The 419,004-nt window shown below is 41.1% G+C and overlaps 3 protein-coding genes, 1 long non-coding RNA gene and 3 pseudogenes across 27 annotated transcripts; 4 read left to right on the forward strand and 3 right to left on the reverse strand.

Annotated features, from left to right (window-relative positions):
* Positions 1-974: 974 nt before the first annotated feature.
* BEND3 (BEN domain containing 3) lies at positions 975-50,281 on the reverse strand. The gene is made up of 4 exons (XM_017971293.4): positions 49,897-50,281; positions 27,281-27,325; positions 26,598-26,800; positions 975-6,697 (listed from the first exon to the last, which is right to left on the reverse strand). Exons 2-4 carry the CDS (start codon positions 27,312-27,314, stop codon positions 4,451-4,453), a joined length of 2,484 nt encoding a protein of 827 aa, XP_017826782.1. The 5' UTR covers positions 27,315-27,325; positions 49,897-50,281; the 3' UTR covers positions 975-4,450.
* LOC100391677 (10 kDa heat shock protein, mitochondrial pseudogene) lies at positions 38,210-38,704 on the reverse strand (annotated as a pseudogene). Its single transcript, XR_013534458.1, has one exon. The product of XR_013534458.1 is annotated as a 10 kDa heat shock protein, mitochondrial pseudogene (transcript).
* Positions 50,282-69,305: 19,024 nt separating the features above from the next.
* On the forward strand, positions 69,306-69,405 carry LOC118153279 (U6 spliceosomal RNA; annotated as a pseudogene).
* An 11,115-nt stretch (positions 69,406-80,520) lies between these two features.
* Positions 80,521-81,377, forward strand: LOC100390238 (large ribosomal subunit protein uL30). The gene has a single exon (XM_003732717.6). The coding sequence runs from the start codon at positions 80,539-80,541 to the stop codon at positions 81,283-81,285; it is 747 nt and encodes a 248-aa protein (XP_003732765.1). The 5' UTR covers positions 80,521-80,538; the 3' UTR covers positions 81,286-81,377.
* A 7,631-nt stretch (positions 81,378-89,008) lies between these two features.
* PDSS2 (decaprenyl diphosphate synthase subunit 2) lies at positions 89,009-383,712 on the reverse strand. Of its 23 annotated transcripts, XR_013534460.1 has the most exons (12): positions 383,132-383,712; positions 266,716-266,850; positions 219,477-219,675; positions 183,644-183,718; positions 148,179-148,352; positions 146,202-146,333; positions 137,056-137,157; positions 133,278-133,395; positions 130,885-131,015; positions 129,037-129,158; positions 128,026-128,058; positions 91,129-91,209 (listed from the first exon to the last, which is right to left on the reverse strand). XR_013534460.1 is itself a non-coding variant. In XM_054254314.2 (9 exons), exons 1-8 carry the CDS (start codon positions 383,425-383,427, stop codon positions 104,854-104,856), a joined length of 1,104 nt encoding a protein of 367 aa, XP_054110289.1. In that variant the 5' UTR covers positions 383,428-383,712; the 3' UTR covers positions 89,009-91,209; positions 104,816-104,853. The 23 variants fall into 23 exon arrangements, 13 of the variants coding, with proteins under 13 accessions (XP_054110289.1, XP_008993101.1, XP_008993099.1 ...); XR_008480780.2 differs by lacking the exon at positions 129,037-129,158 and having other exon boundaries at positions 91,107-91,209; XR_013534462.1 differs by lacking the exon at positions 133,278-133,395 and having other exon boundaries at positions 91,136-91,209.
* On the forward strand, positions 192,922-193,572 carry LOC108591265 (small ribosomal subunit protein eS7 pseudogene; annotated as a pseudogene).
* On the forward strand, positions 383,037-394,284 carry LOC118152936 (uncharacterized). Its single transcript, XR_004741985.3, has 3 exons — positions 383,037-384,437; positions 386,559-386,732; positions 391,220-394,284. It is a non-coding gene; the product is annotated as an uncharacterized LOC118152936 (long non-coding RNA).
* Positions 394,285-419,004: the final 24,720 nt, after the last annotated feature.

Genomic DNA, 419,004 nt, shown 5'->3' on the forward strand with positions numbered 1-419,004 from the left:
GCTCACTGCAACCTCCACCTCCTGGGTGCAAGCAATTCTCCTGCCTCAGCCTCTCAACTAGGTGGGACCACTGGCACACACCACCACACCTGGCCAATTTTTGTATTTTTAGTAGAGATGGGGTTTCACCATGTTGGGCAGGATAGTCTTGAACTCCTGACCTCTGGTGATCTACCCACCTCAGCCTCCCAAAGTGTTATGATTACAGGCGTGAGCCACCATGCCAGGCCTAATTTTTACTATAAAATATTAAGTTTAATGATTTATAATTAGCCAAAGAGAAGAAACATCCTTTTATACAAATAACACATGAGGCCTGGCACAGTGGCTCACACCTGTAATCCCAATACTCTGGGGGCCTAAGTTGGAAGAATTGCCTGAGGCCAGTGGTTTGAAATCAGCCTGGGTAACATAGTGAGGTCACATCTCTACAATAATAAGAAGAAGAATAAAATTAGCCAGGCATGGTAGTGTGGGCCTGTAGTCCCAGGTACTTAGGAGCTAGGGCAGGAAGATCACTTGAGCCCAGGGAGTTGAGGCTACCGTGAGCCAATGATGACACCACTGCACTCTAGCCAGGGCTGGGGTGTGGCGGAGGAGAACTAAAACCCATTTGATTCAAAATGAAAAAAAGGAGGGGTTAAATGAAAATGAAAACTCTGCTGGCTTTGCAGGATTGGCCTGGCACCTGATCAGGAAAGGTTAACAAAGGTCAAACGAGCCTCCCACTGCGTGGCCAGGAAGTGGTTTGTGGAGAAATGGTTTGGAGGATTTATCTGGCAACTTCTCATTCATTCAGCTATGGCCAGACTGAAATCCTGTGAGCTGTACCCCTGACACCCAGAGCCTGAAATCCCCCGGAACATTCATGTTCCCCCCTGGGAGGTGGGTGAGGAGGTCACGCGGAAAGACAAACAGACCAAGACATGTTCTGAGACCAGCGCTCTAAGAAAATAACATGTTACGAGACCATGTTTTCTATTTTTATAACATTTTATATAACTCATAAAACAGTGTTTGTATAAAAATTCACACAAAGTTGCTAGACAGCATACAATTTCCAAAAATGTCCTGGGTTTTGTTACATTCAGTTTTCTAAGGATGCACTCCAATCAATGGTAAAATGCAGACATGATGCAAGATTTCATCTTTGGTAAAACTATTCTCATTATTTTGTATCCTCACAGTATTAACTCTGATATCCACTTTGTGCAGGGTCTGCTATTACTAGGATGTCAGAAAAACATTAAGGCTGGATCTACGGGAGGCAAGTGTTTCCAAACAGCAGTTATAGCCCCTTGGCCCCCACCCCCACTTCATATATCTATACAGTCTATCTACAGCCAGGCAGGGTGCAAGCTCACGACCTCCACTTGGGAGTCTCGAGATCCCCTCTTGACTGGGCAAAAAGCAAACATTTGGGGGGAACATTGGAAACAGAGGCCGTCTCTAAAGGAACCCAGTGGCCACGCTGTGGTGTGGTCGAGCCAGCACCTGTTACCAATTAAATAGCCAATCCATTCACCACTAAGTAGATCCCATTGGTTGGTTGGTTGATGATTGCTGCTAGGTGGGCCCCTCCCCACAAACATAAAAGGGAAGGAAAGTTTGGCGCCAACACTGAAAGGGGAGGGGTGCACCAGCGCAAATGACCTGTCAAACATTTGTTGTCGTGTAGACACAGCCAAGGTGAACTGAAGCAGGATGCGAACACTCAGTACATTCATGACTATCTTCATACATTCTTTAAAAACTTACACAGAGAAACCGATGAAGACTACCATCTACTGTGACTTACTAGTTCATTCAACATCAAATGTGTCTGTGCTAATTTTTTAGTCCCTGGGATACAAGGCCAAAAAAAAAAAAAAAAAAAATCCAAAAAACAAGTAAAAACCAAAGATTTAGATGGGTGGGGTGGTGGGGAAGGAAAGGGCTTGCCAACAGGTTTCATGGAGCATATTAAATTTTGAAAAAATAAGTATTTTGTACTTCTATTGCTTCATGTAAAAAATTTTAAATAAAAAAAATGCCCACTGGAGCCACCTGTATGGTTGAAGTGAGGACACCATACAGATGCGCCAGGCCCTGCAGGCATTTCCTGACGACAGTCCGGGGGAGGGAATAGTTCCCAGGTGTGTTCACTTCTCTCACAGAAAGGGACTGTAAGATTCTGGGGGAAGAAGCCCTACACGTGAAAGGCATTCAGAAAATCACTGAAATATTGTTTCCAAAAACTGAATATGCTCTAGGTTACAAAGAGACATACTGAATTCCTAGAACCTGTTGATTTCTCTAACATGGGTAGATGGGAGTTTCAAAAAAATTATTAATAAATGATTGTGCTTCTAAAGTTGCAGGATCAACATTCCACCCTCTAGAAAGCAGGGCAATTCATGGCTTGGAGTCCTCTTGTTTACATCCTAGAAACCAGAACAAATTCCAAGGGACTTCCCCGCTCCAGCCCCCAACAACCAGCGGGACAGAGTGGGGAGGGTGTAGGAGGGGGCCACAGCTGTCTTTGGGCAGGGTACGTGTGTGTGCATGTGCTGGAGAGACTAAGGCATAGAGAAGGGCCCAAGTGAGGGGGGAAAGTGAGTCTCCTGGCTGCTCCAGTCCCTTCTTTCCAGGCACAAAGAAGGTGAACTTGTTATTCCTGTAGGCCCCCTTCATCTCACTTCAGCTTTTAGTAAGCAGTGCGTGTGTGCGTGAGTAGCTGTGTGTGACAGTCATTCAGTCCCTGTGCCTTTCTCAATCTGTTTGCAGTTCCAACAGAAATAATCTATAAATGATACTTGAGAGCAAATTTACTAGTTAGATCAGCAACTTAACATTGCTTAAAATCCTATATTTAAAAAATGCTCCTGGGTACAGGCAAACTTTTGTCATACAGCCACTGGCACTGAAGTCCTTATCAGCTGAATGAAGAAAATTCAGATTGTTTCTGTTATCTCTGCATTTTAAAGTAGCAAAGTATGAAGCCATCGCACAGGGGTTCTAGGACCACCCTGTGTGATTCGATTCATTTTCCAGGACTCTAGGATAACATCTTGTTTGCATTTGACTGTTTCCTTTCCCTCTCAGGCATTTGGCCCACAAAGTTAGGTAGGTAAAAGTATCATTTTAAAGGATTTTACCTGTTGGGGAATTTCCCAGTTGGTCCTCCTGGAGAGCATGCAGCTGGCCTGTAGGAGCCTGACATTCCCAGTCAGTGGGGAACGAAGACATGTGCCCCCCCAAGGCAGGGGGTGGCCAGGTGCAGGACAGCAGGACCTTCTGGAGGGTCCCAGGGGAAAGTTCAGAGTGGACCCTGGGAAGGGACATGGGTGCCCCATCTGAGATGGCCTGTGTCCTTCCAATGCCTGGTATCCCCAAAAACCACCCAGACCTGGGCCTGCCCTGGGGAACAAGGCTGTGGTGCTGCCTGGAGGAGCTAACGCTGAGGTCTGAGGAAGTCACCACACAGCTCCCAGAACCTGGATCCCGTACAAACTCATACATGGAAAGTAAACAGTTCATGGTGAGCCCAAAGAGGGCCACTCTTAAATCTAACAAGAAGCCAAAAGCCCTCGGACTGTTTTCCAAGGAAACATATCTGCTCCCTCCAACAAGCAACCATGTATGGAAAGGGAATGGGGGCAGTGGAAGGACATGGCTCAGATGGAGACACTGCGAATGTGTTTCCACACTGTCTACATTCATATCATCATCATCCAGTGTTCTCATCTACAGAGTGAGCGCAACATTTTACCAGCGCACCTGAAGGACAGGCCAAGCTGAACGGAAGCCTTCCCAGGCACCAGAGCAGAAGGGAAACTTGCACATGGTCATAAAGGACTTCATGCTATTCCATCCCCTCTACTGCCATCCAAGGGGCATCTCGACTCTTCCAAAATCAGATGTCAAAGACAAGGTCAGTAAAATCAGTATCCATGCCACCTGAAGCTATGATTAGCCACTGTGCATGAACATGGCACTTTTAAAAAGATTTTTTTTCTAAGTAAAATGGCCCCCAAAGAGCCCAGTGAAATTTTTTAAGGGTTTCTTTTTAATTAAAAAAAAAAAAAAAAAATGGATAAAAATGGAAGATGTAAAATATGGGAAGAGGAGCAAGAGAGTAGCTGAGTTTGCATGTTAAGCTGTGAGGGGCTGGGGAGGGCACAGCCAGGGAAAGGAACCCTGTCCTCTGGGCCCTGCCCTCACAGCTTGCTCTCCTCACACTCGGGCTGCCCCTTCAGGGCATAGCCCAAGTAAGTATGAAAGACCAAACTCAAGGCTTCTTTCTTGTAGTTGGGTAGGTGTTTACGTGTGCAAATGTAGTAAGCCACTCTCCAGGGACATAAGGTGCCTGTCTGTGGATGACATAGGCGTGCTCCCAAGGATTGCTGTCCCAAGGGTGCTCATCGCTCAGCCTCTGGTGACCCTGAGTCTCTGGGCAGGCCACAGGCCTTCACTTCTCCACCTTCTTGGCTTTCTTGAGGATGTCGCATTTTTTCCTGTTGGGGCGGCGGCACCTCTCGTCGATGCTAGGGATACATTCGTAGTGCCACACCTCCTCCATCTTCTCCACGGGGTAGACGGCTTCCACGTAGTGGCGGATGAGCCGCAGCCGCGTGGGGTCTAGCTGCTTCTTGTTGCAAGCCCCGGAATGGTTGTACTGTAGTCGGAGGTTCTCGGCAGTGAAGAGTTCGGGAAACAGGCGGACGAGGAGCCGGGCGGCAAAGTTGCCCACGGAGAGGCTCTGCTGCACGATCTCACGCACCTCCTTGTCGGATAGCAGGTAGGGAGAAGGCACCGGGAAATCGGGCGAGGGGACCACCAACTCATCCAGGGGGATCTTGCAAAAGTCCTTGCTGCTCCTCTCGGGGGGCAGCGGGGGCCCCTCAAACTCCTCCCGGAACCTCTCGGGGTTGATTGCATAGCTGGTCAGGTCTCTGCACTCAGGGCCTGGCACGTGGACCTTGCGCTGCTGCTGGTAGGAGCGCCTCTGCTCTGTGTCCCGGCGCCGACAGCGTTCGTCCAGTTTGCCCACGAATTCCAGGGTCCAGACGCGGTCGTTTTTGGCGCGCGGGTAGAGCAGCTGCACGTAGTGGCGGATGAGCTTGATGCGGGACGGGTCTAGCTGCTTCTTGCCCAGGGAGCCGCTGCAGTTATACTGCTTGCGCAGGTTCTCGTGTGTGAAGAGCTCGGGGAACAGGTGCACCAGCAGGCGTGAGGCGAAGTTGCCGATGGACAGGCTGCTCTCGTAGATGCTGCGCAGCTGCTCCTTACTGAGCAGGCAGTCAGCGCCGGGCACCTCGAAGTCGGGCTGGGGGATCTCCAACTTGTCAAAGTCAATGGGCACCAGCCAGATCTTCTTGGAGCGGCGGCCTGGACGCTCGCCCTCGAAGCTGTCCTCCACCTTGACCACTGAGATGTCGTCAGGCAGGCTGGAGGAGTCATAGCAGTCATCGCGCGGGGGCTCGCCTTCGCTGCCCGCGTCCAGCCCCAAGCCTTCGAGCTCGTCATTGATGCGCTGGGCGCACTGCTGCAGCCAGGCCTCCTCCTCCTGCATGTCGGGGAAGTAGATCTCCGTGTAGTTGCGGATGATTTGCAGCCGCTGCGGGTCCAGCTCCTGCTTGCCACCATCCCCGTAGCAGCTGTACTGCTCGCCCAGCTTGCGGTGGTCGAAGAGCTCGGGGAAGAGCCGGTGGAGGAGGAAGACGGCAAACTCGCCTGGCGAGGAGGCTTCATCCAGGAACTCGGTGAGGTCCTGCGTGTCCACCACGTGGTCTGAGGCGATGGTGCTGCTCCGGTCCAGAGACAGGGCCTCCTCCTGGTCTTTATTGTCCAGGAAGTGGCTGGGGTCCACCTGCTCTGCCTCAAAGAAGCTGGCGACCTGGCCACTGGGCTGGCTGTCCTCCATTTCCCGCTGGGCCCAGAAGCGGCTGAAGAAGTCGTTCAGCTGGGGCAAGCACTCAGCCTGCCATACCGCCGTGTCCTTCACGGAGGGGTAGTAGACCTCCACATAGTTGCGGATGAGCTGCAGGTGCAGTGACTCCAGCTTGCGCTTGGCGGCAAAGCCACAGGCACTGCAGCCTCGGGAGAAGTCCACATCACTGAAGAGTTCGGGGAACAGCTGCACCAGCAGGCGGCAGGCCAGGTCCCCGCCTGACAGGCTCTGGTCCACGATCTGCTTGAGCTCCGTGGCCGTGAGCTGGTACTCGGGGGGCGGCTGGAATTTGGCCACCATCTCAGTGGGGCTCACCTGCTTCTTGATGCGGCTCACCTCCAGGGAGAGCAGGTCCACCTTGCTGTGCAGCTGGGACATGTTGGACGTGAGGGTGTTGAGCATGTAGAACATCTTCTGGATCAGGAAGTAGATGTTGGGGTCACTGTCGGTGGCTGCCCCGGTGCTGCCACAGTCCCGCTTCTGTGGCTCATTCAGGAGCCGCAGTGGTGAGGGGCTGTTGCTGGCATTTGCCTTCTCGAAAATCTCGTACGTGTTTAGCAGGTCCCCCGAGGGAGGGTTCTTCTTCTCCATGATCTTGTGTGAGATGCCATACAGAGGTTTCTTGTAGGAAGGTGTGGTGGCATCATTGCAGGGCTCCTCCTCGCCCGGCCATACAGAGCCCAAGCTCCTGCCCCTGCCGGCCGGCTCTCCGTTGCCTTGGCAGGGCGAGCTGTTCTCACGGTTCCGCATGCCTGCTAAGAGTGCCTGCAAAACAAAAATAATTTCCTTGACTGTTAGGTGGGTGCTGTGGGTTATGACACTAAACAAGGGTCTGCGTAGCACACAGAGAGACCCACGGTCAACTTTGGGAGCAGGTGAGAAACTGTTTCCTCGCCCTGAATCACTCTGCCATCCAAGAACACACCACTGATACAAACCTGCATCCCCACCACCCTAAACCTGCTGCTCTCCCCACTCCCTGAGAAAAGACTCAGGGTGGGCCAGGGAGGCTTTTTGCTCCTGTGGGACACCAGCATTAGACTTCCTGCCCATCAGGAGGCTGACACTGATGCTGGCAATACTAGGCAAGAACTCTGCAAGAAACAGGAGGGAGAGCATAGAAAGGCGAGGGGCTCATCCAGCTGCTGGCCATGGGTAGGTCATCTCACGGACCCATGTCTTGGTCTGCTCGCAGGAAGGGACGGAGATTCCCTATGGCAGCTCCTGAAGGCCACAGTGTGCCCTTTTAGCCTGCAGACTCAGGTGTCCCTTCCTGGGAAGGCTCCTCTGAGATGCATGGGAGGGGCACATGAGAACTGGGCTGTGGAGAGCGGCTGTCTGATGCCAACTCCACCACTGCCTGAAATCACATCTTAGACCAGAAAGGGCTGGCCCAGAGCTTTCTGGCCTATGCAACTATGAGAGTAGAAACAACCCCTCATTTCTGAAAAATCAACAAGTATATAAACTGTATGGTATTCAAATAGAATATTATTCCACAATAAGAAATGATTGATACAGTACAGAAAGTACTCCTGATAAATCTCAATCACAAAAAAAGAGGACACAGTGTATGATTCCATTTGTGTATATACAATTCTAGGAAATGCAAACTTGCCTAGAGTGACAGAATGCAGACAGTCACTGCCTAGGGATGGCAGGGAGAAGATGACAGGACACGGAGAATGTCAGTGGGTGATGGGTGTTTAATATCATGACCGTGGCTATGGATTCACTGGTAGATACAGATGTCAAAACGTATCAAATTGTATGCTTTAAATATGTATCATTCATTATATTTCAGCCATAACCTAATAAGCCTGCTTTTGACAAATGTTGAATTTGACCCAGACACTTATTTTCCATAAGTGTATACTTGAGTTTTAGGAAAGTGGATGAGCTAGTCAGTGAGCACTGGTGGGTGTCGGGAGCAAGGAGCTTTCACTCTCACTGACAGGCACGTGCCTTGGGCAACTGGGAATGGACAAGAACAAAGGGTACCCTGGGGTGCGTCTCTCCACACTTGGGAAAAGTACAGGTGGCTGGGACTGGTCTAGCCCAGTGCTTCTTAAGCTCTCGTGTACACACTGAATCACCTGGGGTCTTGCTGGAATGCAGAGTGTGAACCCTGGGCCTGCGTCTCTAATAAGCTCCCAGGTGTTGTGGCTGCTGTCCATCCTCTCTTGAGTTGCCAGGGTCTGGCAGTCAGTGTTTGCTCTCAGTTTATCTCATCCGGGCAGATCAGGGTTATTTGAGAGTTTTCAGATTACTAATGCCAGCACAAAACAGTACATGAAGTATTTTTCTCTGTAGCCTAAACCAATGTCAGGAAAAGAGACAACCTCTAGATGTGAGGTTTAATACAGCAAGTGAGCAATACAAGGCTGAGAACAGTTAGGTCCAGAGGAAGCAGAAACCGAGAGCCCAAATAAACAGAAAACTTTCATCTTTCTGAACCTTCCATGTGTTCTTTTTCACTTAAATTAATGAACGGCTGGGCATGGTGGCTCACGTCTGTAATCCCAGCATCCCAGGCTGGTCTCAAACTCTTAGGCTCAAGAGATGATCCATCCGTCTTGGTCTCCTGAACTCAGAAGTTCCACCAGCCTGGGAAACATGGCTAAACACTATCTCTACTAAAAAAAAAATACAAAAAAATTAGCCGGGCATGGTGGTGCACATCTGTAGTTCCAGCTACTTGGGAGGCTGAAGTAGGAGGATGACTTGAGCCTGGGAGACAGTGGTTGAGGTGAACTAAGATCTTGCCACTGCACTCCAGCTTGGGTGAGAGTGAGATCCCGTTATTATAAATAATAATAATTAATGAATCAACTTCCTAGACTCTCTCTTTTGGATAACAGAATAATCTGACTCATATTAGAGAAAGGTTAATTCTTCTCTTGTGCCCCCACTGAGGAAAACCATGCAAAAGAAATACTAACTACTTTAGTCCCTTAGTGACCTTCTAAAGGGACGCATAAGTGCAAGAGTTATCATAGAGCTGGCCAATACTTTCTCCAGGGTTTGTTTATATGTAAGTGAGCAAACGGTCAGTGGCAACTGGACTTTGTGGCCCCCACTTCCCTCTACACCACTATACCACTCTCCAGGAGCAGGGGACCAAGGACACACTGGAGTGGAGGAGCCTGCCAGGGGTGGCCTGCCACCTGCCCCACTCCCTCCAGGGTCTCCTTGCCGAGCTGTCCCCACCCCCATCAAACTGTGTGATGGTTGTGGGATGAGACCATGTTATCCCTGAGTGTAGCCCTAGTGCCTAGCAAAGTGCCCAGGGTACAGAAGAGGTCAATGAATTTCTGTCAATTACACATGTGGATAGTTAAAGCCTGGCAAGGTGTTCCACCATTCTCAAATATATGCTTAAGAAAAGTGGGGCCAGGCACCTCAGCTCAAACCTGTAATCCCAGTACTTTGGGAGGCTGGAGGTGTGGGGTGCAGAATCTCTTGAGCTTAAGAGTTCAAGACCAGCCTGGGGAACATGGTGAAACCCCATCTCTATAAAAATAAGCTGGGAATGGTGGCATGTGCTCACCTGAGGAGTCTCAGCTCCTCAGGAGGCTGAGGTAGGAGGATTGCTTCAGCCTGTGAGGTTGAGGCTTTGTAAGCCAAGATCATGTCACTTACTCCAGAGTGAGAATAACTCAAAAATAAATAAATAAAAATTCATAATTACAATATGATTTATTATTATATAATGCTATTCTCAAGGCATGGCAGAGGTAATACTGTAAAGGACTTTTATTAAGGGAGTTGTATTGACACTCCCCACCAGTACACCGAGAAGGACTTTCCTACAGTGCCTCAGGGTGATTCGCTCATAGAGGGCACTTCTTCTTTTTTTTTTTTTTTTTGAGACAGAGTTTCGCTCTTGTTACCCAGACTGGAGTGCAATGGCGTGATCTCGGCTCACCGCAACCTCTGCCTCCTGGGTTCAGGCAATTCTCCTGCCTCAGCCTCCTAAATAGCTGGGATTACAGGCATGCACCACCATGCCCAGCTAATTTTTTTTGTATTTTTAGTAGAGACGGGGTCTCACCATGTTGACCAGGATGGTCTCGATCTCTTGACCTCATGATCCACCCGCCTCGGGCTCCCAAAGTGCTGGGATTACAGGCATGAGCCACCGTGCCCGGCCTGGAGGGCACTTCTTAGAGGTCTGTTTGTCCTGTGCTATCTGGCATTATTTGTTTAAAAAAGAAAGAAAAGGGGCCGGGGCTCAGTGGCTTATGCCTATAATCTCAGCACTTTGGGAGGGATCATTAGAAATGGGGGGATCACCTGAGGTTGAAAGTTTAAAACCAGACTGACTAACATGGAGAAACCCCATCTCTACTAAAAATACAAAATTAGCCAGGCGTGGTGGCACATGCCTGTAATCCCAGCTACTCTAGAGGCTGAAGCAGGAGAATCACTTAAAGCCGGGAGGCAGAGGTTGCAGTGAGCCCAGATTGTGCCATTGCACTCCAGCCTGGGCAACGAGAGTGAAACTCCGTTTAAAAAAAAAAAAAAAGACACACACCCCAACACACACACCAGAAAGGAAGGGGTGGAGATAGTTGAAACCCTTCACTCCTAATGCAGTGTTTTAAATTGTGGGTTAGTAGATGATGACTGACGTTGGTGGATCATGAACAATGTAAGAAGAGGGAGGGATTAGCCGGGCGTGTTGCATGTGCCTGCAGTCTCAGCTTTAGGGAGGCTGAGGTGGGAGGATCACTTGAGTCTTGGAGGTATGGTTGCACCACAGCTTGGGCAACGGAGTGAAACCCTGTCTCAAAAAAAAAAAAAAGGGAGGGAAGGAGGAAGAAATCAAAAAGAATAGAAAATATCAAAGTGTACCGCACAAAGTAAATCAATTTAGGAGTTTTGTTTCCTTACTATGGGTATGTCTATATATTTATGTACAAATACATACACGGAAGCTGTATTGCTCTATAAGGTGATTTATAACTGTGGGTCACTGTGGAAAAGCACTGCCCTAAGAAATACAAACTCAAAGTGCCTTACTTGCTAATTCCTGTAGAAAGTAAAGTAAAATTTTTAGCAATTTATTCACCATTAGTTCTATTACACTACAATAATTTTAGAGGTTCCATGGACTATGAGATTACTATAAGTTTTACCAACAGAAAAATTGCGGTTTGGAGTACTAACAATTGCAAATCATAATGATGTTAGGAGTGATTTTAGAAAAGGAGACTTCACTTTAAAATAAGGTTCCATTAGCACATTTAAAATAGAATTTCCTACGGAAAGAGATCATCAGAAACTTACATATGGTGCAACAAGAGTGCATGTTCTAGAGGGAGACTTGCCCTAACTAATACCCAGGGGAGAAATGAATACAGGGAAAAGTTTCTGGCAAATTATTTGAATACCAGCAACACACACAAGATTAGACTCCCCCACATTCCTCCAGCAGGTAGGAAGCAAGATTGTGCTGAAACTGGAAAACCCCATAACTCTCAATATTCAGTCTCATTAATACAAATATTTCCGTTTCCACCAAGCATGTTAGAAACATGCCATCAACAGAAACATTTTTGGCTACACTGCTTGAATAAAAAATATTAGTGTCCCAGTAGAGGGCAATATTCACTCCCAGAAACCTTGGTACACAATTCAACACAGAACACAACACAAGCACCGAAGAGGAGGTTCTTAGATATCCCCACACTGGTGTCCTGTCAGCTCAGCGCTCCAATTAATTCCACAAATGCTGCCAAGGCAGCAATGGGCTGGCTACGTTTGCGGCTGATGATAAAATCTCAGCTCAGCTGTCTAGGAGCATCAAGAAATCTTTAAATCTGCTACTTGGCACTGGGTAGGGCTGGCTGACACGTTCCCAATTCTCTGAGGCTCGTCTTCCAACCATATGGGAACTGTGCTGTAACGCTCAGACTCTGCAATGCCAGCATCTAGCCCGGATCTTCATCAGAACATTGCATTCGACCACCAGCACCCGTAGACCCCAGAGAGAATGCCCAAATCTTTCAGCAGGAGAATCTGACTGAACAAAAAGAGGCTGATGTTGGGTTACAAGTGAGGGGTAAATAATAGACTCTTTAGGGAGATTCCAGGTGTCCATGCCCAGTGACATCTCAGGGAGTGGATCACCCTGGAGATGTTCCAAGTACCAGACATCTTCATCAGGGCCCCAAATCTAAGAGCAGTCACTGAATTTAGTTCAGTGAATGATGAGTGGCTCAAAAGTGCCGAGAGAGTCAGCATACTGGAACAGCCAGAAAGTATGCGTGGCTTGGGGAAGCAGGGAGGCCACGTGAAACGGCAGACGGAGGGTTGGTATCTCCCTCCTGGAATTCACAGTGGCAAGAAGGATGCGTACAACTTTCATTTTCAACAGAATTATTTTCATCATCATCATCAATTTTTTTCTTCAGCCAGGATCTGACTCTGTCACCTGGAGTGAGTGGCATGATCTCGGCTCACTGCAACCTCCACCCCCACCCCGGGCTCAAGTGATCCTCCCAACACAGCCTCCAGAGTAGCTGAGACCATAGGCACACACTACCATCCTTGGCTAATTTTAAAAATATTTTTAGTGGAGACCCTGTACTTATTTTCTATCCTGGGTATTAATTAGGGAAGGTCTCCCTCTAGAACATGTACTCTTGTTGCACAGTATATGAGTTTCTAATGATCTCTTTCTGCAAGAAATCCTATTTTAAATGTGCTCGCCATGTTGTCCAAGCTGGTCTCAAACTGCTGAGCTCAAGTGATCTGCCCACCCTGGCTTCCCAAAGTGTTGGAATTACAGGTGTGATATACCACACCTGGCCAAAAAAAATTTTTTTTATTAAGTAAGAGACAGGGTTGCACTAAGTTACCTACGTTGGAGAACAGTGCTGTTGACAGGCGTCATCCTGCCACTGATCAGCAGGGGAGTTCTGGCCTGCTCTGTTTCTGACCTGCGCCGGTTCACCCTGCCTTAGGCAATACGGTGGTTCCATGCTTCTGGGAGGTCACCATATAGATGCCTCACTAAGTTCAGCATCAATACATAGGATCAAGCCAGACACAGTCTCTGCTGTCATGTTTCTTACTCTGGGTCACCCTTCTGCTGCCAACACTATATGGTAAGTAAGTGAAGAATGTGCTATGATGGCTGAAGAAACAAGATTCTGGGGAGATAAAGCAACTATAATGAAGGGAAAAGAGAAAGACTAGAGATGTAGCAAAATGTGAGTGCATCTAAGGCTTCTCAGGCATCTTACAAATATCCCAGTACCCCACCAGCACAGTAAGAGCCCAGTTCAGAATCAAGCAGGCTTGGTAGTGCTAACTTCTCTGAGCCTCATTAAAATGAGAATGTACTTCGATGGTTGTTGAAAGACTTCTTAAGAATACTCATTGGCCAGGTATGGTGGCTCACATGGGTAATCCCAGCACTTTAGGAGGCCGAGGCGGGCGGATCACGAGGTCAAAAGATAGAGACTATCCTGGCCAACATGGTGAAACCCCATCTCTACTAAAAAATACAAAAATTAGCTGAGCGTGGTGACGTGTGCCTGTAGTCCCAGCTACTCGGGAGGTTGAGGCAGGAGAATTGCTTGAACCCAGGAGGCAGAGGCTGAAGTGAGCCAAGATTGCGCCACTGCATTCCAGCCTGGCACCTGGTGACAGAGCAAGACTCAATTAAAAAAAAAAAAATCCTCATCGTATCCAAGTCACAGCACCAAAAAAAAAAAAGGAAAAAATAAATAAATAATAATAATAAAGAAAAATAATCTTTAGCTTGCCGGTCGTGGTGGTTCACGCCTATAACCCCAGCACTTTGGGAGGCGGGCAGATCACAAGGACAAGAGTTCGAGATGAGCCTGGCCAATATAGTGAAAGCTTAACCTACTAAAAATACAAAAATTGCTGGGCACGGTGGCTCACGCCTATAATCCCAGCACTTTGGGAGGCCGAGGCGGTGGATCACAAGGTCAAGAGATCGAGACCATCCTGGTCAACAAGGTGAAACCCCATCCCTACTAAAAATACAAAAATTAGCTGGGCATGGTGGCGCATGCCTGTAGTCCCAGCTACTTGGGAGGCTGAGGTAGGAGAATTGCTTGAACTCAGGAGGCGGAGGTTGCGGTGAGCCGAGATTGTGCCATTGCACTCCAGCCTGGGTAACAAGAGCAAAACTCCATCTCAAAAACAAAAAATACAAAAACTAGCTGGCGTAGTAATACACGCCTGTAGTGTCAGCTACTCGGGAGGCTGAGGCAGGAGAATCACCTGAACCTGGGAGGCAGAGGTTGCAGTGAGCCGAGATCACACCACTGCACTCCAGCCTGGGCAACAGAGCGAGATTCCATCTCAAAAAACAAAAAAAGGCGCAGTGGCTCACACTTGTAAGTAATCCCAACACTTTGGGATGCCAAGGTGGGCGGATCACAAGGTCAGGAGTTCAAGACCAGCCTGGCCAACATAGTGAAACCCCATCTCTACTAAAAATACAAAAATTAGCTGGGCATGGTGGTGGGCACCTGTAATCTCAGCTACTCAGGAGGCTCAGGAAGGAAAATCCCTTGAACCCAGGAGGCAGAAGTTACGGTGAGCCAAGATTGCGCCACTTGGGCGCAGCCTGGGTGACAGAGCTACACTCCATCTCAAAAAAAAAAAAAAAGAAGAATCCTCAGCTCACACCATAATAACTGACACGTATGAGGTGTTCTGTGCATTTGCACTGCATGAGATGGCATTTCCATTCCCCAAATGAAAACAAACCACAATGTTATTTTAGGATTAAAAAAAAATAAAAAACCTCAGGAGAACAAAGCTAACCTCTGCCTGGCATATGGCTCTTGAACACTGCCCCACTTCAGTGAACAAAAAGATTATTACCAATAAAATCTTTGGCTATGCACCTCCCACATCTGCTGCATTTGGCTATGAAGCCCTCTCCAGCACAGGTGCCAAATAAGTCTCTATACAGCCCTTTGTTAGACTTTTTGAGGAAGGTTTTTTCTTCTCAGCATTGTACTAAATGTCACTCATAAAACAAGGTGTCAACACTGATAGAAATCTGCCTGTGACATGCTGTAAGCATCAGGGCTCCCCCGCTTTGTCCTCCTGCCCTTTCCTTGGGGCAGGGGAGAGAAGATAGGAGATGGTCTATATCCTGACTGAGTGGTGCCCAGGCCTGGGTGTCCTCAAGGGGGTCAGGCAGCCTCCTTGATAATCCCATGCTGATTTCATTCTGATAAACGTGGAGGGAGGCAGCTGAATACTGGTCATGGAGTGGAGGGCTGGTGATGGGGGCTCACAGGCAGTCAGTAAACATTTCTGAAGGCTGATGTGGAGCGTGCCCCATGCCATGTCCTCACGTGGGCTATCACAGTGATCCACAACAGCCCAGCCAGGTGGGCAGTGTCAGCCCTCACCATGGTGGAGGAACCTGAGTCCCAGCAATCTGCCCCTCATCTGTCCCCAGACTCTATGCTTGTTCTGGTATTTTAGCAGGCTGGTAGTGAGGGAATGTTTTCTCTTACTGGGTCCATGAGGGGCGTAATTTTAAGGGCAAGAACTTCCTAGCGCCATGCCCCCTGCCCTGCCCACATCTCTTTCCATCTGGGAGATTTAATGGTTTATGTTTAAATTTCCCGGGAGCCGGAAGAAACTAAGAGTCAGTCACCCCAGTGGAAGTTTAAAAGAACTCCTTTCATTGGCCAGAGGAACTTGGGGAGGTGGAAATTTCTCCCAGGATAAATTCCCCTGCTCCTTCACCCACGTGGGATTTCGAGCTCTCTGGAATCCCCTCCCACGTAGTGGGAGCTCTCTTTCCCCTCCTGGATTTTCCCCTTCCGGTGTCCCCTTCCACCCAGTGTGGAAGCTGCTTTTCCTCTCCTAAACTCCATCTCCCTCTCTATCTATTCCCTTCCATTCAGTGTGGAAGCTGCTTTCCTCTCCTGGGTTCCATCTTTCTGGATTCTCTCACACATTGTGAGAGGAGCTTTCCTTCTCTGGTTTCCCCCTCTGGGAACCCTTCTCACTCAGTGTGACAGCGGCTTTTCTTTATCTCACTCAGTGTGAGAGCTTGCTGCTGCTTCTTCTCTCCTTCTCCTTTTTCTCTTTCTCTATCTAAATAAATCACTTTCTGCAACCACTTTTTGAGTCCAGTATTTTACTTTACAAGCACACTGCGCCATGGTCTCCTCTCTCATTCTTGAGAGAGTGAGAGATGAAGAACTTGGAGAAACATCCTCTCAGGGAAGCTGAGGGCTCCCCTGAACCCCAACAGTAGTGATACAGGACGGGGGCAGGGAAGTGCTGGGTAGAGAAGGGCAAGTCCCTGGCTAGGGGTCCACCCTCGGGCCTGTGCCCATGAATCTAGGTGAGAACAGGCACTCCTGCCTTTGTGCCCAAATGTTGCATTTTCCAAGACCACCCTGGCCTGCCACGCCCCCATCCTATGCCTATAGAAACCCCCAGACCCTAGCAGGCAGGCACACAGCAGCTGGATGGCAAGAGAAGCGGATCAGTGGAAGAAGATACAAGCCCCCGCATGTCTAGAGAAACACATGGGCGGGTGGAGAAACACGAAAGTGGCTGGACATCGAGAGGTCATCAGGAGCACACCGCCAGACACCCGCACCCCGGCAGACCATCAACCAGCAGAACGACATGGCATTTAGCCAGGGCAGGAGGAGGAGAGGCCAGGCTGCCATGAGTGGCCCAACTCCAGAGGAAAATCATCTCCCTGTTTCCCCATCTGCTGTAAGCTACTTCCACTCAATAAAACTTTGCACTCATTCTCCAAGCCCAGGTGTAATCCAAATTTTCTGGTACACCAAAGCAAGAACCCAGGATACAGAAAGCCCTCTGTCTATGCGACAAGGTAGAGGGTCTAATTGAGCTGGTTAATGTGAGCTGCCTACAGACAAAAGCAAATCTAAAAGGGCGCCCTGTAACATACGCCCACTGGGGCTTCAGGAGCTGTGCATATCCACCCCTAGACACTGCCAAGGGGTTGGAGCCCCACAGCCTGCTGTTGAGCTTCAGGGCACTGAAGGAGTGAGCCACACCCCATCTCACACCCTGTGAGGGGGACAAGGAAACGTTTCCTGCTTCAGTAGGACAACTCAGAGAAGGTAACTTGTCTTCCCAATCACTCCTGATAATCTCACCCCAGGAACAAGGCTGCCCCACAGGCACCCTGGCACCTTTTTTTTAAACTTATTTTTTGTTTTTTTATTTGTAGAAAGTAATTTATTTAAAGAGAGAGAGAAAAACAGGAGAAGGAGAGAGAAAGAAACAGCTAACTCTCACACTCAGTGAGAGAATCCAGGAAGACGGAATCCAGGAGAAGAAGCAGCTTCCACACTGAGTGGAAGGGAATAGAGAGAGAGATGGAGTTTAGGAGGGGAAGACAGGCTTCCACGAGAGAGTGTGGAAAGGGTCTCCAGAGGGAAAATCCAGGATAGAGAAAAACAGCTTCCATGAAGGAAGTGTTTGTGGAAAGGGACCCAAACATGGAGTCCCCACCCTGGCACCTTTTTACTTACATTCCTGAGTTTGCTCAGCTGCCTGGTGGAGGTATTAACTAGTTTGTTTTATGGATTAGATGGAATATGGTATGCAAGGCACTATTTGTTGAGTAGCTACTGGTAACCGTTTGGGTGCTTCCTTTCTACTTTGCATAAAAATAGAGACAGGGTCTCACTATGCTGCCCAGGCCGGTCTTGAACTCCTAAGCTCAAGTGATCCTCCCCCTCAGCCTCCCAAAACACTAGGATTACAGGCATGAGCCACCTCACCTCGCCCTTTCTATTTTTTTTATTATCACTGGATGCAGTCTCTAGGTCCCTCCTGTCTTTGATGAAGGTGCTTCAGAAAACAGTATGTATGGCTGGGTGTGGTGGCTCATGCCTGTAATTCCAGCAATTTTGGAGGCCAAGGCAAGCAGATTGCTCAAGCCCAATAGTTCAAGACCAGCCTGGGTTAACATGGTAAAACCCTGTCCTTACAAAAATAAGCCACTGGGAGGCTGAGGTGGGAGGACTGCTTAAGCCCAGGAGGTCAAGGTTACAATGAGCCAGGACTGTGCTATTGCACTCCAGCCTGAGCCACAGAATGAGATCCCATCTCAAAAAGAAAAGAAAAGAAAAAGGCGGGTGGATCATAAGATGAAGAGACGGAGACCATCCTGGCCAACACGGTGAAACCCTGTCTCTACTGAAAAATGCAAAAATTACCTGGGCATAGTGGCATGCACCTGTAGTCCCAGCTACTCAGGAGGCTGAGGCAGGAGAATTGCTTGAACCCACGAGGCGGAGATTGCAGTGAGTAGAGATTACGCCAATGCACTCCAGCCTGGCGCCTGGCGACAGAGCAAGACTCTGTCGCAAAAAAGGAAAAGAAAAGAAGAAAACAGTACATATGCCCTGACCTACTCCAGCCACCATATATGTATCTTAGAAGAAATAAAAGATTTACCAGGGGAGGATAAGAGGCTATTTGCCATGAGTTAACACTAGTACTATTTTGAAAAATCGACATACACTATAATTTCATAAAACAGAAGGATTGTTCTAAAGTCTCTAGGGTTAGCCAAGCATGGTGGCTCAAACTTGTAATCCCAGCACTTTGGGACGCCAAGGCAGGTGGATCACCTGAGATCAGGAGTTCGAGATCAGTCTGGCCAACATGGTGAAACCCCATCTCCACTAAAATTACAAAAAAAGGTAGCTGGGAGTGGTGGTACACACTTGTAACCCCAGCTACTCAGAAGACAAAGGCAGGAGAATCACTTGTACCTGGGAGGCAGGGGAGGCAGAGGAGGCAGAGGTTGTAGTGAGCCTAGATCATGCCACTGTACTCTAGCCTGGTGACAGAGTGAGACTCCATCTCAATCAATCAATCAATCAAGTCCCCAGGGTTCTAAGACTATTGATTTACTGACACATCCATCAATTTATACAAACTTATTTATTTTTTGACATGGGATCTCAGTCTGTTGCCCAAGCTAGAGTGCAGTGGAAGGATCATTGCAGCCTCAACCTCTCCAGGATCAGGTGATCCTCCCACCTCAGTTTTTGTGTTTTATGTAGACATGGGGTTTTGCCATTTTGGCCAGGCTGGTTTCAAACTCTTGGGCTCAAGTGATTTGCCCAACTTTTTTTTTTTTTGAGATGGAGTTTCACTGTTGTTACCCAGACTAGAGTGCAATGGCACGATCTCAGCTCACTGCAACCTCCGCCTCCTGGGTTTAAGCAATTCTCCTGCCTCAGCCTCCTGAGTAGCTGGAACTACAGGTGTGCACCACCATGCCCAGCTAATTTTTGTATTTTTAGTAGAGACAGGGTTTCACCTTGTTGACCAGGATGGTCTTGATCTCTTGACCTCGTATCTACCCGCCTCAGCCTCCCAAAGTGCTGGGATTATAGGCGTGAACCACCGCGCCCGGCCGATTCGCCCAACTTTTAGCCTCCCAAAGTGCTGGGATTGTAGGCATGAACCATGGCACCTGGCCTCAATTCACACAAACTTTTTTTCTTTCCAAGACAGTCTTGCTTTGTCACCCAGACTGGAATGTAGTGGCACGATCTTGGCTCACTGAAACCTCCACCTTCCAGGTTCAAGTAATTCTCCTGCCTCAGTCTCCCAAGAAGCTAAGATTTTAGGCACCTGCCACCATGCCCAGCTAATTTTTATATTTTTAGTAGAGACAGGGTTTCACCATGTTGGCCAGACTGGTCTTGAACTCCTGACCTTGTGATCTGCCTGCCTTGGCCTCCCAAAGTGCTAGGAATGCAGGCATGAGCCACCACGCCTGGCCAAACTTTTTAAAAAGGAAATACTTCATCTGTAAAATGGAAACAAAAATAAATAAATAAATAAGAAGTAAAAAAAACATAGACAAGAAGATTTTAAAAAAGGAAATGCTGCCTTAAATTCACATGGTATCTTTCTATACAAGGAATTTCAGGGTTTTGAAAGGTTTATACTTACTTACATTCTTTTTATGAAACAGGAGGGAAGGCAGGTATTTTCTTTCTTTTTTTTTTTTAACCCCGCTGCCTGATATAAAGAGGGCAGGTTATTTTCAACCTCACTTTGTAAACACTAAAGAAAATTAACAAGCAAAGAAAACACCCAAATAAAATCCAGGACTTTAAACATGACTTTTCTACCTCCAAAGCTAGTGGGTAAGAACTGCCTTCTGTATTCTATCTACTAAAAAGTACAGTAAATACAAGGGACCATTTGTGTATATGTAGATTGGGCAAGTCATATTAGAAATATTCAATTTTTGGTTTTGGTCCCTTTTCCCTAACCATGTCAGAATCCCTGGGTAAAAACTGAAGCTCCAGACAAAGCTTACCCCTGGGTGACAGAATGAGACCCTGTCTTAAAACAAAAACAAAAAACAAAAAAAAGGGCCGGGCATGGTGGATCATGCCTGTAATCCCAGCACTTTGGGAGGCTGAGCCAGAAAGATTACAAGGTTAAGACTTCAAGACCAGCCTGGCCAACATGGTGAAATCCCATCTCTACTAAGAATATAGAAATTAGCTGGGTGTGGTGGTGCATGCCTATAATCCCAACTACTCAGGAGGCTGAGGCAGGGAAATTGCTTGAACCGGAAGGCAGAGGTTGCAGAGTTCATGTCACTGCACTCTGGCCTGGATGACAGAGCGAGACTCTGTCTAAAGAAAAAAAAAGAGGAAGAAAAAAATACTTAAGAAAATTAGTATCATAAACATGCTACAAAAAGAGAACATGAGGCCAGGCGCAGTGGCATGCCTGCAATCCCAGCACTTTGAAAGGCAGAGGCAGTGGATCACCTAAGGTCAGGAGTTCAAGATCAGCCTGGCCAAAATGGCAAAACCCTGTCTCTACTAAAAATGCAAAAATTAGCTGAGCATGGTGGTGGGCACCTGTAATCCCAGCTACTCAGTAGGCTGAGGCAGGAGAATCACTTGAACCTGGAAGGCAGAGGTTGCAGTGAGACAAGATCATACCACTGCACTCCAGCCTGGGCAACACAGTGAGACTCTGCCTCACCAAAAGAAAAAAAAAAAAAAAAAGAAACTCAATTTACCAAAATTTGTGGAATGCAGCAAAAAGAGTGGTTAGAGGAAAATGTATAATACTGAAGGCATATAGTAGAAAAGATCTAAAAATCATCTAAGCTTCTACCTGAGGAAACTAGAAAAACAAATTAAATCCAAAGTAGAAGAAACAATAAAAATTACAGTAGATTGATTTGTGGTAGCTTTGAAAGTCTCTGGAAAGAAAAAAAAATTACAGTAGAAATCAGTGAAATTGCAAACAATAAATCCATAAAAATCAGTGAAATCAAAATTTGTTTCTCTGAAAAGATCAGTAAAATCCATAAGCCTCTAGCAGGCTAACTTAGAAAGAGGACACAATATCAGAAATGAGAGATCCCACTGCAGACCCCACAGACATTGAAAGGATAATAAAGGAACACTATGACCAACGCTATGTCCACTAATTTGATAACCTGGAGGAAACAGACCAATTCCTTAAAAGGCACAATCTTCTAGAACTCATGGAAGAAAAAACATTCTCAATAGGGCTGTATCTATTAAAGAAATTGAATCAATAACTAATAGCCTTCCAAAATACAAAGTAACAGGCCCAAATGGGTTCAAAGGTGAATTTTACCAAACATTTAAGTGAAAAATGATATAATTTCTCTACAGTCTCAGAAAACAGAAACAGAGAAACTACTTCCTAATTCTATGAGGCCAGCATTACCTTAATACCAAAACCAAAGACATTACAAGAAAAAAAGCTACAGATCAGTATTTATCATGAACACAGATACAAAACCCCCAATCCAACATTAGCAGGACACTGATTTCAGTCATAATTCTGTCTCCCATGTGGCCAGCCTCAAGTTAAAAAAAAAAAAAATTGGCAGCCAGGCGCAGTGGCTCAAGCCTGTAATCCCAGCACTTTGGGAGGCCGAGGCGGGTGGATCACAAGGTCAAGAAACCAAGACCATCCTGGTCAACATGGTGAAACCCCGTCTCTACTAAAAATACAAAAAAATAGCTGGGAATGGTGGCGCGTGCCTATAATCCCAGCTACTCAGGAGGCTGAGGCAGGAGAATTGCCTGAACCCAGGAGGCGGAGGTTGCGGTGAGCCGAGATCGCGCCATTGCACTCCAGCCTGGGTAACAAGAGCGAAACTCCGTCTCAAAAAACAAAACAAAACAAAACAAAAAACTGGCTGGGCGCAGTGGCTGACACCTGTAATCCCAGCACTTGGGAAGCCAAGGCAGGTGGATCACCTGACGTCGAGAGTTCAAGACCAGCCTGACCAACATGGAGAAACTCAGTTTCTACTAGAAATACAAAATTAGCTGGGCATGGTGGCACATGCCTGTAAGTCCAGCTACTTGGGAGGCTAAGGCAGGAGAATTGCTTAAATCTGGGAGGCAGAGGTTACAGTGAGCTGAGGTCGCACCATTGCACTCCAGCCTAGGCAGCAAGAGTGAAACTCTGTCTCAAAAAAAAAAAAAAAAAAGGCTGGAAGGCTGGGCTTAGTAGCTCACGCCTGTAATCCTAGCACTTTGGGAGGCCGAGATGGGCGGATCACCCGAGGTCAGGAGTTCAAGACCAGCTTGAGCAGCACAGTGAAACCCCATCTCTACTAAAATACAAAAAATTAGCCAGGCATGGCAGCATGAGTCTGTAGTCCCAGCTACACAGGAAGCTGAGACAGGAGAACTGCTTGAACCTGGGAGGCGGAGGTTGCAATGAGCGGAGATCATGCCACTGCACTCCAGCCTGGGAGACAGAGCAAGACTCTGTCTCCAAAAAAAACAAATAAATAAATAAAAATCGAATCTAATAATGTATAAAAAGAATTATACACCATGACCAACTTAGATTTCTCCTCAATATGAAAAGGCTGGATCATCATTTAAAAATCGGTTAATAAAATCCACCACAGCAACAGGGTAAATAAGAAAAATTACATGATCATGTCAATTAATGCAGAAAAGCACTTCACAAAATCCAACGCCATTCATAACAAAAATTCTCAGTAAATCAGGACTAGAGGGAAACTTCCTGAATTGGAAAAAGAACATCTACAAAAACCCCACAGCTAACACCATACTTAATGGTGAGAAACCAGAAGGGTTCCCATTAAGATCAGGTACAAAGCAAGGATGTCTCCCTCTCCTCATTCTTTTCAATATTGTACAGAAGGTCCTAGCTAATGCAATAAGCAAAGAAATAAAAGGTATAGTGATTGGGAAGGAAGAAATAAAACTGTCTTTGTTTGCACATGATGTGACTGTCTATGTAGAACATCCAATAGAATCAACCAAAAATGAACTGGAACTAATAAGCAATTACGGCACGGTTGTAGTTACAAGGTTACTATACAAAAGTCCATTTTCTTTCCTATACACCAGCAATAAACAAGTAGAATTTAAAATTAGAAACACAATACCATTTATATCAGGCCTCCAAAAAAAGTAAATACTTAGTTATAAACCTAACAAAATACGTATATACAAGATGTATATGAGGAAAAGTACAAAACTGATTAAAGTAATTACAGAACCAAATAAATGGAGAAACATTCCATGCTCATAGATAGGCAGACTAAGTATTTTCAGGATACCAGTTCTTTCCACTTTGACCTATAGATTCAACATGATCCCAATCAAAATCCCAGCAAGCTGTTTTATTGGTATCAATAAACTAATCCTAAAATTTATATAGACAGACAAAAGCCCAGAATAGCTAACAAAATATTGAAAAAAAAGAAAGAACACAGTTAAAGGACTGATACTACCTAACTTCAGCATTTACCATAAGGCTACAGTAATTGAGATAGAGTGGTATTGGGCAAGAATAAACAAATAGATCAATGGAACAGAATAGGGAGCTCAGAATTAGAACAGCATAAAGACAGTCAACAGAAGCAATACGATGAAGGACAGAGTCTTTTCAACATATGTTACTGGACCAAACTGGACATCCACATGCAAATATGTCCATCTAGACATAGTCCTTACACTCTTTACAAAAATCAACTCAAAATCAATCACAAACCTAAATGTAAAATGAAAAACTATACAACACTTAGAAGATAACATAAGAGAAAATCTAGATGACCTTGGGTTTGCCAGTAACTTTTTTTTTTTTTTTGAGACCGATTTTGCTCTTGTTGCCCAGGCTGGTGTGCAATGGCCTGATCTCAGCTCACCACAACCTCTGCCTCCCAGGCTCAAGCGATTCTCCCACCTCAGCCTCCTGAGTAGCTGGGGCTACAGGTGTACACCACCACGCCTGGTTAACTTTTTTGTAGAGACAAGGTTTTGCCACATTGCCCAGGCTGATCTGGAACTCCTGCACTCAAGCAATCCACCTGCCTCAGCCTCTCAAAGTGTAGGAATTACAGGTGTGAACCACCACACCTGATGTGCCACTGCTTTTGCACTCCACCCTGGGCCACAGAGAGACCCTGTCTCAAAACAACAGCAACATAAACAAAAATGAGCACAGCAGCTCATGCCTGTAATCCCAACACTCTTGAGGCAGGAAGATCACTTAAGGTCAGGAGGTCAAGAACAGCCTGGGCAACATAGCGAGACTCCCTATCTCTACAAAAAAAAATTTTTTTTTAACTAAACGAACAAACAAACAAAAAAAAACGAAAACACTACCACATATCTATTAGAATGGTCAAAATCACTTTTGAGGATGTGGAGCAAGAGGAACTTGTTAGTGGAACTGTAAAATGGTCCCACCACTTTGGAAGGCAGTTAGTAGTTTTTTACACAACTAAACCTAATCACACTCCTGGGTGCTTATCCAAAGGAGCTGAAAACTTACGTCTACATGAAAACCTATACATGGACGTTTAGAGCAGCATTATTCATAACTGCCAAAACTGGGAAGCATCCAAGATGCCCTTTAGTAGGTAAACAAATAAACTCTCCTACATCCAGGCAGTGGAATATAATTCATTGTTAAAAGAAAATGAGCTATGGCTGGGCGTGGTGGCTCATGCCTGTAATCCTAGCACTTTGGGAGGCTAAGGTGGGCAGATCACTTGAGGTCATGAGTTTGAAACCAGCCTGGCCAACATGCTGAAAACCTTGTCTCTACTACAAATACAAAAAAAATTAACCAGGCATGGTGGTGGATGCCTGTAATCCCAGCTACTTGGGAGGCTGAGAAAAGAGAATCTCTTTGAACCCGTGAGGCAGAGGTTACAGTGAGCCAAGATCATGCCATTGCATTCCAGTCTGGGTGACAGAATGAGACTCTGTGGCTCATTACAGGCATGAGTGGTGGCTCATGCCTGTAATCTAAGCACTTTGGAGGCCAAGGCGGGTGGATCACCTGAGGTCGGGAGTTCAAGACTAGCCTGACCAACATGGTGAAACCCATCTTTAAAAACAAAAACAAAACAAAACACATTAAATTATATAATTTAAATTAGTGAACTGTACAGTATGTGAACCATATCTTAATAAAGTTGTTTTAAGAAAAGCCAAATAAACTAGAGAGACAAAGTCATTTAAAAAAGAAAAGCCATTCAGACCAAAAGAAAGAGTTAGCAAAAAAAAGCAAAAAACAACAAAAACTGAATAAATAAATAAATAAAATTATTACTCATGTCCAGGCACAGTGGCTCACACCTGTAATCCCAGCACTTTGGGAGGCTGAGGCAGGTGAATCACCTGAGGTCGGGAGTTCGAGACTAGCCTGACCAACACAGAGAAACCCTGTCTCTACTAAAAATGCAAAATTAGCCAGGTATGGTGGTGCATGCCTGTAATCACAGCTACTCAGGAGGCTGAGGCGGAACTGGTTGAATCCAGGAGGTAGAGGTTGTGGTGAACTGAGATCGTGCCATTGTACTCCAGCCTTGGGCAACAAGAAGGAAACTCCATTTCAAAAAAAAAAAAAATGTATCACTCAATGTTCCATGATGTAGAATGCAGGTCCTCACTATAATATAAACATGTATATTTAAATCCTAGTTAAAATCTTAGTTTTACCGTTATGCAAATTAAAACCTAACCAAATTCCTAAAATGTATAACTTCCCAATTTGTTTGGATCTCGCCTAACATTCACCATAGGAGAATTAAAACAAACCAATTAAACAAAGAGTTGGCCCTGCACTATGGCTCACACCTATAACCCCAGCACTTTGGGAGGCCAAGTCAGGAGGATCACTTGAGGCCAGGAGTTCAAGCCTGGGCAACATAGTGAGATCCAGTTTCTATTTAAATAAATGATGGATAAATTTAATTTAGGTAAAGACCTGACCTCCAGCTAATGCCCAATGTTTGCGGGAATCGGCTTCAATGTCACGTGTGGTAGGCTTACGTTAACCGTCCTCACTATCAGAAAGCTCCTGCCTTTCCCTACAAAGCACAGCAAAATAATGCAAAAGCCGTTGCAATGTGAAGGCTCCCTTTACTCATCAGGAATCCAGACACAGACAAGAATTCCAGTTAAAGACATCTGCGAGAAACTGAAGCCAGAGATGGGATAGCTTAAATGAAAACTTTCCTGTGCCTAACGTTTCAGCAGTTGCCAGGATGCCCAAAACGAGGGAGATTCAGCATGGAATCAGAGAGGGTTAAAGTCCAAGCAAAGAGTAACAACAGGGGCCGGGCCCTCACCTCAGGGATCAGCCGCCGCCTCTTCACGCTGGGGACAGAGTCTGGCAGGCCATCGCTGACCAGCTGCTTTCGTTTGCTGGAGTCCTGGAGGGCAGTGAGGATGCTGTCCACAGAGTGCTTCTCAGAAGTCCTGGAATTCACAGAGCAGTCCAGAGCAGCATCTTCGGCCTCTGTCTCCACTTTCACAGTGTTACTTTTTAGAACTGTGTCAGAGCAGAAACAGGGCTCAGTGGGAAAGACCAGGGCAGCTCAGAGATTAGCAGGTTCTCCCAGCTGCAGGGTGACTGTCGGCCGCCCTTTGACACCAGCGCTCAGATGATGTCTAGTCATAGCAAACCTGTGCTTCCCAACAATGCAATCTTTATCTCACTGCACTAGTGCCATACAATAAAGCCATGAGCCAGGAGCGTTTAGTTCAAAATTGGTTTAAAAATCTTTTTTGGGGGAGGGAAGGCAGCAGAGAAAGAGAAATAAAGTATTATCTTTTTATGCTTCAAAAAAGTAACTTTTTAAAAGAGATACAAGGTAACAAGCGTGTGAGTGGAGGCAGATGGGAACCCAGGGCCGGAGGGGACCTTTTAGGATATATAACGTTGTATATTTTTGGACCATGTGAATGTATGACCTAATCAAAAGTATTCAGTTAAAAACATTTTTTTAAAAGGGCATTTTTTTTTTTTTACCTTCTACATCTTCACTGAATTCAGTTGAGTTCATCTTCTATTTCACTATATGAAAAAACAAAGACAAAGTCTTGATTTATTGCTTGATTTCTTTTTAAATTTTCTTTACCCACAGAAAATCCTCTTGCCCCCCCAACCGCGGCTCTAGGTACTGGGAGGTTAAAGGCTACACAGCACTATGGAAGCATGTGTCTTCTTAACCTTGTCTGCAGACATTCAGGAGCAGCCAGGCCTTGTGCATCCCTGCTAGGAGCTCTTCTCCAAGACTTTATGTGAGGAAACCATAAAGCATACACTTAGAGCATCCACTGAGAGCCACTTACTGAGCCAGGGAAACATGACATGAACAAATCAAGTCTTAAAAAAGACCCCAATTTTAATTATCTCTTTTTAGTCCATGCTTATACATTCTAGCCATGAAACAAATAGGCTGAAGAAGGATGCGGGCTGCAGATCCTGATGTCTTAAGACTTCAGGTATTCAAGAGAGCTGTGCTGCCCATGACATGAAGGTGGCCACTGCCCACACCTGGATCCTGAGGACTCAAAATGTGGCTGGTCCAATGGAGATGTGCTGTAGGTGTAAAATACACACCACATTTCAGACTTAGCTTAGTAAAAGAAATGCAAAATATATCACTAATAATTCTTTTTGTTTTTTTGTTTGTTTGTTTCTTAGAGGAAAGGTCTTACTCTGTCACCCTGGCTGGAGTACAGTGGCATAATCGTGGTTTATTGCAGCCTCTGATTCCTGGGCTCAAGCAATCCTCCTGCCTCAGCCTCTGGAATGTCTAGGACTACAGGTACCACATGCCACCACACACAGCTAATTTAAAAAAACTTTTTGTAAAGAGGGGGTTTCACTATGTTGCCCAGGCTGATATTGAACTATTGCCCTCAAGCGATCCTTCCACCTTGGTATCCCAAAGTGCTGGGATTACAGATGTGAGCCACCGTGCCCAGCCCTAATAATTGTTTTATATTGATTACATGTTGAAATCATTTTAGACTTACTGGGCTAAACAAAATATCTACTTAATTTGAGATGGAGTCTCGCTCTGTCACCAGGCTGGAGTGCAATGGCATGATTTCAGCTCACTGTAACCTCCGCCTCCCAGGTTCAAGCGATTCTCCTGCCTCAGCCTCCCGAGTAGCTGGGACTACAGGTGCATGCCACCATGCCCAGCTAATTTTTGTATTTTTAGCAGAGTCGAGGTTTCACTGTATTAGCCAGGATGGTCTCAATCTCCTGACCTCGTGATCCACCCGCCTCAGCCTCTCCGAAAGTGCTGGAATTCCAGGGCTTTGGAGCTCTTCACAATCTGGTCCAAACACACCAGGTGTGGGAACAAGGCAAGAAAGTGGAGGCAGTGCTCTGTTCCAGGCTGCAGGGTCTGAAGCAGAACCTGCCCCGACTCCCCCACCCCAGCTGGAATGGAACTGGCACCATGATGCAAAGTACCACTAAAACAAAACAAACAAAAGTACCACTAAGTCTTTAAGATCCCCCAGCTACCATGACAGCATGGACATAAATAGTATAAGATACAAAGGAAGTAACATTTGGAGAAGAATATACATTGTAACCTTAAATGTTTACACTGTGGACTTGTGATCCCCATAACTGATTAAGCTGACTACAAACAGAGTTCTCATTTTGGTTGAGGATGAGTGGAGAGCAGGACCAAAAAGAATCTCTTAAGAAATTTCTGGGCCAGGCTCGGTGGCTCATGCCTGTAATCCCAGCACTTAAGGAGGCCAAGGCGGGTGGATCATGAGATCAGGCAATCAAGACCATCCTGGCAAAGGTGGTGAAACCCCCTCTACTAAAAATACAAAAAAAAAAATTAGCCAGGTGTGGTGGCATGCACCTGTAGTCCCAGCTACTCAGGAGGCTGAGTCAGGAGAATTTCTTGAACTTGACAGGTGGAGGTTACAGTGAGCTGAGGTTGCAGTGAGCTGAGATCGCACCACTGCACTCCAGCCTGGGTGACAGAGCAAGACTCCATCTCAAAAAAGAAAAGAAAAGAAAGAAATTTCTGGCTGGGAATGGTAGTTCATGCCTGTAATCCCAGCACTCTAGGAGGCCAAGGCAGGCCTGGGGTCAGGAGTTCAAGACTAGCCTTGCCAACATGGTGAAACCCTGTCTCTACTGAAAATATAAAAATTAGCTCAGCATGGTGGTGCACCCTTATAATCCCAGCTACTTGGGAGGCTGAGACAGGAGAATTGTTTGAACTCAGGTGGTGAAGGTTGCAGTGAGCTGAGATCGTGCCACTGTACCCCAGCCTGGGTGACAGAGTAAGACTCTGTCTCAAAAAAAAAAAAAAGAGGTCAGGCATGGTGGCTCACACCTGTAATCCCAGCACTTTAGCACTTTGGAAGGCCAAAGTGGGTAGATCACAAGGTCAGTTCAAGACCAGTCTGGTCAACATAGTGAAATCCCATCTCAACAAAAAAAAAAAAGCAAAGAAGGAAAGAAAGAAAGAAACTCTGTAAGAGAAAAGCCATCTAAAATGTCCAGTGAACCATTCAAGGAGTAGCCACAGAGTGGTGTGTGTGTGACATACAGTACCTGTCTTAGGCAGGTGAATGGAGCAGGGACGGCAGCAAGAGGGAGAGTGTGTCCATGTGATCTATGAGCACAGTCATCACTGCAAAGATCACTAATAATGGCAACACATACAGTGTTTATGATGTAAAGCACTATTCTCAGTGCAAGAACAGTGCACAGTAGTGTAAGACAGGCACAGTTCTTCATACCTGTATTGTTAATTTTCTTTTTTATTTTTGAGACGGAGTTTCGCTCTTGTTACCCAGGCTGGAGCGCAATGGCGCGATCTCGGCTCACCGCAACCTCCGTCTCCTAGGTTCAGGCAATTCTCCTGCCTCAGCCTCCTGAGTAGCTGGGATTATAGGCACACGCCACCATGCCCAGCTAATTTTTTGTATCTTTGTTAGTAGAGACGGGGTTTCACCATGTTGACCAGGATGGTCTCGATTTCTTGACCTCATGATCCACCCGCCTCAGCCTTCCAAAGTGCTGGGATTACAGGCTTGAGCCACCGCACCCGGCTGTTAATTTTCAGAGGAATGAAAACCAAAATAAGATTTAATTGAAACTGCGGGGGGGAGGGGGGAAGAAACTGCAAATAATTCCTACTCACCAATCCATCTCCTACCTGAAAAGCATTATGTACAGGGTGATATTGATGTAAAATAAATAATATGCTAACTTCAAGGGTCCAAGAACTATTTTACCAGAGGTAAATTTTAGCAACTCCTTCCATTGTATTTCAAAGAACTACACCTCGCTTTGGATCACCAGCATCTGAGCTGGGTGGGTATCTCTGAGGCCAGGAAGGCTGGACAATGCCAGGTAGAAATTAAAGACCTGATTCCCAGCCTAGTAGGAGGCCTCTCAAGGAAACACACTACAGATCACCTGAATGGCCCTGCCTTGGAAACTGCCCTGGTCACATAACCCATTCCTGCCAATCAAGGGCAGCGCTGAGAGGCAGAACAGATGGGGAGAAATGATGGCTGTCAGAGGCAGGCACGCTGTACAAAACAAATTACATTTGGCAGAGAAAAGGCAGAAAGGGAGGGGGCGGTAGTTGGTTTATTTTGGGAGGAAAGGGTCATGGTGAAAGAAAAATTGCAAAGACTCAAAGATTCTGGTAAGGTGAAAGCATTAAAAGGATGGACAAATACTAGAAGAAAACAAAACAGGTGTCAATGAGAGAACGCAGCAGCCAGGGCCACGGGTGGTGAGAAGGGTAGTATATTTCTCTACCATTACACTGGCCCAACCATGTGTCTCTGGCAGGCCCATCACATAGGGAGCAGTGCGAGGCTGGAGTCCAGACTGCCGCATGGAGCCTGTCGGCAATGTGGCTTGGTGAGCAGAAAGCCTATTTTCTATTTTTTTTCTTTGTTTCCAGTGGGGTTGGAAGGAAGCTATTTTCCGAACCACCACCATGTGACCCTACAGCAGGCAATTTGGCCTCTGACTTCTGAGCCCCTAGAAAGTGATGAAGGAAGAGCACACATCTCAGCCACCTGCAGTGGGCAGAGACCCAGGACAGCTCATGCAGCTGAGGTAGGAGGAAAGGGTGCTGATGCGACTGCCTGGGCATTCAAGCCACCCAGAGTGCCTGTGCTTTGGAAAACACTTCCATGTCCATTTATAGACTAGTAACAGATGCTAGGTTAGCCCAGAAGTAGCCCAGAACACAGCATGGGGGGGTCCCTTCCCTCCAAGCCAGCAAATCAGCCTCACTCATTAGGAAGCTGGGGAATTTCCCACTTGCAAGGCCTGGAAACCTTGCACCTGCCCCTCGCTCCCATAGTGGGGAGTGAAGTGAACATTTGGGATTATCCTCTTTTTTGTGCCATAATATCTGCAGCCCACCAACTTCATGCCAGGCACTGGGCTGGCCACTGCCAATGTGCCTGTGCCTCACCCTGAGCTATTTTAGTCCCAATTTCAACAAACAGAGAAACCCAGGACAGGTAACTCCTCCAGTGTCACATCACCAAGTGGCAGAACCTGGATTCAAATTGAGCCTTTCTGTGCCTTCCCTCGGCCAGCCAGGAAAAAGAGTCGAGTCTTCATTCTTTTGTAAACCATGGGCCGGTTTCCAGACTCGAGTCTCTCTGTCCAACAGCACCAGGGAACCAAGTCTCCTTCTGCCTCCATCAGCACCCTGGAAAGCCAGTCTGCTCCGTGCTTAGAAACAGACCCCAGCCGGGCGCGGTGGTGCGTGCCTGTTGTCCCAGCTACTTGGGAGGCTGAGGTGGGAGAATCGTTTGAGCCCAGGAGTTCTGGGCTGTGCCGATCAGGTGTCCACACTAAGTTCAGCATCAATGTGGTGAACCCCCGGGAGCAGGGACCACCAGGTTGCCTAAGGAGGACTGAACCGGCCCAGGTCGGAAATGGAGCAGGTCAAAACTCCCATGCTGATCAGTAAGTATTGGGATCGCGCCTGTGAATAGCCACTGCACTACAGCCTGGGCAACATAGCGAGACCCTGTCTCTTTAAAAAAAAAAAGAAAGAAACCCTCTACCCCACTATACAGAAAAGCTGCTACAAGAGGGATGTGGAGGCTACTCCCTGTATCTCCAAGCAGGGAGAGCACATCAGCATCACAGCTGGGCAGAAAGGGGATGGGTAGCACATTGCTACCTCTATTTCCTGGTAACCTGCCCAGATGAAGGCCACAAGCCCTGCTCCTCCTGGGTGAACACTGAGTACCCAGATACCCAGGATGCCACAGACACTCCTCTCGCCTGCCTGACTATAGCCTATGTAGGCACTGCCACAACTACCCAACGACCACAGCTCCGCCTGCTAAAGGCTGCCGTGAGCATTCATTCCCCTTTGCCTCGTGGACTCTGGAGAACTCTTCATTCTGACATTCTCTCCCTTCCAAAATGTTTTGTGCCTCCCACCACAAACCTCAAATTATAGGACAGTCGACACATCCGCACATTCCCCAAAATCAACTTTCCCTCCAAGGGGTGTCTATTCTATGTCCCTCAGAAAACTGAGCTAAGCCTAGGAAAAAAGAAAAAGAAAAAAGAGAGAAAGGCTTGACTAAGCCCAGGTAAAGTTTTAACAAAAGGAGACGTGTGTCCATGAGATACATGCAGCTTGCAGCTGCATGGAGTTAAAATGCCACAGGTATCAAGACATGAGAGATCAACTCTCAAACAAGACCAATCCCCAGTGGGTAATTTAAAAAGGGAAAATGCTTCTGTGTTTTTCTTTTCTTTTCTTTTCTTTTAAGACGGGGTTTCACCATGTTGGTCAGGCTGGTCTTGAACTCCCGACCTCAGGTGATCTGCCCGCCTTGGCCTCCAAAGTGCTTGGATTACAAGCGTGAGCCACTACGCCACGGCCACTTCTGTGTTTTTCTTAAACAAATAGCCTAGGAAGCCCCAGGCAAAATGACTGTCATTGGTAAAAAAAAGTTTTAAAATGTTGCAGAGCTTGCAGGAATATATATAATTTTATGTAAATGCCTACTAGTCTCTATCCTTCTGCACAGAGAGAGATAGGCACTGTTCAATGTTCCATTCAGGGCATGTGGGTGAGGAAAGATGAGAAGGTCATTAGAAAAGCCTTCAGTTTACAAAAAGCACAAAAAGGAGGATGATCCCAAATGTTCAGAAATAACAAGATGCTTTAGCCACTCAAATATCAAATTACAATGGAGAAGTTGTTTAAATTGGCTACATAAATCCAGTAACTTTCAGGGCTTAGGGCTACCTCTGTGCTTCATGCTGGAATCTGGATGAATCCAAATCCTGACTAGCAGCATGTACCTGGCTTGGGACTGGAAGGGACACTGAGGAGAGACGGCTGTGAAGAAAGGCAAGGAAAAGGCAGAGAAGTGAGAACCATCCACAGCTGCTTAGGAAGAACCACAAAGAAATGGAAATGCTGGAAAGAGTTACACATAACAGGACACCTCATATTTTTAGAGTTCATTTTAAGAGAAAAGATGCATAATGGGGCTTTTCTCCAATTTTTATCAGGTAATACAGTCCTTCCTTTGTGTCCTCAGGGGATTGGTTCCAGGACTTCCGGGGACACCCAAATCCACAGATGTTCAAGTCCCTAATACAAAATGGCATAATATTTGCATGTAACCTAAGCACATCCTCCTGTATACTTTAAATCATCTCCAGATTACTTATAATAATACAACATAAGTGGTATGTAAATAGTGGTTATAATATATAGTTTTTCTTGGTGTTATTCTTTTTTTTTTTTTAATAAAAACGGGGTTTTTGCAAGTTGGTCAGGCTGGTCTCGAACTCCTGACCTCAGGTCATCTGCCCATCTCGCCCTCCCAAAGTGCTGGGATTACAGACGTGAGCCACCGCGCCTGGCCTATTTATTTATTTTTTTTAAGAGGAGTTCCTGCTCCGTTACCCAGGCTAGAGTGCAGTGATATAATCGCAACTTACAGCAGCCTTAACCTCCTGGGCTCGGGCTCAAGCCATCTTCCTGTCTTAGCCTTCCCAAGTAGCTGGGACCACAGGCATGTGCCACCACACACAGCTAATTTTTTTTATTTTGTAGAGATGTTGCCCAAGCTGGTCTCAAACTCTGGGGCTAAAACAATCCACCCAACTTGACCTCCAAAACTGCCGTGATTAGAGGCATAAACCACTGCGTCCAGCTCCAGCTTTTGTAATATTTTCTACTTGCAGTTGGGTGAACCTGCAAATGTGGCGGAGCCAACTATAAATGCACACACAAGGCCAGGCGCGGTGGCTCACGCCTGTAATCCCAGCACTTTGGGAGGCCGAGGCAGGTGGATCATGAGGTCAAGAGATCGAGACCATCCTGGTCAACATGGTGAAACCCCATCTCTACTAAAAATACAAAAAATTGGCTGGGCATGGTGGCGCGTGCCTGTAATCCCAGCTACTCGGGAGGCTGAGGCAGGAGAATTGCCTGAACCCAGGAGGCGGAGGTTGCAGTGAGCCAAGACCATGCCATTGCACTCCAGCCTGGGTAACAAGGGCGAAACTCTGTCTCAAAAAATAAATAATAAATGCACACAGAACAAAAATCAGCAAACATGAAAGCATATTTGGCTAAAAAGTCCATAGTCTGGGCCAGGCGTGGTGGCTCGCACCTGTAATCTCAGCACTTGGAGAGGCCAAGCTGGGCAGATCACAAGATCAGGAGTCCAAGACCAGCCAGCCAACATGGTGAAACCCCATGTCTAGGCCAGGCACAGTGGCTCATGCCTGTAATCGCAGCACTTTGGGAGGCTGAGGCGGGTGGATCACCTGAGGTCGGAAGTTTGAGACCAGCTTGACCAACATGCAGAAACCCTGACTCCACTTAAAATACAAAATTAGCTGGGTGTGGTGGCACATGCCTGTAATCCCAGCTACTTGGAAGACTGAGGCAGGAGAATCACTTGAACCCAAGAAGCAGAGTGCGGTGAGCTGAGATTACACCATTGAACTCCAGCCTGGGCAATAAGAGCAAAACTCAAAAAACAAAAATAAAAAAAGAAACCCCATGTCTTCTAAAAATACAAAAAATTAGCTGGGCATGGTGGCACACACCTGTAATCCCAGCTACTTGGGAGGCTGTAGCAGCAGAATCGCTTGAACCCGGGAGACAAAGGTTGCAGTGAGCTGAGATTGCACCACTGCACTCCAGTGTAGGTGACACAGCAAGACTTCATCTAAAAAGTAGTCCTGAGCGTAAAGGTATGAGAACCTTGTTTTGTGCTGTTTTCACTTAATGTGTCATGGCGACTTCTCTATCACTCCTTTCACTCCTTGCTTTAGTTTGGGTTCCCCCAACAGCTGATTTTGAGACAAGGATTTGGAGATGAGTAGTTTCTTTTTGAGGAGACAGAGGAGAGCTGAGAACCAATGGGCTTCCAGCTGAGGCAAACAGGACCCACACGACAAGAAGTGCTGAGGTGTCCACAGGGCAGCGGGAACCAGGAGAAGACTCAACCTACCTACAAGCTCCTAGAAAGCAGAAGCCTGCTGTGCCATCCCTTTCTCCCCGTCCCAATACACACTCAGGGAAACTCCATAAAAATGCCAGCCTGCACGGCATGGAAGATGCTATGCTGAGAGCTTTACTGTTAACGCATCCTGATCATGCTATGAAGTAGGACATCTTGGTATACCCATTTCACAAGTGAAAACTGGGGTAGTTTTGAAGCAGAGAAGGACCTGAGAGGTCATCTCATGCAGTTTCCTCATCTTAAAGGTGTAGGAGCTGAGACCAGCATGGATACGAACATGTTCAAGCTCATCCTGTGGCCTCAAGTCTGATCTGCCCCACGCCCTGCTGTGTAATGGGGAGCTGTTGGTGCCAGTGGGGGACGGGATCTGTCCTCTGTGCAGGGAATCCACCAACAGTAGAGCCTATCTGTGGGGATCCCAACCAACTCAGGGGTAGAGATAGCAGCACCTGGCTGAAGATACTCTGGGAGCTTGTCACAGGAAGATGGGTAAAACACAGAAGATAAAAGTGACAGGAAGGAAAGAGCAGGTTACTAGATGTTTCATTAGGGTTTCCATGACAAACATAACTCACATCTAGGAAACACAGGCTATAGATCATAACTATGTAGAAGCTACCAATTTCTGAAATTTTGTGATCTAGATACAAGTATTTTAAAACATTTGGAATGTTTTGTTTTTCTTTTTTTGTGATGGAGTCTCGCTCAGTCACCCAGGCTGGTGCGCAGTGGCGCGATCTCAGCTCACTGAAACCTCTGCTCCTCAGGTGCATCCAATTTTCCTGCCTCAGCCTCCCAAGTAGCTGGAAGGTGCGTGCCACTACATCTGGCTAATTTTTGTATTTTTAGCAGAGACGGAGTTTCGTCATGTTGGCCAGACTAGTCTTAAACTACTGACCTCAAGCGATCCACATGACTCAGCTTCCCAAGTGCTAGGATTACCGGCATGAGCCACTGTGCCTAGCCTGAAATATGTTCTGTCTGACATTGGGTGAACCTGCAGATGTGGTAGGGCCAACTGTACATGCACACAGACCAAAAATCAGCAAGCATGAAAGGACATTTGGTTAGAAAGTCCACTGTTGGCCGGGCGCAGTGGCTCACACCTATAATCCCAGCACTCTGGGAGGCTGAGGCAGGCGGATCATGAGGTCAAGAGATTGAGACCATACTGGCCAACATGGTGAAACCCCATCTCTACTAAAAATATAAAAATTAGCTGGGTGTGCTGGCACACGCCTGTACTCAGGAAGCTGGCACAGGAGAACCACTGGAACCTGGAAGACGAAGGTTTCAGTGAGCCGAGATTGCGCCAACACACTCCAGCCTGTGGACACAGCAAGACTCCATCTCAAAAAACAAAAAAATCCACTGTCCTCCAGTCACTGGGTTACTGTCTTGGTGGCAACTATGTTTGCCTTCTTGTGTGTACTTCCACAGATATTCCTTAGTAGTTCTCAAAGTGTAGTCCTCAAAAGTGATGTGCTGGGCTGGGCACAGTGGCTCACACCTATAATCCCAGCACTCTTGGAGGCCAAGGCAGACAGATCACCTGAGGTCGGGAGTTTGAGACCAGTCTGAGCAATATGTCTAAACACCATCGCTACCAAAAACATATGAAAAATCAGCTGGGCATGGTAGCAGGCACCTATAGTGCATGTAGGGGGCTAAGGCCAGAGGATTGCTTGATCCCAGGAGGTGGAGGCTGCAGTGAGCTGAGACTGTGCCACTACACTCCAGCCTGGGCAACAAAGTGAGACCCTGTTTCAAAAAAAATTAAAAAGGAACTTCTAATAAGGAGCCATGGCAATTAGCAAAGGCCAGAGGGCAAAGAGCCTGGGTTAGGCGTTCTTCTCCTGCTCTTGCTCGCTCATTCTGTCTCTCTCTCTTAGCAGGCAGTGATCACATAAGCACAAGCAGGAACACAAGGGCTAGACTGTAAGGTTGGAAATCCTAGTGCAGGAAAACCTAATTAACTATTAACCATTATTAATTACCGATGAATTCCACAAAGAGCTGCAGAGAAAAGAGAACAAACTAAACGTGACCTACACTGAAATCATCTTTGATTATTATTGTTTTCTTTCTTCATACAAAGTTAGGAAGTCAGCTTCTACACATTTTCTCAACATGATTTCAAAACCTCTATTGACAGAAAAAGCTGAGCATTAAATTATGTGTAAAGATTTAGAATCAATTGTTCATGACAAGGTTACCCAGTCAATAACATACTTCAAAGTTCACTGGGGATATCTCAATTATGTAATTAAAAAATGCCATAAAGTAGCTAAAAGGAAATATGCCAAAATGTTAATTATCTCCAATTAGGAGGATTATGAATGATTCTTCCTTTATGTTGTCCTCTACTTTCCAAAGAATTCTACCGTGAATGTGCAATTCTTTGACACTGATATTTTTTTTTCATCAGTTATCATTAGTTTATTATAAAAGAGATATGGAAATTATTTACATGATGAAAGATTTCAGAACTTCAGTGGAATGGGCAGCTTCTCATTGATGCCATTTCAATAGTGACTTATTTCAGTCTACGTACTTTCCAAGAATGTCACCATCTTTAAATAGGAAATAATCCTTGTCATCTAGAACTACTCTGGTGCCTCCATATTCTGGGAGAAGAACTTTATCTCCAACCTTCACGCTAACTGGTTGAATCTCTCCACCCTTTCCTTTAGAACCCGATCCAACAGCGACTACTGTTGCTTGCAATACCTTTCCTTGAGATTTTTCTGGAAGCATAATGCCTCCTTTGGTTACAGTTTCAGCAGCACTCCTTTCAACCAATACTCGGTCAAAGAGTGGGAGAAACTTTCTAAACGCCTGTCCTGCCATGATTCCCTCAGTCTCAGACTCGTACTCTGCTCTGGCGCACCGCGGCAAGGAGAGACCCACGATATGCGACACTGATATTTTTAATGACAAATAAAAAGCACAGTGATATTTACTACACAGCCAAGTCATATTCTGTTATGTCCACAAACAGCAAGAATGTTTGTAAAATCAGGCCATGGGTGGTGGCTCATGCCTGTAATCCCAGCACTTTAGGAGGCTGAGGTGAACAGATCACCTAAGGTCAGGAGTTCAAGACCAGCCTGGCCAACATGGCGAAACCCCATCTCTACTAAAACTACAAAAAAATTAGCCAGGCATGGTGGCATGAATCTGTAATCCTAGCTACTGGGGAGGTGGAGGCAGGAGAATAGCTTGAACCCAGGAGGCAGAGGTTGCAGTGAGCTGAGATCATGCCACTGCACTCCAGCCTGGAAAACAGGGCAAGACTCTGTCTCAAAAATAGATACATAAATAAATAAAAATACAAATAACTGGGATGGGGCTGGGCGCACAGGCTCACACCTGTAATCCCAATAACACTTTGGGAGGCCAAGAAGAAGGGGGGAATTACCTAAGGTCAGGTGTTCTAGACCAGCCTGGCCGACAAAGTGAAATCCTGTCTCTACTAAAAATACAAAAATTATGCTGATTAGTCATGTAAAAAAAAAACAAAAAAGTACAAAAATTAGCTGGGCATGGTGGCACGAGCCTCTAATCCCAGTCACTCAGGAGGCTAAGGCAGGAGAATCACTTGAACCCAGCAGGCAGAGGTTGCAGTGAGCTGAGATCTCACCACTGCACTCCAGCCTGAGCAACAGAGCGAGGCTCTGTCTCTAAAAAAAAGAACTGGGATGGCAGATGACACAGTGATCGAAGGAGAGGCAGCTGCTGATGTGGCACTCCTCGGCAAGGCCCTCGGCAGGGTCACTGGCCTCTTCCCTGCCCAGCCCACAGATCTCCAAAGGGACACGTTCTCCAGTGTACCCACGGGCAGCTGGAAATAGTCCAGGGTACCTTTCTATCAAGTTCTTCCGATAGTCACCGCAGCATGAGCCTAACTGGAGCTGCCAAAGGCCTGGGGGCCGGGGAATCACACAGGACAAGCAGCAGGCCCACAAATGGGAAGTACTTAGGCTTCCTGCAGCCTCGAGGTTCAAATTCCAGCCAGCTGACTCCAGATTTTACCCTGCTAGATCAGAGATGTCCTTGCCACTGAGCTGAGGTGCCTGGGAAGGCCTGGCCCCAGCAGCCCTGACTTCAGGCGGCTCAGGGCAAATCCCCCACCCACCCCCCCGCCCCTAAGAGCTGTTTCCACATGTAAACTGAAGCAAACGCTCACTACCAGAAGATTCCCTAGAGAATGTGAGTCCAGAACAGGAATGTAATTGGGACCTGAGGCAATGGGCACGGTGGCTGTGTGGCCCCTGCCACACACAAAAGGTAAAGTGGAGAGACTATGCTCAGACCACTTTAAAGATTTCATTAACAAAATAAACTCAAGGATTTTAAAAGTTTAACCAAGACCTAAACCTTGTTGCAATCTTTTCCCAATTGCCACAGGTCTGCTTTGATTTCAAGGAACTTCTCTGCTACAGGTAATACTGATTTCTAGAAATTAAACCCAGAAGGGGACAGCAGCTAGTATTTGTGTGGCACAGGCTCCACATTCTAAGTGTTTTACCTGTCAACCCCCACAGTCCCCACAAGGGCTGCTGCTTATGCAGACAGGGAACCAGCGGTGGGGCGGGGGGAGGGGGGCATCCATGCCGCATGAGGGAGGCTGCCGAGACCAAGGAGCAAGAAAGGACGTCAGGAGACTCCTGGCGTGAGCACTTCATTCCGGCCTTCCAAGGAAGCTGGCACTCAGGAATGGGCCATGACCTCCTGGCTTTCTTTCTCTCTTCCCACTGAGCTGTGACCTGGGCACAGGTGCATGAGCAAGTCAACTAGCCAGATAGGCCAACCCGCGACCAAGGCAGGAACCAGTGCAAGTGACCCCAAAGAAAACGGAATTCTCTACTAAACTTTGGAGTCAGATGGAACTGGATTAAACCCTGGCTTTTAATCCAGTTTTTCATTTTTTTGTTTTTGTTTTCCTCCAGAGATGGGGGTCTCGCTGTTACCCAGGCTGAGTGCAGCAGTATGATCAGCGCTCACTGCAGCCTTGAACTCCTGAGCTCAGGTGATTCTCCCATCTCAGCCTGTCAGTAGCTAGACTGGGTGCATGCCACCACACCCAGCTAATTTTTTTATTTTTTGTAGAGACAAGGTCTCCATGTGTTGCCCAAGCTGGTCTCAAACTCTAGGCTTCCAGCAACCCTCCTGCCTCAGCCTCCCAAAGTGCTTGGATTTCATGTGCAAGCCACCACACCTGCCCTCAACCCAGCCCAGTTTTCAAAAAGGGCTTTTTTTGTTTTTTGAGACAAAGTCTCATTCAGTTGCCCAAGCTGGAGGGCAGTGATGTGATTTAGGCTCACTGCAACCTCAGTCTCTCGGGTTCAAGTGATTCTCCTGCCTCAGTCTCCCAAGTAGCTGGGATTACAGGCATGCACCACCATGCTTGGTTAATTTTTGTATTTTTATTAGACACGGGGTGTTTCACCATATTGACCAGGCTGGTCCCGAACTCCTGACCTCAGGTGATCCACCCACGTCTGCCTCTAAAGTGTTGTTGGGATTATAGGCATGAGCCACTGCACCTGGCTCAAAAAGGGTTTTTAACCCAGTTAACATATTTAGCATCTAACACCAGACCAGCTGTTTACCTACCCATACAAGCCATATTCCGTAATGGAAGCTGGACACATCAAACGTGCCTCATAAAGTTTTTGTGAAAATTACAAATGAGAGGCTGGGTGTGGTGGCTCAAGCCTGTAATCCCAGCATTTTGGGAGGCCGAGGCAGGCAGATCACGAGGTCAAGAGATCGAGACCATCCCGGCCAACATGGTGAAACCCCATCTCTACTAAAAACACAAAAAAAATTAGCTGGGCATGGCGGTGTGCACCTGTAGTCCCAGCTACCCGGGAGGCTGAGGCAGGAGAATTGCTTGAACCCGGGAGGCAGAGGTTGCAGTGAGCCGAGATCGTGCCACTGCACTACAGCCTGGTGCCTGGCAACAGAGTGAGACTCTGTCTCCAAAAAAAAAAAAAAAGGCCAGGCACAGTGGCTCATGCCTATAATCCCAGCACTTTGGGAGGCCGAGGAGGGTGGATCACGAGGTCAAGAGATCAAGACCATCCTGGTCAACAAGGTGAAACCCCGTCCCTGCTAAAAATACAAAAATTAACTGGGCATGGTGGTGCATGCCTGTAGTCCCAGCTACTCGGGAGGCTGAAGCAGGAGAATTGCTTGAACCCAGAAGGCGGAGGTTGCAGTGAGCCGAAATCGTGCCATTGCACTCCAGTCTGGGTAACAACAGTGAAACTCCGTCTCAAAAAAAAAAAAAAAAATTACAAATGAGAAAGTGCCTGACACACAGCACTCAAGGTTACTTATTATAAAGCTTTTCTTTTTAAAAGAAGATCTTCAAAGTGCATTTCTTATTTATTTATTTTTTGAGACAAGGTCTCATTCTGTCTCCCAGGCTAGAGTGCAGTGGTGAGATCTCGGCTCGCTGTAATCTTTGTCTCCTGGGTTCAAGCGATTCTCCTGCCTCAGCCTCCCAAGTAGCTGCGATTATAGGTGTGCACCACCATGCCCAGCTGATTTTTGTATTTTCAGTAGAGACAGGGGTTTTGCCATGTTGGCCAGGCTGGTCTTGAATTCCTGGCCTTAAGTGATCTGCCTGCCCTGGCCTCCCAAACTGCTGGGATTATAAGCATGAGCCACCCTGACCAGCCTAAAATACATTTATATAGTGAATGTTTAAGAACTGTAAATTAAGGCCAGGTGCAGTGGCTCATGCCTGTAATCCCAGCACTCTGGGAGGCCAAGGCAGGTGGATGACCTGAGGTCAGGAGTTCGAGAGCAGCCTGACCAACATGGAGAAACCTTGTCTCTACTAAAAGTGCAAAATTACCCCGGCATGGTGGCACATGCCTGTAATCCCAGCTACTTTGGAGGGAGGAGACTCACTTGAACTTGGTAGGCAGAGGTTGTGGTGAGCTGACATCACACCATTACACTCCCACCTAGGCAACAAGAGTGATTCTTGTCCTAAAAAAAAGAACTGCAAATTAAATAAAATGGCTTAATGGATTAAAAAGGTTTCATAACTTTTCTTTCCAATGAAACATAGAAACTGGAGGGAGGGGGATGAAACCAAATAAAGTGTTCTCCCTGAGGACAGGAAGAATGTTCCCATGCCATCCGCTCTGGCGCAGCTGGTCTCTGGGTTCACAGGACCGGCTGGGAGCCTCGAGGCTCTCGGGACCCAGCCCCCTTGGCAGTGGCATCCTGCCCAAGGGACTTGCAGGACATGTTCACAATTTGTTTTTATTTTTAGACACATCTGCGAACGCAGTTTGAAAAATACCAGTCCTCACAAAACCAGGGCAATCTTCCCCCGAGTTTTTCTAAAGCTGTAATTGTAGCTGCCTTCCTTATTCATTCAGAGCACAACCTCATCTTCCAGCATGCAGCCCAGCACACAACGCTGCCTGCGGGCCTGTGATTTGGCATCTTAATCTTTGGTCACTCGCGTCTGAGTCTGAGTAAATGTGCCATGTTCCTCAGCTAAGAAGTTCCACTTACGTTCTCCTGGCCTTGAGGAGGGCTAACTCCTCACATCGCCCACAGGAGACTCTGCTTATCAACCTTGGCATGCAGAAGCTGAGGCTCCAGGTGAAAGGAGAGACCTCAAATTCCGGCATCAAGCCACATGACCGACTGCATAACGGTGACTAATTTTCCTAGGAGGTATAAGCTGAGTTTCCTCTGCACTTCCCATTTTTTCAAGTGTTTTGTCTTGTGACCACACAAGCTAATTAGGGTTTGGGGCAGCCTGGAGTACCCTGCACCCCCAATCCTAAGCAAGCCTCGGTCCTTCACTTTGCTAGCTCCATGCTCAAACCAACAGTCCTGGCATACAAGAAAAGGCCAGTAAGCGACTTAATCAATTGAGCAATCAATGTCCTTACTGATACTGATACGACTGCATTTCACTAGTCAGAAATAACTGAAAACGCCGGGCACGGTGGCTCAAGCCTGTAATCCCAGCACTTTGGGAGGCCAAGGCAGATGGATCACGAGGTCAAGAGATCGAGACCATCCTGGTCAACATGGTGAAACCCCATCTCTACTAAAAATACAAAAAATTAGCTGGGCATGGTGGCACGTGGCTGTAATCCCAGCTACTTAGGAGGCTGAGGCAGGAGAATTGCCTGAACCCAGGAGGCGGAGGTTGCGGTGAGCCAAGATCGCGCCATTGCACTCCAGCCTGGGTAACAAGAGCGAAACTCTGTCTCAAAAAAAAAAAAAAAAAAGGAATAACTGAAAACTAGACAAGAGGAGGGATGGCTGTGGGTAGAAAAAAAATTAAGAGGGCTTATTTATTTATTTCTTTGAGACGGAGTCTCGTTCTGCTGCCCAGGCTAGAGTACAGTGGTGCGACCTCAGCCCTCTGCAACTCTGCATCCCAGGGTCCACGCACTTCTGTCTCAGCCTCCCAAGTAGCTAGGACTATAGGCGTGCACCACCATGCCTGGCTAATTTTTGTATTTTTTACAAAATCTGTCAAGACCAGCCTGGTCAACATGGCAAAATCTCATCTCTACTAAAAATACAAAAATCAGCCGGGCATGGTGGTGCAGGCCTGTAATCCCAGCTATTCAGGAGGCTGAGGCAGGAGAATCCTTGAACCTGGGAGGTGGTGGCTACAATGAGCTGAGATCCTGCCATTGCACTCCAGCCTGGGCAACAGAGCAAGGCTGTCAGAAAAAAAAAAAAAAAGAAAGAAAAAGAAGAAGCTGGGTACAGTGGTATGTACCTATAGTCCCAGCTACTCAGTGGAATGAGGTGGAAGCATTGCTTGAGCCTAGGAGTTCAAGATCAGCCTGGTCAAAGTAGCCAGATCCTGTCTTACAAAAAATGGAGGGAGAACATGGTATCAGGTAATCTGCTAAGAAAAATTCAGCTCTAAACCAATAGTTTGTAAAAGTGGTTTTCATACAAAATTCAGACTAGCATGCAAAGCATTCACTGCCACTCTACAACAGCCCCTCTCACGTTTAACACTCTGAAGGCCGGATACTGGCATGGAGAGCTCTTAGTTTGGCACATGTGGGGAACTTGTGGTAGCTAATCCCAGAAACCACAAGAGCTCTGGGTTAAAACTGATGTTGTAAGAAACCCTGGTGTACCAGAAGTGGAAGAAGAGCATTATCAAATTTGGAGGGAGAAAGAGACTGTCAGAGCAAGGTGGTACAAAGCACACACAGCAAATCTGTTTTGGGCACATTTTTTTGTGTGACTTTGTTTCTTTTTTTTTTTCTGAGACAGTCTTGCTCTGTCGCCCAGGCTGGAGTGAAGTGTGGCGCAATTTCGGCTCACTGCAGCCTCCTCCTCCTGGGTTCAAGCAATTCTCCCGCTTCAGCCTCCCCAATAGCTGGGATACCCATCACCACACCTAGCTAAATTTTGTATTGTTAGTTGAGACAGGGTTTCGCCATGTTGGTCAGGCTGGTCTTGAACTCCTGACCTCAGGTGATCTACCCACCTCAGCCTCCCAAAGTGCTGGGATTACAGGCGTGAGCCACTGCACCTGGTGATTTAAGTCTAATTTTAAAAATTTATCCTGGTCAGGCATGATGGCTCACACCTGTAATCCCAGCACTTTGGGAGGCTGAGGTGAGCAGATGACTTGCGCTCCAGAGTTCGAGACCAGCCTGGCCAACATGGTGAAACCCCATCTTTATTAAAAACTAAAAAATGGGCCAGGCACGGTGGCTCACGCCTGTAATCCCAGCACTTTGGGAGGCCGAGGCTGGTGGATCACAAGGTCAAGAGATCAAGACCATCCTGGTCAACATGGTGTAACCCTGTCTCTACTAAAAATACAAAAAATTGGCTGGGCACGGTGGCGCATGCCTGTAATCCCAGCTACTCAGGAGGCTGAGGCAGGAGAATTGCCTGAACCCAGGAGGTGGAGGTTGCGGTGAGCCGATATCGCGCCATTGCACTCCAGACTGGGTAACAAGATCGAAACTCCGTCTCGAGAAAAAAAAAAAAAAAAAAAAAACCTAAAAAATTAGCCAAGTGTGATGGCACATACTACTTAGGAGGCTAAGGTGGGAGGATCACTTGAGCCTGGGAGTCAGAGGTTGCAATGAGCTGAGACTGTGCCAGTGCACTCCAGCTTGAGTGAAAGAGAGAGACCCTGCCTCAGAAATTCCCACAGTAAAATAGACTCTCTAGGGGTGTGTAGTTCTTTGAAAGATAACACGTTAGCTAGGTGGTGGCTCATGACTGTGACCTCGGCACTTTTTGAGGCCGAGGCAGCCAGATCACCTAAGGTCAGGAGTTTGAGACCAGTCTGGCCAACATGGTGAAACCCCGTCTCTACTAAAAATACAAAAATTAGCTGTGCATGGTAGTACATGCCTATAATCCCAGTTACTAGGGAGGGTGACACAAGAGAATCACTTGAACCCTCTTAGAAGCCAAAAAGGATCCAAAGGGAGGGGGAGGCGGAAGTTGCAGTGAGCTGAGATTGTGGCACTGCACCTAGCCTAGGTGACAGGGTTAGACTCCATCTCTGAAAAAAAAAAGTTAACATATGTACACATCCCTATAAACACCACTAAAAGAATACAGAATAGATTCCCCATTCCAAAGATTAATTCTACAATTAATTCCCTAAGCTTACTTTAGCCAGTGATGGATATGATGCAATTAGGTTAGCAACCAAAATCTATCACTTAACACAAAAATTAAGCACCAGGCCAGGCGCCATTGCTTATGCCTATACTCCTAGCACTTTGGGAGGCTGAGGCCAGTGGATCACTTGAGGTTAGGAGTTCAAGACCAGCCTAGCCTGGCCAATATGGTGAAACCCCATCTCTATTAAAAATACAAAAATCAGCCAGGCGTGGTACAATGCACCTGTAATCCCAGCTGCTTGGGAGGCTGAGGCAGGAGAATCCCTTGAACCTGGAAGGCAGTGATTGCAGTGGGCCAAGAGCGCACCACTGCACTCCAGCCCAGGCAACAGAATGAGACTGTCTCAAAAAAAAAAAAAAAAAAAAAAAAAAAATTAAGCACCGGGAAAAAATACTACATCCCAGCCTCCCATATACAAACACCAAATCATTTTTGCTGGCTGGCTAGAGACTTTCACACTTAATGTTTCTACATTATACAATTTGAGGTATTTCAACTTTTCATCACGGTGTCAATACAATTCATATAAATATGCTATTTTCCTTTTCATTGCTTCCAGAGGCTTTCTAGGCAGCTATAAAAAGCAGCAGCTGAGACATTAATATAGGATATTACATTTTTACCTAATCAAACCTGTGTCAGGCCTCACTCTAGTTTTTCTCTTTGTAATTACTGGACATTCTGCTAAGCTTTTGCTCACACACGGGTGCTCAGAAGCTAAGAAAGGACCCAAAGGGAGAGGATGTAAAGAAAATGTGTCAAGGCCGGGCACGGTGGCTCACGCCTGTAATCCCAGCACCTTGGGAGGCCGAGGTGGGTGGGTCACGAGGTCAAGAGATCAAGACCATCCTGGTCAACATGGTGAAACCCCGTCTCTACTAAAAATATAAAAATTAGCTGGGCATGGTGGTGCACGCCTGTAATCCCAGCTACTCAGGAGGCTGAGGCAGGAGAATTGCCTGAACCCAGGAGGCAGAGGTTATGGTGAGCCAAGATTATGCCATTGCAATCCAGCCTGGGTAACAAGAGTATAACTCCGTCTCAAAAAAAAAAGAAAGAAAATGTGTCAATACAGCACCTTTTAATAGACTACTGGGATGCTGACTGTCTTGTCCTAACTGGCCTGTCTTCTTGCTGGGCATGGGGAAGGTGGGTGGAACCACATAAAACTTTCCTGTTAAGGCTGGGCATGGTGGCTCACGCCTGTAATCCCGGCACTTTGGGAGGCCAAGGTGGGCGGATCATGAGGCCAGGAGATCAAGACCATTCTGGCTAACAGTGAAACCCCATCTCTACTAAAAATACAAAAAATTAGCTGGGTGTGGTGGCACTTGCCTGTAGTCTCAGCTACTCCGGAGGCTGAGGCAGGAGAATCACTTGAACCCAGGAGGTGGAGGTTGCAGGGAGCCGAGATTGCACCACTGCACCCCAGCCTGGGTGACAGAGCAAGACTCTGTCTCAAAAACAAAACAAAACAAAAAAACCTTTCCTGTTAAATTAGTTCAGCAAGAAGATGGCATCTCTGGTTAAAAAAAAAAAAAAAACACCATGTTCCCGCTGGGTGCCGTGGCTCATGCCTATAACCCAACATTTTGGGAGGCCGAGGCAGGCAGATCACCTTAGGTTGGGAGACCAGCCTGGGCAACATGGTGAAACTCCATCTCTACTACAAATACAAAAATTGGCTGGGTGTGGTGGCACATGCCTGTAATCCCAGCTACTCGGGAGGCTGAGGCAAGAAAATCGCTTGGATCTGGGAGGTGGAGGTTGCAGTGAGCAATACTCTGTCTCAAAAAAAAAAAAAAAAAAAAGAATAAGAAAGAAACTCGTGTTCCATGACAGGGTGCTTACGTGACAGATTTTAAGGGTCACATAGACACCAGCTAACTCCCCAGCAGCAACTGGCCGCTCTGGCTCCATCTTTCCTCTGCAATCCAAGAGGCATTTTCCATTCATTTAGAAAACATAAACTGAGCGCCTACTAGTTATGAGGCACTGGGTGGGAGGCTGGGGATGTGAAACTGTGAGGGAGATAGAAAATCTTGCCCAAGTCCCAGTACTGAGAGAAGCTTGACAGGGTGTTGTATGGTGATATAAAGCCAAAATCTAGGGATGAATGCTTTAAAAACAGCAAAAGGGACTGCAATGGTGGAAGTGGGGAGCGGGTAACAAGACTGTCCTCTATCCTGGCCGTTTGTATACCTGGCTAGCCTGAGGGACTCACTTCCTTGCCTCAGTTTCCTGCAACGGTAGCTTTCTGGCACTCTATGCCGTGCTGCCTTGTGGCATGTTTAACATCTGTATTTGACAATTCAAAAGTTACTTTAAGGAGATGAAGCTGCACATTTCCACCTCCAGTGAATAACCGTGTTCCTCCCAGCACTCTTATCGGGTTAGCCTTTATGCGCAGAAGTCTCCCAGAAAGACCACCTGAGCAATCAAAACTCTTACCTCTGTAAAAACACCTTGTTTAAAATATCTACATAGGGAGACGAAGGTAAACAAGCACACGAGGACCTCCAAATCGGTGCTACACAGCTCACGGATGAGGCGAGGGCAAAGCATGCGTGGGAAATCACGTTTATAATACAGAGGAAAAGGGGCAGTCACGAGGAGCGGCGAGCGCCCCGGGTTTTAGCTTTGCGGCCGGCTGGCCAGGCCTCGCGCCAGCCCGGGTGCACACCCAAGGCGCCGGGCCCGCCTCCAGCTCCCGGGCAGCGGGAACCGCGAACCGCCGTGGAACGGCCGGGAAGGGAGCGCCGCGCCCCCTGGCGGCGGGGCCCGTCCTTCTCCGCTCCCGGCCGCCGCGGCCCGCCGGCCTCGTTACATTTGCAGCCGCCGCAGGCTTCGTTCCTCGGAGCGGCGGCTCCCCCGGCCTCCCGCTCGCCGCCCGGCATCTCTCTTCAGTCTCCGCCCCCTGCTCCGGCTCCGACACCCCCTTCCACAAGCCGAGCCGTGCCCCACCACAGCCCGGCCGAGCCGCCGCGGGCACCGCAGAGCCTTCCGGCCGCCCCGGCTGCTCCATCGCGGCGCCCAGCGGGGGTGCGGGGCCGGCGCGCGGCGCGAGTGGGGCGGGCGGCGGCGGTGGCGCGGACGATTCCACCGCGCGAACCCCCCGCCCCCGCGCGGCGCGCGTGCTCCCCGGAACGCCATGGAGCCGCCGCGTTCCAAGCGGGCACAAAGGGGCGCGCAGCACAATGGGCGCGGTGAGCCCGTGGGCGCCCGGCGCCCGCTCCCGTGGCTCGACCCCCGCGCGGGGGTGGGCGCTGTTCCTGGCGGGCGCGCTCCGGGCAGCCCCCCTCCGCCTCCCCTCCCCTGCTCCCGCCCCCACCCGGCATGGATGTTGCAGCCACTCTCCCGGCCGCCCGCCCCGGAGCCGCCAACGCCGCCGCCGCCGCCGCGCGGCCGGCTCGATCCGCCCGCGCTTACCTGGGACGCGAGTTCTGTACTTTGCCGGGCGGGCCCGCGCCGAGTTTGGGCGCCACGTGGGGGGGAAGGCGCGGGGCCGGAGAGTGGGGGCCGCGCGCGGAGGGCCTGGCCAGGGCGGCCCGGGGAGGCGCTGGGGGCGGCGGGCGGGCGGGCACCGTGTATTTTCCCCTCTCTTTGTGTGTGTCCGTGCGCTGCGCTCTCGCGTGACGTGACGGGACTCCGTGTGTCATTTCCGCACAAGGACACAGGAGCCCCCGCTGCAGTGGAACCACAACCCCTCCGCCCCCACCCCCGGCCCGCCCCTCCCCCTCAGCGGGGCACACGCGGGACCGGCGGCGGCGCTCGGGCGTGAACGGCCGCGGCGGGGAGATCGGGCGCGCACTCCGGGGACCCAGGCGGCCCGGCGCGCTCGGCTGGCGCCGTCGCTCCACGTGGGCCCGCGCTGGCCACCCGGGGCGGGGGCGGGGGCGGCGGCCGTGCACCCACGGCCCGCTGGCGGGCGCCGTGAACAATGTCCCCTGCATCCCGTCTGTCCTCCCCCCCCGCGAGTCCGTCCTCGGAAACGTGGTTTCTCAGACCCGAGAGTTTGGCCCCAAAAGCCTGTTTTTCTACTTTTTTTGCCCCTTGCGGGACGGCGACTGTGCGGAGCGTCTCCCGCCTCGCGCCCACGCCTCTCGCGCATTTTTGGCCTTTGGACCGCGGCCCAGGCCCCCGAGCCCGGTCTTCCCGCGCCGCGACCGGCACAAAGACCTCGGGGCGCCAGGGCCCGGGTGGCTCCTGCGGCCCCGCGGGGCGGCATGGAGTCCGGCGGGACGCGGGAGAACGACCCTGGCGCTGGGAAAAGCTGGCTCTGGCCACTCCCCCTGCACGGTGGCCGCCCTCGGTTGTGAGCCTGGGAGCTAAAATCTGCCTGCTACTTGCAACTCGAAGTTTTGGGGTTTGAGGCTGCGGAACGAGAGCTTCGGAAGCGCGCGCGCTCTCTCACACACACCCCACAAACACAAACCCACGGGCTGTCTGCGCCGAGCGTCTAAAATAGAAAAACACGAGTCACCAACTCAAAGGCTGATTCTGTCTACTCCTAAACTCGCGGACTGTAGATTCCCAGTTGATAAATATGAAATCTACCCCTCGGGTATTTTCTCAAGTCTCAGTGCCTGGCGGGGGAGGGGGAGGTGCTTGGGGAGAGTCAGGAAAGCCCAATTCAACAGTTTAGCCACGTTTGTATTTTAGGCAAACAATGAGAATGTAAATTTAAGAAAAATCCTTTAATTTGCCGATCAAAGAAAGTATAAAAAGAAAAATGCAAATGACCCCATCTGCTGCTCACAGCTGACTGGCTGAAAGGGAGGACCATGTGGCCCGGCCCTGCGCGGTCAGTGAATAGGTAGAATAGATTTTTAAAAGAAGGCATATGCTGGCTCCTTGCTGCCCAGGCGCGGCGATGGTTTGAATTAACGTATAGTTTGGCATTACCGTATCCTTCTCAGACTACTTCAATTGAGAATTTAGTAATTATGCAAGTTCCTCCCCTTCGGGCTTGAAATCAAAAGGCACAGGGTTAAGTTATCTAAGACCTTTGAGGAACTACGTGGAACATTCTCGAGCTCTGTTTCGATCACTGGTTTAGAGAAGTCAGTACTAATCATTCTCGAGCTGTATTTGGATTGCTGGTTTAGAGAAGTCAGTACTAATTGCTGTGCAAAATTAGCAAGCAGCCTGAAGAACGGAGCCCTGCTCCAGGGGGTGCTTTTATAAGAAGAATCTATACGTGCTCAGTGTCATTCAAAACAGGATGACGAGAAGAATGGGGCTGAGATAGCAGCCCTTCAAATTCAAAAGACTTGGGTCGCCCTATCTACATTTAAAATAGGGCGGAGGGAGGAAGGGAGGAGGACGGCTTGGGGGAGAATGGGTAATTTATACATTGTCAGATGACTGAGTGGAGGCACTTGGATTTCTGCGGGGAACTTGACTTTTACACTTGTACGTTAAATAACACGTAAGACACAGTACATCGCCTTAGTTAACAGATACACCAGTCTTATTCTCACCTTCAACTTCATATGACAGTTAGAATTAGAATTTTTAAAGTAGAAGTTGCATTTCATTAATTCAGTTTTCTAGGATTTCCCAGTAGAAGAGTTAGGAATAGTTAAGTAGCATTTAAGCACATTTTGCATTTAAACCACTTTGCTGTGGTGCTTTAAGAATGTAAATCGACCTTGTTAAATTTCTGGAAAGAGGACTAGATGAAGTGTGTGTAGTGAGGGGACATATGTATAACCAGTCTTTCACAAGGACAACTCAGGTTTTAAAGGAGAAATTAAATAATAAAACATTAGAAACAGAAATTAACATTTCTGTGTTCATATTGTTTGAAACAAAAGATTTCTGTCAAATACAGTAATTGAACTGATAATAGCTGACTTTTGTTCAAAACAACTTTCAGGAAACACAAACTGACCTTGAGTGTTATTGTAAAAGTATGTATCATATTTGCATAAATGGATCTATCTATTTAACAAAGTGACTTGTTTCAAAGAAGTTATTAATAGAAATAAAATTCATTGCTATCCAAGAGAGGAAATCACCTACCTTCAGATGGTTTTCTGTGTTTCTACGTGGTTTTCTTTTTTATATGCAGGAGGAAAATAGTGCATAAAGGTGCAAATAAATGTACTGGGTGAAAATAAGTGTTCTGAGAGCACCATAACAGTTCATGGTTCAAATGGATGTGTGTATAAAGAACCGGGAAATTAACAACCTGGTTTTTAGAGGTCTGCTCAATTTGAAATTGCTTAATTAAAAATGCATTTTTCAATATTTCAAATTAGAGCTGTTGCCATTGATGCAGTCAATTCATTTTCAATTTTACCTGAGTAAAATGTAGCAGCAGGGAAATTGGCTACTTGACCCATATAAAACACTGAAACACTAAATGTAAAACTCAAATGGAAAATTGCATGGCATTTAATGAATAGTGCGATATAAAATGTAAATATATATAATTAAGAGTGGCAGACAGACATTAGGTTTTAGATAGCTTAACTGTTACTCTAAAGGCTTTTATCATTGCTAAAATATATTTATAGTTGCCAAGACAATATTTAGTAGGACTTTTTTTTTTTTCAGTAAAGACTTAAAACAACGCAACAGATTTCACTGTTACTTGTGAGACATCTCCACTTTATTTCTTGCCTGCTGGATGTATAATTTTGCCAAGTCTTCAACTTCAAACAGAAGTAGCTGGCAGATCCAGATTCTGTGAATACTCACAACACAAAAGTAAGAGGGTGAAAAAAAAGGGGCTTGAGAGGTTGTACTAACTTTATTAAATACGACCTACAGGAAGATATGCCTCAAGGGTTAACCCCTGTGTCCTGAAAAAAAACAAACAAACAACTATCTTTATTAGAATCTGGGCAGGTAAATGAGACACCATGACCCAACATGAAAAAAATGAGGTTTCGAATGAAAAGTTACAGATAATTTGTGCTAGACACCTTCCTTATGTGTAGAACTATTTAATAATTTAGAGTAGTTTGAGATTTTAAGCACCCAATACAGCTATCAGGATCTGATTTTTGTTGAATATCTGGTTTGCACAATGGGATTCTGCAAAAAGAAACATGAGGGAGAGTGAAAACTGCTGCAATCCCACTTCAATTTCAAGCCCTTGAGAAAACAAATGCCAATCTGAAATAGCTCATTCTGAGCCCACGCTGCTGGCTGAAGGCACTGTAGACACTAGGGCCCCCGTGCCCAGAGGGGTGCCCAAGGCCCTGTACTTCGGCCTTCCGCAACTGATCACACAGCTGCAGGGACAGGCAGGAAGCAGGGAGCCAGTGTTGGCTGGCTTCCCAGCCAATCAGAGCTCATTAAAGAAGAAGAAAAAGGAGACACATACTGCTCTAGCAATTGACCAATTTTTTAAAAATTGCTGTATGCTATGGAGTATGGCGGTTTAAGCCTATAATCTCAACACTTTGGGAGTCCCAGGCAGCTTTAGCACAAAAGTTTGAGACCAGTCTGGTCAACATAATGAGACCCTGTCTCTACAAAAAAATTTAAAAATGGCCAGGCACGGTGCGTGCCTGTAATTCCAGCACTTTGGGAGGCCAAAGTGGGCATATCACCTGAGGTCAGGAGTTTAAGACTTGCCTGATGGGCTGGGTGCAGTGGCTCACGCCTGTAATCCTAGCACTTTGGGAGGCCAAGGTGGGTGGATCACCTAAGGCCAGGAGTTCAAGACTAGCCTGGCCATCATGGTGAAACCCCATCTTTACTAAAAAAAAAAAAAAAAAAAATAAGACTAGCCTGATCAACATGGTAAAACCCCGGCTCTACTAAAAATACAAAAATTAGCCAGGCATGGGGGTGTGCGCCTGTAATCCCAGCTACTCAGGAGGCTGAGGCAGGAAAATCACTTGAACCAGGGAGATGGAGGTTGCAGTGAGCCGATATTGTGCCACTGCACTCCAGCTTGGGCAAGAGAGTAAGACTCTGTCTCATGAAAATAAAAAAACTAAATAATAAGTCAGGTGTGGTGGCACACACCTATAGTCCTAGCTACTCAGGAGGCTGAGAAGGGAGGATTGCTTGAGCCCAGGAGTTTGAGACTGCAATGAGCCATGATTGAACCACTGCACTCCAGCCTGGATGATAGAGACAGACCCTATCACCAGACATGGTGGCTCACGCCTGTAATCCAAGAACTTTGGAGGCCAAGGAGGCCAGATCACCTGAGGTCGGGAGTTCAAGACCAGCCTGACCAACATGGTGAAACCCCGTCTTTAAAAAAAAAAAAAAAAAAGAGCTGGGCGTGGTGGCTCACGCCTGTAATCCCAGCTCTTTGGGAGGCCAAGGCGGGTGGATCACGAGGTCAAGAGATCGAGACCATCCTGGCCAACATGATGAAACCCCATCTCTACTACAAATGCAAAAAATTAGCTGGGTATGGCAGCATGTGCCTGTAATCCCAGCAACTCAGGAGGCAGGAGAATTGCCTGAACTCAGGAGGCGGAGGTTGCGGTGAGCCGAGATCGCACCATTGCACTCCAGCCTGGGTAACAAGAGTGAAGCTCTGTCTCAAAAAAAAAGAGAGAGAGAGACGCTATCTCCCAGAAAAACAAAACAGAACAAAGACTCTCTAAATGATAGGATATATATTAAAATTAGTCTTATTTGGGCTGGGCTCAGTGGCTCATGCTTGTAATGGCAGCACTTTGGGAGGCTGAGGTGAACAGATCACCTGAGGTCAGGAGTTCAAGACCAGTCTGGCCAACATGGTGAAACCCCGTCTCTACTAAAAGTACAAAAAAAATTTGCTGGGTGTGGTGGCTTGCGCCTGTATTCACAGCTACTTGGGAGGTTGAGGCACAAGAATCGCTTGAAGCCAGGAGGCGGGGATTGCAGTGAGCCGAGACCATGCCATTGCACTCCAGCCTGGGTGACAGAGCAAGGCTCTGTCTAAAAAAAAAATTAGCCTTATTTAACTTGCCTAAAATCTTTGTAAAATAAAACATCTCATAGAAATGAACTCAAGATCCTGTAATTCACCCCCACTTCTAGGAATTCATCCTGGAGAAATATTCAATCCCAGCACACATGTTGGCTAGGCATGGTGCCTCATGCCTGTAATCCTAGCACTCTGGCAGGCCAAGGTGGGCAGATCACCTGAGGTCAGGAATTCAAGACCAGCCTGACCAACATGGAGAAACGCTTTCTCTACTAAAAATACAAAATTAGCCAGCATGGTGGTGCACGCCTGTAATCCCAGCTGCTCAGGAGGGTGAGGCAGGAGAATCACTTGAACCCGGGAGGCAAAGGTTGCGGTGAGCTGAGAGCCTGCCATTACACTCCAGACTGCACAAGAGCAAAACTCCAATTGAAAAAAAAAAATACAACAAATTAGCCGGGCATGGTGGCAGGTGCCTGTATCCCAGCTACTCTGGAGGCTGCAGCAGGAGAATCACTTGAACTTGGGAAGCAGAGGTTGTGGTGAGCCGAGATCACACCATTGCACTCCAGCCTGGGAAACAAGAGCAAAACTCTGTTTCACAAAAAAGAAAAGGAAAGGAAGAAATCTTGGTAAAAATGACCCAAAGGTAAATATGGTATTTGATTACAGAATCCAAAGCCTCCTTTCTTCAAGCTGCTGAAGTGTCAACACGGTGTTTTAAGAGGTCACTGTGAATATATGCAGGAATTTCCCTCTAATCATTACATACTAGGGCCTGAGAAATAGTAAGTGTCAACCGCCTGGTTCTACCACTAAGGACTGGAACAAAAAGAAAGCGTGCCTTGCTCAAGGCTAATGGACTTTAGAATTATGTTCTTGGGTTCCTCTTTCTGAATTATTACTACCAAAGGTCAAACAAGCAAAACAAAAACAAACAAACAAACAAAAAACCAAAAAACAAATGGAAACTGTCAAGGAGTGAAATCTACAAGTTTTGTGCTTCACAGAATAGTAGTCATTTAAATTATCAGACCCTGCCCCCAGCCTCACCCTTTAGTCCTTGCAGTTTAAGTCCCTTCCTCAAGAGGCCACATCTGTCCCAAGCCTGGGATAGAGGCCCTGTGCTGCACTCCCACAGCGTTTGTTCTGTTCGTGGAGACAGTGAGTTGGTTCCCCTCCAAATCAGTACATCGAAGAATGAGAATATTTGAAGATAAGGCCTTTAGCAGATAACTGAGGTAAACTGAAGTCACAAGGGTGGGGCCTTAATCTGATAGTGCTGGCATCTTTATAAGAAGAGGATGAGGCCGGGAGCCATGGCTCCCACCTGTAATCCTAACACCTTGGGACACCAAGGTGGGTGGATCACTTGAGGTCAGGAGTTTAAGACCAGCCTGGACAACATGGCAAAAACCCGTCTCTACTAAAAATACAAAAATTAGCTGGGCATGGTGTAATCCCAGGTAACTTGGAAGGCTGAGGCAGGAGAATTGCTTGAACCCGGGAGGTGGAGGTTGCAGTGAGCCAAGATCGAGCTACTGCAACAAAGTGAGACTTTGTCTCAAAAAAAAAAAGAAAAAAGGGCTGGGTGCGGTGTGGCTCAAGCCTGTAATCCCAGCACTTTGGGAGGCTGAGGTGGGTGGATCACGAGGTCAAGAGATCCAGACCATCCTGGTCAACATGGTGAAACTCCGTCTCTACTAAAAATACAAAAAATTAGCTGGGCCTGGTGGCTCATGCCTGTAATCCCAGCTACTCAGGAGGCTGAGGCAGGAGAATTGCCTGAAACCAGGAGGCGGAGGTTGCAGTGAGCTGAGAATCGCGCCATTGCACTCCAGCCTGGGTAACAAGAGTGAAACTCCATCTCAAAAAAAGAAGAAAAAAGGCCAGGCACAGTGGCTCATACCTGTAATCCCAGCACTTTGGGAGGCCAATGCAGATGGATCACATGTGGTAAGGAGTTAAAGACCAGCCCAACCAACATGGCAAAACCCTGTCTCTACTAAAAATACAAAAAATTAAGACTGTACTTTCAGGGATCATTTATATAGTGTTACTAAAAATATAAAAAATTAGCCGGGCTTGGTGGCCTGTAGTCCCCACTACTCAATAGGCTGAGACACAAGAATCCATTGAACCTGGGAGGTGCAGTTTGCAGTGAGCTGAGATGGCATCACTGCACTCCACCCTGGGTGACAGACTGAGACTCTATCTCAAAAAAAAAAAAGGGAATGACACTAGCAGTGCATGTGCACAGAGGAAAGACCTCGTGAGGACACAGGGAGAAGGCAGCCATCTTCAAGTCAAGGAGAGAGGCCTCAGGAGAGACCAAATCTGTCAGCACCTTGGACTTCCAGCCTCCAGAAAACTGTGAGAAGAATTTCTATTCCCTAGGAAGCATACTGAGAAAGAAAAAATTTTATTGTCTAAGCCATCCAGTTATATTTTAAAACAGCCCAAACTGACTACTAGAGACACTGCTCACAAGCAGCTGTAATTGCCTTTTTCTTTGTCTATTTCCCCAGCTAGAATGTAAACTACTGGAGGGCAGGAACCTGTCCAATCACTGGATCTCCAGATGTTTAGCACTGTGCCTGGGACACAGTCAACTCCACAAATATTTGCTGAAAGAATACCTGAGTTGTAAGACACCAGTGTTCCATTTCCTTTCCTTTTTGTATAGATAAATAACAGAAGAGTCAAAGATTAAGAGCAGAACCATCCCTAGTCTATAATGAATGGTGCCTTCTGGAATTGTCCCTGCATCATACATACCGTTATAAGGGAATGGTCCAAAAGCAGGCAGCTAATTCATGGCAGGCCCATACTATACCAACTCTGCAGTAATAATATCACACAGCCATAAAGTTCTTTTCAGCCTTCCTCTTTCCATAGTTGCCTTGGTCTGCTTGGGCTACCATAACAAAATACCATAGGCTGGTTGGATTGAGCAATAGCATTTATTTTCTCACAGTTTTAGAGTCTAAAGTCCAAGATCAGGGTGCCAGCATGGTCCCTTTCTAGTAAGGGCTGTTCTCCTGGTTTGCAAATGGCGGCCTTCTTGCTCTGATCTCCCCCACTCCTGCATCCCTGAGGGCAGGGGAGGCTACTCTGTTGTCCCTTCTTTTGAAGAGCCTTAATCCCATCATGAGATCCTCATCCTTATAATCTCATGGAATCCTAATTACTGCCCAAAGCTGTAACCACAAATACCATCACACTGGAGAACAGTGGGAACATATGAATTGTGGGTGGGGAGGGAAGGACACAATCATTTAGTCCATAAAAATAGTACTTTCAACAGGCCGGGCTCGGTGGCTCAAGCCTGTAATCCCAGCTCTTTGGGAGGCCAAAGCGGGTGGATCACGAGGTTAAGAGATCGAGACCATCCTGGTTAAAACGGTGAAACCCCGTCTCTACCAAAAATACAAAAAATTAGCTGGGCATGGTGGTGCGTTCCTGTACTCCCAGCTACTCAGGAGGCTGAAGCAGGAGAATTGCCTGAACCCAGGAGGCGGAGGTTGCGGTGAGCCAAGATCGCGCCATTGCACTCCAGCCTGGGTAACAAGAGCGAAACACTGTCTCAAAAAAAAAAAAAATAGTACTTTCAGATGGGTGCGGTGGCTCACGCCTGTAATCCCAACACTTTGGGAGGCCGAGGTAGATAGATCACAAGGTCAGGAGTTCAAGACCAGTCTGACCAACATGGTGAAACCCCATCTCTACTAAAAATACAAATTAGGCCAGGCGTGGTGGCTCACACCTGTAATCCCAGCACTTTGGGAGGCCAAGATGGGTGTATCACCTTAGCTCATGAGTCCAGCCTGACCAACATGGAGAAATCCCAGCTCTACTTAAAATAAAATACAAAATTAGCCAGGTGTGGTGGCGCATACCTGTAATCCCGCTACTTGGGAGGCTGAGGCAGGAGAATTGCTTGAACCTGGGAAGTGGAGGTTGCAGTGAGCAGAGATCACGCCATTTTACACTCTAGCCTGGGCAAATGAGAGCAAAATTCCGTCTCAGTTCTTTCAAATTTTGGTTTCCTGTTTGCCCTTGATCACAGGCCTGAGAGAAGTGGAACATTCCACCCCATTTTTATACAGATGACAATACATGTCCAGAGAGTACATGGTTTGTAATTCATTCCTTCATTTAACGCATAATTATTGCAATATTAATATATGCCAGGCATGGCAGGAATCTGCCTTCCCTTTTTCCCCTAAGGAATGTGACTATGGGCTGGGCACAGTGGCTCACCTCTGTAATCCCAGCACTTTGGGAAGCCGAGGTGGGCAGATCATCTGAGGTGAGGAGTTTGAGGCCAGCCTGGCCAACATGGTGAAACCCCATCTCTACTAAAAATACTAAAATTAGCCTGGCATGGTGACCGGCAGCTATAATCCCAGCTACTTAGGAGGCTGAGGCAGAAGAATCACTTGAACCCAGGAGGCAGAGGTTGCAGTGAGCAGAGATTGCGCCACTGCACTCCAGCCTGGGCAGCAGGGAGGGACTCCATCTCGAAAAAAAAAACTACAACCTGGGCAACATGGGGACAAGACCCCGTCTCTACAAAAAATACAGAAATTAGCTGGGCGTGGTGGCCTGAGCAGTCTCAGCTTCTCAGGAGGCTGAGGTGGAAGAATCAACTGAGCCTGGGAGATTGATGCTGCAGTGAGCTGTGATTGTGCCACTGTACTCCAGCCTGGGCAACAGAGCGAGACCCTGTCTCAAAAGAAAACAAGAATGTGATAATTTAACTTTGCTGCTTCTTGTGGACTTGGCCATTTGTGTTCATTTTTCCCTCCCTCCAGCTGTGTTGTCCTGCAGATAGCAGGTGGTAGCAAATGCTGTTGGCTTGTGAGCCGTACAGTGCAGGAGTTACAAAGTCACACAGATATGGATTTGAATCCAGGCTTCAGCATGTACTAAGTGACCTCAGGAAACTACTTAAGTGTTTAGTTTCTATTTCCTTATTCACACCATGGGGCAACCCATCCTACAGGGTAGTTATACACGAGGCACTTCTGGGTAGTACCAGTACAGCGGCTGACATAAGGTTAGTTTTATAAAGGGTATCTATTATTTATTTATTTATTTAGAGCCAGAGTCTCGCTCTGTCGCCAGGTGCCAGGCTGGAATGCAGTGGCGAGATCTTGGCTGACTGCAACCTCCGCCTCCGGGTTCAAGCAATTATCCTGCCTCAGCCTCCCAAGTAGCTGGGACTACAGGCACACGCCACCGTGCCCAGCTCATTTTTTTTTGTATTTCACCATGTTGGCCAGGATGGTCTCGATCTCTTGACCTCATAATCCGCATGCCTCGGCCTCCCAAAGTGCTGGGATTACAGGCTTGAGCCACTGCGCCCGGCCTGTTTTTTAATTCTTTTTGAGACAGAATCTCACTGTCACCCAGGCTGGAGTGCAGTGGCATAATCTCGGCTCACTGCAACATCCACTTCCTGGGTTCAAGCCATTCTGTGCCTCAGCCTCCTGAGTAGCTGGGTTTACAGGTGCCCGCCACCATGCCTAGCTAATTTTTGTATTTTTAGTAGATACAGGATTTCACCATCTTGGCCAGGCTGGTCTTGAACTCCTGGCCTCATGGTCCACTCGCCTTAGCCTCTCAAAGTGCTGGGATTACAGGCGTGAGCCACCACGCCCAGCCTTGGTTATTTTTTTCTATTTATACAAAACAAAACAAACGAGAAACCAACCCAGCACAATGCTTTGAGTTTAGCAGCCAAAGCACAAAGCAGCCTCAATGCTTTCTGGAAGACACCCATAGATCACCACTTTACATTCACACCCCATCCAAAAAGTTACACAAATACCACTATATAATTCTGAAACACATCTAAAATGTGATGGTCCTCAAGCCACATTCTCCAAGCTCCCCACCTCGCCCCTTAAGCAAAGGCACGATGAGTCCCGTCCTGCTCTAGGACAGGGTCTAGTAGCTTCCAACACATGTGCACTTTGGTGGCCTTAGATCCCTGGGCTAAACAACCAAGTCAGTGGAAAGCAGAGGCAGTGTTCGTAAGTCTCGGTTCATAGATCTGTGTGTATGAAATAGCTATTTTTATAATTTACTTGCTATTTTGAGTCCTATCCTTTTGGAGTCCTCCCCAACCCCAGGGACTTCCAGGGGCCTCTGCCCTCCGGGCATGTGTCCACTGAGGTTCTTGCAGAGCCATCCATCACTGGCTCTCCATGCCCTGCAGGCAGCAGCTCTGCCATGCCCAACCGGGGACAAGGTCATCTCTTTGCAAGGCTGCCTAGAACAGGGATATGTGATGCAAATGCCTGCAGGGAGCAGGCGAGGAGAGTTATAAGTGAACCAGGCAGTTTGCCTACTAAATACGTAAGAACATTCTTCACTTTGACAAAGAAATACGCTAGCTCCGAGTTTCTTTCAACATGAGCCATCTTTAATCTGTCTTTTGTTTCCCTGCTTATGGGAAAAATCTTGGGTTAAGAGTGACATTCCTCTATTGCCTAGAAAGCAGCAGTGCGAGTGTCATGAATGGCAACTAACCTCTGGCCTCAGCGTAGAGACACAGCAGGGACTGGTGGACATGATGACAAGCTAAAGCACTCATTCCTTCTCCAACACAGGCAGCCAACTGATGTTGGGACAGATTGAACCCAGTATCACCAAATTTGCCAATTCTTCAAGAGAAGACAAAATCTGAATTTTTATGTAAAATTGCCTAGTTTTTAAATACTGAATGACTGAAATTCACATGGCCAAAGAAAGCCCATCTGCGGGTCAGATCCAGCCCAAAGTACCTCCTATTTGTGACTTGGGACCTGGCTGTGGCCCTCAGTCACATCTCCAGGAACAGTCCTGCCTGCCAGCCAGGTTGCTGGAAAGCCCACCATCTGCTTGGCCCACCACCCTACCCAGGGGCCTTCAGCTTTTGCCTGTGGCTCAAATCCTTTCCCTGATGGGGCTTAAGCTTTTAGAAACAAAAGCTTGGGGGAGAAAAATAAACTTGAGCTTATTTCTGCTTTCTGCCCCATCTCATCCCTTCATTAAAAAATCAAACATAGGCCAGGCGTGGTGGCTCGTGCCTGTAATCCCAGCACTTTGGGAGGCCAAGGCGGGTAGATCACTTGAGGTCAGGAGTTCAAGACTAGCCTGACCAATATGGTGAAACCCCGTCTCTACTGAAAATACAAAAATTAGCCAGGCATGGTGGAACACGCCTTTCCCAGCTACTCAGGAGGCTGAGGCAGGAAAATCACTTGAACCTGGGAGGCAGAGGTTGCAGTAAGCCAAGGTTGCACCACTGTACTCCAGCCTGGGGGACAGAGTGAGACTCCACCTCAAAAAAAAAAAAAAAAAAAGGAAAATAAACACAGATTGGAAGTATCTGCCAGGAGGCAACAAAGGGAAAGGGGAAAATACCAGAACAGAATTATAGACAAATACTTCAGGCCAGGCGTGGTGACTCATGACTGTAATCCCGGCACTTTGGGAGGCCAAGGCAGGTAGATCACTAGAGGTCAGGAGTTCAAGACCAGCTTAACCAACATGGTGAAACCCTGTCTCCAGTAAAAAAAATACAAAATTAGCCAGGCGTGGGGGCACAAACCTCTAATCCCTGCAACTTGGGAGGGTGAAGCAGAAGAATTGCTTGAACCTGGGAGGCAGAGGTTGCAGTGAGCCGAGATCACGCCATTGCACTCTAGCCTGGGCAACAAGAGCAAAATTCAATCTCAAAAAAGAAAAAAATTATCCTGCCCCACATATTTACTGAACATATTTGATCTGAGATTATTTATGCAAATATTGTAGGGAGAAATCCCAATTCAGTCAAATAATCAAATATTCAATTTTTACAGTAAAATATATGTATCTATTGAGACCAGCCTGACCAACATGGTGAAACCCCATCTCTAAAATATATATATATATATATATATATATATGTATCTATCTATCTATCACAGCATTTTCCCTTTAATTTTTTTTAATTTTAAATTTAAAAAACTTATCTGGGCCGAGTGCAGTGGCTCAAGCCTGTAATCCCAGCACTTTGGGAGGCCCAGGCGGACAGATCATGAGGTCAAGAGATCGAGACCATCCTGGCAAATATGGTGAAACCCATCTGTACTAAAAATACAAAAATTAGCTGGGCGTGGTGGTGTACACCTGTAGTCCCAGCTACCCGGGAGACTGAGGCAGGAGAATTGCTTGAACCCGGGAGGCCGAGGTTGCAGTGAGCTGAGATCGTGCCACTGCACTCCAGCTTGGTGCCTGGTGAGAGAGTGAGACTCTGTCTCAAAAAAAAAAAAAAAAAAAAGGAAGGAAAAAAACTTATCTGTCTTGATCGAATTATACCCCCTTTATTTTGTATATTTCTTTTTTATTTTTATTTATTTATTTTCTTTAGTAGAGACAGGGTTTCACCATGTTGGCCAGGCTGGTCTTGAACTCCTAACCTCAGGTGATCAACCCACCTCGACCTCCCAAAGTGCTGGGATGACAGACGTGAGCCACCACGCCTGGTCTATTTCGTTTATTTCTTTCTTTCTTTTTTTTTTTGAGACGAAGTTTTGTTCTTGTTACCCAGGCTGGAGTGCAATGGGACGATCTCGGCTCACCACAACCTCTGCCTCCTGGGTTCAGGCAATTCTCCTGCCTCAGGCTCCTGAGTAGCTGGGATTACAGGCACGCACCAACATGCCCAGCTAATTTTTTGTATTTTTAGTAGAGACGGGGTTTCAGCATGTTGACCAGGATGGTCTCGATCTCTTGACCTTGTGATCCATCTGCCTCGGCCTCCCAAAGTGCTGGGATTATAGGCGTGAGCCACCGCGCCCGGCCCTATTTTGTATATTTCTTAAGGGTCAGGGTCTCTGTCACCCATACTGGAGTAATTATAGCTCACTGTAGCCTCAAACTCCTGGGCTCAAGCAATCCTTCTGCCTGTCTCCTCAGGTGCTGGCATTTATAGGCATGAGCCACCATGCCAGGTCGACATTGTCTCAATAATATTCTAGAATGTTCACTTTTACTGGCATAGTACCTTGTTTATTGATTCTGCCAGGGGCAATTTCTGAATTGAATAATAAGGTTTTTGAAAAAATATGTTATAAATTTAATACAGCAAAAGGAGTTTAGCATCTTGAAGGTTTATCCGCTGAGTGAATAATAATAATATGCTACTAGTTAATATTGGGCCATCACTGTTGTAAAGAACTAACATTATTACTGGGTCATTACTGATTTAAAGGACTAAAACATCACAGCCTCTGTGCTCTGGGAAGATGATACATTTGGGAGCAGAAAGTTCAGGCTCAAATTACCTTTGTTTCATCATTTTCTTTGGTGGAGGGAGAGAGATGCTGGTCTCAGTGTCATACTGATTTGGGTGGTCAGGAATGGGGCAAAAATAATAGAAACCCACCAGATGAAAATCCTTCAAATAAGCGAGCTTATTAGTCTCCTGACCTATATAATCAGCATGGAGCAAACAGGAATAATTGCCCTGTGCAACCCGGGTGCGTGAGTTTGAGGGAGGGCCAGAGGAATTCAATAAACAATAACCCACATTTACCTCTTTCTTCCCTCTGAATATTTTACAGTAGAAATTACATAAGATTTGGGTTCCTTTCCCCCAATAAAATGAAAATCATTTTTTAGAGGAAAGTAATAGAATCAGCAGAAATCAGTGGCACATGTGTGGCGAAACTCACAGCAAGTACTGGACAGACATGGCACGTATGTTCTGACCCTCTGAGACTCAGACAGTTGGTATTTCCTCAATTCACTTTGTGGAGATAACAAAGTTTTCAAATAGCATATATAACAAAATATATTACATCCAAGTTGACAGCCAATGATTTGATAACATTTCATATTAAGACCATTAAGACACTTAAAAGTACAGCATCTATAGTCTGCAGCTTCTTCCTGCATATTATGATCCTCACTTTCAGTAAATAAATGTTGTACTTAGGGAAGCTGCATTTATTAGGCCTTGACATTAGGTAAGTAATTAAAGGACTCCAGGTATCAAAGCGTTCTCTACTCTAGGCTGGAATAAGTGAACATGCTCTCCCAATGCCTATGTTCTCAGATAATTTTTGCAATGATGAAATTCGGCTCATATCAGCTGTAAAGAGAGATAAGCAAGACCACTTCGTACCTAAATATGGGGCGGAGAATTCATGTAGCTGGCAGGAGATGAGACCTCTTTGGAAGAAGGCTCGGGTAGCTTTAATGTGACGAAAGCTTTCAAAATTAAAAATGTCTAGCCATTGTAGCTACAAAATCATAACAAATAAAGAAACATGTATTGAGCACCTCTGATTGAAAGCTTTGAGTCCTTTGGGGACTAAGAAATGAATAAACAAGGTCCCTGTCCTCACAGAGCTTTCATCTAACTGGGGAATCAATCATGAACCCCAGAAACTGTGATATAAAGCAGAAAGGAGAGCCATAGACCAAGAAGACCCTGATCCAAGAACTGTGGCTGCTGCTCTCCGCAAGTGCTAGTCTCAGACTGCTGACCTCAGATTCAGTTTTAGTGACACCGTGGTAACTCGGAATTGGGAGGATGCCAGGAAGAGGGATAGGGACAGAAACATAGAAACAGAACCAGTAACTGACCACTGCCCTCTCTACAGTCTTGTACCCCAACATGGCTTCCAGGAATCCCAGATTTTATCTGTTCAAGGGGAATGCCTAATGATACTAGATATAGAATGTAGGGGAGTGAGGAGCTGGAAGAGATCAAAGATTCCATGGAGGAGGGGCTGAGCAGGATTCTGACCCATGAAGGCGAAGGGCACTCTGGGCGGGGAAAATTGCAGGCAGCAGCTGAGGCAGGAAACTGCAGGCCATATTTGGAAACCTATAAATAGCTTTTGTGAGTGAAAACCAGACAGCCCTGAATTTAGAGAGAGGGTAGAAGTAACAGGTAAGGCCAGAGAGACAGGTGGTGAACAGATTGAGACCTTCCTTCAGTCTGAGCCACACATCTTCTAAAACCTGGCAGTCTAAAGTTCTAAAGCCTGGTGCTTGACTATTTCATCGAGGATAAATGTGACCGCTGGCAGCCACAAACCAAGAAGACCCTGATCCAAGAACTGTGGCTGCTGCTCTCCGAAAGTGCTGGTCTCAGACTGCTGACCTCGGACTCAGTTTTAGTGACACAGTGGTAACTCGAAATTGGGAGGATGCCAGGAAGAGGGATAGGGCTGGAAACACAGAAATGTAATCAGTAACTGACCACTGCCCTCTCTACATTCTTGTACCCCCACATGGCTTCCAAGAATCCCAGTTTTTATCTGTTCAGGAGGAATGCCTAATGATACTAGAGCAGGGCCTCATGTTTGTTTATGCAAGGAAGGAGAAACTGCCTTAACACAGCAAGGAATTTAACAAGGAATAAAACAAACTGAGAATTCTGATCCTGCCAGTAATAAGAAATCATCCACAAGAGGCAACTGTTAATTTAAAATATCATGGCATTGATGCAGTAGGGTCAATAGCCTCTGAATGGGTTTCTCACCTTTGCATGTTTCCCTTTATTTACTTATTTTTCTGTTTGAATTCTAATTAGTCTTAGCCTAACAATGGCTTTTTTTTTTTTTTTTTTTGAGGGAGAGTCTTGCTTTGTCACCCAGGCTGGAGTGCAGTGGCACAATCTTGGCTTACTGCAATCTCTGTCTCCTGGGTTTAAGTGATTCTCCTGCCTCAGCCTCCTGAGTAGCTGGGACTACAAAAGCGTGTCACCATGCCCAGCTAATTTATACATATCTATATATTTTTTCTTTTTTCTTTTTTTTTTAAGATGGGGTTTCACCGTGTTGGCCAGGCTGGTCTCAAACTCCTGACCTCAGGTGATCCGCCCACCTTGGTCTCCCAAAGTGCTGGGATTACAGGCTTGAGCCGCCACCACGCCCAGCCAATTTTTATATTTTTAGTAGAGATGGGGTTTCACCAGGTTGGCCAGGATGGTCTCGAAGCCCTGGCCTCAAGTAATCCACCTGCCTCAGCCTCCCAAAGTGTTGGGATTAGAGGTGTGAGCCACTGCACTTGGCCTGATAATGGCTTTTTATAGCCAACCAAAACAGCTGGAATACATAAAAGCTCTAAAATAAAAAATACAGTGCTACTATATTGTAAGCATTCAAGAGTTTTTTTTTTTTTTTTTAATTGAGACGGAGTTTCGCTCTTGTTACCCAGGCTGGAGTGCAATGGTGCGATCTCGGCTCACCGCAACCTCAGCCTCCAGGGTTTAGGCAATTCTCCTGCCTCAGCCTCCTGAGTAGCTGGGATTACAGGCACGGGCCGCCATGCCCAGCTAATTTTTTTTGTTGTTGTATTTTTAGTAGAGACGGGGTTTCATCAAGTTGACCAGGATGGTCTCGATCTCTTGACCTCATGATCCACCCGCCTCAGCCTCCCAAAGTGCTGGGATTACAGGTGTTATCCACTGCACCCAGCCCGCCTGGCTAACTTTTTAAAAATTGTTTTGTAGAGACGCAGTCTCACTGTGTTGCCTGGGTTGGTCTTGAACTCCTGGGTTAAAGTTATCCCCCTGCTTTGGCCTTTCAAACTGCGGGGTTACAGGCATGAGCTACTGTACCTGGCAAAAATATGATTTGTTTTTTTTTTCTTTTGAGATGGAGTCGTGCTCTGTCACACAAGGCTGGAGTGCAGTGGTGCAATCTCAGCTCCCTGCAACCTCCCGTCTCCTGGGTTCAAGTGATTCTCCTGTCTCAGCCTCCTGAGTAGCTGGGACTACAGGAATTTGCCACCATGCCCAGCTAATTTTTGTATTTTCAGTAGAGTCATGGTTTCACCACATCGGCCAGGCCAGTCTCGAACTCCTGACCTCAGGTAATCTGCCCCCCTTTGGCCTCCCAAAGTGCTGGGATTATAGGCATGAGCCACTGTGCCCAGCCAAAAATATAATTTTAGATATGATGCAGAATTGATAACTGGCTCTCATTCCCTGCCTAGCCCCTAAACCGGCCAGGTAGAGGGAGGTCTTACAGCAGAGGTTAAAGCCATAAAGGTGGGGAAAAGGCATGGGAACTTGTTTCAGAAAGAGAAGGCGTGAAGGGTAAATCTCGTCCTAATTATTCTCCCAGCTGAATTTCTGAATCTGGCCAACTAACTGGGACATTTCCCGAATCACTAATGTTATCCTGCAGCTTCTGGACTCAGAACTGTCCCGGTAATATTTAACTTGGGGCTGACCACCACCACCAGGTGGCATCAAATCACAGCTGAGTCTGGCATGAATTTATTTTTTATTTATTTAAAAATTATGCCAGTGAAGTAAATTTCTCTTGCGTGACATAAAAAAAATTAAAAAATAAAATATGCCAGGCGCGGTGGCTCACGCCTGTAATACCAGCACTTTGGGAGGCCGAGATGGGTAGATCATGAGGTCAGGAGTTTAAGACCAGCCCAGCCAACATGGTGAAACCCCCACCTCTAAAAAAAAAAAAAGAAAAAGAAAAAAAAAATTTTTTTGGTAGAGACAGGGTATTGCTATGCTGCCCAGGCTGGTCTCAGACCCCAGGGCTCAAGCGATCCACCTGCTTCAGCCTCCCAAAGTGCTGAGATTCCAAGCCTGAGCTGCTGTGCCTGGCCTGGCATGAATTTAGATAGGGCACTGAACTCCCAAATTCCTTACAACTAGCTAGACTGGCCCACACTGGTCATTTTGTTGTTAACCCTGCAAGAAATTGTAACCTTCCATTGCATACGACTGATTTCTTTGGATCTCAGTTATAATTATAATAGGATTAACTGTATTAATTTACAACCAATAATTGATGAAAGTACTTTCTTAGTAAACTAAAGGCCAAAGAACATTAAATTAGATATTGTGCTAATTACTTTGTGCTAATTATACACATATAGACACACACACACACACACACACACACACACACACACACACACACAGTGGTTGCTTTGGCAGCACATATTCTAAAACTGGAAGGATACAGAGAAGATTAGCATGGCCCCTGCACAAGGATAACACTTTTATTTAACTTAAAAAAATATAAGAAAACCAGGCACCTTCTGGAGACCCCGGGGACGTCCCCGGGATCCCCCGGGAATTTTGTTTTTTATAATAAAAAAAAAATAGGCTGGGAGTGGTGGCTTACGCCTGTAATCCAAGCACTTTGGAGGCCAAGGTGGGCGGATCACCTGAGGTTGGGAGTTCAAGACCAGCCTGACCAACATGGTGAAACCCCATCTTAAAAATAAGAAAACCAATAAATACACACACACCCCTCACAGCTTAATTTATTTATTTATTGAGACAAGGTCTTCTTACTCTGTCGCCCAGACTGCAGTGCAATGGCACAATCTTGGTTCATTGCAACCTCTGCCTCCCAGGCTCAAGTGATTCTCCTGCCTCAGCCACCCAAGTAGCTGGGATTACAGGCATGCACCACTACCGCCTGGCTAATTTTTTTTGGTATTTTTAGTAGAGGTGGGGTTTCACTGTGTTTGTCAGGCTAGTCTCAAACTCCTGACCCCAAATCATCCACCCTGCTCAGCCTCCCAATGTGCTGGTATTACAGGTGTGAGCCACCGTGCCTGGCTGAGTTTATTTATTACTGAAATTTTCAGGCTGGGAATGGTGGCTCACACCTGTAATACCAGCACGTTGGGAGGCTGAGGCTAAAGGACCACCCAAGGCCACAAGTTCAAGACCTGCCTGGGAAATAAAGTGAGACCCCATCTTTACAAAAATTACACAAGTTAGCTGGGCATGGGAATGTGTGCCTGTAGTCCCAGCTACTCAGGAGGCTGAGGTGGGAGGGTTGCTTGAGCCCAGCAGGTCAAGGCTGTAGTGAGCTATGATCATGCCACTGCACTTTAGCCTGAGACACAGTGATACTGTGTCTCAAAAAACCCAAGAGAGACAAAGAGACAAAGAAAAAATGAAGGCCAGGCATGGTGGCTCACACGTGTAATCCTAGCACTTTGGGAGGCTGAGGTGAGAAGATTACTTTAGCCCAGGAATTTGAGACCAGCCTGGCTAACATGGCAAAACCCTGTCTCTACATAAACTTACAAAAATTAGCCAGTGTAGTGGTGTGTGCTTGTAGTTCCAGCTATCAGGAGGCTGAGGTGGGAGGATTGCTTGAGCCTCAAAGGCTGAGGCTGCAGTGAGCCTTGATCACACCACTGCCTGGACAAAACAGAAAACAAAAAAAAAAGGAAAAGAAAAAAGTGGAAAAATGTACTATAAGAAAGTGAACCGGGCTGGGCATGGTGGCTCAAACCTGCAACCCGAGCACTTTGGGAGGCCAAGGTGGGTGGATCACTTGAGGTCAGGAGTTCAAGACCAGCCTGGCCAACATGGTGAAACTCTGTCTCTACAAAAAAAAAAAAAAAAAATTAGCCAGCACACTGTGGTATGTGCGTGTATATACCACATGGTGGTATGTACAGGTACATGCTGGTGGCGTGCACCTGTAGTTGCAGCTACTCAGGAGGCTGAGGCAGGAGAATTGCTGGAATCAGGGAGACGGAGGTTGTAGTTAGCCAAGATTGCATCATTGCACTCTAGCCTGGTGACAGAGTGAGACTCCATCCCAAGAAACACAGTGGAAGGAGTTGCTGAAATTTTCCTTTGGTAAAATAGTTTTTGGACCCTTGAAAGTGATTTATTATTTGCTTTCTGTCAATATCACCCTGTGTATGTTTTTCGGGTAGGAGATGGCTTGGTGAGTAGGAATTATCTTCAGTTTCAAATAAATCTTATTTTGATTTTCATTCCTCTGAAAATTAACAATACAGGATGAAGAACTGTGCCTGTCTTGCACTACTGTGCACTGTTCTTGCACTGAGAATAGTGCTTTACATCATAAACACTGTATGTGTTGCCATTATTAGTGATCTTTGCAGTGATGACTGTGCTCATAGATCACATGGACACACTCTCCCTCTTGCTGTCATCCCTGCTCCATTCACCTGCCTAAGACAGGTACTGTATGTCACACACACACCACTCTCTGGCTACTCCTTGAATGGTTCACTGAACATTTTAGATGGCTTCCCTCTCACAAAGTTTCTTTCTTTTTTTTTTTGAGACAGAGTCTCACTCTGTCACCCAGGCTGTAATGCAGTGGCATGATCTTGGCTCACTGCAACCTCCACCTCCTGGGTTCAAGCAATTCTCCTGCCTCAGCCTCCTAAGTAGCTGGAACTGCAGGTGCACGCCACCAGAGCAAGACTTCATTGCAAAAAAAGTGACCCAAAAGCAAGGAGGAAGATGCCAGGTGCAGTGGTGCACACCTGTAATCCCAGTACATTGGGAGGCTGACAGATGGATCACATGAGGCCAGGAGTTTGAGACCAGACTGACCAATATGGCAAAATCCTCTTTCTACTAAAAATACAAAAATTAGCCATGAGTGGTGCCACATGCCTGTAATCCTGGCTATTCAGGTTACTGAGGCAGGAGAATCTCTTGAACCTGGAGGTGGAGGTTGTGGTGAGCTGAGATTGTGCCACTGCACCCCAGCCTGGGCAACAGAGCTAGACCCTGTCTCAAAAAAAAAAAAAAAAAAAACAAAAAAGAATCGAGAAAGAATCTTCATATTTGACAATATTGAATATAAGGCTAAAAACATATAAGAGGAAAAGAAGGGTGTTACATGCTGCTGAATGATAGAGCAAATGATAGAGCAAGAAGTAACTGAAAAAACTACAGGAAGAAATAGATAAATCAGGTTAAAAGATTTTAACAAATACCTTTCAGAAATCGATAAATTTGGCCAGGCATGGTGGCTCACGCCTGTAATCCCAGCACTTTGGGAGGCCAAGGTGGGTGGCTCATGAGGTCAAGAGATCGAAACCATCCTGGCCAACACAGTGAAACCCCGTCTTTACTAAAAATACAAAAATTAGCTGGGTGTGGTGGCCTGCGCTTGACCTCTCGAGAGTCCCAGCTACTCGGCAGGCTGAGGCAGGAGAATTGCTTGAACCCGGGAGGTGGAGACTGCAGTGAGCTGAGATTGCACCACTACACTGCAACCTGGTGACAGAGCAAGACTCTGTCTCAAAAAAAAAAAAGAAAGAAAGAAATTGATAAATTGGAATTACGGTTGTAATCGACCAGGCCAGATCAGTTTTTCTTTGTATTGACTGATTGACTGAGACAGGGTCTCACTCTGTTGCCCAGGCTGGAGTGCAGTGGTGCAATCTCAGCTCACTGCAAACTCAGCCTCCCAGGCTCAAGCAATCCTTCCACCCCAGCCTCCCAAGTAGCTGGAACTACAGGCAGGCACCACCACACCCGGCTAATTTTTGCATTCTTTTGTAGAGACGAAGTTTTGCATGTTGCCCAGGCTAGTCTTGAATTCCTGGGCTCAAGTGTTCTACCTGCTTTGGCCTCCCAAAGTGCTGGGATTACAGGCATGAGCCACAGGACCTGGCCTTTTTGATTTAAATTTCTCTTTGAGATAATATTATTAGATCTGCTCAATACAATTTAAGAGTCTGTTTTTTAATTAATTTTTATTTATTACAATTCATTATAAATACATATTTCTGCCTTTTTATTCTATATTTTTCATTTACTACAGGTCTTGGACTGTTTTGTGTTGCTGTAACAGAATAAGGCAGGGTAATTTATCAAGAGGTTTATTTGGCTCAGGATTCTGGTAGCTGGAAGGTTCAAGATTGGGTAGCTGCATCTGGTAAAGGCCTCAGGCTGCTTCCACTCACGGTGGAAAGAGGAAGGGGAATGGGAGTGTGCATAGAGATCACCAGTCAAGAGAGAAAGCAACGGAGAGAAACCAAGGAATTTGGACTCTTTAACAACCCACTCTCTGGAAAACTAATTCATTCCTGCAATGTGATTCCCTGCAATAGATTAATGCTCCAGGAGTGAGAACGCGCTCCTGGAACATTAATCTATTCATGAGAGATCCACCCCCATGACCCAAACACCTCCCACTAAGCCCCACCTCCCAACACTGCCATATTGGGAATCACATTTCTCTCTTTTTTTTTTTTTTTTGAGAAGCAATTTCACTCTTGTTGCCCAGGCTGGAGCCCAATGGCACGATCTCGGCTCACTGCAATCTCCGCCTCCTGGGATCAAGCAATTCTCCTGCCTCAGCCTTCTAAGTAGCTGAGATTACAGGCACCTGCCTGCCACCATGCCCGGCTATTTTTTTTTTATTTTTAGTAGACAGGGTTTCACTATGTTGGCCAGGCTGGTCTTAAACTCAATCCACCCGCCTCGACCTCCTAAAGTGCCGGGATTACAGGTGTGAGCCACTGCGCCCAGCTGGGAATCAAATTTTAACATGAGTTTTGGTAGGGACACACCACGTCCAATCTATAACACTACAGGTTTTTCTTTTCCCCTTTCTCCTTTTCATTGGATTGTTGTTTTTTATTGTTGTTGGCTGCTTAAATGTTAACCATTCCAGTATGCCTGGAACCTCTTAACTTCAAAGTTCGTATGTGTCTGCTGCATCACACCAGGAATTACTCTTTTTTTATTTTTTGAGATGGAGTCTTGAGCTGTCATCCAAGTTGTAGTGCAGTGGCATGATCTCAGCTCACTGTAAACTTTGCCTTCCAGGTTCAAGTGATTCATGAGGCTGAAGCAGGAGAATCACTTGAACCCAGAACTACAGACATGCGCCACCACTCCCGGCTAGTTTTTTGTATTTTTGGTAGGGCTGGGGTTTTACCATGTTGGCCAGGCTGGTCTCGAATTCCTGACCTCAAGTGATCCGGCTGCCTCAGCCTCCCAAAGTGTTGGGACTACATGCATGAGCCACCATGTCCATCCCACACTAGGAATTAGATGTCAATGGAACCTCAGAAATCTATCATTTACCCCAGTGGATCTAAAACAGGGTGTGTGTGTGAGAATTACCTGAAAGCTTCTGAAAAACATAGATTCCTGGACCTCACCTTCAGAGATGCTGGTTCAGTAGGTCTGGCTACAGCTCTTATTCTAATACAAGTGGTTCATAGATTACATTATGCAGATACTATTCTAATCTAACCTCTTTTTTTTTTTTTTTTTTGGTCTTAAAACAGAGGTGGGGTCTCGCTTTGGCTTAAAGGCTGGTCTCAAACTCCTGGGCTCAAGCAATCCTCCTGCCTTGGCCTCCCAAAGTGCTGGGATTCCAGGTGTGAGACGCTGCATCTGGCCCAACCTCGAAATTTTCCAGATGGTAAGCTTTACACTTACTAGTTGCCCTTCAAATCTTGCTCTTTTTTTTTTTTTTTTCTTTAAGGCCAGGCATTAGAGACCTGCCTGGCCAACATGGTGAAACCCATCTTTTTTTTTTGAGACGGAGTTTCGCTCTTGTTACCCAGGCTGGAGTGCAATGGCGCGATCTCGGCTCACCGCAACCTCCGCCTCCTGGGTTCAGGCAATTCTCCTGCCTCAGCCTCCTGAGCAGCTGGGATTACAGGCACGCGCCACCATGCCCAGCTAATTTTTTGTATTTTTAGTAGAGGCAGGGTTTCACCATGTTGACCAGGATGGTCTCGATCTCTTGACCTCGTGATCCACCCGCCTCGGCCTCCCAAAGTGCTGGGAGTACAGGCTTGAGCCACCGTGCCCGGCCTTGGTGAAACCCATCTTTACTAAAAATACACACACACAATTAGCCAGGTGTGGTGGAGACGCCTGTAATCCCAGCTACTTGGTAGGTTGAGGAAGGAGAATTGTTTGAACCTGGGAGGCAGAGGTTGCAGTGAGGTGAGATTGCACCACTGCAGTCCAGCCTGGGCAACTAGAGTGAAACTCGATCTCAAAAACAAAATAAATACTACTTTTTTTTAACTAAAAAAAAAATTTTTTTTTGAGACGGAGTTTCTGTCACTCAGGCTGGAGGTGCAGTGGCACGATGTTGGCTCACTGCAACCTCTGGCTCCCCGATTCAAGCGATTCTCCTGCCTCAACCTCTCAAGTAGCTGGGATTACAGGTGCCTGCTACCGAACCCAGCTAATTTTTGTATTTTTTGTAGAGATGGGGTTTCATCAAGTTGGCCAGCCTGGTCTCCAACTCTTGGCCTCAAGCAATTGACCTGTCTTGACCGCCCAAAGTGCTGGGATTACAGGTGTGAGCCACCATGTCCAGCCAAGAAGCTAGGATTTGAACCCAAATCTGTTTATTCCATTATCTTCCACTGTTTTCAAAGAGAATCCGATCCCAAGAAGCCCACAGTATAGTGGGAAAGACTCAAATAATCTCGTTCTATGGTTCATGTTGGCATCCAAGGCAGTGCTATGCGGATAGTAACACTTAATAAACGTCAATGAAAAGAAGGTGTGAACTTATCCTGGTTTCTTACTTATTTTTCTATTAATGGTTTCTAAGTCAGTGGAATCACAATCTGGTAAGAAGAAGCAAAGAGGACTGTTAAGGAAACATAAATTTGGAGACAAAATAAAGCCTCTGTCACACAGTGATTTTTTTTCCTCTCAAAGCTACTGTAACAGGTCATCAGTCATTTTGTGAACACGTCCATTATAAACCAGGGGTACTTTCATATTGTACTCTTTATCTTTCTAACATATTCCATAAAAGCCACTAAAGAATACAAAAATATAATTTTAGTATTATTTTCTCCTTCCCATCCTCAGTTTTATAACGCTGATGTTGATCACAATAGAGCAAGCAACTATATGTAAGTAGAAATTACTGAGAGGAATTTGCATATGAAATACACACCTTTTACTGCCTTAGTTGGCTTTGTTAACTAGGTTATATATAGTACAGCTGACATACCAGAAGCGGAAAGCACTTTTTGATGAGCACATGCTATGAATGGAAGAAGTGTTCAAACACAGTTTTTAATTTGGAAAGCTTTCATTAGAACTAGCTAAAAGGGAAAGTGGTTTATTTCCTAATCACAGCCTGCTTAAGAATCCAATCATATAGAAAGATTTATGAAAAAGCTTTCTAAAAACAGATATTTCTGCTTCGATTTGGGTAAACAAGTGATACATTTAATCTATAAACATATGTTGATGGTGTTGGTGATCACTTTTAAAAAAAATTAAACTTTGGGAGGCTGAGGTGGGCAGATCACAAGGTCAGTAGTGTAAGGCCGGTTGCCTCGCTGGGAGTCTGGACACACCCACCTCTGCATTCAGCACATGACTGCACCCGGCACCAGGCCAGGCTCTGCACTTGGCACCTAGCTCTGCCTCATGGCTCCCCTGGAAGGCTCCGCTGATGCAACCCTGGCCGCCTCTGCGCTGGAAAACCCGCCCAACAATCCGCCAACCAATAGCAGCCCACCCTGTTCCAATCCCGCTCCCCTGGAGCCAATCAAAGCACCCAGCTGTTGCTTGTTCCTCATAGCCATAAAAACCCCATGCCCCAGGAAGTCAGCGCGACTTCTCTGGCCCCTTTTCCCCCCGGACCATAGAACCTCGCCCAGGAGCCGATTAAATTTCTTTATTTCAATAACTGGCCTCAGTTGCCTCATTCGAACCTCAGTTGCCTCATTCGAACCTCAGTTGCCTCATTCAAACCTTACATTTGGTGCTGAAACCTGGGAGGAGCCTAGCCCTCTTTCTTTCCCTTTTTGGGAAGGGCTGGCTCCTCACCCAGAAGCCGAACCAGGAACCCGTCAACCTCCGTGGCGTCACTGGCCGCCACACAGTAAGACATCGGGTAAAATATCTGATGCTGCCTAAATCTGCTGCTCAGAACCTCACCCCCGCCTACTCCCAGGAGCACTCCTGTTCATAGTCACGCTGTGCCAGGAGGGCCCCTCCTCACTCCGGGTTGGAAGTTCCACGGAGATGTCCAGGAGCTTCCCCTGTCCGTTCTGAAAGCCAAAGTGCCAAGGAGATGTCCTTCCACTCTGGTCTTTCTCTGTTACCCTCGTACTCAGAAGGAGAACCAGAACACCAGTTTCCGTTCCTGAATACTCCGTAGTGGTGAGTGAATTCTGAGCAGCAAATCCAGATTCGGCTGTATTCTCGGCTCCTGTTTCTGCTCCTATCTTCTCTCTCTATTAAGATGATGGCCATTACCTGTTTCTGCTCCTATCTTCTCACTCTCTCTTTTTTTTTTTTGAGACGGAGTTTCGCTCTTGTTACCCAGGCTGGAGTGCAATGGCGCAATCTCGGCTCACCGCTACCTCCGCCTCCTGGGTTCAGGCAATTCTCCTGCCTCAGCCTCCTAAGTAGCTGGGGTTACAGGAACGCACCACCATGCCCAGCTAATTTTTTTTTTTTTTTTTTTTTTTTTGTATTTTTAGTAGAGATGGGGTTTCACCATGTTGACCAGATGGTCTTGATCTCTTGACCTCGTGATCCACCCGCCTCAGACTCCCAAAGTGCTGGGATTACAGGCTTGAGCCACTGCCCAGGGCTCTCTCTCTCTCTCTTTTAAGATGGCGGCCATTTCCTGTTTCTGCTCCTATCTTCTCACTCTCAAGATGGCGGCTGTTTCCTGTTTCCCTTCCCATTTCTGTTTCTGTCTTCTCATGTCTTTCTCGTAAAATGGTCATCCTCTGTCTTCTTCTATACCGCCCCTCAACAGTACGCCAATTAAGTCCTACCCACAAATCCTCCGCGGTATGTGGAACCTCAGCTTCCCCTCCCCCCTCCAGCTCCTCCTGGTTCCAACCTAGCCTTTCCTGTCCGTGCTCACACTCACGCCATGCTCCTCACGATGAAACCTCCCTCCTTTGCCCCCTTCGCGAGGTTGCTGGAGCGGAAGACATTGTCCGAGCACATGTTCCCTTCTCCCTCTCTGATCTATCAACCATTGAGAAATGCCTAGGGTCATTTTCCACCAATCCTACTGCTTACACCAAAAATTCCACTACCTCACCCAGGCTTACGACCTCACCTGGCATGATACCTATGTAATTCTGTCCTCCACCCTCACTCCAGATGAGCATGATCACATCCTTATGGCGACCCGGGTGCACACTGATAATCAAATGCCAGTAGGTGAGGCAGCAGTCCCCAAGACCGACCCTAATTGAAATTATCAAACTGGTCAAGATGGCCGCCACTGCCGAGACCAAATGCTACAGTGCCTCCTAGCGGGCACGCAAAGCGCAGCCCAAAAGGTAGTTAATTATGATAAGGGAAATAACTCATGGTCCTACTGAAAACACTGCCACCTTCCTCCACTGATTATCTAATGCTATGATCCTTCAAACTCGGCCTCTTTACCGGGGGCTATAGTCCTAGCTACCTATTTAATCTCAGTCAGAGGCTGACATTAGAAAGAAACTTAGGGCCGGGCGCAGTGGCTCATACCTGTAATCCCAGCACTTTGGGAGGCCGAGGTGGGTGGATCACGAGGTCAAGAGATTGAGACCATCCTGGTCAACATGGTGAAACCCTGTCTTTACTAAAAATACAAAAAAAATTAGCTGGGCATGGTGGCGCGTGCCTGTAATCCCAGCTACTCAGGAGGCTGAGGCAGAAGAATTACCTGAACCCAGGAAGCGGAGGTTGCGGTGAGCCGAGATCGCGCCATTGCACTCCAGCCTGGGTAACAAGAGCGAAACTCCGTCTCAAAAAAAAAAAAAAAAAAAAAGAGAAACTTAAAAAGGCTGAGGAGGGCCCCGAAACTCCCATATGAGACCTGGTAAACATGGCATTTAAAGTTTTTAATGGCCGAGAGGAAAAGGCTGAGGCCACCCACCAGGCCCATCTACAGCAAAAGGTAAGCCTCCAAACCCAAGCTCTTGTGGCAGCCCTAAGGCCGGCAGCCCACCAGGCGCCTGGTGGAGGGGGTCCATCAAAACCTGCCAAGAACTCTGGAGGCGTTCTGCCTGGCCCTGTTTCAAGTGCAGTCAGGAGGGACACTGGACATGTCAGTGCCCATGCCCCCGACCACCTACCAAGCCCTGCCTGGACTGCAACCAGCTTGGACATTGGCATAGTAATTGCCCGTCCCAGACTACAGGCCCACCCCCTGCACTCTGTGTGGAGGGCAGGCCGGTCTGCAGGAAGCAATCCCATCGCTTGAAATTCTCGGCCTTCTGGATGACTGACACAGCCCGGATTCGAAGACTCCCATCACCCTTGCCGAGCCCAGGGTAATGCTGCAGGTAGCGGGTAAGTCCGTTTCCTTCTTAGTGGACATGGGGCTACCTATTCTGTATTGCCTTCCTACTCAGGACCTAGCATGCCTTCCCAGGTTTCAGTCATGGGAATTGACGGAAAGCCTTACTCTCCTAATCAAACCCATCCTTTAGCCTGTGTCCTCGAGGGATGCCCCTTTTCCCACTCTTTTTTATTTATACCCTCATGCCCAGTCCCCCTTTTAGGATGAGACATTCTCCAGACTATGGGGGCCACTCTCCAACTCACTGGACCCCCACACTCAAGCCCATCATCTGCCCACCTCCTACTGCCACTCCTAACCGATGCCACGCCCTGTCTTAACTCCTTGCCCCAACCCCCTATCCCTCCTGAAGTTGTTAATCCCCTGGTATGGGATACCTCCAAGCCTGTAGTGGCCAAACATCACCCCCCAGTTAAGATACTTCTCAAAAATCCTACCCACTTTCCTTCATGTCCTCAGTTCCCCATCTTGAAGGCCCACCATCAAGTCCTGAAGCCTATCATCAGCCGCCTGCTAGCCCAGGAACTACTTATTCCCACCAGTTCCCCTTGTAACACTCCTATCTTGCTGGTCCGAAAGCTGTCTGGCGGCTACCGCAGGACCTGCGCCTTATTAATGAGGCAGTGGTACCCCTCCACCCTGTAGTCCCCAACCCATATATCCTATTATCAAACATTCTGCCATTACCTCTCATTTTACAGTTCTTGACCTCAAGGACGCCTTCTTTACCATTCCCCTTCACCCTGAGTCCTACTTTCTCTTTGCCTTCACCTGGACTGATCCTGACACCAATCTGTCACAAGAGCTTACCTGGATGATCCTGCCTCAGGGGTTCCGAGACAGCCCTCACATTTTTAGACAAGCCTTGGCAGCCAACCTTGGCTCCTGCCCCCTTCAACCCAGTCTCCTTCTCCAGTACTTAGCCAAGTACACCCTCGAGATTTCTTTCTCTGCTATGAGACAGCCAGCAGCTCCAGTCCCAGCTGTAACACCATAGTAAAGGTAAAATCCTCCCTCTACGCGCCACCAGGATATTTCTGGTGTAATGGAACCTTAACTAAAGTTATTAATGCGCTCTTTTTTCCGGCTGGAACCATGGAGGGTGTAGAAGAGAAGAAGAAGAAGGTTCCTGCTGTGCCGGAAACCCTTAAGAAAAAGCGAAGGAATTTCGCAGAGCTGAAGATCAAGCGCTTGAGAAAGAAGTTTGCCCAAAAGATGCTTCGAAAGGCAAGGCGGAAGCTTATCTATGAAAAAGCGAAGCATTATCACAAGGAATATAGGCAGATGTACAGAACTGAAATTCGAATGGCGAGGATGGCAAGGAAAGCTGGCAACTTCTATGTACCTGCAGAACCCAAACTGGCATTTGTCATCAGGATCAGAGGTATCAATGGTGTGAGCCCAAAGGTCCGAAAGGTGTTGCAGCTTCTTCGCCTTCGTCAAATCTTCAATGGAACCTTTGTGAAGCTCAACAAGGCTTCAATTAACATGCTGAGGATTGTAGAGCCATATATTGCATGGGGGTACCCAAATCTGAAGTCAGTAAATGAACTAATCTACAAACGTGGTTATGGCAAGATCAAAAAGAAGCGAATTGCTTTGACAGATAACGCTCTGATTGCTCGATCTCTTGGAAAATATGGCATCATCTGCATGGAGGATCTGATTCATGAGATCTATACTGTTGGAAAACGCTTCAAAGAAGCAAATAACTTCCTGTGGCCCTTTAAATTATCTTCCCCACGGGGCGGAATGAAGAAAAAGACCACCCATTTTGTAGAAGGTGGAGATGCAGGCAACAGGGAGGATCAGATCAACAGGCTTATTAGAAGAATGAACTAAGGTGTCTTCCATGATTATTTTTCTAAGCTGGTCAGTTAATAAACAGTATCTGCTCTCAATTGAAATGTAAAAAAAAAAAAAAAAAAGTTATTAATGCCTCCTTCCCCTTCCCTTGTGTGCCTGCCACCTTGGTCCCGCAGTTAGAGGTATACAGACAGGCCGAACTTCTATCCCTCCTTCCACCCTCCCCAATCACCAAGACAGACGAGCAGTCTTCCTCCCAATGGTCGTTGGTCTCTCTCTAGCATCCTCTCTGGTGGCAGCCGGGCTGGGTAGCGGCGCCCTAGGCTACAGCGTCACCTCAGCCACTCAACTAAAGGACAAGCTTCGCGTGGCTATCAAAGCGTTGGCCACCACCCTGGCCTCCCTCTTGCGACAAATCATGTCACTGGCACAGGTTAACGCTCTAGAACTGACAGGCCCTTGACCCGCTGACAGCAGAAAAGGGAGGTACCTGTCTGTTTGTTCAGGAGCAGTGATGCTATTACAATGAAACAGGTCTTGTAGAAGAAAATGTCAACACTCTCTATCGCCTCCAAGAGGACCTCCGCAAGAAGCAGAATGCATCAGTCTCGCCTCTTAACTGGTGGCAATCCCCCATGCTAACCTGGCTAACCCCTGTTACCACTCCCATCATCATAGTTTGTCTTGTTAATGCTAGCCCCTTTTTCCCCAGGTTTTTACAGGCCCGCATGAGAGAAATTTCCAGGGTGGTCATAAACCAGATACTACTTCACCCCTATGTCCACTCCCAACCGAGGCACCAGCCAACTGACCCTTCTCCCTCACTCTGCCCCTATTCAGCAGGAAGCAACCAGAAAGAAGCGGCGTCCTATATCATCAAAACGGTCGGAATGTAAGGCTGGTTGCCTCACCGGGAGACTGGACACACCCCCCTCTGCATTCAGCACCTGACTCTGCACCCGGTACCAGGCTCTGCACTTGGCACCTAGCTCTGCTGCATGGCTCCCCTGGAAGGCTCCGGCTGATGCAACCCTGGCCAGCTCTCGCACCGGAAAACCCGCCCAATAACCCGCCAACCAATAGTGGCCCGCCCCATCCCAATCCCGCTCTCCTGGAGCCAATCAGAGCATGCAGCTGTTGCTCCTTCCTCATAGCCATAAAAACCCCACGCCCCAGGAAGTCAGCGCAACTTCTCTGGCCCCCTTTCCCCGGAGCATAGAACCTCGCCCAGGAGCCATTAAATTTCTTTATTTCAATAACTGGCCTCAGTTGCCTCATTCAAATCTTACAAGTAGATCAAGACCATTCTGGCCAACATGGTGAAACTCCATCTCTAGTAAAAATACAAAAATTAGCTGGGTGTGCTAGCATGCGCCTATAGTCCCAGCTACTTGGGAGGCAGAGGCAGGAGAACTGCTTGAACCTGGGAGGCAGAGGTTGCAGTGAGCTGAGATCACACCACTACATGCCAGCCTGGTCAACAGAGTGAGACTCCATCTGAAAAAAACAAAATAAAAAGAAATTGAGCAGTTCCCTGGATTAAATAATTTCTCGCTGGGTATGTGTGGAGAGGCAAAGGAAGTCACAGGACTAAGATATAAAACTGGGGGATTTCCCCCTCTGGGATCCTCTTCCACTCAGTGTGGAAGCTGCTTTCCTCTCCGGGATTTCCATCTTTGGGTTCCCTTCCACAGTCTTCGTGGAAGTGTTCTCTCTCATATTTTTCTTTCTCTGCCCAAATAAATCACTTTTCTGCAATTAAAAAAAAAAAAAGATATAAAATTGGAAAGTGCGGTTTATATTTATACCACTTTCAAAAGAGAAAGCTCATACTATGTCATTTTGCTGAAATCACATACTGGAATTTGAAATGTTGAAAACTATTTGAAGAACTTTATTGAGTTAGGACAAAAAGATGGCATTCATTTTGACCGCATGAACATAAAAATTATCATTAATAGAACAGTATTTTTGCCGGTGTTTATATTGCTAGAGGGCAGAAATTCAGTAAATGTTGCTATGCAGGCTGTTTAATCATTACAAGGTATAGGCACAAAGGCTGGTGATGACTTTTGTAAATGACAAATATAAAATCGGCAGACATCATTATATTTTTATAGGATGCAATAATTGGGTTTTCAAGCCTTTGTTTAGTTTTGCTATAGCTGTGAAGCAACTATGACACAGATTTAATGCTGCTACTCATCCCGATGACAGTAGAGGTGAGAGGACTAGGGACAATTTTTTTCTTCCCACACATTTGTTTTTAGCCATCTATATTTGCCTGAGTGTCTTGATACCATGGTGATCACTTAGCAACAGCTAGATACAAATTAAGGTAATCTGTCATACCAGCCTCTGATCATCACAAGTTGGGAGGTAGGACACTAGGAAGAAAAAATATAGATGTTTAATGGCTTACAAAAAAAAACAAAACAAAAAACTTGATCTCGCTATGACCTGCTCTTGTCCATTTCTTCATCTCACTTTCATATATATCTGAAAAAAGAGACGAGAATCTGAAAAAAATTCCCAACCAACCCCAGTGTTAAAATTGATTAGATAAAAAAAAATTTAAAGCTTTCTTAAATAGGGAAAAACAATACATCTTAACCTTTCTTGAATAGGAACTAATGATCACAAAGGTACATAAAAAGTACAGTGCCATGGTCTTGGCTCACTGCAACTTCTGCCTCCCGGGTTCAAGCAATTCTCCTGTGTCAGCCTCCTGAGTAGCTGGGATGGGACTATGGGTGTGTGCCACCAGGCTGGCTAATTTTTTTTAGTAGAGATGGGGTTTCACCATGTTGGCCAAGGTGGTCTTGATCTCCTGACCTCGTGATCTGCTGGCCTTGGCCTCCCAAAGTGCTAGGACTATACAGGCATGAGCCAACGCGCTGGCCCATACAAAGTATTTTGCAAAGACATTTCAAAGGGATTTTTCCATGCTAATGGACATTCAATTTTTGTTGATGGCTGTTAGGACAAACTTACATAAAATATAAATACCTTTGGACTAGCAGGCTTGTATGACATAAGGGATTCTGCCATTTAACTTATTTATTTATTTTTGAGACAGAGTCTCGCTCTGTCACCCAGGCTGGAGTGCAATGGCATGATCTTGGCTCACTGCAACTTCTGCCTCCCAGGTTTCAAGTGATTCTCCTGCCTAAGCCTCCCAAGTAGCTGAGATTGGCACACGCCACCACGCCTGGCTAATTTTTGTATTTTTAGTAGAGACAGGGTTTCACCATGTTGGTCAGGCTGGTTTTGAACTCCTGACCTCAGGTAATCCACCCACCTAGGCCTCCCAAAGTACTGAGATTACAGGCGTGAGCCACTGCGCCTGGCAGATTCTGCCATTTTAAAAGTCAACATACCATATAGTGCCTTTCACTATCTTTATCATAATTTATATGCAAATCATATAAATCAGAGAAAGTAATCTAAAAGGAAGAATATAATATTTGGAAAGTAAATAAAAACATCTTGATTTTCAGGGCTATTGATTTTATTTGAAATACTTACCCAGAAAATGGTAAAATACAGGGTAAAGCAAACAGCTGTCCGTTGAACTGAGATGGCTGTCCGACTTGTGTGCTGGCTCAGATATGTAAATAGCGGCTTCCTGGAGGGCTGTGTTGAGGATTCTGAGGCTGAGTGCAGTGCGCCACGCCAGTAAACCTAGCACTTTCTGAGGTCAAGGGGGTACGCTTGAGCCCAGGAGTTTGAGACCAGCCTGGATGCCATAGTGAGACCACCCCCATCTCAAATAAAAATAAAAATAAAAAGAGGATTCTTGAGGGTTGGTGGGAAAAGGGCTGTGAATGATGAGTAAGTGTCTGCTAGGACTGGGAGGGAGACTAGAGGGTAAAAGACTTTTTTTTTTCCCCATGAGGTGCTGAAGGAAAGGACTTGTTAAGTGAAATGGGAGTGGATGAATAGGAAGGAGGGTGAGCCCAAAGTACCCGAATATACTTCAAATTTATTGTGTCTTACATTTGATATTAAAATGAATGTGAATCTTAGTTCAACTCCACAATATATGTTTGGAATGCCATAAAAGTTTTGAAAAATCATTTGTAGTTAAAGTACCTACTTTTTTTTCTTTTTTATAAAGATGGGGTTTCACCATGATGGCCAGGCTTAACTCCTGACCTCAGGTGATCCACCCACCTCAGCCTCCCAAAGTGCTAGAATTATAGGCGTGAGCTACCACGCCTGGCTAAAGTACCTACTTTTAACTTTGTGGAAGAAAAATGTCACTAGACAATGTGCATGGTCCTTTTGTGGCTTCCACAGCACCTAGCAGGCTGCTGCATATCCTTAGGGTCTCTAGACCCCATTTAGTGAAACCCACACCTAGGAAATCATAGAAACAAAAATGTTTAAATATGTATATGATAATGTAAGTTTCATGGAAGTAACTTTGTTGTTGTTGTTGTCGAGACAGAGTCTTGCTATCACCCAGGCTGGAGTGCAGTGGTGCGATCCTGGCTCACTGCAGCCTCTGCCTCACGGGTTCAAGGAATTCTGCCTCAGCCTCCTGAGTAGTTGGGACTACAGGCGTGTGCCACAACACGCGGCTAATTTTTGTATTTTTAGTAGATATGGGTTTTCATTATGTTGGCTAGGCTGGTCTCAAACTCCTGACCTTAGGTGATCCGCCTGCCTCAGCCTCCCAAAGTGCTGAGATTTCAGGTGTGAGCCACTGTTCTTGGCTCAGAGAAGTAACCTGATCGACAATGGCAGAGCTGGGATTTGAAGACTGCAACTCTCACCCTTTTGGTTTTGGTTTTAGAAACGGGTCTCATCATGTTGCCCAGGCAGATCTCAAACTGCCTCAAGTGATCCTCCCACCTTGGCCCCACAAAGTGTTGGGATCACAGGCATGAGTCACCATACCTGGCCAGAGCCTAATTTCTTAACAAAGACTATATTCCTCCAAAGTCCAGTACCAGGGTTCCTTGAGATTCAGGGTTTGGTATTAATGATCTGAAAAAGGACTTTGTGGCCACCGAGGACCAACACAGTTTCTGTTTGGGGTGATGAAAACATTTTACAAATAGATAGTGATGGTTGCACAACAGTGTGAATGTAGCTAATGCCACTGAACTGTATACTTAAAATAACAAAAATGGCATAATTTATGCTATCTGTATGTTATCACAATACAAAAAAGTAAAAAAGAGAAAGAAAGTAATGATGCGTTGAGAGTCCCTGAGCCTACTCTGGCTTGAGAGGCTGCCTGGACCAAAAAAAAAAAAAGATGGATCATGGAAGATTAGATTAATTGTTAAGGTAACAATTATCCAAACTCCTGACCTCAAGCTAACCTCCCACCTCAGCCTCGCAAAGTGCTGGGATTACAGGCGTGAGCCACCATGCCCAGCCTCCGAAATATTGTCTTTTTTTTTTTTAATGATAAAGGTTTGAAATTGAGGGCACATTTTGTTAATAGTTTCCATTATTAATTATGCTTTATTAATAATAAAGCACTCTAACAAGGTAATCATTTACCTTTCTTTTTCCCATCTTCAATCCTGATTCCTTCTCATATTAACCGTTTTATTCTTTCAGAATGGGTCCTGGCTTTCCATTAGGGAGATGACAGACTTGCTACAGCAAGTGCAGGGTGGAGTGCAGGGCTGCCGCTAGGCACACAAATTCCAGTGAGGACATCAGCTGCGAACTTTTAAGAAGCCATTTCAGTAAAGCAGCATAGCAACAGGCTTGATGCATTTGTTCAGCAAGTATTCTTTGAGTACTTAAAGTGTGGTGCTGATCCAGATAATGGGGACCTGCCAGTGAATGACCAATTGTAAGAGGTAAGGAGTTAGCAGACTGTAAGAAGGTTTGCTGGTAAAGCTGGAGGAAAATTTGGAGGTGGAAGGATAAACAGGGTGAAGTAAGAAGTTTTATTTTAGGTACAAGGAGAACTGAACACATTCACAGCCAGCAGAGGAGACACTGAAGATTCAAGAATAGAGACATGGAGACATGAAGCAACAGGCTTGAAATCTTTGAAAAAAAAAAAGAAAGTCATTTTTTTTTCTTAAGGAAAAGCCAAGGGCTGAGTGCAGTGGTTCATGTCTGTAATCCCAGCACTTTCCGAGGCTGAGGCAGGCGGATTGTGAGGTCAGGAGTTCAAGACCAGCCTCACCAACACGGTGAAACCCCGTTTCTACTGAAATACAAAAATTACTGGGTGTGGTGGTGTGCACCTAAGATCCCAGCTACTCAGGAGGCTAAGGCAGGAGAATCACTTGAACCCGGGAGGCAGAGGTTGCAGTGAGCTGAGATCGCGCCACCCTGGATGACACGATGAGACTCTGTCTCAAAAGAGAGAGAGAGTGAAAGAGAGAAAGAGGAACTACTTGGAAACCTCCACATGGGAGGTGGGGTGGGAGGACAAGCCAGTCAGTCAGAGGTGGTTTTCTCTGCCAGCATCTGCATCTGTAAATGGGGGAATAATACCCATCCCCAAGAGTGTCATGGGGGTTAAAATAAGTGAGTGTAGTTAGGGCCCCTAGCAGAGTGCCTGGGGCAAGGAAGTCTGCACTAATGCAGCCTTTAATATATATATTATTTTGAGACAGTTTCGCTTGTTGCCCAGGCTGGAGTGCAATGGCGCAATCTTGGCTCATTGCAACCTCCGCCTACTGGGTTCAAGCGATTCTCCTGCCTCAGCCCTGTAAGTAGCTGGGACTACAGGCACCTGCCACCATGCCTGGCTAATTTTGTATTTTTAGTAGAGACAGGGTTTCTCCATGTTGTTCCAGGTGGTCTCGAACTCCTGACCTCAGGTGATCCACCTGTCTTGGCCTCACAAAGTGCTAGGATTCCAGGCGTGAGCCACTGCGCCTGGCCAAGTATACTTAACCAAGAAGAAATGGAAGGGAGGAGAGTGCAAGTGAGTTCATGGATCTGGAGTGAGTAGTGAGTGAGGTTTGCAGGAGCCAACTGGAATTTGGGGGTACTAGACAGAGGAAAGCAGGACAACAGCTAATGAATGAATTCTTCCCTCTAGCAGGAAACTGGGGATGGGGAGAGCTAGAGAGGGGGCCGAGGAGATATTCTAGAGCCATCAACTATACTTACTACCTCAATTTGCCACACCCAGGCATCAGCAGGCTGAGAGGAATGTCTCAGTGTCCCAAAATTCTCCTTAGAGATTGTCTGAAACTATAAGAACTTCATAGGTGCTAATACATAAATATCCCTGAAGAAGGGGCAGGGAGAAAGGCTATCAGTCTTTCATTTTGGAGTGAACTAGCCAACTTGTTAGGTTCTGTAAAAGCTGGCCAGGATGCTGAGGAAGTGAGAATTCTAAGTGGGGCCTGAGGAAGGAGGCCAGGCATCCCTGTGGGCAAGGCAGAGCTCTGTCACTCAACAGGGAGGGTGGGGCTACTGGTCAGAGGGATCTCAGGTAGTCAGGATGGCAAGGTATGGGAGATGGGATAAAGGACACGAGAGCAGCTGGAAAGATGACAGGGAGGTAGGAAAGGTCCCAAAGAAAGCAGCAAGGCAGGTGTTGAGACAGAAAAGTCTCAGGGTTACATGTCGCATAAAAGAGAGGTAGAGTCCTTTAGGTCATACAGAGGCAGCTTGGCAGGAAGCTTGCGTTAAGCTTTCTGGATTCCTTCAGGGCCTCTCTTTGGGCTTCACATTCCCTCCTTCCTGAACCTCAAGTAGCATCTTTGCTATTTAGATAGGCAGGAATAGCAAACTTCCAGAAAATAAAACAAACCGGAAAGGATTTCATGATTATCTTATTTAATCTCTTTTTTTTCCACACTTGACTTTTGGGTCAACTTTTGAATCTCATTTTACAGATGAGAAATTGAGGCTCAGAGGGAAGTGACTTGCGCAAGGTCATACAGCAAACCAGATGCTAACACAGAATTAGAGGCGCCCTAGGATCCTGCCTGGTGCCCTGCAGTGCCCGACCATCTGCTTAGTAAAACCCACAGTTTGCTGGAGTTCCTGCACATCCAACCAGCACATGGGAAGGCAAAGCATGACGCTTCTTTGTGGAAGTTAATGATTAAAACTTAGTCTGATCTAAAGCATCTTACCCATGGTTACTAATTAAGCCAATTTCAGTGAGAAAAGGCATTTCAAACAGAAGTGTTCTCTTAAGCTAAGTCTATAGGCCTTAAATTGTAATGGCATAAACTGTACAATTACAGTATTTTGAGTACACTTAAAATATTTTATAATACAATACCTTAACCTCTGTAGCTTTACATTTTCTCTTCATTGCATGCCACATGTTGGGCCCTGATAAAATGGTTTTGTAACTTTTAGGGTAGGAATTTTACTAAAATAACTTCATTTAGTGTTTGAGTGAACTAGGTAATAAAATCTGTTTGCTGTGTCCGCTGTCTCCAGATAGGGCTGTAATTACACCACATGAGGAAGAAAGGTAGCTGAGTTTCAATCTAGATCATTTATGTAAACTCAGCCTTCTTGTCAACGGTGTTCTCATATTGCATGAGTGCAAACCTCAAAAATCATCTCCTAGGAACCACACAGAGACAGTGTCCAATTGCAGGCCTGTCAGATTGCTTATATTCTTTCTGTAATTGTATGTCTGTGGTTCAAGACCAAAATCTGACATTCTGAGGTTAAAAGAACACTCTCACCAATGAATTTTCTAGTACAAAAATTCTATTTCTGAAACTCGTAAAAATTAAAGTATTCCTTAAATTGAGGTATTATACAAATGAATACATTTCACTTGAAAAAAAGCTCCTTTTTCCTTAAAAAATTTTTTTTGGTTCTTGAAATATGTTAAAAAAAACCGGATCTTCAAGAAAGAAAAACAGACAATTCCTAATATAAGCAATTTAACATTTGATAACATTTTAATCTCCTACTTCAAGTATTTGGCAACTTTTCAGCAATTTCTCCAAAATGATACTATAAAAACCATAAAGCACAACATATATTCATATTGCATTATAAATCCAGAAACATGGGCTGGGCGAAGTGGCTCAAGCCTGTAATCCCAGCACTTTGGGAGGCCGAGGTGGGTAGATCACCTGAGGTCAAGAGTTCGAGACCAGCCTGGCCAACATGGTGAAAACCCATCGCTACTAAAAATACAAAAATTAGCCCGGCGTGGTGGCAGGTGCCTGTAATTCCAGCTAATCGGGAGGCTGAGGCAGGAGAATTGCTTGAACCCAGGAGGCGGACGTTGCAGTGAGCCAAGACTGCAACCAGCCTGGGCAATAAGAGTGAAACTCCGTCTCAAAAAAAAGAAAAAAAAATCCGGAGACATAATTTCGAGGCAACAAATAAAACGTATTTTTCTTAATCCATTCAACTACTCTCCATTATGGGAAATTGGTCACTAGTTTTTGATTTGACAGTCCTTCCTGGATGGTATTGAGAGCGTTTCTCTTGACACCTGCAGCTTCCAGCTTGCTTTGTCCTCTCTAGAAGGAAAACCGCAGGCCACCGCCCTGGCGCCATCCCTGGCTCGGTCCAATCAATAAGGACTTATTTCCTGTCCATTTGCTGAGGTCACAGGAGCGAATCTCATTAATTATTTCTGCGACTGCAGCCTCAAGTGTGCTTCTGGCGTGACAAGCGAAAACTGCTTGACCTTTTTTTCTTCTAATTTTGTTTGTAGCAGTTCCAAAAAAAAAAAAAAAAGCAGTACTCATTTAGCAATGTGATAAAAGGAAGGAAAAATGCATATGTTTTAAAAGTCATTAACGCATCATGAAAGCCTTCCCAATCACCTCATTCCCTAGGATTTTTAGCTAACAATAGCGTCTTTTTAATTTGATGTCATGAAAACCTGGTCACAGCAAACACAATGTTTTCTAAAGCAGATCTGGCCTCCGAGGGAGGAAAGCTCTCCAGGGCCTCCAGTGCCTTGTTTCCATGGTAACGACACAGGTCAATAGCTGAAGTCACACCTTTGCCAGCTTTGATTCTTTCTCGCAACTGTTAAGAAACAAATCACGATAAAGTCAGTTTTTAAGGTACACAGTAAGCACCACAATTAAACTGGGGAGGGGAGATGGAAAACAAAGAGAGGGAGAAACAGAATGAGTATTTCTGCTACATGATTTTCTGGAAAAGAGGACATCATTTCCCAGTGATCTTGAGGCACTCATTCCCTAAGGCTGTTTGGTGTCTGTGCTCCAGAGAAGCACAATAGGCTCCAATCAGCCTAATTACACCTCTTCCTGACTCCTACCCCTCAATATCTTGAAATGTGCCATGCTGGGGGATGGCAGTAATGAAGGCGGAGGACATTTACATCTCTGGCATTTTGAATTCAGCGGCCTGATTTCCTTCTTCTTCTTTTTTTTGAGACAGAGTTTCGCTCTTGTTACCCAGGCTGGAGTGCAATGGTGCGATCTTGGCTCACTGCAACCTCTGCCTCCTGGGTTCAAGCAATTCTCCTGCCTCAGGCTCCTAAGTATCTGGGACCACAGGCACCTGTCACCACACCCACCTAATTTTTATAGTTTTAGTAGAGACAGGGTTTTGCCATGTTGGCCAGGCTGCTCTCGAACTCCTGACCTCAAGTGATCCGCCTGCCGTGGCCTCCCCAAATGCTGGGATTACAGACATGAGCCACCGCGCCTGGCCAGCAGCCTGATATTCTGATGTGAGAAAGGCTTCACTAACATCTTAGTTAATAACCTTTTTTTAAAACACCACATGTTGCCACAATAGTCCATATGAAAATTCAAGAAAGACACATAGTATTAGATTTGAATGCTACTTTTTTTTTTTTGAGACAAAGTCTCACTCTGTCACCTAGGCTGGAGTGCAGTGGTATGATCTTGTCTCACTGCAACCTAAGCCACCCGGATTCAAGCGATTCTCCTTCCTCAGCCTCCTGAGTAGCTGGGATTACAGGCACCCACCACCACACCTGGCCAATTTTTGTATTTTTGGTAGAGAAGGGGTTTTGCCATGTTGGCCAGGCTAGCCTTGAACTCATGACCTCAGGCAATTCCCCTGCCTCAGCCTCCCAAAGTGCTAGGATTACAGGCAAGAGCCACTGTGCTCAGCCTGCATGCTACATTTTTGTTTTTGAGACGGAGTCTTGCACTGTTACCCAGGCCGTAGTGCAATGGTGCAATCTTGACTCGCTGCAACCTCCACCTCCTGGGTTCAAGCAATTCTCCTGCCTCAGCCTCCCGAGTAGCTGCAACTACAGGCATGTGCCACCACGCCCAGCTAATTTTTTTGTATTTTTAGTAGAGATGGGGTTTCAGCATGTTGGCCAGGATGGTCTTGATCTTCTGACCTCGTGATCTGCCCACCTGAGCCTCCCAAAGTGCTGGGATTACAGGCATGAGCCACCACATCTGACTCTGAATGCTACATTTTTAAAACTCAAAAGACTTTGTTGAGCTGGATAGAATGAACTAAAACTCTTTGCAAAGAATGTCAGCTGGGCACAGTGGCTCTTGCCTATAATTACAGCACTTGGGAGGCTAAGACAGGAGGACTGCTTTAGCCTAGGAGGTCTAGACCAGATGGAGTGAGACCCCATCTCTACAACAAATAAAAAAAATTAGCCAAGTATGGTAGTGTACCACTACAGCCTAAGCAATGGTGTAAAGACCTTGCCTCAAAAAAAAAAAAAAAAAAAGGTAGATGTGGTGGTTCATGCCTATAACTGCAGCACTTTGGGAGGCCGAAGTGGGTGGATCACCTGAGGTTTGGGAGTCTGAGACCAGCCTGGCCAACACAGTGAAACCCCGTCTCCACAAAAAATACAAAATTAGCCAGGTATGGTGGCGCATGCCTGTAATCCCAGCTACTTGGGAGGCTCAGGTGGGAGAACTGCTTGAACCTGGGAGGCAGAGGTTGTGGTGAGCCAAGATTGCGCCATTGCACTCTGTACAACACTGCATTGTCTGGACAACAAGAGTGAAACTCCATCTCAAAAAAAAAAAGAATAAACAGGCTGGGCGTGGTGGCTCACGCCTGTAATCCCAGCACTTTGGGAGGCCTAGGCGGGTGGATCATGAGGTCAAGAGATAGAGACCATCCTGGTCAACATGGTGAAACCCCGTCTCTACCAAAAATACAAAAAATTAGCTGGGCATGGTGGCTCACGCCTGTAATCCCAACTACTCGGGAGGCTGAGGCAGGAGAATTGCCTGAACCAAGGAGGTGGAGGTTGCGGTGAGCCGAGATTGGGCCATTGCACTCCAGCCTGGGTAACAAGAGCGAAACTCCGTTTAAAAAATAAATTAAAAAAAAAAAATTGCTGACAAATGAAAATGACTTTCAATCCTCTTTGATGATGAGAAAGGACCAATATAATGGTTACACACTTTAGAGCTGAAAAAGACACATATAATTTTTTGATCTGCTCCCTTTCTGTTGCTCGATTGCCATCTTCTCTTTCTTAGTGAATGCCTCAAACGTCCTTCTAATTCTCTAAGTCAGAAACTTGGAGGTCTTCATTCCCCACATCTGGTCAGACACTGGGGCAGTCCCAGTGTTGCTCATTCACCGCCAGAGACTGGGTGCAGCCAGGTGACAAGTTCTGGTCTATAAGTTGTGAATGAGGCATGACACTTGGGGCTGCAGCATTAAACTGTCCTGTGAGTCCCTCTTGCACAGCTACCAGCCCACCCTGGAGATGTTCCTTGGCCTGGATCTCTGAGTGACTGTAATGAGCATCACAGTGCCTCGCCCACCTGAGGCAGACATGTAGAGTAGGAAAGAAACCCAACTTTGTTGTTTTAAACCACTGAGGTTGTGAGACTATCTGTGGCCATTTTGACATACAGTCAATGAATCCTAGTCATTCTCTCTCTTCAGAGCTCTCAATTTTATCCTCTACTCTTCATTCCCATTGCTACTACATTAGTTCCGGCCATCATCATCCCTCGCCTCAGTTACTTTTTGCAGTCACTACCTAAAGAACCTTCCCACCACCAGTTCTGCATCCCTGGACTCCAGCTACTATGCTGCTGAGGAGATCTTAATAAAACACAAAGACAATCTTGCTTAAAACCCTTCTAATAGCCTTAAAAGAAAAGTCCAAGCTCTTTCATGAGGCATTTAAGTCCCTTCACAAGCTAGCTCTTGCTTGGCTTCACTTTTCCCACCTTTTCCTCCTTTATTTATTTATGTTTGTTTTGAGACAGGCTGGAGTGAAGCGGGGTGATTTCAGCTCACTGCAACTTCAAGTTCCCCAGCTCAAGTTACCGTTCCACTTCAGCCTCCTGGGTAGCTGGGATGACAGGCAACCTGCTTCATGCTTGTTTTTTTTTTTTTTGAGATGGAGTGTTGCTCTGTCACCCAGGCTGGAGTGCAATGGTGTGATCTCGGCTCACTGCAACCTCCACCTCCCAGGTTCAAACAATTCTCCTGCCTCATCCTCCCAAGTAGCTGCGATTATAGGTGTGTGCTACCATGCCACCTGGTTAATTTTTTGCATTTTTAATAGAGACTGGGTTTCACCATGTTGACCAGGTTGGTCTCAAACTCCTGACTTCAGGTGATCCATCTTCCTTGGCCTCCCAAAGTGCAGGGGTTACAGAAATGAGCCACCATACTGGTGCCATACTTGGTTAACTTCTTTCTTATTATTTATTTTTATTATTTTTATTTTTTCTGCTTGGTTAACTTTTAAAATTTTTTGGGCCAGGCATGGTGGCTCACGCCTGCAATCCCAGCACATTGGGAGGCTGAGGCAGGCAGATCATGAGGTCAAGAGATTAAGACCATCCTGGCCAACATGGTGAAACCCCATCTCTACTAAAAAGTACAAAAATTAGCTGGGCGTGGTGGTGTGCACCTGTAGTCCCAGCTACTCGGGAGGCAGAGGAAGGAGAATTGCTTGAACCTGGGAGGCAGAGGTTGTAGTGAGCCGAGATCCCACCACTGTACTCCAGCCTTGTGCCTGGTGACAGAGCGAGACTCTGTCTCAAAAATTTTTTTTTTTTTTTGTAGAGACGACCTTTCGCTATATTGCCCAAGCTAATCTCAAACTCCTGAGCTCAAGAGATCCTCCTGCCTCAGCCTCCCAAACTTTCTCTCCTTTAATCATAGGGGAACCAACTGTAGTTCTCAGAGGTAACCTGACCTACCATCTCCCCCTGGGGCTGTCCTCCCCCAACAAGCTCCCCAAATTTCACCTGGGTAGAATGCACTCAGTTAGGATGATGGCCCTAAGGAGCTAGGTGCCCCTCTTCCTCTGGGCACCTGGAGTATCCTGTGCACATCTGGAGTAGTGTATTGTGTTTTAGTATGTGTGTGTATTTTTTTTTTTTTTTAACAGAATCTCGCTCTGACACCTAGGCAGGAGTGCAGTGGTGCAATCTCAGCTCACTGCAAACTCTGCCTCCTGGGTTCAAGCGATTCTCCTGCCTCAGCCTCCTGAGGAGCTGGGACTACAGATAGGCACCACCATGCCCGGCTAATTTGTTTGTATTTTTAGAAGAGATGGTATTTCACCATCTTGGTCAGGCTGGTCTTGAACTCCTGACTTCGTGATCCGCCTGCCTCGGCCTCCCAAAGTGCTGGGATTATAGGCGTGAGTCAACGCACCTGGCTTGGTGTTGTATTTGAATTCTCTATTCACTTATCTATGGCTTTATGAGACTTCAAACTCCTTACTGCATAACACATGAAACATGAATAAATAAGCTGATTTATTCCTCTAATTATATAGTTAAGAGAACAGAGGTCCAGAGAAACTCAGTAACTCAAGATCATAGATGGAGGCAGGCAGAGTAGAGATCAGAGGCCATGTTTTCTAATGCCTTGTCCAGTGGCACTTAATACTAAACTCCATCAGATTCCCAGTACTCCACAGGTACTTCCGCACTGCATGTAACCTTTGGGAACCGTTCTAGCCTAGGTTTCCTTGGTCTCTTGCCAATCATTGAATGCACAAAGGCACTAAAATGGTGCTAGGTATCAGAGGCAGCCAGATTCAAACTCCCATTTTAGCTTTATAATCTTATGGAAACCATTTAACTGTTTTCTTTTTTTTTTCCTTTCTTTTTTTTCTTGAGATAACGATTCACTTTTGCAGCCAGGCTGCAGAGCAATGCTTCGATCTCAACTCACTGCAAGTTCCACCTCCCAGGTTCAAGCAATTCTCCTGTCAGCCTCCCCAGTAGCTGGGATTACAGGAGCCCGCTGCCACACCCAGCTAATTTTTATATTTTTAGTAAAGCCGGAGTTTCACCACATTGGCCAGGCTGGTCTCGAACTCCTGACCTCAGGTGATCCATCCCCTTGGCCTCCCAAAGTGCTGGGATCACAGGCGTGAGCCACTGCGCCCGGCCTTAACTGTTTTCAGTTCTAAATGGGGATGATAGGCCTGTAATCCCAGCACCTTGGGAGGCCAAGGTAGACAGATCAACGAGGTCAGGAGACCAAGACCATCCTAGTTAACATGGTAAAACCCTGTTTCTACTAAAAATACAAAAAATTAGCTGGGCGTGGTAGCATGTGCCTGTAATCCCAGCTACTTGGCTGAGGTAGGAGAATCACTTGAACCTTGGAGGTGGAAGTTGCAGCGAGCCAAGATCATGCCACTGCACTCCAGCCTGGGCAACAGAAACGAGATTTCATCTCAAAGGAAAAAAAAGGAAAAAAAATGGGGATAATATAAGTCCCTTGTAGGACTTTTGGGGGAGACTACATAAGACAGCACAGAGTGCTTGATAGTGCCTAAATCACAATAGATGCTCAGATGACTTAATTTCCCCATACTAAGCCCTTAGCCATTACCAAGAAAGCCATCCTACCCACCACAATCAAGTCTATTTTGGCTTGATATACAATAACCTCAAAGCTAGTTGGACTTGGATAGAGCAGTCTTAAGAGAAAAAAGGAAGAAAGAAAAGAAATGAAAAGAAAGAGAGAGAGAAAGGAAGAAAGAAAACAATTTTTTCATTTTCTTCTCCAAATCTAAATTAGGGAGGTCAACATTCTTCTCCTATTCTAGACTTCTAGGTTGGTACCTGTAGGCATATTAATGTCTGCATGACTAGATTAGATGTTTAATTTATGAGTATTAATTGAGTGTTTACTATATGTAAAGAGTAGAATAAGCCTTCTTTGCTTTGTGGATCAAGAGTTAATTAAGGGATGGCCAGGTGTGAGGGCTAACTCCTGTAATCCCAGCACTTTGGGATGCCTAGGAGGGTCGATCACTTGACGTCAAGAGCTTGAGACCAGCCTGGCCAATTTGGTAAAACCCCATCTCTACTAAAAATACAAAAATTAGCCAGGCGTGGTGGCGCGCACCTGTAGTCCCAGCTATTTGGGAGGCTGAAGCAGAAGAATCACTTGAACCCAGGAAGTAGAAGTTGCAGTGAGCCGAGATTGCGCCATCGCACTTTAGCCTGGGTGTCACAGTGAGACTCTGTCTCAAAAAAAAAAAAAAAAAAAAACAAAACCAAAGAAGAGTTAGTTAAGGGTAAACTGTGAAAAGCAGCAAAACCAGGGCACAAATATAGGGCTATAGCTATTGAAAGAAATGAGAGATCAACTTTAACTGAAAGAGATTCTAGAAGGCCTTGCTCTGTCATCCAGACCCGAGTGCAGGGGTGTGATCATGGCTCACTGCAGCTTCTACCTCCTATGTAAAACCAATCCTCCCTTCTCAGCCCCCAAGGTCCCCGGACTCCAGGGACCTGCCACCACACCCAGCTAATTAAAATTTTTTTTTTGTAGAGACAGGGTCTCAATACATTGCCCAGGCTGGTTTTAAACTCCTAGTCTCAAGTGATCCTCCTGCCTCTCGTCTCCCCAAGTGGGATTATAGGCTTGTGACACCTTGGCCAGTCGATGTCTTGTAAATGCTGATAAATAGATATGGGCTTGGGAGTAGCAAGGAAATTGTGGGCAAAGAAAACTACTTGAGTAAAGGCACAAAGGGGGCCAAAGTGTGCAGAGTGCCCAGTGAATGAAAACAGATCAGTATGAAACAATACAGTTCTGTTGGGGCATAACCACGTCCATTCATATGCGCATTGTCCTTGGCTGCTTGCTATAAAGGCAAAGCTGCAGAGTTGCCAGAGAGGCTGTATGGCCCGCAAAGCATAAAATATTTAGTTTGGCCTTTACAGAAAGTCTGTTGACTCCAGGACTAGTGCTATGAATGACCATAGATTGTCGACCTAGATGCAACAATTGTTAATATTTTGTCATTTTTCTTCTATCTATATGTGTGTCTGTGTGTGTTTTCTGATCCATTTAAAAGTAAACCACAGGTAGTGGTATGCTAGTAAATTAGCTCTCTTGGGGGTCTGGGGGGCAGGCAAAGTCTGCATTTGCAGATTTTTGTGTTATAAATACTTCCATTATGGCTGATTTCAAGCTGCCAAGCATGGTGGGATCACACAATTCTTGAAGATTTAATAACAGGCTGTGAGTTGTTAAGATGTGGTTTCAGCACATCACTGGCTGCAGAATGCCTCACCCTTGTTTTGACATGCATCTCTTAAGAACATTCTCCTAGGCCAGGCGCAGTGGCTCATGCCTGTAATCCTAGCACTTTGGGAGGCCAAGGTGGGTGGATCACCTGAGGTCAGGAGTTCAAGACCAGTCTGGCCATCATGGTGAAACCCTACCTTAAAAAAAAAAAAAAAAAAAAAAAAGAAAGAACATTCTCCTGCATAATCACAATACCATTATCACAGCTAGGAAAGCTAACAAGAAAAACTAATTAGAGAACTCCAGGCTGGGTACAGTGGCTCACGCCTGTAGAGTGGATCACTTGAGGCCAGGAGTTCGAGGCCAGCCTGGCCAAGATGGTGAAACCCCATCTCTACTAAAATCACAAAAATTAGTCAGGTGTGATGGTGTGTACCTGCAATCCTAGCTGCTACTCAGGTGGCTGAGGCAGGAGAATAGCTTAAACGCAAGACGTGGAAGTTGCAGGAAGCCAAGATCGTACCACTGTACTCCAGCCTGGGTGTCAGAGTGAGTGAGACTGTCTCAAAAAAAAAAAAAAAAGAGAGATAATTCTCTTTTTGTTTATTCCTCAAGTTACCAATTTTTTAAAAATTACAGTTTTTCTTTTGTTGAGAATTCCCTATTTTTTTTTTTTTGAGACAGAGTCTCACTCTGCTGCCCAGACTGGAGTGCGTGGTGAATCTCAGCTCACTGCACCTCTGCCTCCTGGGTTCAAGCAATTCTCCTGCCTCAGCCTCCCAAGTAGCTGGGATTATAGGTGTGTGCCACAAAACTAGGCTAATTTTTATATTTTTAGTAGAGTTGGGTTTCACCATGTTGGCCAGGCTGGTCTCAAACTCCTGACCTCAACAGATCTGTCTACCTCGGCCTCCCAAGTGCTGGGATTACAGGGATGACTCACTGTGCTGCCTCTAATAATTCATTAATATTATCTAATATTTAGTCCAGGTGTAAATTTCTCCAACTGGTTCCAAAATGACTTTTTTCACCATGTTTTTAAACTATGATAAATCCCCGCTCATAAGTCCCATTTGTTTGCTGACTTTAATCTTTTTTCCGCTATGACAGTGTCCTTTTGAAAGACCAGCCTGCACTGCAGAATGCTTCACATTCTACATTCCCCTGACTGTTTCATTTAGTTTGTTCCTCTATGAACTTTATTCAGCCAGGCTCAACTGAGTATCTGATGGCAGCTAATAGGGTATTTAATGCTATGATGAAGGGGTAATTCAGATTAGGGCAAAAGAGCAACCAGGAGGACATCACTGAAAGTTACATAGTCCTAGAAGATTTAATTTCTCCTACCAAATAACTGTTTTATTCTAGTCAATACTCATCTCCAGAGTTGGGCTCACAGAGCTTTGCATACAAAGGAACCTGATAGCTTCCATGTGTAAAATGTCCACCAGTAATGATTTACCAGTAATCTAATCCTTCATGAAAGGTATTATTCCTCACTGACATCCGTAAATATTCCTGCTAGCTAAACATAAACTATTGACTCAAAGGAAATCCTTTAGTTATAACTAATAATAAACCATAAATAAAACTCATTTTTACTGTAAACTAGAATAGGCAATAGGTCTATCTTGATAAGAAAGATCTTATTCTTTTTTTTTTTTTTGAGACAAAATCTTGCTCTGTCACCCAGGCTGAAGCACAGTGGCTCTATCTTGGCTCATTGCAACCTCCGCCTCCCAGGTTCCAACAATTCTCCTGCCTCAGCCTCCTGGGTAGCTGTGATTACAGGTGCATGCCACCATGTCCGGCTAATTTTGTATTTTTAGTAGAGATGAGGTTTTGCCACGTTGGCCAGGCTTGTCTTTAATTCTTAACCTCAGGTGATCCACCCGCCTTGGCCTCCCAAAGTGCTGGGATTACAGGTGTGAGCCACTGCGCCTAGCTGATCTTATTCTTTTTAAATAAATGTGACAAAAGATACAGTAAGCTGGGGTTCCTAAACTTGCCTGGCTGTAAGACTCGTGTGGGGAACCTTAAAAAGCAGATGCCTGAGCCCCTAGCTCTGGAGATAGATTCTATGAGGACTGAAAAAATGCTTCTTAGGTCATTCCAGTGATTACAGATTTGGGAGGACTTTGTCACAGGGGCATGCATTTTGAGTCACTGTATTTTAAGGCAGTTGTGCTGGGTTGATACTTTTTTTTCCCCCTTAGACAGCCTCACTCTGACACCCATGCTGAAGTGTAGTGGCACAATCTCAGCTCACTGCAACCTCTGGCTTCTGGGTTCAAGCGATTCTCTTGCCTCAGTCTCCCATGTAGCTGGGATTACAGGCATGTACCAGTATGCCTGGCTAATTTTTAGTAGAGACGGGCTTTCACCATGTTGGCCAGGCTGGTCTCGAACTCCTGACCTCAAGCAATCCTTCCACCTCGGCCTCCCAAAGTGCTAGGATTATAGGGGTGAGCCACCTTCCCGGCCAGGTTTATATTATTCTAACCATACTTTCAATTGGTTGTCTTTGCAACAATCAAATTGAAATCAATAAGCATTTATTGGACACCTATATAACCTAGGCATTTGGTATATGCTGGAAATAAAGAGAGGAACACAGTTGCTGCCTCCCAGGACCACTTGTCAGAGAGGTAGTCATAGGCCTGTAGTACAGAGAGGGTTAAGTAGAACAGTGAGGGAATGGACCCATGACCTTGGTTCTTTTTTGTTCTTTTTAAAAAATAAGTCTTTTTTATTGGAGACAGGGTCTCACTCTGTCACTGCAGCTGAAGTGCAGTGGCAAGATCATGGTTCACTGTAGCCTCAACCTCCTGGCCTCAAGCCATCCTCCCACCTCAGCCTCCTGAGTAGTTGGGACTACAGACATGTGCCACCATGCCTGGCGAATTTTTGTGTTTTTTGTAGATATGGGGTTTTGCCATGTTGCCCAGAGTCTGATCTTAAACTCCTGGGCTCAAATGATTCTCCTGCCTCAGCCTCCTAAAGCGCTGGGATAACCAGTGTGAACTACCATGCCTGGCCATGACTTTGGTTCTAATAGCCATAGAGAAAGGAGTATTTTTTTGGTTTGTTTGTTTGTTTTTGAGACGGAGTTTTGCTCTTGTTACCGAGGCTGGAGTGCAATGGCGCGATCTCGGCTCACCGCAACCTCTGCCTCCTGGGTTCAGGCAATTCTCCTGCCTCAGCCTCCTGAGTAGCTGGGATTGCAGGCACGCGCCACCATGCCCAGCTAATTTTTTGTATTTTTAGTAGAGACGTGGTTTCATAATGTTGACCGGGATGGTCTTGATCTCTTGACCTCGTGATCCACCCGCCTCGGTCTCCCAAAGTGCTGGGATTACAGGCTTGAGCCACCATGCTCGGCCTGAAAGGAGCACTTTTTTTTGAGATGGAGTCTTGCTCTTCTGTTGCCCAGGCTGGAATGTAGTGGTGCCCTCTTGGCTCACTGCAACCTCCGCCACCTGGGTTCAAGCAATTCTGCCTCAGCCTCCCGAGTGGCTGGGATTACAGGTGCTCGCCACCATGCCTGGCTAATTTTTGTATTTTTTTTTAGTAGAGACAGGGTTTCACCACGTTTGTCAGGCTGATCTTGAACTCCTGACCTTGTGATCCACCCACCTCAGCCTCCCAAAGTGCTGGGATTACAGGCATGAGCCACCGCGCCTGGCCAGACCACAATTTTTTTTAAGTTCTTTCTTTTTTTTGAGACAGGGTCTCACTCCATCACCGAGGCTGGAGGGCACTGGTGTGATCAAAGTTCACTAGTCTCAAATTCCAGCCTCAAGCAATCTTCCCACCTCAGCCTTCTGAGTAGCGAGGGCTACAGGCATGAACCCCCACGCCTGGCTTGCTTATTTATTTATTTAGAGACAGAGTTTCCCTCTTGTTGCCCAGGCTGGAGTGCAATGGCATGATCTCAATTCACTGCAACCTCCATCTCCTGGGTTCAAGCGATTCTCTACCTCAGCCTCCCGAGTGGCTGGGATTACAGGCATGCACCACCACACCCAGCTAATTTTGTATTTTTAATAGAGATGGGGTTTCTCCACATTGGTCAGGCTGGTCTCAAACTCCCAACCTCAGGTGCCTCCACCCGCATCTGCCTCCCAAAGTGATGGGATTACAGGCCTATTTATTTTTATTTTGTGGACAGGAGGATGGGGGGTGGTCTCACCATGTTGCCCAGGCTGGTCTTAAATTCCTGGCCTCAAGGGATCTTCCCACCTTGGCCTCCCAAAGAGCTGGGATTATGAGTGAGGCACTGCACTCAGCCTAAAAAAGGCATTTCCACTCTTGTCTTCATCTACATTTTGACTGGGCAAAGTCCAAGCTGGTGCATAGAACTTTCCAAAGCTTCAATCCCTATGGCTTGAAGAGCACTGTAGTCATATACAGCACAATAAATATGAAAAGTGAATTAACAGTCAGTGTTTAATTTCTCTGATATAGCACTTTAGGGCACTAATATAATTAAATCTCTAATTAAGTCAACTAAATAATTGTATAAGTGCAGTATCACCTGAAATAAATTAAGTCCAAATCCCCTGCTAGAGGATCCAATTAAAGATATTAACAAAGAGAGAAGAGGATACAAAGTACGTAAAATTAAATGCTTTATTAACATTTATTAAACACCTTTTGAATGATACATGTTGCTCTTATATATAAAACACTCTTGAGAGAAAAACTGTATGTCTCTGAAAACTATTTAGTTCAAAAGTGCTAAAAGTTCTTTTAAAATATTAAAGAGAAGGCCCTGGCATGGGGTCTGAGTAGTTTTAGGAGAAGTAGAGGCAGCAGCCACTTCTGCTCAAGGAAACTAGAGAAAGACTTTAAGACTTAGGAGAGGCCAGGAATGGTGGCTCACACCTGTAGTCCCAGCACTTTGGGAGGCTGAAGCAGGAGGATTGCTTAAGGCCAGGATTTTGAGACCAGCCTGGGCAACATAGCAAGACAACATTTCTTTCTTTCTTTTTTTTTTTAAAAAGGCTAAGAGAAACCCCAAACATAATCTTATCTTCTCACCTCATTTAGCAGGAGAGGATACTGGGATGAGAGACGCTAAGTGATACAGACAAGAGTCCAAAGTGGAGGCTGGGTGTGGTGGCTCACGCCTGTAATCCCAGCACTTTGGGGGGCTTAGGCAGGTGGATCACAAGGTCAGGCGTTCAAGACCAGCCTGGCCAACATGGTAAAACCTCATCTCTACTAAAAATACACAAACCAGGCGTGGTGGTGCACGCCTGTAACCCCAGCTATTCGGGAGGCTGAGGCAGGGGAATCGCATGAACCTGGGAGGTAGAGGTTGCAGTGAGCTGAGATCGTGCCACTGCACTCCACCCTGGGCAACAGAGCGAGACTCCATCTCAAAAAAAAAAAAAAGAGTTCAAAGTGAATTTGTGAACAGCCTGTGTTACACTGCTGCACATCCAGAGCTCTCTTACTCTACAGCACTGAAAAAGATTTGGAGATAACCTCAAGTTTTATTTCACCCAGCTAGGCAAAGTGCTCAGAAAGAACAGAGATGCTAGTCTATGGCCATACCACCCAGATCTCATCTGATCTTGGAAGAACAAAGATACCAAAACTCACCTGGAACATGGAGTAGACGTTCTGAAGAAACAGTATAATAGAGAGTAAGGGAATACAAGCAATATCCTTGTTTTCTCATGGTTGAAAGCACATGGACAAGGGTAAAAGGAAACAAATGGCAGCCATGCTGTCATGGGAAGAGACCACAGATCTCCTAACAGGTGGGAGAAGTAGCCCAGGCTTCCCTAATGGAGAAATCGAAGCTGGCATTAAGGCAAGATGTAGTAGGGATAAGGGACTTCAACTTTTGAACATCTGCTGAAGCTCACATTCTACAGCTGACAAATTCTAGCTGTGCTTAACTGATAATTTTATATATCAGAAGATAGAAGCAGCACTTTTTGGTTAGTTATGACAACATAATTGGATGTAAAGGTGATAGAAATCTTGTAAAAAAAAAAAAAAACAGTAGCCAGGCGTGGTGGCTCATGCCTGTAATCCCAGCACTTTGGGAGGTCGAGGCGGGTAGATCACTTGAGGTCAGAAGTTCAAGACCAGCCTGGCTGACATAGTAAAACAAACCCTTCCCAACTAAAAGTTCAAAAATTAGCGTTGTGGTACACACCTATAGTCCCAGATACTCGGGAGGCTGAGGCAGGAGAATCACCTGAACCTGGGAGGCTGAGTTTGCAGTAAGCTGAGATCACGCCACTGCACTCCAACCTGGGTGACAGAGAGAGAAAAAAAAAGGAATGCCATCTTGGTATTAGAATTAGGGAAAGATGTAGGGTGTGGCAGCGTGCGCCCATAGTTCCAGCTACTCAGGAGGCCAAGGTGGGAGGACTGCTTGAGCCCAGGAGTTGGAATCCAGCCTGAGCAACATAACAAGACCCATAGTGAGATCTTTCTTTTTATGGGGGGTGGGGAGGGAGTACGGAGTCTTGCTCTGCCACCCAGGCTGGAGTGCAGTGACACGATCTGGACTCACTGCAACCTCCGCCTCCCAGGTTCAAGTGATTCTCCTGCCTTAGCCTCCCAAGTAGCTGGGAACAGGCATGTGCCACTATGTGGCTAATTTTTGTATTTTTTTGTGGAGATGGGGTTTCACCTTATTACCCGGGCTGTTCTCAAACTCCTGGGCTCAAGTGATCTGCTTGCCTCAGTCTCCCAAAGTCTTGGGGTTACAGGTGTGAGCTACTGTGACCAGCCAAGACCCTGTCTCTTAAAAAAAAAAAATTTTAAGACTGAAATAAATTCCATGAAGAGGGCCTGTAAGGACAAATGTGCATTCAGGTTATCAGGGAGCCCTTGGACGCCGCTACCACTCTGGGATTCGGCTTTTGTTTAGCTTCTGATTGTCCTTGCTTTTCTAAGACTACTCATGCTCCCATTTCAAACATAATATAGTACTCTAAGACAAGTAACTGTGTAGCACCCCAGTGAGCCCTTTCTCGCTCACTGTGCCTGACACTATTATCAGGCATTCCTCTTCTGCCTTGGCCTCTCGGTCTTCCTCCTCACTCTGGATACCCAGCCCCCAGCCTAGAGCACCTTTACACCTTTACAAAGGCATCCCCCACTTCTGTCTTGCTCTGGCATGGAATGTACATAACGCCCTTCCCCACTACTGAATACTGTGAAGAATCTCAGATGGGAGATTCAACTGACTCCTGTCTTCAAACATAAGACAAAATGAAAAATGAAAAAAAAAAAAAAAAAAAAAAAAAAAAAGACTGGCTGGGAATGGTGGCCCACACCTGTAATCCTGGCATTTTGGTAGGCCAAGGCAGGTGGGTCACTTGAGGTCAGGAGTTTGAGATCAGCCTGACCAACATGGTGAAACCTCGTCTCTACTAAAAAAAAAAATACAAAATTAGCTACACATGGTGGTGCATGCCTGTCATCCCAGCTACTTGGGAAGCTGAGACAGGAGAATTGCTTGAACCCAGGAGGAGGAGGTTGCAGTGAGTCGAGATTGCACCACTGCATTTCAGCCAGGGCAACAAGAGTGAAACTCTGTCTGAAAATACATAAACAATAATAATAATAAAAAATGACAAAGGAGTATTCTGAAACACAGACCAGTGAATTTATGGAGAATTTATGGCAAAACTTCAAAAAGCATTATCAAACAGATGGTTTGTGGGCTCTAGAAAAAAAGGCAATGGTGGTGGTGGTCCCAGGTGAAACCCTGTCTAACCTGTCTAGCATGGTGAAAAACCCTGTCTCTACTAAAAATACAAAAAATTAGCTGGGTGTGGTGGCACGCCCCTGTAGTCCCAGCTACTCGGGAGTCTGAGACAGGAGAACTGCTTGAACCCAGGAGGTGGAGGTTGCAGTGAGCCGAGATTGCGCCACTGCACTCCAGCCTGGGTAAGAGGGCGAGACTCTTTTTCAATAAAGAGTCTATAGGAAAAAAAATTCACTGATCTTAAACATTTTAATCTGACAAAACTAGAAAAAAAATTCACTGATCTTAAACATTTTAATCTGACAAAACTAGAGAGAATTTTAAATGAATTTCTCAATCATATGGAATTCATATGCAAACATACAGTACAAATGGTGTTTCCCAATATTAGAAAAGCAGTAATAATAACAGCAATGACAACAATCTCCTATATAGTACTTACTGTGAGACTAGCACTGTTTTAAGATCTCTCTTGCTCTATCTGTATCTACACCCATACCTATCTTCTGCTCTCACAACAGCCCTACGAGGTAGGTACTGCTATTATTTTCATTTTACAAAGGAACAAACTTAGGTAAGAGCGAGTTGTCCAAAGTAACACAGAAAGTAAGTGCTGGAGTCAAGATTCAAAGAGTTCTTGTTCTTAACCAATATGCTACAGTCCCTTTCTTTCACTCCTAAAAACTAGAAAGCATTACAATTTCATTTGAGAACAACACATATCTATATCGCTAATGTCCTTTGCATGCCTATGTACAAGGACAGATTTTTAAAAGATACACATCACAGATTAGAAAAAAAATACAAGTCAAATAGGTTATGATAAAGCCACATTTACAGAGATTGTAGAAAATGGAAGCCATCATTTAATTATGTACCTCTTCTGCAACACATATATCTATTTTCCACCAACCTAAAAATGCCCTATGGTTGTAGAACAAATGTCAGTAGAAATTGGAGGTAGAAAATTTCCACACTTTTTGCTAAGAAAAAGGTCACGCATATCTCAATTGATTAAGTATATTCTTCTGGTCATACTATTTTTTTTCAAACCTAAAGGCACTGAGCAAGACAGTTATTATCACATCCACCACTGAGTCACAAAACAAAACTTAAACTTATAAACTTAGTATATTTTTACTTAAATCCTTAACTAACAAAAACTTATTTTTATTAAAATTATCAACCAAAGGCACTGACTGCAGCAGTGGTATTTGTGGTTTCATGCAGTGAGAGTACCAAATATTGCCCCAGGTTGTTTCCACTGTATGTATGTATGTATGTATGTATGCATGCATGCATGTATTGACTGATTGATTGATTGATTGAGATGGAGTCTCACTCTGTCACCCAGGCCGGAGTGCAGTGGCATGATCTTAGCTCACTGCAACCTCCGCCTCTCAGGTTCAAGTGATTCTCCTGCCTCAGCCTCCTGAGTAGCTGATGTTACAGGCAAGTGGCACCACACCCAGCTAATTTTTGTATTTTCAGTAGAGATGGGTTTCACCACATTGGCAAGGCTGGTCTCGAACTCCTGACTTCAGGCGGTCTGTCTGCCTCATCCTCCCAAAGTACTGGGATTACAGGTGTAGGCTACCACGCCTGGCTGAAACATGTCTGTTTTTGAAAAATGAATTCCCAAATCATATTGACAATTTAAAATATAATCTATTCCCCCCCACACACTCTATAAAAGCATGGTTGATATGGTTTTTCTTGCCCTTTCCTCCACATTTAACAATTTTACTGTTTTCTAATTTAAAACTATATGGCTATTACACTTAGGCTGGATGATGTGCAGCCTCCTGTTGGGAGTGAGACTTCAGGACTTATTTCAAGGCTCAACTTCTCTGCTAAGTACATTTGTGAGTTCATGCTGTGGCCTGCCATCCACAAACAGCTGAATACAACCCAACAGCTCATTTCATACAAATTATCATAACTGAACAGACATAACCCTACTACTGTATATGTATAAATATCCCTAAACCATATGGTAGGGATAAATCTACATGATATAAAATATATCTACATCATATAAACATGTTTGTATGGCTTAGGGGTATTTATAGTTTAAATAATTTTACTGATACACTTAAAATTGACCTAATTGTTGACACTATGGCAGAGAAGAACTGAGGCAAAGTACTGCTTGCTACTTCAAGGAGTGAAGTTCAATTTGAAAGACAGAGTGAGACCCTGTCTCAAAAAAAAAAAAAAAATTGCAGTTCAGGGTATGAGCAGACATGTCTGATCTCAAAATGTAATTAAATGAGACAAAATGTACAATATAATTTTTTTCTGTTTTCTTTACATGTATCTGCTGAGACATGCCATGTAATTCTTTTTTTGTTTTTGGAGACAAAAAAGTCTGGCTTTGTCACCCAGGCTGCAGTGCAGTGTCACGATACCTGCTCATTGCACTCTGCCTCTTGGGTTCAAGTGATTCTTGTGCCTCAGCCTCCGGAGTAGCTGGGATTATAGGTACATGCCACTGTGCCTGGCTAATTTTTGTATTTTTAGTAGAGACAGCATTTTGCCGTGTTGGCCAGGCTGGTCTTGAACCCCTGACCTTAGGTGATCCTCCCACCTTGGCTTCCCAAAGTGCTGGGATTACAGGCATGAGCCACCAAGCCCAACCTATAATTCTTAATTTATAAACATTCATCAACATTTGATAGGTTTAGCATTTTAGGTTAGTAAGATGGAATTATATTACATTTAGGATTAATTCCACAGGAAAAGCAATCACTGCTTCTTGGTTATCATGTCTTCCAAAGGAATATTTGGTGATTTATAAATAATCATGGATTTATCCATATTCTGATTCAAAGTTAACTTTTAATTTTAGTATCATATTCCAAAGAGGAACTTAATTCTATACATTGAAATTCAAAAAGCAAAACTGGGACTGTAAAGCTTTTTAGCAAACTCTGTAATAGAAATTCAACAAGCAAAACATGTCATAGGCTGTAGACTGTAGCAGTGAGCCACTCTTGCCTGTAGCTTTTTTAGGAGTGAATCAATAAATAGTAAGCTCTGTAATCTCATGACAAATACTATGCTGGTTATTTAATTAAAAAGAATACTGTGGGATGAGAGCATTCACATCATGTAGGAATCAAGCAGTCCTGGGGATATTTGAGGAATATATAAACTATGTAAGAATGAGTTTAGGTTTCTGTGATTTTACTTGATTCCCTATCTTAGTTATAAATTTCTTATATCCGTCTCATGTTCCAGTTGTCATCTGCTTTAGTATTTGGATGCAGATACCTAGGGACCATTTGCCCCAAACTATCACCATCATCATCCATGTGATCCTAGATTCCTAGTATCCTAAAATACATCGTGAAGCAAGATGAGTTTAAAACACATTTATAATTTCACCAGAAAGCATCTCAAACGACAGAGAAATTCTATCTACATTTATTAATGAAATAAATTTTCATTATTTAATTTAATAAAATTAATTTCATAAAATATTTCATATTTCATAATTCATAAGTATTTCATAATTTCGTAAAATATTTCATTACTTATTTAATGAAATAAATATAGGCCTCAGCCACATCTTCTAGGTAGGTTGCGTCAGTCTGGGGGCAAATGTATGAGGTGAAGAATGTATACTTATTCTGTGCCATGTAAGTACAATCATATCTGGAAGATTAATAGCTCTTCCAAAGGTAGGAGGTCTCTATGTTATGGTGTTATGGAAGGTGTATTTGTTAACTTAGATCGTGCCTGTCTCAAGAGAATGATGATCAGAATTTGTTTTAAATGGTTATTATCTATAAAACTTTTTTTTTTGAAAAGTAAAGCATAGTTATTAGCTTAAAGTCACAATAATTATTACACTGGCTCTGCAAATATAAATCCTAGCACGGTCATTTATTAGACAATCATATTTCTGAGACCAGAACTATGTTAGATTACAGACTAATATACATTGTTTTCCGGCTGCTGCAAGACCAGAGCCTGAATACAATAACTTTTTGTAGTATGTCTAAAGCACGTTGAGAAGCAGTATCGTGGTAAAATATACACATTGTGTGCTGGGCAAAGTGGCTCACATCTGCAGTCTTAGCACTTTGGGAGACAGAGGTGGGCGGATCAGTTAAGGCCAGGAGTTCGAGGCCAGCCTGGCCAACACAGCAAAACCCTGTCTCTTAAAAAAAAAAAACACAGAATTATCCAAGATGGCCGATCGCTAACATCCCAGGATTGCAGCTCTCAGGGAAGGCGCGGAGAACTAGAGGACGCCACACTTTCAGACAAATTCTGGTCGCTCACGGAGCCGAAGATCCCCCAGTGGAGGAAACACACGGGTGGCCAGCGTGACTCTCTTGGCCTGCACAGCGGTTCCTCCGCACCTCGGCGCGGCAGCTCTCGGAGCAGAGTAAACAGGTTTGGAGGACCCGCACAGGTCCCCAGCAGGACACCAGAGCCCGGCGCAGCGGCTGTGATGGCACCTTGGCGCTGCAGCGCTCAGCGCAGAGTAAACGGGACCGGTTCCCCTTCTGACCGAGGTTTGGAGCCCCGGGAAGGCAGAGCCGCCTACTACGGACACAAGAAGGAAGCCAGACAGGAGAATCCTGGGCAGAAAAGCACCATCAGTTTTAACGCCGCTGCTCTGGCCCTGGGAACTAACAACCTGGATGTCCACTCAAGAGAACTAATCTGAAAGTTGGTAATTTCAAAGACGACAGGAGGATAAATTTACAATGATGGGAAGAAACCAGCGTAAAAAAGCTGAGAATACTCAAAGTCAGAACGCCTCTCCCTCTAAAGATGATCACAGTTCCACAACAACAATGGAACAAGGCTTGATGGAGAATGAGCGCATCCTGATGACAGAATCACTCTTCAAGGAATGGTTAATAACAAACTTCAGTGAGTTAAAAGAACATGTTGTAGCCCAACGTAAAGAAACTAGGAACTTTGAAAAAAGGTTTGATGAAATCCTATTGAGAATAGACAACTTAGAGAGGAGTATGAGTGAATTAATGGAACTGAAGAATACAATACAGGAACTCCGAGAAGTATGCACAGGTTTAAACACTCGAATTGTTCAAGCAGAAGAAGGGATATCAGAGGTCAAAGTCCAACTTAATGAAATAAAACGTGAAGAAAAGATTAGAGAAAAAAGGATAAAAAGGAATGAGCAAAGTCTCCAAGAAATGTGGGACTATGTGAAAAGACCAAATTTACGTTTGATAGGTGTACCTGAATGCGACGGAGAGAATGAATCCAAGCTGGAAAATACCCTTCAGGATATTATTCAGGAAAATTTTCCTAAACTAGCAAAGCAGGTCAACATTCAACCCCAGGTAATACAGAGAACACCACAAAGATATTCCTCAAGAAGAGCAACCCCAAGGCACATAATCGTTAGATTCACCAGGGTTGAAACGAAGGAGAAAATACTAAGGGCAGCCAGAGAGAAAGGTCAGGTTACCCACAAAGGCAAGCCTATCAGACTTACGGCAGATCTCTCAGCAGAAACTCTACAAGCCAGAAGAGAGTGGGGGCCAATATTCAACATCCTCAAAGAACAGAACCTTCAGCCCAGAATTTCATATCCAGTCAAACTAAGCTTTACAACTGAAGGAAAAATAAAATCTTTTATGAACAAGCAAGAACTCAGAGATTTTATTACCACCAGGCCTGCTTTACAAGAGCTTCTGAAAGAAGCATTACACACAGAAAGAAACAACCAGTATTAGCCTTTCTAAAAATACACCAAAAAGTAAAGAGCACCAACATAAAGAAGAATTTACACCAACGAATGGATAAAAGAGCCGGTCAACATCAAATGGCAGTAACCCTAAATATTCATTGACTAAATCCCCCAATCAAAAGACACAGCCAAAACCCAATGGCATGTTACATCCAGACCTGTTTCACATGCAGGGATACACAAAGACTCAAAACAAAGGGATGGAGAAAGATTTACCAACCAAATGGAGAGCAAAAATAAATAATAAATAAATAAAAAGCAGGAGTTGCAATTCTTGTATCGGATAAAATAGATTTTAAAGCAACAAAGATATAGTGGTAAAAGGATCAATGCAATAACAAGAGCTAACGATCCTAACACCCAGATAGGAGACTTAGATTCAATGAGACAGAAAATTAATAAGGATATCAAGGACTCGAACTCAGATCCGGAACAAGTAAACTTAATAAATATTTATAGAGCTCTCCACTTCAAATACACAAAATATACATTCTTGTCAATACCACATCACACCTACCCATAAGTTTAAATGAAACATTGATTGGCTATTATTAATACCAAGTTTTTTCAAAATAAAGCAATATTTCCATTTACTCTCCCTCTTTCTCTTCCTCTTTCTTCCTCTCCTTTACTTATTTTTTTTTGCTTTCCTTCTCTCAAAAAAAATCAACTTGTAAACCTCTAGATCCAGGTCGGCAATGTCTCTCTCATTGCTTGATTTCCTTCCTTCCCTTCCCTCCCTCCCTCCCTCCCCGCTTTCTCCCTTCCTTCCTTCCTTCATCCCTTCCTTCCTCCCTACCGTCCTTCTTCCCTCCCTTCCTGCCTTCCTCCCCCCCCACAAAAAAAAAAACACAACAAAAAAACCCAAAAAAGAATACACATTGTGAAGTCAGCAGATCTGAGTAGAATCTTGACTCTGAGACAATTACTGTGTTACCACTGTTTGGTTATCTGAGCTCTTCTCTGTAAAATGAGGGGATTCAGAGAGAGAATTTGATAGAACCATTTGATTAAGGTGCTTAGTATGTGTCCTAAGCAGTGTATGCTGCAAAGCATGCATACATTGGCATGCATCTTAAAGGAAGTGCAGCACATAGAAGAGCCTACACATTTTTCTGATAGCTGCATACAAATCTTAGGAATCAAAGGTACAGGTTAGCATAATCTTCTTAGATCTAGGATAGGGAGATTTTCCACAGGGGGCACCATTGCCCTACATACTAATCAATCTTCAGAGGTATAGCTTTGGCTTTATGATGATCTAGTTAAGATCTTTCTTTCTTTCTTTCTTTGTTTGGTGGGAGCGGGGATGGAGTCTCGCACTGTTGCCTGGGTTGGAGTGCAGTTGCTCAAGCAATTTTCCTGCTTCAGCCTCCTGAATAGCTGGGATTACAGGTGCCCACCATCACACCCAGCTAATTTTTGTATTTTTAGTAGAGATGGGGTTTCACCATTTTAGCCAGGCTGGTCTCAAATTCCTGACGTCGTGATTTGCCCATGTAGGCCTCCCAAAGTTCTGGGATTACAGGTGTTGAGCCACCATGCCGGGCCTTAGTTAAGATCTTTCATTAAGACAGAATGTCAAGGACTGGGGGCAGGACAGGATCTACTCAGCTACAATCCTTAGTAACATTTCACACTTCACTGAGCTATGCTGTAGGTCCCATGATCTCTACTGTTACTTAAGTAATTTTGTTCGAAAACTGAGGGGACATAGCCACGTTGTTATTTCAGGAAAGATGGTTAAGTACATTACCAGGGATCAATACTCTGTCTGATGTGGTAAGTGGGGAGGCTGAGTAGTGCTCTGAGACACTGCACAGAATATGGAGAAGTAGCTTCAGATGTAGCAACTGAATAAACTACAGCTTTGTGATGGCTCAAACAGCTTCGAATTACAAAAATCCTTAATTCAACACAAAATACAACAGCAGGATTAGTGCATGACTTGGAAATATGAATCTAGGTAACGATGTCTTCTTACTAAAACCATGTTCAGTATCTATACAGAGGTGCCTCTCCTTTCTTCTTGCTCAAAAACCGTAATTTTGGGAAACCCATGCCTCACCACTGTATTTTATGACAAAGAAAGAGATAGTATTAACTTCAAATCCACTTTAAAACAGTTTTAATGGACTAAACAGACTTTTCTATAGGGACAGAGGGTTCTATCTTCGACATAAAGACATACAGGCTCTCCCTGTGCACAGGTGGCTCCTGACACCACAAACTGGGAGCAATAATTGAATTCAGCTATCCCACAGTGCAGAGCATTCACCCGCAGAGCCAGCCTGAAGGGCATTTCTAGTTAGCTTTCCAGACTAAGACTCAAAAGATTACCCCAATTGAATCTTTGCCTCAACCCAGGGGGTATGAGGCACTGAGGATGTAACCATTTGATTAAAAATATAGTTAGGGTGAATTAAGAGGAACAAAGGTGGAATTAAATATGCCTTATGAATTAGAAGAACAGAGGTTAGGCACAAACATGTGCAGTATCTTGGGTCATCATGCATTAATTCAGCAGTCAACAAATATTTATTGGGTACCCATCCTGCACCAGGTTCTGTAGTAGGCCTTCATGGTGCAATGGTGAGCAAACTCAGACACCATTCCAGGCATACCATCAAGAACTGGTCTTCATCAACAATCTCAGCCTGATTTAGCTTCCTGATAAATATTAGATATTACGTAGACATGTAATTTGTAGGGGTCAGTAGTACAAAATGGTAAATATAAGAGTGGAGAGACTGCCCCACTAAATGTTATTGTTATAACCTAAATAATTAAAAATTTCATGTATAACATTTAAAACCAAACATCAATAAAATAGGAATACAGAATCTGAAGAAAAATAAAAGAGATTTATAATTGCCTATACTAAATTAGTATCAATAGTATTTGGAGCAAGGTGCAGTGGCTCACACCTATAATGCCAGAACTTTGGGAGGCTGAGGCGAGTGGATCACCTGAGGTCTGGAGTTTGAGATCAGCCTGGCCAACATGGTGAAACCCCATCTCTACTAAAATACAAAAATTAGCCTGGTGTGGAGTGGATGCCTCTATTCCAGCTACTTGGGAGGCTGAGGTAGGAGAATTGCTTGAACCCAGGTGGCAGAGGTTTCAGTGAGTTGAGATCACACCATTGCATTCCAGCCTTGGAACCAAGAGTGAAACTCCATCTCAAAAACAAAAAAAGAAAATAACGATCGGGCACAGTGGCTCACAACTGTAATCCCAGAACTTTGTGAGGCTGAGGTGGGTGGATCACCTGAGGTCAGGAGTTCAAGACTGACCAGCCTGACCAATGTGGTGAAACCCCATCTCTACTAAAAATACAAAAATTAGCTAGGCATGGTGGTGAATGCCTGTAATCCAAGCTACTCAGGCTGAGGCAGGAGAATCGCTTGAACCCGGGAGGTAGAGGTTACAGTGAGCCAAGACTATACCACTGCACTCTAGTCAAGGTGACAGAGCGAGACTCCGCCTCAAAAAAAAAAAAAGTATTAAAGTATTTGGGCTAACAACTGAGAGGGTGGCATACTATATGATATCATAAAGATGCTTATTATTAGCTGGGAGCGGTGGCTCATATCTGTAATCCCAGCACTTTGGGAGGCTAAGGCAGGCGGATCACAAGGTCAGGAGACTGAGACCATCCTGGTTATCATGGTGAAACCCCATCTCTACTAACATTACAAAAACTTAGCGGGGCATGGTGGCACGCTTCTGTGGCCCTAGCTACTTGGGAGGCTAAGGCAGAAAAATTGCTTAAACTCAGAAGGCGGAGTTTGCAGTGAGCCAAGATTGCACCACTGCACTCCAGCCTGGGTGACAGAGTGAGACTCTATCTCAAAAAAAAAAAAAAAAAAAAAAAAAAAAAAGCTCATCATTAAAATAATTTAATAATTTAATTCATGATCCACAAGGGAATAGAGATTATGATCATTAAATATGCTGATGCCACTGAGCAGGTGCCACTGAGGTGTGTGGGATTGCTAACGCCTCAGAGGACAATAATCTAATTTAAAAATAACATTAAGAGGCCGGGCGCGGTGGCTCAAGCCTGTAATCCCAGCACTTTGGGAGGCTGAGACAGGTGGATCGCGAGGTCGAGAGATCGAGACCATCCTGGTCAACATGGTGAAACCCCGTCTCTACTAAAAATACAAAAAATTAGCTGGGCATGGTGGCACGTGCCTGTAATCCCAGATACTTTCGGGAGGCTGAGGCAGGAGAATTGCCTGAACCCAGGAGGCGGAGGTTGCGGTGAGCTGAGATCGCGCCATTGCACTCCAGCCTGGGTAACAAGAGCGAAACTCCGTCTCAAAAAAAAAAAAATTAAGAAATTAGAGGAACAGATAATCAAAGCAAGATGATAGTCACTGGGGCCAAATGCACAATAATATGCTGAAAGAGTTAAGGAGGAAAAAGACTAGCTTGATGATGGGAATTAATAATGTCCAGAGGGCAAATGTTTTGCAAAAAGACCTAGGCCAATAATAAGGCACAACTCTGGTTTAAGATACTAACAGTTGCATGTGTGATTATAAATTATTTATTTCTTTGAGATGGAGTCTCGCTCTATTTCCCAGGCTGGACTGCAGTGCTCACTGCAACCTCTGCCTCCTGGGTTCAGGCAATTCTCTTGCCTCAGCCTCCTGAGTAGCTGGGACTATAGGCGTGTGCCACCATACCTGACTAATTTTTTGTATTTGTAGTAGAGATGGGGGTTTTAGCATCTTGGCCAGGCTGGTTTCGAACTCCTGACCTCAAGTGATCTACCTACCTAGGTCTTCCAAAGTGCTGGGATTACAGGCATAAGCTACCACACCTGGCCTATAATTTATTTTTGATGTAATGTTCCACATGGTACAAAAGCTTCTATGCTTTACTATGGACAGAAACTGATCAATGATTATTTTTCCATCATTAATAATTGCAATTTGAAGGAGATGAGATCAAGGCAGTAGCTGCAAAAACTGACAAACTAATTGTTTTGAAAACAGATTAAGGGCTGGGCGCAGTGGCTCACGCCTGTAATCCCAGCACTTTGGGAGGCTGAGGCGGGTAGATCACGAGGTCAAGAGATCGAGACCATCCTGGTCAACATGGTGAAACCCCGTCTCTACTAAAAAATACAAAAAATTAGCTGGTCACGGTGGCGCGTGCCTGTAATCTCAGCTACTCAGGAGGCTGAGGCAGGAGAATTGCCTGAACCCAGAAGGCGGAGGTTGCGGTGAGCCGAGATCGCGCCATTGCACTCCAGCCTGGGTAACAAGCGCAAAACTCCGTCTCAAAAAAAAAAAGAAAGAAAACAGATTAAAGAGTATCTACTCACTATTGCTGTAAAGAAAAACAGTTGTCTGAAATATAATTGCCAAGAGAAAGATAACTGGTTTAATCTGGTTTTAAGAAAATGAGGAGTGGGTATTTAAAATTTTTGGATTGGGGCTGGTCAGGGTGGCTCATGCCTGTAATCCCAGCACTTTGGGAGGCCAAGGTGGGAAGATCACTTAAGCCCAGGAGTTTGAGACCAACCCAGGTTAAATAGTGAGACCTCGTCTCTACAAAAGAATTAGCCGGGAGTGGTGGCATGAGCCTGTAGTCTCTGCTAAGTGCGAAGCTAAGGTGGGAGGATCACTTGAACCCAGGAGGTCAACACTGCAGTGAGCCATAATCATGCCACTGCACTCCAGCCTGGGTGACAGAACAAGACTGTCTCAAAAAAAGTTACATAGTTGCCCCCATATCGTTATGGTATTTTGATTTGGACTTTTTTTCTTTAAATTCTACTATAAATATCTTGTCTAATTATATCACAAGTCCTTTACGAAACAAGATAGGAGAGGACAATCCAATGGCTCCACAGTCTTCATAGTTATCACTAAAACAGAAATCCTAACTGTTAAAACATCTTTGGCCGGGCACTGTGGTTCACACCTGTAATCCCAGTACTTTGGGAGGCCGAGGTGGGTGGATCACCTAAGGTCAGGAGTTCGAGACCAGCCTAGCCAACATGGTAAAACTCCATCTCTACAAAAAATATAAAAAATAGCCAGGCGTGGTGGTGGGCGCCTGTAATCCCAGCTACTCTGGAGGCTGTGGTACGAGAATCACTTGAATCTGGAAGGCGGATGTTGCAGTGAGCCAAGATTGCACCATTTAACTCCAGCCTGGGCGACAAGAGCTAAAGAATGTCTCAAAAAACAAACAAACAAAAAAACAAAACAAAACAAAAAACCACATCTTTGTGGGGCTAGAGAAAATGAGAGATTTAGTGCATTCAGTGACGCTGTATGAAGTATTTCACCAAAAAAGAGCTAACATAAAGTCCTAGGGTAGGAGATACAGCATCTGTCCAAGAAAGGGGTACAGGGAAGAGAAAATACAGCAACATCTGTTTTCTAAATGTGCCAATGTGAAAAATTCTCAGAGCCAGCTTGCTAGGGTCATGGGAAGGAATTAGCAGCAAAAATTGACAGCCAAAAATAAATAAATAAATAAATAAATAAATGAATAAAGGAGTCTGGTTTTGTCAGTAAAGACAGAATAATAATATTTACAAAAAATTTCTATATTCAAGGTTCAAAAAAGAAAATTCTGGACTCAATATGCAGAAAAAAGACTGAAGCATCTATGTGTAAGAAGAAGAAATAACTATAAGGGCAAACCTTGGAAAGGAGAATCATGACATGAGAAGAAAGACTTTTTTCTTTTTAAAGGGAAGTAACGATATGTGATCATGCAAATGCAAATGTCTGTGGACATTACTGTTTGCTGGTGGGAAGAGAATTTTAATGTGTGCCCTATGCAAATGCATTTTATAATAAAACAAATGTGCAAGGACTTCTGGGGGTGAGGAGGACAGAGGAGAGCAGCAGCTGCTAAACGCTGATGCCTGAGAGGCATGGGAGGATAGAAAGTGCCATTCTGGAAACCTGAGCAAATTCTACTAGAGAGGATGAAGTCAAAACCCCATCCTTACAAAAATTCTCTTACAGTTGACTGAGAACTGGATGCCTAAAGAATTAATATCTGGAAGATCTTCTCATACCCAGTGCTTAACCATAAGCAATTATTTCTCTGTGCTTAGAATGATCCTCGTAAGAGGACATTAAAAAAACAATTAACAGCAAAAAACCTCACTTTTCTGTGCCGAGTCATGGGACAAGTGATATGAAATGCACAATAAAACTTAGAGAAAGACCAGTGTAGAGACAGTGCACCTGTAGTCACAGTTACTTGGGAGGTGGAGATGGGAGGATCTCTTGAGCCCAGGAATTGGAGAAGGTAGAGTACCGTAATGGGCTTTGAATAGCCACTGCACTCTAGCCTGGGGAACATAGTGAGACCTCATCTCTAAACAAAGAACAACAAAAAGAGAAAAGGCTAGAGATAAATATAATGCAAGCTATTATAAACCATTTAGTGTCTGTATGTCAAAATTAGCATGAATGTCAACGCTCATTTACCACACAGTCCTAGGCACTTGTGAAAGAATAGAAGGCAGACTCTACAATGCTGCACAGTCTGGTTTTGACCAAGTGATGGTTATTCATAACTGTATATCTGAAGCAATTATTAAAAAGAAACTGGGAAAAAATCTGTCTCTGTGATAGAGATATTTAAAACAAGCCATTTTGAAAATGTTAAAAAATTAAAATTGTAGAAAGTCGAACCATAGGTGCCATGTTTTGCCTGAAGTGGTAAAAATACCATCTGCCTCAGTCTTTTAGCAGCATGCTTATTTCAAGTAGCAGTAGGCTAAACTACAGGCATACGCTCAGCTCCAGCTGGGGAAAATACACAGACGTTTGTCGATGTTTTTCTAAGCAAGAGTAGTCAACATACTCGTTTTCCTTTAGACATATATATTAGTTACCATAGCAAACCAAACGTGAATGTGGTCCGAGAGGCTTCTCCACCAGTCCCAACACATCTCCAAGAATTCCTGCAATTCAATAGGTGGCACTCTTCCCTCTAGCACTGAGCCAAAGCGGCTCTGCCGAACCTTGAGGCCAGAAGCCTAAGGAGCTGGAGCAGTCCGAGAGATGCCTACCCAGGGCTGCAGGACAGTCACTGTAATTAAGATCTCCACCGCACTATGCACTGGAGCAAAAGTGTTAGCTTCCTGGTCACACTTCACTTCTGGTAATTACATTCCATCTAACACAACTTCTGCAATTTTAACTAGGTAAGATATTCCTTGTTTTTCCATCTTAAAAGGTACTAAGGTAGGACTGTCTTACACAGTTAAATAGCTTCTATCTTTGCCCACTACCAAGGTGGGTGACTTTCAGCAATGAGTATAGTGACTTCCAGTCTGTGTTAACTACTTTAAGAGACAGGGAGAGATTTAATGAATTAAGAGTTGTCAAGTGCTTTGATATCTTAGGACGAAAGGTACTACGGCAGTGTAAAGCATTCATATCCAGGCTCTATCACAACAGGAACTCAATTAAAAAGGAGTTCAATTTCTATCTGAGTATCTGTGTACAGACCACTATTTTGCTGAATGTGACAGACATTTTGAAGGTCCAGCTGAGAATGATTTTGAAATGATCACCTCTTCCACACTCTCCCCTACTTCCTCATCATCTGAAACTGACAAAATTGAGTGATGGGATATAAAGCCACAGAGTGCATGACCAAAATAATTATATACAGTTTTTTTGGACGCTTTCTCTTTTTTATTATTTTATTTTACTTTTTCTGGGATACATGTGCAGGATGTGCAGGTTTGTTACATAGGTATACCTGTGCCATGGTGGTTTGCTGCACCTACTGACCGGTCCTCTAGGTTCCCTCCTTCGCCCCCCCACCCCGCAACAGGCCCTGGTGTGTGATGTTCCCCTCCCTGTGTCCTTGTGTTCTCACTGTTCAACTCTCATTCTTATGAGTGAGAACACGTGGTGCTTGGTTTTCTGTTCCTGTGTTAGTTTGCTGAGGATGATGGCTTCCAGCTCCATCTATATCTCTGCAAAGAACATGATCTCATTCCTTTTTATGGCTGCACACTTTCTTGATATCTGACTTTTCAGATAAAATTTGGCTTTTGAGTTTACAAATACTTATCACTTGGAAATAAAGAAATTATCAGCAGGAGGTGAATTTCACAATAATCTCCTGAAATGGCTGCTGAGTTTTTCAGATACTATTTTACAGATAACCCCTACCAGGGGAACCCTAAGGCACCAAGCATGATGCCAATGTTAGCCTGAACATCATGACCACAAAAAGTAGACCACACAAAGCAGAGAGGAATAGACCTGAGGTCGTAAGATGCATTACCAAGAGTCCATAACACACTGCATAAGGGATAATACTGCAGACTTCTCCCCGAGACTTGGTAAAGATACAATCTTCTCTATGCTGCTTTGGTTTAAGTCTGAGTTAAGGATGACAGGTCTGGATTAATTACCTCAATCAAGTTATGCCTTTAAGTATCAGAATAGCACTACATATTCAAGGAGGGGTGGTTTCTATTTACTGGCATGAGAAATATTATCACTGGGCACCTAAGAAGGCAACCTTAGGCAACTTTGGGATAGAATGTATATTACACAGTATATTACACAGTCAATATACTCTTAAAATGGCTAATTTGAGTCTATGGTCCTCAATTCCAGACCTCTCCTAACCTCCTTGTATGTCTCCTAACATAACAGGAATGTCACATTCATGCACACATATTTGTCAAGCACTCCTGTGGAAGCCTATGCTAGGGAGGGTGATGCAACCATGAACAAGGCCACCAAAGTCCCTGTCTTTAGATCTTTTACATGCTAGTGGAAGAAATAAATACACATTTAAATAAAAAATGAAGATAATTTTATGTTATGATCAATGTTAAGGAGAAAAAACAGCAAAGGTGGAGTGGCTACTTTAGATAGGGAAGCTGGAGTCAAGGGAGCTTGTGATGGCAAACTCTGGCAGTCATGTTCATGGTAGTTGTCTGGGCACTAGCATTGTGCTTCAAATATACTAAACATCAGATAAAGGCTGGGTGTGGTGGCTCATGCCTGTAATCCCAGCACTTTGGAAGGCTGAGGCAGGCAGGTTGCTTTGAGCTTAGGAGTTCGAGATCAGCCTGGGCAATGTGGTGAAATCCTGTCTGTACAAAAAATACAAAAATGTATAAAAAAAGGCCGGGCTCGGTGGCTCACGCCTGTAATCCCAGCACTTTGAGAGGCCGAGGCGGGTGGATCATGAGGTCAAGAGATCGAGACCATCCTGGTCAACATGGTGAAACCTCATCTCTAATAAAAATACAAAAAATTAGCTGGGCATGGTGGCGTGTGCCTGTAATCCCAGCTACTCAGGAGGCTGAGGCAGGAGAATTGCCTGAACCCAGGAGGCGGAGGATGCGGTGAGCCGAGATCGCGCCATTGCACTCCAGCCTGGGTAACAAGAGTGAAACTCCATCTCAAAAACAAAAAAAAAGTACAAAAAATACAAAAATTAGCCAGGCATTGGTGGCTCGCATCTGTAGTTCCAGCTACTCAGGAGGCTGAGGCTGGAGAATTACTTGACCCTGGGAAGCGGAAGTTGCAGTGAGTGGAGATCGCGCCACTGCACTACAACCTGGGTGACAGAGTGAGATCCTGTCTAAAAAAAAAAACACAAAATAATTTAAAAAATATATTAAATAAATGTTGGTTGGGTGAAGGAGTATAAACCTCAGGATAAGAATGTCTCCTCCCAAATTTAGAATGAGCCTAAGGGAATAGAAGAGCACTACTCTAAATTGCTCATTTTGTACTGAGGAAACTAAGGAAAGACCAAAGAGATTAAGTGAATAATTTGGTTTGGATGTTTTGTCCGCTTCAAATCTCATGTTGAAATGTGACCTCCATTGTTGGAGATGGGTCTGGTGGCAGGTGTTTGGGTCATGGGGTTTGATCCCTCATGAATGGCTTAGTGCCATGCCCTTGGTGATGAGTGAGTTCTCACTCAGTTGAGTTCATGCGAGACCTGGTTGTTTAAAAGTGTGTGGCACTTTTAATACCTTTGCCATGCACCGCGATTCTAAGCTCCTTGAGGCCTCACCAGAAGCAGATGTCAGCACTATGCTTCTCATATGCCTGCAGAACCATAAGCCAATTAAACCTCTTTTCTATTTTTTTTTTTTTTTTTTGGAGACAGGGTCTCACTCCCATTGCCCAGGCTGGAGTACAGTGGTGTGATCACAGCTAACTGCAGCCTCAACTTCTTGGGGTCAGGTGATCCCCCACCTCAGCCTCCTGAGTAGCTAGGACTACAGGTGTGCACCACCATGCCTAGCTAATTTTTTTATATTTTTAGTAGGGAGTGCAGTGACACAATTTCAGCTGACTGCAACCTCTGCCTTTCAGGCTCAAGTAATCCTCCCACTTCAGCTTCCTGAGTAGTGCACCACCATATCTAGCTAATTTTTGTATTTTTTTGTAGAGACAGGATATTGTCATATTGCCCAGGCTGGTCTTGAACTCCTGAACTCAAGTGCTCCTGCTTCAGCTTCCCAAAGTGTTGGGATTACAGGTGTGAGCCCCTATACCCAGCCAGGTATTTCTTTTTTATTTTTTTAAGATGGAGTCTTGCTCTGTTGCAATGGCATCATCTTGGCTCACTGCAACCTATGTCTCTGGGGTTCAAGCAATTCTCCTGTCTCTGCCTTCCGAGTAGCTGGAATTACAGGCATGTAACATCATGTCTGGCTAATTTTTTTGTATTTTTAGTAGAGACAGGGTTTCACCATGTTGACTGGGCTAGTCTCGAACTCCTGACCTCAGGTAATCTGCCCACCTTGGCCTCCCAGTGCTGAGATTACAGGCGTGAGCCACTGTGCCTGGTCCCAGTCAGGTGTTTCTTTATTGTACTGCAGGAACAGACTAACACAGTGACTGTTACCAGAGTTTGCAGTGAGATGGTGGCAGAGCCATTGCTTGGTCCAGGGGTGCTCTTATCTGTGCATCATATTTTTTTCTTTTCCATTTTTCAGCGGAAATCTCTTCCATTGTCAACTGCTTCTGTGATAAGAAACCCTAGAGGCATTCTCTGAGTCATAAAAAAAGCATCACCAGTCTGGGTAAAGAAAAGAAAGAAAGAAAAAAATAGCTGGGTGTGGTGACACATGTCTGTAGTCCCAGTTACTCAGGAGTCTGAGGCGGGAGGATCATTTGAGCCCATGAGTGGGAGACTACAGTAAGCTATGATTGTGCCACTATACTCCAGCCTGGGTGACAGAGTGAGACCCCATCTCTAAAAAGAAATTATAAAACAAAATAAGCATCAACCAATGTTCAATTGTCACTCTTTTCCCTTACTGTTTTTATTCATATGTCAGCTTTCTGTCACTACCATAGTAAAAATCCCATTCTTTATCTTCAAACTAGTTTACTACAACCATCCTAAGCAATCTTCTTAACTCCACTGATATCTGCAAACTGTGTTAAATGCTTTCCTTTCCTCTCTGCCATGAGACCCAATGCCCTATGCCTCATTTTTTCCTGTAGCAGCAGCTTGCTTCTCCCCCACTTACTGCACATGTTTTCTGTTTTCTTACTCATGGCCTCTGTTCACTCACTTACTTGCTCATTCACTCAACACATACTAAGTGTCAAGTCCTGTATTGGGTACCAGATATACAAAGAGAATAAGGATACTGTCTCTGCCCTCTAAGAGCTCACAGTCTAGGACCTGTCTCATAAATGGATCATTACAATATAACACAGTAAGAGCAGTGACTGAGAAATGCATCGTGTATTGAGGAACTGAGGAAAGCACCTAATCCAGCTCAGGGAACGACAGAGGACTTCCTTTAGGAGATAATCCTAAATTAAGGTTCATATAAGCAAAGGGAGACAGATAAAGAGGGCAGGGCATTCAAAGCAGAGGGGACTACATGAGTGAAGGTGCAGACAACAGAAGCAGTATGCTTTATGAAACTTGGTGCTGCTGCAGGACTGTGGGAGATGAAGCTGGAGGGTCTCTTTAGGGGAGAGATCACAGAACCCTATATATGCCAACCCAGCAAGCTCTGAATGTGCCAGTTAGACAACATGGAGCAATGAAGGGGTTTAAGCTGGAGAGGGAAACTGTCAGATTGGTGGTTTAGACAGTCACTCTGGCTGGTCACAGATCTGTGGGGACAAAAGAGAGGGAGGGGAGACTCAGCAGTGGGTTTTTCAGTGGTTCGGATGAAGAGACTATGAGCATGAGCAATGGAAAAGAGACCAATAGGAGGAGTTGGAGTCAAGACAATGTAGGCTATAAAACTGGTATGACTTGGTCATGGAACACAGGGTGGGGAGTAGAAGCAGCTTCTCACGTGGTAAGTTTCTCACATGGTTGACTGGTGGGATGACAGTGCTAACCTCTGAGCTAAAAAAAAGGCTCAGAGGTCCAGCACCAAGGACTGTAACTTTCCTAATGCAATGTACAGACTCTGGGTGATAATGATGCATCAATGTAGACTCATCATTTTTTTTTTCCTGGTGACAGGGTCTCACTCTGTCGCCCAGGCTGGAGTGCAGTGGCACGATCTTGACTCACTGAAACCTCTGCTTCCAGGCTCAAGCAATCCTCCCACCTCAGCCTCCCAGGTAGCTGCAACTACAGGAGTGCAACACCACACCCAGTTAATGTTTACATTGTTTTGTACAGACAGGGTTTTGTTGTCTTATCCAGGTTGTTCTTGAACTCCTGGCTCAAGTGATCCTCCCACCTAAGCCTCCAAAAAGTGCTGGGATTAGAGGAATGAGCCACAGCACCTGGCCTCAGACTCATTAATTGTAACAATGTGCTGCTCTGGTGTGGGATGCTGATAGTGAGAGAGGCTGCATGTGTGTGGGGTCAGGGGCTATAGGAACTCCATCCACACTTTTCACTCACTTCTGCTGTCAATCTAAAACTGCTGTAAAAAACAAAGCAAACAGCAGCAACAGAAAGGTCAGAGGTGTCAGAAAAGAAGTTTAGTTTAGTTTAAGATGCATTGGGTTCTTATGCCTGGGGGAGACCCAACAGGGTAAGTCCACAGCCGGCGTTTGGGTGTATGATGAGGCTCAAGTACACATCTAAGACAGAGTGACAGACACAAAAGCCCTCGGTTTAGAGGTGCTCCTATTATCTAGTTTTTCTTGAAGGAGGCAAAAGTATGTGAGGCAGATAAAAGGAGAGACTGTCTCAACATTCCTTGTGGGAGGAAGAGAAAAGATTTGATAGCCTCTGAGACCCCAAAATCGGCAGCGTCTGAGACCCTAGGGAAAGGCTCAGGGAAAAAGCCAAAAATCAAAAAAGAGGCAGTGAAGGAAAAACATCCTTCACTGGGGACAAAAGACCTGAGACAGACTCCAAAAACACCAGGACCAAGTTCTTTCCTGCTCCTAGTAAATCTATGAGAAAAGCTTCCCACTCTCCCCAAAAATGGCCCCCAAAACCCAAAAACCAAAGTACCCCAGTCAAACTAGAGTCAGTGATTCAACTGGAAGGAACCACCAGAGCTACCTGAAAAGCTTCTTAGAAATACTCGGGTCCTGATCTGCTTTGCAACCTTCTCCAAGAGGGAGACCTGAACTTAGAGAATTTTTAAAACCTCCTCAGGTAATTCTGACTTATGTTCCTGGGTAGAAGAACCAGTGCTTTACGCTGGGCGTGGTGACTGACACCTGTACGCCCAGCACTTTGGGAGGCCGAGGCGGGTAGATCACCTGAGGTCATGAGTTTGAGACTGACACAGCCAACATACTGAAACTCCATCTCTACTAAAAACACAAAAAATTAGCTGGACATGGTGGCAGGCACCTGTAATCACAGCTACTGGGAGGCTGAGGCAGGAGAATTGCTTGAATCCGGGAGGTGGAGGTTGCAGTGAGCCAAGATCACGCCATTGCACTCCAGCCTGGGCAACAAGAGTGACACTCTGTCTCAGAAAAAACAAAAACCGAAAAAAATCAGTGCTTCAAAGTAAATCTATTTTTTAATTGTTAAAAAAAAAAAAGAGAGAGAGACTTTATTTTTGGCAAGGAAAAGGGAATAAAGGCAGGGTGTCATGGGTGTGCCTCACCAGGCTGCCAGGAGAGCGCGAGGTTCCAGGTCAGCTCTGGAGAGGCCCTTGAGGATTTTGGTTGTCCCACGGCAAGCAGAGCCCTTCTGGGTCGTATTTCTTCCTCCCTGTCTTTAGAGTACAGGTGTGCTCACATCCTGGATATTCCTGATTGTTGCATAAATGAGATGGTTGACATGTTCTTTTAGCCAAGCAGCTGTAGACATGCCATACACCTGTTAAATGTTCCACTTGTTCCTGAGGTGAAAGCAGAACGTGACCCAAGTGTGTTCCTAGGCCTGTACTAATGCACTGAAATCTGACCTTCCACAACAGTTTTTAACCAGGGCTGTGTGTCAGAATTATCTGTGGAAATGACAAACCTGATGCAGTGCTATCTAGGCACAAGTGTTCTCAAAAGTTCCACAGGTGCTGTGAGAACTCCTACCTTTGGGAGTCAAGTCTGCCCTGTAAGGTGCTTTCTAGGTATTATCTGATGGTCCTAAAGGTTGTCTTCCATCTGCAGGCCATAGGCATCTTTCCAACAATGGCTAGTGATTTTACTGTTTATTTTTCCTCATCACACTTACTGACACTTGACATTGTGTTATTTATTTAGTTATCAATTTCCCGCACTAGAATTGCAAATATTCTGAAAGATTTCATCTAGTTCACCACTGTATTCTCAATACCTAATATAATGTCTGGGATGAAACAGATACTCAATAATAATTGAACCTTATTACACCTGCTATTGCCTATACTTAACAGAAAATGTCCCTCAGCTCTCAATTCTCTTTTGACCTTTAAAATATAAACAAAAGCCAAACACCAAGTTGAAATGTGTAAAAAAGTACAGTATGTATAAAGTCTGCCTACCTTCCCATAGTCCAGTCTTCCTTTTTCTTGAGCCTACAGAATAAGAGGGGGAAATTAATTTGTTACTTCTCTAAAAGTTTAGTGCTTCTATAATTTTTGCTTTCCAAAAAATAGAAAGAACTCAGCTTCTCTGTCCCTCTTTCCCTTTCTCTATTTAATATACTTATTGAACTATATATTATAACACATGTAAATTTCAAGCATATAGAAAAGTTGAACAGTTCAATGAGCACACATATACACTCTAGCTATATCTGGCAGGAGTGGGCATCACGACTCTTCACGTCACATGTTTCAGCAAGTATCTTATACACACAGGGCATCTCACATATCACCCCAGGGTCACAATCAAAATTAATGAACTCACAATAATGCCATGTCATCGAACACAAATCTATATTCAAATTTCTCCAACTGTTCCAGTAATATCTTTAATAGCTTTTCCCCCCAAACCAGAATTAATCAAGATTCACACACTGCATTCTGGTTTTTATGTCTCTTTTGTTACCTTATATTTATTATTATCATTTCTTCTTTTTTTGCCGTTTAAACTGAGACTAGTCTCTCCCCACTTTTCATGGAATGAAAATAAAAGCCATTAACTTCTTTTCATAAAAACCATTAACTTTTTGCAAAGACAAGGATAGCTATTTTATAAAATCCCTTTTCCTTCTTTCCTTATTGCATCATGTAACTTGTTTCTGTTTTGCTTATAAACCGGAAGTTGGGTCTGGAAAAGCTTGCTAAGATTTAGGTCAAACATTTTTGGCAAAATACTTGATATGAAAATATTACTCCATCAATTCAGGAGGTACAAAATGTCAGGTTGTTCCACTCTTAGTAATGGTATAAATTTGGCCGGGTACAGTGGTTCATGCCTGTACTCCAGCACTTTGGGAGGCCAAGACCGACAGATTACCTGAGGTCAGGAGTTTGAGACAGCCTGGCCAACATGGCGAAACCCTGTTTCTACTAAAAGATATAAAAATTAGCCAGTGTGGTGGTATGTACCTGTAATCCCAGCTACTCGGGAGGCTGAGGCAGGAAAATCGCTTGAACACAGGAGTTGGAGACTGCAGTGGGCCCAGATGGTGCCACTATACTCCAGCATGAGCGAAAGATCAAGCCTCCATCTCAAAAAAAAAAAAAAAAAAATAACATAACAACAAGAGTTACTTTTCGCTGGCAAGTGAGTTTGTGTTTTGCAGACTTCAGAATAAAATTTCTCTTGCCACTTCTACATAGAACAAGAGCCCTCCAACTTACAAACAGTTTAGGTCTCTGGGACCATTTTGTTCCTGAGTCCAAATTTACATGATACAGGTAATTAACATAGGCAGATTACTTCCATAAAAGAAAAGGAAATGTTTAAAATACTGGTCCTGGAGCTGGGCACAGTGGCTCAGCTGGGCACAGTGGCTCACCTATAATCCCAGCACTTTGGCAGGCTGAGGCAAGAGGATCGCTTCAGCTTAGGAGTTCAAGACCAGTCTTGGCAACATAGAGAGACTCCCTCTCTACAAAAAATAAAAAATTAGCTGGGTGTAGTGGTGTGTCCCTATAGTCCTAGCTACTTGGCAGGTTGAGGTGGGAGGATTGCGTGAGCCTGGGAGGTTGAGGCTGTAGTGAGGCATAGTTGCACCACTGCACTCCAACCTGGGTGACAGAACAAGACCCTGTCTCAAAAAAAAAAAAAATTGGTTCTGACCCTTCTTGCTTCTTTAGAATCCTTTATAAGTATATCTAAAGACAACTGCATTTTTTTTTTTTTTTGAGACAGAGTCTCACTCCGTCGACCAGGCTGGAGTGCAGTGGTACGATCTCGGCCCACTGCAGCCTCTGCCTTCCGGATTCAAGTGATTCTCCTGTCTCAGCCTCCTGAATAACAGAACTACAGGCGCCCACCTCCACACCCGGCTACTTTTTGTATTTTTAGTAGAGACAAGGTTTTGCCATGTTGGCAATGCTGGTCTGAAACTCCTGGCCTCATGTGATCCACCTATCTTAGCCTCCCAAAGTGCTGGGATTGCAGGCATAAGCCACTGCATCTGGCCCTTGTTTTTCTTATTTTCATAGTAAGAAACTTTTAAGACACTGTTCACACATAGCTATTGGCACCATCACAACCCACTCTAAAATTGTGATTAAACATTTTCAGTGAAACAAAAGACCTCTGCAACCAATATACTATGAAAAGAAATAACGTCTTCAGCCTGCTCTTGAATGTTTTTAGTGTTCTAGGATTTTCAGTGAGCTAAGAAGAGCCTGAACTTAGGACTGAGATGCATTATACCAAAAGGAATATGAGTGAGTTCTTAAAGAAATTTTTAAACTAAGCTATTAGTCTCTCTGCTTAGATATTTTATATTTATTTGTCTGTTTCTGGGCATCTTTTCCTCAAATAAAGTAGTTTTGTTTATACTGAAAATCCCTCTCCCACCATAGTAACTTCTGCGGAAGTAGGAGGGAAGCCCTGAACACATCTGTACAGCTCATTTACGACTTAGCTGCTCACTTTGATATTGTCCAAATATGGACTGGCCTTGATCTTATGAAAAATCCACAGATGGCCTGTGATCAAAATTTCAGCACTTTCACAACATGCTTAGTCTTTCAGTTCTCAAACTCGCAGCTGACTCTTGAGTTCATTTAGGTTAACAGACCTCTGACATTGAGGCTGATCCTGTGGTCACAAGTTTTCCACTTTTTCCATTGTCCATCCTTTTCCTTGTCTCTTGCTGACTACTATGGATTGCTGAGGTGCAGCACTTTTCAAATGATACTACAATGTTCTGAAATATGTATTTGGTCAGAGTCCAGTTTTCTGACATACAAGTCCTAAAATCTTCAGAAACTCACCAAGTGATGCCTTTTTGTATGTTAACAAGCTGACTGATGGCTGGCAGCTCCTCACTTCAGGATGGGGACTGGTCATGGCAAAGATCAAGGCAGAATTAGAAGGCTAGGGCTTTCAGCCCACCCCCAAATTTCTGGGGAGGGGAGAGAGGTTGAAGGTTAAGTTGATCACCAGTGACCAATGGCTTAATCAATCCTACCTATGTAATGAAGCTTCCATAAAAAAACAAAAAGATAGAATTTGGAGACCTTCTGGGGAGCTGAACACACAGAGGTTTCTATATGGTGATGTACTGGAGAGGGAATGGAAACTCCACGTCTTGATTTATGTATCTTCTCATCTGTATCCTTTGTAATATTCTTTAAATAAACTGCTAAGTATAAGTGTTTCTATTCCAAAATTCACATAGCTAGGAAAAATAAAGTAAGTGCTTCTCTGAGTTCTGGTTCAAATCAGTTGAACCAAAGGAAGTGGTTGAGGGATCCCCAATTTATAGCCAGTCAATCAGAAGCACAGGTAAAACAACCTGGAGCTTGTGACTGGCAACTGAAGTGGCGGTGGGGCAAGGGGGTTGCAGTCTTGAGCCTCAACCTGTGGGATTTGACGCTATCTCCAGGTAGATAATGTCAAAATATGGGGCATGCCTGTTGTCCCAGCTATTGAGGTGGGAAGATTGCTTAAGGTCAGGAGTTACAGGCTGCAGTGAGCTATGATTGTGCCTGTGAATATCACTCCACTCCAGCCTAGGCAACAAAATGAGATCCTCGTCTCAAAAAAAAAAAAAAAAAAAAAAAAATCTAACTGGTGTGAGATCAAAAGAAAAAGCATCAGAATAGAAGTTAGAGACATTCAGCTGGAGTCAGGTTGCTGAACTGATTGCTTGCTTGTTGATCGGGAGAAATTTTCGCATCTTGGGTCACAGAAGTCTCCTGTGTTGACTGTTACTGAGAGACTGTACAAAACACTTTTGAGTGTGTTTTCTTCCCAGATGCACAAACTGGGAGTCCTAGAGAATTGTTCCTATGGTCAAAACAACTCAACCCTGAGCACATGTGTCATTTCCTTACTGTCAATGTTGCCTCTCTTCTAACCATCTCCTCTTCATGCTCTCTCAATATTCTCACTGTTTAGTGCTTAACATGCAGTGCTTAAGAGTGTTGAAAGTTAGAAAGCTGAACTTTTGTGCTTGAAGACTGAAAGGCAAACTATGGAGAAACTATGACTGACAATGACTTAGGGGTGGAATTTTCTTTTTGGATGCATTGAGCCACTTCCCAGTTTGCTTCAAAAAGATTCAATAGCAGCTTCTTCACATAAGAAGAGCAAATATGCCAGCACTTTGGGAGGCCGAGGCACGCGGATCATGAGGTCAGGAGCTCAAGACCATCCTGGCCAACGTGATGAAACCCCGTCTCTACTAAAAATACAAAAATTAGCCAGGAGTGGTGGTGTGTGCCTACAGTCCCAGCTACTTGGGAGGCTGAGGCAGAAGAATCACTTGAACCCCGGAGGCGGAGGATGCAGTAAGCTGAGATTGCGCCACTGCACTCCAGCCTGGTGACAGAGTAAGACTCCATCTAAAAAAACAAACAAACAAAAAAAAACAGGCGAGTGAATATAATGTTCTTTACTGATAAGGAAATCTAGAATAGCCCTATCACAAATTCCTGTAAAACCATTTTTACCATCCCATATTTTGTTTATAGAATAATCATCTTAGAAAATTCTAGTATTTTGAAGTACCTGTGCTTAACCACAACTTATTTTCAAACCTCAAACTCTCTCATTTTACTTTGTTCTCCTAGCTTGGCCACTACCCTTTCACCCAATAGGAATACATTATTGGGAATGATGGCAGAGAAACTCTGTGGATATAATCCAGATCTGCTCAAATAGAAGCCTACATAAAATGACAACACCATTACCACAGCCATTATAATCTGAACATGCAACTACTGATATGCAGCTCACCCGAATATCCTTTTCATTTTGTCACAACACACTTTCTAGCTCTGTGAAATCATTTTACCCTTGATCACTTTAGCTTGTACATAAAAGTATCATTTATTTTAGGTAAATATTTAAACTTTTATAGATATATAATACATGTATGCATGTATACACATTTCCAGCTGTTATATGGGTACAATATCTACATATGCCAAATCCACACCTGACAATAGACATTCTGATATGCTGTTTTAACACAAAAAGCTTTAGAGCTTATAAAAACATGGTGGCCAGGCACGGTGGCTCATGCCTGTAATCTCAGCACTTGGGGCAGATCACTTGAGCACAAGAGTTCGAGATCAGCTTGGGCACCATGGCGAGAAACCTGTCTCTACAAATAACAACAACAACACAGCAAAAACCAGCCAGGCATGGTGGTGCACACCTGTAGTCCCAGCTACTCAGGAGGCTGAGGCGGGTGAACTGATGGAGTCCAGGAGGTCAAGGCTGCAGTGAGTTGTGATTGCGCCACTGCATTCCAGCCTGGGTGACAGAATGAGATCCTGTCTCAATAAATAAATAAAAATACCTAGTTAGATACAAATAAATGGTGATTTAGATTACTACACAAATAATATTTCTCATTAAACACTATTCTTACTCTTTTTGTAAAGTAGTTAATTTGGGAGGGGCTATAGTTTCTATTACACCTCTTGGTTGCTCATTCAACAAATACTCATATGAGTCAGGTACTGCTTAGGCACTACAGACACAGGCATGAACAAAACAGATCAAAATATCTGCCCTCTTGGAATTTATATTCTAGAGGGTTACAAAGTGTTGTGTGATTGATTGATTGACTATTTGATTGGTTGATGAAACAGGATCTTACTCTGTCACCCAGGCTGAGTGCAGTGCTGTAATCACAGTTCATGGCAGCCTCAACCTCTCAGGTTCAAGCAGTCCTCCTACCTCAGCTTCCTGAGTAGCTGGGGCTACAGGCATGTAACACCACACCTGGTTAATTTTCAATAGAGATGGGGCCTCACTATGTTGCTCAGACTGGTCTCAAAACTCATGGATGCAAGTGATCCTCCTGCCTTGACTTCCCAAAGTGCTGAGATCACAGGCGTGAGTCACTGTACGTGACTACACAATACTGTTTTAGCTATGGTTTGCCTACAATCTCCCAAGCACCGCAAGAGCAGGGAAATTTTCTCTTGCTCACCACTGTATCCCAAGTCGAGATCAGTGTCTGAGTGAATGAATAAATGGGTGAAGCTTTTTCTTTATATGTGTCGGTTATGTACTATTTATTCAGGAAACGCACAGGAAAAATGCATTTTACTCACTCCTAGTTCTAGGAAAGCTGGATGTTTTGGTTGTGAGCTAGTATGTAGGTATTGTGGGGCCCTTAGCTGACACTTTACACATAACTTTTAACCATATTGAACAATGGCATATTTTCATTTTCTCACCCACCTTCTATTTATAAATACACTAAAGAAGGGAATCTAAGCTTCCATCTGTAGAAAACAAATTCAATGATTTCATGAAAATTAAACAACAAAAGGCTAAGATAGAAAAGAATTAGTGTAATTAAGTGCTTCAAACTTAAAAGCAGTGTGTGTAAGGGAAAATACCTTAAAATGGAAGTTAACAGATATCCAGAGAGATTTTCAAGACATATACCTCAAAATTTAAAGGCCTTGTCTACTGATTACAGCAACAGGTCTAAGATTGTAATTGTGAATACTCCAAGAGACATTGTGACCTGGGAAGATGGATATGTTGGGAGCCAGAAAATATGGTTTCTAGTCCTTGGCTGGTTAATAACTTGAATAACTTTTATATTTTCATATAGGCCTTTATTTCTTGATCTGTAGAGCACCAGACCAAACCAGAAGTTCCCAAATGCTGGGCTCTCACAAATGCTGGGCTGGCTGTATTGGAATCACCTGAGTAGCTTGTGAAAAATGCAGATTTCCATAGCTTACCCCTGAGATTCTGATTTGTTTGTGGATCACTGGTCTGGCCTATGTCTAAAGTCTTTTTCAATTTGTGCTTCTATGTGCATCAGGGTTTCAAAGGCTAAAAGAGAACAACTATGTAAACTCCCTAAGTCTCAAGGAGAATGGAGAACTGTAACTTTTCCCTTTTTGTTCTAACATCTGCCACTTATCATATGTATTTCTAGCAGAGCAAGATGTAATAATAATAATAATAATTATTATTTTTGATATGGAGTCTCACTCTGTTGTCCAGACTGGAGTGTAATGGCGTGATTTTTGCTAACTGCAACCTCTGTCTCCTGGGTTCAAGCGATTCTCCTGCCTCAGCCTCCCCAGTAACTGGGATTACAGGCCCCCACAACCACGGCTGGCTAAATTTTGTATTTTTAGTAGTAATGGAGTTTTGCCATGTTAGCTAGGCTGGTCTCGAACTCTTGACCTCAAGTGATCCGCCCACCTCGGCCTCCCAAAGTGCTGGGATTATAGGCATGAGCTATCGCAGCCAGCCAGAGGAAGATACTATTAAAATAACTTTCTCACAGCGGCCCAAAATAGGCTGATATAAAATAAATGCAGTCTCTATTTCAACAGCCAGCAGTCCTGAACCTCTTCCTGCCACACTGTTCCTCCCCAGAAGCCACTGTAAATTCTACCATACACAGCAATTCCCTGAGGGCTTCATTACTGGGGTCTTTAAAAGGGATTCACTCATCTTTTTGCCTCCTGTAGGTGTGCTTCTTGTCAATCCAGGTCAAGAGAAAAGAATGTAATTTTTCCCAATCTTTAGCAGTTCACAGGGAATGTGTGGTTTGAACCTTGTTTTATCTTTTAAAAATGTGAAAACAGACAAGATAGTGTGCCTGTGCTCATGGCACTGGAGGCCTCCTCAGACAGCTATAGTGAGCACTGTAAAACAATATTTCATACAAAAGCAAAAAAAAAAAAAAAAAAAAAAGCCAGCACTCTGATTGAGAGGATGCACAAAGGAATTAATTCCAAAGGTTTATATACCAGTCTCTGCAGACTAAAGGCAGACAGATTCCCTGTTGGTAAGTAGTGGATGTACAATGTGGTCTTTTACTTTAAGAAACAGACTTTTTTCTTATAAGTCAGGTAACAAAGAAGGATTGGATGACATAAATGAACTGTTTCCAATTTCCAACTACTGTTACCTGGACTTGAAAGCTGGATATGGGGACACCTTTTTCTAAAAGCAGAAAACTAATATTTCACAGTAGGGAGTCCAGAAATTGTGAGAGACTAATCATCTCTACTTATCAGGTTATTCTTCCCAAATGTTACAGGCTATATTTTAGAATAACTGTCATTTTAAAAGATTTTCTTTTTTAAACTTTCAAGGAAAACTACCTTCCTCACAAACTTTTTAGTTGAAAGAATACAACGAACACTCATTTGCCCTCCACTTCACTTAGATTCACCAATTGCTAACACCTTACCACTTCTGTTTTCCCTTTCTCTCCATACCATTTATTATTTTGAGAGTAAGTTGTAGATATCACGATGCTCACCCCTAAATACTTCAGCATTTGTTCCTAAGAAGACTGACATTTATTATAATGGCGAATTATTCATTTGACAGGGTCTCCCTCTGTTGCCCAGGCTAGAGTGCGGTGACACAATCATGATTCACTGTAGCCTTGGCTTCCTGGGCTCAAGAGATTCTCTAGCCTCAGCCTCCTGAATAGCTGAGAATATAGGTACATGCCATTATACCTAGCTACTTTTAAAAGTCTTTAGTAGTGATGAGATCTTGCTATGTTTCCTAGGCTGGTCTTGAACTCCTGGCCTCAAGCAATCCTCCTGCCTTGGCCTCCCAAAATGCTGGGATTACAGGCATAAGCCTCCGCACCCAGCCCTATAATGTTATTTAAAATACAGTTCAGGCTGGCCGTCTCTACAAAAAAATACAGTGTACAGTGTATGGAAATAACAGAAAGAAAGGCGACAAGTCAGAATTCTACTTCATCTGCTAGCCCTAAAGTTTGAGCAGCCCACTGAGATTGGTTTGGTAGAAGGAGGGCTTGTGTTGCTGGGCTTTCCAGTCACACAAGCTGGAAAGATACTAGAATATAAAGGAGCAGAGCAGGCCTTTTCTCTGCTATCTTGGTCATTCTCTATGAATAAGAGAGCACAGAAGGCATGTGAAAGGAAGTTAACACCATTCAGAACCGGACTGCTTCGTTTGGGTACCTGATTTTACCATCTCTTTCAACTGGGAAAACAAATGGACTTTTAGAGGCAGGTGCAGATGTCCAAGGAGTTAATTTTCTCATATTCTCTTCCTTCGGTTCACTGGGAAAAAAGAAGCAACAGCAGATGTAGAAGGCTATGGCGTCCAGTTTTAAAAAGGAGAGAGGCAAGGAGATACCAGGTATACTAGAGACAGGTGAGGAGCTACTACTTGTATTATCTATATAACAAATCTCTCTCTGCTCAGAGGTCTTGTTATTTCTTTGCAACCTGTTTTTCTTGCTATGCTACTCTCTTGGAATTTGGAAGAAACATGACATTTTAAATCACACAGTTTGACCAGGAAAAGAAATCTACTCGGATCTCAGAAAGGCCATGAGTAAGGAAATCAGGCTAGTAGTAGAAATTAGTTGCTTCCTCCAGCAGCAAGTTCCCAAGGCAACGGCCACCAACCTTGATGGTGTACTTCAAATTCACCATGTCAAGAACCAGTCTTTCCACTTAACTTTCCTATTTCTGTTAATGGTTTAATTTTTTTGTTATCCTAGTCCAAAATCCTTGTTTTACCTTCTGACTGCCCCTCCTGAGTCCATACCTGCCAGCCTCTCCCTATCAGATCAGTTTTCCAGTCCTACACATTTTCTCCGAAATGAGTTTTACGCTAAACCTCCTTATCTTCCCATTCTCATTGCCAACACTCTGATTGGGCTTTCCTCTTGTGCTTATCAATGGGCTTCCAAAAACTTCTTAACTGATCTCCTTGCCTTTAGTATCTCCTTGTTCCTTTCATCCTATATACTAGAGCCAGATTTACCTCTCTCACAGTTCAGACCTTGACAATTTCTGGCTCAAAAGCTTTCAATGCCTGCTTGTGACTTCTTCATCAAGTTGATTTTCCATAGGCAAACACCCCAAAGTCTTTAAAAAAATTTAGGCAAATTTTACATAACATAAAATTAACCATTTTAACCACCTAAAAAAGTATAGTTCAGTAGCATTTGGTACATTCACAATGCTATGCAATCATCACCACTAACAAGTTCTGAATTTTTATTACCCCAGAAGGAAACCTGTATCCATTAGCCTCTCCCCCCTTCCCCTTTTCCTAATCCCGGGCAACCACTGTTTTTTTTTCTGTCTCTATGACTTGCCTACCCTGGATGTTTCACATAAATGGAATCATATGATATGTGGCCTTTTACATCTGGCTTCTTTCACTTTTTATAATGTTTTAAAGGCCCAGGCATGTCGCAGCATGTATCAATACCTCATTCCTTTTTATGGTTGAGTAATATTCCATTGTATGGATATACCACATTTTGTTTATCCATTCATCAGTTGATGGACATTAGATTATTTCTACCTTTTGGATATTGTGAATATTGCTGATCTGAACATTGATGTACTTATTTTTATATAAACCAGTCTTTTAAATATAGTTTTTACTATTTCAGAGCAATTCTTCATCTATCCCTGATGCTGCCCTATGTTTTTCACATTCCATCCAAATTAAAACACTTTTTTTCCTTAAATACACTGCATGACTGCACCTGTATCACTTTTTCATGGTTTCCTTTGCCTAGCAAGCCCCGACTTCTCGTCTTTGCTATCAAATCTTCTTTAAGGTCTATCTCACATATTATTATACTGACTTCATAAGCCCCTTTCTTGACTTTTCCAACTGAACATCAATTCTCTTTCCTCTGTGCTCCCCAAGTGGCATGAATTACAGTATTCCTTATGTTTATTTTATTATATAAGAAATAAACATATATTTATATACATAAGTATTCCTTATGTTTATTACATAAGGAATTAGTATTTATCTTATTCCCTCTCTACTAGGCCATAGACAACCTTTAGGCAGCTTATTATTGTATCTCCTGTAGTCAAGCACTTTGTTTCCTTAAGTGCTACAGAAAGCCTTAAGAGATATTTTCATTTAGGAGTTATCTAGAGTCATTTCATAGTCTTTGTGGTCAAACATATAAGTCCCTTCAAATGCCTATATTGTATACCTTCTATGATGGAGAATGATGTTAATATTATTCCTTTCGAAACCACTAAAAATGTCTTAAAGAACTAGAAGAGTTTCACATGTGGTATTAATGAGGAATCTGAATGTGCATTTTCTCTTTTAAGAAGATGCATGTGTTACTTTCACGCACACCAGTCTTGCCTAGAAGTCTTTGTTTTACTTTCTGAATAAGGAGTAATAGTAGGCTATCTAGAGACAAGTGAGTTACAGCTTAGCAATGGTAATTTGTAGTACACTTAAGATATTTTATGGCTGGTTATGACAGTGTCAGAATGTCACAAACCCAAGTGACATTTCAGTACTATTAGGAATAGCCAAGAAAATATAACCATAATTCTTATTTCTTCAGGTGACTTATAATGGCAGCAGAAAACTAGAAGGATCATTAAAAATAAAGCTTGCTGACCTGCAATAGCCCCTGGACTCCTGAAGAGAGTCAGAGCTCTGTGGTGCTCTGAGGGATTCTACCTTCTTTTATTAGGAATCAAAATGATAACTGAGTAATGACTTCACCTCCCCAGGGTGAATAACCCATTCACTAACAGTATTTTTTCCTGATCATTATTTTTCACCAGCTACAAATTTAAATTTAAAATTAAGGCAGGGAGAGATCTGTAGAATTTAGTATGGAGAAAATGCTCAGCAAATGTTTTTCAGCTGTTTCCGGTCTTAACTGCCTTTTGTGAAAGAATGTGGTCGTGTGTGTGTGTGCGTGCACACATGCGTGCACATGTGCACGTGCATCCATAGGCCTGTAGTTGTGATGGAAGAGGGCCAGCTAATCCTAAGATTTTTCAGGAGAAAGGAGAAGCCGCAGAAGAGATGGCAGAGCCTGATAAGGAAAATCCCAGAGGTGCTCTTCCTCCTAGCTTTCACAATGGTGCTGAATGGGCACCGAGACTGTGTCACCTCCCAGCTTCCTTGTCTAATCAATAATTCTTACTCTTTCCAAGGGTAGATGAGACACAAACCTGCCTGGGAGAGTAAAGAAGTAATTTAAAATGTGGTAATAAAAAAATTGCAGGTGACTTCCATCATTGAGAGCAAGATTTTTCTATTTCTCAGTGTTAAAAACTTGCATGTTTCTTTCTTTTTTTTTTTTTGCGACAGAGTCTTGCTCTGTCGCCCAGGCTGGAGTGCAGTGGTGCGATCTTGGCTCACTGCAACCTCTGCCTCCTGGGCTCAAGTGATTCTCCTGTCTCAGTCTCCAGAGTAGCGGGGATTACAGACATGAGCCACCACACCCTGTCTGTTTCCAATGGAGATAAATATTTTTCTTGTAATGTGTCTCTTGTCTAAGAGACCTATTTCTTAGATTTATTTGAGAGCTGAAAATGACTTTGCAAAAGATCCAGTTTAATGCTATAATTTTATAGAAAAGAATAATGAGGATATGAGAGAATGTGATTAAGTTTACATAGATGCTAGCAGAGTCCAAATTACAATCTAGACCAGGAGTGTCCAATCTTCTGGCTTCCCTGGGCCAAACTGGAAGAAGAATTGTCTCAGGCCACACATAAAATACACGAACACTAATGGTAGTTAGTTGATGACCTAAAAAAAAAAATGGCAGAAAAGCCCTCATAATGTTTTAAGAAAGTTTATAAATTTGTGTTGGGCTACTTTCAAAGCTGTTTTGGGCTGCATGCGGCCCACAAGGGCTGGACAATCTTGATCTAGACCTTCCAAATCCTGGTCCTCTGTGAGCTATTTCTGTTCTACAAACTCAACTCTATTTAACAAAACAGGGCTGCCACCAAACAGTCTCACCCTGTAAGACCACACCACACTCACTTTTTGACAAATATTAATTGGGTAATTACTCCAAGTAAGCCACTGTGCCAGGTACTATGGGTAATTCAAAGATGAATTTGTTATTATCCTTAAGGACCTTGCAATAAAATTCAAAACTGAAGGAGGGTGCCATGGGGGAGGCAAGGAAAGGATCACAAAGACATCTAGGAGGGCGAATAACATGAAAAATTTGGAAACAGAACTAATTTCAGGATTAATAAGCAACTTACTTGAGATTTAGGCTGGAATGTCCCTCCTAGGTGTTATGCGAATTGTGTTCCCTATCTCTGACTAGAAGGCATTCACAGAACAAGACCATTATCTTATATATATATTATATGTATAATATAGATTATATATATTCTATATAATATAAATTATATATTACATAAATTATATATATAATTTAGATTATTATATATATAATTTATCATTATATATATAGATTATTTTAGAAGATTCAAATAAACTCAGTAAAGTTGCTTTTTTTTTTTTTTGGTGAGATGGAGTCTCGCTCTGCTGTCCAGGCTGCAGTGCAGTGGTGCGATCAGCTCACTGTAACCTCCGATTCCAGGGTTCAAGTGATTCTCCTGCCTCAGCCTCCTGAGTAGCTGGGATTACAGGCCCAGGCCACCTCACTGGCTAATTTTTGTTTGTTTGTTTGTTTGTTTGTTTTAGAGACAGAGTCTCACTCTATTGCCTAGGCTGGAGTGTAGTGGTGAGATCTGACACCTATAATCCCAGCACTTTGGGAGGCTGAGGCGGGCAAATCAGGAGGTCAGGGGTTTGAGATCTCTGCCTCCAGGTTCAAGTGATTCTCCTACCTCAGCCTCCTGAGGAGCTGGGATTACAGGTGCATACTATCACACCTGGCTAATTTTTGTATTTTTTTTTTTCCCCAGGAGCTCTGTCTCCAATGAACCCTAGAATATTTGAGTCCATGGATAAGAGCATGTATAATATGTGCTAATATTTTGTATGCATTGTCTCATTTAATCTTCACAAGATGCATGAGAGGAATTAGCCACACCTTCCTGTGGAAGCACTCTGTTTCCTTAGCTTTGAAACATTAAGCTTTCCTGCCTTTCTTTTTCCTCCCTCTCCCCTCCCTTAAATGTTAGTGCTACAAGAGGGTCCGGGAGTGTTGGAGCTGTGGGTGATTTTATGTTGATCCTGATGTCCAGAGCATCAACTGACCCCTGAAAGCTGTTGACTCAGAAATCTGTATTACCTAGAGTAGATATTTCTTTTTTCTTTTTTTTAAATTGCATTTTAGGTTTTAGGGTACATGTAAAGAACATGCAAGATTGTTGCATAGGTACACACATGGCAGCGTGATTTGCTGCCTTCCTCCCCTTCACCTATATCTGGCATTTCCCCCCATGCTATCTCTCCCCAACTCCCCACCCCCCGCTGTCCCTCCCCTATTTCCCCCCAACAGACCCCAGTGATGCTCCCCTCCCTGTGTCCATGTGTTCTCATTGTTCAACACCCGCCTATGAGTGAGAACATGCAGTGTTTGATTTTCTGTTCTTGTGTTCGTTTGCTGAGAATGATGGTTTCCAGGTTTATCCATGGAAATTTTTGTATTTTTTAGTAGAGATGGGGTTTCGCCACATTGGCCAGGCTGGTCTTGAACTCCTGACCCTGTGATCCACCCACCTTGGCCTCCTAAAGTGCTGGGATTATAGGTATGAGCCACCACGCCTGGCAAATTTTTGTATTTTTTTTTTTTTTTTGAGATGGAGTCTCGCTCTGTTGCTGAGGCTGGAGTGCAATGGCACACTCTCGGCTCACAGCAACCTCCACCTCCCAGGTTCAAGTGATTCTCCTGCCTCAGCCTCCTGAGCAGCTGGGATTACAGGTGTGCACCATGCTCGGATAATTTTTCTATTTTTAAGTAGAGATGGAGTTTCATCATGTTGGTCAGACTGGTCTCAAACCCCTGACCTCCTGATTTGCCCGCCTCAGCCTCCCAAAGTGCTGGGATTACAGGTGTCAGCCACCGCATCCGGCTCAATTTTTATATATATATATATTTTTTGAGATGGAGTTTCACTCTTGTTACCCAGTCTGGAGTGCAATGATGCGATCTTGGCTCACCGCAACCTCTGCCTCCTGGGTTCAGGCAATTCTCCTGCCTCAGCCTCCTGAGTAGCTGGGATTACAGCCATGCGCCACCATGCCCAGCTAATTTGTTGTATTTATAGTAGAGACGGGGTTTCACCATGTTGACCAGGATGGTCTTGATCTCTTGACCTCGTGATCCACCCGCCTCGGCCTCCCAAAGTGCTGAGATTACAGGCTTGAGCCACTGTGCCCGGCCCAATTTTTGTATTTTTAATAGAGATGGGGTTTCACCATGTTGGCCAGACTGGACTGGAACTCCTGACCTCAAGTGATCTGCCCGCCTTAGCCTCCCAAAGTGCTTTGCTGGGATTAGAGGCGAGAGCCACCGAGCCCAGCCATAATTTTTCTTTTTAAAAATTTGTTAATTTTCTTACTTCTGTTTTCAGTTTTCTCTATGACTTTTTTTTTTCTTTGAGATGGGGTCTTACTCTGTCACCCAGGGTGGAGTGCAGTGATGTAATCTCAGCTCACTGCAACCTCCGCCTCCCAGGTTCAAATGAATCTCCTGCCTCAGCCTCTTGAGAAGCTGGGAAAACAGGTGCCTGCCACCACACCTGACTAATTTTTCTAATTTGAGTAGAGTGGCCACACTTGTCTTGAACTCTGGGCCTCAAGTGATCTGCCCACCTCGGCCTCCCAAAGTGCTGGGATCACAGGCATGAGCCACCTTGCCCAGCACCTTTTTTTTTGTTTTTAAAAGACAGAGTTTTGCTCTTGTTGCCCAGGCTGGAGTGCAGTAGTGCAATCTTGGCTCAATGCAACCTGTCTTCCAGGTTCAAGTGACTCTCCTGCCTCAGCCTCTGAACTAGCTGGGATTACAGGCATGCATCACCATGCTTTGCTAATTTTTTGTATTTAATATAGATGGGGTTTCACCATGTTGGTCAGGCTGGTCTTGAATTCTTGACCTCAGGTGATCCACCCACCTCGGCTTCTCAAAGTGCTGGGATTACAGGTGTAAGCCACCATGCTTGGCCTTTCTTTCCTTCCTTCTTTCCTCCCTCCCTCCCTCCCTCCTTTCTTTTTTTTAGACATTCTTGCTGTGTTGCTCAGGCTGGAGTGCAGTGACTCTATCATGGCTCACTGCAACCTCCACATTCTGGGTTCAAGTGATTCTTGTGCTGCAGCCACCTGAGAAGCTGGGATTACAGGCACGCACCACCACACCCAGCTACTTTTTGTACTTTCAGTAGAGACAGGGTTTTACCATGTTGGCCAGGCTGGTCTTGAGTTCCTAACCTCAAGTGATCTACCTGCCTTGGCCTCCCAGAGTGCTGGGATTACTGGGATTACAGGGTGAGCCATCGTACCTGGTCTGTGACTCTTTTTTTTTTTTTTTTGAAACAGAGTTTTGCTCTTGTCACCCAGGCTGGAGTGTAATGGTGTGACCATGGCTCACTGCAACCTCTGCCTCCTGGGTTCAAGCGATTCTCCTGCCTCAGCCTCCCAAGTAGCTAGGATTACAGGTGTGCACCACCACACCCAGCTAATTTTTGTATTTTTGGTAGAGACTGATTTCATGTTAGCCAGGCTAGTCTCAAACTCCTGACCTCAGGTGATCCGTCTGCCTTGGCCTTCCAAAGTGTTGGGATTACAGGTGTAAGCCACTGCACCTGGCCTGGTCTGTGACTCTTAATAGATATAAGATATCCTGAAAGAGTCCTTAGTTTATTTTTTTTCTCTTTTTAAAAAATCATTTTTGTCCAATTTTCCGAGAGATTTTTTTCATGTGTATCTTCCATTCTGCTTCTGATGAAAAAATTCTGCAATCATATTTTTATATTTTATAATTCTAATTATTAATTCTTGAATTCTCCTTTTCAATGTATCATCTTTTATTATACCATGGATTTAATATCCTTCCTTGTCAAGTATATTGATTATAGTCTCAAATCAAGTCTTTGAAAAACGTCTGCCTTTGCTTGCATTGTCTCTATTTCCTCTAAGTTCCCTTTTTATCAGTTTGTTTTTGATTTGCTGTTTTGTAGAAGCAGCTTTTTTCTAATACCCAGTGGTCCACTTTTCCTATTCTGCTTCAGAGTAAGGCAGCAGATATTCTAGGCACTTGGATCCTCTGAGGCTTGTCAAGTGGTGGGTCTCACTGTAGGACGACTGCTCAGGGATATGGCATGTTTACTGAGGACACCCCAAATATCCACGTCTGCAGGACTTTTCTCCTGAGTTTGAAAGTTTCTTCAGAAAGAAATCCTCCAGTTTTCCACTTGGTGAATATGAGGAATTTTAAGTTGGCTGCCAGCATTTTGAGAATCAATCAGGATTGTGAGAGGAGAAATCTTTTAGAATGCAGATACTCACTTAGGCTCTCTGCTTTAAAACAATTTTTTTTTAAAAACTTTAATTTTGTAAAGATGAAGTCTAACTATGTTGCTGGTCTTGAACTCAAGAGCTCAAGCGATCCTCTCGCCTTCGCCTCTCAAAGTGCTGGGATTACAGGCATGAGCCACTGTGCCCACCCATCCTCTCCTTTAAGTATGGTGGCTACCCCACCCTCAGCTGTGCTTGGTTTCTCTGTCCAGAGCCTCAGATTAATCCAACCAATTACAGTCACAAAGTTAAATAAGTTCCATGAGGTTTTGTATAAAAGGGCAAGAACTTTTTGCACTAGAGTTTCTGAATTAAAAGAAAACCAAAAAAGTTCCCTCTCATCTGCCAAAATGAGAAATTTACCCAATTCAAGCCCCTTTACCCCTCCCACTTCGCCATGCTTTTATTTTTTTTCTTTGATAATGCCTCAGAACAAGTATTCAGGGTCCAAGTTTGTTTTAAAATAACCCAATGAGCTGACAGACGGAGCTCCTGGAATTCTGCAGCTTGTGCGAGAGTCCACAGATGGGAAACTGCAGTCAGTTATAGGGTGGTGCTATTACCGTAGCCCAATTTTTAAAAGCCTTTAGAAAAAAAGAGTCATCTGAGTTAATTAGCATTCACCACAGGCACTAGTTTTGTGTTGCAGTATTCTAAGAACTCAGATAATAGAAAAATTCAGTACTGCAATCTCTAATATTTTACCTCTTAAAAATGAAGATTACAAAGAAAGAATTTTACTTGTTACATGAATATGCCTAAGGCTTATGTACAGCCTTATATCACCAAGAAATAGCAATTATGTTCTAAAATCCGCTAATTACTAATGGTACCTAAAAGAGGAGTAATTTCGTTTTACCTCTCTGATCTGTTTAATCCACAAATCTCTTCCAAGAAATTCCTGATGTAAGACTACAGGAGCTGAGTTTAGATTAAAAGTCATGGAGTCATTGGTCTTTTCTTTAGTAAATGGCTGGAGATCAGAATTTATCTATAAGAAGCAGTTAAAAGAGTAAATTAATGACATATATACACATTAATATGTTTTATACTCAGAAAGTACCAGTTAATGCAGTGAAATACGAAGCTTAAGGAATGCAGTTTTTTAGATATACTTAAATAAACAAAAGAATATTTCAGACTGGGTACAGTGGGTCATGCCTGTAATCCCAATACTTTGGGAGGCTAAGGTGGGCAGATCACCTGAGGTCAGGAGTTTGAGACCGGCCTGGTCCAAATGGCAAAACCCCACCTCTACTAAAAGTACAAAAATTAGCTGGGTGTGGTGGCATAGACGTGGAATCTCAGCTACTGGCAGGCTGAGGCAGGAGAATGCCCTGAACCCAGGAGACAGAGGTTGCAGTAAGCTGAGATTATGCCACTGCACACCAGCCTGGGCAACAGAGTGAAACATCATCTCAAAACAAAAGAAAAAGGATATTTCAGATGATTAACAACAACCTATAAAATTTTCCAGAATTATTCCCTAACACATTCCTTGTTTAGTGGATGGCAGTCTTTATTTTACTTTTTATTTTTTATTATTATTTCTTTTTGGAGATAGATTTTCGCTGTTGTTGCCCAGGATGGTGTGGCACAATCTCAGCTCACTGCAACCTCTGCTTCCTGGGTTCAAGCGATTCACCTGCCACAGCCCCCTGAGTAGCTGGGATTACAGGTGGCTGCCAGCACACCTGGCTAATTTTTTGTATTTTTAGTAGAGACAGGGTTTCACCATGTTGGCCAGGCTGGTCATGAACTCCTGACCTCAGTTGATGCACCTGCCTCAGCCTCCCAAGGTGCTGAGATTACAGGCGTGGGCCACCGTACCTGGCTGTGTTTTACTTTTTAAGTTAAAGATTTAAATAAATATTTAATAAATAGACTTGCTGAATAAACTAATCTAAGATTATATAAAATATGCAAAAAGCTCACCTGGAGATATTATATATGTATACATCCCCCCCTGCCATGAACTATTTAAGTAACATCTGAAAAATATTATTAAATGAAATTTTAAAATTATATATAGACAGAGGCAACAATACAGCAGCTCCTCTTGGGACATTTTAGATTTCATATGCCCATTCAAAGAATTAGTCCCTAGAATTAAAGCTTTCAATTTTATTCAGTACATTTCTGAACTGTATTAATTTTTCATAGTATCTTTATATAAAAGCTATAAGGGGGCCGGATGCGGTGGCTCACGCCTGTAATCCCAGCACTTTGGGAGGCTAAGGCAGGCAGATCGCGAGGTCAGGAGTTTGAGACCAGCCTGACCAACAAGGTAAAATCTCCCTCTCTACTAAAATACAAAAATAAGCCAGGCATGGTGGCATGCACCTATAATCTCAGCTACTCAGGAGGATGAGGCAGGAGAATCACTTGAACCTGGGAGGCAGAGGTTGCAGTGAGCCGAGATTGAGCCACTGTACTCCAGCCTGGGCAACAGAGTAAGACTCTGTCTCAAAAAATATATATAAAATAAAAAGAGCTATAAGGGAACTATAACAAAAATGACAAATATTCTTCCATTCTGTGAATATATTCCAGTCTGTAAATATGTTATTTAATAATATGTAAGAGTTCTCTCAAGAACCATTTCAGGTGGTAAGAAAAGACAAACATCACATAAAAGAGTACTGTGTAAGAATTATACAATCCTTACCAATTATACTGTTTACATTACATAACAATCATCATCCAGGACTGACAGATTTAACCACACAATAAGCATTTTTTGAAATATGAAAGCTACTTATTAAATGGCAAAAGGTTTCTTGTGTATCGTTTTAGCTATTTAAGTACTGAAAAAAGATAAAGGGTGTGCAAATACCTTATGACTCATGGCCATGTGCTTCCCATACTGAAATGCCATATTCTGAACCTCAGCATCATGCTTTGCTAATTCCATTGCAGCTTGGCAGCTCTTTGCTAGTAAGGCACCATGGGAGAGAAAAGTCTGCTCCTTCCAAGTCGATATTCCAATATCATCTGTGATATAATCTTCCTAAAAATGTAACAAAAGGCAAGATAAAAAATACTTCAGGAGTAATTGTTTCTGTTTTTGAAGAACAGAAAAGTTAACAAATGAACTATTCAAAAAACACTCAGGCTACTGGAACAAGATAGACCTAAAAGATGCCTAACTTCAGCTCTCCCTAAAAAGAATGTGGTGGGGAAACTGCTTTTTTAGGGTAATAGGGGGCAAGTTAAAGAAATGTCAAAGCAAATTTTATTCTGAGGTAGGAAGCTTCTATTAAAATATATCCTACAGGGTAAGGGGAAAAGTAGAAAGACCTTCAAACTAACTCCCTTCTATAGTCATATCAGTTATTAAGTGCTAGTATTAAGCACGAGAAGCCTACTGCATTTAACTTGTGTGAAAATGTCAAGGGCATATGGAAGGAACTATACTTTCCTATAAATAATTAAATAGAAAAATCAGACCGGGCATGGTGGCTCATGTCTGCAATCTAAGCACTTTGAGAGGCCGAGGCAGGAGGATTGCTTGAGGCCAGGAGTTCAAGATCAGCCTGGGAAACACAGCAAGGCTCCAAAAAAAAAAATTAGCCAGGCAAGGTGGTGTGCCCCTGTAGTCCTGACTACTCAGGAGGCTGAAGCAGGAAGATCACTTGAGCCCAGGAGGAGTTCAAGGTAATAAGTAAGCTATGATTGCACCACTGTACTATAGCCAGGGTGACAGAGCAAGACCCTGTCTGTCTGTCTCTCTTTCTTCCTCTCTCTCTTTTTTATTTTTATTTTTTTGAGATAGGGTCTTGTTCTGTCACTCATGCTGAAGCGTGGTGGTGTGATCATGGCTTACTAGAGCCTTGACCTCCTGGGCTCAAGCAGTCCTTCCATCTCAGCCTCCCAAGTAGCTGGGACCACAGGCGTGCACCACCATACCCAGCTAGCTTTTTGTATTTTTTGTAGAGACAGAGTTTCTCCATGTTGACCAAGCTGGTTTGAACTCCTGAGTTCAAGTGATCTGCCTGAAGTCTTAGGATTACAGGCATGAGCCACAACACCCAGCTAATTTTTGTACTTTTATTTTTTAAGTAGAGACAGACTTTCACCATGTTGGCTGGGCTGGTCTTGAACTTCTAGACTCAGGTAATCTGCCTGCCTCAGCCTCACAAAGTGCTGGAAATACTGAGCCACTGAGGCGTTAGCCACTGAGTCCAGCCTATATTGCCTCTTAAAAAAAGAAAAAGCCCGGGCATGGTGGCTCATGCATATGTAATCCCAGCACTTTGGGAGACCAAGGTGGGTGGATCACGAGGTCAGAATTTCAAAACCAGCCTGGCCAACATGGTGAAACCCCATCTCTACTAAAAATACAAAAATCAGCCAGGTGTGGTGGTGGGTGCCTGTAATCCCAGCTACTTGGGAGGCTGAGGCTTGATAATCATTTGAACTGGGGTGGGAAAGGTTGCAGTGAGCTGAGATTGCACCACTGCACTCCAGCCTGGGTGAAAGAGCAAGACTCTATGTCAAAAAAAACCCCCCAAAAAACCAAAAAAAGCAAAAGAAAGAAAAATCAGAGAAGAAGTAATCTATTATAATGGAGAATGATTATTATAGTCTTCATTAAAGTTTATTCTCATAAGAAACAAGGTGTAAAAGAGGATATAATTTTTTTTTTTTTTTTTGAGACTGAGTTTCGCTCTTGTTACCCAGGCTGGAGTGCAATGGCGCGATCTCGGCTCACTGTAACCTTCGCCTCCTGGGTTCAGGCAATTCTCCTGCCTCAGCCTCCTGAGTAGCTGGGATTACAGGCACGCGCCAACACGCCCAGCTCATTTTTTGTATTTTTAGTAGAGACGGGGTTTCACCATGTTGACCAGGATGGTCTTGATCTCTTGACCTCATGATCCACCTGCCTTGGCCTCCCAAAGGAGGATATAATTTATAAATAAATATATACACATCTACTACCTGTAGACCAATGCTGTCCAACAGAAATATAATGTGAACCACATATGCAATGTAAAATTTTCTAGTGGCTACATCAAAAAAGTGGAAAGAAACAGGTGAAATTAACCTTAATGACATATTTTATCTATCCCAATATATCCAAGTATTATCATTTTAAACATACAATCAATTAAAAATTATTTTATTTTATTATTATTTTTTTGAGACGGAGTTTCGCTCTTGTTACCCAGGCTGGAGTGCAATGGCGTGGTCTCGGCTCACCGCAACCTCTGCCTCCTGGGTTCAGGCAATTCTCCTGCCTCAGCCTCCCGAGTATCTGGGACTACAGGCACGGACCACCATGCCCAGCTAATTTTTGTATTTTTAGTAGAGGTGGGGTTTCACCTTGTTGACCAGGATGGTCTCGATCTCTTGACCTCGTGATCCACCCGCCTCGGCCTCCCAAAGTGCTGGGATTATAGGCGTAAGCCACTGCGCCCAGCCAATTAAAAATAAGTTTTCAAAATCAGTGTGCATTCACTTACAACACCTCACTAGCCACAGTTTAAGCGCTTAGCACTGGATAGCAGGGCTCTGAGGACAGGAATGAGAAGTAAACATACAAAACAATGTCCATTTTATGGCATTTTTCTGAAACGTCAAACTAACTGGAACCCATCCAGACGGATTAATTAACTCAAACACTTTTCGTCCTGCTCCCGATCCCATAATCCTTTCTCTTTTCACCACTGCTTGGAGACAAAATAAAAAATATTAAGGAAAAAACAGTGGCCACTAAAAGGTCAGTTGAAATAGAGCCCCACCCTCTTTTGCCATGTTGAGGGGAATCTTCAGTCCACTGGTCAAATCAAATCAAATTATCAGCTTAATTTAATGCAATGTTTTTGAGATGGGGTCTTGCTATATTGCCCAAGCTGGTCTCAAACTACTGAGCTCAAGCGATCATCCCACCTCAGCCTTCCAAGTAGCTGGGATCAGAGGCATGTGCCACCGTGCCCAACATCACCTTAATTATATATAGTCTTTGAACAACAACAAAAAAACTGCACTTATGGCAATGATTGCAAATATGAAACACAGCATTGGGTAATGACAAAAAAGCCACACAGGAGACAAACAGTGCATAATATAAGACCTACTTTATAAAATATTAGGTATAAATTATAACATATTTAATTTTAGAAATTGGAGAATATATATTAATAAACCTAAGAAAAACCATATTATCTCTCCATATATACTACAGAGGTATTTGACAAAATTCAATTCCTATTCTTGATAAGAAGAAAAGTCACAAATAAAATAGGAACAGCTGGGTGCAGTGGTTCACACCTGTAATCCTAGCAACTCAGGAGGCTGAGGTGGGAGGATCACTTGAACCCAGAAGTTCAAGGCTGCAGTAGGCCATAATCATGCCACTGCTCTCCAGCCTGGATGACACATTGAGAACCCTGACTCTAAGAAATAAAGAAATAACAACTGATGCGTATTTCTTTAATGTGATGTGTGTGTGTGTGTGTGTGTGTGTGTGAGCCCAAAAGTCAGCAAATATTTTATGGGGAAACATGAGCCTTTGTTACTAATGTCAGGAGTAAGACAGAGATGTGCACACCACCATTGCTATTTATAATGTAACAGAAGAGACAAGAGAAAGTTAGATGTATACAAATTAGAAAAGATGAGTTTAACTCTTACTATGTGAAGACACTATAACTGCATATTGGCAAAACCAAGAGACTCAACTAAAAAACTACTAGAAACAAGAATATTATTCATTAAGGTAGCAGCATCTAAAATTAGTAATTCAAAATTAACATAATAAATGTATTAACAATAGCTTTCATATAAAAAACTAGTCAGAAAGTGTTTTCAATAGGGTCTTTCTTCCATTATGTATACAAAAATAAAGATTAAGAACTGTGAATAAGGCCGGGAACGGTGGCTCATGCCTGTAATCCCAGCACTTGGGGAGGCAGAGGCAGGCAGATTACTTGAGTTTAGGAGTTAGAGACCAGCCTGAGAAATATGATGAAACCCTATCTCTACCAAAAATAAAAAAATCAGTCAAGCTTGGTGTCTTGCACCTGTAGTGCCAGTTACTTGGGAGGCTAAGGCGGGAGAATTACGTGAGCCTGGGAAGCAGAGACTGTATTGAGCTGAGATCGTGCCACTGCACTCCAGCCTGGGCAACAGAGGGAGATCCTGTAAAAAAAAAAAAAAAAAAAAAACACCCAAAAAACAAACAAAAAAGCCCAGGGATAAGGAAGGCCAGGTGAGGTGGCTCATGCCTGTAATCCCAGCACTTTGGGAGGCTGAGTTGGGTGGATCACCTGAGGTCAAGAGTTTGAGACAAGCCTGACCAACATGGTGAAATCTGCCTGTCTCTACTAAAAATACAAAAACTAGCTGGGCATAGTGAAGTAAGCCTGTAGTACCAGCTACTTGAGAGGCTGAGGTGGGAGGATCACTTGAACCAGGGAAGCAGAGGTTGCAGTCAGCTAAGATCATGTCACTGCACTCTAGCCTGGATAAAAGAGCCAGACTCCATCTCAAAAAAACCAACCAAACAAACAAAAACAAAATCTGTGAATAAATTTAGAAATGTGCCAAACTGAATAAAGAAAATGTTAAAATACTACTGCAGGAACAACAGTAACTTGAATGAATATAAAGACATAACATGTTCAAAGATAGTAAGAATCCAACCTCGTAAGTTACTCCAATAAAACTAACAATACCTTTTCCCTGTGACACCAGGCAAACTGAAGTTCATATGGGAAAAATAAACAGAGCAGGAAAATCTCGAAAAAGAAGAGGAATGTGTGTTGGGGCGGGGGGAGAGGGAAAGCAAATTTTGTCTAAGCTTTACCAGATACTATAATATACTGTAAAATCTCAGAAATTAAAAAAAAAATGTACTTTTTAGATAGAAAGACTAGGGAACAAAATAGAAAGTTCAGAAAGCAACCAAACTATATATAGGAATTTGCTATATTTTAGTAAGAAGTTGAACTTTTCAGTAAATGGTGCTGGTACAATTAAATAGCTATCTGGACAGCAAGATCCAGCTGCCAGAGGATAACTAACCAGTTGCTAGTTGGGCTCAAGAGGCACCATCTTCCCCACCCCCTGCCTGCCATTCTGACCTCTTCTTAGAGTACCTAAAGGGGCTGATTCAAAAGCCTTGAAGCTGAAATTAAAAAAAAAAAAAAAAAAAAAAAAAAAGGAAAAATAAATAAATAAATAAAGTGGCTGAAAGTCTGAGCTACATTTCATACCATTTGCCAGGATAAATTCCAAATGGCAAAAACAGCAACAAAACAACCACAAAACCACAGGCAATGTTAATAGACAAAGAACAATGAGGAAAACAATTCACATTTCCTGTCACAGACAAATGGCAAATTGTGGTAGGCTACCAAAGCTCACCATTTCTACAAAGATGTCTATATCCTAATCCCTCCCTGGAAGCTGTGAATGTTACCTTACATGGCAAAAGAGACTCTGCAGATGTAATTAAATACAGGATTTTGAAATGAGGGGATTATCTGGTTTAATTGGATGGGCCTAATGTAATCTTAAGAGGGAGGCAAAGTCAGAGTCATAAAAGGTAATTTAATGACAGGAGACAGAAATTTGAAGATGAGAGATGGGGCCATGAGCCAAGGAATGAACATGGAAATTAGAGAAGGCAAAGAAATGGATTTTCCCCCAGAACTCCAGGAAGAATGCAAGTCTGTCAACAGCTTGATTTAGTGACTTCTGACCAATAAAAAACATTCCCAGCTTCCCTCTTAGTGATGGTAAGGCTGTGACCAAATAGGCCTCTCAAATATGGCTGGTGGAAGTGGAAACTAGCTGGAAATTCCACGATCTCTATCAAAATTATAAGTGAAATTGCCCTGTGACCCACCAATCCCATGCCCAGGAATTAATCCTACAGATGAACCTACATACTTGTGAAATGAAATATGTACAAAGTGTGAAAGTTGATCACAGAAACTGGGTCCATCTTGTCACACCTGACCAAGACAGAGTTGAGAAGGCCCAGGAGGAAAAAGGACTTAGAACACGAAACATTGTTCCCAAACTGTAAGTCTCTGCAAGCCTGGCTGCTCAAGCCGCCTTCTATAATCGAAACCAGTTTTATCTAATAGTTGCCGAAATGACTTGCAGCAACTGTAAGACTAATTTTACTCACCACTATCATTCACTCATCAAAATCTGCCAGCCCCCTAGAACCTTATTAGTGCCAATGAACTTTCTCAAAGATGTAACATTTCTCCTTTTTACAAAACCTCCAACATTCTTTGTTCTTCAGACATACTAAAGAGCACTTGGTCTGTGTGTACACCCTGAATTGCAATTCTTTCCTCTCAAGCAAAATGTTAAATTTAGAGATGTGGCTCTCTATATTTTTTATTTGACTTTGATAAAGGTTACAGTCTATTGTTAACCCAGCTGCCAGAGTGACCCTTTAAAAACATAAACCAGAACTACAATGGCCTCCAGCTGTTTCAAACACTCTAGGCATCTCCTCCTTGAGGCCTCTGCACTTGCTGTTCCGCAGATACTCTCTAGATGTTTGCATGGCTACATTTCTCATTGCTTTTGAGTCTCTGCTCAAACTTCAACTCATCTTTAATAGTCTACCTCCCTTCTCCATCATTTCCTATCTCCTTAGCTTGCTTTAAACCTCTCTTCCTTGATATTACTGGACCACTGACATACTTATTTGTTAAATGATTTATTGTCTGTCTCTTTTACTAAACTGTAAGTTCCAAGAAAGCAAGGACTTGGTTTGGCCTCTGCTGCTGAATCAGCAACTAATATAGTACCTTAGGTGGGCAATAAATATTTGTTTAATTTTTTTATCTTTCTTTTGGTATCTCTCTCCTTCTTTTGTACCTTCCTCTATCCTTCCTAACTTGGTCAGAATAAAGAATTGAAATAATTCTCCTTTAGGTTGGGCGCAAGGTGGGGGGATCACCTGAGGTCAGGAGTTTGAGATGAGCCTGGCCAACATGGTGAAACCCTGTCTCTACTAAAAATGCAAAAATTAGCCAGGCGTGGTGGCTGGTGCCTGTAATCCCAGCTACTCAGGAGGCTGAGACAGGAGAATCACTTGAACCCGGGACGTGGAGGTTGCAGTGAGCTGACATTGCACCACTGCAGTCCAGCCTGGGTGACGAGAACAAAACTCTGTCTCAAAAAAAAAAAAAAAAACAACTCCTTTAATGCCTCTCTACTGCACATAAAATCGAGATAAATTCTATAACATAGCGTTCAAGGCATTCCCTTTTATAGTACTAAGCAATACTTCTAGTCCCATCTCCTACACAAAATATCCCCTTTGAGGCCTGCATTTAACACACTGGAGAATTTGCTGTTTCTTGAATAAAATACATATTTTCACACTTGTGTGAATTTTATTGATGGATTGATTGAGATGGAGTCTCGCTCTGTTACCCAGGCTGGAATGCAGTGGCACAATCTCGGCTCACTGTAACTGCCGCCTCCCAGGTTCAAGCAATTTTCCTCTCTCAACCTCCCGAGTAGCTGGGACTACAGGGGTGCATCACTACGCCCGACTAATTTTTGTATTTTTAGTAGAGATGAGTTTTGCTATTTTGGTCAGGGAGGTCTCAAATCCCTGATCTCAGGTGATCCACCTGCCTTGGCCTCCCAAAGTGCTGGGATTACAGGCATGAGCCACTGTGCCCAGCCTACTTGTATGAATTTTAAATGTAATCCAAATATCACTTCTTTGAGGAGCACTCTTAACTGCTACCACAAATGTTTTCCTCTTTAGACTAACATTATCTTATTTATATTACGACACAGCAGTTAATTCTCTCTGAACTGTATGATTTCTTACATATTTGTTTCCTTCAAGGTTAGACCTGGTTCTCTTCACTTTTATATTTTTTAATCACTTAGGCCATATTCAAGTTTCAACAAATGTTTGCTAAATGAATAGCACCTGTTTATCTGTTGCATTATTAAGTAGTTGTGTGTGTTTTAAATTTTAAAAGCTAATGGGTAGATATAGCCGTACGGTGACATGCTATTCAGCAATACAAAGAAAGGAACTACTTACTGACACATGCTATGCCACGGATGAACTTCAAAAACATTATGCTAAGTGCAAGAAGCCAGACACAAGAGACCACACATTTTATATAATTCCATTGATGTGAAATGTAGATTAGTGATTGCCTGGGGCTGGGGGTGGGAACTGTAAATGGGCATCAGGGACCTCATAGGGGTATGTGTGAAAATGTTCTAAAAATGATTTATGGTGATGACTGTATCACTTGATAAAGTTACTAAAAATCATTGAATTGTAGGCTTGAAATGGGTGAATTTTATGACATAAAATATACCTCAATACAGCTCTTAAGAAAGAAAAAACTAATGAACATAATATTTTACATTTCTTGGTCTAACATTTTAAAAAATTTATATGACTCTCCATTAACTGTGGTTTGCATGTCGTCCTCATTTATTCATGCAAAAAAACCCACTTCTTAAGGTTTTATTATGGTTCAGGCTTTCTGCAAAGCAATACAGATATGAAGATTAATAAATAGCCTGTCCTCAAGAAGCTCACAGTCCAGGAATAGAATGTAAATATATAAATATAACTATATAGTTACAAGTGTCTATATGTAGAATGTATAGATAATTCTATTTCAGAATAATTATAAGATCTCTAAAATAAAAAATTCAGTTTTGTTCATAACATCTTACTGTGATTAAGACCTTTTATTATTCATCATTTCTACATTTTAAATAATTCAAGTAATACATGATCACTGAAAAAAAAAATTAGAAAATCCAGATAACCAAGAAACAATTACTTTATAGTCTCCTGAAATCTACTACCATAAGTCAATTGAACCACAAATTAACTGTTCCTAAGTTAATCAGAAATTTTATTCCCTAAACATTATTACCTTTTATGAATTTGGTTACTAATGAAAAAAAATCTCTCCATTCATTTCCATCAGCTTGCATGTATATACTAACAGCGCATACTCTATTATAAAGGAAAAGTTAATATAAATTGTAAAATACCAAGAAACTTTATGATAATCACATCCAAACCAGTACCTTCAGATACCAGATATACAAAATTGTGAAATGAATGCAGGTAGTCAGAGTAAATGAGATTTAGATATACTTATAGCATCAACTTACATATGTGCAGCTTTTACTAGTTTATTATACAGAAAAGGAGAATACATTCAGTGAATATTTACTTTTGATGGGATTTCCTTTTTTTTTTTTCCAGAAAGGTGATAGATGTTAAGATACTTATCAAATGACTATCAGAAGTATGTTAAATTTTTTTTTATAATGTAGGTCTGTCTCACTGTCACATGACCTTCTTGCTGAAGTAAGGCTGGATCAAATAACATGGGAAAAAACTTGAAACTTGCAAGATGCTTGCTTGAGATAGTGGTACTGGTGGTTTTGCTCAGACATATGCTGTTCTGCTACTTTATGGTCCATGAGAGATGCTTTGAGTTGCTTTTCTAATGGTGGTGATTTATTTGTACATATCTACTTACATGAGATCAAACTGCACTTGTAACAATGGCTGCTCAGGGTTAAAGATCTGGTCCGTGGTCACAGAACAAAGGCAAACTAATTGGCCCAGGAAGGTGTCGAAGCCCCAGTTAGATCCTGCCAAGCCAAACTGCTACCTTTCACATCATCAGAAAAGAAGAGTTACCTAAACAAAGAAGCTAGCTACCTGTGAAGCTAAAAGTACTTCTTAAAAAAGTATGCAAATGTTGCCTGTTTTTATGCTTACTACTTCAGATTCATATTCTAGGCCACTATCTTTATAAATACAACCTAAATTTGGGTTGGATGAGACACCAGATCTCTCTTGTGCCCCATTTCACCATGTTAAACGTTTGCTTTGAGTTAGCCTTTCAATTATATTGAGAAACTAGACAACCAAAAGTTTACAAACCTTATTTTTTTTTTAAAGTCAAGTACAGAAAATTTTCAATAAATCTCCACATTTGGGTATCAGAAAAAAGCAAGGAGAAGAATGGAATCTAATATCTCCTGGAGCTAACTATGTGATGATACTTTTACATTCTTTATTATAACAGTCCTCAGAAATATTAATTGTAATTATTCCCATTTAACAGGTAAGGAGGGCTGGGTGTAGTGGCTCATGCCTGTAATCCCAGCATTTTGGGAGGCCGAGGTGGGTGGATCACATGAGGTGAGGAGCTTAAGACCAGCCTGGCCAAAATGGTGAAACCCCATCTCTACCAAAAATACAAAAAATTAGCCAGCTACTCGATTAGTAATTGAGTAGTAGCTGTAATCCCAGCTACTAAAGAGGCTGAGGCAGGAGAATCACTTGAACTTGGGAGACAGAGGTTGCAGTGAGCCAAGGTTGTGGCAGAGCACTCCAACCTGGGCAACAGAGCAAGACTCTGTCTCAAAAAAAAAAAGCGAGGGTGGGGGGAAGGTAAGATTTCAAGAATGTATTTTGACCAAGATTAGAAAGAAAAGGATGTATCATCTAATTCTAGCCTAAGAGATATGAGGGAAATCCACTACTGAGCTCCTAGGAAAGAACCATGTAGAAGTGAGAATTGTTTCCTCTAGCTGTTGCCCTGTCTTGATAGGACATACTGAGGGCTACTGTAGCCAAACTGTCACCAGGCTGATGATAAAGACAACAGTAAGGAAGGCAGAGCACAGGGAGGGCTTTGACAGCATTGAGTTCTCATGTTAAACCATCCCTGATGCCTGACTACCTTTGCATGTTCAGTCAGTAAAATATGTATCTTCACTTTTACATCTATTTAATTGGGTTTTCCATTTTTTGCTGCTGAAAGCATTCCAATGAATTTACTTCCTAAGATGAAACATGGTTATACTATATGAAGTCTAGATATGCCAACATTAACAACTACTAGAACATGTAAGTAAGTATTTCCTTAAGATGGTATATTAGTTATATATTGCTGCAAAACAAACTAGCATCTTAACAACTGACGTTTATTATTTCACAGTTTCTAAGGGTCAGGAATCAAGGAATGGCTCGGCTGGCTGGTTCTGGCTCATGGTTTCTCAGGAGGTTGCAGTCATGCTGTTGTCCTATGAAGGGGCTGGAGAATCTGCTCCAACCTCAGTTAAATGGTTGTCGGCAGTAGGCTTTAGTTCTTGCCACAAAGGCCACTCATGTGACATGGCAGCTGGGTTCCCTAGAGCCAGTAATCCAAGAGAGTAAGAACACACCCAAGAAGGAAGGAGGAAGCTTCACTATCTTTTTTTTTTTGAGACAGAGTCTTACTCTGTTGCCCAGGCTGGAGTGCAGTGACGTGATCTTGGTTCACTGCAAGCTCAGCCTCCCAGTTTCAAGTGATTCTCCTGCCTCAGCCTCCTGAGTAGCTGGGATTATAGGCACGTGCTACCACCTGGCTAATTTTTGTATTTTTTAGTAGAGATGGGGTTTCATCATGTTGGTCAGGCTGGTCTTGAACTTCCACCTGCCTTGGCCTCCCAAAGTGCTGGGATTATGGGCATGAGCCACCGCACCCGGCCTTCTTCACTATTTTTTACAAGCTAATCTTGGAAGTAACATATCATTGCTTCTACTCCATATGACTGGCCACACAGATCAACTCTAGTATAATGCAGGAAGTGTTGGCACAAGGTGTACAAGGAGGTGTGACTAAATGGCAGTGATCTTGGTGGCTGGCTACCAAAGATGAAGTCTGTAATTAGAATTATTGGGTAAACATATCTGAATATATAAAAAGCTTTTAAAATATTCTTTCAAATTGTTTTCTAGAAAAATTCTTTTGATCTGCATACTAACCAGCCAAGCTTAAGACTATCCTGCCATTATGTAGAATCACTGTTTTACTTTTCAGATAAAAAGTGACACTTCATTTAAACTTGGGAAGACATTTCATTGATTAGCCATTTGTTCTTCCTTAATTTATTCATTTATTAAAGATTCACTGAGTATAAAAAAAAGATTCTCTGAGTAGCTTCTATGTACAAAGCAAATACTCATGCCAACAAGCAAAACCAGAGAGTTCTTGCTCTCCTAGTTATTACAGTGTAAAGGGGAAGCCAAACAATTGGATAACCACACAAAGAAAGATATAATTACAAACTGAGATACTTCTGATGGGAAAAATGAACATACCTCTATGACCACATGGATAAAATAACTTAGCTGAGACTGGGGTTTCTGGAGATGGCTTCCCCGAGGACACGACACTTGAGCTGACATAGGAAAGATAAATAACGGGTAAGTAGTGAAGGAGGTGGAAAAGTGTATTCCAGGCAGCAAGGAATGCCCATACAGAGGAGGATATCTGTGATCAGCTATTTGAGGCTGATATGCAGACAGTAAGGGTGAGAAAGGTACAAGGTACCAACTAAGTCAGACTATGTAGGTAAGTGCCTTCTGGATTACTTTCAGGATTTTGGACTTTTTTTTTTTTTTTTTTGAGATGGAGTCTCATTGTTGTCCAGGCTGTAGTGCAGTGGTGCAATCTCAGTTCACTGCAAACTTCATTTCCTGGGTTCAAGCGATTCTTCTGCCTCAGCCTCCTAGGTAGCTGGAATTACAGGCATGCATCCCCACACCCAGATAATATTTATATTTTTAGTAGAGACAGGGTTTCACCATGTTGGCCAGACTGATCTCAAACGCATGACCTCAAGTGATTCACCTGTGTGGGCCAAAGTGCTGGGGTTACAGGCATGAGCCACTGCACCCAGCCAATTTTGGACTTTTTTCTAAGAGTAACGGGATGTCACTGGGGGTAGAAATGGAAACAAAGCATCAACAGATTAGCATTTTGAGATTCCTCATAGTGGGGAGAACAGACTAAGGAATGGGAGGAGTAAAAACAGGGAGATGAAGGAGTAGGTTACTTGGAGTAGCTCAGGCAAGGGATGATGGTATCTTGGATAATGTAAAAGGGGCAGGTAGGTTCTAATACCAGAGTGAGCAGGATGCGGTAAAGCCAGGCTATAGCCTGGGTCACGATGATGGGGGAGTGAGGGCATAAACAAGTTACTGCTCCTGCCTAATTAACTGGTGAATGTATGTGTCCCGGTAAGATTCATATGTTGAAGCCCTAATCCCCAGTGTGGCTGTGTTTGGAGCACAGAAGTAATTAAGTTTAGATAAAGTCATAACTATTGGTCCCTGATCCAATAGGATTACTGTACTTATCTAGCACCCTTAATTATTTTTAGACACCAAAGAGCTTGCTCACAGTCTCTCTCCCATGTGAGGACACAGCAAGAAGGCTATTTGCAAGCCAGGAAGAGGGCTCTCACTAGAAACTGAATTGGCTGGAACCTTCATCTTGGACCCACTTCTAGCCCCCAGAACTGTGAGAAAATAAATTTCTGTTGTTTGTGGCAGTTGAAGTTGACCTAATACTACCTTCTCTATAGAGTTTAGGATTCAATCAGTGATGTTTTGAAAGCATATTTATACTGTTTGGAGGAATAGTATAGCCCGGTCTTTACAACCATCATGTTACATATTGCCTTACATTTTATTGAAAAGATCTATATTCTGGTCACCTATTTCTGCATAACAAACTACCCCAAAACATAGTGTCATAATACAACACCATTTATTATGCCCACAGATTCTGTGGGTCAGGAACTTCAAAGGGGCACATTGAAGACAGCTTCTCTCTGCTCTGTGATGTCTGGGGGCTTCAGTTGGGAAGACCAGAAAAGCTGGGAATGATTCAAAGGGCAGGGGATGATTCCACTGCCTGAAGGATCAACAGCTGAGTTCTAGGGAACCCACTTCCAAAAAGATGGCTTATTTACTCACATGTCAAGTAGGCCACTGGGAGTGATAACTAGAGCACCTACTCATGGTGTCTCTGTGTGGCTTTTCAGAGCATGGTGGCTGGGTTCTAGGAAGGAGCATATAGAAGGACTGTTCCAAGACAGCAAACATTCAGAGACCCCTTTATGACCTAGCCTAAGAAGCCACACAATGTCGCTTCTATTGACTCTATTGGTTGAGGGGTTCACAAGCCCACTAAGGTTTGAGTATAAGGAGTATGAGGAATGGGAGGTAACAGGAGGAAAGTAAAAGAATTTCTGGCCTTTAAAAAAATTATTATGATTACATTTTAGAGTCTCACTCTGTCACCCAGGCTGGAGTGCAGTGGTGTGATCTTGGCTCACTGCAGCCTTGATCTCCCAGGCTCAAGCAATCCTCCCACCTCAGCTTCCCCAGATAGGTGAGACCACAGATGTGTGCCATCATGCCCTGCTAACTGTTTTGTAGAGATGGGGTTTTGCTATGTTGCCCAGGCTGGTCTCCTGAGCTCAAGTGATCCACCCACCTTGGCTTCCCAAAGTGCTCACCAAAGTGAGTCACCACACCTTTTTTTTTTTAAAGCCATCAGTCTCTCTCTCTCTCTCTCTCTCTTTCTCTCTTTTGGGGGTATGGAACAGAGTCTCACTCTGTTGTCCAGGCTGGAGTACAGTGGCACGATCTCAGCTCACTGCAACCTCTGCCTTCCAGATTCCAGCGATTCTTGTGCCTCAGCCTCCTGAGTACCTGGGATTACAGGTGTGTGCCACCACACTTGGCTAATTTTTGTATTTTTAGTAGAGGCAGGGTTTTACCATGTTGGCCAGGCTGGACTTGAACTCCTCACCTCAAGTGATCTGCCTACCTCGGCCTCCCAAAGTGCTGGGATTACAGGTGTGAGCCACCATGCCTGGCCCACAGCCTACTTTTAAAGAGAGTGCTCCAAAGAGAAATTCCTCCTTTGCTCCCTTCCAGTTATGCTTCTGGTGGATGGTGAGACTGGAGCATAAGGCAGGCACCAGGTTGAACCTGGTGAGGAGCAGACGTATTAAGGATGAATGGTGATTTTTATGAAGACAGAGAACAATGTGATGGCTTTGAAGGGAAATATCATATATATGGTCTCAGATGTCCTGAGTCTGAGATGCCTGTGAGAACTCCAAGTGGAGGTGTGGAGAGAACAGTTAAATATTTAGCTCCAGAGCCCAGGAGTGACCCAGGACGGAGATAAAAATTGGGACTCGCCAGCCTATAGACAGATAGCAACTGAAGGCTTGGGTTTCATTTTGTGAATGGCTTACTCTTGTCCTTTGATCAGAACAGTATTCTATTAAACACTTAATATGCCTAATAGTGATGTTTCATCTCTCAGGCAAATAAACTGCCTTTTAAGATATTTTGCTGTGATAGTTATTATAAGTAACCTAGAGTGCCTCCAAATGGTGTACAAATTCAATTAGGACATTTCACAAATAAAAACATTCACCACCCAGACCCACTCTAAATTTAAGGGTTTACTTAATGAAAAGGGCCATTATACATACTAAGCTTTCTTAGTCACCAACAGTTTATCTGCCTTCTCAATATCTATATCAACCTTCACTTTACCACCTTCGCATATTTAATCTAATACTCCTGTATTTGATTTCTAATATGTATACTTCACAATACATTTGCTTTTATTTATTTTTATTTTATTGAGACGGATTCTTGCTCTGTTGTCCAGGCTGGAGTGTAGTGGCACGATCTCAGCTCACTGCAACTTCCACCTCCCAGGTTCAAGCCATTCTCCTGCCTCAGCCTCCCAAGTAGCTGAGACTACAAGTGCCTGTCATCACCATGACGGGCTAATTTTTGTATTTTTAGTAGAGGGGGTTTCACCATATTGGCCAGGCTGGTCTTGAATTCCTGATCTTGTCATCTGCCTGCCTCAGCCTCCCAAAGTGCTGGGATTACAGGCATGAGTCGCCCGGTCTATTTACTAAAAATACAAAATATTAGATGGGCATGGTGGTGGGCGTGTATAATCTCAGGTACTCGGGAGGCTGAGGCAGGAAAATCTCTTGAACCGGGGAAGCAGAGGTTGCAGTAACGGGAGATCGCACCACAGCACTCCAGCCTGGGCAACAGAAGCAAAACTCTGTCTCAAAAAAAAAAATTTTTTTTTGCTTTCCGTCAGGGAATCAAACCCTGGTCTCCCACGAGACAGGCAGGGATACTCACCACTATACAGACGAGGATATTGGCTATTTTTAAACCTCCTTTAAATAAAAACATTTTGTGGATTAAAAAAATATGTAGTATGATTTTTGTTTTTTTGAGACAGACACTCTGTTGCCCAGGCTGGAGTGCAATGGCACAATCTTGGTTCACTGCAACCTCTACCTCCTGGGCTCAAGTGATCCTCCTGCCTCAGCCTCCAAAGTAGCTGGGACTACACGTGTGCGGCCACCATACCTAGCCAATTTCTTTATTTTTAGTAGAGATGGGGTTTTACCATGCTGCCCAGCCTGGTCTTGAACTCCTAGGCTAAAGTGATCTTCTTGCCTCAGCCTCCTAAAATGCTGGGATTACAGGCATGAGTCACTGCACCCAGCCTATAGTAGTATCTCTTTTCTTTTTCTTTTTTTTTTTTTGAGATGGGAGTCTTGCTCTGTTGCCCAGGCTGGAGTACAATGGCACGATCTCGGCTTACTGCAACCTCTGCCTCCCAGGTTCAAGTGATTCTCCTGCCTTAGCCTCCTGACTAGCTGGGATTACAGGCACCCACCACCATACCTGGCTAATTTTTGCAATTTTAATACAGATGGGGTTTTGTCATGTTGGCCAGCCTGATCTCGAACTCCTGATTTCAGGTGATCTTCCTGCCTTGGCCTCCCAAAGCCCTGGGATTATAGGCATGAGCTGTCATGCCCAAACAGTACTATTTCTTAAGCATGGTTGTGGGTGCCTTGTTTTATTTTTATCATTTACACTGTAGATATCTACCACATACATTTTTATATGTTTGATACATTTCGTAACTAAAACAACCATTTTAAACCACTCTTAAGGATGGGCATGGTTGCTTATGCCTGTAATCCCAGCACTATGGTAGGCCAAGGTGGGTGGATCACTTGAGGTCAGGAGTTCAAGACCAACTGGCCAACGTGGTGAAACCTCATCTCTACTGAAAATAGAAAAATTACACAGGCATGGTAGTGCACGCCTATAATCCCAGGTACTCGGGAGGCTGAGGCACGAGAATTGCTAGAGTCTAGGAGGAGACTGCAGTAAGTGGAGATCGTACTGCTATAGTCCAGCCTGGGTAACAGATGGAGACGCCATCTCAAAATAAACTACTCTCAATAGTCTTTAAATCTGAATAAACTCAATATTTTTATTTGCAACAAATGATTTATGACTGTGCTTACTTTATAAAAAAGGATGCTAGTAAAATTAAAGGTATTTATTATCGTCACCACCAATATTTTCAAAGTCTTATTTGTGAGTGAAAGAAGCTTGAACAGACACCCAACAAACAATAAACAGGACATGACATGTTTTATTAGCTCGCTAATACATACCTTGGGTACTATGTGAGGGAAAGGCTGTGAGAAAATTGACCAGTGAAATACACCTCAGAGTATTTTAATACTTTTATACACCATTCATTGTTTTACTTTTAAACTTCTTAGGATATACACGTCTTTTTAAAAACAGCTTTTACATGTATATATACTTGGGATATTTTTAACTCCAACAAAAAAATATACTTTTCCTATTTCTGATCTACATAATAAAACTTTCAATATAAGCCCCTTTCTACTTTGGTAGGGTCTATTAGCTTCTTTGAACTCAAACTCACTGATTCCCTCTTTCTAGTCAATCTCCCCTGCCCACCTTCATCCATTTTTATGGGAACAGTCTGAAAGCCCCTGATCTTCCATCACTGTTATTCTGTGCTTCTGTGTGCAGACATGTTCGATAATGTCTAAATATAAACACTGTAGTCCTATCTGGCTACTGGAAGATCGACTACCATCAGAAACTATATGGTAACTACCTAGACCAGGAAGTTAATGAACAGCTGACTGCCTACTTTAGTGGAAATACAACAAATGGTCATTGATGTCCTTTATTCTCAGAGGGCGACAGTACCTAAGGCCGAAATTCGGGGAAAATTCACCAAAATGTACGAAATCTCACTGGATATTATATTTGTATTTGTATTCAGAACCCACACTGGTGGTGGCAAGAAAACTGGCTTTGGCATGATTTAAGACTCGCTGGATTATGCAAAGAAATGTGAGGCCAGATATGGACTTGAAAGATACGGCCTGAGAAGAAAAATACCTCAAGAAAAAACAGCTGAGCAAGAATAGAATGCAGTCAGTCAGGGAGACTGCAAAGGTTGAGGTTGGCGCTGGCAAAAAAGAGTAAAGATTGTGCAGTGACTTTGTGGTGATCCTGCAAATTCAATCAGCACGAATTACAAAACTGAAAACAACAACAACAAAAACACTGTAGGTGCTTCAAGAACAGCCCTGACATGGCTTTCCTGAAACCTCAAGTACCAAACCTTTGCCTCTCCAGCCTGGGGAGGATTGACATTCCAGTTACTAAATGGTTCCTAGCCCTGGAGAGTAGGGTTAGGTCCTCAGGCTAGAAGCTTCCTTCAGTTAAACTCTTCAAACCAGCTCCCTAATCTCAGGCTTTTCCTAGACCACCAGTTCCCCACAAATCTCTTAATCCATCCGACTCCAGTTTACTATTGATAAAGGTACCCTCAAACTCAGTGGCTTCAAACAACAATCATTTATTATTGCTCATGTGTCTTTGGATCAGCTGGGATTCAGCTAATCTAGACTGGTAGCTCTGCCTCTCACTGCACATCTCTAGGTTGGCTGAAGAGGCTCTGCTCCAAGTGTCTCTCATTCTTCCTGGACCAGTAGACTAGCCAGGGCATGTTTTTCTCATGGTGATGACACAGGTGGCAAGAGGGCCTCTTACTGGTCAAAGCAAGTGAGCCCAGAGTTAAAGGACAGGTAAATACCCCTTGCCCACAGTGAGAGGACATTACAGTGACATGGCAAAGGGCATGAATGTGTACATGTAAGTTATCTACTGATGCGAAACAAATTACCCCCAAACTCAGTGGTTTACAGCAACAATAAATATTTATTTTCTCACAGTTTATGTAGGATAAGAATTCAGGAGGCAGGGCAGGGTGGCTCATACCTGTAATCCAAGCACTCTGGGAGGCCAAGGCATGAGGATCCCTTGAACCCAGGAGTTTGAGACCAGCCTGGGCAAGATGGTAAGAGCCCATCTCTATTTAAAGTAAAAAAAAAAAAATTTTTTTTTAAAGAATTCAGGAATGGCTATACTGGGCTATTTTAGCTTGGGGTCTCTCATGACAGACTAGAAAAGCTATATTCTGCAGAGAGACTGAAATGAACCTGTACAAATACCCTATGCTCCTAATTGTTGTCAACTACTTTTAAAAACCATATTTTTGTGCAATGCAGTGAGTTTTATGGGTAATTTAGAGGGGCTTAGCATCAAAATATAAAAGACTGTGATATACAAAAAACAAAGTTAAAAGATGATGGATGTTGACTCAGTTCCACAAAATACACAGTAAGAGAGTAATAAAACAGGAGACATAAATTGTAAGTCACTTCATAAACGGAAAGACAGAACACCTGCTGAACTCCTGGGCCTTTGCCCTACACTCATTTCCACTGCCAACAATCTTGTCTGTTGCCTCACACCTGTTTTTATTTGAACAGTCTTCCAGCTGGTCTCTCTGCTTCTAATTTCTTTGGCTTACAATTTATCCTACTCACAGCTCTACAACAATCTTTATCAAAGATCTTATTGTATAAGACCTTATGGTTATTTGCTATTGCATACTATTTTAAATCGAATGAGTAATCCTAGAGTAATAACTAGATAATAACAAAAACAGAATAATAACTAAAACAGTATGATAGGTTTCTTGCCTTGGTCAGGTTTAGCTGAACCTGTGTCCAAAGCACTTTCAGGTTTATATTACATATATTTTCATAACACCTGTCTGCCCCTCTGAAATTGAACTACTGCAGCCTGGAACTCCTGGCTCAAGTGATTCTCCCACTTCAGCCTCTCCAGAAGCTGTTCTATTCATCCACCATGCTCCACCTTCTTTCTATTCCTTGGACAGATAAAGGCAATTCCTCCCTCAGGCCTTTGCTGGAGTTTCTCCTTCTTCCTGGAATGTTTTTTTCCTCCAACATAGTTGGCTGCTTTTTGCCATTCAGGTCTCAACTTAAATGTTATTTCCTAAGACAGGCCTTCCATGAACATCCAATCTAAAGTAACTCCTTCAACCCTTCACTATCATTTCTTCCTATTTGGTTCTTTCCTATACAGTTATTGCTTCCAGTTATTTCTCTTGTTCATTTATTCATGTGAGTTCTTATTTATAGTTGGTCTCTTCACTGAGATGTGAGCCCTTGGGGGGCAAAGATGTCTTATTCACTAAGCACTTGTATCTCCAGTGCCTGCTGCACACCAGAAGCTCATTAAATGAATAATTTAATGAGACACATTAAATGAATAAATAAACAAATCTGACTTCCCAGCTCATGCTGGATGACAATTTCCCGATCCCAACAACCTTCAATAGTTTCTTTCTTTCTTCTTTTTTTTTTTAAACAAGGGATAGAAGGCTTAATTAATTATTTTTTTTCCGTGTCTTTTTTTAAAATTGCATTTTAGGTTTTGGGGTACATGTGCAGAACATGCAAGATAGTTGCAGAGGTACACATGTGGCAGTGTGTTTTGCTGCCTTCCTCCCCTTCACCCACATTTGGCATTTCTCCCCACGCTATCCCTCCCCAGCTCCACCTCCCCGCTGTCCCTCCCTTATTCCCCCCAAGAAATCTGTAACTGGTTGTGATCAATTAGTTGTAAACACCACTGCACTCGGACCAGCCTCTTTCTTTCTGAGACAGGGTCTTGCTCTGTTGCCCAGGCTGAAGTGCAGTGGTGTGATCTCTACTCATTGCAGTGTCAACTCCCTGGGTTCAAGTGATCCTCCTTGCCTCAGCCTCCCAAGGAGCCACAGGCATGCACCACCATATGTGGCTAATTTTTATTTTTATTTGTACAGACAGAATCTTAACATGTTGCCCAGACTGGTCTCAAACTCCTGGGCTCAAGCAGTCTTCCTGCCTTGGCCTCCCGAAGTGCTGGGATTATAGGAACGAGCCACTGTGCTTGGTCCAATAGTTTCTATTGATTCATTTCTACTCTATCTTCCAGGACTCAGCTTTAAAATTACATCTTCCAAGAAGCTCCCTCTGAAACACTGTCAATTCCCTTTTTTTTTTGAAACGGAGTTTCACTCTTGTTGCCCAGGCTGGAGTGCAATGGTACAATCTTGGCTCACCACAACCTTCGCTTCCTGGGGTCAAGCAATTCTCCTGCCTCAGCCTTACAAGTAGCTAGGATTACAGGCATGTGCCACTAATTTTGTATTTTTAGTAGAGATGGGGTTACTCCATGTTGGTCAGCCTGATCTCAATCTCCTGACCTAAAGTGATCCACCTGCCTTGGACTCCCAAAGTTCTGGGTTTACAGGCATGAGCCACTGCACCCGGCCACATTGTGAATGCAGCACTTTCTCCTACATATATCATCTGTTTCATACATTTTTACATGTGGGCTTATGGGAAATTGCTCTCCTGCAGCTTCATATGCATGTACTTCCTCTGACCTGTAAGCATCATCAGATCCTTGAGGGCAGGTCTGTGTTCTTTATTGCTTTGTTTTGAATGTTCCAGGAATACTCAATATGCTCTTCACACAGCAGAAATTCAATACAAGATTACTAATATACACTTCACAAAAACTGCCTAATATAGCTCTATGGGTACTACAGGATTCATGATAACAAACAATGTAACTAGATTCCAGTGAGAGGCCAGGAGTGGTGGCTCACACCTGTAATCTCAATGCTTTGGGAGGCTGAGGCAGGAGGATTGCTTGAGGCCAGGAGTTCCAGACAAGCCTAGGTAACAAAGGGAGACACTGCCTCTACAAAAAATTTTAAAAATTAGTCAGGCATGGTGGTACACAACTGTAGTCCTAGCTTTTTGGGAGACTGAGATGGGAGGATTGCTTAAGCCCAGGAGTTTGAGGCTACAGTGAGCTATGATTACATTACTGCACTCTAGCCTAGGTGACAGAGTGAGACCCTGTCTCTAAATTAATAAATATAAATGTAAAAAAAAAAAAAAGTCTCCAATGAGAAACAATTAATCTAGAATTTCCAGAGCCTAGTGTAGTGGCACGTAAGACGATTGCTTGAGGCTGAGTTCAAGACCAGCCTGGGCAATATAGGGAGCCCCTGTCTCTAAAAAACATAAAAATAAAATTATCTGTAGTATTAGTAATTAAATAATGAAAAACTCAGAACATAATATATTTTTTCTTTTGGTGTTAGCTGGGAAGAAACACTGTCAAAGTGCAATTACAGCAAAGCTTGACAGATAATCACTCCAACTTCCTTTCCATATTCTCCATTCTCCATTTTTATCTTACTAAACAGTTTTTGTTTTTTTTTTTTTGGTCTACCTAAACACTTTTGCCTATCAGTCTACAAAGATGAATTCCCAAATCACCTTTCTGGAGCTCTTTACTCTTTCATCTGGAGAGTTTGCCAGCACCTCAACATTAATTTGACCTCAACTAAACTTACCTGCTTTTCTCTAAAACCAATCCTCTTTGGCTGGCAACTATATCATCATATTTTCTGGTCAACTGGATGCAAAACATTGGTGTCATTTTTGATTTCTTATTACCACAGTCAATGTACCCAACAGACACACTAAACAAGCACTTACGGTACCAGCAACGCAAAAGCACCATAAAATTCATAGGAGGGAAATCATACTATTTCCTCTGCCTGGAATGCCATACATCTCCTTCTATAGACATCTTCTCAATCTTTCATGTCTATCTCAAATATAACATTCTTTTTGATGCCGTTTCTGATTTTCCCAACTAGATGTGACTTCTTGTTCACATTACCCGCCTGTTATTTTTCTTAATGAGTGAAACTCATTTGGCTCATCTTTTTATTATATTTTAGATGGCAGCACAGGGCTTTATAGGTAGAAGACAATCCTTAACTTCCTAGTGGACTAAATTTTTTTTTTTTTTGGGGATAGGGTCTCATTCTGTTACCCAGGCTGGAGTGTAGTGGCACATACATGGCTCACTGCAGCCTCAAGCAATCTTTCTGCCTCAGCCTTCCCAGTAGTTGGGACTACTGGCATAGCACTATGTCTGGCTAATGTTTTAATTTTTGTAAAGATGGGTTCTTGCCATGTTGCTCAAGCTGGTCTCAAACTCCTTGGCTCAAGTGATTGCCCAACCTTGGACTCCCAAATTGCTAGGATTACAGACATCAGCCACCACTCCTGGCCTCTTATTTTTTTTTATTATTTATTTATTTTTGAGACAGAGTTCCACTTTTGTTGCCCAGGCTGTAGTGCAATGGCATGATCTTGGGTCACTGTAACCTCTGTCTCCCAGGTACAAGTGATTCTCCTGCCTCAGTCTCCCAAGTAGCTGGGATTATAGGCACCTGCCACCATACCCAGATACTTTGGTATTTTTAGTGGAGATGGAGTTTTACCATGTTTGTCGGCCAGGCTGGTTTCAAACTCCAGACCTCAGGTGGGATCCTCTTGCCTCAGCCTCCCAAAGTGGGGATTACAGGCATAAGCCACTGTGCCTGGCCCTGGCCTCTTATTTTTATACTTTACTTGAAAGCTGCCTGAGAGCAAAAGAAATATAAGCATAAAGAAAAATAAATAGGCCAAGCGTGGTGGCTTACACCTGTAATCCCAGCACTTTGGGAGGGCGAGGTGGGCAGATCACCTGAGGTCAGGAGTTTGAGACTAGCCTGACCAACATACACTGAAACCTTATCTCTAAAAAAAATACGAAAATTAGCCAGGCATGGTGGCACATGCCTGTAGTCCCAGCTACTCAGGAAACTGAGGCAGGTGAATCGCCTGAAGCTAGGAGGCGGAGGTTGCAGTGAGCTGAGATGGTGCCACTGCACTCCAGCCTGGGCTACAGAGCAAGACTCCAGCTCTCAAAAAAAAAAAGAAAAGAAATGGACAGAAGTTATCTTGCCCTACAAAAACATAATGATATTCAACATCATAATCCACTGACTGATACTGAAAGTATTAATATGATCTGTGCTTGAAAAAAATAGTCTGGATCTTTGCAACGTAAGTGACTTGTTAAAATCTGTTATTTCCCAAGAGAACTGGATTCTCTTTTAAAACCTTCTCACTTTCTTGAGACTGAGGCCAAGCCAATAAGAATTGAACCTCTTAAGATTCAAAAACAGAAAGAAGTGTCCTGTTCCCCATCTCAACATCAACATGAGTCAGAGACACTGCCTTTGTAGAGGACTTTGATTAAATTCCTTAGGAAGGATCAGGAGTGTGTGGAAAATAAACAATAAACAATCAGAAAAATGAGTGTGTTCGGGGTCCCCAAGACCACCCCCAGGTTTGATGGTTTGTTAGGATGACGCATGTTACTCAGCATATAGTCAAATTCACAGTAACAACCCTTTTACAGTGAAAGGATACAAAGCAAAACCACTAAAAAGAAAAAGCCCCGGCTAGGAGAGGTGGCTCACACCTGTAATCTCAGCACTTTGGGAGGCCAAGGCAGGTGAATCACAAGGCTTAAGAGTTCAAGACCAGCCTGGCCAAAATGGTGAAACCCAATCTACTAAAATACAAAAATTAGCTGGGTGTGGTGGCAGATGCCTGTAATCCCAGCTACTTGGGAGGCTGAGGCAGAGAACTGCTTGAACCCGGGAGGCAGAGGTTGCAGTGAGCCGAGATCATGCCACTGCACTATAGCCTGAGTGACAGAGTGAGACTCCATCTCAAAATAAAAAAAAAAACAAAACAAAAAAGAAAGAAAAAGAAAAAGCCCATAGGATGATGAAGTCTGGAAGAAACCAGGTATAAACATCCAAGAATCCCCTCTCAGTGGAGTCACGCAACGTGTGCTTAATTCCTCCAAGAATGAGTTGTGATAACATATACGAAATATTGTCTACCATGGAGATTTATTGGAGACTGACTTAGTGGTCGGGGTTTTTATTGGGGCTGGTCATGTAGGCATTTTCTGCCTAGCATGTAACAAAATTCCAGACTCCTAGAAGGAAAGCAGGTATTCAGTATAAACCATATTGTTTGTAGAAACAGTTTACGCACTGTGAGCCATTCTTATCATTCGGAGAATGGTAGGAACACTCCTAAAATCCAGTGTCTTCAATGTGAGCCAATGATCAACCTTATAAGCAGGTTTTTCAGTAATCCTTTTCTGCACAGAGATATACCGAAAATATTCTTACTTCTTGATTCAAGGATTTTTCTGAGATGGAGTCTCACCCTGTCACCCAGGCTGGAGTGCAATGGTACAATCTCAGCTCACTGTAACCTCTGCCTCCCGGGTTTAAACAATTCTTTTGCCTCAGCCTCTCGAGTAGCTGAGATTACAGGTGCCTGCCACCATGCCCAGCTAATTTTTGTATTTTTAGTAAAGATGGGGTTTGACCATGTTGGCCAGGCTGGTCTTGAACTCCTGACCTTGTGATCTGCCTGCTTCAGCCTCCCAAAGTGCTGGGATTACAGAGGTCAGCCACTGCAGCTGGCCTGTGGTTTTTTTTTTGTTTGTTTGTTTTGTTTTTAGCAAATAGTATGAAGTTGAGCAAAGTTATATACACTAAGATGTTATCACAATATTGTTTAATTTAGTAAAGAAAATTGGAACCAGACTGGGCATGGTGGCTCGTACCTGTAATCCCAGCACTTAGGAGGCTGAGGTGGGAGGCTCACTTGAGGTTAGGAGTTAAGAGTTCGAGACCAGCCTGGCCAACATGGTAAAACCCCATCTCTACTAAAAATAAAAATATAGCTGGGCATGGTGGTGCACACCTGTAATCCCAGCTACTCACAAGGCTGTGGCAGGAGAATATCTTGAACCCAGGAGACAGAGGTTGCAGTGAGCCAAGATTGTGCCTCTGCACTCTAGTCTAGATGACAGACTCGTCTCAAAAAAACAAAAAACAAAAAAATTGGAAACAAAGTAAATGCCCCAAACTGTGAAATGGTTCAGTAAATTACAGTGTAACAATGTGAAGAAATATTAAACAATCAATAAAATTATATATATTATATTTGAGATGGAGTCTTGCTTTGCACTCCCAGGTTGGAGTGCAGTGGTAGTGGTATGATCTGGGCTCACTGCAACCTCTGCCTCCCAGGTTCAAATGATTCTCCTGCCTCAGCCTCCTGAGTAGCTGGGACTACAGGTACGTGCCACCATACCCGGGGAATTTTTTGTATTTTTAGTAGAGACAGGCTTTAACCATGTTACCCAGAATGGGTCTCGATCTCCTGACCTCATGATCTGTCTGCCTTGGCCTCCCAAAGTGCTGGGATTACAGGCGTGAGCCACTGCGCCCGGCCTGCTAAAATTATATTTTTAAAAACTTTTAATGACAAAAATGAATTTTCTTTTTGAGATGTAGTCTCACTGTGTTGCCAGGCTGGAGTGCAGTGATGCAATCTCAGCTCACTGCAGCCTCCAACTCCCTGGTTCAAGCGATTCTCCTGCCTTAGCCTCCTGAGTAGCTGGGCTTACAGGCATCCACCACCATGCCCAGCTAATTTCTTTTAGTATTTTTAGTAGAGACAGGGTTTCACCATGTTAGCCAGGATGGTCTTGATCTCCTAACCTTGTGATTTGCCTGCCTCAGCCTCTCAAAGTGCTGGGATTACAGGCGTGAGCCACTGCGCTTGGCCAACAAAAATGATTATACTGGGAAGTAAATCAATATGCAAAGTGTTATATACAGTAATAACTCAAAATTGGAAGAAATACATAATAAAATCTAGAAAGAAATGTATGAAAATACAATCTGATTCATTTCTGCAGGATGGTTTTAAAAAATAAGTTTTATTTTCCTCTTGACTTCTTTTTGTTTTCAATTTTTATTTAAGAAACATGTACTTTACCTTTTTTTTTTTTTTTTTTTTGAGACAGGAGTCTTGCTCTGTTGTCCAGGATGGAGTGCAGTGGTGCGACATGGCTCATTGCAATCTCTGCCTCCCAGGTTCAAGTGATTCTCCTGCCTTAGCCTCCCCAGTAGCTAGGATTACAGGTGTGCGCCACCACACCAAGCTAATTTTTCTATTTTTAGTAGAGATGGGGTTTCACCATGTTGGCCAGGCTAGTCTTCAACTCCTGACCTCAAGTGATCTGCCTGCCTTGGCCTCCTAAAATGCTGAGATTATAGGTGTGAGCCACCATGCCCAGCCTACTTTTCTAATCTGAAAATAAGTTAAAATGATAAGACAATTAGATTTTAGATCTATAGGTCTATGGATCCAAAGTCAGTTTTGTAAAAATGTAAAATATTTAGTGAGTAGAGTAAGTTACATGAGTATTTATATATATAAAACAGCTTAACTGGGGAACTCTTGACCATTTAAAATGCTGTTTTCCAGCTGAGTGTGATGGCTCACATCTGTAATCTCAGTACTCTGGGAGGCTAAGGAGGGAGGGTAGCTTGAGGCCAAGAGTTTAAGGCGAGCTTGGGCAGTATGGTGAGAACATGTCTCTACAAAAGTTTTTAAAAATTAGCCAGGTGTTGTGGTAGGTTCCTATAGTCCCAGCAACTCGGAAGGCAAGAATTGCTTGAGCCCAGGAGTTCAAGGTTTCAGTGAGCTAGGATCACACCACTGCCCTCCAGTCTGGGTGACAGAGTAAGACTCTCTCTTAAAAAAAAAGAAAAAGAAAAAAGGAATTTTTCTATTTCAAATGCTTCTTTAAATATCTAACATTTAAAAGGCAGAGAGGGGAGATATTTTCTTATTAACACTAAAGAAAGCAGAATGGCTAATTTTTATAATAATGAAGAAATCGTTCACAAACTAACCAATACAAAAATGAAAATATATTTCAATGGATAGAACAAAAAATGAATTTCCTAACCTATTTTGTGGTTTATATAACTGTAATTCAACTTACATGGTACATTAAGTATTAGTAAGTAATAGCACTTTGGAAGGCTGAGGAAGATGGATCGCTTGAGGTCAGGAGTTCAAGACCAGCCTGGCCAACATGGCAAAACCTCATCTATACTGAAAATATAGACATTAGTGAGGTGTGGTGGTGTGTGCCAGTAGTCCCAACTACTTGGAAGGCTAAGGCAATGGAATCATTTGAACTAGGAGGCAGAGGTTACAGTAAGCTGAGATCGCACCACTGCACTCTAGCCTGGGCAACAAAGCGAGACTCTGTCAAAAAACAAACAAAAGTAATAGTAATATAAATCATGTAAGTTTCCACAGCTGTAAGGAGAATTAGGTAACTGCTCTACAAACTTCTTTTGGAGAAGGTGACTTCTAATGTATCCAGTCCCAATTTCCCTCCATTTGTTGTTACGCATCTATCTTAGTCACATATATGCTACTTAACAAAAAGCTATTTTCCTGCTATCCAGGATCTCCACCACTGCATTAAGCTGCCATATAGAAAACAGACTGCTATTGTATCCTCTTATCCCTAGAGAGATGAAATAGTTTGCAGCTTCTTTGAAATCACAAAGCAATTCTTTTGTGTACTAAATTGGCCCAAGGCTACGGAGGTTGTGCAACAGAGATCCGCAGAGGTAGCCTCTCTTCCCCCATGACCCCCACTCATGGCTGCTTCCCAGCCCTGCCAGAACATGAAAACCTTGAAAGCACTCCATGTGGGGGCAGTGCTCTCTCTTGTATCTGAGGTACTTCTTGGGCTGCTGTGGTTAACTTAAATCGGACCTGAGGGACAAATGGAGGCGTCAAGAAGCACTCCTACTACTGCAGTTCAACTATGCATTTTTGTTTCCATTCTTTTTTTTAAAAAAAAATTATTATTTTTTAAGAGACAGAGTCTTGCTCTGTCACCCAGGCTGGAGAATAATGGTGCCACCACAGCTTACAGTAATCTCAAACTCCTGGGTTCCAGTGATCCTCCTGCCTCACCTCAGTATCCTGAGCAAGCAGGGATCACCATACCCAGCTAATTGTTTTATTTTTTGTAAAGATGGGGTCTTCCTATGTTGCCCAGGCTGGTCTTGAACTCCTGGTCCCAAGGGATCCTCCTACCTCAGACTCCCAAAGTGCTGGGATTATAGGCTTGAGCCACCATGCCATCCTGTTTCCATTATTTAAAAAGAATGGCTCTTTAAATGGTTTGACTATTTTCAAAAATTTTGAGATGGAGTCTCGCTCTGTTGCCCAGGCTGGAGTGCAGTGGCACAATCTCTGCTCACTGCAACCTCTGCCTCCCGGGTTCAAATGATTCTCCTGCCTCAGCCTCCTGAGTAACTGGGATTACAGGTGTGCACCACCACACCCAGCTAATTTTTGTACTTTAGTAGAGACGGAGTTTCACCATTTTGGTCAGGCTGGTCTCAACTCCTGACCTCATGATCCTCCTGCCTTGGCCTCCCAAAGTGCTGAGATAACAGGTGTGAGCCACGGCGCTGGCCTTAACTGCTTAAAAAAGGGCTATGAGGAAGTGGAAGGGAAACAGGACAGATGAATGAAGCATTGCTATCGAGTGTCTTTAGTAAAATATAGCTAAGGAAGGCTAGCATTCCTCTGAATCACTGTATTTAAATAAATAAAGTCAGCAATTGGTGATTGCTAAGTGGCGGTTCAAGTACAATCAACAGCCCTTCAAAGGCTTCGTTGCTTCTTCTTTTCTCTACTTCAGGAAGAAACACATTGAAAATATCAGAAAAAGGAAGAGACTTAGAATCAAGAGAAACCTGGGTTCATGGCTGGGCATGGTGGCTCATACCTGTAATCCCAGCTCTTTGGGAGGCCAAGGCGAGTGGATCACTTGAGGTCAGGAGTTCGAGACCAGCCTGGCCAACGTGGAGAAACACCGTCTCAAAAAAAAAGACAAACAAACAAACAAAAAAACCCTGGGTTCATTATGAACTGTGAAACATATTAACAAACAATTTTCAGACACTATGCTTTCCTGCCATTTGTTACATTTGAATTTCAAGCTTTTCCTCTATAAATGGGAATACCAACAAATGCCACTCTTTTCATAGGTGACTGTGTACAAAGAAAGTATAAGCAAACTGTAAAGGGCTATCTAATCATTAATTGTTGTTGCTGTTAGGTCTGCCTGACATAAAATTACTTAATACATGGTCACAAAATTATTAATGAACTGAGCTAATTATAGTGGACAAATGGTAAGAGTAGATCAATTGAGAACCTTAAAACCAACAATAACACTTTCATGTAAAAATTAACATATTTAATTGTAAAATATAAATATCTTATATGGAACTAAGTTGAACACCTGGGAAATATCCCAAGGGAAAACAATGTCTCAACAGCCAGAACTAGTCACTGTAATTATCACACAGTGAGATCTCAGGTATGGCAGCCAGATGCTATCAAATCAGGTTTCACTAAAGTACAGATGATATGGGAGGGGGGATGGGGAAGTGCTGGGTAGAGAAAGGCGGGTCCCTGGCTAGGGCTCCACTCCCACACACCTAGGGGAGGACAGGTGCTTCTGCTTTTTTTTTTTGGGGGGGGCAGGGGAGGAAGGCAGGAAGGGAGGTTAGAAGGACGGTAGGGAGGAAGGAAGGGATGAAGGAAGGAAGGAAGGGAGGAAGCGGGGAGGGAGGGAGGGAGGGAGGGAAGGGAAGGAAGGAAATCAAGCAATGAGAGAGGCATTGCTGACCTGGATCTAGAGGTTTACAAGTTGATTTCTTTTTTTTTGAGAGAAGGAAAGAAAAAAAAAAAAGTAAAGGAGAGGAAGAAAGAGAAAGAGAAAGAGGGAGAGTAAATGGAAATATTGCTTTATTTTGAAAAAAATTGGGTATTAATGATGGCCAATCAATGTTTCATTTAAGCTTATGGGTAGGTGTGATGTGGTATTGACAAGAATGTATATTTTGTGTATTTGAAGTGGAGAGCTCTATAAATATTTATTAAGTTTACTTGTTCCGGATCTGAGTTTGAGTCCTTGATATCCTTATTAATTTTCTGTCTCACTGAATCTAAATCTCGTATCTGAGTGTTAGGATCGTTAGCTCTTGTTGTTGCATTGATCCTTTTACCACTATATCTTTGTTGCTTTAAAATCTATTTTATCCGATACAAGAATTGCAACTCCTGCTTTTTATTTATTTATTATTTATTTTTGCTCTCCATTTGGTTGGTAAATCTTTCTCCATCCCTTTGTTTTGAGTCTTTGTGTATCCTTGCATGTGAAACAGGTCTGGATGTAACATGTCATTGGGTTTTGGCTGTGTCTTTTGATTGGGGGATTTAGTCAATTTAAATTTAGGGTTACTGTCATTTGATGTTGACTGGCTGTTTTATCCATTCGTTGGTGTAAATTCTTCTTTATGATGGTGCTCTTTACTTTTTGGTGTATTTTTAGAAAGGCTAATACTGGTTGTTTCTTTCTGTGTGTAATGCTTCTTTCAGAAGCTCTTGTAAAGCAGGCCTGGTGGTAATAAAATCTCTGAGTTCTTGCTTGTTCATAAAAGATTTTATTTTTCCTTCAGTTGTGAAGCTTAGTTTGGCTGGATATGAAACTCTGGGCTGAAGGTTCTGTTCTTTGAGGATGTTGAATATTGGCCCCCACTCTCTTCTGGCTTGTAGGGTTTCTGCTGAGAGATCTGCTGTACGTCTGATAGTCTTGCCTTTGTGGGTAACCTGATCTTTCTCTCTGGCTGCCCTTAGTATTTTCTCCTTCGTTTCAACCCTGGTGAATCTAACGATTATGTGCCTTGGGGTTGCTCTTCTTGAGGAATATCTTTGTGGTATTCTCTGTATTACCTGGGGTTGAATGTTGACCTGCTTTGCTAGTTTAGGAAAATTTTCCTGAATAATATCCTGAAGGGTATTTTCCAGCTTGGATTCATTCTCTCCGTCGCATTCAGGTACACCTATCAAACGTAAATTTGGTCTTTTCACATAGTCCCACATTTCTTGGAGACTTTGCTCATTCCTTTTTATCCTTTTTTCTCTAATCTTTTCTTCACGTTTTATTTCATTAAGTTGGACTTTGACCTCTGATATCCCTTCTTCTGCTTGAACAATTCGAGTGTTTAAACCTGTGCATACTTCTCGGAGTTCCTGTATCGTATTCTTCAGTTCCATTAATTCACTCATACTCCTCTCTAAGTTGTCTATTCTCAATAGAATTTCATCAAACCTTTTTTCACAGTTCCTAGTTTCTTTACGTTGGGCTACAACATGGTCTTTTAACTCACCGAAGTTTGTTATTATCCATTCCTTGAAGAGTGATTCTGTCATCAGGATGCGCTCGTTCTCCATCGAGCCTTGTTCCATTGTTGACGTGGAATTGTGATCATCTTTAAGAGGGAGAGGTGTTCTGACTTTGAGTATTCTCAGCTTTTTTACGCTGGTTTCTTCCCGTTATTGTAAATTTATCCTCCTGTCATCTTTGAAATTACCAACTTTCAGATTAGGTCTCTTGAGTGGATGTCCAGGTTGTTAGATCCCGGGCCAGAGCAGCGGCGTTAAAACTGATGGTGCTTTTCTGCCCAGGATTCTCCTGTCTGGCTTCCTTCTTGTGTCCGTAGTAGGCGACTCTGCCTTCCCAGGGCTCCAAACCTCGGTCAGACGGGGAACCGGTCCCGTTTACTCTGCGCCGAGCGCTGCCGCACTGAGGTGCCGTCACAGCCACTGCACCGGGCTCTGGTGTCCTGCTGGGGACCCGTGCGGGTCCTCCGAACCTGTTTACTCTGCTCCGAGAGCTGCCGCGCCCAGGTGCCGGCGGAACCATTGTGCCGGCCACAAGAGTCGTGCTGGCCACCCATGTGTTTCCTCTACTGGGGGATCTTCTGCTCCGTGAGCGACCAGAATTTGTCTGAAAGTGTGGCGTCCTCTAGTTCTCCGCGCCTTCCCTGAGAGCTGCAATCCCGGGATGTTAGCGATCGGCCATCTTGGATCGTTCTCAGGTGCTTCTGCTTTTATGCTCGAATGTTACATTTTCCAAGACCACTCTGGCCTGCCATGCCCCCATCCTGGGCTTATAAAAACCCTGGACTCTAGTGGACAGACACACAAGCGGCTGAACGTGGAGAGGAGAGGATTTGTGAAAGAAGATAGAAGCTGCTGGATGGCGAGAGGAACACATTGGCGGAAGAAGACAAGTGGCTGGACGTGAGAGGACATGGAGTGGAGCATGCTGGTCCAAAAGCATACCCAGAGACTTCGGCAGGACGGCAGGCCATCCACCGGCAGAACTACGCGGAGTTTGGCTGGGACAGTAGGAGAGTCCAGGCTGCTGAGGGGCCCCACTCCAGGGGAAAACCATCTCCCTTCTGGCTCCCCCATCTGCTGAAAGCTACTTCTACTCAATAAAACCTTGCACTCATTCTCCAAGCCCACGTGTGATCCAATTTTTTTTTTTTTTGGAGACAGGGAGTTTCACTCTTGTTGCCCAGGCGGCAGTGCGGTGGCTCTATCCCAGCTCACTGCAACCTCCACATCTTGGGTTCAAGCGATTCTCCTGCCTCAGCCTCCCGAGTAGCTGGGAGTACAGGCACATGCAACCACAACTGGCTAATTTTTTTATTTTTAGTAGAGACTGGGTTTTACCAAGTTGGTCAGGGTGGTATCAAACTCCTGACCATGTGATCCGTCACCTTGGCCTCCCAAAGTGCTGGGATTACAGGTGTGAGCTACAGCGCCTAGCCGTGTGATCCAATTCTTCTGGTCCACCAAGGGAACCCCCAGGATACAGCAATCTCTGTCCTTGTGATAAGGAAGTGGGTTATGGACTAACAAGCCGCCCACATGGCTAAATTAAAAGGGCACCCTGTAACATATACCCACTGGGGTTTCAGGAGCTGAAAACATTCACCCCTAGACACTGCCATGGAGTCAGAGCCCCACAACCTGCCTATCTGTATGTTCCTCTAGAGGTTTGAGCAGTGGGGCACTGAAGAAGTGAGCTGCATGCCCTGCAACAGGGACAGAGGAACTTTTCCAGTTTCAAAGAGACAGTAGAGTAAGAGTTTCAGAGTCTGGGCTCTTGAGTTGAAATCTAACAAGTTGTATGACACTGGGAAAATTATTTAACCTTTTCTCAACCTCAGTGTTCATATCTGTAAAACAGGGTTAGCAGTACTACGTATCTCTCAGGATTTCTGTGAAGATTAAATGAAGAAACACAGGCAAATCACTACAGGGTTATTTGCTCAGCCCTTGTCATCTTCATCATACTATCTATACAAGGTGACTTTCTACAAGTATAACTAGACCAGTAGTCACCCATTTTACAATCAGATATTAACCTTCATTCACAGTAGTGAACTTGCATGTCTTGGAAACGTCCACTGTGGTTATCCATCCTGTGAGAGATCTGCATACCAATATGCTGATTACGTGAGGTGAGATGTGCCTACTAGGAACTGTGGTTACTTGAACCAAATGTTAGCAGATGTCCAAAGTATAGTTCTTCATATACTATAACCAGTCTCTGAACCGCCCAGAGTCCCTGGGTTATACTTTTCAATTTCAAATTTCTTATCCAAGTTGCTCATGCCCTATGTTTCACTTCTAGTAAAATTTATCTTTCTTTTTTCAAATGCAAATGTCAGAAAGCTTAAGAAGTGCATACGTGCATACCTTTTCTAATTTTCAGTGAGTGAAATCTTGCTAATACAGAAGCTAAAGAAGTTAGAATAATGAAACGCTAAGATAGGAGTTTATAATAGTATCTACCATGTTAAATGATGGTAGTGGTCAATGAAGCAATTACTTCACATCTAATATCCTACCGAAATGAAATAACTGCATTTTAAGGAAATAAAACCTAATCTTTCTTAAGATGTCCTGCTAAATGAGTCAAAAAATCTTAATTCTAGACCTATAAAATTAATCAAAATAATCCAACTGTGCAATCATCCCACTTCTTATCATAAAGAATCTAATAATGCAGTAAATTCTGGATCTTATATATAAAAGATACCCCCCCCCCCAACAGACATCTTCTTAGGATCAAGGTCCACTCCTCTGTGACATGGAAGGACCCTTCCTCTGGGGAAAGACTGGGCCCAGCTGCTTCAGCACGAGCTGCTCCTCCAGCCTGCCTGCCTGTGACACTGCTACCTGCCAGCCAGAAGCATCCCAGTGTCTACTGGGCTGCTGCAGATTGAACAGACTGTAAATCCAGCCAGAGGATAAGAGGTTGTTTTAATTGGCAAAATCTGCTATGTACTAAGCGTATGGCCATGAATTTGTAGCCAAAACACTAATCTAAAAAGAAAAAAAAAAAAGCCACATACAATTTAAACACAAAACAAAAATGACATTTTTGTTATTCTAGTTTTACCACGAGGGTTTATAACATTTCATGACTCTGAAATCCGTTACCTTTGCTGAAGTAGAATTTTCATGATATACTCCTTGTACCAAGTCCATAAGAGCACTTGCTAAAAGTTCCACAACCTAAAAAGCAAGAAGAAAAAAAAAATTTTTTTTAATATATCTCCACTGTTACCTCAGAATGCTTCAGAAGGTTCAGTGGCAAGGCAGAATCTGTGCTTGACAGAGAAAAATGAGGCTATGCGCAAAGATCTCAGCAAATGGCATTGCCCACCTGGATATTAAAGCTGTGATCCACATTTTTTCAGTCATAATTCAAGCTAAAAAAAACTTATAAGCATAGCATTAGTTAAATGCTATATACATGAAAATCAAGTAATAGCCATTTTGAACATAAGCTTACATTTCAGATAACTAATGAAATCTTAACTCAATTTATTTTCTGCATGTTTATTTGTGTCAGGTGGATACTTTTTCAGTACTCCCATTCTGGGAGTAATTTCAATGCTAATTTTCATACTTACTACAGAAAAAAAAAGCAAAAGCAAAAGCAAAAGAATGGCTAACCTTTTAAATATGTTCATTCTGTTGCACTTAAATTGCACCGTGAATATATTTACTGTGGGGCCCCTGGGTCAAATGTACCATAAACACTGAACATTTTTACACAACTGCAATACTGATATCATATTCATCAAACCTGTATTATTTTTCAAGGCTCAGGCTTTTTTTTTTTTTTAAATCAAGTGAAATCAAAAGCTTTGAACTTGTTCCAGGATGTAAAACAAGCAGAAAACAGTAAATGATCTCTTTGGAACTACTGTACAATTTAGAGTAGTTTGCATAAAGCATCTTAATTTGAGAGGATAAAATAGTGGTATTTATGAAAATGTTCAATGCAATCATTTCAAGTAAGAATTCCTCAAGGCAACCACATCCACTTCTTACAAGTCTTAATATCTTGTATATTTAACTTCCTATGTTATGCAGTCCTGTATCAGATTTCCACTCTTTGCTTCCGAAAATTCAGCTCCGTTCTGATTGAATTAAAGGATTTTGTTTCAGCTTTTATCATTCTTGTAATTGAAGACATTATTAAGCCAAAGAATACAGACCCAAACAACAAGATACTTCAATCTCAGGTATCCTGGGCTTAATAAACATTTTCTTACAGGCAAATTATATTAATTTGTAGAAAGACTTGCTTTAACATTTTAACACATGAGCATTTATCTCCAAATTTATATTTACACTTATACTACACAACATACACAGAACTGCTGATATGAAATTTTTGTGGATTAAAGGCATATTTTTTTCCTAGCTCTTTGCAGATGGGTTAATTTGTAAGACCTATACATAGTCTGTTTTTTTTTTTTTTTAAATCATTGTCCTTTAGGTAACCAAATACTTAAGAAATATTGTAGCAATATGAGCTACAGAGGAACTGGAAGGACAATGATCCTACAGTGTTACCACATAAGTTGAGTTATTTAAGTGGAGAAGAGAGAAAAATGAATGGATTTTTTTTTTCCTCTGAAGGTATCAGATAAGCCCTATTCCCAAATCCAGGAGGACTGACTATCGCCAATAGGTCTATGAAAGACTGTAACTAAACGCGCAGCATCAGATTGGATTACAGTTTACACAAGCGACATCCCAAGATCCCCCGATGGCTGGACACATAATACAGATCAGTCACTCACTAAGAAATGTTATGGTTTTGAAACAGTTTGAGCTCTGAGACCAGCGCTGGTAATGTGAAGAGGGATTTACAAAGAGAAAGTCCAACACTAAATGTCAAAATGATGGCACGAACTTTTAACAGTGGATCTGGCTCTGGATAACCAGAGTGTTCCTTTACTTCCCTGAAATTCCAGAACAGGCAGAGTAACAAGAATATTTTGTTCTCTCTTTTTCTCATTGAGCAAACCTGTGCTTTTAAGTTTATAATTCATAAATGACCTGTACTTACAAATGGTTACACTTACTTGAACTGAACACATCTTCACAGCCAATGACAACCATTAAGGAAAAAGCTTTAGACTTCTTTGAGTTAAAAAGTCGAGGAAGGGAAGAGACTATAAAAAGCAAGAAAAGCCTAAGGAAGTTGAAAGTGTTCCAGATAAGGGTGACTTACCCAGTGAACGTATCAATCTCTTTTCGTGGCCTGAAATGTTTATTTTTAAAATTATACCAAAGAAAGATGTGTTTAAGTGTCATCCTTCTTTAAAACTGCAGATATTTCTAGAAAGAACACAAGGCTACCAGCCACTCACAATTTAGTAAGCTCATTTAATAATCTGACCTTTTTTTTGCTGACTACCCCCAGATATTCACCTGTTCAGATACTGCTATACTTACATTTAAGAAAACACTTGGTTAGGCCGGGCACAGTGGCTCATGCCTGTAATCCCAGCACTTTGGGAGGCCAAGGCAGGCGGATCACCTGAGGTTGGGAGTTCAAGACCAGCCTGACCAACATGGAGAAATCCCATCTCTACTAAAAATACAAAATTAGCCAGGTGTGGTGGTACATGCCTGTAATCCCAGCGACTTGGGAGGTTGAGGCAGGAGAATCGCTTGAGCCCAGGAGGCGGAGGTTGCAGTGAGCCGAGATTGTGCCATTGCACTCCAGCCTGGGCAACAAGAGTAAAACTGCACCTAAAATAAAAAAAAAAAAAAAGAAAGAAAAAGAAAAAAGAAACGAAAAGAAAACACCTGGTTAATAACATTTTCCCACCTCAGATTCTTGAGGAATGCATGTTCAGGCAACTCAAAGTGCTGGCAGAGCCAAAGGAGAATCCAGAGGCTGGATTCTCTGGATAAGTGCTCTAGATAAGTGCATTCTTGATAAAGATTCCAGGACTTTTGTTCCTCAGGCCCATGGGGCAAGCAAATACTTTCTATTGGGGGGTGGAGAGTTAAAAGAGCCTCCATGTGAGCTACCCTTGGAAGCTCAACAGATTAGAGAACTATAAAAAACAAAACAGCAGAATACTAGCAGCCAGAGAATCTAGATTCTATTCCAAGGTCTACTAATAATTTGATTGTGAGATTTGGGCAAATCAATTTTTCTGAGCTTTGATTTTCTTCAACTCAATGCAATGAATTGCAATAAAGGGAGTTGGAAAAGATGATTCCTTAAGGTCTCCTCCAGCCCCACAATTCTAAACTTTTAGAAATGCAAGTCTTAGTATTTATAATTAGGCATGTAAACTTGAAAAGTGCTTTCTGTAAATTTTGATGGAACATCTTTGCTCATCTATTCATTTTTGTCTGTTGTCTTCACATGAACTTTCCCTCTAACTGAATTTTACTGGCTAATTTCTCTGTGAAACTTTTTGTACCAAATTCCCCTTGGTTTCAATACCTAGAATTATAGTACAATTTCCATTTTTGAAAACCACTATGACTGGCAGACCACCCTATCAGCTGACAAAGTCCTACTTGAGTCAATTAAGGCAACACTGCTGAGCTCTGATTCTTGAAGGGCTCTAAGGCTTGGAAAAGATTTATATATACTGGATACTGAATGATATCAGGCTTAACTGCCAAGTTGCATCAAACAAATAATGGTACTAAGTTGGCCATATCGTGAGTATCTCTAGTAAATATAGAGCATTTAGAAGAGAATCTGGAACATAAGTTTCAGTAATTCTTAACTTATTCTTTTATACTGCTGTATTATGCTATATTTCAGTACAAGTCTTGGGTAGGTGAAAGGCAGAGTATGGACATCAAGATTACAGTGTTTTTAAAACTGTAGGCCTAAATATTTTGGAAGAAAGTGGGTTTTAGTTCAACAACAAAACCCAACCCAGAGCACATGCAAAGATCTTTTTATTTATTTATTTTTATTTTATTGCAAAGACCTTTTTAACCAAAATCAGAGACCTCTGAAACACTGACTTGCTGCATCCTGAAATATTGTTTTAGATTATACAACAGTCAGCATCAATGTTAAATAATTTACTTTAGCCATCTGGAGAGCAATTAAACAGGAGGTAACTTTCTGCATTTCTGGGGACTGCAAGAATAGCAGCATTGCTTACCTATACATGCAAATTTAAAAAAATGCTCTTCTCTTCAGTTTGGGTCATCTGTTGAAATGTGACTTTACAGTAATGCCATACAGTGTCCTTCAGTCTTCTGAGTAATGCCTTATATTCTGGTGAACCCAAGGTGACAACCATTCCCAATTTCAGTGTTATGAACCGGCTTCTCCTGCCACCTCCCTTGTTTTGGCTTCTGGGGAGAGTGCTGCAGCATAGGTCAGTAAATGGACTAGTGCATGTCTAGTTGCTATTCTCAAGCAAACTGCTGATCACTCCCATTTCAATAACCACCACCTCACTAATGTTAAGGAATAGATAGTATCCAGGTGTATCTGAACCTTAACAAAATTACAGATCTGACATAATTGACCTTTGTGATGAATTTCTTAAAGGGTTAATTTACAGGACAAATTTCAGCAATCTTGGAGGAATATGTAATTGCTTCATTTTTTATCTTTTGGCAAGGGTAACTACAATTCAATGATTTTTTACACTGAAAAACCAAAATGATGAATACCGTCACAAAGGATGTTGTGATGACTATGCCCTGAGCTATAATAAATTCCCATTGTAAAAAACAGAATTTGAGAGGAGTATGGGATGGTAAGAGAGAAATACTGACCAAAAAAGAAAATCCTCGCATTGCTATCCAAAGATGTCTAACGTATTCTTAAGGAAAAAAGGCTGTTTACAAAACAGAAGTAGTATAATAGGTATTTTAAAAACAAAAAAATGAGGTCAACCTACGCATTTAGATACACAGGAGAAAAAGTCTCAAAGGAGAGACAACAAAATAATAATGATGATGTATAAGTGATAGATTCTGGATGATTTTTAATTAAAAATTGTTTTATTCAACCTTTCTGCTTAAATTTATAATTGCTAAGTTTGTAATGGCTTACGTATACAATGTATTACAGGATCTCCCTCTTCTTATTGTATTGCTTTTATAATTAAATAAAACAATAAACCTATTTCCTTGTGGAGAATGTTGTTGGGGTGAGACTTCAAGCTAAGCTATGTACACAAATTGATTAGTGGAATATATCATTCAACTGTTTTTTGACTAGCAAAAATAGGATCAGTAAGTGATGGTAAGCATTCTGTGTAGACAAGCTGTGCCTTTCTCAATGGGATTCAGGAGTACTGTCAGTTAGCATTTTAATGACAGGTGGAATAGACTCAACAGCGTTGTATATGTTTGACTAGTACACCAGACCATGATAATTTGAGCAAAGGAGTGTCTATCCTAAATTAAAATACAAGTAAATCTTTAGAAGAAAATGTAAACTATAAACTAACATGGCTCACTTAAAGCTAAAGTCAGCATAATATGAGTTGATGTGATAAAGTAGTATAGTTGCATTTTAATTCACTTGAAAAAGGTTGCTTTATAACGTAATTTGCTTGGTATATTAAAAACTGAGAAGGCCATTACAGATTTGTAATCTTTCAAAAATTTGTCCTCAGAAGGTGATTTTAATGATGAAATTTTTTACTACAGTGTGGAATGACAAAACCATGTGTCATCCATCACTCTATTTGAAGGTGAATAACATGGCACCCTTCAGCCTTTACTACTCTTAGCTGCTAGCAAAGAAAACAGTTGTGTGTGTTCATGTGTGTGTGCACATGCATTTGCTGTGCTGATGGCATTAACTATGCACAAGTTTACTGCGCTCTTTCCTCCACTCCCAGGAACAAACAGCAACGCATGAAGTAGAAGCAGAGGTAAAACACTCTTGGGGAGGAATGAATTTTCATATACATCTTGGGAGGAACCAAAGATGGATTTAGCCTCCTTTGAAAGAGCCTTGGCATTTGAAGGGATATTGTCAAAATTTCTTATTAAGCCACAGAAACTTGTATCAGTGAAAATATCTTACACAAAAATAATTTTATAAAGAGAGGGTGCTAAATGGGCTGATAAAGGTAACGAGAGCAGGTGGTGTCACTCTTCATAAAAATGAAGCACAAAGTATTTGAGAGATGCATATAAAGATCTACATTACCAAGGTAAGGTATAGAGGTACTAGTTAAAGAGTGGCACCCTCCCATAGAGACCAATAATAATGTCTAACATTTGTAAAGCACTTTATAATTTACAAATGGATTTAAGCAAACCATCTCATTCCAGGTGGATTCAGTCCCCAGTGCTCAGCCAGAGCTTCCACGCTGGCAGCCTCAGTGGAGAAACGACTTCTGAAGAACACAGGGCACAGCAGCAGTAGCCAAATGAGGGGTAAATCTACTCACCCACCACCTGGGCACAGACTACCCAGATGAGCCCTACTCTGCATGCTGATTAAAACAAATGAGTGCTCTGATAAAGCCATCACTAAAGTCTCTGAAAGGATGGCTCTCTCCATTTCTTCCTATCAAACTAGGACTGGGTTTAATGAAGACAATGATGAAGGGGCTGTTGCAATAAGCACACCAACTCATAGGAGTTCTGGAGGAAGCTTCTAACTCAGTTTTTTGAAGGGAGCCTTTTCAGTACTGCCAAATGTGTAAGGCTTTGCCTATTTGTGGGAGGGATGGCAATCTGTTCTAGTGAGCTGGAAGTACTTTCTGGCTACGGGGGTAGTGAAGAGAGAGAAATGGCACTACCCATAGGACAGGTGCAGCAAAAACTAAGCAAATTGATAATCTTAATTTTTAATTTAGAACAGCTGATACACTGGTTTATAAACTAACTACTGGAAACATTTGTCAAAAAGGTTTCAGGAAAATTCAGTGAACTAAACAAAAGTACAAAATCGCAACTGAGGCTGGGTGCAGTGGCTCATGCCTAAAATCTCAGCACTTTGAGAGGCCAAGGTGCGAGGACTGCTTGAACCCAGAAGTTCGAGACCAGCTTGGGCAATATAGTGAGATACCCATCTTGACAAACAATGAATGACAGTCATATTTTAAAAATAACAACTGATACAACTTGAAAGAAATAGGCCACAAATTCAGGAAAATGGCTTAAATATGAAGTCTGAGATTTAACTTTATATTTTCTGATGGATTCATTCCATGAACAGTTTGATAGCCTACTATGTGCCTGGTACCGTACTAATGAAACTAGTCCCATTAGGCCACAGTTATACATGAGGCACTACCAAAAAGATGTAAGTCATAATTCCTTTATTCAATTAATACACATAAAAATGTCTGTGGTTCAAATACCATTAAGGGACCATAACTAAACAAGTGTAATAAGTAACTTTTACATTTACTTTTTTTTTTGCAGTGATTTTATAGTTGTTCTTTTTAAAGAATACGTTGCCTAGATAAATAACTGCATAAAGATAAAGGCTAATTATTTGTCTTTGATCACTCAGAAGGTTAATATGTAAGTTGCAAGACCTTGGACCAACAATGTAACTTCTTGTCCCTCAGTTTGCTTATCTAGATAAGAGGTTTCCGTGTTTTATCAACAATAAGCCCCATGATTAGAAATACCTAAATGTGCAGCTATATACATTTTTAATTCACAATTGTGAGATACAGTGAAAAAAATATGGATTTCTTTTAGCTACAATAAAACAGTAATAAACTGAATTCACTTTTAGAAAAAAGGTGCATGGTTTGGACTACTGTTTCTCATTGAGCAATCTCAAATAGTCATTTATTGATCACTGACTCATGTATTTGTTTAAACAATAATTAGGTTCCTGAAAAAGTAGCAGGCAATTTAAAATGCTTAAGATGAAAATTTCAGCCAGGTGTGGTAGCTCATGCCTGTAATCCTAACACTTTGTGAGGCCAAGGTGGGAAGATCACTTGAGACCAAGAGTTTGAGACTAGCATAGGCAACACAATGAGACCCAATCTATATAATAATTTTTTTTTTTGAGATGGAGTCTCACTCTGTCACCCAGACTGGAGTGCAGTGGTGCTATCTTAGCCCACTGCAACCTCTGCCTCTTGAGTTCAAGCGATTCTCCTGCCTCAGCCTCCTGAGTAGCTGAGATTACAAGCACATGCCACCACACCCAGCTAATTTTTGTTTTTTTAAACAGAGATGGGGTTTCACCATGTTGGTCAGGCTGGTCTTGAATGCCTGACCTCATGATCCGCCTGCCTTAGACTCCCAAAGTGCTGGGATTATAGGCGTGAGCCACCACACCTGGCAGGAAAAAAAATTTTTCATAAGAAATAAAGGGGCCGGTAGTGGTGGCTCACGCTTGTAATCTCAGCACTCTGGGAGGCCGAGGCAGTTGGATCACCTGAGGTCAGGAGTTCAAGACCAGCCTGGCCAACATGGTGAAACCCCGTCTCTACTAAAACTACAAAAGAAATTAGCCAGGCATGGTGTGGCACGCCTGTAATCCCAGCTACTTGGGAAGCTGGGGCAGGAGAATCACTTGAACCTGGGAGGTGGAGGTTGCAGTGACCCGAGATTGTGCCACTGCACTCCAGCCTGGGAGACAGAGTAAGACTCTGTCTCAAAAAAACGAAAAGAAAGGAAAAGGAGATGTTTTCCAGTAAGTTTTTAAAAAAAGTTTGTTGTCTCAAGTATTTTGCATTACTATAAAAACTATAAATAGTTGCTGAGAACTGAATACTTGGTCATGAAACAAGCAACATAATTCTCATTATCATCTAGCAGTTAGTTGCTTTATTTTCCACCTTTTCCAATGTGGGATTGCCGAATGTGAAGTCTGCTCTACTCAGGATATACCGTTCTCCGTATGTTCTTTACCTACCGGCACTGCCACATGTTGTTCTGACCGAATTCTGAGAGAATTCTTCTTGGAATTTTAGAGATGGAATCATTTGATTTCATTCAATGTGGCTGGTGAGCTCCATTTTGCTTTTACTGCTTCATCATCTGGAGACCCTCTCAGTGATATCAACTAAAAGGCTGTTGCTGGCTAGCACACTGTCTTATATTAGTGGCTTTGAATACACATTGTGACACAGTACAAATACATGTGCATATATAAAACTAAAAAAAATTTTTTTTGAAACAGAGTCTCGCTCTGTCACCCAAGCTGGAGCACAGTGGCGTGATTTTACAACCTTCACCTTTCAGGTTCAAGTGATTCTCCTGCCTCAGTCTCCTGAGTAACTGGGATTACAGGTGCCCACTACCACACCTGGCTAATTTTTAATTTTTGTATTTTTAGTAGAGACAGGGTTTCACCATGTTGGCCAACCTGGTCTTGAACTCCTGACCTCAGGTAATCCGCCTGCCTTAGCCTCTCAGAATGCCCAGGAATACACACATAAGCCACTGTGCCCAGCCAAAACTAAATTAAAAGTTTAATTATGGGTCTTTTCCTAAGTCAGCACTCGCCAAGGAGAAAGCTATGTTCAGTTCGAGCGCCAAGATCGTGAAGCCCAATGGCGAGAAGCCAGACGAGTTCGAGTCCGGCATCTCCCAGGCTCTTCTGGAGCTGGAGATGAACTCGGACCTCAAGGCTCAGCTCAGGGAGCTGAATATTACGGCAGCCAAGGAAACTGAAGTTGGTGGTGGCCGGAAAGCTATCATAATCTTTGTTCCTGTTCTCAACTAAAATCTTTCCAGAAAATCTAAGTCCGGCTAGTACACGAATTGGAGAAAAAGTTCAGTGGGAAGCATGTTGTCTTTAACGCCCAGAGGAGAATTCTGCCTAAACCAACTCGAAAAAGCCGTACAAAAAATAAACAAAAGCGTCCCAGGAGCTGTACACTGACAGCTGTGCATGATGCAATCCTCGAGGACCTGGTCTTCCCAAGTGAAATTGTGGGCAAGAGAATCCGCGTGAAACTGAATGGCAGCCGGCTCATAAAGGTTCATTTGGACAAAGCACAGCAGAACAATGTGGAACACAAGGTTGAAACTTTTTCTGGTGTCTATAAGAAGCTCACGGGCAAGGACGTTAATTTTGAATTCCCAGAGTTTCAATTGTAAACAGAATGACTAAATAAAAAATATATTCGCAGTAAAAAAAAAAAAAAAGTTTAATTATGTAATTTTCTATTGCATTGTTTTTTGTTTTTTTGAGATGGAGTCTGCTCTTTCACTCAGGCTGGAGTGCAGTTGCACATTCTCAGTTCACTGCAACACCTGCCTCCTGGGTTCAAGTGATTCTCCTGCCTCAGTCTCCTGAGTAGCTGGGATTACAGGCGTGCGCCACCATACCTGGTTAATTTTTATGTTTTTAGTAGAGACAGGGTTTTTCCATGTTGGTCAGGTTGGTCTCGAACTCTTGACCTCGTGATCTGCCTGCCTTGGCCTCCCAAAGTGCTGGGATTAGAGGTGTGAGCCACTGAGACTGGCCTTTTATTTTTATTTTTTTCTTTTCTTTTTAAGATGGAGTCTTACTCTGTTTCCTAGGCTGGAGCACAGCAATCTCAGCTCACTGCAAACTTGGCCTCCCAGGTTCAAATGATTTTCCTGCCTCAGCCTCCCAAGTACCTGGGATTACAGGCGTGTACCACTATACCTGGGTAATTTTTTTTTTAAATTTTTATATACAAAGATGGGGTTTCACCATGATGGCCAGGCTGGTCTTGAACTCCTGACCTCAGATGATCCATCCACCTCGGCCTCCCAAAATGCCAGGATTACAGGCGTGAACCACTGCGCCCGGCAATTTTTTTTCTATTTTTAGTAGAGCTAGGGTTTCACCATGTTGGCCAGACTGGTCTCGAACTCCTGACCTCAGGTGATCCGCCCACCTTGGCCTCCCAGAGTGCTGGGATTATAGGTGTGAGCCACCACACCAGGCCTTATTTTTAAAAAGTATTGATAGTGATTCACTAAATTGATTTCATCACTCCCCAGTGAAAAAGATGTGGTCTGTGCTCTAAAATATTATTCAACACCATGCTGATGTATGTCATGTATAGCTCATACCTTGGTTAGACTTTGTAATTACACACAAGGTCTCCCAAATTTTTGATGCAGTTTAAACATTGTTATTCTAAAGTATATATTTAGAGGTATTTATTTCTTTATCACTTTTTACCAAAAACATGTAAATGAACTGAAGGTAAGCAGAGAGGCAGGATAAAACAGAATCATTCTTGGGTACTATGGAGTATATTCTATTAGGGTGCATTTCAATCTTGTAGGTTTATACCAATGATACTGATGCTTAGCTTCGTTTTTAAGTTATTTCTTTTTGAGACAGAGTCATATTCTGTCACCTAGGCTGGAGTGCAGTAGTGCCATCTCAGCTCACTGTAACCTCCCCCTCCTAGGTTCAAGCAATTATCCTGTTTCAGTCTCCCGAGTAGCTGGGAGTACAGATACACACCACCACACCCAGCTAATGTGTGTATTTTTATTAGAGACTTGTTTTAACCAGGTTGGCCAGGCTGGTCTTGAACTCTTACCTCAGGTGATCCACCCACCTCAGCCTCCCAAAGTGCTAGGATTATAGGTGTGAGCCACAGTGCCCGGCCTGATGCATAGCTTAGATCCTGGTAGAGTCCTGAAAACAAATGGTCTTAGATCATATTTGGCCAACAGAGCTAAAAATTTCAGTAGTTTCCTAGGAGTCACAAATACATCTTGCAAATTCCAGGGCTGCCATGTCTTTTGGGTAACACAGTTCACTTTCCAGCTCAATCAGTTCCTCTTCAAATTTGGCCACACTAAAAGGCAGGTGTTTATAATTCAGAGACATCCCAAGGTTTGTGCTCTAAAGACAGGCACAGAAATAAAATCATGATTCATGTGTATTAAAATCCATGCATTTTGACTAAAGCTGTAATTATATTTCTTCCAAATAACTCTGAAGCTCTTCAAAATCCACAAATCAATGGAATTCTAAAAATAACTAATGCTACTAGTAGTGTTTTCTAAAAAAAATTAGGTAATCCCTTTTTTCCTTCCTTCAAATAATCAGGTAGAAATCTGAGGGCCAAGTGCAGTGACTCATGCCTATAATCCCAGCACTTTGGGAGGCTAAAACAGGAGAAGCCCCTGAGCCTAAGAGTCAAGACCAGCCTGGGCAACACAGGGAGTTCCTGTCCCAAAAATTAATTAATTAACAATAATAAAAGAGGCTGGGGCGGGCAGATCACTTGAGAACAGGAGTTGGAGACCAGCCTGGCCAACATGGCAAAACCCTGTCTCTGTTAAAAATACAAAAATTAGCCGGTGTGGTGGTGAGCATATGTAGTCCTAGCCTCTTGCGAGGCTGAAGCTGGAGAATTTCTAGAACTTAGGAAGTGGAGGTTGCAGTGAGCCAAGATTGCGCCACTGCACTCCAGTGTGGGTGACAGAGCGAGACTCCATCTCAAAAATGGAATGGAAATCTGGGATTGGCCGCATTGTACCCTTGGATCAAATAATAGATATCCCTGGGCCGGGCACAGTGGCTCATGCCTGTAATCCCAACACTTTGTGGGCTAAGGTGGGAGGATAGCTTGAGGTCAGGAGTTTGAGACCAGCCTGGGCACTATAGTGAGACTCTATCTCTACAAAAAATTAAAATTAAAAAATTATCCAGGCATGGTGTCCTGCATCATAGTCTCAGCTACTCAGGAGGCTGAGGTGGAGGGTTACCTCAGGAGATCACCCACCTCAGCCTCCCAAAGTGCTGGGATTACAGGTGTAAGCAACCATGCCTGGGAGTTCGAGGTTACAGTAAGTGACAACAGCCCTACTGCACTCCAGCCTGAGGTACAGAGTGAGACCCTGTCTCTTTAAAATAATAAAAATAAATAAATAATAATGGATATGCCTAGTTAGAAATACTCCAGTCTATAAAGATATACATACAATTGTCTTTTTTTTTTTTTTTTAACCATTGAGACAGAGTCTCGCTCTATCACCCAGGCTGGAGTGCCGTGGTACAATCTTGGCTTACTGCAGCTTCCATCTGCCAGATTCAAGCATTGTTGTGTCTTGGCTTCCCAAGTATCTGGGATTACAGGTATGCATCACCACATCCAGCTGATTTTTGTATTTTTAGTAGATACGGAGTTTCACCATGTTGGCCAGGCTGGTCTTAAATTCCTGGCCTTAAGTGATCTGCCCACCTTGGCCTCCCAAAGTGCTGGGATTAGGGGTGTGAGCTACTGCACCCATCCCAGATGGGTTTTAAATTGGTATCTCTTGTGCTTCATGCAACACACACACAAAATTTTTGTTGAATTAACAATACTGTTTTAACATGTGAATTACTTGTGTAAAGCACAAGTGTTTCAAAATCAATGTGAACAATTATCACTTTGCTCAATCGGTATTATCAGAAATTTACATTTGCATATTACCTTATAGCTTTTAAACTCCTTGAACAAATTAAGTCATATAAAATTTTCAATTTTCAATACCAATCTGCTATAAAGATGAGTTCACTAATTTGGATATTGCTTTAGATAGCTGAAATATGCACATAAATCTTTAGCTCTCTGATACTTATATAAGATATTGAATTCTCTGTTACTCTCCTGGCTTTATTAACAATTTTCCTTGATTATAATCATTTTGTTTTTCTTCATATGTCATGACATTTTCAGGATCTGGTTATATGATGCAAGTTTAGACTCTTTCCTACAACATCTACAACATTCAGCATGGTAGAATATTGGAACCAGCAACAATCTAAGAGATGGACATGATGCTGCCTTTATATATATTAGAAAACTAAAAAAAAAAAAAAGGTTGCTTTTGCTTATAAGTTGCTAATTTTAAATGTTTCATGAAATACGTATTCCAATATTTAGCAACTAATAACTGCTTAAGATACAACTAACAACTGCAAAATTGTTGGCAAAAATATATCATGGTTCTTTGTTGGTCAGTTAGTTTTCTACTTTAGTAAAACATGAGGATTTTGCAGTCAGATTGCCTGGATTTAGACGGCAGCTCTACCTACCACTTATTAGCAGTGTTACCTTGAGGGAAATTACTTATCCTTTCCCTGTACCTCAGGAGACATTAAATGGGTTAATACAGATAAAGCACTTAAAACAGTATCTACCGTATAGTAAGCCCCCAAAAATATAAACTGTTATTTCTAAATTATTTGATGGCAATTTTAATGATTAAATTTCTACACTATAAAGTTTCTAATTTCAGTGATAAAAATGAGGTATTAAGATATCAGATAGTCTGAAAAAATGGATGAATGAATGATCTGAATTTGGAATTCTGAGAGGTCAAATGAGGAGTTCAATGTTAAATGGCTTATTGGGGGATAAAAAGAAAAAAAGAAAGAAAAAACCAAGGCTAGAAACTCAATCCTGACTTCTACTTTATGGTTCTTTCCACTTCTCTTTGTAACTTTACATGTCATCTCTAGGAGTATAGATAAGTGCTATATAGCTCAACACATTATGAAAATGTAAGTGATCCACGAGAGTGTAGGTAAAACTGTAATTAGTAATGAAACAGTTACTCTGATATTCTAAACAGGGAAAATATCCTTTAAGAACCAAAGACTTGACGTGCAATGTAGTTTTGGTGTTTTCTGATTTCTGCCTGACTGACTTTGCACCATGAAAATGGCCTCAGAACAATGACAATTAAGCCGTAGGAATGACAGCAATTTAATGAATGTTCCAAAATGCTTAAAAAGAAACTTGCTTGGCACAGCCATACTTTCCAAGAAACCCACTTTAATGTTTTCACAGTTTACAATATCAGAAATGACCTCAGGATCAGGCATTTGTCAGTTAATGACCTGTTGGGCTAACGGCCTTCAGCTTTGCCTTGGGCACATAAGTCCTCCAGTAGGTCATTAGCTGCCAGAAAAGGGTTCTTCCCAATCACTATTGCTAAATAAATAAAATTTGCTTCTGGGCTAAGACCTTATAAGCCAACTTTGGCTTAAACTAACTAAAATTTTTGTTGTGTATTTACAACTTTAAGAATTTGAGAAAATGATGGAAATGCTAAAACCAAAATTACATTAACATGACTGAACTATATGTGGCTATCAATGAGAAAAGTTGTCACATAGACTGTTTTGGATAACCTTAAATTTTCTTTTGCTTATGGTATTCAAATTCAGTTGAACCCCACACCATGGTTGGCCATGAAAGATAGAAATATATCGACTATGGCAATCTTATTTAGCAATCTTGATTTTCGTTGCCTACCTTCCAGAAGTAAATTTAATTAAATCATTCTTGGCCTCTCCATTTTCAGGGACATAAATTGCTATTTCTTCAAAGCCAGGACGAGGAAAAAAAAAATCTATTTTCAAGGTTAAATTACTCAGTTATCTCTTTTTTTTTGCCCTTCTAATGATCTGATCTGTGGAACTTTCTGAATTAAGAGTTTGCTAAGTACTGAGTGGATGGACAGCTGATTCCTGACTTTGCATCTGCAGCTGCCCAATCTATCTTTCTTCATCTATTCTTCCTCCACTCCAGCAGGCTTGCTTGCACACTGTGTCTCTTTCTGTCCCTACCCAAATCTCATGTTGAATTGTAACCCCCAGTGCAGGAGGTGGGGCCTGGAGGGAGGTGTTTGGATCATGGGGGCAGATTCCTTATGGCTTGGTGCTGTCTTCACAACAGTGAGTAAGATCTCAGGAGATCTGGTTCTTTAAAAGCCTGTGGCACCTCCACTTCGTTGCTCCTGCTTTTACCATGTGAAGTCCTTGCTCCCCCTTTTGTCTTCTGCCATGACTGAAAGTTTCCTAAGGCCTTCCTAGAAACTGAGCAGATGCCAGCATCACGCTTCCTGTAAAAACCTATGCCAATTAAACATCTTTTCTTTACAAAATTACCCAGTTTCAGGTATTTCTCTCTCTTTTTTTTTTTTCTGAGATGGAGTTTTACTCTTTGGCCCAGGCTGGAGTGCAGTGGTGCATCTCAGTTCACTGCAACCTTTGCTTTCTGGGTTCAAGCAGAAGCTTGAACTTAGCCTATATAGCACTTAGCCTATATAGCACTGCCTCAGCCTCCCAAGTAGCTGGGATTATAGGCGTCCGCCACCAAACTCAGCTAATTTTTTGTATTTTCAGTAGAGATGGGGTTTCACCATGTTGGGCAGGCTGGTCTTGAACTTTTGACCTCAGGTGTTTCAACTTCCTCAGCCTCCCAAAGTGCTATGATTACAGGTGTGAGCAACCACACCCGGCCAGTCTCAGGTATTTCTTTATCATAATGCAAGAACAGCTTAACACACTGTTCACAACTCAGTTAATTTCACCTCAGGTAATCTCCAAAGTGTATATACCTCTTTAACCTTCATCCTCCAGTTTTCTATTCTTTCTCCTTTTACTTATTATTTCAGAGAAATTGCCACTCACTTTCTTGACTTCTACTTTCTCCTTTCAGGAAGACATAAACCAAGGATCTTCGAATTGAGAAACATCAGAGGAAAGCATGGTGTGCTCTTGTGCTAAGAAAAAGGAAACTTGGCTGGGCACCATGGTGGCTCACACCTGTAATCCCAGCACTTTGAGAAGCCAAAGTGGGAGGATCATTTGAGCCCAGGAGTTCAACACTGGCCTGGGCAAGACAGTCGGGCCTGGGCAAGCTAGCGAGAACTTGTCTCTATTAAAAAATAAATATTTAATAGCACCTTGAAAAACAAACAAACAAACAAACAAATAAATAAATAAACAAGGCCAGCTGTGGTGGCTCATGCCTGTAATCCCAGCACTTTGGGAGGCTGAAGCAGGCAAATCACCAGGTCAGTAGTTCAAGACCAGCCTGACCAACATGATGAAACTCCGTCTCCACTAAAAATACAAAAATCATCCAGGCGTGGTGGCACTTGCCTGTAATCCCAGCTACTCAGGAGGCTGAGGTAGGATAATTGCTTGAACCCAGGAGGTGGAGGCTGCAGTGAGCTGAGATCATGCCATTGCACTCCTGCCTGGGTGACACAGCGAGACTCCATCTCAAAAAACAAACAAACGAAAACATAAGTAAATAAAAATAATTTTTTAAAATAAAGGAAAATCATGTAATTAGAAATGAAGTACACATAAGAAAGAACCAGTGTCTACCCTCATCCTCTTATTAAACCACATTTCCCTTTATATGTCAACATATTTAATAAATATTTCTTGTTCAGTTTGTTTTCCTATTTTGTTCTTTTTAAAAAGAGTGCCAGGGCTGGGTGCGGTGGCTCACGCCTGTAATCCCAGCACTTTGGGAGGCCGAGGCGGGTGGATCACGTGGTCAAGAGATTGAGACCATGCTGGTCAACATGGTGAAACCCCATCTCTACTAAAAATACAGAAAATTAGCTGGGCATGGTGGTGCGTGCCTGTAATCCCAGCTACTCAGGAGGCTGAGGCAGGAGAATTGCCTGAACCCAGGAGGCTGAGGTTGCAGTGAGCCGAGATCACGCCATTGCACTCCAGCCTGGGTAACAAGAGCGAAACTCCGTCTCAAAAAAATAAAAATTAAAAAAAAAAAAAGTGTCTTAGCCAGGCACAGTGGTGCATGCCTCTAATCCCAACACTTTGGGGGGCCAAGGAGGGAGGATAATGAGGTCAGGAATTCAAGACCAGCCTGACCAAAATGGTGAAACCCTGTCTCTACTAAAAATACAAAAAGTAGCCAGACATAGTGGCATGTGCCTGTAATCCCAAATACTCAGAAGGCTGAGAGGCAGGAGAATTGATTGAACTCGGGAGACAGAAGTTGCAGTGAGCTGAGATAGCACCACTGCACTCCAGCCTGGGAGAAAGAGCAAGATTATATCTAAAAAAATAATGATAATAAATAAAAGAGTGCCTTTGGCCTAGTGCTGTGGCTCACACCTATAATCCCAGCACTTTGGGAGGCCGAGGGGGGTGGATCACCTGAGGTTAGGAGTTAGAGATCAGCCTGGCCAACATGGTGAAACCCCATCTCTATTAAAAATACAAAAATTATCTGGGCATGGGGGTGGGTGCCCATAATCCCAGCTACTCAGTGGGGCTGAGGGGTTAGAGGGGGCGGCACAGAGGTTGCAGTGAGCCGAGACTGAGCCACTGCACTCCAGCCTGGGGGACAGAGCAAGACTCTGCCTTAAAAAAAAGGGGGTGTCTTTGAATGCCAGGCATATGGAAGAAACATGTAAGCTGCCTCACTCTTTCCTTGTTGTCATGTTTCTGGTTTGACAGATACTCAGAGAAATGTCGATTTCACCTGATGGCATTTAACTTTCCTATGCCAAAAAGCTACTAAATTCCATTGTCCTGTGGCTTCAAAATGGGCAAAGTTTCAGGTTTTAATTATATTATTTAAAATTTGTCTTATTTCTAGTATAATTTGCACACACTAATCATTTATTACTTTCACTTTAAAGATCAAGGAAATATAATCAGAAAATGGATATAGTCTCTTTAATATGTGATGACTATATTAGCAAATAAGAAAAAAAACTGGAGAAGCTAATTTTGGGATTCTAAAATAATTTTATGATGGCATTTTGACTTCTCTAATTAATTGATATGGAGATAGTCTCTTTTACTGTTATGCTGGACTACACCCCACTCACCACCTTCTACATCCCTTTTACTCTGGTCATGCAAATCTATACTTGAGTGGCTTATATGTATAAAAAATATTAATTTTGGGTGTCAAACTAAAGAGCTTAAAAGATATTAAATAATTTCCACAAGTAAAACAGTGCAAGCAAAACTATAAACATTATCATAATGATGCCTATTTTAAATGCATAAGACGGAAAAACTTATAAGTTTACATAATACATATTTTTAGGTTTCACTTTAACATGAATTTGGAAGTTAAATTAATATAACAGGTAAGACAAACAAATAGACAATAGCTTCTTTATTAAACTAGATAGACAGTGTAAGGGAGGAGATTTATATGTGTAAATTGAGCATATTTGTACAAACAAAATACTTCCTTGTAAACAACATATTTATGCCTTTAGGAAAACAGAGTTAACATAAGGAAATACATCAGCTATGTAAAGAGTACATCTGTGCCACTGGTTATCCAGAAATATAAATCACTAATGCTTAATAGAACAACCTCCAGGAGTGACATCATGACAATGCTCTTGGGCGTTTAGACAAGACCCAGGCTGACTCACAGTCTCCCAACAGATAGATAGTAATAGGTCCATTAAATGAAAATGACTACAAAGAAAAAAAAAATAACATGATAAATTCCAATACTTATTATATATGTAAAGTAAAAGACTGTTTTCAAAAACAAAATGACAGGTAGTAATCCACACAGTCTATTTGCACTGTGGCTTAATCGTAAATACAAACCCAGTCTAAATAAACACAAAGACCAGAGGAAGCCTGTTAATGGCCAGCTAGATTTCGAAATTACAGTACTTCTCCATTTCATGATTTCCCCTCTGATTAGTTAGCATGTCTCACTGAGAGCTTGCTGCTCAAACACTAAAATTTGAGATTCTGGTATGACTACATCACTACAGCATTCAGTGATGTTCTACACGGACACAATATAGAGCAACTCATCCCAACGGAATCAGGAAATTTATGATTTAAAAAGAGGCATTCTGAGGTCTTTTAGTCCAGGTCTTTATACAGTGAAGTATTAAAATAAAAAGTTGCCCTTATGTTCCATAATTGAAAATGAATGAAAACCCAAGCATTAATTTTTAAATTCACTCTTGAGTTCAAAATCTTGTTAATTTGCATTTATGTGACTATAGCTGTAATGGTAAGGAGACAATTACCAGAGGATTAATATATCAATTTCTATACTTGGAGATATTTAAAAATCTAAGTGTTACCTAAGGCAATTGCCTTGAAGACCCCTAATATCTTCAGGGAAAAGCCAAAGGGAAAATAATTGACTGCTAATTTTACCCTTGGCAGTTCTAAAACATCTCTGAATTTCATTTGACTGCAGAACCCTTCATCTAATGCCCTGCCCCAGGAGAAGTACAGAGATAAACACATCATATAGAAATTCAGACAAGAATTCAGTAGCACAAGAAAATGAGAAATTGGTAGAATGAATAAGTCATAAAAAATTAAAGTTGCTACAAATATGCCAACTTTAATTACCAAGTTAAATATACATCCTCAAAGAAAAAGCAGGCTGTCACTGTGAAAAAAACAGTGACATATTATAAACAGAAATTCTGTATTAAATTTTGCCTGTTTCCTCTTGCTGTGGTATCTATTTATGTTGCTATTGTTGACAAATTTTCTTTCTTATAAAAGAAAACTAAAACATCACTAAAAAGAATCTAACTTTACCAAGACATTAACCATATGTAGAGATAAGAAAACTTGGCCGGCACAGTGGCTCATGCCTGTAATCCCAGCACTTTGGGAGGCCGAGGCAGGCGGATCACCTGAGGGTCAGGAGTTCGAGACCAGCCTGGCCAATATAGCAAAACCCTGTCTCTATGTCTCTACTAAAAAAAAAAAAAAAAAAAAAAAAAAGCTGGGTGTGGTGGTGGGCACCTGTAATCCCAGCTACTCAGAAGGCTGAGGCAGGAGAATCACGAACCCAGGAGGCAAAGGTTGCAGTGAGCCAAGATCGTGCCACTGCACTTCAGCCTGGGCAACAAGAGCAAAACTCTGTCTCAAAAAAAAAGAAAGAAACTTAATATAGTAATACCCCAAAGAAATATTTATCACCATTTCATCCTTCCAAAAAAAAACCCATGGTTACTATTACACTTAATCAACTTAAGCTTCTGGAAGCTCGTTTGATAAAATAAGTCCTCTTCTGAGATCTAACTTCACTTTCCTTAAACTATTCTAATGAAAATATTGCCAAGCATTTAAATGAAAGAAACTGGCTCTGAATATGGGAGCTTTACTTTATCAAAGGGAATTCCTGTCTTTCAAGCACTTTAGTAATTCACAATCTCCTCAGTTTAAAATATTGTCCAGCTGATTTGGAAATCATCTATCATGATTAAAAGAGAGCTACTAAAAGCCTTGATTCGGAGATCAATTACAGATGCTGGGCATGGCACTCAAGGTCTTTCACAGAAAGTGAACCCCTGAGGCATCTTTTGAAATTGACCTAATAGGGCCTTCAATGACCCTTTGAAGAACAAGGTGCAAAAGATTCACGTTTGAGATGGAACAGGAGGGCTGCACAGAATAGAGCCTTTAATTCAACATACAACTATCAAATTCAGAAAAAAAATATAGCCTAAAAAGGAAAAAATTCCTTACCAGAGAAAGGTTGATAAAATGCATATTTAAAGGTGTAAACCTGTGCAGAGACCATGAAGGTATGGGGCTCAATGAAGGGGAAGGAAATGCCAGATCATTCTTATTTCAAGAAGCTTCAGGCTGAATTGTTGCTTGGATATGCTAAGTTTTTCTTTTTCTTGTTGTAAATCAAGTAGTGCTACTGAAATCCAGTGCCTAATGGAGCAGATGGTGGAGGTCTTAGACTCTGGAACATTTATAGTGATGCCTCTGAATGCAAAACACCAAGAGTGGATTTCACAGGCTGTGAATCTGATTTGATTTTGATGGGAGTAAAGTTTCCATTTTCACTGTACTTGAACCACACTGAAAAAAGCATTTGTGACTGACACAAGCTAGCTAAGAAAAAGGAACATATTAAATATTAGTCCCATAAAAGGAGGCACTTTAAACAAGTGATTGTTTGTATTGTTTAGCATTATTATGTTTGTATATAAAACCACCATTTTAACCTTATGTAAGATTTCATCAGAATAGTTCAAAGTTAAAATGAAAGATTACAGAAAACAAATAGAAATTTGTCTAAAGGCAATGACGCTTGGTTTTCTAAGGTGGGGACTATACTGAGGCAAATTACCAAAATGTGAACCTAGGTACTATCAAGCAATAGGTCCAGAATATCTCCTCCCCTCAGCTTTGTGGGCCTAATCCATAAATGGCCAGCATGTGCAGCTAGAGGTGGTCATGTGCAGTTCAAGGTATCCAGACACTATGTCAGACCTGCACTTTCTGAGGCTCTTCCTTCTCCAAACAAGGGCTAAATTTTATCACAGACCACTGTAGATATGGTGAAGAGGAAAGATGGATGATACAGTCAGTGAGTCCCATGGGCAAAGAACCACTCACCTTCTGTTAACATGTGAATTCCAGTGAAGGAGAGAATTTAGTGGGACCCATCAAAGTACACTATACACATAAAGGAGAGAGAAACTTGAGATGAATTAAAATTGCAGAGACTTCAGATTCTCTCTTACCTTTTTTTTTTTTTTTTTTTTTTTTTTGAGACAGGGTCATGCTCTGTTGCCCAGACTAGAGAAACTGGTACATTCATAGCTCAATGCAGCCTCCAACTCCTAGGTTCAAGCAATCCTCCTACCTCAGCCTACTGAGTAGCTAGGACTAAAGGCATGCACCAGCATGCATGGCTGTTTTTCTTTTTCTGTAGAGACAGGGTCTTGCAACACATGTTGCCCAGGCTGGTCTCCAACTCCTAGGCTCAAGCTATTCTCCTACCAACACCTCTCAAAGTGCTAGGTTGATAGGCATGAGCCACCATGCCTGACCAAGATTCTCTAATAGTCTGTTTCATAGGATCAATTCATTTTTTATTTTAGCTTTTTAAAAAATATGAATATGAATTAATATTAAAGGTAACCTCAAGCCTGTAATCCCAGCACTTTGGGAGGCTGAGGCGGGTGGATCACGAGGTCAAGAGATTGAGACCATCCTGGTCAACATGGTGAAACTCCGTCTTTACTAAAAATACAAAAAATTAGCTGGGCATGGTGGTGCGTGCCTGTAATCCCAGCTACTCAGGAGGCTGAGGTAGGAGAATTGCTTGAACCCAGGAGGCGGAGGTTGCAGTGAGCCGACATTGTGCCATTGCACTCCAGCCTGGGTAACAAGAGCGAAACTCCGTCTCAAAAAAAAAAGGTAACATACCACTTTCTCCCTTAAAATCAGCAGGTCTATCTCATAAGTATATGTGCTAGCCAAAAATGCAAACGTGATGAGAAGGTAGGGAAGAATGTTACTTGTCTCCTAGTATCTGTTCTCTGTATCTTCCAGATTTTTGGCTGGATCCATGATGAGCTGCAATAAAGATTGCATTTCCTACTTTCCTTACAGCTAGGTGTGTCTATATAATTAAATTCTGGTCAACAGGATATAAGGAGAAAAATCTTATATAACTTATGAGAAATGTCTTTAAAATGTGAATACTATATAATTTATCATGCAAACTGGGACACAAGCATAAAAAGGAATGCTAAAGCTAAAATTTTATACTTTTTGAAGTATTTATTAATTTTTGAGACAGAGTCTCACTCTGTCACCCAGGCTGGAGTGCAGTAGTGCAATTTTGGCTCACTGCAACCTCCGCCTCCCGGGTTCAAGCGATTTTCCTTGCCTCAACCTCCTGAGTAGTTGGGACTAGAGGCATGTGTCCCCATGCCCCACTAATTTTTGTATTTTTGGTAGAAATGGGGTTTCACCATGTTGGCCAGTATCATCTTGAACTCCTGACCTTGTGATCCGCCCGCCTTGGACTCCCAAATTGCTGGGATTACAGGTGTGAGCCACTGCACCCAGCGAAATATGTATTTATTAACAAACAACTGATTTTATTATAATGCTGAACTCAACTGGGTGTATTAAAAAACTATTTTCAAAAATAAAATTTCAAAAGAAATAAAAACATACATTCACAAAGATTAAAACAAAACAATAACTTCTTTATACTGATTACCTGAATATTTAAAAATAACAAGTAGAAGAATTATTATTGATGCATATTCACATGGTTTAATCAATTTCTTAGCTATATCTGTCTCTAATATTTTGTCATTGGCATTTTTCTGAAGAATGTGTTCATTAAAATATGGTATTTAAAAATAAAACTGCCCATAATATTCTTCACAGTTGCTGTTTATGGTTAATTAGTTTGGAATTATTGATACTTTCAGTTACTGAGAAAATTCTCTTTCTACATGTTCTAAGTTACCTGATAAGCTCAGAGTAAATTTGCTAAATGGAGGACATAATTCTAATTTTAAAAGTATTGATTAACTGGTGGCAGTTTAGATTAAAAAAAAAACTGAACAGTATAAGTATTCTAGCCCAATTATTTTTAGAGGCACATTCTTTTGGCTTTCATCAGAGTATCTTACTTTGACTATTTTTTTTTTTTTAAAAAATATGTATATCATTTTATTTTATTTAGAGATGGAGTTTCTCTCTTGTTGCCCAGGCTGGAATACAATGACATGATCTTGCCTCACCACAACTTCCACTTCCCAGGTTCAAGCTATTCTCCTGCCTCAGCCTCCCAAGTAGCTGGGATTACAGGCATGCACCATGACACCTGGCTAATTTTTGTATTTTTAGTAGAGACAGGGTTTCTCCATGTTGGTCAGGCTGGTCTTGAACTCCTGACCTCAGGTGATCCGCCTGCCTTGGCCTCCCAAAATGTTGGGATTACAGGTGTGAGCCACCGCACCCGGCCTAACAAATATTTTTATAACACAAAACTTGTCAAATAAGTTGTCTCTATGATTCTTTTCAATGCTTTGGCAAAATCAGATGCTGCAAAATCTAGCCCTTCTCAATCTTATTTTGTGTGCCCGTGTGTGTGTGCATACAATTTATACAAAGTAGGAGTACCACCAAGATTCTTCCTGCAAGGTTAGACACTTCAAATCACAACTACAGAACTGAAAATTTTAATCTTGTATATCGTTTGAGTTGTCACTGTTTATATCATTCCTTCTTTCCTTTTGTAGGGAAAATTTCAATGGAAGCTTTGTGTTCATTAATTGTAATTCCCTAAGAGTTTCACGCAGTGTTCTGTGTTTTGAATACTTGATTTAAGATTTTCAATTGATGTCGAACAAAATGCTGCCAATTATTATTATTATTATTATTATTTTTGAGACAGTTTTACTCTGTCACCCAGGCTGGAGTACAGTGGCATGATCTCGGTTCACTGAAACCTCCACCTCCTGGGTTCAAGTGATTCTCATGCCTCAGCCTCCTGAGTAGCTGGAATTACAGGCTTGCGCCACCACATCTTGCTAATTTTTTTATTTTCAGCAGTGATGGGGTTTTGCTATGTTAGCCAGGCTGGTCTCAAACTCCTGACCTCAAGTGATCCACCTGCCTTGGACTCCCAAAGTGCTGGAATTACAGGCATGAGCCACCGTGCCCAAATGCCACCAAACTTTTGATGACCTATTTAGAATAAAGTTCAATACCAATGTTGGGCACAGATTGATTTAAAAGATTTCTAAAATCTGTTCAGTGTCAGGCAACAAAGAGAAAAGGCACATACTCCTCTGCTAAAGTGTATTTTATATCTGACATCAGCTACAACTCCCAAATCTTATAGTTCAGTGACTGTGACTATTCAGATGTTTGTAAATTTTGATCTAACAATAGCTTCCAATAAAATAGAATTCTGGTGCTTGTTTGAATATAACAATCGTGTGTGCACCACAATCAATGCCAATGCCTCTACAGGTTGGTTAATGTAGTAAAAACATTGTTTTTATCACAACACTGTGCCTCACCAAAATGTGTACTTTTGTTGTTACTATAAACTAATACTTTTATTTTCAATATGGAACTTTTTTGGGTGGGGGATAGAGTCTCACTCTGTCACCCAGGCTGGAGTGCAGTGGTGCGATCACAATCGCCTCACGGGTTCAAGCAATTCTCCCGCCTCAGCCTTCTGAGCAGCTGAGATTATAGGCACCTAGTACCACACTCGGCTAACTTTTGTAGTTTTAGTAGAGACAGGGGTTTCTTTTCTTTTCTTCTTTTCTTTTCTTTTTCTTTTCTTTTCTCTTCTCTTCTCTCCTTCCTTCCTTCCTTCTTTCTTTCTTTTTCTTTCTCTTTCTCTCTCTCTCCCTCCCTCCCTCCTTTCTCTCTTTCTCTCTTTCTCTCTTTCTCTCTTTCTTTCTTTCTTTCTTTCTTATCTTTCTTTCTTTCTTTTTTTGATATGGAGCTCTGCTCTTGTTGCCCATGCTGGAGTGAAATGGCACGATCTTGGCTCACTGCAACCTCTGCCTCCTGAGTTCAAGAGATTCTCCTGTCTCAGCCTCCTGAGTAGCTGGGATTACAGGTGTGAGCCACCACGCCCAGCAAATTTTGTATTTTTAGTAGAAACAGAGTTTCACCATGCTGGCCAGGCTGGTCTCAAGCTCCTAACTTCAGGTGATCCGCCCACCTCGGCCTCTCAAAGTTTTGGGATTACAGGCATGAGCCACCACACCTTGCTGAGATGGGGTTTCACTGTGTTGGCCAGGCTGGTCTTGAACTCCTGACCTCATGATCCACCCACTTCAGCCTCCCAAAGTGCTGGGATTACAAGCATTAGCCACCATGCCCAGCCTCAATATGAAACATTTAAACTGAATTTCCAATCTCACTCACAAAGGCTTTATGTTTAATAGAATATACTTCCAAAGGCTTTACCTTAATCTCATGAATGAATGGAAAGAAAAAAACCAAACCAATTTTAGAACTGACTTAAATGATTTACTTATTTAAAATACCTGATGACACTGAACTAAAACTGGAATTATTTAACTGCTTTCAAAGTTGTTCTATTGACAATGGAGCAAAAGAACTATTGCTTCCCTTTTCCTATGTGGACATGAACACTTGTAGTTGATAATTAGTGAAATCACTTAGAATAGCCATTTCTCTACATGTTAGTTATGATGCACAGTGTAGTGTTCACGTATACCTTCTGCAGCTGTATAAAGTAGATCCTGACACCTTTTCACCAGATTTTACTCTTCGTTTTCATGTGGTCGGTGATACCAGTATGGCCTCCATAGTGGTTAGCAAATGTCAACATTCTGTTCAAGTTATTAATATACATTCCTTATTAACTTTCTTAAGAAAAAAAATCAATACTTAAAAAAAAACACATACTTTTAGTTTTTTCAGTTTACTGCTGCCAAAAGGATTTACTGCAAAAACAAAGTGTTGCCAAGCACTAAAACAGTTATAGATTTATACTATACAAGCAAGTGTGCTCAGTCTACTCTCTACTTGCTCCCTAGCACAGCTGATCAGCCTTGATTTCCCATATATATTTTACAGACACCAAACCAATAACATACTGTTTCCCACTGAACTTATCAACTGGTATCTGACGGCTTTGTGATTCCAGCAGGCCATGCATGGGCCATGGTACAATTGGTTGATATACTACCTGGCCAGCTGGGGCAGCAGCATTAAATACTTCTCTCACTACATGATAAAGGAAGGAGTTAGCTGTCCCTAGACATTTCTGTCTGATAGCAATTGCCCTGCATTCTGTCCCTGATTGGGAAGTATTCATTAGTTGTGTTTGAAAGGGTTGGGAAAAGAAATAAGTTATTGCTGGTATCTTTCAGACTTCATAACAACTTAAAATGAAGCTGGGCATACTGACTCATGCCTGTAATCCCAGCACTTTGGGAGGCCAACGTGGCTGGATTTCTTGAGCCCAGAGGTTCAAGACCAGCCTGGGCAACATGGCGAAAGCCCATCTCTTAAAAAACAAAAAAACAAAAAAAAACAGAACAAATGGCTGGGTGCAGTGGCTCACATCTGTAATCCCAGCACTTTGGGAGGTCAAGGCGAGTGGATTGCTTGAGGTCAGGAGTTCGAGACCAGGCTGGACAACATAGCAAAACTCTGTCTCTACTAAAAATACAAAAAATTAGCCAGATGTAGTGGCAAACGCGTGTAATCCCAGCTCCTTGGGAGGCTTAGGCAGGAGAATTGCTTGAACCCGGGAGGCGGAGGTTGCAGTGAGTTATCATGCCATTGTACTCCAGCCTGGGCAACAAGAGTGAGACTCCATCTCAAAAAAAAAAAAAAATGAGCCAGGAGTGGTTATGTGCATCTGTGGTCCCAGCTACTTGGGACACTGATGTGGGAGGATCACTTCAGCCTGGGAGGTTGAGGCTGCAGTGATCACACCACTGCACTCCAGCCTGGGTGACAGAGTAAGACCTTATCTCAAAAAAAGAAACAAAAGGCCGGGCGTGGTGGCTTACTTCCTGTAACCCAGCACTTTGGGAGGCTGAGGCTGACAGATGGTGAGGTCAGGAGATTCAGATCATCCTGGCTAACACGGTGAAATCCCATCTCTACTAAAAATACAAAAAATTAGCCGGGCATGGTGACACTACATTTCCAACTACTCAGGAGGCTGAGGCAGAAGAACTGCTTGAACCCGGGAGGTGGAGGTTGCAGTGAGACGAGATCGTGCCATTACATTCCAGCTTGGGCGACAGAGTAAGACTCTGTCTCAAAAAAAAAAAAAAAAAAAAAAAGGGACAACTGATAATGAGAACTCTCTCTATTGTGTAAGGGTCTCACAATACTATTATATTACATTACACAAAAATAAAAACAGAGGCTAGAAGTACAAAGTGGAGATCTACCAAACTCATCCCAGCTTATTCTAAAATAATTATTGGTAATAATTCTCTGTTAAAAAATGAAAAATCCGGGGGACTCAAGATGGCGCTGTGAGAACAACCCAGGATCGGAGCCCGCATTGAATTCGCAAACGGTGAGTCAGTGCTGCATTTCCAGACTGATCTTTGTTGCCCACAGAACGGGGAAACTCCCAAGTATAAAAAGACACGGGACGCCAGGCAGTAGGTCTGCCTGGCGAAGCCGGCAGCCGGGGCAGCGGCGGCCGGCCCTACCCAGCAATCCCCACAGGGCGCGCTTGTCCGGGTGCCTTGTTGAACCGGCAACCTGAGACTTGAGAGGGCTGGACTTGAGACTGAATGAGACTTGCACAGTAGCCCAGCCCAGGGGATTGCAGGGACAGATCGCTTGGGATACCCAGTGGGACGAACAAAACCACGATTTCAAACTATCCTGGGCAGACGGTCCGAGACGCTCTGTGGGGGAGGGGCGTCCACCACTACGGAGGCAACCTGCCCCAACTGATATACACGCCCACTGCTGAGGCAGCCAGCCGTTGCCGAGGCAACCCGTCCCTACTTAGATACACGCCCACTGCTGACGCAGCCTGCCGTTGCTGAGGCAACACGCTACAACGAAGAGACTCTGCCGCAGGGCGTGGCGGAGACCACAGCAGAGCCGGCAGGAACAGCGCGAATCACACAACAGCAGGGCGGAGCCTCGGCAGCCAAACAGTGGCTAGTCTGCCTTTGAGCTGGGCAGGACACCTGATCGGACATCCAAAAATAAAGCCCAAACCCCTCAACACAGAGCATTTGAGGAAAAAAAAAAAGGGTTGTTTAATGAGCTGTGTTGCAGCAGAATCAAACATAGCAGCCTAACAGCCCTGAATGAACAAGAGTGCACAGCTCAGCAATTAAACCCCTATAAAGTACAAACTGTCTCCTCAAGCAGCTCCCTGACCCCTCTATATCCAAAAGACTGTCATTAGGCAGGCATCATCCTGGGACAAAGAGAGCAGAAAAAGAAACTGGTAGCATCCCTCGCTGTGCCACGGCTACTAGAGGTGCACCCCAGACAAGCAGGGTCTGGAGCGGACCTCAACAGTCGTACAGCGAAGGGGCTAGACTGGTAGAAGGAAAACCAAGCAACAGAAATACTTCATCATCAACATTCTGGGTGTCCACTCAGAGACCCAAACGAAAAGTCAGCAACTACGCAGACGACCAGCGGACAAATCCACAAAGATGGGAAGAAACCAGCGCAAAAAGGAGGAAAACACCCGAAACCAGAACACATCGCCTCCTAGAAAGGACCAAGACTCCTCACCAGCAAGGGAACAAAGCTGGACGGAGAATGACTGTGACGAAATGACGGAATTAGACTTCAGAAGATGGATAATGAGAAACTTTTGTGAGCTAAAAGATCATGTATTAAATCAATGCAAAGAAACTAAGAACCTTGAAAAAAGATTTGAAAAAAGATTCGAGGAAATGATAACAAGAATGGATACCTTAGAGAGGAATATGAATGAATTAAAGGAGCTGAAAAACACAATACGAGAACTTTGCGAAGCAAACGCAAGTTTCAATAGCCGAATTGACCAAGCAGAAGAAAGAATATCTGAAGTTGAAGACCAACTCAATGAAATAAAACGAGAAACCAAGATCAGAGAAAAAAGCGCAAAAAGGAATGAACAAAGTCTCCAAGAAATGTGGGACTATGTGAAAAGACCTAACCTACGTTTGATAGGTGTACCAGAAGGGGACGAAGAGAATGAATCCCAGCTGGAAAATACTCTTCAGGACATCATCCAGGAAAATTTCCCCCACCTAGCAAGACAAGCCAACACTCAATTGCAGGAAATACAGAGAACACCACAAAGATATTCCGCAAGAAGAGCAACCCCAAGGCACATAATCGTCAGATTCAACAGGGTTGAAATAAAGGAGAGAATACTAAGGGCAGCCAGAGAGAAAGGTCGGGTCACCCACAAAGGGAAGCCCATCAGACTCACAGCAGATCTCTCGGCAGAAACACTACAAGCCAGAAGAGAGTGGGGGCCAATATTCAACATTCTTAAAGAAAAGAACTTTCAACCCAGAATTTCATATCCAGCCAAACTGAGCTTCAGAAGTGAAGGAAGATTAAAATCCTTTGCGAACAAGCAAGTACTCAGAGATTTTGTCACCACCAGGCCTGCTTTACAAGAGCTCCTAAAAGAGGCACTACACATAGAAAGGATCAATCAGTACCAGCCATTCCAAAATCACACTGAATGCTAAAGAGCTTCAACATAATGAAGAATCTACAACAACTAACAGGCAAAACAGCCACTTAGAATCAAAATGGCAGTATCAAATTCACACATAACAATATTAACCCTAAATGTAAATGGACTAAATGCACCAATCAAAAGACACAGACTGGCAAATTGGATAAAAATCCAAAACCCATCAGTGTGCTGTATCCAGGAAACCCATCTCACATGCAAGGATACACAAAGGCTCAAAATAAAGGGATGGAGGAAGATTTACCAAGCTAATGGAAAGCAAAAAAAAGCAGGAGTTGCAATTCTCATCTCTGATAAAATAGACTTTAAAGCAACAAAGATCAAAAGAGACAAAGAAGGCCATTACATAATGGTAAAAGGATCGATACAACAAGAAGAGCTAACGATCCTAAACATATATGGACCCAACACAGGAGCACCCAGATACATAAGGCAAGTTCTTAATGATTTACAGAAGGACTTAGACTCCCACACAATAATAGTGGGAGACTTTAACACTCCACTGTCAATACTAGACAGATCTACCAGACAGAAAATCAACAAGGATACCCAGGGCTTGAACTCAGACCTGGAGCAAGCAAACCTGGTGGACATTTACAGAACTCTCCACCCCAAATCCACAGAATACACATTCTTCTCAGCACCACATCACACCTACTCTAAAATTGACCACATAATTGGAAGTAAAGCACTGCTCAACAAATGCAAAACAACTGAAATCATAACAAACAGCCTCTCAGACCATAGTGCAATCAAGTTAGAACTCAGAATTCAGAAACCGACCCAGAACCGCAAAGCTTCATGGAAACTGAACAACTGGCTCTTGAATGTTGACTGGGTAAACAACGAAATGAAGGCAGAAATAAAGAAGTTCTTCGAAACCAATGAGAATGAAGACACAACGTGCCAGAACCTCTGGGACACATTTAAAGCAGTCTCTAGAGGAAAGTATATAGCAATAAGTGCCCATATGAGGAGAATGGAGAGATCCAAAATTGACACCCTATCGTCAAAATTGAAAGAGCTAGAGGAGCAAGATCAAAAAAACTCAAAACCCAGCAGAAGACAAGAAATTACTAAGATCAGAGCTGAGCTGAAGGAGATTGAGACACGAAAAACCCTTCAAAAAATCAATAAATCCAAGAGCTGGTTTTTTGAAAAGATCAACAAAATAGACAGACCACTAGCCAGATTGATTAAAAAGAAAAGAGAGAACAACCAAATAGATGCAATAAAAAATGATAAAGGGGAAATCACCACAGATTCCACAGAAAGTCAAACCATCATCAGAGAATATTACAAACAACTATATGCGCATAAACTAGTAAACCTGGAAGAAATGGATAAATTCCTGGACTCCTGTGTCCTCCCAAGCCTAAACCAGGAGGAAGCTGAAACTATGAATAGACCAATAACAAGGTCTGAAGTTGAGGCAGCAATTAAGAGCCTACCTCACAAAGAAAGCCCAGGTCCAGATGGGTTCACAGCCGAATTCTACCAGACACACATGGAGGAGCTGGTACCATTCCTTCTAAAACTATTTCAAACAATCCAAAAAGAGGGAATCCTTCCCAAATCATTCTATGAGACCAACATCATCCTGATACCAAAACCCGGCAGAGACCCAACGAGAAAAGAAAACTTCAGGCCAATATCCATGATGAACATAGATGCAAAAATCTTCAATAAAATATTGGCAAGCCGATTGCAACAGCAAATCAAAAAACTTATTCATCATGATCAAGTAGGATTCATCCCAGGGATGCAAGGCTGGTTCAACATACGCAAGTCTATCAACGTAATTCACCACATAAACAGAACCAAAAACAAAAACCACATGATTATCTCAATTGACGCAGAGAAGGCATTTGACAAAATTCAACAGCCCTTTATGCTAAAAACCCTCAATAAACTCGGTATCGATGGAACGTATCTCAAAGTAATAAAAGCTATTTATGACAAACCAACAGCCAATATCATACTGAATGGGCAAAAACTGGAAGCATTCCCTTTGAAATCTGGTACTAGACAAGGATGCCCTCTCTCACCACTCCTATTCAATATAGTACTGGAAGTTCTAGCCAGAGCAATCAGGCAAGAAAAAGCAATAAAGGGTATTCAAATAGGAAAGGTGGAAGCCAAATTGTCTCTATTTGCAGACGACATGATAGTATACCTAGAAGACCCCATCGCCTCAGCCCAAAAACTCCTGAAACTGATAAACAACTTCAGCAAAGTCTCAGGATATAAAATTAATGTGCAAAAATCACAAGCATTCGTCTACACCAATAACAGACTTAAAGAAAGCCAAATCAAGAGCGAACTGCCATTCGCAATTGCTACAAAAAGAATAAAATACCTTGGAATACAACTCACAAGGAACGTAAGGGACCTCTTCAAGGAGAACTACAAACCACTGCTCAACGAAATCAGAGAGGACACAAACAGATGGAGAAACATTCCATGTTCATGGTTAGGAAGAATTAATATCGTGAAAATGGCTATACTGCCCAAAGTAATTTACAGAATCAACGCTATCCCCATCAAGCTACCATTGACTTTCTTCACAGAACTGGAAAAAACCACCATGAACTTCATATGGAACCAAAAGAGAGCCCGCATAGCCAAGTCAATTCTAAGCAAAAAGAACACAGCAGGGGGCATCACACTACCGGATTTCAAACTATACTACAAGGCTACAGTAATCAAAACAGCATGGTACTGGTACCAAAACAGAGATATAGACCAATGGAACAAAACAGAGGCACCGGAGGCAACACAACATACATACAACTATACAATCTTTGATAAACCTGACAAAAACAAGCAATGGGGCAAGGATTCCATGTTTAACAAATGGTGTTGGGAAAACTGGCTAGCCATGTGCAGAAAGCAGAACCTGGACCCCTTCCTGACACCTTACACTAAAATTAACTCCAGATGGATTAAAGACTTAAACATAAGACCTGGCACCATAAAAACCCTAGAAGGAAATCTAGGCAAAACTATCCAGGACATAGGAGTAGGCAAGGACTTCATGAACAAAACACCAAGAGCATTGGCAACAAAAGCCAAAATAGACAAATGGGACCTAATGAAACTCCACAGCTTCTGCACGGCAAAAGAAACAGTCACTAGAGTGGATCGGCAACCAACAGAATGGGAAAAAATTTTCGCAGTCTACCCATCTGACAAAGGGCTGATATCCAGAATTTACAAACAACTCAAGCAGATTTACAGGAAAAAAACAAACAAGCCCATTCAAAAGTGGGCAAAGGATATGAACAGATACTTTACGAAAGAAGACATATATGAGGCCAACAATCATATGAAAAAATGCTCATCATCACTGGTCATCAGAGAGATGCAAATCAAAACCACATTGAGATACCATCTCACGCCAGTTAGAATGGCGATCATTAAAAAATCTGGAGACAACAGATGCTGGAGAGGATGTGGAGAAAAAGGAACACTTTTACACTGTTGGTGGGAGTGTAAATTAGTTCAACCATTGTGGAAGACAGTGTGGCGATTCCTCAAGGCCTTAGAAATAGAAATTCCATTTGACCCAGCAATCCCATTACTGGGTATATATCCAAAAGACTATAAATCGTTCTACTATAAGGACACATGTACACGAATGTTCATTGCAGCACTGTTTACAATAGCAAAGACCTGGAATCAACCCAAATGCCCATTGATAATAGACTGGATTGGAAAAATGTGGCACATATACACCATGGAATATTATGCAGCAATCAGAAATGATGAGTTCGTGTCATTTGTAGGGACATGGATGAATCTGGAAAACATCATCCTCAGCAAACTGACACAAGAACAGAAAATGAAACACCGCATATTCTCACTCATAGGTGGGTGATGAAAAATGAGAACACATGGACACAGAAAGGGGAGTACTAAACACTGGGGTCTATTGGGGGGAAAAGGGGAGGGCCAGTGGGAGGGGGAGGTGGGGAGGGATAGCCTGGGGAGAAATGCCAAAAGTGGGTGAAGGGGAGAAGAAAAGCAAAGCACACTGCCATGTGTGTACCTACGCAACTGTCTTGCATGCTCTGCTCATGTACCCCAAAACCTATAATCCAATAAAAAATTAAAAAAAAAAAAAAAAAAATGAAAAATCCAGGATAAATGCTAAATCAGATGGGATCCCAGTATAGCTGGCTTACACTGAGACTCCTTAGCAAACTAAGACGTACATTGATCCAACCTTCAAGGGAAGGACACCTGCCCTTTTTTGTCCTTCCTCTATTCCGTTGACTGAAGGGAGGCCACAATGGCAACTGCTTTGGGCCATGATGTGGTAAGGATGGCAGAACCTTAGGAGAGAAGGAGCCTGGGGCCCTGACTTTGCAGAATCACTATACCAACTCTTGACTGCCTACTCCTAGATGATTTTACATGACAGAAAAAAATAAATTCCTATCTTATAGGGAACTATTATATTATAATCAAGCCTAATCCTAACTGATATACATGAAATACCTCTATAATCTTTCCAGAAAGCAAGTTGGCAATATGTGTCAAGAATACTAAAAATGTGGCCAAGCATAGTGGCTCATGCCTGTAATCCCAGCACTTTGGGAGGTTGAGGTGGGAGGATCATTTGAGGCTTGGAGTACAAGACTAGCCTGAGCAACATAGTGAGACTCTGTCTCTACAAAAAAATTTAAAAATTAGCCAGGCATGGTGCTGCCTATAACTACTCAGGAGGCTGAGGTGGGAGGATCGCTTAAGCCTAGGAGTTTGAGGCTGTAATAAGCTATGATTTTGCTACTGTGCTTCAGAGAGTGAGCTAGTGTCACTATGACAAAAGGAAAAAAAATACTAAAAATGTTAAACCCTTTGAACCACTTCTAGGTCTTTATCTTAAAGAAATAATCTGGAATAGGGAAAATTGACATGCATTTTTTTTTTTTTTTCTTTTTTGAGACAGAGTCTTGCTCTGTTGCCCAGGCTGGAGTGCAGTGGCGCGGTCTCAGCGCACCGCAACTTCTGCCTCCCAGCTTCAAGAGATTCTCCTGCCTCAGCCTCCCAAATAGCTGGGCTTACAGATGACCACCACCACACCAGGCTAATTTTTTATATTTTTAGTAGAGATGGGGTTTCACCATGTTGTCCAGGATGGTCTCGAACTCCTGACCTTGTGATCCACCCACCCTGGTCTCCCAAAGTGCTGTGATTACCGGTGTGAGTCACTGTGCCTGGCTGATGCACAAAGATCTTTACTGAAGATCTACTTATGATAGTAAAAATAATAAGCAAACCCTGCCCATTGTTACCTTGGTGTTCTGTAGCAGAGCTAGTCCATTGCAGGCATTTGCTAGAAGAAAGTCTCCACTTAGGATAGCAATTTTATTTCCAAACTGCATGTCTTTCAGTGGACCATCAGATGACTGCAATTCATTTATATTTACTATTCCACGATGTACAAGGAGAGCAGTATGAATAAGCTCCGTGATCTCTGCCAAACTTCTTTGACTAAAACATAAAGGTGAGATTTGTCAGAGTATGAAGAATGCCATTTTATCACTCATGTCTGATTTCAGTTTTCAACAATAAAATATTCCATAGATTGCCCTTTTGTTTTTTGGATTATGCCTTTTTAATGAAGCTTTAAATAGAGGTCTCTCTACCGAGCAGTCTGGGATCTGTAGGAAGATCGTGACACTTTCCTTCTCTGTAACACTGCTCACTCTTCCCCACAAGTCATTAGGATATCCTAGACAGAAACTGGCCAGTGGAGAGTCACACTCCACAGCTCCATTTAGATACTGTGCTCTCAGTATACTTTCCTCACTCTCATAACTTCAAGATTTCTGACACTCCTTAGTAGTATCTAATGGAATTCCAATTTAAGTGAGAATACAGTCTGTGCTAGATACTAGTCTAAGCGCATTATTTACATTACCCCTCTCTCTTTTTTTTTTGAGTTGGGGTCTCGCTCTGTCACCCAGGTTTCAGTGCAGGGGTGCAGTATCAGCTCACTGTAACCTCCACCTCCCAGGCTCTAATAATCCTCCCACTTCGGCTTCCTGGGTAGCTGGGACTACAGGTGTGCCTGTACAAGCCTGGCTAACTTTTATATTTTTGGCAGAGATGAACTTTTGCCATGTTTCCCAGCCTGATATTGAACTCCTGAGCTCAGGTGATCTACCCACCTCGGACTCCCAAAGTGCTGGGATAACAAGTGTGAGTCACAGCGTCTAGCCACATCTCTTTTAATTGTAAATGTAAAGCTATGGGATTTACAGAGATGGATAAAATATGGGTTCTTCATATGGGTTATTCTGAAAGTTAAAAAGTCCTTCAATGACTTTAACTTTATTCTGAAAAAAATTCAGGATTTTTTTTTTTTTTGGAGACAGAGTTTAACTCTTGTGGCCCATGCTGGAGTTCAATGTCGTGATCTCAGCTCACTGGAACCTCTGCCTCCCAGTTTCAAGTGATTCTCCTGCCTCAGCCTCCCTAGGATCTAGGATTAAAGGCATAAGCCACCACACCCTGCTAATTCTTGTATTTTTAGTGGAGATGGGGTTTCACCATGTTGGCCAGGCTGGTCTTGAACTCCTGACCTCAGGTGATCTGCCTACCTCAGCCTCCCAAAGTGCTGGGATTACAGGCATGAGCCCCCATGCCCAGCCACTATTAATTTATAAAGGTTATAGGGCATCGCTCTCATTCTTAGTTTCAAAAGGGAAGGAACCATATAAACTAAAAAGTGGGTTTATAAAATCAGAGTTGGAAGTGACCCCAGAGGACAGTTAGTCTCTATGTAGCCCCCTACAGGGATTAGTGATAGCTATCTCACAGGAGCCACACCAGCTGATGAACAGTTTTTATTTTCAGAAACAGGGTCTCACTCTGTAGTCCAGGCTGGAGTACAATGGTGTGACCACGGCTCACTATAACCTCAAACTCCTGGGCTCAAATGATACTCTTGCCTCAGTCTCCTGCATAGCTAGGACTACAGGCACATACCACCATACCCGGCTACTTTTTAAAAAATTTATTTTTTTGTAGAGACAGAGGTCTCCCCATGTTGCCCAGGCTTGTCTGGAACTCCTCCTAGGCTGAAGTAATCCTTCCACCTCAGTCTTCCAAAGTGCTAGGATAACAGCTGTGAGCCACCGCACCCAGCCTGATAAGCCTGGGTCTGGGTGGCTCACACCTGTAATCCCAACACTTTAGGAGGCCAAGGTGGGGGGATCACTTTAGCCCAGGAGCTCGAGATCAGCCTGGGCAACATAGGGAGACCTCATCTCTATGAAAAATTAAAAGAAAAAAATTAGCCAGGTGTGGTGGTGTGTGCCTGTGATTCTAAGCTACTCAGGAGGCTGAAGCAGGAGGATTGCTTGAGCCCAGTAAGCTGAAGCTGCAGTAGGCTGTGTTTGCAACACTGAGTGACAGAGTGAGACCACCACTGTCTCAAAAAAAAAAAAAAGAAAAACAACCAAAACCCGTTCCTTATAATAACCTGAAATCTCTTCAAATGTTCTGCATTTAAGCTCATGTTAAAAATAGGAGAAGAATTAATTGTGTTTCACCACACAGACAAAGGTGATTAAAAAGACGATGGAGCCTTCTTTCTCTCACTAGCTTCCTTATCGCTTTTTTTTTTTTGAGAGGTTTAAAAAATACAGAAAAGTACAGAGAATAATATTTACATAATCTTCCACTTAGAAATAATAAATATTTACACTTTGTCGTTTTTAACAGCTTTTAAAGGATGTTAAGGCAGGAGGATTGCTTTTTTAAAATTTTGGGAATTTTCAAACACACAAAAGCAGAAAATATTGCATCAAAACCTCTGGGGATCCATCACTCAGCTTTAAAAGTTGTTAACCATGGCTAACCTTGCTTTAGCTATGCCCTTCATTCCTCTTTCAGACTTTGAAATAAATGCCAGATATGTCACTTCATCTGAAAATCCTTCAAAAATACTCTTTTAAAAAGTGCTTAATAGTGATTATGACTACTACTTACTAAATTACTTTAAGACAATTAGTTACTGTATGCTGAACACTATATAAAATATTTTGTAAGAATAACTCAATTAACGGATTAATAAATAAAATAATATAAAACCCACAACAGCTCTCTGAGGTAAGCTTTATTATCTCTTCTGTACAGAAGGCAGCTAGGCTGACAGGCTAAGTAACTTGCTCAAGTTCACACAACTAGTTAACTGCAAAGCTGGATTCAAGCCCAGGACTCTGGTTCTAAAGCCTGGGCTCTTTGCATATCAATAGAAAACTAATAAATATCCCAAACACAACATGTGCAAATTCAGGGTCTTTCTAAAAATATTAAAATGATAGGCAGGAGTCATCCATTTAAAGTCATTTCATTTGAATTATAAAATTTGTTTTTAAAATTGTAAAACTGATTTTTATGTTGATATGGGAAGAGTAAATTTGAAAATTACAAGAGAAAAACTTTGGGGAAAAAAAAAAGAGGACTGCCATTCTAAATTTTAAAACTTACTAGGCATTCTAGATTTTAAAAGTTACTATAAAGCTATGCTATTGCAGTTTTAAAAAATATAGTATGGTTGGGTGTGGAGGCTCATGTCTGTAATCCCAGAACATTGGGAGGCTGAGGCGGGTGGATCACAAGGTCAAGAGATCGAGACCATCCTGGTCAACATGGTAAAACCCCGTCTCTCCTAAGAATACAAAAATTAGCTGGGTGTGGTGGTGCTCGCCTGTAGTCCCAGCTACTCGGGAGGCTGAGGGAGGAGAATTGATTGAACCCAGAAGGCGGAGGCTGCAGTGAGCCGAGATCGTGCCATTGCACTCCAGTCTGGGTAACAACAGCGAAATTCCGTCTCAAAAAAAAAAAAGTATGATAATATCACAAGTACAGACTAATAGATTAGTGAAATGGAACCCAGAGAGAAATTCAAATGCAACGGAATAATTATTTATGATAAAGATAATAATTCAAATCATTAGGGAAAAGATGGATTATTCTTACAAATGATATTGGGGCAACTGGCTATCAATTATGAGAAAAAAATGTTAGATCCTTATACCATGACCTTACACCTCAAGACCTTACACCATGGATAAGAATATATTTAAATGGATAAACCATTTAACTGTGAAAAGCAATACTACAGGAAAACATTCCTACGGCCTTGGGGTGAGAAAGTTTTGCAAAATAAAATAGGAACTCAGGAAGCTACAAAGAAAACAAAGGATAAATCTGAGTAGTTAAAATAAACCAAAAAGTTTAATACTAAATTATACCATAGGCTGACAGCAGTGGCTCACGCTTGTAATACCAGCACTTTGGGAGACTGAGGTAGGGGGATCACTTGAGGTCAGGAGTTCAAGACCAGCCTAGCCAACATGGTGAAATCCTGCCTCTACCAAAAAAATACAAAAATTAGCCAGGTGTCGTGGTGCGTGCCTGTAATCCCAGCTACTTGGGAGGCTGAGGCTGGAGAATCACTTGAACCTGAGAGGCAGAGGTTGCAGTGAGCCAAGATCAAGCCACTGCACTCCAGCCTGGTCAAGAGAGTAAGACTCCATCTCAAAAAAATAAAAAATAAAATAAAATATACCATAAAAAATAATGAGGCAAATATAGACTTGAAGTACTTGCAAAATAAACAAAAGGTTTATATTCAAAATATACATGAAGTTTATCCAAATTAGTAAGATAAAGAAACAGTAGCAAAATGGTAAAGGACATAAAGAGGTAATTCCAGAAGAAATATAGATGGTCAAAAACTACATAAAATGATGTTCAACCTCACTAATAATTTAGAAAGGAGTATTATAACAACAGTGAAATAACATTTTTAGTTCATTAACTTGGCAGAAATGAAAAAATCAAGAAGATACAGTTTTGGTGAAGGTAGAAATAGGGGTCTCACATTGATGCCCCAAGAGCCAAATAAAGCCCACAGATATACTCTTTGGCAAACAGCATTTCTAAAACTAAATTGAATTGGCAAGTTTTTGGAGCCATGCTCCTCAGCTTGCCACAGTTTCCACCACTTTCTTTTCCGTCCACTTTCACTTGAACAGCCTGACCCTTGAAGGTAGCCACTCACAGGGAAATTTTCCCTGAATATAATACTGTATCAGACCTTAAATTGGTAGAATCACTTAGAAAAGTATGGTATCTAAAAAAATTATGGGGTTTTCCTATGTCAGCAGGCTAGTTTCCAACTCCTGGCTTCAAGCAATCCTACAGCCTCTGCTTCCCAAAGTGCTGGGATTATAGGCATGAGCCACGACACATCTGTCCAACGTGTTTGTTTTAAATAGCATACATTATATGCTTTGGTAACATCAAATAATTAGAAACAACCTAAATGTCCGTTAATGTAGTACAATACTATGTAGAAATTGAAAAGAATGTGGTAGAGCACATTTATTCCTTCAAAAGTTGTTAAGTGCAAAAAAACATGAGGGCTGGAATTTTTGTCTGTTTTTTTCATTATTCTGTCTCTATTGCGTAGATCAGTGCCTGGCAGGCTCTCCAGTCTTTGCTGTATGAATGAATGAATGAGGAGCCCGAGTTGATTTTTGGAGAAACAGGAAAAACAATGAGAAGGAAGAAAAGAGGACAGGCAGGGAGGAGGAAATGCAGATGTTGAGATTATGAACTTTTTAACAGCCTTTTTCATTTTTGAACATTTAAATAGATTAAGAATTGGAGGTAAGTAGGGGATATTCACTGGACAGCAGCAGGCAAGCCCATCTAATACAGAGAGCAGCAGAGATGAGGTTGGACTCATGGACTGGAGAGGGCCTTAAATAGACCAAGCAAGGAGCTTAGGTTTTTCTAAATCAGTATGGCATTATTAAGGAGGGCTGGACAATATGAAGATGCCAGGATGAAATTGGTATTTTAAGAAATGGAGGCCAGGCGTGATGGCTCATGCCTATAATCCCAGCACTTTGGGAGGCTGAGGTGGGTGCATCACCTGAGGTCAGGAGTTTGAGACTTGCCTGGCCAACATAGTGAAATCCTGTCTCTACTAAAAACACAAAAATTAGCCGGGCGTGGTGGCGGGTGCCTGTAATCCCAGCTACTCGGGAGGCTGAGGCAGGAGAATCCCTTCAACCCGAGAGGCAGAGGTTGTAGTGAGCTGAGATTGTACCACTGCACTTCAACCTGGGTGATAGAGTGAGACTCCACCTCAAAAAACAAAACAAAACAAAACAAAAAAAACCCTTATAAAAACACACCCAAAAAAACAAAGAAATGGAGGCCAGGGGCAGTGGCTTGTGCCTATAATCCAAACACTTTGGGAGGACAAGGTGGGTAGATTGCTTGAGTCCAGGAGTTTGAGACCAGCCTGGGCAACATGATGAAACCGTATCTCTAGAAAAAAAAATAGAAAAATTAGCTGAACGTGGTGGTGCGCCGTTGTGGTCCCAGCTACTCAGGAGGCTTGAGATGGATGATCACTTGAGCCTAGGATGTTGAGGCTGCAGTCAGCGAAGATCATGCCACTGCACCCCAGCCTGGGAGACAGAATGAGACTCTGTCACAAAAATAAAACAAAAAGAAATGGAATATGCCAGTATAATCCAGGATACACAGCATGGGGAGAGATGACTATGACTGTCAAGAAGATCAAGATACTGCAGCATGATTTCAGAGAACTCTAGTTGTAAAGAGCCTGAGGCCAAGTAGTGCAAGCTCACTAGAAAAAGCCATTCAACTTCTCCTGGGCTCAAGCAATCCTCCCGCCTCAGCCTCCCAAGTAGCTAGGACTAAAGGTGCACACCACTAAGCCTGGCTAATTTTTTAATTTCTTATATAATATTTTTTGCAGAGACAGGTTTTCACGTTGTTGCCTAGGCCGGGCTCAAACTCCTGGCCCTTGAGTACAGGTGTGACCCACCATACCTAGTCCTATTTTAGTATGTCTAGTGACAAGGAACTGATGGCTTCATGAGGAAACCTATTCTGTTAAAACAGTTTTTTAAGAAGTTTATTTCTTTACACCACGATTTGCCAAACTATAACTATCACAAAGTTGTTTCTACGTTTCTAATAATTTAGGAGTGACCTGATTAGAATGTGAACTCTAAGGTGACAACGGAGATACACGGGGAGTGATATAAAATAATCTAACGGGAAGAATTACAGTATTGCTGTGTGACTAAGTATGGAGGACAAATGAAAGATACTTTGTAGATGTGAGGCTGGAGTGGTAAAATGGTAGCAGAAAGGAGGCAAGCAGGAAAATGAAACCACCAGGCCGCCCATGGCTCTTCTGCTCAGAACCCTCCAGTGGTCCCCATCTCACTCACTTTGGTAAAAGCCAGTCCCTATAATGGATTCCAAGTCTAATACAATCTGCCACAACTTCTCCACCCCGGCCTCTCTGACTTCATTCCCTATGCTTTTCCCAACACTCACTCTCTTCTGCTACACTAGCTTCTTTGTTATTCCTTAAACATGCCAAGCCTATTCTTGCCTCAGGGCCTTTGCTCTTTCCTCTGTCTGGACTGCACTTGCCTTATGTTTCTACAGGGCTTAGTCATTCATCCGCTTCAGGTCTCTGCAAAAGTGCACCTCTCCGTATGTAAGGCCTTCCTGGCCACTCCATTTACAATAGCAACCCTCTCATCCTCTTCAGCAAACTCAATCCCGACTTCCTGCTTTTTCTCCCCTCCATAACTCTTACTGCCATGTGACATACTAGCTTCCCCCACCCCGCCCACTCCACCCACCCCTGCTTTTTGTGTTTTATTTCTCTCCCCACAGTCCCAAAGAACAGGGCAAATAATCAGGGTGGGAGCAAACGGAGAAACAGATAAAAGCAAAAAAATTCCTAAACATGCTTCAGTAATATCCAGCTCAAACAGTTAAAAAAAAAAAAAGGGCACATGAACTCTAAGGAAAAGGAAAAGCATACACATTTTTGTAAACTCATGCCAGGTAAAAGAATCTTTCATGGTGATAACCTTTAACTAATTATAAGTGTCAAATATTAATTTTTTACAAGTAGACTTAGAGTCCTAAGAGTCATTCAATTTAAGTTGTGATAAACAGAAACATAAGGATTTTCTTATTTTGTCATTTATTCATATTGATAACTTAAATTAAAATAGAACTTTGCATTCAGGTTTGGCCATGAGTGCATCATTCGAAATTCATCTTATTTCATTCTTAAATTCTGAAATGGGAATTCTGATTTTATAATAATTTTTCTTTTGAGACAGGGTCTCACTCTATCACCCAGGCTGGAGAGCAGTGGTGTTATTATAGTTCATTGTGACCTCAAACTCCTAGGCTCAAGGAAGCCTCCCACTTCAACCTCCTCAGTAGCTGGGATTGTAGGTGCACACCACCATACCCAGCTAATTTTTAATTTTCTTTTTGTAGTAGAGATGGGGGTCTTACTATGTTGCCTAGGCTGGTTTTAGACTCCAAGCCCCAAGTGATCCTCTTACCTTGGCCTCCCAGAGTATTGGAATTACAGATATGAGTCACCATGCCCAGCCTAGAATTCTATTTTTTAAAATAGGGTAGGAAAATGAAAATTCTCAACCATGAGAGGCAAAGTGCCAGCTGGGCATGGTGGGTCATGCCTGTAATCCCAACACTTTGGGAGGCCAAGGTGAGAGGACTGCTTGAGCCCAGGAGTTTGAGACCAGCCTGGGCAACATAGGGAGACCCTATTTCTATTTTAAAAAAAAGAAAAGAAAAATGCCAAGGCTGTAGGCTGTAATAAGGATGACCTCCAAGTAGTGATCAAGTTACAGGTTCAAGGATTGGAAAAAACTCCCAGGACTTGCTTCCAGCTCTGAGCAAACATACTAAGCAATTGCTGAGGGTGCTGTGTCTCTTTTAGAAAAGCTCATCCACCATTCGAAGTTAAGAGTATACAGAAAAGAAGCAGAAGATAAAAAGTCATTGCAGCTGGTCTCATTTCAAAGAGATTAGATACTTCAGTCTATGTTAGAATCTTGCCATGCCATGAAAACACAAGGTCCAAAAGTGAGGAAAAACAAATATAAAGACAAAATATTTTAAGTAGTACTTCAGTTAAAAAAAAAAAAAACTTTAAAACAAAATTCTCCCATATTCAGTGCTGTAATTTAGAACTACTGGTAGTTTTGCAAAAATATAATTTTAAAATAATCACAGCTTAACACAAAGACTTGCATTCATTTCCTCCCTTCTTGATTTATTTCCAAAACAAAAAACAAAACAAAAAAACCCCTCAGTATTGATGTGTTCTGTAATTAACTCCCTCCATACCTGCCAGCCAATCTACAAAGAAGTCAGCTGCCTTTGGTGGTGGTGGTCATACTTGAAAGAGCAGAGGGATGTTGGGGCTCAGCAAAGAGTTACCATATTTATCACCAGAAATCAGCCAACTGAAAAGAAATTTGTATTGCATGTCTCTTTACACAGGGACATAATAAAGCTCTGCTTAGTGATCAATAAACACACCTCTGAGAGTACCTTAATAAAGCATATTCAAGCCAGGTGACTTACTATATTTAAGAACATTTTAAAAAATGTTATTTTGAATAACTCAGACATACACTTGACACCATCAACACATAATCATCCTGCAGGTCAACTGGATGCTTACAAGGAGGAGAAGGAGGAGGACGATGACGACGAGGAGGGACAGCTCGCTAATAATCTCTGGTTTCTGGAAACTGTTATGTGGGGCTCTTATCTGCCAGAAAGCCTAGCTAGCCATCCTCATCTAAGGTTTCTAAAAGTACTTTGGGGTTTGCATGTCACAAAAGGGGTTAAAAATACTTGAGGCTACCAAAAAAGCTTAACAAGACATCTGGGTGCGGCGGCTGTCACTGTCAGGGCAGCCCTTGGAGGGAATACTGGTATCAATTCGGTTTATCAGATGGACAGCTGATCAACATTAAACAGACTTGCTCTGGGCAGACTGAGCTGAGCTTCCTGACATGAATTCCAATGAGAGCCCTCTGTACTCTACCACTGAGCTCTGCCATTTTTTACTGTTGCAGCTCCCTGGACATATGGGAATCCCTAGTGATGAGCACATAAAGCTGCCTCTAACTCAAGTGACGGCTCATTTCCCCCGGCTGAAGGCAGACATTAATATCCTGAGGAGATCAGACCTGCCTCTCTGACCCCCATCTACCGAAGCAAAACGACTGTCCTATTTCTTCATTTTAATAAGCTTTTAATGAAGAAGACCCAAACCCCCTCTCTGACTGCAGCACAGTTCTACATGAAAAGGTTATATAAATACATCACATTTTGTGTCAAAGTTTTCCAAAATAACTATCCCCCTCCCCACTGAAGAGCAGATTCTGTCACTCGCCCTCCTATAGTGCTCATGCTTTCTGCCTCGGTACAGGGGTTCTGTTCTCTGCTCTGATAATTACGAATTGTATCCATGGTCTGGCAGGTGGAAGATTAAAGAACTGATTACAAAGAGCACATTGGAGTTTCCATTTTCATTACAAACCCCTTTCTTCAAGGGTTCATCATGTAGCTATGAAAACTGCTTCAGGCACAACTAGACTGGGAGAAATGACAGTCCAGTGACAACCCAGATAGTAAACCAGAAAATGCTGCTGAGCAAAATCAGAATATGAGAAAGCTAAAAATATTTGGTGAACTGGAGTGGGCATACATACTCTGGTCTTAGAAGGGGCGGAAGAAAAGATGTTTGACAGCAGATGAAGTAGACAAGCAGACATTTACCTGTGAATGCTGGAGACTGGATCAAAATAAGGGGCATCTCATTTCTTTAAGATTAGTGCCAGGCCCAATGCCAGCTACCAGGGCTCTGAGTTCTGAATTGCTTCACTAGAGGATGAGGTTTGGGTTTTCTCTTCTTTAGAGAGCAAGAAGGGGTTAGGAAAAATGTAAAGGCTGCATGCTAAATGGCGCACAGTAAGCACTGTAGGAGGGAAATGTCATTCTGCAAAGACCTCTCCAGCTAAATAACAAGAGGCAGTGATGAACCCAAGAAGGAATCTTGGCAGGCTTTATTTAGGCCATGAAATGTGTCTGAGTCTGGGAAATGTGAAGGTAAGGTGGGAATAAAGGGGCAAAGATCTGTTTCAAATGAAAAAGGGTGTCAGGGCATAGTCTATACAGTGAGAAGCTTAAAATTAGATTGCTTACTTTGCTACCTAATCAACCTAGGTAACCAGAGACACAAAAACAGATCTTAAATGTACCACAAAATACTTCGCCAAGTATTTTCATGTATAAAAGTTGAGAAATGCCCCAGTATGTTTTTTTTTTTTTTTTGAGACAGAGTTTCACTCGTCTTGTTGCCCAGGCTGGAGTATAATGGCACGATCTTGGCTCACTGCAACCTCTGCTTCCCGGGTTCAAGCCATTCTCCTGCCTCAGCCTCCCAAGTAGCTGGGAATTACAGGCGTGCCCCATCACGCCTGGCTAATTTTGTATTTTTAGTAGAGCCAGGGTTTCTCCATGTTGGTCAGGCTGGTCTTGAACTCCCAACCTTAGGTGATCCTGCCCACCTCAGCCTCCCAAAGTGCTGGGATTACAAACATGAGCCACCATGCCTGGCCCAGCATGTTTTTTTTTTTAATTAAAAAAATTTATTTTAGAGACAGGGTCTTGCTACATTGTGCAGGCTTGTCTTAAACTGCTGGCCTCAAGTGACCTTCCTGCCTCAGCCTCCTGATAGCTAGGACTGCAGGCTCACGGCACTGCAGCAGGCTTCCCCTGCATGTTTAAGCCATAGACAATAGGTGCCATCGGCAGGTACTAAGCGTACAGCTTAATGCATAATTCATAACATACTATGTCTCAGATATTCTGATTTTTAAATTATAGCATCTCATTTAATCGTCACCAAGTATAGTTATTAGTCCTATTTTACAGATGAGAAAATGGAAATTAATATGTATTAACTGTTTTGTCCATAGCCTTACGACTGATAAGCAATGGGGCTACATTTGGATTAAAATACTTTTGCGGAGGTAAAATACAATTCATCTGCTATCAAACCTCATTGACTCCCTAAAGAAACAATTTTCTTTGCTTAACAGAATAACTGTGGTAGCAACTACAGTCTGTCACTAGACACAGGAGTTCTGTTCTTGACAACTGTTAAACTGTAGACTCCTTTGGCAATCTGGTGAAACCTAAGGATTCTACTAAGAAAAATGATTTTAAACACATAACATAAATAAGATTATGAAGGATGCCAATTCTGTTGAAAATAAAAATGTAATTATTATTTCACCCAAGTTCATTGATCCCTGAATTCAACCCATACATTCCCTTGTGTGTGTCCGTGAACTCTGGCTAAGTACTCTTGAGAGGAAATAGGAGGGGATGTGGGGATGAAGGGTTCCTGGAGTCGGCTAAGTGCTTTATATAGACTGTTTTATTTAATACCTCCAACAACCTGATAAGAGGGAATCATGAAAATTTTATATGGAGATAACTTAGGTTTAGAGAGGTCAAGTTATTTGCCTAATGTCACTCTGAGAGTGACCAGCATAGTCAATGTGACCTGTAAATCCATGCTCCTTCCATTTCACCAAATTGCCAGGTAAAAATGTTGAGATGAGAAGAACATGGGGGTGGGGAGGAGGAAAAAGTTTGATTGGCATCACTCTCTAGCCATAAATGGTCTTTTATTCCTTGATCTTATGAAAAGCCAGAAGGGAGTGACACTGGAATAATTTTTTTTTAGAGAAAAAAAAGGCAATAGGTACATAACAGATCATATATCTTTTTGGTAACTACTCTGATGTTCACCACCACCACCACCATCCCATGGGAAGATTATGTATCTCCATGCTCTTAAACTCAAGTAAGGGCATGTGAACTGCTTCTGCCAATGAGAAGTGATTTAAAATGTTGTTTCTAATCAGAAGCTTTAAGAGCTGGGTTGTGGGCCAGGACTCACACCTATAATCCCAGCACTTTGGGAGAGGCTGAGGTGGGTGGATCATCTGAGATCGGGAGTTCGAGACCAGCCTGACCAGCAGGATAAAACCTCATTTCTGCCAAAAGTACATAATTAGCCGGACGTGATGGCGCATGCCTGTAATCACAGCTACTTGGGAGGCTGAGACAGGAGAATCGCTTGAACCTGGGAAGCAGAGGTTGCAGTGAGCTGAGATTGCACTATTGTACTCCAGCCTGGGCAACAAGAATGAAACTCTGACTCAAACAAAACAAACAAACAACAACAACAAAAAAAGCTGGGTCATGGTTCACCTGGTCTCTTTTCTGACATGAGACCAGCAATGTTCTAAATGGAGGGGTGCTCTATCAGCCTTGGTCTAGGACATGACAACTGAATAACAAGTGGACCTTTATTATGTGAGTCATTGAGACTTCAGGGCCATTTCCACTGCAGCATAACCTAGTCTACCCTAACACATGGTGAGAATAGTCCCAAGACTTTCCTTTGTCTAGAATAAATAATTGTGTGTACTATGTGTATGACAGAGCTGACATTGGGTACTAAGAGAGTAAAGCATTTATATGAGGCCTATCAAGCATGAGTATTAAAGAAGTCAAAATTGAAATATTTATTTTTCTCAAAACAGCCTTCTATCTCTTTATTTTTGTATATGTTGATTTAAAACACTGGACTCAATTTATCCTTTACCAAAGCAGAGTACGGCATACTGAGTAAACTCATACTTTCTTTTTTTGCATTGTTATTGATGAACTCCTGGTTTAAAAAAAAATGTTATTCAGCACTATGTTTATACGTTATCACATATTTGAAACTTGAGAAAAATACAAAAATGAAACATTTAGTGGTATTGTAAGAGAAGTGGAAACTCCAAGAAAAATTTTTTTCCCCTCAGTGCTTGACTGCCACCATTCACAAAGCATTGCATAGAGAGTAAACAATTACAATGATTTAGATCTGGGCAGGAAAGTAACAGAACATCAGATGGGCACTGCAGCAGGGGCCTCTTACAGGGGTACAGGGAATATGCCCTATCCTAACCAGCAGATGACATGGGGGTAGTGACGTTTAAAACACCATTGTTTCCCAGGAAGTTTCCCAAATCTCTGTCAGTTTCAGATTTAATGTTTATGCTTCAGTAAATATTAATTGCTTTTTTCATAATCCTCTACTAAAAGTGCTCTTAGGGTACATATACAATAGCCCTCCTTTCCTAGAAAAAACACTCCCAGAAGAATCTGGAAAACATGTAAACAGTATTTTTGGAGGTGGGAGTGAATTTAAGGCTCATGAAAGGATGAAGTTGAGAGGAGGATTACATCGAAAACAAAATCTTATTTATTTATTTATTTGTCAGAGTCTCGCTCTGTCACCCAGGCTGGAGCGTAATGACAAAAATCTCTGCTCACTGCAACCTCTGCCTCCCAGGATCTACTGACTCTCATATCTGGGACATCTGAATAGCTGGGATTATAGCCACAGGCCATTACTCTCAGCTAATTTTTGTATTTTTAGTAGTCAGGGTTTCGTCATGTTAGCCAGGCTGGTCTCGAACTCCTGGCCTCAAGTGATACTCCCACCTTGGCCTCCCAAAGTCCTGAGATTACAGGCATGAGCCACTGCCACAGCTGGAAACAAAATTTTAAAAAACAAACCATAAATACATCAGTATGATGTGAAAAAGATACAAGAAAGAAAACTGGGACAGTATATTCAGTTATTATTCCAAAGCAGACCACAAATTATATGAAGCCTCTATTGAGAAGAAATAGCAGAAAGTGAGGGAAAGGTAAGGAATGAAAAGAAACACACACACACATATAGTTGGCCATTGGTATTGGTGGATTCCACATTCCTGAATTCAATCAACCACCGATTGAAAATATTTGTACTGAACATGAGCAGACATTTTTCCTGGTCATGATTCCCTAAATAATATAGTATAACAACTATTTACATAGCATCTACATTGTACTAGGTATTATAAGTAATCTGAAGATGATATGAAGTATACAAGAGGATACACAGTGGTTATATGCAAATATAACCATTTTAAATCAGAGACTATAACATTTTATATCAGGGACTTGAGCATCCAAGGATTTTGATATCCAAGGAAGATCCTGGGACCAAGATCCACGAATATTGAGGACAACTGTATATATACCTATATACATGTATATAAGTGTGTGTGTATATATATATATAGGCATGTGTTTGTACAGATACATACATAGTTGGCAAGATTTTAGTAAAGAGCTTGAAATCCCTAAGACCTAAATCTTCTCATCCTAAGAGATGACTTGTTCTCCCATGGGATCTGAATTCCAGTAAAAAGAAGTGAGCACTCTTTTGTGGCAAATGACGTTAACAAGAAACATACACCGAATAGAACCAGGCGTGGTACCACATGTCTGTAATGTTAGCACTTTGGGATGCTGAGGCAGGTGAATTGCTTGAGCCCAAGAGTTTGAGACCAGCCTGGGCAACATGGCAAAACCCCATCTCTACTAAAAATACAAAAATTAGCCGGGCATGATGGCACAGGCTGGTAGTATCAGCTATTAATACTTAGGGGGCCAAGGTGGGAGGATTGTTTGAGCCCGGGAGGTTGAAGCTGCAGTGAGCTGAGACTGTACCGCTACACTCCAGCCTGGTTGACAAAGTGAGACTTTGTTTCAAAAAAATAAAAAAGAAACATATACCAAATAAAGAATTAAAAGAAAAAAACCCCTGTCAGAACATTTTTTGAGATCCCAAATTCGAATTCCAGTTATATCTTTTTTTTAATACATTCACAAATGAGCATTATCACAAAGCAGAGAACCACAGTGGTCTTTGTATCAAACCCAGGCATCTCACTATCCTTATTTTGCTAAGTCAGCAGGATACTAAAAGTTAAAAAATGTTTAAAAAAATACAGTGGTATACAGTGTATGTATACACACACACACACATGTGCATAAACATCTATTTCCACATTTGTACACATATATACATGTATGTGTTTTGCAGCAATATGAGGTGGACATGGGCATAAAATTTATTCATTAACCCCCCAGCAAACTACTGACAATTACAATCCACAGTGGGGAGTCCTATGAAGACTCCCTGAGTCTTTTAATCATCTTTTACTCTTCCTGTACCACTTTCCTATGAAAAAGAAATTTGGAAATGGCACACTTGTTTCATTTGAAATAGGCACTCACGGATTTTCATCCCAGTGAACACACATTAAGTCCATATTACAATTAAGTTAAGCAATAAAATTTGAAAGAATGTATGAAGATAGTTTTTTACAGTATATAAAGTGTAAATCACAGACGTTTTCATTACTTTATATGTATATATTACTCCTTTCTTTGCAAGGCAGTGGCAGTCTTTTGAACATTTCTATAGTTTCTGTGGATCTAAACAAAAACACACACTAAAGAACAATAACTTCAATAGAAAGTATCTACTAAATGTTAACTATTACTGATTTTAAATCAACTCATCTTTCTATTTAAATAAATTTTTAGAGAAAACTTGACATACCAACTATCTGCTAAGTATAGCTCAAGAGTGAGCCACCCATAGAGCAGAAATACCTGAACCTGTGGTGACAGAAGGCCATCCATCCATTATACTACCACACGCATTCCTGTGGGGAAATCTTGGGCTTGGCACAGACCACCGAGTCCTCTGGACTTCTGGATGCCTCTCTTGGTGGTGGGCAATCCTTTCCTGCCCCTCCAGTCCCCTCTTCATCCCCCAGCCCTGCTCTTTGAAATTCCTTTTATAAACCTGTGAAAAATCACTGATTTAGACTTTCAGCAGAGCAGAAAGGTCTACTGAGTAACTTAAAAGTCTCTTAGGTTTTAGATATGAGAACTCTTATCCAGGTGCCCTAACTCCCAGACAATGCTTCTACAATCAATACATTTGTTTCATCCGCAGGTACCTTTTAAAATATTGCACCTTCTTGAAAAGAAAATTGCTAAATATTTCAAGTAATGTCAATGATTGAATCAAGTACAACTCTAGAGGGGTGGCAAGCATGGCTTCTAAGTCTCAGTCCCCCTCCAGCATGTGGTCATCTTTCACTTCAGGTATCTATGGCCCTCTTGCTCTTACCATGCCTCCCCACATCAGAACCTTTCTCTGGGAAGAACTGTAAGTCATTTACGCTTTAGGGTGAGTTTAAGTTCATCTAAATGAAAAATTTTGTTGTCAGAAAGCTCTGATTTTGAATCCTGGCTTCATTTTCTATCACCTGTAGAACCTTACAAGTTATTTCATCCTCCAAAGCTTTGGTTGCCTCATTTCGATATGGGGTTAACAACAGTTATTTCACAGGACTGTTGTAAGGAGGAAATTCCATCCATTATGCAAGCAACGGGGATTCATGTAATGTCAAGTATTTATTGGGCAGCAGTCATGGTCTATTCTTAATTACACCAATTGTTTGGAGGTGTGGACAGATAATAAGTTTCTTCTTTCTCTCCTTTTCTGGACAAATGGGCCGCTTTATTTATTTATTCAAGAAACAGGTAAGTATCTCCTACATGGAAGGTACCCCAGAGCACTGGGAATATAGAGTAGATTAAAACTCGGTTCCAGAAACTTATGGCCTAGTGCAGAGGGGTCTTACCATTATATTTAGACCTTGCTAAGCTAGATCCAAATTTAAGATTCTTTTCAGAATAAAAGAATACTGAGAATACCCGTCATCTAACCTGGTACCTCATTTTACAGGTGTAGAAATAAATGCCTGGAAATTCTAAGTACTTTGTTCAATGTCATACAGATAGTTACCCAAAGAGGCCAAGTACCCAAGGCCATATGGGTAGACAGAAGTACAGTCCTTATCTTTGAATCTTTTTCTAACTCATGCTGCCCACCCCTAGAAGCTGACAAAACAATTTAAGCATAAGTTTTCTGTTTGTAAGTGATATGGTTTGGCTGTGTCCCCATCCAAATCTCATCTCGAATTCCCATGTGTTGTGGGAGGGACCTGGTGGGAGGTAATTGAATCATGGGGCCAGGTCTTTTCCATGCTGTTCTCATGATAGTGAATAAGTCTCATGAGATCTGATAGTTTTGAAAAACGGGAGTCTCCCTGCACATGCTCTCTCTTTGCCTGCTGCCATCCATGTAAGACATGACTTGCTCCTCCATGCTTTCTGCCATGATTGTCAGTCTTCCCCGGCTACGTGGAAGTGTAAATCCAATTAAATTTCTTTCCTTTGTAAATTGCCCAGGCTTGGGTATGTCTTTATCAGCAGCATGAAAATGGACTAATACAGTAAGTTTCTCAAAAAAATGTTTTAATGACAAAATAAAACAAGGTAGCACTGAATAATTAGATCCCTTTACTATGCTGGAATGCATATGTTCCAGAAATTATAATTTACTGGTGGTCCTTCAGATATAGTATGCAGATATATCATTATGCAAGGTTTTTACAAAATTGAACTAATATTTGACAAGCAATTTTAAAAGTGAATTGACACTGACTATAAGGTACTGAAACAAAGATGATCAGAGAAGAATTTTATAATCAAATTAGTGAAGTCTGCTTTTTCTGCATAATAAACAGAAACAGTGACATCTGAAAATGCTCAGAAAATTTGTTGTTTGCAAAATATGTTAAGTTTGCAAAGTTTTGTTTCAGGCCCCAAATAGTTGTAAGCACAAAGATCTGATTTTCACATAGACCTCTAAGACCACATTACTTTTGGTTGTACCTTCTTCGCTCCCACACTTCTATTTTCCTGTGTCTGCCCATAACTTATTATGGCATTCTGGACACAGTGCTCATCTCCACGTTTGGAAAAGGCAGGTAATATTGCTTATTGATGTATGCACACATTTTGCAAACATGCGTTTTTAACAAATAACTAATAAAATGTACTTTGGAAGGATGTCCAAATGTGCACATGGTTCTGCCAATCTCGTATTTTCTTTTATTACTATTATTATTTTTTGAGACAGAGTCTTGCTATGTCACCCAGGCTAGAGTGCAGTGGTACAATCTTGGCTCACTGCAATCTCTGCCTTTTGGGTTCAAATGATTCTCCTGCCTTAGCCTCCTGAGTATCTGAGACTACAGGTGTGTGCCAACCACACCTGGCTGATTTTTTGTATTTTTAGTAGAGATGGGGCTTCACCATGTCAGCCAGGATGGTCTTGATCTCCTAATCTCGTGATCCACCCACCTTGGCCTCCCAAAGTGGTGGGATTACAGGTGTGAGCCACCACGCCTGGCCCTCATCTTGTATTTCCTGAGTACCTGTAATGTGCTTGGTGATGCCTATACACCATAAACACAATCAGAATCCTGTTCTCAAGGACCTTAAAGCCTGGCATGAACGAAAATAATAATAATCAGAAACAGAGATATCTGAAAATGTCCCCTGTTCATCTCAGAGAATACATGAACTTTTTTACAAAGAGATAAAACTACGCATTCAAATCAGCAAACATTTTACTCATGTTTTCAATGGAAATACCAGGTAACAGCCCTACTTTTCTTTTCTCTCTCTTTTTTTATATTTTTCTGGTCTCTGAGTACCAAACAGCTCTAAAAGTTCAGATTAAAATAACTAAACAGGGTACTTGAAGCCCATCTGATATACCTCCAACTTATAGATGGGGCACTTCTACTTTTTAAGACTTTTTTTGTAAATGGGCAGTTGAGAGGGTGGTTGTCTACATTACTGTGCTTATTCTGACCAAAGTGTATAATGTCTTTATATTTTCCAAGTAACCTGATCTTTTCCCACTTCTTGTGGGTATTCTGTTATCTTTCATGCCTTTATGTATTTCCACATTTAATCATCTTGGAATGTTGCTACATTACTGCCTCCTCTATTCACTGGTCTAGTTAATTCTTGTGTCCACAGTAGGGTTCTTTTTTAAAAAGGAAATCAACCTTCTCTTACCACTTTGCATTCTTAGATTTTCTTCCAATCAAGTTCATCACTTAAAGAGTAATCTAAGCCAACACTAATTATTTTAAAAATAGTGACAACTCCTCTCTCTTTTTTTAAGCTTTAAAAATAGTAAGGCTATAAGGAATAAGACAAGTGTGAAATATCTGAGTAGAAGCCACCAGTCTCCCTCTCTAGAGGTCTTCCTGATGGTTGATGGTACCAAATAGTTCACAAAGCAATTTAGAATTCAAAGACGAGCAGAACTAGTAAGAAAGGAGAGGCCGGCGCATTGGCTCAGGCCTGTAATTCCAGCTCTCTGGGAAAGCGAGGCGGGCAGATCATGAGGTCAAGAGTTCAGACCATCTTGGCCATCATGGTGAAACCCTGTCTCTACTAAAGATACAAAAAATTAGCTGGGCATGGTGACACACACCTGTAATCCCAGCTACTCAGAAGGCTGAGGCAGGAGAATCGCTTGAACATGGGAGGCGAGGCGGAAGTTGCAGTGAGCTGACATCGCACCATTGCACTCCAGCCTGGGTGATAGAGCAAGACGCCCTCTCAAAAAAAAAAAAAAAAAAAAAAAGAAAAGAAAAGAAAGGAGAGGCTGGGTGCGGTGGCTTATACCTATAATCCCAGCTCTTTGGGAGGCCAAGGTGGGTGGGTCATGAGGTCAGGAGTACCATGTTGGTCAGGAGCCTGGCCAACATGGTGGAATCCCCCACCCCCCCACAAAAAATTAGTCGGACATGGTGGTATGCGCCTGTAATCCCAGCTACCCAGGAGGCTGAGGCAGGAGAATCTCTTGAACCCAGGAGATGGAGGTAACAGTGAGCTGAGATTGTGCCACTGCCCTCCAGCCTGAGTGACAGAGTGAGACTCTGTCTCAAAGAAAAAGAATAAAAAAAAAAAAAGGAGAAAGTCATTTAACAACTCACAATTCAGATTACATATTACAACAAGCTAAAACATGTTCACCTTAATCTATTTCATGACTACATGAAATAGCCTATTCCTGAGTTAATTAATGAAAAAACAAACTTTAAAAAACTATTTTAATTATTTGTAACTTAAAAGAGTCAGAACAGGTAAAAATTGAAAGAATTGTTAACCTAGATTATCTGATTATCATTATTACCAACAAAATTATTTATGGATATCTATCTAGTGTTAGACCCTAGAAATAAAAGGTATAAAAAGCATTTTTCTTTTATCAGTAATTATGTATCATGGTGTGAGTATGTATTCTTTCTCTTAAGGTACTTTAAGACATGGCCCATGCCCTGAGTGCTCATAATTGAGTTGGAGATACAATACAATGACATGAAAAGACTTAACAAGAAAACTGTACAGAACACAAGTGTAAACTGAATGCTACAATCTATAACTGCTGTAGGGGTTCACAATTATGATCCCTGAGGATTTGGGGAGAGGAATGGGAAGACTCCAAAGAAGAGGTGACAGCAAAATTGTACTTCTCTTAGATGAGGAGCACTTAGATTACTGAGTGCAAGGACGTTGCTGCTACCCACCCCTCCCACTCTCCATGCCACGCATGGCTGCCACCACAGTGTGCTGGGGGGCGCCAGTCAGCTTGCTGCCGCTGCTGGTCCCAACAGGGCTCACAATGAACAGAGTCCACAGCTGCCATGAAGTGGTATAACAATGGCTGCAGCCAGCCAGCTGAAACTGGAATATAGAGGGGCACAGATTTAGGACAAAGGCTTGGGTGTCTCCTCCAGACAGGGCTTGAGGGAGAAAGCAATGAGAACAATACAAAAAAGGAGAAAAGTCCAGGAACATCCTTCATCTTTTAGCCACAGCCCCAAATGATTTGGATAAATTAAGGAGAACAAAATAAATGAATTGCAAAAAAGTAATTTTCACACAGAGACAAAAAAAAAGTTTTACTTAAATAAGGTTGCCAAAGAAATATGAGTTAACAGTTGGTCTTAGATATCACTGAAGAATATTCACTGCCAGTTAATTATCAGAACGTCAAGCCATCGTAATTCCTAATTTCACCTGCACACTTTCATCTAAACAGAAGGCCCTGCTGTGGCCTAAAACAGAGGCCTATATATTAATCAGCATAGCCTTAGAGTTAACTCAGTGTAAAGAGAGCAGGGAAGCTAACTTAGTTCAATTTGTCTTCATTCTCATTCTGAAGAACAGAATGCACCCAAGATTTCTAACAAGAGGTGATAGAGACAACACTCTAGCAAGCCCTCTCAAAAGATACAAATGTACCCATTTGGCTTCCCTTGGCCTTAAATAATAATTTAGATGGCTCATAATTGAACCATCCTTCCATTGTACAGGTCTTGGTCTACCTTAAGCCTTCCATTCCTCTATAGAAAAGGACTGAGCCAGAAGTCCTGAGAGCAAGGAGCTCTGGTGACGCCCTGGTGCCTACAACGCAGGAAGAGAAAGATACTGGGGCGTGCCACAGGTGCCTTATGGTAGGTGGCTGTCATTGTGAATCCTTGATAACACATGCAATTTCATTTCTCTGTATTTCTACAAAGTCCATAATTATTCTAATCATATTATTAATGGCATATACTAAGCTGTTATGTGGCACTACCCATAGTTAAATATTTATCACATTAAATTATGAATTACAAACATTTCTTCATATAATATTTTACTTAAGTCCTAAAGCAAGAATATCTAGAATAACATACTGTATTTATCTGCTTGGACTGCCATAACAAAATATCACAGGTTGGGTGGCTTAACAGACATTTATTTTCTCATAGATCTGGAGGCTGAAAGTCCAAGATAAAGTGTCAGCAAATTCAGTTTCTGGTGAGGGCTCTCTTCTTGTCTTGCAGACAGCTGCCTTCTCACTGTGTCCTAAGATGACCTTTCCTGTGTGTGTGCATGGTGAGAAAGACCTTTCTGCTATCTCCTCCTCTTCTTGTAAGGACAATGATCCTACCAGATGAGGGCCCACCCTTGTGACCTCATTTAACCTTAATCACCTCCCTAAATGCTCTATCCCCAAATTCAGTCACACTGGGGGTTAAGGACTCCCACATACAAATTTTGGGGGACATGATTCAGTTTGTAACACCTACCTGCAATATCTATAGATGGTTTTTACAGTTTGAGAACATATCAAGTCAAAAGAAATTGCAATTATTGGGGCTTAGAGAATGATATCCCAAAGTATGATGTGTTGGCATGCTGAACATCTCAGATTTAAAGGAAATTGGAAGGCCTCAAAAACCTCAAAACCAAGGACTTTCTAACCTTCTGTTGTTTCTCCTCTCCCAAGCACAGGTAGAGGCTCTCTCTGGAAGTTCCCTTATCTGAATGAAGAAAACTTCTAAAACAAATGCAGTTGTTTTAAGACCACCTTCCCTGAGAATCTCAAAACACAACCAGGAAAGATTCACTGCCAAAAAGGAGAATAGACTAAAAGTAATCACCCTGCCCAGAGAGACTTTCCACCTATTCTTCTGACAGCAGCTCTGGCAGATTATATTGGACGCTTTATCTGCATATTAAGACAACCTTAGTTCACAGTGAATTTCTGCCCCTCACATTCTCATAACTGGTTTGTCCTTCTGTCCCGTTCAGTGTCCAAAGAGAATCGTTTACAAACCACTGTCTTGTCTTTGAGCCCATTCATTCCCCTAAAAATCATTTACTATTACTCTAAAATTGCCTACAGCCCCTGCATTACCTTCCCTTCTATGAAGAGGGTATTTAAGTCTCAACCATCTGGCCCCTTTCTGAGTTTTATATTTGCAGGACTGTCAGGCCCATGTGCACATTAATACATTTATGGTTTTTTCCCCTGTTAATCTGTCTACTGTCAGTTTATCTATGCAGGCTTGCACCTTCACAGGGGAAGGAGAAATTCCCTTAGCCCCTAAACATTAAACTCAGTCCATTACAAAATACATTTAAAATTCAAGTATATTTAGGAAAAATAAGTTGTTTTTTTTTTTTTTTTTTTTTTTTGAGACAGGGTCTTGCTCTGTCAGGCTGGAGTACAGTGGCTCAATCATGGCTCACTGCAGCCTTGATCTCCCAGGCTTAAGTGATCCCCCCACTTGGCCTCCTGAGTAGCTGGGACTACAAGCATGCACTATCACACCCGGTTGTTTGTTTATTTATTTTTTGGTACAGATAGGGTTTCATCATGTTGCCCAGGCTAGTGTCGAACCCCCGCACTCAAGTGATCCTCCTGATTCAGCCTCCTAAAATACTACAATTATAGGTGTGAGTCACAACACCCAGCCTTCAATAAGCACATTTTAATGTTTTGGTTTTTTCCTCCTCTAAAGGACAATTTTGATAGGATCTGGGTTAGAAGATGAAGATATAGTGTAATCCTTGAAGAGTCTATAACCTGATCATGAGAAAAATAAAAGCAGGTAATACCAATAAAGTATGGCAAATGTATTATAGTTATTTTTTTAAATTGTACTTTAGGTTCTGGGGTACATTTGCAGATCATGCAGGATTGTTGCATAGCTACATACATGGTAAGGTGGTTTGCTGCCTCCATTTGGCATTTCTCCCCATGTTATCCTTCCCCAACCTCCCCACCCCCCACTGTTCCCTCTCCTAGTTCCCCCCCACACACACCCCAGTGTTTGGTGCTCCCCTCCCTGAGTCCATTTGTTCGCATTGTTCAACACCCACCTATGAGTGAGAACATGTGGTGTTTGATTTTCTGCTCTTGTGTCAGTTTGCTGGGAATGATGTTTTCTAGTTTCATCCATGTCCCTACAAAGAACATGAACTCATCCTTTTTTATGGCTGCGTAGTATTCCATGGTATATATGTGCCACATTTTCTTTGTCCAGTTTATCATGGGCATTTGGGTTGGCTCCAGGTCTTTGCTATTGTAAACAGTGCCGCAGTGAACATACGTGTGCATGTGTCTTTATAACAGAACGATTTATAATCCTTTGGGTATATACCCAGTAATGGAATTGCTGGGTCAAATGGAATTTCTATTTCTAGATCCTTGAGGAACTGCCACACTGCCTTCTGCAATGGTTGAGCTAATTTACACTCCCACCAGCAGTGTAAAAGTGTTCCTATTTCTCGACATCCTCTCCAGCATCTGTTATTTCCTGATTTTTTTAATGATTGCCATTCTAACTGGTGTAAGATGGTATCTCAATGTGGTTTTGATTTGCATTTCTCTAATGACCAGTGATGATGAGCATTTTTTCATATTTGTTCCTCATAAATGTCTTCTTTTGAAAAGCATCTGTTTGTATCTTTTGCCCACTTTTGAATGGGTTTGTTTTTTTCTTATAAATCTGCTTTAGTTCTTTGTAGATTCTGGATATTAGCCCTTTGTCAGATGGGTAGATTGCAAAATTTTTTCCCATTCTGCTGGTTGCCGGTTCACTCTAATGATTGTTTCTTTTGCTGTGCAGAAACTCTTAAGTTTAATTAGATCCCATTTATCTATTTTGGCTTTTGTTGCCATTGCTTTAATGTACTGTAGTTATTGAGAATATGAATTTGGAGTAAGGAAGACCTGGTCGAAATCTTAGATGTGCTACTTTATGGCTCTGTAGATCTTTGCTAAATGATTTAACATTTCTAAGTTTGACTGTCCTTACCAATATAAAGGGGCTGTCACTAGTGACCTTTTAAGATTATTTTGAGACATAAATAAGATAACATGTGTAAGTGTTTTCAGCACAATGCCCTAACACATAGTCTGTGCTCAGTACACAGTAGTTATTATTACTATCACCACTAATGTTTGCGCACACTTATCCACAGTGTGCTAAGGGAGCCCAGAAAAGAGTACTTAGGTTGGCCTGGGGATCAGGGAAGGTTTCCTGGAGAAGAGGAGGGCAGAACTGTATCTTAAGTGAGGTAGAGTCAGATGAAGAAAGGGAGGAATGATATCCCATGAGGAGGAAATAGCACAGTGCATGTAGGATACTGCCAGTATTTAGCATTTGCTGTCAGGTCTAGTGCAAGAGTAGTTATTCCTCACTTTCTCCCTTCCTTGGTATCCTTCAGCACTACTGCTTCTCCCTTTACAAGGTTTGCCATCCATCCTCCCCAGAAATATCCTTGCTACCTACCCCTGATAGCTATGTTGGATTTGTCTTTTAAGAACTATTCAATCCTCTGTAGGTGGACCAGGCCTCTCTGGAATCCTACCAGAACCTATTTTTTCCCTCTGTCTTATAAACGTGAGGAGAAATGATCTGCAGAGGTAGTATAGCTAAGCTAAGAGTATGGGCTCTGGGGTTAAACTGCCTGAGTTCAAACCTGGCCCCACTACTTTGTCACTTTGGGCAAATTACTTCACCTCTATGTGCTTCAGTTTTCCCCATCTGTTAAATGGAGACGATAACAGCAGTTATCTCTTATTATGAGGTTGTTGCGAACATTCAGTGAGTTGGTGCATGTAAGAAAACTGAAACAGGGCCTGGCTGTTACTAACCATTAGTTAGCATTACCTAACATTATGTTTCATGGACAGGACATACTTGAGAAAATAAAGAATGCCCTCAGGTTAGAAATGTGCTCACCTGTGGAGGGTAGAAGGAAGAAGGGAGAATAAAAAAGGAAAAAGAGAAAAACTAGTATTTACTGATTACATACAAGGGGCCAAAAGTATTGCATTAAGTGCTTCACATATGTTTCTCTTCTGATCCTTACAACAGCTGTGGAAGGTAGACGGTATTGTCTCCATTTTTATACATGAGTACCCTGGCCCTCACAGAGTTTACAAAATTTTCCTGGACAAATAGGACCAGAATTGAAAACTATGAGTAGACGAGTAGTAGAGTCATGCTCTTTCAACAGCTACTTCTCTTCACCTCCCAGGGCTCCATTTTCGTAACTTGAAAACTGTATCAGACTTCACATTGCTAAGAAGAAATTTGAGAGCTGCCTAATTTTTTACATAATTTTCCAGGTCTACTCCAGGAAATATAAACATGTGCTTACATTCTAATTTTATATCCTATGCTGAGAATTTCATAAAAATCATGGATTGCAGCATATAAATTAAGAGTATACTTCCTTGTTCAGAAGTTCAGAATATATTACAATTACACATTGTCAACAAAAATATTTTTTATAACTCCAATTCTATGTTTTCAGAAATTATAAATTGACTAGGCTTACATTTGTTTTATTTTATTTATTTACTTTTTTTTTTGAGACAGAGTCTTGCTGGAGATCAGTAGCATGATCTCGGCTCACTGTAACCTCTGCCTCCTGGGTCCAAGCACTTCTCCTGCCTCAGCCTCCCAAGTAGCTGGGACTACAGGCATAAGCTACCACATCCAGCTAATTTTTGTATTTTTAGTAGAGATGGGGTTTTACTGTGTTGGCTAAGCTAGTTTCGAACTCCCGACCTCAAGTGATTCACCAACCTCAGCCTCCCAAAGTGTTGGGATTACAGGTGTGAGCCACTGCACCCGGCCCTACATTTGTTTTCTAATATGAAGTAGGGCTCAAGTCTAGTCTTTAATTTACATTTCTTCCAGCCTAAATATTATGTAAGGTATTTTGTGAGCTTTTAATTTTCTTAAAATAGTTCATATTTCCTAGTAATTTGGCTAGGGTATGTTCTTTTATTTCCTATCAAATAATATAATATTATTATAACAAAATGAAAATAAAGTTGGGAAAAAATTAAGTTAAAGAAAACCATGGGGTCAAGTGTGGTGGCTCGTGCTTGTAATTCTAGCACTGTGGGAGGCTGAGGCTGAAGGATTGCTGGAGGCCAGGCGTTCAAGACCAGCCTGGGCAACATAGCAAGATCCTGTTCTGGGTGTGGAAGTAGCACCTGTAGTCCTAGCTACTAGGGAGGCTGAAGTGGGAGGATGACTGGAATTCAACAGTTCAAGGTTGCAGTGAACTACGATTGCTCCACTGTACTCTAGCTTGCGTGACAGTGAGAGACAGTGTCTCTAAAAACAGAAGAAAGTAAAATAATACTATGGATGTTTTATATATATATATATGTATATATATGTAGAAGGAGCTTTTTCGTATTGTCAATTCTTTGACAATAGAGATGCTTCACACACAGACACACACGTCTTGTCACATGTTGACCCCTATACTGATAAAAGAGCACCAATCCTTCAGGGAAGCTTCAAATACTCTATGACAAGAAGCTGGGGGTGGTGGTGGTGAGGAAGCAGATAATCTTCTATACAGACATTTTATATATACTTTTTTAACCTAAAAATGTAATTTTTTTCTTTAATTACAGTTTCCCATATGACCATTAGTGGGCTCCAGTGATGCAAGCCATATTTATTAGAGGCAGCATGTCAAAGAGGAGTTGACAATTACGGTCTCTATCAATACATATTATGCCAGACGGTAATGAGCCATCCACAAAGGGCTAGCTATCCAAAATAATCATGCTGCTTTCCAGAGAAATGTCGAAGAGGTTATGGTTTATTACACAGTGTTCATTAGATATACAGTGGCAGCATTAGCAATTTTTCCTTCCTTTGCGTCTCATTTAAGGATCTGCCCCCACAAGCACAGTCAAATTAGTACACAAGGTTAAAACCATTATGCCCAGAAAAAATTAAGTTGCATTTTATTTTACAGTAACGGTGGATCAAAGGTCCTTGGAATCTATTATTTGCAGAACCATTATCTAACACAGAATATTAACAGAAGAGAAAAAAAAAGCAATGACCTGCCAGCATGGCTTGAACAGGAACAAAGGCAGACTGCTTGAAATAAGCAAATACCATGTTACTCAATTAAGTATCCCTATAAAAACTACTTTTAAAGTAACACTAAGGTTGTGACATCAACTGACAAAAGTCACAAAATTAAAGTTAATGAAGTACCAACTTATATTTTAAAATGTTGTTTACATCAACTTCTTTTTAAACATTTTAATACTGTCATTGTATAAAATTTGTTTGTAAATTTACCAATTGCTATACTTATTTTCTTAAGAAGATAAACTATTTTCTTATTTTTATAGCAAACCCACATTTATTCAATATTTAATAAAATACAATTTGCAGACATATAACTATTATAACTAAAAGATGTGATCAAGGAGGCAGATCTTGGAATAAGTTACAAAAATTTCAATAAATATTGCAAAATAATAGATACTTAATGAATTTTGCCAAATCAGCAGATAACTGGTTAACAGCATCTGAATTACTGGCAGGATAAACATTTGTAGCAAAGAGATGTTTTAAAGAGATTTCTAAAGTCCTGACTGGACTATTAATAAAATATTAAAATTCATTACAGTTAGAATAACATTCCAAATGTACTTTTCCACATTTTATTATTAACAGACCTCAGTTGTAGTGATCATTCATGGATCCCTTCCTTTCATTTAATGAACATTTATTGAGTGCTGTCATGTAAGACCCTGTGATAGATTCTGAGAATTCATTTAAAAAGAAAAAAAAAAAAGAACGAAAAGTCTATCTCTGTGCTTGAGAAGCTCATAGCCAGTAAGTGAAGGATTTGGACAGGAAACCAAATGATTTCAATCTTGGGCAATAACTGCTGTCTCAGAAGTAAATACAGGTTGCAAGGGAGCCCAGATGAAGAGGACCTAATTCAAATCTTGATGAAGTAAGGTAAGGATTACCCAGGGAAGTAACAACTAAAGTGAGACCTGAAGGAGAATTCTACCCAGTGAGAACTGTAAGGGAGAAATACACTGGGAAGGTAGGCAAGCAAGAGAGAGGAGGCTGGGGTGGGATTATTTACCTTAGATTATCACAATATACTGTTTCACGACTCTTTTAAAAATGTTCTTCCTAATTAGAAGAAAACATCTTGAAGTTGGATTAATGGACTTTATGAAATAAAGTCAGTAAGACAGTTCTAGAACAGTTTGGATCATGTTTTCTTTTTTAAAGTATGTTATAGAAAAAAATCCCTTTCAGGGCCACGTATGGTCAAATTTCAGAATGGATGAATGTATTATCCATTTAATGTTAACTGTAAGTCTGACTGAATAACTTGTCATCATCAAATTTTGAATTTCCATTAGTTATTCTTCTTAATCTTTACCCCCACAAATGAGGTAAGCATCGTTGTCTCTTTCCCCTTAAACTTTCAAAAGGATGAGCTATATATAACAGCATCACTTTAATTTTTCTAATATCTTATATGTCTAATATGTGTGTATACTATTGAAACAGCTGTAAAATATAATAAACTTTTAGAGAGCAGAGGACAGATTTATTTAATTCTTTTGTTATGGTATCCAGTATAGTTCAGGTGTAATCAGATACTTACAAAAGCTTTTTTTTTTTTAAAATGGAAATGCCATTATGTTCTAGTACAGCTACTCTACATGGCTATGGTCTACAATACAGCGGATTCCTGAATGGATTACTGGGTGGTTTTGAGGCATTTAGAGTAGTATCATGGTAGCACAATAGTAATACTCACGTTCTTCTTCCTTTTTTTTTTAATAACAGATTTCCTTTTTTTGTGAATATTGGGCCTTTCCAAAGTAGGCCCTATATATCTACTCTGATTTAGCTTTTTAAATGACTGCCGTTCTCCCTTCCTCAACAGTGTTTTAATTCAGCAGTATTTAACTTACAATACTTTTCACTTAATGAACAAAAACGTACAGACTCCAAAGATTTTTTAAAAAACTGAACATAAACTACATCTATAGCTTTGCAGATATTGTATGCATACAACTCTGCATAAATGATTGCAGCATTATTTCTGTCTTTCAATTTTGCTTGAGTTTTCTTGTACCAGAAAAAGCTTCTGGTAACCAGAAGTCACAAAAGGCACAGATAATCATGAATGTCAATCATAATTAAAAAAACAAGTGATATTGTTGAACTACAGAAAAAGAAAAAGCAACTAAGCCCCATGCTGGTCACTACTGCTCTAAGTTCCTTTCAATGCTACATATAATTAGGAATCCAAGGAATAAACCAAGACCAAGCCTGCTGAGGGTAGAGACAGGAGTGTGGCCAGCCTCTCCTCCAGGGAGGGCATCCAGCAACTCTGTCAGAGCAGCCATTTTGTCAGTGTGTCTCTTTCTTTCCACTGCTCTAGGATCTTCAATTTATTCATTTGCTGTGACCTCTGCCTTATTCCAGAGGGTTTAAATGGTTTAAGTATTATTAGATGATGTTCAATAACAGAGAAAAAGCACAACCAGATGTGGAGAAAACATGAGACAAGGGTGTGACAAGAGACAAAACATGATAAACTGAGAGGGCAGAAAATGGGAAGAGGGCAGGGAGAGACCCAGAGTGATGAGGGAATAGTATGAATCACAGACTTCAATGTAGTCCCCAAAAACAAAGGCTTCTTCTGTGTGTGACGAGCCTATTTTATCGCAAAATATAAAGCTGTGTGAATTTTAGGTTTGATGACCACGCATTCTGCAAAGACAGCACATAGATTACAAAGTTGTCTGACCTCCCAGTTTTAGGAAAAAAGTGGAATTCTGTCCCTGGACACCATCAGGGCTTTGGATTACATCTCTGACTCCTTATTCTATGGATAAAAATAAAAGCTCTCAATATAATATTCATCATTTTTAACAATAACATGCAGGTCACCTTTTACCATTTGAAAAATGGCACCAAATTAGTAATGGTCACCATTTCTACAGCAAAAAATAATGTGAGTAGTTTACTGTTTGATGGCACTGTCTAGATTAGTGGTCCCCAGTTTGGGGTACCCAGATCGTTAAGGGTTCTTTACAGTAAATGATGAGTTCTTCACAGAGGTGAGTAATTTTCCCCTTTCCAAAATGTCTAAGGAAAGCAATGTATTCTCCCTCCCCCCAGAAAAAGTAACATCTGTTAACAAAAGTTTTAATTTTCTTTAATTCTGTACTCATTAATAAGATGTGACAGGGGTTATCTTGTGGTCATCAGCTCAGATTGGCAGTTACAAGTGTATCTAATAAAATGGAAAATCGTCATTTATATTCAAGTAATCATCATTTTATATTCAAAGTGTCTGGTAAAGACCCTTTTGTAAACAGGGTGGGAGAATAACAAAAGGAATCCTGAGTGGTAAAGAGGTTGGGAGGTTATCATAACAAAGTCTATACTGGCTAATTTCCCTCCATTTTTCCTTGACCACCCAGCTTTTTTCACCAAGGCAGCAGTTTAAGAGGAGGTAGCTATCTACTCCAACAACAGCTTTAACAGGAGACCAGAAGAGGTCAGTGGAGAGCAGCACTAGGCACCCAACCTCCCACCCAGGGGGCTGAGCTCCAGAAGATCCCAGGTCTCTATTTTCCCAAAAAGCAACAGCTATGAAAACAGAACAAATTGTTATATTCACGTTTTTACTTTGACACAATCAGAGATGACTATAAGTCTGCTGTAATGGTTAGCTTAAAAAAAAAGATCTGAAGTAGGCAATGAAAAAGTTTTCCCATGTGGTTGTAAAAGGTAAGTTTATATACCAGAGTTCCTTTAAGAGGACAATGACAATTAAAATGATAATGCCTTGATACTGACATAATCTTATTTCCTCTGAGATAGCAATCCATTATTTTTTAAAAACATGAGTTCTAGGTGCACAAAAATTCCCATTAAAATATACTCAGTGGCTGGGTGTGTGGCTCATCCCTGTAATCCCAGAACTTTGGGAGGCCGAGGTGGGTGGATTGCCTGAGCTCAGGAGTTTGAAATCAGCCTGGGCAACATGGTGAAACCCCATCTCTACTAAAAATACAAAATTAGCCAGACATGTCGGCGCATGTCTGTAATACCAGCTACTTGGGAGGCTGAGATAGGAGAATCGCTTGAACTGGGAGGCAGAGGTTGCAGTAAGACAAGATCATGCCATTACAGTTCAGCCTGAGTGACAGAGCGAGACTATGTCTCACACACACACACACTCAGTATCTGATTATCTGTGGTAGGAAAAAGAGAATGTGCAATTAGTAAGAACAGGTCAAGTACTACAGAGTAGTACCTTAAATTAATTAAAAAATTAATTTTTCCACTTTCTGATTTTAGAATTTATTATTTAGAAACTGGGAACTCTGTAGTGGAAAAAATGTTTTTTGAATGTTCTAAATATTTAAACATAAATGTTTCTTCTCTTATACCTTCAGGGAGTGTAAACTAAATAGAAAGTTCTCCACTACTCCCCACATTTAAAGCTGAAGAATTAGAAGGAAAAAACACTATATAAACATTTAAACACCAGTTGCAGTGTTTTTACTTGCCTTCCTCAGAACTTCCTTCATTGAAGGTACAGTACCTAAAAGTCAGCTTTAGCTTCTTTCCCATGCCAATAGAGATCATGATCTGGGGCATATTGACTGAGTATAAACTTGTAGTAGTGTACCAGGCACAGAAAGAATGCCAACCTCAAAAGACAATGTGGCACCTAATGTTAGGGGCCTTATGAATTTAGTAAGGGAATCAATAAAATTAGAAAATGCTAAGGAGAGACCTAAAATGGGTGAATATATTCAACAGATAATAGAGAGGTCCAAGTTACCCTGCCTACCCCTCTAATTGTTTTTGAGGAAGATCAACTTTCAGCCAAATGCTACAGACAATATAAAAAAAGTTTGCATAAAGTACCTTTGGAAATAACAAGTTGCCTATAAACCACTGCAGATGTGTCAGAAACAAATACAGGTTTTGCAAAGTTAAAGCCCTAAACTGAATTAAGCCCTAATAATTTTTATTATTGTACTTTAATTCCCTGACGATTCTGATTTTTCAGCTTATTGTTTTTGTTAAATTAAAATTGCTCTGGCTTATCTATAGAGAGAGATAAAAAGCAAATCCTATTTTTTTAAGCTCTGAGTTGAATGGTAAAAAACTAAATACAAAAAAATGCGTTTTAAGTGCAAAGTATCCTTCCACTGTTGCCAGAAAACAAGTAACAAAGGGGAGTCAAGTAATTTAACAGCCATATTTTCTCACTCGCCTTCATTGGGAACACAGTCATTTGCATGGCATAATAAGCTGTAAATTATAAACATTTTTACATAGCCTGCTGCAAGGAAAAGTCTGCCAGCTTTCTACTATACTGGATAGTGTTCAAGTGATTAACCACAGCTTTGGAAAAAAGGGGTGGAAGCTTGTTTTGTGTTGCAGTTTGTTGGTTCTCTTATGTACAGCCTCAAAAAATCCATTACATCATTATTTGCAATAAATATGTAAGTAATTGTCATGGAATAATAGAAGCTCCACATTACTACAGGATACAGATTACCCATGGACAAGAGAAAATCTTGTAGGTGCATAATCATTCAAGTATTTCCTTGAAATGCTGTCTCTAATGAGTAGGAATGTAATGGTTTTCAAAAATAACAAAATTTGCAGCACTGAGCATTTTAGGACTAATGAGAAATGAAATATGCTTTATTCTTTGTCTACGGGGAAAGCCCATTAGACAGAATATCTGCTTTGGGCACAAGTCTATTTTTAAAAAAGGTTCCTGTGTCAAAGAAAATATATAAATACCTTTATTTCACAACATATAAAGAAAAAAATCTGTGAAAGGAAACATGCAGTAAAAGAGAGATGGCCTGCAAACATAAACATTTTTATTTTAAAATTGTATAGAGCCCCACCAAATCCACATTCAATCCCCTAAGGAAACTTTGTTTCAATAAATCAACAATAATACATGGAGCATTTGAGTGTCCACCATAGTGTTGGGGCTATGGAGGTCACAGAAAAAGTCTATAACATGCTTTCTGTCCACTATACAATTCCACACCACAAAACTTAGAACAAATCTTTATGATTTGTGTTCTGTGCTGACGATGTCAAGATGACTAAAAGTATATGTAAGATATCCTGATCCACAGGTTTTCCACAGTAATGGAAAGAGCATGAATTCTATGGTCAAATGGGATTTGAAACTCAACTCTGTGATTTTCTTACACTACAAACTTGAGCATGTTATTAAATTTCTCTAAGCCTGTTTCCCAAGAAAAGCAATCTCTTAACCAATGTTAAGTATTACATAAATGCGCTAATAAACACAAAGAATACGGAACAGTAGCAGACTTACAGAAAACTCTCTATGTGTTAGCTATAGTAATAATTATATTTTTGTATTTATTATAGTCAGCTTTGCACACAGCAGGTGTTCAATAAATGTTGGTTGAATGAATGAATGAATCAATGAGCAAAGTAACAAATCTAGCAGAGGAACAAGGTAAGTATACAGATTACTATAAGATAGACAAGAAGTGCCTCAAAGGTACAAAATGTAATAGAGGCCTTAGTGGTGGGAGAGGTGATAGGTTGGAAGATGATTAAGACACAGGCCCTGACTTCTAGAAGGTACTGTTTAGTAAGAAAACATATACCATGAATCAGTCATTACAAAACAATGTGTTAAGTATTCTAAGATTTCACAGAAATCTTAAAATATGTTTTAGCTCTAATTGCACCATGGCTTTTCCTGGAGTGTCCCAATCCTATATGTTCATGAGTATATATGCTTCATTTTCTACAAGCCACAAACTGAGGAGCTGAGGGGGGGACCAGTGCTCAGTGCTCTCCTTATTTCCTCCTCATATTGGTGAAAACCACTGTTCCTTTGAAACCAGCTTGACTTCCACCATCACGCCTCTTTTCTGTCCCTCTACAGTTATTGAAGTCTTTAGCATCTTGCTAAACTGCCTACCCTATAGTTTTTCAATCTACTCAATTTAACCACCTTCACTGTATTCTGTAAAAACCCACTTTCAGGCACAACTGGAACACAGCCATTCAGAACTGTTCCACTACTGAAATCTCCATATGGATATCCAACTTTCCATCTACAACATACCGTCTTTTCAGCTCTCTCATTGCATTGTCACCTACACCCCTGCAATCTGATTTATCATGACCTCCAGCCCCTTGATCACTACTTTCTCATTAGTTTTGGGCTCTCTCAACCTTACTTCCTACCTGATGGGGCCTAAATAATCATATTAGATCAACTATACTCTGGCACATACCCTTTTTTTGGTGAAAAAGAAAAACACTGATCATGCTTTTATCTGCTTCACATCCACTCTAGGGCTGCTAGGAATTGCTCATGGTATGTGCACCTGCAGTCTCAGCTACTCATTTGAGTCCAGGATGTTGAGGCTGTAGTGAGCCATGATCGTTCTACTGCACTTCAGCCTGGGCAACAGAGGGAGACCTTGTCTCAAAAAACAACAAAGAAAAACCTTGAGAAGAGGAGGGAACGAGGGAAATCTTAACAGAAAAGGGAGACTCAAGATTCCAGTAACTACAGAGAGGGAGAATGCCAGGATTAGAGATAACCAAGCAGAGAATCTGCCCTCTTTGCCTCTATTACCAACACCACCCACCTTCAGGAGTGAGAAGGAAAGTCCAAGAGCACAGTGAGGAAGGCATTCCTCATGCAGTAAGCCACTGACAGATGTCAGCTCTCACCTATCATCTTATGGGGTGTTAAAGACTACCTACCTTTAGTTAAACAAAGGGGTTATCACTGGACATGGGTGGATTGTGAAGCCAATGGTGAATAGGAAATAGCTCTAATAGTTAAGTACTAGCAAAAGAGTTTTAGAAAGAAAATTACATCAATACCAAGTGTCAGGAAGACTCTAGATGCATACATTGTTTCCTTACCTTCTCATTTGAGGTCAAAGACTATTTCTTACTCATATTTGCATTTCTTTCAGTGACTAGTGTTGTGCCTTGCAGAGACAGGAGGTAGTCAGAATGACTTATACTGGACCACAGGGTAGTTGAACCTAGCTAATGTGTACCCTATTCGTTAAGCTCCTGGTTTGAAGCCTATTATTGCCCCTGCTTTACAGATGAGTAATTTTAAAGAGTTATTAAGTGACTTACTTAAGGTCAAATAACTAATTAATTGCAGAATTGAGACAAGAACCCAGATCCCTGGCCCTTCATCTATGCCTTTATTATGACACACTGTTTACCACTAAGATGCCTTCCATTTGAGTTCGAAGGATCACCATTAAGTCATGAAGCCACTAAGCTGACTCCGCCAATAAAACTAACATTTTAAGTGATTTGCAGGATTTCTATCACATGAGGAATGCCCCAAATTAAGCACTGTTTAAAATGTAGAATTAAGACACTGGATAGTGCCTTTAACTTTGGCTACTTACTAGTCAACCTCGCTTCTTTAAGAAAAAGATTTTAAAATAGTTTATCATTAACAAAAACAATTTATGCAGCTTGTTTTTTGCTGTGACAGATTAGGCAGGCTAATCTATATCATGTTATTTACATACAATAAACTAACTCAGCTGAGTAGATTAGTAGGTGAGCCGACCAACTTTTTGTGGTTAATTACACTGTTTTGTAAGAGGCTGATCTTAATTTTGTGTTTTTCCAAAAGCTCTGGTGAAGTAATGACTCCTGACTTACAGTATGTTAAACATAAAGAGCTTTCCCTTTTCTTGCTCAACATATAATTGCTGCATTTGCGCATGCTGTGTAAGTTGAACATAACAATAAAAACTTAATGAAGAAAATAAGTACTAGTTGTAATGAATTAGTAATATTACTAGATTTGTATCTGGAGTTTTACTGTTTTAAGTAGAATACAATCAATAGGAATATGTAATCAAATTGCACATGCTTTCATCTCTTGAGATCTCTCTGAAAAGGAGCTGAGATATCTTTAGAAAATTATTTTCAAAAGCCTACACTCTAAATTCAATTATTCTGTATAATCATTTAAAATCACTGTTAATGAGAGCTCCTCATGTTTAAGGTTCTTGTAGTACAAAAAGATATGTTTCTTAAATAGGCTTTTATTGCTTTACAAGTATGAAATATAACTTTTTCATTTTTAAATTTAGTTATACAAAATAACATGAATAGGTTGTTAAAAAACTGAAATACTACAAATAAAGTCTCCTTGAGACGATTCCCTTATATTTGTTTCCAAACCTCTCCAACCCTCTTTCTTCAACCGCTGTTGCTAGCAGGTGAATGAGATTCCTTCCACACTCTTTGTTTGCATTCACATGTTATCTTAAAAATAAAACCATAACTGATTTTTAAAATGCTACATATTTCAATATTACTTATTTCATGTTTATATAATTGACCTTACATAAATAATATGATCAACATGTTCTGCCTTAAGCCTCATTTCTTAAGATTTTTTTTATTCGATCAGTCCCCAAGGGAAATATAGTTTGTTAATTTTGTTTGGCATTTTTAAGTGCTAGACAAATTCTAATGTGTGGAAAGAAGGTGAGGATTGATAGATAATCACAGCCTATTGTTACTATAATTAGAAGTCATCAGATGCTAATTAGTACCACATTAAAATGATAAATTATGAATTACAATATTTGCAGCTGAGACCAAATCCAATTCCCTGAATTTAAAGGTTTATAGGAAAAAAAAAAAACTGGCCTCTTTCACAGCTTTTCATATTCCCCACTTCTCTCCTTAAGATAATTCACACAGGCCTCCAAATACTCTATCACTTCCTCTAACACCACACTAAGCGTAACCAATTTTCACTTAGAGGAGAAAGTAATGTTAAGATCTGTAATCTAATTTTAAGATGTTTTCTAGCTTTAACTTATAGTTATGTTTATGATGCTTTTTGTGATAAGTTCTTGAAGCCTAACAATTACCTTAGTATGTACAGGTGCTTCGTGATCTACAATGTCGTTATGTCCTGAAAAACCTATTAAAAAGTTGGAAAATTTTAAGTTGAACCATGGTAAGCCAGGGACTACCTGCATAACATTATTTTAACCTTAATTAGAGTAGAGTGAAGAATTAGCACAAATGCCAAGAAATTGATAGTGTCCATTTAAACAGACGGCAAATTTTAAAAAGCTAATCTAAAGATAGTATTTTACTTCATTCTTGCTTTTTTTATTTAAAACATTTCTAGTCTATGCATTTTCACAGGATATTTGATCTGGTCAAAGAGGCCAAAAGATAAAAGTTCAGGTCAGCCCAGGGACTCCAAAGCCCTCATTCTAATTACAGGATAGGGTTTCTAAGCTAACTACCTGTTCATGTCTTTTGTCCATGTTTGTGTTGTAATTTTCTTCTTCTTCCTGATTTATAAGATTTTCAACTGATTTGTAGGTTACAACTTGGCTTTTGGTCCTTGTAGTAAAGATTTTGTAATTTGGGCTTTGTCTTTTGACTTCATAGGAATTAGAGTTATTTTTTAATGCAGTCAAATGTGTTAATCTTTTATAGTGTCTGAGTTTTGGAACTTTTTCATAGCCCTCCCTGCTCTGAGATTAAATATTACTACTACTAGTAACAATAATTTAGCCATGATCAAATACTCATTGCTATCTGAAACATGCTGAATGCTGGGGTAATGTGAATAAAATATAATTATCTAAACTATGTTGTTGTTTTTTTTGGAGATGGAGTCTCACTCTGTCACCCAGGCCGGAGTGCAGTGGCACAATCTTGGCTCACTGCAACCTCCACCTCCTGGGTTCAAACGATTCTCCTGCCTCAGCCTCCTGAGTAGCTGGGATTACAGTTATGTGCCACTACGCCCGGCTAATTTCTTTCTTTTCTTTTCTTTTCTTTTTTTTTTTTTTGAGACAGAGTCTCACTCTGTCACCCAGGCTGGAGTGCAGTGGCACGATCTTGACTCACTGCAACCTCTGCCTCCCAGGTTCAGGTGAGTCTCCTGCCTCAGCCTCCTAAGTAGCTGGGATTATAGGCACGAGCCACCATGCTCGGTTAATTTTTGTGTTTTTAGTAGATATGGGGTTTCACTATGTTGCTCAGGCTAGGCTTGAACTCCTGACCTCATGATCTGGCTGCCTCAGCCTCCCAAAGTGCTGGAATTACAGGCATGAGCCACTGTGCCTAGCTTTTTTTTTTTTTTAATTTTTAGTAGAGATGGGATTTCGCCATGTGGGCCAGGCGGGTCTCAAACTCCTGACCTCAAGGCATCTGCACCTCTTGGCCTCCCAAAGTATTGGGATTACAGGTGTAAGCCACTGCACCCAGCCCAATCATCTGAACTATGTTTAAAAGCACTTAGAGCTCATAGTCTTCTCTTATCAGTATTAAAAATATATACAGAAAATGGTTGGACATGATTTTCTTCTTATTCACCAGCTCACCTGCCACCCAGAAGTAACATAGGTAATAAGATAAAGTGGTTGTTTTGACTGGGTGCAGTGACTCACACCTATAATCCCAGCACTTTGGGAGGCCAAGGAGGGCGAATTGCTTGAGGCCAGGAGATCAAGACCAGCTTGGCCAACATGGTGAAACTCTGTCTCTACTAAAAACACAAAATTAGCCAGGTGTGGTAGTGCACACCTATAATCCCAGCTACTTGGGAGGCTGAGACAGGAGAATTGTTTGAACCTGGGGAGCAGAGGTTGCAGTGAGCCGAGATCATGCCACTGCACTGCACTTTGAGTGACAGAGCGAGATTCTGTCCGAAAAAAAAGTAGTTGTTTTACAAACAGAATTGGTATACTTTAAAATTTGTCAGTATCCATTATGTATCCTGGCAAATAGACCATCTATCTAAAAGGAGGAAATGCCAACGATCACTTTACTTCTCATTCAATTACTCATTTAATGTTTTTTCCATTCTTGCATATTCTACTTATACCAGAATTGATCTCTATAGCAAACAGATTAGAGAGAGAGCAAGGTGGGCAAGAAGAAGGTGGCAACACTTTTATAAATGAGTATGTGTGTCCCTGGACACTGCTAATTTTTAATTCAATTTAGTGTTTTTTTCCCCTCAGATTGGCAGGTGTGTTTTGCAGCTGGAGGTGGTCCAGTGGGTCCCTGCACTGCACTTCTGATACAGTGGGAACACCATCACTGCACTGGTCCCCCAGCAGCAGCATATTCTCTGCCCTCTGCTGCTTAGAGGAAATGGAGTTAAGGGTAACACAAACCCAGGAGAGTCTAAAACCTATCAGTAAAAATTCAAGCCTCATAGATACCAGAATGGAAGCTGCAGATAACAGAGGTGGGTAAAGAAAGTGTAACAATAAAAGGAATAGGTTGAAATATGAAAGAAAAATAAAATAAATAAACTTTTTATGAGACTTTAAAAATTTCCCTGGACATTGTACACCACCTTTTAAAAGTTGTGTTATATTTTGGTATTTGTGTGTGTGTGTGCTATTCCACGAACACTTTTCTTTTCCTTCTTTAAATATCCTATTATATTGCTTCATGTAATAACTAGGTTAAAAACTAAGATTGTTTCATGAAGAGTGAGTTAGAGTCTGATTATAGCTCACATCCTGAACTACAGGTTGCAAAGAACATAATAAACTGCCAACCCTTTAAGTCACAGTCCATGTTAAACTACTCTGTAAGATTTATACTAGGCTGGGTGCGGTGGCTCATGCCTGTAATCGTAGCACTTTGGGAGGCAGAGGCGGGTGGGTCACTTGAGGTCAGGAGTTAGAGACCAGCCTGACCAACATGGTGAAACCCTGTCTCTACTAAAATTACAAAAATTAGCCAGGCATGGTGGCATGCGCCCTTAATCCCAGCTACTCAGGAGGCTGAGACAGAAGAATCTCTTGAATCCCAGAGGCAGAGGTTGCAGTGAGCTGAGATCCTGCTATTGCATTCCAGTCTGGGTGACAAGAGTGAAACTCTGTCTCAAAAAAAAAAAAGACTTGTACTGTTAAACATGTGTTTCAAATGTTTGTTTCAGTCTAGAACACTTATGTTATACAGAAGATCCAGTCATCCAGATAGAGATTTAAATGAATACTATGAGCAAGGCACTGGTGAGCTATAAAGGTATACAAAGCTAAGTGCCTACTCAGAAGGAGTGGGAAATCTAAGGCCATGAAGCAGTATGACAGGGATCTGGAATGCAATAAGAAACCACATTTGTGAAGCATATTCCAATGTATGAGGCACTGTTCCAAGAGTTCTAGATGTATTAACTTTTGTGTGTGTTTGGGACAGAATCTTACTCTTGCTAGGCTGGAGGGCAGTGGTGCAATCTCAGCTCACTGCAACCTCTGACTCCCCAGTTCAAACAATTCTACTGCCTCAGCCTTCTGAGTAGCCTGAGTAGCTGGGGTTCTAGGCACGCACCATCACACCCAGCTAATTTTTGTATTTTTAGTAGAGATGGGGTTTCACCTTGTTGGCCAGGATGGTGTCGATTTCCTGACATCGTGATCCGTCTGCATCGGCCTCCCAAAGTGCTGGGATTACAGGCATGAGCCACTGCTCCCAGACCATATTAACTTCTTTAATCCACCTAATAGATATATGAGGCACAGAGAGGTTACCTAACTTGTCTGGGGTCACATAGCTAGTAAGTGATGAAAACAAGGAGTTAAACCCAGACAATTTATAACCAATATGACATATTTCTTCCTCTACTTGGCTACTTAATGTGCGACCTCAGAAAGTTACTTCACCTTTCTGAGTTTCAGTTTTTTCATTGGTGAAACAGTCATTTCTTTTTAATTTTTAAATTTTAGTACAGCTGGTGTGTTACCACGTTGGCCAGACTGGTCTCGAACTCCTGACCTCAAATGATCCGCCAACCTCGGCCTCCCAAAGTGCTGGGTTTACAGGTGTGAGCCTCCATGCCCAGCCTGAAACTGTTATTTCTGCCTCACAGAGTTCTCATTAGGATTCAAAGATAGGTATGCTGATATAGAGAAACATTTACCAAACTTTTGCAGTTTTCCACAAGATGTGCTACTACTGACAGGGACCAATAAGTGCTGTAGTCAAATGACAGTATCTCAGAGTCATGATACATACCATCCATACTAACTCCTGAGAATTCTCTAATAAAGGAATCTTTTTAACTCTGTTTAACCTAGCATGTCCACACTTATTTGATCACAGAAACTTTTATCCCACTGAACACCTTGTTATAACTTTAGCCCTGGAAGAGAAATTGGTAAATGCTGACAGGAAAAAAGCATGATATCAGAGGACCCGATGGGTGCAAGTCTGGTTCAGCCAATTTTTAAATGCTTGCTATGGACAACAACTCCAAGTTGTTTGTTAAGCCACTTAAATTTTAGGGTTTATCGCCTCTCCAAGTCTCTGCTTTCCCTCTCAGCTCTTGCCTTGACCATTTCAATAATTCCCTGGCTGACTCTCTATCTCGGACCTCACCTCTCAGGGTCACCTTCTAAGCATCAGCTAATTATGTTCTCTGGCATAGATACATCAATGTGACCCCTTTTGCTTAAACACCTTTGTGATAATGGCTAAAAATAAGAGCAAACACTTACAGAATGCTTACAATGCCATGCATTATTCTACTTAATTCTGAAAACCATTCTGTGAAGTACACATTGAGGCGCGGCTAGTAGGTGGTGCAGTGAGCTTCCAGATTTCAAGTCCACTCCGCTGCCTCTTGAATGCCCCAAGATTTCTCCAGGATATCACCCTAATTCCTCAGGCCATTCACAATCTGACTTCAACCTTTCCTTTCCACCTCATCTTCATTCCCTACTTCTCATATATGAGTCTCTAGGGCTGTAAGGCCTCTCTCCTTGGCTTGTAGATGGCTGTCTTCAGTTCACAGGGCATTCTCCCTGTATGTGCATATCTGTATCCAAATTTCCCCATTTTATAAGGATGCCAGTTATATTGAATTAGGGCTCATTCTAATGACTTCATTTTGGCTTGATTAGCTCTATAAAAATCCTCTCTACCAATAAGGTCACATGGTGAGATATCAGGGGTTAGGACTTCAACACATGAATTTTGGGAGGATAAAATTCAATCCATAGCACCTACATACATAATGAAGCTAGTCTCTTTTCCATAAATTCATACAATCATGTAACAGTTATGTAATGAATGCCTATTAATTACAATGTTGGTACTGTTCCAGGCCCTGCTAGGTACTTCTACACTCCAAGTCTTTGTGGGGTATAGAAGCGGGGCATAGTGGCACCTGCCACCCATAATCCTGGCTACTCGTGAGGCTGAGGTAGGAGAATTTCTTGAACCTGGAAGGCGGTGGCTGCAGTGAGCCGAGATTGCGCCACTTCACTCCAGCCTGGGTGACAGGGCGAGATTCTGTCTCAAAAAAAAAAAAAAAGAAAAGAAAAAAGGAAACATTCGCTGCTGTCAACAGATTAACCCTAAAATTTAAGTGGCTTAATACATGATTTTTCTTCTCTTCTCATACATCAAGTCTGTATGGATATTCCTGATGGGCAGGTGGCTCTCCTTCAAGAGTAATTCAGGGACACAGGCAACTTTCATCTTGAATGGGTCACTTCCCAGATCATCTGCTTAAGGAATATTACAAATGCAAGATTTTTATGGCCAGGAAATAGTAAATATCACTTCTGCTCATACTCTATTGGCTAGATCTCAGTCACATGGCTAGCCAACTGTGCAGGAAGCTGAGAAATGTAGTCTAGTTGGGTACTCAAGAAGAAAATGCGTTTGGCATACTTGCTTCAGTCTCTTCTACTGGTTAAGGTGCTGGGAAACTTCATAAAATGAAAGTAGAGTGTAAATATGTTCAGTCTGTGGTCTGTTTTTTAACTTCTAGTTAGAAAAGATTGGGCTGGGTGCGGTGGCTCACGCCCGTAATCCTAACACTTTGGGAGGCCAAGGGGGATGGATCATGAGGTCAGGAGATAGAGACCATCCTGGCCAACATGGTGAAACGCTGTCTCTACTAAAAATACAAAAAAATGAGCTGGATGTGGTGGTGCATGCCCGTAGTCCCAGCTACTTGGGAGGCTGAGGCAGGAGAATTGCTTGAACCCTGAAGGCAGAGATTGCAGTGAGCCGAGATTGTGCCACTGCATCTCAAAAAAAAAAAAAAAAAAGAAAAGATTGAGGCAGTTTTGTTGATAAAACAACCGAGAAAGCGGAAACATCAGCCAAAATATTCATGTGAATTTCTGTAAACTTAATAATCATATCACAAGAAAAATCTATACTTTTTAAGATTATGCATTATATCTTATAATAAACTATCTTTTGTATACAAAATAAAAATACGCTACCACTAACAGAATGGGAAAATGTAAACATTTTCTTGATTGTGGGTAGGGATACTTGTAAATTTGGTAATATTTTTTTGGCTGGCTTTGCAACTAATTTTTTTAAAAAGCCAAGGTTAGTGGTACAAACCTAACACCCATAGGCTTGTTGGCAAAAGGCTATGGTGAATGTTTATGGTACATTTTTATAAATGTGGCTTTTTTGCCTGTTTTTCAAAATGTAGTTATTACATTTTAGCTTAAATTCTGCCTCTCCTGGCTGTTAAATGATTAGTTCCCTAGACATATCCAGAAGCACCAACTACATCGTTAGGCCAAACAAACAAAAGAGATCACCTCACTCCCATTTGGTCATTCAGGTAATTTACTCAGGTCCCATTATCTGATATCAAAGTCAAGTTTATGAGAGAAAAAATACCACAATGTAAATCCCAGCAGTCTGAAGGTGAATTAAAAAGCTCCCAAATCAGTATTTCTCTCAAATGTTAAATAATTCACTGTGGCATTATAGATACAAGCCTCTAGCAAAAGTTACACTTGAAAAATTAAGGAAGCAAGAGCTAAACAAATGACTTCAGGGGTACAGAAACAAATTAATGGTTTCTCATAGTACTATACCAAATTACTTTTTCACATTTACAAGTGTGTAAAATACCCACATACCCCAATGACTTACTAGATGAAGTTTGATTATAAAAAATAGCCTGGATTTACATGCCAGGATTATTTCCTAAATGTAACTGTGGATTCTATACACTTGAGTATAAAGCCCATTTATGTTATTTAGAAAGGTTTCATGTTCATAGTGCACCCCTACTCTTTTCCAAAGTTCTTTTAGTCAAATTGCTTGGATTACAATGATCATCTACCAACATGTTATATGAAGGACCAAAAGCAATGCAATTGTTTCCCAGAGGCTAGATAAGAACTTAGAAATACAGATTACATCACAGTGCACCATGTGCATACAGATTAATTGCCCCTGCTGAGTAGAAAGAGTATACACTTTGAGATAAAAATGGGATTTCAATCCCAATTCTATCACTTTCTAGCTGAAAGATTTCAGATTGTTCTTAACCTGATTATTAACAATCTCTTCTGTAAAATGGGAATAATTTACTGACGTAACAAATATTTATTGAACATTTACTATGTATCTATGTATCAAGTAATATCTGCAAGGTTTATTTTAGGATTACATAGTAGGGCTCATTATCTGTACATGTGGTTATCCAAATTACAAGCAGATGACTAATAAGAAAGGGTCAAAGTCAGCAGACTAAACATCAGTGGAATTCCTAGCAGAAAACAGAGGTACATGAGATACAAGGCAATGTGAGGTCCATTTGCTTTCCAGGGACTAACAGGTAATTAGTACTCATCTAAATTTTTATATATTTTCTCTAGTTATCTCAACTAAATGTAGCCAAGAGTTTTCTACAAAATTTATAAGGTAAACTTGTTTTGTTTTGTTTTCTTGAGACAGGGTCTCGCTCTATCACCCAGGCTGGAATGCAATAGCACAATCTCAACTCACTGCAACCTCTGCCTCCAAGGTTCAAGCGATCCTCCCACCTCAGCCTCCTGAATAGCGGAGACTACAAGCATATGCTACCATGTCTGGCTAATTTCTTATATTTTTTGTAGAGACAGGGTTGCTCCATGTTGCCCAGGCTGGTCTCAAACTCCTGGACTCACACTATCCATCTGCCTCAGCCTCCCAAAGTGCTGGGATTATAGGCATGAGCCACCACATCCAGTCTCTAAGGTAAACTTTTGAGCTCTAATTCAAGTTGATTTTGGGGACGAATGTAGATATACTAAAGATGTGCCAAAGAGTTTTCCATTTAAAAGTTTTTAAAGATACACTTACAAGAAGATGACTTCTTTTGACAGACTAATTCAATGGCTAGTCTGATCTATAGACTAAAAAGATAGAATGGAATCAAGAATAAAAAAACAACCATGAGGTTTGGAGGGAAGATGAGAACTACAATTGGAGCTTCAACTCTCCCCATTACCAGCTGTGTCACCAGAAAAAGCCTCAAAATTTTTGAATCTGTTTTTTTGAGTAAAATAAGCATAACAACTCTTACTTTGGCATTATTATAAGAACCAAACGGAATAGCTGTCATAAAAATGCTTAGTAACCTAAAAGAGCTAAACAAATTAAACTTACTAGCCATGATTGTGCCACTGAACCTCCTGGGCTCAAGAAATCCTCCTGCTTTAGCCTCCTGAGTAACAGGGACTACAGCACACACAACAATCAGCTAATTTTTAAATTTTTTGTAGAGATGGGGGGGGTCTCATCATGTTGTCTAGGCTGGTCTCAAACTCCTGGCCTCAAGTGATCCACCAGTCTTGGCCCCACAAAGTGCTAAAATTACAGGTGAGAGCCACTGTGCCCAGCCAAGAAGGTATCATTTTGAATAGATTGAAAAATCACAAATCCTGAACTAAGTGACACAGAGGTCTCTACAGAGACACAATGATACATAATAAGGGGAGGGAAAACTGATGATTAGAAAATTTTAAATGCACAAGGTAGAAATGAAAGTATTTCACAGAAATGTCTGAAGAAATTTACCAGAGTTATGTGTAGAGTTGGTCAAGACTATCACTTATTATGAACAAAAATCCATTTTTAACCTTATATTTCAATCTTTGAATCAGAGAATGACAAAGAATTAAATAGTGATTTCCACTGACCTTTGTCCAGTAACAGAAAACACAACGTAGAGAGCAATATCAAAAGACTAATAAATTCTTCTTACCATGAATAGATCCCACTGACCATGTCATAGTTCTGACATGAAGCGTTGCCGCTGCTGGGCCCAGCTGCTTTAGAGATAAGGAGCACCACCAAGCCCCTCAGCTGCAGGCTATTCTGGCTGTCATGTACAAGCCCCCTGCCAACACATAAAGAAGAGGATTAATATACCCTCACAGGATCATCATAACTTAGAAAACTGCTACAAAGATGCCCACACTTCTAAAACTGGACAATGAGACTTACTGAAAAGAAATAGGGCCAGGGGTAAAATTAATATGAGGATGCCATGAGTTCAGGAAACAATTAGAGAAATCTATGGCTGGGTTGTTGTTTTTGAGACAGGGTTTTGCTCTGTCACCCAGGCTGAGTATAGTGGCACAATCTCATCTCATTGCAGCCTTGACCTCCTGGGCCTAAGCGTTCCTCTCACCTCAGTCTCCCTGGCAACTGGAACTATAGGCATGCACCACCATGCTCAGCTAATTAAAATAAAAAACTGTAGAGACAGAATCTTGCTATGTTGCCCAGGCTGGTCTTGAACTCCTAGACACAAGCAATCTTTCTGCCCTAGCCTCCCAAAGTGCTGGGATTATAGGCATGAGCCACCATGCCCAGCCATGGCTAGTTTTAAAAGTAACAATTTCGCTGGATGCAGTGGCTCACACCTGTAATTCCAGCGCTTTGGGAGGCCAAGGTGGTCAGATGAGCCAAGGAGCTCGAGACCAGCCTGGACAAGATGGTGAAACCCCATTTATACAAAAAAGTAGAAAAATAAGCCAGGCATGGTGGCATGTGCCTGTAGTCTTGGCTACTCAGGAAGCTGATGTGGGAGAATCGTTTGAGCCCAGAGTTGAAGGGGATGCCAAGGCTGCTTTGTCCCTAAAGCCTCCAAACAAATTTTTAAAAGGGCCCCTTTTTACCCTGCATTAGTTTCAAAATAAGACAAATCATTAGGTTTTCTGCAAAGTAACATCTATAGCTTTCTCTGCTTATATTTTATCCTTAACCAAGTAGGCAATCTTCAGCAAGTTAGAATGGTTTTAACTGATTTTAAAAAAGAAATTCTAATTTCCTAGGAAAAGGAAGTTACAGTAATACAGTTACATCACAACAGAAACAAATAATCATTAGAAATGTCCCAAACTCTTAACTATCATATAACAATCTGTTGAAATCCCATAAACCTGAATTTCAAGGAGGATGGGAGGCATCCTATTAGGGAACACGAAAATGTAAAATAAGAGCTTTTTAAAATTTTTTTGGCTTTGAATTACAACTAGATTCTTATTTATGCATTATCTATATTGAATCTTTATTATTCCTTTCTTTTATAATAATATTAAAAAGAAGGTCTGAATTGGCTTTCAATTCTGGAAAAAAAAAGAGGAAGAGGTGTTGGTCAGAGGGGTGGGGTGGGGGGGCAGACTGGGACTGGTCAGGAATGAAGGATATGATATACCAAGAACTCTAAGAGGTGTGTGTGTGTGTGTGTGTGTGTGTGTGTGTGTGTGGCGGGGGCCTGGTCAGGATGAATATACGATATACCAAGAACTCTAAGAGGCAAACTTTGAGACAAGACTGACCAAATCACGCTGATATAACAGCTCTGACAACAGTTTTAACAGTATCTTCAAACTTCTCAGAGACAGGACTTTGCACATACTACACACCCCCCCATAATAATAATAGCAGTAGCAAACACGTACACTGCTTTCTATATATCAGAAACTGTTCTACACATTTTACTATATATTAACTAAATTAATTCACAACTCTAAGAGGAAGGGACTACAGTTATCCTGATTTTACAGATGGGGAATGCGGCACACAGAGAGATCAAATAACTTGTGTAAGGTACCATACCTGGTAGGTGGCAGAACCATCACAGAGCCAGGATTTGATCCCAGGCCAATAGGCTCTAGAGTCTACATATACTTTCGAATATTATGCTATGTAGTGATGCTCCATCTGCTTCCTTTGTACAAGACCATTTGTTACATCAAATTAGAACAGTTGGCTTTAGACCCAGACAAGCCTAGGTCTAAAAAAGTCTTCTGTTATACACTAGCTATGTGTGTGACTCTAAGGCTAGGACCTCTTCTATAATATGAGGGTAACAGTGTCTACTTTTCATAGTCATTGTATAGAAGAGAAAACATGGGTGAAGTACATAACACTGTGGAAGCACATGGTCAGTGATCAAGTAATCAGCAAATTACATTTTCTTTCCTTGTTACTTTTTTGTGATCTCTATTTTTTTCTCAACTCCTACATTTTCTTTCTTCTACTCTGTTTCTCCTTGTAACTCTGAAAAAGTCTTCCCAACTCTACTGGCATATACAATCTCCTATGTTATTTACTTTTCTACCACCCCAAATAACAAAAGTTAAAGAATTCTTACCCCTCCCCGATCATTATTATCATTATCTCAGTGATAATATTGAAACACCCCTTTCAGAATGCATTACTAAAAAGGTCAGGAAAAGAAGCTGTAATGAACCAGGTGACAAAAATTAAGAGAGCATTCAGAAAAACACATCTTCTGGCCATTAATTTTCACATAAGTCAGTGGTTAACAATCTGGAGGATAGACTAACAGCTTGAGTAAATTAAATAACTGTTTCCAAAACACCATTTCTTTAAATTCACTTCATTAACACTCTTAAAAAAACAGTACTGATATAAGCGGATAATGCCTACAGCTCAAAAATTAGCTCACTACCAAAAGAATATGAAATTTTGCTCCTGTGGGGAAAAACACCCATAAGATTTTAAACTTACAGAAATAATATGTTTCATGTAGCCCAGGTCATATTTCATCTGAAACACTCTAATTTTTTCTCAGTGCTTCTCTTAAGGGACCCTGACAAGCTGTAGCATAAACCAGAAAATGGTGAAATCACATACTGGCACATCTATGAATGCTAGCTTATAAAACGGTAAAGCTGGTGTTCTCAAACTTATTCAGTCAAAAGTGTAGTGAATGCTCACTACACGCCAGGCTTGGTGCTAAGCAGACAGTGGAGAATATGATGAGGAGTACTGGTAAAATGTGGTCTCCCTTCTTGTAGATAGTAGTCTGGATTTAAAAGTCATAATAAAGGCCAGGCTCAGTGGCTCACACCTGTAATCCCAGCACTTTGGGAGACTGAGGTGGGCAGATCACAATGTCAGGAGTTCAAGACCAGCCTGGCCACGTGGCAAAACTCCATTTCTACTAAAAATACAAAAATTAGCCGGGTGTGGTGGAGGGTTCCTGTAATCCCAGTTTCTTTGGAGGCTGAGGCAGGAGAATCACTTGAACCAGGGGGGCAGAGGTTGCAGTGAGCCAAGATTGTGCCATTGTAACTCCAGCCTAGGTGACAGAGCAACACTCTGTCTCAAAAAAAAAAAAAAAAAAAAAATCACAATAAAATGAGGCATGAACTGTTTTAGGGGATGAATAAGGGCTGTGGGAGAACATAGAAGAAGCAACTAACACAATTTAGGGATGTCAAAGAGACTTCCATGAGATCTAAAGGATAAGGAGGAAGTAGCCTAAGAAACTGGGGCAGGGGCGAAAAAGTGTTCTGAAGAGAGAAACAATACGTGTGGAAGTTGGAAGGAAAGAGAGCAGGACACAGTTTCTAGAACCAATATGGCAGGAACACAGTACGTAAAGGAAGGAAATAAAGCTGGAGGGGCACAGGAGAGTTGTCTGTTCCTTTAAAAGGGTTCCCTATGGAGAGGAGCTAGATCTAGTAAGTATTAATTTTTTTTTTCTTTTAGAGACAGGGTCTTGCTATGTTGACCCTGTCTCTTTTGAACTTTTGGCCTCAAGTGATCTTCTGGCCTGGCCTCCCAAAGTGCTGGGATTACAGGGTACTGAGTCGGGCCGTAAGTATTAAGAGACTGATGCTAATGGACAGAAACTACAGCAGACCAATTTTGGCTCACCATAAAGAAATAAAAAACAGAGCAACCTCTGATAATGCTGAGCTGCTTGCTACTATAGATGTTTAAGAAACTGCATGGACTCCAGTGTAACACATTAGAGAGAAGCCTGGAATATGTGACATCTGAAGTTGTTTTCTTACTCTGTGATTCTATATGGTCTCACTTTACTACATTTAATTATCTAATACTCCACAATATGTGCAAAAATTGACACAGCTTTGTCTTGTCATTAAAGTGTCATAAATGAAAGCAATATTTAGTATTTTATAATCTTTATCATTAGAGTTTTACAAAATTGGGTTTTTTAAGCTAGTGAACAAAAACTTCATTCATTCATTCAATTAATAAGACTGGATACCTTCTATACATCAAGTATTGTGCTAGGCATAAATGCAATGGTGAGCAGAACCAGACATGGAGCTTGAAGAGCTTACGATCTAATGGAAGTGACTGGTAATAACAAAAGTATCATGAGGAACCGTAAATCTACACTGGTAATAGATGCTACAAGGGAAAAAGAGCAAGCGTGCCAGGAGAGCTTATAATAGGGGAAGTAACTTTGTCAGGAAAGTCAGTCTTTCTTGAGGAAGTGATGATTGAGTTGATATCCAAAGGAAGAAAACAGGGGTGTGGGAAGAAAACAGGTAAGGTGAGTATATTCGCAGTACAAGGAGGGGCGTATGCAAGGCTGGGAGCATTGTATGAAATGAAACTGGTAGAAGACAGGAACTACACCACCCAGGATGAACAGGTCATAAGAGGTTTGCTCTTTATCCAAAGAGCAATGCAAAGACACTGCAGTGTTTTATTAAGTAGCCAGTGACATAATCAGATATTTTAGAAAACAAAACCAAATCCTTTTTCATCAGTGTAGAAAATGACTTGGGTAGACAAAAGAGGAGGAAGCCAAGGGAGTCTGAAGAATCCAATTAGGAGGCTTTCATAACAGTCAATTTAAAAAAAGAGGGTAACTTATTGGACAAACCTGAGTTTGAAAAAAATTCAACTCAAGTTTGAATAAAATAATATTTCAATTCAACTCAAATAGATATCGAATACTACACAGTCCTGGAAAATTAGCTAATATAGGCATATCACTAATTTTAAATATTATTCTAAAAATGTAAGTTGAATTTTAGGCGGGGGAGATGTTGGCCTCCTTTAAAATTCTTCTCTAGACCTATGATGGATGAAGAGTAAACACTAATATTCTAAAAGCTAAGCAATTTCATGGAAATAAGGATTGAGTAGGTAAAACTTCGGGTAAGTCAGCTGTCTTATATTGTACTTGAGATGGCTGACTCAGTTCTCATTACATCATATCCTTCCACAGCTACTTACAAATTTATCTTCCTTCACCCAATCCTGTAAGTATCTCAGATCTTCAAACCATCACTAGGGTACTTTTCTATTTATCCTCTTAAATTCCATTTCAACACATATGAAGGGTATACAAAGGAATAAGAGCTGTAAGAAAAGAATATACTAGTAGATTCAAAATATGGTCAAATTGAATAATACAAGGAACAGATAACAAAGACGGAAAAGTTACAAGCAGCAATCAATACACAGCTACTTGCTAGGGGTGTCCCTCACAGTACAGGCAGAATTCAGATTGAGCCTGAAAGATGGTCAAATTTCCCTGAGTCGGGAACAGAAGCAGGAGAGGGGATGGGAATAGAATTGTGGGACTAGAAAGAAGGGAATTAGGAGAAAGAAACAGATAAGCAGTGACAAGAAGGTGGAAGAACACAGAACCGGTTCAGGAGCTATGGGCTATCCATTTGAGCCATGTGTGAAGGTAAAACAAGTCCAGGAAAACAGACAACCTAAAGAGTGAAGGGCCTTGAAAGTCAGGTCTAGAGTCTGGACTTAGTCCTGCGGGAAATCTGGAGGCATGAGTGGCTTGTCTGCAAGGGAGAAATATAATTAGAGCTAAAGACTAAAACTGTTACTCTGGGCAGTCCTGTTATTCTGGTAGGCATTGTGTTGCATACAGTGGAAAGGAGAAGGAAGATTAGTTAGGAGGAGCCTCTTCCAGTAGTCCAGGTGGGAGATAATGAGGGTCTAAATTAGGGTAGGGGTAATAGGAATGGGGAAGAAAAGCTGAATGATAGCAGTAGCATGGAGGTGGAAAAGGCTAGTGTGGGCAACTGATGGGATGCAAGAGACATCGGGGAGAGATTAGAAAGCAAAGGAGAGGTAAGGGATGAATGTAAGATTCCAACCTGTTTGCTGGAGGTGATAATGATACCGTTAGTAGGGATTGGAAAGAGGGAGGAGAACTAATGAGGAATTAATGAGTTTAGTTTTGGACATGTTAACTTTGAATGCAAGAAGGACTTCCAGATGGAGATGCCCAGCAGGCATCTGGAAATGCTGTGCCTATAGAGTTAGGAAGCATCTTCATATGCTTCCTAAGTGATGGCTGAAGCAGTAGGAACTGACAGATGAGCTTTTAGGAGAAACAGAAAAGAAGGGAAGAGAAGTGAATCTTGGAGAATTCCTACACTTAAAGGAAAGAGATAACCAACATGAAGAAATACATTCTATCTACAAACAAATAAAAGGCCTCCACAGACGTGAGTAACGAAGTATGCGTACAGATGCACAATGGAGGCAGAGAACTACAACAGCACAATGTACAGAAACCAGGGCTAGAAGTTGTAAGCTTCTTCCATGGGCTTTTACGAACTGACTATAAACCTCTAGTTCGGCACTTAACACACTGAGTAATAAAAATGGCAACAATATAGACAAGAACTATACCATACTATAATGCCAGGCATCTGCTGTTTTACATGCATATGCTCTAATTCTCACAGAAACCATGAAAGGTAACCAGCAATATCCCTTTACAAATGAGGAAAATTAGCATGGAGGCTCAAAAAAGTTCAATAATTACTACTCACTATAGTCAATTAGTAACGGAGGTGCCAAGATTTAAACATAATTTGGCTCACTTATACTTTGAGGCCTTAATTATTTGTTCACAGGACTCCTGGGTAAGGTTGTGAGACCCCTGAAGGCATGCAGGCCTCTTCGGATGCCCTGCGCCCAGCAGAGCAAGCGACACAGAATAGTCATAAAATAAAATAAAATAGATAAGAGAATGAACAGCTTCAAGGAGTAGGGCAGCCAACTCTCCGTCTTACATCTCTCCCCAAAACAGACCTACTTTTATTCTCAACTTTCCTCATTTCTCCTTCTGTTATCCATTGTCACATCCAACCATTCAGCTCTGACTGGTTCCTCTTCCTCTTAAGTTCCTTTACCTAAATTATAGTAAGTTCCTTAAAAGTGACAGGCGCACACAAGAAAAGCCCCAACACATCCTAAAAAATATGCTGAGATTTGTTAAAGCTGTATTTAAAAATTACTATATATAAAAAGTATGCCTTATCAAAGGGGTCTATTTAAGTTTTAGAGAAAACTCAACATATTAAATATATATTTAATATAAATATTTATGTATTTTGTTTATTCATTTAGGAGAACTGACTAATTTGACTGCTGCATCAGTGCTTGTGAAAGAAAACTGCCCTCACTCTGAATGGAAGATAAGGGCACTTCCAGACAGAGTTGAGGTGGAAAGACAGAATTGGGGCATAAAAGAAAAGTTTTGATATTTATGAGTAAGAGTTCAAATTCTAATCTCTATCAGCAATCCAAATTATAATATTTTGATAAATGTATAATTAAATATTAAGGAAACAACTTCACCACCACCCAGGGACCATCATCCTTGAGTAAGCTCAAAAAACCCCAAAGTAAAACTGAGTGGGAAAAAATCACCTTGAGGGCATGGAATTCCTTTCAATGTTAAAATCTAGAGATAGAGAGTGTGCTGTACAATTTTATTATTTTTTAAAATTTCTTTTCTTTTTTTTTTTCTGAGATGGAGTCTCTGTCACCCAGGCTGGAGTATAGTGGTGTGATCTCTGCTCACTGCAACCTCCACCTCCTAGGTTCAAGCAATTCTCCTGCCTCAGCCTCCCAAGGAGCTGGGGTTACAGGTGTGCGCCACCATGCCCAGCTAATTTTTTTGTATTTTTAGTAGAGACGGGGTTTCATCATGTTGGCCAGCCTGGTCTTAAACTCCTGACTTCAGGCGATCCACCCGCCTTAGACCCCCAAAGTGCTGGGATTACAGGCGTGAGCCACCGCACCCACCTAATTTATTTTTTTAATGGAAATAAGAATGTCGCCCAGCCTGGTCTCAAACGCCTTGGCTCAAGTGATCCTCCTGCTTTGGCCTTCCAAAGTGTTGGGGTTACAGGTGTGAGCCACTGTACCCGGCCTTACTATTTTATTACCCCACTTTCCATAAATCCAGCTCCAATAAGTCTAACCAGAAAATGTAAGCACAAAACATGGATGTCAAATTCTAACATACATGAAATGGGTTGATTGATAATATTCCTATTAATGCTATTGACTGTAACTTCTAAAATTTTTAAATTTAGATAAAGAAAACTGAAACAAAAGAATTGACTCTGACGTGCACAGTTTCTGCCAAAGAACTACAGGAATACGCTAATCTTTTCTATTCCTTTTTAAAATGATGACCGCAACCTGCCAAATTGAGTTGTGACCCTCTAATAAGGTGTAACTGTAGTTTTGTTTTAAATAGTGTTTTGTGTTTTAACAATAATAGTGTTTTACCAGTGTTTTTTAAAACTGAATAGTGTTCAGTTTTAAAAGAGCCGAAAATGTAATGTAAAATTAAACAGAAACAAAATCATTACTTTTTAAAAGCAGAAAATCTCTCCATAAAGTAGCACAAATTTAGTGTTGCAACAAAACATTAACATTTATTAAATGACATGGGAAAATATTTAAAATGTTAAATAAAAGAATACAAATATGTATACATCAGATGATCTCAATTATGTTTCTCTCTCTCTCTCTCTCAACAGGGCCAAAAACAAAACTAGAAATAAGTACGGCAAAAGGTTAACATTTTAAAGCTGGTGTCATTATATAGGTGTTCAATACATAAAATATTCTTGTATTTTTCTGTGTGCTTGAATAGTGTTTAAAAATGGAAAGAAAAAAAACAGAATAAGAAGAAAATACTACCAGGGAGGCCGAGGCGGGTGGATCACAAGGTCAAGAGATCGAGACCATCCTGGTCAACATGGTGAAACCCTGTCTCTACAAAAATACAAAACATTAACTGGGCATGGTGGTGCGTGCCTGTAATCCCAGCTACTTGGGAGGCTGAGGCAGGAGAATTGCCTGAACGCAGGAGGTGGAGGTTGCAGTCAGCCGAGATCACACCATTGCACCCAGCCTGGGTAACAAGAGCAAAACTCCTTCTCAAAAAAAAAAAAAAAAGAAAGAAAATACTACCAAATAGTAACAAGTGTTAACTAATGAATTTCTTGATTCAGGGTGATCTGTTTCTTAAGTTGCCCACAAGAGCACAGATCTCTTTTTAAGTCTGGAGAAAAAAACTCTGTATTTTAAAAACAACAGAATTCTAAGAAGACAAATGACTTACTATATTGCAGTTGTGTTTCTAATTTGAAGAAAAAACATTAAGTGACATTTAATGAACCCCAGAGCCCTATATTATAGGGACCCTTTTGGGTCCTAATACTTCACTTTTACTTTCTCTAAGATTTAGACACAGGGCCAAAGTTTTAATGGTATCAATGAAATGATGTTAAAAACATAAATATAATTAGCAATTCAATGACAGCAATATTACTCAGTTATAAAATAAAAAAATTAACATTCATGAAAATTGTTTTTTTAAAGCACTGTAATTTTAGAGACTAAATATAGTCTGCATGTCAAAGATTTTTAGATAAAATTAGCAAAAGAACTGGAGGTTAATTTTCATTGACAAAATGACCCAAAATGTATTATTACTGCCATTTCTATTCTAAGACTAAACTGTCCTAGACTTGAAACAACTTTAGGGCCTGAGGTGACCAGCCTTTAGAATCCAGGGGCTGTGGCAGCCATTGACATGGCTCAAGGGCCACACATGCATCCCACCTGCATTAAATCCTCGAGGGACAGCAGGGCGAAGGAACTGTCTCACCAAAGCCCTCCCGAAGCTGCAATTAGGTTTGATGGGCATGTGGCAGAAGACAGGTGCCTGGAAGAAAAGGAAGAAAGAGAGAAGAGAAAGCAGAATGGGGGTAGAGTTACAGGGACTGTTGAGCAGGGAGGAAATCAAGCCAGCTTTCCACCACCAGTTATATACTGAAATATAACTGAAATTAAAAAGATGCATAAAATGTCATGATCAATCATGTTTGCAGCAAGATGTGGCTAGTCACCCTGGAATTAAATATACCAATGAAAAAAACAACAAAGATTTCCTCGCTGAAATGATAATTAAAGATTTAAAAATACTAATGGAATAAAATAGGCCCATTTAAAAAGTAGTATCTGGTCACACTGAAAACTCTCAAAATGATCTCATAAAATAATTTTTACATCGAGGCCCCTTTGGTTCACATTCAAAAAATCAATTTAGTGTTGAAGCAAGGGGGTAGAAAAATTGAGTGTAGCAATACAGGCATCATTACACTACACAGCACACAAAATTCACACCACCACTCAAGCAGTGATGCTGGCTAAGAGCTAATGTGCTGTGAATTACACCTCCCACTACCACAGTCCATCTACGCAGAGAATAAATCAACAGAAAGTGAATGAGTATTCCCTTAGTACTCAGTCCTTTCCTCAACTTGTTCCAATTTCAATAGAATCTGCCATTCAAATACAAGAGAACTGCTCACCTTAATAGTCTATAATTTTTTATGATTTTACTTATCTATAGTATGCAGGCATGTTTTTACCAAAAAGAATGTTTCAATGTAAGTAGTGATTATTTAGTTAGTGCATGGAGTATCAGTCCTATTGGCTAATAATGGAGTCAAATCAATTGTGCGAAAGTTAGAATATTTGTACTTGAACAAGTTGAAAGAGATAAAAAGGTAGATGATCATTCAACTTACAATTATTTAACACATTATGAAGAGGCTAAAAAGCCAAATGTGGAAAAATACACAACAGCATATGGACGAAACCAGTAAAAATTAGGAAGTTGGGGGAAAATGATGAAATACTTTATAGAGTAACAGATAATACCTCCAGAGCAAATTAGGGGTGAGGAGGAGAGTAAAGTGAAATACATCGTTGATTTTTAGCAGGAAAAATATGTTTAAAAGTGAATGGAAAAACATTCCAAATGTAAAACCGTATTAATGCAACATGATGGTTCAGAAGTTCAAAATTTTTAGGAAAATCTTGTTTATTTTCCCAGAATCAACACTGAATTCAAGGTAGAGGAGACCAAGACATGAGGAAATCAGAAGTGACAGGGATGGTGTAACACACATTTCATATGTTCATCTTCCACAGAAAATTTTCCACCAGAGAAAAGATTCCATACTGGCTGGCTAAGTTCAAACCTATAAGCTCTCATAATCACAAATATGCCACCCAATTAACATTAAGACCTTACAGATATTTACAATGGCCACCAACAGAGGTAATAAAGAGGATTACTATAAAAGTCGAAGTTCTCAAATTATGTATGTCCATAGAGAAATATAATTTGATTTTTAAAAGTTACATTTACATGGCACTTAATGAATAGAATGGCACCTAGTGAATGAAGAGATATGTACTTGGAATAAATTACATACAGGTTATTCTAGCTGATTAAGCTTCAGAGAACAATAACATTTGCTCTATCCTAGCAGGAAGAAATCTCTCGTTTACCAAATTGCCAGGAAGCTGCAGGGGCAAACTGTCTCATTTACCATGGTATCCTCAAGCTTTCTCATGTGCCATCTCATCTAACCTGACAACCATCCTGTGAGGTGGGGCTTGGCCCCATTTTGTTGATTAGGATACTGAGGCTTATAAGAATAATTTCTGTCTTTCCATATCTATTATCATTTGACATACTATATATTTAGAGTATATCATTTATTTTGGTTATTCCTCCTTGACTAGAATATAATACTCATGTTATAGCATATTTACTTGTCTACAGTTGTATCTCTGGTGCTTGGAATAGTGGCTGGCACACAGGACATTTAATAAATACTTATTTAATAATTAATGACACAACCTGCCTAAAATTATTTAACGTATATCCATTAAGTGAGAGATCTGGGGTCCAATTCAGGTGTCTAATCTTTAAAGCCCATGTTTCCCCAAATTGGAAAGATAATGATCACAGCAGCATTAAAATATGAAAAGCAAAAAAGAACAATAAATTAGAATTAGAGTTTTAAAAATGCCTTATAGGTAAAAAGTTTGAAACATTTAAAAAAATATTTTTCTCCTGAACATTTCCTTGAATTTTCTCTTGCTTATAGGTCTGGTGTACTGATAGAGCTGGACTAGCAGAGGGGTGCAGGCTCCTCCTTACAGGCATGTTGAACAAGGCTCCCAGGCAGCACAGAACAGAGGGTTGGCAGCTCATGAACACAGGACCATGGGAAGCCCTGAACAGCTCCCATTCCCACAGAGGCTGGGAAAAGTCTGGGGCACAGTGAAAATGCTGTCCAGGGTAAAACAAAAACAAAACTTCACAGACTGCAGGCATAGCCAGGGTCTACCCTAAAGCCAAGGAGTCTTACATGGAAATAAGGACCTGCATAGGCCCAGCTTGTGGCATATGGCCCTGTGCCGTTCTGGTGGTCTATGACAGCTGATCCTCTAAAATAGTCAACTTTCCTACAATTCCCTAAAACTATATCTTTTTTTCTTTTTTGGTTTGAGACAGAGTCTCGCTCTGTTGCCCAGGCTGGAGTACAGTGGTGTAGTCTCGGCTCACTGCAACCTCTGCCTCCTGGGTTCAAGTGATTCTCCAACCTCAGCCTCCCAACTAGCTGGGATTACAGGCGCCTGCCACCATGCCTGGCTAATTTTTTGTATTTTTAGTAAAGACAGGGTTTTACCATGTTGGCCAGGCTGGTCTCAAACTCTTGACCTTGTGATCTACCCACCTTGTCCTCCCAAAGTGCTGGGATATAGGTGTGAACCACTGAGACCGGCTTCCTAAAATTGTATCTTTTAGGGAAGGAGGAGCTTACATTTTTCTTCATTCTTTTCTGAATACCATGGGTCCTCTTCTTGATGCTGGGCAGAATGTGAATTTCTCCTGAGAAATAGGTGACTTAAGGGCTAATCAAAAGAAATAATTTATATACATTATATGTTTGTATTTCCAGAAACATATTAAAATAAGACAAGAAATCTGTATTTGAAACCTAATAACTTACTATCGTGATAGCTATATGTTGTCCTAATTAATATTAAAACAATTTTTAAAAGGTAAAAAATAGTAAAGGACAACACTATAGCTATAATGTACTAGAAAATGTTAAAATGCTGTGGTCATCACTGGACTTCATCTCATTAGGATCCTACCCTCCCCCACCCCACCCCACACTTTTCCTTCCTGAAAAGTTTCAGTGCATGAGCTGAAAATGATAGCCTTTATTTCACTAAAAAAGTAATAAGAGATAAGTGATCGATTCCCTCCCAGCCCCCAAATAAGACAATGGAATTTCTCAACATATATCTGCCTATTCTTTCAACTGACTTTTTTCAAAGGTAAGGTGATGCGCAACAGGGGTGGCAAAGTAAAGTTAATATTTTTATAGCATACACTACAGGCAATGCACTTTCACATGCACACATCAACTCTGAAGTAGGTACTGTGGTCATCTCTGTCCCGCAGGTAAGGCATAGTGACAGGTTAGCATCTTGGCCAACGTCAAAAGCAAGTGAGAGAATCAGAATTCAAAATCAGCAAAATTTGACTTCCAAGCTGCTACCTTAGTTACTAAGTTATTTATTGAAGTTCTTTGGTTCCCAGGGACCAATAATGTTGAGTCATGGCTATTACTCCAATGTGAAAGGGCAGATGGAACTTAGGAGTGAAATAAACAGGCTAGGTTTTGTTTATTATTGGTACAGGCTAAAAAGCCTTTGAATAATCACTGGAATATCAGGCTAAACAGCTATGGTTAATAGTTTTAAAATTCTTAATAGTTTTAAACCCCAATAAAAAATTTAATATCTACATTTATTTCAATGTGTTGATCTGTAGCACAATGTTCACTGCATATTTCTAAACTGAAATATTTCTATCAGTACAAAGGCCATTTTATAACAGCAGACAAATAATAAATAGTCCAAGCTTCTAAATACTGCTAATGGATACACTAGGGATCCAATGTTGGCCACTTTATTCTAGAAAGGTAAAAGTATCAAACCCAAATGACATAATAGTGAATATCTATTGCAGGTAGTGCTCTTAACACTTCTTTTTTTTTTTTTAACTTATTTGCTTAAACTTCACAAAACCTTATAAGGTACTACTATTATTCTAATTTTACAGATGGGGAAACTGAGACACAAGTAATAAGTAAGTAGTAGAGCCATGATTTTAACCCAGGGATTAGGATTCTAGAACCTTCAGCTTTTCCCATCCTTCCTTTTTGTAAACAATCTCAAACTTACAGAAAGGTTACAAGTATAAAGAATTCTTCTTTTCCTGAAGCACTTAAGAGTCAGTTGCTATCTTGGCACTTTGCAACCATGAAATACTTTAGGGTATATAAAGTACCAATAAGAACATTCCCCTAGGTTGGGTATGGTGGCTCATGCCTGTAAATCCCAGCACTCTGGCAGGCCTAGGTGGGTGGATCACCTGAGGTCACGAGATCAGCCTGGCCAACATGGTGAAACCCTGTCTCTATTAAAAACACAAAAATTAGCTTGGTGTGGTGGCAGACACCTGTAATTCCAGCTACTCAGGAGGCTGAGGCAGGAGAATCACTTGAACCTGGGAGGTTGCAGTGAGCCGAGATGGCGCCATCACACTCCAGCCTGGGTAATAGCAGTGAAACTTCATCTCAAATAAATAAAACCACACACACACAAAACCGAAACATACAAACAAAAGAACATTCCCCTAATAACCACAATACAACCATCAAAATCACTAACGGGAATACATTACTACCATCTAATTCTCGGATCTCATTCAAGTTTCACCAATTATTCCAATAATGTCCTTTATAACAAAAGGATCCAGTTCAGAATTCTACATTGCATTAATTGCCATGTCTCTTCAGCTTCCTTAATTCTGGAACAGCTTCTTAGTTAGTCCCTGACTTTCATGGCCTTGACAATTTCAAAACTTACAGGCCAGGCCAGTTATTTTGTAGAAGTTCTCTCGGTGTTGATTTGTTTGATGTCTCTGTGATTAGCTTTAGGTTATACATCTCAGGCAGGAAGATCATAGATAGAAATGATGTTGTATTCCTCCCACCTCAATTTCAGTTTGTTCCATCACAGCAGATTTCCACTTTGGCCATTTGACTAAGGTGATGTCTACCAGGCTTCTCCACAGCAAAGTTACATTTTTCCCCTTTATAATTAGTAATGTTTTGTGAAGAGGTACTTTGAAAGTGTATAAATATCCCATTCATCACATACCACACCAGGCTAAACATTGGTGGGTACTTATAATGAGTTGCCTCTCTTGATCCCAAATGGCATCATTAGCTCAATAAAAACAAAATAAATCAAAAAACTTCTTAAATGAATAAATATAAAGAGAGCTTATGAAGTTTCGCTGATAAGCAAATGATTCAACAGTGAAAGTTTCAGGCCAGGTGCAGTGGCTCATTTCCATAATCCCATCACTTGAGGAGGCTGAGGGAGAATGTCAGTATTTGGAGATAAGCCTGGGCAAAATAGTGAGATCCTATTTCTACAAAAATAAAAATAAATGTAAAAATTAGCTGGACATGGTGGCATAGGCCTGTCATCCCAGCTACTAGGGAGGCTGAGGTGTGAGGACTGCCTGGCCCAGGAGTTCCTGGATGCAGTGAGCTATGATCACACCATTGTGCTGCAGCCTGGATGACAGAGTAGGACCTTGTCTCACAAAAATAAACAAACAGTAAAAGTTTCAGTATTTCAGTCATTATCTTTTCCCTAAAAAAAAAAAGTTCCACATTTAATGAGATAATAAAGGCCCACAAATACAGATTTAGATTTTGCTTTAAATGGTGGCTTTTAAAAAGATGCTGCAAAATAAATAAGGTCTTAGATTAAGCAAAGGGGGAGAAACTAGGAATTATACACAAATTAAATAAAGTCAAAAATTATTTCTACCACATTAAGAGTAAAAAAAAACAAAACTGATAAAAGTAATGGGACAAGAGTAATTACTCTCTTTACACTGCCAATATAGTTCTAAACGTTATGAAGTTGAGGACAATGCTGAAAGGATGAAACCTTTGTCTCTGAGCACATCTGTTAAAAATGTAGTGAATTTCAGATAAGAATAACAGACATTTTGTACTCAAAGGTAGACAATGACTTCTCTTGGTATAAAGTTCTACGATGGTTATGTTAATAAGAATTGTATTGTCTATATCATGTTGATATCAAAAGTTCTGCTCTTCCCCAAGTGTAGCCAGACCAATACTAAATTTAAGGATCAGGTGAATATTTAATACTTCAGGATTATTTTGGTTTTGTTATTTGTGTATGGGTAGAAACTAGCAAATAATCAACAGATTAGTTAGGTCTATCAAGATGCTTGACTGTTTAGAATATGGTCCTCATCTTCAAATACTCTACTTAAATCAATGCCTTGTGAATGGTTTTCACTTGTGTATTATTCAAGAGATAAAAAGTTCTCTATAATATGTAATATAAGCACAATCACCACTCTATACATTGGTTCCCACTCAATCTGGTTTCAAATACAGTGACACAAATACTGTGCAAGCTACTGCCTACATAAAAAATAGTTAAAATTTCAGTGTAATTATTTTGCACAATTATTTAAGCATATCTGAAAAGTCTAATATTCTCATACTTCCAAAAAAGCTATTATTCTCTAGGTCTGCATTCTTCCAAAATGTTCTTTTAATTAATCATAGTGAGATCCAGTAATTTCCTACCAAATAGCATTAACACAGCTGCATATTAATATACATTTCTGAAACAATCTACCAGATGATAGAAAAATATCCTCATATTTTTGTGAAATTTTAGGAATATGAGTTAATAAGACTTTATAAAGAAAGTTCATGAATCACAGAAACTTAATCAACTTTATCAATTCAGAGACCTGAATTTTACAATATCACAATTTAAAATGTTGCTAAGAAATTTATTTAGTACTGAAGTAAACCATCATAAGAAAATGTAGCAAAAATATCCCACGTTTTTCAAAAAGAACAGAGGATTAACCATAACTCTTAAGTTGGTATTGCTATTATGAATTTACCTTTAAAATATTATTTAATATTGTAAGGAGGGACCATGACTGACCATTTTCTAACGTTTCAGTATCACAGAAAAAGATTCACACAAACTTAATCATGCTAAATATTCCTACTCAAGTCAGCAATAGGAAAAACAAACAGAGTAACCTGAGTTTGGCATTTATGGATGAATACATACAAAGCATATGGACTTCCTCCCATTTTTTATATACTAAACTCAGTAGAAGATTCTAAAATTCTATTATTAAAAATTCTTTTATGAATATGTAATTTTAGTACAACTTACATTAATGACCCCATTTGTTTCATTATGCTGCAAAACAGTTTTCAAAATCCTGGATCTAAGATGACTTTCATAATACATGGGTTCAGCTTTTGATATACCAATAACTGAACAAAGCTGGAGAGGGTAGTTGGTATTAGAAAACATGGTGGTAGGGAGACAGCATGTGAACAGCAAGAGGTGATGTACCAAACCATTTCAACCAGAAAAAAAAACTAAACTGGCTGGTTCATATAGAGAAGTGGTTCTTGGGTGATTTTACCTTTCCCCTTTCCCACAAGGGGACTTTGGCAATGTCTAGAGATACTTTTGGTTATCACGGACTCCAGAGGGGTACTAGTACCATCTAGAAGGTAGGGGCCAGGGTTGCTTTTGAACATCTTATAACATACCTGATAGGCCTCCCCCTCCCGGACAAAGTGCCAAGGTTAAGAAACTCTGATTTAGAGAATCTATGTGTACCTGTAAGACTTACCCCACAGGATTATAATAAAGCCTAAATGTAAACATTTAGCATATAAAATGCAAGTATACTCCCTGTTGCATTCTATGTGCTCAATATGCACTAGTTATTACTATTATCAGAATTATTATTATCTATATATTCAATGCTTTTTGGCTTTAGTGAAAGCTAGAACAGATGCAATCCTATGTCATCTGCCTCAGTGTAAATACATCATAACTTTTAAGACATTGAAAAAAAATAATTTTTTAAAGACTATGGCAAAAAGCTTTTTGAATGTCTATACAGACACCAGGTTTATATAAACACATATGGATGTACACAATCATTTTAGATTAGGAAAAATGTATTCTAGCTTAGTAAGAATAACAATAAAGCATATATTTCACTTCTTTCTTCCCTAGGCAAGATTCCCAGGAACAACAACTGATTTCATTTAGTTATTACAACAAAGTATTTTTTAATAGCCACACTTTAAAAAGTCATAACCATTCTAATTAAAGCTTAAAGCCAAATACTCCCCTGCTGTAACTTTTCTCATATTAGCTAATACCACAGCAATAACTAACCATGGTAAGCCACTGGAACTACATTACAGCTGCCTTTCCTCCCCAGATACCATGTTATTATATGTTACCTCTTCAGCCTTCTTTTGCTTGTTACATCAATAAAAAGTTTTTCCTGAAGAAGCAAAGTCTTTACTTATAAAAAGATAGGTGGTACCCCTTAATAGGATAGCATTAACATTTTCTTCCCAGTTCTTTAAAGTGTCAAAGAGTCTCAAATTAAGAACTTCTCAATTAAATTCATGAAATCCTGAGGCAAAATATCAGCCTAGGTATAAATGAATTTTAGCGGAGAAATGAGTTTTAGAAAAATCACTGGCAAATTTAAAATGTATTTTTCTATTCTTTTTTTCACGGAAAAGCTTATGACTTTAAAAGGTTGGAGAATTTAAGCAAACACTCGGTGGTTTTGGAAATGTAGTTTCCATGGCAACCAACATGGTCTTCTTTATATAGCATTATAAACAGATGGTAAAGAGTGGTCATGTTTGTTTCTCTGCCAATATATCAATAAAACTACTATCAAACTGTATTGAATACAATTGAACTATTTAATGAATTTAATATACTAACTAGAAGACTAATAAAATGAACTTTTTTTTCTTTTAAATAAACAAATGAAGATCTTGAATGGTGAAGTCACTACACTCCATATACTCAATAGTCTACCTTGGCAAGACTTTGTAAAAATGTTTTCTCAGGAGAACGATCCAAGATGGCGGATTGCTAACATCCCGGGATTGCTAACATCCCGGGATTGCAGCTCTCAGGGAAGGCGTGGAGAACTAGAGGATGCCACACTTTCAGACAAATTCTGGTCGCTCACTGAGCAGAAGATCCCCCAGTGGAGGAAACACACGGGTGGCCAGCGCGACTCTCGTGGCCCGCGCAGCGTTTCCGCCGGCACCTTGGCACGGCAGCTCTCGGAGTAGAGTAAACAGGTTCGGAGGACTCCCACGGGTCCCCAGCACTACACCAGAGCCCGGCGCAGTGGCTGTGACGGCACCTCGGCGCAGCAGCGCTCTGCGCAGAGTAAACGGGACCGGTTCCCCTTCTGACCGAGGCTTGGGGCACCAGGAAGGCAGAGTCGCCTACTATGGACACAAAAAGGAAGCCAGACAGGAGAATCCTGGGGAAAAAAAGCACCATCAGTTATAACCCCGCTGCTCTGGCCCTGGGAACTAACAACCTGGACGCCCACTCAAGAGACCTAATCTGAAAGTTGGTAAATTCAAAGATGACAGGAGGATAAATTTACAATGACGGGAGGAAACCAGCGTAAAAAAGCTGTGAATACTCAAAGTCAGAACGCCTCTCCCTCTAAAGATAATCACAGTTCCACATCAACAATAGAACAAGGTTTGATGGAGAACGAGCACATCCCGATGACAGAATCACTCTTCAAGGAATGGATAATAACAAACTTCGGTGAGTTAAAAGAACATGTTGTAGCCCAACGTAAAGAAACTAGGAACTTTGAAAAAAGGTTTGATGAAATCCTATTGAGAATAGACAACTTAGAGAGGAGTATGAGTGAATTAATGGAACTGAAGAATACATTACAGGAACTCCGAGAAGTATGCACAGGTTTAAACACTCGAATTGTTCAAGCAGAAGAAGGGATATCAGAGGTCAAAGTCCAACTTAATGAAATAAAACGTGAAGAAAAGATTAGAGAAAAAAGGATAAAAAGGAATGAGCAAAGTCTCCAAGAAATGTGGGACCATGTGAAAAGACCAAATTTACGTTTGATAGGTGTACCTGAATGCGACGGAGAGAATGAATCCAAGCTGGAAAATACCCTTCAGGATATTATTCAGGAAAATTTTCCTAAACTAGCAAAGCAGGTCAACATTCAACCCCAGGTAATACAGAGAACACCACAAAGATACTCCTCAAGAAGAGCAACCCCAAGGCACATAAGCGTTAGATTCAACAGGGTTGAAATGAAGGAGAAAATACTAAGGGCAGCCAGAGAGAAAGGTCAGGTTACCCACAAAGGCAAGCCTATTAGACTTACGGCAGATCTCTCAGCAGAAACTCTACAAGCCAGAAGAGAGTGGGGGCCAATATTCAACATCCTCAAAGAACAGAACCTTCAGCCCAGAATTTCATATCCAGCCAAACTAAGCTTCACAACTGAAGGAAAAATAAAATCTTTTATGAACAAGCAAGAACTCAGAGATTTTATTACCACCAGGCCTACTTTACAAGAGCTTCTGAAAGAAGCATTACACACAGAAAGAAACAACCAGTATTAGCCTTTCTAAAAACACACCAAAAAGTAAAGAGCACCAACAAAAAGAAGAATTTACACCAACGAATGGATAAAACAGCCAGTCAACATCAAATGGCAGTAACCCTAAATTTAAATTGACTAAATCCCCCAATCAAAAGATACAGCCAAAACCCAACGGCATGTTACATCCAGACCTGTTTCACATGCAAGGATACACAAAGACTCAAAACAAAGGGATGGAGAAAGATTTACCAAACAAATGGAGAGCAAAAATAAATAATAAATAAATAAAAAGCAGGAGTTGCAATTCTCGTATCTGATAAAATAGATTTTAAAGCAACAAAGATATAGTGGTAAAAGGATCAATGCAACAACAAGAGCTAACGATCCTAGCATCCAGATACATAGAGACTTAGACTCAATGAGACAGAAAATTAATAAGGATATCAAGGACTCGAACTCAGATCCGGAACAAGTAAACTTAATATTTATAGAGCTCTCCACTTCAAATACACAAAATATACATTCTTGTCAATACCACATCACACCTACCCATAAGTTTAAATGAAACATTGATTGGCCATTATTAATACCCAATTTTTTTCAGAATAAAGCAGTATTTCTGTTTACTCTCCCTCTTTCTCTTCCTCTTTCTTCCTCTCCTTATTTTTTTTTTCTTTCCTTCTCTCAAAAAAAAGGAATTAAAAAAAAAATGTTTTCTCAGCACTTGCCATGCAGGGCGTATAACTGCAAATATTAATCTGATGAGGAGAACGTAATATATTGAAATAATAAAAGTGAAACCAGGTCTGTGATTATATTCCTTTGCCATCTTTTTTAAAGAACAAATGAGAAATTAAGAAACAGGAAGAGTTTCTTTACAATAAATGATACGATGTAAAGCAAATGGCAAAATTATTGTTTAAAAATCAGATTCCATTCCATGTACACAGCAGCAACTTTCAGAAATACAGATGCTCTGAATTCCACTGTTTTAACTGTGGTAACATGCTAGGCACTATTTGCTTAAAAACTAAAAGAAGCCAAGAAACTATAAATATGTGATTAGTCTGGCAGTGAAGGTCTGAACAGCCAATTCCTGCATGTATTATCAGCGAATGTGAAGCAGTGACCCTGCATCTGGAAGGAAGTCAGTCAGAAGGGGCTGTACATGAGGCTGGGGCACCCCAGGGAAACTGGTAGTCTTCTTCATAGGCTCATCTTAGAGGCCTTGATCTATTTTCCAAGCATTCCTTTTTTTAGGAATGTTTAATTTCAAAAAGTTGGCTCAATATTTACTAATTTAAGTTATATAAATGGCCATTTTTATTATACCTGCAAAATAGTATTTGGTAAATGGTATTTGTCCTACATCCTCTCTTTTATAAAGTCCTATTCATGCACCTATCACAAAATTTGCTAATTTTTAGCACTTATAAATTCTATGCCTTTTTTTTTTGAGTGGAGTCTTGCTCATGTTGCCCAGGTTGGAGTGTAGTGGTGCAATCTCAGCTCACTGCAACCTCTACCTCCCAGGTTCAAGTGATTTTCCTGCCTCATCCTCCCAAATAGCTGGGACTACAGGTGGGTGCGTCACCACGTCCAACTAGTTTTTGTATTTTTAGTAGAGATGAGGTTTCACGATGTTGGCCAGGATGGTCTCGATCTCTTGACTTTGTGATCCGCCCACTTCGGCCTCCCAAAGTGCTGGGATTACAGGCGTAAGCCACCATGCCCAGCCCTTTCTATGCTTCTTACACCAAAGTAAGTTAATTTGAAGTGAGATATTTCATTGTGCGTAACAATCCATGATGGAAGTACAGAAAATGGGAGTGCATATTTTTAAAAGGTGTGAATTTGGGTGATGTAAGGTATACATGGTTTAACTGAAAAACAAAAATTTTCAATTGAAACATTTTAAGACTTAAAAAGACTGTCCTAGATTTATATTTGACTCAAAAATGAGAAAATGTCTGCTAAATTATGTATCTTAAACTACTGTCAATTCCACACTACCAAAAATTGCTACCATAATAAAATTTTTGAAAATTATTTAAACGTGGAAAACCTAGGAAATAGTCTTTCTCAAATGAGGCGAGAGTCTCCAATCAAACACACCACCCCAAAAAAGAATGCCTGAGTGACGGTACAACCAGAGGCCCTTTTCACAGGGTTTTCAGTTTGTCTTCTATAGTACTTGCAGTGTGGAAAACTACCTAGAAACTGATAGCTCGTAGTTTAGCTTAACTTTTCTTGGAGGCACCTAAGAGAGATTCTCAGTCCTGGCTGCAAAACAGAATCACCTGATGAGCTTTAAATATGTCACATCCCAGCATTTGCCAATTTAGGCAGAATTTCTGGGAGTGGGACCACACTACCCTTCACATGTGATTCTAATGTGCAGCCAGGGTTTAAAAAAACACCAGAGAGACTGAATTGTTCTCTTTATCCCTGATGAGGAAGTGATCTCAAGTCACCACTTTCATGTCTACTCAATATTAGATTTCCTTTTCATTATAGACAGGCACAGGCTGAAGACAAAGGCACTATTACTCTCAATTATTTGGTAAATTTTATTGGAAAGGACTTAAAATACAAGACTGAGGGTATGAAAAAACTTTCCCCATGAACTATTCCAAATAACGTCTACCTGTTGGCCAGATTACCATTGGTAGGAAGAACTGTGAACTGTGGATTTACTTTCACTCCTTTTGGGATGCATCCATTTTTGAGATGGTTATGCTACATTCTCCACATTGAACAAAATAAATGCTTTTTGGGTTTCCAGTGTACTTAGATATTCTGAAGAACAGACTGAAATAATCAGCAGTGTAATTCTCACTTATTATTCCATGAAAATCATACTCTCTTTTTCAAGAATGACCTTAAAACCTGTTGCCAACAGTAATGAAAATTCAGGTGTTTGGAGAAGGAGAAGCTCCAGAGGTAAGAAAACCTTCCACCTTTTTCTGTAGCACACATTCAAAAAATGTTTTTAAAAACCTGTTAACATACTGTCTCCTAAAAAGAATAAAAATAAATGTCATAGATCAATGTTATTTCAAGTCACATATTCATAATAAAATTCTACCATGTAGACAATAATATCTGGTAGATTGTGGTAATAGCTCTTTAACTATATGGTTTTCTCCTTTCAAATTATTTGCAAGAAGGTCAATTACTTAGTTGCTTGATATGAAATAGTAAAGAGAAATAAAATAATGACAAACTCTCTAAACTGTTTTATATCACTTAGTGATATTATTTTATATATTTTATATTGTTTTATATCACTGAGTGATATAAAACATTAAGAGGGTACAGTTAAATCTCAGAGAATAAACCATGACAATACTAGAGTCTTAGAATTGGTTTCTACAATTTTGGTTTGTTTTCTTACATTTCCACAGGCTACTACAATTTCCGCAAGTCATTTATTCTTTCCTTGAGAAACTTTATTTGGCTGTTTGTGCGTCTGGTGCTATTAAATTCTCATAACATGATTGAGGTTTAATTCTAAAAAAAATTCAGAACACACAAAACAGGAAAAAATATCACTAATGCATTTTGGAACAAACAGCCTATTAAAGAGAATAAGTGTGTCTGGCAGAATTCTAGAGATGACAGAAAACGAGGAAACAACATTTCTTAATGTTATTTAAATATGCACACAGGAGACAGGGAGATGTGCTAGGACACAGCATCAACAGGAACTCCAGTCTTCCTGCACGTAAAATAGGGCTTCATTAACAATAAAGGAACAGGTGTCTTGGGACCCATTTATACAGGCTATTAACTATTATGAGCTGCTAGTATCCAAATTTATTTTAGTACTAGGCAACTTATTAAAAATAAATACAAATTTAAATTCCATCTATTAGTATGAGAAAGCAATACCTAGATTTCCAGAGTCTAATTTAATATAAAGGTATTTTTCCATGGTCCTGATCACAGGAGGCGGCTTAAGTTCATATACAATATTTTCTAAATCTCAAAATAAAAGCCTTTTTTTACTTTCTTTCAATGTAAAAAAAAAATTGATGAATGACCCTTTGTCTTGACCTGACAAGACCAAACAAACTTTATTTACTAAGAACTAAATTTTTATTCAAATGTAAACAAATAATGACACAAACATGCATCCATTTTTTTAAAAGTAGGGAAGGAAATCAAACATACTAACCTCCAGCTCTAAATCTGCTTCATTCCACCACATTTTATACTACTTATTTTGAAAAACATGAGAGGCAATAGTTATTCTCTGGCAATTTTTTACTATTTTATCTATCAACAATGATACATAATTTAAATTTTTGAACTATTTGAGGAATCTTTACATTTTATTAAAAGATATTTAGAATGCTAGAGTTGGAACTGCAGCAAAGATAATCTTGTCCAACACATTTTCTTTACAGAACAAGAAAATAAAGTACAGTGAGGCTAAGGAATTTAGCTACAGTAAACATAGCAATATTTTAGCCACATAAATTATCAAAATACTATTACATTATAAAATCAGTATAGTACAGGTTAAGCATCCCTAATCTGAAAATTCAGAATCCAAAATGTTCCACAATCCCAAACTTTTTGAGTGCTAAAATAATGCCCTAAGTGGAAAATTCTACACCTGACCTCATGTGACAGGGTACAGTCAAAATGCAATAAAAATTATTTAAAATATTGTATGAAATTACCTTCAGGCTATGTGTTTAAAGAAGCAAATGAATTTCAGGTTTAGACTTGGGTCCCACCCTCAAGATATCTCATTATGTATATGAAAATATTGTAAAATTTAAAAAAATCCAAAATCCAAAACACTTCCAGTGCCAAGCATTTTGGATAAGGGATACTCAACCTGTGGTACCTATCTTCCAAGCATGTTCTGAAAATTAAACAGGGTAATGTATTTTTGATGTAATTTCAAACTGCTATATTCATCTGTGTCTAGTTAAAAACAATTTTTGGTTTATTCACTTATATAATGTTCTTATAGTGATATTTTCTCCACTTATTCCAGATTTTTAGGTGATTATTCTATGCTTTTTGTGCCACATTCTATGGAGAATAAAGATAGCACAGCATGATCTATATCCATAAGGAGCTAGTAAAAGCCACTGCAGAAACGAAATAATGAAAAATTTGAGAGACTGATGAGAAAGCCAAGGACAGAATCATATTTCTTTAAAATGTGGCAGCATTTTAAATGAAAAGAATAAGGCTAAGTTTTCTCAATCTCGGCATTAATGGCATTTTGAACTGGATCTTTGTTGGGAGGGGCTGCGCATTGCAGGCTATTTAGTAGTATCCCTAACCTTTACCCAATAGCTGCCAATAGCAGCCCCAGTTGTAACAGCCAAAAATGTCTCTGGATGTCGACAAATGTCCCCAGGAGGGCAAAACTGCCCCTAGTTGAAAAAAATCACAGGATAAGGCAGACTACTATGTGTTGATTTTCAAACTATGATACATGCCTAATATAATCTAGAGGCAAAGCAAATCAGGAGCTTTAGTATTCTCTTTATTTTATTTATTTATTTAGTTTTGAGATGGAGTTTGCTCTTGTTGCTCAGGCTGCAGTGCAGTGGCGCAATCTCAGCTCACTGCAACCTCCACCTCCCGGGTTCAAGTGATTCTCCTGACTCAGCCTCCTCAGTAGCTGGGATTACAGGCGCACATCACCATGCTCAGCTAATTTTTTGTATTTTCAGTAGAGATGGGGTTTTATCATTTGGCCAGGCTGGTCTTGAACTCCTGACCTCAGGTGATCTACCTGTCTCGGCCTCCCAGTGTTAGGATTACCTGTGTGAGTCACCACGCCCAGCCCCCTATTCTTTCAAAATGTAACACGTCATTTTGCTGACACATAAATTGCAATCAAGTACAGGCTGGTGTCCAGGAGCAAGCCATTCAGTCCATGTTTCACCTATCCAGTGACCTAGGAGCATTAAAACAATAGGGTTTTGTTTTGTTCTCAGTATATAAATTTTGTGGGCAAAATATTGTCATAAAACCACTCTCAAATTTCACACTTTCCAAAGATTTCAAGAATTCTGAAGGTTTACTTTATTGGAGATTGCTAAAATGTTAGATCAAGGAGCAAATAATTGAAGTGGCAAGCAAATATTAGGTCTACATAATATATGAAGGGGAAGAACCGACCTCCTCTGTCTCATGCATCTTCCTCTGTATTCTCTCTTCTCAAGCCTTCACACCTACTGAAGTATGAAACTGAACAACTGCTTGGTAATAGCAGTATCTCATTAAAAATGTGGGGCATAGAGACTGTGGAAGTACTCTAGAAAAAGGCACTAAGAGAGAAAAGATGAAAAGCAGTATTTGAGAATTAGTGACTAAACATGAGTTGGCTTGGGATCAAATTTAAAAAGAACTAGGCCCACCCGAGGCATAATCCATGAGACAGGCCTGCCATTAGAACCTTCTCTGCTTCTAGGAGCCTACAGGCTCTGCATTAAAAACAAACAAAAAAACAGACTGGATAATTGATGGATTTTGGAATCATAATCATCAAGAGGACAGTGTTGCTACTTTTGGTTTTGCCTTCACTTGAAAAGTTACCAAGTGGTCTCAATTTCTCATACTCAACAAACTTTTGTTTCTTCAACATTGTGCAAGAAGAGAGCGGTCTGTGTTTTCACAAAGGGATGCCTACAGGCTGAAAAGTTCTGTTATTACTGTTTTGTTTTGACTCTATGTATAGTGATATCTCCAACATTAGAAATTTGGACATAATTTGCTAAATCTGAATTTACATACTGGGCAGTATTTCCTTTAACAAAGTCTAATTGGAACAGCATTATATGGTACATGAAAATTTAATTGCAAATGTTACAGATACAGAGAAGTCTGATTTATATAGAAGACAGCTTATTTTTAGTTGAAAAAAACTGCAATGCCAAACTATTTTGCATTTAATGCTATAATTTACATATATTATAATATTCATGATATATGATAAATACCCAAATCCTATTTGGAAAACCTTCATTGTGAAAAAAATTAGAATTTTAACACAATGGTGTCTCATATTTTTAAAATTGTTCTCATTTTTAAAAAGTAAACATCAATTTGATAAAGGATATTAAACCAATTACTAATAAATTCAGGTTCTTCTGATATTCCTTGAATAATTCTAAATATTGAAGGGAAACACCAGATGTGTGCCAAAAAATTTCTAAATTTATAAAATCAGCATCCTGCATTTTAAGTGCATATTGCAGACATTTCACACAGGTACAGGGTTAATTTAACAAAGGATTCTTTGGATATAAAAGGCAACATAAAATGCGCAAACCACAGAGGAAGAGAGCTCTGAAATAATTGATACTCTCTGAGCCATTTCATTTTTCAATTTGTGTTTCAAGGAAAACTTTAGGTTGACGTTTTCTACTTGACCCTACAAATGTCTTTTCTCTCAAGTATTATTCCGCTTAGGCAAAAAAAAAATCATCCATATTTTTACACAATGAAACTACCCACCCCACCCCTGCCCCAAAAGACTAACCAAATAAGGTCTTCATTACTCAACATAAAATATAGGATCACACATGTAACACTATCCAAATCAATGGTGCTTTAAAATGTACAGAGACTTCCAATTATCATAATGGAATGAGGTGGTTGACAAATCCTTCCTTAAAATGCAAGTATAAAGCTGAACAAAACAGTCAAAAGCAGTAATTTGAGCACTCTGCAATCCAACTACTGCATGAGAACTACTGAACTTCAGAGAACAGTATGGAGTTTATGACGTCCTTGTGGAGAGCTGCACCCACCTCCATCCCCTTGCGTTATCAGCACAGTAGTTCCATCAATGCAGAGTAGGCAGTAAAAACAAGCAGCTTTGTTTCAAAGCTTGTCACCCCTGCCAGAGGAGGCTCACTTGATTTTGAGGACTGAGCTTGATTTTGAGGTTAAAATTACTGATGGCCTGTGGCTTCATAAGCCTGAATAAGCAAACCTGACAGGAACAAGCAGCAGACAAACTAGCCAAATATTTAATGGGGAATTCCAGCAACCATAGGGAGCTTGACCCCACATATTTAGGGTTGACTAGAGGCTGTGTGCATTGCCACAGAGACCAGAGAGGGCCCATATATCCCTAGCTGACAGAGCCTGCAGGCATGTGCAGGTGGGACATGAGAAGTCCCAAAAGGAAATAAGACCTACAGCAGCCTGAAGTTTGATAGTGCTCCCAAACTCACACCCAGATCCATCAGGAGAGACTGGAAGTCTTACTGTCGCAAGGTGTTTCAGCATAACTTCTGACCAGTCTGGCTGGTCACTAAGCTATGCAGACACAGGGACAACAACTAGGAAGCCAGACTTACAGATAAAAACAAGGGATAAAACAGTGAGAAGAGATGTCACAACTGCACAATGTGGAGAATACAGACTTCAAAGATTTAGTCCAGGCAAGTAACAAAACTAACAGCAACCAAGGTCACTAACAGAAGGGAAAAGTGAGAAACTAGAATTGCTACAATGTATTATCTAAAATATTCAGTATTCAACAGAAAGTTAGGAGTCATGCAAGAAACCAGAACATATGATCTATAAGAAAACAGTCATAGAAACTATATCTAAGTGTCTTTAAGATATTGATTTAGCAAAGGTTTCAAAATAGCTATCATAAATATGCTCAAAAAACTAAAAACCATATTTAAAGAATTAGTAAATGACTCTGAATACAGAATCTGAATGAAAGATAGAAATTATTTTTAAAGAAATCAAATGGAAATTCTGGAGATGAAAAGTTTAATAACTAAAATAAAAATATCACCAGAGGGTGCAATAGTAGATGTGAGGCAGCAGAAAAACAATCAGTAATGGCTGGGCACAGTAATCCCAGCGGTCTGGGAAAGCAAGGCAGGCAGATCATGAGATCAAGTGATTGAGCCAACATCGTGAAACCCCATCTCAACTAAAAATACAAAAATTAGCTGGGCATGGTGGTGTGCACCTGTAGTCCCAGCTACTCCGGAGGCTGAGGCAGGAGAATCACTTGAACCTAGGAGGCAGAGGTTGCAGTGAGCCCAGATCATGCCACTGCACTCCAGCCTGGCGACAGAGTGTGATTCTGTCAAAAAAAAAAAAAAAAAATCAGTAACTTTGAGATAAATCAATAGCAATTATTTAATCTGAATAACATTGGGGAAAAGGCTGAAGAAAAATGAATAAAGGTTCAGAGGACTATCAGACAATATCAAGTGTACTAATATATGTGTCATAAGAGCATCAGAAGGTAAGGAAAAGTGAGAAATGGGCACAAAAAACATTTGAAAAAATAATGAGCAAAGATTTACCAAATTTGATGAAAACCATTCATTTACAGAACAAAGCTATTCAACTAACTCAATATAGAACAAATACAGAGATATACATATAGACACATCAGAAACAAACCGTTGAAAGATAAATCCTGAAAGTAGCAAGAGAAAAATAATTTTATCATGTACACAGGAATATAACAATACAAGTAATGGCTTATGTTTCATCAGAAACCATGGAGACCTCAGAGTAGTGAAATCAATGATACATGTAAAGTCCTGGGGGAGGCAGGGAAGGCTTGGCAACTAAGAACTGTACACCCTGCAAAACTTTCCTTCAAAAGTAAAAGTGAAATAAAGATAATGGAACTGATATTAGACAGTAACCTGAAACTACATGAGGAAAATAAAGAGTGTAAAAAATAGTGAATAGGTGGGTAAATGTAAAAAACTCTGTAAATATATTTTTTATTTCTTCTATTAAATTTTATAAAAGATATGATTACATAAAGCAAAAATTATAATATTGTATTGATGGGCTTACAAAATATATAGATGTAATATATTTAACAATAGTAACACAAATGAAATACAGATATAATGGAGCAAAGTCTCTACATTTTGATAGAATTCAAATGAGTATTATTGTGAAGCAGACGGTGATAAATTCAGATGCATATAGTAATCCCTAAAACAACTAGGAAAATAACTCAAAATCATGCAGTTAAATAAAAACACAAATTGAAATTGTTCCCCAAAATATTTTTATTTATACAAAGGAAAGGAGTAAGGGAGGAACAGAGAAGCAAAAATAACATGAGATAAATACAAAATAATTAGCAAAATCACAGACTTACATCAAACCATATCAACAATTAGATCAGACATGAATGGATGAAAGAATTCACTTAAAAAGCAGGGTCATCCCTGCTTATGACTGGATTTAAAAAGCAAGACCTAACTACAAGCTTTGTCCAAAAGGCACACATTATAGAAAAAATACACTAATAAGTTATAAATAAAAGGTCAGACCATGATATGCCATGCAAACAGTCACTACAATAGAGCTGGAATGGCATATTAATATCACACTAAAAAGATTCTTAGGGCTGGGCGTGGTGGCTCACATTTGTAATCCAAGCACTTTGGGAAGCCGAGGTGGATCACCTGAGGTCAGGAGTTCAAGACCAGCCTGGCCATCATGGAGAAACCCCATCTTTTTAAAAAAAAAAAAAAGACTCTTAGATAAGAAACATTACTGGAGACAATGAAGGATACTTTATAATCATAAAAGTATATCATATGTTTCATAATCATCAGTTCATAATCATCAGTATATCATAAAGATATAAAAGTTTTAAATGTATATGTACCTAACAACAGAGGCCCAAAATGAAACAAAAACTACAAAAATTGAAAGGAGAAACAGGCAATTCAGGAAAACTACTTGGAGATTTCAATACTCTGCCTTTAATAATTAATAGAACAACTACACAGAAACTCAGAAACGACATAGAAGACTTTAACAACACTATCAACCAACTTGATATAACTGACATTTATAGAATATTCCACACAATGAGAGCAGAATATATATTCTTTTCAAGCACACATGGAACATTCTCATATGCTGGGCCAGAAAACAAGTCTTAATACATTTTAAAAGACTGAAATCATAAAAAGCATGTTCTCTGACCACAACAGAAGTTAAAGATCTCAAATGGAAAAAAATATAGAAAAATCCAAATATTTTGAATTAAACATTCTTCTAAATAGCCCAGCTGTCAAGGAAGAAGTCATTGAAAACATTTAAAAAATATTTCCAACTAAACAAAAATAAAAAAACAACATATCAAAATTTATAGTGTACAACTACAGAAGTACCTAGAGGAAAAGTTATAGCTTATTCTCAGGAAAGGTCTCAAATCAATAATCTAGGCTTCCACGTTAAGAAACTAGACAAAGAACAAACTAACCCCAAGCAAGGAGGAAAAACAGAAAAGTTTTTCAGTGTAAAGTTTACAGTGAATATCAATAAAACACAAAAAAGAAAAACAATAGAGAAACAAATCAACAAAACCATAAAGTGATTATTTGACCAAGAAAATAAGAACAAAGACACAAATAAACAAAGTCAGGAATGAAAAAAGATCGCATTGCTGACACTATAGGAATTTAAAAAACTATGAGGGAATATGATGAACATTACTCGATGCCAACAAACTAGATGACTTAGATAAAATGGACAAATTCCTAGACAGTTAGAAATTTCCAAAACTTATGCAAGACACAGAAAATATGAACAGGTCTATTTATATTTAATATAAATAAGTTGAATTATTAATTTTTTTTTTTTTTTGAGACGGAGTTTCGCTCTTGTTACCAAGGCTGGAGTGCAATGGCGCGATCTCGGCTCACCGCAACCTCCGCCTCCTGGGTTCAAGCAATTCTCCTGCCTCAGCCTCCCAAGTAGCTGGGACTACAGGCGTGTGCCACCACGCCCACCTAATTATTTTGCATTCCTAGTAGCGACGGGGTTTCATCATGTTGACCAGTATGGTCTCGATCTCCTGACCTCGCGATCCACCCGCCTCAGCCTCCCAAAGTGCTGGGATTACAGGCGTGAGCCACCGCGCCCGGCCCGAATTATTAATTAAAGTCCTTCCCACAAGGAAAGGCCCAAGCCCAGATAGTTTTGCTTGCATATTCTCTATTTTAGAAAGAAATACTGATTCTTCACAAACTCAAAAAATACAGAAACTTCCCACCTCATTCTCCTAATCTTAGGAGGCTGAGGCAGGAGAATTGCTTGAACCCAGGAGGCAGAGGTTGCAGTGAGCTGAGATCGCACCATTGCACTGTAGCCAGGGTGACAGAGCAAGACTCCATCTCAAAAAGTAATAATAATAAAATTAAAAAGAACAATGTAGACTCTTACCTCACATTGTATAAAAAATTAACTCAAATGAATCATAGTCCTTAGGGTTGAAATTAGAGCATATCTTCATGACCTTTCTCAACCTCACCACTACTGATCTTTGGACAGAGAATTCTTTGTTGTGAGGGATTGTTCTATTCATAAAAGAATGTTCACCAGCATCCCTGGCTGGCTCCTACTCACTAGGTGCCAAGTACCAATCTCCACACACAGCTATGAAAATAAAAAGTTATTTCAGACCAAGTGCAGTGGCTCGCACATGTAATATCAGCACTTCAGGAGGCCAAGGCAGAAGAATTGCTTGAGTCCAGGAGTTTGAGACCAACCTGGGTACCACAGTGAGACCCTGTCTCTACAAATAAAAAGATTAGCTGGGTGCAGTGGTGTATGCCTGTGATCCCAGCTACTTGGGAGGCTGAGGTGGGAGGATCACTTGAGCCCGGGAAGTCAGGGCTGCAGTTTCTTTTGTAACTCACTCCAGCTTGGGTGACAGAGTAAGACTCTGTTTGGCAAAAAAAAAAAAAAAAAAAAGTACAGAAAGAAACTTAAAAGACCTTCAACATGAGGAACAGTTTTCCCAACTCTGAAAAATAAACAACAACCTTGAACTTCTGAGTTGTAGAACCCCAAAAAAGATGAAGTGAAGAAAAGAGCAAGAAAGACCTTGAGAACATCACCTCACTTTCGGTAGTTATAGTTCTGGATTATGCTCAAGAGTTTTGGCAGATTTGCTAACACTTTACCAAATCATCATTTAGGATTTTTAGCACAAATTACTGGCAAGGTCTCAAGTATTCACCAGTCATTATTAGAATATGTTTCAATGAAAGCACCAGCAACGCTTCACTGAATCATTTACACAAAATCACCTTCAAAAGTGATCCCAATTTGAAAGAAAAAAACCCATGCAACAATCTAAATACACTATCAGATTTTGACTTCTGCAAAGAATTTCACCAAAGCCTCTAGATCTGTAGTTTCCATTTTATTCAGTAACATCAGCAAAATTAAAGAATCTACAAAAATACTGTGGTATGGTTTACCATGCTGAATTTTAAGTCTGCTATTTAAGCATAATTGGAGTGTATTTCAAAGATAAGGAAGCGCATATTAAAGAATAATGAAATTTTAATTTCTCCCTCTCTAGTTACAATGCAGGGTATTCAAGTATCAATTTTATTCTTTCGCCATTTAGCAAACATCAATTCTAGACCTATACATAACAACTCTAGAATAACTTATTTTTATCAGAATGATAGTTCTTGATGCAAAAAAAAAAACTGACTACCTCTGAGCATCCAGTCTACAGTTCAAAATCAGAGCAGGGAACGATCCAAGATGGCCAATCGCTAACATCTCAGGATTGCAGCTCCCAGTGAAACCTCAGAGAACGAGAGGACACCACACTTTCAGACAAATTTTGGTCGCTCGTGTAGCAGAAGATTCCCAGTGGAGTAGCTCCATGGGTCGCCAGCGCGACTCTTGGGGCCGACGCAGCGGTTTCACAGGCACCTCGGCGTGGCAGCTCTCGGTGCAGGGTAAACGGGACTGGTTCCCCGTCTGACAGAGGTTTGGAGGAGTCACACGGGTTGCCAGTGTGACTCTTGCGGCCAGCGCGGCAGCTCTAGGTGCAGAGTAAACGGGACTGGTTCCCCTTCTGACCGAGGTTTGGAGCTCCGGGAAGGCAGAGTCGCCTATTACGGATTCGGGAAGGCAGAGTCGCCTATTATGAATTCAAGAAGGAAGCCAGACTGAAGATTCCCGGGCAGAAAAGCACCATCAGTCTCAATGCCGCTGTTTTGTCCGGCGCAGTGGGTTACTCATATTTCGGCCCCGGGAATTAACAACTTGGACGTCCACTCAGAGACCTAATTTGAAAGTTGGATAAATTTACAGGTGGATAAATTTACAATGATAAGAAGAAACCAGCGTAAAAAGGCTGAGAATACTCAAAATCAGAACGGCTCTCCCTCCAAAGAGGATCACAGTTCCTCATCAACAAGGGAACAAGACTTGATGGAGAATGAGCGCATCCCAATAACAGAATCAGGCTTCAGAACATGGATAATAAGAAACTTCTGTAGCCCAACGTACAGAAACTAAGAACTTTGAAAAAAGGTTTGACGAAATCCTAATGAGAATAGATAACCTAGAGAGGAATATAAGTGAATTAATGGAACTGAAGAATACAATGCAGGAACTCCGAGAAGTATGCACAGGTTTCAACACTCGAATTGTTCAAGCAGAAGAAAGGATATCAGAGGTCGAAGTCCAACTTAATGAAATAAAACGAGAAGACAAGATTAGAGAAAAAAGGATAAAAAGGAATGAGCAAAGTCTCCAAGAAATGTGGGACTATGTGAAAAGACCAAATTTACGTTTGATAGGTGTACCTGAATGCGACGGAGAGAATGAATCCAAGCTGGAAAATATTCTTCAGCATATTATTCAGGAAAATTTTCCTAAACTAGCAAAGCAGGACAATATTCAACCCCAGGTAATACAGAGAACACCACAAAGATATTCCTCAAGAAGAGCAACCCCAAGGCACATAAGCGTTAGGTTCACCAGGGTTGAAACAAAGGAGAAAATACTAAGGGCAGCCAGAGAGAAAGGTCAGGTTAATTACAAAGGGAAGCCTATCAGACTTACAGCAGATCTCTCAGCAGAAACTCTACAAGCCAGAAGAGAGCGGGGGGCCAATATTCAAGATCCTCAAAGAACGGAACTTTCAGCCCAGAATTTCATATCCAGCCAAACTAAGCTTCACAACTGAAGGAAAAATAAAATCTTTTATGAACAAGCAAGTACTCAGAGATTTTATTACCAACAGGCCTGCTTTACAAGAGCTTCTGAAAGAAGCATTACACATAGAAAGAAACAACCCGTATGAGCCTTTCTAAAAATATACCAAAAAGTAAAGAGCATCAACATAAAGAAGAATTTACATCAACGATGGAATGGATACAACAGTTTACAACAGCCATGGATAAAACAGTTAACATCAAATGGCAGTAATCCTAAATTTAAATTGACTAAATCCCCCAATCAAAAGATACAGCCAAAACCCAACGGCATGTTACATCCAGACCCATTTCACATGCAAGGATACACAAAGACTCAAAACAAAGGGATGGAGAAAGATTTACCAACCAAATGGAGAGCAAAAATAAATAAATAAATAAATAAATAAATAAAAAGCAGGAGTTGCAATTCTCGTATCTGATAAAATAGATTTTAAAGCAACAAAGATATAGTGGTAAAAGGATCAATGCAACGACAAGAGCTAACGATCCTAACACCCAGATACATAGAGACTTAGACTCAATGGGACAGAAAATTAATAAGGATATCAAGGACTCGAACTCAGATCTGGAACAAGTAAACTGAATAAATATTTATAGAGCTCTCCACTTTAAATACACAAAATATACATTCTTGTCAATACCACATCACACCTACTCATAGGTTTAAATGAAACATTGATTGGCCATTATTAATACCCATTTTTTTTTTAGAATAAAGCAACATTTCTGTTCTCTCTCCCTCTTTTTCTTCCTCCTTCTTCCTCTCCTTCACTCCTTTTTTTTCTTTCCTTCTCTCAAAAAAAGAAAAAAAATAAATCAACTTGTAGACCTCTAGATCCAGTTCGGCAACGTCTCTCTCATTGCTTGATTTCCTTCCTTCCCTTCTCTCCCTCCCTCCCTCCCTCCCTTCCTTCCTCCCTCCCTTAAAAAAAAAAAAAAATCCAAGCAATCCTCTTTTTATATTTTTAAATATGGATATAGTGAATGCTTTAAGAAAATGTCAACCAGCCAGGCAAGGTGGCTCATGCCTTGCACTTTGGGAGGCCAAGGCAGGCGGATCACGAGATCAGGCATTCGAGACCAGCCTGACCACCATGGTAAAACCTCATCTCTACTAAAAATACGAAAATCAGCTGGGTATGGTGGCATGCACCTGTAATCCCAGCTAGTCAGGAAGCTAAGGCAGGAGAATCACTTGAACTCAGGAGGCAGAGGTTGCAGGGAGTTGAAATCACACCACAGCTCTACAGCCTGGGTGACAGAGTGAGACTCCATCTCAAAACAAAAAAAAAAAGAAAAAAGAGGCTGGGCGCGGTGGCTCAAGCCTGTAATCCCAGCACTTTGGGAGGCCGAGGTGGGTGGATCACGAGGTCAAGAGATCGAGACCATCCTGGTCAACATGGTGAAACCCCGTCTCTACTAAAAATACAAAAAAGCTGGGCATGGTGGCGCGTGCCTGTAATCCCAGCTACTCAGGAGGCTGAGGCAGGAGAATTGCCTGAACCCAGGAGGCGGAGGTTGCGGTGAGCCGAGATCGCGCCATTGCACTCCAGCCTGGGTAACAAGAGCAAAACTCCGTCTCAAAAAAAAAAGTACCAATATATGAGATATTACTGTAAAACATCATTAAGAAAGGTCTGTTTGTAAGTTACCATAGTTATTCAACTCAAAGAAGTGAACACACTTCTTTTCACCAAAAGATTAGGATACTCAAAATTCAGGTGTATGGGAAAAGGAAATTGAATATTTTAGATTTTCCTTCTCACTCCCATATAAGAAGAAATCTAAAACTAAACTGAATATAGCAAAATTAAAGGATGGTCTCAAGTGGCAAACAAACTATCTGCAGGTTACAGTCTCATGTTTTCATTTATTTCAACTACAATCTACTAAACAATGATTGTAGTTCATTTTTCAAAGTAAATGTTAAATGCCTCCTGACATGTTGAATTAGGTTACTTCAGAGTGAAAATACTCTGGTGGAATATAAAATTGACAACTATAACATTAGCAAGAATTAGCAAGAATGAAGGAAGACAGACAACTCCAAGACCAAGAAAAACCCAGCTGGCTCTTAAAGCATTGTAAAGTCTAGGACACCTTAGATGCCAGTTCCTTAATTTACAAATTAATTAAATTAAATAATTTGTCAAAGGCTGTAACAAGAAGGGAGAAGGCCTAATAGCTGTTGAATTCCTATTCTAATGCTGGCACATGCTAGGAATATATATTATCTCATGTAATCTTTACAATCACCCTGAAAGAGGGTATTTTTCCCAACTTACAGGTAAAGAACCTGATATTCAGAAGAATTAAGTAACCTGCTTATAGTTGAACCAAGGCAAAATTAAAATCAAGAAACTAGGCTCTTGTTTTTTCTTTTGTATCTCAGTATAGCCATTTTACACACTAGAGATTTTATGCTTTTAAAAGATTCAATTCAAGAGAAAGTAATAACCATTTCTGATTTCCTGATGTTATGGAATTCTATTGTAGCAGGCAGTCAAGGAGGGCAGTCAACATACTGTGGGCTGAAAGCAAGGTACCCAGGCAGAGATTTTGGCAGGTACCAGTTTTCTTTATTTTTTTTCACCCTAGTTGTTGGTTTCTCTCTCATTGTTGTACACTGGTAGTTTAAAAAACTATGTTAAATAGAAATGAGTAAATCACAAGACTCTGAAGTATAGCTATTCTAAGGATTTATAGGCACTTGCATTTAGGGTAAATTCAGAGGAACTGCATTCAGTCTGGGAGGTAGGAGAAAAAGGGGTCAAAAAAATTCTCTCCCTGGTAGAGAGCATGTTTCATCAATATCATATAAGTCTTGCCAAATCCTAGCCCTTTTATATCAGAAAGTTTAACAATGTTACTATTAGGTTCTAATCAAATATGTAAATTTAAAACAGAATGCAAATTACCACTTTCAAAGTCTAGGTCTCAATTTTTCATGTTTCTCAATGCATGTATGTAATTGTAGAAGAGTGCCAAAACTAAACCTACACACTTGACACACTTATTTTTCCCTGACAAGTCTAATAATCCATTTTTTTAAGTATGTTGAGTAATACTGAATAATTTCTTAGTCTATGAGACAGTAAAAACAGGCCTTCAAAAGTTCAAAAACCTAGAGATAACTTAAGAAAAAAAAGTTTAAGAAATCACTTTACCTATTTCATAATATTTTACACTATTATGATTAATATTACCTATAAACAAGAAACAATGTGTTAAATTTATACCTCAGGACTTGTCCTGAATCTAGAGAGAGCCTGTAGTCTTATCCTGTTCTCCACTGTTGCTTGTATCTCACATATTCCTCCAGGAATTCTGAAACTGGACCTATCTATTTTGTAAGTAATTATGTAGGTATTATTTAGTACAATTCCTGAGGGCCTACTATGTGCCAAGCATCGTGCTAGACCTTGGAAGTATAAAGAATAAAGCCCAGTTGTTACCAAATCCATGTACTTAACACTTAGATTGGTTAGGTACAGGGAGGAAGAAGACGGGAGTCTAGGGCATAAAATGCTATGGATGGTGTGCAAAAAAAAAAAAAAAAAGTTTGCATAGAAAGATCCTCTACTGAAATCTGTCTATTTTTCTCGTGATTAGACTGGGGTCATGAGTTTCTGAAAGGAAGAACACAGAAGTAATGTGTCACTTTCATATCATATGGAAACTATACAAAATTGCCATGATTTAGATCTGTTGATGTTGGCTAAGGTAGTGTTTATCAAGTTTCTTCATGGTAAAGTTACTCCCCCACCATCAGCACACATATACTCTTGGAAGGAAGTCACTATGCTCAACCCATACAAAGGAGTGGTGAAGTTATGCTCCCTGTCCTTGGGATAGGGTATACATATAAATTATGTGAAATTCTTTGGCATGGAAGATGTTTCTTTTCTTCTCTTTATTTATTCAATCACTAAAAAAAGTTTGCATAGAAAGATCCTCTACTGAAATCTGTCTATTTTTCTCGTGATTAGACTGGGGTCATGAGTTTCTGAAAGGAAGAACACAGAAGTAATGTGTCACTTTCATATCATATGGAAGCTATACAAAATTGCCATGATGCAAAATATCATGGATATTTATAGTATGCTTTCAGTATTCAAAATTTATAATTTCTGGATTTATTGCATTTTGATCGAGTCATATAACATTTCTGTATTATAACGCTTATCTGATGTCTACTTTTGTGACTTGACATACAATCAAGTTTTGTAAACATTTCATGTATACTTGAGAAAAAGGAGCATTTTCTATTATCAGAGCTTCAAGTGTGATATATGTATAGGCCTATCTATTTGGCTATGTTGTTTAGGCTTTTCTCTATCCTTGCTTGTTTTGTCTGTCTTATTTTATACTCAGAGTGGTGAGTTGAAGTCTCCCATTATTGATTAGCATGCTTATGTCTCTTAGTATCTCTTGTATTTTTTGCTTTGTATATGTGGTTGCTGTGTTACTTGGTGTTACGTACATGTTACTGTTGCATCTTCAGTTTGAAGTGTGTTCTTTCTCATGTTTAATGCATCTTTAATCCTATTTGGTATCAGAATCTCTGCTGCTTTCTACGTGTTTTTCCATTTGTCTGGTATTCTTTTATTCATGTCTTTATTTTTAGCTTTTTAATTCATGCTGTTTTAGATATATGTTTTCTATACAGCATGTAGTTTATTCTACTGGTCAAACTGAAAATACTTTTTGTTAATAGGTGAAGTGAGTTAGGGCTATTCATAATTACTGATAATGATTAATATATTTGGTTTCAATATATTACACATACCTATTATGTATGTCTACTATATTTTCTTTATTATCAGTTTTTTGAATTTTAAAAATTTATTTTATATTTAGAAATATTTTTTCTTCTGTTCTAGCGATTTTGTGCTTTACTGTAAATAGATTTCTAGTGTAAGGATTTACATTTAATTGTCTAGAATGTTGGGCTATGTTTAATGTTTGCTGTAAATGCAGGTGTCAGAGGCTTCAATTTCCTCTACTGTCCCTGTTTTTGTCTCCCCTGTTATCTTTGGGTTTCCCTAGAAACTCCTTCTTAAATAGGGTCTGCATCTTACAGCTCTCTCAGCTGTTATCTACTCTTAACTAACTGGAGCTCTGTTGATGTGGTAGGAAGGTATTAAGGAAGGAAAGCAATCTATACTCTAATAATTAAACCTCAGTATTGTTAGTGTTTGTGATTCCCTGGGTTCCACCCTTCAGAAGAGTTTCTGAATCTTTTTCCCCTCCCCTTATATTAGACAGAAAGGCCAGGGAGGCGCAAATTGTCTAATTTCCCTTTTCGTAGGTCAGATAAGGGTCTGATAGTTTCCTTTGAGGGCTGGCCTTTGTTACTGAGAACACTCTGAGAGCACTTCAAAGTGGATCATTTTCCTTTCCCCTTGACAAAAGCATGAGGGGATTTTTTTCAGATCTTAAACTTTAAAAGGTGGTAGTACCCAGCCTGGGGGTAAAACCTTCATGAAAGTGTGGGAGCCTCCTTGGTTTTTAACTCTCAAGTTGTCCAGATCCAGTCTCCAGACTCTAGTCAATTATCGTCCAAGTAATCCTGACAGTTCCGGCAGCTTATGTTCTCAGTAAGCTACAATTCTTTGTATTCACCTTTCTCTCTAGTTTTCAGAGCAGCAGTTTCCCCTGTGACCTTAATTATCTGATAAATCTATTAAGAGTTACTGATTTTCAGATTTTCATATTTTTTTTCTTATTGTAGGAATGGGGGTGACAGCTTCCAAACTTCTCACATGTGAGAGGAGAAACTGGAGGTCACAAAAGATACACTTACTTTTCTACTATTTCTTTCTTTCCTCAAAAGTAGTTAATGGGCCGGGCACGGTGGCTCAAGCCTGTAATCCCAGTGCTTTGGGAGGCCGAGGCGGGTGGATCACAAGGTCAAGAGATCGAGACCATCTTGGTCAACATGGTGAAACCCCATCTCTACTAAAAATACAAAAAATTAGCTGGGCACGGTGGCGCATGCCTGTAATCCCAGCTACCAGGAGGCTGAGGCAGGAGAATTGCCTGAACCCAGGAGGTGGAGGTTGCGGTGAGCCGAGATCGCGCCATTGCACTCCAGCCTTGGTAACAAGAGTGAAACTCCGTCCCAAAAAAAAAAAAAAAAGTAGTTAATAATCCAATTTAAAGAATGGAATGCCCTAGAAGAAGCAAAAGGAAACTATAAAAGTTTATTTTAGCATGGGGGAAAGCAGAAATCATTAGACTGTCTTAGTCCCTCATTTCCATTATTGGTCTACCCTATCTATTCCTAAAATGTTAGCTCCCTAATAATAGGAGCCTTGTTGCTTTGGCCAGCTGTATCCCCTGTGCATAAAACACTGTATTGCACATAGTAGGTATTTAATAAATATTGGTTAGATGAATGAACCAGGTAATAAGGTACTTTTCTTGACTCTAACCTCCATAAGGCCAAATCCAGCCCATCTTTTGTGTTTTTGCACTCACCACTGAGACAGAAAATAGTTCTAAATCAAAGAGCTTGTAACACATGTTCAATGCTATTAAATACTCAGTAACAACAGAATTTCTTCATGGCAACAGAAAACTGGCTTATCCTCTTGGCCATTTTGAAAATGAGATTTTTGTAAACCTCGTTCATAGATATGTTCCATTTTCTTAAGATGCTGCTTATGTTTATTTACTGTATCCAAGGAATTGAAGAATTAAATTCATTAGGTGTTATTTAAACAAGCCAGGAAGTATGGTCAAAGGCATAATTTAATATTTTGGAACATTTGGCACAAAAACCAAGTAGACTCCTGATTAGATATGCTGTGATCCAGTGTCACGAAATTCAACTAGAATGCTTTTACCATGAAATACCTTTTGCAGCTGAACTTTTTTACTTCCATATCAGGATATCAACGTATTTCTTCAATATATTTCATTCTACTTATAAATATTTTACTATAATTATAGCATTTTATTAATTTATTTTCAAATATATAAGCCAGTATTATTAACACGCAAGTCAATATGTTAAGATAAAAAGAGCTTACTGCAAATTTTTTACACCTACAGGTGATTTTTTTCAGAGGTTTAACACTAGCTTCACAGTTTATTCAAATTATTTGTAAAGGAAGATAGCAGAGAACTTACTAGAAGCCAATGTTTAAAAAAGTTCAAATGTAGTTGGAAAATCTGAACTTTATTCTGAAAGTAATGGGGAGCCTCTGAAGAATTTCAATCAGGAAAGTGCCCAGATATTTATGTTTCACAAAGATTATTTTATTTAATTCCCTTCTCTGCACTACTTTTTAATAAACTTATTTACTGTGTTTTCTCCAACTAGAATATAAAGTCCACAAGACTATAGAACGTATCTGTGTATTCACTGTTATATCTCCTATACCTATTTTGTAATATCAGGTGCAGGAGGTAAACAAAAATGGCTGAAAAGCTAATACTTTTTTCTTTCCTTTTTTTTTTTTTTCCTGTGAACCACCAGCACCACAATAATTAAAGTCCTGAACCCAAAAAATTGTTGTGAGGGCACAAATCAGAACACTCTGAAAATATTGAAGAGTTAGAATCAAACACTGGTGACCAAAAGGATGTGAGCAATGAGGAAATGTAAAAGCAAGAATCATTTACAGTATCTCAAAAATCACCATAAAGCTATAGCAATAAAGACAGGATAATAGTGGCATAAGGGACAGACTAACAGATCAACAGAATAGACCTGTGAGTCCAGAAATAAAAACTTATATTGGGTTGGGTGCAGTGGCTTATGCCTGTAATTCTAGCACTTCGGAAGACCAAGGTGGGAGGATCACTTGAGCCCAGGAGTTTGAGACAAGCCTAGACACCATAGTGACACTTCTTCTCTTCAAAAAAAAAAAAAAAAATCAGCAGGGCATGGTAGCACATGCCTGTAGTCCCTACTATTTGGAAGGCTGCAGTGAGAGGATCATTTGAGCTCAGGATATCGAGGCTGCAGTGAGCCATGATTGCACCACTGTACTCCATCCTGAGTGACAGAGCAAGACTCTGTCTCCAAAACAAAAAAAACCCTTAAATTTATGGTCAGTTGATTTTTGACAAGGGTGCAGAGTTCAATCAATGGGAAAGAATATTTCCAATAAATGATACAGAGACAATTGGGTAGCCACATGCAAAAAAATTAAGTTGGACCCTTAACTCATACCATATACAAAAATTAATTGAAAATAAGGCTGGACGCAGTGGCTCACACCTGTAATCCCAGCACTTTAGGAGGCTGAAGCAGGTGGATCATTTGAGGCTGAAAGTTCAAGACCAGCCTAGCCAACATGGTAAAACCCCCATCTCTACTAAAAATAAAAAAAATTAGCTGGGCATGGTGGCACACACCTGTAATCTCAGCTACTTGGGAGGCCAAGGCAGGAGAATTGTCTGAACTCAGGAGGCAGAGGTTGCAGTGAGCTGAGATTGTGCCACTGTACTCCAGCCTGGGTGACAGTGAGACTCCATCTCAAAAAAAAAAAAATTAATTCAAAACAGGTCATAGATCTAAATATAGGAATGAAAACTACAAAATGCTTAGATGAAAATATAAAAGTAAATCTTCATAAGCTTGGATTAAGGTGCTCTTAGACACAACATGAGGAACAAAAGAAAAAATAGATAAAGTGGCCTTCGTCAATATTAAATATTTTTGTGTATCAAGGGACACCATCAAGGTGAAAAAAATCACCCACAAAATGGGAGAAATTATTTGCAAACCATGTATCTGAGAAGGGACTTGTATCTAGATACAAATAAAGAATTCTTTCAACTCAACAATAAAAAGAAAAATAACCCAGTCAAAAAATGGGCAAAGATATACAAATGGCCAAGAAGGACATGAAAAGATGTTCAACGTCATAAGCCATTAAAGAAATGCAAATCAAAGCCACAATGACACCTTCACACGCGTTAGGATGGCTAAAATGAAAAAGACCAACAATACCAAAGGTTGATGAAGATGTGGAAAAATGGAGCCTTCATTAATAGTGAGATTTAACAATCATACAGCCAGTTTTGAAAAGTTTAAAAAGGCAAAACAAAGTTACTTTGTGACTCAGCAACTCTACTCCTACATATACACCAAAGAGAAACGAAAATAAGTATTCACACAAAAACTTGTAAACTAATGTAATAGAAGCATTTTTCATAATAGTCCAAAAGTAGAACCAACCCAAATATCCATTAACTAATCAACTGCTACACAAAATGTGGTACATATTCACACAGTAGAATACTCTTTTGTCATAAAAAAAAAAATGAAGACTGATATATGCCATGGCATAAATGAACCCTAAAGATAGTATGCAAAGTGAAAGAAGCCAGACACAAATGGACAAATATTCTATAATTCTATTTATATGAAACATCCAGAGTAGGCAAATCCATAAAGACAGAAACTAGGGTAGTGGGTAAATAGCTGGTGATAACTAACAGGAACTGGAGATTATTTGTGGGGAGTGGTAGAAATGTTCTAAAATTCAAGAGAGGTAATGGTTGCACAACTCTGTAAATAACACTAAAACCCACTAAACTGTATACTTCAAGAGGGTGAATTTTATGGTGTGTAAATTTTATCTAAAGTGTTATTAATATTAACAAACACATTCACACAACTTGGGAACTTTTGAATATATCATTCTGATGAAAAATTCTCAATTTCCACAAATAAAAACACAAAAAATCTCCCAAATTTATAAAAACAGGTCTGAAAGTTAATTTAAGGAATTATTAGAATATAAAGTCCTTAAAGGCTACAAAAAAATACAATAGTTCTATTTCCCTTCTTCATACTATTTTATACACAGTAAGTACTCAATAAATGTCTGTTCAAATCAAATCTTCAAAAAGAGACTAGGAAGCTTGAATGTTCAGAAAGAAGTACTTTTATAGCAAGGCTTTCCAGATGAATACTGACCTCTGAATTTCATCTCTTTATTTAGTCTTTGGCCAGTTTCTTTAGAAAGAGAGATCTGAGAAATCTTCAGAACATGAGCCTAATATAGAAGATACTATAATCTTCCTGCATTTTTAAAATAAAAACATCCTTCCACCTAGAGTCCCAGGTACTCAGAAGGCTGAGGCAGGAGAACTGCTTGAGCCCAGGAGTTTGAATACAGCCTGCACAACACAGCAATACCCTGTCTCTTAAAAAAAAAAAAAAAAAATTACTCATACAGAAAACCTCTATAGCAGAGTTAATACAAAACACAAAAAACATACTGTTACCCTCTTGGACCGGGAATGAGGCATTCTGGTTAATACCAATTGACTACATACAGATTAGCACTTAAAAAATAAATTAGAACAAAGTCACGACAAACTGAGTTGATCGTAATCTTTTAAGGATAAATCAGAAAACATTTGGATATGTTACACTGCCTTAGGTTCATTGCTATAATCAACAATCATCATTTACTATGTTGAAATGTTTTTGCGCATGTACTCAGTAAGGAAGTTTCAGCTGAAAAATACTAGGCAAACCAACTTTTACCATAAGACAGTAAAACCAGGAGAACTGACAACGCAAGCCTGAAAGCTGAACATCTTTTGTTTTTTTTTTTAAAAGAAATAATATAGACAATTCACTACTAAGTCAAAACAGGAAACAAACAAACAAACAAAAAATGCTAAACAAGGAGGAACCAGCATTTAACAATCTTTACAGACGGAAGGGGTCAAAAGAGGAGTTTCATAAAGCCCTTCAAATATGAAATGTTTCATTTCTGGTGGGATGTAAAAAGTTGAGGAAGAGAAGAAACTGCAAATACTGGTTTGATGAAGACACAGAAAGAGAAAAGTCCCTTTGGGCCTTTTAATGGCTTTCTCTGTGTCCATGCCAAGAAAAAGACAACCACACTAGGTCAAGCACATGTGGTTGCAGAGGCACAATGCTCTTTTAGGTGTAGGTGCACAGGAGCAATTTTATGTGACTTGGATCTTTCATCAAATCTGTTTCCAGGTCCTGCAGAGTCTACTTTTAAGAAAGCATAGGGGAAGAGAAAAGATGGCACTGTAGGACCAACTCAGGATTGCAGCTCCCAGTGATACTGCAGATGGTGAGTGGACACTGCATTTCCAGATGAATCTTTATTGCCCACAGACCAGGAAATTCCCAGGTGTAGGAGCCCCACTGGCCGCCAGCACGGCTGTTTGGGCCGGGGCCCCAGCGCAGTGGCACTCTGTACAAAATACACTGGTTTGGTTGCCCTGTTAAACCAGCAATTGGAGATTTCAGAAGGCAGATTAGCATATTCATCTGATTAAACGGGACTTAAACAAAAAGCCAGGCCAGGAGATTCCCAGGCAGCAACGTGGTTCCAGCGGGCATAGTGGGTCGCTGCACGGGAAATCACAAAGATCCCAGCGCCCTTTCAGCAGGCGACTGGAACACCTGGGAGAGAGTCAACCGATCAACCTAAAAAAAAAAAAAAACTCAGAGGCAGGGAGCCAGGTGATCAGGCTCGGCGGGTCCCACCCCCACAAAAACAAACAAAACAAACTGGAAACGCTCAAGGATGAGTTTCACGGAAAGCACAACTGAACCCAGGATGGTGCAGCTCGGAGGGGAAGGGGCATCCACCATTACTGAGGCACTTGACCCCTACGGAGGTACACTGCCATTGCTGATGCAGCCTGCCGTTGCCGAGGCAACCCACCATAACAGACAGAGTCCGCCACTACAGAGGTGGGCCATCATCACCACGGCAGCTCTAACCACACCCATATAAACAGGACTATAGGGAATTACACATGGTAGCAGGGCGGAGCCCACAGCAACAGGGCAGAGCCCACAGCAGCTCAGCATAGCCACTACAGGCAGGCAGTGATTAGAATGCCTCCTTGCTGGGCAGGACAGTACAACAGATACTCATAAATAAAGCCCTAACTCCCCAGGACAGAGCACCTGAGGGAAAAAAAAGGGGCTTTATGAGTTCTGCTGCAGCAGACTTAAACGTACCTGCCTAGCAGCGCTGAATGAACAACGGAGCTCACAGCTCAGGACTTGAGCTCCTATAAAGTACAGACTGTCTCCTCAAGTACAAACTACACACAGTCTCCTCAAGCAGCTCCCTGACCCCCGTATATCCAAAGAGTCACCTTACAAAGGACTGATCACACTGACATTTGGCAGGCATCATTCAGGGACAAAGATAGCAGAAGAAGAAACTGGTAGGAACCCTCATAGTTCTGCAGCTGCTACAGGTGTACCCCAGGCAAGCAGGGCCTGAAGGGGACCTCAGTAGTCCTACAGAAGAGGGGCCTGACTGTTAGAAGGAAAACTAAGAAACAGAAATACTTCATCATCAACAATCTTGACGTCCACTCAGAGACCCAATTGGAAAATCAGCAACTACTCAAACCACAGGTGGATAAATCCACAAAGATGGAAAGAAACCAGCGTGAAAATAAGGAAAACACCCGAAACCAGAACACCTCACCTCCTACAAGGAACCACAACTCCTCACCAACAAGAGAACAAAGCTGGATGGAGAATGAGTGTGATAAAATGACAGAATCAGACTTCAGAAGGTGGGTAATGAGAAACTTCCGTGAGCTAAAAGAACATGTTCTAACTCAATGCAAAGAAACTAAGAACCTTGAAAAAAGATTTGAGGAAATGATAACAAAAATGGACAACTTAGAGAGGAATATGAGTGAATTGAAGGAGCTGAAAAACACAACATGGAAACTTCGCGAAGCATGCACAACTTTCAACAGCCGAACTGACCAAGCAGAAGAAAGGATATCAGAAGCCGAAGATGAACTCAATGAAATAAAACGAGAAGCCAAGATTAGAGAAAAAAGCGCAAAAAAGGAATGAACAAAGTCTCCAAAAAATATAAGACTATATGAAGAGACCTAATCTACATTTGATAGGTGTACCTGAATGTGATGAAGAGAATGAATCCAAGCTAGAAAATACTCTTCAGGATATTATCCAGGAAAATTTCCCCAACCTAGCAAGGCAGGCCAATATTCAAGTCCAGGAAATACAGAGAACACCACTAAGATATTCCTCAAGAAGAACAACCCCAAGGCACATAATCGTCAGATTCACCAGGGTTGAAATGAAGGAAAAAATGCTAAGGGCAGCCAGAGAGAAAGGTCGGGTCACCCACAAAGGGAAGCCCATCAGACTCACAGCAGATCTCTCATCAGAAACCCTACAAGCCAGAAGAGAGTGGGGGCCAATATTCAACACCCTTAAAAAAAAGAACTTTCAACCAAGAATTTCATATCCAGCCAAACTAAGCTTCATAAGTGAAGGAAAAGTAAAATCCTTTGCGAACAAGCAAGTACTCAGAGATTTCATCACCACCAGGCCTGCTTTACAAGAGCTCCTGAGAGAGGCACTACACATAGAAAGGAACAACCAGTACCAGCCATTCCAAAAACATACCAAATGCTAAAGAGCATCAACAAAATGAAGAATCTGCATCAACTAACGGGCAAAACAGTCAGCTAGCATCAAAATGGTAGTATCAAATTCACACATAACAATATTAACCCTAAATGTAAATGGGCTAAATGCACCAATCAAAAGACACAGACTGGCAAATTGCATAAAAAGCCAAAACCCATTGGTGTGCTATATCCAGGAAACCCATCTCACATGCAAGGATACAAAAAGGCTCAAAATAAAGGGATGGAGAAAGATCTACCAAGCAAATGGAGAGCATAAAAAAGCAGAAATTGCAATTCTTGTCTCCAATAAAATAAACTTTGAAGCAACAAAGATCAAAAGAGACAAAGAAAAACATTACATAATGGTAAAAGGATCAATATAACAAGAAGAGCTAATGATCCTAAACATATATGGACCCAATACAGGAGCACCCAGATATATAAGGCAAGTTCTTAATGACTTACAAAGAGACGTAGACTCCCACACAATAATAATGGGAGACTAACACTCCAGTGTCAATATTAGACAGATCAACCAGACAGAAAATTAACAAGGATATCCAGGACTTGAACTCAGACCTAGAACAAGCAAACCTGATAGACATTTACAGAACTCTCCACCCAAATCCACAGAATATACATTCTTCCCAGCACCACATTAAACCTACTCTAAAATTGACCACATATTTGGAAATCACTCCTCAGCAAATGCAAAACAACTGAAATCATAACAAACAGTCTCTCAGACCATAGTGCAATCAAGTTAGAACTCAGAATTCAGAAACTAACTCAGAACCGCCCAGCTTCATGAAAACTGAACAACTGGCTCTTGAATGTTGACAGATAAACAATAAAATGAAGGCAGAAATAAAGAAGTTCTTCAAAACCAACGAGAAAGAAGACACAACATACCAGCATCTCTGGGACACATTTATTTTAATTTATTTATTTTTCTTTTTAGGAAGGGAGGAAGGGGAGGAAGGCAGAAAGGGAGAAAAGAAGGAAGGAAGAAAGGGAGAAAGGAAGGGAGGGAGGAACGCAGGGAGGGAGGGAGAAAAGGGAAGGAAGGAAATCAAGCAATGAGAGAGACATTGCCGAACTGGATCTAGAGGTCTACAAGTTGATTTCTTTTTTTGAGAGAAGGAAAGAAAAAAAAGGAGTGAAGGAGAGGAAGAAGGAGGAAGAAAAAGAGGGAGAGAGAACAGAAATGTTGCTTTATTCTAAAAAAAAAATGGGTATTAATAATGGCCAATCAATGTTTCATTTAAACCTATGAGTAGGTGTGATGTGGTATTGACAAGAATGTATATTTTGTGTATTTAAAGTGGAGAGCTCTATAAATATTTATTCAGTTTACTTGTTCCAGATCTGAGTTCGAGTCCTTGATATCCTTATTAATTTTCTGTCCCATTGAGTCTAAGTCTCTATGTATCTGGGTGTTAGGATCGTTAGCTCTTGTCGTTGCATTGATCCTTTTACCACTATATCTTTGTTGCTTTAAAATCTATTTTATCAGATACGAGAATTGCAACTCCTGCTTTTTATTTATTTATTTATTTATTTATTTATTTTTGCTCTCCATTTGGTTGGTAAATCTTTCTCCATCCCTTTGTTTTGAGTCTTTGTGTATCCTTGCATGTGAAATGGGTCTGGATGTAACATGCCGTTGGGTTTTGGCTGTATCTTTTGATTGGGGGATTTAGTCAATTTAAATTTAGGATTACTGCCATTTGATGTTAACTGTTTTATCCATGGCTGTTGTAAACTGTTGTATCCATTCCATCGTTGATGTAAATTCTTCTTTATGTTGATGCTCTTTACTTTTTGGTATATTTTTAGAAAGGCTCATACGGGTTGTTTCTTTCTATGTGTAATGCTTCTTTCAGAAGCTCTTGTAAAGCAGGCCTGTTGGTAATAAAATCTCTGAGTACTTGCTTGTTCATAAAAGATTTTATTTTTCCTTCAGTTGTGAAGCTTAGTTTGGCTGGATATGAAATTCTGGGCTGAAAGTTCCGTTCTTTGAGGATCTTGAATATTGGCCCCCCGCTCTCTTCTGGCTTGTAGAGTTTCTGCTGAGAGATCTGCTGTAAGTCTGATAGGCTTCCCTTTGTAATTAACCTGACCTTTCTCTCTGGCTGCCCTTAGTATTTTCTCCTTTGTTTCAACCCTGGTGAACCTAACGCTTATGTGCCTTGGGGTTGCTCTTCTTGAGGAATATCTTTGTGGTGTTCTCTGTATTACCTGGGGTTGAATATTGTCCTGCTTTGCTAGTTTAGGAAAATTTTCCTGAATAATATGCTGAAGAATATTTTCCAGCTTGGATTCATTCTCTCCGTCGCATTCAGGTACACCTATCAAACGTAAATTTGGTCTTTTCACATAGTCCCACATTTCTTGGAGACTTTGCTCATTCCTTTTTATCCTTTTTTCTCTAATCTTGTCTTCTCGTTTTATTTCATTAAGTTGGACTTCGACCTCTGATATCCTTTCTTCTGCTTGAACAATTCGAGTGTTGAAACCTGTGCATACTTCTCGGAGTTCCTGCATTGTATTCTTCAGTTCCATTAATTCACTTATATTCCTCTCTAGGTTATCTATTCTCATTAGGATTTCGTCAAACCTTTTTTCAAAGTTCTTAGTTTCTGTACGTTGGGCTACAGAAGTTTCTTATTATCCATGTTCTGAAGCCTGATTCTGTTATTGGGATGCGCTCATTCTCCATCAAGTCTTGTTCCCTTGTTGATGAGGAACTGTGATCCTCTTTGGAGGGAGAGCCGTTCTGATTTTGAGTATTCTCAGCCTTTTTACGCTGGTTTCTTCTTATCATTGTAAATTTATCCACCTGTAAATTTATCCAACTTTCAAATTAGGTCTCTGAGTGGACGTCCAAGTTGTTAATTCCCGGGGCCGAAATATGAGCAAGCCACTGCGCCGGCCAAAACAGCGGCATTGATACTGATGGTGCTTTTCTGCCCGGGAATCTCCAGTCTGGCTTCCTTCTTGAGTCCATAATAGGATCTTTTTGAAAAGATCAACAAAATAGACAGACCACTAGCAAGATAAATTCCTGGACACTTGTGTCCTCCCAAGCCTAAACCAGGAAGAAGTCAAAACCCTGAATAGACCAATAACAAGGTCTGAAGTTGAGGCAGCAATCAAGAGCCTACCACACAAAAAAAGCCCAGGTCCAGATGGGTTCACAGCAGAATTCTACCAGACACACAAAGAGGAACTGTTACCATTCCTTCTGAAACTATTCCAAATAATCCAAAAAGAGCGAATCCTTCCCAAATCATTTTATGAGACCAACATCATCCTGATACCAAAACCCAGTAGAGACTCAACAAGAAAAGAAAACTTCAGGCCAATATCCATGATGAACATAGACACAAAAATCTTCAATAAAATACTGGCAAGCTGATTGCAACAGCACATCAAAAAGCTTATCCACCATGATCAAGTAGGATTCATCCCGGGGATGCAAGGCTCAACATACGCATGTTCAACATACACAACATACGCAAGTCTATAATCGTAATTCACCACATAAACAGAACCAAGGACAAAAACCACATGATTATCTCAATTGACGCAGAGAAGGCCTTTGACAAAATTCAACAGCACTTTATGCTAAAAACCCTCAAAAAACTCAGTATTGATGGAACGTATCTCAAAATAATAAAAGCTATTTACGACAAACCAACAGCCAATATCATACTGAATGGGCAAAAACTGAAAGCATTCCCTTTGAAATATGGCACTAGACAAGGATGCCCTCTTTCACCACTCCTATTCAATATAGTACTGGAAGTTCTAGCCAGAGCAATCAGGCAAGAAAAAGAAATAATGGGTATACAAATAGGAAAGGAGAAAGCCAAATTGTCTCTATTTGCAGATGACATGATAGTATATCTAGAAGACCCCATCGTCTCAGACCAAAAACTCCTGAAACTGATAAGCAACTTCAGCAAAGTCTCAGGATATAACATCAATGTGCAAAAATCACAAGCATTCCTATACACCAATAACAGGCTTAAAGAGAGCCAAATCAAGAACGGACTGCCATTCACAATAACTACAAAGAGAATAAAATACCTAGGAGTACAACTAACAAGGAACGTAAGGGACCTCTTCAAGGGGAACTACAAACCACTGCTCAAAAAAATAAGAGAGGACACAAACAGATGGAGAAATATTCCACGTTCATGGTTAGAAAGAATCAATATCGTGAAAATGGCCATACTGCCCAAAGTAATTTACAGACTCAATGCTATCCCCATCAAGCTACCACTGACTTTCTTCACAGAACTGGGAAAACCCACCATGAACTTCATATGGAACCAAAAGAGAGCCCGCATAGCCAAGTCAATTCTAAGCAAAAAGAACACAGTAGGAGGCATCACACTACTGGACTTCAAACTACACTACAAGGCTACAGTAATCAAAACAGCATGGTACTGGCATCAAAACAGAGATATAGACCAATGGAATAGAACAGAGGCCTCAGAGGCAACACAACATATCTACAACCATACAATCTTTGATAAACCTGACAAAAACAAGCAATGGGGAAAGGATTCCCTGTTTAATAAATGGTGTTGGGAAAACTGGCTAGTTATGTGCAGTAAGCAGAAACTGGACCCCTTCCTGACACCTTACACTCAAATTAACTCCAGATGGATTAAAGACTTAAACATAAGACCAAAGACCATAAAGACCCTAGAAGAAAATCTAGGCTAAACCATTCAGGACATAGGCATAGGCAAGGACTTCATGACCAAAACACCAAACACATTGGCAACAAAAGCCAAAATAGACAAATGGGACCTAATCAAACTCCACAGCTTCTGCATGGCAAAAGAAACAGTCACCAGAGTGAATCGGCAACCAACAGAATGGGAAAAAATTTTTGCAGTTTACCCATCTCACAAAGGGCTGATATCCAGAATTTACAAAGAACTCAAATAGATTTACAAGAAAAAAACCAAACAAGCCCATTAAAAAATAGGCAAAGAATATTAACAGACACTTTACAAAAGAAGACATAAATGAGGCCAAGAAACATATGAAAAAATGCTCATCATCACTGGTCATTAGAGAGATGCAAATCAAAACTACATTGAGATACCATCTCACGCCAGTTAGAATGGCGATCATTAAAAAATCTGGAGACAACAGATGCTGGAGAGGATGTGGAGAAATAGGAGCACTTTTACACTGCTGGTGGGAGTGTAAATTAGTTTAACCACTGTGGAAGACAGTGTGGCAATGCCTCAAAGACCTAGAAATAGAAATTCCATTTGACCCAGCAATCCCATTACTGGATATATATCCAAAGGACTATAAATCGTTCTAGTATAAGGACACATGCACACAAATGTTCATTGCAGCACTGTTTACAATAGCAAAGACCTGGAACCAACCCCAATGCCCATTGATGATAGACTGGACTGGAAAAATGTGGCACATATACACCATGGAATATTATGCAGCCATCAAAAACGATGAGTTTGTGTCCTTTGTAGGGACATGGATGAATCTGGAGAACATCATTCTCAGCAAACTGACACAAGAACAGAAAATGAAATACCGCATATTCTCACTCATAGGTGGGTGATGAACAATGAGAACACACAGACACAGGGAGGGCAGCACTACACACTGGGGTCTATTGTGGGGAATAGGGGAGGGACACGGCGGGGTGGGGAGCTGGGGAGGGATAGCATGAGGAAAAATGCCAGATGTGGGTGAAGGGGAAGAAGACAGCAAATCACACTGCCACGTGTGTACTTATGCAACTATCTTTCATGTTCTGCACATGTACCCCAAAACCTAAAATGCAATTAAAAAAAAAAAAGAAAGCATGATTGTACATCAGCAAAAATATATGCCCCAAAATATGTGTCAGTATTGCTTAGTGGAAAAAGGGATATAATTCTCTAAAAAATACAGTGACAAGTCTACAGAAAAATCATATGTAGAATGTAAGATCTTACAAATTAACTGTTAAGTAAACAGAATTTCTGCCTTGGAATTTCATTAACTATGTTAAATAAAGGAAGGCTAGCCTCCCTTTCCTCATCCTCTTTATTGTCTAGCCTGTCCTCTGAAAAAGCATCTTTGAGAAAGAAAGCTACAAATTTTTGTCTTTAAGAATCTGGCATTGAAAACAATGATCCACTTTTGTTCTGGGTTCCTACATGTAGGAATCAAAATAATTTACAAAGATGATCTGTACAATGAGGATCAGTGGACTTAAAAATTCAAACTTTGTGATATTAAAAAGTAACTTCATGTTTATTATATGTAGTTTTACATTGTATATGTCATTTTTAAACAATCAAAACAAAAATTGACAAGTTGATCCTATATTTAGATGTTATCCGAACATGTCATGAACAATGTTCTAAGGCTCACAGCAGGATTAGGCTTACATTTAAATCACTGACATTATTGGGTAATTATTCATCTTTGGATAAACTGTAATCTGACCATTCATGTCACAAAGCCACAGTCCATAGAATTGGAAGGTATCCAAGAACTCACTAGTGCAATCTCTTCACCTTATAAAAGAACAAAGTAGGGCCAAAGGAAGTTAATAACTTACCCCAAATGCCTGGTGATCTCAGGATTAGGGTACAGCAGAGTGCAAGCTATGCCACTTTATTAATGAAGGTAACTGAATCACATTTGATCAAAAAGAAATATTTTCCAAAAGCTTAATCAACGTTGTTCTTTCATCAGAGTTTAGAGGAAAATATAAAGATCATCTAGCAATCACCTTTGGTAACAGAAACGTTCAAAGTATTTCCCTAGTACATAAAACAATGCAAAATTAAAGAAACCATAGAAGTCCAAAGCTAGGATTCTCCCAGCTATCTTTCCCCAATAGGAACAAGATACGTAAGAATATTACATCTAAATTTGACCTAAGGAAAGGAAAATCACTTATGGAGCAACAAAAGAACTTAATCCACAAACTGCTTCCTCCTCAAATAAGTCTGACAGGTTTGTCCGTTTTTCCACCAACCTGTTGCACTCTGCTTTGGTATTCTGACCATTGTGGACCACATATTCCCAAGGAGGGTCTGATTTGACCTACTTAGACCTTGACATCTGAAGAGTTCATTGTTCCCCAGCTTCTCATCACCCATGAAAAAGATCAGAAAGATTGGTTGGCTGTTCTTGGAGATGAGATGACAGGCCTGTAGATGCACCTGTAGCCTCTGACCTGCCAGTAGAATCCTCACTTGCATGACTAACTAAAGCAGCAGCTTAAATTTCCAGAAATGTTAGCAGTTTTCATTTAAATAAACTTTCTCTAGAGACCCTGGGCAGGTGACATGAATGAACTGCTCAAAAATTTCCTCAGCAAACCTTTAACTCTCATTTTTGCTGATACCATTATTTTTGCAGGAATAAGGAAGAGAAATTATAGACACAGAAGGAAAGAAAAATTTCAAAAAAAGAAAAGCATTATTTGCTGTCTAAGGGCAGTTACCCAAAGCTAATATCCAGCATGTCAAAGGTAAAACTGAAATATTTTATCCCATAGTCCAAAGAATAAATATGAACATTAAAATAATACTGAGGCATAAAGGTCTGAAGGATAACAGGTACCCACAGTTATTCTGCAGGAAGATCCATAGACTAAGATGGCTTTCTAGCCCTACTGACCATTCCTAGAGGTTTCAACTGTGAGCCTGGTAGAAAACTGTATTAGAAGTTGCAATGATTTCATTTTCTGCATCTCTTGAGATGCTAGAAAAGGTCCAAATTACACTCTGAGGTCTGGACCAAATGTTACAAAAATGTACAAAATTACTTGTGATGTCATTGAAGAAAGTTAGCAGACAACTAGGAGAAGAATGTAATCAAAATAAGTAAACTCTCAGAGACTGGCATCCATTACATGATTTTCAATCCTATTTAATCAATTAAATTATTTTTGTATAATTACCTATTTCCTTAGACCACCATTATTGAAATTAGATTATTTAAAACCAGTTAATGAGGAAAACCCTACCAATTAAAAAAGAAAGACAAGAAAATCCTAGACTCAATTTCCTCACCACTACAGCCACAAGGCACAAGAAGAGAAGAAAGAATTTATCAACAATATGTACTCTTAGTATAGCACAGTTTATCACCCAGCCCAGGACACTACTGAAAATGAAGCAGACACTATTAAAAATTTTACCAGGCAAAGATGCAGAACAGAAACTCTCATTCATTGCTGATGGAAATGCAAAATGTTAATACCCACTTTGGAAGACAGTTTGGCAGTTTCCTATAAAATTAGACATAGACTCACATACAACCTAATAACCATGCTCCTACAGATTTATTCAAGTGAACTGAAAGCTTATGCTCATGTAAAAACATATACGTAAATTTTTATGGCAGCTTTATTCATAATCAAAGAACTGGAAGCAACCGCATGTCATTTAAAAGAAGAATGGGTAAACAAACTGTGGTATACCTATACAATTTAATATTATGCAGTGACAACAAGGAATACCTACTGATTCACACAATGAGATGGATAAATCTTAAATGGACTTTGCTAAGTGAAAAAAGATCTGACAGATTACATACTGTATGATTCCACTCATATTGTATGATTCCATTCAGATGTTAAGAGTTAAAGTAGACTGGTTTCTAAATACCACTTTTCCAGAATATTGTATGATTCCATTCATACAATATTCTGGAAAAGGCTAAATTAAAGGAATAGAAAACAGATCAGTAGTTGCCAGGGTTGGGAGAGTAGAGTGTGGTTTACTACAAAGGGGGATACAAGGGAACTTTGAGGGTGATGGAATTATTTGGTATAGTACTGGGGTAGTGAATATATGACATTAGGTATCTGGCAAAACCCAAAGAACTTTACAACATAAAACATGAACTTTAATGTATAAAGAATTTTTAAAAATCAACCAAGAGGTTGGCATTCTTAGGATGGAATATAGACTATGCAAAAGAACCTAACTGTATTATAAATGTATGATATAGTATCTCTGAGGTGGTGCAGGAAAAAAAAAAAAGGAGCAGACCTAAATAAATTTGAAAAATAATATTCTGACTGAAAACAGTAAGGCTAGAGGCAAAAGAACTTGTACATAAACACTGTTTCCTACTTGGTAAAGTTGTTTCTCATGGGGGTATGAGCTGACATTTCTGAAGCTGCTTTATATGTATACTACAGTTGAACGAACAGGTAAATAGATGTTATATCACAGAAGCCAGATTAATCACTGTTGGAAAGTTACAGATAAACTAAGGGGGAACGTTAGAAGGAATCCTGTGGTATTGGATTAGAGACAGAATCATCAATATGAATCCATATTTAACTTAATGTAGATACACAAATAATTATAGATACATGTGTATACATGAATTAGTATACATATACATCTTTCCTTGCTCTGTCTGAGAGGGCCTAGAAACAGAAATGCCCAGTAGCAGTGATCATGTCCACAACCCAGATACTGGTTTCTAAATACCACTATTCAATAAAAGAAACCATAGTTCCTTGGAGAAATGACTATTTCTATGATTAGGTTGGGAAAATACAAGATGAACCAGAGTATCTTATAGTACCAGAAAGTAAGGAAGGGTTCAACAAAAAGATGGGGTTATATCAAAGTGAAAGAGCTCCCAATGGCCAAAGCTGGAACCACTTGAGCAACAAAATAACATGTTAATGGATTATAACTCAAGGTATAAACGTCCATGAGTCCATATTGATACAGATAAATGGGAAGAAAAGACAGATCTTCCTTACAAAAAAAATCCAATTAATTAACATAGATACCCTCCAAGAGCTGAATTTATCCTCTTGGGTGTGGGCTAGGCTTAGTGACTCGCTTCCAAAGAACAAAGGATGGGGTGTGGAGATAACATTATAGTAAAGAAATCTTCCAGACACTACCTTGGCCAGATGAAAGATGAACATCAACAGTGAAAAGTCATAATGTAAAATGTAGTCCTGAAATTCCGTGATAAGAAGGGCAATTCATCTCTGTAGTAAGTATCATTCCGAAAAACCATAACCCCAGTCTACACAAGAAAACATCAGGCAAACCAAAACTAAGGGACACTCTACAAAATAGTTGACCAATACTACTCAAAACTGTTAAAGCCATGAAAAAGAAAGACTGATAAACTGTCACAGAACAGAGAAAACTAAGGAGATACACCATCTAAACGTAATGCGGTACGCTGGATTGGATCCTGCAACAGAAAAACGACATTAGTGGAAAAGCTAGTAAGATCCGAATAAAGTCTGGAGTTTAATTAATAGTAACATATCACTGCTGATTTCTTAGTTTTGACAAATGTAACACGGTTATATAAGATGTTAATAATTGGGGAAACTAGATGTAGGTGTAGGGTATAAAGGAACTGTGTAATATCTTTGCAACTTTTCCATAAATCTAATATTATTCCAAATAAAAAGTGTATTTAAAATGTGCTAAGAAAATAGATATAAGCCAGAACCATCCTGGAAACACCAGGACATTATGCTCATCTGATGTATGACTCAAGTCTACTTTCACTCTTAACATTCTTTAAGTGTTAACAATCTAGAGAATAATCGAGTTTGTGTGATTTAGTAATAAATGGAAAATCTAACTGGATTCCATCATAGCTAACATTTTTTAAAACTTTTTTTTGGAATTTCTAGCCGCATAAAATACAAAATAATGCTTCAAATTAAGGTTCCTTGAACTGATGGGGGGAGGAGAACTGCAGAAGAAAAGATGATTTGTGATTAAAAGACTTTTTAATACTTAGAACCTTTTTGCTTAAGTTTTATATTTAGGGTCGAAGTATTTTACTGTTGTGCAAGAGATAACAACATGGCCATTGGAAAAGAAACCCTGTCTTACTTGTAAGATCAGTGGTGAACTAGGAGGTCCACAATCCTGTATCTACAGCTCATGAGAAATAAGAAAGAAACCAGACAGGAAAGTTTTTTTAAAAAGACCACATGTAATGATAAGAGGGAATAAAGAATGAGTGAAAACTGACTAACCTCCTTCTATCCTGGCTAGTAATAAATATACAATATTTTTATATTAACTCTTTGTATAACTGCCTACTGTGGGTAAAGGACTAATAATGTCCTTAGAGAGTTCCTGCCACCAGAAATAGTTTCTATTCCAAGTGGGGACAGGGGGATTACAAAGTGGGTACAAAAATCATTTGAAAGCAAAGGTTTTTCTTGATGCTTTACCCCATTCAATAGCCGTATAAAAGGTGCAAATGTTTTAGGAAGTTATAGGTACTTCTAGTATACTAAAATTGTATAAACCCATATTATATTTCCTTCATGGGGGGGCAACAAACTAGAATCACTGCCAAAGTTACTTTGCAGTAGGTCTAATGTATCAATACATATTATAACTCAACCTATTACCCTTAGTTTCCCCACAAAATCCATTTTATTCATTCTTGTATTAAATATTTACTTTATGTTTCTTATGTGTCAGCACCTTTTGAATGCTTCATAGATTTTGAAAAGAATGATACATGATCATTATCTTAAGATTCAAGCAAGTCAAACGAATATAAAAATGGGGGATGGGAATCACCCTACAACCTCTTACCCAGAATTTATCACTTGGTGAAAAACAATCTAGATATCTCTCTTTGCCAGGCATATTAATAAATATTTTATAAACAGGATTTTAGCCATTTTTCTAATGGGAAACATTTCTTTTTCTTTTCTTTTCTTTTTTTGACATGGAGTCTCACTGTCGCCTAGGTTGGAGTACAGTGGAGCGATCTCAACTCACTGCAACCTCTGCCTCCCAGGTTCAAGTGATTCTCCTGAATAGCTGGGACTACAGGTGCGTGCCACCACACCCATCTAATTTTTGTATTTTTAGTAGAGATGGGTTTCATCACGTTGCTCAGGCTGGTCTCAAACTCCTGACCTCTTGATCCACCCACCTTAGCCTCCCAAGTCCTGGGGTTACAGGCATGAGCAACTGCGCCTGGCCAGGAAACATTTCTATAAAAACAAACAAACAAACAACTAGTTTGATGTTTATAATAATATTAATCCTAAACTCTTCTATTATTAAAAATGACCTGAGAATTCAGGCCAATAATTTTGCTTCACCTAAAATTTACCTAATAGAACCTTTCTGTAATCAAAAGTAGACCCTAGACGAAAATAAATACAGGTATACATGGTTTAACATCGGCCAAGTATAACTTTGCTTGTATGTAAAGAAGCTAATTGGACAGGAGCTCTGCCTGTATACTGATGTAGATTTCATTTAGCTGCCTATTTTGACTTAGCCCATAGAAAATGAAACAGTCAGCTACTGCTTTCAGCAGTAAAGGGTAACAGTCTAATTTTTTTTTTTTTTTTTTTTTTTTTTTTTTTTTTTTTGAGACGGAGTCTCACTCTGTCGCCAGGCTGGAGTGCAGTGACATGATCTCAGCTCACTGCAACTTCCGCCTCCCAGGTTCAAATTATTCTCCTGCCTCAGCCTCCTGAATAGCTGGGATTACAGGCACATGCCACCATGCCTGGCTACTTTCTGTATTTTTGGTAGAGACGGGCTTTCACTATGTTGGTCAGGCTGGTCTCGAACTCCTGACCTCGTGGTTCGTTTGCCCTGGCTTCCCAAAGTGCTGGGATTACAGGCATGAGCCACTGTGCCCAGTCAAACATTTTTTAAACACATGTTTTAAAAGGGGTATACAACAAGTTGCATGATTTTCTTGATCTTTAGTTCCATGTTTATATTTAAAATTCTCAAAAAATAAAACCATTTTTCAGTCATTTTCTTATTAGGTAAAATTTTAAAGTAACTTAAGCATGATTCATTAGCTTAAATCTGACAGTAAAAAATGACTAACATAAGGCTATCATAGCATCTGAACTTTTAATGCAGAAACAATGTCAAATAATTTTTCATAAGGAAACAGCAAACATTACTCTCTTCTAACTGGTAGGCAATTTCCTCTTCCTTTCAGTTTCAGTTCATCAGTATTGACAGAGATGACTAGCTGGGCCCCCGAATCCATTCTGGCCCCTTTCAACATTCCCTTCAATTCATTCTAGTGTCAGAAGTACAGGCAAACTTTGTATTGGCACCAGAACTGTTACACTCAGACTTCAAGCTTGGCACTCCTCTTCCTGAAACTTAGCCTGTTTTGATTCCTCTCTTACTGTCTCATATAAAACACAGTGTCCTTTATAGCCAACTGGGGACTGCCCATGCCTCTACCTATTCCTCTCAATATCATTTATGATATTGATGGGTCTACTGATCTGTTTAAAAAACAGCACTTGGTTTTGTCTATTTTTCTCTATAGTTTGTCTATTTTCTGTTTCACTGATTCTGCTCTATATTATTGCCTTCCTTTACATTAGGTTTAATTTGCTCCTTTTCTCGCTTATTCAGGTAGAAGCTTAGATCATTATTGTAAAGCAATTAATTTTCCTCTAGCATTGCTTTTCCTGCACCCTACAAATGGATATGTTGTTTTTCATTTTCATTCACAATATTTTCTAATTTCCCACTACTTTCCCATAAAATTTATTTTACCCATGAGTTATTTAGATGACTATTGTTTAATTTCTAAATATTTGGGAATTTTCCAGATACCAGTTATAGTGAATTCTAATTTAATTCTGTTTTCAGTCAGGGAATATATTCTGTGATTTCAAAACTTTTAAATTGCTGAGACTTAAAAAAAAATCACCCAGCATATGGTCAATCTAAGTGAAGTTCTATATGTACTTAAAAAAAGAATATTTACTCTGTATTTGTTTGGAGGCATGTTCCATAAATGTCAATTAGATCAAGTTGGTTGATAACAATGTTCAGTCTTCTAAATCCCTATGATTTTTATGTATACTTGTTCTATCAATTGTTGAGAGAGGAGAATTGAGATCTCCTACTGTAACTATAAATTTGTCTATTTCATTTATCAGTTTTTGCTCCACGTACTTCGAAGATGTTATTATGTACATCTGTGCACATTAAGAATACTTGTATCTTCTTGATGAATTGACTCTTTTTTCATTTTTATTAGGTTGGTACAAAAGTAATTGCAGCTTTCACCATTGAAAGTAATGGCAAAAGCCACAATTACTTTTGCACCAACATAATACATGTTCCGTTTCAACCCTTGTAATATTCTTTGCTCTCAAGTCTGACTTGAGATTAATATAGCTATTCTGGCTTCCTTGCTGTTTGTCTGATACATATTTTTCTATCTCTTTGGTCTTTACATTAAAGCAAGTTTCTTATAGACAGCAGAGTTTCTTTCTCTTATATGTAGCCTGAGAATCTTTGCTTTTTAAGGAAGATTTAGACCATTTATAGTTAATTACCAATGAGAAATCTGCCATCTTAATGTTTGTTTTCTATTTGTTCTCTCTTCCTTTTTTTTCCTCATTTCCTGCCTTCTTCTGGATTATGTTTTAGTATTTCATTTTATCTTCACTATTTGGCTTTTTTTCAAGTGGTGCTTTAAGGATTTGGAGTACACATCTTTCATTTACCCTATTAGTCCACTTCTTGCGATGCTATGAAGAAATACTGGGGACTGAGTAATTTATAAGAAAAATGGTTTAATTGGCTCATGCTTCTCCAGACTGTACAGGAAGCATAATACCAACATCTGCTTCTGGAGAGGGCTGTGGCAGAAGGCAAAGCAGGAGCTTGTGCATCAAATGGCAAAAGCAGGAGCAGGGGAGGGAGGAGGTGCTACACAATTTTAAACAAGCAGATCACACAAGAACTCACTACCATGAGAACAGTACCAAGATCATGGCACTAGATCATTCAAGATAAGCCACCCCCATGATCCAGTCAGCTTCTACCAGGTCCCATCTCCAACACTGTGGATTATAATTCAACATGGAATTTGGGTGGGTACACAGATCCAAACCATGTCACTTATCAAGGTCTACCTTCAGATTCTAACCTTTTCAGTAAAATGTATTAACCTTTCAACAATATACATCTATTATTCCTCTCCCAACCTTTATCTTGTTTTCAAACATTTTACTACCTCATATATGTCCCATAATATATTGTTGTTTCTTTAAAATAGTTAATTAACCTTAAATTTTTAAATGAGAAACAAGAACTCTGTTATATTCACTCATATATTTAGCATTTCCAAAATGCTTCATTATTTTGTATAGCTCAGTTTCCATTAGGTATCATTTCCTTTCTGTCTGAAGAACAAGGTTTAACATTTCTCATACTGGTGATCTGCTAGTGATGACTTCTTTCAGCTTTAATTTGTCAAAAAAGTATTTTACCTCTATTTATAAAAGATATTTTCAATGGATATTAGTAATCTAGGTCAATAGCTTTTTTCCTCTCTCAACACTTTAAAGATGTCAATTATCTTCTTTTATAGTTCTGCTGTACCTATGATAAGCATAACTTTATTCCTCTTTATTTAATATACTTATTTTTTTAATCTACCTGAATTTAAGATTTTTCTCTATCAGTTATTTTCAGCAATTTGATTATGATGTATCCTCGTGTTGGTTTTCTTTATACTTGTCCTGTTTGCGGCCTGTTGAGCTTCTTAGATCTAGAAGTTTATGCTTTCCAACATATTTGGAAATTTTTGGACCATTATATCTTTACTTTTCTGCGTACACATTCTGGTGTTCCAATTACTCATATTTTAAACCACTTGATATTGGCCTAAACATTAATGAAGCTCTATAAATTTTTTCAGACTTCTTTCTCTGTATGCTTCATATTCTACACAGTAATTTTTAATATAATTGATCATCTGCAGTATCTAACTTGTCTGTAATTTACGTAAGTAAAATTCATTAAATATGCTTTACATTTCATCTTTATAAGTTCCATTTGGTTCTTCATATTTCCATTTCTCTACTTAGGCTGATGTTTTGCTTTAATTACTTGAACATATTTAATAATATTTATAGCGATTTCAACATTCTTGTCTGTCTGCTAATTCCATTATTTCTGTTTTGGGGTCTGTTTCTATTGATTGGTTTTAATTTTGATTGTTGAGTTATGTTTCTCTGCCTCTTGACATGTCCAGTAATTTTTTAATTGTATGTCAAGTAGCTGATTTTATGTTGCTGAGTGTTAGATTCTGCTCTGTTTGTTCAAAGAGGACTGGACTTAATTACATCTGATTCAATTTGATCTATGTGAAGTTTATGTTTATGGTCATAATTTATTCCCACTACAAAGGTGTGGCCCTTCTTATATCTCCCCTGAAGAACCCATGTATTCTGTGAGAGTTTTTCACTCTGGCTAATGGGAACTCAAATGATGTCTGGTCCTGTTTGTGCTCTGGGAATGGCTTAGCTCCTCAGTAACTTTTTCTTAGTAGCTAGTTTTGCACAGCTCCATAGAATTTCACCTTACCCATACATAGGACTCAAAGGGACTTCTAAACAGTTATCTAGAACTTTCTTTCTTTCTTTCTTTGCATAGCTCCCTCCTGTTTGGTACATCACCTTGCACATTCTAATCACCAAGACTTGTCCATACTTTAAAACTATGTCTGACACCATTCAGCAATACCACAGGGCACTGTTTGGATTTCCCTTCCCTACACCAAGATCTGGATGTTGCCTCCAGGCAGAAAGCCAAGACAATCATAGAGTTATCTCTTTTGTTTCCTTTCTCTCAGGAATCACAGTGTTATGGTGCCTGTTGTCCAGTATATGAAGACAGTTTTTTCACGTATATTGCCCAATTTTTTAGTTGTTTATAGAGAAAAGGCAATTCTAGATCCTGTTATTCCCTCATGGCTAAAAGAAAATTCCTTTCTCATAATATTTTATTGTGTGTCAAATGCTATATATAAAATAACTGTAGTGACTATAGTTGATATTACTTGCCGCAGAGGATTTGTCCTTTCTTTTTCTCTTTTTTTTTGAGACAGGGACAGGGTGTTGCTCTGTTACCCAGGCTGGAATGCAGTAGTGCAATCATAGCTCACTGTAGCCTCAAACTCCTGGGCTCAAGAAATCCTCCTACCTCAGCCTCCTGAGTAGCTAAGACTACATTGCACACCACCAGGCCCAGCTAATTATATATTTTTACTTTTGTAGAGACAAGGTCTCACCATGTTACTCAGGCTGGTCCTGAACTCCAAGCCCAAGTGATCCTCCCACCTTAGTCTCCCAAAGTGTTGGGGTTACAGGTGTGAGCCACTGAGTCTATCCTTGCCCTTTCCTCTGTTAAGCAGAAAGGAACTGAGCTGAGATGGGAATGAAATGAAGCTTTAGTTAGACTCTGCTCACTTCTATTTTCAAATGACTCAAGGGTGAAACTGTCAGTTGCCTGTACAGGCTCTGTCCTCTAGATTAGTACTTCTCAAAGTATGGTCTGTGGATTCCCAGGGGTCCTGAGATTTTTTTTCGGGGCAAGGGGGAAGAGCATGAAATAAAAACTGTAATATAATACTACTAACATATTATTTGCCCTTCTCACTGTGTTGACATTAGCACTAATGGTACAAAAGCAATGGAAGGTAAAACTGTTGGAGCCTTAGCATGAATCAAGACAGTGGCACCAAACGTATATTTATAGTTTTCAGTGCCGTACACCCACAGTAAGAACTAATTTTACTCAATGTCCTTGATGGATCAGTACAAACGGTGAAATTTATTAACTCTTGACCTATGAGTACATGTCTTATTTAGTGTGTGTATGAGACAGAGTCTCCCTCTTTCACCAGGTACCAGGCTGGAGTGCAGTGGCGCAATCTCAGCTCCACTGCAACCTCCACCTCCCGGCTTCAAGCAATTCTCCTGCCTCAGCCTCCCGAGTAGCTGGGACTACAGGTGCACACCACTGTGCCCAGCTAATTTTTGTATTTTAGTAGAGACGGGGTTGGTCTTGATCTTTTGACCTCGTGATCTGCCCACCTCAATCTTTCAAAGGGCCGAGATTACAGGCGTGAGGCACCATGCCTGGCTGAGTACATGTCTTTTTTATAATCCAAATTACAAAATGAGAAGTATATTAAAGCATTCTTGCAATATACCAAAATATAGTGGTTGTCTCAAGGAAAAGCACTTGTGTGATTTTTTTGAGGTGCAAGCTGAATTAGCTGGTTTTGTTTTGTTTTCCATGAAACACAAATTTTTACTTGAAAGAACAACCAATACACAAATTACAGTCTTTCAACTTGAATATTTAGGTGTTTCCTCTAAAATAAACGCAGTAAGAAAAATAACAGTATTTTTTGCCAACAATAAAATTTGAATTTTCAGGCAGAAATTAGAATTGTGGAAAACTTTTATCAGTCATTAATACCTTGACAGCTTTTCAATACATAATAACTTTTTCTAATGAGATCAGTGGTGATACTAATAAATATGGTATTTTAAATATCATATAATAAAATGATAAATATGGTATTTTAAAATATCATATAATAAAATGTCAATGTTTGGAAGAGAAATATACTTCAGTGAATCAACATTTCCAAATGACCAGTGCATAGTACAAAATTATGAACAAATAAAAACTCCCACTCAAAATACAAAACAGAACAACACACTTTAATGTAATAAAGTTCAAAAGTGCATTGACATGGTTTCAGATTCCACACTGCAACTAACCTTTAAGAAACTACCACCTGTCCAGTTTGGGGATAAGATCAAAAAAGAATATTTACAATTATCTGAAAAAGTGATTGCATTACTCCTCCTTTTCCCAACTGCTTATCTGTGGGAGGTTCCATTTTCTTCATTTATTTCAACCAAAACAACACATTGCAACAAACTGAAAGCAGAAGCAGATATTAAACCAGACAGTAAAGAGTGTTACAAAATATAAAACAATCCTACTCCTTAATAATATTTTTGTTTTCAAAAGCGTAATCCTCTTTCCAAAAAAAATGTATATGAATGTTCACATGTAATGGGTCTATTGTTTTAAAATTAATAAATATTTAAGATTCTTACTTTTAATTTCTGAATTTCTGTTATAGTAAATACCAACAGATTTAAGCCACAGAAGCAAAACACCCTTGCGGTCTTCGATAACTTTTAAGATTGGAATGGGGTCTTGAAATGAAAAAGTTTGATAACCTAGCAAGTCTCCTAAGCACCATGAGACTGCAAGAGATTCCACTTGGCTTTTCTGGCCTGGTCCTCAGCCTCCCACACTACCATAGCACTTAGCAAATATCTAGTGGGGAAAAATAAGTCTGCAAATTTTGGGCTCCCTTAGATTTCCATCTGTCAAACCAGCCATACAACTATTAAAGTGTCTAAAATCAATGTGAAGAAGAAAATCCTATAATCAGCAAAAGGAAGTATCTAGTCACTTACAATGAAAACCCCATCGGAGTAACAGCAAACTTCTAAGAGCAACACTACAAGGCAGAAGAGATTGGGATTCTAATTTCGAAATGCTTCAAGAAGAAAAAACTGTCAATCACAAATTTTGTATCCTGAAGAAATAAACTTCTAAGTGAAGGAGAAATAAAGTCTTTTCTAGACAAGCGAATGCTGTAGGAATTCATAACCAGTGGACTTACGGTATAAGAAATGCTCAAAAGGGGAACGATCCAAGATGGCCGATCGCTAACATCCCGGGATTGCAGCACTCAGGGAAGGCGCGGAGAACTAGAGGACGCCACACTTTCAGACAAAGTCTGGTCGCTCACGGAGCAGAAGATCCCCCAGTGGTGGAAACACACGAGTCGCCAGCGCGACTCTCGTGGTCGGCACAGCGGTTCCGCTGGCACCTCCGCGCGGCAGCGCTCGGCGCAGAGTAAACGGGACAGGTTCCCCTTCTGACCGAGGTTTGGAGCCCCGGGAAGGCAGAGTCGCCTACTATGGAAACAAGAAGGAAGCCCGACAGGAGAATCCTGGGCAGAAAAGCACCATCAGTTTTAACGCCGCTGCTCTGGCCCTGGGAACTAACAACCTGGACGTCCACTCAAGAGACCTAATCTGAAAGTTGGTAATTTCAAAGACGACAGAGGATAAATTTACAATGACGGGAAGAAACCAGTGTAAAAAAGCTGAGAATACTCAAAGTCAGAACGCCTCTCCCTCTAAAGATGATCACAGTTCCACATCAACAATGGAACAAGGCTTGATGGAGAACGAGCGCCTCCTGATGACAGAATCACTCTTCAAGGAATGGATAATAACAAACTTCGGTGAGTTAAAAGAACATGTTGTAGCCCAACGTAAAGAAACTAGGAACTTTGAAAAAAGGTTTGATGAAATCCTATTGAGAATAGACAACTTAGAGAGGAGTATGAGTGAATTAATGGAACTGAAGAATACAATACAGGAACTCCGAGAAGTATGCACAGGTTTAAACACTCGAATTGTTCAAGCAGAAGAAGGGATATCAGAGGTCAAAGTCCAACTTAATGAAATAAAACGTGAAGAAAAGATTAGAGAAAAAAGGATAAAAAGGAATGAGCAAAGTCTCCAAGAAATGTGGGACTATGTGAAAAGACCAAATTTACGTTTGATAGGTGTACCTGAATGCGACGGAGAGAATGAATCCAAGCTGGAAAATACCCTTCAGGATATTATTCAGGAAAATTTTCCTAAACTAGCAAAGCAGGTCAACATTCAACCCCAGGTAATACAGAGAACACCACAGAGATATTCCTCAAGAAGAGCAACCCCAAGGCACATAATCGTTAGATTCACCAGGGTTGAAACGAAGGAGAGGATACTAAGGGCAGCCAGAGAGAAAGGTCAGATAACCCACCAAAGGCAAGCCTATCAGACTTACAGCAGATCTCTCGGCAGAAACTCTACAGGCCAGAAGAGAGTGGGGGCCAATATTCAACATCCTCAAAGAACAGAACCTTCAGCCCAGAATTTCATATCCAGCCAAACTAAGCTTCACAACTGAAAGAAAAATAAAATCTTTTATAAACAAGCAAGAACTCAGAGATTTTATTACCACCAGGCCTGCTTTACAAGAGCTTCTGAAAGAAGCATTACACACAGAAAGAAACAACCAGTATTAGCCTTTCTAAAAATACACCAAAAAGTAAAGAGCACCAACATAAAGAAGAATTTACACCAACAAATGGATAAAACAGCCAGTCAACATCAAATGGCAGTAACCCTAAATTTAAATTGACTAAATTCCCAATCAAAAGACACAGCCAAAACCCAACGGCATGTTACATCCAGACCTGTTTCACATGCAAGGATACACAAAGACTCAAAACAAAGGGATGGAGAAAGATTTACCAACCAAATGGAGAGCAAAAATAAATAAATAAAAAGCAGGAGTTGCAATTCTTGTATCGGATAAAATAGATTTTAAAGCAACAAAGATATAGTAGTAAAAGGATCAATGCAACAACAAGAGCTAACGATCCTAACACCCAGATACATAGAGACTTAGACACAATGAGACAGAAAATTAATAAGGATATCAAGGACTCGAACTCAGATCCAGAACAAGTAAACTTAATAAATATTTACAGAGCTCTCCACTTCAAATACACAAAATATACATTCTTGTCAATACCACATCACACCTACCCATTAATTTAAATGAAACATTGATTGGCCATTATTAATACCCAATTTTTTTCAAAATAAAGCAATATTTCCATTTACTCTCCCTCTTTCTCTTCCTCTTTCTTCCTCTCCTTTACTTATTATTATTTTTTCTTTCCTTCTCTCAAAAAAAAAGAAATCAACTTGTAAACCTCTAGATCCAGGTCGGCAATGTCTCTTTCATTGCTTGATTTCCTTCCTTCCCTTCCCTCCCTCCCTCCCTCCCTCCCTGCTTCCTCCCTTCCTTCCTTCCTTCCTTCATCCCTTCCTTCCTCCCTACCGTCCTTCTTCCCTTCCTTCCTGCCTTCCTCCCCCCCCAAAAAAAGAGAAATGCTCAAAAGAGTCCTAAACATGAAAACAAAAGGTTGATACTTGCCATCATAAAAACACATGTAAATATAAAACTCACAGGTGACATACAATTACAAAAAGGAGGAAGAGAAAGAAATTTAATCGTAACACAACAGAACACAAAACCACAAACAGAAAAAAAAGAGAAAGAAACAAAGGATCTACAAAACAACTAGATAACAATATCATGACAGGGAAAAATCTCACATATCCATATTAACCTTGAAAGTAAATGGATTAAATGCTCCACTTAAAAGATATAGAATGGTAGAATAGATAAAACAACTGTAAGCTGCTGACAAGAAACTCATCTTACTAGAAATGAGTATAATGTAAACCATACAGGTGATGGTTATACCAAAAGCCTAGACTTTAGCACTATGCAACATATTCATGTATCAAAACTGTACTTGTACCTCCTATATTAAAAGAAATTTTTAAAAATTTAACAAATCAGCAAACTGCTGATCTATCTGAGCTTTATCAATTTATCAGAATTTGTCTTTGACTTTCCCAACTATCTTCTATTAATAACATAGTTGGTATAAGCAATCAGTCAGGTTCCCTACCCAAACATACTCAAATGCAAGTAATAAAAGTAACATTTATGGCTGTATCAAAAATTATAAAATGTATTGAAATTGTTTCCAAATGTTATCATTTAACTTTTTTAAATGCTCAAAAAGACACAACTTTCTTTTCTTTTTTTTCTTGAGACAGTTTCACTCTTGTTCCCTAGACTGGAGGGCAATGGCAAGATCTTGGCTCAGTGCAACCTCTGCCTCCCAGGTTCAAGTGATTCTCCTGTCTCAGCCTACCAAGTAGCTGGGTTTACTGGTACCTATCTGTAAACCCACCACACCTGGCTAATTTTTGTATTTTTAGTAGAGACGGGGTTTCACCATGTTGGATAGGCTGGTCTCCAACTCCCAACCTCAGGTGATCTGCCCACCTTGGCTTCCCAAAGTGCTGGGATTACAGGTGTGAGTCACCACACCCAGCCCAAAACACAACGTTCTTACTGTTTCAGACTCAGTTAACTAGTCCTAAACCCATTCCTTCTTACTCTACAGCTCACTTACCTGAGTGGTAAGGAATTTTTACTCTACAGCTCACTTGCCTAAGTGGTAAGGAATTAACCGTTTCCAATAGTTTTGTAGGTAACCTTTTTATAGTCTTAATTATGGTGAGATCATCTTTACCAAGCACTTTCTGGTATATAATTTTATTTAATCACAAACTATAATGGATTTTCATTAATTTTTGCTTCTACCACCAACCAGACGATAAAAAGTATGTTTTGAATGGTAAAATATGGGAGTTAGATGAAACCTAAAACATCGTCTACTCCAAACTCTTCCTTTCATAACTGAGACTAGTGATACAGCTTAAAGTCATACAGCCTGTTAGTAAATGACACAGCTGAGACCAGAAAGCTAAGCCCTTCAGCTATCTGCATAGCTATATCAAAAAGGTCTAATTCACAAGAGAAGCACCATAAGTGAGATAGGACCAAGAGGGAAATCACCATACTCTTAAAGTTAAGCAGGTGAGGTGGGTAGAATGATATTCATAAACAGCTGTGCTAATGTTCTAATGTTTAAAGGAAGCAAAATTGCTTTGGGTTCACAGATAACAAAACTTATGCTGATGTGTTAATCTCCAGGGGAGATTAGAGAGGAAGAAGAAGAAGAAGTCAGTGAGGACAATGAACCAGAATGAATCTGTTTTGCTCGCCTATTTAGCCACTGACTCAGGGTTGGAGGGGTGTAGTGCAGTCAAAAGGTTAGGGTCTTGGTCTATCAACAGATGAAAAAACAAATATGGTATATCCATATAATGCATTATTATTCAGCAATAAAAAAAATGAAATTCTGATACACGCTACAACACGGATGAACCTTGAAAACATTATGCTAAGTGAAGTAAGCCAGACATAAAGAACAAACTTTGCATGATTCCACTTATATGTGGTATATAAAACAGACAAATTCATAGAGACAGAAATAGAATAGTGGTTACCAGACACAGAGAGAGGAGCAAATGAAGAGTTATTGTTTCTGTTTGTGATCAAAAAAGTTCTGAAAATAGTGGTGATGGTTGCAAAACAATGTGAATGCGATATAATGAACCATACAAACATAGTTAAAATGGTGAATTTTATGTTAAGTAAGTATATTTTACCACAATTTTTTAAATGCAAGAAAACAAAAACAAAACAGAGTTTTAGAGGTGTGAGGAATTTGTTTTCTATGCCACTTACCAACTTGTTAGCAATGGGTTACTCCTCCTTAAAAAACTCTTCTTAAGAAAAATATAAATTCAACATTTTACCAACAGGTGATATATTTTTATAATATTAGAAGAATAATACGAAACTCCAGAAAATGGTCCTGCAGGTAAAACCAATACTGATTGGGTAGTACTTATTACTAGCAGGTCTTTCTTTTTTTTATGAGATGGAGTCTCACTCTGTCTCCCAGGCTGGAGTGCCAGTGGCACGGTCTCAGCTCACTATTACCTCCGCCTCCCGAATTCAAGTGATCCTCCTGCCTCAGCCTCCCAAGTAGCTGGGATTACAGGTGGCTGCCACCACGCCTGACTAATTCTTTGTATTTTTAGTAGAGACACAGTTTCACCATGTTGGCCAGGCTGGTCTCAAACTCCTGATGCATGATCCACTTTGGGAGGCATAGGCAGGAGGATCACAGGAGGAGCATAGGCCTCCCAAAGTGCTGGGATTACAGGAGTGAGCAATCACTCCTGGCCAGGTCTTTCAGGTTTTAAATTTATTTATTTATTTATTTTGAGACAGAGTCTCATTCTGCCATCCAAAATGAAGTGCAGTGGCATGATCTTGGATCACTGCAACCTCTGCCTCCCGGGTTCAAGCGATTCTCCTGCCTCAGCCTCCCAAGTAGCTGGGATTACAGAGTGTGCCACCATGGCTGGCTACTTTTTGTATTTTTATTAGAGACGGGGTTTCACCATGATGGCCAGGCTGGTCTCGAACACCTGATCTCAAGTGATCCAATTGCCTCAGCCTCCCAAAGTGCTGGGATTAAAGGCATGAGCCACCTCATCTGGCCTTACTAGCAATCTTATTAAATGATTATTTAACAGTCCTATACTCATTTCTACAAGATATCCATTGCCATTCAAAAAAATTTCGTTTATCTGGAGAGAAAACCAGGACTCCCTCTGGTGTCCCAAGGACATGCCATAGGGAGTCAAGTCCTCTGAAACTATAACTGAATCAGCTCAGCAGAACACTGCATTGAGCCTCCCTTCCTCTTAACCTGGCAGTGTCCTACCCATCTATGCCAGGGGTAACAATCTTGAATGCCTAAAGAAGCCAGAGCCAGACAAGGAATATAAATGAATGAAGCAATAAGAACAAATCTGGCAAGCAAAAAATGAAAGCTGTGGCAACCTGGAACGCTTCTGCCGCACCTACAGAAGCACTGTCAACTGATGCCATGTGGGAATGCTATTTTTTCATTGTTACCATGCCTTCTGAATTTTTAAAAGAGGCTAGAAACTTGATTTTTCAACAAACTCTAAAAGCTGAGCAAAATGACTGAGCAAAATGAATCAGAGAACCCTAAATAGTCTACAAGCCGCCGGTCTGTGCTTTTTGTTCCATGCACACTCCTCAAGCTATGAAGGAAAATGACAGGAAATAATATTTCCTAGTTATTCATATCTCAGCTGGGATCTAAGGACTCCAATTTCCTGAGAGCAAGACAGCAGGTTGCATTCAAGGCATGTAAAATAAATAAGTGAAAAGCATAAACCGAAAAGGCAATTTTCTTAAAATAAATAAGTCAAAGACATAAACTGAAAAGGCAATTTTCTTAATACCTACTTAACAAATAAAATGTTAAAACCTGACACTTAAAGTATATGTTAAAATAATCTACCAACTTCCAAAATGTCAGACTCAGATGAGTCCACAGTAACTGCAGAATACTGAAAGAAAATATTAAGTAGCAAGAATATAATTTTTAAAACTCTTTGAAGCCACCCTAAAAAGCATATGATTCATGACAAATCTGTTCCCTATGTCATGACATGAAATGTCTGTTGCATCATCTTGGATCCCATCCTTTTGATTTTTACAACTTTGGCTGATATAACAGAATACAGATCTGTAATTCTATATATTAATTTCTCAAATTCCAATCAAAAATCTGTTTGAAATTGCCTACCTACTCCATTTTTTTTAAATTAGGAAAATATTGCTGGAAAAGAGGAGAAAACATTTTGGCAAAAAGCTGCTTTCTTACAGTTCGACTTAGATACAGGAGTCAAGAATAGTAGAGGAATGAAGCTATTTTTCTCTTTTCCCTCTCACATGAAGGCTAGCTACTTCCCTCCAAAGATAACCTTACAACAAGAGTTCTTACAGCAAGAAAGACTGTTTAAAAAAATTAAAAGACTCATGTTACCTTGAGAAGAATTCTGGATGCTCAAGCTGGTGAAGAAGAAATTGACAATGGACCATCTTCCTAGGAACTCCCAACTAAACTATTTCAGGGCATGTATCTGCTGAAATGTATTTTATTTTCAAGGTGGAGGGGAAAATCATCTGTTTCCCAAATTCTGTGCAGGATCTGATAGTCTATGCCTTTGTCTCCAAGCACTGCAGAACTGACATTTTGTCTACGAGTGGTAGCTGGCATTGGTCAGGTGCACCTGTGTGCACTGGGGGAGGGATAGTTTGGGCAGGTGCAGATCCAAGGGCTGTGGTAAATGGGAGAGCTTGTGAAGTGGGAAAAACCAAGAGTTTGTACAGACATCCTGTCTTCCAGAGAAGGAGGACGCTCTTGGGCTCATTGTAAAGTGCCTGCTGCATCAATAAAGCTCTTGGCTTATTAGTTTAAAAAAAAAAATTACAGGTGGCTCACACCTGTAATCCCAGCACTTTTGGGAGACCAAGGTGAGAGGATTGCTTGAGGCTAGGAGTTCAGTACCAGCCTGAGCAACATAGCTAGACTCTAGAAAAAATAAAAAATTTAGCCAGGTGTGGTGGTACATGCCTGAAGTCTCAGCTACTTGGGAGGCTGAGGTGGGAGAATTGCTTAAGCTCGGGAGATCAGGGCTGCAGTGAGCCATGATCATGCCACTGTACTTTACCTGGCTGACAGAGTGAGAGCCTCTCTCTAAAGAAAAACAAAGAACATGGTATGTTTTTCTATACATTCACATCTACTTTTGTGTTCTTCAGGTATGTAAAGAATAGACTGAAAAGAAGACAGGTAGGTGAGGTTAGGCTCAGGCAGACTGTTTCTGGTAAATGAAGAATATGGATGGGATAAACTAGAGAGAGAATAGAGTGAAGAGAGCGATTCAACATTTAATCACTGGATAAGCCTGCCACAGAGGCAGAAAATGAATGGCTAGAAAGTTAGAAAGAAAACAAAAAGACAAGTACTTTTTAAGAAAAAAGAAACTGTCAACAGTACAATTAAGATGAAGACTAAAATAAATCCATTAGGTTTAGTGATATGGAAGTCATTAGTGATCTCAGTAAGGTCTATTTTGGGAGAATTATGTGGCTGGCAGCCAAAGTGGGACTTACATTCCAGTATGGCCAAATAGGGCTATCTGGCTCTAATTTGTTTCTAAGAGGGTCTTCCTAAAGGTCAAAATGCCACTAATTTCAGAGTATAACTGTATAGTAGTTATCCCTAAAATGAAGTTCAAATACAATCTCAGAAGGAGGTTCTTGAATAATTCACACAAAGAATGCACAGATCCAGAAAATACTGCCAATACAAGGAAGTATCAGGAACCAGAGTAGGAAGTAACAGCTAGAAAGCCAAGGGAGTGGCAAACACGAAGTACATTTGCTCCAAAGCAAACTAGGCTGTAACTTCAGAAAAGGATTTGGCTTGGCATTAGCCCCTGCAAGTCTACATACATTCATAAGCACAGCCAGAGAGCCAGATAAAATAGGTGGCTGCCTAAATTTAATGCCAAAATAAGGCTCTTGCTGCTCAGAAATACTTCCTTCTGCATCTCGTCAAGGTACCCTTCTCTCCTCTCCTTCTGAATTCGAAATCCTAATTGTGTTTTCTCTTTCGGGATAGTCCCAACAAAAGCATATGGGCTTCCCCTGGTAGGAAAGTAAAGGTATTCAAAGTGTCCCCTAATCCTTGTTAACATTCACAAAAAGGGTAACACATAGCATTTAGCCACAAGGAGACAGCAAGAGGGGTTAGGAAACAGGTATCAATTAAAGTAGGGGCAATACACTGATCAGAGCCAAACTGGAGCTGAACATACTATAAGGAGAATGTCCCGTTGGAAATTCCAGAAACCTGGGACTATGTGAAGGTAGAGAATCACAGAAAATGGGGCATGGCACCAAAGGGGCATAATCATAGAATCTCAGCCCAATGAGTGAGGCTTAGATGTAATCTAGTTCAGAGAATTAGAAAGGTGATATTATATAACAATTTTATCACTCATATTTGAACCAATAAAATGAGAAATCTCCAATGGATGTAATTAACAGAGCACATCATAGGTTAAAAAAATTTTTTTTAATTTTAGTTCCTTCAGAATTCTTTAAGACAGAGAGAACTCCTAAGCCCACCTAAGCTGATTTGCATGCCCAAACCAACTTCCAATGTGGAATAATGAAATAGACCAGTATCTTTTACCTCCCATTTTAACACAATTTGGAAAAATAACTTTTTTTCTGTTAGTCATAGCCCTAAAATGAAGAAGTTCCAGGTCCCTTCCACTACTTACCAGCTGCACGATTATAGGCACATTTGTTGTGACAGCATTATACCAAAAGTACTAGTAAGGCCTCTTCTGGGCGTAAAATCCTTATTCATAAAATACAGATGGTCGGGCGCAGTGGCTCAAGCCTGTAATCCTAGCACTTTGGGAGGCCGAGGCAGGTGCATCATGAGGTCAAGAGATCGAGACCATCCTGATCAACATGATGAAACCCCGTCTCTACTAAAAATACAAAAAATTAGCTGAGCATGGTGGCGCGTGCCTGTAGCCCCAGCTACTCACAAGGCTGAGGCAGGAGAATTGCCTGAACCCAAGAGGCGGAGGTTGTGGTGAGCTGAGATTGCGCCATTGCACTCCAGCCTGGGTAACAAGAGCGAAACTCCGTCTCAAAAAAAAAGAAAAAAAAACAGATACTCTTGGATCAGGATTACTGTCTCCTCTGGTTGCTAAGACACTAGGCAGAATCATAGATTCAACTAAAATTACTGAAAAAGAGGTAGAGGAGAAGGAAAAAAGGGTGTCTGAAATAGAGAAGGCAATTAACAACTCATTCACTGTGGCTCCATCTAGAAGGCTGGTTATATATTTAAGTCATTCTACAGTTTTGTATCCCTACACCTATACCTTAGTTCCACTCCAATGTCCACCTGACATCATATTCAAAAAGATGTGCATCAACTGGGAAAATGTAATGCTACAAACTTCCAAATTACTCTGTGGAACTAGTGGCACAGGTTGTTCATTCTGCTATCAGTCTTAAGTGGTGGAATTATGAAAAGGTACTGCATCAGAGAACTTCATTCACTTAGTAAAATGTGCTCCCAGGTATCAATTCTCTGCAGGAGGTTGTTGCAGAAGAAAGGAAAAGGGGTTAGCTAGCTGGTTTCTTAGTTTAATTTACATACCCTCTTTCTAAAACCAGAAGGAAGTAACAGGTTATTAAAGGCAGCTACTCCTGAGGGCAATGTTTATATTTCTTTATAGAGTTAGAATTGGGCTAGTTCTTACCAGGGTAGCAGGGAATAAATTATGTATTAGTACATTTTGCTGAAACTTTATTCTATGTGCTGTTATTGGGGGAAAATGTATTTTATTCCTATGGTCAAATGACAGAACTCCTTTCCCAGGCATGTGTCTAATCCTTTTTTTCAAGGAAAAAAAAATTGTAAGCACAGTATTCCAACTTACAGCAGGCAGGATGGGGGCCCATGAGCCAGAGAAGATGGGAAACAAACAGGAAAGAGACTCGGCACAGACATTTGAGGGTAATAAATATGATAGCAATCTAGAAGATGAACAGTTCATGTTGTTTATGATTACAGGCTATTATTCCTCTAAGTGCAAAGGCTATCCAGTAAGTCATATCCGAGTTGATTTGTTAGCAAGGTACTTTCACCAGATAATAAATTAGAATGTAATTAAAGTATATTTTGCCTGTTTATCATGGACTAAGATAGCTTACTATAATTCTCAATTATCTGCATGAACAAACATGACAGCACAGTAAGTAAACCTTCTGGCAAAGGGCAACAAACATCTTAGGACTGTGCTAAAATTGCTAGATTTTTTTCTCTAGGCCTTAAAAAAAAACTGTTTCCAATTTTGATAAAGTATGTAAATAGAACCAAATTAATTTGGCACTTGCTTTGTAGAGTAAGTCACAAAGCTAGATCTAGACTCACAAGTCCCTAAACTTCTTAGCTTGCTAGCGATTTGCTGAAGGCAGAGACTAAACCATGAAAGAAATAAAACTGAGCATTTACCACAAACCTTTGTTATGTAGAAAAACTTAACTGCAGGGGCCACGGTGGCTCCGGCCAGTTGTCCTGGCGCTTGAGGAGGCGAGGCCATGAGTTCAAGGCCAACCTGAGCAACGTTACATGCTCTCATTGATTGACAAAAAAAAAAAAAAGAAAAACTTAACTGTACAGAAAATAGAAGAAACACAAAAAAAACAGATATCAACATATAAAATTTAAAATTGGATTTAAAAAAGTACTTATCTGGCAGGGTGTGGTGGCTTGCGCCTATATTCCTAGCAGGTGGACTCCTTGAGCCCAGAAGTTTGAGACTAGCCTAGGCAACACAGCGAGACCCCATCTCTATTTAATTTTTATAAGAAATAAAGATTTTAAAAGAGTACTTATAGCATATAAGACAACAATTTTATTATATAATAGATGAATAAGAAACAACTAAGACCACAAGACATATGTAAACAAGACACACAAAGACAAATAAACAGAAACATAATGTTCAAATAAATTATATGTAACTCAAGGCAACTTTTTTCACCTGATTAGCAAAAATCTTTTTTAAATGATAATCACCAATACTGGCAAAGATATAGTGATACTCGTACTCTCATACATGCCAATAGTGTGGCAAATTGGTTAGAATTCCTCAAAAATGCAATCTGGCAGTATGAATTTAAACACTACAAAAATGTTTATGATTTTAGCTCAGTACATCCATATCATGCAATCTAATACATAAAAATACTGGCCAGGCACTGTGGCTCACTTCTGTAATCCCAGCACTTTGGGAGGCCGAGGTGGGTAGATCAGTTGAGGTTAGGAGTGTGAGATCAGCCTGGCCAACATGGTGAAACCCCATCTCTACTAAAAATACAAAAAACTAGCCGGACATGGTGGCACAGCCTGTAGTCCCAGCTATTCGGGAGGCTGAAGAAGGAGAATCACTTGAAACCAGGAGGCAGAAGTTGCAGTTGAGCCAAGAGCATGCCTGGGCAACAGAGTGAGACCTTGTCTCAAAAAGTATATATTATATATTATATATATATATATATTTATATTTATATATAATATATAAATATATATAATACATATTATATATAATATATACAATGTATATTTTAATATAATACATATTATATAACATATATTTTATATATAATATATATATTTATATAAATATAAAAAGACATCCCCATACTCAACCCCAGAACCAGTGCATGTCACTTTATGTGATAAGAGGAGCTTTGTGGGTATGATTAAGTTAAAGATCTCAAGATGAGAGGATTATCCTGGATGGGCCTACCATAATCATAGGGGTCCTCAAAAGAGGAAGGCAGGAGGGTCAGATTGAGAGGAGATGTGAGGGCAGAAGCAGAGGAAAGAGTGATGAGCTACAAGTCACAAAATGCAGGCAGTCTCTAGTGGTTGAAAAAGGCAAGGAACAGATCCCCCCTAGAACCTCCAGAAGGAATACAGCTCTGCCCACAGCCTGATTTTAGCCTCGTAAGACCCATTTCAGATTTCTGGCCTCCAAAACACAAGTAAATAAACTTGTAATAAAGTTGTGTTGTTTTGGTCAGGCGTGGTAGCTCACACCTGTTATCCCAACACTTTGGGAAGCAAAGGCAGATGGATCATTTGAGGTCAGAAGTTCGAGACCAGCCTGGCCAACATGGTGATACCCCAACTCTACTAAAAAATTAGCCAGATATGGCGGCGAGCACCTGTAGTCCAGCTACTCGAAAGGCTGAGGCAGGAGAATCACTTAAACCTGAAAGGAGTAGGTTGCAGCGAGCAGACATCACACCATTGCACCCCAGACTGGGCAACAAAGCTAGACTTCATCTCAAAAAAAACACAAACAAACAAAAATAAAAATAAAGTTGTGTTGTTTTAAGCTACTGGATTTGTGATCATTTGTTACAGCAGCAATAGGAAACTAATACAGATGGTAAGACTGACCTTTCTAAACTTTCCACAACATTTCATATTAATTCTATTGATGGATGCTAATTTTAAAAATTAGTGAAAATTTAAGTCTAGATGAAAATACACTTTGCTTCAGTGGTTCTCAAATCTAAGTGTATATTAGCATCAAGTAGTTAGCTTAAAAAAAAAAGAGTACAAATGTCATGGCTTCTACCCATCCCAGAGATTTTGATTTAAGTTTTGTTAGGCTCAAATATTTGTGTGTGTGTGTGTGTGTGTGTGTGTGTGTGTGTGTTGAATCCACATACTAATGTGCAGCCAGGGTTGAGAACCACTGCTCTAGTATAGCAACGCATGAATAACAAGTTTCCCTAGGCCAAAGCAGAAATGTATATCAACCTAAAACCACATTTGTCTCAAAAATGTTGCAAATGAAAACACTCAGCGATAGTCTATATTAGCTTAAATTCAGCACAGAGAGTGTCTCCCAGTTTAACTGACTTTGTCAAAGGAAGAGAAAAAATAAAATTCTTTATTCTACTTCCTCAATGTTTTTCATCTGTGGCATACCAAAGACTTCACAGACATAGTGCTCTAAGGAAAAGGTCCTCATTAGGATCTACATTCAAATTAGAGCAGTACACAAGAATTGTGCTTCCCTTGCTTACCTACTGACAACTGACCTTATTATACTACTACTAAAATTACATATTTAATCTTTGAATTTTTACAGTATGTTTTAGAAATGGTGCAGACAAGCCAAGAGAAGGAATCTGTCAAATTCTCTGATAATGTATTCTTTAGAGTCACATTTTCCCTCTATTGTATTTTCCAGGTATCAAACTTGTACACACACACACACACACACACACGCACACACACGTACACACACATTTCAGTATGTTTGTGAGCAAATGTACAACTTAAAGTTTTCAAATGTGAATTCTAAGCTATAGAGAAACTACGGACAGTCTTACGCATCTCTTGGTTAACTTAGCATCACCTCATATTCTTTCAGCAACAAAATCCACATATGAGAAACATCGTTATCAACCAAGTGTGTCCAAAGACTGATCTCCATAGCAACTGTAACTCTGCCACGTAGTGTATAAGGCATAAGAGTTAACACCACATACACACAAAGTGTTGGTATTATGTAGTCCAGACTGGTTGCTGTAGAAACCTAAACCAAAGTCCCTGACAACAGTGGATAAAATGAAAACAACAACAGAAGGGTCCTTGAGAACTTACCCATCTACTTCTCTGCTTTCAAGCAAAGCCATCCTAAGTGCTCAGTTGATTTCATTTACATTTAAACTGATAGCACTAAAGGAAACTTTTCTACAAAATAATTTTAAATTATGTCATGTCTTTAACATTAGGAATCACTTCCTATTCCTTAAAAAAAAAATTCTCCCTCCCACCCTCTGCTCAACTGGATGTTCAGAAGCTCACTCCAACAAAGTACTGTCACCTTCTTCTAGCCTCAATCAGAGCCAGTCTCACACGGACAAGATGGAGAGGAGCCAGCCGTTTGCTGTGACTCCCACAACTATGACAGATACAGACAAGCTTATTCTAAAACAAGTTTGCAAAAGAATTAGGAAGAATCACTCTGCCTGATGTTAAGTCTCACTATATTGCTATCATAATCAAGAAAGTATAGTATTGGCAGAAGAAAAGACAAATAGATCAATGGAACAGAGAACACAGAAGTAGAGCAATACAATTAGACCAACTGATTTTTCGCAAAGGAACAAAAGTAGTTTAATGGGGGGAAAGCAGTGTTTTCAACAACTGGACATCCATAGGCAAAAATAAAAAAATTTTAAAAATAGAAGCTTGACTTAAAACTCATACCACAGACAAAGATCAGTGCAAAAAGGATCACAGATTTATGTGAAATGTGAACCACAGAACTATAAAACTTTTAAAAGAGAACATAGGAGAACATCTTTGGGACCTAGGGCTAGGAAAACTGTTCCAAATATAGTATCAAAAACCCATTCTATATAAGAAAAAAAACCCAATAACTAGATGTCATCAAAATTCAAAACTTTTACTCTGCAAAAGACTCTATTAACAACATAAAAAGATGAGCCACATTCTAGGAGAAAATATTTGCAAATTTCATATCCGAAGGACTTCTATCCAGAAAATATAAAGAACTCTCCAAACTCTAGAGTAAGGAAAAAAGCAATCTATTTGAAAATAGGCAAAAAGACTTAGTCATCTCACCAGAGGACATAAGTATGGCAAGTAAGCACATGAAAAGATGTTCAACATCATTAGTCATTAAGGAAGTTAAAGTCAAGATGAGACCTACACATCTATTAGAATGGCTAAAATACCAAATGCTGAGAGAACGATCCAAGATGGCCGATCGCTAACATCCCGGGATTGCAGCTCTCAGGGAAGGCGCGGAGAACTAGAGGACGCCACACTTTCAGACAAAGTCTGGTCGCTCACGGAGCAGAAGATCCCCCAGTGGTGGAAACACACGAGTCGCCAGCGCGACTCTCGTGGTCGGCGCAGCGGTTCCGCCGGCACCTCCGCGAGGCAGCGCTCAGCGCAGAGTAAACAAGACCGGTTCCCCTTCTGACCCAGGTTTGGAGCCCCGGGAAGGCAGAGTCGCCTACTATGGAAACAAGAAGGAAGCCCGACAGGAGAATCCTGAGCAGAAAAGCACCATCAGTTTTAACGCCGCTGCTCTGGCCCTGGGAACTAACAACCTGGACGTCCACTCAAGAGACCTAATCTGAAAGTTGGTAATTTCAAAGACGACAGGAGGATAAATTTACAATGACGGGAAGAAACCAGTGTAAAAAAGCTGAGAATACTCAAAGTCAGAACGCCTCTCCCTCTAAAGATGATCACAGTTCCACATCAACAATGGAACAAGGCTTGATGGAGAACGAGCGCCTCCTGATGACAGAATCACTCTTCAAGGAATGGATAATAACAAACTTCGGTGAGTTAAAAGAACATGTTGTAGCCCAACGTAAAGAAACTAGGAACTTTGAAAAAAGGTTTGATGAAATCCTATTGAGAATAGACAACTTAGAGAGGAGTATGAGTGAATTAATGGAACTGAAGAATACAATACAGGAACTCCGAGAAGTATGCACAGGTTTAAACACTCGAATTGTTCAAGCGGAAGGGATATCAGAGGTCAAAGTCCAACTTAATGAAATAAAACGTGAAGAAAAGATTAGAGAAAAAAGGATAAAAAGGAATGAGCAAAGTCTCCAAGAAATGTGGGACTAAGTGAAAAGACCAAATTTACGTTTGATAGGTGTACCTGAATGCGACGGAGAGAATGAATCCAAGCTGGAAAATACCCTTCAGGATATTATTCAGGAAAATTTTCCTAAACTAGCAAAGCAGGTCAACATTCAACCCCAGGTAATACAGAGAACACCACAGAGATATTCCTCAAGAAGAGCAACCCCAAGGCACATAATCGTTAGATTCACCAGGGTTGAAACGAAGGAGAGGATACTAAGGGCAGCCAGAGGGAAAGGTCAGATTACCCACAAAGGCAAGCCTATCAGACTTACAGCAGATCTCTCGGCAGAAACTCTACAGGCCAGAAGAGAGTGGGGGCCAATATTCAACATCCTCAAAGAACAGAACCTTCAGCCCAGAATTTCATATCCAGCCAAACTAAGCTTCACAACTGAAGGAAAAATAAAATCTTTTATAAACAAGCAAGAACTCAGAGATTTTATTACCACCAGGCCTGCTTTACAAGAGCTTCTGAAAGAAGCATTACACACAGAAAGAAACAACCAGTATTAGCCTTTCTAAAAATACACCAAAAAGAGCACCAACATAAAGAAGAATTTACACCAACAAATGGATAAAACAGCCAGTCAACATCAAATGGCAGTAACCCTAAATTTAAATTGACTAAATTCCCAATCAAAAGACACAGCCAAAACCCAACGGCATGTTACATCCAGACCTGTTTCACACGCAAGGATACACAAAGACTCAAAACAAAGGGATGGAGAAAGATTTACCAACCAAATGGAGAGCAAAAATAAATGATAAATAAATAAAAAGCAGGAGTTGCAATTCTTGTATCGGATAAAATAGATTTTAATGCAACAAAGGTATAGTGGTAAAAGGATCAATGCAACAACAAGAGCTAACGATCCTAACACCCAGATAGGAGACTTAGACACAATGAGACAGAAAATTAATAAGGATATCAAGGACTTGAACTCAGATCCAGAACAAATAAACTTAATAAATATTTATAGAGCTCCCCACTTCAAATACACAAAATATACATTCTTGTCAATACCACATCACACCTACCCATTAGTTTAAATGAAACATTGATTGGCCATTATTAATACCCAATTTTTTTCAAAATAAAGCAATATTTCCATTTACTCTCCCTCTTTCTCTCTCTTTCTTCCTCTCCTTTACTTATTATTTTTTTTTCTTTCCTTCTCTCAAAAAAAAAGAAATCAACTTGTAAACCGCTAGATCCAGGTCAGCAATGTCTCTTTCATTGCTTGATTTCCTTTCTTCCCTTCCCTCCCTCCCTCCCTCCCCGCTTCCTCCCTTCCTTCCTTCCTTCATCCCTTCCTTCCTCCCTACTGTCCTTCTCCCTTCCTTCCTGCCTTCCTCCCCCGACAAAAAAAAAAAAAAAAAAATACCAAATGCTAACAAAGTGTATGGAGAAACTATATTTCTCATACAAAATTGCCAGTGGAAATGTAAACTAGTACAGCTACTTTACTAGTTTACTAATTTGGCCATTTCTTATGAAATTAAGCATACACTTACCATACAACCCAATAATCACACTCCCAAGCTTTTATCTTAAAGAAACAAAAACATGTTCACATAAAATGTTTATAGCAGCACAAACTAGAAACAACCCAAATGTTGTTTATGGTAAATGTATATATAAACTATGATACATTTATGCAATTAAATATTAATTAGCAGGAAACAGGATCATAAGGACATTACACGGAGTGAAAACTGTCAATTTCAAAATTGACTCCATTTATATAACATTTCAAAAGACAAAAACATAAAGATGAACAGATCAGTGAAAGCTCAAGGTTAGGAAAGGAGGAAAATTCCTAGTGCTGCACTTTGAGACTACAAATTCCTACTCTAGGAATTTTCTTCATGGTGATGGAACAGTCCTATATCTTGATGATGGTAGTTACGAAAATCTACACAGGATAAAATTTCACAGAACACACACACACACACACACACACACACACACACACACAAATGAATGCATGTAAAAACGAGTGAAATCTAAATAAGGTCTGTAGTTTAGTTGGCAATACGGTATCAATGCCAATTTCCTGGTTTAAATAACGTTCTATAATTATACAAGATGTTACCAGTGGGGAAAGCTGGATGATGGCTACAAGGACCTCTCTGTATAATTTTTTTTTTTTTTTATTCGAAGTCTCACTCTTGTCCACTAGACTGGAGTGGAGTGCAAGGGTGTGATCTCAGTTCACTGCAATATCTCCCTTCCGGGTTCAGGCAATTCTTCTGCCTCAGCCTCTAGAGTAGATGAGATTACAGGCACCTGCCACCACACCCAGGTAATTTTGTATCCTTGGTAGAGACAGGATTTTACCATGTTGGCCAGGCTGGTCTTGAACTCCTGACCTCAGGTGATCCGCCCAACTCAGCCTCCCAAAGTGCTGGGATTACAGGCATGAGCCACCATACCCAGCTGACTCTGTACAATTTTCATAAATTCTTGTAAGTCTATACTTATTTAAAAATAAAAAGGTTAAAAAACAATACTTCTGTCAGTAAAAATCTATGATAAAATTTTAAAATAAAATAAAAAAAACTTAAAGCATTTGACAAAAAGATCCTTAATATATGAAGAGCTCTTCTACGTCAATAGGAGATAGTACAGCTAAAAATGAGGAAAGACTATAACTAGGCAACTCAACAAAGAAATAAAATTGGCCAACAACATAACAAAAAAAACTCAATCTCATTAGTATTCAAATACTAATATTAGTATTAATATATTCAACATACAAGAAAACTTCTATATCATCTCTCAAGTTGGCAAAAATTATCAATATCCAAGGTTCAGAAGAACAAGCAAAAACAGGCATTCTCATATACCATGGACAGAAATTAATGTATGAAAATATTTCTAAGAGAAGATATTCACACCCTTAATCTCAAAAAGTCAGTATTTAGGAAAATATCCTAAGGAAATAATCAAATAAGTGTGCAATGACATACATGCAAATTCTATCACAGTACTATCTATAATAGTGAAGAATTTAGAAGAAAAACATTTTTAAAAAAATGATAATTGACTGTATTATGGTATATTCATACAGGGAAATATCACATAGTTGTTAAAGTTATGTTTATTAATTTTAAAAGCAATTTTCTATATACTGCTAAGAGAGAAAGGTAACAAAAATATAAAAAAAAAAGTAACAAAAACGTGATAAACATATTTTTATGGCCATGCAGGCTGTATACCAAAATATTAAGTGAGTGATAAGCTATCTTATCTCTGAGTGGTAAGATTAGGGTACCTTTTCTTTATACATTTCTGTACTAACAGGACCAGATTTATATAAAAATAAAATTAATTTTCATTTGTTTTAAATTAAACAATACACACTAGGCTAATGAGGGCTCTTTTAACTGGATATTGCATTTATTACAATGCTAACGGCACTAACTGATTTTTTTTTTACTTCCATAGGGGGAAAAAAAAAACAACTCTGCCTGATACAGTATCATCTGCTTTTTCTTTGACTCCTCCAGGTTCCTGAAAAGATGTCATTCGTTTTTAGTTTAAAAACAAAAAAACATCAGACCAGGGTAGCTTTAAAGAAAAAAACCCATGCAACCCAAGGACTATGTATGCCTGCTTATGATAGAGTTGATCATCTCTGCATCTCTATTATTTCTAGTTATAAATGGCAATAAATATTGTTTGATGTATTTAGTAAGCAATTAATTTATTAATAACATACTGACAAGTGTAGTCTCCATTTGTCATAAAAGAAAGCTGGACAGCAAAAAGGAACAAGACAATACAACGACAAGAATGATAATGATATCTTCCTTAATGTGGTCTTGGGAAAAATAAAATCATTTCAGTTCTGTGGATAAGGAAGATGGAAAACATATAGGAAATAATTTCCTCTTTACATTGGTAACTTGTATAAAGATCAGAATTTCTGAAAGCTTGTTTGATGGTCTGTAGTGAGCAAGGCTTATTGTTCAGTTGGAAAATAAAATTTCTCTAGTAGAACCACATGGTTTCTCTGTTACTTCCCTTAGTTAAATACTTGAAATGTCCAAGTTTAATAACAAAATATTGTTGCTTTCATAGTGAATTTCCTGGATTATATCACTTTCCCTAAGCTCTTCCAGCATTTAAGTAACTTTTTTGTTTTTGTTTTATAGGCCTGAATTAACAGGAGTTACAATATGCTGAAATCATCAAGAGGTTTTCTTAGGCTCATTAAGTTAAAATTCTCCCACAATTAACTGCTGATTTTGACTCAAAAGTAACATAATACTACCTCTCCTCTTCCTGACTTCCACACTTGGCATTCTAGTTAAAGGTAAGAGTAGAACCAACTTCTTCCTATTTTCCATCTATATAATTCTACCCGTTTCCAGCAGCTTCTTAAAATTTTTTTCTTCCGTAAAGCCTTTGGTTTAGCCAGCCCCATAGTGTTCTACCCAGAACTCCTACAGTACTTAACTAAACTCTTTAGCAATTACTAACAATTACTATTATCTTGCATAATTATTTACCTTTTTTTTTTTGAGACAGGGTCTCTCTCTGTCACCCTGGCTGGACTGCTGTGGCACAGTCATGACTCACTGCAGCCTTGACTTCCTGGGCCCAAGTGATCCTCCCACGTCAGCCTCCTAAGTAGCTGGGACCATAGGCAAGCACTACCACATCTGGCCAATTTTTAAAATTTTTTATTTTTGTAGAGATGGGATCTCCCTATGTTGCCTAGGCTGGTATCAAATTCCTGGGCTCAAGTGATCCTCCTGCCTCAGCCTCCCAAAATGCTGGTATTTGGGCATAAGTCACCACACCAGGCCTTGCATCATTTAATGATTTAAACTGCATCATTATCTGATGTTTTTTAAAAATGGTAGTTTTCCTGAGCAAGCTCTCTCTCTTTTTGCCTGCTGCCATTCATGTAAGACATGACTTGCTCCTCCTTGCCTTCCACGATGATCATGATGACTCCCCAGCCATGTGGAACTGTAAGTCCATTACACCTCTTTTTTGTCCCAGTCTCAAGTATGTCTTTATCAGCACTGTGAAAATCAACTAATCTAGTCTTGTTCCTGATACTTCCAAAATCTGCACTCATGATTTGAGGCTTTATGAAATCAAACATATTTTTACCAATCATGAATTCTATCTAGCCAAAAAGATATTTAGGTGTCAGAAAAGAGTTTTATAATTAGAAATCCATTCTTGTAAGAATAGTTATATTGCCTAAATAGCTCCAGATGTTCTGTTTTGGTTTTTGGTTAAGGGGTGGGGGCAGGTGGGCAGAAACTAAAATGAGAACTCTCCCTATTAGAAATATTTGCTATCCCATCCTAAATGAGCCCTTTCTTATATTTTTAGAGGTTTCTTATATTTTTGGGGGTTTCAGAATTTAAACTTACAACACTCATTTGTAATGTTTATGAGTATTTAGATTAGATAGTTACTTTAAAAAAAATGCTTTGTGGATAACCTACATCTACATTATTTCTACAAATCCCAATCATATCAAATAGGAGTTGCTTGCTGCATTGTAATGAATTTGCCAACAATATGAGGCCCTATTTAGAGACAGCTGTTTTTGAGAGAGGAACAAATTTTGGAATGACAAATTTCACATGTTTTACAGAAGTTGTGCACCTGCTATTAGAATTCTATCTATAATGTTTAAAACAATATATTTTCATAGTGTATATAAGACAGTCAAAATTTGCTGAACTATTCCAATTAATTGTACACTGAAAAGACTCATAAGGAATTTTATATTGTCCTTCATTCTGTCTTTAAAGTACATGCCAATCCCATGGAAGATTTCAAAATAAAATAATCCAACAGCATCTTGTGGTAATCCATTCCTGACAACTGGAATAGCTCGGAAAGGCTTCCCCACTTAATTTTAATCAACACTGTTACAATTTAAGTGTACTCTTTTGTGTTCTGTTTTTAGAAAAAGTTGATCACTATCTACAACCATAATGTTCTATGCTCTGACGAATAATACGCAAGATGAATGCCCTGACGAAGGCAAAGGTCAGGACAGGGCAAAACTCTCTGGTCAGGCAAAGTTTTACTCTACTCCTTTCAATTCTATAATACTTATTGAAAGCTTTCTGTATCAAGTATACGCTGGGCAACAGAAATATAAAAGAGAAAATCAGACCAGATGCAGTGGCTCATACCTGTAATCCTTGCACTTTGGGAGGCTGAGGCAGGAGGATCACTTGAGGCCAGGAGTTTAAGACCATCCTTGGCAATACAGTGAGACCCCTAGGTCTTTATAAAAAAATTTTTTTTTAATTATCTGGGTATAGTAGTGTATGCCTATAGTCCCATCTACTCCAGAGGCTGAGGTGAGAATATTGTTTGAGCCAAAGAGTCTGAGGCTGTAGTGAGTTGTGGCTATGCCACTGCACTCCAACCTGGGCAACAGAGCAATATTCCTGTCATTCGTTCCTTCATAAATAAATAAAAAGAAAATCATCCCTTTCAAAAAGTTCACATTCTTGGAAACACTTATACCTAAATTGGAGGTCCAGGCCAGTTCACCCATGAAGTAGCAATTATAACTGAAGCACACCAAATTGAGGAATGGAGAACATAGGCCCAGTCTAAAGGATGCAGCCACTACCTGACACCAGCACTCTCGTTCTATGGGAACAATGCAAGCTCAGTGGTGTCATAGCTTCTGAGAAGGCATTTTCTGAGATGTCATTTTCTGAAAATACAGCAACTTTGAGGAATGAACATTTAACCTAGAGAAATCAGGGAATGCTTAGCTAAAGAACTAACATTTGAATCAAGTCCTATAAAGGTTAAGTAGAGTTTACAAGGTGTGAATGCAGATGGCTTATTTTCTGTGGCTACAGCTTAGGGTGGAAAGTGGGAAGTGGCAAGAGAAGCAACTAGAGAGCAAAAAAGCCATGCACAAGCTAAACTCTATGCACAGAAAAAGATAACCCAATGAAGATGTTACTCTATAATACAATATACAAGAGCAGAATTTATCTGTCTGCAGAAAACTCTACCAAACTGCCATACAGTGAGATTTCAAGGTTTGGTAGACATAAAAAAGGCAGGTATCTTGCTTTTAATCCATGAAGCTAGACTGGACACTACTGTATCTAAACACTCTTTGGCCTCTTACTATTGAGACATCTAAATGCCTGTATGGTTCCAATAGCAGCAGTTGCTACATAAACACATAGCAGCCATGAAGAAGAATATACCAATTCAAGAAAGAAAGATTTTGGGAGATCTATCATCCCCAAATGTTTCCCCTTTACTCTTGGCAAGGGTAATACCTTATTCATTGCTAAAGTGGCTTAGAGCATATAAGACCTATTGACGCATATATTATTCTTACTCACCTAAGATACTCTCAGCTCCCTATTTTCTATTTTGTGGGGGTTTATAACCCACACATCCACTGTAGCCAACTGTATTCATATTTTGAACTCTTTTCTGTATATTAAACCACTTTAACTTCAAAAGTTTTAAAATCTATGTTGGGCACAGTGGCTCACGCCTGTAATCCCAACATTTTGGGAAGCCAAGGCAAATGGATCACTGGAAGCCAGGAGGTTGAGACCAGCCTGGCCAACATGGCAAAACCCTGTCTCTACTAAAAATACAAAAATTAGCTAGGTGTGGTGGCATGCATTTGTAATCTCAGCTACTTGGGGGCTGAGGCACAAGAATCACTTGAATCTGAGAAGTGAGCCAAAAATCACGCCACTGCACTCCAGCCTGAGAGACAGAGCAAGATTCTGTCTCAAAAAAGAAAAAAGAGCCAGGCACAGTGGCTCACATCTGTAATCCCAGCACTTTGGGAGGCCCAGGCAAGCAGATCACCTGAGGTCAGGAGTTCAATACCACCCTGGCCAACATAGTGAAACCCCATCTCTACAACAAATACAAAAACTAGCTGGGCATGGTAGTGGGCACCTGTAATCCTAGCTACACAGGAAGCTGAGGCTGGAGACTTGGGAGGCGGAGGTTGCAGTGAACCAAGATTGCACCATTGCACTCCAGCCCGGGCAACAAGAGTGAAACTCCATCTCAAAAAATAAAAATAAAAAAAATTCTAAAGTCTAATTCAGGGCTACATGTTAACCAGCACCAGTAATTTCTTCAACTTCCTAATCTTCCTAACCCATTATTGAATCTTATTTTATTGTAATTCATTAAGGAAAATATAATAAGCTCTAATAAAAAATTAATTGACATTCTGCTTCAGAAAGGATGATTGGTTTTGCCGAGGAAATTTGCTATTCTCCAGCTAGGAAGAAGGAAAGAAAATTATGTCAGGTTCTGTTACCTAAGGCTTTCATTCAGTGAGCCTCACAACAAGACAGGTATTATTATTCTCCTTTTCACTAATGAGAAAACTGAAGTTATGAGTAGTTACATTGCTCAAACGATAGTAAATGACATACATATGGGCTAAAGCCAGATCTCTTTGGAAAACACAGCTTCTAAAACTATCTTCTTCCCACTATTCCAAATACCTTTTACTGTAACCCTTTTTCTTTTCTTTTCTTTTTTTCTTGAGAAAGGGTCTCACTCTGTTGCCTAGGCTGGAGTGCAGTAGCTCACTACAGCCTCCACTTCCTCAGCTTAAGTTATCCTCTCATCTCAGCCTCCTGAGTAGCTGGGACTACAGGTATATGCCGCCATGCCTGGCTAATTTTTGTATTTTTAGTAGAGACAAGGTCTTGCCATGTTGCCCAGGCTGATCTCGAACTTTGGGCTCTTGTGATCATGCTGCTTTGGACTCTCAAAGTGCTGGGATCACAGGTGTGAGCCAGCAGACCCAGCCAACTGCTATTATTTCTAATAACAATCATAATACTGTACTTCCACTTTGTAAATGTACAGTGCAGCATACCTTTCAAATCATTTTCATCCATAATATTTCTGTGGGTTCCTAAAACTATCTTTCAAGAAAAGTTACACAAAGAAAAAGAAAAGACTCACCTAAGATCACAGAGAAATGATTACTAAGCACAAATAATAGTTAATAACAGTAGCTATATTTATTGAATACTTAAGCTAAACATTTTACAATCTGTTGTCTCATGTGATCCTCATTACCGTCTTGTGAGACAGCAATGACAAAAATATCATGTCTTTTACAGACAAGATAACAAGGCTTAAGGAATTCTGTAGTTCACACAGCTAGGAAATGGCAGTACTGGAATTAAAATTCAGGTACTGGTAGGCTCACAAGTCTATGTTCTTATCTACAGCATCATACAGAACTGCCTCCTTAAACTGCAGTGCTCTTTATAGAATATTATGCATTTGCTATAATTAAGTTAAACTAAAATTAGTTAGAATTGTGAACTGAAATTACTATCAGTCTGCACTTCCAAACCCACTACTGAATGAAAGTGGTGTAAGCAACTTACAGGTGGCAGGATAATATCTAGCAGAAATTTAAAGAGATTTTTCACTGGATAATCAACACATAGATAATCAAAAACACAATATAATTTGGGGGGAAACTAAACCATCAAGATCTCAGGATTATCTTCTTTGGATCAAGAGACATTACCCTGATCATTTAACAAATGAGCCCACTTATTTAAACATACATTCAAAAGCAAAAACATATTTTTCCCGTTATTTTTAGTTGATACATAAGTTATGGGATACAGATTGGTATTTCTCAATATGTGCATACAATGTGCAATGATCAAGTCAGGGTAATTAGCATAACCATCATCTTAAACATTTAGCATTTCTTTGGGTAATGAACATTCCAAATCCTCTTTGGCCAGGTGTGGTAGCTCATGCATGCAATCCTAGCACCTTGGGAGGCCAAGGCAGGTGGATCACTTGAGGCTAGGAGTTTGAGATCAGCCTAGCCAACAAAATACAAAAATACAAAAATTAGCTGGGTGTGGTGGCACACACCTGGGACTGAGGCATGAGAATCACTTGAACCGAGGAGGGGGAGGTTGAAATCAGCCAAGATTGTGCCATTGCACTCCAGCCTGGGCAACTGAGGGAGGCACTGTCTCAAAAAATAATAATAATATCTTCTAGTTTTTTGAAAATATATACTAAATTACTGTTAACCATATTCATCCTACAGTGCCACAGACACCAGAACTTATTCATCCCATCTAGTTATAACTTTGTATCTGTTAACCAATCTCTCTCCCTATCCTTCCCTCTCCTCTACTTTTCCCTATCCCCTCTAATAACCACAATGTTCTCTAATTCTTTGAGCTCAATTTTTTTCCTTAGCTCCCACACATAAGTGAGGACATGTGGTATTTATCTTTCTGTTCCTGACTTATTTCACTTAACATAATGTCCTCCAGAAAAAACATCTTTTTTTTAACTCATCTTATGAAATAGTAAAAATCATCCAGGATAGAAAAGCTCCACCCCAGTTTTTTTCTATGTTGACCAGGTATACGCATATTCATTAGTGTTTTTATAGTTATGTTAAAATGCTCATACTACTCAAAAGCAACCTATAGATTCAATACAACATTCTTCACGGAAACAGAAAAAAAAAATCCTAAAATGTATATGGAACTACAAAAGACACAAAAGACCTGAATAGCCGAAGCCATCCTGACCAAAAAGGACAAAACAAGAAGAATCATATTACCTGGCTTCACAATTATACTACAGAGTTATTGTAATGAAAACAGCATGGTACTGGCATAAAAACAGACACATTAACCAATGGAACAGAATAGAGAACCCAGAAATAAATTCATACAACTACAGTGAACTCACTGTCAACAAAGGTGCCAAGAATATCCACTGGGGAAAGGACAGTCAGTCTCTTTGGGACAACCATATATCCATATGCAGAAGAATGAAACTAGACCTTTATCTCTCACTACATACAAAAATCAAATCAAAATGGATTAAAGACTTAAATCTAAGATCTCAAACTATGAAACTATTAAAAGAAAACATTGGGTATCCTCTCTAGGACACTTGCCTGGGCAAAGATTGCTTGAGTAATGCCCCCAAAAGCACAAGCAACCAAAGCAAAAATGGACAAATGGGATCACATCAAATTAAAAAGCTTTTGCAAAGAAAAGGGAACAGTCAACAAACTGAAAAGACAACCCACGGAATGGGAGAAAATATCTGCAGACTATCCGTCTGGCAAAGAATTAATAACCAGAATATATAAGGGGCTCAAACAACCCAATAGGAAAAAGAATTGAATGATTTGATTTTAAAGTGGGCAAACAGGTATATGAAAAGGTGCTCAACATCATTGATCATCAGAGAAATAAATGCAAATCAAAACTACAATAAGATATCATCTCACCCCAGTTAAAAATGGCTTTCATCCAAAAGACAGGCAATAATGAATGCTGGTGAGGATGTGGAGAAAAAAGAACTCTCATACACTATTAGTGAACATGTACATTAGTACAACCATTATGGAAAACAGTATGCAGGTTCCTCAAAAACTAAAACTAGAGCTAACTTATGATCCAGCAATCGCTCTGCTAGGTATATGCCCTAAAGAAAGGAAATCACTATATTGAAGAGAAATACCTGTCCTCACATGTTTACTGCAGCACTATCCACAATAGCTAAGATGTGGAAGCAACCTAAATGTCCACCAACAGATGAGTCCATAAAGAAAATGTTGTACAAACACACAGTGGAGTATTATTCAGCCAGAAAATAGAATGAGATACTGTCATTTGCAACAACATAAATGGAACTGGATGACATTATGTTAAGTGAAATAAACAAGGCAGAGAAAGACAAACTTCATGTATTCATACTCATTTGTGGGAGCTCAATGTTAAAACAAGTGAACTCATGGAAACAGAGTGTAGAATGATGGTTACCAGAGGCTGGGAGGCATGGTAGCGGGTGGGTAGTAGGGACGGTTAATGGGCACAAAAATATAGTTAGAATGGATAAAATCACATTGTTGTGTTTGATAGCACAACAGTGTGATTACATTAACATTTATTTACTGTATATTTAAAAGTAATTAAAAGAGTATAACTGGAATGTTTGTAAGACAAAGAAATAATAAATGCTTAAGATAATGCATACCCCATTTACCCTGATGTGATTATTAGGCATTGTACGTGTTCATCAAAATATCTTATACTCCATAAATATACATGCCTACTATGTACTCATAAAAAAATTTTTTTTAAGCTCAACAGTAAAAGACAAACAAAAATTCAGTTTGATTAGGTCCGGGCACAGTAGCTCATGTCTGTAGTCCCAGTAGTACGAGAGGCCAAGGCAGTAGGAAAGCTTGAGCCCAGGAGTTCAAGACCAGCCTGGGCAACACAGCAAGATCCCACCTCTACACAAAAAAATTTAAAAACTAGCCCAGTGTGGTGTTACACACCTGTAGTCCTAGTTGCATGGGAGGCTGAGATGGGAGGATCACCAGGAGTTCAACGCTGCAGTGAGCTATGATCATGCCACCATACTGCAGCCTGTACTGCCTCAAAACACACACACACACACACACACACACACACACACGCACACAGAGTAGATTAAAATGAGCTCCTCTTTGTGTACTCATAGAATTGTACCATGCATACTCCATTGTCTTATAGTCACACTTGATTTTAATCATGGTCACTACAGAATAAAAAGTGAGAAAATAAATATTTTTAAATAATCAAAAATACTTTTAGCAAAAGCTCTATATATATACTAGAGTAGTAGTCCTGTGAAACTAAATGACATTCCCTTTAAAACCACAGTGGCCTAAAAGAAATAGCCTAAAGTTAGAGAGAGATGTTAAAGAAGTTGATTTATGAAAGTATTATTATTCTGAAAACAAATTTCATTTATTTGGTAATATCAACAATTTAACAGACAGAAATCTCCTGTCATAAAGCCCCTGTAATTATTAAACATTATCAAGAGCTTGTTCATGCAAATTATCAATGTTTGAAAAATTCAAAACATGACTACTAAGCTTTTAGAGTATTCATTAGACATATCTCTAGCCTCACAATACCGGAAGTAAAATATTTTTAATTTGCTAAAAAAAAAAAAATCTTTGCAACAAACGAAATAATATTCCAAGAAGACTCATGGAGAATAACAATTTTTAAAGCTATTTAAAAACATTTGTTGAAACGAAGTTACAGAACACAAAAATAGCAAAAAAAAAAAAAAAAAAAACTGAAAGGCTTTGAAGAGCATTTGGTGAGTGACAGGAAGAAAAGCAAATCCAGCTGTGCTCCATAAACTAAAGATTTGTATTTAGAACTTCCAAAAAATATTAAATCAAAAACAACTATCTGAAGGGTTAATATCTACTACCCATTTTTAAAACCTACTCTAGGATAGCTACTTTTGGGAAAACATTCATTAAACTGTTCTTCAAACCACGAACACAGATGGATTTTCTTTGGTAACTAATGGGCTTCTAAGGTGTTTTTAGCAAAGGGAGACAAATCTTGGTCCTAGAGAATAAAGAAGGGACAATTGTAGAATACAGGATTGACAAAAAGCAGTTGGCAATACAGTAGTAATGAGCAACATGAGAAGAGAAATTATCTAAACCCAAATTCCTTATTATCTAAATTAAAGGAATTATTATAGCACTTAAAAACCAACAACCAATGTATCTTCATTAATTGGGCTCAAAATTAAGAACACAGATGAGTTAGTAGTATTCTTCAACCTTAAATAATATATGTACCCCTTTCAAAGGTAAAAATTCAGTTATTGAGTACTGCCTTAAGTCATTTTTATTAAAATATTATTTAAATATGTACACATGTAAAAATGATAAACTCTATTTGGTTATAGTTCTTATGTAACTAAAATAAAGGAGAGATTTGTTAAAGGATACAAAATTTCAGTTAGATGAGAGGAGTAAGTTCTAGTATTCTTTATCACTGTAGGATGATTATAGTTAACAATACTGTATTACATAATTTCAAACAGCTAGGAGGGTAAAAATGTTCCCAACACAAAGAAGTGATAAATGTTTGAGATGATAGACATGCTAATTACCCTGATCTGATTATCATACATTATATATATCAAAACATCACTATGTACTCCATGAATATGTACAATTATTATTTGTCAATTTAAAAAATAAAGTACAAATTGAAAACAAAATTTATTCAAATTGGCATTAATTTACTATGACAGATGATGGTACTTAACTGATACTAAATTGCTATTTCAAATATGAAACTAGTACTGACTGCTTCAGTGTAGTTTTTTTTTTTTCTTTTGAGAGAGTCTTGCTCTGTCACTCAGGCTGGAGGAGTGCAGTGGCATGCTCATAGCTCACCGCAGCCTTGAACTCCTGGCCTCGAGCCATCCTCTCACCACAGCCTCCTGAGCAGTTGAGATTATAGGTGTGTGCCACTGCACTGGTAGTTCTTTGAAATAAGGGAAAACCCACCATGCAAATGCATTCACTCACCACTTCTCTCTATTCAAATTACAGTTGTGAGGCCAGGAGCAGTGGCTCACATCTGTAATCCCAGCACTTTAGGAGGCCAAGGTGGGCAGATCACTTCAGGCTGGGAGTCTAAGACCAGCAGCCTGGCCAACATGGCAAAACCTTGTCTCTACTAAAAATACAAAAATTAACTGGGCCTGGTAGTGTATACCTGCAGTCTCAGCTACTCAAGCAGGATGAGGTATAAGAATTGCTTGAGCCTGGGAGGCAGATGCAGTGAGCCAAGACTGTACCACTATGCTCCAGCCTGGGAGACAGAGCAAGACCCTGTCTCAAAAAAAAAAAAAAAAAAAAAAATTACAGTCGTGCCTTGTTATATGTGAGAGATTCATTCTAGGACCTCTCCATTTCCACATACACCAAAATCCGTGCATACTCAAGTCCCAAAATCAGCCCTGTGGGTGCCTGTGTGTTATGAAAAGTTGGCCCTCCCTGCATACGAGTTTCACATTCCCCTATGCCCACCGCTGGTTGAAAAAATCTGAATGTAAGTAGATCTGCACAGTTTGAACCCATTCAAAGGTCAACTGTATATGAAATTGTTATTCATGTAACATACTGCTCTTGTATCTCTCAATTAAGGCTGGAAGATTCTTTCACTCCCTACACAGGAAATAGATTTGTGAAAAGCACATGACAATCATTACTAATCACTTTACTGGCTCTAGTTTCTAGGGCTAAGAATTTCCAGGGGAAGGACTGCTACAGAAATGGACTCCCTGAACTCAGAAAGAAATGGGAGGCACCCAAGGAAAGGTCAAGTCTAGGTGGTAGTAGTTAACTTACAGAAGTGAAGTGGGCATGGTGACCCTAACAGGCAGCAAGGTGGATATGGAATATTATGTCATCTCAAGCTTTCTTGTGACAAGCAGAAATCCCTGTCTATATTTAATTAGACTCAATAACTCAAGTCAACAGGCAACCCACTAAGATCTGTTTTTATTTTGTTATTACTATTATAAGTTTTGAGACGGAGTCTTGCTCTGTCACCCAGGTTGGAGTGCAAAGGACACCATCTCGGCAAACCACAATCTCCACCTCCAGGGTTCAAGCTATTCTCCTGCTTCAGCCCCCCAAGTAGCTGGGATTACAGACATGCACCACCACACCTGGCTAATTCTTATTTTTTTTCTTTGTATTTTTAGTTGAGACAGGGTTTTGCCATGTTGGTCAAGCTGGTCTCGCTCGAACTCTTGACCTCAGCAATCCACCCACCTCAGTCTCCCAAAGTTCTGGGATTACAGGTGTGAGCCACCATGCCCAGGCTGTTTTTACTTAAATATCCAAAAGTGAACAAACAATTCCAGGTCTAGTGAACTTGTCTGAGCCACTACAGTCGAGAGTCTGGAATTCTCACCCAAATTTGAGACCCACAGTTCCTTGAAGGGGAGGCCAAATCCCTTTTGGAAGGTTTTATTTCTGCATAATGGATCTCTGGCCATTTACCCATGTAATCATGAGCTAGCAAAAGGAAAATACTCAAACCTCTCCAAAATTATTATATACTGGCTTTGAGCTAATATTAATTCTCAGGAATTAAGAATACCACAGGTCCATTAGTTGGATTGACAATTTATGAGGGTCATGTATAGGAGATGGGGTTCCAATTCAACCTTCTCACAGTAGTCATGATGACAAAACCCAAACGCATCCTAGTTTTCAGATATTACCAAATACTGTCAGAATGCCTACAATGACTCCCTAGTTCCAAAGGACTATTATGGCCAGAGGTACAAAGTGGAAGATGATCAAATTCCCTTTCCTTATGAAAATCATTGCATTTCTAAGGGGGAAATTTTCTAAAATTTGTAAAGGAATAGTGAAATGTCATTATGAGACAAAGGCATACTGTCCTCTTCCCTCTACTTTCTTACTGCATAGAAAATTGAAAAGATGTCTCCACCTAAAATGATGTTGTATTTAACCTGTGAAAAGTTGCAATTAATACAGGTATTGAAACAAGGCCATGGCAATTTCAGAAAGCAACTGAAGTAACTATTTCTTTCTGAAAAACAGCTGCTGGCTTGCTACTAGACTCTAGTGAACATAGAATAGAACATTAAGTGACCATGCAACCTAACTGCCCATCATGAGTTGTTACTGGATGCACTTAACTCTAAATTCCATCAAGTCCAAAATGGGTTATGAAGGCACAATTAAATTGCATATCAGATAACTCACATTCCTTACAAGTATATTCCTGTTACATGCCAACTCTCCCTCAAATTGCACCTATGGCTTCATGAGGAGTACCCTATGACCAGCAAGCTTGCAGGGTGGAAAATGCCTCTCCCTGGTTACAGAAAGACCTGAACATTGTGTTAGCACCAGCTGCAAGTATTCTACTGCTGCATAACAACTCCATTCAAGGGTGATCCTGAGAATCAGCTGAGAGGAGAAAGCCCCCCTGTGAGAAATACTTAAGAGTAATACATAATACTGCTTACTTGAAAATAGGTGGCTGACGTCAGTATCTACATGGTAATTTCGTGCACATCTATTTCCAGCTTATCTCTTTTGCCTCACCTGATTCCATGTTCAGTCTACACCAAACTACAACTTTTCCTACACTTTGCTAAGCAATTTATTATGCCTTAATTTCTTTTCCAGCCTCAGTCATCTCTTTTTCATCCCACATGACCTACTCATATGCCACTTCATCTTTGGTAGTCTTCCATTTTCTTTAGGGAGAGAGATCTTTTTCTCCCTCTATGTCTCTACAGCACATTGTTCACTACAAAATTTATCTCAAGGTACTCTGTGTATATCTCCCCACTAAAATGAATTTAATATAATGATAATCGCTAATATCTGGGCAGTTGCTTATGTGCCAGGTACTGTTCTAAGCACTTCATCTATATTAAGTCAATCTTCATAAAATGCTATGACACAGCTACTATTATTTATTTATTTTTGAGGTAGGATCTCACTCTGTCATACAGGCTGGAGTGCAGTGGCACAATCACGGCTCACTGCAGTTTCAACCTCCCAGGCTCAAGTGATCCTCTCACTTCAGCCTTCCAAGTAGCTGGGACCACAGGCACACAGGACTACACCCAGCTATTATTTATTTATTTAATAGATGGGATCCCACTGTGTTGCCCAGGCAGGTCTTGAACTCCTGACCTTCAGTAATCCTTCCACCTTAGCCTCCCAAAGTGCTGGGATTACAGGTTTGAGCCACTGCACCTGACCACCAGGTTCTATTATTATCCTCAACATACAGATGAAGAAACTAAGGTACAGAGAAGTTAAGTAAATTGCCTACGATCTCACAGCTTAACAGTGGGAGAGGAAGATGTGAACCCAAACAGTCTGGTTCTGGAGCTCATGCTTACTATACTGTCTCTCATAAATTCCTGGGCGGCAGCAACTGGGTCTTCCTTGTTTTTACATCCATGCCCAGAGCACCTCAAATATTTGTGGAATGAATTAAAATTTATAATTTTCTCCTAGTCATCCAACAAAAAGTTCTTAATATGTAATGTAGGTTTTCAGTCAGTAATTACAGAACTGAGTATAGAAAGGGTCTTTCATAAACATGGAAGAGACTAAAGTTAAATTTCCAATAATGAATTCAAAGAGCTCTGAAGAATTTTACCATGCAGAAAGGACTAATAAGGTTTTTCAGGCAGCCATGTAACTGTAGTGAACTTAGGAACATTAAGTCCCTACAGAGGAATCAACACACCCTAAGAGACTAAATGTCATAATTTGTCTCCAATAACTGGATACTAAATTAATCCTATCTAACTAAATCTGAAATAGAGCATAGTGTTTTGAAGGCTAAAGCAAAATGAGTATTTAAACAAAAATTTAATCCTAAAAGCCAAATCTGTCAAGAGTAATGAATGAAAATAAAGTCTTATTACTCAAAGAATCAGCTATATTTTAGAAACAACAAAAGTCTAACCAATTCTCTTTTGGAAAAGTATTAGTCATTCCCTCTGAAACAATTAAGTATCCTTTATAAGAAATTAAAAGCATTTAAGTTCTTGGAAGCAGGTATTATATGAAGTGAATTTGCAAAAACTAAAAGTACTTAAATTTTAGTAATTTATATAGAAATTTAATTAAATTATATGCATCATTTTTAATAAATTACATATATTTATATATTATATATAATTATGTATTATATATATTTCAAAAGTAGATAATTACATTTAATTAGGGAAATAGTAGTAAAACCATTGAGTAGAAGTTGTACTGAGAGAAAGGGGGGCAGTTGATCCATGCTGTTACCTTCAGTTTCTCCCATCCTACGAATCTATGCCACATACCTGGGCCATCCTACATAACACTGTTCAGCTTGGACAAGTCCACTATCCCTCATCCGAAGTCCTTGAAACCAAACCAAATGTCTTTCAGAATCCAAAATTTTTCTGATTTTAGGAAGGTGCATTTTACCCAACACTCCAGCAGGAACTGGGCAGCACCCTGTAATCAAAAGCCTTAATATTTCTGCATCGGATGCATGAATATTCACATTAAGCGGGATAAATAAAGACTATAAATGGTCTCACATCAGTTCAGGTCAGATTTATAATTCTAAAAAATTGTGTTTTTTCAGATTTTCAGATTTTTAAATTGTGGAAAAAGGACTACAGACTTATTACCTTTCATTCAATCTGGTTTATTCTCTGCTTGAGAACTGACAATGGCTTCCTTACCTGCCACATTTAGATACAACTAATTTCCAGACTAGTCTGTAATTGGTAACATTACTGGAAATCATCTAGTCAAACTCCTTTCCTCATTGCTTGGGAAACTAAAGTCCAGAGAGAGAAAATGACTTGCTTGGTGATCACACAGTTGAGTACTGACAGAGATGAATCTACAGCACACACATCGCTGTCTCTCAGGTTCCTCTCTCTCTCTCTCTCTCTCTCTCTCTCTCTCTCTGGATTTGAAGTGCTTTTTAAAAAGACTTTTCAAAATAAGAAATAATTACAGACAAATAGAAAGTTGCAAAACAGCACAGAGTCCTATGTATCCTTCACCTAATGGTGAAATCATGTAATAGCTGTAGAATATTAAAACCAAAAAATTGATACTGATATTGTTAACTACAGACCTTACTCCATTTTCATCACCTTTTAACTTGCATTCTTTCTGTAAGTGTATAGAGTTCTTTGCATATGTATTAGTCTGTATTCACATTGCTATAAAGAAATACTCAAGACTAGGTAATTTATAAAGAAAAGAAGCTTAACTGATTCACAGTTCTACATGGCTGGGGAGGCCTCAGGAAACTTACAATCATGATCAAAAGCACCTCTTCACAGGGTGGCAGAAGAGAATGAGTGCCAGCAGAGCAAATGCCAGACATTTATAAAACCATCAGATCATGTGAGAACTCATTCACTATCATGAGAACAGCCCCAATGATTCAATTACCTCCCACCAAGTCCCTCCTATGACACAAGGAAATTATGGGAATTACAATTCAAGATGAGATTTAGGTGGGGACATTATGACCCTGGCCCCTCCCAAATCTCATGTGCTCACATTTTAAAACACAATCATGCCCTTCCAACCACATCCCCCAAAGTCTTAACTCATTCCAGCATTAATCCAAAAGTCCAAGTCCAAAGTTTCATTCAAGACAAGGCAAGTCCCTTCCACATATGAGCCTATAAAATCAAAAGCAAGTGAGTTACTTTCTAGACACAATGGGGGTAAAGGCATTGGGTAAATACATCTGTTCCAAATGGGAGAAATTGGTCAAAACAGAGGGGCTACATACCCCATGCGAGTCCAGTAGGGCAGTCAGTAAACCTTAAAGTTCCAAAATGATCTCCTTTGCTTCCATGTCTCACATCCAGGTCACACTGATACAAGAGTTGGGCTCCCACAGTCTTGGGCAACTCTGCCACTGTGGTTTTGCAGGGTACAGCCCCTCAATCAGCTGCTTTCACAGCTAGCATTGAGGTCTGCAGCTTTTCCAGGCACATGGTGCAAGCTGTTGGTGGAGCTACCATTCTGTGGTCTGGAGGATGTTGGCTCTTTTCTCATAGTTCCACTAGGCAGTACCGGAGTTGGAACTCTGTGGGGGGGCTCCATCCCTACATTTCCCTTCTGCACAGCCCTACCAGAGGGTCTCCATGAGGGCTTCACCCCTGCAGCAGACTTCTGCCTGGACATTTCCATATAACCTCTGAAGGCATTTCCATATATCCTCTGAAATCTAGGCAGAGACATCCAAACCTCAATTCTTGTCTTCTGCACACCGCAAGCTCAACACCACATGGAAGCTGCCAAAGCTTGGGGCTCATATCCTCTGAAGCAACAGCCTGAGCTGTACCTTGGCCCCTTTTAGCCACTGCTAAAGCAGTTGGGATGCAGGGCACCAAGTCTAGAGGCTGCATACAGAAGGCAGGGCTGGACCTGGCCCAGGAAACCATTTTTCTCTCCTAGGCCTCCAGGCCTATGATGGGAGGGGCTGCCAAGAAGGTATCTGACATATCCTGGAGACATTTTCCCCATTTTCTTGGCAATTATTAGCATGGCTTCTCATTACTTATGCAAATTTCTGTAATCAGCTTGAATTTCTCTTCAGAAAATAGGTTTTTCTTTTCTGTCACATCATCAGGCTGCAAATTTTCTAAATTTTTATGTTCTGTCACCTCTTACATGCTTTGCTGCTTAAAAATTTCTTCTGCTAGATATCTTAAACCATCTCTCTCAAGTTCAAAGTTCCCTAGATCTCTAGGGCAAGGGCAAAAAGCTGCCAGTCTTTTTGCTAAAGCATAGCAAGAATGACCTTTACTTCAGTTCCCAACAAGTTTCTCATTCTCATCTAAGACCACCTCAGCCTGGACTTCATTGTCCATATCACTATCATCATTTTGTCAAAGCCATTCAACAGGTCTCTAGGACGTTCCAAACTTTCCCACATCTTCTTCTGAGCCCTCCAAACTGTTCCAACCTCACCTGTTACCCAGTTGCAAAGCTGCTTCCACATTTTCAGGTATCTTTATAGCAGCACCCCACTCTCTGCAGTACCAATTTACAGTATTAGTCTGTTCTCACATTGCTTGATGGACATGCCCCAGACCGGGTAACTGGTAAAGAAAAGAGGTTTAATTGACTCAGAGTTCTGCATCATGGCAGAAGGCACCTCTTCACAGGATGCCAAAAAGAGAGAATGAGTGCCAGAAGGGGAAATGACAGATGCTTACAAAACCATCAGCTCTCATGAGAAGTCACTCACTGTCATGAGAACCTGGGGGAAACCACCCCCATGATTCAATTACTACCCACTGGGTCCCTCCCATGTGGGGATTAAGGGGGTTACAATTCAAGATGAGATTTGGGTGGGGACACAGACAAACCATAGCAGCAACTTTATCCCATGTATAGACTCATGCACCCACCATCAAGACTCCCAAGTGTTATACCACAATATTCCTCTTTGTATTTACACTCCTCCCTATTCCTCATTTTGTCCCTGACTCCAGAAAACACTGTTCTCCAGCTCCACAGTTTTGTCATTTTGAAAAGGATATAAATGGAATCAGACAATATATTAAATTCTGAGATGGACTTTTAAAAAAACTTGTGGTTAAAATTTACATAAAATTTACCATCTTAACCATTTTTAAGTGTACAGCTCAGTAGCATTAAGTATACTCAGTGTTGTATAACCAACCTCCAGAACTTTTTGTCTTGCAAAATTGAAACCCTGTAACTATTAAACAACTCTCCATTTCCCCCTTCTTTCAGTGTCTAGAGACCACCGTTCTGTTTCTACACACAGTTTCTCTAAATTTGACTATCCTAGACACTTTATATAAATAGAATCACATAGTATTTGTCCTTTTGTGACTTATTTATTTCACTTAGCATCATATCCTCCAGGTTCATCCATATTATGACACGTGCAACCTCAAACACGTGAGCTCAAACAGTCCTCCCACTTCAGCCTCTAGAGCAGCTAGGAGCCACCGTGTCTAGCTAATTTTTTTTTTATTTTTTGAGACAGAGTCTCACTCCATCACCAGGTGCCAGGCTGGAGTGCAGTGGTGCAACCTCGGCTCACTGCAACTTCCGCCTCCCGGGTTCAAGCAATTCTCCTGCCTCAGCCTCCCAAATAGCTGGAACTATAGGCATGCACCACGATGCCCAGCTAATTTGCTAATTAATTTTTTTTATAGAGATGAAGTCTCACTATGTTGCCCAAACTGGTCTCAAACTCCTGGCCGCAAGTGATCCTCTCACCTCAGCTTCCCAATGTGCTGGGATTACTGTGCCTGGCTCTGCCTTCCTTTCAAAGGCTGAATAATATTCCATGGTATGTGTATACCACATTTTGTTAATCCATTCAACCATCAATGGACCTACTGGATTGCTTCCACCTCCTGGCTACTGTCAATACTGCTGCTATGAACATGGGTATACCAATATCTCTTTGAGACACTGCTTTCAATTCTTTTGGATACAGACTCAGAAGCAGAATTGTTAGATCATATGGTAATTTTATTTTTAATTTTTTGAGGAATGAGATTGATTTTTTTTTCACTCGGAATTATTCCTCTGAGATTCACTCAAGTTGTTGTGGGTATCAATGGTTCATTTCTTTTTATTGTTGAGCAGCATTTTATTGTTATGTATGTACCATAGTTTGTTCAACCACTCATTAGGACATTTGGGTTGTTTCCAGTTGGGAAATAATTAAAGACAAAATTAAAATAGTATAATAATATATGTAGAGGATAAGTTAAAGAAAGAAAAACTATGAATGTAAGGAAAACAGTGTTGAAGAATCAATTCATAATGACCAACTACAAAATTCCATCATGAGAGAGAAAATGGTAGGAACCATGATACGGAAGAAATAACACACAAAATCATCCCAAAATAAAGGATATAGGATTAAATTAAGAAGACCCTCATTCTCCACTCCAAAAACCATCAAGGTGAAATTCTGGAACATCATTCTAACGAAAGGATCTTTCCTCTAGAAAGAACACACAGTCCTATCCAAGCTGTGGAATGAAAATGGCATCAACACAAGAAACTTAACTACAAAGGAGAAATACCTATATGTAGGATTTTCAATCTGTAATTCTATAGGTTATGGCAGCCTTTTACAAATAAGGCTGCCATAAACATTTGTGTATAGATTTTGATATGAACACAGGTTTTTATTTCTCTGGAATAAATACTCAGAAGTATGACTGTTGGGCTATATGGTAAGTGTTTGTTAAAAATGATTGATCAATCAACTGACTGATTGAGACAGGGTCTGGTTCTGTCACCCATGCTGGAGTGCACGGGTGCAATCACGGCTCACTGCAGCCTCCAACTTCCATCCTCAAGTGGTCCTCTTATCTCAACCTCCCAAGTAGCTGGGACCACAGGCATGCACCACTACACCTAATTTTCTACATATTTTGTAGAGATGGCATTTTGCCACATTGCTAGGGCTGGTCTTGACCTCCTGGACTCAACTGATCTGCCTGCCTCAGCCTCCCAAAGTGCTGGGATTACAGGTGTGAGCCACTATGCCCACCCACATGTTTAATTTTATAAGAAATTGCTGAGCTGTTTTCCAGAGGGGCAAAATCATTTTACATTGCCATCAGCAATGTATGAGGAATCTAGTTTCTCTACATTATTACTAGATTACATATTGTATTTTTATTTTAGCCATTCTAATTGGTACATAGTAGTATCCCATCTTGATTTTAATTTGCATTTCCCAAATGGCTAATAACATTGAACATCTTTCCACATGCTTACTTGATACCTTTATAGGTTTTTCTTTTAGCCCATTTTATTTTCGTCTTTGTGTGTGTCTGTGTGTGTGTGAGACAAGGTCTTGCTCTGTTGCCCAGGCTAGAGTGCAGTGGTACAATCACAGCTCACTGCAGCCTTGAACTCAAACTCTTGGGTTCAAGGGAGGCTCCCATCTCTGTTTCCCTAGTAACTGGGATTACAGGCACAAATCATCGCACCAGGATTTTTACCTCATTTTCTAATTTTATTGTTTGTTTTCTTGAGTTTAGAGAGGTGTTTTTTGTTGTTTTTTTTTTTTTTTTTTTTGAGACAGAGTGTTACTCTGTCACCCAGGCTAGAGTGCAGTGGCGCAATCTCACTGCAACCTCTACCTCCTAGGTTCAAGCGATTCTCCTGCCTCAGCCTCTGGAGTAGCTGGGACTACAGGTGCCCACCACCACACCCAACTAATTTTTGTATTTTTAGTAGAGACGGGGTTTCACTATGTTGGCCAGGCTGGATTCAAACTCCTGGCCTCAAGTGATCCACCCACGTCAGCCTCCCAAAGTTCTGGGATTATAGGCGTGAGCCAACATACCCGACCTCTTGAGTTTAGAGAGTTCCTTACATAATTTGGATACAAGTTCTTCTTTGAATATGTGATTTGCAAATATTTTCTCCCAGTCTGGGGCTAAACTTTTCACCCTGTTTATAGGGTCTTTCACAGAGTTAAGTTTTAAACTTTTATGAAGTCCAATTATTGTTTTCTTTTATGAATTAAGTTTTTGGTATCATGTCTAAGAACTGTTTACCTAGCTCTAGGTCCTGAAGATGTTATGCTATATTTTCTTTTTTTGAGACTGAGTCTTGCTATATTGCCCAGGTTACAGTGCAATGGGGCAGTCTTGGCTCACTGCAACCTCTGCCTCCTGGGTTGAAGCGATTCTTGTGCCTCAGTCTCCCAAGTAGCTGGGATTACAGGTGCCCGCCACCATGCCCAGCTAATTTTTGTATTTTTAGTAGAGACAGGGTTTTACCATGTTGGCCAGGCTTGTCTCAAACTCCTGACCTCAGGTGATCTGCCCATCTTGGCCTCCCAAAGTGCTGGGATTATAGGTGTGAGCCACTATGTCCAGCTGCAATGTTATCCTATGTTTTCTTCTGAAAGTTTTATAGTTTCACATTTCACATTTAAATCTATTTTAAATGGACACTGGTTTCACAAATAACCCATTTTACATTTTTTTTTAATATTGTGTGAGGTTTAGGTTAAGGTTCATTTCTTTTGCCTATGATGTTGAATTGTTTCAGCCTTATCCTGGGGGAAAGAAAAAAAAACAAAACTATCCTTCTCCATTGAATTGTTTTTGTACTTTTGTTAAAAATCAATTGGGCATATTTGTGTTGATCTATTTCTTGGTTCTCTATTCTGTTCCATTGATCTGTCTATTCCTCTGCCAATACCACAGTGTTTTCATTAATGCAGCTATATAGTAAGATTTAACAGTAGGTGGAATGATTCCTCACTCGTGCTTTCTTTTTCCAATATTTTAGCTATTCCAAAATGCTCTAGTTTTAGCTATTCTAGCTCTATTCATGCTGATCATTTTATTGCACACCTTATCCTTGCTTTTAAGGTTTTCGCCATACCTAGTAGAGGTATGATAGCCTGGAGAAGAAAGGGGAGAAAAGAAAGAATCTTGAAGGAAAAAATAAATATGATACAACTACTACCCTAAAAGATTATTCATGTAATTTTTATCCAGCCTTTCTTCAGTGAAATCCCAATTTCTACATGAAAGGTTCTCTAGTATTTCAGGCCATTTTAATAGCTCATTAACCACAAGTCATTTGTTTCCTTCTATCAGACATCTGTAAATATCTTTCATGTCAACTTATCAAGGGACAGGGTCCATGTTTTAGACTTCCTTTTTTTAAATTTTTTTTATTTTTGAGACAGGGTATCACTCTGTTGCCCAGGATGGAGTGCAGTGACATGATCACAGTTCACTGCAGCCTCAACCTCCTGGGCTGAAGGGATCCCCTCATCTCGGCCTCCCAAGTAGCTAAGACCACAGGCATGCACCACCACACCTGGCTGATTTTTTGTAGAGAGGGGGTTTCGCCATGTTGCCCAGGTTGCTCTCAAACACCTGAGCTGAAGTAATCTAGTAAATTAATTGGTGATTATTTATCTAATTATAGTTTACAACAGAGAGATCCTAGAAACGCTAGATGAACAAGAGTAAAAATGAGCTAACTGCTCCTCTATTCCAAGTAACAGAATCATTATCTCACTAAACCTCAAGATTTTAAATCTAATTTCCTATTTACTGTTAAATTAAAGAGTGTATGTCACATCTAGGCTGTTTTTCCCTTTTCTTGATAAGATCTTAGGTAAAGAGATCAGTGAATAGCAAATTCTGGTGTTTTTTATTTCTGCCATTTGCCAACATCACCATTCATCTAAATTTTAGGGCTGTTAGACATGATTCACCACTAACATACCATGTAGCTTTATTTGAAAAGTAAATGGCTCCAGCCAGGGCAACGGAGCAAGACTCTGCCTCAAAAAAATAAAAATAAAAAACAAAAATACAGCTGCTTAATCCACAATTTTTAGTTATAATTTATAATAATCATAACCTGCCTAACCTCTGATCAAACGTTTGCTCCTTTACTGAAATACCTGCATACAGTGTATACACAGATATATAAAGATATATATATATATATCCACGCCCCAAAGGTTTCTTTGTTGGCTGTCTATGAGTTTAGGCCGTTTAAATAATTTGCAACACATTATCATAATAAATGTAATAAAATTATATGCAGATTAGCTCATTCTTCTCTTACAAAATACAGCAATTCATACATGCTACCACAACTTTGCAAAAACTTATTTATTTTGTGCCTCTCCAATTCTTCCACTGTACTGTAGGACTATATGGCAGGTTAGGCAACAATTAGGAAAGTTGTAGAACCATTGATCTCACAAACTTTCATCTAGGTGGCCTCTGAAGAGATCTTCTCCAAACGCTCATCTGATGCTCTCGCAACTAAGTAGATGAACTGCTGTTCTCAAAATATACACAATTAATAAGGCTCTTTATAGCTATACTCTTTTCACTTCTGTGTTTTATTAAGGACTGCAATACTCACAATGCAATATATTAATATTAGTATAGCCTCTATCATTGACATTATCATTCCCATCAATCACAAAGAAATCTCCTACTGGATCAGCAAAAATTAAGAAACCTTAGCCAGGCATGGTGGCTCACGCCTATAAACCTAGCACTTTGGGAGGCTGAGGCGGGCAGATAACGAGGTTAGGAGATGGAGACCATCGTGGCCAACATGGTGAAACCCCATCTCTACTAAACATACAAAAATTGGCTGGGTATGGTGGCGCGTGCCTGTAATCCCAGCTACACGGGAGGCTGAGGCAGGAGAATCGCATGAACCAGGTAGTCAGAATTTGCAATGAGCCGAGATCATGCCACCGCACTCCAGCCTGGCAACAGAGCAAGACTCTGTCTCAAAAAATAAAATAAATAAATAAATAAATAAGAAACCTTTTGGTTCTAGTGTTATGAGAACTAGGAGTAACCTGAACTCAGAAGTTGATTACGAGAATATAAACTGATACATTCACTTTAGAAAGTATTCTAAAGATAAATATGTGCACACCCAGCAATTACACTTCTGTATTTATATCCTCATGACATGAACACCAAAAGAGATGCAAACATATTTATAACAGCATTTTTCATAATACCAAAAAATGCAACAACAACCCAAAGTTGATTATAAGACAACTGTGAGGCCCAGCATGGTGGATCACACCTACAATCCCAGCACTTTGGGAGGATAAGGTGGGCAGATCACCTGATGTCAGGAGTTTGAGACCAGCCTGGCCAACTTGGTGAAATGCTGTCTCTACTAAAAATACAAAAATTAGCCAGGCATGGTGGTGGGCACCTGTAATCCCAGCTACCTGAGACAGGAGAATTGCCTGAACCTGGGAGGCAGAGCTTGCAGTGAGCTGAGACTGGACTCCAGCCTGGGCAGCAAGAACAAAACTCTGTCTCAAAAAAAATTTTTTTTTAAAAAGACGATTTAGATATATTCACACAATAGAATTTCATACACCAATAAAAACCTAATGAAATACAGTTAAACATAAAACATGGATGAATCTCCGAAACCATGAATTTTAAAAAGAAAGTCACAAAGAGCCATATGCAATAAACTATCATATTTGTACATTGCAAAGAAATCAGTAAAATGAAAAAAAAGAAAACAAAAAAACCCAGTAAAATGAAATATTACTATTTAGAAAAATAACAGTGTAATTTTATTTATTTCATTTTATTTTGAGACAGGGTCTCTTGCCCAGACAGGAGGGCAGTGGCGCAATCATGGCTCACAACAGCATTGACCTCCCAACTCAACCAATCCTCCCAAGTAGCTGGGACTATAGATGTGCACCCCCAAGCCCAACTAATTTACTTTTTTGTAGACAGAGGGTTTTGCTCTGTTGCCCAGGTTGGTCTCGAACTCCTGGGCTCAAGCAATCTTTCTACTTTGCCTCCCAAAGTGGTGGGATCACAGACATGAGCCACCATACCAGGTCCCATTGTAATTTTGAAAAGGAAAAATGTGCACACGTATGTTAATTGCAGCACTGTTCATAATAGCAAAGTCACGGAACAAACCCAAGAGCCTACCAAAGATAGACTGGATTAAAAAAAAATGTGGCACATATACCTCATGGAATACTATGCAGCCATAAAAAACAATGAGTTCATGTCCTTTGCAGGAACGTGGAGAACCTGGAAACCGTCATTCTCAGCAAACTGACACAAGAACAGAAAACCACACACCACATGTTCTCACTCATAAGTGGGTGCTGAAAAATGAGAACACATGGACACAGGGAGGGGAACATTACACATTGGGGTCTGTTGAGGGGTGGGGGGCTAGGGGAGGGATTGCAGGGAGTGAGGAGGTTGGGAACAGATAGCATTAGGAGAAATACCTAATGCAGGTGAAGGGGGAATGGAAGCAGCAAACTACCATGGCATGTGTATACCTATGTAACAATCCTGCAAGATCTGCACATGTACCCTAGAACTTAAATTTTAAAAAAGAAAAGAAAAAATGTTTAAAACAGTTTAGTGGGAGTCAGAGAAACAGACTGAGAAGTACACATTTAGCTTCAACAGGATGGGTAAAATTACAGTTAAGTTGGGTAGTAGGCTTATTCATTTCATTAAGCTTTAAACATATATGTGTGTGTATGTGTTTTGAGTGTGTATCACCTAGAATCTCTGGAAAACATTCCAGCTAATCATAAGATGACATTCCTAATAACTGGTGGAAATGCCAAAGAATAAAATCACTTTATTATTGCTATTTGGTAACCTTTGCAGTAAGAAAATGACAGGTGCCTTAAAAATTAAAGCAAAGGGCAGGCAAGGGACGTGAGTGTGGCTAAAAAAGAGCAACATGAGGAATCCTTATAGTGATGAATATGTTCATCTTGACTGTATCAATGTAAATATCCTGCTTATGATATTATACCATTGTTTCAAAAGATGTTACCATTGGGAGAAACTGGGTTAGGTGTATGTTAGATTTCTTTGTGTTATTTCTTCTAACTGCATGTAAATCTATAACTATTTCAAAATAGATTACTTTTAAAAAACAACAACAGAAAAAGGTGCTTTTATTCCTGGATTTCTCCACGTTGGCACTACTGACATTTTGTAGCACCTGATTATTTGTGGGTCTGCCCTGGGCATTGAAGGGTAGCATCCCTGGCCTCTATCCACTAAATGCCAGTAATGTGCCTCCATTTGTGACAACCAAAAATGTCTCCATACATTGCCAAATGTCCTCTCAAAATTGCCCCAGTTGAGAACCACTGTTCCAGTCACAAAAGCCAAGAAGAGATATGAAAATCTGTCTGATTGAAGATGAACGAAATATAACAACTAAATGCAATATTTGATCCTGGACTGAATTGTGTCCTGGAGGGTAAAGAATGCTATAAAGGGCCAGGCCTGTTGGCTCATGCCTGTAATCCCAGCACTCTGGGAGCCCAAGGTGGGCGGATCACGAGGTTAGGAGATGGAGACCATCCTGGCTAACATGATGAAACCCCGTCTCTACTAAAAATACAAAAATTAGCTGGATGTGGTGGCGCACACCAGTAGTCCCAGCTACTCCAGAAGCTGAGACAGGAGAATTATTTGAACGCAGGAGGCGAAGGTTGCAGTGAGCGGAGATCGTGCCACTGCACTCCAGCCTGGGCAACAAAATATATTTTAAAAAAATACTATAAAGAACATTATTATTCAATTAACAAAACTGAAATTAAATGGTAGATTAAATAAAAGTATTATATGACTATTAAATATACCTAAGTTGGTAACTGTAGTGTACTTACGTAGGAGATTACCGCTATGCTTAGGAAATACATACTGAAGTATTTTTGGGGAAAGGATCATGATATATACAACCTACCACCAAATGATTCCGAAAAAAAATACAGAAAGATATATACATGTGAATAGTGTGTGTATATATATATATACACACACACACACACACACACACATATATATTGGCATGTTTATGTATTTTATGTATACTGACATATATTTAGACATATATATCTACGTAGTAGGTGAATCTGATTATAGGGTATGCAAGTATGTTCTCTGTAGTATATTTCTTGTAACTTTGCTGTACGTTTAAACTAATCACAAATCAGAAGGTGTGGGATTTTTTTAAGTGGGGAAAAAAAAAAGGTTTATAAATCCTAAAGGCAGGTTTCACAGTAGTAGTAGAGCATAAGTGAGAAATCTCCCAGGAAGATAATGACTACCAACAGGATAAATTCCTACTTCAACCCCAGGATATTCATTGGAAAGAACTATCTACCTTCAGCCTCTCTCTCTCCCTCCCTACTTTCCCTGAACTGTGCGGGACAGAAAATTAATCTATCCAATTTTTTAAAAAAAATTCTAGTAAGTGACTCAATAAACCTACCTCCCTGCTTGATTTCTCCACAAATCACGGAGGCATCTTCATCCTCAACAATTAAGAAGCAAAATCGCGGAAAGCGTAGAAGTGTTTCTCAAAGAAAACCACTTATCCACTCAGCTGAGCAAGAATGTTAAGTGGACTAGAGAAGAGACAACATGGAATGTCTAGGAGGACTGAGTAAAAAGAAAGGACTGAAAAGGGATAAACCGGGAGCTAGTCCGAGAGAGGTAGACTGTGTCTGCCAGCCAGAAAAAAAAGAATTCCAATGAATGCGTGTGTGTCAGCGAGAGCGGGGTAGCTCACCTGGCTGTGGTAAGCAGAGGGTGCTGAGTGCCCACCAGCTTCCGCACCTGCATAGCGATGTTGCTGAGCTCGTCGCTCAGCAGGCAGCGAAGGCTCATGAAGGACGTGGGGTACCCCACGATCTTCTCCGCCTCTGACACTACCTGATTCCAGTGGGCCGGGGACTTGGAGGACTGACCACGCCAAGAGCCCACGGAGAAGATGGTGTCGAAGGACGGGGACCACCACAGGCGACGCGGGGAACCCGAGGCTCCGAGATAATGGGGCAAGCGGAACAGCAGCTGCCGAAGGTTCATGGTTTGAGTCTGGAAGGGTCTGGGACCTGGGGATATCCAGAGGTGGCGCGGGTAACAAACCAGGGGCAGAGGAGGAACTTGCAGTAACTAAAAGCAAGCGGCAATTATTGACCCTCAGAGGAGGGTGGCTTCCTGGAGCCGCGACCAGAAACGAACTTTAACTGCTACTTTCTGCAGCCCAGACTCGGCGAACTACAGACCCAGCCCAGCACTGCTCCCGGCCACCGGGGTAGAAACCACGGCCACTGCCTATGCGGAGGACGCCATATTAGACGTGTGGAATGCGGCCTGCCGTAAAGACAGAGGCGGGTTGTTAAGACTGCTCTCTGCTTTACGGCGTACCGGAGAACGCCCCCGAAGGGGCGGTGCTTTGGAGATGAACCCCGGAAGGCGAGGTTAAGCTCCTCCCACCCTCCCCTACCTGGCCAAAGAAGATCACTGTTGACGGGGTTTAGTTGTGGGCGGCTAGTGGTCCGTCTGCACTCGGCGTCTGGCCCGAGTATAGATTCGTAGGAGTCCCCGGCGCCCAGCACTGAGTGTCATGCATAAGAATTGGTGTCACGAACAAGGGTTAGCCCCCGGCTCATCCGCTAGGAAGGGCGTCCGGCGGAGGCGCCAGTTCCTCCCGAAGCCTTTCATCGCTGTCGCCACCGGCCCCTGGCAGTGGCCGAACGTAAAGGCAGCCACTCGGGCTGCAATGTCTCCTGGAGCTGGGGCCACGGCTCAGCGGTGAAACCCCAAGTCGGGGCGTGGGTTGAGCCCTCGTGCACTCAGAGACCAATCAGACGAAAGGTGGCGTGGTGCGGTGGAAAGGGGTCCCAAGGAAAGTCCTCGGATCCAGTTTCGAATTACCGGCCTCCTCACTGAGCCCTGGAAGAAACAGCGGTGCCCGAGGGTGCAGAGAGGAAGGCTGAAACGTTGCCTGCTCCCTGCGTCTCATCCTCTCTTTATGCCTACCCTGGAGCTCAACTCCAGCATTCAAGACTATCGCTGACCGGAGTGCTTTTCATGTACTAGTTCATGTATTACTTTATTTAATCCTCAGACCAACCTCATTAAGTAGATAATATTAGTATTCTCCGTGTTTTGTATGAGGAAACCACGGTGCAGTCGAGTCGTGTATCTTGCCTAAGCCCACACTATGCAGGGATGTGAGCCCAGACAATCTGGTTTCAGAATCCATATTTTAACCGAAAGATTACACTGTCTAAATAATAGACTCCCGTCCACTATTTTCTCCTCATTGCTGAGAGGAAACAGTCAATGTGATTATCTTTTCAGTAATGCTACCTATTGTTTTTTGCAAGTGTGTCTAGGATCTTACCTACTTTCTTAGCACCTAAAACAGGTGTTAACCCTTCTTAATAACAAAGGATATATTATCCATTTTTTACACTCTTAAAAATAGCTTGTAAAACTCTCTAAAACTTTTATTTTTTTTTGAGATGAGTCTTGCTCTGTCACCCAGGCTGGAGTACAGTTGGCGGGTTCTCAGCTTACTGCAACTTCCATCTTCCAGGTTCAGTAATTCTTGTGCCTCAGCCTACCAAGTAGCTGGGACTATAGGCGCCCTCCACCATGCCTGGCTAATTTTTGTATTTTTAGTAGAGACGGGGGTTTCACCATGTGGGCTAGGCTGGTCTCGAACTCCTGACCTCAGGTGATCCTCCCCGCCACCCCCACCTCGGCATCCCAAAGTGCTGGGATTACGGGCGTGAGCTAACGCTCCTGGCCTTTCAGTATTTTTCAAATGAGCATCATGCATAATACTCAACCAGCCTCTTGAGCTACAAATAAAAATTGGGACTTAAAATAAAGAGTGGTTGTTCGCATTACAAAACAAGATGATTTTCTCTACAAAAGATTTAGCTTCATACTCCCTTTGGCAAGTTTCCCTTGTGATTTAAATTTTTTATTTTATTTACAAATATTCAGTTTAGGTATAACTTTTCAGGGGCACATTTTATTTAATGTGATGGTGATTATATACACAGTCTATGCCCTCAAAGTAAGTAAGCTGAAGTTTGAAAATAATTCCTGTGAAAGAGATAAACTCTTGGCAACAAAATAACAGATCTGTTAGTAGATGAAAATAAACATGGAGAGTGAGATACTTTACCATTCCAGAAAGTTCCAAGGCCAGAGCTTCTGGGTTATCCAAGGTGAAAGAAATCATGAAAATACAAAGAGAGGTCGAGACTAATGTGATATATTGTGCACCTGAGGCTGTTCCTTCAGCCTCATGGTTCCTTAAGGGTAACTTTTCACGTAATTTCCTCAATACCAATTCACAGCATGTACTTTAATTTCTCTACAGAAGCCAAGTGCATTATTCTCTGGTCATACTCTATTAACCAAGTTTTTGATTATTCATGGGACTTTGGGTCCCATTTACTTTAAATAATCAGCAGTTTCCTTTATACTTAAAGTTAAAAGGTTGTATTATATCTAATAATAATCAGTTTTTAGAAGGTTAAAATGGTATTTGTTCTTTAATCTCCCAGATAAATATATAATTCCTTAGAGTCTTTATGATTGAAGAGATTTCTGAATTGCTAGTGACTTTTGGAGAAAAAGGGCGGGGGAGTCTCTGTGATTCTGCTCTTCCTCTGCCACTGGTAGTAGTCATTTTGAGGATGTTTATGAATGTGTACATAGAGAAGAACACAGCAGGATTTCTCAGCCTTGGCATTATTGGCATTTTGGACCAGATAATTCTTTGCTGGGGGAAAGGGGAGAGTCACTGTACACAATATTGTACAGTGTTTAGTAGCATTCCGGACCTCTACCTACTAGATGTTAGCAGTCCCCCTTTCCAAGTTGTGACAACCAGCTATGCCTCAAAACATTACCAAATGTCTGTCCCCTGGAGTGCTAAATTGCCCACTGCAGTACAGAGAAACGGGAGTTGCTGAAAGAAAAAAAACAATCTCCATCCATGACATTTACTCCTATAAAGCAGCAAAAGAAGAGGTCCTGGGTGTGAGGAGCCCTGAAGGTTTGAGAGTAGTCACTCTACAATATGTGGAAACTTTCAGTCACACTCAGGGACTTCCCCTTGGCATTGGAGTTGTTTTGGAGACTGCAAGCTGACAAAAAAATGATCACAGTTCCTACTTTACCTTTTTCAGGATTTTGAGGCTTATACCAGTAGAACTCACTTACTGGCCACTCTGCTGACCTTAGAAAGAAGTAAGGTCATATTTGATGTCCTTTTCTTCGGCTGGAAACCTGAGCCAACCTTGGAAAATACAAGGTCTTAACAAGGATGGTGATGCTGTGGGCGCTGGCATTTCCATGATTAGGTGAGTGGAATTAGATAGAGATATTGCAGCCAACCTCCTTCAGTCACCCTCAATACAATCACCTATTGTTTATCCTGAGAGAGTTCTTCCAAAGGCAGATGAAAGCATCATGGTATATCTTGGGTCAAGATGATAAAGAAAGCAAGTAATCAAACTAGCAAAAATCCAAAAGTTTGACTACCTACTTGGTTAGCAGGCTATGGAGATGGCACATATTGCCATTGAGAATGCAAAAATGGTACACAGCAGTCATGGAAGGGAATTTGATAATCCCTAGCAAAATTACATACATATTGCCCGTTGCCCTAGAAACCCACTTCTAGGAATATATCCCAAAATATAAAATGTCTTATGCACAAGATTATTCATTGCAGTATTATTTGTAATAGCAAAAGATTAGAAACCATCCAGGTAATCCTAGGTAAGAGACTGGTTGAACAAACTCAAGTAGATCTACACAATGAAACTATGCAACTATGAAAAGAATGAGGGCCATTTCTTTACACTGAGTTGAAATGATCTCCAGAATATATATTAGTGTAAAAATAAAAAAACCAAGGTGCAGAACAGCATATGTGCTTTTTCTTTTTGGTAAGACAGCTAAACTACAAATACGTATTTCCATATATTTGAAACAGGAGGAAACAGGTGGAGGAGACAGGCATGGGAGCTACACTACTCTAAATACACCTTGGCTATATGGTTTTGATTTTAGAATCATATATATTTTTCCATTTTCAAAATACTTTTAAATCTAAAAGAAAAATGCAATTCCTAAAATTTGAAAACAAACTAATAATCTAACTGTATATTAAGTTGGTGGCATAACCACACCAAGTAAAAAATGACTTTAGAAAATTGTTTTCACTGTATAATCATAATAGAATATATGCTCAGGATATATAGAAGTACAAAGATATCTTAAGCTTTAGTCAATAATCTTATTGCTGGTTGAAATGCAGATATTATTATAGTACTTTCAAACTATTCTTGTATATTATAGGTAAAAACAATTATTAGAGTTTTTAGGAACCATGATTTTCAGAGTAAGTAGAATCCATGTAATATTAAAGTTGAAGTATAAAGAATATGAACTTATGATTCCTTTACTTTAAAAAAATGTATGTCTTATATCCCAGTAAGAATTACTGGGGCGGGTGGGGGGGAAAGAAGCATTTTACTTCCTTTATCCCTTGGAAAGGCTTACAAGTAATGAAAATCTTGTAGTGATTACTTGTATTCACATTCTACTCTTTTTTTTTTTTTTTTTTGAGACAGAGTCTTACTCTGTCACCCAGGCTGGAGTGCAGTGGCATGATTTCAGCCCACCACAACCTCCGCTTCCAGGCTTCAAGTGATTCTTGTGCCTCAGCCTCCTGAGTAGCTGGGACTACAGGCACGTGCCACCACACCCAGCTAATTTTTTAATATTCTTAGTAGAGACAGGATTTTGCCATGTTGGCCAGGCTGGTCTCAAACTCCTGACCTCAGGTGATCCACCCACCTCAGCCTCCCAAAATGCTGGAATTACAGATGTGAGCCACTAGGCCTGGCCACATTCTATTTTAAAAACATCGGGCCGGGCGCAGTGGCTCACGCCTGTAATCCCAGCACTTTGGGAGGCCGAGGCAGGTGGATCACGAGGTCAAGAGATTGAGACCACCCTGGTCAACATGGTGAAACCCTGTTTCTACTAAAAATACAAAAAATTAGCTGGGCATGGTGGCACGTGCCTGTAATCCCAGCTACTCAGGAGGCTGAGGCAGGAGAATTGCGGAGGTTGCGGTGAGCTGAGATTGCGCCATTGCACTCCAGCCTGGGTAACAAGAGCGAAACTCAGACTCAAAAATAAAAAATAAAATAAAAAATAAAAACATCATTTTCTTTGAAAAGAAATGAGGCTCTTTGGAGGAAGGGCAGGTTTTAGTCTGGGACAAGAAATGTGTAGATGAACCTTGAACATCTTGTGCCAGAAATCAAGGAAGCTATTAAAGTTCAAAGGGACAGGTCAGAGGCACAAAGGGATCCACATCAAGGAGCTTCCACTGACTGAAAAGAGGACAATCTGAGCACCCAAAAAAGTAAGAACTACAACTGATTGGAATTCATTGATTATATACAAATCCATGAGTTTATTATTATATGTAACTAGGACAAGACTCTCAATATTTGCAATGTAATGAAAGAATTGAGCATTTATCCTGCCTTTCCTGTGTGAATTATAGTTAGTGATGTCTTAGCCTGGCTTACCACCTTGAGAGTTGAACCTGAGACAAGGGCTTACTTCTTAGGTAGTTTATTTTGGACAGTGACCTCGGGAAGCAGAAGTGGATGACTAGGGAGAGTGAAACAGAGAGAGTCAGTACAAGGGTATTCTCTGGTTTGTCATCATTGTGGGCCATGAGGCCTTGAGCCATGTAGAATATACTTCATAATTATCAGCTTGATGGAAGAAGAGAGCAGTTATTTATCAGCTCCCATCTCCCGTCGGTTCAAGTTTCCTCTTTGGGGCCTGTCCTCCCACATACTTTTAAGCTGTCCTTTGTGAGTGCTAGGCAAATATCCCTCCTTTGTGGTGTCAGAGGAACTCAGGGATAGAAAATGAGACGTATGCGATGCAGACGAGGAGAGATGCTCTCAGGTTACACCTGCAGGAACCAGGTTGCTGCATCAGTGGCCTTAGTAAAAGGTGGACTGAGAGGATGTTAAACAGGGAACAAGCCACTTCTAATGGGGTAACCAGAGTCCCAGATTGATAAAGGAAAGTTCTACTTTATAAACATAATTCCATCAAATGAAAGAGAAGAGATAGAATTAGGAAATCACCATTTTACAATTCCTCATGAATTATTTGATTTAGGCAACAATTATCAAAATGGGAGGCTGATGGGGAACTCTGCAGTGAAGGTCTCAGGCTGATACCACCTGCAGCTGTTAATCAATCTCAGTGTCACTACGCGAGTGGGGAGTCTACCCATATGTGCCTTCTGAAGTACAGTAGTACTTAACGGAGTATACACCACCACCTAAGAAATATTTTAGCCAAAACAATTGAATCTAAATCTCATCAAGTCTTCAGGACTACCTTCCAATCTTCTAGAAACATAGGAGAGGTAGAAATAAGTAAAATGGCATCACAAGGAAGCCAATGGACAAATCCAGCCTGTGGGATAGTCTGCAAGCCAACTGCCTGGGTTTCTTCAACAGGACAAGGAGCAAGAAGGGAGTAAAGGGACTCCCCTAGATTGAAACACTTTAAGAGGCAAAGCAAACCAAGTGTAATGTTTAGACCTTGTTTGAATTCTCATTCTGTTAAATGTAAGTTTTGAGACACTCAAAGAAATTTTAATGAGTTTTGCTATACTAGGTATTGCAAAAGAGTTATTAATTTTACATGTGAGTCTATAGAAAATTCTGTATTTTTAAGTAATGCATTACTAATGTATATAGGGATAAAATAGCACAATGCCAGGAATTTGCTTTAAGACACTTCAGGAAGAGAAACATAGATGAAAGAAGTATGTTAAAAATCTATAAAGTTGTTCTAGATTATGGGCATATGGTATTCATTATAGTATTCTATTGTGTGTATTTATATATGTATATAAATGTATATATATGTGTATATATATATATATATATATATTTTTTTTTTTTTTAGACAATCTTGCTCTGTCACCCTGGCTGGAGTGCAGTGGCGCAGTCTTGGCTCACTGCAACCTCCACCTCCCGGGTTCAAGCAATTCTCTGCCTCAGCCTCCCAGGGTAGCTGGGATTACAGGCACCCACCACCACACCCATCTAATTTATATATTTTAGTAGAGACAGGGTTTCACCATCTTGGCCAGGCTGGTCTTGAACTCCTGACCTCGTGATCCACCCACCTCGGCCTCCCAAAGTGCTGGGATTACAGGTGTGAGCCACCACACTCAGCCGAATATTTTCATAATAAAAACAATTTAAAAGACAAATAAGTATCCTCATCAGTATTCTACAAATGGAAATAAGTCAAATGATTTGCCCCAAATCGTAAAGCTGGAAAGTGGTAGAGCCAGAATGAAAGCTAACTCACCTCATTCCTTCCCCTGTGTTCTATAACCTTCAGAACTAAATGCTCTTTGTTTATTTATTCACTTATTTTTCAACCTCAGGTACATGTAATTGCTTCTTCACAAAATTTCATCGTTGGACCATGCATTGTTCTTTTTGATTGTATTATGGTAGTAGCCAGACTCCAAGATGGTGCCCAATAATCATTGCCTCCTGGTAGTCACATCCTGAGTCCCCTTCCACATTGTTCCAGGGTTGGTTTGTGTGATCAATAGCATCCAGCAGAAATGATGGTATATCGCTTCTGATAGTAGTTTCTGTTAGTAGTTTTATGAAAGACATTGTGGCTTCCATCTTGGGCATTTTCTTGCTCCTTCTGTCTGTCTTGCTGTCTTTCTGTTTCTCTCTCTTTCCCTCCTCTTCTCTCTCCTCTGCAGGGAAACCATCTCAGGAGCAGCCCTGTAGTGAGGAACTGAGCCTCATGCCAGCAACCACATGAATGAGCCTTGTTGGAAATGGATTTTCTAGCCTCTTCAGAGACTGCAGCTCTAATTGACAGCCTGACTATTACCTCCTGAGAGACCCTGAGCCCAAAGCACCCAGATTCCTGACCCTAGAAACTCTGTGAAATAACAAATATTTAAGTTGCTAAATTATGAGATAATTTATCATGCTGCAGTAAATTACTGACACAATTATCTATTAATCTTTGTATAATTTAATACATAAAGTAAATCTGCCACTAACACAAGAACTAGAATATTGATCATAGCTTACTTCTATCTATGTGGCCTTTCTCCATCCCTTTCTTCTTACTTCACCAAACTAAAGTGTTTTTGGGTTGTTGTTGTTTTGTTTTGTTTTTTTGAGACAGAGCCTTGCTCTGTCTCCCAGGCTGGAGTGCACTGGCACTATCTCGGCTCACTGCAACTTCTGCCTCCTGAGTTCAAGCGATTCTCTTGCTTCACCCTCTCGAGTAGCTGGGACCACAGGCACGTGCTGCCACATCTGGCTAATTTTTTGCATTTTTAGTACAGACAGGTTTTCACCATGTTAGCCAGGATGGTCTCTATCTTCTGACCTCGTGATCTGCCTGCCTATGCCTCCCAATGTGCTGGGATTACAGGCATGAGCCACCACACCCGTAAAGTTATCTTTATCCTGAATCTGATATTTGTCATTCCCATTACTTTGCAAAAATATAATTTAATAATATATGTATTCATAAAAATCTGTCATTTAACAGCGGTTTGTTAGTTTTAACTTAAAGTTTCATGCTAGATATAAATTTTCTGTGGCCTTTTAAATTTATTCAACATTGTTTTGCCAAGATTCACCCAAATCAATGTACATAGTGGCAGTTAATTTGTTTTGACTGTTATTTAGTATCCACTGTCTGACTATACCATACTTTATCCACTCTCCTGTCAGTGGACATTGGGATTGCTCTGGGGTGTTTTTCTATAACAACAATGCTGCCATGAACAGGTTTACAAATGCCTCCAGATGCACATGGCAAGGATTTATATCTAGCACTGAAATTGCTTGGTTGTAGGGTATATGAATAAGCCAAATAGCTTTCCAAAGTGGCTATACCAATTTACACTTCCACCAGCCATTTATGAGAGATCTTCTCATCACTTAATATTGTCAAATTTCCTAAAATGTCCACACAAATGAGTATAAAATGGAATCTCATTATAGTGTAGATATGCATTTCTCTTATCATTAAGAAGATACCTGAATGCACTTTCCATATTGCAGATTTAGCCCTCAAAGGTGGTGTGGGAAAATATAACTATAACTCTTTATTACAATTGTTCTCTTTGGTTTAATTTTTAGGTCTTCCTAAAGGGTCTCAGACCCTCACTCCTCATATTCACAATAGTCCTTTTTTGCAATTTCCTTTAATGTTCTATATGTTTGACCTTAGAACAACTGTAGTTAAGGAAGAAATGGACCAAGACCTGCTCTCCTTTTTTCTGGTTTCTCTCCCTACAGGGCAGCAGTGTGGAATTGACTTGTGGAATTGACTAGCACTCCTGCTAGTTAATTTCACACTAGGATTAGCTCAACAGGGGAAGTTGTTCCTTTTCTTTTACAAAAGCTTTTTGTGGGAACTATTTTCTTTTAGAAACTTGGAATGAAAAGAAAAATCTGCTGAGAAGGTTTTTACTTGACGTCATTATTTTATAATAATAAAATAGCCATCTAGGTTCTAGACCTCTGTCCTGAATAGCTGTATGATCAGAGACTAGTTACTTAACTTCCTGAGTTTTAAATTACTCATTTTTAAAACAAAAGTTGATAATCTCTTGAGTCCTTTTAAGTACCAAAATGTTTTTATTACATGAACAAGTTTCGCTAGTAAACTGACTGGTTCCTTAAGTTCATTTCATCTTCTCCACTTGCTTCCCACCAACCGGATTGATCTTAGCATTAACACAGATTAAAACTTGAGGCCCTAGGCTGGGTGTGGTGGCTTCTGCCAGTAATTCCAGCACTTTGGGAGGCCAAGGCGGGAGGATCATTTGAAGCCAGGAGTTCAAGACCAGCCTGGACAACAAAGTGAGCTCTCATCTCTACAAAAAACACACATGCATGTGTGTGCACACACACACAAAGGAAGATTTCAGACAGGGCCATGTCATTCTTCTTTAATTGTTATGTTTGCCACTGCATCTCCAGAACTCAATGCTGTATCTGCCAAAGAATAGACACCGCATAAATATTTGTTGTCAGTTGAATGAATAGTGAATGAATGAGCTAGGGCTTTATGCTCCATTCCCATCTCCACTCCACCACCATACTCAAATTCAGAAGTTACTTGAGTTGTACTTTACTTATGATGAGACGATCAGGAAGCACAGAGTAGAGAATGTCTCCAACACTGTAAATCTAGCTGGCTCTTTATTACTGTTTAACTGTTTCTCACGAATAGCAAAGTAACCACACCCAGCTGATCTCTGGGCTTGAGGACCAGGTGTCAGTATTTTTCAAATACTCTCCAGGAGATTCTAATATACAGCCAGTTTGAGAATCACTATTTCAGAAAAAAATAAATAAATACTCTATTTCTGTTACTTCTGACACAATGTGTCAGAAAGAGAGAAAAAGAGAGAGAGAGACTCCTGTATTAACCTCGGCAATATCACAGTATGGAAGCAGTGATATCAACTGGCTAGGCTGCAAATAATTTGCAAAAGACCTTTTGAGAAAATCAGGTGACTAGGGCAATTTATGTAAGGTCATTGCCCAGAAGCTGACATTCACATAAAAGAGATGTCATTGTCAACTACTACAGTGTCAGAGCTGTTTCTCAAAATTGTCCTGATTTAAATTAACCAGAAGAGCTTACTCTAATGTTTTCTGTTTTTTGAAATCATGCCATAAATAAACATCTGTAATAAATATGTCTGAACATTATGGGGTGAGTATGACTATGTTGGGAGTAATAGATTTGAAGTGCATGACAAAATAAAAGGAATATGCTGATATCAAAGGGAGTAAGAGTTGCTATATTTTTCTAAGACTAAAAGAGACTGGGTCCCCGAAGTCTAAACAAAGAACAGCTCTTCAAAAGATGCTCTTCCCATGGATAGTGACAGAGCTTAGTGACTAAGGGATCAGACATGGGAGCCAGATGCCCTGTGTTTAAGTCCCAGGTTTGCTGGTAACCAACAGTACAATGTTGGGCAAATTATGCAACTTCTCAGTACTCCCATTTTCTTACGGGGAAGAACAGCACTACCTATGTCAATGGGTAATTTTGAAGAGTAGTCTGAGCTCATAAAGCACGATCATTGCCTGGGACATAGTAAGTTTATAACACAAACCCTTATTATTTTCCACTTTTCAAGGAAACATTCTCCTAACTTCAAATCAATAATAATTTTTAAAAGCTATATTTTTACTTCTTATACTTTTAGGAATGTAGCTCATTTTAATTCTAGGACAAATCATATAAATTTCCCACATAACATATGCATGTATAGTATATACATATAAAAGACAATTGGTCAGGCGTGGTGAGTCACGCCTGTAATCCCAGCTCTTTGGGAAGCCAAGGTGGGTGGCTCACCTGAGGTAAGGAGTTCGAGACCAGCCTGGCCAACATGGCACAACCCTGCCTCTACTAAGAATATAAAAATTAGCTGGGTCTGGTGGCAGGCACCTGTAATCCCACCTACCTGGGAGGCGGAGGCATGAGAATCACTTGAACCCGAGAGGCAGAGGTTACAGTGAGCCTACATTGCACCACTGCACTCTAGCCCGGGTGACAGAGTAAGACTCTCTCTAAAATATAATAATAATTTTTTTAAAAAGTAGCAACGACATAATTGCACCTAAACAATTACCAAAATTCTTAGTATTTGAATTGTCTTAAAAATATCTTTTTTTTTTTTTACAAAAATGGCTTGTGATTTTTGAAAGTTAATTGTGCAGGGTAGAAGATTTGAGTGGCTGAAGTATGTTAGTTCCCCAACAGTAAGAATTCAGAGGATAGGATCCCCATGGCATCTAGAACAATGCCTAACTTTATCTTGAAACAATGAGGGGAATGTGGAAGGGCCTGTTTAAATAGTGGTGCTGTCTCCCAGTGAGGTGCTGAAAGACCCTTTGTGTTGACGGCAGGGATCTGGTTAGAGGACCTGAGTGCCTTAACCTATCAGGCCAGGTAGGAAAGGAAAAGACAAAGAGAAGGGTTTCCACCCACCTCCACCTAATCTTATCTTTCTCTGTCTTCTACTACCATCACTTTTTTTTTCTCTTTCCCACTTGTTTTTTCTTTTTCTTTTTTTTTTTTTTTGAGACGGTCTCGCTTTGTCACCCAGGCTAGAGTGCAGCGGTGCGATCTTGGCTCACTGCAACCTCTGCCGCCTGGGTTCAAGCAATTTTCTGCCTCAGCCTCCAGAGTATCTGGGACTACAGGCGCCCACCACTATGCCTGGCTGATTTTTATATTTTTAGTAGAGATGGGGTTCCACCATCTTGGCCAGGCTGGTCTTGAACTCCTGACCTCGTGATCCACCTGCCTCGGCCTCCCAAAGTGCTGGGATTACAGGCGTGAGCCACTGCACCCAGCCCCACCTTCCTTTTTCAAAACCTTTTTTTTTTTTTTTTTCTTGAGACAGGGTCTCGTTCTGTCGCCCAGGTCGGAGTGCAGTGGTGCAATCTCAGCTCATGGCAACCTCTGCCGCCTGGGCTTAAGCCATCCTCCCACCTCAGCCTCTGGAGTAGCTGCAACTACAGGCATGCACCACCATACCTGGCTAATTTTGTATTTTTTGCAGAGACAGGATTTTGCCATGTTGCCCAGGCTGGTCTTGAACTTGTGATCTCGAACAATTGGCTCATCTTGGCCTCCCAAAGTGCTGGGATCACAGGTGTGAGCCACTGCACCCAGCTTAAAATGTTTTTTTAAAAATTGTGACATACAGCACAAACAGGAAAGCACGAAGGATTAATACACCGCTCTGTAAGTTTTAACAACAAAAAAAAATGTTTGTTAAATCACTACTTAGTTCAAGAAATCAGCCAGGTGTGGTAGCTCATGTCTGTAATCCCAGCACTTTGGAAGGTCAAGGTGGGAAAAATATCTTTCTATAGTTGATTTACTTAAATCAAGATCCAAACCCTAGTTTATATTTTGGAAGCTATTTAAGCTTTATACTTATTCTAAAGGAAAACGAATGACTATAGCTACAACTTGAAATTGAAATCATAATACGAGAGAAAGCTAGAATGAGAAATGAGACTCTCACAATAAGTTTGGGTTTTATCTGTGACACTGACCTAGGGTTCTATTATGTGTTAGACTCTTTTGCTATTGCAATAAGAAGAAAAATAATTTTTCTGAAGTACTCTGGTGTAAGAAGCATAGAGAGTTTGAAAATAGCCTGTCTGTGGGCATCATAATCCCCTGAAGTTGCATGATCTGGTCAATTTCTCAGTCTTTGCAAGTTTTCTGAGTGTAGCTCCTACTTTTCTATTCCATAGTCTCTCTTTTCTTCCTTACAAATATTTGCAAAGGACTTGTTTGTAACATTTGTACCTGGTTCTCCTATTTTACCATCATGCTTCAGTTTTTTTCTTCTTCTTTCTCTTCAGGATTCCTTGTATACTTCTTAAGACTTGAACCTAATGTTTTTATTGGACTTCATTGTTTTTGAGGTTGCTTTAATATGACTGCCATTCAGCCCTCAAGTGTTCTTACAAAAAGACACTTTACTAATTACTTTATAGGTTACCAATAATTATCAGAATATACGAGGTTTCTTTCAGTGTAGGTAGGTAGAAAATAAGTAGCAAAGGTAGTATTTAAATAGATAAAATGTTAATATGTTTATATTGGGGGGATACTAAAAATAAATAAACCCACATCCTCTGTGAAGTCCTACAACATACCCTCTTACAGCTATGAAAGCTAATGAGAAAGTCATCTTTATTGATTAGGATCTCAAAATAGAGTCTTTTATCTTGCCTACTTCTTTTCCTCAGGTTCCATTTATCATAAAATTACCAGTGCTGTTCTTCTCTATGTAATACCTTCTACAGTCTTGTTTATTAAAATGGTGTAGAGTGATAGTTAAGATCCTAGCTTCTGCAATCAGCTTAGATTCAAATCCCAGCTTCATGACTTCCTAGCTGTGTTTTGGGGAAAATCATTTAGTCTTTTCTGTGACTTGGTTTCTTCATCTCTAAAATGGGTATAATATACCTACATACCTACCTTATTATATATTTGATTCTAGTTGGGCAAATATTCCCTCCTACCTCTCTCAGGGTAGAGTATTTTTTCCTCCCTGTCAATGTTAGTCTTGGTCATGGGATGTGGGTAGAGGTGACAGTGTGTCAGTTCCAACCCAGGCATCATGTGTTTCCATTTGTACTCTTACACTCCTACTGCCACCATGAGAAGAATACACTCCAGGTTTGTCCTGAATGATAAGAGACATATGGAGCAAATCTGCTCCAACACACACCCTGGAGCCAAGCCTACCTTGCTCACAGTTGGAAGGAGAGGTATGCGGCAGAGCTCAGCCTGGTTCGCCCAAATAATAGTTGCCTTGCAGACTGATGAAAAAAATAATAACTGTTGCTCTAAGTTACTGGGTTTTTGGGTGGCTTGTTACAAAGTGTTATTGCAGCAAGAGCTAACATATAAAATTATTGCAAGGATCAAATGAGATAATTTATGTAAATAATTTAGCATAGTGCTAATCATACAGTCATGTTCAATTTGGGTTGCTATTATTATAATATCATTATTATTTTTTATTTTTCTGAGTAAAAAAATCTAAGTTATATGTTGTGGTTAATTAATAACACAGTGTTAGATCCTCTACAGTGAGCAAGAGTCTGAGTTGGCTTCCACATAGCTCTTGGTATTGACCATAGATGGAACTGAATCTGGCAGATGTGGACATCTCTCTATCTCTCCCTGCGGCTCATGTGGTTCCACCCCTTTCATCCTTCACCATATTCAATATCTTATCTAGATTGTGGGGTGATTCTGAAAAATTGTCTCACAAGTATGCATCCGAATACTTTGTCTTAGGTTTATGCCAGTGGCTATTAAACTTCATGTTTGCTACCTTAATTCTCTAATTTCTCCAAATAGAAAATTCACATGTAGCTCTACAGGTTATGAAGGGTGAAAGAAAGAGGAGAAAGTCCTTTGAGAGATAAATCAATAAATTATAGGAGATAATAGTGTAACTGGGTTTTTTCTTGAGTGCTGGTGGGGCACAGCTCCCGCGAGAGAATGCTGTGGGTTTTTGTTCTCCAGTCTTTTAAAGAATAAGAGATGGGACCACTGCAGGTGCACCATATGCTCGAAAAAGTAAATATTGGACCCAAAAAGTGTTGTAGAAAGGTGATTTTATTTAGGTAGAGGAAAGAGAAGGAAAGGAGAAGAAGAGAAAGACTCCATGAAGAGTGTGGAAGGGGATTCCAGAAAGCTGGAAATCCGGTATGGGTAAAGGAGCAGGGGAATTTATCCTGGGGGAAATTCCCACCTTCCCAAGTTCCTCTAGCCAATGAAAGGAGTTCCTTAGACCTTCTGCTAGAGTAATTGACTTTTAGTTTCTTCCCACGCCCGCAAAATTGAAACACAAACTGTTAAATCTCCCAGAGAGAGATGGTAGCGGGGCATGGCGCCTGGAAATTCTTGCCCTTAAAACTACACCCCCTGGTGGACCCCGAAAGAGAACACATTTCCTCATTTAGGAGGGCAGAGACAAATGAGAGGTAATGAGAAGTCACAACTAAACTTTTTCTTAAGTTTAAAGTTAGTTTGCTACCTATATTTTAGTTTCTTTACAGTTAATACCTGAGGTTCCATTCAATGTGCTGAAAAGGAAATGTGTTTATCAAAAAGACTCTTACTAAAAATATGAACTCCACATCATCATGTTTATAAATATCAAGTCAACAAGTATTTTTGGGGGTACCTGCTAAGTATCTTGTAGTGAGATATGATAACATAATACATACTATATTTTGCTGATTCTGAGACACACATTTGTTCATATTTTAACATCTTTGAAATCACCACCGTAGCTGGGACTATGGGCATGCACCACCATGCCCAGCGGAAGCATAATTGTTAATTGTTATTTTTGCAAAGTGAGATGGTTATTGTGCAATGGGCTCTATTATCCAAAATATTCATATATTCACCTCCTGCTCATGTTCAATCAGATACCAATTTCTATGGGTTCTGTCTATAAGGTGACTCTCAGAGAACGAATTCCTCCCAACCACTACTTCACAGGACTAAGCAATCGTATATTACATCTTGGACTATTGCAAACCCCTCTTATGTAATTACTTATCTCTAGTCTCCCTTGCTGCCTTTTATCTGCGGTCAGGGTGATCATCCTATCTCACATTTATGATCATATCACTCCTATATTTAAAGAGACACAGTGGGGCTCACACCTGTAAACCCAGCACTTCGGGGGGCTGAGGCAGGTGGATCGCTTGAGCCCTGGAGTTCAAGACCAGCTTTGAAAACATGGCAAAACTCTATCTCTACTACTTGGAAGACTGAGGTGGGAGGATTACTTGAGCCTGGGAGGTAGAGGTTGCTATAGGCCATGATTATGCCACTGCACTCCAGTGTAGGCAATAGAAGACCCTGAAGAGAGAGAGAGAGAGAGAGAGAGAGAGAGAGAGAGAGAGAGAGAGAGAGAGAGAGAGGAGAGAGAGAGAGAGAGAGAGAGAGAGAGAGAGAGAGAGAGAGAGAGAGAGAGAGGGGAGAGGAGAGAGAATGTGATTTCAAGGACTCCCAGAAAAATATTTTAGCATAATATTCAAGACCATTGACAATCTGGTCTCATCCTACCTTCAAAGTGACCTCATAGCCCCCTTTAACACCCTCATCCCAGCATACTGAATTATTCACTCTTCCCTTAATTCTATTTGTACTTTCATCTCTTGACATTTTTGTTTTATATTATTCTTTCTGCCTAGAATGCTCCTCTTCCTTCCTCCCTTACCTGACAATATCCTACCTATCATCCTTCAAGGGTCAGCTCAGATGGTCACCGCTTCTATCCCTCACTCAGGATTAGTTGTCTTCTTTTCTTAATTCCCATCTCACTATTATTTTTATTTATTTATTTTTTGAGACAGGGTCTCACTCTTGTTGCTCAAGCTGGAGTACAATGGTGCAATCTTGGCTCACTGCAACCTCCCACCTCCCCCTCAGGTAGCTGGGACTACAGGTGTGTGACCACACCCAACTAATTTATATATTTTTTTATAGAGGCAGGATTTTGCCATGTTGCCAAGGCTGGTCTCGAATTTCTGGGCTGAAGCAATCTACCTGCCTCGGCCTCCCAAATAGCTGGGATTACAGGCATGAGCCACTGTGCCTTGCCTCCCACCATACTTTTAAAACATCTTTTGTTTGTTTGTTTGTTTTAAGGCAGAGTTTTGCTCTTGTTGCTCAGGTTGGAGTGCAATCGCATGATTTCAGCTCATCACAACCTCCACCTCCCGGGTTCAAGTAACTCTCCTGCCTTAGCCTCCCGAGTAGCTGGGATTACAGGCATGCACCACCATGCCTGGCTAATTTTGTATTTTTAGTAGAGATGGGTTTTCTCCATGTTGGTCGAACTCCCAACCTCAGGTGATCTGGCTACCTTGTCCTCCCAAAATGCTGGGATTACAGGTGTGAGCCATTGTGCCTGGTCTCTTTTAAAACATCTTTATGTTTATGTTCACAGTTCTTCTTAACGTTCTTGTACCTAGTGGGAACCAAATGAAATGTTTGGTGCAGCTACCTGGGAGGCTGAGGTGGGAGGCTTTCTTGAGCCCAGGAGTTTAAGGCTGCAGTGAGCCATGATCCTGCCACTGTACTCCAATGTGGGTGACAGGGCAAGACCCTGTCTCTAAAAAAAAGCAAAGTTTGTTTAATGAAGAGAATTTATTTCCTCCATTTACCCATTTTTATGCAATATAAATGAAGAGAACAAAAGGCAAATTCACAATAGAAGGTTAATGAAATGTACATGGAACATATGCCCTAGTATATGGACACAGCACAGTCCACACTCACTGTACTTTACAACCACGCACTGTGGCACTAATAAATATGAGGCACTTCAAAATCTTCACAATCTAAATATTTTATTAAAAATTTTAGTGGCAAGATCTGAAATAGAAATGTTTATGGGTCTTTTTAACAGCTTAATCACAACTAGACATTTAACAATAACATTCAATTCTCTAAATAATCCTTTGTTTGTTTATTTGAGACAGAGTCTTGCTCTGTTGCCCAGGCTGGAATACAGTGATGCAATCTTGGCTCACTGAAGCCTGGATCCCTCAAGTGATCACTCAAGTGATTCCCCTGCCTCAGCTTCCTGAGTAGCTGGGACCACAGGTGTGGCCCGCCACAACCAGCCAATTTTTTATTTTTTGTAGAAATAGGGTTTCACCATGTCATCCAGGCTGATCTCAAACTCCTGGCTCAAGCAATCTGCTTGCCTTGGCCTCTCAAAGTGCTGGGATTACAGGCCTGAGCCACCTCACCTGGCCTAAACAGTCTAATTAATTGACATTTAGCATACGAGTTACCAAATTTGCCTTTCAAAGTTTGCACTTAAAGATTGCCAGTACATCTATAGGATGAATTTTCAGGTCAGTCATGTTTTGATTTGGAGTATTTAGTGTTTGCACAATTTGATCTTTGCCTGCCCTTTCAAAATTATGTATAGACTTCCATTCACTTTCCTAACAGAATGATTTGCTACGTAGTCTGAGAAAACATTGTAACACTCCTTTGGGCTTCTACCTTTGTAGGAATTCCTCACTGAGTGTGGTCTTGTTGGGCTATATAACCTTGCCTCCTGCTGTGGAAGACAAAGATTTTGAGTCTTGCTCTCCCAATCTGTATGCATATGGAGCAAGGTCCCTGACACCTGGCAGTGGACTGTCCCACCCAGGTCTGTGCACCCCTGAGATGAAAGAAGAGCATCTTGGGCAGCTAGTGGGGCAGCATGGTGTTTAGCGATGGCTTCTAGGTGGGAAGCTACAAAAGCAGAATGGCCATACCTTAGAGAGAGTCTTCCTGTGGTCTGAAACCCTGGCTCCTGCCTGGTTCCCAAGCTTCCCCAAGTCTCTCTCAGCCTCCTGGGATCCAGGAGCTCTGCTTCTCCACACCCTCTTCCCCCTTCTTCCAGTGTTATTTTTCTTTAGACAGAGTTTATTATTGTTGTTTGCCAGCAAGAACCCTGTCTGATACCATCAGTACTGCAAGGGAGCAGAGAGAGTTCTAGACCTGGAGTCAGATTGCTGTGCCACTTACTAAATGTGTATCTTCCAGCAAATGCTTGATCTCTTTAACCCTCCACTTCCTCACCTGCAAAATGGAAGCAAAACCAATAATTGTCATAGGGTTCTTGTGAGGACTGAATAAAATAATCTCTATTAAGTATTTAGCACAATCTCTGGCACATAAAGAAGCATTCAATAAATAGTAGCTTTTGTTATTACTAAAATTCTTTGTAATGTTCATGTGTTCAGTCCACAAAACTCTACTGCCTACCACATGAAAAGAGCACACCAGCGCATACTGTGTTCCGTGTTGCACTTCATTTTTTTCCCAAGGGGTTTGGTTTGTTTTGCCTTATTTTCTAGTTTCGGACCTCAGTGCCTTCCCACACTGTATATCCTGAGACTTTCTTCCGGACACAACTTCTGGTCACTCTATCTGTATTTTCTCTCTTCATTTCTGTTGTACCAGCTCTCCTCTACCTCCAGGCCACCAAAAGGTAATCAGCTGCAGGTGGACAGGACAAAATTGGTTGAGGCAAGTCCTTTTTCTACATCTGGTATACAGACCTATTAGCTCTAATGAAAATTATATCCCAAAACTTATTATGGAATCCTTAATTTATCTACTTAGCTTTTGATGGATTTTTTCTTTCTTTCTCTGAAATGTATAATGTCCTCTCATAGTTAAACTGCAGAATCTTTTCGACTCGACTTTCTCCCTCTGGGATGTAATAAATAGACAACTTATGGCCCAACAGCACATTGGAGACAAATTTTCTGTGATATAAAAATGTTTTTTACTACACATAATGTTTCTCAAAGGAGGTAGGTCAAAACATAGATATCAATCCTCTATAACCATTTACTGAATATCATATTTGGTTTGAGAATATTAAAATGTATAGTATGTTACTTTTCAAAGGGTGAGTATTTTGCTATGGCTGTTTTAATTTCCATAACAGCTAGATGTAAATTAGAAAAAAGAAGAAATTAAAACTATTTACCATCTCTCCATGCTTTATTTTATTTTATTGTTTTAAGTGATAAAAAGACTGAGCAGAGAGGAACAGCAGAGTAGTAGAGGTAAAAGCATCTTCCACCTGTGTGGGAGTTGGCAGACTGGGGTCTGTGGCGCAAATGGGCCACCTCTTAGTATAACCCTGTGCTCAGCCTCACTTCCCTAAGGTGTGAAATAGGGACAATAACACCCTCAATGATGGTTGTGAGAAATCAATAACATAACGTGTGCAAAATACTTGAACCACAGAAGGAATTCAGTACCCAGTAATTGATGTTATAGCTCAACAGAGGATTGTCAGAGATTTAATAATTTTAATGTCATTGATTATCTAAAGGAAATATTATTTTAAGTCTACACTAGTATTTATATAAGTCAAAGAGAAGAAATCTGATTTTATCAGTGGATATTATCCAGGAAGGCAGTGGCAACTCAAGATAACTCAGATAGTGTTAAGTTTTATATTTACTAGAATTTTGAATAATTACTGAAAAATGTTAATCTGTTTCAGTTTATCCTGTTATAATATTTCTTTGGGGTTACAACTCCAAAGAAACTATTTTTGTTTGGATACTATTTATGTATTAAATAATTAGGCAGATGATGGTTCAAATCTACTTGAGTCAGAAAACTCCATTTTAAAAAATGAGTAAAAGCAAATTTGAGTCATAGGGTAAATGCAATACATATATGTATGAAATGTAAGTATCAATGTAAAAACCTCAGGTATTTACTAAACATAAGCTTCTTTACTTCTGTATACCTGAATTGAATCTCTTTCATAAGATTGCTGTTAAGAGGCAGAAATGAAATCTCTATATAATCTTAGTTGATTTGGACTTCTCAGGAGCCCCCGTCACCTAATGGATAAGGCATTGGCCTCCTGATTTGGACTTCACTTGCCCACCTCCTAGTGCCTTTCTCATCAGGCTGGCATCTACATGGGAGTTGTGGGGTGGGGGGCATTACTCCACAGCCTCAGTCGTCTCTCCAGCTGGCATCCTCTGGGATAGAAGTCCTTGTGGAGTCTCTGATCAAACATTTTGGGTGCAGGGCTACTCTGCTTCTGCAGTCTCTCAAAGCCACAGCTCTTTCACTCTCTGCTACACATGAAACATACACATTATGGTAGGTGGAGCATACTTATAGCCACCACAGGACCTTCTGCCAGGCTCCTTCATATACTATGCCCACTCCACTGTGCCTGCCTGTACCATATTGGATTGGCCTATTCTATAAGGCTCTCTGTTGTTCTAGTCTGCATCTCAGAAGAGAGACAGAGTCACCTTTTCTCTCTGTCCTCTGCCTTCAGATTTCCTCAAACCCATTTTTGTTTCCCCCTGTCCCACCCCAGGGCACTGGGACCTGGTTAGAAATCGAACGTCTAAGCTCTTTTGCTCATTTGCTCCTTCCTTCTCTCAACCCTACAGAATCATGGTCTCTTTCTGGACTGGGAAAATTCCCTTTGGCATGTCATTTCTTTTCCTAAACCTACTTTTGTGGTAAACTTTATAATCTGAATCCTTCAGGTCACCAAGTGTTGACACAAAATCTAGGCTTTTCAGGCTGCTCTGTCTATGGAGTAGCCATCCTTTTATTCCTTTATTTTCTTAGTAAACTTGCTTTCACTTTGAAAAAAAAATCTAGGCTTTTAAAACTTGAAGAAAAAAGTTTTCTCTCAAACTATTGTTTCTGTCTTGAATTTCACATTTCCATTTTAAAACTCAAAATCATGGGTAACTCATGCTTTTCTTTGAATTTCTTTTACTTTTTTTATTTTATTAATTTATTTTACCAAGACAGAGTCTCACTCTCTCATCCAGGCTGAAGTTCAGTAGCTGGATCATGGCACACAGTAGCCTCGACCTCCTGGGCTCACGTGATCCTCCTACCTCAGCCTCCCAAGTAGCTGGGACCATAGGTACATGCCACCATGCTCCACTAATTTGTTTGTTTGCAGAGACAGGATCTTGCTATGTTGCCCAGACTGCTCTTGAACTCCCTGGGCTCAAGTGATCTACCTCCCTCAGCTTCCCAAAGTGCTGGATAACAGGTATGGGGCTGTGAATTTCTTCTGTAACATCCTCACCCTGAAGCAATGGATGCCAAATCTAATTTGAATAAATGAGTAGGTGATATGGAAAGGAATTAGTGTGTACAAACAAAACAAAAACACTTCTTTATATGTCAAAATATTATCTCACTATAAGTGGAAGTTGCCTTACACTTTAGGTTCTCCTTAGTTGCCTGACCTAAATTATTTTCTAGTTAATGACTTGAGAGATTGACTATACAAATGGACAGACCACGTATGACAAGAGAACTCTGATCCATAACCTCTGCAGCAACAAGTCAGAGAAGCCAAACCACCATTTCTGGTTTCAATCGGAATGGTTACGACTTAGTCAATGCCTGCCAGCTTCTTGATTTCTTACTGCCACCTCCACACCCTCTCCCTCTCTACCTCCAACCCTTCCAACTCAGGACCAACCATCGAACTCCAAATATCTCCCAATATACTCCCCAAACCAATCACATAAGATGCCCTGCTTCTAGTTGGCTGGCCTTTTAGTTAGCCTTCCTCAGCTTCTCCAGACCAAAAACAGCCAATCAGAGCACACCTGAAGCCTTTCTTGTTTTTACACTTGTGAAGCTTTCCCACTCCCATGCCTGCCTTTTAATCTCTGCCAAATGCAAGTGATGGTGCTGTCTCCCTTACTCTAAATAAATAGACTTATTCCCATTTGGGTGGTCTCCATTTATTTCCACAGGCTTAATACACATAAAGCTGTTATATTCTAGATATGTGTATATTCTTAATACACATAGAGCTGTTATATTCTAGATATACACTGATAATTTAGCTGCATTTTTTAGCATAGATATTTGGAGTAAATACATATATTGGGCTTTGATTTCTGCTCCAATGGATAAGAATTAAAAATTACAACTTGAAATGATTTTTTCCCTTAAATTTATAGGTATTGGTATGCTTCCCTCCATAGGTACAACTGGAATGTTCTTGGAAGTGTATATCAAAATTTCATTTTTGTAAATTAAAATGATTTTCTTTTGGTTAATTACTATTAAAAGAGACCCTATTAGATATTAATTTCAAAATGAAGAAAAAACATTTATTATGCAAGTAATTTATTTACCTATAAACCTAAGTAAAAGTAAAATAATAATCCTCAGAAAAGTGAATAATACACACTTGTTTATAGATATTTGTGCTGTTTTATTTTTAATAGACATCATGTGGCCACAGCAAAACAGCCTAAAATATAAATTACTGTTCTCATCTCACAAATAAAGAAATGAAGAGTAAGGCAAAATGCTTGAGACCTCACTAATATAGGGTGAAGCCCCTCATTCTGCAAAAAATATGGAGTTGGCTTGAAACTACTGGCCAGGGAGTTTCATTTTTTTTCAGACAGCATCTTCCTCTGTTACCCAGGCTTGAGTGCAGTGGCGCAGTCTCAGGTTACTGCAACTTCTGCCTCTTGGATTCAAACGATTCTCCTGCCTCAGCTTTCCAAGTAGCTAGGACTATAGGCATGCGCCACCATGCCCAGCTAATTTTTGTATTATTTTAGTAGAGACAGGGGTTTCACCATGTTGGCTAGGCTGGTCTTAAACTCCTGATCTCAAGTGATCTGCCCAACTTGGCATCCCAAAGGGCTGGGATTACAGGTGTGAGCCACCTCACCTGGCCCCAAGGAGCTTCTTTTACCCATGACTGAAGGAAAGCCCCCATTCTTCTAGAGGGTTGTGATCCTCACCTTGTATGAAAAAGGAGGCCAAGATGTTCTTGGAATGGGGATGGGGTTGGGGGAGGAACCCCACTCAGCCGTGTAGCCAACTGGGATAAATTGGGGTTTAATGGCTGAGCTAATGATGGCCAGATGACCCACACATACAAATAGTGGAGCCAGAGAGAAACTTAGGCCTTCCCATGCAAAGGAGGGTGTCTTTCTACTGTGTGTTTGTCCACAGTGCTCTTAAAATAAAATCCTGAGCCCTCCCCATGACCTGTAGGCTTCATATAATCCGGCCTTTGCATTTCCTCTTTCACTCCTCCTCCTGCCACTCTTCTCATACTCTACATTCCAGATACCTTTCAATTTCTCAGACATGCTGAGCATATCCATTTTTCAGCTCCTTTAAAATTCTAACTAGAGAGGAAGATCCAAGATGGCCGATTAGGAGCAGCTCAGGATTGCAGCTCCCAGTGAAAGCGCAGAGGGTGAGTGGACGCTACATTTCCAGACAGATTTTTATCTGTCCACAGACCAGGAGATTCCCAGGTGGAAGAGTCCCATGAGTCGCCAGTGTGGCTGTTTTGGCTGGTGTGGCTGTTTTGCTGGCACCGCAGCATGGCAGTTTTTATACAAAATACACTGGTCTGGGTGCCCTTTTAAGCTGGCAATTGGAGCTCTGGGAAGGCAGAGTTGCCCATTCATCTGATTAAAAAGGGGACTGAAACAGGGAGCCAGGCCAGGAGATTCCTGGGCAAAAAAGTGCCACGAATCTCAGCGCCACTGTTTCAGCCAGTGCAGTGGGTCACCACACAGGAAATCACACAGATCCCAGCACCTTTTCAACAGGCAACTGGAACACCTGGGAGAGAGTTGATCATTCAACTAAAAAAAAAGGCTCTGAGGCAGGGAGCCAGGTGATCAGGCTCGGCTGGTCCCACCCCTCCCCCCCCCCCCACAAAAACAGCAATTGGAAATGCTCTGGGTTGAGAGTTTCACAGCAAGCACAGCTGAAGCTGGGATGGTCCAGATCTGTGGGGGAGGCGCGTCTGCCATTACCGAGGCAATCCATCCCTACGGAGGTAGTCTGCCATTACTGAGGCAGCCTGCCATTACCGAGGCAACCTGCCATTACAGAGAGAGTCCGCCATTACAGAGGTGGGCCACCATTGCCGAGGCAGTTCTAACTACACCCATATAAACAGGACTGCAGGGAAGTTCACACAGCAGCTGGGCAGAGCCCACAGCAGCTCAGCAAAGCCTCTGCAGGCAGACAGTGACTAGGCTGCCTCCTTGCTGGGCAGGGCAGCCCTGAAAAAAAGGCAGCAGCACAACAGAAACTCATAAAACCCTAACTCCTCGGGACAGAGCACCTGGGGAAAAAAAGGGTTTATGAGTTCTGCTGCAGCAGACTTAAATGTGCCTGCCCAGCAGCTCTGAATGAACAACAGAGCTCACAGCTCAGCATCTGAGCTCCTATAAAGGACAGGCTGTCTCCTCAAGCAGCTCTCTGACCCCCATATATCCAAAGAGTCACCTCATAAAGGAGAGATCAGACTGACATTTAGCGGGCATCCTTCTGGGACAAAGAGAGCAGAAGAAGAAACTGGCAGCAACCCTTCCTGTTCTGCAGCTGCTGCAGGTGATCCCCAGGCAAGCAGGGCCTGGACTGGACCTCAGCAGTCCTACAGCAGACGGGCCTGACTGGTAGAAGGAAAACTAAGAAACAGAAATAACTTCATCATCAACAAACTGGATGTCCACTCAGAGACCCAATCTGAAAGTCAGCAACTACAAAGACGACAGGTGGATAAATCCACAAAGATGGGAAGAAACCAGCACAGAAAGGATGAAAACACCCAAAACCAGAACACCTCTCCTCCTACAAGGGATCACAACTCCTCATCAGCAAGAGAACAAGGCTGGATGGAGAATGAGTGTGATGAAATGACAGAATCAGACTTAAGAGGGTGGGTAATAAGAAACTTCTGTGAGCTAAAAGAACATGTTCTAACCCAATGCAAAGAAGATTGAAAAAAGGTTTGACAAGATGCTAACGAGAATGGACAACTTAGAGAGGAATATAAGTGAATTGATGGAGCTGAAAAACATAACATGAGAACTTCACGAAGCATGCACAAGTTTCAACAGCCAAATTGACCAAGCAGAAGAAAGGACATCAGAGGACGAAGACCAACTCAATGAAATAAAATGAGAAGGCAAGATTAGAGAAAAAAGGGTAAAAAGGAATGAACAAAGTATCCAAGAAATATGGGACTATGTGAAAAGACCTAATCTACATTTGATAGGTGTACCTGAATGTGATGAAGAGAATGAATCCAAGCTGGAAAATACTCTTCAGGATATTATCCAGTAAAACTTCCCCAACCTAGCAAGGCAGGCCAATATTCAAGTCCAGGAAATAGAACACCACAAAGATATTCCTCAAGAAGAGCAACCGCAAGGCACATAATCGTCAGATTTACCAGGGTTGAAATGAATGAGAAAATGCTAAGGGCGGCCAGAGAGAAAGGTCGGGTCACCCACAAAGGGAAACCCATCAGACTCACAGCAGATCTCTTGGCAGAAACCCTACAAGCTAGAAGAGAGTGGGGGCCAATATTCAACATCCTTAAAGAAAAGAACTTTCAACCAAGAATTTCATATCCAGCCAAACTAAGCCTCATAAGTGAAAGAAAAATAAAATCCTTTGTGAACAAGCAAGTACTCAGAGATTTCATCACCACCAGGCCTGCTTTACAAGAGCTCCTGAAAGAGGCACTACACTTAGAAAGGAACAACCAGTACCAGCCACTCCAAAAACATACCAAATGCTAAAGAGCAACAACAAAATGAAGAATCTGCATCAACTAACAGCCAGCTAGCATCAAAATGGCAGTATCAAATTCACACATAACAATATTAACCCTAAATGTAAATGGACTAAATGCCCCAATCAAAAGATACAGACTGGTAAATTGGATAAAAAGCCAAAACCCATTGGTGCGCTGTATCCAGGAAACCCATCTCACATGCAAGGATACACAAAGGCTCAAAATAAAGGGATGGAGGAAGATTTACCAAGCAAATGGAGAGCAAAAAAAAAAAAAAAAAAAAGCAGGAGTTGCAGTTCTCGTCTCTGATAAAATAGACTTTAAAGCAATAAAGATCAAAAGAGACAAAGAAGGACATTACTCAATGGTAAAAGGATCAATGCAACAAGAGCTAACAATCCTAAATATATACGCACCCAATACAGGAACACCCAGATACATAAGGCAAGTTCTTAATGACTTACAAAGAGACTTAGACTCCCACACAATAATAGTGGGAGACTTTAACACCCCACTGTCAATATTAGACAGATCAACCAGACAGAAAATTAACGAGGATATCCAGGACTTGAACTCAGACCTGGAACAAGCAAACCTAATAGCATTTACAGAACTCTCCACCCCAAATCCACAGAATATACATTCTTCTCTGCACCACATCATACCTACTCTAAAATTGACCACCTAATTGGAAGTAAATGAATCCTCAGCAAATGCAAAAGAACAGAAATCATAACAAACAGTCTCTCAGACCACAGTTCAATCAAATTAGAACTCAGAATTCAGAAACTAACTCAGAACCGCTCAGCTTCATGGCAAGTGAACAACTAGCTCTTGAATGTTGACTGGATAAACAATGAAATGAAGGCAGAAATAAAGATGTTCTTCGAAACCAATGAGAACGAAGACACAACATACCAGAATCTGTGGGACACATTTAAAGCAGTCTCCAGAGGAAAATATATAGCAATAAGTGCCCACATGAGAAGCAAGGAGAGATCTAAAATTGACACCCTATTGTCAAATTTGAAAGACCTAGAGGAGCAAGATCAAAAAAGCTGAAAACCTAGCAGAAGACAAGAAATAACTAAAATCAGAGCAGAACTGAAGGAGATACAGACACCAAAAACCCTTCAAAAAATCAATAAATCCAGGAGCTGGTTTTTCAAAAAGATCAACAAAATAGACCACTAGCCAGATTAATAAAAAAGAAAAGAGAGAATAACCAAATAGATGCAATAAAAACGATAAAGGGGATATCACCATAGATTCCACAGAAATTCAAACCATCATCAGAGATTATTACAAACAACTCTATGCACATAAACTAGTAAACCTAGAAGAAATGGATAAACTCCTGGACACTTGCCTCCTCCCAAGCCTAAACCAGGAAGAAATCAAAACCCTGAATAGATCAATAACAAGGTCTGAAGTTGAGGCAGCAATTAAGAGCCTACCACACAAAAAAAGTCCAGGTCCAGATGGGTTCACAGCCGAATTCTACCAGACATACAAAGAGGAGCTGGTACCATTCCTTCTGAAACTATTCCAAATAATCCAAAAAGAGGGAATCCTTCCCAAATCATTTTATGAGACCAACATCATCCTGATACCAAAACCCGGCAGAGACTCAACAAGAAAAGAAAACTTCAGGCCAATATCCATGATGAACATAGATGCAAAAATCTTCAATAAAATACTGGCAAGATGATCACAACAACACATCAAAAAGCTTATCCACCATGATCAAGTAGGCTTCATCCTGGGGATGCAAGGCTGGTTCAACATATGCAAGTCTATAAACGTAATTCACCACATAAACAGAACCAAAGACAAAAACCACATAATTATCTCAATTGATGCAGAGAAGGCCTTTGACAAAATTCAACAGCCTGTATGCTAAAAATCCTCAATAAACTAGGTATTGACAGAACGTATCTCAAAATAATAAAAGCTATTTACGACAAACCAACAGCCAATATCATACTGAATGGGCAAAAACTGGAAGCATTTCCTTTAAAATATGGCACTAGACAAGGATGCCCTCTCTCACCACTCCTATTCAATATAGTACTAGAAGTTCTATCCAGAATAATCAGGCAAGAAAAAGAAATAAAGGTTACTCAAATAGGAAAGGAGGAAGCCAAATCGTCTCTATTTGCAGACAACATGATTGTATACCTAGAAGACCCCATCGTCTCAGCCCAAAATCTCCTGAAACTGATAAGCAACTTCAGCAAAGTCTCAGGATATAAACCTGGAAGAAATGGATAAATTCCTGGACACTTGCCTCCTCCCAAGCCTAAACCAGGAAGAAGTCGAAACCCTGAATAGACCAATAACAAGGTCTGAAGTTGAGGCAGCAATTAAGAGCCTACCACCCCAAAAAAGACAGCCAAATCAAGAACTAACTGCCATTTACAATTGCTACAAAGAGAATTAAAAAAACCTAGGAATACAACTAACAAGGAATATGAAGGACCGCTTCAAGGAGAACTACAAACCACTGCTCAACAAAATCAGAGAGGACACAAACAGATGGAGAAACATTCCATGTTCATGGTTAGGAAGAATCAATATTGTGAAAATGGCCATAATGCCCAAAGTAATTTACAGTTTCAATGCTATCCCCATCAAGCTACCAATGACTTTCTTCGCAGAACTGGAAAAAACCACCTTAAACTTTATATGGAACCAAAAGAGAGCCCACATAGCAAAGTCAATTCTAAGCAAAAAGAACAAAGCGGGAGGCATCACACGACCAGACCTCAAACTATACTACAAGGCTACAGTAATCAAAACAGCATGGTACTGATATCAAAACAGAGATATAGACCAATGGAACAGAACAGAGGCCTCGGAGGCAACACAACATATCTACAACCATCCAATCTTTGATAAACCTGACAAAAGCAATGGGGAAAGGATTCCCTGTTTAATAAATGGTGTTGGGAAAACTGGCTAGCTATGTGCAGAAAGCAGAAGCTGGACCCCTTCCTGACACCTTACACTCAAATTAACTCCAGATGGATTAAAGACTTAAACATAAGACCAAAGACCATAAAAACCCTAGAAGAAAATCTAGGCAAAACCATTCAGGACATAGGAGTAGGCAAGGACTTCATGACCAAAACACCAAAAGCATTGACAACAAAAGCCAAAATAGACAAATGGGACCTAATCAAACACCACAGCTTCTGCACAGCCAAAGAAACAGTCATTAGAGTGAATCGGCAACCAACAGAATGGGAAAAAATTTTTGCAGTTTACCCATCTGACAAAGGGCTGATATCCAGAATTTAGAAAGAACTCAAACAGATTTACAATAAAAAAACAAGCCCATTCAAAAGTGGGTAAAGGATATGAACAGACACTTTACAAAAGAAGACATACATGAGGCCAAGAAACATATGAAAAAATGCTCATCATCACTGGTCATTAGAGAAATGCAAATCAAAACTACATTGAGATACCATCTCACGCCAGTTAGAATGGCGATCATTAAAAAATCTGGAGACAACAGATGCTGGAGAGGACGTGGAGAAATAGGAACACTTTTACACTGCTGATGGGAGTGTAAATTAGTTCAACCATTGTGGAAGACAGTGTGGTGATTCCTCAAGGACCTAGAAATAGAAATTCCATTTGACCCAGCAATCCCATTACTAGGTATATATCGAAAGGATTATAAATCGTTCTACTATAAGGACACATGCACACAAATGTCTACTGCAGCACAGTTTACAATAGCAAAGACCTGGAACCAACCCAAATGCCCATCGATGACAGACCGGAAGGGGAAAATGTGGCACATATACACCATGGAATATTATGCAGCCATTAAAAACGATGAGTTTGTGTCCTTTGTAGGGACATGGATGAACCGGGAAACCATCATTCTCAGCAAACTGACACAAGAACAGAAAATCAAACACCGCATGTTCTCACTCATAGGTGGGTGTTGAACAATGAGAACACATGGACACAGGGAGGGGAGCATCACTGGGGTCTGTTGGGGGGAAATAGGGGAGGGACAGCAGGGGGTGGGGAGTTGGGGAGAGATAGCATGAGGAGAAATGCCAGATATAGGTGAAGGGGAGGAAGGCAGCAAATCACACTGCCATGTGTGTACCTACGCAACAATCTTGCCTGTTCTTCACATGTACCCCAAAACCTAAAATGCAATAAAAAATAAAAAATAAAAAAAAAGAAGAAAAAAAAAAACACTGACAAAGCAGACTCTTTGTAGCAATAAAATACCAAATTCCAATGTGACTCTAGTATAGCATCACATGAGAGAGCAGGCCCTCAAAGAAATAAAAGCATTTTACACCCCCCCCAAAAAAAATTCTGACCAGAACACTTTTCTCTAGGATTCTAAAATCTCTGAATGTTCCTTCTCATATTTCCTGTTTCAGGTCAAATTTCTCCTCAGAGAAGTCTTTCATGATCACTTTAGCTAAAGCAGACTCTCTGCCCATATACCCACCTTCTATCACATTGTCCTTCTGTGTCACCTGTCTGGATTTACAATTCTCTTCTTTGTTACTTGTTTGCTTGTTTATTGACCCCTTTCCAGACTATAAGCTTCAAGAAATTTGGGGACTTCTCTGTCATGTTTGCTGCTGGTTTCCAAGCACCAAGCACAGTGGGACCTTGTTGAATAAATGAATGAATAAATCATGAACCTCAATTGAGAATATGATGTCAGGTATGTACTCACTCTCCAGAAAAAAATGTTCACTGAAAAATTCACTTTAGGAAGTTGCAGAGCCTTGGAGGCTCATCTATAGACACCTGGTTAAAATCTGGCATCACTGTTGTGCTCTTTCATAATATTCTTTTTGAAATTGATTCTAGAATTCTGTTTTTTGCAATTAAACATGTACTTGAATTTTGAAAGTATGTTTTAGATACAATATAACAAATCACAGATCAAGCACTGCTCATTGGTTTTGAATAAAACAGACTCCCAATATTTATATTAATGGGTCCTAATGACCATATTTTAATGAACTGAAAATGCTTTTGTGGTACAAACATGACATGCTCACCCATATTCAGTTCTCCTCTCCTCTGTGAGACTTAGAAGGATTAAACTTCCTAGCTTTCCTACCAGTTGGGCAGAGCCATGTGACTAATTCTAGCCAATGGATTAGAGGAAAAAGTGACCTGTCACTACAAGGCTGTAGCATTTCATTGGTGGTAGGAGATCCTCCAGGGGTCTTATCTTCCCCTAGAATGGTGACTGTGGAAGCACAAGTTGATACAGAAGGGCAGTACCAAGTCATTGCATGGAGGATAGTTGCTGTGGAGAGTCATGCAGATCTTCATCTGACTTTGTTTGAACAACCTTTGTTTTAAGTCCCTGAGATTTTCTGATGAGTTGTTATTACAGTACCACCCAATGGAACCTAACGCACCACTCCTTGGAAAATGCACTGATATTTTATATACTATTGAGAAATAAAGATGCCATTTATAATTGTAAGAGTTCAGTGTAAGATGCATTACAATCTTATATATGTTAAAATGGGAAAAATGTGGGCCTTAGATTAGATAAAATACAGACTGTTGAAGAAATTCAGAAAACCTAGAGTTGAACAGAAAGTTATGGATTCAAATCCCAATACTTAATAGCTTCTCTCTTTTTCCTTTCTTTCCTTCCTTCCTTTCTTTCTTCCTTCTTTCCTTCCTTCCTCCCTCCCTCCCTCCCTCCCTCTCTCTCTCTCTCGCTCTCTCTCTCTCTTTCTTTCTTTCTTTCTTTCTTTCTGATGCATTCTTGCTCTGTCACCCAGCCTGGAATGCAGTGGCACAATCTAGGCTCACTGCAACCTCCACGTCCAGGGTTCAAGCGATTCTCGTGCCTCAGCCTCCTGAGTAGCTGGGACTACAGGCACGTGCCACCACACACAGCTAATTTTTATATTTTTAGTAGAGATGGGGTTTCACCGTGTTGGCCAGGCTGGTCTCAAACCCCTGACCTCAAGTAATCCACCTCCCTCAACCTCCCAAAGTGTTGGGATTACAGGTGTGAGCCACCGCCCCTGGCCAATAAATTTTCTCTTAATAGCTTATATAAGCCTAAGTTTTCTCATCTGTGAAATGGGGGCATAATAGTAGAAACAGCCTCATAGAGTTTTGTGATTGTTAAATAAAGATAATTACTATAATGTGTTCAGTATAGTAATTATTTCATGTATTTTAGTTCCATATTTGGTTAAATCACAGTTTTTCAAGATAATACAGAAAACCTTTTAAAGTTTGTCATTACAATAATACAGAAAAACTTTTAAAGTTTATTATTATGTCATACTAATCAATCAGTTAGTGTTTATTAATTCCTCACCAGGCATGAGGACTGGGCCTCTGAGTAAGTGTTGTTGGAGACAAAAAAGAAGCAAATATGGAGGTTGGAAGCCCAAGGCAGACATCCTGGGGTCTTCTCATCCTCTCCCTAATGTGTTTTCTAGGTGAATCAGGGTAGAGTGAGCATGATGACTAGCCTTAAAGAGTAAAAGAAGTCACAAAATAGTACCTGAGGAATATATGAAAGATCAGTCCTATACCTATCTTAATGACTGGCAGGGGTAGTAGAGTGAAAATTGAGGATTAATTGCATGTCTGGAAACTTGGATGATCTGTGTGGCTGGAGAGAAAAAGAGGGGCGGGGGGAGAAAGCACGCAGGAGACTGCTAGTGGTTAGGGAGCAAAAGGATATGTTATTGGAGCAGAAGAGGGGGGCTCTTCTGAGATGCATATAATGTATTGTTCCTACCTGTGTAGCTATACTCTTACGGATTATGAAGTTATTCAGGGAACATTATTTAACTTATGGTATATCCAAATTCATAAAGCAGCATCTCTTGCTATAATTGTCTTCAGCTACAGATTTGAAGAAACCTAGGGTCGTTAAAAGGTATTACTTCTGAAGTTCATTCTGAAGTTTTCCTCATACATACTTTATGAACCTCCTTTCTGTCACCAAAGATGTGCATTGTGGATTTCAATACAATATTCTCACCTCAGTTTCTGAAGGACATATGCTTGTGAAGGAACAGGTGGCTGTTCAATATCATTATTTTTATTAAATGCCTGAACCATCACAGAGTAAGTCATTTTCTTTAAAGGAAGTATAGCTGCCTCTAAATATAAATCTGGGCTACAGCTCACCTTTTCTGTTTATTTTATTCTTAACTTGTGAAACTGTATCTTAGGACTTGGGGTATATAACTTGCTATTTGATATCAGCGGCTCAACACTGAATCAATTGTAATGCTTCTGGCACCAAAGGAAACAGAGGGAACTTAAATATGTTTACAGAAGACAAAAAGCTTCTTTTTGCCTACAGTTTACAACATATATTTCCACAGTTTTAGAATATTCAAAAGCCTCCCCCAAAAGTTTTCTCACTATTTCCCTCATTAAAGACTAACAGGATCGAACAGAGAAGATAACTCTCCAACCCACATATTATTTATCAGATGTTTTGGATGAAATTCGGATTTTAAAAACCGAAAGGCTCTCTCTTCCTCCTCCCATCCCAGCAACAGCATTAGGAAGGATACTCCCCACCGCAAAATACACCCACTCACACACTGGCGGATGTTGCACTATCATTCCAGGAGTGGGGGGAGTGTTGCTGCGACAGCCTTAGGCTCCTCTCCGCGTTATTGGTACCTGGATCTTCATAGGTGCGCTGTGGGCTGCTGCGGGCTTCGAAACCCAGCCAGAGGACTCGCGACTCACGACCTGGGTGTACCTGAATACGCTCCTAAGGCTACTGGGAAAATCACAAATAGAGGACGCCTGTACCGCAAAGCTCTTCCTAAAACCTCATCAGTCCTTCTCTGTTGATTCTTGGGCGTCTCAGGAATTGTAACTTTTCCTTGGCGCAAGTGTTTCTCGCGCGGACCCTCTGCAGGCGCAAAGCCTGACTCGCTCTGGCCTCCTCGCTTGCCCAGGATCTAGGCAGCCAGGCAGAGCAGGGTGCAGCTTCTCCTCCCCTCCCCGGAACCGAGAAGAAAAGAAATCAGGAGCGAGGAGGTGCTCAGCCCTCCTGGGTGTACTCCCAGGTATTTTAAAGTTGGCGTTTAAGAAAAAACAAAATGATGCTAAAATGCAAAATAGGCAACGTGGAGGTACTCAGCTCTCCTGCAAACACGCTCAGATATCTCTAATTTGACGTTTAAGAAACAAAACAATGCTAAAATGCAAATTAGGCGAATGAGCCTCGTTTGACAGGCCAAACTGAGATTTCAATGGAAAGCTTACTCATATCCCCACACGGAATTCATTCTTTTAGGAACTTAAAAAAATTGTGTAATTTTAAGTTCTACCACTGTCATAACGAACACTCCACATTAACTCGCAATGGAACAATGGACACCCCCATAATTATGTCAGGTAATTATGAAATGTCGCGGCGCGGGAAAGAGAAGCCGGGAACGTCAATGTGTCCTCTGCACCGTGTGGGAGCGCTCAGAGCCGCGCGTCTCAAGGAAACCTTATCCAACCGTCACACCAATGCCTCAACCGAGGGACAGGGACAGACTCAATCAGACCTCGGCCCCAGGCGTGGCCGGAGAGGGCCTAAGAAGGGACTTGTGAGCGCTGAGGGAGCGAGCACCGCTCGGTGGAGGTCAGACGCTAGCTGGGAAGTCGTGGGGAGAAAGTGCAACCGTACGGGGAGGGGAGGATCCCACCGGGGCGTGGCGAGGGCGCCCGGGCTCCGGGAGCGGGACAGTGCGCTCCCAGAAGCGCCCACTCAACTCAACCTTTTGGGCAAAACCCCGGATAAGGGAGCAGGTGGGGTCATGCGT

This window comes from Callithrix jacchus, chromosome 4, assembly GCF_049354715.1.
Source record: "Callithrix jacchus isolate 240 chromosome 4, calJac240_pri, whole genome shotgun sequence".
In the NCBI taxonomy this organism is placed as follows: Eukaryota; Metazoa; Chordata; class Mammalia; order Primates; family Cebidae; genus Callithrix; species Callithrix jacchus.

Excerpts from the sequence above, each read along its gene's own strand:
- BEND3 (XM_017971293.4), bottom strand. The coding sequence starts at position 27,314 with ATGAACTCAACTGAATTCAGTGAAGATGTAGAAG. Across the intron at positions 26,801-27,280 it reads ATTCAGTGAAGATGTAGAAG|TTCTAAAAAGTAACACTGTG; the intron begins GTAAAAAAAAAA and ends GCTCTGACACAG. Across the intron at positions 6,698-26,597 it reads GGCGGCGGCTGATCCCTGAG|GCACTCTTAGCAGGCATGCG; the intron begins GTGAGGGCCCGG and ends TTTGTTTTGCAG.
- LOC100390238 (XM_003732717.6), top strand. The coding sequence starts at position 80,539 with ATGGAGGGTGTAGAAGAGAAGAAGAAGAAGGTTCCTGCTGTGCCGGAA.
- PDSS2 (XM_008994851.6), bottom strand. The coding sequence starts at position 383,427 with ATGAACCTTCGGCAGCTGCTGTTCCGCTTGCCCCATTATCTCGGAGCC. Across the intron at positions 128,059-146,201 it reads GGATTAAACAGATCAGAGAG|GCTCAAGAAAAAGGAAGACT; the intron begins GTAAAACGAAAT and ends CTTATTCTGTAG. Across the intron at positions 127,405-128,025 it reads GAAGACTGGACTATGGGAAG|GAACAAGTGGAACATTTAAC; the intron begins GTAGGCAGACTT and ends CTTTCACCTCAG.